The following is a 475,870-nucleotide window of genomic DNA, read 5'->3' on the forward strand; positions in this document are numbered from 1 at the left end:
CAGTTGCAAATCATTGAAAAACTGCAGACTTCCAACTTGAGCTGTTGAGTTATTCACAAAGGGAAAGAGGGCCAGCACGGTCTCACTCCCCTTTGTGAATATAAAAGAAAGTGTGTTCGGGAATAAGCAGTGTTCCATGGGAACCTCTACCAACTTTTAAACTTTAAAAATAAACAATTTAGTTTTAAATGCAGCCAAGTTTCATTTGAAGAAAACATGCTGCATTAAAGAAAATTGCTTTATATAAAGGTGACCAGGTATGGTTGCCTGCTGAAGCTAAAAAATATAAATTGCTGTATGAAATATATGCCAAACTATTGTTTTTCAGTTGACTTATAAACACATGCTAAATAAATGTTAGATGAGCAATGCTTACTCTCTCTGTCATAGGAGGTAGAACTTGATCTCTCATGATTTGGAAATGTTCCATGCGGGTTTTCACACATTGACACTACTCCATTTTCTCATCTTCTTAGCTATGTGTCTGGTATTGTGGACTTCTACTATAAAGGTGATGAGAGCATCCAGAAGGACCTAGAACTTCAAGCGTGGGTGTGGGAGATCTTCAAAGAAGGCTTCCTGGAGAGAAAATCCTCAGGTATGATTACTTGAACCTTTTGGCAGGTGTTTTTGTTCATCCTCCCCATTCAAATTATTCTCACTGATTATGGTTTGATAGCTGAACCACAAAACATTGAAATGGATTATGAAATCAAAAGCTTTAAGAACTTTCATGCTTGAAGAGTCTTCCAAAGTTAAGTAACTAAATGTTTCTAACACTGTCTGGAATTCATTTTTTGTATGTACTTCATATTTTAAATCCTATTAAAATGCAAATTGTGATTTCAGAACTAAACCTTATCTATAATTCTCTATCATTTGTCAATGTACTATAACTCTGAAAAACACTTTCAGCAATGTTGTCAATGCCATTGGATGGTAGTACTGTATTATACATATGTAGAAACTTTGCAAAAATAAATAATATTCAGACAAATCATTTCAACCAGACAACTATAGGCCTCCCTACCACTGGCCCGAGTTACAGATCTGACACAGTTAAATGGGTTGAGCATCTTCATAAATTGTTTTCCCGAACTCTTTCAGGAGTGCCACCTTCTCTTCAGACCCGTGCTGAATTGATCAAGTATCTGACTATGGTGATTTTTACAAGTTCTGCTCAGCATGCTGCTGTCAACAGTGGGCAGGTAATTGTGAATATGCTTATGGTACTGTAGGTGGTGGGGAAAAATAATCAAGGGAATGTAAGAGTCCAGAAGACTCATCTGTACCATATACATTTTAATAAGGTGTTTGTGAGAACAAGCAATGGCACGGTATTGGTAGTTTACTGCCTCATAACAAGGTGTGAGAATATAAATACCACATACATAGATACATACATCAGTACAAGGTAATCAGTAGAGCATATTGTGAGTTTGTGACCTTAGAGGTTTACCTGAAGAGGTCAAGAGGTCTACCGGAGGGCATTGCTATGGATGGGGAGGTTTAGGATTTCCTAGAATGAAAAGTCTTCACTAATGTGCCCGGTGCACTTTGTGACAGTAGCACAAATCTGAATGTAGACAATCAAGGCAGCCTTCACTAATTGTGGGTCATTATGCGGGTGCTTTCCCATTACACCCTAGTAACTAGGCAAGAAAGGATGTCTCAAGCAGGAGGCTTAGGGCCTTATTAGGATGGCGGGCGGATCGCCCCAGCCGGGCCGGCGGTGACGATCAGGCACGCCATCCATGCAGCAAATACCCCCTGCCATATTACGATGGCTTGGGGGTCCACGGCAGATGGAAAGACCGTCCGCCGCTTTTCTGACAAGTCGACTGGGCGAAAAAGGGTTCAATATGGTGGCGGTGTCTGTCTGTGGCGGAAACATGCCTTTATGTGGCGGCAATGCCGCCACGGAAAGGCATGCAGAGTTTGCATGCGGGCCCCTTTGTGGGCCCCCAGAGACTCTGGGGGATGCACATGTGGGGGGGTACCTATAGTACCCCCCTGCATTTCAATGTACAACGTGACAGGCACCACGCTGTGCCTGTCACGTTTTGCATTGAAAGGCACAACTTGCCTTTGTGGCTTTGCGGCGGGCGGTGCTTTCATGACCCCCGCCGCAATGTTACAAATGCGTCATACGCCCGCCATTGTGGCGGGCGCATCCTAATTGAGAGTGCGGGATCGCCGCAAGTAGTGCAGGTGGTCCCGATTCCCAGGGGTATGGCGGGCGGACAATGTCCACCCGCAATACTAATGACCCTCTTAGTGTTCATATCCTTTTAGAATGGCCCCTTGATCTGTGATAATTCCTTGTATATAAACTGTAGCTGACATTCTTTCTCCTGACTGAGACATATACTTTTTCAATCTTCTCTTCATCGGTGATTTGATACATAGAAAACAAGGTTTCCCTGCATTGAACTCTTGTTTCTGTCTACCAATGATATTTTGTGATGTCGCATTTGTTGGCTTTTAAAGTAAAATCGTTTTTATATAGCTCTGACAACCCTGGGTTTGTTGATGCAACATAAATCTACATAATCAAAATGATTTTTCAACTGTTCCTTTTTCTTTCTTTTTTTAACTTTGGCCACTTTAGTTTGATTTCCGTGGCTGGATGCCGAACGGTCCCGGCACAATGCACCAACCTCCCCCCAAGATTAAAGGCACAGCAACCCTGGAAAGTTTCCTCGAGACTTTGCCCGATAAGGGCACTACAAGCAGCTTAATGGCGACTGTCAGCGTCCTGAGTGTGGAGCCTGATGACACGGTAAGCATTCTGTTCTCTCCTTGCGTATGTTAGGAGCTCCAAGTTGTGGGTGAACAGTTCCTCCTTGTGACTTATATACTTAGAAATTACTGCCATGACATTTTGACCAACACTTTCTTCTGTAAGGTGGATTGTTACACAAATAATTCAGTATAATTGAATAAATGAACCAGAGAGGCGATTCACATTTTGAACAAAACAGCTGCTGTCTTGATAAAGTAAATGCAACACGCCAACAATAATACAATTATACATGGTAAAGTAACTAGGTAGACTGATTGACATTTTTGGCACACTAAGGGGCATATTATCAAGGGCAGAATCGCCGCTTTAGCGGGAAAAAGTCCCTCTAAAGTGGCAATAATTTTATCGCCCTATTAGCAAGCTGTCGCTAACAGCAGTTAGCAACAGCTTGTAGGCGATAGCTACAGTTTTGGGGCCCGCTTTGCATGTCAACGATATTTATCACTAATGACATGCAAAGTGGGCGTACCCAACCTTTTAGCGACTGAAAGCAGTCGCTAACACAGCTATCGCCTATTAGCAAGGCAGGCGAAGCGATAAAAAAATTTGCGCTCAGCGCGAATATCGCCAAAACCTAACGCCTGCTCAGACCACTTCTTAACCTGTATATCCAATGGGAGGTGGATATTCAGGTTAAGTCCCCATTAGCGATAATGCCTGAATATCGCTGGATTTCAAGCGATATGCACGCATTGAGCCGCTATTGCCGGATATTTTATCGATTTGGAGATAACCGTTGCTAATAGCACGTTATCTCTGCGATAATATCCGGCAATAGCCGACGATAAAAGAAATGCGCTAAGCACATTTAGCGATAATTATCGCTATTTGTTGCCAATATGCCCATGTGTTTTTTTATTTGTTCTTTTAATAGACTCATGAGGTGGCATTTCTAAGTCATTTTGAAAACAGTGAGTGTTGGGCATTCTTTGGACTCAGTGAATTCCAGAGACGTGGACTAGAAGAATTGCACAATCAGAATCTGAATGCTTTACACTGTGGTGTGGGTGTAACCAGCGAGTTCAGGTATTAAATTCCTGGAGCGTAGCTTAGCACTACAATGGAAAGGTAGTCTGGAGAGTTGCTGTGGACAGTTTATACGTGATTGTCATTGGTTGAATTTTCAACAAAAGCCATTCTAAACTTATATGATCACTTAGAAAACATCCACCAGGGTTCCTTGCTTTTGTTTGTTGCTTCCCTAATATATTCTCTTTATTTATGTGATTGTGGTTTTCATTTTGTTTTTAAAGAGACCTTTAGGCACATTCCCTGATGAACATTTTACAGAGGAGGAACCCAAGCGGTGTATCAAGGCTTTCCAGGAACGCCTGTCCCAGATATCTGCAGAGATCGAAAGCAGAAACGCATCCCTGCCTGTCAAGTACAACTACCTGAACCCCAAAAATATTGAGAACAGTGTCTCCATATAACTAAGTTCACAACCAGCAAGAACATCACATGCTCCTTATTAGTCAGCATATTGCATATCCTGGCCCACATCCCTCTCTGTTCTAGATTCTGGCCGGTCAAGTATTAGCATCACTGGACCTTGGCGAGGGGTCACTTCAAGGGATCCAGTGTTACAGGTGCTAAAAATGGACACAGACTGTTTTTGGAATAAGTCAAGTGCAGCGAGAGAGAAGTATTCACAGAAAGCCAGTCGTTTTATTTACAAACAGGATCTTATTGACATCTGGCATCTTTCAAACATCTGTCTTAGAAGAACCTAAAATATGAAGAAGCCAGAGATTTCCATGTTGTCCCTCAGTAGGTTTAAGGCAACATTGATTCACCAAGAAAAGTGATGTATGTAATTGATGCAGACCTGTCACCATTGGAGAAATAACGGAGTGAACAATATTGTGGAATACAAATGTAGGCACACTGATGATCTGTTCTTGCTTTTAATGGTCTATAATAAAGAAGCTTTGCAAATAGAGACTTCATCATAAATGGTGTCCTTTTCTATGAACTGTTTAGAAATATGTACTTGTATACACTTGCCTAACTGCTGTAAACCATCGATGGAGTAAATGTGTTTCTGGGTCTGCAATTAAGAAAGAGGCAAAGGATGTGAGAACTAATCCTAGATTCAGGTGGATATTATTAACACACCAGCAAGGATAAGACTATGCAAATTTCACCATACTGACAAGTAATTTGCTTGAGGGAGAATGCATAAAAAACAAGCCTTGCGAAAGATGATGCTTGCATGCACATATCCAAATGGAGTAACATACCCGCAGACATACAATAATAATTCAGACTCTGCCCATTCAATAATCGCTATTGTTGCAATAAAAACTTGATTTTAAAAATGAAGTACTCTGTTTACCCAACCTGACTTCGATATTAACAGTTGATATAGATAAAATTGTCTATCCAGGTCTTTAATTTGCATTTGAAAATCCCTGTTATCATGCATTGGTTTACTAAAATAAATGGAAACTAAAACTCTAGGAGTTAAATAAATTGTTACATTAAAGCCTGTTCCAAGCAAATTGAGCCAGGGTGGGTGGAGAAGGAAAAGATAATCCTTCTATATTCAAATCAAATGTCTCTTTTCATCTTCACCAAAATGTCTTTTTTTTATATTACTGCACTGAGACAAATTACGTTTTTGATGCTTGGCAAAAGATTAATAACATGTCTCTAGTTACTCACCACCCTCCACATGTCTTTACTGTCTCAGTGTCACACGATCTTTCCTGTTCCTCTGATTTCATATTACTAGCTTTGCTGTTTCACTTGTGCATCCCCTCTCAATGTTTTTGGTCATCGTCATCCTTCCTATGCTGACCCTTCTGGTTTGATTTTAACACCATCGCTGCTAGAGATATTTTTCTTCTGTGCTGAGGACCAATATAAATGGGTGTGGTCATGAAGAGCTGAGCTCGTCATGAGCACAGAAGGGGTTAAGGTCCAGTTCCTGTCTTGTAGACAATGTATTAGAGCCATCACTTGATCTTTTCTGGTTCACTTGTTAAATCTGGTTATACCTTGTATAGCGTCACTCTATGCCCCATTCCATGTTCTGGATCAATCCTGTCTTCTCCACATCCTTCATCCAGTGGCACGTAATGTGTACATCTCTCTTGGGTTGGTTTTCTTTTCACATGCAGATTCACATTCCTGAGCTGATGTTTACCTTGGTTCACTCTTTTCCCCAGCAATATTAATGATGAGATGCAGTCTTCCCTGGAAGGTGCTTTGTGTTTTCTTGTGAGCTCATTACACTTTACCTTTGGTTCACTTCATTCTCTGTCTACTATATCACCCAGCCTGTGCTCCTTGCCATGTCGGAGGGCTCATACACACCATCTTCATCACTTCTTAGTTCCAGCCATTTCTTTCAAAGCCCTTCATCACATGCCTGCTGCTGCTCTCCTCCCCCGTGAGCTTGCCTCTAGTGATTTGCATTTCCTTCCCCAAAACCGACTGTCATAAATAGATCCCCATTGCCAACGCCCCCTGGGAGTCCACCCTTCGGTCCTGGGTGCAAGTGGTAGCAGGTCAAGTCCTTGGAGTTTCACTCCATGGGTTCAAAAGCAGGTGCAGGTCTTCTGTCTTCTACAGGTCCATGGGTGGTCTGAAGAAGGTACCCATGGGTGCCACTTTTATGCCTGGCACCACCTTGTGGATGGGAAAACTGCATAGGAAATGGGGGGGGGGAGTTCACAGGGGCAACTCTAGCCACTTTGACATGGATTTCTAGGGGATTGGCCCTTAGCATGTCCACAGTGCTCTGCCAAAATCCAAGCAGACCTTTTCTTACCCTAATCAGAGCTCTGGGCTAACCCCTCAGTTGTGTCCAGCTAACTGAGGAACTCCCCCTGTAAATAAGTTCTGAAACAGGGTTTCCCCTCACTAGATTGGTGCCACTCTGCCTACTGGGATAATGGCAGGGGCAGGCTGAGGTGTGAGTTACATCTGCCTTTGACAGAGGATGCCTCTTCAAATTTGTGTAGTTGGTGGGCACATCCCCCAGGTCATCCTGTCAAGAGTAGGTCACACCTTCTCCCAGCCAAGGCACCCTTCTTTCATTTCCTGGTGAACCATTCACACTTCCTTGCAGGGGCTATATTCTGCCAGGTGACAATTAGGGAAAAAAGCCCAAGGCAGACCCAAGCGTCCTATCCAACTTCCGACCCATTTCTATTCTGCCAGCCTTCTCTAAGATTCTTGAGAGGCACATCCATTCCCATCTCGCCCAGTTCATCGAAGCCAATCACATTCTTCATCCCTCGCAATCTGGTTTCCGACCTGGTTTCTCCACTGAAACAACACTATTTGGAGTCACGGAGAACCTGCGCCACCACCTTGATTGAGGAGACACAGTTGCGCTTATACTACTCGACCTCAGCGCAGCATTCAGTACTATCTCTCATTCCATACTCATAAAGACATTAACTTCACTGGGCATTTGCGGCCCTGCACTGAACTGGCTTTCCTCTTTCCTTACACACCGCACGTTTCAAATTTTCTCTAACACGGCAACCTCCAAAATTCATGCGTCTCCCTATGGCGTTCCCAGGGCTCTGTGCCCAGACCCCGACTTTTTAATCGGTATGTCAAACAGTTGGACCATATCGCGGAACAAGTAGGTCTCACCCTATTCATATATGGAGATGACTCGCAGATTACATTCTCCCTTTCAAACCCTGGCCCTGGCTCCACATCCCTCTCACAGTCAGGCGTAGGGAAAATTGCCTCCTGGATTAACAACAACCTACTCAAATTGAACGGTGGTAAGACCGAAGTCCTGATTCTGGGTCAAAAACAAGACCTATGGAGCTCTAAACATTGGCCTTCTGAGATGGGCACCCTCCCTCTCCCATCAGACCATGTACGCAATCTGCGTTTTACCATTGACAATGCTTTGACCATGCACCAACAGGTAAGCAAAGTCTCGGCCACCTGCTTCACAATCTTGCGGTGGCTAAGGAAAATCATCTGGATGCTGCCAAGCGCACCCAAAAATCTGTGGTCCATGCCCTTATAACTTCCTGTCTGAACTACGGAAATGGCCTCTACCTTGGGGCTAACAAGGCAGTGACAAGACGACTGCAGTTGGTTCAAAACACCGACACAAGACTACTGTGCAAAATTTCCAAAACAGCCCACATCTCTGGACACCTCTGAGATTTACATTGTCTCAGGGTAGAGAGTCACATTAAATTCAAAACCCTGAGCTACATGTTTAAAATCAAATTGGGCTCAGCTCCACTTTACCTACCGTCCCTTGTTCGTCCCTACAGTCCCTCTCGCCACCTTCGGTCCTTATCCCAAGGAAACTTCATTGTTCCTAGAATTAGACTCGCTAGAATGGGTGGCAGATCTTTTGCTTAACTAGGTCCCACACTTTGGAACTCTCTCCCCCTGAATATCCGCAAAGAAACCAGCTATGTCCGCTTTCGCAGAGCCATCAAGACATGGCTTTTCAATCAATAATGCTGTTCACTATTGAAAGGTTAGGCTACCTAGCACTTTGCCTGTCCAGCACTGGGAAACCCTTTTTGGGTAGCTGTCGCGCTTAATAAGCTTAATAAATAAATACAATTAAATATAAAAATATAAAATAGGGAAGATCTAAGAAAACGCTACTAGAGGCTTAGGCTGGAAAAAGCCAGTTTTATAAAAGTGGCTCATTCAAAACATTAATTAAAAATCTGACGATCATTTGATTAGATTTTAGATTACTATTAATTTGAATAATAGTTGTACCTATTCACAAGCTGAAGTTGTGTAGTATAAGGTGTTATAATATAACAAATTGGTTTTTAATGGGACAGCCAACCTTGCTACAGTGAAACATGATTTGAAGATTGTTCACTGCCAGGACAGGCCAAATGTGAGTAAGTATATCCTATGTTTTAAATATCATTCACCCTGCCCTATTGGCATTTAGGGACTACTATTGGAGTGACTTATAAGTAATAACAAGCATTTGCAATGCAATAGGTCTCGCATTAGGAAAGTTTGAGCTATTGGTCTTGTAAATGACAATTTTTTTATTTATGTTTTGTTTTTGAAAATAGCTAAATTAATAGCTTTGTCATTTACAATGCCAATAGTTATAACTTTCGCAAATGTGACACCTATAGCATTTGTATTGCAACATGTTTTGTATTTACGTGACTTAGATGTTTTGATGCCAGTCAGTGCGCAATTTAAAGTTCAAATTGTAAAACCCCTTACTATTGCATTTGCCAGAGTTCACAATGTAAAACTGTAAGAATCTCTCAGAGAATTCATAATGTTAAATCCCTTCCTATCTTAGTGGTCGCAGGGCTAGACCATGCACACATGCCAAAAGACACTATTCTGGCGAGACTCGCTATTTTGGGGCCAGAAAGTGCCTTATATTAGCTGCCCCCTTAAATTTGCCTTTGCGTCGATATTAATCAATGGGAACAATATTGTTTTTCAAAAACACCCTTTCTCCCCATAGCTGCCAAGTTTCCCAGGTCCATGAGTGATAAACTGCGTTGAGTTGGACGATAGGACCTTACTCGACCAGCCCGAGGTAAAGGAAGAAGGGCTGCAAAGGAAAGAGCACTGTGGTATAAGGAGCTGGTAAAGAGGGCATTGGATGGATGCATATGGCTGCATATGAGCAGCAGATTATAGGCCCATAAACAAAAGCTTTTTTTATAGCAAAGATATATAATTTCATTATAAATCACCAGCTATTTATTTTTAGTAAATACACATTTGTTCCTCAAGCATGCACGTTTTATTAAGTTCTCACATGCAACAATCCCACAATAGGTAGAATGTGATTAAAATCCCCATGCTTTTTAGATCACATTGTATACATGCCCGTCATATACCAAGTATTTTCGTCATTATGCCAAGGATGTTTATAACTGTACTATAAATATACACAATGAGCTTGAATGATGGGTAGCATATAAATACTAGCATGGCCCCCAATACAGACTTCAGTATCAGTAGCCACAGTACTGACTAATTCACCGAGCCTCAAGACCATTAAGATGACTGATATCTTGCTTGGACTTAAGATGTGAACCTTTACTACAAACTCACTACGAAATTCGAGAGGAAAAATATTTACCCTTTGGGAGCTTCAAGAAAGAGTACGAATGTATTTCTACATTAATAAGACATCAGTCAAATTAAAAAGCACCCGGATCGTAATTTTGTACACGATAAGGGGGTTTGTTATGAGAAGAGGTTCTCGGGGAGATGCAGGTCAGATGGTATAACTCAAAACAGATTTATCGCAATCGTATGCGACCATCACACAACTTCCGAGTTTCCTTCCAATGGCTTCAAGGGAACATGCAACTGGGAAAGTGAATTGCGGTACATAAGGCCCAAATGGTGACATACGTTTGCCAAGCACACAAAATACACTGCATTTCTCAAAGACACACACATTTAAAAAGACATGAAAAAGAGATCGCTGTCCCAATGTAGGCAAAGCACTGAGCAAAAATAACACAATTAAAAATTAAAACATTACTATTCTTATCTTTATTCTCTATGACCACATCAATTGCAGGTTTTCACTTACATTAACTAAAGAGAAAATTAATGTGCAGTGCATCTTCATAAACACTTCAGTAAAAACGAGGAGGACTCTCTTGTGAAGGACAGATGATGAAAAAATTGTAACAGCAAATCGACAACAAACATCTCCTCCCCGGCAGGTGCGCCCCAGTCCCGTGTGTGCGAGTCCCTGATGAAGCTCTCACATTTGCTAATACCGGGTCTGTTTTCAAAGTTCTAGCCAATGGATGTAACCGAGAATCATGTTTAGACAAGCCAGCAACAAAACAAAAAACAAGAGAGAGGCGACTTTTTTTTGTTGTTGCAGATTTATATAGCGCGAAATCGGACCGAAGGTATTGAAGCGCTTTACACAAGCACCAGTTACAGTACACGCACACGGACACATTCATTTTCCCCGGGGCCGTGCCTACCAATAAAGATGAATGATTTGGCCAGTTACAGGATGCTGAGCCGACGCCGAGGTGTTAACATGTTTTCCCAATGAGCACAACATGTAGTAGAGTAAGGCAACTGATCAACTTCTGTAAGCACGGACACCCCTGCATCTGAAGAAAAGGGACTGCGCATCGGAGTGCCGCCGCGCTGCCCGCGGCGACCCGGAAGCTCTTGGCCGGCCGGCGAATCAGGTCGCGGCCGACCGGAAGTCCCGCCTCCCGAGGTCCGCGAGCCCGATTGAGAAGAGGAGACGAGCCGCGCCGCGCCGTGAGGAGCCCGCCGGAAGAGCGCAGTCGGTGAGTGGGGCCCAGGGCTGAAGTGAAGTGCGTGCGTGCCTGTGTGTATGCCTGGGAGGGGAGGGGGGGGGAGTGTGTGTGTGCGCGCGTGCGTGACTGTGTGTGATTGAGCCTGTATGTGTGTCGTATGCCTGCGTGTGCATGCGCGCGCCTGTGTGTCTGTGTGTGTGTGTGTGTGCGCACGCGCGCCTGTGTATGCGTGCATGCAGAGGGGTGGGGGCTGGCTGTGTGCGAGCAGGGGCTGTGAGTTGATCTGCGCAAGCGCGGGTCAGACGCGCGCTCCCGCGGGGAAAACTGCGAGCTCGTAACAGATTGGTGTCCTCATTCCCCAGCATTCTCACTAACGGGCCACAATAGGTCTGAAGCAGACACCGTCAATGCTCACGCATTGAGGGTAGGTCTGCTCGACCTAAAAATGAAAGGTTAGGCCTGGTTAAATGTATTTTGCCAAGTCGAATTTGCAGTTTTAAAACTGCACATACAGCCTGTAGAAGCACCGTGAATAAATAAAGTGCCTTGTTACTTTAGTGGTGGCTCACTAAGTTCTGCAGTCCACTAGTGACATTTAACTTACAGAACCTGGATTCACTGGGTACTATATGCAAGGGACTTACAGGTACTTTAAATGTGCTAATTAGGACTTTTTCTCTTTCAAAGTGCAGCGTCTGGATGGAGACACTTGCAGGAGCCCGAGTGTCCACTTCTCTGCCTCCCTCCCTCGACCCCTCCATCCTTCCCTCCCTCTCTCTCTTTCTTTCCGTCTGTCCCTACCTCAATCTCGACCCTACTGACTTGCTTGTAAAGCAGTCTGTTTCTTTAATGTTTCTCTTTAAAAGTGCAGCGTCTGGATGGAGAAACTTGCAGGAGCCTGTGTGTCCACTTCTCTGCCTCCCTCCCTCCATCCTTCCCTCCCTCTCTCTCTTTCTTTCCGTCTGTCTCTACCTCTATCTCGATCCTTCTGACTTGCTGGAAAACTTCCTCCATTTGTTCCCCAGTGAAATGGATCCAAAAGCGAATGAAACTCTGTTGCTGTAAAAGAAGTCTGTTTCTTTCATTTTTCTAATTCAAAGTGCAGCGTCTGGATGGAGACACTTGCAGGAGCCAGAGTGTCCACTTATCTGCCTCCCTCCCTCCCTCCCTCCCTCGCTCTCTTTCTTTCCATCCATCTCTACCTTGATGTCGATCCTACTGTCTTGCTGGAAAAGCAGTCTGTTTCTTTCATTTTTCTCTTTTAAAGTGCAGCGTCTGGATGGAGAAGGGCGAAAAAAAAAGTTTAAGAAAAAGTGAAAAATAAATATATAAATAAAGCAAGGCACTGTGACCAGGTTGGTTTTATTCTCACGCAAATACAGTAGCGCCACTTTACAGGTGATACTTTCTACTGGCGCAGCAAAATCTCCGCGAGCACGCGAAATGTGTGCTCGCGGAGAATTCTTGCCATTTCATGGACTTTTGCAAAAGGCAACTTCGCAAATTCTGCCCACCCCTAGTTTGCACAGTGGTGTGGTGCAGGGAGGATGCAGGGCCTAGGGTGAGTTGCAAGTCAATTTTTTTTTTAAAAAGGGGGGGGAGCTGCATGGCCCCCCTTCCCTGGGCAACCTTTGGCCCTGGGGACCCCATCTCCCAGGGCCTGGCAACATTTTTTTTAAGTTTGTGGAGGGGGACATCGTAGCCCCCTCCAAAGGCCAATTATGGCCCTAGAGTGATACCCCCTTTGGATACTTGATAAGTAAAGTACCCCCCCATCCTCCCCCAAGCGCCTTGAGACCCTCTGGGTGAGTAGTGCGCTATACAAATTCATGAACTTGAACTTGAACTTACCCCGGACCTTGCCAGCCTTTTCATTTTTGGTAGGTGGGGCCGGGTGGCCCTCCCCCTCAGGCCAATTATGGCCCCCGAGGCCCCATCCCCCAGTGCCTGTATGACCCTTTTATTCTTTTTACTTCTTTTTTATAAAGGGGAGGGGGGCTGCATGGCCCCCCTCCCAGGCCACTTCTGGCCCCAGGGACACCATCCCCCGGGGTCTGGCCTCTTTGTTGGGGACTGTGGGGGGAGCCCCAATGCCCCACGGTCCCGCCAGCCCCCCGCCTCCTGCGGGAGCCGGCATTGCCTTTAGGCAAGGGGAGCTGTTGACATGCAGCTCCCCTTGCCCAAAAGCAATGATGCTTTGCTTCATTGAAGCAAGAGCAAGTTTCCCCGCTCTAACTTCAATGAAGCAAAGCAGAGTTTGCTATGACAGGGCGGGAGCCGAACAGCTCCCGGCCTGCCATAGCAAACAGCAGTATACAGAGGGTGGGCATCCTGGGTGTGGTATTGTGTTATGTGTTGTGTTGTGCGCGTGTGTGTCTCGTGTGTATGGCGCGTGTATGTGTGTGTGCGCGCGTGTGTGTATGTGCTCGTGTGGAATGCGTGGAATGTATGCCAGGGAGAATGCTGTGGGAGGGAGTCGGTTACTGGAGGGGAAGGCGGAGGATGTACTATCGTGTCGCTGTATTGCCTTCTACTTACATGTTATTAAAGAAGATTTGAAGAACCCTATCTGCCTACAAGACTACTTGCTTACAATATATGGCGACGAGCGGGATTCGGCAGCAGCGACATTGATTTTATTGAAAAAAAAATTTTTCTTCTTGTCTTCGTTTGGATTATTCAACCATTCAACTCTTGCTTGCAACTAAATTTCGCTTTACTAAGAAGAAATGGTCCAAACAACTGTGAGTAGCAAATTGTACAACTGTGAGCAGTAAACTGGTATGTTTTGGAAATTTTACCTCTTTGCAACGACCTTCGGCAACGCATGGTGCATTTTTTAAACTGGACTCGTGAATGAACATTCTGCGCGTGCGGATCGTCATTGTGAACCTTCTGACTTCCCGTAGCTGATATTGTCATCACGTATCACGCATAGCGTGCGGCCATTTTGGATATATTGTTGCATCGCAGCAACGCGGCAACCGATCAACATAGCAACGAAGTAACGCTGCACCGTGTAACGCGTTCAGATGCCGATGCCAATTTCAAATGAATATAAATTACTGCGTTTATAAGCAATTTCAACGCTAGCTATACCAGTTGATTCTACGTTATTGGTAACATTTATATCTTTAATTTGCAAATACAATTCTGATGAACTATTTTGACATCATTAAAATTTTTAAATTACAAGTACAACTTTGATGTACAATTTCAACACTATTAAAACTTTGGTGAACTTTTTGTACAAGGTATTACAAGAAAAATTACATATTAACTTGGACTTTGGTGAACTTTTTGCGCAAGTATTTACAAAGGAATTTTTTTTTTTTTTTCATTTTTCCAAGTGTTAAATTGTATTAATTTACATAGTAATTGTAATGTCTTCAATTCATCCGCCGCCATTTTTTTTGGCGGAGTCTGGTGAACCTCCTATTGCATGGGATTTATGGATTGATATGTTCGATGCTTATGTTGAAGTGTTAGCTGAAGAGGAATCTTCTCAAGATAGGAAAGTATCTTTGCTTAAACATAGATAAGGTGCTGTAGGTTTAAGGGAGTTCAAAAATTTACCGAAAATTGAAAATGCTGGTGATATGGGTGCTTATCAATGTGCCGTCAAACAGATGCAGGAAAGGTTTGGAAGGAAAATTAACGTAGTGATGGAAAGGTTTAAGTTTTATTCAAGAGCTCAAAAAAGTGATGAGTCAATTGATCCATTTGTTTCAGCTTTGAGGGGTTTAGCAGTCACGTGCGAATTTGAAACCATCACGTACGATCAGGTTTTGCGGGACCAGTCCTTATGAAGACCAAATCTAAAAAAATTCAGGAGAAATTATGGTCATCTGGTAGTACCTCATTGAAAAATGCTATTGAAGTAGCCAGAGGTGTAGAAATTTCAGACCAATGCATTCGTGAGGTTAGAAATGAAAAAAATGATATTGATTCTACCTCAATTAATGCAGTAAATAAGGCTGATAATTATAAACCCAAGATTGATAGTAAGATGACTAATTATTCATCTTATTCTAATAAAAAGGGAAATGAAAACATTTATGAGAAAGGTAATGAGGTAAAAAAGTTTGCATGTTTTAGATGTGGGTCTTCTACTCATCTAGCAAACTACAAGTGGTGTCCTGCTCTCGATAAAATATGTACTAATTGTAAAAAAAAGGGACACTTTACTAGAGTGTGTCGGAATTTTAAAGCTAAAGTTAATTATTTACAAGATGATGAGCAAGATGACATTATTTGCGTCCACGCAAATAATCAAGACGATGTTTTCCACGTTGTAGGTGATGTATGTAGTATACAGGATGAATCGGTTAAAGGGACAAATAAGGTTAAAAAGCTACCATCATGCCTTGTCAATATTGATGGTTTAGAAGTAAAGGTCATGGTAGATTCTTGTGCGTGGTATACTATTATGGGCATGGACTTGTTTAAATCTCTTTGGCCTAACAGGCCATTATTAGGTCCTGATATACATCCTGGTAGTTATACTGGGCACAAGATACCTTTAGAAGGGTTCATAATTGCCAAAATAAGTTTTGGGTGTAATTCGTGCCAGGGTAAAATCTATGTGGCCAACAAAGGTGCGACTATTTTGGGGTGGCCACACATTTTTGATTTGGGCATGAAAATCGACCCCAGACTGGAGTGTCCTGTGTACTCTATTCAGGACGAATGTGTTGAGAATAATTCTTACTCAAACCTACAAGAAAAGTTTCCTGATGTATTTTCGAACGGGATCGGTAAAATGGTTGGGTTCAAGCACAAAATAATATTAAGAGAAGGTGCATGCCCTATTTGACAAAAACTTAGGAATGTTCCCATTAGCTATAGAGAAAAGTTAGGTGAAATACTTAAGAAACTGTGTAGTGATGGTATTGTTGAACCTGTTGAAAGTTCAGATTGGGTTTCGCCAGTCGTGATTTCGCTTAAATCTAATGGCGATTTACGACTGTGCGTGGACCTAAGGTGTTTAAATGAAGCCATCTGGGTGGACACATTTCCTCTTCCTAATCTGCAGGAACTCACATCTTCTGTTGGTGGGTCATCTTGGTTTTCCAAGATAGACTTGACCACTGCATACCATCAAATTGTGTTAGAGGACGATTCTAAACACTGCACTGCCTTCATTACCACAGAAGGAATGTTTAGGTATAAACGTATGCCATTTGGCCTTGCCAGTGCATCCGCTGTGTTCCAAAGGGAGATGTGCAGGGTTTTACAAGGTATTGAAAATGCTAAGGTGTTTCAAGACGACATTTTGATATACGGGAAGGACAAAGAATGTCATGATAAAAGTTTATTCGAGGTTCTAGATGCATTGAGAAGAAGTGGGCTGACTATTAAAAATGAGAAATGTGTATTTGGGAAATCCGAGGTTGAATACTTAGGACATGTTATATCTAAGGATGGCATTCGACCTAAAATTAGTCATGTAGATGCTATTTTAGCTGTCCCGGAGCCTACTAGTAGAGAGCAATTGATGTCATTCCTTGGACTCACAGAGTTTTATTCACGTTTTATTGAGAACTATGCTTCAAAAGTTGAACCCTTGAGATCATTACAAAAAAGAGGTGTAATGTTTACATGGGATGAGCAACAAAAGACATGTTTCGAGAAAGTGAAGAAGGAGATAGTTACTACTCCTTGTCTGAAACCCTTTTTGCCAACGGCTGAATGTGTGTTATCTGTGGATGCGTCTGGTTATGGAATTGGTGCTGTGTTTTCCCAACGAGTTAAGTCTGAAAAATGGGTGGTAGCGTATGCTTCACGCACCTTGACCCAAGCGGAGCGGAATTATTCCGTAATAGAGAAAGAATTATTGGCTGCTTCATGGGCAGCTGAAAGATTTCGAATGTATGTGTGGGGGAGGAAGTTTAAAATTTGCACTGATCACAAACCGTTGGTGAATATTTTAAGACCTGAGGGAGGAAAGAATTTAACTCCAAGGTTAGCTCGCTTAGCTTCAAAGCTGCAGATGTTTAGTTTTGACATAGAATACATTCCGGGTAAAGATAATGTAGTTGCGGATGGTTTATCCAGACTACCCAATGTGGACTCTAAGGAGGTTAAAACCAATACTGATTGTGAAATAGCATTTACTGCTAAGAACGTATTTCTTGTAGGTACTCAGGATGCTATTAGTGGTATTTCTGAAACATCTTGGATGAATGAGATGGAGAAGGATGTAGTTTTGAAGAAGGTTAAACGTTTTATAGTTGAGGGTTGGCCAAGAGAATCCAACTTACGTGGTGAATGTGTTGCGTTTTCTAAGATTAGAGATGAATTGTGTATTGTCAATGATATTATTCTAAGAGGCGACAGGATTGTTCCCCCCGTTGGTTTAAGGAAAGATATTGCTGAGAAAAGCCACTTAGGACATGGTGGTATGTCCAGCTCTAAAAGGAGGGTCAAAGAGTGGTTTTGGTGGCTAGGTGTAGATTCCATGGTGGACCGATTGGTAAGGGATTGCAAGATTTGTGGTACTAGTGATAAAGTTGCTAAACCATTAAATGTACCATTAACTATGGAGGAGCTACCTGAATGCCCGTGGCAGAAAGTAGCTATCGACTTTATGGGGCCATTCTCAGCTTTGTCATCTATGGACTGTTATGCCATTGTACTAGTTGATTATTATTCAAAATGGCCCGAGGTAAGAATGGTAAGTGGGATGTCAACAGATGTGGTTATTGAATTTTTAGAGGATGTATTTTCAAGAGAGGGCGTTCCTGAAATATTGGTTTCGGATAATGGTCCCCAATTTGTATCACAGAAGATGGAAGAGTTTTTACTGGTGATGGGTATCAAACATATTAAATCATCATTATATCACCCAGAAGGAAACGGCCAAGTTGAACGCTTCAACAGAGTGGTTAAGGAAGCGATTGAATTGGCATTGAGTGCAGGTTTGCCTTGGAGGAAAGCTTTGCAAGAGAGGCTGACCGCTTATCGTGTTACTCCTCATTCGGCTACAGGGAAAACACCTTTCGAGATCTTGAGAGGTAGGAAACCATTTACTGGGTTGGTTCCTTGGTGGTTGAGGAAGAGAAATGATAAAATGCAATGCAACACTAAGAATATTGATAAAGAAGTCAGATCTGAGGTTAAGAAGTATCAAGACCGTAATCAGCAGTATCATGGTAATAGACGTGCTTGGCCTTTAGTTAGGATCGGTCAGATGGTTAGGGTGAAGAACCCTAGGAAGGTATTGAAAGGTGAAAGTGTATGGTCTAAACCTTTAAGGGTAATAAAGGTTTTTGGTAGTGCTGTTGAATTGGAAGACGGTAAAAGGTGGAATTTTCGCCAATTGAGTCTTTGTAATGAGAGGAGTGGTGTGGTAGGTGCACATTATGATGGCTGGTCTTGTAGCGGTTACTTGTTAGGTGATGATTTTGGCCTAGTAAAAGAGTTGGCGTCGCCTGGCAATGCAGGTAGCTGTAGTACCGACTGTGAGCCTGGAAATGGTGTTGGGGATGTTGGTGATGTTGGACCATCTCCCTCTAATCTTGGTGTTGGTGGTGAATGTCTTTGCCGTAGTGATAGAGTAAGAAAGTTGCCTGTCCGGTTTTCTGACTTCAGATTAGGATGATTCCGTTTGCGGGTACTTACGTTTTTTGAGGAGGAGGGTGTGTGGTATTGTGTTATGTGTTGTGTTGTGCGCGTGTGTGTCTCGTGTGTATGGCGCGTGTATGTGTGTGTGCGCGCGTGTGTGTATGTGCTCGTGTGGAATGCGTGGAATGTATGCCAGGGAGAATGCTGTGGGAGGGAGTCGGTTACTGGAGGGGAAGGCGGAGGATGTACTATCGTGTCGCTGTATTGCCTTCTACTTACATGTTATTAAAGAAGATTTGAAGAACCCTATCTGCCTACAAAACTACTTGCTTACAATACTGGGCACTTCAGGACCTGGCCGGGGGATTGGCGGTCCCCAGGGCCATCAAGGGCTCCAGGAGGGGGGCCACATGGCCCCCTCTCAACGTTTTAACTCATGAGCGTAACAATGCCTTTGCTTCATAAAATGGTCTCAAATGCTCATGAGCCTGTTCAAACCTTTGCCAAGAGTGGCAGCCGAGCAGGCAGTGACTTTTAAGTGTCACAAGAGATTGGAGTAGGGTCGGTGGCACATAATTGCATATCGATAGGCCTCAAGCTCGTGGACTCGCCCACCTTCACCATGTCGTCCATCAGCCTTTATTAACGTGGGCGGGCAAGAACAACACTCAAGTTCCGTCCCTTTTCCTATGGGTGGAGCACAGTACATGGTGCAATAGGCTATAAAGGCCACTGGGTGGCAGTCCAGAACTGTTTTAATGTTACTAAAACTGAAGGATGTAGAACACAAGGGACATATTATTGATGAATGTCCTTTGATGAGTGCTCCACTGTTTTTTTTAATATTATGCCAGTCAACAAAAGAAAAGATTGAGGCCGTCCACTGGCTCTGATGTCCATTTACTTGCTATGCTCCATTTACATTAGGCCACCGGGTGGCGCTACCGGGCTACTGGCTTGTTCCCCCGGATCTGCGTGGCACAAATACTAGCTATGACCACCACACATTGCACGGTTTTTCCAGCGGTGGGGGGAGCAAAAAGCACCCAATTTGTTTATTTAGTCATTGATTTATTTAATGTGATGTTATATAGCGCAAATTTTACTCGAAGGGGTCAGTGCAGGACCAGTTACGTTACATATAGACATCAGAGTACATGAGTTACATCTGAGATACAAGCAAAAAAAAAAAGCTCTAGTATTCACATAAGGTAGTAAGCACAAACGTTTAATACGGATACTAGTGTGTAGAGGTACATATATACAAGTTGCAAATTAACTCAATGTAGTAAAAAAGTTTCGAAGTGAGATTTATTTTAGAAAAAACACACAGCAGAGACAGCAGTCTGTACCCAAACGCGGCTGGCATCAAACTGACAAGAATTCGTCAAACCATGGAATGCCCAGGCTCTGCATCTAGGTAACCATCACCAACATTCCTTCTGTGTCTTCCAGAAAGACTAGTGCAGCAATCAACATTTAATACATTTTATATGATGAAACCTTTATACGATAAGTGAGAATATAACATATCCTCTTTTCTCAATAACAAATGAAAAGGTAATAAGTTAAGGAAAATCAACTAAACATAAATTTTAGTAATTTCAAAGCGAAAAGAAACTTTAAAAAAACAACAACATTGCAGATACCTTCTAGGAATAATTTTCTTTCTGGTACCCTTTATCCAAGAAGCAAGTAATTCAACAATTTCTGGAGAACAACAATACAGATACCTTCTAGGAATCATTTTCCTTCTGGTGCTCCTTCTCAAAGAAGCATGTGGTTCAAACATTTCTGGAGAAGGTGCGAGATCAACATTCTTTTGGAGAGAAACTCCACTATTAGATATGCTCTTAACTTTAACAATGTTTCCTACATTCCACCAGTTGCCATCTTGAACCTGCACTGCATTTTTCCCAACACGAGTGACAGGAACTGGTGGACCAAACTTGCTTTCCCCTTTTTTGACATGTTTAGATGATTTAACACGAACCAAATCACCCACATGCACTTCTACCAATTCAGTAGATTTCTTTTCATCAAACCATTTTTTTGTTTACACTGCGAGACCATAACATTTCCCTTTACAATGTCCATAAGAGCATATACATCATGAACAGATGTAATCCACTTGTTAATCCAACCAGGCTTGAAACAAGTGTTAGCCTTTCTTCCTCTTAATAGTTCAAAAGGCGAAGTTTTAGTTGTGGAATGTGGAGTGGTCCTATAAAACCACAGCATGCTATTAATGGCATTCAAAATATCAGAGTTAAAAGATTTCGCCCACCTTATACATTCCCCGATCACTCTATTAATTCGTTCCACTTGACCATTTGATTGTGGGTGATATAATGGACTACGGATATGTCCTATATTACAAGATTTCAAAAATATTTCAAATTTTGTGCTCACAAATTGAGTACCGTTGTCGGTCACCAGTGTTTCTAGAAAACCCTCACGCATAAACACCTCTTTCAAAAATGATATCACACTAGAAGAACAGGTATCCTTGGTAAATTTAAGTTCAGGCCACTTTGAAGTATAATCGATTAGGACAAAAATGAAACAGCAACCTCCTTGCAAAATTTCGACAGGACCAATGATGTCAAGACCTAATTTTGACCAAGGAACAGGTGGACACTCAACAGGGACTAGGGGAGGAGTCTTAACTCTCAAGCTTTTATCTGCACACATACATATTGAACGCATGTTAACTACGTCACTAATGTCACCATCCAAAGAGGCCACCAGAAACAATCACAAACTCTGCGTTTGGTGAGGGTTAAACACAAATGTCCCTCATGGGTCTTGGTAATGATGTTTTTCCTTAAACATTGTGGAGAAATGAGTTTGTCAGCGCAAACTAAAACACCCCTTCTATTGAAATGTCATACTCCATTTTTCAAAAAGGTGCAAATAAAGTGGAAGGACACGTTCTCTCGGCCAGCCACCCCTCACGTATTCACATACTTGTTGAAGAACTTCATCTTGAGAAAGAGCGTTCAACCAACACTCTTCAGTACCAAAACTGTGTTCAGATAAGTCAATTGCAGCAATAAAACAATCATCAGAGTCATTCTCTTCATTGTTATCCATTTGAGATTCGTTCCCATCCTCGTTGCCAAAATAATTGTAGTAACAAACTCAGCCTTCTTAAGTTTCGAAGTGAGATTTAGTGTAGAAAAAACACACAGCAGAGACAGCAGTCTGGACCCAAACGCAGCTGGCATCAAACTATTAAGTATTCGTTGAAACCATGGAATGCCCAGGCTCTGCATCTAGGTAACCATCACCAACATTCCTTCTGTGGCTTCCAGAAAGACTAGTGCAGCAATCAACATGTAATACATTTTATATCATGACACCTTATATAACATAAGTGAGAATATAACTCTCAAGAATAAGATACTAACATAGTATGTATATCGTATGTGTGTGCATTCACTCTGAAAGGGCTTGGGAGTGTGAAACTTACCAAGTTTGGCTAGTAGAGTTGTTTGGTGACACAGTCTTACCATTTCAGAATGGAAGCATTTTCAATATGCTATGCTTGATAGCCACAATTGTGGCTTATTTATCTTATGCATGCGGCATGGACAAAGCCAATAGTACCGGCTTGTTGTAGGTGTAGTGTTTTTGTAGTACAGATCTGGATGCAAAGATAGAGGTCCCAAATACCGGTCGGCAGCACACTAAGCTAAGCTCAAATTTGCAGCTTACATGTTTTCAGCCACGCCCATAATTCATCGACCATGCCGACTGTTGAGTAATATTAGGCCAGAGGTGAACAGGACAGACCAATGCCATTCAGTTGGACTGCTGTCGACCAACTCTTGCTTCAACGACTTAATATTATGATGCCTGAGTTAAAACCTGGTACATGAGATTCTTGGAACTGTTATGATATCTGTTCGTTCAAGGCAACTACCTACATTGTGTGTCGCACAAGTTGAAACAATTGTGTAGCTATAATCTGCTGTGGCCTGGAGGGCCCGGCAAGAATGTATGAATCTTCTCGCAGTTGGGGTTATGACTTGCGATCAGGAGATGTGGAAGGACTGGATTTAGATCCATGTTAATATCAAGTAACATCATGTTGATTGAATAAAAAGAGCGCTGCAGACAATAACTCCTTTTCTCGCCAGGGAAAGGGATTGCAGAGCTCTGATGATAGCAAATTGGAGCAGAACCTACCGGTTTCGGTCAATCCTGTTCAACCCAAGGGTGTATGGCGAGGTGGGAATCTGGTGCTTAGGAAACTCAGATGGAGCATGCATTGAAATTGTTGCAGGCTGGCGTCCAGAGAGAGGATTCAGCGGCGCTGGTGTTTGCCGGCAAACAGGGAGTGGAAGAGCTGGGGGAGCCTATCCTTCAGAGGAGGCCCCTTTATATCTTGTGTATGTTCCACCATTCTTGCCTTTTCTTCAGGGCCTCTCCTTGTGTGGTGAGGAATTGGCTGTCTGTTTGTGTGGTGAGGAATTGGATGTCTGTTTGTGCTGCTTTTTCAATGGAAACAATCAGAACTAGGTGCTGTCTCGTGCTGTCTCCTGCTGTCGCCTTTTCAATGGAAACAATCAGAACTAGGTGCTGTCTCCTGAGGCGGAAGCCGGGAGAATTAGGTTGTCATATTTTTAAAAAACTGTCATTATTATTTTGCATTTCCTTTGTACAAGCGGCTAAGCTGTGGAACTCGCTTCCGCTCCAACTTAGGTCCAACCCCAATCTGCTTTCTTTCCGTAAGCAACTCAAGACTTTTCTTTTTAATATACATAACTGATTCTCTGTGACGACTGTGTCTGGAAGGTAGCACCATTTCTTTTCTGTAGCGCTTGGACGCCCCAGGGCAGCAACCGCGCTCTACAATCCCCTTTTCATTTCATTACATTTCATTTCATTTCATTTCATTTCAAACTGCGTTTTTTATGTTTTAAAGGTGCAGTGGCAACAACTCAATGTCACATCCTACGGTATACAAACTGCTCTTTTGATTGTTTGTGCTCTTGCTAAGCAACATGGGGACTGACTGACCCCAAAATCTGAACCAGAAATGTGAAGAATGGGAATAAAATAGCCCGTCACGCTGCCAAGACAGCCACAGACTTCCCCGCTCCTACAAGTTATACTAAGACGACTTACAATAAGGTGGGCTGTGGGAGATTCCAAACTGTGACTATTAGATGTCAAAGATACATGTCATTGAGCCACTCACATTGTTAGCAATTCAGCAGCCTGGGAAAGTGTGGGCAGGACACTGGAGAGTAACCTACACACTAGTGAATCCTTTAAGAAAGGTTGGACATATTGTAATTACATAGGGTCGTCTTTTACTAAGGCCAGCCCATCAGATAGTGTGCCGCCCACTCAGCCTTTTTCTCCAGCAGCAAACAAATGGATGTCCCACTAGATACACAGAAATAAATTCTTGGTAATGGCATGACTGCCATCTCTCACTAAACCACCAAGCAAGTTAAAAATGAAACAATAACAAAACAAGCCATGTTCGCAGAGGTTACACATAGAAGTAGCACATACAGCCTTATTCATGAAGGCTAAATCGGCTCGCAAAGGGCCGGATTCTGAGAATCCGGCCCTTTGCGAGTGCGATTTTTGCATTTGGGATTCAGCATCCCAAATGCAAAAATCGGTAATTGCTAAATCGCTAAATTGCGAGGAATTACATTTAAGGAATCTCTATTTGAGATTCCTTAAATGCAATTCATGAAGCATTTGAAAATTGCGAAAATGCAATTTTGGGCCGCTATTTACCGAGAGGTCAGACCTCTCGGTAAATAGCAAAAACTTAGAAAAATGCTTTTAAAAGCATTTTTCTAAGTTGCATGTTGCACACACACATGTCCTTTGGACATGTGTGTGCGCAACACCTGTTTAAATTTGCATTTAAGGGGTGCTACAGGGTGTCCTTTGGACACCCCTGGCACCCTTTAAATCGCTATCTTATTTGCGAGTAGCAAATTGCTAATCGCAAATAAGGAATACTCCCCATGCATTCCTATGGGCCTTTTGGCCCATAGGAATGCATGGGGAGTTATTCCTTATTTGCGATTAGCAATTAGCTAATCGCAAATAAGGAATCAGTGGGAATCGCAATTAATATTGCGATTCCTACATGATTACCGTTTTGCGAGTCTCAAATAGCGATTCCTTATGATTCGCTATTTGAGCCTCGCAAAACGGCCCGATCATGAATCAGGCTGATAGTCCCTAACAGCAGCAGGTGCATATTATTCAATGACCAATCTTTATGCAAAGGTTTTGTTGCAGCCTGGGTTTCTTGGCGGCACTTATCAGGGTAAGCATGGCCTCAAAACCCCGGCATGCAATGCACGCACCCTGGGGGCATGGAACACAATTGACTGCCGTCACAATATGAACAATAGAGGCAGAACTAATAGGTTTGGTATTTTATCTAATAATAATAATGGAATAACATTTACTTTCAACAGGCCTGGGCGCAAACAATTTTAATGCATATTATTCGCAGCTTCAGCCAGCTGATCTCATTTAGAGTTTAAGAGGCTGAGGTTTTTTTTTTAACCTCTCTAGAGATATGTTCATGGTAAATGTTGTGCTTCTTAAGGTTCTCAAAACCAAAGCGTTTTGTGGTATCTTTTCAAGGAGAAGATATATGTTAGGTACTTAATTGCTTACAACGTAGCACATTAACATAACATTTCAAGTTGCAACGTGGACATGCCCTCATTAATGTCTGCAACTGCTCATTTTAGGTGGTGTAAAATTTCAAGTTTAACTGGGAGATTCACATTGCTAGCAAGTAAGCAACCTGGGAATTCTGGGGTCAAACACCACAGATCAAACGGAACAGGCTAACATTCCTGCAACAAAGCAGGGATGCATGGCAAGTACATGATGATACTTATTCTAAGCTCATTGGATGTTGAGCCTTTACACATCACAGTAGAATAGTCACCAACTTGGAACAGGCTATCGGGTATGCCTTGCCAGGACACTGACACACACTTCATACGAACTGGAGACTCTATAAAGGAAAAAAGTTGAAAACACAGACTGGGGTACATTTGGTCCAGAGACCTTCTTCACCAAGCTGCTGTGTCAAGTTGTTGCCAGGTGTCTTTGAGTGAAAGGAAAGTGCAGTAAGGGAGCTTGTTAAAGGAACTAGAATATGTGCAGTGGGCAGAGGGGTCCCAGCGTACCCACAAAAGGTAGGTTGCGGCAAAACATGAATCTGGGAATCTTAGAGTCTGACATTATCATTGGTTTTATAAAACGCAAGACACTTTAGGCGGGGAAAAAACGTACCAGCATGATTTACAAGGTGACTAGACGGTAGGCAGATAACGGCTTTGATTCTGTTTAGGGCTATCAATTCGGGGAATAACGAAGTGAACTAGGTCTATTGCTGGTTTAAGCACCAAGGATCACAGCTGGTTAGCAGGTAGTGTCTTAGTGTCTAGCTTTGATCGGACTACAGTAAACAAGCCTGGGGGACTGCGTAAGTTGTCACTCCAAAAAAAGGGGGCAGTGACTTCAATAGTGTGCACAATACAAACATTCCCTCAATCCAGATTAGACACCATTAATGTGTTTGCCAGGGTTTCACAATCAAAAAGGTCTGTGCAAATGTCTAGTCAAATTCGTCAAACTGTCTGCACTCAGGTCTGAGGGCATGTTATAGGTTGCTTTAGTTAAGCATAAAACTCCCTGCCCGGGTAGCCAAAGTAGCTAGGCTGTTCGTGGAAGCTGTCAACTAACAAGTGTGCTGCTGTACCAAAACCTGGGGGAAACAAGGTGTTAAAGCACAAACCAGCTACAATGTATTAAAAACATTTAGCATGTTTATTATTCAAGAAAAGGAAGTTATCTGTACTTATGTCCCCCTGTCCCCACCCACTTTTCTGCCCCATGGTACACATGAGCAGAAGTCAGGAAGTGCACGACTTGCAGTGGGAGGGGACGTCAGCATGGCGTCACAGCAGTTAAACAGTGCAGTCAGAAGGTGAGGGATTGGCATGCAATATAGTCATGTAATGAAGCAGAATAAGGGGGGCAAGCATGATGCTATAGGTGTTACTTTGGCTATACCTGGGCAGAAGGATACAGTGCCAGGAACCCACAAATGGAGTGGGTTTTTAGTACGGGGTTGCGTAATTTTTCCATCCCAAAAAAAAAGGGTGTGCTGCAACTCCAATGAGGGGGAGAAAGAAGGGTCTGGTGGACTTATGTAAAGTAAAAAGAAAATTGATACTTGTATAGCGCACTACTCACCCGCAAGGGGCTCAAGGCGCTTGTACAAATACCACTGTGGAACCCTTCCTGGCTTTCCCTGTGAGGCGTCTACTCCTGGGCACCCCCAAGGTGGAGGCCAGGCATCCTTAGTATTGTGGGGGCCGTTGTGGAGATTAAGCAAGCTATTGCCCAGAGTTACAGAGTGGGACTCCATGATTGGAATAGGCACCAAGCCGAGAATTATCAGGTCCGTGGAATTTTGAGCCCAAGACTTGCCGATGCAGGGAATTGTACCCTGGTCCCGGGCTAGACCTCTGCATGAGGGTCTGCCGCTCTAACCATTGAGCCACACTTCTCCACTTATGCTGACAGTTACTAGAATACCAACAGGGAGGAACAGGATACAGAGTCACAGGTGAATCCCTGAGAATCTTAGTTATGAGATCCAAAATGGACCTGGCGGAGCTGGGGAAGGTGATCCGGTTACATCAACTGGGGGGCAAGAGGTAATGCCCGTTGGAACTGGTCTGAGCTTACTTAGCCCTTCGCCCCCTGGGGGAGGCTACTATTTGATCCATGCAGACCGCACAGCCCTTACTAAGTTTCAGGTGGAACAAGTATTGAAGTCATGCTTAATACTGTCAGGTAAAGTGGGACATGGCAAGCGATTGCACCCATTCCTTCAGGAGATGGGCAGTTACTTTAGTATTCAAGGTTGGCACGTCACCAGATCTCATCAGGCAAGTGGGGCAGTGGGAATCCGAGTGTTTCAAGTGTTACATCCGCCCGTAAAGCCTCAAGGGCCGAATGGGCTTTTGTAGCACCATGTGTTAATATGTGTGCAGTGCGTCTTCTGAGCAAACTAAGTGCAATTTTGCATAGTATTTATAGAATTGTGTGCAGGGTTTTCAATAAAAAGTGTTGCAACTCTGCATTTCTTTATTTTGCCAGGATCAAAGGATTGGGATTGGCCATTCTTACATCGCTAGAGTGGCGCAAAGGGCCGAAAGCATGAATTGGAAGCATGTGTTCTCCTGCACTGAGATAGTCTGTTTGGGGTTCCCAGGCATGTGTTGGCACAGCTTGCTGAAGATGCTGCGGTACAGAGTAGTGAGGGTGGATCCGCTCCTTATATTCTGGTCATACACCTGGGAGGCAATGACCTGACTTTCATGGGTAGGAAGGTCCTGCTGCAAACGATGAAATCCGCTATGTGTAAGTTGAGCAACCAATTATGCGCATGTAAATTATGGTGGTCTGAGATTACACCACGTTTAGATTGGCATGGGCCAGGTCTGCGGAGGCCATGGAAATTTCTCACAGGAGAGTAAACAGCACCATGCGCAAGTTCACAGAACAGAGAGGTTTGGGATTTATCAGACATGGTCTCTTGCATGCAAAGTCCACGGAATGTTTAGATGTGGATGGGGTACATTTGCCTAGAGTGGTCATGGTCCTGTTTCTCTTGGACCTGGGTGATGCCTTAGAAGCAGCCAGTTGTAAGTAAGAATGCCTGCCTTGGTAGGGGATCCTGGGTGTGGTGGGGCCACACCCAGAGTTATGGCGGAGTTACAGGGTCATCCAGAGGTTGAATGGTACATAGGGGTACCCTCTTAAGGAGAAAAACAAAGGTGCAAATGCCAAACAGCCCCAGGAAGTCCTTACAGCAGGACCCAGGAGGAACAATGGTGCCCGTTAGTCATTTGGGCGGTTGTAAACCTGAGCAACTGGGCTTGCCTGGATAAGCTTCGCCCCCTGAAGGGGTGTGAGTAAATGGGTGGACTGGTGGTACACAGGATGTAAGGGGTGATCCTCCAGAATGGTGAGCACTGATTGGTTAGGCCATGGTGCGATTGGGCAGTTCAGGGGGGCAGAGCAGCTTAGGGGATCACCGCTGCCTGCCCTTTGATCGCCCATAAGTTGACCCTCCATGTTGGCTTATTGTGTATGCAAATAAACCTGCAGCAAAGTTGTCTGCAACAAACCATGTGTCTTTTGTGTTTTATTATGAAATTGCTGTGCATGCGGGTTGGGTCTGTTGTCAATATTGTACTATGTGGCTGCCCGCGGCCCCAGCAGGGGGCCCAATCGGAGGGTGGCCACCTTAGTGCCACATGAGGACTCAAACCAGATCAGACTAGTGTTTGGACCTGCTCGGGGTCCTGCGCTTCCTAACTACATCATTTTTGGCGCACCAGGGGGCGGGGAGGCAGGTATATAGACCTCCCGCGCCCATCTGACATCCTTTTCACTCCGTTTATCTCCCTACCACTTACCTGGCGTGTGGGCTGAAAGGGTGGGTAGGTTAGGACGGTTGTTAACTTGTTATTTTGTGTTGCAGGTGGGATTACAGGGCGATCCAGAGGCTGAATAGTACATAGGGGTACCCTCTTCAGGAGCACAACAAGGGAGCAAATGCCAAACAACCCGAGGAGGTTCTTGTGGCAGGACCATAAAGGAACGAGGGTGCCCCGTTAGTCCTTCGGGTGGTTGTAAACCTGTGCAATCGGGGGCTTGCCTGGATACGCTCCGCCCCCTCTAGGGACGTGAGTAAATGGGTGGACTGGTGGTCCACAGGATGAAAGGCGTGATTCCCAAAATGATGAGCACAGATTGGTTAGGCAACGGTGCAATTTGGCACTTCAGGTGGGCAGGGAGGCTTAGGGGCGTCACTATTGCCTGCCATTGGATCGCCCGTAAGTTGACCCACCATGTTGGCATATTTTGCATGCAAATAGCCCTGCAGCAATGTTTTCTCCAACAAACAATGTGTCTTGTGTGTTTTATTCTGAGATTGCTGTGCATGTGATGGGGTCTGTGAGTGTGGGACACCAAGAAGCCTGGCAGTTTTAGTGTAGTTCAGTTCATGCCACCACGGTCCGATGTTTACAAGCTAACCAGGAAGTGTCCAGTGTGATCCCAGCCAGCATTGCCAAAGCTAGTGAAAGGACCTATGCGAGACCGCTTCCTACATCCATTGCAAAACCGTCACCCCTCTGACCCCATCCTCCTACATCACTATCCCCTAAGGGTAGCCAGCATTGGTGCACTCTACAAGCAGGCGGGATTAGCGGCTGTTGTACAAGCTAGACTGACACCAGATTTTCATAGAAACTGGAGCCCAATTTACCTTGCCAAAAATGCGGCGTTTTTGGGGTTACTGTGGCTAGAATTTATCCCTCCGGACTAAATAAATAAAGGCGGCCACCACCAGCGAGACCGGCTGATGTGCAGCCGTGAATGTCAAACTCGCCAAATTTAACCACTAGAAACCAAGCTATGCAAGGCATGAGCCAAGATTCAGGAAGTTTCAATCTATCTGGCATGGAGGAGAAACATGTTTATCTGCATTCATTTCGGTGTGTCAGGTTTGTTTGATTCCTAGCACATCAATTGCTTAAATAGTGCAAGTAAACTGTAAGTGTGTCAATGCGCCTCCGCACAGCATACTGACGCACATGTACTACTTATAGCAATGCCACATGATGTTAAGTAAATATAGGAAGTTAAGGTACATTCCTGGGTAAGCTTCTGTAGGACCCCCTTGCCTTCTGTGTGCATGTCTTCTCATCCTCTAGCGACAATGGGGCAGATTTACAAGAAAGTGATGCATCTGTAGAGATGCGTCACTTTCCCTGCCCCACCCTGAGAAACCCTTATGCCACCATGGATGCGCCATATTTACAATACAGCGCATCATGGCGCACGGATAGACAGATGCGTCAGAAATACTGACACATCTGTTGGGGCAAAAGTCACGCATTGCTGGAGTCGTGTCGCAAAGCACAATGCAACTCCAGCAATGCATTTTGAGGTCTATTCCCACTACACTGCGTCATTCCTTACGCTTGCTTCAAGCAGGCGTAAGGTTTTGACACAGTGACGTCCAAGAAATGACACAGGGAAATCATGTAGATTTCACTACGTCACTTTTACGAGGCTTTCCTACATGGGAACACCCTCCCTGCATACATTACACCTGACGCAGGTAAAATGTGACCCATGGCTTTACAATGGGACGCATCTAGGGAGATGTGTCACGTTGTAAAGCCATGGGTTGTAAATTGGACAGACTTTTTACTATGCCGATGTATCACAAAACTGACGCAACAGCGGCGCAAAAGTGTTGCAAGGGGCTTGTAAATCTGCCCGATGTGTGCTTGGTGTCTGATGTGGTCTGGATTTGTAGGCAACTGTAAACTGTGCAGCAATCATCATGTTTGAAATGATAAGCTGTCTTCAACATTTTTAAAAGAGTTTTTTCTTTAACAAGGAGTAGTGTTTTACCTTACTGCTTCACATTAGGTCAAGGAATTGAGAGGCATATATTAAAAGTGTTTTTTTTAAACGGGCACTGAGAACCTGAGTATTTGCTTAGGCCCTCTTTATTTACATCAAAGGCTTTTACCTTAATTTTTGGAGGACAATATTGGTGGACGGGCAGGGTCAAACTAGGACAGAAAACAGACTAGGTGATAAAATAAAAGTGGCATCCATGAAAGAAACAAAGAGCTAAAAGGGGGCCCATATTTGCTAAATCAACAGTTTAAACACAAGTGAAAAAAATTACACCTTCTTTCACAGTCACTTGTAATAGCTGCCATTCTACAGACATTTATCCTCTGCAGTCTTCGCCGTCTTTCCCTCCACAACTGCCTCGCCCCGCCCAGTTGTAGAAAACCAGATGCAGTGACAATAAGGCCCAGAGATCTGGGGGTCTCACTTAACCTGATTACTACTTTATTTTGCAGTTCAACAGCAGCCAGGAGGGTAATTTCCTTACTTGAACTAGGGTCCAGGATAAACTGCCTACACCACTATTGTTTTAAACATGCTAATTTGCATCTCTTGCCTGGCTGTGCTGTACGCAAGTCTCATATTTTTAAATGCTCTGGGGCATATTTACATGCCCCGTGCGCTAGTTTTGCGCTGCCATTGTGTCACTTTTAGTAAAGCTAGCGCCATGCTGAGGGGGATTTACAACGTGACGCATCTAGGGAGATGTGTCACGTTGTAAAGCCCTGCGCCACATGAAACCTGCGTCAGGTTTCATTTGGGCGTACTGGCGCAGGGTGGGCGTTCCGGCGCAGGTACGCCTCGGAAAAGTGCCAGAGTGAAATCTACAAGATTTCACTCAGTCACTTTTCTGACCCTGCTGCGTCAAAACCTTACGCCTGCTCGAAGCAGGCGTAAGGCGTGACCCACCATGTTAAGGATAGCAGGGTTGGCGCAGTGCTGGAGTTGCATCGTGCCCGCGACACAACTCCAGCACTGCGCCAACCTTACGCCGGCAGATGCGACACGCATCTGAGTATCCTTGCGCCATGATGCGCCGCATTGTAAATGCGGCACATCAGTGGTGGCGCAAGGGTAAACTTGTGTCACGCATCTTTCCTGGCGCATCCCTGCTGATTTGCAGGGATGCGCCAGGAAACATAAATCTGCCCCTCTGTGTGCATTACATGTTTTTTTAGAGCAAACTTTGATAGCTGATCCTAGGCCCTGCAGCCTGCAGGTGCAATTGCCACCTTTCTCTGAGAAAATTGTTTAAGCACACTATTTTAGTTCTCATGAATTAAGCCACACCTTGAAATTGAGTTAGCCACGTCCCCTTAAAAGATTTGCCTCGCCCTTTTCAGAGACCCCACTAGTTGTTTCAAACCACTTAAAGCCCTGGGTGGCCATATTAGTTTGGGTTTAGGCCCATTAAACTCTATGGTGCTCAAGGTGATTTTTGTTTTTTATCTGCTGCAATCACTTATCCTGCTAGGGCTGTGCTGCCTTCTGCAGCCACACCACTTGTGCCATAAGCAGCGCCATAGTGTGGTGAGCTTATCTCGCAGAAGAGAACTCCTTTGCCTTATGTTCACTGCCCACCAGTGCAAGCTTATAAGCAAAGCAACAAAATGTCACATACCCTGCATAGTACCTCAAACACTTAGGGGCATATTCACAAGGACTTACCTCCAATTCATCCCCACCTTAACGCATCAAAAGTGGAGATAGAATTAACACCCCATTCACAAGCTGGTACAAACAGCAGATATTGTCAGTATTCCCGCGATAACTGCCCCCAAACCATGGCTGACACCACCAACTAACCCTAATGAGATGCAGAGTAGGCGTTCCCCTGCAGAAACACACGAAAAAACAACACCACCACATTCACAACGAACTGACAGATCTGTGAAGTGAACCAAAAACAGGCAATAAGCCGCTGTAGCCGCAGGTATTTAACACCTGCCTCAAGCAGGTGTAAAGAAGGACGACTACCTGCAGTAGGCAATGGAGTCCCACACACAGCCATACTCGAAGAACAAACAAGGCCATGGAGATATTCATCATGCAGCTTGTAGCCCCAAGAGGGCCACAACACCCACCCCCACCACCCCCAGGACCGCCACCACCCCAGGACCCGGACCCTCCCCCTCCGGACCATCACAGAGGCAGCACAGAGTAAGATGGCGGACCTACTGAAAATCCACCACTCTCACAGACCTACCGCCCGAGGAAATCATTGCCCACTACAGGCTAGAGGACAACCATTCTCCGCATCACGGCCCACATCTCCCACAGGCTGACGGTCTAACACAGCGGAGCACCAACATCTCTCCGCAGACAAAGCTGCTGGCTGTGCTGCACCTGTTGGCTTCTGGTACCTTCCAACCAACAACTGCCAGAGTTGAAGGGGTCCCACAGCCAGCCCTATCAAAGTTCGTCACACCTGTCCTGGATGCCATCCTCAGCTTCATACCCCAGGACCTTCACTTCCCCAACACTATGTAGGAACAGTTCGAGACAAAGCAAGGCTTCTATGCCATAGCCAGATTCCCGGCCGTGTTGGGTGCAATCGACTGCACACATGACCCACTTGTGCCCCCTGCGGATACTGCACACCACTACCGCAACAGAAAGCACACGCATTCCATCAATGTGCAGGCAATAGTGGACCACCGGGGATTATTCACCAATGTCGTCGCCAACTACCCAGGCAGTGTGCATGGTTCCTTCATCTTCCAACAGACCATTATCAACCAGCGCTTCCAGGATGGGCCATATGGAACTGGACTGCTCGTTGGTAAGTACCAAATCAACACACCACACATCCCAAAGCCTTCAACGCACAAAGCACAACTGTGGGGATGCACACGTAACCAAGCCACATTCCACATGTCAAACTACACGACCACCTACCAGACATGACCACATCACTCCATGGTCATCCTGGGCTACCCGTGCACCCAATACAGACGTTTCATGGCACCACAGCCACACACCAGCTGAACGTGTGGAGATGTGGAATGCAGCCATGACACATTTGAGGCACTGCTCTGCCCACATGACCCTACCCCAGTCTCCCACAGGTCAGCGTCCCGTGGCGGTGGGCCCGTGACGGCCGCTTTGCATCTGGGGCCACTAGCCCTGTGCGACTCGAGTCATCCCCCCTTGTAGTTCTGACATTGCATTTATGAGTGCCTGATGACTGTTGGTGTAGTTTCCAGCATCAGCTACTCCCTGAGGGCTGGCTTACACTCGCCCCACACACAGCCAGCACAGGCATCACTGGATTGATGGACCTGCCATCACATCCTGCCGAACCAAGTATTGACTCTTTTCTCAATGCACTGTCACAGGTGATCAAGGACATGCACTCTGCCCTTGGATGATGACACCCCGCTGAGATCCAAACACACCCGCCCAGAGGCAGTACAATGCGGCCCACATATGCGCCAGGGGCATCGTTGAATGCACATTTGGCGTGTTGAAGTCACTTTTCAGGTGCCTAGACGGAACAGGTGGGAAGCTCCTGTACAGCCCGGACATCGTGTGCAAGATGATTGTTGCATATTGTGTGTTGCACAACATCTGTGATCGCACCAGGGCCCCATGGATCCCAGTTCCAGAGGTACCGGACGATGATGGTGGTGATGGGGCAGGTGGCCCACCTCCCACTGTGCTGCGGTAGGAATGGCCCATAGAAAAACCATCATTGACACCTACTTCTCATGAGCACGTCACACTGTGACCGTCCATGGCAATCATGCGACAGTAGAAGATGTCCAACTGCACTGCATGTGTGATTAAAACATATTTGCAGGTTACAGGTTGTACTTGTACATTGTCATGTTACATTTCCCTGCGGTTTCAGGTGTGATTAGCCAGGTTCTGCACATTTGCAGAACCAGTTGTGTCCTGTGTTCAAATGTGGAGGGGTTGCTGTTTGTACCGGGATGTTGTCAATGTCGAGGTGCACTCCTGCCTGTGTGCGTATGCTGCACGGTGGGTGTATCGCTCCTGCTGCTCTGATTTTGTCTGCCACTGTTCTCTTTCATGCGGTGTGCCTGTTGGTTCTGTTCTGTTCTTCCACGGTGCTTGGATGTTGTAGTGTACATGTTGTCCTCTGCAGTTGGCCAGAGTGCATCCGTGGAACACTGCTGTTGATAAATTTTGTTCTGTGGCATTTTCCGTATACTGTTCATGTGCTTCTTCCCGCATTGCGCGTGAGTATTGCCCCCCTCGTGATGGTTGTCACTGTTTTCTTATAGCGCTTTAGCCCATCGCAGGTTTTTTCGTGTTGGGGTTTGTGTTTTTATCTCCGTCGAGGTGGTTGTGTCGAGGGGCATTGGCCGCGGTTTCGGCAAACTATCTCATGCTTCCGCCGTGTTGTGAATTCCACATTGTCACAGGGTTATTTTCCTGCAATAGGCTGTGATGTTGAAAGTTGCGTAACGCTACTCTTGCGGTAGTTATCACACGTTCTTGTGAATATACCCCTTAGTGGCTGTGCTATTGGTTGATCCAGAATGGGAATGACATTGGCAATTAGCAACAAAGCTAGTGGCTGAACTGTGCTGACACCCCGCCCATGCCATGTATGCTGCCCTGTGACTGGATTCCAAATGTGAACAAAAAGCTAGAAATGCATGAAAGGGAACCTCATTACATTATTATATTTTGTTTATTTTTTTCTTCATTACATGACTCTAGAGAGAGAGGTACAACTTTCAATACAGAACACTACAAATAACGTTTACATTTTATTTTGTAAACAACGAAAGCTCAATACATTTAAATAAAACAGTATTTAGGTAAACTGCCACTTTCATTTTCCAGCACAGCCATTTTCAAAGAGCCTGCATTTCAACACCAGGGAGGAGTTTTAAGCATTGTGTAAAAATAGTTTTGCAATCTTGGCAGTTGTCGCTTTCTCTATTGTAGCAAAATGTGTATGATGCTGCAGTTCCAAAGCAACCACATAAAGCTGCAGTAGACATGTGACAATATCCCGTGGAGACTATGGGGCATATGTATAAAGCCCTTTTCGCGTTCGCAAACAGGAAAAGGCCTTTTGGGATGTATCATTCCCTATTTTGAAAAAGCATTTAAGGAATCGCAAATTGAGATTCCTTAAATGCGATGTAAAGAGCACCCAAGCTGAGCGATTTCTCCTTAAGAAATCGCAAATTACCACCAACTTCAAGTTGGTGGTAATTTGCGATTTCTTTGAAAATAGCACATTTTGGCATTTTCCAAAGTACCATGTGGCGCACATACATGCCCTTAGGGCATGTATGTGCGCCACATGCGCACACATGCTCATTTCAGGGGTGCATCAGGGTGTCCTTATGACACCCTTGCACCCTTGACATTATTCTCAATTTGCGATTCTCGAATTGCGAATCGCAAATTACGACTCAACAATTTGTGAGTCGCAATTATGGAATACCAAGGAATCACAAAATATTTGCTAATTTTTTAATGCATCTTGTTTGCGATTCTTAAATAGTGATTCCCAAAAAATTGCTATTTGAGAATCGCAAATAGAGTATTTGACACATATGCCCCTAAGTCACACTTCAAAGGACAAAGACAACATTAATGTCTAGATGTCTACAGGGCATATGTAGGTAATTCACATTTTGCGATTCTCAAATAGCGATTTTTAAGGAATCGCTATTTGAACATTGCAAAATGGAATGTAGGTAAAAATTCGCAATTGTTTTGCGAATCTCAAAAATTCCTTCATTGCGATTAGCAAATTGCGAATCGCAATTAAGGAATCAGTGTCCCATTCATTCCTATGGCCAAGAGGCCCATAGGAATGAATAGGGTTACATTCTCAAATTGCGATTTTCTATGAGAAAATCGCAGTTTGAGAATCGCAATTCCAAGGGTGCCAGGGTGTCCAAAGGACACCTGTTCCACCCCTGGAATGTGCCTGTACGTACATGTGGCGCACATACATGCCCTAAGGGCATGTCTGTGCGCCACATGGCACTTTGAATTTTTTTTAAAAATTCATTTTGAAAGGACATCGCAAAATACCATCTACTTGGAGTTGGTGGTATTTTGCGATACCTTAAGCCCAAATCGCTATTTTAAAGGCACCCCTACATAGCATTTAAGGAATCGCAAAATTGTGATTCCTTAAATGCTTGAGCAAAATAAGGAATCGCAATTTTTGCAATTCCTTATTTTGCGATGTGGCACCTACATAGCAAATCGCCGTTTGCAATTCGCAAATGCCGGAATTCTGCGAATTTAGGCGTTTGCGAATCACAAATGACTACCTACATATGCCCCTGAATTCCTTGAACTATATGTAAATATCCGCTTTTCTTCTTGGTTTTTCTTGGCCATATTTGAAAAAATCTTCTAAAGACCTTAGAATGTCAAGAGGAGAATACGTGAAGTGACTTAACTTCTTAATTTTCCACCCGAAAATGTAATGCCTAGTCCCCCAAATATCTGGCGGTAGGAGTAGCGTTTTATTTTGCGAAACTATTACAAACACCCGAAAATTGTTTTTTAGGGGTTTGGTCAATGGAAATGTGTGGATATTTTAAAGATGAAGTGTCTTCAATTTATATTGCTCTAAATATTTTTTTATAGAAATGTATATTACATATAACTGGATGGTGGAATGAAACCTTAACCATAGAACGACATTATGCATAGGTTGTGGATATACTCTAAGCAGATGTTTCTTTAGCTGGAGCTATATATTCAAAGTTTACAAAGAGAGTCTAATTACTCCTTGGTGATGCCTATGAATGTTAAAAGTGATAGTGACAACCACACTATGGAAAATATAAAAGCACTGTGCTCGGAATTGACATTCTTCTCATCTGACACCCTAGAACGTCTCTTGGAGTCTGACTGTGGAAAAATAATGGAATGTTTGTCCTACATATGCCTGATCTGGTGGCTCAGTGGACTAATGCATCCACTATAGGAGCCTGTGTTCGACCTCATGGTCACAGGATCAAATCCCGGCCGTTTCCCTCACCTCAACCTATCATCCATCTTAGGTCGATAAAATGAGTACCGTTGGGTAACAATTAACATCTGTTATTCAGCGCCAAGATACCTCTGGCTGAACGTGCGCTTTACAAAGACACATTTTATGTTGTTACACCACAAAACAATGGAATAGACCCTGAAAGAATAGATACAACAGGTTTAGATGTGGCACATGGCACACATTCTAGAAGGTTCTCCAAGACTCCTGAAGGAAACATGTGTTAGTACACTGGCTTTGACCTTAGAGGAAGAGCAGGTGTGCAACAATGGATGGAATCAATTAACAGGAAACAAATGTATTGTTTTGTCTAAACCTGCACAAGGGAAACCACTCCCAGACTCTAGTAACAGCGGGAGCAAGGTAAGGCACTGGTTAAACATGCTCAGAGAATGCTTGCAAGCTCAGGTGTAAAGGAATCAGAGGGTTTGAGGGGACTGTCATGGAATCACATTGCCACATTGGTAGCGTACTGTGAGCCTTCTCACCAAGCCCACTACCAGAGGGCATATGAGGGGTTGTGACAGTTCCCCCCAACAGGAACGACCTACAGGTAGTGGTTTGTCTGGGTCACAGGCATGGAACAAACAAACCAGCCAAGGGGCATGAACTTTGCTGGCTGATTCTGAGGCCTGTTCTTCAGGACCATACTCTTTCCAACCAATCAAGTAAAACAAATGGCAATTTTTACTTAAAGAATCAATGATTCCCTGAACCTCAAATTCCAAATGACCATCCAGTGTTATGGGTGCGGGAGGGGGAGCAGGACGGGTCTGAGCACCATAGGGCTACAACAGGAACACATGAAACACTAGATGAATGGGTAAGTCTTCTGGCTACTGTAACTGGATAGTTACAGGTTTAATGATTTGTTCGAAAGGAAAGGGCCCCATAAATCTCAGTTGGAGCTTATGTGGTCCCTGTAGTCACTTATTTTATGTGGACAGCCAAACTCGTTCTTCACCCTTGTAGTCTAGCTATTGCTGTTGATATCTGTTAGCATACTTTTTCATATTCAATTTGGTTTGATTCAAGTGTGATGACACCTGCTGCTCGGGATCCACTAGATGTTATACAAAGTCTTGTGTAGCAGGTACATTTTCAGAGTTCATACCAACATTTTCAGGTAACATATGTGGCTGTATACCCATTAAGTAATGGAACGGAGAAACCTCACTCGCTGAATGCAGTGAGTTTTTTTAAGCAAATTTGGAAAAAGGTAACAAGGATTCCCAAGCTATGGGAGCAGAGGTCAGAAGACATTTCAGTGTCTGTTCCAAAACCTGATTTGTCTGCTCTGTCGGTCAATCAGTTAGTGGGTGATAGGCCAACAAGAGCCGAGCATTAATGTCTCATGATGTGCAAAAACTGCGTCAAAATCATAAAATAAATTGCGGGCCCTGATCAGAAATAATAATAACCGAGAGGAGAACGTGCAATCACATGTTTTGTTGAATGGCAAGGGGTTTGGCAGTGGGCATTTCTCCACGGGCAATACAATTCTACAGCTTGTAAAAAGATGTACAACTACCCAAACGGTAATATAATCATTAGAGTTGGGAAGATCAGTAATAAAGTATGCCAGATATGAGGTGGAACTGGCAAGGTTCATAAATAGCCTGATGGGGCAGAATGGGAGGCTTTTTTTGAGAACATATGGGACAGTTCTGAACATAGTCATGCACATTCTTGGACAATGTAGGCCACCAAAACCTTCGCTGACAATTTTCTAAAGTCTTTTGGATTCCTGGATGACCTGCTAACTGAGTATCATGACAGCAGTATGGATCTTTCTGTCATAGTTCTTTTGTGGGGATATAAATGGTGGTACCATGATAAGAAAGCCCATTGTGTGCATGATTGTCCTTACCAGCTAACCAAGAGTGTATTTCATCTGGAATCAAACTATGCCTGGCCTTATCTAGGAATGTGTCCTGGTCACAGAGATCTATGATGTGTTCTGAGTTAACAATGTTCTGTGGTGTCTGACCCTGAGCATCTTGATCTCAGTAACCCCATCTAGATAGGAGAATCTCAGCCATTAATCTGTTGAGTTCCAGGTCAACATCTGATGGCGAAATTGAATTCACAAAAAATGAATACCCACTTAACTTGCCTAGGGGACAAGGCCTTAAAAGACTTGAGGAATTAAAAAATCCTGAAATCAGTGTAGATTGTGACAATATACTGAGCACAATTGAACAACTCTTGTTTGGCAACTGTATATTTATGTTATGCTGGCAACAATTGTTTGGAAAGGGAGGCAACTGGATGCATTTGTCCAGTAATGCTGTCACAGTGTGATAAAATACCTCCCACTGTCACCTGGGAGGCATCTGCCTCTACAAAGTAAGGCTGCATGCGGGCTGGTTGTCTCAGTACAGGGGCCGTGTTGAATCTTTCCTCAAGGAAGTTAAAGGCATTGGCCTCCCGAGAGCATTCATATGGTACCTTCTTTCATAAAAGTCTGGTGGTGGGGACTTACAATGTCAGAAAAGTGTGTGATAAATCGTTGCTAAAAGTTTGGGAAACTGTTCTGGTGAGGCCAAAGGTACTGGGACTCGAGTGCTAACTGTGACATGAACAGGGTAAGTGGTTCCTTTAGTGGAAGCATTTACTTGATTTCCCAAATCGCCAAAATGTGAGGGCTCCAAGACAGGATGTGCACTCTTGGGAACTGTCCCAACCCCTCCCTCAAAGAACCATGGCAGGTGGCGAGGGCGACATAGAACCAGTTCGTCCTTAAGTGACAAATGTTTCTGTTGCAAGGACTGAACTTTATGTTCGACATCTCCAAAGTCCCTTGATAGATCTAAAACACTCAGGTATCTTCCGACTGGGCCTGTGCCGTGTCCTGACCCTGATCATGCATCTGGCCCTCCATATCATTTGTGCGGTGGAATTTTATAGGGCTTGGTCTTCTGTCATGCATTCACCCAATTCTAGATGCTGAGACAATACTGGAACTGATGATTTTGGACCTCTTATCCCTCACAGGGCCTCTCCCATTCAAGGAATATAACCTCCTCAAACCAAAACAAGGCCCTTTGAGGGAAGTGGGTTGGGATAAAATAAGAAAAGAGACTTGCTGTACTGGTTCCCGTCAGCATGTGTGCGGCACATCATTAACTGGAGACCCTCAGAGTCTGCTAGGTAGAAGGGGCACAGGACCAGGGCCTCTGGTTTTGCAAAGATGCAATGCACTGGAAATAACAAGAAGAGGCAATTACCAAACATCCTCCACAGGCCTCTCAGACAATGAATTTGCAGTGACTTCAATAACATTCACTTACAGACTCTTTCGCAAACAAATCAAGGAATCAGAGTAATTGGAACCACAGATTGGAGTAAAACGCTCCCAAGCAATAACTTGATCTACAGCTTGGAGTTACTGGCACTCATAAGGAGAAAATTTGGAACATAAATTGGAGTTAATGACACTCCCACAGTTAATATCGGAACACAGGTCTCAGTACTAAGTTTATGTATGAATTAAGTGCTCTGAGGAACATTCTCTAGGCACTACTGTTCACCAGAGAAAAACAGAGTGCTGTCTCTTCCACATTGAAACACAGTTCAAAGGCTATGGTTGAAGAGGGGTCCGGGACATGAACCAACAAGATGAACTGGGGATAGTCACTGAGAGGAAACTGGAGACAAGTCTTTAGTCTTGAAAATGCAGATACTCTGGTCTGCTTACTACTATAAAAGGATAGTGCACACTTACCTGATATCAAGTTTGTAGTCTAGTTCTTCAACTTGTCTAAAGTACGAAGAAGGTCTTGAGGTCTTGACTCAGGGAGCAAGCGGGTAACTGTAGTAGCTGAGCAGGAGGCTGAGATGAAGGATGTGTCGAGGGAGCTGGAGACACGGGTTCACCGGAGGAGCATGGAGCTGCCAAACAGAGGAACGCTGCCTAGGGGGGTCGATACTTCAGGTGAGTGAGTAGAAAGGAAATTGTTCCTCAGGGATCGAAGCCAAGCAAGGGGCTCAGGTGTGGTTGTGGCTTATATAACTTGTTCAGGGTCTAATGGATACAACACGGTCACTTGTGACATGTGGCGCATGTGGCAGTCTTGAAGGTTAACAAAGAATCCTGAAGGAAACACTTGTTAGTACACTGGCTTTGACTTTACAGGAAAAACAAGTGCACAGCAACAGATGAAATCAATTAACAGTAAACAATTGATTCCTAGTAACACCAGAAGCAAAGCAAGCCATTGGTTAAATGTGTTCAGAGAATGTTTGCAAACTCAGACGTTAAGGAATCAGAGTGTTTGGAAAAACTGGCATAGAATTATAGGTCACCAAAATGCAACAGGGGTGATATAAATGAGCTGTGCACTACAGGCTCACTAAACAGAGGACACATTGGGGGGCTGTGACATCAGTAGATCACATACTAAAACACAGCCAAACATCCATGATGAGTTACCATAAATCAACAGATGCAGGGTGTGTGGCCAATTGCAGGAGAAGATGGCCGCTTTCTGAAGAGGCTCCCTTAGCCAGCCACACTAATCCCCAATCATACATAACAAAGTCCATTTACCGACAGCTCAGGACTTGACCACATTATCCTGTGTCCCACAGGGATACTGGGGGCCCCTACAATATTTTCCTGATGAGATTTGCAGTGCAGCCTGTAAAACAGATTGGAGCAGCGGCCTTGAGTACGGTGGGGCTGCGGAGAACATGTGTGCTCATGTGGTGCTGCAATTAAGACCATTGGGCCGTGGCTGCCTTGGGTTTGACTGCTGAGCTGCCGGCAGTCAGTGCACAGAGGTGGTTTGGATTTCTATTGCCACTGTCAGAGGGCTGCAGATGCCACAAGAGAGAGGACCACGCTGGTGGGAGATGAAGCCCTTTGTTATGTATAGCCTATGTGTCCACTCATGGACACCGTATGTTTCCATGCGTGTTGTCCCTACAAGGACACCGTACAGTTGTTTACATCACCAGCTGTCCGTTATTTTTGACAGTTGACAGCTGGTGACCTTGTGAACAGCTGCCGCAGACTACGCTCCGCGCTCGGAACCTGTGTTGGCATAGTACAATACAGAACTTACTTGAACCTGTTCGACTTCTGGAGTTCTTTATAATGATGACGAGGGCCAACACCGGAACGCACCTGTAGTGTCCAGCCCCAAGAACTCAGGCAGACACAGTGTGTTATGAAGGACCTTCTTTATTCAACGTCTTCACTCATCCACGGCTCACTCCCCTGCCCTTTCGTCACCCAGCTCCTCCCTTTCCCTTTCCGCTCGCCCTCGTCCCTCTGCTTGGGCCGGTCCTAGTGCCTGACCAGTTTGGTCATTGAGCACTGTTACATTCACGTCATTACATCTCCCCCCTCTGTGAATAAAAGAGAACAAAATATATGAACACCACATCAAACAGTCTTTCTTTAAAGTTCTTCAATAAGGCGAGACGGTTTTGTGATCACACGTCTGGGGCGTGACTGGAGTTCGGGACTGCCACGCTCGTTCTCATCGTCAATCTTCATCAATACCTGGCTGTGACTTGGCATTGTCTCTGACTCTATCTCGTCCAGTTTCGGTTCGGTCAGTAATTCTTTAACATTGGGTCCGCACTTTTTGAAGTATGTTACGCTCCTGATAAGTCTTCTTCCGTCGGTCTCAGCAGTGATCATGGTTCCTTTTTGTTGGATCACTTTCAGCGGAACCCTATGGTATCTGCAGTCGGTCTTCCGGTGCTGCTCTTGTCGTGCCATCACCCAGTCTCCCTCTTGGATTTGAGAGGCAGTAGCGTGACGCCTCTCATCGGAACAGTCCCTCATCTTTTCTTTTTGTGTTTTGTCTCTGACCGCGATCTCCTCATGGTCAGAGTCGGGATACTGTTTGTTCGTGGCCATATTCATCATTGGTATTCTGGTGCGCACTGGACGTCCTAGCATGAGAGTGGCAGGACATTTGTCTGTGGTGGAGTGAGGCGTATTTCGGTATGCTCGCAATACCTTGTTGAGTGCTGCTTGAAGGTTCTTTCATTGAGTTCTGCTTGTTGAATGGCCTTCTTGATCGTGGCCATGAAATGTTCGATCATTCCGTTGGCCTGTGGCCATAATGGTGTGCGGTGTGTGAAGTTGAGGTGCTGAGCGAAGTCAGCAAAGTCATGGCTCTTGAATGGAGGCCCATTGTCTGACTTCACCACTAGGGGAATGCCCCATGCAGCAAAGACTTCCTCTAGGATCGGTATGGCACTCGATGCTCTCGTGGATGTGCACAGTTGTGCGATGGGGAATCTGGAGTATTGGTCCATAATGACCAGGACGTATTGGCCCGATTTGATTGGCTCAAAGAAGTCAATGGCAATGTGTTGCCAGACGCCCTCTGGTAATGGAGACATTTGTAGTGGTGCGGGAGGAACCGGACGGCTCACCAGTTGACATTGCGGGCAGTCTTTGAGGGTCGTATTTATTTATTTATTTATTTTGTGTCATTTATAGAGCGCACAGCTGCCCCAACGGGGCGTCCCGGCGCTAGTGAATTTGGTAACAGGGATGCTATAGGAAAGGGAGGTGGGTTATAGGCAGAAGAGATGGTTCTTAAGGGATTTTCGAAATGCGGCTTCTGTCTGGCAAGCACGGAGGGCAATCGGGAGTTTGTTCCAGTGCTGAGTAGCACAGACTTCAAAAGTCTTCCCTCCTGCACGTGTCCTTTTAAATCTAGGAGTAGCAAGGAGAATTTGGGAGTTGGAGCGCAGAGTTCTGGCGTTTTGATATGGACGTAAGCTGCTTTTCAAGTGGGCTGGTCCTTTACTCTTGGAAGCTCTATAAGCTAGAGTCATGGCCTTGTATACACATCGTTTGGCAATGGGTAGCCAGTGTAATCTACGGAGAAGAGGAGAGATGTGTTGTCTGGGAGGAATTCTCTCCACCAGACGTGCCGCAGCGTTTTGAACAGTCTGGAGTTTTTTACATAAGCCTGCTGTAATGCCTAGGTACAGCGCATTGGCGTAGTCGAGGTGGGAGGTTATCACTGCGTGAACCACAGTCTTATGGCAGTCAGAAGGCAGGTAGTTGATGAGCCTGTTTACTGTTCTAATCTTAGCAAAACAAGATGCTGCTACTGATTGGACCCAGGCGTTAAAAGATGGTTATCCACCATCAAGTCTAGTGTTGGGAACCATACTCTTTCACGGAGAGCTCTTTTTGTGGCTACTATGCCCCGGTGTCCTTCATGTGCCAGGTTGATGACCCCTTGTCTGAGTTGTCGTGGGATCACTATTCTGGTGTCTCGTAAGATGAGACCATTTTCTGCTATCGATAGTTCCTCGCGGACATGTTTGAAGGCCGCCATCTCTGGGTCGTATTGTTCATTGGTTTGAGAGTGTCTCCAGTTGTTGGTTTGGATCAGACGTTTTACCTCTTGCAAGGTCGCTTCACAAATGGCTTCCAGTGGGACAGCTGGAGGCCTCGCTTGATCCACTACGAAGTGAATGTATTCAACCACGATCGATTGTTCTGGTTTGCTGGACTTGATGGGGTGCCGGGACATGTAGTCCGCGGGGTTTGCATCTTTTCCTGGCTTGTGAATTATGCTGTAAGTGTATTCTTGGAGCCGTAGGCCCCATCGTTCTATTCTCGGTGGCATTTTTGCTTGCGGGTTACCAAAGATTGTGGTCAAGGCTTGGTGGTCAGTTACTAGTGTAAAATGCTTTCCAAAGATGAATATATGGAAGTGTTTGCACGCCCAGACAACAGCCAAGTGTTCTTTTTCCGGCTGTGAATAGGCTCTTTCCGTGTCTGTCAGACTACTGCTGGCGTATGCTACTATGTGTTGTCTGTCTTCTTTTCTTTCATATTGAGCGAGGATGGCTCCTAGTCCTACAGGACTGGCATCCACCGTGATTTCTGTCTTTCGTTTCAGATCGAAGTAGGCCAGGTTCTTTGCTGACTCTACAGTCCTCTTGAACTCTCGAAATGCCCCTTCACATTGAGTGGACCACTGGAAGGGCTGTCCTTGTTTTCTGAGCATCTTTAGCAGGTAACTTAGCGTGGCAGTCAGGTATGTATCTGGAGCAGTAGCTGGCCATGCCTAGAAATGATCGTACATCACCTACGTCCTCAGGGCTTGGTGTGTCGTTTAGCGCTGCTACCTTTTCTGGGTCTGGTTTCATGCCACTTCCAGAGAAGATGTGTCCGAAAAGTTTGAGTGTTGGTTTATGAAGTTCACACTTGTCTTGGTTGAGTGTGAGGTTGGCTTCAGTCAGCGCTTGACAGACCTGATCCAGTGCCTTGTTGTGTTCTTGAGGCGTTGCTCCATAGACGAGAATGTCATCGCTATAGTTTAGGACCTGTGGAATGTGATGTATTGTTATTCTTATGGCCTCTTGGAATATTTCCGCTGCTGATGACACCCCAAAGCTTAGTCTTTTGTATCTGAAATGTCCGAGGTGTGTCGAGAATGTTGTGATGTATCTCGACCTTTTGTGTAGTTCTAACTGATGGTATCCTTTATTGAGATCTAGTTTTGAAAATATTTTGGCTCCGTTGAGTGAAGTGATCATGTCACTGATGTGAGGACCTGGATGTCTCTCTCTCTATTATGTGTTGAGCGCTCTCATATCCACACACATATCCACACACAGACGGACTCGGTTGGTTTCTCCTTTCTCTGGGACTACCACGACTGGGGAGTTGGCCCATCTGTTCTCTCAATGATATCAGCTTCTAGCAGGTCTTGTAGTTCCTTCTCCACGGCTTCTTGTAGGTGGAACGGGATCTTTCGGTGGTACTGTCAAGATAAAAAAAAAAGAAGAAGGCAGATCAACAGGAAACAAATATCAAAAGAAGAAAACGGAATGCTAGAGGCTGGAACAAATGAAATGAGAGCACAGTTGTGGCAGAGTGACTGAAATTACGAATGAACAAATATCGCACTGAAATACTACGAACGATAATCACATCAGACGGCAAGAAACAGTTGAACTGAATCTCCAACTGCTAGCTGAGGTGCAACGTCATCAACAGATGAAATGTACGTCATGACACGCAACGCATGTACAAGTCGGCCATATTGAGGATATTAGGATCAGCAGTCTAGCTCCACCTATGATGAAACACGCAAAATACGTGCAGCGATTTTGAAGCATTATGAAAGTAAACTATCAGTCCATTTCAGTTACCGGAACAGCACGCATTTATGCTGCGCTGCCAAACAGTCACTATGGGAAAGAAGAAAAACGCAAACATAGAACAAGTAAGAGGAAATTAAAGGTACGGTGCATATCGTGTGAATACTAGGCAGTATAACACAACTAAGATTTTAAAAAAAGGGGTAAGAGAGAATACATTACCGATCTAAGGGAAAAGTCAATACAAATGCGTGCTTGCTCTCAGACCCTGTACCCAAATGCTATTCTACATAAAAATTAAAGGATAATTAAAAAAAGAAGTATACAAAGGATAAGGGGGCGTAGTGCATAAGTCATATTTATATATATATATATATATATATATATATATATATATATATACAACTAGCAGCCCGTCCCGACGTTGCCCGGGTATAAATTGTTGCCGGCCAGTAGTTTATTGTTTTGTAGGATTTTGTTTTGATAGCATTTCTTATCTGTGACAGGCCTGTGAAACGCTCCGATTCACAGTGCACTGCTGATGCACTTAAGAGTGTGCGTTCAGTAGTGTGTGAACTTGAGTTTCCCTACTTTATTTTTCCTTGCAATATTATATAGCGCGAACTCGACAACATGGCATGAGCACAATTTACATTACAGAAGAACACATTCATTTGTGGTAGGCACGGGGAGACAAAGCGATTTGCATGGAATCACAGGATGTTGAGCTGATGGCGAGATTCGGACGTAGCTCTTCAGCTCTAAAGTTTGCAATTCTAGAACTTGTGGCGGGAGGTGTGTGTCTAAAAGTGTATGTCGGTGCTGGCCATCAATGAGAGAGACCTGTGCATTTTTCAAATGGGTGGTGAAAAAATATGAGTATGTTGCTGGAGATCTGGTCCGCCATGCCACCAATGTACTTATCAGGGGAGGGTAAACACCCATTATTCCGCAACTTTCTTTCCGCATACCATCACTCCGCATACTTCCATTACGAAAGTACCATGACTCCGCAATGCCATTATAACGCATGGCATTACATTTTATATGCTTTTACCACACATACATTTACAACGAAATTCATTGTAAATGCATGAATGGTAAAAGCATGTTTTTTTTAAATGTTTGGATAAGGTAAGTATGGGTATAGGGGTATATGTTTTGGGGTACTGAGGTTTATGTTTTGGGGTATTTGGGTATTTTAAGGGTTCAGATATAGTTTTGGGTTATGGGGTATAGGGGTAGTTTTAGGGTTTAGGGATAGGTATGGGTTTTGGGGTACAGGGGTATTTTTAGGGTTCAGGGCTAGTTTGGGGTTTGGGGTATTTTTAGGGTTCAGGGGGTAGGTTTGAGTTTTGGGGTACAGCGGTATTTTAAGGGTTCAGGGCTAGGTTTGGGTTTTGGGGTACAGGGTTATTTTTAGGGTTCAGGGCTAAGTTTGGGTTTTGGGGTACAGGGGTATTTTAAGGGTTCTGGGGTGGGTTTGGGTTTTGAGGTACAGGGGTATTTTAAGGGTTCTGGGCAAGGTTTGGGTTTTGGGGTACAGGGGTATTTTAGGGTTCAGGGGTAGGTTTGGGTTTTGGAGTACAGTGGTATTTTTAGGGTTCAGGGCTAGGTTTGGGTTTTGGGGTACAGGGATAATTTTTAGGGTTCAGTGATTGGTTTGGGTTTTGAGGTACAGGGGTATTTATAGAGTTCAGGGCTAGGTTTGGGTTTTGGGGTACAGGGTTATTTTTAGGGTTAGGTTTGGGTTTTGGGGTACATGGTATATTTTTAGGGTTAAGATGGGTTAGTGTTTAAGGGTGTTGGGGTATTTTAAGGAGTAAGGGTGGGTTATGATCATGGGGTGCAGGGGTATTTAAAGGGAGCAGGATGGGATTAGCACACGATATGAGACATGGCATGAAGGGCGGAATTTACCACACGCCCCCAGCGTTTGTCACACCCCCAGCACACGCCCACAGCACAACGCAGACACGCCCACAAGGGACTACTTTGCTGGCGCGGTTCTTTTTCCTTTTAAATGTATATGGTGGGCATCTGCATAGCCTATGTCCTTCTGCTGCAACTGCCCTTTCCAACGATGTATTGGGTGTTGTGATTGGTGCTGTGGTTCCTGAGATTACACACCTCAAATGTTTGGGCTCTCTCTTTATTATAATATTATGGATAAGACACAGCACACTTTTCCTCTTCACAGTAAAACAGCCAACACCACCAAATTTAAAAATGGCATCTGGTTACTTGTGTTATCTATCCTCTCCACAGTCATTCCTACCAGGTAAGGATGAACCTTTACTCAAATGGGAAGAATGGAGGGAGTATTTCGAAAATTATATATTGCAATTTGAGGATGATGATGAATTTACGTCAAAGAAAAAATACAAATTCTCATTGCATTGCCTAGGGGCCAGTGGAATTAAAGTTTATAACAACATTAACAAAAAGACAAGAGGGTTAAGTGAGAACGACGTATAAAAAAACGCAATTGATGACCTAAATACATAGTACAAGCCAAATGCATGCGTAGGAGTGGACAGATATACATTCTTACACAGGAAGCATGGAAAATAAGAGTCTGTGGATGATTATGTGTCAGCACTTGAAACTTAGCATTGAACTGTCGATTTGGCGACTTGCATGACAATTTATCAGGGTCCAGATTGTGATGCAAGAATCTAATGCAAACATCCAGGACAATTTATGGGTAAAAGGAGCATACCCACTCCAAATCAAAATAGACATTGCTAGAAAAGCGGAACTAACTGGTTGTTGCGCAAAAGCAGTAATTGCAGAATGCAGTATGAAAAAGGAGAGTGCAACCGTCAATAGAGTTATGCAAGACAAGCGCACACCAAGACAAATATGGGGTAACAAAACAACCAAACCAGTGTACAACAAACAACCCAACACTGAAAAGAAACGTTGCTATAGATGTGGCGACATATCACACTGGGCAGATGACAAAAAATATGTCCTGCTGGAGGAGTGAAAAGCACGTACTGCTGAGTCATATGACATTTTCAAAAGGCATGCAGGAGGAGAAACCCCCTGAACAACAATTAGTTCAATTCCTAGGTCAGGGACAAATATTTATGAGAAAAAACACACCTAGGCAATTGTATCCTCTTGTCTACACAATGATAAATGGGAGAATTAACACATCAAAATAGAGTTCTGTCTTTATTGTCAAGATTTTTAATAGTTCTTAAAAACACTTGTTGTTGTGTACATATCGGTTAATAAATTGTATCCACATACAATATGAAACAAATCAAACATAATATTATAACAAACAGTCCTTTAAAAGCAGAATCAAAAACATAAATAAAATATGCAACAGAAGCGGGAAAATGTGGCACAATAATAATCGACGCGCGTTTCGGCGAACCAGCGCCTTCTTCTGGAATAGCCACTAATTACGTGAGAAAGAAAGTATATAATGAATACTTTTATTAAATTAGCATTACATCCAATATATCGCAACATATAACATTAATACTTTCTATTAAGAGACACATATTCTATTACATTAATTATAAAAAACATATCAACATAGCTCATATATTGACAGACCTAAAAGATATTCTCCCAGAAATGGACAAGACTTATAAACGAATCAAGTCTATACATAAGGTTTACTATATTGCTCATCTAGATCTGTAATCAATTGTGCTCACATAGGTGAGTAAACAAATAGCTATTGTGATGTCGAATATGACAGGGGTAGCTCAAAAATAGAATTTTTATTCACGTTCTCCTTATCTGTTAAAAAGGATTAGATATAGTTAAAAAACTTAATTTAATAATTAATATTTGTCGTGACTAATTCAAAAATATGTAATCAAATATTTCAAAACGAAAATTCAAAAGTTACATTTGGATATACTCTAATTATTTGTTGTAAGTCAAATATCCACATCATAGAAGCACTTTATTTTAAAAGAGCGATAACGTCGCAGATTTAACCTATACAGATTCTTGGTAAGAACTGAAGGCTTGTTAAATCCAAATGAAGAGCATTAGTAGTTTAGAATGCGACAACGAGAAACAATACAATTGGATACTTTATGACAAAAAAGTACCTAAGACGTTTCAATGTTGCGACACAATCGTCCAAAAAATCATTGAAATAGAGCATAATAATTATTAAATTAATTTAATTTCTGTGATAGTGCCTCTGAATCACTAAGCCACATTTGTATTCTTTGGTGTGGGCTATAAAGTCCCAAGGAGAATATGGATCATCCCACTTTGTAGATTATTAGTCATAAGGTCACTGGGCCCAGCACTTAGGATACTAAAACAGACACACAGGAGGTGATTGTTGTTAGTTTAGCAAAATATTTGAATGCTGTATGGATAATTGAGAACCAGCAAATAGAGTCTCAAAATATGACTTAGTTTTCCAAGAAGATTATTGTGTTCTGGTACAAGATTCACACAGTGCAAAATATACTAATTGGATGCTGCTATTTTTGTCTTATATATTTAACGTAGTTATTAAATATCATTGTAGGAAATGTTAATTCTTTGGAATCCAAGACATGAACTTTTGTGTATAACTTGATTGTGAAACAATTGATCATTTTAAATATTTAAAGTGTTTTATGAGGATGCATATCCACATTTCTAACTCTATAATTATGAAAAATTATTTTACTTTACTTTTGAATGATTTTATGGATTTGTATGGTATGAGAGAGAGAGAGACAGAGAGAGAGAGAGAGAGAGAGAGAGAGAGAGAGAGAGAGAGAGAGAGAGAGAGAGAGAGAGAGAGAGAGAGAGAGAGAATCTAGAAGCTCCAAGCCAAAATAAAATAAGCTATAAGTTACTTTCGAGGGGGCCGCAGAATACAGTAGTTTGGTGTTAAAAAAGAAACGTTTCAAAAATATCTGATGATGAACAGCCTAACCATCACAGGTAGCAATACATGAAAGATGCATAATGAAAGAGTGAAAAGAGACAACACCAAGCATGATACAATGTAAATCACTAACAAACAAAAAAGTCCAGAGAAAGAATGGTTCTCTAGCTTTACCAAACATGCTTGCTCTAATTCCAAACGATATTTACACCACAACACTTGCAAAGTTCACCAGCCTCCACTGGGTACGGGGGCTGAGCAAACCTCACTAAAACTGCAGTTTCTGGCCCCTTTTACCTTGGTGACTGAATATGGCGCCCCACTTGTGACAAAAAGGTGGTGTGAATAGTTAAGTAATTACCAGCAGCAGCCTAAACCTGTACCGCCATAGAGAATGTAAGTTTATCTAAAATGTAATATCCTATTTCATAAGTATTTTATATGAGGAAATTGCCAACAACCACAGAGGAAGTATAGGTTAACTTCATTAAGAGCCTCTGCTTTTAGACCCTGTCACAGGCAGATGAGAAGGGTGTGGCACAAGACAAAGCAGGGTACTGTGCAACATCCCTGGTGATTGAGAAAGCTTACCACTGGTGTCCTGGGTTCTATTCAGCTATAGTTCTGTAAGCTGTGCCGAACACAACCCTTTCCACCCTTGACTCAAGGTCACTTCAAGGGCACTTGCAGGTTTCTGTGGGATGTAGAGTAGAAGCAAGAGATCAGCAACATTAGCAGGCACAATAACCTATTGTCCAGCTCAGTTCTTGTTTATTTATCTTTATTTTTTTAAGCAAGTACTTTAATCACACAACAGACCTAAATGCTGAACAATTCAAATTTATGGTAAGCAAAAAAAGACTTATACCCATATTGTTTTCCAGATAAGGTTCTTCACCCTCCTGTTCCTGTTTCCGCTCCATACATGGGTGACCCTAGAAACAACAGCGCCCCATATTGAGTGGCAGTGGCATGAATTAGGAAAAGGCTCAGATTATCACAGTTTCACTGTGGGACTTGGAGCTCAACTCAATCAGTTTTATCTCACCCTTAGTTAATTTTGGAAAGAAAGTCTCAAGTCCCCATTCTCCACTTCATTGGTGCGCACTGCAGTCCTTTTATACCAATCTCAGTTGTGCCTCATGATGCCTGTGCGGCAGTTCACAAAGATCAGGTCCTGCAGCCCTTGTCTTCCATTGTTGCAGTATCCTCTCTGGTGCCAACATTGTTGGGTAAATGCAGCCTGGCTGATATGGGACCACGGCAAGATCCACTAGCAGTTGTGGTCTCCCAGACCAATCAGGCTCATAGTGTCTATGCGCAGTTGCAGCCTCCCATGCCAATCAATGTCACAGAGGCAATGGGCACTTGTGGCATCAAGGCTAATCAGATTCGCCTCAGCAAGGTGCAGTTATTGCCTCCAAGGCCGATCTGGCTCACAGTGAGATACTTTCTTTATCTTTTGATGTCGATGGCAGCACTGATTCACAACCCGCAGTGGCTGCTGGCCACGTTTGATTTCGTGCAGTCTTGAAGTGACATTTCTGGTATTACCTGTGCAGAGACAAGGGTAATTTACTCATGAAATAGAGCACCCTCTTTCTTGGTCAAGAAGAACTTGGGCCTGGAAGAAAGAGGGGATGTTTGTATCACATTTTTATAAACATTTCGGGGCTTTGTGATGTGAATCCCTGGTCTCTAACTTCATTTCTTTTATTTTGTGAATTCTTTTTGTTGGATTTTTTATTGCGAACAGTACATGTGAGAAAACAGATCGATCATAAGGAGAGTCAAGCAATATATCAGAAAGAAACACAGTATTATGAATAAGAATACAAACAAAGTCACACACGGTTGTCACCTAGTCTGTTTGAGCCAGGTCTCTAACTTCATAATAACATAGTGTTGGTCCTCCTTTTAAGTGGCCTTCTCAGGCTGCTCTACAGACACTCCCGTTGTGTAAAGAGATGCTTCTTGCATGGAGGTAACATTAGTGTTATCTCTAAGATGGGGTATCATGGTACACTCAATGAAGTGTGAGATTTCTAAACATGGCTATCAGACTTTCTAAAGCGGTAATCAGGGGGTGCAGTAATATCGACAGAGAAATATTGTGGGACATTAATATCGCCGCAGAAATATAGTTGGGACGAAATATTGACAACAAAAATATAGTTGACAAGAATATCGACTGACAGGTAAGTAACAACAGTTACAAAAATATAGTTATAATAAATATTGTTTACAAAAATATAGTTGACAAAAATATTGATGTATTAATAATGTAATGTATTTTATTGTTTTCAATAAGAATTGTTTGTCATTTCATTATGTTTTATAATTTTTCTAGTTATCAATTTATTTTAAGTTTAATTTTGCGTTATTAGTTCCGTAGCGGGTTGTGGGTTTATAGGAGAATAGGGTGGGAGGTAATTTAATGTTATAAAATTAATTGAATAATTAATGTGCTAATTTATTAATTAATAATAGTTTAATAATTAGTTGTTAATGAATTTCAATTAGTCAATTAATAATTAATTATGTTAATTCTTTAATTAATTGTAGGTGTGTGTTGTGGTGTTTAGATGTGTAAATGGTGTGAAAGCTGGTAATTAATTTTTTATTGATTAATTAATATGTAATAAATTAATTTTCTTTAATTAATTAGTAAATATTAAATATTATTGTGTAATACATTTTAGGTGTGTGTTGTGGATATTATAGTGCTAAATATTGTGTAATTAATTATTTTTTATTGTCTTTGTTAATAATATTATATTTACATTTATATATTAATTATGTTAAAATTGGAAAATAAATGTAATTAAAATGTTGATAGTTTTGTTTTTTATTGTTTTGGGATCTCGCGCTTTCTCTACTGTTGCACTCACTGGAGTGGGAATAGTAATTTTTACCCCTATGCTATCCAGCTCTTTCCCTACTGTTGCACTCACTAGAGAGGGAATAGTAATTTTTACCCCTCCGCTATCCAGCGCTTTCCCTACGGTTACACTCACTGGAGTGGAAATAGTAATTTTTACCCCTCCGCTATCCAACGCTTTCCAAACTGTTGCACTCACTGGAGTGGGAATAGTAATTTTTACCCCTCCGCTATCCAGCGCTTTCCCTACTGTTGCACTCACTGGAGTGGGAATAGTAAATTTTACCCCTCCCCTATCCAGCGCTTTCCCTACTGTTGCGCTCACTGGAGTGGGAATAATAATTTTTACCTCTACGCTATCCAGCGCTTTCCCTACTGTTGCGCTGACTGGAGTGGGAATAGTAATTTTTACCCCTCCGCTATCCAGCGCTTTCCCTACTGTTGAACTCACGGGAGTGTGAATAGTAAATCTAACCCCTCCGCTATCCAGGGCCTTCCCTACTGTTGCACTCACTGGAGTGGAAATAGTAATGTTTACAACTACGCTATCCAGCGCTTTCCCTACTGTTGCACTCACTGGAGTGGGAATAATAATTTTTACCCCTACGCTATCCAGCACTTTCCCTACTGTTGCGCTCACTGGAGTGGGAATAGTAATTTTTACCCCTTTGCTATCCAGCGCTTTCCCTACTGTTGCACTCACGGGAGTGGGAATAGTAAATTTAACCCCTCCGCTATCCAGCGCCTTCCCTACTGTTACACTCACTGGAGTGGGAATAGTAATTTTTACCCCTACGCTATCCAGAGCTTTCCCTACTGTTGCACTCACTGGATTGGGAATAGTAATTTTTACCCCTATGCTATACTGCGCTTTCGCTACTGTTGCACTCACTCTAGTGGGAATAGTACATTTTACCCCTACGCTATCCAGCGCTTTCTCTACTGTTGCACTCACTGGAGTGGGAATAGTAATTTTTACCCCTACGCTATCCAGCGCTTTCCCTACTGATGCACTCACTGGAGTGTTAATAGTACTTTTTACCCTCCCGCTATCCATTGTTTTAACTACTAATGTTTTTATTTTGTTATTAAATGTATGTATTATTTTTTTAATAGTTTAATATGTTAATTAAATATAGAATATTTTATTTTATTTTAAATTATTTATATATGTGTAAATAAAGATAATATTTAATAACATGTATTTAAGTAAATATATGTACACTTTTGTGTGCATATATTTATTAAATTAAATTTATTAGTTATAATTAGTTAAAATATATATATAACATTTAATTTAATTTGTTAATAATAATATTATTTAATTAATTTAATTTAAGTTATGTTATTTTTTTAAAGTCGAAATTTTTTACATTTATATTTTTAACATCAATATTTTTGAGTCAATATTATTGTACTTACCTGTTTAAGTATAGGGTGTCGATATTTTGTAATCGATACTTTTACATCAATATTTTTTTCAGCGATATTTTTCTAAATCAATATTTAAACATTGAACCAATAAGGGCAGACAAAATGGCAGACCTGGCCTAGAAACATTCGCATGGGGAACCACACACTGCAGTCCCACCCTCTACCCTTACAGTTTACCAAATAGCAGTGCTCATGAAGAACTAATCAACAGCCTTTTGCTATCAGCATTATTGACATTTCTAAAGGTAGTCCAGTCTCCACCCTCCTAATTTTAGTGTATGGAACTCGAAAACCTCACCCCTATCCCAGCCAGACGAATACTGGCAATTAACTTCTTGTTACTGGGGAAGCTGCCCTCACCCTCTACAATGTGCCATGCTAAACCCGGGCTATCCAAAATGGATCCCACTGGTTGTACTGCCACACATGTACTACATTCTGTACACGCACACCAGTTATCTTACACATGGAATATGGGCACACGGTTCTGGTGCACTCAACTGTAGAACTTTACACAAGGGGTCTGAAGACCACACTCTGACATAGATAGAAATGTCTGGTCATACAAAGGCATTGCACAACACAATAAGTAAGCTGCTACCGTCCCAATGGGTGTTAATACTTGGAAAGGAACAGTCCTCTGTCCAAAATGACGGCATGCTTGGTGCGTCCATCCACGTCACAGGACAGGTTCTGGATCTTGCGTTCTTCGGCACAGGCATGGACGTTTGCACATGCCCTAGATTAGCATGACACCAGTGACAAAAGACAGAATACCAGATTCAATGAGAGTCAGAAACTATGGCCGAGGAACGTGTCTGCATACCATGCAGGGGAGATTTCTTTCCAACACTGACTTTCATTTTTTATTCTATCCACACCATGCAGGACAGATACAGACTGTGGTATGAACTGCAAAATGTGGATATTCTGCGTGTACAGGTACAAGTAATTCGGCTATATACCTTGGTGCGTAGGCGAGGATAATATTTGACAATGGCTCTTTGGTATCTGAATGTTTTAACAGTAACTGAGGTTCTTTAAAATCTGCCTTGTCCTGTTATGTTATGGTTCTGTCACGATTTTGGTGATCTTGTACCGTATTTAGAAAGTACGGCTAATATGGAGTGAATTCGTCATGTTAACTAGCGAGTTCATTACGTATTCAGAGACTTTGTCTCGAATATGGGTTCCATTTTGTTCGTGCCTCCATTTTGGTGTTGCCATCACGTAGGCCCATGGAGGTAACTAGATGAACGAAGTTGCATGGGCTTCGTTGTTCATGCACTTATTAACTAAGCCTTTTCTTGACTCTAAGGTGCATTGCAAGGAACTGACCTCTTTATCTGAAACTGACCCTTTGTGAGGCCAATTTCCTTAGTTGATCCTTGTCTGAGATTGCAAGTCAAAGTTCAGGAGATCGTCAATTTTTAGCTTTTCTACACATGCCTTATCTTGCTCGTTATCTATCATTGTTTCCTTTTTATGTTCCTTCGTTACATGCATTGTGCTTTCAATTAGAATTTGGGAAATCCTAATAATTAACTTGTGGGGTTGGTACAATGTAAAGTGAGCCTTTTTGGAATGTGATAATGTATAGAAATGTGTTTCTATTGGTCAGAGTTTGCTGCAGTGGGTGTCCATTTGTAATGTGAATATTGTGTATAAATACTGATGTCTTGCTCTACAAAATTGAGCAGTTTCTTGAGTTGTACACCGTGTTGTGTTGCTGGGATTACTGCTACTAGCTGCAGCTAATAAATTTGATCTCTGATGCCACCTAGAAGTATTCCGTGTCTCTGTTTGCCAAGACAGTAGAACCTGAAGACTTTGGTCGTGTCCCTGGCGCCGCTGGGTTCTAAAAACCCGATTCTTCATAACACAGGCTTAAATCATTGATGCATTTCAGTGCCCTTGGTGTTATGTCTACACAGCTGATTTGGGCTTAGCATTGTCTCAAGCCATAGGCATTACCCCAAACATGGCAGTCATCATATACATTTCTTACAACATGCAGATGGCATTATGATCATGGCTGGGATGCTCAATGGCTTCTTGAGATCCCTAAAGGCACTTCCCAAATACAATGGGACAAATCTGCTTGTCGTGTTTAGCAGCAAAATACCCATTGCAATATGTGAAAAAGCAAAGGGCGCCTGACAAGTGGGTTCTGCTTATTTATCATATTCAACTACTTATAAGTATATCTGAGGTGGATGAGTGAGATTGCCTGTGCACACTTTCACCAAGCAACTTTTATGAAAAAAATGTTTATTTTTTACTTGTTTTTTTTATTTTAAAACTTCCAACATCAACACATCTTGCCCTTGAACAGAGTTTCAATAATCCATGTTTGAGCTACAGTCATCTGAACGCATGGAAGTATACACCCACCACACTATCATTTCCATAAGTGAAGTCTCACTATACTCCTTGCATGGAGACCTAAAGCATTACAGAGGACCATAAATGCTCATTGGCATGAACTTGAAAGGTGCTTAGGAGGGTCGACTACTCTATATCAGAGGTACCTCAGCTATTTTATATAGTTTGAGTTATTGCTTGACCATCTGTAGTAGCAGGAGACACGTTCTTTAAGGGTCCTCTATATCACTCCGCATGGATTAGAGAAGCATTAATTCCCAGCAAATAGCAATTTTTCTTTAGTTCCAGCATGTGATATCCCTCCAACAGTCTTCAATTTTTGGAGGTGGGTCACAACCCTGTGTATAGCCAATCTCCAAGGCCTGTAATGTACTCACTCCTATGACGCCCAGTAAGGTTATAAGTGCAGTTGTCAGGACTGTGAACGAAATAATTTCAATCAGGGTCTGTGGTGTCTTTGCCCAGAAGTTGGTAGCTGCCGGGCAGTGCCAAGTCGAATGCACACACCCAGCCTTTTGGACCTCACATCTAGTGCAGATAGAGTTATCTTAAAGGCCCGGAAAATACAATGATTTATAAGTATGGTTTACCTGTGTCTGAACTTAATATGAATAGGTCTATTTGGGGGAGGGGGTCATAGTCAAAGAGAAACATTCATTGTGCGTCAGTAAAAGGCGCACCTAAGTGAAACATACGTTTTGGCTTTGCAGAAAGAAATACCAATATGCATCTCTCAGGCTGACAAGTAAAGCTGGAATACCAATTTCATGGAGGAAGCCAAGCCAAGCTGCATTAGTGGAGGAGTAGAGAACATGGTGATATGATCCAGGACAGATCATACCCCATTAGATACTATGCCCACCACCAGGAGGAATGTTTGTCCCTGGTATATGTCAAACTCTATTTGAGATGCTATCTTTGCATACATGCCTTGGGCTCTCTAGGAAGTGGTAACCTGAAAGCGTGGCCAAAGGTACTCCTGGAGCATCATACTGATCAAAGTGTGCCCTGTGTCTACACCTTAGCAATCGGCATTCTTTTTTAAATGTTTTAGGGAGGACGGCTATAGTCCCATCACTCTAACTGTCTTGTGAATCATCACAATAAAGTTACTACCTTCTGTCTTATGGTCAGGATGTCGTCCCAGAGGAATCTGGACCAGCACTTTATCTCAGTCAATGTAACACCTTTAGGAGGTTGTTCCGGGTACCCAAGTCCATCTCTCGGATCGGGCTTGAATGTGGCCCGAGGAAACTGACATTAGCAGTGAAAAGCACCTTCTTGAGGTTCAGTCAGTCAGGTGTGTTGATGAAGGCTCATTAGCAAGTATGATCTAGGAAGTCATTGAAGGTCATGAGGATTCTTCAATTACCGTCTGGACCAAGCTGCTGATGGACCCTATTTAGGAGACGGGCCTGGCTCATGTCTGGACTGTCAATGCAACAAAGAGTTAAGTAACCCTATCTCGTGAGAGGGATCTGAAGCAAAGTATACCTGCATAAATTCCAATTATATCAAAGACTCCTACTATGAAAGTTCAAAACAAGTTGACTCGGGCGAGCACTGAAACTTGAGTCGGAGACCTGCCTCCGGCTCGTTTTGGGCTCAAGGGGCCATGAGGACCCGAAGCTGAGTCAAACTGTCATAATCCTTCTGCCCACCGCCCAAGCTAGACCTTCCCTTGCCAAGATTTGATCAAACCCAGATCCTTCTGACTGGGGGTGAATGTTTGCATTGTCTAGCATTCCGTCCATCAATTGTTTCTTTTGCATATATCGCCCTAAGTGGGCAGGGTATGTCCAGATGTGGGTCCCGTGGTCACTACACCACAGGATTCAAGCTAGCATGGCTGATGAAGGATGATTCCCTGAAACCGGTCCCAGGATGCTTGTTTCCGGTCTAGGGAAGGCCTGGCTTGGCCGTTCCGGCTGGACTGTTTCCACAAGGAACAGGGTCAGACTGATTTGTATATGGCTGGGTCCAAACTGGGGTAGTGTGTTGAGCAAAAGAGTGATGGATTAAACCCAGATCCTTGTGACTGGGGGTGAATGGTTGCATTGACCAGCAATCCATCAATCGATTGTTTCTTTTGCGCAAGATTTAAAAACAAAGCATAAAACTTTGATGAGAAAGATATCAATTTATCTCTGAATTTCATAATAAGAAACTAGAAAACCAGAGATCGGTGGATCAATCCTGGCCTCGCCGTTGATCGAATTGTGTTAACTCAGACAAATATTTTCACCAAGTCTTCCTTTTCTTCCTTATCACATGAGCACCTCTTTGAATAGGTGATCCCAGGATGTGCGCTGTAAAATCCTCGAGTTTAATTTAACGTCTCATAACATCGGTCCGTGTAAAATCAGAATCTAGGCCACATGTAAGGTGCACTTGACAACTGACTCTCCTCTCAGATCACTTATTGTCGACAGGGCGAGGGTGGCAGAAATGTGCTTAAGTCCTTCGTCAAAAACTATTGGTATTAATAATACAATTCGATGCAGGAAGATCATTGAATGTACTTAGGTTAACTCCTTGCATGCTGATAACGGCCCCCAGCTGTCATGCACTACAGCGCTCGTGTGCTGATGACGGCTGGGGGCTGTCATGAACCGGCCCACTTGCAATTTTGCAGCACAGGCGCAGAATCGCGGCCGCATGCAAGGGGTGAAATACATTTGCATGTAAAAGAAAAACACTTATGTGAACATATGCCACTTTTCAAATATCAAAAGTTTGTTGCACAAGTATACATCAACACCTTTTAAGGCTCAGCCCGTGCGTGGGTTGTTCCAGTCATCCCAGCCCTTTGGCTCGGCTCTCCCTGTTCATTTATTGAGCACCCACATCTACCTGAGAGAGGGCTTTATTCAACCTCATTGGGTGGATAGGGGCCGGGTGTTTATAAAGAACCCATCGCAGCTGCTTTCTTTGCACAGGCAAGGAATTCAGCCCGAGTGACCCAGGACCGCAGAGCTGCTCTCGAGGACATGGCTGCCTACAAAATACAAGTGGAGACAGGTAGCGCCCTCCGTTCCAGGACCCTGGACGCCATCTCCATCACCCTGGTGGGGTCCCAGGGCAGCCGCGGCCGGTAGTATGAGTACCTGACAGGCGGTGACGTGGGGAGGGGCAGGGTGGGGGGTAGTAATGTATGGATTACAGACCTTAACTGGTAAGTAAATATATAAATAAATAAAACAAATTTTGTTGTGCGCACTGTATTGCATTTAGTCCATTTAGTGATGCAGTGAACGCAACAAAATTTAGACAAAATATATAAAACAATCACTCTTGGGAAAATTCATTGTAACCAAAATTCTCAAAATGTTAGATTTACATAAATAATAACAACAGGGCTAAGAGAATGTTCATCAACAATTTTCTGGTTTTCTTGAGCATCACTGCAGCAACAAGAAAACACGCAATGTTAAAAGTATCCCAAGGATTGCTCAGCGTCTGCAGATAAAGTAACGCTGGTCTGACCTGCAAAAAACCCCTTCCTTTCAGGATGGGGATTAGAAACTTCATACGAATATCAGTATAAAAATGACAGAACATCATAAAATGTAAGGTATCCTGGATCGAATAGTTGTCACATTGACAGGGTTCTGCGACCTCAGGTTTGCACCACCCCTGGGAGTCACCTAATAAAATAGGGATCAAATTGAAACGGAACCTAGTTAGGAGCCAGCGATGGTAAAGCTTAATCACTATTACCAAGTAAGGTTCAGTAAGGATAGTAGTTTTTATTAAGAAATGGGGCCTAACTAAGGGTTTGCGTTACTTCTGTTCTTCCCGTTCCAACATCAATAAGTTCGCAAAATTCATTTTCACCCATGGGACATCCTCCTTCCGTATCCTTTAGGGGGCTTCAAATAATCCAGGCCGCCCTCTTTTAGCCAGCATACATCTAACATATGACAACCACTTCATCTTATTAGAGTTGTCTAAATTGACGCAGTCCCGTAAGATCTGGTAATTCAAAGTTAATTCAGGATTTAGCCAGTTTTTGAGCCAACAGAGCAACCGGCAGTACTCAAGTTATTAAACACATAGCCTAACCCCAGTTCCTGATGTATAGAAAAAGTTGGGGTAGATTGTGGTACGGACAAAAGGCTTTGTAAAAATTTATTTTCCGCTATCTGAACCCCAGCCTGCTCATTGAATCCCCTTATAGAAGAGGCATAGGCTGCAAATGGTCAGGCACTTTGCTATGTATATTTTTAAGATACCCTCAATAGGTCTGGCCCCCAACCGCTGTGCAAACCCTAATAGACCTGAGGGAGATCGGATAATTGCATTAAAAAAAAAAATGGTTGGGGTAACCTGGAGGACCTATCATCAAAAAGACCCCGTAGATAAGTAAAAGAAGAGACAGAAGTCACTTTCAACCCATTGCAATAAAAGGATTTTGATTTTCTTACTCTGGTACCAGTTGACATAACATGAGACTTTCCATTATTTATGAACAAATCCAAAGGCAGCATGTAGGCCCCAAACAGCGCCGAGGAGTCACTGGAGGCCTACCGCGATGCGTGCTAAAAGAACAGCCTCTTCCGCATAGAGGACAACCAGAATAGGACAGTCTCCTAAAAGCGGAATATCCAGGGACGCCGCCACTAGTGTCTTGTCCAGGTCATTATTATAAAGTGTAAAAAGCAGGGGCCCAAAATGCAAACCTGACGGACGTCCCTGCCTGATTTAAAAGTTCTTGTGCATTTACCATGCTGGGTGATCCTAACCGAGGCAGTGAGGTCATGATGAAGGTCAGCCAGAAAATGGGCTAAACAAGGATCAAGACCTTTATCCATCAAAATATTCCATAGCTTTGACCTGTTAACCAGGTCAAACGCTGAGGATAGGTCCATAAATGCCATCATTAGACATCCTTCTTTAGCCATAGTATATTTACTTATTAATAAATATAAATTGAGGCATTGGTCCATGGTACTTCTACCTTTTCTAAACCCATATTGTAAGTTAGATAGGATATTCTTCTCAGTAGCCCAATCTGTAATTTTGGTTAAAATCACCTTTCCTAATATTTTAACAGAAGAGTTGATCAGGGATATCGGCCTGTAACACTGAAGATCCCCCCTCTGACCCTTTTTAAAAGCAGGTATAATAATCAATTGGGACGAAGATACAGGGAACGTTAATGAACCAGAAGCATTAAAGACATTGGCCAAGATTTTCGCCCAAAATTTGTGTTCACTTTTATAGAGGTCTGCAGGAACGCAGTCTGGACCAGGGGCCTTGTTGCTAGAGGTCTCCCTTATAGCTTTCTCAATTTCTTCCTCAATAAAAGCGAGTGGTGCTGTTACTTGGTTAGGTGATTTCCTAGGGAACGTGTCCAGTGCTTCATTAGAGGCATAAGTTGCCTCAAAATAGGTGCTTCAGGAAGGATGACGGTGACCTTGATTCGGCAGCTGCGAGGACCAGGCAACACTGGGGACAACCAGGACCCAGGTATGAGCTGCTACACAAAGGATGTCAAGTGCTGGTGGGTCGGTATCCGGCGGGAGCACCAACAATCCTTGGCAAATGCAACCCATGCATGAAGTCAAGAAGGTGCATGGTTGGAACCAGCAAGGTCCAGGAGACTCACCACAAGCAGGGGGGTCAGGACAGGCCTGAGCAACCAGGGAAGCCCAAGGAAAACAAAGGTGATTCGCAAATGGACCCACAGACCAAAGGCACAGAAGTCGCGAGAGGACCTCAAGCAGCTCACCAAAAGAGGCAGGCCACATTGCACACAATGCGGTGTGGCCAAACATTCTAGTCACTGAATGTACTTGAGGTAGGAGGTACTTGGAGACCGAAGATCTTCTTGCAAAGATGTCAACAAGCCTTTGCAACTGCAAAGGAACCTATTAACTAGGGGTTTTGATTATTGTAATCCCCAGAAGGTCTACTGACCTCAAACTTAGTAAGATAGTAGAGCAGGCCCAGGGAGCTGAAGAAAACCACTACCTGTGTTGCAGAGCCCATGGAGTCCGGAGGAGCTGGGGATCTGCACACCGGGTGTCTTGGTTGCAGTGCCTGCGGATGAAGGGGAGTGACTCCTTCACTCCAAGGGAGATTACTTTGGTTGTCCTTGATGCTTCACAGTCCTTGGAAGGTACCTGTATGCCTGTATGGTGCACAGACACAAACGATGCAGCAGACTGGAAGGGAGACAAATTCAGGCCCAAACGAAGTCCAGAGAAGTCCAGAGTGGCCAGAAGGTAGAAGTGCACTGGTTTCAGTTCTGAATCTTATCCCACGATGAATCTGGGGACCTACACACAGTTAAGCCCTTAAGTACCCTAAGATAAGGGTAGGGTAGATTCAGGGGACCATCCCAGGGGAGGGTCTGGACAGGGGGAGGTTACTCCAATGTCCTCAGTTTCGTGCCAGAGCAGGAACCAACAGCTCCCAGGACTGGTTCGAACTGGACTATGCAGAGGGTCACCAAATGTGCCCCTCATGCAGGCTTTAAGGTGCTGGCAAGCGCACTCACCTATCCCTAATACACTAATTCCTGTCTGGGAGGTGGTCACACCTCCCTGTGACAGGATGTATATTGTTCTGCCTTCCCTTGCTCAAGCCTGGCTCAGAAACAGGAGGGCAGAAATGTGTCTCTGGTTGGCAGCAACTATTTTGTGCTGTCCAGGACCACGAGGCTGGTACCAGGAACACTGAGAGCCTAATGGAGGGCTCTTCCAGTGCTTGAAATCATACCTCCCACACTGTTTACGTTGTGGGGGTATGATTCCAACATGTTTGATACCAAACATGATAGGATTTGTTGCAGCTGTTTTTGAGATGGACATCGCTTGAATATGTGGTGCCCCTCTATATTGTATATGGCTGCTTCACTGACAACATGGGAGAATGGACTCCATAGGCTGCAGGGTGTCCTGCTCATGCAGGTGCACCCTCTCACTAGGAACCAAGCACCCTGCCCTCGGGATTTTAAAGGCCTGCTACAGGGGTGACTTATAGTTTTTAAGTACATAGTAAACCTATAGCTTTCGTAAGTGGTGCATGCACCAACCAACACAGGCTGCAATGGTAGGCCGGTAGATCTATTCTGAATGGTCTCTCCTGGCCGGCATAATGCATGCTTCAGCCTATGGGATACTTCTGGGATACCTATGCCCTGAGTACATGGGTACCATATACTAGGGCTGACAAGGGTACCCCATTGTTCAATCTGGGATGTACCTAGGTACTGAACGTAACAGTTTAGGGAGAAAGCATATGGACTGGGGTTCTGATTAGCAGAATCCCAGTCAGACTAGTCAAAAATAACATCACATCAAGCAAAAAGTGGGGGTAACCATAAGAAGCAGATCCTACTATCCTACAAAGTCTTAGTACCACAGGGACTACAGCACCCACAACACACTTTATGCAATAATTACCTGGGATCATGAAAGTGTACAGGTTTGGAGGGCTAAGGCATTGGTCCTTGATCAAACTTGTTGACAATCAATCAATCAATCATAACGTTTGTATAGCGTGCTACTCACCCGGAGGGTCTGAAGGTGCTTGGGGTAGGGGGGGTCCGTTACTGCTCGAACAGCCAGGTCTTGAGTTGCTTCCTGAAGTGGAGGTGGTCTGAGGTCAGGCGGAGGTGGATGGGGAGGGAGTTCCAAGTCTTGGCTGCCAGGTAGGAGAAGTATCTTCCTCCTGTGGTGGCTCTTCGGATGCGTGGAACGGAGGCGAGGGCGAGGCTGGTCGATCGTAGCTGGCGAGTGGGAGTGTAGAAGGTCAGGCGGTTGTTGAGGTACCTGGGTCCCAGGTTGTGGAGGGCTTTGTGTGCATGGGTGAGGAGTCGGAAAGTGATTCTTTTGCTGACGGGGAGCCAGTGCAGGTCTCTCAGGTGTCCGGAGATGTGGCTGTGTCGGGGGATGTCCAGGATGAGTCGTGCTGAGGCGTTCTGGATGCGTTGGAGTCTTTTCTGCAGTTTGGCTGTGGTTCCGGCATAGAGGGTGTTTCTGTAGTCCAGTCGGCTGGTGACGAGTGCCTGGGTGACCGTCTTCCTGGTTTCGGTGGGGATCCATCGGAAGATCTTTCGGAGCATGCGTAGGATTTTGAAGCATGACGAAGAGACGGTGTTGACTTGTCTGGTCATCGAGAGGGAGGAGTCCAGGATGAAGCCCAGGTTGCGCGCTTGTTCCGTTGGTTTGGGTGCGCTGCCCAGGGCAGGGGGCCACCAGGAGTCGTCCCAGGATGAGGACTTCCGTCTTGTCTGAATTCAGTTTCAGGCGGCTGTTCTTTATCCACTCAGCTACGTCTTTCATCCCTTCCTGTAGGTTAGTTCGGGCGGTGGCTGGGTCGTTGGTGAGGGAGAGGATCAGCTGGGTGTCATCGGCGTAGGAGATGATGTTGAGGTTGTGTTGGCGTGCGATGGCCACGAGGGGGCTCATGTAGATGTTAAAGAGGGTGGGGCTGAGAGATGATCCTTGTGGTATGCCGCAGATGGCTTCGGTGGCCTCGGATCTGAACGGGGGAGGCGGACTCTCTGGGTTCTTCCGGCGAGGAATGAGATGATCCACTCCAGTGCCTTCTCTTGGATTCCCATGTTGTTGAGGCGCTGCACTAGGGTGTGGTGGCAGACAGCGTCGAACGCTGCGGAGAGGTCCAGGAGGATGAGGGCCGCTGTTTCCCCATTGTCGAGTAGGGCTCGGATGTCGTCAGTGGCTGCGATGAGGGCGGTCTTGGTGCTGTGGTTGGCTCGGAAACTGGATTACGAGTGGTCGAGGGATCCATTTGTCTCGAGGAAGGCGGCCAGCTGTCTGTTGACGGTCTTCTCGATGACTTTGGCAGGAAAAGGGAGGAGTGAGATGGGGCGGTAGTTTTGGAGGTCGGTGGGATCCGCTGATGGTTTCTTCAGTAGGGCGCTGAGTTCGGCATGCTTCCAGCAGGTGCTGAAGGAGCAGTTGATAATGTCCCGGAGATGACAGATCCCGGAGATTGACAGAATATTTCATTATTTTATTTAGTTTCTTTTTAAATTCTGCCTGACATCAATAGATTCAAAGTATCAAGAAAAAGCAAAAGTACATGTCTGAGGTTTGGGCTTTTCAGGGGTTAAGAAAGTGCTTTGTAGATGACAACACAATACAATATCACTGACTCTTTATTACATTCTGATGGAATCTAGCATTCTTCATCTTTTGTTGAAGTTAATGTGGTGAAGCACCCCTGCTACGTATTAGTAAAAGTGGTTATCTGTTAACTGAGCCTTTCGTCCATCTTAATCTGTGCTCAGCCACTTTAAATAGCCCACCCTGGCTAGTAGGCCATAGTGGGGTGCAAACCATGCAGTAATATCCAACCAGTACGGTGCAAGTATTAGTTAATTCGCTCTGAATGGGACCCAGATTTACAAGGAGGCATTCTGCATAGTATTCCCTTTTCCATGGGGTTTAGGATAAGAATTTACCACCTTCTGTGAGCAGTTGGTAAAAGTGTACAGGGTACACTAGTAAAGGTGAGCTGGAGGTAGGGGCTTAAGAGCGGCAGCTGAGGATCAGACATGGGATATGAAAAGGGTCCAAGGTAAATGTAAATGTATTTGAGCTTATATAGCGCACAGCTACCCGCAGTGGGTTTCCCGGCACTTGCTTAGGGAACCCGTCCTGGTATTCCCCTGTGAGATAACCCCAGCAGGGTATCCACAAGGTGAAAGCCAGGCATCCCGCCGCGAGGGGCCGTTGTGGAGATTAAGCAAGCTATTGCCCAGAGTCGCAGAGTGTGAACCCGTGAGTCGAGAAGGCACCAGAGAGAGAATTATCGAGTCCGTGGAATTTTTAGCCCAAGACCCGCCGAGGTAGGGAATTGAACCCTGGTCTAGGGCCAAACTCAGCTTCCGGGTCTGCCGCCACTAACCCCTGAGCCACACTTCTCCACAATTGTAGCCCTTTTGCACACTGATTTTACCTGCTGGATTTTCCAGCCACTAAAAATGATTTTGTTGTTCCCAGCAACTAGTAAATTCGCATATGCACACCAGACAAATTATTCAGAACCAATCCCACTCCACACATTTACCACTTGTGGCCCATGTCTTGCATGTGGGTTGAAAATGCAGGGAGGGCACACCACGAGGCACCAGAAGTAATGAAAAAAAAACAAAAAAAAGAGACCACCTTCTATCTATAAACGTTTTTGGGTGACCTTAATTACCCAACTGAACTTTCATTGCAAAAAGAAATACATTTCCCACCAGTTACATTAATTGCATTTATTTTCATGTATGGTGTGTGCATTACATCTTATATGTATTTACCTGAAGGTGTAAGGCCATCAGTGCAGTTGCAGAATGTTCTTTTTAGCCAGGTGTCTGGCTGTGTCACAAACTCTGTGACCTTCACCCTCTAGCACGTAGGATAACAGTTCCAACTCTAACTTTTTATACACTTCAACCTCTGGGTGAGCTGCTGAATTACTCTGTTAGAGGCTGTCATTGAGGGTCCATGCATGGCCTGGCCTGGAACATCCCTAAAGTGATGTGTCATTGAAGCTGCAAAAGCTCACCTGAAGAGTGAGGGAGACTCTGTGGCATAACACAAATTATTGTCCGCCCCTTGCAGAATATTAAGAGTGGCACCTGAGTCTCCTATGTATCATAGGAGACTCAGGCTCAGGATGGTCATTGGCCTTGGTCATGATGCAGGTTGGGGTCCGCTCTGTGTCGCACGGGCTGATGGGGCCTGCATTATACCCATGGAGTGACCCTGAAACAATTTGTGCCCATTGGGCATTGCATACCTGTATCAGTTTCTTTGTTTGCTAGGCACCGATGTCCTTCTCACATCACTCTCTCTCTTACTCTAGTGTCTCTTCCTAGCTCTAATTGACCCACTTTCACAATTGGCACAATTTCTCCTCTGACTTATTTCTACATTCCTCATTTCTTTGCTGTCCAGTTTCTTGCACTCCTCTCTCACATTCTTTGTCTCTCCAACTCTCCCTGATCTACATTTGCCTTCTCACCACTCACTGCTCTCCCTGTTTAATTTGTCTCCTCTCTTTCTGGGTGACCTGCCCCTTTCTGTCCTGCTGTTCCTGCTTCAGCTTTATCCCATGAACAATCCCCGCTCTTCTTTCTCTCCACCTAAGTCCTTCTCTTTACTCGTCCTTATAACTTTCGGCTATCTACTTGCCAGACCTTGAATCCCTTTTCTTCTCTTCTCATCAGTTTCTGATTTCCACACTTTTGCTTTTTTAAAGTTTCTGCACTCCTGTTTTATCTTTTGAGCAATTGTCCATCCCAAGGCGTTTCTTTTGTTTCATAACCATGTCTTCATATTCCACCTCAATGCTCCTCTCTTTCAACAGTAATTGGTTTGGTTTCACCACTCTACAGGAAGTTTACAAAACTGCCACTTTGTACTTCTCCATCTAAGCTAGAACTTACCCCATACCCTCTGCTTCATGCCTGAGCTCAAATTCACAACCTGTTAATCGTGTGTAAAATCCAACTGTCGAGTACAAAACATTAGGCCGTGAAGGAATTTTTGTTACACTGGAGTAATCAGTGTAATATCCGTAATTCCAGGTTACTCTGTGATGCATAATTTACCCATGATAATTACACCTGAGGAGAGTAATTGCATTAAGAGCAATTAAGTGGAGAAAATCCCACCACAAGAGCACATTTACCAGGATCTGTTCTTTTTGTTTATGTTCTGTTTCATTTAGTGTTATTTTCCTACCCCAAAATGCATGCTCTTGTCCATTTAAGATTCATGGGTGAATTTAGTACATAGAAATTAACTACGTAATTCCATGTAACTTCACTGAATTTTGAGGTGTAGGAAATTTCCCTTTTTGACCTGGTAACCCCCACTTTTTGCCTGATATAAATATGTGATTTCAACTGAAAGTGCACAGGGTTCCTGCTAACGGGGTTCCCAGTACCAGATCTCTTTCCCAAAACGATGCAATTGTTTCCCCAATTGGTGATACCTTTAGTACGAATAGGACACTTTACCCCACACACTTTTACAAAGCGTGCCATTACTCCGCAGTTTTTACTCTGCAAAATCTTTTACAATGCAGGGCTTTTACCAAGCAATCTATTTGAATGCATTCCCCATTACAACACAATTTACTATTCTAACTCCTCAGAGTATATTTTGGGGAATGCGTTGTAATGGTTTGCGGTGTAAAGCCATGCGTTGTAAAACAAATGTGTTGTGAAAAATGTGGGGTAATGGCATACGTTGTCTGGTAAACAGCCTGGAGAGGACACTTGAAAGAAGAACCACCCCAAACTGGTTCCAAAAGTGCACACAGAGAATCCACATCTACTGTCTGCTTTCACTGGAATAAAGTGGGAGACCCTACTATTCTCTCAGTTCCAAGTTCTCTTTGATCAAGGAAACGTGTGGTTTCCAGAGTGCTCAAACAGACACCAGCTGTGGTTGAATAGCAGTCCTCTGACAAGCCGCTTCCCAGAGGTGAGAGGACATTACCTGGAGTCTTGCTTAGAATGAAGAAACTATTCCCTTGATCTGAAGCACCTGGAACCCAACTTGCCTGCTGAATGACTAAAGGAGCCTGCCAGCACTGGAGTAGGTGTGATTTTTTAGGGAACACTAGATGCAGCCTCACCAATTGGTTTGAGGGTCCATTTGAATAGGAAGTCTGAGGATAGCAATCTGTTTGCCTGAGGGTACGTGAGCATAATATATGCAGATGAGTGGTTCCATTCAGAAACCATGATACTAATGGACTGTGCCACTGCCTCAACAAAGTGTGCTGAATGTGACTGTGCTACTGCATCAGATTCCGCTGCTGCAACAGTGGATCATGCCTGAGCAAACTGTACTGCTGCAACACTGGACTGTGACAGTGCTTCGAAAAATTGGACCAGTGTTGGGGTTGCGCCACCCTAGAGGCAATAATGAGGTGAACTGTGACATCTGACCACATGACCCAAACTGCCATCTCACAGAAGCCAAGTTACAGAATCTTTTTCCGACAGAGACCTATATCTTCCTAAGCCCTGCATGCCTGCACAGTCTGCCACTGCTGCACACAGCTTTTTTCTTTTTATAAAGGAACAGCAGTCCCTCACAATATAGAATTATAACTGCGATTAACACAGAGATACAATTATGTCTATGTTCATATATCCGGGTGGATATAATGATTTATTTGGAAATAATAATAATAATAAAAACATTTATAAAGCGCCTGGTTACACTAAAGAACAGTGCGTCCCCGCGCTGAGGATGCAGTCCACTAGGACTACTCGAAACAGATTTACAGTAAGGGGGGAGGACGAGAGAAAGACGTACGGACCTCAGATTAAGATTTTGGGGAATAAGTGGGTCTTGAATTTGAGCCTGAACCAAGATTCTGAAGGTTCCATCCTCAGCTCAATAGGGAGTTCATTCCATTGTTTGCTGGCTAGGTACCTGAAGGAGCGACCACCCATCCGTGTTTTATGGATACGGGGCGCCAGAAATTGCATGCTACTCATGGATCTCAACATGCGTTTGGGACGGTACATAGTCAGCAAATGTACACAAAAACAGACACGTGGGTCAAATTTACAATGCCTTCAGCTTTATGGCATGAGAATCTCTTGCCAGCACCTCTTCACAGAAGAAGGAGGGAGCCAGATGCAGCTGGTAGATCCCTATTGGTTTCTCAAGATGGAATGAAGAACTCTACAGTGGTGAGAAATAACACTTTCAGACATATTAATAAACTGAGCACATCAACTAGTAAAAATGTGAAATCTCTACCTGTGCCTTCATACTCCCCCTGTAAAAGTACAAACTTAGGTGGGAGAACCTACCTTGACTAGGTGTTAGATTCAAACCACACAGGAGCAGAACAACACTAATTTCCAATGCCCCAATTAGAACATCCCTGCCAGGCTTGAGTTTATCCTTAACAGGTAAGTTCCTATGGGGGAAGGGGAATTTGGACAGAGAAGAGATACTCCAAGCTCTCTGTCTGTTCTGCTTCTTTAGAACTGCAGACAGTACTGTAAACATTAACATTTATATTTTTAAATATTGTATCAAGATCTTTTGAGTTTCTTTATGGAAAACTAATTCTCTTGTCTTACCAGAATAAGTCGTGGAGCTACTTCTCTTCTTACTTTTTAAATGTATTTTAAGTAGTTGACAAGATACCACTTAGTTCTCTTTTCTCTTTTCTTTTCAGGTAACTCAGGTGAACTCCTGCTTCTGCTATGGATGAGGAAACACTTGGGTGTGTATATGTTAATTCCCTCTTAGCCTGTATTAATGAGTAGAATACCACTCCTCCTATGTTCTACTTTACTCATAGAGAAGAAACTAATTTCGGCCTTGTAAGGAGTCCATTGTTCAATCTTTGTTGCCTTTCTTCTTTTGTTATGTTTTATTTTCTGAGCTCTATAGATTGAGTAAGATTAATTTCTCGCAAGGTTTCTTACGTTAGCGGGGATTTAAGTTGCGCAGTAACTACAGCCTCTACATTTAGTTTATTCGTAACGTTTTGGCGAAAGTCTGAAGTTAGTCTTTTTATTATTCTGTCAACCCTCAAGAAATGGACAGCAAGAACTCTTCTTTTTTAATTTTTAAACTGAAGCCTCTAAGAGTTTTTATTACCTTCAAGAAACATAAACTCGTTGTTGAAGAATTTGACCTGCTATTGAGATAACTGGGAAACGTATTTTCAGAAATTCTTTAGGAAACAATTTCAAGGTGATCATTTCAGTGTAACTAAAGAAACAACACTAACCTTTTATCTCCGGAACTTTTACCCGTCGAAGGCTAATCACGTTTTAAGTTTTAATTTCAATACTACCCTGACTGAACTTGTGCGACGCTAATACTGCTCCTCTTCAGCTGAAATCTTTGGTGAAGTGCGCCTTAGAATGTTGGAGCACACCTCACCTGATGGAATTAGCGGGGAGAACTAGACCGCAGAACAGCGGTGTGCTGGAGGATGTTGATGGCCATATTGGAAATCCGGCGATGTCAACTACCTCGCCAGCTCAAGGGGAAATCTGTTTGTGGGTAAGTTAGGTGGGTTAATAAAGGGTAAACATTAGCCACAGTCAGGTGAGAGGGAGGAAACCGCCCGCGATTCCTGACACTAGGCAGGAAGTAAACCCCGGATGAGGGGAGGGGGAGCCAGGATCTCAAGTGCAGTTTTACAAAGTATTGAGTTTTTTGTGTGTACTAAACTATTGTTAATTATCAAAGTAAAGCATTGAGCTGGTCAGTCTGTGTGAGAAGCTGGCCTGGCATATGATGTCCACCAATGTAAGTGAGTACCTTGCACCAGTCCAGACAACCCTTATGGTAATTTAAGAGGCCTCAGACAACCTTAAAAAGCTATGCAAGTGGTAGCTGTGGAAATCAGTATTCAGGCTTAGTCTTGAATGCATGTAAAGCAACTTGTTTTACCAGAATGTAATCTTATAGTGTAGACTAAAAGAAAAAGAACCACACAAGTATGTAAAAATATATGTATTTATTATAGAACACTCTCTAATATGTTACAATATCTCCTACATGGAGATAGTCACAAACCACACAATGGTTTAGCAAAGAAATCACAGTAAATAGCACTAGTGGGCCCCAGGGGGGACCAAACCATATACTAAAAATAAGGAAGAAGAATCACAATTCATGTCAGGACAATGTCGAAAGTGCGTAGAATTGCTGTGGACCCACAGAACCACCCAAGGTAGGTAGCTAGGGACTCCACAGAGTGTGTGTGCAGTGTGAGAACACGACAGCGTGCTCTGAACAAGTCTATGTGCAAATCGCAGTTGGATTTTTAAAGATTAGGGCCCCTTCCCAGAGGACCCTGAAGAAACCCTGTGGAAGACAGAAGGTTGGGGAGCCTCCCCAGCCATTAATACCATGGTACCCAAGTTACAGATCCCAGGGAAGCTGGGTGCATAGGTGTGAAGTGGCGTCGGAAACCTCCGCCGAACCCAATGTAGGACTTCAGGAAAGTGCCGCTGCTGGAGGAGGAGATAATGTCCAGAGGAATCCAAATGTGGATTCTGGAAGAGGAGTACCTGAAAGCAGAGGGGACAGTGTCTATGTCACTCAGGATTGACCAGGAGACTTGGAAGACCGATGACCTACGGTGTTGGGTGCTACAGGAAGGATAATGGGGACCTTGACTCTGCAGCTGTGAAGACCAGGCAATGCTGAGGATGACAAGCGCTTGGATGTGAGCTGTCCCATGAAGGATGTCAAGTGCTGAGGGGTCGGTGATGTGTGGAAGCACCAAAAAGCCTTGGCAAAAGCAACCCACGCAAGAAATCAAGAAGGTGTACAGTTACGACCAGCAACGTCCTGGAGACTTACCACAAGCAGGGAAGTCAGGGCAGGACCCGAGCAATCAGAGGAGCTGAAGGAAAACAAATATGACCCTCAATTGGACCCAAAGGCCGTAGGCACAGGGATTTCAAGAGGACCTCTAGCAGTTCATCTAAAGGAGAAGGCCATGATCCCCACAAAATGGTGTGGCTGAAGATATTGGTGCAAAAAGTTGCCGGAGGTTGGGGATACTTGGAGCCCAATGCACTTGTTGCAGAGTTGCCAACAAACATATGCACTTGCAAAAGTATGCGTTGCAAAGGGGTTTGGTTAATGCAGCCCCCACAATGGATTCTGACCTCAGACTTGGTGAGAAGACAGCTCGGGCCTCAGCAGGCATAGATAACCACCACCTGTGCTGTTGAACCCTTCAGAGTCAGCGAGAGCTTGGGTTTAGCAGACCAGTCAGCAGTGTTGAGGTGCCTGCTAATACAGGAAAGTGACTCCTTCACTTCAAGGAAGATTATCTTTCAGGGTCTTGGATGCTCCACAGGTCTTGCACAGATCCTGTAAGGTGCACAGGCACAGACGAGGCAGCAGACTCAAAGGGAGATGAGGTCAGGGCCAAACAATGTCCAGAGAAGTCCAGAGTGCCCAGATGGTAGAAGTGCAGTGGTTTCAGATCTGAATCTAGTCCACGATGAATCTAGGGACCTACACCCAGTACGCCCTTAATACCCTAAGGAGAGGTTTGGGAAGATTCTGGGGAGGGTCTGGACAGGGGGGAGGTTACTCACATGTCCTTTGTCCAGTTTCACACCAGAGAGGGGGCCAACGGCTCCCAGGACTGGTTTGAACCAGACTATGTGCGGTTACACCAAACGTGCCCCTCATGCAGACTTTCAGGCACTGGCAAGTGCACCCACCCAGCCCTTATACACTAATCCTGTCTGGGAGGTGGTCACACCTCCCTGTGACAGGATGCCTGTTGTTCTGCCTTCCCCTGGTCGAGCTTGGCTCAGCAACAGGACAGCAGAAATGTGCCTCTGGTCAGCAGCAACCATTTTGTGCTGTCTGGGACTAGAAGGGTGGTACCCGGAACACTGAGAGCCTTACGGGGGGCTCTCCCGGTGGGTGGAAACATACCTCCCACACCGGTAACGCTGTAGGGGTATGATTCTAAAAGCTTAGAACACAAAGCACAATAAGGTTTGTTGCAGCCGTTTTCGAGATGATCATCGCGTGGTCACGTAACGCCTCTATATATTAGTATATGGCTGCTGTACTGACAACCAGGAGAATGGACTTCGTAGGCTGAAGGAGTGTCCTTCTCATGCCGGGGCACCCTCTCACTTAGAACCAAGCACCCTGCCCTCAGGATTGGAAAGGCCTGCTATCTAGGTGACCTATAGGTTTTAAGTGGAGTGACCCTTGGATATAGTAAACCTAAATCTTCCGTAAGTGGTGCATGCTCCAACTTACACATGCTGCAATGGCTGGCCTGTAGTTCCATTTTGCATGGTCTCTCATGGGTGGCATAAATCATGCTGCAGCCCATGGGAGCCCTCTGGTGTACCTATGCCCTGGGACCATGGGTACCATATACTAATGACTGACAAGTGTACCCCAGTATCCAAACTGGGGTGTACCTAAGTACATACGGAACAGTTTTAGGAGAAAGCAGATAGACTGGAGTCCTGGTTAGGAGGATCCCAGTCAGACACGTCAAAAACAGTATCACATCAAGCAAAAAGTGGGGGTAACCAGAAGAAGCAGATACTACTTTCCTACAGTCTGTTATTGCACTGTTGAGTGATTGTTGAGTTCTGAGCTTGAGCACCCCCGTACTACCTCCATGAGAAGGCTGTGGCTGGCTTACATTGCTACCAGAGTCAAGTACCTAAGAGATTTTACTTGACCCAGTTCTGCAGAGTCATAAGAGGATGGACCCTGGGCATCCAAGGCAACTGACCCCAATAGCTTATGCGTGTCCGGTCAGACAATAACATAATAACATTGGGTTCTTTGGTAGAGGGAAGAAAAACTGGGGTTCCTGACAAATAGGTAGTACTTTTTAATCGCCACTGCCTACTTTCAATTTTATCTGGTTATGGAAGAGTAAGATTGACTTGCACGCCTTTATATATCAACTATTAAGAACATTGTTTTCATTGCTTTATGGCTTCAGGAGGATCAGAGATAAGTTAGAGAATCGGACTGAGGAACCTGCCTTGAGAACAGTTCGACCAAAGGTACTGCCTTTTCTATGTTATGGTCAGGTAGTATTTCCCTAGAGACCTGGCCCAATACTTGGCCCGTGTCATTATAGCCCCTTTAGAAGGCTGTTTGGGATCCTCAAACCCTTCCTCTGATCAGGACAGAGCTTGACCTGATGAAGAAGGTTCCTTGGCAAGTATTCTCTAGGAAACCATTAATGGTCAGGAGGGCTCTTCAATTACTGTCTGGACCGAGCTGATGGTGGATACTATTTAGAAGAGTTTGGCTAATGTCTGGGCTGGCAATGCAACCAGGAGTGGAGGAATCTTATTAAAATACGAATTAGTGGGGGAGTTGCCAGCAGACTCTGGATGCAGTGTACATAGGAACTTTTCAGCTGTATCATGGATTCCTATTTTGAAAGTTTAAAAGAAGTTTAAATATTTATTCAACCTCAGTGAAAACTAGAGTGAAAACTTCCGTAGCGGCTGGCAGGGACCGAGAGTGGAGGGTCGGGAGGGAGGACAGTCATGGGGAGGTGGTACACATTTTTAAAACACACACTTACCTCCTCGCTGCTGTCCCTAGTTGTCTCTCTGTTGTGAAGCAGGAAGCACAAAGGCTCCCGCCCCTAAGCCAATGATTGGTCTGAATGCTGTAGCTTGGCGCTCAGATGGGAAATGGGAGGCTGGCCATGTTCCCCACCAGGCAGTGTAATGCATCCTGCTGGGGAACATGAAAAGTGTGCATGACTGTTTGGCCGGCTCAAGTGGGCCGGCCAAGCAGTCATGCCCACTTTAGAGTGCAGCAACCACTCCTCATGCAGGACCTCACGGGAGCCCAGCCCCGTCACAGGGAACCTGGCTGGTGCCAAAATAAAATGATAATAACAGAACTACCTTCTGTTATTATCATTGTATTTTTGCATTTTGCACTGGTCTGAGAACAGTGGGACAATGCTCCTCCACCTTACAAGAGGAACCGCCACCGAAAAACATTATCAATTTATATACATGCGCTTATTTACCAAAACGGACGTACCTGGCTAGATTCACGAGGCACAGCAGTGCGCCAGCCCACAAGCCCAGCAGCGCATCAGACCTCCAGCTTACTTCTCCAGCCCACTCCTCGCCGCACCCGCTTCGCGGGTGCCGCCTCGTCTGTGGGTGCTGGACGCTACAACAGCTGGGAGGAACATCATCGGTCCAAGGCGGAAAGGCGGTGAGGGGCGCGAGGCACCAGCGGGGCTGCGAGCGTGCGGGGACTTCATTTCCCAGAAGTCCCTGCAAGACCGACGTACAGCTTCCGGTCCGCTCTCCCTGCTGGCCCGCCCCCCGCCCTTTACGCCCCCTACTTAATAACATCTTACTCCCGCAGCGCGGGACGCAGCCCGGGCGAAGACTGGGCAAAGACAGGGCCATTTGAGGCCGTTCGAGGACGGCAGAGGACGGCCCTAGCCCTGACCCCCAGCATTTTTTCCTCACCATCACACGTAAGGTAGGCGGACCAGTGATTCTCATCTCACACTTCAACATAGAGTGGCCAGCCACAGGATTCACTACCTACCTTCTGTGAGGCCCACTTTGCAGTACCTTGCTTCACACCGTAGATGTCCACCATGCGTACCAGAACTAGAAGCAACACCAAAAAAGCTACGGCCGTGGCACAAGTGACCGGTCCCATAGATCACTTCATCTCCCGGGTCAATGAAACCATCGACAAGAGCATTATCCTGTTGGAAAAAAGAGTCTCCCTGGATCTCATGAATGCCAAACGCTCATCTCTGGGCTCCCTTGCTACTGCAAGCTCCCCTTCCCACCAGGCCGTTAATAATTGTTCTCTACCCTTACCCTTAACGGCTGTCCCCATGCTGACTGTCCCGAACGCAGTAGACTTATCCGTGACTCAATCAGACTCCGATCTGTCATATGTTGACCTTGAGGCCACCCCAGATTTAGAAGCATGCCAATCACCTGATAAGCCAGAGTCATCTCCATATACCTGTTACAGGAGTGATTCCTGAACTGATAGAATCAGGGAGAGCCACCACCACTACCATCAAGGTTGCACCCAAGACTAAGGAAAAACCCAAAGTAAAAGTCAGGAATCACAACTTGATCTCACCTACCCCAAACTCTGTGTCAGGCATACCCTGCTGGGTTGAAAACATGGTAATAGACCTTAAATCAGATCTCGAAGCCACAATAGCGGCACAAATCAAACCCTTAATATCTAAGCTTGATAGACTCACGTCACTAATTAATTCGAAATGTGGTAACAAGATAAGCGGGAATGGGCCCACACAACTGCACGGGGCAAAAGAAGTATTTCCCAAAAAAACACCCTGCACCAAGCATACAATAGATACATCGATCAAGTCCAATACTCCACTAGCTAGTAAGGCACCATCTATACAGCTTCCAACCCAAAAAGGGAGTAAATCAGATGCTTCCCCATCCACCCCTATTGCCGTAGGTTCTGCCTCAGCAACTCAAACAGCCCCGAAAACTTCTACAGGCCCAACCAAAACAGATAACCATCAAGTTAAGGGCACTAATGGGAACACTACCACCCCAGCAGTATCTTCCCCCTTAGATAAACCTCAAGAACCTAAGACAAAGCAGGCTCGCTCTAAAATAATCAATTTGCCGCCGGAAGTTTCTCCCTTCGTGGTCGTCTTAACAGCCGTACCGCCACTGAAGGAGGGTGTAAGAGAAACTTTCGCAGAGCTAAGGAATAAATGTGCTCAGTGGCTCCAGCTGCATAAACCCCTACCTACCCATATCAGTGGTGAGATTTTTTCTGTACGTAGAGGAGACTGGGTGGGCAGGAACACGAAGATCATAGCGGGTGACGTTATTACCATCAAATTTAGGGAGATAGGGGCAGCAAATTATATCTGCAACACACCCAGCAGTGGACCTGCCACTCAAATAAACCCACTTCCCTTGAGTTATTTCCTACCCATACCTCCAAGACAAAATTTTCCCAGCTCTACCTTCCCAGCAAATAGAGGGTTTATACACCCCCCAGAATACACCACGTATCAGTGGCAGCAACCTCCACATACCCCACGATTCCCTCAAATACCACAACATACAACTTTCCAGTGGCAACAACCCCCTCAACCTCCACAACCTTCATACCATTTTTCCCAACAGTGGCAGCAACCTCCTCAACCTACACAACATATCATTCACCAGTGGCAACAACCGTGGCAAGGACGGCCCCCCCCCTTTCAACCCACTAGGTTCTAACCACCGAGGTAGAGAAAGGGACGAATGGAGAGGACAAGAACAGTGGAGAAATTACAGCGATCCCCCACGTTGGGATGGTTGGAATGGCCTACTCTTAACAAATAAGTATAGTGCCCTAGAGTGTGTCGACTGACCACCACAGCCAGAAGAACAGTTTCTAAATAGCACTGACCCACTGGTATCTCTGGACTCTCCTCTAACCCCTGTAGACCCAGAGATTCCTCGCGAACCACAAATAGTTAAAACCCGTAATAACAATCCAGCAACTTTAAGCCTGATCTCCTGGAATGTTGCAGGACTAAGGACAAAGGTGGAGGATGGGACAATTATGTACCATATGCACAGATATCAATTAATCTGCTTACAGGAGACGTGGTCACAACTAGAACAGCATTTACAGGGGTATAAGACATACTTCTCCCCTGCGTCGTTGGGACAGAAGGGTAGACCAAAGGGAGGACTAAACATCTACGTAGCCAACACCATTCAAAACATCAAAATAAATATCATTGAACTGGACCCTAACTTCCAGATCCTTGGTCTCTCCTTACCGAAAAAAGAGTTCGTAGTCATTATCAATTTCTATAATAACCTTGACGAACCAGAGTTTCAGAGAGTCCTGGCTCACCTCCACAAAAAACTAACTACCCTTAGACAGAAACAAGGAGCAAGAGGTGCGGTATCTATAATATGGGTAGGCGATTTTAACCTACACACATGTACCCAACCAAAGCAAAAATGTCCTGCTATGGTGACAGAGGAAGGTCTTTCTCTTACCCACTTCTCACACAACAACATGGGCAGAACAATGAACGATCTCCTATCAGACCTGGACCTCCAAGTAGCAAATACCTTGGATTATGGAACCAACTCACTAGCACCGACCTACATAGGAAGAGGTTTCAGTACCACGGTTGACTTCATTATAATATCAGCAACTCTACAACCTAGAGTAAAAAACTTCGAAGTCACACCGAATTCCCAAAGCGACCACGCTATATTAAAAATGGAAGTGATAACAAACCACCAACAGACTCCTCCTATGATAATAGCCAGCGCATTGACCCAGGAAAACATAAGCATGGGTAAACTAAATGGGTATTCAATAAAGTGGGGGAAGATAAATCCAGAGGAACTCACTAAAGATCTGATAAAGTCAGTGTACCCCCAAATTAAGAACTGCCTGGACATGTCAACAGAAGATGAGGATCTTCTTAACAACTTTGCCCAAATTATGGACAAAATAAAGGTTCTACTCACAGCAAAACACAAAGCTGGACCACCCCGATCAAAAGGTTGGTTTAATCAAGAGTGCACCCAGGCCCATACAAAACTTAAACTAGCTCTAAACAAAGACGAAAGGGATCCTCACACTATATCCATCCTAAGAAGGGAATACTACAAAATCAGAAAAAAGAGAAAAGAGGAACTTAAGCAAGCCCTTTGGAATGAACTCCATATCAGCGCACAGGATAAAAACAGCCAAGCCTTCTGGAGAATAATAAGAACACCTTTTCTGGTTGATGATACACTCCCAAAAATTGAAGTCGCAATAGATGCAGCAGAATGGGTATCTCACTTCACTAAAATCTTTCAAAAATCATCCTCCGATCAAGAAACAGAAGAGGAAAAAGAAATACCTCCAATATACCCTATTGATATAAACTTTGAAATCTCTGAGATCCTTCTGGCACTGAATTCAACCAAAAACGGAAAAGCTCCAGGCCCAGACGGAGTCCCGGCTGACCTTTTTAAATATAAAATAGATCTTTGGGCCCCGATCATTACAAGGGTGTGCACCGCAACGGCAAAGAAAGGAATCCTGGAGTCATGGACAAGGTCCATCATGGTACCGATATTCAAGAAAGGTAACCGCCAGGACCCTGCTTGCTACCGCCCAATTTCTTTGCTGGATTCACTGGGGAAGATGGCAGGCAGAGTGATCCTGGAACGACTTCAGGATTGGGTGGAGGAGAGAGGTATACTATCTGACCTACAATTTGGTTTCAGAGAGGGTCTAGGAACCGTGGAACAAGCCCTAAACCTCTCGGTTATTTTGGGAAAATATGTGCAAGCCAAAAAAGAAAAACTTTACATGATTTACGTGGACTTGTCCGCGGCTTTTGACTGTGTCTCTCATACTAAACTATGGTCCCTTTTAGCCCAAATGGGGGTAGATCCGCCACTCCTGAACTTTTTAAGGGAATTGTATTCCAATCCTTCTGCAAGAGTTCGATATGGCACAAAGGGAGAACTGACAGCGTCATTTAGAGTGGAGCGCGGGGTCAGACAAGGATGTGTCCTGGCGCCTTTCCTTTTCTCCCTCTATACTAACAACCTGGAGGTAGAGCTTCTGAAGGGCGCCCGGGATCTCCCGCAGGCCAAACATCGCCCGATCCCCGCTCTGCTCTACGCGGACGACGCTGTCCTCCTGGCACGAACTCCTTGTGAATTCCTAAAGACCCTCAACAGATACTCTCAATTTATGAGAACCCTAGATCTTCACATAAATGTGAAAAAGACTTTTGTGATGACGGCCGGGGTCGGGAGAAAACATCAAAAAACCATTACCCTTAACACCCAAAAAATAGACTCCACAACTGAATACTGCTACCTAGGAGTCACAATAGACAATAAACTCTCCTGGAAAAAGGCAGTGGAAGCCAGGAAACACTGCTTTAAACGAGCATTAGCAGCATTGGTGTCGTTCACACAAAAACTGGGAAAACGACCGCCCATGGAACTGTTGACAATATACAAGGCCAAATGCCAATCGACAGCTCTATATGGAGCAGGCTTATGGGGTCATACGGACGTCACTTCCCTGCAAGTAGCAGAAAACAACTTTTTTAGATTTCTCCTGTCAGCCCCAAAGCGATCTTCGATTTATGCCTGCCACATAGAATTGGGCGTCCCACATATCGAAGATCTTGCAAAAATACAACCGCTACTCCTATGGCGCCGCATTTGGGCTTCAGAAAAAAACGAACTCACAAAGACGATACTGGCAGATGCAATGTCCCTGGACCATGCTTTAAAAATCAAATGGCTAGCCTATATCAGGAACTTCTTCATTGACCTCGGAGTAGAGCAATATTACTTAAACCCTGAAAAAATTGGAGAACTTACAAAGAACAATTTAAAAACATTAGCCTAGGGACACTTGGAAAATCTAAGATTACAATCTGAAGTAGGGAAACAGTCCGTTCAACATGCAATAACGGTCCAATCCACCTTTTCAATCCAGCCCTACTTAACTCTCAACATTGGCACTTTTGATCGCTACCTTCTGATAAGATTCAGACTAAATATATTTCACAAGTTGGTAGCTTTTCCAACCCCAAACGTCTGGGATCCAAATCCACCTTTATGTCCTTGTGACGAAAAATCAATACAAACCACCCTCCACACCGTCTTGTTCTGTAAATTTTATCAGGAACACCGTAAAGTTTGGCTACTGACTCTCCTAAAATCTTGGGGTCTTAGACAATGTCGACCAGCCATGTTGAGCTTGCAGCTTTTGGACACTGAAGCCACCTGCTATCATGTTCTTAACTTCTTGAAGTGTATATACAGACACAGAAAAAATCTTTAAACTAACTTTACTGAACAAATTAATTGATTTTATAAATTAGATACGTAACCTCCATGTCATTTGTAACTACTTTGCACTTCCGATTTTATTATGTACTGCTTTTATGGATTTCCAATTTCTGAAACTCCGAATAAAGTTTATTATTATTATTATATACATGCCTATCCCCTTTTCAGAATTGAGCCAGGACACTATTTCCAAGGATGCTGATCTCTGTAAGCTTTGCTCCTCTAAGAATGAATCAATCGTGCACATTAATTCTGGTTACGTCAGATTTTTCTGCAACAGACTTTTTTTAACCTATGATAATACTGGATCTTTACATAAAATTGTTAAATCTCTGATTGTTGCCGTTAGGAGGGAGCCAAATACAATTTTGTATTGCAGTAGGAGTTTCTTCGAGCCTGGGCTGACCGTTATGAATTCTATCTCTTTTATCTGCATATTTTAATATGTAATAGTTTCATTTTTGGAATTTTTATGTAATGTTTCACCTTTAATTAATTGCAATGGATTTAATCAACTAATTCACTAATGCACTAAAGGCGTTGGTTCAATGCTCATTCGATGTAGGCCGGTAAAACAGGGGATTAAATATTGTTCACAAAATGTGTGATCTTAGTCTAGTGAATTTGCCCAGAACAAGTTCTTCGCCGGAAAGAGTGGTAGTCACCAACAGCCTTTGAATTGTCTCCAAGTCTGTTATCGGATGTACCTACCTGGTTGGCATCAAGGCCGGCCTCCTTGGATGTAAAAGGGGTTGGGTTTGACAGAGACGCTGCAGCCTTCCTTAAAAAGGAAGGGATTCAGTCCCTGTGACCCAGTACCACAGAGCTGCTCTCAGACATGGCTGACTACAAGATAGAGGTGGAGACCAGCAGGACCCTTCGGGCCAAGACTATTGACCGCATCTCTATCACCCTGGTGGGGTCCCAGGGCCAGGGTGAAAAGCGCCTTCTCGATCGCTTTGGACCTGATTTTATGCCAGGAGCTGTAAGTAGAACATCAAACTGATCGAATTGGGCGCAGGTGCAGAAGAGGGTGGAAGTTGTGAGGTGCCTGTGACGTATACATGGTTACAAGTATGTTATCATTTACAGTCGTAATTTATAGGAATTCGAGACGCTGGGGGCCAGGGCTGAAAATCGGAGCATCAAAGCAGCACTGAGCGCGAGCGGCCAGAGCGCGCGGGCGGGACCCGCTGCACTCTGGTGTTACTGCGGGTGTTTGGCGCTGCGCACCGTGCTCATCGCTCGAGCTCCCCGCGGTTAGTTTCTATGGTCACCTCTCGTTCGCCCTGCTTTCCATCACTCACCCCAACCAACTCTCGCATTTCCCTGGATTGCTCTCCCAGGGTATTATTCCTACAGCCCCCCTTTCCCTATCCTGACCTGCCCAGATCTTGCTCGCTCCCCTGGCCGCCAGCTCACCTCACTTATTTCTCTGATTACCCCTCGCAGTTCTCCCTGCTTCATTTTCTTCTCGTCAGTTCTTGCTGGGCGAACTGTTTTCTTGTTCCTACAGCTCAGTTTTCACCCTTAACTCAGCATAATTTCCGATCCCTTTTTCCCCAACACCAATCTTTCTCATTCTATGCCTTTCCTCCCTCCTGTCTCTGCTTGCCAGACCCCGAACCCCCTTCTTTCCTTTTCTGGTCAGTTACTTTTTTCCACACTTTGCCTTTCCTTCACAGTTTCTGCACTCCAATTTGGTTTCTTTTCATTCATTCCTCACCCCAAAGCATGTATTTTCCACTCTGCAGCTGTTGCACCGCCGTGTTCGCCCGTTCAACCGCTCTACCCCCCCCCCCACCCCCACCCCCGTTCAACAGTTATCGGTTTCACCACTCTCCCTTCACTGCGGCTACAGGAAGCTTACAAAACAGCCACTTTGTACCTCACGATTTTAGCCAGACCTAACCTCTGCCTGACCTCAAATACACAACCCACAAATCTAGTGTAACATCCGACTGTCCAAGTGCACGAAAAAAGACCGGAAAATATAATATAGATACTCAATGAAAAATGAATGCAAGTTAAACTAATCTGTGGGGAATACATTTATCTGCTAGGTTAGCTCAGTAGGGGTAGATTGGAGTGGGGTAGACTGGGGCAGAGTGAGGGTAGCTTTTTGAGTGAGTGTGGTAGATTGGGGTGGCGTGGGGTACATTGGAATTGGGATGGGGTGGATTGGGTTAGATTGAGTGGAGTGGGGTAAATTGAGGTAGGGTGGAGTGGGGTAGATTGGGGTACAGTGGCCTAGGGTAGCTTGAAGTGGGGTAGATTGGAGTGGTGTGGGGTAGATTGTGGTGGGGTGGGTAAATTGACTGGGGTAGATCGGAATGAAATAGATTGGAGTGGAGTGGGATAGATTGAAGTGGGTTGAAATGGGGTAGATTGGAGTAGAGTAGAATGTGGTAGATTGTAGCAGAGTAGAGTGGATTGGTGTAGATTGGGTACATCGGAGTAGAGTGGGATTGATTCGAGTATAGTAGATTGGAGTGGGGTAATTGGTGTGGATCGGAGTGGCGTATTGTGTTGTGGAGTGAGTGGCATAGATTGGAGTCGAGTGGCATGTTGCAGAGTGTCGTAGAGTGGAGGGGCTTAGAGTGGAGTGGCATGTTGTATAGTGAAACGGAGTGGTATGCAGATTGGAGCGGCATAGAGTGGCGTGGCGTAGTGTGGAGTATGCATAGTGTGGTAGCGTACTGCCATTAAAGAACACACATTTTCAATTATAAAGACCATTACATTTTCACCCAAAATTGTTTTTCCTCACACAAACGATGTGTGCTAGAAAAAAGAACACCCTACACCTAATCCTCTTACATGGGTACTCAGCAGGATTGTCGCATAAATTCTCTCACTTTGTAGTTGGAGAAATAACATATACACTAAGCTCCCTGGAAGCCAGAGCCTGAATTTTGATCTCTATCTTTGAATGCACAGCAAATGTGATGAGTTAAAAAAAAGAGTTAAAGGCCTGTTTACAGAAAGTGAGTTTAATGAAGAATACAGTAAACAAGGTTTGGACAACAAGAGGGTCTAACTCAAGCTGGGCAGCCTAAAGCAAATAAAGCCAGCAAATAGAAAGCCAGAAAATGTGAATTGCAAACCACAAAGCCAATGGTAAGTAACAGTTGTAATGCATTCCCAGGTCAGCTTTCCTAATGTCCCAAAGATGTCTTTAAACCAAACAGGGCACCCTTAATAAAGCACCTAGGGCTAGATGTAGATAGGAAAGATTTACCGATTTTAAATTACCGAATTTTACCGATTCGGTAATTTAAAATCGGTAAATCTATGGGTCCGACATGTAGGTATTCCAGATGTGCTGGAATACCGATTCAGATGAATTCGGTATTTACCGATTCGGTAAATACCGAATCGGTAATGCCCATTCATTCCTATAGCCCATAGGAATGAAGGGGCATTACCGATTCGGTATTTACCGAATTGGTAAATAACGATTCACACAAGGGTGCAGGGGGTGTCACTTTGACACCCTCTGGCACCCCCAAAACAGTCACGGGTGCCATGTGGCAGGCATACCTGCCCTATGGGTAGGTCTGCCTGTCACATGGCATAGGTGTGCATGCACACATGTGCATGCACACCGGAATCGGTATTTTACCATCAAATTGGATTTGATGGTAAAATACCGATTTGTTAAGGCTCCTGGGACTCTGAAGAGTCCCAGCTACATATGGGTGGCTCCGAATCAGTAAATTTACCGATTACTTATTTTACCGAATCGGTAAAATTACCGAATCAGTAATTTTACAGATTCAGTAAAATAATGCCCCCTACATACCATTCGCCTATTTACCGATCGGTAACGGCCGAAAATACCGATTTTCGGACGTTACCGACCGACCTACATCGAGCCCATAGTTACATAAATATGCATTCTAATAATATAGCAGCTCAACAAGTCGCAATGTCCCTCATACACGACACAATAGTCTGTAAGTAGCTCTTTGTCCGATGTCCCTCCCGGTTCATGGGATCAGATTTAGGGATATATAACTACTCTTAGTTGCATATTTCTGAATAACAATTGCACATTTACATTTTTTTGAGGTACTAGGTACCCCGGAGTGACACCTTGTTTTTTCTTTAGCTCTCTGTCCTCCTTCTGCTTCACAGTACAGGAGACCTCTGCCCTTCCAGTTGTACATTCGGCCACTGAAGGTCAGAATTAAACCATGTGATAATGTCATTCTCTGTAGCTACCACCCACTTTGATTTCTGGTAAGATCACAGAAGGGCTGTGAGCACAACTACAAACCTAACTTCTGTAATAACTGACAATTTTACTTAGGCTTTCACCATAGAGGATTAAGGTGATCATAGACCACATGAATATAGAGGGAAAACACATACTGCCGAAATATCATACATAAATATCTGCAGACAAAATATTGATATGGTCTAACTATATTTATTTCAATCATTTGCATTGCCCAGTAATAGTAAGTGGGAATAATTTACTATTTTAACTTGAGTTTTCACATGATTTGCAAGAACTGATTAGGAGCACTTCTGTAGGGACGGACAAGTCCTCTCTGGTAATACGTGTACCCCTGCCCTGAGTGCCCAACTGTACTGTAGTGTGAAATCCCTAATTCCAATTTTTGGTGTCATAGGCAATCACAGATCACATATGTGTGCCATAACATAGGCTAGTCTCATGGTTTGCAGACTTTCTAGACTGGGAATGGTGCCAAAAGCACTACCCTTATAGTGATGGAAGGCTGTCACTTTCACTAAGAGTTGAGCAGCATGAGCACGGTGATGGCAGCATACTGTGTAGTGATTAGTAGGAGTGAACAGGTCCTTTTTCGGTCGAGCTTAGCGGCAGCAGGCATGTGCTGCCCGCTCTGCGAGACTGCTGAAGTAGAGTATGGGAGAGAAGGCACGCTCACTCTCCTCCCATATTTTCAATTGGCTTGTGTCATTGTGTTTCGTAAATGCTGCCTTCGGATTTGTTAATAGGCCTGTTAGTCCCGCTGTAGTACGGCCTTGTCTTCATTTGTTCCCTCCCATGGCAACTGGTCCTTTTACTGTGGTTTTTACACAGGACCTGTTATTTGGTCTGTAAGCACTATTTACTTTATTGAGTTTCTCTTACAGAAGGCCAGACATGCGCTGCTTTAGCTGAAGCCACTTGTGTTTTTTAAGCAGCACCGCTGCCCCCATAACACGGGTGCCTGCTTTCAATCACTTTAACCCGTCATTGTCTTGTGTCTGTTTCAAACCCCCCTCAAGTAAAAGGGATTTAGAAAGGATTAGCCAAAGCAATGTGAAGTCCAGGTAGAACATAATCCCGTGCTCATGGGCTGAAGCTGACAACAGCACATATGCGTTAAATGTCATCTGTTCTAAAGCCACCTGAGGGTGTTTTTCAAAACCCCAACCATTACCACCACCAACAATACCACTACCACCACCAATACCACCACCACCAATACCACCACCATCAATACCACCACCTCCACCAATACCACCACCACCAATAGAACCACCACCATACCACCACCACCACTGCCAAAATCACCACCATTGCCAATAGCACCACCACCACCACCACCAATACCACCACCACCACTATCACCACCGCCAATATCACCACCACCAATATTACCACAACCAATACCACCACCAATACTAACACTACTAATACCACAACCAATTCCACCACCACCGCCAATAGCACCACCACCACCAATACCACCACCACCAAAACAACCACTATCAACACCACCAATACCACCACCAATACTGCTACCCCCACCACCAATACCACCACCACCAATACCACCACCACCACCAATACCACCGCCACCATCAAGGTGTTTTTTTCAAAAGCCTGTTTTATTACCAACACCACCAACACCACCACTGCCACCAATTCCACCACCATCAATACCACAACTACCAATACCACCACTAATGCCAGTACCACCACCTCCAATACCACCACCAATACCACAACCACCAATACCACCACCAATACCACCACCAATACTACCACCACCAATATCACCACCACCACCAACATCACCACCACCAATCCCACTACCACCACCACCAACACCACCATCACCACCACTACCACTACCCTCAAAACCACCACCAATACCACTACCACTACCACCACCAATACCACCACCACTAATACCACCACCAAAACCACCACCACCACCACCAAGACCACCACCAACAATACCAGCAATAAACCACCACCACCAATTCCAACACCACCAATGACAGATAGCAATGACTATACACAATGCAACTCTGCACACTCAAATCACAGATAGGGCAGGAACAAGTCCCCCCGTTCTTCCTCTTGAGCTGCAACAGTGTAATCACAGAGCGAAAGGTGTTCAAGCGCATTGTTACTGTTTATAGCTTGTAACTCTCACTTCATACTTTGTGTCTGTGTAAAATACAACACTTACACTTCTTCTTCACTGCACTATTTACTTTCAAGACATCACATGCCGGTCTCTTCCTCTGATATTTACAATCTAACAAGCTGTCGAGAAGTCCCTTTATTGCTATGTTATAAGTCTCGCATTTGCGAGAGATTAAGCTATTAGCATTGTAAATGACAATGCCTTTTTTTTGTTTTAAAACCCAAACATAAATAAAAGGCATTGTCATTTACAATGTTAATAGCTCAAACACGCTGGAATATGAGACCTATTGCATTTCAAATGCTTGTTTCATTGTGTCACTGGAGTGTAGCATAAAGGTTCATCTCTTTTTTTAATGTTCAGCTGCTGTGTGCTTAACTCAGTCTTGGCTTACATCAGGTTGGATGTAGAGTGCTGTGCAAGAGTGGTGGCTTGTCACAGGATGTATGTGGGCCTGTGCAGCAGGGTTTAGAGGCGGCAGACCCAGAAGCTGAGATCGGCCCTGGGCCAGGGTTCAATTCCCCGCCTCGGGGGGTCTTGGGCTAAAAAATTCCATGGACTCGATAATTCTCGCTCCGGTGCCTTCTCGACTCACGGGTTCACACTCTGCGACTCTGGGCAATAGCTTGCTTAATCTCCACAACGGCCCCTTGCGGCGGGATGCCTGGCTTTCACCTTGTGGATACCCTGCCGGGGTTATCTCACAGGGGAATACCAGGACGGGTTCCCTAAGCAAGCGCTTAGATACCGACCTCGGTCAGTGATTTGCGCTTTATATATACATGTACATTACAGGGATACGGCAGTGCTGTACAGTGCAAACATGATTTGTGCATGTACTGAATTTATTCACACCTGGGGGAATACATTACATGAAAGATGTAGTGATGTGCAGTGCATGTTCAATGAAAGCATGCGCTGGGTTTATTTGCTAACAAGAAGTACAATACATTGACAGTCAAGTGTTGTGCAGTGTATATGGTGTGTGCAGGCAATGTATGTGTTTGCAAATAGCTCTCCATGACACAATACATAAAGGATATAGTGCAAAGCAGTGCTGCGCGGGTGCTACTCATTTCATCAACGTGGGCTGACCTGCGCTGAGGGCTGCTTCTCCTGCCTCTGCTTCTGTTGTGGAAGCGCTGTCTGACTCGCCTTGGGATGCGGCTCTTGGGCCCGAGCTGCCATTCGTTTGCACCAGGACCCGCCCTCCGCCCACACCGCTGCGGGACTGCGAGGCACTCCAACACCTGAAGCCTCTTCCCGCAGCGGCCCCGCCCCCTGCCCGGTGTGCCTGTATAACTTTCGCAGCACCCGCTGTGCGGGTGCTACTCATTTCATCAACGTGGGCTGACCTGCGCTGAGGGCTGCTTCTCCTGCCTCTGCTTCTGTTGTGGAAGCGCTGTCTGACTCGCCTTGGTTCGCGGCTCTTGGACCCGCCCTCCGCCCACACTGCTGCGGGACTGCGAGGCACTCCAACACCTGAAGCCTCTTCCCGCAGCGGCCCCGCCCCGCCCGGTGTGCCTGTATAACTTTCGCAGCACCCGCTGCGCGGGTGCTACTCATTTCATCAACGTGGGCTGACCTGCGCTGAGGGCTGCTTCTCCTGCCGCTGCTTCTGTTGAGGAAGCGCTGTCTGACTCGCCTTGGGACGCGGCTCTTGGGCCTGAGCTGCCATTCGTTTGCACCAGGACCCGCCCTCCGCCCACACCGCTGCGGGACTGCGAGGCACTCCAACACCTGAAGCCTCTTCCCGCAGCGGCCCCGCCCCCCGCCCGGTGTGCCTGTATAACTTTCGCAGCACCCGCTGCGCGGGTGCTACTCATTTCATCAACGTGGGCTGACCTGCGCTGAGGGCTGCTTCTCCTGCCTCTGCTTCTGTTGTGGAAGCGCTGTCTGACTCGCCTTGGGACGCGGCTCTTGGGCCCGAGCTGCCATTCGTTTGCACCAGGACCCGCCCTCCGCCCACACCGCTGCGGGACTGCGAGGCACTCCAACACCTGAAGCCTCTTCCCGCAGCGGCCCCGCCCCCCTCGTTTAGGAGGATATAACCTGCCTACCCGTCACGCGCAGCGGGACGCGCGCGGGACGTAGCTCGGGGCGAAGCCCGGGCAAAGGGCGGGCCCTCTGAGGCCCTCGTAGGCCAGAGTAGGCTGGGCTGGGCCAACCCCCTAACACCCGCAGTTCAGTGGCCCGTGCCCTGCCACGTCGGATATGTCAACAGAAGAGGAAACCCCTGAGAAAAAAGGAAGATTACGCAATGGGTCATTGGACAATTATTTTCCCAAGGTTCAGAGTGAGGGTGATAAGGACTCTATCTTAGCAGAGCGTAGGGCCGAGCGGCGTCGCTCAGTTGAGAGTATGAAACATAGACCCCTCATCGACAGTTCCCTGCTTGTTTTGACCCGGGAAGGAGGCTCTGTAGACTTGAGTGGGGATAATGCTAGCCAGAAAGGCGTTCCCCTTTTGTTTCGTGATTTTGTATCCACACCTTGTTTGCCCTTGGATAACATTATAACTGTTTCTCCTACCCCTAGTCCTAGTCGCATCACTGTCATAACCAAGCCTAGGAAACAGAAACCTAAGCATTTAGTTGCTGCCCAGATTCACTGCCCACCACCTAGTAAAAAAAGGAGGAAACTAAGGGTGGCACCAGGTAAAGCTAAAATCTTGCATACTGAATTTGGTAAAGGGGCAAAGACCCTCAATTCAACCAAGACTACCCTAGCAGAGGAGCCGGATCCTACACCAGCAGTAGTACTACCATTTGTAAATAGTTCACTTGAAGCAGCTGCACAGGCTGTGGTTCCTGACAGCAATGCTGGAACCACAGTATCTGCTACTCCTCCACCCCCCACATTGATAGGGAATTTGGAGTTTTTGCTGAGATCACTCCTTTTACCTATTAATGAGTCTATTAAAAAGGTGGAAATCAGACTGACCATACTGGAAACCGCCATATCTAGCATGGTTACTATGACTAAAACCCAGGGGAATGGGGTGGCACACCCTACACCTTTGGCCAGGCCCCCTTCTACCACCGTTCCAAAAAACCCAACTGTACCAGCTCAGCCGTCCAAAAAACCACACAACACCAAGGTAGGGTTGACCTTCCCTCTCAAAACCCATTGCCTCCCAAACAGTTAAATACACCTGTAATTGAAAAGGGTGGTGACCCAAAAAAACCAGCCCCAAAGGCCCCGACAAGTAACAACAACCAGAATGACCATGGGGAAGGTAGCTATAATAGAATACCACGGAAAAAGGTGCCACAAGTGGAGATTCCCCCAGAAGCAGTGCCCTTTGTGGTAGTTTTGACTGGGGTCCCCCCGTTAGCAGAAAATAAGAAGGAGGGATACGTTGATCTCAAAAATAAAATTATCCATTGGTTGAGGACACATAGGCCGATAGCGCCCAATATAGATGGGGATATAGTGCATGTCAGACGGATCAACTGGCTGGGGAGCAGAACTAAAGATATAGAGGGGGACCTAGTGGTGGTCAACTTTAGAGACCCCAGAGCAGTAGATTATATCTTAAACTGGCCACCTGGAAACGGGGAAACTCGCATCATCCCTCGGGCCCTAACTCATTTCTATCCCAGGACAGAGGCTATTCCTCCCAAATATCCAATCAAGTTCCAAACATTTAGGCCACCCCTCACCCTGGCATATAATAACAATTATCCCCAGTATGGGCAACACTTTGCCCCGGTGCCTGACCAGCACTCTGCCTGGTCTACGGTGCCCTATAGACACATGATGAACCACGACACCAGGATGGAACATCTAAGACCCTTCACTCCCTTGGACACTCACAATCGGTTTTCGCAGCTCTCTGGGCTGGAAGATTGCGATTGAAGTTTAGCGCCCAGGGGGGAGACATGCGAACACCCTGGGGAGGAGGCCCCATGACTTCGTGGCAGTATAGATGCAGGGCAAGTTAGTCCACCTTTAGTTCAAATTGCCATTACTAACAACATTACTGAGGCTTCCATGATAGCCGAGTCTATGGCCAGCATCTCTAGTTGTCCTGTAAACCCTACTCCCTTGGTCCAAGATGGGGGCAGCTGTATGACCATGGCGGATAATGAGGGTGTGAATAAGGGGGGACACACCATAGTGCCCAAGGGACGGTGGGTAATAAACCTCCTATCTTGGAACGTTGCGGGGTTAAAAAGGAAGTTAGATTTACCAGAGTGGCACTCGTTCATTGAGAGGTTCGATGTTTGCCTATTTCAGGAAACCTGGAGCCTATTACCCTTACATAAATCGGGGTATACCACCCACTTTTTGCCAGCAGTAAGTAAAGGAAAGGGTAGACCAGCGGGTGGCCTCATGGTCTGGATTAAAATAGAGCTGGACTGGGTGGTCACACGCTACAACTTGGAGTGTAGTGACATACTCCACCTCTCTTCTAGAGGGAACGCGGAGGGTAGCAGGCTAGACCTCTTCAACGTTTACGCCAGAGGGGCACCTGGGGACACCGCCTCCTCAACTTTAACAGCTCTGGACTCTGCCTTAGTTAACTGCCCTTCATCTGCAAAAATCATCGTGGGGGTGATTTCAATTGCACGTTTGAACCTCTCCTCGGAGATGACCCTCTGGGTATTGAAGACGAAGATTCAAACTGGTCCATCCCAACCCTATCCCTGCCCCCCATTAGAAAATGGTCAGCTAGGGCAATCCAAATTAATGCACTAACTAGGGACCACAAGTTAAGAGCCCTCAATGGCAGGACTATATCCGACCAGGCAGGTGCACTGACCTTCAATAGACTTACTGGGCCGTCCCGAATTGACTACATCCTAATGGATGTTAGTTTTTGGGCAGACCTTATTGACATGGAAGTGCTCCCAAGTCAGGATAGCGACCATAATCCCCTGTGTTGTAAGTTTAATTGGGGCATCTTTAAAGACAGTAGGGTGAATGCCCCCTTAAAAACATCTAAAGAGATCATCCCATACAACAACAATCGCAGACTGAAATGGGATAAGGCTAACCTGAAGGAGGATGACCTAGGGGCCATTAAATCCCTGGTAGAGGGCCTGTCCTCTGATCTGGAGGCCTGGGTCTGTGAAAATGAGATTAGTACATCGCCGCACTCTTCCCTCGACTCAGCTTATAAGGCTACAATAGATCATGTCAGTCAATTTTTTATCTCGAAAGGGAAAAGCCACAGAAAAACTATTACACCTCCCACTTCAAATAAACCTTGGTATACAGATCAGTGTAAGGGCAAAAGGAAAAATCTGACAAAAGCCCTGCTTTCTGGGGATCCTTTGCTGGTTAGAGCGGCCAGGAAGGACTACCTAAAAGCACTATCGCTGGCTAAACGCGAGTGGGAGGAACAGCATTGGCAGGACCTATCCAATGCTGTGAGCAGAAGGAACCCGAACCTTTTTTGGGATCTGATTAATAGAACTAGGCAGAGGAAATCGCAACCATTAGCAGCTCACATAACCAGCCAGCAATGGTTTAGTCACTTTTCATCCCTATATGGAGGTAATGATGAACTAATCAGCCCCGGGGCAGCTAGTTTTGGCGCTGGGGATACCTTAGGGGTGGATGACCCTCAATTTTCGACCACCGAAGTAGTGACGGCGATTAAACATCTAACCCCAAAGAAGGCGGCCGGGCCGGATGGGATCCCTGGGGACCTGTTGATCGCGGAGCCGCAGGCTTGGGCCAAGTTAATTGCCACAATTATGAACTTGATAACTATGGGTCACCAGGTGCCAGACTCTTGGAAGGGGGCAGAGGTGGTAACTGTGTTCAAGAAGGGGGCAAGAGATGATCCTGCGAACTACAGACCTATCAGCTTGATAGATATAATTCAGAAAGTGGTTGGCAGGGTCATCATTTCAAGGGTAGGAGATTGGATGGAGGAGGCCAGTATTCTCTCCCACCTTCAAGCGGGCTTTAGAAGGAAGGTAGGCACGATGGACCAGGTCTTTCGTTTTTTTGTTATCTATTGGAAGGCAGTTACCATCAAGAAAGGCAGTTTATACATGGCCTTCATAGATCTCAAGACGGCTTTTGACCTGGTCCCACGGGCAAAATTATGGGAGATCTTAGGAGAGATGGGATTTCCCAGTAGGCTCCTGAGTCTGATCGTAAAGCTCCACGAGGGGAACTACGCGAGGGTCAGATGGGGATCCCAGGGACAGTTAACAGATAGGGTCCCTGTGAAGAGAGGAGTACGCCAGGGCTGTGTTATGGCTCCGACCCTTTTTTCCCTATTCGTGAATGGAGTGGTGGACCATCTGAAAGGGGAAGAGACGGATGCCCCATCCCTGGCGGGGGAAAGAGTCCCCACTTTACTCTTCGCCGACGACACCTTATTGATCTCCAAATCCCCAGTGGGTCTGCAAAAACTCTTGAATCGGTTTAGTTCTTTTTGTACCAACAGAGGCTTAACCATCAATACCTCGAAAACTAAACTGATGGCACTCTCCCCCTCTAAAAGATTTAAAAATAACTTCTTGCTTAATGGTGCGCCCCTGGAGTTGGTCAACTCATTTGACTATCTTGGTGTCCGGATAAATAGTCGAATGTCCTGGAAGGACCACTTGGCCAAAATGTTACTCAGCCACCAAAGAGTATCCGGGTGACTCTGAGGGAGCTCCGCGAGTCAAGTAGCAAACCAGTCTCCCCTGCCATGGCAATTTATGAGGGTCAGATTCTCCCGGCGGCATTATATGGCTCCGAACTCTGGGGGTTTGAAAATGTTGCAGATCTATCGACAGCGGAAAACAATTTTCTAAGGAAGGTGGTGGCTCTCCCCGCTTCCACCCCACTGATCCCCCTGAGACTAGATTTGGGCAGAAGATCACTAAAGGACTTGGTAAGGCTACGCCCGCTGCTCTTCTGGACTCGTTTAAGAAGAACTGAGGAGCTCGCAAAATATGCTGAAGGGTTGGACGATCTTCTTTTGTTGGACACGGGGAAAAAAATAGAATGGCTGAAGAAATTGAGAGACCTGGTTCTTAACTTGGGTCTAAGGGATGCTTGGGAGTCACAAACGCCGCCACTCAAGGAAGTGATCAAAAAGTTATATTGGGATTGGGTACAGAGTAATGCACTGAGGGTCTTGGATGGGGGCTCACTCACAGATCAATTTCTGTTAATTAAATGGGTGAAAAAACTGGAACCCTTCCTTGACCTGATAACCAAACCTCTAGATCGAGCGCTATATCTAAAATTGAGATATGGGACGCTTCCGGTGCATGACTTCACGGCGAGGTGGTCGAACTCTGGTGCCCCCCAGCGTTCGTGCCCTGGCTGTGCAGCACCAAAGGAATCTGTGGCCCACCTATTTTTTGCCTGCCCCGCTTACAAAGTGGCGCGGAAATTCTGGCTGAAACCTGTGTGTAGGGAATTGGGGCTGAGGTGCCATAGCCAGGCACTACGTATACTTTCTACTGACTCTTCTTCCTCCATCATGATTTGTGGGGTGGCAAAATTCTTGGGCAGTGCGTGGGTGACGCGCTCTCGTCTACTGAAATTGCACTCGGGGAGACCTACGGTCTGACGCTTGAAACCGCCTGTAGCAAACTAGTGACTGTGGTGCATTTCTTCCCTTTTATCCGTATCTTTTAAAAGTTTTACCGGTGAATTAAAAATGTATTATGTATATGTATTCTTTTATGGTGATCAATTTGCCGAATAAAGATATTTAACAACAACAGCAAAGCAGTGCACACAGTATTTGTGTGTACTCGTGGTATGTGTGCCTGGGGTGGCACAATACATGGAGGTGGCTGCTCTGAACTGTATGTCTGCTGTGTGTCTACACTGAATGAAAGTGTGCCTGCAATGGAAATTGCATGGACCCTGTGTTCCAGTTTGGGAAACCCAGTGAAGACACGAGGGAGTAGAGGAACTCTCGACAGATTTGTGTTGCTGCATTCCTGTGAGCTAGGTGGGACACACTGGAAGAGGGGAGAGACTCCCCTTGTACACTTTAAAAGGGTGATCTTGGATTCAAGTGATAGATCACAAAGAAGGGACCCAGCACATCCCTGGAAGGAGATAGGGCCGATAAGGGAAGCATAATCCTGAGCCCCAACCCCACTCTTTAACGTTTTGATGTACATATCACTGTGGCAGAAATCCTGGTGCAAACTCTAGTCACTCCCGTGGCCTGTGTTGTGGGACTATCAGCTTCAGATTTTTTCCTTCTGGACATACAGCATTTCAAGAGGAAGAAGAGAGGGCAGGTAGTGCCCCAGGCACTAAAAAAGGAAAGACTGGTCTGGATATATTGCTTAATCCCCTCAAGAGGAAGATCATGTGAAGGACCCAGGATAAATGTCAAGAGGGATAGACATGTTTCAAATAAGTGAGATTCCGTACAAAATGCTCTAGCTGTCAGAAATAACTTGCAAAATGTCTGGATATGGACCACTTGAAAATGCGGATTACGCTTGATGAAAATCTCTGGTAGATTTTAATAATTCAATTTATAGTTGTTAATAGTAATTGATCGTAATTTTAAGAAAAGTTTTAAATGTGTTTTATTATTATGATAATTTAATTTAGTTTGTGTTGTGCAAATTATAGTGTTAAAGTGTTTGTTTATAAAATATTGATGATTCATTTTTATGATAGTTTAGATTTCCTAATATAATTTTTTTTGTGTTTCAGTGTGAATAGTCATTTACTTTACTATGGTATCCAGCAGGTTCCCTTCTGTTGCACTCATTGGAGTGGGATTAGTAATTTGTTCCTCCCCGTTATCCAACACTTTCCCTACTGTTGCACTCACAGGAGTGGGAATTGACATTTTTACCCCTCCGCTATCCAACACTTTTCCTACTGTTGCAGTCTTTGGAGTGGGAATATTAATTTGTACCCCTCCGCTATTCAGCACTTTCCCTACTGTTGCACTCACTGTAGTGTGAATAAAAATTGTTACTTCCCAATCCATCACTTTCCCTACAGTGGCACATAGTGGAGTGGGAATAGTCATTTTGACCCTTCCGCTATCCAGCATTTTTGCTACCGTTGCACTGACTGGAGTGGGAATAGTAATTTCTACTCCTACGCTATCCAGTACTTTTCCTACTGTTGCATACACTGGAGTGGGAATAGTAATTTTTACGGTTGTAATTTTTACCCCTCCGCTATCCAACACTTTCCCCACTTTTGCACTCTCTGTAGTGGGAATCGTACATTTTATCCCTCTGCTATCCAGCACTTTCCCTACTGTTGCACTCTCTGGAGTGGGAATAGTACATTTTATCCCTCTGCTATCCAGCACTTTCCCTACTGTTGCGCTCATAGGAGTGGGAATAGTAATTGTTACCCCTCCACTATCCAGCACTTTCCATAATGTTGCAAACACTGGAGTGGGAATAGTAGTATTTAACCATAGTAATTTTAACCCTCCGCTATCCAACACTTTCTCTACTGTTGCACTCACTGGAGTGGGAATTGTAATTTTCACCCCTCCGCTATCCAGCACTTTCCCTACTGTTGCACTCACTGGAGTGGGAATACCTACTTTTACCCCTCCGCTATCCAGCACTTTCCCTACTGTTGCACTCACTGTAGTGTGAATAGACATTTTTACCCCTCCGCTATCCATCAATTTCCCTACTGTTGCACATAGTGGAATGGGAATGGTTATTGTTACCCCTCCGCTATCCAGCACTTTCCCTACTGTTGCATACACTGGAGGGGGAATAGTCATTTTTATATGTAGTAATTTTCACCCCTCCGCTATCCAACACTTTCCCCACTGTTGCACTTACTGGAGTGTGAATATTAATTTTCACCCCTCCGCTATCCAGCAGTTTCCGTCCTGTTGCACTCACTGGAATGGGAAGAATCTTTGACCCCTTTGCTATCCAACATTTTCCCTACTGTTGCACACAATTGAGTTGGAATAGTACATTTTACCCCTCCGCTATTCAGTACTTTCCTTACTGTTGCACTCTCTGGATGAGGAATAGTAATTTTTACTCCACTGCTATCCAACACTGATGCATTCACTGAAGTTGAAAATGTAGACTTTTAAATAGTTTAATGTTTTAAATCATAATTTTTTTTATTAGATTTTATAATATTGATGTATTTATATATATATATATATATATATTTATTTAGACATTTGTATAAATAAAATTATAAGATAAATTAAAATAAATATTTTGTCAATTGTTTTGAAGTACACATATATATTCCATTTTATACATGTATATTTACATTTTTTAAATTAAATATAGTTGTTATATTTATAATCTATTTTTTAAAGGTATTTAATTTGTTATATATATAAATATATTAGATCGATATTTTGTACAATTATATTTTTTACATCAATGTTCTTTTCTGATATTTTGTACTTACAATAATAAATATAGGATGTTGATATTTTTGACATCGATGTTAAAAACTCAATATTTGTGAATGGGGGTCAATATTCTGTCAGTGAACCACACCATAGCAGAGCACACTTAAGTGCAATAGATTCACTGGTGTCTCCAAATCTACATGCCCAACCATATACTATGACTTACGGGTAGGTTGTCTGGCCAATTAGAATGATACCAACTTCCATATATCTTTTAACCCTTTCGATGCTGATGACGAGCTCAGCTCGTCATGATGCACGGTTGAGCTGTGCTGATGACGAGCTGAGCTCGTCATGAAACCATAGTATCGAAGCAATATCAGCACAGGAGGGGAAAACACCTAGCAGCCAAGGTGTTAAGGATAGAGCACTGACCGTGGACCTGTTTATCATAGACAAGGCACTTTCAGTAACTACCAGAATCAGTCAAAAAGTGGGGGGAATAGGGCAAAAAGGATGAATTTCATGCAAATATGCTGTCCAATCATAATTAAGCAGAGGTGTGCATCACCAGCACCTAGGCACAAATATAGTTGGATACAAGATGTTGGTTCATCCTTTTCAACATTTGAGGAGGAACAAGACTCAGTCAGTGGACAATGGAGGTAGGTTAGGCGAGGGCCCTTGGTGGTTCCCAGTAAAGAGATTCACCTTTTCATTTAGAAAACTTTTTAGGCATTGAAAATCTGTAGTGGGGCAAGACTTTTACCTGTGCCTGAGAATAGCACCACCATGCTTGGTATTTCATTTTCACAGACCTGCAGCAGCTTCAAACTTTTGAAATCAATAGCTCATATTAATACAAAATTCGAAAATATAGATACCAAAGTTGCCTCTTTTTTTGGGGTAGGATGGTCACTTTACACCCATTCTTAAGATTTTTAAAAAACTGTAATAAAAGTTGTTACTGCTTTGTATGCATATAGGTATTGTATTTATATAGTACAAACCTAACTGATGCAGCAGAGTGCTGTACATTACCTGAGTGTAAGATATTTTGGTATTAGTTGAATGGTGGTGAACACCTACCTCACTTAATAACCGCAATCCTTGTCAGGGTGAATCCTTAAAGTCACTAAATTATTCAGAGCTCTCCCCACTGGTAGCTACGGTGCAGAGCAGGCAGGCCTAATTTAGAGGCGATGTGCAGCAGAGTTTTCACCACGCTCGCAATCGCGAACAGAAGAATTTCTACCCAAGCGGCAGGAATACCAGCAGAAATTGCAGTTCGCACCGCACTCCGCCACTTGTGGAACTTTGCAGAGTTTTTTTTTAACTTTGCAGAGTTCTGCATAGCAAAATTCCGTGACATACACTCAGGCCTGGCATTTATGCAGTACTCAAACAGTAACAACATAAAAATGATAAAAATTCAATAAGGGCAACCAGAGTTTTTAATTTGTAAAGGTTTATTTATTTATTTATTTATTTATAAAGCGCTAGAATCGACCCTGGAAGGGGTATCTCTGCGCTCTAGACAGGACGGCAGAAGGAAAAACCTAGTCGCTAGGGAACAGAGGTAAACAGAAAGGTCTTAAGCTGTTTCCTGAAAAGAAGGTGATCCATACATTGTCTTAGCTGTACCGGAAGCTTATTCCAGTAACAGGGTCCCTGATAGGATAGGCGTTTTGAAAAGGTCTATAACTAGTGAAAAAACTAGAAGATAAATACAAACTACTATTATTTAAACCCAGTAACTCTAATACTAAATCACCAAATGCATAGGTGTATTCAAATTTATTTTATTTTTTCACAGGTATATATATTTTTTGTACACATATTTTTGAACAATTTAAAGAAGATATATAGACATTTCATAAATAGATTATAATATAATTGATAATCAGATAATGCTTCAAATAATGTTCACAGACACATCTAAAATTTCATAACAAACACATGAATGAGCATGTGACAAAGAATGATGGAGGCAACGTGGTAGGTAGCACACAGGCAAAGCGGTGGGTGACACACTACGCGCGTTTCGGCTTTGGAAGCCTTCATTAGGTGACCCGTCTTTGGCACTATGATTTAAAGAGGGGGGAAGAAGGGAAGGTGGGGGGGAAGAAAAACAAAGCACATATATTTACAATCCGACTGATAAATGAATTGGCATAATTATAGTGGGCTTATATATATATGTATCTCTGTTGATTCCTAATACTCATAATTCATAATTCACAACATATAATATGTACAGAAGACCTATGAAAATATACTATATACATGTCCAACAAACACAGTATTTTCCTAAAACCACATACTATAACAGAATCTATGCATTTTCATTTCAGTGCAACTTGTAAGGATTACACTTGATGTAGAGATTATGTACCATATCAAACCATCTGTGTTATACATTATTCATTCTCTAGATGTACTGAAAAGATATAGCGTATGGTTTAGAACAGAAGTGCAGACTTATTCTTATGTTCCACAGAACAACAAGACATTACAATTGTTACGGAATGTACCAACCAACCTATTTAAAAAAAAAAAAAAACATTCTATAAAAGAAAATGTATATGTCTATATACATGATGCTTCTCTTCTTAATAACTTGTTGCAGGTTGGTCAGTATATGTATATGACTACCAGCTTGAACTTATGCATATCAATGACATAGAAATGTTTTCATATTAGCACTGTACGCGAGCACGGTACATATAAAAGAAACAACAATTAAAATGCGTTCGTATAACTCCTACAATTCTCCAGGAAACATTTATATATATATATATATATATATATATATATATATATATATATATATATATATATATATATATATATATATATACGTATATATATATATATATATATATATATATATATATATATATACGTATATATATATATATATATATATATATATATATATATATATATATATATATATATATATATATGCACATAAGCGTGATGTATTCACATTAGACAGCTTATTTGTCCGATATAGAGCCATTGACACCAACTAGTGCTTCATTTCTGGCCATGGTATACAATGGGGGTAGAGCAAAACAAAACAAGGGAATATTTATGGGACTTACGTGAGAAAAAGGCTCAAGATGAGAGGAAATTCAAACTTAAAAACATATGCTTCGTCAGAGGTTCGTGTTCCTCTATTTTAATGAGAATAAGGAAAGGCGGAAATTGGTGATATAGTTAAAATTATGAGATCACTAAGATGTAAGTGGCTATACAGAGAAAGAATAAAGGGCAGACTAATGTCATAAATGAAGCAAGATAAACAAGCAAACTAATCATAAAATTGAAAATAAATTGAAAATAAAGCATCAGATATTAAGTACAAGGAAAAAGCGGTAACTGTTATAGTTGTGTGCCACCTCGTAACACTAACCATTATGTAATGACAAGCCTTTTAAATAAGCATCTTAAACTGTGACTCTATTTAGATGATATCGAGATGCACATCGATAGAACTTTAGTTTCGTTATAACATCAATATTGTATTTAGAGCAGGTACCCACCGTAATGTGGATCGGAATACTGAGCCTAGAAATTAGTACCATACTTAGCATGAACGTCTGTATATGTAGACTGTTCCAAGATGGCGGACGACTCTTCGTATATTCGTTCTACTAGGGATTATAATATAGACAAACCCCAATATGTATAGTCTAACACTACCACTTGGTAGACTACTAAAATAAAATAATATCCTCTATCAAGCATCGCGGACAATTTAGCTGAAAGATACGCAAATTTCAATTCATGACGATAAATACATCCGTCTAATATACGCAAAACGCAATACTTACATAAGTATTGTTATACATTCTATAGTCACTTTCTGTCCTTTTCTACTATTTTATAGTTACGTTCGAGCTATTACTTTAACTATACTAACATGGCGCATCTCGTAATCAAAAGTATAAATAAGAAACTCAAGATGGCGCTATACTAGAACGCCGAGAAGACGAGACGAGGTTCGAAGCAAGGATATTCCTGCACTAGGTGAGAATGGATACTGAGTCTGACTAGAGAGATATCTAGGACATGCACCCGATTTTTAATACCTAAACTCGCTAAGCTAATACCAAGATTTGTGTTCATTTTAGGTGACAGATATGTTCACCCGAACACAAAGCCCTTATTATGGGTAAAAAACCACGATAACGAGGTAAGATAGCGGGTAGAGCTCACTACTAATAATCTTCTTCCGTATAACATGATATTTAAATAATCATGCATTGACTCCTAATATTATACATCTTTATAGATTGACATACCGAGATTTAAGGACAACAGCTTGACAAGTTTGGCGCAACGAGGAGGCATATAGGTATGACGCCCTCTAACATGGTCGTGCTCCTTGCTCTTGATACTTACTCTTTGTTACACTACATTCTCTCTTTTATGAAATATACCTATAGAGGTATTACTAGATTATAAAGTCTTAAGATTTGTATTTATGTATCTAAAGACCACTGTGGAGGATTCTAGCTTTTACTTGGTGCTGAGGACTTTAATTTACACTTCATACCCCCCTTCTAAACACTGGATTGGCTCTGGGAAGTTTCCCTGATGCATATGGTTTTAAGTGACTAGTCTGTTATACTTAACCATGATATAGTGTTATAATAGTGTTTATACTTTGTTTTGGGTTGCAGCCCTGAGGAAGTCATTAGTCAAATCAGACTAGACGAAACACGTGTTGGCTGCACATTTTGGAGACTGTTGAAGATTGTATTTCAATGAAGAGAAGAATTGAAATATTCAAGATTAAATAACAATTGCACTACTTGAAAAAGATTTCTATTGGACTTATTTGAGTGCTCGATGGAATATATATCAGATATTAAGTAATAGGTCCCAGGCATCTATTGATGACGATTATGGTGCGTATTGCTTGAAGTATACTCACCAGAGTGAGGAGGTAGTACCGCACTGATATAAATAGAGGGACGCACTGTACAGTCCTGTGAGGAAAAGAAAAAGAAAAAGATGCGAACCTAAGTATAGTTCTGTTTATAAACCGCGTTAAAGCTCAAAACGGTAAACTGTTGCTACGATTATGCATCGCGAGTGCTCCTGTACCTTATGATAAAAACGAGGATATATACGGGGATTCTGCTGGAATGATATACGGAACTCGAAGTGGTTAAATATTCAGGGTAATACTCCAGATAAGGGTGTCAGGAAGGACTCTCAATCTATAGCGAAGGGAATAAACAACATGAAGTTGATAACCTATTCTCTAGTAAAAAAGAATGTACCATTCTACATTTCAAGGCGATATATACCTTAAAATAAGATCCCTTTTTGGAAGCCAAGGGCCAGAAAAAAGGTTTGTTCAAACAGGGGATCTAAAAGGAATATTCAAAATAGAGATGTTAGTGACAAATATCGTAAAACGAAAACCTACTAAAGGTTTATTTAGGAGCTGTAGATAAATAATCAAAGGGAAATGTGAAGTATAAAGAGAAAAATAGAAATCACATATTTGCTGGTCGCCGATAACGAGACTTTTTTTAGCACAAACGACTTTATTTGCTACCTACCCGACTCTTGAATAACAGTGCTAAGTAACAACCCATGTAATATAACACTCGATAAATGCGCTGATACAAGTAAAAAGTATTTGGCAACAACGTAACTAAGACCGCGGTAAAGGATGCCGAAGGACCTGTCATAGTTTGCTGGCAGACATTTAAATTGATAAAAACGAGCGGTTCTCATTATCGTATCCTCTAACACTCGACTACAAGAAGATGGAACAAACCGAGAGTAGCTGACTAAAGAGGTGACTTACCTATAGTCCATATGTCGAAAAGCGGGATGTGGCCCTCATGATTACTCGTGCTTTGACATTACTCGCCAACCGCGGCGAGTGGAAATGAACCGAGGGGAAAATTTCGGTCCTTTTTGAGGCTGAGCAAACAAATGACGTAGCTAAGATCATGCAAATAGAGACCGAACTTGTGAAGAGTAGCGGTCTTGATTAAACAAGACCACTTTCCCCCCACCTTCCCTTCTTCCCCCTCTTTAAATCATAGTGCCAAAGACTGGTCACCTGATGAAGGCTTCCAAAGCCGAAACACGCGTAGTGTGTCACCCACCGCTTTGCCTGTGTGCTACCTACCACGTTGCCTCCATCATTCTTTGTCACATGCTCATTCATGTGTTTGTTATGAAATTTTAGATGTGTTTGTGAACATTATTTGAAGTATTATCTGATTATCAATTATATTATAATCTATTTATGAAATGTCTATTTATCTTCTTTAAATTGTTCAAAAATATGTGTACAAAAAATATATATACCTGTGAAAAAATAAAATAAATTAGAATATACCTATGCATTTGGTGATTTAGTATTAGAGTTAGTGGGTTTACATAATAGTAGTTTGTATTTATCTTCTAGTTTTTTCACTAGTAATAGACCTTTTCAAAACGTGTTTCTTCCCTATGTATAGCTAGTGTATTGATATATAGGGGTCCCCTACTCCCTAAACCATCCCAGATAGGATAGGGCCTTCCCACCTTGTTTGGCTCATTTGATTCTAGGCACTGTGAGGATATGCCTAGATTCTGAGCCCGGAAACCGCTGTGTAATGTAAGGAATACATTTATCTACCAAATTACTGAAGCCAGAGTTGGAGAAGGCCTTATGGATGGTACAGTAAACCTTAAACTGCACACGTTTCCGTATTGGAAGCCAGTGGAGCTGACAAATCAGCCGTCGAGAGGCCGTCCTAGTTGGTGCATTCAGGATCAGATGAGCTGCCGTATTCTGGACAACCTGAAGACGGTCCAGGGCGGTCTCGTTAGCTGACAGCAGGAGACTATTGCAATAATCCAGGCGGCTTAATATAAGCGCCTGGGTTAGCGTCTTCCTGGATGAATCAGGGAGCAAAGGGGGAATACGACATAATAGACCCAATACATGGAAGCACAAGCTCTCTGAGCGGCATGCTCTTTCATGGTGAGGGTATGTTCAATGCGAACACCTACGTTTTTCACACAGGCTTTTGGAGCAGGGGGGGTGTCTAGGTCTGAAGGCCACCAGTCGGGGGTCCACAATAGTTGAGCTTCCCTAGAAAAGCATTATTTCCGCCTTCCCCACATTGCACTGTAGAAAGTTACTCCCCATCCACTGAGCAATATTTCTCATTCCCTGGGAGAAGGTGGCCTGCACGAAGGAGTAAACTGTGAATGGAAAAAGCAGTTGGGTATCGTCCGCATAGGAAACAGGGATGAACCCACTATTCCTCAGCAGATTGACCAAGGGAGCCAAATAGATATTAAACAAAGTCGGGCTCAAACAAGAGCCCTGTGGAACTCCCTTGGACAATTCTGTAGTAGCTGAACGATATGGACCAAGGTTAACCGTCTGGGAGCGAGAGGAAAGAAAACTCATCAACCACTTGAGGGCCAAGTCTCTAAGTCCAACCTCCTCCCAATCTCCCGAGCAAGATCCTATGCGAAACCATGTCAAACGCGGCGGATAGATCCAAGAGCACCAGAATCGAAGAGTGGCCTCTATCTAGGGTCATCCTGATGTTGTCAGTTACCTCTAGTAGGGCTGATTCCATGCGGTGTTTGGGGCGAAAGCCTGATTGAGATGAATCAAGGCTGCCCGTCCTTTCGACATGGTTGGAGAGATGAGTATTTATATGTTTCTCCAAAAGCTTGCCCAGGAAAGGGAGGAGAGAGATAGGATGGAGATTGGAGACCTCAGTCAGCGGACCTTGGTGTTCTTGCGGATAGGCATAACCTGTGCTGATTTCCATTCCAAAGAGACCACACCTTCTCGCAGAGAAAGGTTGAGGAGATGAGCAATGGAGGAGGACAGGTAGCTGGCAAGAGAAGCAATAATTTTTGCCGGCATATGATCCTGAGGTGATCCAGATTTAACCAAGTGGATCAATAGCTCAGTCTCTGCTTGTGTCACTGGGGCAAAACTTCCCAACAAATGAGTAGATACCTGCCCGGTTTTTACGGGAGTCGGCAGGGTGTCTGAGTGCTCCCCTGATTGAACAATTTTGTCATAAATGGTCTACATTTTTTGTCCAAAAGACATGCCAATATCATCGCACAATTTTTGCGTTGGGACCATCAAGTTCTCACACGCCTTAGGGTTTGAAAAAGACTTCATGATGTGGTATAGTATTTTGGGGTCATTATTGGCCTGAGCTAATTGTAGGGCTATATGATCTTTACGGGCCTCCTTAATTTTCCCATGGTAGTCAGCGAGTGCCACCTGAAATCGAATTTTATCCTCCTCTTCATGAGTGAGACGCCACCGTTTTTCGTGCTTCCTACAGATTTGCTTCTGCATGTGAAGTGAAACAGAATACCAGGTGATCTGGGGAAGCTTGGGCGTACGAGGGAAGGATTGCAGGGGGGCTAACTGGTCCACGGCACTGAGCACTGCCAAAAAGTACTTGGCTAGTGCCTCATCAGTTTTGTCTAGTTCCGATATCCGTGGCTCCACAAAGGTGGCTTTAAAGCCCTCTGAAGTAACTCTCTTCCATTGTCTAAAAAGACCAGAAGTGTCATTAATAGCAGGAGTTTTCTTCCTAGGTTCCTGGATACAAAATTTGATCATTGCATGGCCATACCAGGGTTAAAACTGTGGAGAGTTACAGGAGACATTAGGGGAGTTGGAGAAAACAATGTCCAGCATGTGCTCTGCTGTGTGTGTGGGGCCATCATTGAGCTTGGTTAGCCCAAGAGTGCCTAGCTCTGCTACTAGTGTCCCTGCGTCCACATTAAGACTGCATTCACTGTGGATGTTGAAGTCGCCTAGCAACAGAAAAGTGCTGCTCGCGATTACAAGCGAAGCAATTAATTCAATAAGATGGAGGGGGAAGCTATTTAGCAGGCCCGGCGGCAGATATGCCAGAGCCCCCCTCCAACTTATATGTGTAGGTAGGTCAATGCGGATAACCAGCACTTCCATAGTCGGGTCACTGTGTTGCTCCAGTACAGTGATCTTGATATGGTTCCTATGCAAAATAGCAACTCCCCCTCCTGTTTTATTCTGTCAATCAATGCAAGTACGTGTGTATCCCTATGGCAAAGCAAGTGCAATCGAGGGGACCGAGTGGGGCTTCAGCCAGGTTTTGGTTAAAAACCCCAGGTCAGGCTGTATCGAGAAGAGGAGATTCCAGACCTCGGTAGAGTGCTTGGGGAGGGATCTCACATTACACAGTAAACGTTGCCACTTCTGCTGTGAGTTGGTAGAAAAATTATTACAATTAGTTGTTGGGGTATAAGAAGATATATTAGTCGTGCCAGAGATAGTAGGTGTTTTATTATCAATAGTGGCCTGAAAACCACATGGCCGACATGAAAAAGGACCTTCACACAGGGGCCAAAATCCCATGCCATCAGCAGGGCAGGAAGAGGGCCTCATCTCTACCATATCTTTAGTAGAGTATATCCGTATCACTAATGAAGCATGTTTTAAAGAAAGAAGACCAGCATCTGATTTAACCACATGGATGCTGCATCTATTCCTCTGCTGTGCTGGACAGCGCTAAAAACGGGTGTGGTCATGACGAGCTCAGCTCGTCATGAGCACAGGAGCACTGTGCTGCATGACGAGCTGAGCTCGTCATGAGCATTGAAGGGGTTAATAGAGGGGGTAGCACTAGAGCGCTAACCTCCCTCTCTGACTGGAAATGATCCCTGACTCCCTCTACTCAAACGAGCTAGTCTTGCGGTGGTTAAGGTTCAAAATGACATCAAAAACGTTGAGAGACAACCTCTATCATCTGGTTGCGCTTCACTGGTACCTAGGCTCAAGGTAAGGTGGACCGTGATGAAGTGCAGGTCGAATACAAAAACCAAGTTTTACTTTTGGGCTAAGTCTCTAAAATGGAAGTCAAAACTCCTCTGTGGGACAAGGCAGCGGGCTGTGGGACAAGAGTGCTCAAAATTGTCAGATAGGTGCTGGACGAGGTCTCAATGATGTGGTTGAACTTTTGTTAGAAAGCTTTGAATTTTACACCTTTACCTGGTGAAGATATCTACCTTCAGACTAAGTCACATTTTGTGATCTCGGATGATTCCATTGGGCCAAGGCTGCAGCCAAAGAGGGCTCCACATGCAGGATAACCTCTCTGTGAGGTCCAGCTGAATTAGATTTGCTGCTACAGAAAACTCAGTGGGAGTCACCTGAATCTTTGGCCTGGCAGCAACGCACCTTCATTAGATTGGCTTTGCTGGTTAGTAACGTTCTCTTGCTGGTTCTCAGAGGAAAATGTTTAAGTTTCAGGATTTGTTAAGAGGAGTACACTTTGACAGCAGCCAAGGGTCTAAGGGCCAGATGTACGACCTGCCAAATAGCAACTCGCAAATTGAATTGCTTTAGCGGCTCACTATTTGGCATGTACAATAGTGTCTTGGACACTGTTTGTGATTTCCAATGAGGTCTCAAAATGCGAGACTCATGAGTATTAATGAGCCACTTGCATTTTGCCAACCCATTTGGAATGGCTGGCCCTCCCAGGGATGGTTGCCTGCAGGGCTCAGCAGACACCCATGTCTGGGACTGCTTTTAAAGAAAGCATCTTTTTTTTTAAAATAAAGCCCATTTTCCTTAAAGGAAAAAGGGATGCATTTTAAAAAAGAAAAAATTAAACATTTTTGTTTTATTTTTTTAAGGGCAGTTACTGGTCCCTGGGAACACTGCCTGCCATTAAAATATAATTGTGCATGCATTTGCAAAGGGAAAGGGGTCCCCTCAGGACCCCTTTTCATTTGCAAATGAATTGCCACCTACTTGAAGTAGGTAGTAATTTGCAAGTGTTTTGAAGGAAATGCCCCTTCCAAATACTAAGTAGCAAAACAGTATTTTGCAAGTCACAACTTATATACATGGGCCCATGGTTTTTAGCATGCACAAACGGGTCTAAGAGCCCTTTGTGCACACTAAAAACCATTGTACATCTGGCCCCAGGACTTTGGGGGCAACAAACTGAGTCAAGACTACCTTAAGCGCAGAGGCCAGAAACAGGATACAGGGCAGGTCCAGTTGAAACTTATCAGCTAGTAATACAGGAAAAGGGCCTATTGAAGCCTGTTGTGTTTCCCTGTAACACACAGGCAGAGATATCAGGCCCAACCCTCTTCTTTTCTCCCACCACTCCTTAAGGTGTTCTCTCAAGAGTATTGGAGATGCCACATTAATGCCCAGTGCCACCCTGTGGGTGGGGAATCTCCTGACCACTCCCTAATGTCATATGTCCCGTGTAGGCCCATTGTGGTTTTCCCTATGGTAGCATGAGCACATTGCAGACTGCCCTCTACTTTGCGCACATTACTCTACATTTTGCATTGTGCCACCCTGTACTTTCACACAGAACACACAGTTGTTTTTTTCTGTTCTTTCCTGTGATTTAGTCTGAAAATGTAGAAAAGGTCAAACAACAGTTCCTCTTGTTATTCTGTTTGGGTCAGGCCTTAGCACATAGACAAAACACACAAATGCAGCTGTTGTTTGGGAATTTGTACTTTTGTCATATAGGCAGCAAAGATAGGTAAGACACACTCGTAGAGGGACCTTTCCAGGGAAAAGTTTGTGACAACGCCTGAGATGTAGAACTTTCTTCAGTGTATGCTAAGATATGAGGTTTTCTGCTAGCACCCAGAGATCTTCTGTATTTAATTATTTTGCTTCTGGAGAAGGGGAGGGATGTTAGGTAATACTGCTGCACATAATGACAGCTCCACTTAAGATATACAGACTACTTGCTATGCTTACAGTATTTGGCATTTTCATACTTGTTGTGGCACGTATACATACAGGAGCACAATAGTTAATGTAAACATTTTTAACTTTCCTCATGTCTCTGGCAGGCCTTATTGTGGACTAGTATGAGAGCAAAAGGGTGTGTCCTGTAACCACGATTCTTGAGAGGGTCGGGAGTGTTGTGTTCTGGGGCATCTAATCCCTTGTTTCTCTGTGAGTGAGTAGGAAGGCAAGTGAGACACTATAGCTAGTCGGTCCCGGGCTCATGGGTACTCAGGTGGTGGGATAACTCAGTCCTTGTCTATTAAGGTTCTATGGGCGCGATGTAGGTGTCTCATTACCGGTCGAGAAACCCGAAATTCAGTAAATTTCAGGCTTACCGACCGGTTGTGAGCCATTTCTGATGTAGGGGATGATTGAGTAAATGCCGAATACAGAAACACTATTCAGGGGTGCACCAGGGTGTCAATGTGACACCCTGCAACCCTTGAATGTTTCCCTATTTTACAGAATCGGTATTTACCGATTCGGTAATTCAACTCCATCCCTGGGAGCCTATAGGAATGAATGGGAATTACCGAATCGGTAAATACTGATTCGGTAAATACCGAATCGTAACGATTCGGAAATACTTACCAAATTTTTATCTACATAGTATTTACCGATTCTAAAATACAGAATTGGTAAAATTTGGTATTTTAGAATCGGTACATTTTCATTACCTACATCAAGCCCTATGGTCTCAAGCATAGTTCTGTGACTCCACAGATTCCCTGCAAGAGTAACCAAAGGAGTCAAAGTTCAGCGGGGTGACCCAACTCACTTTTGTAGCACTTCCTGTATGTCCTACTGCAATCAATCCCAGGTTGCACCTCTGACTAAAACTAATATGGGAGATCCCTTCTTCTTCTTCGTGGAGCTTCTTTGCCAACCCAGAATTGTGGCCAGAGAAATGAGCAACTCCTTCCCTGTGGTTGCTTTAAACCAGTTCGGGGGCAGATCCTCTTCCACTGGGATTGGTGTTTGCCTGAATGGGGGGAACAAAGAAGGGCCTTGTCCAGATGTCAGCTAACATTTGCCTCTGACGGAATAGGTCTATCATGTTATTCAAGTACCAGTGCACAGGCCAGATGATCGACCTGCCAAAGGAACAGAACCAGTCTCCATAACCAAGGTTTTTGCCTTAGTTCTGGGAGCGAGTTCACACCTCATCGAATGGGTTATTCAGTTCCTGGGAGACAGTTGGAAGCTCAAGCAAATTAGCTTCCGGAGGGTTTAACCTCTTGGCTGCTAGGCGTTTTCCCCCTCCTGTGCTGCAAATTGCCATTTTGCTGTTTCCATGACGAGCTCAGCTCGTCATCAGCACACGACACCCGTGGGTGATGACGAGCTGAGCTCGTCATCAGCATCGAAAGGGTTAAGCAGGTAAAAGCAACCTCCTAAATGTATTTGTGCTTCTCTAGGGAACACCCAACCCAGCTACAGTGAATGCAGCTATTAGGGTTTTCTTTTACTGTAAGAACATGTATAACATTACACTTTTACATGTACTACTTGTACTTACCATGCACTCTTCTTTTAAAGGGCTGTATGACCTACTCAGGGGTCTCTTACGGCTTGATTTATATTTCAGCTGATGGGAAACTCTGTCACAATAGTAACGGATATCCTGTCTGACTAATTATACATTCAATTATATTCTATGGGATTTCGACATTTGCCGCAGTAACCTGTCCACCACAATATAAATCAGGCCCTTGGTAATTAAAGGGATGGGATGTGCCTGTCAAAGGGTTCATTTGACAGGTCATATTTTGATTTAAACCTATACAGTGGTGCCACACCAGGGAGGCATGAAACCGTCTTAGCGCTGTCATTGCATCAGGTGCCACAATGGGTGCTGCTGCCCACTATTGACATTTGAATTGCAAGCCCTAGGTACACTGTAGGTAGCATTTATTAGAGAGTTTTAGGTATGTTAAATAGGCCAATTATGGGATGCCAATATTAGCTTGTTGAAAGCAGAAGTCCAAGCAATATACCACTAGTTAGTAGGGGTAAATCTACAGAATTCTACAGCTAGCAAAAACAGTCAAGGCAAGCATCTGGCACTACACCATGCAGATGATGGTCATTTCCAACAATGAAGGCTTGGGAGATAATACTCAATTGTCTACTTAAAGTGGGAATTACGCAATGACAATTGATACACATTCAGGTAAAGGGAGATTGTGAATTACGCAGAATCACACAATGTTGGGACTAGGGCAGAGACCAGAATTCAAATCTGAGTCCCCAGGTTACAAAGGGGGCAGCTCGAGCTGCTATGCCACAATTCTTTCAAGTCATTGTGATTCAAAAGATAGTGTCTAGAGGGAAGCTTTACTCTAACACCTTGGGTGCGGTGCAGATTTACCCTGTGCGCTGACCATCATAGATTCCCATTGTTCATGACGAGCTCAGCTCGTCATGAGTGTACGAGAGGTGTACCTCATGACGAGCTGAGCTCGTCATGAGCATCAAAGGGGTTAACAACCAGAAACCCAATTTCTAACACTCTGTCTTTTTCGGATGATTCAATTTCTAGCTTGTTTTCTTAAATGTCGATCTTGATCACGTAAATGTCCTTGTTTGTCCACATGGCAATGCAGCATGATTTGATTCCAAATTTACACCGTTTAGGGTGCTGAGCTTTCTGCAGTTGACCCTTAGTATCAACTTATTGAATGGCTTTTACTGGTTCCTGTTGCAGCATTAGTTGTGACACTGGACCCGCTAGGACTTGGGGAAACTGGGGTTAACTAAATTGCAATTCATTTAATAAAATTAGCAACTGAGACTGCAAAACAATGTCTTGGGAATCAAGTTCTGAGATGTAAGTGGAATTTCTTCCATGGTTGCGTAATCTAACAACACATATTTTGGAGATGATGTACTTGTAATCATGAACATGTTTTACAATTGTTTGACTTTGGGGAGAATTAAATTAATTGACAAACCAATTGCTTATTTTTTTTAATATATTGAATCATAACAATAGTCAGATAGAGGAAACTGAGCAATGTCATTCTTGCTGCTATTGAAATGTCCTGGTGGCTGGTACATTTATATGGGAAATTGTCCTGTGAAATAATGCTGCTGGATTTCTTGGTTTTCAGACGGATGAGTACCAAATCCATGAAAAAAAGGACTTGGGGGATATACACGTCATCCGCCTTCACAAAGAGCCCTTTTCCTTCTTCCCTGAGGACAACTGGTTCTGCAACCAAATCACTGTGGAATCTCCCTCTGGAAAGATCTACCACTTTCCTTGCTATCGCTGGATCGAGGGATACCTCACCGTGGAGCTCCCTGAAGGAACAGGTAGAGCACTACTTGAATTAGAACATAGCACCCAATTCACAAACTGGATGTCTTACTCATAAGTTGTAACTTTTATATTTTTTAAATTTCTAGTTTATCTTACATGCAAATCTGTTTTTGGCACAACCATCACAGCATAAATATGTGTAGTTATATCATAACAACCTTCCTACTAAATCCTTCAAGAAGAAAGCACGAACATGAAGACTGGAGGATTCAAAACCACTTTAAAGCAGACTCTTGGCACTGAATAACAGATTTGTACTTTTACCCAATTAAGGGGCCCATTTTGATGTCGGACGGATTGCGTGCCCCCGCCAGGCTGGCGGTAGCCACCGCCGGCCTGGCGGGGGCGATACGTTCGTGATCCTTTCCATAATTCCCCCCGCCATATTAGAATGGCAGGGGGGACCAGGGTGGACGGTAAGACTGTCCGACGCTTTTCCGCCCTGGTCGCCTTGCGGCCGGGGCGGAAAATGTTAAATATGGTGGCGGTGTCTATTAGACACCGCCAGCCATATTAGCATGGGCTTTCATGCATGCCTTTTTGTGGCGGCAAGGCATGCGGTCTTCACTCTGGGGGCCCCCTGCGGGACCCCAGAGTGAAGGAGGGGTGGGGGTTGCACACGGGGGGTACCTGTGGTACCCCCCCCTTCATTTGCATAAACAAAGCAGCAGGCACCGCGCGGTACCTGCCGCTTTGTTTATGCAAATGCTGAAATGCATTTTTAGCATCGTGGCGGGCGTTCCTGAGAGCACCACCCTCCACAGTGCTAAAAATTGAGGATGTGCCCGCCACTCTGGCAGGCACATCCTAATACCCCCCGCGGAACCCCCGCCCTTATGGCAGGCGGTCCCAATCTCCGCTAGGATGACGGGCGGACAAAGTCTGCCCGTCATCCTAATAGGCGCCTAAATGTTACTCATTTTATTGACCTCAGAAGGATGAAAGACTGAGTGGACCGGCTGAGATTTTAAGCTGTGACCATGAAGTCGAACACAGGCCCTGACAGTGGACACATTATTCTACTAAACCACCAGACCTGGCGCAAAAATAGTAACTCTGGAAGAAAAAACTCAATCGCGTAGTATCAGGTCTATAAAGACATAGAAAATAACACATCAAAAAGAGGACGTAGTTTAAAAAAAACAGGTACGTGTTACACTACTTTTGAAACATTTCCAAAAACCTGTGCAATGGCCTGTTACACAAGTTCAGTCTAAAGTTTGCTTGGACTATTTTTTCATGCAGTGCTCTCTAAGATTTGAGCTGAAATTTTTTTTTTTTTCACTGCCTATCTGAGGAACAGGGCAGCCTTCTTTGCCTTCTCTTTCTCAAAAATTGGCCACTGTTTGCACAGGTCCTTATAGTTGGGATTTAACAAGAGACATTTGGAACTTAGGCTCATGAGTGAAAAACAGAAAATTGGAGCACAGGCTCATGAATCAAGCTTTTGAAGATACAGCTGGAGGATGAACATTCAACCCCATCCTATGAAAGGGTTTCCTGGCACCAATTGCAAATCCCTTTCCCCCCAACCTCGAGGCAATAAAGAGCCCCCTTCCATTAGGGTGCATCTCATTGGGGTATTACACCTCTGAGATAGCCAGCTAATGTGATATCTCCATAGGGGATGCAGTGGCACTAAAGTATGCATCATAGCTCCCAGTCCCAGTTTAATTACTTGAGCAATATGACTAAAATAAAGCAAAAACTCTGCTTGTTGTAAGACAGATGCTTCTTTAAGGCACTCCAGATAATCAGTGATCCACAGATTTGAAAGTATGGCTTTCAGAGGGTCCCATTTTTACAATAGATTGCTGCCATCTTCGTTTTTAAAATGTATTGTTAGAGTATCATGGTTCTATGTCATTGGCTCCAAATGAATCAATTTTCAGCTGTTCTAACTACGTTAGTTGAAAAAGTCCCAAAGTTCAACTCTGGTCAAGGCTCTGGCAACAGCCAGAGCAGTGTAAGGCAATATCTTGCAAGCTTTGCAAGGTTGAACTCTCAAAAAGATTTGTTAAAGAACAAAACCTTACAAGTTCAATGCTCACCAGCAGTTTGTTAATAGGGATCATTTCAACACCCTTGTGGCAGAAAATTCCTCATGCTAGGTACGCTTCGGAGGAATTCGGTCAAAAAAAATATTGTGAGCACCCAATTCAACATCAGCCTCTCAATTATGCCAGACTTTGCTGACTTAGTGTAATCTTCACCCAAATATTGCAGGAAACAGTTATTGTGCTTTGCAGCTTCAATGCTCTACTGTGGTGTATTATGTATTTCTCATGGGTAAAAATATACTACATTGAAGTCAACTAGTTGGTTTTCTATATTCATAGCTGATCAAAACTACAAATTCTATACTGGAATAAACCAATGTACTCAAAGAAACCACAAATGAGGAAATATTGGCTAGCGCTCCCAAGTGTCATAAAGCTCTATCTCAACTGGGCAGTATTGCCTTGTTACTTAAACTCCTTTAAAATAGAATTGAGTGTTCAGTATATGATGCAATGTAGGAATTTTACTTTCAGATCAACTAAACCGTTATAGTGAGCACCTGAAAAGTGACCCATTTACACATGTGAACACGTGGAACAGGTTTGTTTTCTGAGCTCTACTCTTTCCCATATGGAGAAAGCCAGTTTAACCCCTTGCATGCTGATGACGGAGCGGTTCCGTCATCAGCTACGGGTGAGCTGTGCTGATGACGGAACCGTTCCGTCATGACTCCGCCCGCGTCAGCATGGGCGGGGAATTCCCGCCGCACGCAAGGGGTTAAAGACCAATTTTACCAGATAAAAGACTTTTTTTATCTATGCTTATTGTTTAATACTCCTGTTGCCTACAGGAGAGGGCTTATAAATAAGCCTGGATATGTGAAAAAAGTATTGCTGTGTTTTGTCCTTAAATTACTATATATATATATATATATATATATATATATATATATATATATATATATATATATATATATATATATATATATATATATATATATATATATATATATTACCTACTGGCGGTGGCCAGTAGGTAGTTATAGTTAAGATTTTTTTCAATGTTAAATCTCAAAATTCTATTTGGAATAACTTTGGCGCCGGTTGACGAATCTGACTGGAAATTTCCTCAAAATGGCCTCGCGGCGTTCCGGTCCTTCCCTGAAAGCTTGGGGGGGATTCGTCAAGTGGGGGCCGAGATAAAAGGGGGGTCCCAAAACGCATTTTCCCCACATTAATTTCCATAGGGCGCTCGATTTCACTTTTAGCCCGAACGGCTGAATGGATTTCAACCAAATTTGGCAAAATTGTAGGGACTGGTAGCCCGATGTGCCTTTGCTATGTCTCAAGATATGTGCTCCAGTGGATTTTGAGTAATTTAGGTTAAAAAAAATATATATATCTGTAAGCGCACCCCGGTATGCGCTCCGGGGAGCGCCCCGGGCGCGACACGCGAGGTGCGCAGGGAAATCTGATTGGCTCTTGGGTGTCTGTAAACATTCGAAACAGTCCGGAGCGGCCGCCATCTTGTGTCTCGGTAGTATCGAGACACAAGAGGTGGCCAAAACAAAGGAGGAAATGACCATAAGGGGGCAGGGTAGATCCCCCCTGACCCCCTAGGTTTGATGTGGGGGCTTAAAAAGGGCCCCGCGGGGCAAAAAATCCTATTTTTTTTGTTTGGCGGGGGGGGCGTGCCCGGTACGCGCACCGGGGAGCGGACCGGGGAGCATACCATGAGGAAAAATGAATGATAGAGTTTTTAAAAAATGTAGCCTTTTTTTAGAAATTGGAGGTAGTTCTAAAAAGAACTGTTTTTTTTCTTCTTTTTGTTGTTTTATATTTTTTATATTGTTTTTTTGAATTTTTTTTACTTTTTTTGGATTTTCTGAACAGTTTTAGATTTTTTTTGTATTTTTCATGGGGAAAAACGAAAAAACAGGGAATTGAAAATGGCTCAACTGGAGCAAAAAACTAAAAGAAAAGAAAAAATTAGGGTTGATTAGGGCATTTATGGTTGTCCCCAGCAAGGACGATGAGCTTTACGCTCTGTTCTCCGTAGGAGATGGTCTTCCCACAATATTTACAGATAATTCTGAAATCTGCTTATCGGGGCTGAATGCACAGCATCGTCTCACTTTCCTCTGGTGCAGACGCTGTCACAATCGCGTATCCTCAGGATCAGGGCGATGCTACATAGAGGTCCACCTCCAGACTGCCCTATACTCTGAAATCAGAATCAACAGAGCATAAGGAAATCAGGTGAGGGAAAAAAGACCAGGAAGGGACTGGAACAGGACGGGAGGCTGTAATGAGAAAAAAACCAAGAAAACAAACAATCATTAGTAACACAATACTGCTAACTACTCTCAGTAATTCTCGCTAGGACACCACCTACCACGGGCACTAGCTATACTTTCATCTTCTCCCTCCCGGTAGGTAGTGTAGAGACCTTCTTCCATTTTAACACACAAATCTGGAATGTAATAAACAAGGTCAGCATTCATTAAGGCACTTCCGCACCCCAAACACTCCTCCAATGCTGTGTTCACCCACACACACCTTCCAGCCTTCCTGGGTTTGCACCAAAATATATTTCCCAATAGTAAACCTTCGTGAATCCAAATGAAGAGAAAAAAGTGCTAAAAAATAACTTGATCAGTCTTTGAAAGTCTCTCAAATGATTCAAAGCAAAACACAGTCTTGCAACCACTGTTCATTAATCCAGAAATCCAATATAATTCCAAGATTAGAAACGCTATAACCCAGGTTATAGTAAACAAAATCTCAGGTACTTGACTGCGTCTTCATATAAAAGCGCTAGTGCTCACAAGTTCATTATTTGCTAAACTCACGGAATCCATGCGATTCAGGAGAAGTCCAATCCTTTTACTGTTCTAAAGGACTCCGAAACACCAGCCGGTGCCAGAACCGCGTTTAGCAGCTGCTGAACGCTCTAAAGGGGAGCCGCTACTCCCCGCTCATTAGTTCTCTCGGCCGAGAGAACAAAGACGTTTTGGAAAGGCCGCCTCAGGATTCAGCCGCTACTCCCCGCCTTTTGCGCCGGACACTTTCCAGCCGGAATTACAGGGAAATCCAAACAGCAACACAGCTGAGGCACACGGCAGCCGCCGCACGCCTTCTCTTCTCAATAGAGAACTCCGCCTTGGATAGCTCACAGCCAACGCGGGAAATCACAAGGTTCTAAGCTCCTGGTAACAATACAAAATCACGTACACAGCGCCTCAGCAGGCAGGCAACTATATAGACTATGACGCCTCCCTCCTGCTAAGCATTCTGGTAGTCGTAGTTCTTATTTTTATGTATACTCCAGCAGAGGTGGCAACCCCTCCGTAGTCCTGCTCATGACAGTATATCCCTCCTTACCAGCGCCTACTTGCTCCAGGCTTCCCCGGATGACTGGAAAAAGGCGGCGGACAGCCATAGGCGCATGAACCCCGGAACTAGGTTCCCATGAATCATCCTCAGCTGCATACCCCTTCCAGGACACAAGAAACCACAGCCTCCCCTGCCTGAAACGAGAGTCCAAAATCTTGCGTACTTCATATTCCAGGTTCCCATCGCGTAATACAGGAGGGACTGCCTTCCTGCGAGCAGCGAGGGCTGGCTTAAGTAAACTGCAATGAAAGACAGGATGAATCCGTAATGAAGCTGGAAGCTTTAGTTTGTAGGCCACCGGATTCACCCGTCTCACCCCAGTGTAAGGCCCTATGTAGCGTGGATGAAAAACGCTCCGGAATCGGAAAGGGATGTTTCTTGTTGAGAGCCACACTCTGTCTCCTACTTTGTACTCTGGCCCTTCCCTCCGATGCTTGTCTTCCCATTTCTTGTAAGACACCTTTGCCTTATCCAAAGAGGCCTGCACCTTCCGATGGATCCTCAAAAGCGCCTTCACTTGACTAGCCACCGTTGGATGATTGGCCACATCACAAGGTATGGTCACAGGTAGGATGTTAGCATTGAACCCAGAATTCACCCGGAAAGATGTTTCCCCTGTAGAACAGTGCCAAGCATTGTTATAGGACAGTTCCGCTAGCCACAGCAGAGACACCCAGGAATCCGCAGCCTCATCTGCATAGCAGCGAAGATACTTTTTCAGAGTTTGGTTCAGTCTCTCTGTCTGACCATCAGATTGAGGATGGAAACTGGTCGACAGGGCCGCAGAGATATTCAAAGCTTTACACTAAGCATGGGCGGAAAATCCGTTACGCTCGCGGATTTTGCGGATTTTCGGGAAATTCGCAATCCGCGAGATTTGCGAATTTCTCGCAAAATCCGCAAATTCGCACGCAGTGGATTTTTTTTGCGGCGCGCGGCGTTGGTGATACAATTTTTGCGGCGCGCAGCGTTTATCATCGTTTGCCGGGTTGTTTTTCTCGATAGTTTGCGAGTGCTGCACCATTTTGGATCTTGCTGTGTGATCCCGCGGGATTTGGCGAGCGCGATTACGTCATCGCGGCTTGCGAGCGAGAGTTTGTCAACGCGAGTACAGCGAGATCACGTCTCGCGGTACTTCGCAATTGCGAGATTTGAGATGCGGCGAGCAGCAAGAATCTCGCACAAACGAAAATATAAAATTTGCAATTCTGCACAAGAAATCCACCAGCAAGCAGCATAAACCTTCTTGAAATGATGATTTTTATCTGAATAACTCCTTAGGTTGACATTTGCCTGCACTTTTTTAGCGAGGAGTCCATTTTGGGGAGGGGGGAGTGGGGTGGGAGGAAGGAAGTGCCCCACAGTCTTCAACTTCCTGTTCCTGTCCAGCAGGCTCCTCCCAGTGCTTTGTCCATCTCCTGGTCACTTTTCATTTGGATCTGGAACTGGAAGGAATACTTTTTGTGGATGCTGCTGGATATTTGGATTTGAGGCCTTTTTGACTTTCTTTGGATCATTGTTGGATTAGAAATTTTACAAGTAAGTTTGTTTGGGGCATTACAGTTGCTGCAACAAAAATTTTGGAATTTTCGATTTTTGGGCTGTTTTGGGGCCTTTTGCCCAGGGGTACTCTGTGGTGGGTGGACTGAGTCTTTCTGAGGGGTCTCTTTAATGTGAACATCATGGAGGACATGGATGGCATGGGATTGTGCTGATTTTAGAGTGTTTTTCGATTTTTTTGGCTGCTGTTGGGGCCTTTTGCCCAGGGGTAGTGAGTGGTGCATGGACTGAGTCTTTCTGTGGGGTCTCTTTAATGTAAACATCATGGAGGGCATGGATGGCATTGGATTGTGGTGATTTTTTAGTGATTTTCGTTTTTTGGGGCTGTACTTGTGGCCTTTTCACCAGGGGTATTTGAGTCTAGCATGGGCCTAGTCTTTCTGTGGGCTGTCTTGAACTTAAACATCATGGAGGGCATGGATGGAATGGGATTGTGCTGATTTTGCAGTGTTTTCCGATTTTTGGGGGTGTTCATGGGGAGGGACAGGCCATGTGGCTGGTGGCCATTTTGAGTGCAGCTACAGGCACTGGCCATGTGCTGGGAGGCAAGTGGCCATTTTGAATGCAGGCTTTGTTGTTAGGCCTCCAACCATTTTGCCTACTTTTCAACCTTTATTTATGCCCAGGGGTAGTGAGTCTTGCATGGGCCTAGTCTTTCTGTGGGTTGTCTTGAACTTAAACATCATGGAGGGCATGGATGGAATGGGATTGTGCTGATTTTGCAGTGTTTTTCGATTTTTGGGGGTGTTCATGGGGAGGGACAGGCCATGTGGCTGGTGGCCATTTTGAGTGCAGCTACAGGCACTGGCCATGTGCTGGCAGGCAAGTGGCCATTTTGAATGCAGGCTTTGTTGTTAGGCCTCCAACCATTTTGCCTACTTTTCAACCTTTATTTATGCCCAGGGGTAGTGAGTCTTGCATGGGCCCAGTCTTTCTGTGGGTTGTCTTGAATTTAAACATCATGGAGGGCATGGATGGAATGGGATTGTGCTGATTTTGCAGTGTTTTTCGATTTTTGGGGGTGTTCATGGGGAGGGACAGGCCATGTGGCTGGTGGCCATTTTGAGTGCAGCTACAGGCACTGGCCATGTGCTGGCAGGCAAGTGGCCATTTTGAATGCAGGCTTTGTTGTTAGGCCTCCAACCATTTTGCCTACTTTTCAACCTTTATTTATGCCCAGGGGTAGTGAGTCTTGCATGGGCCTAGTCTTTCTGTGGGTTGTCTTGAACTTAAACATCATGGAGGGCATGGATGGAATGGGATTGTGCTGATTTTGCAGTGTTTTTCGATTTTTGGGGGTGTTCATGGGGAGGGACAGGCCATGTGGCTGGTGGCCATTTTGAGTGCAGCTACAGGCACTGGCCATGTGCTGGGAGGCAAGTGGCCATTTTGAATGCAGGCTTTGTTGTTAGGCCTCCAACCATTTTGCCTACTTTTCAACCTTTATTTATGCCCAGGGGTAGTGAGTCTTGCATGGGCCTAGTCTTTCTGTGGGTTGTCTTGAACTTAAACATCATGGAGGGCATGGATGGAATGGGATTGTGCTGATTTTGCAGTGTTTTTCGATTTTTGGGGGTGTTCATGGGGAGGGACAGGCCATGTGGCTGGTGGCCATTTTGAGTGCAGCTACAGGCACTGGCCATGTGCTGGGAGGCAAGTGGCCATTTTGAATGCAGGCTTTGTTGTTAGGCCTCCAACCATTTTGCCTACTTTTCAACCTTTATTTATGCCCAGGGGTAGTGAGTCTTGCATGGGCCTAGTCTTTCTGTGGGTTGTCTTGAACTTAAACATCATGGAGGGCATGGATGGAATGGGATTGTGCTGATTTTGCAGTGTTTTCCGATTTTTGGGGGTGTTCATGGGGAGGGACAGGCCATGTGGCTGGTGGCCATTTTGAGTGCAGCTACAGGCACTGGCCATGTGCTGGCAGGCAAGTGGCCATTTTGAATGCAGGCTTTGTTGTTAGGCCTCCAACCATTCTGCCTACTTTTCAACCTTTATTTATGCCCAGGGGTAGTGAGTCTTGCATGGGCCTAGTCTTTCTGTGGGTTGTCTTGAACTTAAACATCATGGAGGGCATGGATGGAATGGCATTGTGCTGATTTTGCAGTGTTTTTCGATTTTTGGGGGTGTTCATGGGGAGGGACAGGCCATGTGGCTGGTGGCCATTTTGAGTGCAGCTACAGGCACTGGCCATGTGCTGGCAGGCAAGTGGCCATTTTGAATGCAGGCTTTGTTGTTAGGCCTCCAACCATTTTGCCTACTTTTCAACCTTTATTTATGCCCAGGGGTAGTGAGTCTTGCATGGGCCTAGTCTTTCTGTGGGTTGTCTTGAATTTAAACATTATGGAGGGCATGGATGGATTGGGATTGTGCTGATTTTGCAGTGTTTTTTGATTTTTTTGTGCTGTATAACTGAACTGATGTTCCTCTGTCTTCCATTTTTTTTAGGTGCACAAGACTCAAGAGAACCACCAGTGCCAGGAAGAAGTCCTGCAGCGGTGTGTGTGTGCAGCATAACGTCACGCGACGTCACGTCTGGCCTCAGACAACTCTACAATTCGTGCAACTGCGGCCTGCTGTCTGACCTGCTCTGAAGAAGATGGCCCCAAAGAAAGGTCTCCGTAGCTCCTCTAGCAAGAAAGTTGCTAGTAAGGAGCAGAAGAAGCAAGTTACCAAGGAGGCTGGTGTGCCACCCGCCACGTTTTTTGGGAGAAAAAAAAAAGTACGCCTGCAGCAGCAGGATCTGCTGGGGACCAAGCTGGGAGCAGCACCCCTGCTCCATTGGGTTCAGTGCCTCCACCACCACGCCAACTTAAGTCAAAGCCCTTGAGTGCTTCAGAGGCAGTCAGTGTACTTCTCCAATCACCATCGACCAGTGATGTTGGCTCATCGCAAGAAAGTAGCAGCAATGTCCCTGAATCAACACAGGTTGTTGTAACTCATCTGACAAGTGTTGAACAACCACAGCCGCAACAACAACACCATGTGCAAGTACACGCCCAAGTACATGTGGAAGGAGAGGCAGCAAAAGGAGATGCGCAAGCAAAGGTGCATGGAGGTTCACAAGTGCCCACAATAGTTGTTCCTCCCGAAATAGGGGCACATCAGGAAATCGACAATGAAGCCGAGGTATCATTGGAAGCCACTCCTCCTGATGATCATTCATTGTCTTTCACATCCCTAGCAAGGAAAAGATCAAGGGGGGTGTCTACATCTTCTTCAAGCCCACCTCGTTCTGATGCAAGTGATCTGTCTTGGGAACCACAACTGCGGTCTGACAGTGAGGCACACCATGATCTGACACAGGTACCTAAGCGTAAAAGGAAGGTCGTCCAAAAACTCATACCTATGGAGTGTGATGAGGCTCAACAAGAAGTGACAGATACTGCTGGTGATGAAGCCTCTCACGATGACGACGAGCCAGTCATCACAAAGGTCACTGCAGCCCCACCGGGCATGCAGCAAAGAGACATTTTGACCCTATCCCGAGAAGCTGCTGAGCGTGATGATGATGTCGGCGAGGAGGCAATGGAAATGGAATCATTAGATTTGGAGTTAAGTAGTACACCAAAACCTACCGCTTCCATATTTCTTCCTCGCAAGAAGGTACCCACCTCGTCCTCGACCTCAATTCGTGGTGGTGAAAGTGCAAAACGTACTGAAGTTCGGCAATCCACATCCTCCACTTCATCTGGCATTAGCAGCAGGACCACCACCACCAGTATCGCCGCCTCCTCCGGCCCCCAAAGACATTTCAAGTCTGCAGTTTGGGACTTCTTTAGTGTTTGCCCAAAAAATGAAACCGTAGCCATTTGTAGCATGTGTAAGCTTCGAGTTAGTCGTGGTAAGTTGGGTTCCAACTATGGTACCGGAGGCCAGAGAGGTCATCTTGAAAGAAAGCACACTGTCAAATGGTTTGCGCACCTACAGGCGATCGAGGAAGCCGGAATTGCACGTAATGCTGTTTCATCTGATAATGACGAGGAGGAAGAAGACGATTCAAACACTTCACTTACACCCAGTACCCCTGTCAGCAGCACACCCCATGTGAGCCACACTAAGAGTGTGGGAGAGAGTGAGACATCAATGCGGAAAAGTTCATCAGCGAGCGTAACTGGGTCGAAGATATCATCATCATCCCGTAAATCCTTGGTCCAGGGCAACATTAAAAAGATGTTGTTTACAGAAGCGCAATATGAACGCAACCACCCAATGACGCGTCTGTATAACACTAAGCTGGCTAAAATGCTAGCTCTGGACCTTCTCCCTTTTTCTTTTGTAGAAGGGGTTGGTTTTCTAGAATTAGTGGCAGCGCTCTGCCCTAAATGGAAGGTTCCTAGCCGGTTCTATTTTGCCCGAGTTGCGGTTCCAGCACTACATGAAGATGTTCTGAAGGTGATTGGGGCAGCTTTGCAGAAGAGTGCTGTTCACACTATACATCTGACAACAGACATGTGGACCAGTGGCGCAGGCGCTGATTACATGTGCATCACTGCACACTGGGTCTCTTTTTCAGGGGCTAAAGCAAAGCTAAACACAGGTGTTGACACAAACATTGTTTTTAAAGCTGCTCGGAAACATGCAACACTAGCCATGTTTGCTTTGGAGAAACGTCACACAGCAGAAAACATTTTGGATGTCTTTAACACAAAGGTCCTTAACTGGCTGTCCCCACTAAAACGCCGGGTTGGTTATGTTTCCACGGACAATGGCGCCAATATAGTTAAGGCCATGAGGGACGGTTACTATTTCAGAGTGCCGTGTTTGGCGCACTGTATAAACCTGGTTGTCCAAAAATTCTTGGCTAATAAATCCAGTGCAGCGTACATTGTATTGGAGAACTGCCGAAAAATGTGCAAGCATTTCAGCCATTCTTTTAAGGCCCGGAAGCAGCTGAGGAGCCTGCTATATCAACGTAAAATGCCAGTGAAAGCACTCATCCAGGAGGTGGTAACACGTTGGAACTCAACCTTCTACATGCTTGAGCATCTGTATGAGCAGTATACGGAACTCGATCAATATTTCCTTACAGAGGGTACAGAGGAGCTGAGGATGGGTGGGCCGCAATGGAACATAGTTCAAAGCCTGACACGCATGCTTCGTCCTTTTGAGTTCTTCACGCGTGCAGTCAGCAAGGAGGACTCTAATTTGGGAAAAGCTATCCCATTGTTGTACATGCTGGAGGACCAACTGAAGGAGGTGTGTTCTGTGTTTGAAAAAGATGACAAAAACCAAGACTCTTTGCTTCTGGCTGAGCAATTATTAGAGCTCCTACAAGGTGATGAACGTCTTAAAAAGATCCACTCAGAACAGCATTACATTTGTGCTACTATTCTGGATCCATGCTACAAAAAGGCGCTGGCATGCCAAGCATTCTTTCCTTTTGATGATGAACATGTTCCAAAGTAGAAACGTTGGCTAGCCTTGTCAGCCAAGAGGTTTGAAACAGAACGGCTGGAAATTGAAGGAAATGGCAGTACATCAGCAGGCCATCCCCAGTCAAAACAATCCACTTCTGCACCTGTGGCTGTGGCACAAGTGACCTCTCAGCCGTTAAAGACACCGGCAACCGGATCATCTGCACGAAACACAACAGAAACATTGGAGGCTGAAGAGGATTGGCTAGCTCTGCGTGGGTTTGGTTCTCAAAAGGTCAGAGGCACAGCAACAGCTAAGCAAAGTGGAGGAACCTTGGATGAGGACCTTGAGTTGATGGGGAAGGACTATCTGAATGACTCAACAGAGGTCTATGTTAATTCTGACCCATTGGCGTATTGGCATGGGAAAAAAGAATTGTGGCCACAGCTCACCAACCTGGCTTTAAACTACTTGTCTTGCCCACTCGCAAGCGTGTCTTCTGAACGGGTTTTCAGTGCTGCTGGTGGCATTGTAACTCCCAAACGGAGCCGCCTCTCGCCCAAAAATGTGGAGAGTTTAACAATGATCAAGATGAATCAGCACCTCATACCACCAGATTTCAGAGTACGAGAGAGCGTGCCGGATGAAGAGGAGGTGGCCTGCAACATAGATGAGGGAATTTCTACTCTGTCAGGTGACACTGAGCTCACCCTGCCTGAATTCGCAGAGTATGATGACGAAGCCTTATTCTCATTCCTGGACCGTGATACCGAGCCCTGAAAATGAGACAACGAATCAATAACTTTCTTTTTCGTCCCTATTCACTTTTATTCCTGTGTGTCTGTCTTTCTTTGTTGTGCACAGTTAATATATTTCAAACTTTAATCAGATAATCACAAAATCAAGCCCATCAGCAGAACTGTCTTTGCTGGTTTGCTAATTGATTTGAAGTTGCCGCAGTCTGCATTCCTCAGGTTCACAAGTTCAGAAGAATATGCTCCTCTATCCTCCTCCTCCAGACTCCTATTTCCATCAAACCAGAGGGCTGGTTTACGCCCAATGAAGAAAGACTCAGCACTTGTGGGGGTGTTGTTGTACCTCTTTGCAGGTGAGTTGACGGCTCTGGGACCATTGTTGGGAAGCTCTAATACCGGATAAAAGTGTTTTGGACCAAATCCCAGGCGGAAATTTTTTTGTGTTTTTGATGACTTGCTTGCCTTTGAGGTGCTCTTAGGGGGGGTTCCGTCTGTTTGTGGGTGAGTTTCGTGGTCTGGGAGCACTGCTGGGACACTCTAATCTTGATTGCATTTGCTTTTCAGGAAATCCGTGGTGGCAACCCCGACTTATGGCCTAGCTACGCAGCGCGTTTGGACCGAAGGCCGAGAAATATTGAAAGTATGAGATTTTGCTTTTGGCCTGTTTGGGGGTGTTATGCTTCTTGGCGGGTGGGTTGGCGGGTCTTGGGGCATTCCTGGGAAGGTCTAATACCGGGTAGAAGTGGTTGGGACAAAATCCAGGCCGATTTTTTTTTGGGCTATTTCTGACATTTTGCTCAATGTAGCGTTTTCGGGGGCCTGTTTGGGGGGCTTCCTGGTGTTTGTGGGTGGGTTTCGGGGTCTGGGCGCACTGCTGGCTATATATACTTTACTTTGCAAGAGGCTTGAAGCAAATCCATGGTGGCAGAGGGGAGTTAGGGCCTAGCTGCAGAGCGCGCGCGGAGTGATTTGTGAAATTTGTGAAAAATTGACTAAGTCCCCATTTTTGTACTTTTGCTCTTTGGCTGTTTGGGAGTCTTCTACTCGTTTTCTCCTGGGTTGACGGCTCTGGGGCCATTGCTGGGAAGCTCTAATACCGGATAAAAGTGTTTTGGACCAAATCCCAGGCGGATTTTTTTTTGTGTTTTTGATGACTTGCTTGCCTTTGAGGTGCTCTTAGGGGGGGTTCCGTCTGTTTGTGGGTGAGTTTCGTGGTCTGGGAGCACTGCTGGGACACTCTAATCTTGATTGCATTTGCTTTTCAGGAAATCCGTGGTGGCAACCCCGATTTATGGCCTAGCTACGCAGCGCGTTTGGACCGAAGGCCGAGAAATATTGCAAGTATGAGATTTTGCTTTTGGCCTGTTTGGGGGTGTTATGCTTCTTGGCGGGTGGGTTGGCGGGTCTTGGGGCATTCCTGGGAAGGTCTAATACCGGGTAGAAGTGGTTGGGACAAAATCCAGGCCGATTTTGTTTTGGGCTATTTCTGACATTTTGCTCAATGTAGCGTTTTCGGGGGCCTGTTTGGGGGGCTTCCTGGTGTTTGTGGGTGGGTTTCAGGGTCTGGGCGCACTGCTGGCTATATATACTTTACTTTGCAAGAGGCTTGAAGCAAATCCATGGTGGCAGAGGGGAGTTAGGGCCTAGCTGCAGAGCGCGCGCGGAGTGATTTGTGAAATTTGTGAAAAATTGACTAAGTCCACATTTTTGTACTTTTGCTCTTTGGCTGTTTGGGAGTCTTCTACTCGTTTTCTCCTGGGTTGACGGCTCTGGGGCCATTGCTGGGAAGCTCTAATACCGGATAAAAGTGTTTTGGACCAAATCCCAGGCGGAAATTTTTTGTGTTTTTGATGACTTGCTTGCCTTTGAGGTGCTCTTAGGGGGGGTTCCGTCTGTTTGTGGGTGAGTTTCGTGGTCTGGGAGCACTGCTGGGACACTCTAATCTTGATTGCATTTGCTTTTCAGGAAATCCGTGGTGGCAACCCCGACTTATGGCCTAGCTACGCAGCGCGTTTGGACCGAAGGCCGAGAAATATTGCAAGTATGAGATTTTGCTTTTGGCCTGTTTGGGGGTGTTATGCTTCTTGGCGGGTGGGTTGGCGGGTCTTGGGGCATTCCTGGGAAGGTCTAATACCGGGTAGAAGTGGTTGGGACAAAATCCAGGCCGATTTTTTTTTGGGCTATTTCTGACATTTTGCTCAATGTAGCGTTTTCGGGGGCCTGTTTGGGGGGCTTCCTGGTGTTTGTGGGTGGGTTTCGGGGTCTGGGCGCACTGCTGGCTATATATACTTTACTTTGCAAGAGGCTTGAAGCAAATCCATGGTGGCAGAGGGGAGTTAGGGCCTAGCTGCAGAGCGCGCGCGGAGTGATTTGTGAAATTTGTGAAAAATTGACTAAGTCCCCATTTTTGTACTTTTGCTCTTTGGCTGTTTGGGAGTCTTCTACTCGTTTTCTCCTGGGTTGACGGCTCTGGGGCCATTGCTGGGAAGCTCTAATACTGGATAAAAGTGTTTTGGACCAAATCCCAGGCGGAAATTTTTTTGTGTTTTTGATGACTTGCTTGCCTTTGAGGTGCTCTTAGGGGGGTTCCGTCTGTTTGTGGGTGAGTTTCGTGGTCTGGGAGCACTGCTGGGACACTCTAATCTTGATTGCATTTGCTTTTCAGGAAATCCGTGGTGGCAACCCCGACTTATGGCCTAGCTACGCAGCGCGTTTGGACCGAAGGCCGAGAAATATTGCAAGTATGAGATTTTGCTTTTGGCCTGTTTGGGGGTGTTATGCTTCTTGGCGGGTGGGTTGGCGTGTCTTGGGGCATTCCTGGGAAGGTCTAATACCGGGTAGAAGTGGTTGGGACAAAATCCAGGCCGATTTTTTTTTGGCTATTTCTGACATTTTGCTCAATGTAGCGTTTTCGGGGGCCTGTTTGGGGGGCTTCCTGGTGTTTGTGGGTGAGTTTCGTGGTCTGGGCGCACTGCTGGGACACTCTAATCTTGATTGCATTTGCTTTTCAGGAAATCCGTGGTGGCAACCCCGACTTATGGCCTAGCTACGCAGCGCGTTTGGACCGAAGGCCGAGAAATATTGCAAGTATGAGATTTTGCTTTTGGCCTGTTTGGGGGTGTTATGCTTCTTGGCGGGTGGGTTGGCGGGTCTTGGGGCATTCCTGGGAAGGTTTAATACCGGGTAGAAGTGGTTGGGACAAAATCCTCGCGGAAAAGCCTTTTGGCACTTTTTGTAACTTAGGGTTTGTTAGGGTTAGCCCTAGCAGCAGGATTGCATGTGTTTCGGGGTGTTCTAGATTTTTGCAACTGAGTTCGGGGGTCTTAGAGCACTCGTGAGAATGTGTAATTTTGGTTGCAAGTCATTTGAAGAAAATCCATGGTGGGAAAGGGGGGATTTGGCATAGTTAAAGAAAGCCTTTGCCACTATTCTTAACTTAGGGTTCGTTAGGGTTAGCAGTATTTCTATTGCATGTGTTTGAGTGGGGGGATTTCGAGTCTTGGAGCGATGCTGGCTATGGCTACTTTTGCTTGGTTGCTTGCAAGTGGTTTGAATGCAATCCACGGTGGGTAAGGGGTAATTAGGAAGGGGGTACTTCGGCCTACTTTTACTTTCAAAGTAAGTTTTGTCACCAGTTTTCTGCTAGGCCTCGTTTTTTGAGATTTGATTGGGGGTCTTCTACATTTTTGCGACTGGCTTTAGTAAGGGTGTGGGTGGGAGCACTGCTAGGAAGATCTAATTTTGTTCTAAAACACAGTTTACAGTACACCTAGCTTGAGGGGCAAGATCCGCTACATTAATTTGCCCATACTTATTTATCCTTCAAAAGGTGAATCAGAGTACGCACTTTCAAAAATATTGTACTGTCTACTAGGAAAATCAAATTGTGACTTTTTGCACTCCACAGCCTACATACCTTATATTTATTTATCAGTGGTGTTGTAATATTATATCACTTCCTGTTTTTCGTTGAATAATTACAGGCCGGGTTTCAGTCTCTGCAATGGGGAAAAAAGGATGGAGTCAGGCTTCACAGTAGCGAGCCACAATTCAGCATCAGGCAGGCAGTGGACAGGGTGTCTTCTGGTGACCAACATCGATGGACGAAGCGTCGGCTGCAATGGAGGAGTGCCGCTAATAGGAGGATTTTTTTTCTGCAGGCAACTTACTTACCACTTCCAACAGGACCACTACAACCACATAGATACAGTATCCCTTGCCTTTTTCTCTGACTGTGACTGCATTTCTTGGATCTCTCTCTGCTTCTAAATTGATCCCTTAACACATCACTTAGTCCACTCCACTATCACATCTGCACCACACATAGTCATTTGTAAGTGCTCCTACGTAATTCGCAAGTCGCAGCACGCCCCAGGCCGTAGAGGACTGGGATGGCCCCAATGATGAAGCATGTCACCAAGGGGCAACCCTGGTGAGTGAGGGGACACCTAGAAAAAAAGCAATTTCTCCTTTTCTATCTACTATACCTTCCAGACCAACCCCACTGAGTGTTGTTGTGAATGGATTTATAGTGACCAGCAAGGCTCTCGGGTATCTGGCTAAGTACAGAGACCTTATGTTGAATATCGTTATCAATAATTCCTCACAGGCCCTGTACTGTCGCATTCTTTCTTCCACAGTTGTCGAATGTACTACTTACTTTTCACTGACATGCATGCAGTAGTGCATGCACTTTCAAAGATTGATGGATAGGTTTGTACCCAAAGAATTGTTTATGTTCCATTGTTTGTCTATGCTGTGCTTTTTTTTACAGGGTGTCTTCTGGTGACCAACATCGATGGACGAAGCGTCGGCTGCAATGGAGGAGTGCCGCTAATAGGAGGATTTTTTTTCTGCAGGCAACTTACTTACCACTTCCAACAGGACCACTACAACCACATAGATACAGTATCCCTTGCCTTTTTCTCTGACTGTGACTGCATTTCTTGGATCTCTCTCTGCTTCTAAATTGATCCCTTAACACATCACTTAGTCCACTCCACTATCACATCTGCACCACACATAGTCATTTGTAAGTGCTCCTACGTAATTCGCAAGTCGCAGCACGCCCCAGGCCGTAGAGGACTGGGATGGCCCCAATGATGAAGCATGTCACCAAGGGGCAACCCTGGTGAGTGAGGGGACACCTAGAAAAAAAGCAATTTCTCCTTTTCTATCTACTATACCTTCCAGACCAACCCCACTGAGTGTTGTTGTGAATGGATTTATAGTGACCAGCAAGGCTCTCGGGTATCTGGCTAAGTACAGAGACCTTATGTTGAATATCGTTATCAATAATTCCACACAGGCCCTGTACTGTCGCATTCTTTCTTCCACAGTTGTCGAATGTACTACTTACTTTTCACTGACATGCATGCAGTAGTGCATGCACTTTCAAAGATTGATGGATAGGTTTGTACCCAAAGAATTGTTTATGTTCCATTGTTTGTCTATGCTGTGCTTTTTTTTACAGGGTATCTTCTGGTGACCAACATCGATGGACGAAGCGTCAGCTGCAATGGAGGAGTGCCGCTAATAGGAGGATTTTTTTTCTGCAGGCAACTTACTTACCACTTCCAACAGGACCACTACAACCACATAGATACAGTATCCCTTGCCTTTTTCTCTGACTGTGACTGCATTTCTTGGATCTCTCTCTGCTTCTAAATTGATCCCTTAACACATCACTTAGTCCACTCCACTATCACATCTGCACCACACATAGTCATTTGTAAGTGCTCCTACGTAATTCGCAAGTCGCAGCACGCCCCAGGCCGTAGAGGACTGGGATGGCCCCAATGATGAAGCATGTCACCAAGGGGCAACCCTGGTGAGTGAGGGGACACCTAGAAAAAAAGCAATTTCTCCTTTTCTATCTACTATACCTTCCAGACCAACCCCATTGAGTGTTGTTGTGAATGGATTTATAGTGACCAGCAAGGCTCTCGGGTATCTGGCTACAGAGACCTTATGTTGAATATCGTTATCAATAATTCCACACAGGCCCTGTACTGTCGCATTCTTTCTTCCACAGTTGTCGAATGTACTACTTACTTTTCACTGACATGTATGCAGTAGTGCATGCACTTTCAAAGATTGATGGATAGGTTTGTACCCAAAGATTTGTTTATGTTCACAATTGTTTGTCTATGCTGTGCTATTTTTTCTTGTCTCCCAAAATCTTTCCCAAAAACCCCCGTACCCATCCATTTTTCAAACCCTAACCCTCTTCCCCCGGGCTGTGTGGTTTTGATTGATGTGTGACTAAAAATGACAGCAATAAATCCACACACTTGCTGGGGAGGATAAGGTGATAGCAACAGGCTGGTGAAGAAATCCGAGGATATATTCTTACTCTGCTTGACAAAGAACCATTGCTAATGTGAAAGAACTTCAACCGAATTAGTAGTTATACTTTACCATTTGTTAGGCTACAATGTGGCACTGTTCTACTGTACTTCTGTCACCTGCTATATTCTCAGTTGTACCGTTGAATTGCTCAGGAGGACAAACCAGATTTCATTTTCTTTTTTTTCATAGGCATGCAACTGCCACTGTGTCACACCACTAGTACCACCGCTATGAGGAAATGTTATCCGACCAAGATTGCCAACCATATTCGCTGTTTCCCGTGGAGCCAGCCCTGGGTCTAGCCCTACTTTCAAACACAAATTACAGGTAAGATAAGCGTTTGGTGGTTTGGGGGTATAATGGAGTATTAGTACGAGAGACGAGAGACTGAAGGTAGTACTACTAAAGTCCTAGGACTCTTGGATTCACTTCACTTAGTCTGTGAGAGGCACTTAGTGTTGAAAACATTTGGGGATTTACACTTAAAGGAAGAAAATGGAACTAAACTTTCAGGAAAACAAAGTCAACGTTAAACCCCCACCCACCAGGCAAGCAGTAAGAAACGGGTATGCTCAGATAAAGTTTGAAAAAGTATATTTATATCCCTAACAAAATAATCTCCCGCAAGACCCTCCCTAACCCCAACGATTGTCCTTCAAAAGTCCCCAAAAACCCAACTCCCAATTCCCACCCCCCAAAAGTCTCTAAAAAAGGGGCAAGGGACACTATGGGTGGATGCTGTCAACTTTTTGGGCCAGGGCATCATGCTCCTGGCGGAGCAAGGCGTGCTCTACGCGGAGCCCCTCCAACTGGTTGGAAAAGTGGTGGAGCTCCTGCTGGAGGCGGGACACCATCAGGGTACTGCGGCGCAGGCGTGCCTTCAATGCCTTGTAGGTGCAACGGCTGTGAGAGGAAGCTGTAGCTGTTGTCCATGCTACTCGGCGGTGGCGTTTGGCTTTGGCAGCCCGGCTCAGTTTGGGTGGACCACTGTGCTGGGTGGCACTGGCAGCCCGTGGGGGAACGAAGGCCGATGCAGACGACGTAGTTGTTGTGGTCGACTGCACACTTTCTTCGTCCTCCAGGGCCACCAGCCGCCGATATTCGGCCACAGTGGCATCGATCCTCCGTTGCCGGGCCGCTCTAGCCAGCTCCTTCCTCCTTGTTCGTTTGGAAGGAGAACCTATATGAAGAAAGAAAGACATAGTCTGTAACCAATGCTCCTTAAGATTAACTCAATCATTCAGCAGAAATTTGTGTTGCACTACAACTAGCAACTTGCAAACGCATTACATAACTATTGAGGCCAGTATCTATCTAACCTCACACTTCTTCATCCTTGCTCTAACATTAGTGGGAGTTTAAGGAACAAATTCTACGAGCACTATGGACTTCCATTGGAGTCGACTATGAAAGTACACCAGTCTTATTCTTCTTCTTGTCTCTTGTTTTGGAAAATTGGTACGTTATCTTCTGCAAGCCGGCATAATGCCAGCGCAGTAAACTTGCACCCGAGAAAAAGAGACGCACGCCATGAGGAGTGACCTAGACTTGCGTTGCGTTACTGTACCCGTCCAGTACATGCAGGTGGTGAAGCTCTTACTTTTCTATTACGGGTGGCACTGAGAATACTCTGTTACAACTCAAGGGCTACTGCTTAATTAATTTAACTTTCACCCTACAGTGGAAATGAGTACTAGAAATGGAAAATTGAAGAAGATAAATAATCGGATTATCTATCACTTCACATGGGATGTTTTTGCTTATATATGGGATGACTTTAGGTGCTTTGCTTTTTATTGAGTGACCAGTGATACATCCACACATGAATGACTGAGTACTACTAAACTTATTAAGAGAGGTAGGGAGTGGCCACCGTAATAACCGGATCTATGCAGTGCTTGCAATACAAACTACTGCTACTATTGATGGTAGTATTTGGACAAAATTAAAAGTTCTTTTCCTTGCCTTTCCTACACTTGAACGGACGTGCGGGTGCAGTGTTACATGCTCTTCAAAGTTACACTTAGTTCATCCACTGACCGTCTACTCTCTCTAGATCATGGGGACTCACAAACTTTCTCTCAGGGGCTACATTTACAGTGTAGTTTGGGGCTGAGGGCCGCACTGGTGGGGGCGGAGTCAGAGGGGGCGGGGCTAAAGCAAAACGATAACTTGTGACCATGAGGTTGCACACAGGTCCCTGCAGCAGATGCCCTCACCCACTGAGCCACCAGACCCAGCATTTACATACATCTCTCTCCCTCCTGCTCTCCCTCCTGCCCTCCCTCGCCATCTCTCTCTCCCTCCTGCCCTCCCTCTCCCTCCCCCTGTGTCATCTCACTGTGTGTGTGTCTATCTGTGTCAGCCTTCAGCCCGGGTTGAGACCGCTTCCTCAACGCGCACACACAGACAACAACACCAAAGTACTTAACAGGTCTTTAAAAGACCATTAACATATTATTGAGGCTTTGTTTGTTGTAGCGCCCCTGCTTCTCCACCCTGACAATCACTGCTTGCCCGGCCCCACAGAGCAGAGGCTTTGTTCTATTTCACCTCTTTGTGGCCTTGCATCTCCACTCTGCTCTGTGGGGGCCGGGGGAGCAGTGATTGTCAGAGTGGAGATGCAGGGGCGCTAACAGGTGAAATACAAAAAAGCCTCTGCTCTGTGGGGGCCGGGGGAGCAGTGATTGTCTGCAAGGTCTGCGCACCGCCAAGGAAGGCTTGCCGGGCCACCACCGGCCCGCGGGCCGTACTATGAGTACCCCTGCTCTAGATACACATATGCTATCTAAGAGTCAGATAGTAGCATGATCCAGGTATATGGACACATACAGTTTCTGTGTCACCCACCCAGGCTGTTGTCCTTCCACCCATCATTGCTTCATCATTCACCCAGCCATGCATCTCATATTCTTGCCTTCCCAGCTAGTCTTCAATCTCAATAAGTAAGGAATTATAAGAGCTTACCTCTGGCCGCCACCACCACCGTCTCAACTCTCACAGCCGCCGCCTCCTCCCCTGAAGAATCGCCCTCCGCCTCCGTGTCGAGCACCACCACCTCCACACTGGCCCCGCCACCAGATGTTCCACCTACAAAGTACATTTAAGAATGTTAGAATAAAGCACTCACTAGTCTTTGGTCTAGGAATGAAGACATGTGAAAACAATGTAATTTGTGACTGTCTACGTTAAAGTTAAAAAAAATGTCCCTTTTTCCAGGGAAGGTTGTCTTGCTGCACTTTTTGGCACAACTGATGAAGGCTGTTTTTTTAACACGCATCATTTTTCTCCACACAGACAGAAGATGGACTTCTAACAACAAGATCAAGTTGAAACCAGGTGAGAGCTCGGCTCGACCACAAGAAAAAAATGTCTTCAATTAATCGTCAGCACTAACCACTTTTCCATTATCAGTTAAACGTTTAGTTTTATTATGACTTCATTTTAATAAATGTGTTTACTTTTAATAAAGCTTTTAAACTTAAATACAATCTGTGTATTTTGGTCCACACTAGAGTGACTGAGCGAAAGGTTTTGCAATTTTTGCAAGCATGAGTCCAGATAGAACACTTCAAAAGACATTATGGACAATCCCAGAGGACTGCACTAAGTTGATAGAGCTATTGCTGACTAGAATCATGGGAGTTTCGCCAACCGTGCAATCTTAGTTAGCTACACAGACAGACTAATAAGAATAATCTAGTAATACCACAGGGAGTCATAGTAGAGGCAGGATAAGAATTTAGATACAGTCTACAAGAAGAGCAAAGACAATTTTGAAAAAAGTCAAATGAGGAACGCTAGGAAAAATAGGTACTAGTCTAAAATGAAAACTTACTGGGGCCAGCAGAGGAGCCCTCGCCTGCCCGATCCTGGCCCTGTTGAACAGCATCCACCGCCTGCTGCTCCTGTGTCCTCCTCTCGCCCCTGGGGGGAGCTGACATACAACATGAAAGAAAGAACAGAAAACATGGATGATTGTTGCTTGTCAATGTCAACCAAATCAAACATTTCAAAAGAACAATAACAAAATATTTCCGCGAAATTATATTGATTAGGGTTAGTTTTCATTTATTTGCGGACCTGTGACTTCGAAAGTCACGTAACTCACTAAACAAAGTACTGAAACGTTCACCTAGGACTGGCAGGCAGCAGTCCGCAGGCAAGACGCAAAGTGACAGACAAACTCCATTGTGATTTCAGTCAGATCAGTGACAACACTAACAGTTGCCTGCTACATTACCAGTCATTTAAATAGTCAAACTATCAATCCACCGCCACTATTTTTCTTATTGACAGGGGTACAAAGGAAGGGGCAGATTTAAGCCCCTTGCGGCTCTTTTGCGCCGTTCTTGCGTGACTTTTGTGACGCAGCAGCTAAACAAAAAAGGGCGCCATGGTGCGGCGTATAATATTATAACAACCTGACGCATTTGGGAGATGCATCCCGTTATAAAGCCCTGCGCCTTCAGGGGGCGTTCCGGCGCAAGGGAGGGCATTCCTGCGCTGGAACACATCCTAATAGTGGCTGAGGGAAATCTACAAAATTTCAATCAGTCACCTTTAGGACAATGATGCGTCACACAAACCCTGCACCTGCTTGAAGCAGACGTACGGCTTGACCCAGCATTGGGGAGATAGGGCACCCCAGAGCATTGCTGGAGCTGCGCCATCGTTGTGACGCAACTCCAGCAGTAAAGCTTCGGTGACGTTTTGGGCCCATGGTGCGCCGCATTGCAAATACGGCGCACCATGTTTGGTGGTGGTAGCGGGCCGCAAAATTAATGGCGCATCCCTGCTACTTTGCAGGGATGCGACGGTAATTGCAATTCTGCCCCTTAGGGGCATACTTACTTACGCGTTCTGGCGCATCTCCAGAGATGCGCCAGATCAAATGCGTCACGCAAAACTACCCTTGCGACACGGCAGATGCGCCTCATTTACAATGCGGCGCACCCTGGCGTAAGGGTAGGCACTTGCGTGACGCATCTCGTCACGTAAGAGCGGCGCATCGCTGGAGTCACGTCGCCAACGCAATGCAACTCCAGTAATGCTCAGGGCCACCCAATACTTAACATGCTGTGTCAGTCCTTTCGCCTGCTTCGAGCAGACATAAGGAATTGAATTGACGTAGCAGCGTTGCAGAAGTGCCTGCGTTAAATCTTGTAGATTTCACGCAGGCAATTTTGCGAGGCGCACAGCCGCCGGACCGCCCACCCTGCGTACTAGGAACGCACCCATTGTGGTGCAGGCCCATGGCTTTATAACGTGACGCATCTCCCTAGATGCGTCATGTCGTAAATGACTCGCAGGGATGCGGCACGTTTACGCCGCTGTTGCGTCACGCAAGGCAACGTAAACGTGGCGCAAGGGGCTTGTAAATGTAATCTGACCCCTAGTGTCTAGCATTACGCAGTTCTGTAAAGTACACTCATACATAATAGTTACTCAGGCCAATGAGACCACGAAATAGAAAACAAATAAGCATAGTAGCAACGCCACTTATAAGGAGAGCAGTGCACCTGAAATGCACAGAAGATTTTGAAATATAATTTAACTACAATGTAATCTTCTTCAGCGGCATTATTGGCTTGCTCCATGTAAAAAACAAATATTTGCAATACAACAACACAGAGCAGGAGAAAACATCATAGTAGTGAGTGATTAAATGGCTACTACTACTCACCAAGCCCGGGGATCTCCAAGCCGAGCTGGTCCAGCAGGTCGCGCTCGCGGTCCAGGAGGTCCGTCCAGCGATGGGTGACCTGGCTGTAGGTGCGCTGGACCCCGTAGAGGTGGGATATGGCCCAGCACACCTTCTCCCACCGCTTCCGGCGCTCCCGCATGTTGTAGCCGCCGGCCGCGATCCTGACGCCTCCCGCGATGGTCCTGGGCAGGCGGCGCTGGACGAAGTAGACCAGCGCGCCCACTTCCTCCGGGCTGAATATCTCCCGTCGCGTCACCTGCTCCCCCCTCAATCTCCCGCATGCTGTCCTGGCACTGGGTCCAGCACTACTCCCCGCCGCCTCTGCGGCCCTCAAGTGCCTGGGCAGCTTCACGGCGCCTGGCTTGACCATGGTCTGGGCAGGTAAGGTAGGAAGAAGTAGAAAATTAAGAAAGAATAGGATAGGGAAGAAGAAAAGAAAAGAGTTTAAAAAAGTAGTTTAAAAGTAAAGAAAAATAGCAGAAAAGACAAAAATATACAGCTAGGAAAAGAGAGGGATAGATAAGAAGCAAAATCGTAAAAAAAAAACTGAAAACAAGCAAAGGATGGCAAAGATACCAAGAGGATTAAACACCATGCCCAGACACAGGAAATGAATGAAAAACAAGATGGCCGGCGCCCGTTCACGAGCGCGAAAGTAAGTTCGCGTGAGATTTTCCTCGCGATCTCGTGCGAACCTCTAGATTTCCCGCGCCATCTCGTGCGAACCTCTACTCGCAATGCGCTTACTGCGCGAGATTATACATAGCGGGCGGAAACGGAAATACGTCACGCAAACAAAATGGCCGCGCCCGTACTCGACCTTGGGGTAAATTCGCGTGTTGCGCTGCAAGCGGCTCGCGAATACTGCAAAAAAACTCGCGAAACAACAAGCCGCAAAAAAATAAAATGCTCATTCGCACGAATTGGTGGCTTCCGCGGTCGGTTTCGCACTACGCCGCGCCCCGCGAATAGCGCGAAAAAAACGAAAAACGATTTCAGCAAAAGCAAAAGCAATGAGCAGGTGCAAAAGGTCAACCTCATGATTTGTAACGATTCTCTGTAGTGCTTCCTGAGGGGGCCCTCCAAAATTCGGTTGCCTGCTTGCAACTATTGTGTGACCCTGCTCTGACCTTAACTGTATGCCACAAAGGTCCTGATTTACAGCTAAAGGAGCAGACAAGCAGGTGCCAGGCTGGGACTTGAAATTCTTTCAGTGACACATTAATTAGCCCCTAATTCATTATTGTCAGTTGGGGCAGGGCAGGTGTTGTTAATAAACTAACCCCAAATTAATTCATGTCAGTTCAAGCAGGGCAGGTGGGCTTGCTTTTCCCCCCCATCTTCTACAGTGATGATGAACCAGAGGGTGGCATTGATGTAACAGAGGGTGGCATGGGTCAAAGAGAGGGTGCCAGTGGTGAAACAGAGGGTGCTGGGAGGCTGTGATGATGAACCAGACGTAGAAACAACATAGTCGCGACCGTTGCGAGCCGACAAGTAAGTTCGCAATTGCGAACTAGTACCAAATCCTCGCGAACTGGTAGAAACACTTGCGAACACAAAAAAAAAAAAATCCGCAAATTTGCGAGAATTCGCGGATTTTGCGGATTGCCAATTCGCAAATCCGCAAAATTCGCGAACGCGAGATTGGCAAAATTCGCCCATGCTTACTTTACACCAGGTACGCCGGAACCTGGCCACAAACTGCGGACCCCTGTCCGAGATGATAACTTGCGGAACCTCATGAAGCCGAACCACCTGAGTTAATAGCAATTGGGCTGTTTGAGAAGCTGAGGTAAGATTCCTGCAAGGGATGAAATGTCCCATTTTTGTAAAACTGTCCACCACCACTAATATGGCATCATTCCCTTTGTCCATGGGCAATCTCACCACAAAATCCAAACTGATGACCTGCCACGGCCTTGATGGAGTCTGCAACGGCATGAGTAGCCCTGCTGGCTTAGATGGAGTGTTCTTGGCTCGCGCACAGGTTTCACACTGGTTAACCCACTGTCTTACATCCTGTACCCGGCCATCCCACCAGAAATGTCTTTGCACTTCATGTACGGTCTTTTGATGTCCCTGATGTCCAGCCATCAGAGCATTATGACACCAATTAAATGCCATCAAACGGAGCGCATGGGTCGGAAGGAACAACCTGTTCTGTACCATTGGTAATCCGTGTTTAAGGAACTGATGAGCTGTCACGGCCGCCCACTCCTCCCATTGCTGCGGAGTACGCTGCTTAGCCACCACTTCCAGAAAATGTTCCACCTGGATCGAACACACAACCACCTCTGGCGATAGAATAGGTTTGGGAGCCATCCTCTCATCACAGTCCGTATTCAAACACCGGGATAGGGAATCAGCTTTTCTATTCTCTACCCCCGGCCGGAAAGTAATAGTAAACTCGTACTCCGCGAAAAACAGCATCCACCGCATCTGCCGTTGTGACAGGTGTCTGGCAGTCTTCAAGTACACCAAGTTACGGTGATCAGAATATACAGTTACTGGATGATTTTCCCCCCACAGACAATGCCTCCACTCTTGAAACGCCTTCTTCACTGCCAACAGTTCCTTTTCGGCGATGGTATAATTCGCTTCAGCCGGATTCAGTTTTTTCGAGAGAAAAGCGACAGGGTGCAACAATCCTGTTGCCTTATCGCGCTGAGATAATACAGCCCCAATCGCCACATCAGAGGCATCTGCCTCAACTATAAACGGTACATCCATCTGGGGGTGCATTAGAATGGGAGCAGAACCGAACGCAGCTTTCAAATGTTTGAATGCCTCAGCGGCTTCTTGTGTCCACAAAAAAGGTACTCCCTTTCGTAGCAAGCGAGTAATAGGAGAAACCAGCTGTGAAAAATGTGATTCGAATCTCCTATAATAATTAGAGAACCCCAGGAAGCACTGGATGTCACGCACATTCAAAGGGACTGGCCACTCCAAAACCGCCTTCACCTTTCTGTCAGCCATTCTGAACCCTCGAGGGTTAAGGATCACCCCCAGAAACTCCACCTCCTTCACACCAAACTCACACTTACTCAATTTGCAGAATAAGTGATGCTCCTGCAGTTTTTGCAAAATCAACAACACATGACACACATGTTGAGCTGACGTCACCGAATAGATCAATAAATCATCAATATAGATGATAACAAACCTGTCCAGGTACTCTTTCATAATGTCATTTATGAAAAACTGGAATGCCGCCGGGGCATTACAAAGCCCGAACGGCATTACCAGCTACTCATAAAGACCAAAACAGGTCTTAAACGCCGTCTTCCACTCATCGCCAGCCCGGATCCTGACTAGATGATAAGCCCCTCTTAAGTCTAGGCGAGTATAAATCCCAGCCTCCCGGACCTGATCCAAAAGGACGGCAATGAGTGGAAGCGGATACCTGTTTCGCACCGTCACCTTATTCAGCTGTCTATAGTCAATGCATGCCCTCAACTCTTTATTGGCCTTTGAGATGAAAAAAAGTGGCGAGGCAGCAGGGGAGGGTGAAGGACGGATGAACCCAAGGTTGCTAAAGTGCTCAATGTATTTCCTCAGATGCTCTGTTTTCGACACTGAAAGGGCATACACTCTACACGATGGTACCACCGCCCCTTCCACTAAGTCTATTTGGCAATCATAATCCCTATGCAGGGGCAATATTTCCGCCTTCACTTCACTAAAGACGTCCTGAAAACGATGGTATGCGGAGGGCAATTCCACCTCCTTTTCCACTGCCGTAGCTATGGTGAACCCTTGGGCCAAAGAGGACACATGGGATGCCGATGATAACAAACAACGCTCTTCACATTCCTCGGACTCAAAACCAACTGTCCTTGCTCTCCAGTCTATGGAAGGATTGTGTTGCCACAACCAGGGCATCCCAAGTATTACCTCATACTGAGGAGCCTCAATAATGTTCAACACAATCCTTTCTCTGTGACTACCAATCCCCCTGGGCATAACCAGTTCTAAGTTCTCAGTATGGGCTGTAACCGGGCCAGACTTCAACTACGTGCCATCCACGGCCAATACCATTTCAGGTTTATCAATAGGCACCTTCACCAACCCCAGCCTGTCAACCAACCCTTGATCTATAAAATTGCCCGTTGCACCAGAATCAATCATGGACACTACCGGATGACTCTCGTGATTAGTGTTCAAGAACATAGATAACAGGATATGAGTCTCAGACTTCTTACATGTGGGCACCACCAATGACGGAATCTTCCACTCAAGTGATGGCTTCCTTTCCACAGACGAAACCTCTGTATTGGGGTACCCAACATCACTAACTGCTGCCTGAGTCACCGCTAACTGCTTCGCTGGAGGGAAATAATTGGTCTTTTTTGGCCTCATGGTGCAGTCCCTAACATAATGTCCCTTTTTTCTGCAATACATGCAGAGACCCATAGCTCTTCTACTCTCCCTCTCAGCTTTCGTTAATGGTGGCCGAATCGCCCCCAAATCCATGGTCTCTGATCCTGCTTCCTTCACACTAGACCGACCCGCCAGGGGCGGTCCATCTCCAGATCTATCACCTCTCTTACGTTCTCCGCCTCTGTCAGACATGCGATGATCTAATCTCAAAGTAAGATTAATCAAATCAATACAGGTCTTCGGTTGGGGGTCTATCTGTGCTAACACGTCTTTAAGATCCTCATTCAAGCCCTGATAATTTAAGGCCATCCGTTTTGCCTCAGGCCAAGACGTCTCTACCACCAATCTATTGGAGGCAGTCATATAGGTGACAAGTTCCTTCCTCCCCTGACGCAACCACAACAGCTCTTTATCCGCACTCAATGTAGTGGCCCGTCTATCAAAGACCCTCTCAAACTCTACACGGAATTCTTCCCAGTTAGACAAAAGAGCATCATCTGATCTTACTAACGGCACTGCCCAATTGGCAGCGTCCCCTGTTAGATAGGAAATTGCAAAGGCCACCCGGGATATGTGAGTAGGGAAGGAGGCTGGTCTACACGAAAAGTGTAAGGCTACCTGGGTCAAAAAGGTCTGTATCGTAGCCGGATCCCCAGAATACCTATCTGGACTAGCCAACGGTAGGGGTGGAGAAACCGTAACCTGTATAGGTGAACCCCCCGGAGTGGCATCAAAGGGGTTGCGCGTCTGTCTATCTAAACGCTCTTTCAATGCTGCAGTTTCAGCTCTAGAAGCCTCAAGTTCATGTTGAACCACACCCAGTACATGCAACACATCGTCTAGAGTGGCCATCCCTACAGAACCCCCTGACCAGGAGGATATTAATACGTGGGTACGTGATTCTGTCACGACCGCGTATCCTCAGGATCAGGGCGATGCTATATAGGGGTCCACCTCCAGACTGCCCTATACTCTGAAATCAGAATCAACAGAGCATAAGGAAATCAGGTGAGGGAAAAAAGACCAGGAAGAGACTGGAACGGGACGGGAGGCTGTAATGAGAAAAAAAACAAGAAAACAAACAATCATTAGTAACACAATACTGCTAACTACTCTCAGTAATTCTCGCTAGGACACCACCTACCACGGGCACTAGCTATACTTTCATCTTCTCCCTCCCGGTAGGTAGTGTAGAGACCTTCTTCCGTTTTAACACACAAATCTAGAATGTAATAAACAAGGTCAGCATTCATTAAAGCACTTCCGCACCCCAAACACTCCTCCAATGCTGTGTTCACCCACACACACCTTCCAGCCTTCCTGGGTTTGCACCAAAATATATTTCCCAATAGTAAACCTTTGTGAATCCAAATGAAGAGAAAAAAGTGCTCAAAAATAACTTGATCAGTCCTTGAAAGTCTCTCGAATGATTCAAAGCAAAACACAGTCTTGCAACCACTGTTCATTAATCCAGAAATCCAATATAATTCCAAGATTAGAAACGCTATAACCCAGGTTATAGTAAACAAAATCTCAGGTACTTGACTGCGTCTTCATATAAAAGCGCTAGTGCTCACAAGTTCATTATTTGCTAAACTCACGGAATCCATGCGATTCAGGAGCAGTCCAATCCTTTTACTGTTCTAAAGGACTCCGAAATACCAGCCGGTGCCAGACAGTAGCCGCTGAACGCTCTAAAGGGGAGCCGCTACTCCCCGCTCGTTAGTTCTCTCGGCCGAGAGAACAAAGACGTTTTGGAAAGGCCGCCTCAGGATTCAGCCGCTACTCCCCGCCTTTCGCGCCGGACACTTTCCGGCCGGAATTACAGGGAAATCCAAACAGCAACACAGCTGAGGCACACGGCAGCCGCCGCACGCCTTCTCATCTCGATAGAGAACTCCGCCTTGGATAGCTCACAGCCAACGCGGGAAATCACAAGGTTCTAAGCTCCTGGTAACAATACAAAATCACGTACACAGCGCCTCAGCAGGCAGGCAACTATATAGACTATGACGCCTCCCTCCTGCTAAGCATTCTGGTAGTCGTAGTTCTTATTTTTATGTATACTCCAGCAGAGGTGGCAACCCCTCCGTAGTCCTGCTCATGACAGACGCAGTGGGTTGTTTCCTTTTTGAGCTGGTTCTTGTTGATCAGGGAGGGTTACTGGCCAGTTCCATCATTTCTGGAGCAGAATAGTTTATAGGATGTTTGCGCTGCATGTGGCGTATCATTGTGTAGTTCCCAAATGAATATTTTTTATTTGGGTTTCCCCTTTAAAGTTCCATGCCACAAATTTTGCAACTGATCTTGGGTGCATTTACTTTTTTTTCCCCTCTGGGAGAGTAAAAAACTCCCAAATAATGTGTGGTCTTGGCTGGTATGGGGTATTGTGTCCTTCCAGCCATCTTGAACTCCACTCCTCCTCCTCCTCCTCTTCCTCTTCTTGAAGACCACCAATGATATCTTGAGGAGGTCCTTTTGGTGGTTGTGGTGGTGGTGGTGGTGCAGATGCACCAGATGCTGTTGCTATTTGAAGCCATTATTTTGAGCAAAAAAGTAGAGAGAGCTACAAACAGGTCTTCCTAAGTCAAAGGACAAAGTCAGAATAAGGAAAAAAGGTGGGGTCTTTCATCCTTTTGAAAAAAAATTTTATTGAACCAATGAAAAGTGTTATTTTCAGGTCACATGACCAGGGGCTTCATCATTATGAAACCAAAACTGTTATGAACCAATAAAAATTGTTATTTTCAGGTCACATGACCCGACGCGCTTAAGCTACCCGGGGTTCGTCGCGTAACTGCGTCGGATGTTTACGTTGCACGATCGTATTCGCTCGAGTGCCTCCGGGTTACATTACAGTGAAAGGAGGTCTGTCACAAGGATGATGTCATCAGTGATGTCATGAGTGATGTCACTGACCATGTCATGAGTGATGTAATATGTGACGTCATCAGCAGTGCATTACACGTGCAAGTTATAGTGAGTCCAACTCACTATAACGTGGAATTTCATTGGTTTTATGTAAGTAAAATTTCTAGCTAACTATAACTGGTGTGAAACCTATGTTTTTTTCAGTGAATTTAATAGGTTTTTTAAATGCTAATTCCTAACTATAACTGGTGTTAAACCTATGGTTTTTTCAGTGAATATATATATATATATATATATATGGAGAACCAATGCTGACCTCTTTAGAAATCAGCGAGACACATGCTCCGGGCTCAAATGAAGGATTTATTTGGCAATTATGCAGTCGCTTCCTGAAGTTTGTGAAACGCCATGGCAGACGCGTTTCTGGCCCACATTGGCCGTCATCAGTGCCAGTTCCACAAGAAAACAAAAATTCCAAGCGCTCCAGAGACCACTTCAATATCAGCAGTCCCTTGGCTCCTCCTCCTCCAGGTGAGTGTAGTAACAGCGTTGCACCTCCCAGGCGCACTGCCTGATGGAACCTGCAGTCCACGAGGTCCCGTATACCAGTGTATGGGACAACAGACTCACTTTCGTGCCCCCAATTGCTTGGCGCTTCCTGCATTCCACCACAGGGTTCCTGGGTATAATGTTCCGGCCATTACCTTCAAATGAGCCCTTATCAGGCAGCGCAATGCCACCTCCTCTCTCCCCTTCGCGCAGACACACACCAGCTGGTTAGTACCTCTGCTAGGGGGGGCGCCGTGTTGTGCTTCTCACACTCCACCACAGTTTTTGCTGATCCACGGAGCTCCAGAACGAGAGGGCGTGCCCCTTGCCGGTATCAGCAGAGACCCGGCTACACAAGGAGAACCAATGCTGACCTCTTTAGAAATCAGCGAGACACATGCTCCGGGCTCAAATGAAGGATTTATTTGGCAATTATGCAGTCGCTTCCTGAAGTTTGTGAAACGCCATGGCAGACGCGTTTCTGGCCCACATTGGCCGTCATCAGTGCCAGTTCCACAAGAAAACAAAAATTCCAAGCGCTCCAGAGACCACTTCAATATCAGCAGTCCCTTGGCTCCTCCTCCTCCAGGTGAGTGTAGTAACAGCGTTGCACCTCCCAGGCGCACTGCCTGATGGAACCTGCAGTCCACGAGGTCCCGTATACCAGTGTATGGGACAACAGACTCACTTTCGTGCCCCCAATTGCTTGGCGCTTCCTGCATTCCACCACAGGGTTCCTGGGTATAATGTTCCGGCCATTACCTTCAAATGAGCCCTTATCAGGCAGCGCAATGCCACCTCCTCTCTCCCCTTCGCGCAGACACACACCAGCTGGTTAGTACCTCTGCTAGGGGGGGCGCCGTGTTGTGCTTCTCACACTCCACCACAGTTTTTGCTGATCCACGGAGCTCCAGAACGAGAGGGCGTGCCCCTTGCCGGTATCAGCAGAGACCCGGCTACACAAGGAGAACCAATGCTGACCTCTTTAGAAATCAGCGAGACACATGCTCCGGGCTCAAATGAAGGATTTATTTGGCAATTATGCAGTCGCTTCCTGAAGTTTGTGAAACGCCATGGCAGACGCGTTTCTGGCCCACATTGGCCGTCATCAGTGCCAGTTCCACAAGAAAACAAAAATTCCAAGCGCTCCAGAGACCACTTCAATATCAGCAGTCCCTTGGCTCCTCCTCCTCCAGGTGAGTGTAGTAACAGCGTTGCACCTCCCAGGCGCACTGCCTGATGGAACCTGCAGTCCACGAGGTCCCGTATACCAGTGTATGGGACAACAGACTCACTTTCGTGCCCCCAATTGCTTGGCGCTTCCTGCATTCCACCACAGGGTTCCTGGGTATATATACATATATATATTGGTATATATACTTAGGATTAGCTACCATAGGAAATCCGCAACATTCTATTGGGAATAACTTTGGCGCCGGTTGAGGAATTTGCGTGTAATTTTCCAATATTGTGGCCAGCTCCGCTCCTTCCTTGAAAGTTTCGGGGGGATTCGTGAAGTGGGGGCTGAGAAAAAAGGGGGGGACCCAAAACGTGTTTTCCCCATGTTAATTTCCATAGGACGGTCTGACAAGTCTACAGCCCGAACCGCTGAACGGAATAACGCCAAACTTTGCAAAATTGTAGGGACTGGTATGCAGGTGTGCCTTTGCTATGTTTGGTGAAAATTGCTCCAGTGGTTTTTATGAAAATTAACTTCAAAAACACATATATATCTGGGTGGAGCCTAACCACACATCTGATCTGATTGGCTGTCAGCACTTCATCCAAGAAGTGTTGGCAGCCATCTTGGGACCAATATACATGATAGCACCTCATTAAAAAGCGTTGTAGTTAATAGAGGGTTTTAGGGCTTTAGTTACATTATAAATCATTTGTTGATAGTACCATACTCATTTAAGGAATTGTGGTGTGTTCTAAGGTGATTTTACCATGTGAAAAAGCCTTCTGCTGTGATATCATGAATCATGTTTGAAAGAAAACTATTATCTCATGCTTTTCCCACAGTGGTTTGGAAGGGGATCTATAAGCTAAACTGAAAGCATATTTTCTGTAAATTCACATTATCTTTCTCAGTCATTTGAGAATGAAGTCTGACATTCTCAGTAAAACATGTACATCCAACAAGGACAGAGACTGTCAGTTGATTCCTTTGTGTTCTACTGCAGCCTCCTAGAGTGTTCTAAAGAACAACTAGAGCGCTAACAGTCCTACTTATTACAAAGGTATAGCACACCTGAAGCCATCTTGATTGGAATAAAGTGGTAACTCTTAAAACATTTAATTTAAAAAGGAACAAAATGAGGGGGTATATTTTGGCATAGAAAGTATTATTAGTGCTGCAGAAAGAAAAATTAGGGCACATTTTGAGTGACTTCTCAAATCCTCCTCTATTTCATTAAAAAATTCTGACATGCAGTCTCCCAAGATGGCCACCAGAGACAAAAGGGCCCAAATGTAGCCCAAATATCACGCAGATGTAGCCAAAGTATAGCCCAATGACAGAATGTCCCAGAGTGTTCTAAAGAACAACTAGAGCGCTAACAGTCCTACTTATTACAAAGGTATGGCACACCTGAAGCTATCTTGATTGGAATAAAGTGGTAACTCTTAAAACATTTAATTTAAAAAGGAACAAAATGAGGGGGTATATTTTGCCATAGAAAGTATGATTAGTGCTGCAAAAAGAAAAATTAGGGCACATTTTGAGTGACTTCTCAAATCCTCTTCAATTTCATAAAAAAATTCTGACATGCAGTCTCCCAAGATGGCCACCAGAGACAAAAAAGCCTAAATGTAGCCCAAATATCACGCAGATGTAGCCCAAGTATAGCCCAATGACAGAATGTCCCAGAGTGTTCTAAAGAACAACTAGAGCGCTAACAGTCTTTCTTATGACAAAAGTATGGCACACCAGAAGCCATCTTGATTGGAATGAAGTGGTAAGTCTGAAAACATTTAATTTAAAAAGGAACAAAATGAGGGGGTACATTTTGCCATAGAAAGTATGATTAGTGCTTCAGAAAGAAAAATTAGGGCACATTTTGAGTGACTTCTCAAATCCTCTTCTATTTCATTAAAAAAATTCTGACATGCAGACTGAAACATGCACTTTGAAAACCAGCAGCAGACTTCCCTGGTGAGCAGTAGCTTTACTACAGTGATCTAATGAGCAACTAGAGTGGTAACATTCAGAATTTATGGCAAATGTGTGACACATCTGAATTGCTTATTGATGGAACCAAAGTAAACAACCATTGAAAATGCAATAGATCTCGCCCTCGTTTAAGTTAAAGCCATTCTGTTTGTAATGAGGTGCTTTTTAGCTTTGCTTTTATTAGTGTTTTTTTAAACTTTCATGTAAATAACATGCATATGTATGCATACATGTATATGTATGCATGCATTTATATTTGTATTTATATAGATATACAGATTATATATGTTTATATATGGTTTTTTTTTTTTTTTTTTTTCCACATATAGGCGTTGTCAATCCTTAGGTGACCATCTCACAAGGAGTCACTACAGGGACCCCCCAAAACCATCTAGATCCAAACCTATCCAGGGCTTCTACCCCTGCATGCACTGTAAAGCATGCAAATACAGCCAGAAAAGGACCAAGTATGAAGGTAGACCTAATGATCCCCGACCTACAAGAACTATCAACAAATTTCTGAATTGTAATTCAGAGTTTGTGATATATTGTCTTGTCTGTCCGTGCTCCAAGAGGTACGTTGGGAGTACGATCAACCCAGCAAAAAAGCGAATCTTGGAGCACATGCGTGCCATCACCAATAAGGACAAAAATTACCCGGTGGCACGCCATTTTGAAACCCACCATAACAGCAACAGAGATCTTCTATCTTTCTATCTCATAGATCAATTGGAAAGACAGGAAAGAGGTGGGGACAAAATAAGAACTCTCAGGGCAAAGGAGTCTAAATACATTATTGATCTCCAGACAATGAAACCGGTGGGTCTAAATAATGATGAAGAACTTTGGGTACACTTGGATTAAACCACAAAGTGGGGGCAGCTGTAACTAAAACAGTAGGAAACATCCAAAACAGAACTATGATACCATCATCTGCCAGTCCTTCCCATACACTTTATGTCCATCTGACTATGAAATCAATATAATTTGGACTAGGGAGGCCAAAGCCCATACAGGGCAAGAGTAAGAAAAACAAAAAAACATGCCCATACAGGGCGTTATAAATAAGTGACTTGCGCGGAGTACGTACAATAACGTAGAGAGAGTTATTGGATATACACGGTGTGTAAAAATAGAATGTTGACTTATACTAATAACATTAATATGTTAAGTTTATTAGTAATTGGTACAGAGAGTCATGTAATGATTTGTATCATACTTGCAATCGATGACAACTCCTATTGACATCTTACCATTTCTAACATTTCTATGTTAAGTTTATTAGTAATTGGTACAGAGAGTCATGTAATGATTTGTATCATACTTGCAATCGATGACAACTCCTATTGACATCTTACCATTTCTAAAAATGTTATATTTACACACCGCGTTTTTGTATATACATGAATTGATTGTTTTTGCTATATGCAACTGTTTCTTTCTCCAAGCAAGCAAAGCATCTCACAAATAATCACATGGGGTTTCCCCGTTGTTTTTAACTGCACGAGCACTTTAATAATCGCCATTCTCCTTGTACTTATTCAAAAAACTATATACTTGCACATTACAAGATGTCTGCCATATTTCCAACAAGTTTTGGTTCAGTCCTCTTTTGATGTTAATGAAGAGGTGGAGATTTAATGGCGTGTTTTGCAAATCACTTTGGAAGCCGTTCCACGGCGAAACGCGTTTGTCTTTTTATGGGGTAAGGGGTCTGCCAATAAATCAAGTGAAGTAACCACCAGCTTGGAGTGCCGCCTGCTTTCTTTGAATTAAGCGAGCGTGTATCGATGTTTATATATGTATGTATATATATATATATATATATATATATATATATATATATATATATATATATATATATATATATATATATATATATATATGTACACACATACATATATATAAATGCACATGCATATATATGCATATATATATGTGTATATGTGTGCGTGTAGAGAGAGGTAGAGAGGTAGAGGTGTAGAGGTAGAGGTAGAGAGGTAGAGGTAGAGAGGTAGCGTTAGAGAGGTAGAGACTAGTAGAGAGAGCAGTAGAGAGAGGTAGAGAGGTAGAGAGTAGAGAGTGAGTAATAGAGACTAGAGAGTGAGTAGTAGAGAGTAGTAGAGAGCAGTGGAGAGAGTAGCAGAGAGTGAGTAGTAGAGAGTAGTAGAGTGAATAGTAGAGTGAGTAGTAGAGAGTAGTAGAGAGTGAGTAGTAGAGAGTGAGTAGTAGAGAGTAGTAGAGAGTAAGTAGTAGAGTGAGTAGTAGAGAGCAGTAGAGAGTGAGTAGTAGAGAGCAGTAGAGAGTGAGTAGTAGAGAGGAGTAAAGAGTGAGTAGTAGAGAGTGAGTTGTAGAGGGAGAGAATAGTAGAGAGTAGTAGAGAGTGAGTAGTAAAGAGTGAGTAGTAGAGAGAGAGTAGTAGAGAGTGAGTAGTAGAGAGTAGTATAGAGTGAGGAGTAGAGAGTGAGTAGTAGAGAGTAGTAGAGAGTGAGAAATAAAGAGTGAGTAGTAGAGAGTGAGTAGTAGAGAGTGAGTAGTAGAGAGTAGTAGATAGTGAGTAGTAGGGAGTGAGTAGTAGAGAGAGAGTAGTAGAGAGTAGTAGAGTAGTAGAGAATGAGTAGTAGAGAGTGAGTATTAGAGAGTAGTGGAGTAGGAGAGAGTAAGTAGTAGAGAGTAGTGGAGAATATTCCAAAGTTTGGCACAGCACCACTTGCACAATAAGTCCAATCAAATCATATCACTTAGAGTCCTTATTGAAGCGCTGAATCTTGGTGTATATTCAAATGCTTTTGTTTATGTACCACAGCCAGCCGAAACGTTACGTTCTGTACAACAGAACTTCTTCAGGGCGTTCTTATTTCCTTCAAGTTATGTCGGTATCCTGTTGTCATATTACTAGATATTTCTCCCAAATGTTAGATGAGACGTAAGTACATTCTTATTCAAAGTGACTAGGTATCAATTTTACCCACACAATTCGGGCAGCCTTGAGTAATTTATAGCATCCTCAAAGTCAGTCTTTCAAAAATTCCAAAGTATAGGACATAATAATCCAAATCCAAATGTTTCTCAAGAAAAGTCATTTTCAATCGTTCGGAATATCGGTGTTTGGGCAGATATGACCCAGGGACCCCCAGTATGCAAGGGGAATTGGTCCCCCCTCTGCAAACGCGCCAGTGGCCTGCGTTGCAGAGAGGTGTAAAAATGGGCATAGCCTCATTACACCTCTGTGCAATGCAGCCCCCTGGCGCACACTGGAGGTTCTAGGTGGGCTAGTTGGCCCCCAGGGACCCCTAGTATGCAAGGGGAATTAGTTCCCCCTCTGCAAACGCGGCAGGGGGCTGCGTTGCAGAGAGGTGTAACAAGGGGCATAGCCTCATTACACCTCTGCAATGCAGCCCCCTGGCGCATACTGGAGGTTCCAGGTGGGCTGCTTGGCTCCCAGGGGCCTCCAGTATGCAAGGGGAATTAGATCCCCCTCTTCAAACATGCACGGGGGCTGCGTTGCAGAGAGGTGTAAAAAGGGGCGTGGCTTCATTACACCTCTCTGCAATGCAGTCCCCTGGCGCATACTGGAGATTCCTGGTGGGCTTTCAGGTCTTATATAGTTAGGAATTAGCATTAAAAAAACCTTTGAAATTCACTGAAAAAAACATAGGTTTCAGGCCTTATATATTTAGGAATTAGCATTTAAAAAACCTTGCAAATTTACTGAAAAAAACATAGGTTTCAGGCCTTATATAGTTAGGAATTAGCATTTAAAAAACCTTTGAAATTCACTGAAAAAAACATAGGTTTCAGGCCTTATATAGTTAGGAATTAGCATTTAAAAAACCTTTAATATTCCCTCAAAAAACTATACTTTTTAGGGGTGTTATAGTTAGCCGGACATTTCACTGATACAAAACCATTGAAATTGCTCCTATATAGGTAGCTGTACTAACTATATTTCGCGCACCCGCAATCCACTGCTGATGATGTCACTTATTACATCATTCATGACAAGGTCAGTGACATCACTGATGACATCATGCAGTGAATGTGGTTTGCTTCGTAATTTAAATATGCATTATATATATATAGCAATTTGCATTGAAGAATGAGTGTATATATTAAAATAAATATTTGGATGGAGGATTTAGTAGCAGTGTAATTGACTGTTTACATATATATATATATATATATATATATATATATTTGGTGTTTTGTCACGTTTTGAATAATAAAACTGCAAACTGAAAACCAAGGCGAGTGCGGCGATTTTTTGGCTAACATATATATATATATATATATATATATATATATATATATATATAGGCCAAGGTGTATTGAAGAATGAGTGGGTGTATGACTGTCTGAATGGATGATTTAGTAGGTGCTTCACTGACTGTATAAATGAGTGATTACATGTTTTTTACTGGATACATGGGTTAGTGACTAAACTGTGTGAATGTATGTATCAGTCTGTCTGTTGGTGTGTAAGCGGTTGCATGGGTTGGTGAGTAGCTACATGAATGTTTATATGTGTTATTGATTGCTTGTCTGAGTATCTGTATCGGTGCCCGAGTGTCTGTGTGGATGGGTGGGGGGTGTGTGTTACTCACTGCATGGATGTGTGACTGGGTGATTCACTGAGTGTATGGGTTCAGGATTGTGTCTGTGAGGGGCTGTATGGGTAGTGAGTGTGTAAATGGCTGTGTTGGTGAGTAAATGGATATCTCACTAGTACATGTGTGAGTAACTACATATGTGAAAGGCAAAATATGTGAGTGTTGGAGTATATAAATGACTATATGTGAGAGTAAATGATTGTGACAGTGGCTGTATGGATGAGTGTGTGCTTGTATCAGTGATTGTAAAAGAGAGTAAGTATGTGTTATTATCTGTATGAATAACTGACGTGGTGTGTGTATAAGTGTATAGGTGAGTAAATGGGAGTGGGATTGATTCTTTGCATGACTGACTACCTGTGTGACTAAGTCTATGGGTGAGTGGCAGTGTGTAAGTATCCGTATAAGTGTATGAGTGCATATGATAGTGGGTGCATTGATGAGTGACTGCATGTATGAGTGATTGTATGGGTGAATGAGTGGATGTGTGTGTGTAGACCTAGGAATCAGTGAGTGGTTATGTAGTAACTGGTATTGTTGTGTCTACGGTTTAGAAAATGGTAGTTTGCATTTTAGACTGGGTGTATCAAAAGTTAAATTAGGGTGTGAGGAGGTGCATCAGATTTTCACATGGATGATGTCATCAGTGATGTCATCAGTGATATCATTTAGGATGTCATCAGTGATGTCATGAGTGATGTCCCTGACCATGTCATGAGTGATATAATATGTGACGTCATCAGCAGTGCATTTGAGGGCGCGAGTCATAGTTAGCTCAACTAACTATAACGGCCAAATTACTCTGGATTTGTACAAATGAAATGTCCAACTAACTATAACAGCCCTGAAACCTGTGGTTTTTTTTCTGTGAATTTCTAAGGTTATTTTAAATGCAAATTTTTTAACTATAATATCCATGGAACATATTTTTTTCAGTGAATTTCAAAAGCTTTTATAATGCAAATTTCTAACTGTTACATCCCTGAAACCTATGTTTTTTTCTGTGAATTTCTATTGTTTTTTAAAATGCTAATTTCTAACTATAACGTCCCTGAAACCTATTTCTTTTAGTGAATTTCTAAGATTATTTAAATGCTAATATCTAACTATAAGGTCCCTGAAACCTATGGTTTTTTCAGTGAATTTCTAAGGTTTTTTAAATGTTAATTTCTAACTATAAGGTCCCTGAAACCTATGTTTTTTTCAGTAAATATCAAAGAAGTATTGTGCTATTCATCATTAAAACTCTTTCCAAAGTTTATCACTACGTACAATAAAATAAACCAAAAACAGTTACGTAATGTAATGTAATTTATTACGCAAATTACACTCTAACTTTTTAAAGACTACAACATAATTTAAGATTTACATAACATTTCATTTTCCCTTTTTTACTGTTCTCAGATTCCACTTTCCTTCACTATACAGAGTGATGGCTACGTAGTATCATCATGAAACAGTGGTGAAAAAAACAATCAACTAGATTTTTGTAAAAAACAATAAACGTACCACATTATTTTCAATATCTGTGCCTGTATGTGTTCCTCCTTACAATGTTTTCATTACATCCTTCTACTACAGGATGTCTTTTATTTATCTAAAACATTTTCAAAATATACACCCTTTTACATTTCCTACAATACCAATAGTTATAATTAGTAATTGTTTCCAGTGCTCTCTACTATCTGTTCACATCTTCCCAATAGGCCGAATAATGTATTCAAAATTTTTGATTTGCAAAATATCCAATATGAGTTCATTAAAGCATGTTTACATCTTCCCAATAGGCCGAATAATGTATTCAAAATTTGGCTTCAAAAATATCAACTATGAATTCGGTAATTCATAAGGCAATCTCAGTTTTATTTCCAAGTGTGCATCATGGCAATGTGTCCATCCTTTATTACACTTTAAATACACAGTATAGTGTCCAAATTTTGTAGTAGGTCCATCATGGAAAATAATAGCCATTGTTGTAAAAGTTCTTCCAGAAATAGATATTTGACTGGCAACAAAATATTTAATTCTGGTTTCCAGTTTCTTCCATTTGCTCTACAGCGTTGTAGCATTAAAATAAGATATTTTCCCTATCTTTTTATGTGTAACGTCGACAACATGTCTGATTTCCAATGAGAACATTTCATCTCATGATTTACTGCTTTTACTAATTTGTTAAAAGCTACAGATTTGCAGCCTGTTATTGTTAAATATATGAATCGTTCTGTGTCGACTTCAGTGCTTGAAGTTAATGAACACGGTTCACATTTATGATCCCATTTGTAACTTAGTCCAAATAAGTGTTCACTCTGTATTCCTTGAACTTCTAATACTCCAAGCATAAGCATTAGAAATTATTGTACACTCTGTGTTCTCTCCTCCACCATGTAATAGGAGTTCGAACATATCATAGAACAAGGCTACTACTACAATTCTCAAGCCTTTTTGTTTCGAAGTCAGTCTTGCGATACTTTCACAACAAACGGGGCTGACGAACGGTATTTAATAAATTATATTTTATTTGTCTAACCCATTATAAGCCTCGAACAGCGGGGTTTTGAATAGGATTCTCAGAGTCAAAAAAATCTCTAAAGTCCATCATTTACGCCCATTTTCCATCGAGCTGTATTATGACATCACATGACTGTGGGCATGTGACAAGGGCCCAACCAATACTACGCGACTACAATAAGAATGGCGGATCATTCCCCGATCAGTACCTCCCCAGTCGGCTTAGATGCCGGTGTGAAGTACCGACGGAGAGGTAAGCGGTTTTCCTTTGCTGTTCTCGCCTCATCTCAGCGAGTCGCTAGGCTTCTGTCATTATCTTTACATTGTTGAAAAGGAAGCGCTCAGGAATCCGTATAGGCAGCCTTTGGTCATTCTATTCGCATACTGGCCCCAGTTTTAACGAGCATTTCTTCCCTCTGTTTTTTCTTTGTTTTTTCTCTGTCTTTGCTGTTAGCAGTACAACTTTCTGCCTTATTTGACTAAGTGGATGTTGTGGCGCTACTTTCTAGAGTACATAAGGGGCTTCTTTCCTGGGGATATGGTACATTGACCTGAGGTCTTTTGTTTCTGTTATCCTCATCCTTTAGAGTGGTGCTTCTTCCTCCTGAGCCACTGCCAGGTGGGGCGAGGCTTATTTTTCCTGCACCATATCTAAGCAGGTGTTTGAGTACATCTAAGTTTATAAATTATCCTGGGATGTTATTTTGTTTAGCCTCGGCATAGAGTTTCACGCCTGGTTTGCCTGACCACGAATGATTGGCGGCACGATACTGATGTCTTCATTACACTTATTTAGTTTGTGTACTACATGATGCATATCTGACTTCTCACATTATGCTGTTTTCTCCCTCTAGTGGTACAATCGAGCCATGTGTAGGGAAGATACAGACACCTAGGATCACAGGTGATCACGTTCCTTTTTATATTTCTGTTCATTACTGATTTCTGTCACTTGAGCACTTTGCAGTAGCACTATTATTAAGGTCCTGAGGAAGGCAAGGAGTACTTGATCCATCTTTGCTGAAACATGTCGACCTATACCATCTAGGCAGTTATTTGCTTTAAACTGCCTTATGCTATTCTGTTTTTAATATTGGAGGATTGAGCAGAAACCAAAATAAAGTATTTGTTGCTCCATCACCCAATTTTAACACACTTTCTTTCACCTTCACATGCACTGCAATCCCATCACCCACTAGTAGAACATAACTAAGTAACAACATAAGGACTGGACATCGGGCTATTTGGTTGATGAAGGATATTCCATCTTGTCCTCATACATTACCTATAGCACGTATGGTGTAAGGTCCTTAAGGAGTCCCAAATGATGAAGGGCGGTACCGAGTGGTGACTGATGGGGATCCTTACTCGATCAGGATAGGTTAGGATTAGTCAATTTCACTTTCCTTGGTCTTTAGTTTTGTTTTTGAGTTGGGAGGTCTTTAATGCATCATATAGTTCTCTTTTTCTGAGTAGACCCGTAGATACTTATGTGTATGTCATTGAGTAAATAGGGAGTGTGTCTATGCTTGGTCTCAAAACATTTCCCTTAAGTCCCCATCCACCGTGTTGTTCTTGTTGTTAATGATTTTAACTACCAAAACATTATTTGAATTACTGTTTTCTTGATTTCAAATATCAAAACACTACTCATTCCATTTAAATATATAGAGCGTACTTCAACAATTCCTTACCAAACACTCATACAAAGTACCATAATCACTAATTCCTTTGCCACCATGTCTTTAACCTCATTCATCTGTTGCTTCTTCACTACTCAGAGACTACTAACAATCTTCGGCCTACCCAAATGCAAACCAGAAACCCTTTACATGTTACAGTTAAAAGTCTCACCATTTTACTAAAGGATGCATGGATCTCCCTCTGCCTTTTCCAAGTGCCATCAAAATCAACACAAACATACAAATAGATCTATACTTGTGTTTTATAGCTATCAGATCTTTCCATACATAACACATGTGAAAATACATGTTGAAGCATACACATACATTACCAAAGTTAAACTGTTTAGAGGAATCATCTAATAATGTAAATTGGGGCGATATGGAAGTTGCAACTGTGTGCGGCTGTTTTGCATAACATATATGTCGATTACAACTTTCTCTTTGCTTGTCAGATGCCCCGGGCACCCAGTGAGACTCAATGCAGATGTGCCTCTGTTACCTTCCTTTTACAAATGAGGGGAGAGGAACCGTTAGAGAGAGGGAGAAAGGAAGGGGAGCTCAAGGGACATGTCATTCCAAGTCTCTTGATCTGTGCCCCTGTGATGTGCACACCTTTACCACAAGCAGGAAGCCTGACAAATACCTTAACTTGTATTCCCGAGTGCTTCACCAGTGTGATCATATCTGTGCCCTAAGTATGCACGCAACATTTTATTGTTTTCATCTCCCTGAAGTTAATAAAGCACATCCCTGTTAAAGGCCCCCTGTATTTTCCCACAAGGGTCAATGTGCAGAATGCCATTTCTTTTACATTTCGTTGGCCGATTTTGGACCCCAATGCATCCCTGTACCTTACTCACAACACCATATAGTCCTTGCAACATAACACACTGCACTCGTGTAGCATTGAAACCAATTACGACTTTCTCTGTGCTCTACAGATGCCACCAACAGGCCAGTTAAGGTCTAAATACTGTTTTTCATGGTAGATGGGCGTCTGTTACTTTCTTTTTAGAAAGAGGAGAGGGAGGAACCATTGGGAAGACAAAATTGGGGGGGAGGGGGAGTCAAGGAACGTGTCATTCTCAAACGCTAGATCTGCTGGCCCTCTAATGTGTGCATATTAGGCACAGAGACAAAGCCTCACAATTACCTTCACTTATATTCACATGTACTACACCCGTGTAAAGGAATTCGTCCACAAAATGTGCATGGATCATTTATATTTCTTTTTTATCTCCCAAACATTGATAAAACATATCCCCCAACCCTGTATTTTCTGACAAGGCACAAATGTGGCCATTTCTTTTATGTTGATCATGCTGCTTTTAGATCTTAAATCAACCCTGTACCTCACTCACAACACCATCCAGTTCTTCTAACATCAGAAAATGCATTCCTCATTTTGCGAAGACACATAAATAATACAGCCCACTTCAACTATTACGTCCCAAAAACACATACAAACTACCATAATCACTAATCCCTTTCTCAGCATCTCTTACACCTCATTTCTTATTTGCATCTTCACTACCCAGCAACTACTTTCAGTGATGTGCCTAGCCAAATACAAAGCAGAAACCCTTTCCATGTCACACTTGAAAATCTCACCATATTACTGAAAACATGCATGCTTTTCTCTGTGAATTTTCCTACTGGTATCATACTTAGAAGGTACTTAGGGGTAATATCCTAAACGCCAGAAACCTACTAGGAGCAGAGTCGCCATTCCAGCCAGCGGAGCCGTCCCAGGAGCACCATTGCCGCCGACCTCGCTGCAGCTCCACCGTCGAGTACCTCCCCCCCCCGCCGCAGCCTCACAACAACTGCGCTGCCGCTGAGTGGGGGAGAGGGAAAGACTACACTTCCCAGCAGCCTCCGCGACCGGAAGTCGCGTCGAGGCGGAGCGCGCCAGGAGGCGCTTAAAAGCAGCCTTCAAACTTCAAAGGAGTGGGTAATATCCTAAACGCCAGAAACCTACTAGGAGCAGAGTCGCCATTCCAGCCAGCGGAGCCGTCCCAGGAGCACCATTGCCGCGACCTCGCTGCAGCTCCACCGTCGAGTACCTCCCCCCCCCGCCGCAGCCTCACAACAACTGCGCTGCCGCTGAGTGGGGGAGAGGGAAAGACTACACTTCCCAGCAGCCTCCGCGACCGGAAGTCGCGTCGAGGCGGAGCGCGCCAGGAGGCGCTTAAAAGCAGCCTTCAAACTTCAAAGGAGTGGGTAATATCCTAAACGCCAGAAACCTACTAGGAGCAGAGTCGCCATTCCAGCCAGCGGAGCCGTCCCAGGAGCACCATTGCCGCCGACCTCGCTGCAGCTCCACCGTCGAGTACCTCCCCCCCCCGCCGCAGCCTCACAACAACTGCGCTGCCGCTGAGTGGGGGAGAGGGAAAGACTACACTTCCCAGCAGCCTCCGCGACCGGAAGTCGCGTCGAGGCGGAGCGCGCCAGGAGGCGCTTAAAAGCAGCCTTCAAACTTCAAAGGAGTGGGTAATATCCTAAACGCCAGAAACCTACTAGGAGCAGAGTCGCCATTCCAGCCAGCGGAGCCGTCCCAGGAGCACCATTGCCGCCGACCTCGCTGCAGCTCCACCGTCGAGTACCTCCCCCCCCCCGCTGCAGCCTCACAACAACTGCGCTGCCGCTGAGTGGGGGAGAGGGAAAGACTACACTTCCCAGCAGCCTCCGCGACCGGAAGTCGCGTCGAGGCGGAGCGCGCCAGGAGGCGCTTAAAAGCAGCCTTCAAACTTCAAAGGAGTGGGTAATATCCTAAACGCCAGAAACCTACTAGGAGCAGAGTCGCCATTCCAGCCAGCGGAGCCGTCCCAGGAGCACCATTGCCGCCGACCTCGCTGCAGCTCCACCGTCGAGTACCTCCCCCTCCCGCCGCAGCCTCACAACAACTGCGCTGCCGCTGAGTGGGGGAGAGGGAAAGACTACACTTCCCAGCAGCCTCCGCGACCGGAAGTCGCGTCGAGGCGGAGCGCGCCAGGAGGTGCTTAAAAGCAGCCTTCAAACTTCAAAGGAGTGGGTAATATCCTAAACGCCAGAAACCTACTAGGAGCAGAGTCGCCATTCCAGCCAGCGGAGCCGTCCCAGGAGCACCATTGCCGCCGACCTCGCTGCAGCTCCACCGTCGAGTACCCCCCCCCCCCCCGCCGCAGCCTCACAACAACTGCGCTGCCGCTGAGTGGGGGAGAGGGAAAGACTACACTTCCCAGCAGCCTCCGCGACCGGAAGTCGCGTCGAGGCGGAGCGCGCCAGGAGGAGCTTAAAAGCAGCCTTCAACTCCTGCGTCGCGGGAGCGCGCGGGGCAGCGCCGGGCTAAGCCCGGGCAAAGGGCGGGCCCTCTGTGGCCCTCAGGGGACCGAGGAGTCCGGGACGGGGCTACCCCCATGAGATCCTGCCTAGTTGTCATCAACCAAGGTAAACGCCCAATGCGAATTCAAAACATCTGCACTCGCAAGCTATTACTTCTTTTTTCAGCATTTTTGCCTACAGCTGAAAATAACTAAGCGAGGATGAGTAAAAGTCGAAATACCCCCATGACCACAAGATCAGCTACCAGATTGAAAGATGTCACCAACAGCCCTCTTCTCACAATAACCGCCATAGACTTAATGCTACAAAAAACGATCAATGTCGTGGCGGATGCAATTCAGGACTCCGAAAGACGCCTCTCACTTACTCCAGATTTATGTTTCCCCGACCTCTCTTTACACACCACAGGTAACATAAACATTCTGGATAACACTATAAACTCTGAGGAGTCTATTCTAACGTTGTCATTTACAGGGCTTCCTAGTCCCCAAACAAGAGACAACACGCAATCAGCCTTGCTTATCTCACCCTCAGGCAACAGTAGGAACAACAGTCTTGCACCTACCGGTGAAAACAGCAGTAGCACCTATATGTCACCTATAGCTCACTTACACTCAGTAGCCCCTTCCCCGGGTGGTTTTACATCTACAACGACGAAACCGGTTACTAAAGTCAGTCGCTTGATAAAGAGCAAAGCCAGGTCTACTGGCATACGAGGCAAACCCAAGCCATCTATTGTAAAAAAACAAAAATCTCACCTCAAGGCCAAACACCTCAGCTCAGCTAAAGACATTTGGTCTACATTTAGACTGGCTAAACCTGCCCCAGAGAAGGCGACCTTATGTCCTTTCATAAGCAGTCAAAACCCAGACCTGTTCTTGAATAAAGAGACGACAGTACCCATAAACACGTCTACACACACCACAGCCAGGGCTGAACATACAACGATAAATACAAAATCACTTCTGAGTGACCTTGAAAGCTTGATCAAGTCTCTTCTGTTACCTATCAGTGAGAGAGTCCTTAACATTGAGAATGCCTTAGGGAAGTTTGAAAGGGCCCACAATGACGCAACATCCACCTTGCTTAAAACATTGAAGGTATCACAACCAATTTCTACCTTCACACCAGCCAGTAATTCCCTTACTTTGATTAGCAATAAAAACCCCAGGGTAAAAAAAGCCACAGCTAACCCTACCCTTGCTAGTAAGCAAAATCAGCCAAAGACTCCTCTAACCACCCCAGCGACAACTCAAGATAGAGGTACCATCATATCCCACCCAGTGGCAGCCACACCAAGTAGCTCTCAAACCTTACATGATGCAGAGACAGAAGATTGTGAATGGGCCGCTGAAAGTTCCCCAATCAAAATAGCAACTACCCAGGTAGAACAAACGAGACCAACCAAAAACCCCAAACAGGGCATATCTTCAAAACAATTAGGTGCTACCACGACAAAATCGGTGGTAGTAAAGAGTCCACTTCATGTTAACCTCCCGCCTGAATGTAGCCCGTACACCATTGTAATGATTGGTGTACCTAAATTAACGGGGGACAGGGTAGAAACACATGGGGACTTAAAAAACCAGGTGAGCCATTGGCTCACAACTCATAGACCGATCCCTAAACATATTAGTGGTCATATTGCACAGGTAAGAAGAGTAGACTGGGTGGGAAACAGATTTAAATCGACAGAGGGTGATTGTATAGTGGTAACCCTTGGGGATAGTCGTGCTGCCAGTTTTATAAGTAGCTGGAAAAGCGGTGTGACAAATAGCCTGATCCGCACCATGGCCTTAAGTTACTTTTATCCAAATAACCATGGTCATCGTCGTACACAAGTGCAGTCAACCTACGGACAGGAGGGGCTGCTTGAGCCAATAGTTGATAATCAATCAGGGGCCCATACACTGCCTATTGGTCCATATACTCGAACAAATCGTATCGACTATAGGCATGAACAGCCATGGCAGAGCAGACCTAGCAACCATCCTAGTAGATATCAGGAGAGAAGCGAGCTTTTTACTCGTCCCCAGCAGCAGCTTTTCTCACATCCCCAATACTTAGACACACAATATGGGGTACCTATTTCTAATAGGTTGGATGCTTTTTATAACATCGACTACTTAGATGAGATCGATTGACAAATCGTATCTCCATCCTCCTACTCTATCCCTGTCGAGCCCCCATCTAAGGTAGCTCCCCTTTATAGAGTATCAAGCATCTGCCCAGAGTGCATAAGTGTTTCCTCCCCGGAGGCCAGTGAAGCGCCTAGGGCAGCTCCTTTAGTACAACTCCAAGAAAACACATTGAACGTGAGTGGGCGCAGCCACTCAGGTTCCACCAATTTAACTCAACGCATAGTGCACAGTGGAGTAAAAAACCCTCTAACCATTAGCAATGTACCGCAAGAACACTTAATAACGGATCATGGGGTTCAAGCAATCTCTCCTCCCGCAGATCAGGCCCAGATAGCAGGCCTGGGCCTCACCGAACAACGCTCCATACATCTTTTATCTTGGAACATAGCCGGCTTAGCCGTCAAGGTTAATGATCCAGTGTGGTTAGCCTATGTAAAAAATTATACCATTCTATGTTTTCAAGAAACCTGGCTAGCAGATGAAAATGCATACATTGAGGGCTTCCAAAGTTTCTTCTCACCAGCAACCCCATCAAATAGCGGAAGATCCAAAGGGGGCCTGGCAACTTACATAAGCCTTGCACTCAGCTGCCAGGTCACAATCAGAGCATCGGACAACAAACATATTCAAATCTTAGTGCTCAGGAATGGTAAAAAGGCACTGACACTTATTAATTTTTATAATGCCGTGCTATCAAACAAGGAGTGTAACATTCTCAAATTACAAAACCTTTTAGAAATAAAAGCGGATAGTCTACCTCGAAATATCATTATCGCTGGAGACTTAAACGCCTACCCCTGTGGCAACCCTGAAACGTCACCTATTGGCCTCTTAGGCTGCAACAGGAGGTCTGGCTTTCATTTTGATCACTCGCCCCGAGGCACCTGTATCAATAACTTAATAGATGGCAGGAATCTAACCGTCGCAATGACCACATTGGAGGACTCACACCAGTTTAACGTCCCCACGTACAAAGGCCACGGTAAAGGCTCCTACATAGACCACATATTCCTCTCAAGAGATCTAGTTGACTTAGCCACTGACTTTGAAATTCTAACAAGCATCTTCAGCGACCATAACCCTTTGTCGATCAGGATTGGAGGTGATCTTTTTGATCATAGGAAGCCTCGACCTGATCACGGTGTCTTAAAACCCATCAATGGAAATCGTCGCCTGAAGTGGTCAAAGGTTAACAGCGATTCCTTGTATGATTCAATTACCACTAGCTGTGGTAATGACCTAGATCTTTGTGTTTCTCCATCTACTTTGCCCGAAGCGACTCTGATTGCCTTTGCTGCTGTTGTTGAGAAAATTGGCCAAATGTTGTCAGTACCAATAAAGGGACATCATGAACACCAACCAGGGTGGTTCGATCAAGCCTGCTCAAAGGCCGGACGAGACTTAAAAAAAGCACTTAAGGCTACTCCAAGAGACCCTGTTCTTATTAAGTCACTGCGATCTAACTACAAGACAGTCCTGGCAGCCCGGAAAAAAGAAGTAAAAGCCGGTGTTTGGGAGAAGCTATGTGATCCTGCAATTCTGGGTAATAGCTCCAAGTTCTGGAGCATTGTAAACAAACCTATGTTTGACGTCCCCTTAAATTCTATTGTCGGGACCAATATACCTGAGGAAGAGTGGATGTCACATTACAGCACAATTTTTAAAAGTGATAATTTGCAAGCAGACTTTGTTTTTAAATCTTCTGATGAAAATGTGTTGTGTTTCACAGTGGGGGAGGTAGAAAAGGGGATACAAGGATTAACCTGTAACAAAGCACCTGGCCCCGATGGTATACCACCCGACCTATTCAAATCAAACATTCTCTTATGGGCACCAGTCATCACCGCAGTTGTAAATGCAGGCATTTTGGCTGGTTGCCCAAAAGCCTGGGGGTCCTCCACCATTGTCCCTGTTTTTAAGAAGGGTGATCGTGGTAGTGTTACATGTTACAGACCCATATCCCTGATTAACTCAGTCACAAAGGTGGTGGGGGGTATTATCCTAAACAGATTAACAGCCTGGGCCAACGATAATAATATACTGTCTCCAATACAATATGGGTTCAGACCAGGCCATTCCACGATAACCCAATGTCTGAATCTATATTTAATAAACAGTAAATACACCCTAGCAAGAAAAGGGACGATCCATATGGCCTTTATGTATTTATCGTCCGCGTTTGACTGTGTAGACAGAGGCAGGCTATGGGAGGTGCTGTTAAAAATGGGGGTGGAACAAAATCTGGTCAACCTTCTTGTTGACCTCCACTCGGACACAAGAGCAAACGTCCGTTACACCCATGACTTGAAGGTAACCAGAGATTTTAGAATAACTCGAGGTGTCAGACAAGGGTGCATCCTTGCCCCTTTTCTTTTTAATCTTTATATTAATGAGTTGGAGGAGCACCTACTAAAAACTGGTACAGACTTTCCCTACATTGGCAAGAAGGGCATACCGGTCCTATTATATGCGGACGACGCCGTTTTAATTTCTAGAACGGCGCTCGGTCTCCAAATCTTGCTAGATTCTTTTAATGACTTCATGAACTCCCGTGGCCTGAGCATTAATAACTCGAAATCCTTTACAATGACGACAGGTGTATCTCCCAAAAAAATATATCCTCACTTTGTAAATGGAGATAAAATACCCACTACTAAGACCTTCTCGTACCTTGGTGTTCTTTTTGACCACAAATTAACTTGGGCACCAGCAATACTAAAGAAAAAGGGCGAGGTAGTGCGGGCCAACGCGGCAATACTGGACTTCACTAGAAAAATGGGCAATAGTCCGGTGGCTGCTGTCTTGAAGTTATATCAAGCCAAAAGCACCGCAATTGCACGTTATGGAAGTGAAATATGGGGATCAGAATCACTAGGTGCCCTTGAAGTTACTGAGAATAACTTCTTAAAACAGGTCCTAAGGTTACCCAGGGGGACGGCCAACTTCCCGGTACATGAGGAACTTGGCATCCCACATCTAAGTGATAAGCTGGCCGTGAATCCTTTGTTATGCTGGCTGAATAGCTGGCTGAACACAGCCATACCTCTTACCAGAAACATTCTTCAAGAGGCACTACAGTGGGATGGTAGACTTAAGATCCCATGGTTAAAATACGTAAGAATGTGGCTTTTTGAATTAGGCCGACCAGATTTATTTTTATCCCCCGAAACAATAACCAAAACTGATGTAACCTTTGTTAGGAACACTTTTATGCTGTCCAGGTGCATGACACGGGAGGAAAATGAATACAAGAAAAGCAGTGTGAGACAGTATGCCTTAACCAAAACCTGTTTATATATGGAACCCTACCTGTCCTGGCCCATGTCCGGTTATGACCGTTTTTTATTAACAAGGTTCCGATTTAACATGTTCCATTTTTTATTAGCTGTACCAAGTGGAGCGCATAGAGGACAAGTGTTGCCAGCTTGCGGCTGCGACAATAAGTCTCCGCAAGATCTGGCACACTTTTTATTTTTCTGTCAGTTTTATACACTCCCCCGTAATCTGTTTTTAAAACCTTTACTTAAGCACCTGAATGTTGTACAATTCAGACCTGCACTGTGTCACCTTCAAATGCTAAATAGTGAATGTACCATGTTTGTATGTAGTTTCTTAAAACTCGCAGTTAAACATAGAAAAAGCATGGAAGGGTAACTAACTCTGCTGCTGATTGTACTCCCACCTCTAATGTATTTTATTGTTTTTAACCATATTACTGTGTATATGCTTGTGAATGTCTTGTTGTAATACTACTCTCCCCATTTTATTATTACTGTATGGATTAACTTGTATGAAATGCTCTTTTATGATTGTTACTTGCAAACAATCGAATAAAGATATTCTATTCTATTCTACTTAGAAAATACATACAAATAGATGTATACTTGTATTTTATAAGTTTTGCATCTTCTGATGCATAACACGTATGAAAATACATGTAGAACCATAGACATACCTCCGCAAAGTCAAAATGTTAAAACAAACACTAGATCAATATACAATAGGCCACTATATAACCTGCAACAGTGTTCATTCAGCTTTTATGTAGAGCACTAAAAGTGATTGGTATCTTTCAATGCAGAGTGACCTGTGTTACCTTCCTTTTACAAACGGGAGCACAGAAAGCGTTTAGAAGGGGCAGTCGAGGGGGTTTACGTGGGGGTCAAGGGATCTATCATTCCTTCCCTTGATCTGCTGGCCCTGTAATATAAACAGATTCACCACGAGCAGGAAGCCTGACAACTACCTTCACGAATATTCACATGTGCTTCACGAGTGTGAGCAAACCTGTGCACCAAGTGTCCTTGCAACATTATTTTTTTCTATCTCCATGAAATAAATTAAACATATGTCTTCTAAAACTCCCCCGCCTAAATATTTCCCAAAAAGTAATAATCTGCAAACTTGTCCCATTTCCTTTACATTCCCCAAACCGATTTTGGACCCCAATTCATACCAGTTCCTCAGACAAAAGACCATAGAGTTCTTTCAACATGACACACTACACTGTGCCATTAAAACTTTTATTTGTTCAAATTTAAAACTTAAAAACACATTTAAGAAAAAAAATCCAACCTTTTTTTTCCTATTATTTGTTACATCCAACTGTCCATAATTACTTTTAAAAATATGAAAGGCAGGTTCACTGATTGCATAAGCTCTTTTGTACTACTGTAAGGCATTCTCTGACTATAACTAAACTGTGCTGCAGATTACATAAATACATACATACTCCTGTAGTGAAAATATGACTGTAGCAGTACTGCCTCACGGTTTCTATGAGTTGCACTGTATTGCCAGAATAATTGGAGAAATGCTTCCATTCTACATCACTGAATGGATAGTACTTCAAGAAATTGATCTCTGCATACATAGTTCCTCAGTGAATGCTTGAGTGCAAACTACTTCGTTGCTCACTGCATAACTGCATAAGTAATTCATAAATAATTTAATTTCTGTGGTAATACTGCCTACTTGATTCTCTGAGTCCATGGCTACTCTATAAGTGACTATATCAGTAAAAAGATAATACCTACCTATTTACAACACTGCTTAGAAACTGCCTGAGTAAAAAGATGACTTCAAGAGTAATTTCGGGGTCATTGTGGGACTGTAGCTGAGGGAATTGATGACTGCTTTCATACTACCTGGGTCATTAATTAGGTGCAAGAATACAAATGGGGAGTGTGCATAATTTTGTTGCTAATTTCTGATTGATTTATGTCTGTTTAGCACAGCCTCCATGATTGCATACAATATTATCCCATTCATACATTTAACTACCTTGAAACTACTTTTATTCATGTTTTGGATTCCTTGGTTTTGCATTTTGCTGTTAGAATGAAGATAGGTAATTTTTCCTAACAAAGAACCACACTGTTTGTTCTGTTCAATATTCTTTAGTTTGTACACAAGTTAAATTAAATGGAAATTGTTACTTTCCACCGCTAATTTAAACAGTTTTTTAAACAAACTCCATATGGGCTGGGATGCCCGCCACCCCTCCCAACACCAATTCCCCATGGGAGGAGACAGACACAGGTTTGAACTTTTGGAAGGCTGGGGGGCCTCACGACCCCCCCGGCCGTATTTATTAAAATATGAAACAAAATGTAAAACTTTAAATTAAAACGTTTCATGAATCATGTACAAATTCAACTTCAATTACATTTTGATGAAGACAAGTTTTTTAGGCTAACTTTAACAAATCTCTAATACAAAGGTTTCCTAGCCGAGTCTAGCATCCTGACAATGCATAACATTCTGAATTTGTACAACCTAGCATTAAGGGCCAACGGCAAGGTCTTAACCGGTGTCATATCCCTATTACCAAATTCTCGCCCTCACGGTGTGAGTGGCGCATGCGCAGAGGACTTTACCCTCGCAGCCAACTGTAATTTCCCTTGTCGTGGGGGCCCCCTTTCACTCGACACCATCTTAAGGTCGTCCGAGTTCCCGTGCGAGGTATCTGTAAGAAGGACAGCATGGACTCCCCCCCTTCCCCACACTCTCTTCCGCCAGAGCGGATATCCGGCCCCCGGGAAATTCGTGGGAGGGGCATATAGCCGTCTCCCCCTGGGAGGGGCCTATGGCCGTCTCCCCCTGGGCGACCCATCCGTAGTGGGTGCCGCCCCCCCCGTGGGAGGGGCCAATGGCCGCCTCCCCCTGGGCGCTCACATCCATAATGGGTGGCGCCCCCCTAGGGACCTTGAAATCACTGCTCACCGATCATGACCTTACCGCCACAGGCCGGATAGTTGACCGACTATCCGGCCCCCCCACACCTCCTAAAGGTCATGTCTCCTCAATCCCACTAGCCATGCTACGAAGTCTCCTATGAGTAAGTCATTCCCAGCCCTGGACAGATGCACCCCATCATTCAAATAATAGTGATCCCCCCGAATACACCCATGGGGAATGCTTTGGAGATGAGCGGAGCGAAACAGTTTCTCAATCTTGTTGTTGACCCTCTTTACCGAGTGGTTCAATGCTGACACAGACAAACCCCCCCGCCATATTCTTCTGGGAATCATGTGGGACCAGGCGATCGTACACCCAGGGAGCCTCTTGGCCAACCAACTGACTGATGACAATATGTGCTCAACTAACACTCGTCTTCCCAGTCTCACCAAGTCATTGCCTCCCACATGCACTATGATTACAGATGGCGGTGACCTGTGCCGCCCTAAGAGTTCCTCCACAAAATTTTTCAATTGGTCAAAACAGAGGCCTCCCCTCCCATGGAAGGTCACTCTGAACCCATATTCCTCAGATGCGTGAATCGCGTCACCTGCCTCGAATATGTCCCCGGCACGCCTCACGTATGAGTGGCCCACGACCCAGACCACTTGATCTCCAGTCGGTTATCCCTTCCCGCTGGCCAGCTGGTGTTGGGCCGATCCCAATTTCCGCCCCGCGTTACAGGCTTGCGAAACTGTAATCCAAACAAAAGACAACAAGCGTGAGTGCATTTCATCAGTCTTCTACAACATGTGCAGGTGCACATACCTCTTAAAACAATTCGAGGACCAACGGCCTAACTGTTTCACCTCCTCTGTATGCAGACCCCGAGCCGTAGCCTCCGTAGCGGCCCCTATTCTGAATGAGTGGGTCCCAAAATCACACGGGTTCAAGCCCGCCGCTGCAAATCGTAATTGCCAGCACCCTCCGAAATTGAAATCTTGTCAACGGGGTGCCGTCCTCGTGTCTAAGCAGGGTCCCCCCCCATGTTGTCAACCTCTGTCCCATGTAGGCCTCCAAATACCGTACCGGACAACCGGGGTTCCCCCTGGCGCGCTGCAGCACCACACTACTCCCCAAAGCCTCCTGGTCTGTTTTTGACCTGGCTATCGAAATCAGCAGAGAATCGCCCCTTACTTGGACGTGATCCCTGCATAGACCTCCCCCCACATCCTTCTTATTCTTTGCCACTAGTTCACTTACCCGCATGGCCCCATAGAATGCCAATGCGAAAGCCGCTCGGAACAGTATTACTTCACTGGGCGAGGAACATGTCTCATCCAGCGGAGGACGGCCCGGGATCAGGGTTCGATTCCCGGCGCGGCAGGTTTCTGGACCAGGGTCAGCGGACTCGATAATTCTCTCGCCTCGGTGCCCACTCTGATCAGCGATCACACTCGGCAACTCTGGGCATTAGCTTGCCTCATCTTCACTAATGGCCCCACCAGACCGCCGGGGATGCCTGGTCTCACCCTGGAGATACCCATTAAGGGACCATCTCTCAGGGAAGCCAGGAAGGGTTTCGCAGCGGTCGAAGCGCCTTGGGACCCTACGGGTAAGTAGTGCGCTATATAAATGCCTATACATTTACATTTACATCCAGTTTCGCTAGTAGGAAGGACAATCTGTCCAACCCAATTGGGTGCCTTTTATCCTGTCTGCGACCCTCCAGGCGCTGCCAGCTGCAGAGAGCCTTCCTGACTAAGAAGGAGTGCGTCGGGTCCCGTATCCCGTGGAGCTGTGCCATGAATGATATGGCTTTACAAAAGGGGGTGGTGATGAACAGAGTGTCTGAATTGAGCAGACCACTCTTACCCAGTCCAAAGATCAGGGCTTGATCCATCACCGTTATTTATCTCACTGCCCCATCCCAGCTCAGAACCTGGCTATATGCAAATCAGTCTGTCCCTGGCCCAGTGCATCATGGGAACAGGGCAGACTAAACTACCAAGCCAATTCTTTACCATCAGGATTCAAGCAAGCCGGGCCGAAGAGGCTGAAATGCCAGAAACCGGTCCCCGGTAGCTTGTTTCCTTCCCAGTGTAAGAATTGGCTTTTGTAGTTTGGTTTGCCCTGTTCCCATCATGCACTGGGACAGGAACAGACTAATTTGCATACAGCCAGGTTCTGAAACTGGGATGGTGCAGTGAGCTAAAAAACGGTGTTGGATCTAGCCCTGATCTCTTGACTGGGTGAGAGTATTCTGTTTAATTCAGAGACTCTGTCCCTCACCACCCCTTGTTGTAAATATTTTTGTCCACCCTAAGCGTGGAAGGGTATGCTCAGATGTGAGTCCCTTGCTCATTGCACCATCAGGATTCAAGCAAGCCGGGCCGAAGAGGCTGAAATGCCAGAAACCGGTCCCCGGTAGCTTGTTTCCTTCCCAGTGTAAGAATTGGCTTTTGTAGTTTGGTTTGCCCTGTTCCCATCATGCACTGGGACAGGAACAGACTAATTTGCATACAGCCAGGTTCTGAAACTGGGATGGTGCAGTGAGCTAAAAAACGGTGTTGGATCTAGCCCTGATCTCTTGACTGGGTGAGAGTATTCTGTTTAATTCAGAGACTCTGTCCCTCACCACCCCTTGTTGTAAATATTTTTGTCCACCCTAAGCGTGGAAGGGTATGCTCAGATGTGAGTCCCTTGCTCATTGCACCATCAGGATTCAAGCAAGCCGGGCCGAAGAGGCTGAAATGCCAGAAACCGGTCCCCGGTAGCTTGTTTCCTTCCCAGTGTAAGAATTGGCTTTTGTAGTTTGGTTTGCCCTGTTCCCATCATGCACTGGGACAGGAACAGACTAATTTGCATACAGCCAGGTTCTGAAACTGGGATGGTGCAGTGAGCTAAAAAACGGTGTTGGATCTAGCCCTGATCTCTTGACTGGGTGAGAGTATTCTGTTTAATTCAGAGACTCTGTCCCTCACCACCCCTTGTTGTAAATATTTTTGTCCACCCTAAGCGTGGAAGGGTATGCTCAGATGTGAGTCCCTTGCTCATTGCACCATCAGGATTCAAGCAAGCCGGGCCGAAGAGGCTGAAATGCCAGAAACCGGTCCCCGGTAGCTTGTTTCCTTCCCAGTGTAAGAATTGGCTTTTGTAGTTTGGTTTGCCCTGTTCCCATCATGCACTGGGACAGGAACAGACTAATTTGCATACAGCCAGGTTCTGAAACTGGGATGGTGCAGTGAGCTAAAAAACGGTGTTGGATCTAGCCCTGATCTCTTGACTGGGTGAGAGTATTCTGTTTAATTCAGAGACTCTGTCCCTCACCACCCCTTGTTGTAAATATTTTTGTCCACCCTAAGCGTGGAAGGGTATGCTCAGATGTGAGTCCCTTGCTCATTGCACCATCAGGATTCAAGCAAGCCGGGCCGAAGAGGCTGAAATGCCAGAAACCGGTCCCCGGTAGCTTGTTTCCTTCCCAGTGTAAGAATTGGCTTTTGTAGTTTGGTTTGCCCTGTTCCCATCATGCACTGGGACAGGAACAGACTAATTTGCATACAGCCAGGTTCTGAAACTGGGATGGTGCAGTGAGCTAAAAAACGGTGTTGGATCTAGCCCTGATCTCTTGACTGGGTGAGAGTATTCTGTTTAATTCAGAGACTCTGTCCCTCACCACCCCTTGTTGTAAATATGAATGATATGGCAGCCCTATACCTGTTGGCGGTTGCCGCCGACCGGCCTTCCTTATGAAGTGCCACCAGAAATTGGAGCAAGGACTCTTCCCGCCCCCAGCTATGCCCCCCTACCGGCTCTAAAAAGGCGCAGTATGAACGGAACGCTCCTTCATAAGCTTTCCTCGTCCTGGGCGCTAACCTGGCTGCCACGAGGTCTTATAGTCCGGGGCACCGATCTGCCATAGTGCTTCGGGGAAAGGTGCCGCCACTAGTTCCGCTGTAGGTAGATAACCCCTGAAAGCCTGCATGTGTGAACGACAGAGTGCATCAGCTGCATTATTCAGTACACCCGGCACATGCCTTGCTCTGGATTGTACATTCAATCTCATGCATCGCAATACAATTTCTTTCAACAGTCTTAAGATCCATTTGCAGCGTGCAGCCTGGTGATTAATGCACTCGACCACTGTCATGGTATCTGACCAAAACACCACTGAGCGGTCCTTAAAGTCTTCTGGCCATGCCATCAGAGCCACCCAAATGGGGAATAGCTCCAAGAATCCAATGTTACCTGTTAGGCCGCTTGTGTGCCACCACGCCGGCCATGTTTGTGCCGACCACTGGTTTCCAAAGATTGCGCCAAATCCCGCGCTTCCCGCCGAGTCGGTCCACAATCCCAGTTTGTCTGATGAGGCTGGGGGTTTGTTCCACACTACTCGACCGTTGAAATCCGCCAGAAATGCCAACCAAATGAGCATGTCCTGGCGAACCTCTGCCGACAGTCTAGTGCGGTGGTGTCCTTCTTTAAGGCCCACCATATCCTGTGCTATGGAACGCGAGAAAGGGCGAGCCATCGGCATCACTCTTAAGGCAAAATTAAGCTGACCCACTGTCTGTTGTAACTGGTGTAGGGTCACCTTTTCTTTTCGGAGACATTGTACCAAGGAAGCCCTAAACTTGGCCACCTTCTCAACCGGCAGACGGAAACACCCCTCCTCCGAGTCTAGTTCAATACCCAGAAACTCGAGTGAGGTAGATGGCCCCACCATCTTACCTGGCGCCAATGGGACCCAAAAACCCTGCATGAGCGTGCAGAAGTCCTGCAGCGCCTGGGCACAGTCCTGAGTGCCCGCTGGGCCCAGGAAAAGGAAATCATCCAAATAGTGCATCACCTGTCTATGCCCTGTGGCCTCGGTGAACACCCATTCCAAAACGGAGCTAAACATTTCAAAATAGGCACATGAAATCGAACAACCCATGGGCATGCATTTATCCATGTAGAATTTCCCTTGAAACGTGAATCCAGGAGGCGCTGGTCTTGAGGGTGAACCGGGAGTAACCTGAATGCAGATTCAATGTCTGATTTAGCTAACAATGCATCGGGGCCCAGGCGATTCAACAGAACGACTGCATCATCGAACGATGCATACCTCACTGAACATACCTCGGGGTCAATAGCCTCATTTACCGAGGCCCCCCTAGGGGCCGATAGATTGTGGATGAGTCTATACTCCCCCGGGTCTTTCTTCGGGCGACGAGTGGTGCAGCCTTCAGAGCAGATGAACAAGAGGAAGCTTCGTTGTATTCCCACGCTATTTATCCATCTGCGGGAGGGCGGGGGCCCGCCTCAGGTACGCCCATCCGTGCACGGACTTCCGGGCGGGTGTCTAGGCCAACCTCTTCTGGGCGGGAGGGGTGTGCTCCGACTACGCCGCTTCGGGCATACCAGCCGGGACACGCCCCCCACCCACAATGGTTTCCCGGGGGATCGGGGCACCCATCCATACGTTCGGGGGGACCGAGTGGTCTCCCCTTTCCAGTAGCTGCTGTTATTCCCAGGGCCAGTGTGCTTTTCGAAAGCAGTTATCTTATTCTGAATAACCGCAAGTCCTATTGTCTACAAGCAGGCGTCCCGTACATACCAACTCTTTCACAACGTGTAGCATGTTGCACCAATGTCTTCTATCCTCTCCCACATACATTTGGATATAGTTTGCTCTGGCCTTCCATTCCTACTTTGAAACATATTTTATTTCAAGCATTAACACAAACTTCTATTGTTTCAAGAACAAGTGGCTCACACATCAGCTCGTGAGACCTTCAAATAACCGGTGGGTAAACCACCAAGTGACATTGAGTCACTGCGCTATGCCAATATTCCGCTACATTTTGCACAATTTATACACCAAATATTAATCACTCTGAAACTGAAGGCCTACCACATTTTGTTAACTAGAACACTCCCTCCTTGTTATCTCTTCTCAGACTACTTTTATAGTCAAACCGGATTTCATTCTTTCTAGTTTTGCAAGGGCATTTGGCGGGTTCCCTTGCTGCTATACATGGCTTGTGCATTGCTCGTTCTTTAGCTCCTCTACGAAAAGATACTACAAGTTTTTGAATGCTTTCCATTAGCTATATTTGGCATCAGATATAGGCTAAGTTTCTGGTACGTGTATTTCACTTGCGTGCAACCCGTGTTCTACTGTCTCCGATGCCCCTTTGAATGCAACCTGCATGTCTGCCTCTCTAATACTTCCTGCGATCCCCTGGATTATGAACTGTTGCTTTGACCATTGCTGGCTCATGACCAGGACTGTTCCGGAGACACACGCTTATTGGATGTGTTTCATATTGCAATAACGGGGAGAAGGAGTACATGCACTCATACACAGCATCTCTTGCAGCCGACTATCATTGAATATGATGCAAGTTGCCCTGACATGCTCCTGTTTGCAGACGATTATGATGACCATGTCTGTTCTTTCAACTTGCTCAATAGGATGGCAAACCTTTTTGCTTGGAGAGGTGCAGATTACCTTTTCGAGCTGATTGTATATCTCGGTGCTTCTGGGTTCGTGAACTTCGATGGATCTCCATAAGTGCGCATGATAACCCGATTTGATAGCCTCTTATTTGAACACTTCAAGAACACAGTTTTTTTTCCATGTTCTCATTTCGCTTTTCCTTCCTTTTTGCAGTTTTAGATATTGACTATCTTTTCAAATGCCCCTTTACAGACTTGGTTACGCTATCTTTATGTTTGCATTATATTCGCTTGGGTGATCCAGAGCTGGCCGACGAAACAGACAACTTACCCTTTGAGGACATCACTATCTATATTAAAAGTTATGTAGTCTGCAGACAAACCTCTGAGATGATCTATTGTATAATAATATTACTTTTTTGCAGAAAGAGAAACGTTATTCAAGATATTTTTTTCTATATTCTCTTTTTCTAAGGACGTCTCCCTTTATCAAACATCGATCCAGTACTATACTGATTATAATTCTATCATAAAGTTTCAATTTTGTTGTGACACATATACAGAACATTATGCCACATAATTTGAAATACATTTTTTAAAATGTTTAATATTTGTGTCATATGTTACAAATACAATACTAACAGGTAATTACTTTCCCATATGTCTTTTACCCCATTTCCTGATGCAACTTCCCTACTCAGCAACTACTAACAATGCTGGGACTACTCAAATGCAAACCAGAAACCCTTTCCATGTCCAATTGAAAGTCTCACCATATTAATGAAAGGATGCATGCATCTCCCTGTCCCTGTTCCTAGTAGCATCATACTTAAAACAAACATTCACATTGATTGGTACCTGTGTTTTATAGGTATCGGATCTACTGATACTTAACTAGTCTAAAAACACATGTTGAACCATTGACATACCTCAGCAAGCTTAAATTGTTAAGATGAATCTTCGAGCAATCTAAATTGAGAAGTATGTAATTTGCAACTGTGTGCAGCTTTTTTCCACAGCATTATAGTCAATTACAGCTTTCGCTTTGCTCCTCAGAGGCCCCCAGCAGCCCAGTGACGTCATTGCAGATGGGCCTCCGTTACCTTTCAATTACAAACGAGGGGAGAGGAACCGTTAGAGAGTAGGAGGAAGGATTGAAGGCGTCAAGGGACCTGTCATTCCCAGTCTCTTGATCTGCCGCCCCTGTGATGTACACAGCTTCAGCACGAGCAGCAAGCCTGGCAATTACCTTAATTTTTATTCACCTATGTTTCACAAGTGTGCACAAGCCCGTGCACCAAATGCGTACACAACATTTCTTTTTTTTTATCTCCCTGAAGTTAATAAAGCATGACCGTATTAAAGCCCTCCCCCCAGTATTTTTCAGAAAGTTTCAATCTGCAGAAGGCCATTCCTTTTACAATTCCCTGGCCGATTCTCGACCCCAATTCATTCCCGTATCTTAGTCTCAAGACTGTGTAGTCCTTCAACATAATCATCTGGGGTATAGTAGTGTTTATTCTAGCCCTTCCTCTCCTGTTGTTTTTTGGTCCTTCAACATAACACACTGCACTCCTGTAGCATTCAAACTGATTGTGACTTTTCCTCTGTTCTACAGATGCCATTAGCAGGCAAGTGAAGGTCTACGTGCTATTTTTCATGGTAGATGTGTCTCTGTTACCTTCTTTTTTAGAAAGAGAAAAGGGAGGAAGCATTGGGGGTTAGAAATAGAGAGAGGGGGAGTAAAAAGATGTATCATTCCCAAACTCTCCATCTGCCGGTCACCTAATCTACACAGATTAAGCACAGGCAGAGAGACCGACAATTTCCTTCACTTAATATATACCTGTAATTCACCAGTATGAACAAATCCGTACATAAACTATGCAGGAAACATATCCATGGAATCTGGCCTTTCCTCCGGGTTATGATGTGACTAAACAGGACAGGACAAAGGGTGGAGGCGGTGATAAAGCCCTGATCTACCAAGATCACCTTAAATTGCGCTTTGAGGCCTCTACGCTGCTTCCTGCAGAGGCGTTACATTTTATCATTTAAATTAAACAACTGTTCTACATTCCAAGGTTTTCTCGTTTACCAGCCCCCTGGGCCCAGATCTGATTTCTCACCACCCCTCCTTAATTTCTTAGAAATATGCTTGGAGTCAAACTCGCTTACTATTCTGGGGGATTTTAATTACCATCTTGAGTTAGGGAGTAATCAAGACACAGCAAGACTTTTGGATAATCTTGCAGGATATGGTCTTACCCAAATAGTGTCGGAACCTAAGCATCTGGCGGGCCATACATTAGATGGGATCTTTACAAATGACCCAGAAATAGCTATGACTAAGACCACACTTCTACCCTGGACTGATCACAGGGCCATTTACTTTGAGGTAACGAAAATTAAGCCTAGCCGCCCGACTGCTATTCATGCCCCTGAAGACAGAGTCTGGATTTGGAATAAGATACAGGGGAGTGACTTGGAACAGGCTCTGAACTCGAATCTAGCTACCTTGGTCAGGGACAATGACATAGTGGCTGACCAGTTTGATAACTGGATTCGGGTAGCTGTAAATGGCATTGTTCCCGAAACAAACAGAATAGTCAAACAAGTTTCAGCAACTGCACCCTGGTATGGCCTTGACCTTAAACGCATGAAGATGAGTTGCAGAAGAAATGAACAGACTTGGAAGAATGACTATAGCTCTGAGCATAAGTCCGCCTACAATGCAGACCTAGAAAAATACAAGATGGCCATTATCGAAGCCAAGCGGGCGTACTTTACTGCTAAAATTGGGGAGGCCTCAAGTTCCTCTAAGGAACTATTTTAAACCATCCACACACTAGTCAAACCACAATAAACTGCTCAGTTTGAACCAGATCAAGCTTTTGCAATGAAGTGGCTAACTTTTTCCAAAGTAAAGTACAATTGATCTACAACGGTCTTTCAAACTCAGCCACTGCTAGTTCGGGTAGCTACACTCCTATCATAAAAGCCTGGGCAGGACACTGTAGGCTTTCACGTTTTAGGGGACTCACCCTGGAGGAGGCTAAGAAACGTATACTATTATCAAAATCAGGTTCCCCGAATGACCCTTGCCCTCCAGCCATTTTCCACCTAGCATCCAAGGCTATCAGTGCACACCTTACCCCTCTTCTGAACCAGTTCTTAGAAACCTGCCAATATCCCAGCGCTTGGAAAAAAGCCTGTATCAGGCCAATTCTCAAAAAACCTGCCCTTGATCCTATAGAGACCAAAAACCTAAACTATCGACCAATTTCTAGGTTACCAATGACTGCAAAAATCCTAGAAAAAGCTATGAACAAGGAGCTGATACTTTACCTGGAAGAGAATAATCTACTGTATCCGACACAACATGGTTTTAGGCCCTGCCATTCGATGGAGACAGCCTTAATACTAGCCACTGAGGGGATTAGGAAGATAGTTGATGGCAGGGGCAGAGCGGTACTTTCAAGTCCCTCTGCGTTGTCTTCAAGGCCCTGCATGGACTTGGGCCCAGACCCCTGCAAGATCTGTTCCTGTGGTACACTCCTACCAGAGACTTGCGATCATCCTCGGCCTGTCTGGTAAAGGTGCCCAGATACAACAAAGCCAGAACCGGGGGTAGATCCTTCAGGGTCGCAGCGGCCAAATTATGGAACAGTCTGCCCATTGACATACGCCAGATCTCACAACTTCTTCCATTCAGGAAACGCATCAAGACCTGGCTATTCCCCTAAATTCTCCCGCTTGCTATATACTTCGGTCTCTCCTCAGTAGAGTATTCTCCAGCGCCAGGAAGCCTGCAAGGTATCAGCTGCGCTTTACAAATACTCAAAATAAATAATACTCATCCTCTTAGACCTGTCAGCTGCATTTGACACCGTGAACCACACAGTGTTGGTGCAGTGGCTGAGAGATGTGGGCATAGAGGATACCGCTCTGACCTCTCCTACCTCTCCTCTTTTCTGGAAGACAGGGAACCGGGTATTTATTGGGAGAATCTATATTCTGAGACCTTTCATTTCCCATGTGGTGTCCCGCAGGGATCTGCCTTGTCACCCACTCTTTTTAATGTATACCTATTCCCGTTGGCCAATCTTGTCAGGAAACACGGCTTTTCCTCGATCATGTACGCTTATGATTCTCAGCTCATGATATTGGTATCTGAACAACAAGAGGTGGTAGCGAGTAGTTTTCATGCATGTCTCAAAGACATTATGACCTGAATGAGCCAACATTTTTTGAAAATGAATACCGATAAAACTGAGGTCCTTGAGTTTGGTAAGGGGTCCTCTTTGTGGAACAACAGCTGGTGGCCAACAGAGGCTGGGGACCGCACTTTCTCTGTCACCAAGATTATTAATCTGGGTGTGATCCTTGATGATTAACTCAATCTCTCGGCACAAGTCAATCAGCTGACCTCTTCCTGCTTTTTCCTTCTGAAAATATTGAGGAAAATATTTCCATTTATTCCACTTCAAATCCAAAAGACCGCGGTAGTGGCACTTTTTCTCTCTAAATTAGATTACTGCAACACCCTCTTTGTAGGAAATGACAAGGCGCAGAGCAGGAAGTTGCAATCCTTGCAAAATGCTGCAGCTAGACTGCTCATTAACATTCCCAAGGGTCCCCCTATGTCGGATGCCATTAGGATGTTACATTGGCTTCCAGTACAGCAAAGAGTCGACTTTAAGTCCCTCTGTTTGGTGCATAAGGCCCTCCACGGAGGAATCTCTGGGGATATACAGAAACTGTTGTCTAGGTACTCACCCAATAGAACACTTAGATCCACTATGATGGGCGTGATCTGTGTTCCAAAAATCCGAAAGGTAAGGTGGGGGGGCGCCCCCTGTCCTTTTGTGCGGCCAAGCTATGGAACAAGATGCCATCCTCACTTTGACTCCAGCCAAACCTCTTGATGTTTAGGAAGGAGCTTAAAACTTGGTTATTCTCTATGATTTCCCATCTCTTTCACAGCTTCCGTTCCATGTACCACAATCAGCGCCAAGACGCCACGGCATTCAAACGCTTAATAAATAACAAATCAAATTTATTTTTTATCTCCCAGACATTCATAAAACATATCTCTTGTAAAGAACACCCCACCTGTATTTTCCAACAAGGCACAATCTACAAACATCCCTATTTCTCTTACATTTACAGGGTCAATTTTTGCTCTTCTTTCAACCCTGTATCTTAGACGCAACACCATGCAATCCCTCCAGCATAAGAGACTGCATTCCTACTTTCACAAAGACACCTATATATACAGCATACTTCAACAATACGTCCCCAGAGACTCTTACGAAGTACCATAATCACTAATCTCTTTACCAGCATATATCTTTTGCATCTTCACAACTCAGCCACTATAACAGTGTTCACTCTACCCAAATGCAAAGAGGAAACCCTTTTCATATCACAGATATCACAGTTGAACGTCTCACCACATTACTGAACGTATGCATACATTTCTTAGAAGCACATACTTAAAAAAAACATACAAATAGATATATACCAGTTTGTTATAGGTTTTGGATCTTCCGATGCATAACACATGTGAAAATACATGTAAAAAGGGATGTGTCATTCTTAGTCCCTCGATCTCCCGGCATTCTAATGTCTACACATTCTGCACAGCCAGAGAGTGTGTCAGTTCCCTTCATTTATATTCAAATATAGCTCACCAGTGTCAAATGTCCGAGCACAACGTTTTCATGCAACATTTCTATTTTGTTTCATCTCCCTCAAGTTAATAAAACATGCCTTTTCTAACCCCCTCCCCCCAGTATTTTTTGACAGCGCACAATCTGCAACCGTGTAACTTTTCCTGTATGTTGCCCGGGTTGATTTTAATCCCCAAATTAACCATGCACCTTTCTTACAAAACCATACACTCCTTTGAACATGACAAACTACACTTCTTCTTTCTCGAAGACACCTAAATACATATGGAGTACTTGTTCAGCAACTACTCACACTCTATCCACATTTTGTAACAAATGTAAAACAGCACACTTTGGCAACACTATACGATTTTTAAAATAATATTTTCAAACTTAAAAATATTGCCTCAAAGACTTAACCACTACTACACAATATATAACACACCTTATGAATGGGTAACTCACCTCTGTAGTTGGTATGCAGATTCCAAATTTCACAAAGGCATGCAATATTTCCTTTCTCACACAAAAAGTGTAATTCACGACTCTCATCAAGAATAGAACCAGTCATGACAACATTTCCTTCTTTTTCGGCACAGAAATAGATGTAAATAGCAAATAAAAATCCTTACTTCATTATTCCACAGTGCAAAACACATTTCTATTTGTTAATCATATTAACCCACTCTAACTTTCTTCTAAAACGCTCCAAACTGGTTCTCTTATTTTGTGGTTTGGACACTCCCCCCACACTGCCGCATCGCCATACAGCTCTGAACTCTTACCACAATTCAGAAGCCTATTTCTAATAATACTACAGCAAAATTTTGAACAACAAACTTCTTCTAAACATACTACTCATTTTTATAACCCAATTTAAATAGCTTATCAGTTGTAATTCATTTTGCATTTCATATTTTAATACCACAGGTATTTCTACTCCTCCCCAATCACCTTATTCCCAGTTTCTATACCAACAGTTTCGGCAAAATTCAACGGCAGGTGTAGGTCATGAGTTCACCATATTTCATCCCAACAGTTTCGGCAACATTCAACGGCACGTGCAGGTCAGAAGTTCACTATGTTGTTAAGTTCAAAACAGTACCTTCCAAATGCAAGTAGCAGGTGTGGTTGAGTTCTGCACGTCTGATCCTGTGCCATGTAGTGTACATTTCAGAACATTTTTATTAACCAATCAGAAACATACTTTTTTACGAAAGTAACATGCAACCTAGTTTTGACTACACAATATTCTTCATCATCCAATTAGTTATCGCTTTCTCAAAAAAAAAAGCTTCTTCTCCACCTTTCAACATACGTCTCATTCTACCAATGGACTACATGAGCTACAGACATCTTTTGATTCCTTCCAGCCATAACTTCAAAATGCTAGTATGGATCGTAGAACACAGCTATTTTTTCTGGTGCGAAAGGTATTCTGAACACAGAGGTATTGAAAAAGACATAGGTTTACAAAATGTGGACATTAAATTGTTTGTACAGCGAGGATTAAAGTGGCACCAATTGTTGCCTTTGGTTAAAACCTCTTTGCATCTCCAACACCCTGACCTCATGATTGTGCACTGTGGTGGCAAAGACCTAGGCACATTGACTGGGGTAGGTCTGGAATTGCTCATGAAAGATACCTTTGCACAATTTATGTTGATTTTGCCTCAAACTATCTTTGTATTCTCCCATATATGCCAAAGACAGAAGCGGAAATGGTCAAATCAATTATGTCCTCAGATTGAGAAAGCTAGGAAGAATGTCAATAAAGCTGTGTCTTCATACCTCAGAGAGCATAGAATGGAGTTCATCTACAACAACAATCTACGTTTTGATATGGATGACATGTACAGAAGTGATCGAGTTCATTTCACGGATCAAGGAAACTGAGTTTTTCTCAACAACTTGAAGCTGTGCATCCGCACTTGCATGTAGCTCCAACAAATTAATAATGAGAACAAGGACTCTTTTTAGAGCCACCCTGTAACCAAAACTCAGCCGGCTCATTTTAAGCCCAGGAAACCGTGTAATCTGGATCCTGGCCACAATGTTGGGAACCCACAATGAGCCCCAATCTCCAGCACTCCCTGCCACCTCCCCGCATCCTGCGACAGCCGGCATTCCTTTTGAAGAAGGCCACCTGCTCCATACAAGCTCCCATTTGCCAAAAAGCAAATCAGCTTTGCTTCATAAAAGCGAGAGCAAATTTCCTCCTCTCGCTTCCATGAAGCGAAGCAGAACTTTGCTAAGATAGACCGGCAACTCTGCATAGATCCCGCCCTCCCATACCAAACTACAATGTCCCATGGGTAAGCACCACAGCTCATTGTTGAAACCAGCCCTCGGAGATAATAATACCCAGGACCATGGAAAGCTCCTCAAGAGAAATTAGACGATACGCCTCCATCCAATTTGAAGGCCCGCTAACATCGTACTTCCTGGGGCCAGCAGTCTGCAACAGACCCCTGCATTATAACATAGAGAAAACACGTTTTGGGACCCCCCCTTTTTTCTTGGCCCCCGCTTAATGAATCACCCCAAAACTTTCTACACAGAAGCTCATCTGAGTGAACAATTAGTTTTGAAAATTTTGCAGAGATTCGTCAAACGACGCAAAAGATATTGGCAAAAGAAAAAAACGTTTTCCTTTGGAAACGATGTCCTAATTATAACTACCCACTGCCGACCGTCAGTACGTAATATATATCCTTGGGTGTCCGTTACTCTCTTTTCAGCAAGAGGAGGTCTCGAGAGTGTGGAGGATTGCGATATATATATAAATATATGTATACATATATATATATATATATACAGCACCTTTTCACTTTGGAATAAAGCACGAGTATTGGCAACAGCTATACCCAGAGTCCGTGGTCCTGTGTGTGTGTGTGTATATATTTATATATATTCACTGAAAAAACCATAGATTTCACACCAGTTATAGTTAGGAATTAGCATTTAAAAAAACTATTAAATTCACTGAAAAAACCATAGGTTTCACACCAGTTATAGTTAGCTGGAAATTTTACTGACATAAAACTATTGAAATTCCATGTTACAATTAGTTGGACTCACTATAACTTGCGCGTGTAATGCACTGCTGATGACGTCACATATTACATCACTCATGACATGGTCAGTGACATCACTCATGACATCACTCATGACACCATCCAGTGAATGTGTGCCTTTCTGAAAAATAAATATGTTTTATATATGTATATGTAAAGGTCAATGGAAGAATAAATGTTTAAATAAGTGTCTTAATGGATGTTTTAAAAAAGAAAATTGATTGGTTAACTGGCTTATTAAGTGTATTTTAGTGAATACATATATTAGCAAATATTGTTTAAATATTTAAATGTTTGTATCAGTGTTTCACTTTGTGTATACGTGGCTGCATGGGTTGGTGAGTAGCTACATGTGTGTGTATATGGGTTATTAGATGTTTTTTTAGTATCAGTATGAGTGTCTGTATGGTTTGGTGGGGGTATTACTTAGCACATAGATGCATCAATGACTGACTCACTATTTGTATGTGTTTGGAAGACGGCATATGTGCAGGACTGTATGGATGGATGAGTGTGTATATGTGTGTGTTAGTGAGTGAATGACTGTCTCACTAGTGTCTTTATCAGTAACTACATATGTTTTAATCTAGTATTTGTGAGTATTGATGTATATAAGTGAGTATATGTGAGAGTGAGAGATTGTAAGAGTTCCTGTTTAAATAAGTATGTGTTTCGGTAAGTGATTGTTTAAGAGAGTAAGTATGTGTAAGTTTCCTTAGAAGTAAGGTGGTAGTGTGTGTATAGCTGTATATGCAAATAAATGGATGTTCAATAGTTTATTTGCATGTGTGAGTATGTATGTGAGTAACTTTTGGAAGACTGTCGATGTGTTACAGGATGTATAGGTGTATCACTACATATGATGAGTGAGTATATGTATGAGTAACTACATAGAACTGTTGGTGAATTAGTGGATGTGTATATAAATGGTGGAATTACTGAATTGATTGTTGTAACTGGTAGGGGTATCTCCTTTTTTTTGAAAATTTTAGTTTCTATTTTTGAATATGTGTTTCAAGGGTTACAGTGAAAGGAGGTCTGTCACTCTGTCACAAGGATGGTGTCATCAGTGATGTCATGAGTGATGTCACTGACCATGTCATGAGTGATGTAATATGTGACATCATCAGCAGTGCATTACACGCGCAAGTTATAGTGAGTCCAACTAACTATAACGTGGAATTTCAATGGTTTTATGTCAGTAAAATTTCCAGCTAACTATAACTGGTGTGAAACCTATGGTTTTTTCAGTGAATGTAATAGGTTTTTTAAATGCTAATTCCTAACTATAACTGGTGTGAAACCTATGGTTTTTTCAGTGAATTTCATAGGTTTTTTAAATGCTAATTCCTAACTATAACAGATGTGAAACCTATAGTTTTTTCAGTGAATTTCATAGGTTTTTTAAATGCTAATTCCTAACTATATATAAGGCCCCAAACCTATATTTTTTTCTTTGAATTTCAAAATGTTGTTAATAGCAAATGTCTATAGCTATAAAATGTAATATTTTTGAAAAAGAATGAATCCTATATTTTATTTGTATTTAAAACAATTTTTTTAATGTATATATATATTTTTTTTTTTTTACCCTGGAGCGCCCGGAAAGCGTAGTCTTTTGAAGCGCCCCAGGGCGCGCTCCGGAGAGCGTCCCGTTAGCGCTATTGCCGTGAACGAAAACATCATCGTGATGTATCGCGTAGCCGCGTCCGCGTGATACGCACGGCGTAAGTGCACCCGGAAGCACTCGAGCGAATACGATCGCGCAACGTAAACATGTGACGCGCTTACGCGACGCGCCCGGGGGCGAGCCGCGTAATCGCGTCGGTCATGTGACCAGAAAATAACACTTTTTATTGGTGAAGAACAGTTTTGGTTTCATGATGATGAAATCCCTGGTCTTGTGACCTGAAAATAACACTTCTCATTGGTTCAGGCCTTTTTTTTCCAAATGATGAAAGACCCCACCTTTTTTCCTTATTCTGACTTTGTCCTTTGACTTAGGAAGACCTGTTTTGCAATCTTTCAGGAATATTTTGTACTTTGAAATGGCTTCAATAGCAGCAGCAGCTGGAGCATCTTCACCACCACCACCACCACAACCAGCAAGAGGACCTCCACTAGATTACATTGGTGGTCAACAAGAGGAGGAGGAGGAGGAGGAGGAAGAGGAGGAGGAGGAGGAGGGGAGGAGAAGATGGCTGCAAGAACACAATACCTCATACCAGCCAAAACCACACATTGTATGGGAGTTTTTTTCGATCCCAGAGGGAAAGAAAAAAGTAAATGCGGCCAAGGTGACTTGCCTAATCTGTGGCGTGGAACTTTCCAGGGGAAACCCTAATAAGAAATACTCTTTTGGAAACAACACCATGATTCGCCACATGCAGCGCAGGCATCCAATCAACTATTCTGCTTCAGAGATGAGGGAACTGGCCAGTAACCTTCCCCAATCTTCAAGCTCCGCCTCCCAAAGAAATCAACCCACTCCAATGGGACCAGAGGCAAGGGAGACGATCCCTTGCATTCATCCACGGTTTGGGGATTTCCGTATAACATGTATACATTGTGGTAAGACCATCTCCTATGGTGAACTGAGCATAAAGCTCATCGTCCTTGCTGGGGACAACCACAAATGCCCCAAAAAACCCAAATTTTTTCCTATTTTTTTTTCTGCTCCAGTTGAGCCATTTTCAATTCCCTGTTTTTTCGTTTATCCCCATAAAAATACCAAAAAAAATATAAAATAGTTCATAAAACCCAAAAAAAGTACAAAATGTTCCAAAAACACAAAAAAATATAAAACAACAAAAAGAAGAAAAAAACAGTTCTTTTTAGAACAACCTCCAATTTATAAAAAAAGGCTACATTTTTTAATAACTCTGTCATTTAGAATTGGGCCTCTTTGTATTAGGTGCCAGTGCCTACACAGACTGTCACTCACCCTAGACTGGTAGACACTGTAACCCCTTATCATCCTTATTTGGTTCCCGGTGCTTGACCTCTTCTTCTTGACCTTCTCAGCATCAGTTTTCAATAGCTTATGTCTATCTATTGAGGTAATTTTCATTCTGACTTGATCTAAGATGACAGGGTTGTAGTCTCTCTTGACAAATCTCGCAGTCAGAGAGTTCTGTGCTTCCGTTAGTGCCTGGGTCTCACTACAGTTGTGTTTCATCCTCAGATGTTCAGCATAAGGAATACTCCTTTTGAGCCTCTGAAGATGAAAGCTCCCAGCATGGAGGATTGTATTCCCTGCTGTTGGCTTTCGAAATGTTCTGGTATGGATCTCCCCTTGTTTAACATATACTTCCAAGTCCAAAAATGCCATTGATGTCTTGCTGATGTTTTCTGTGAATTTCAGGTTAAGATTGTTGCCATTGATGTCTTGTGTTAACTTCTTCGCTGTTTCCCAGGACCCGTTCCAGATCACAAATAGATATCTAAGAACCGGGTCCAGGTTATGATGTTGGTATCCCATTCTTTGGCATGTTTGACTTTGAGCACCTGCTCCTTCTACCAGCCCCTATGCAAATTAGCATAGCTGGGGGCAAAGCAGATGCCCATCGCCTTTCCTGGTAACTGCCTATATGTCTTCCTTCCAAACATGAAATGTTTTTTCATTTGACATAGCCTGCACATTTCTATAAGCATCCCTGAATGTTGGTAAAGGCTAATACGATGTGTGTTTAGGTAGTGTCGGGATGCATGGAGACCATCATCATGAGCTATGCGCATGTATACGCTGGTTACATCTAATGTTATCAGATGGTAAGTTTCCTTCCAGTACACATTTGAAATTTTATTCAGGAAGTCGGAGGAGTCTTGAATGTAAGGTGGGGGGGTTCTCGGACAAAGGTTTGCAGAAAGGAATCAAGGTATCTGGAGGTAGGTTCAAACAGGCTCCCAATTGCTGATATTATCGGCCTGCCTGTGGGGGCTCTCTGTTTTGATATATTTTCTTAATTGGATAAAGGACAGGGGTGACCGGGTGCTCTACCTTCATAAAGAGATACTTAGATTGTGCTAGGAAACCCATCCCTCTCCAATGGGCAAGAACCACATTCCCACCTTTGTCCGCTTGTCGGACTACTATAACTTTCCTTGATTTTTATCTTTTTTATATATATAATCAAGGAACTTTACACAAGCCATGGAAGTCCTTTAGAAGGCAATTCATGTATTTTGTTATAATATACAAATATAGTGAGTGAATCTATTGTAACTATATGGTTAATACTTCATGGTCCCCTCCTTCGGCCAAACTAACTGCATGGCAGTAAAGTCTTGGGACATACTCTGATCCAAGATCTTGAGTTTTACGGAACCCAGGCAGAAAAAAATTATTTAGCATTTATTCACAGATACTAATGGTCCATGTAAAGTTACCATTCATACAGACAAGAATGAGGCAGATATCACTTACCTTTGAGCATAAGAACGGAGCCCAAAGTTCAGGGATCATCTAATAAAGTGGCTACAAGTCTTTTCGCCTTAAAGCATAAAACACAACAGAAATACAAAAACCCAGGAAATTCACCCTTTCAAGGCTGGTGTAAAGAACTAAGGCAAAAACAAATCTTGACATTAGTGGATATGGGGCACATTATTAATTAGAGGGAATGGCCTTACGCTGTACATATTGAGAATAAAAATACTAATCACAAACTGACACAAGATAGTGAATTTGTCTCTAGATTGAAAATGTTTCGACACACTCAGGACGAGCCGAAAGTTAGAGCAATGCAACATGGATATTCTTGAAGCTGACTAAGTTTTTCCTCTACACTGCCAACTGTATAGCAAATCAAGAAGCACTACTGCATGCGTTTTTTAAATTAGCAAACAACTTCTGAAGCAAACTGTTGTGAACAGAGTAGAGCTTCACCCTCCCTTGTATCACCCACAGTGCAGTAGCAGTTGATTACAGAACACTGTACCCTCATTCAACTGCCAATGGGAACTCATTACAATATTTATTTTTCACATTAGGTTTGGACGAATTTGGAGTTAAGCAATGCAATACTCTGATGACATTTTCAATGCATTTTCAATGCATGTTGCAATATTTTGTCTTTAAACCATTAAATATGTTCCACATAACTATAACAATAATAAATGCCAAGATTAAATCAAAATTACAAAAAGGCTTTTACTTTTTAGTTATACCTACTAGCTGGACTGTGTATGTAGCTCTATAAAAAAATCGATTTTTTCTTCTGAAATCCTTCCACTACTCATGGTATATTTTGAGTTTGTGTGCAAAAGGTAATTTAGCAATAATGCTTAACAATGTAATACATTTATAAATAAGCATTAAATTAATGTTTAGCCCTTGGTTGATGGCTTATTTGTACACACCAATCTTTTATGATATCCCATGCAGGCCATCACTTGCATATGAAGGCTAATGTATAGATGTTAACATCTTTGGTACTACTCCCCCATACATTTATAGTGGGGTCCAGTTACTCCAGGACTGATACTAGACGGTTTGTTAGGCTGCAACCAGTGTCCAAGGCAGGAGTTATTGGACATTGGTTATAAGTGATTTGTTTTATCCTTTTTGTTTTGTTCTAGAATGTATTTCAAGACCGTCATATTGCATTTATTTGTCTCAATTTCCTAAATATCTAGAAAAGTATTTAACTTGAAAGAAAACCCCTAAGCTTAAGTCATGTCCTACAGTCAAGGCCACCAAGAATCATGCCATGCCCTATCCCAGGAAACTTTTTCCATGGTTTCCATTTTTGATGAATCTTATGTCAGCCTTTTTACCCTGAAGGAAAAGGCTGCATCTGATGCGTGCAAAACATGTGCAATATATGTTAGGAATTTTTATTTTGCGCAATTGTTGTAGCAGGGAAGATCTTCCAGCACCTAAGGACTCATTGAGATTGTCTGCCATGGTCAAACTTCTTTAATACAACAAATTCTTGTCTTTCGGCTGTTGCTTTTGCCAGACTTTCCCGCTAAGAAGAGGTGAACTCACTAGTCAATCAAATGCACCAATACATTTTTCCTGTCATTAAAAAAAAAAAGAAAATGGAAGCTCCTTTTCATACCAATTCTGTGAAAGGTAGTAAATGAGTGCCTGATCAAAAGGGAATGCAAGGGCAAAAACATTTGAGAGAAAAACCACTGAAGTTGTAAATATGTTATGTTCCTCGAAACAATGACAACAGACTGTCTCATGAAACCCTTAAACTTGTCGATTGAAGGGTGTTTTATTCTCGCATCTCACCTGGGAACATTGAACGTCTTGCTGAATGTATAATTCCTCCATAGGATCTAGTATTGGAAAGTTATTAAATATTCCACTTTGGAACCTGAAAGCAAACGTCCTCATCACTGGGTTGATGGTGCTCTACAATCGAGGTTACTGCACTGCCATAGATCTGACACCATGCTTCATGCTCTTTAATAGTCATTAATAAATCAGGAGGGTGGATGATAATCAGATTTGTGACTGAAGAGAAGTGTAGGACCAGTTTCTGCAAGTATTCTGAGTCTTGGCCCCACATGGATTCATGGACTCAAGATCACCTTGAATTTGATCCAGAATTTCTTTGGAAGCCAGGGATGAACATCCAGAGTGAGCTTGATGTCTCAACATTTGTTGGAGTTCATGAATAATCGAAACTACCTGGATCTGTAGCTTGGCAACCGGGTTCTCAGTATCGAGTAAAGTTGATATTGTGGTAGTTCTACATGCTCTTGTCAACTCCATATTGTGGTCTGTTTGATGTAGTGGAAGACTCTCATGCTGGATGGGATCTTTAGATTGATACCACTGCCAATTTCTTGTCCCTGTATGGAGAGGAAGAATCAGTGAAGGTGGGGGGCTGAATGGAGGTGCAGAGGGTGTAGGAGGAACAAATTTCTTTGGTGTTTCTTTTTTCAAGGAAGATGTCAGAAGGCTAGTAACCAAACTAAGCAGGAACACCTTACAGTTATGGAAGGGAAATGTACCACAATTGGTCATTGGACAATTTCAAATGTGTCACCTGTTAGTCCTACTCTTCTCTACCTGAAGCAGGTTAGCATCACCAGAATCAGATCTTCTTTCTTACATTTGATAGGCATCACTGTCATGTCTGGCATCTCTCCTATGCCAGTCTAGTTTTCTTATAGAATGTTATCATTGTTATGATGTCATGGAATGCTAGGAACTGGACTCTAGGAGTCAGTTGATAACTGGGCTGAGCATGTAACATACTGCTCCTGGTGGGGTTTCAATACTTCCCTTCTTCTTCTTCAACTTATTCCTATAACTTAATTTGGAATAAATACTCTTAACCTACCACTTCGTCTGCTTCCTGATTACATCTCCAACATTACAATTTTGGCGACGTTTCTGGTGAACTTCTGCTTTCCACTCCAAGGATTTCTATGATTTAAGCAACTTCAAGGTATGATCTTCATTTTCTTCTATCCAGCTATCAATAAGCATTCTGGCACCCTTAGAGCCCCACCAGTGACCACCTAACTGTCGCCCACATACTTCAAGTGCCAGTCTCCACTTAAATTCTACTTTACTACCTTCCTGTGTTCCTGCTCGTGGTTGAACTGGATCTGTGTGAAAGCTGAAGTTGCAAGTATTATTGAGCACCTGTTAATTTTTCATTTCACCGGATTTAAAAGCTTAATGGTTATTAAGCCTACATGAATGACCAGTCATTGTTTCTAAGACGTGGATTTCAAACTGCTCTTTCCTGATTGATAAGCCTGCAATGTGTATTCAAATGTCTGATTTTCGAGTGAAGACTGCACCGGATCTGAAAGCCTGCCACCTTTAGATCTACAAGCCTGCAGTGTTAATCCTTCATTTTACTTTCGTGTTGTGTTCAACCTTCCTGCCATAAATCATGACTTTGTGTTCATGCAGCGCTACAAGTGTTTTCATTATTCCTTATATGCAGTTTCAACTATGCATCTACCACGTTATTTTTAATTGAGGAAATGGTTTCACTGCCTTCGATTTCCGACATCTGCCTCAATTTCTAAGATTTCATGAAATGTCCTGTGATCTAAACGAGCAGTTTCAAGGATCGTTTACAATCTATTACTGCCATCTACTGGATGTTTATTTGTAAACAAACCTTCTGTTTTCTGCTAATTACCAGTACGCAGTTTACTTCGAACAGCAGATTGCAGTTAAAAAAAAGCGTATCACTTCAAATCGCGTATATTTTTTTTTCTGCTTATGATGAAGGTTCTCAATATTTTAAACTATGGCTGTTGGGTTATTTATTATATTTTGGTATGCCTCCTTCTTTGTGGCTTTCATTGGCAGTTGAACCGCCTTCATTTTAGTTTAAAATTCTGCACGAGGGCACACAGATCTGCACGCGCTCACCTTCTGTGCTACCATCCTGATGACGCCTGCAACCTTCGTGTGGTTTCCAGCTTCCTGATGACGCCTGCTGCCTCTCCTATGACGTACCAACGCTCTACAATCTTTGAAGAGCACATACTTGTTTTCAACCACCCGGCGCAACGTCACTCTGCGTGCCTCCATTTTGACTGGCACCACTGGATCTTCGTGATTTTCACGTTAGCTGCCAACCTCATAGTAAGGATATTGGTAACCTTATAACATCAATTTTATTTAATTTTCATCGCTGCACTTCGCAATTCAGCAGGTACTGTTCAGTTTCTTTCTCTTCAGTTATACTACTTCATCGTCGCATGTTTCCGGTGACATGCACACCACTTATTTATTTAAATTATTCTAGTGCATTTCTTCCATGCTGAGTTTCAACTGCGAATTTCATGCTCATTCGCACAGCCTGGTTCATTTTTTTAATTCTGATTTGCACTTTGATTATGGTGACTACGTTATTTATGTTTGTTTCTTTTCACAAATTATTACTTCAACATGTATATTTTAGTAATATACGCTAGTTCTGATTTAATGTTTATGCTGTACGTTTGCCTTTACAGTTTTACTGCAATTAGATTTTAAGTGGCATCCAGTATGTTTATTTTGATTTAAAGTTTAAGTATATTTTCATGCTTAATTTGACGCTGATTTTATCCTGTTATTATAGTTTAATGCTGTTTATTCTTCTCATGATTAGCTATCATTTACAGCATTACTTTTTGATCTAGGGATAAATACCACCAATTCTGTTGCTACGTTGGCGAATTTTATGTTACATGATGCAATTATAAGTGATATTTTGAGTTATGCATGCTTACAGTACTGTTTTCTCATAGAGCTCTATTGATTTTATTCTCTACCTTGTGCACAAAGGTTTTATTATTCCTGAATTTTTCTTGTGCGTAGACGTACGTTACAGGGATTTCAGTTTTCATTTGTGATACATAAGTTTAAATGCTGTTCATGTATTGCTTGTGATTGATTATTTTTGCCAGATTTTATTCGCCTTTAAGGTTTAATTCTTGATTGTTCATTCTGGCAATGTTGTTCTTTCTTCTTGCTCCTGATTTCCACGTTCTTCTTATTTCGCTGGAATTTCTGATTGTTTCTCAGGTGGAGCTTATATTTATATATATATTTGTTTTGATTCTATTTTATGTATTCTTTATGTGTTTCTACCTGTCACTCATCCGTTTTTGGTTCACAATTTCTCCAATATGGCCAGTTGTTGAATTTTGTGCTCCTTAACGTTGTTGTTGGTTTCCACTTTCGCTTTTTATTTTCCTCTTTATTCCTTTAGGGAGGAGATGTGTCTTGTGTTCTCTTTCTTATTTTCATTCTTCTCGTTTTCCTTTTCTCGTATTTCTTCTTCTGATTGTACTCTTTTGTCGCAATTCTTTCTTTTATTCACCTCTACCTTTTTACTGCTCGTGATTCCTTTCTGTTTAAAATCTTTCTTAGATTATCTCTTCGCATGTTCTATTGTTCTCTTCTTATGTCCTTCTGTTCTTTAATTCTATATACTTCTAACCTTTTCTTTTCATTCCATTATATTCTACATACTTTTATTGTCTTCTCTTCTCATTCTTGTTGTTCCGTCTTTATTCTTCCATTCATGTTTCTTCCATCTATACCCTTCCTATGAGTTTCTTTCTTTATTCTTCCTTCATTCTCCTTCTGTCTTCATTTTGTTGCAGTTATGTTTTGCATTTTCAATTCCATTATAAAGGGGAAGATGTGTCATGTCTGGCATCTCTCCTATGCCAGTCTAGTTTTCTTATAGAATGTTATCATTGTTATGATGTCATGGAATGCTAGGAACTGGACTCTAGGAGTCAGTTGATAACTGGGCTGAGCATGTAACATACTGCTCCTGGTGGGGTTTCAATACTTCCCTTCTTCTTCTTCAACTTATTCCTATAACTTAATTTGGAATAAATACTCTTAACCTACCACTTCGTCTGCTTCCTGATTACATCTCCAACATTACAATCACATTCTATCTTAAGTGCCTTTATTGTTTTCCTGTGATATTTTTCATTTCTTCCTCTGAACATCAGTCTTCTTTTTCCCTTTTTGAGCAGCTTCCCTGGCCTCTGCAGCAGTTCACAAACCCCTTCTCCTAAAGCAGAGAGAGAATGAGCTGAAAGAAAAACGAGAGGCCTACAAGTGAGTTATTATTCTCTGTTATGTGAACTTATATAGCGCTAAATCTTTAGCAACTGAGATACAAAATTCTGCCTAACTTTATTTTATAGGACATCATTATACTTTCAGCACTTTAATGATGAGAATTTATACAGACAAACTAACCTAAGTAATGTATAGTTTAGCCAACAGCTAAATATGAAGTAGCATTTAAGGGAAGGTTTGTTTTCGGTGGGGGGGGGGTTCTTTCTTAAGTGAACAATGACGATCTCTGGTATTGAAGGATCTCCTCTGTGGATGATCTTACCTTAACTTTCCTGACAGTCGCCTACCCTAACATTGTTACTGTGCCTACTGATCAATGTGAATAGAGTTTCAGGAAAGCTATCCCTAGTAGGAACATTAAAAGGGCACTGCAAATGTACAACTTAAATACTACGGTGATGGTGGGGATGGCACCACACATTACCACACCTTAGGTACCCAATTCCCCTTTTCGTCTTTGTGAGCATTTTCCAAAATGTACCCTTTGCACTTGCCTCAGTGTTAAGCTGTCTACCCAGGGAGCTTTGTGCTATATTAAGAACCCCTACATAGATATATACATACATGCTTACATATAAGGGTGAGGCACGCAAAAGGCAAAGACCCCTGTCAGGGTCAGAATGTCCTTTAGGGAAATATGGCAGTGCCCAAAAGGCTGGTCTGAGAAGTCAGTGTGAGTGATGTGTGATTTTTTGGGGGACTGTTTGTGGGTCTGTTATTATGGTCTGGTGGGCCGGTTTTCGTTGTTTATCTCTAATTAAAAATTGCATGCAGAAAAGACAAATGAATGCAGTTTTCCATACCTTACAAAACATCTATACACTCTATTTTCTGATTCGCAAAACAGGGCAACTTTTTATTTGGTGTCCTGATTTGTTTTGTGACCCATTCTGACCCTGGCCCCTGTTGCGGCCTGTCTAATAGAATGGTTTAAAGGAAAGCTCTGTCAGTACTGATGCAATATCAGTGGCTTAATATACCTACCAAGCAACACGCATCTGGTGTTACATTAATGAGTTTTGGTGCTGATGTATGCATCACCACACTAACAAACATTAGTTATGAATGTTAAATCTTCTACAACCCCTTTAATGGGTGGGAAGAGTGCTGCAGATAGAATTAAACTAAAACATCCAGTACTCTTCAGCTTGCTCAATACGCTGCCTCAGCCAATTACCAGCAGAGTCACCACCAAAGGACCTGCACAAGCACCTCCGCCTGCAACCTGCAACCCTCCAGAGATGTTTTAAGACTTGGGCAAAGTGGGTGTTGGCCCAGGGAGAATTGCGCTGATGATGTTAAATAATTCTGAAACAGATTGTTTTAAATACGGTTTTCCTACAGTTTATTTGTATAGTTAGAGATGCTTGGGAGTCAAATGCAAGTTAAAGTAATTGGTGGGAAAGGCACTCTCTTACATTATGAAACGTCAGTAGCTTAATTCAATCACTGCAGGTGTGCATAAGCAGAGAGAAACTGAATTGAATCCTGGTTGGTGCCATGGGGGATAATGACTTCGGTGTGTGTATATGTATGTTTGCATGTGTGTATATATATATATATATACATTTTTTGACAGACAGTGGTCATGCTAGACTCCTTGAGGGGAACACTTCTTGAGGAAGTAAAGTGTAAGTAAGAAAAGGACTGTATAAGACACAAAGTGTGACATAGCCAGTTGCCCCGGTTGAAGGCGTTTGCCGAAATGCGTAGCCTTCCTGCTTTAAATGGTGCTAGGGTGTTCATGAATAAAGAAAAATATTTTTTCAAGGTGCCGTACATATATATGTGGCAGAGTGCTGTCGTGTGCCTTCCCAATGCTTCTGGCACTTTGATGAAAACATTTAACTCACGGCAGCCTGGCCGTGGGGAGGAGCACCATCGCCAGCAGGGAAAGACAAGGTAAACCGGCTGGTTGAGGCTGGAGTTCTGCACCATTCAGGGCGGAATCAGCACAGCGCTCGAAATGCAAACTAAGCCTGCCTAACTGCTCAACTACCTACTAAGGAAATAATATGATTTAAAAATGACAATTGCACATTTGAACTTACTCAAAGAAACAATTGTACTCGCATTTAGACTCTGTGTCCCATCATGCACTAACAACTGTACTCAGCGCACGCCCACTGGGGGCTGATATCTGAATAAAAGAAACCGGAAATAATCAAAATGCGATGTTTAAATGGCCTTTGTTACAGCCCAGGAAGAAGAGGTCTGAATACCTTGAAACGCTTTGGCAGCAATTACTCAAAAGATGACAGGAAGGCAAGCTGCATAATATAGCCTGTGGCAGAGTGCTGTCGTGTGCCTTCCCAATGCTTCTGGCACTTTGATGAAAACATTTAACTCACGGCAGCCTGGCCGTGGGGAGGAGCACCATCGCCAGCAGGGAAAGACAAGGTAAACCGGCTGGTGACAACAAGAAAGTTGCACAGGAACCATTTTTAAACGCAATGCGTGATTTCAAGAGGAAAGTGAGGTAGGACTACCCGTTCACAATCCGCGGGCGCCATGTTGGAATGTGCATATATATATATATATTAACGTATATATATCACACAAAAACCTCCGACTTAGAAGCCACCAACTCTTCAGGTCAGTCTCGGAAACAGGGACGGAGAACCCTGTTAATTTGCAGCTGCAAGAACACAAAGAAATTTCTGATGCCCAGTGTCTGGCATAATTTGCCGTTTTATTTCAAAGTGCTCAGTGACAACACACAGGATTTCCTGATGCGTTTTGGCTCCAAAGCGAGCCTTGTTCACAGGTGAATAACATTTGCCTTGTGAAGACACTGCATTTAAATACACTCAGGGTGTCATGTGGCATGATTGGTTCAATGTCCTACAATTCCCAAAATGTACTGTAATGTTAACAGACATACCAAATGGAGTGCAGTGCAAGATTACTTTCAACATAATTGCGTATATATATATATATATATATATATATATATATATATTTTTTTTTTTTTCCAACAAATTGTTCCTTCTGACAACCCCTCTCCTTCAGCTGGGGTGGCTCGTTCCGGCGGAGCCACCGGCTTACAATATCCTTTTGAAACGGCGTTCCTTAGCGAGCACTCGGGCATCGTTAATATATTATGCTGCCGTTTGTTGCTGAATAAAATTACAACTCACGGAATACCTGGTCCTGCTGTTTTCTTTAAGGTAGCGTGGCTGAACGTTGCTCCGAGTGCCTTGCTGAGGACCCGTTTGGATATATATATATATATGTATATATATATATATATACATATATATATATATATATATATATATATATATATATATATAAATATATATATATTTTTTTCCAACAAATTGTTCCTTCTGACAACCCCTATCCTTCAGCTGGGGTGGCTCGTTCCGGCGGAGCCACCGGCTTACAATATCCTTTTGAAACGGCGTTCCTTAGCGAGCACTCGGGCGTCGTTAATATATATATATATATATATATGTATGCGTATATATATATATATATATATATATATATGTATGTGTATATATATATATATATATATATATATATATATATCCAAAGAGCAGTTGCCTGCAGATGAAGGAGCCCACAGAGATGTAGAAAATCCGCCTTATTTATTCATGGGGTGAAAACACAGCACAACAAAAGGGAACTGTTGCCAGCAAATGAAGTCCTTTCCGACGCGTTTCGTGCTTGCCGCACTTCTTCATGGGATGGGCTTTCATTCAGAGTGACGCTTAGGCAATTTGTAAGGCACCAGTTAGTGAAAAGTCCCGCCCACAGGGCGTCACCGCCGCGTGGCTTTCTGGTTCTTGTGGTGCCACAGTGATGCTTCAATGCGTTGCCCAGTCTGTCTTCCTTACTTTTTAAACACCAAGTGGGTTGCGGAAACAGGGCTCCTGAAGTCCGTGTTCATAACTTCCCCCATCGGCACATCTCCCCCAGCGCCGACTCGAACCTAATCGTGTAAGCAGGGCTGCACAGCGTGCAGCAGGGCTCACAACGCGGCTCAGGCGGTGCCGCATACAATCCAAAGAGCAGTTGCCTGCAGATGAAGGAGCCCACAGAGATGTAGAAAATCCGCCTTATTTATTCATGGGGTGAAAACACAGCACAACAAAAGGGAACTGTTGCCAGCAAATGAAGTCCTTTCCGACGCGTTTCGTGCTTGCCGCACTTCTTCATGGGATGGGCTTTCATATTAGATCACTCAGGACATGGTCAGTGACTACACTCATTACATCACTGATGACATCTCAAATGACATCACTGATGACATCACTGATGACATAATCCAGTGAATGTGTGTTTCTGTAAAGTTTAAATATTTTTCATGTATATCTATGCCAAGGTCTATTCAAGAATAAGTCGATGTAAAAGTGCCTGAATACATTATTTAATAGATGCATGACTAACTCTATAAGTCACTGATTGAATGTATGTTACTGAATGCATGGATTAGTGACTAGACTGTGTGAATGTCTCTCTTATTCTCTCACTTGGTGTGTAAGCAGGTGCATGGGTTGGTGAGTAGCTACATCAGTGTGTATATGTGTTTTTCATTGATTGTATGAGTATCTGTATGGGGGTCTGAGTGTCTATGTGGGTGTGTGGGTGGTGTCTGTCTCTGTACATACATGTCTGAATGGCTGATTCACTGGTTCTAAAGATTCAAAAGTGCATCTAAGAAGTGCTATATAGATATCTGACTGTGTGTGCAGGTGTGTTGATTAGTGAATTGATGTCTCAGTTGTATATATGTGAGTAACAATATATGTTTTTACACAGTATATGTGTGTGTTGGGATGTATAATTGACTATGTGAGAGACAGTGATTGCTAGAGTGTCTACATACACAAATGTGTACTTGTATTAGTGATTGTATAAGAGAGTAAGTAAGTAAGTATATCTATATAAATAAGGAAAGTTATGTGTGTATAAATAAGGCAGGTGTTGTGCATATATCTGCATAGGTGAGTACATGGGTGTATGATTGATTTTTGGTATGACTGAATAGATGTGTGAGTAACTCTATGGATCAGTAGCACTGTGTAAATGTGGATGTGTGACGTTACAACGCATACTTTTACCACGCATGCCTTTACAATGCGGTTTTTACATCGCAAACCTTTACAACGCATAGCGCTTTGGGGTGCTGGATAGTGAATAGTTTAATTTACTATTCCAACTCCAGTCCCCGTGGACACTAGGGAAAGTGTTGGATAGTAAATTAAACGTATTCCCTATCCTAGAGCGCCCCCCAGCGCAATGCGTTGTAATGGTTTTCGTTGTAAATACTGCGTTGTAAAGGCACTGCATTGTAAAAGTTTCGTTGTAACGGTTGTTCACCTGTAAATGTATATATAGGAGTATGAGTGGAAATTATATTGATGTAATGATGAGTGACACAATGTATGAGTGACCATACCAGTGTATATCTGGCTCAAAATATATAGATAGGAATCAGTGGATGGATATCTAGTATCTGGTATTGGTGTGTCTATGCTTTTCAGAAAGGTAGTCTGCATTTTAGAGTGTGTGTATCAAAGGTTCTATTACAGTGTGAAGAGGTGTGTCAGATTATCACATGGATGATGTCATCAGTGATGTCATTTGAGATGTCATCAGTGATGGCATGAGTGAAGTCACTGACCATGTAATGAGTGATGTAATATGTGAAGTCATCAGCAGTGCATCGCAGGCGCGCAAGTTATAGTTAGCTCAACTAACTATAACAGGCAAATTTCTCTGGTTTTATATGAGTCAAATGTCCAACTAACTATAACGTCACTGAAACCTATGGTTTTTTCAATGAATTTCTAAGGTTTTTTAACTGCTAACTAATTTTTAACTATAACATCTGTAAAACCTATGGTTTTTTAAGTGAATTTCGAAGGTTTTTTAAATGTTAATCTCATATTTTAAAATTTATAAAAACTATATTTTTTCAATTTTTTTTTATATTTTGCATCTTTATCATCCTTATATTAAACTTTACAAATGATGTAATCTTTTATATCTTCCCCACAAAATATGTATATCTTTTTTTGGTTTTTGAGAAAACTACAGTCCCATACCGGTAGTCTACCAAGCTCGATGAACATGCGAATCCTATCCACCACATTTAAATGATGCGCATTTCATATCCAATGGGTTTGTGGCACCGCGTCCCGCGTAACAACATATACGTATGAGGTTGTGCCAGCTGCTACTTTGGTATGCAACGGGTACGCACTACCAATCCGCGCGTTACGTCATGTATGTATGGGGTCACACCCACTATATGTTGTGAATGCGACAAATGCACACTGCCACGCCCTGTGTTACATCTTAGACGTACGATGTCGCACCGCATACACCATTCCCTCATTTTTTTGTCTCAAAACTATATCTAAAAATCTTTAAAGTGTATATGAGAGCAGCAATAATTAAAAATATTTTAAACTGTAGATATTTCTAACTCTAATAAACTTATATTATAGTTAATATATTTTCTCAAAATCACATCGGGGTGTGGTCTCATTGCGCACTGGCTGCGTGCTTTCCATGTAACCATAAAAAAAAGCATTTCATTAGTTCATAACATTTCCCATTGTAACAGTTCAAAAACGCCACACATTTTAGTCAGTATCTGTACTGCATTTCATGAGACACACCTCTTCTGCTTAGAGAGCTTTGTTCAAAACTTTTTGCAATATACACATATCTTACATTATGCACAACATGCAACCATAATTTTCAACAATATTCATGCTCTGTAAAGTAGCCTTCCACCTATGATAGCCATACACCAAAAAGTTACATTACCAACATTTTCTCCAATACCAGACGTAACATGGTTACATACGCTGTCCACAACACAACTTAATATAGTATGGCCCAGAGACAGTATCATGCATAGATAATGAACACATGGACACAGATAGATAGTGGAAGTGGATACAAGCACGTACGCTCAACTCCTTTTTACTACCATGGTGACATATCCAGTGACGTCTGTGCTGAATGTGTGTGCAGTAAGTGTAAACCAGCCTTCAGGGAATGGTTGCTTCTAGCATCAACTACAACAGTAATCATTGGATCACACACAGAGATTCAAAATTGAAAGTATCAATTATTTATGCCGCAGTAAGGTAGGGACAAAAGTTGTGAAATAATACAGAAATAATTCCATTGTAAAAGAACAACAACTTGTGGTATACTGACACACAATCAACAGATCTGAAACAATACACAAAAAGAATATATCATAAACGCTCCATCACTTCTAGTGCATTCACATAACCTTATCAAAAGCATTCAGCATGTACACAGCCACCAATAATGCATGCTGTAGACAGGCCGTAGTAGGAGCAATATCTGTTGCCATCAACACTGCATCTTCTGCAATAGCGACTCAATCTGAATTATGAACACTGCTGTCTGCAGTGTAGGTCACAGAGAGCGGTCACAAAGGACCTACAGATATGTAAAGTGACTTCACATACCCAGTTTGTCGTCAACAAAGCAACAAAACAGAGTGTGCAAAGCCTGCAATGATACATATGCATGGTGCAGACAGTATACACTAGAACAATGTCTTTTTCCTACAGGACTACCTCATCTGCAATACCAACTCAATATTCAATGTAGACACAGAAGTCTGCAGTATAGGCCAGAGAGAGCGTTCAGCAAGGGCCCACAGCAACGTGGCATTGACTTGAGCTCTAGAGTTTGCAATACACGAAGCAAAAAAAACTGGTACAGAGACAACAATGATGCGTATGAGTGGTGCAGACAGAGCACACTGGAGCAATGTCTTTTCCTACAGAACTAACTAATCTACAATAGCGACTCCATCTGAATTGTGAACACTGCTGTCTGCAGTGTAGGCCAGAGACAGCAGTCAGCAAGAGCGCACAGCCACCTGGCATTCCCTTGAGCTCTACAGTTTGCAATGCACGAAGAAAGAAAACGTGTGCAGATCCTGCAATGATGCATATCAGTGGTGCAGACACAGCGCATTGGAGCAATGTCTTTTCCTACAGGACTGCATCATCTACAATACCTACTCAGTGTCAAATGTGGACACTGAAGTCTGCAGTATAGGCCAGAGAGAGCATTCAGCAAGGACCCACAGTCACGTATCATTGACTTGAGCTCTACAGTTTGCAATATGTGAAGCAAAGAAAACATGTGTGGAGCCTGCAATGATTCATATAAGTGGTGCAGACAGAGCACACTAGAGCAATGTCTTTTTCCTACAGGACTACCTCATCTGCAATACCAACTCAATATTCAATGTAGACACAGAAGTCTGCAGTATAGGCCAGAGAGAGCGTTCAGCAAGGGCCCACAGCAACGTGGCATTGACTTGAGCTCTAGAGTTTGCAATACACGAAGCAAAAAAAACTGGTACAGAGACAACAATGATGCGTATGAGTGGTGCAGACAGAGCACACTGGAGCAATGACTTTTCCTACAGAACTAACTAATCTACAATAGCGACTCCATCTGAATTGTGAACACTGCTGTCTGCAGTGTAGGCCAGAGACAGCAGTCAGCAAGAGCGCACAGCCACCTGGCATTCCCTTGAGCTCTACAGTTTGCAATGCACGAAGAAAGAAAACATGTGCAGATCCTGCAATGATGCATATCAGTGGTGCAGACACAGCGCACTGGAGCAATGTCTTTTCCTACAGGACTGCATCATCTACAATACCTACTCAGTGTCAAATGTGGACACTGAAGTCTGCAGTATAGGCCAGAGAGAGCATTCAGCAAGGACCCACAGTCACGTATCATTGACTTGAGCTCTACAGTTTGCAATATGTGAAGCAAAGAAAACATGTGTGGAGCCTGCAATGATTCATATAAGTGGTGCAGACAGAGCACACTACAGCAACCTCTTCTCCTACAGGACTGCATCATCGACAATAGCAACTCAATCTTAATTGTGAACACTACTGTCTGCATTGTTAATTAAAATCAGTACTCACACACACAACCATCAATACTTTTTCTCACTCCCTCTTTACAAAATAAAACAACATAAATTACAGAGAACTCCACAATGAATAAATCAAAACAATTTGAATTGGGATTTCATCTCTCCACAGTCTACACTATTCACTGTTCCTTTGGACTTGCAAGATGAATTTGGTCATTTCACTAAACCTATAACTGATATAAAAAACGTTTTGAAGCAAGTATACTAAAACAATATTGTATTTGTTTCAATAGACATTGTAATTACTTAACTACTGGATTCTGTAATCAAATAATCACCACGCAATTTAAATTGTGAACCCTGTGAACTGCAGTCTAGATCATATCCAGTGGTCATTCACAACTCACAGCCACATACCGTTGGATTCGGAAGCACGGAGTTGGTTGCACCTGATCAGAGGGGGTACACAGAAATCATCTCAGACTTTAACTTATGACATCCTCAATCATAGAATCAAGACCCCATTTCACTGTTTTTACCTGCTGTACCACAGTATACTCCACCTACTACTGTCAACCAAGCCCAATAATCATGTGCAGCGGTTACCTATAGAAGCACAGACTGTGATACACCTCAACACACAAACTTCTGATAAAAGCAAGCAGCCGTTAATATCGGACATCGCCCAATGTGTGATCAGGACACTGTTCCACTGTTGGGACCTAGAGTTTCTTACACCTACTTGAAGAGAGTACCTTTATCTCCACTCTCAGATCCATTTCTAACATCGTCCATTGAGGGATCAAGACACCATTCCACTGTTGGTACCTACAGTTGGTTGCGCCTCATCAGAAGCTATACACAAAAATCGTCACACACTTTAACTTCTGACATCCTCAATCATAGAATTAAGACCTTGTTTCACTGTTGGAACATGATGTACCGCTGTGTACTCAACAAACTGCAATAAACCATGCCTAATAATCATGTGCATCAGTTAACTACAGAAGCACAGAGTCTTATCCACCTCAATGGAAGGAGTTCTGTAAAAATCAAGCAGAATGTAATATCGGACATCTTCCATTGTGGAATCAAGACATCTTTCCACTGTTGGAACCTAGAGTTTCTTACACCTACTTGAAGAGAGTACCTTTATCTCCACTCTCAGATCCATTTCTAACATCGTCCATTGAGGGATCAAGACACCATTCCACTGTTGGTACCTACAGTTGGATGCGCCTCATCAGAAGCTATACACAAAAATCATCACACACTTTAACTTCTGACATCCTCAATCATATAATTAAGACCTTGTTTCACTGTTCAAACATGATGTACCGCTGTGTACTCAACAAACTGCAATAAACCATGCCTAATAATCATGTGCAGAAGTTAACTACAGAAACACAGAGTCGTATCTACCTCAATGGAAGGAGTTCTGTAAAAATCAAGCAGAATTTAATATCGGACATCTTCCATTGTGGAATCAAGACACCGTTCCACTGTTGGAACCTAGAGTTGGTTGCTCCTGGTCACAGGGAGTACCTTCATCTACACTCTCAGATACAGTTCTAACATCATCCATTATGGGATCAAGACACTGTTCCACTGTTGGGACCCAGAGTTGGCTGCAGCTGGTCAAAGGGAGTACCTCCATCTCCACTCTCAGATGCAGTTCTAACATAGTCTACTGTGGGAGCAATACACATTTCCACTGTTCGGACCTAGAGTTGGTTGCACCTAATTGGAGGGGGTACACCGAAATCATCACAGACTTTAACTTCTGACATTCTCAATCATAGAATCAAGACCCCGTTTCATTGTTCGGACCTACTGTATGGCGCTATAGTCCAGCAACTACAGTCAACAAAGCCCAAAAATCCTGTACAGCAGTTAGCTACGGAAGCACAGAGTGTGATGCACCTCAACAGAGGGAGTTATGTGAAAAGCAACCAGCAGGTATTATCGGACATCATCCATTATGGGATCAAGACACCATTCTACTGTTGGGACCCAGAGTTGGTTGCAGCTGGTCGAAGGGATACCTTCATCTCCACTCTCAGATGCACTTCTAACATTGTCCATTGTGGGATCAAGACACCGTTCCACTGTTGGGACCCAAAGTTGGTTGCTGCTGGTCGAAGGGAGTACCTTCATCTCCTCTCTCAGATACAGTTCTAGCATCGCCCACTATGGTATCATAAACACCGTTCCACTGTTGGTACCTGTCGGACTACTGTGTTACTAGTATACAGAGCACTCCACGCTCCTGGGCCTCAGGCTGGGCGTTGTGTGCCTGTGTCACGGTAGCCAGCGTTATTCTCAGGAGCCTTCCGAGCTCGCAGACCTCGGCCCTGGAGCTTCCACCGGCACGTGGTGGGCCCTCTCTCACATCAAGATTGTCCAAAGAAGAACTGTGGGGCACATATGCGTCACAGCGGTCATGACGGTTTCTGAGTACCAGCAGGCTGAGAGCATCATTCACGCACCCACCTTCGCTCACAGCATCAGCCTCATGGCGGTGTAAGCTACGCTGACCTGGCAGACACGCTCGCTAATCCGGAAGAGAACCACACCCAAAGAAACATACCTTTTATTCATACCCCAACACTAGCCTTGTGTTCGCCGAGCCAGCCCACTTTCTTAAACATTTGGGGGGGGGGAGGCACGTGCGTCTACCATTCCGTAATCTTCCCTACTGACTGTACTATCATGGTTGCGTCCACTGTCCACTTCACTCAATAGACCATCAGTGTATGTTGACATGTGCATGTCTGTGCTCTGCATACTCAAGTCTGTCTGGCACATAGCCTCAAGACTTTACATTGTATACTTTTATAATCGAGAATTACTTGCCACCTTCGCACATACTTTGCTCTCATCTCTCCCCGCATTCTGCATAGTGAGGCAGAGGTGCCATACCATGTTTAGTTGGTATACATGACTAGCCACAGTTCCGACAGTATGTAGTGTCATTGTGTCTGGTACATGCACATGTTGTTTGTCATGTTGAATGTCATTATATAAGGTAGTGCGTTTATTCACGACCAGTGGTTTATCCCATTTACATATCACTGTCTTAAAGAGCATACAAAAGTTTTTCTCACAGGTGAATAGTGCGACCACAATGGCAGTCATTCATTACTATCCAAAAATGTCCAACTACACGTCGCTTCTAAGCTTTCAGCCACCAATCTTACATCCTTTCTTTAAAGGACGTCAACTCCCACAATCACACCAACATTCACACAGCTTTCTAACAACAGTTATCTGCTTCTAAATAACATCACTCCTACGGAATGTGAGCTGGCATACCGCATGTCCTTACTGTTTCAAACACAGTAACTTCCTGGGGCAATATTTATTCCCACTCACACAAACTAACTCCCAAACTTCAATTGGCCTTCAATTGCTAGTTGAAAAATTCATTTCAAGAAACAAAACAAACTAAAAGCACCTTTGTTCAGAACAGAAGTCTCCCTCACTTCTGCAAAAGAAATGTATCGACTTCAGATACCACAAACATCAAATAAAATACACTACCTTTTATATAGGAACCGCCAATTACACTTTGTGAATTGTTACACAATTTTCAACCCATGTCACACTCAAGGTCTGGCTCACATTTTTAAAACGGTCCCCTACAGCCTTCTAGCACGTTTTCAAACTGTTCTTCTTTTCATACCAGACTACATTCAGACATTCTTTCGATCATCTCTGGAATAACTCTCGCCCTCTTTGCGGCCATCCTACTACTAATTCTATTTCTAGAAATGGCTAAGCTCTCTATGGTAACAACTATGTCCGACAGAATACGCCTGTATGCCAAGCTACATCAATACTGTAAAAAAACGGAAATACTTTTTGGATTCATGCCTCTATCTATTATTGGAGCTAGCTACAGCATAACATTTATCTACACATATGTAATATGCGTACAACCATCGTTTGATTGCAAAACTTTCCCATTTGACTGGCAAGTGGATGCATGCCTTTCCAACATCTCAACAATCGCTCCCAATATCCAGCAGGTAATGGAGTACCTTGAAAACCATGAGCGTGATTGTTCTGGCAGCGGAGCAATGGCTAATGCAATGCAAAAAGGAATCGCAGCAGAATGGGATTTCTGCGCAGCCGCAAAATATCTCATGCAACGTGCGACTTTTCACAACATTGCAGATTGCCTGCCCATTCAAATTACTGCTCCAACATTCGAGGAACATTACTGTCCCTTCGAGGATATGAATTGGATTGCTTCGCTTTTCTCACACGATGACAGCAATAGCCTCTTGGAACATTACGCATCTCAAGCCGCAGAAGAACTTCTGGACTGGAATCTCCAAGAAACTCACACGGGTTTTTTTTTACATTTTCCTTTACATTTTTTATAATACACTTCAATCCTACTACTTTGATATAATAACTTTCTAAGTATACTCAGACATTTGAACTCTATCCTCATTATTGCCCCATACGTCTCCATTCTAACCAGGAATCGGTGATGTATGGCCTATACAAATACGCTATTTACTTCCAAAATTAACCTAAACCCGACACCCATTTAGGAACCACTTCTATTCTTTGCGCACACACCTGCCTGTTATTCACAAAGCCCATTCACACAATTTTACTCAAAGTCAGCCTCTGCTCAGAACCTCACGATAATAATGTAAAAAGATGACTTTTTTTATGAACTGGTTGGCACATTGTGGTAATCATAAACTACCTTTATTTTCATGATACAATTTATTTATTCATGTATAATAGCATTCTGTTAGTCACATAGAACTGTAACATATAATGTGCAATTCACTGATGCAGGAGCTTTGATTTGACTACAGCAGAAGCGGTTGGAGTTTGTTTAAGCTCGATGCCTTAGCTCCACACAAGAATGTTTTTTTGAAACAGCTGAAGACAATAATGTACGGGTAGACTACAAAGGTACCAAATGTGCTTCTCAGAAGCAAAATGTTTGTATTCATCCTCTAAGTTCCAATGTGGGTAGAACTAGTACAAATTCTGACATGCACCACATTGAATTTACTGTACAACAGATTGCTAACTATTCTACTGTTGATAATTTTCTGTTACAAAAAAGCACTGCTAAGGGACATAAAAAGTTTGATGACTACATTTTGCAATTTCTTTTTTCTTTCTTTTTTTTCTTTAATGATACATGTGGTAATCGTATCCTACCTTTATTTTCCTTATAGAATGGAGAGTCATTCAAGTGTAATAACTATTGTTTATTTCACATGCAACTGTAACATGTAATATACAATTCACCGATGCCGGAGCTTACGTTTGAATACAGCAGAAGTGGTTCAACTTTGCATCAGCTAGATACCTTAGCTCTTGCACCAGTGGGTCCAATTATGGCACTTAAATAAAGACACTTTATATGTAATTTTCAAACTCCATCTCTTTATTACATGCATAGAATAAACGCACACTAACACTACTTACACAGGTATGCTACAGTGGCCAGCATCACTTCACAGCAATAAAATCACCACTTACACTTACAGTTTAATCCCGAGTCTTCATACCGGTACCACTAAGTACTTTGCTTCCCAATCCCGCTATACTCTAAACGCATACTAACACCACCTGCACAGATATGCTACAGCGCCCACTATGCTACAGCGCCCAGAGCACATCACTTTACAGCACTCAGCTCACAGTTTAAGCGCACTGCTTCATCCCCAAGTTTAGCTGTACCTCACCTCTCCACTATCTCACTCTAGACAAAATAGCACTTTCACACGGGTAAGGGTAAATACTTCACTTCTGCCAGTATACTACAGAGCACTCGACTCACAGCTTAGGCACACGCTGGAGTGTACTGGCACCTCACCTCCGCACCATCTCACAGTGGGCAAAACAGCACTTTCACACCAGTAGGGGTAAATACTTCACTTCGGCCAGTATGCCACACCGCCCAGAGCCTGGTCTAGTTGGCCCACAGGGACCCCCAGTATTCAAGAGGAATTAGTTCCGCCTCTGCAAACACGCCAGGGGGCGCGTTTGCAGAGTGGTGCAGGGAGGGGGCAGGGCTTGAGGTGACAGATTGCAGAGGGGGAAGTAATTTCCCTTGAATTCTGGGGGTCCCTGGGGGCCAACTAGCTCACCAGGTACCTCCAGTAAGTACCACAGAGCTGCTTTGCAGAGTGTTGTAAAAAGGGGCGTGCCTCATTACACCTCTCTGCAATGCAGCTCCCTGGCGCATACTGGAAGTTCCTGGTGGGCTAGTTGGCCCCCAGGGACCCCCAGTATGCAAGGGGAATTAGATCCCCCTCTGCAAATGTGCAAGGGGGCTGCCTTGTAGGGACGTGTAAAGAGGCCACGCCCCTTTTTACACCTCTCTGCAAGGCAGCCCCCTGGTGCATACTGGAGGTTCCTGACCCCCTAGGCCTGCTCCGGAGGTCCCACGAGGACCCCCAAGCCCCCAATTATTTTTTTTAAATCCCAGGGATAAGCGCAGGGTACGCTGCCGATCCCCTAAACAAAAAATTAAGGCACCACTCTGCAAACACGCCCCTTGGCGTGTTTGCAGAGGGGGAACTAATTCCCCTTGAATACTGGGGGTCCCTGGGGGCCAAGTAGCCCACCAGGAACCTCCAGTATGTGCTAGGGGGCTGACTTGCAGAGACGTGTAAAGAGGCCACACCCCTTTTTATACCTCTCTGCAACGCAGCCCCCTGGCGCATACTGGTGGTTCCTGATGGGCTAGTTGGCCTCCAGGGACCCCCAGTATTCAAGGGGAATTAGTTCCCCCTTTGCAAAAGCACCAGCGGGCTGCCTTGCAGAGACGTGTAAAGAGGCCACACCCCTTTTTACACTTCTCTGCAAGGCAGCCCCCTGGCACATACTGGAAGTTCCTGACCCCCTAGGGGGCGCGTTTGCAGAGTGGTGCAATCCGTCACCTCAAGCCCTTCACCCTCCCTGCACCACTCTGCAATCGCGCCCCCTGGCGCGTTTGGAGAGGGGGAAGTAATTTCCCTTGAATACTGGGTGTCCTTGGGGCCAACTAGCTCACCAGGTACCTCCAGTAAGTACCATGGAGCTGCTTTGCAGAGTGTTGTAAAAAGGGGCGTGGCCTCATTACACCTCTCTGCAATGCAGCTCCCTGGTGCATACTGGAGGTTCCTGGTGGGCTAGTTGGCCCCCAGGCACCCCCAATATGCAAGTGGAATTAGTTCCACCTCTGTAAACACCCCAAGGGGCTGCGCTGCAGAGAGGTGTAAAAAGGGGCGGGCCTCATTACACCTCTGTGCAACGCAGCCCCTCTGGCGCATACTGGAGGTTCCTGGTGGGCTAGTTGGCCCCCAGGGACCCTCAGTATTCAAGGGGAATTAGTTCCCCCTCTGCAAACGCACCAGGGGGGCTGCCTTGCAGAGACCTGTAAAAAGGCCAGGCCCCTTTTTACACCTCCCTGCAAGGCAGCCCCCTGGCGCATACTGGAGGTTCCTGACCCCCTAGGCCTGCTCAAGGGGTCACACAAGGACCCCCAAGGCCCAAAATGTTTTCTTTTTTTTTTTAAATCCTGGGATACATGCAGGGTACGTGTACCCTGCCGATCCCAAAAAAAGCATAAAGGCACCACTCTGCAAATGCACCCCCTGGTGTGTTTGCAGAGGGGGAAGTAATTTCCCTTAAATACTGGGGATCCCTGGGGGCCAACTAGCTCACCAGGTACCTCCAGTAAGTGCCATGGAGCTGCTCTTCAGAGTGTTGTAAAAAGGGGCCCGGCCTCAATGCACCTCTCTGCAATGCATACAGGAGGTTCCTGGTGGGCTAGGTAGCCCCCAGGGACCCCCAGTATGCAAGGGGAATTAGTTCTCCCTCTGCAAACGCGCCAGGGTGCTGCGTTGCAGAGAGGTTTAATGAGGCCACGCCCCTTTTTACACCTCTCTGCAACGCAGCCCCCTGGCACATACTGGAGGTTCCTGGTGGGCTAGTTGGCCTCCAGGGACCCCCAATATGCAAGGAGACTTAATCTCCCAACTTAGAATGCGCTACGGAGTGCGTTTGCACAGTGGTGAAGGTAGGGGGCTACGCTTGAGGTGATATTTGTGCAAACATGCCCTGTGTCGCGTTTTAAGATGGGGAATTCATTCCTCTTCAATCAAGAGGTTCCCTAGGGGCCAACTAGTCCAACAGGTACCTCCATTAAGCACCACGGAGCTGCGTTGCAGCGTGTTGTAAAAAGGGGGCGTGCCCTCTGAACACCTCTCTGCAACACAGCTCCCTTGCGCATACTGGAGGTACCTGGTGGGCTAGTTGGCTCACAGGGGACCTCAGGATTGAAGAGGAATTAATTCCCCAATCTAAAACGCGCCACAGGGCGTGTTTGCACACATGTCACCTCAGGCCCCACCCCCTTCCTTCACTATTGAGCACAATACTCCTCTAAAATCAGCGGAACTACGAATTCCGATGTACTCACCTGTTATCACAAGAGACGTCAGTGCAGCATCTTTGAGCCCAGTACAGACCCTGAAAAGTAAATCTAAGCGTACTTACCAGTAACTTGTATTTCCTTCCATAGGAATCTATTGTGTGGTTTTCACCAGAGAAGTTTCAAAGTGTCTATTTTTGAAACGTACAAATATTCCTCTAAAATCAGCCGAACTACGAATTCCGATTTACTCACCTGTTATCAGGAGAGAAATCAGTGCTGCATCTTTCAGTCCACTACTGATCCTGAAAAGTAATTCTAATCGTAGTTACAGTAACTTGAATTTCCTTCCATAGGCTAACATTTTGACTGATTTCACTTTGAAATTTTTAAAAGTGTGGAGTTTTGGAACTTTAAAAAATTCCTCAAAAATCAGCCGAACTACGAATTCTGATTTACTCACCTGTTATCAGGAGAGACATCAGCGCTGCATATTTCAGCGCACTACTGATCATGAAAAGTAATTCTAATCGTAGTTACAGTAACTTTAATTTCCTTCCATAGGCTAACATTGACTGGTTTCACTTGGAAATTCTTCTAAGTGTGGAGTTTTGGAACCTAAAGAAATTCCTCAAAAATCAGTCGAACTACGAATTCCAATTTACTCACCTGTTATCAGGAGATACCTCAGTGCTGCATCTTTCAGCTCACTACTATTCCTGAAAAGTAAATTACTTACCAGTAACTTGAATTTCTTTCCATAGGATATCATTGCCTGCTATATAAAATATATATAAATTTAAAAAATATTACATAAAAAATATACATATTTCAATTTCAATATTTTTCAAAACATTTTTTTTCAATTTATATAAAAAATATGTAATGTAATTTAAAAAATAAAATATCTAAAAATAAATACTGCAAAACAATGTAGTAAACTAGTATAAAAAAATATAACAATTAATACATTTAGAAATTATCATTTACAAAACCTTTTAAATTCACTGAAAAAAACCATTGGTTTAAGCCACGTTATAGTTAAAAATTAGCATTTAAAAAACCTTAGAAATTCACTGAAAAAACCATAGGTTTCACACATGTTATAGTTAGGAATTAGCATTTAAAAAACCTTAGCAATTCACTGAAATAACTATAGGTTTCACACATGTTATAGTTAGCTGGACATTTCACTCATACAAAACCATTGAAATTCCCCTGTTATAGTTAGTTTAGTTAACTATAACTCACGGGCCCGCAATGCACTGCTGATGACGTCACATATTACATCACTCATGACATGGTCAGTGACAACACTCATGACATCACTGATCACATTTTGTATGAGTGAAACCTATAGTTTTTTCAGTGAATTTCTAAGGTTTTTTAAATGCTAATTTTGAACTATAATGTGTGTGAAACCTATGAATTTTTCAGTGAATATATATATATATATATATATATATATATATATATATATATATATATATATATATATATATATATATATATATATATACAAAAAATAAAATGATAAATATTAAATATGTTAAATAATAAAATTTATATCAAAAATGAAGTAAATTTAATATACATTTTAACAAATGTACCAAATACACTTATTTAAAAAAGTTAAACACACATACATAATAATTAATATACATATACATATTTACTTTGAAACAATTGGTAAACTATTGATTTTAATTTAATTTATAATTTTAAAATGATATAAAACTATATAAATAGATATATACAACACAAATTCATATATGTGCCAATAACATAAAATCTAATAAAAAAATACATTCTATTATAAATTAAAACATGAAACTATTTCAAAAACTTTACATTATCCACACCAGTGAGTGCAACAATAGGAAAAGTGTTGGATGGCGGAGAGGTAAAAATTACTATTTCCACTCCAGTGAGTGCAATAGTAGGGAAAGTATTGGACAGCGGAGGAGTAAAAATTACTATCCCCACTTCAGTGAATGCAACAGTAGAGAAAGTGTTGGATAGCAGAAAGGTACAAATTTCTATTCCCACTCCATTTATCAACAGTAGGGAAAGTGTTGGATAGCGGAGGGGTAAAAATTACTATTTCCACTCCAGTGAGTGAAACAGTTGGAAAAGTATTGGATAGTGGAGGGGCAAAAATTACTATTCCCACTCCAGTGAGTACAACAGTAGAGAAAGTGTTAGGTAGCAGAACAGTAAAAATTTCTATTCCCACTCCAGTGATCAACAGTAGGAAAAGTGTTGGATACCGGAGGAGTACAAATTACTATTCCCACTCCAGTGAGTGCAACAGGAGGGAAAGTCTTGAATAGTGGAAAGGTAAGAATTATTATTCCCACTCCAGTGAGTGCAACAGTAGGGAAAGTCTTGGAAAGCAGAGAGGTAAAAATTACTTTTCCAACTCCAGCGAGTGTAACAGTAAAAAAAGAGTTGGATAGCGGAAGGGGAAAAATTACTATTCCAACTCCAGTGAGTGCAACAGTAGGGAAAGTGTTGGAGAGTGGAGAGGTAAAAAGTACTATTTCCTCTCCGGGAAGTTTAACAGTAGGGAAAGTGTTGGAAAGCGGAGGGTAAAAATTACAATTCCCACTCCAGTGAGTGCAACAGTGGGGATTGTGTTGGATAGCTGAGGGGAAAAATTTACTATTCCCACTCCAGTGAGTGCAACAGTAGGTAAAGTGTTGAAAAGTGGAGGGGTAAAAATGCCTATTCCCACTCCATTGAGTGTAACAGTAGGTTAAATGTTGGATAACGGAGGGGTAATCTTTGTATTCCCACTCCAGGGAGTGCAACAGTAGGGAAAGTGTCAGATAGTGGTGGGACGAAATGTACTATTCCCACTCCAATAAGTGCAACAGTAGGGAAAGTGTCAGATAGTGGTGGGACGAAATGTACTATTCCCACTCCAATAAGTGCAACAGTAGGGAAAGTGTTGGGTAGCGGTAGGATACAAATTACTATTCCCACTTCAGTGAGCTCAACAGTAGGGAAAGTGTTGGATAGCGGAAGGGTAAACATTACTATTTCCACTCCATTGAGTGCAACAGTAGCCAGTGCTAAGTGCTTGTGCTCTTTACATAAAACATGGTAAGATTAACTTATAACCAGTTGGTATATTTAAATTATTTGTAAGTCCCTAGTGACGGGGCACTGTGCCCAGGGCCTGTATATTAAATGGCACCAATGGGCATGCAGCACTGATTATGCCACTTACTTCAGTAATACTTTAAACATGTCAGATGCCTTTCAGCCCGTGTGCCATTTCAACCTGGCAAAATAAACTTTGCGAGGCTGAAGCATTCCTTTCTTAATATGTATGTCACTCATGGGTTAGTCCCTGGACAGCCCAGAGGGAAGGCTGCAGTGTGCTTAAAAAGTGATACATCTACTTTTTAGTTTTACATGTCCTGGTAAGCAAAAACTGTTAAGTTCACTTTTCTCTACCACAGGGACTACCTCTTCGATAGGATAACATTGTAGTTACCTTATTTATTATTTAGAGGGTATCAGAGTGCATTACAGGAGGGGGAGGTAAGAGATAAGTAGGAGACAAAAGAAATAGTCACATATACGAACAAAGTACAAACAGAGAAGATGAACAGAGCAAGTCAACAATATAGTAATTATAATCAACATATGACTAATAATGAGTAAGATAAGAGCTTAAGGCAAAATATTGTTCATCAGATTTGTTTTCACTTCTTTTTTGAAGGAGGCAGTATATGGAATCAGGCAACTATCCAAAGGCAGAGAATTCCATATTTTCAGGGCGATACCAGAGAAGGCTCCGTTGCATGTTTTTCTTTTTGATGAAAAGCTGTGGCTTAAGTAGCAAAGAGCTAGTACTTTGCAATGATCTTTATCTCCCAGCTAGTTCTAGCTTTTGTGCCAAATGTTTAGGGCCATTGAAATGTAAGGTTTTATGAGTCATGCACACTATCTTTAGTTGTATTCTTCCCTCAAATGGGAGCCAGTTCAGGGATTTTAGGTCCGGGTAAATGTGAATATTTATTTTTGTTACGGTGATGAGTCTGGCAGCAGGGTTAAGGGAGGCCCTTAGAGTGGCCAACTTGTGTCTAGTCAGCCACATAGTGTAGTACTTCCGTAATCCACCTGGGCAAGACAAGACCTTGGACCGCAGAGTTAAGATGTACTGGGGGAGGGAGGATATTATTTCCTTAAAATGCTCACCTGATAATTTGCTCCTTTGGTGACAGTACTGGCAAGTAATGCATATTCAGGTATTTGTCTAGTTTAATTCCCAAGGATCTAGCAGAGTCTATAATGTGAAAAGAGCAGTTGAGAGCAGTTAGATGTTTCGTCCTTTGGGTCAATCTTGAGATTGTGGTCAGGAGAGGCAAATAGGAGGAAATTTGTTTTGCCAGTGTTGAGTTGGCAATGGTTGCCAGTGAGCCAATTCTGAGTATTTTGTAAAGTAGTGTTGAGGGACATGATGTCTTGTGGGGACAAGATTTTCAGATACAATCGGGTGACATCTGCATACATGTGATAATGAATGTTAGCAGATATCAAGCAGTCTGCTAGAGATTCCATGAATAAGTTGAAGAGAGTGGGTGAGAGTGTGGATCTCTGTGGGACCCCAAGGGTTACTGTGGTGGGCTTGGACAGGGATTTATTAACCTTGACTCTTTGGGTTCCATTGTGGAGGAATGAAGTAAACCAATGAAGGACAGATCCTGATAACCCCATCCTCCGTTCAAGTAGGTTCAGTAGAATGTATGATGGAATAATGCATACCATTAAATCCCATACAATTATAACTCTGTCATTATAATGCATGCATCATTAGTACGCATGCCTTTATGATGAAAAATGTTTCCATGCATATGCCTTTTGCACGCATGACTTTACAACGAGAATTCCATTGTACAGGCTTGCTTGCTAAAGGCATATGCTTGGTTTAAGTTTTGCAAGTTCGTGGGCTCCTTTCTCCGAGTGTCCTGTTTGCTTTCACAGTCTCGTTTTAGGTCTCACGCCTAGCGTTACAGTGCGCAGCATTGCTCATGCAGAGCGAGACCTTCTGTAAGAGGTTTTGCAAGCTGACCACACGCTCGTGTGTGTGGTTTTGCTTTTGCCGGCAGCCATTGGGTTTTGCGTGTTTTAAAAAAAAGGAAAAAGAAAAACACACACAATTGGGCAAAGACGGGCGCATGCCCCGCCTTTGCTTCGCCGATTCCCATCGGTGGCCAGCATGCGCAGCAGCATGCGTTTGCTTCGCTGCCGCGCTCCCTAGCCCTCGCTCCTCTGTGGTGCGAGCGCATGAAAGGGAGCACTTTGGAAAAACAACTGCTATTATTGCGCTATGTGTTCAAAACAGTTGTACACAGAGGGGTAATCAGGGACGAGATTTGTGAATTCATAAGGTATCAGACTAAATTCCTATCTATATGTCCGGGTGAGCAGTGACTGCTTGGGCCCTTCCTCTGAGCCCCATCTGGAGAGATGAATCGCCATCCTTCAGCTTGGGAGGATGGGCATGCCTCTCTTTTCCCCAGAGGTGCTAAAGAGCCGGGCTGATGGATTGCCGCGGCCTGTTATCCCTTTGCTCAGCTTTACTGCACACCTCCTGGTACTTACTAAATTTTACATCAAAACTGCGCAATGCCTGCCACCTTGTGCTTGGCAATGAAGGGGGTACCAAGTGCAGCATCCACCGCCCCCCCCCCAACACCCTGGGGTTTCACAACTGGCCCCCAAAGCAATACCCGACAGCTTTACATGACAGCATTGCCGCCATGGAAAGGCCTTTCCCACCAGGCATCATAATATGGATGGATAGGTTGAGCGATTGTTGCATGACAATTTCAAAAAGGTTTTTGGGTGGATTTCTAGTTAGGTCTAGCTGGACTCTAAAGAAGTTTGCTTTCAAGCTCTGATTCTTCTGCTGTTTGTGTTACTCACTGATCCTAAGTGTTTTAGGCGCTCCATGACGGCGAGGATCTCCAGGATCCTTCCTTTAGTCTCAGATTGTGTCTTTCGATATTCAGGTTGTCGTTAAATCAAGGTTTAGAGACTTTAGTGGATATGATTTTTAGTTGAAGGGCAACAATTGAGTCAAGGATTTTCAAAATGGAGGTATTGTAATGCTCTGTGAGGTCATTAACATCTACCATGTCCCTCTGAGAGAAAGAGAGTTGTTACAGAGGATAGATATATCATTAGTGTTTATGTTTAGAATACTTATTTTCCATTCTTTTGGTTTTTGTAGTTGAGTCCTCTTTGAGATCACAACCGCATTGATGAGGAAGGTCATATGGTAGTGGTTTGTCCAGTCACAGCGGATAATGGAGTCCTATTTGGTGTTGTCCAGTATTTGCATTGATAAGGTGTGAAATCTCACACGTTGTGAGATGGACTGTCGCAAATTTGGATCAACTTGAGGTCTGAAAGAAAGGATTTAAAGCTGTTCACTGCATGATCAATAAAGTCATCCCTGTGAAAGTTAAAATCTCCAAGGAAGATCTAGGTAACTTGAACATCATCATTGGTTGAGATGACTTCCTTAACTTGTTCATTGAAAGGCAGATTGGCTCCAAGAGGGTGGAAGACACACATGAGACTATTATGGCTAGCGATGTTGATGAAAAGATATTCGCAAGCGCATTTAATAAGCTGTAATTTCCAAATATGAGTAGGTAACCAGTTCATCTGTGGTGGTTTTTGAATTGTAATGAAAAAGTCTAACTTATGAGGCAGTCGGATTTTAAATTACAACTTTGAAAATGCTACTTTTATAAAGTTATATTAGAAAAAAGGGCAACCCAATAAACTCTTGTGGAGATGGTTATGAACTATTGTGTAGGGTAGTGGGCAAACACGGATTTAATTCTAAGAACACAATATTATATATGTTCAATTTTCAATTATCTGTCCCAACAGGTCACAGTAACGAATCAAAAATAAATTGATATTATCATAAAAGTAATGACCTCAACAGAAGAAAAGTAAATCAACTAAAGAGAAGAAAACAAGTGCATATTAGAGAGGAGTTCAGAAAAATATATTTGTTTTCAATAGATGATATTTCTTAAGGGTACAGATCATAAGGTTCCAAATTACCATTACTCTTGCAAAACACAATAGAGTGACTACACACATCAAAAATGAATGTCTACAAAGTTCACTCAAATTATTCTCAGGGTTTTTATACACAATGAATCAATGTGATGATGTAGATGCAGAAATTGTCATTGGATAGAGTAAGACTTAGCGTTTATGTTTCGGTCACAAGGTACAGAGTTCATAAGTCCATTCTCAGTTTAATCAAATTAAATGTAAACTGTAACAAGGACCCCATATGAATTCACAAAGAAAATAGACAATACTTACAGTCAGCAATCACAAATAATTTGTATGACTCTAAACCTTACAGGTTAAGTTATTCAGCATATGAATCATGTCTAGCAGACACAATCAATGTGTGCAGCATCTCCTGCTTGTAGTGAGAGTAAAAAGCTTTTAGAAAGTTGCTAATTTCCTGTCCTATCCATTTAGTGCCTGCAGCCTGTCTCTGGGTCACTTGGCTGGGTGTAGTTGGCAGTTGGACTTTGTGTATTCCACCTAGACAGTCATTCACAATAGAAAGCTTAGGCATGCCTGCATAGGCCATCACTGGCAGGATGGGAAGAGTGAGCTGGGCATAGTGTTCTTATATTTGAATGCCCTCTGTAGTCAGTCTGGAGACAGGGCATGGAAGGCAGGATGCCTAAGGACTGCAAAGGGAGTTTCTAGCCATTTCTCCCCCAACTCATTCCAGGGGAAGGATACCAGTTATAAATATTGGACCTCAGACACCATCTCTTCAGTACACTTTTGGACCTGTGAATACTATGCCAGGAAGGACTGCCTCTCTGCTGGACTGCTGCTCTGGAGGACTGGAAACCTGCTGCCTGCGTTGTCTTGCCTTGGTGAGGACTAGACTTGCATCTCTTGAACCCAGAGTGACTCCAAGGGCTAGTTACCTGTACTCCTGATCAAAAGCCTCAGGGTCACATCAGGCTTCAAACAACATTGACCCCAGCTCCTAGGGTCTGCCATTTGAATCTTGCCCTATGAATTGGTGCCACCTCAGTCCTGAACCCTTGGAAGCAGACCTGAAGGTGCGTCTGCCAAGCCCAGCTGTTGCCTTTATTGGAAAAGATGCCCTGCCCTGCAAAGCCTTGTCTCACAGCTGCCACCCTTATCAGAACCAACAGCAAGTAACGCAAAGCCCTGTCAGTGTGTCAAAACTGGTGCTTTGTACTATTTTGGGGTTTTTTGACCAAAATATTCAAAATTGAATATATACGGTTCTGCTAATTATTATTTTTTTGTCATTTTTGGTCTTGTTTTATTTATGAAACACTTATTTTAACTTGGTGTGGGATCCTTTTTGTGTGGTAGTATTCACTTTATTACTGTGTGAAGTGTTGCACAAACATTCTACCAACTGCTTCTGAGCTAAGCCTGACTGCTGTGTGCCAAGCAACCAGGGAGTTGAGCACATGATAATTCAGGGTTGGTTTGTGCCTCACTACAACAAGGATTGTGTTTGCTGTTTGACCAAGGCTCACACCCCAGTAAACCAACAGCCCAATCTCTTACACCACCCAACACCCCTACTTCTGCCCATAACCTTCACTCACACACACACTTTGTTTTAATGTCTTGGTTTCTTGTGATTGTTCATTGAATAAAAAATTGTGATACCAATGGCAGCCATTTTGCTGTGCCTATAAGGCAGGTTTCTAGAACACTTTTCCCGACTGACGTATTCACTGGCACTTTTCTTCTGTCTTTTCTTGATCCTTTGACCTCTGCTAGGTGGAAAGTGTACCACAAAGCCTTTCCAAGATGCATTGATGTGGATAATGTCAAGGAACTAGACTCAAATGTTAAATACTCCATTATCAAATCACTGAATTTTGCCTACACGCAGAAAACTTCGTAAGTACTGAGTGACATTATTTTTAATGTTTATTTGTTTTCTGAAAGATTACATAAATGTAGTACAGAGTTAACATTTCAGTATCAATATTCGCCAGACATACATAATTATTGCATAAGAAAGACTATATGTTGGTTAATCAAGTGAGGCATAGCACGTTCAGTAATTCGGTGGCAAGTGCCTCAATGAGTGTGCATAGGAGCACTTGTGATGCACAGATATGCAGAATTCACAAGGCGGGCCTTAATTTGATGCTTGTGCAATTCCTGATGTGGGTCTAAAGCAGGCATAATAGATATGGGTGAAGGGTGGGAGTGATATTATTGGCAATGGTAATCACAAGAAAGGTAGAAGGGTGAAGAGGAAGGACAATAAGAACAGGGGGAATAACTCTGCCCACCTCAAGTCCCTTAGTCCCACTCTGCACCCCCTTCTGGCTCTCAGTAAGTATGTAGCAGAATGCACAATGCCCTTAGGGCACACCAAATAGGACCTCAACTGCGTGACACCAAGTCCCTTGCACAGGTTTGGTATGCATTAGTTTGAGGCACTGGATCTGGTGTTTCTACCCCCTCTGTGGTGGTTGAGTGGTCGGAGTCTGGATGTCGTTCATTATGGAAATCCTGAGTATGGTGTCCCTGTTGGCAGCAATTGGGATCTTGGGGTGCCCCAGAGTGTCTTCGTTATGCAGCGCGTTGCTTTCCGTTTGAGCCCATACCAACAGGGATCGCCTCTATGCTAACGTGAGGGGAGGTTCAGATGACTTCCATCACCTGGTAATTAAGCTCTTGGCCATCAGTAGCCCTAAAGCAATAAATCAAGAAGTGAGCCTCTGCCCTTACTCCTGCGGGAGAGGCACAGGATACACAATCCCCATTTGTGTGTTACCGTTTGTCCTGTACATGTCAATAATTGGGTTGTTACATGCTGCCAATAGGTGGCAAGGGATGGGCATGATTGTCCACAGCATATAAAGAAGATCGGCGTCCAGTAAATGCCATCTGGGACAATGGGCATCAGCACAGTTGAAATATCTGTTCATATTTGCTGGAGTTCAGAATGATGTAATATTAGATGAGGCGGAAGCAAGCGTCCCTGGGGAGGTTTATCGGGCTTTCCAATATGGCAGCCCACTCTTGATGCGTGCACTGGCAGTTTAGGTCAGTGTCCCAGTGACACCTCAGGGACATGAGGATGCGCCACGTGGTGATGCAGGGAGTCTGCAAACTATTTTGTGCGGTGACTTCCAGTCCCCATTACATGCAGGCCTTGAACAATAAGGTGTGTTGGGGTTCCTTTGACATTTCTCTCCATGTCAATCCAAGTGCTGTTATCAATGAATTGTGTAAAAGGAACTGACCCAGCGGTAGTCCATCTTTCTCTAATGATGTGTCAAATTGTGCTTAGGTGCCCTCTTGGTAAAGGTCCCCTAGGGTGTGCAGGCCTGCCTCCAGCCAAGTAGAAATATTTGCTTGCGAGATGGCACCTCCATCCCTAGGCGTGCCCAGCAGGGGTAGTGCTGGCCGTCCCGGAGGATGGATCGTGTGAGCTATAGACTACAACGAAAACGTTTATATGCAACCTCCAGGAACAACGAGTCTGGCAGTTTCCCACACAAGCAGGGGTGAAAAAGTTGAATAATCAACAAAAGGGACATGTCTGGTGATAGCGCAGCAGTGTCTTGAAGCTGCAACACTGCTGCCCCTTTGACCAGCAATTGAATCTTTGAGGCAAGGTAATACTGCTCCATGTTTGGCACAGCAAGGCCATCTTGATCAGTGGGTAAGTATATTTTAGAGAGTGCCACCCTGCAATGGGACCCACTCGAAGGGAATTCTCTCATGGTGCTCTTGAAAGAACGAAAAAAGGAAGGTGAGATATGTGATTGCAGGTTAGTAAAGAAAGTAGTGTAGTGTAGTTCCTAGTTTCCCACTAGGCCCTGCGCATTGGAATAACATAAACAGTAGTATCGACGTGGAACTGCGGATATTCCAGGCCTCCACTGACTATGCTAAACTTAATTGGGTTGTGTTACCAACTAGCTCAGAGGTCACTGGAAACTTTCTTCTCTGCATAGGAAGTGATCAGCTTCCTTGGCACAGACAAGAAGGGATTCAGTTTTCCAACAACCGTGCAACATGACAACTTTGCTCCTCAGATCAAGAGTCGATCTCTAGGGTCGTGTGAAACAATAGACACAGATTTCACTCAGTCAGTCTAGTGCAGTTTACTTTCACAAGATGTAGAGAATAGAGAGACGGGCGTTTAGTCAATAAAGGGTTAACATTTGTTGAACAGTCTTTCTTCTCGTACAAGAGAAATGTATTGCCACAATTGCAATAACTGTTATTATGAAAAGTACGTACAGTAAGATAAGTATTGCGAAATAGAACTGTAAAAGCATTTATATGGTTTCTTAGCCATACAATGGTTTAAAAGTAATAAAACATATATACAGTCATATATACATTAGGCTAACATACTCAACTGGTGCTTCTAACTAAGCCTACCCCAGTGTGCCTGACCTAAGCCTAACACGTGAGAAGGGGAGTAAGTAAGTAGCTTAAGTTAAGTTGGTTTTGCCAAGGTTTGTTGCAAGAATTCTCGTCTAAGGGTTTAGTCAACACCATACCTCTGAATAGAATGATGGAGGATTGGTATCTCCTTCAGGGGTCTCTCTCGATATCCCAGTCACCCGCGAGGGTAAACTGGAAGCGCCGGGACTGGATTTCTCTGCACGAGAAAGGCAGCGGCTTCTCTCAGCGCGTCGAGGAAGGAGGGGTGACAGCGTCCGCGGGCAGCTGGGCTGGATGTCTTCGCAGAGGACGGCTGCACGGCTCCTCAAGCGTACTGAACCATAGTTCGCGCTGTAGCGGCGATAATGGTAATCAGTAGCTTCACCACCACAGGATAGCAGGCTGCAGCGACAGAGTGCTAGTTTTTACCAACACGGGGTCATGCAGGCAGCTGGCATCAGCAACAGGTTCGCTCATTGCTTAAGGCAACGTTGGTAATATTTATACCTGACAGGTGCCGGGTTTGACGCAAGTTTGCTGGACATAAGACGTCAATTAAAGATGTCACTAGGAAGTGACAGTTATCAGTTGCTCATTAGAGTTCCATTACTAATCAAAACATAGCAAGCGGGGATTTCCAGGTTTGCTAAGTTTTTATCTTGTTGAAGAACTCGGAGTGTTATCTAGGAATATCAGATAGTGACTGCTGCTCTGTCATTGCACTAATTGGTCGCAAAGGAAGTAGCAGAGAGTCATGCTGGAATGTGGCTCTGTTCGTGTGAGGCCAGAGATGACTTTTCAGAAAATCGCACTTGAACGGTTATGCCAATATAGGGAATAAATGGATTTATAGCCGAATAGGGGCATAAGGTCACAGTATCGATCAGGAACCTAGATAAGCACGCAACACCCACTCCACGTTTTCATGTCCATCAAAATTACTAAAACTAAGCAATAAGATGCATGTGTAACATTGCCCACCCCAAAATACATAAATGCATTCGAAATAGGCGTACTTGTAATACATGGAATTTAGGTACTGTACGTTTTTTTTTGAAGCATAGTAACCATTCAAAAGGTATTGCATATGAAATCAATGAACGATTATGCAAAAAGAATTACACATGAAGTATCTCTGACAGAAGAAATGCGAGATAAGTCATCACATAAAGATGCATTGTAATAACATGTGTGCTAGAGGCTGGTGTTATGTTGTTATGTCTCTAGATGTGTTTAGAAATAGAAGTGTGAAGCTTCTGTTCTCTAAGAATAGTTTTTACGTTAAGCAAAGAATTGTTCGTGCCAAAAAAAAGGGTCAATATTAAAAAAATTGTCCAATTCAAAGAAAATAGATTTCCAAAGCTCCTGGCAGTTTTTGTTGATCAAAACTGAAGGCCGAATTCAGAGTTCATGGGAACGCTGTGTGTCGGAAAGCTTCTCAAAAGTTATTGTTTCTCTATGGGTGAGAACATCGTATCAGACAGGCTCGCAAAGAATTGGTCTACAAAATCAGGTGATAGTTCAACCAAAGTAGATAGCGCTGTAACTTGGCAGGTGTGAGAATGATTGCTGTCATCGAAGGCAGGACCAGCAATGCTCACAGAACGTTGTACCTGGATGATGTTGCTTTTGTCACTCGCTCCACTGATACCACTTGACTGTAGTACAGGAGTCTCCACGAATGCCGTCATCAGGATTGGTAGCCGCTGGGGACAACACAATGCGTGAGCCGTTATTGGACTTAGCAAAGTATCGACGTCCATTGGTACTGCTGATGGAAGTGAAAGACAGATGTCCAACACGCATTCCTCGCCGCAAAGCATACACCGTAGCACAGGTAAAATGCAATTTTGCCATATCGGTCTGAATGAAAGGAACCAGGTCATGTTTAGATCTCTTAGCCTGGCCAATCCGAGGACGTTAGTTATCCTGTCCCTGTAGCGCATTGCTAGGATTGTCTCTTCCATTCCCATGGGAGCTATGTCTGAGCCGAGGCTTGCCATAACGTAGCAGGATGGTCAAAAATAGAATCCCTGCGATGAGTCCCAAAAATAGTGGAATACCACCAAAAATGGAGTGCACGAAATTAGGAAAGATTCCCAAAATTGCCTGGAAGGGTGTTAGCAGTCCCGTAAAGACTGTCTTAAATATGCCTGGGATGCTTGTTGCACTAGACATGTTAAGGAGTTGGCTGAACATTTCTACGAAATGCACGGGGCAATTTGTTGATAAAAGGTCATGGACTTCAGTAGCCGTCCTTGCGACTAGAAGATCATACGTCTCTTTAGATGACGTTATAGGCACTGTTGTCTGTAAAAGCACAGATTTCATTTTGCTTAATGTATCAATTCGTATAGAATAGAGATTCAGACGAGGCCAGAGGGGAGTCACTATGTCTGGAGGCCCGCTCGGAAACAATGCTTGCATACAACATTTGACCATGGACGTTACTTGTACTAGATAACTTTTCCCTGGCGCGAGGCCACAGCACCTGTGATCCGTTCTAAGAATGTAACTCCCGTTTGCGAGTTGCATAAAGAAGGGCTCTATCTGAGTTGCAGGTGTGACTAGCTGGTGGCATGAGAGGTTGTTTGAATTTCCATCACATGCTCCGTGTAAATTAATACCCTGACCCAAAAGTATACCGCTTAGTGAGTGTTTACAGTTGTCACCACTAAGAAATACATTTTTGTCGCTGTCACTATAGCAAGAATGAGTGTATGGTAATTTCCATTCGGATTTTACATATCCCTTACCCAATTGTTCATATTGGCCAGCAGGTATGTACTCAAGGCATTTATGAAATCGGAAAGTTGTTATCGGAATTGTGATAATTCCGTGTATTATCCATTCAATGACAGGACTCTCTGACATTGTCAATGATAATCTCTCGAGTTTTTCGATGCTCAAGATTGTATAGTCTGCTCCTTTCTGTGCCAAACTGATCTGTTTATCAGTAAGGTTAAAAATGGAAAATAATGACGTTGTGTTGATTAAACGCCAAGGCACATAGCCTGAACGAAGATTTTGCAGCGTCCAGCCTAATTCTATAATAGAGCGTAATTGAGATTGGCCATGTTGTAACATTAGCAAATCTCTGTCTATCACATCAAAGGCAGAGGATACAATATTGTCCAAAGAATATATTCTGGAAGACAGAGTCATTAACCCATTGTCTACCACAGAAAGTGATTTCTCCAAATTAATACGATCAATTTCTCGTATTTTTTCAGCAGTTTCAATTTGCTTTACTTTCCAAGCCTCGTTGTAAGCAGCATAGATACTGGTCGCTATGAAACGCTTTTGACGCTGTTTGCGTGGTCCAAGAATGAAATCGCGCAAATCAGCACCATCTTTTAATAAAGACAAGTGTTGCTTAATTTCAGCCAGTGTGGATGTGGTTAGCCATTCTAGGCAGAGTTTCCCTACACTGTATGTTGTTATAATTCCTGGATGTTGTCTCTGGGAATATCTAGGGTCTAATCTGGTCATTTGTAAACCCTGTGTTTTATTCAGGAACCTATCTTGACAGCTATTTGTGTCTGTAGGCCAGATTAACCACTTTTTCCAATCAGGATGTGTTCTGTTGAAATGTAAAATTTGTGACACGTCTAACTCAATATCTGTGGTTGCATTTTCAGGTATTGGCTTTGGTATAGACGGTTTTTTAAGGTCTTTGATCTTAGCTAGGCCAAGACAAGATGTTTGGTGTACAGTGTCATTTAAAAATAACATTTGTTCTGGTATCATGCAGGTTCTAAACAGTGCTTCTATGCCTTGCACCTGCCAATCTTTTGTACCCCAAATTGTTTTCGTTTCAATATTATTTTTCCAATAATCAAAACCAAATGTCATCATTTTGTCATAAAATGCTTCTGAATATATCAATTTAGAATTTGTCAGCATTGTTTTCATTCCTGTTTTATCTAACAGTTTGTAATAAAACGTTTCTGCATCACTGGTGTTAAACCCTGAGAAGTATTTGAATTTCTCAAAAAATGCTTTAGAACTGCTTTTAGGTGGTGTAGAACAATGTTCCCATTGATTATACATAAAAACATTTCTAGACTGTGCAGATTTATGCAAGTAATGATCCCCATAGTGGGTATAACAGAATAACTGCTCACAACTAGATGAACCTTGTAAATAATCATGATCTGTGAATCTAGCTGACATTACTAAATCAGACATCATGTCATTAATACTGTTAAAGTCCCAATCATCAGAGAATGTACTTGGTGTCACAAAGTCACTTAAGGAAACCTTTAGTTGATGAGGATACTTCAGGATTTCGACCGGACCATAGATCTCATAGTCTGTTTTCTCCCATACTACCCCACCAGGTATTGGAATTGCTGTGACATTTACTGTTGACAGTTCTCTTTTCTTCACATGGGATGATCTGTGTGGTTTCAAGACTAGGTTGATGTTCTGACTTGCTGTGTCCATTGTAATATATTTTCCTTCAATGAATTTTCCCAAACACAGTACCATGATGAGCCAAAGCAGGAGGAAAAATACACCTAGACCAAACCAGAACTCTAGCCAAGGGGAAATTAAGTAGATTTCCTTCAGTTGATGAAAGAGTTCCGTTGCTTTTTCTTTAAAAGACTTTTTTGTTTCTGGCATCACTTCGGGGTCGTTAAAATCTTCAGAGAAGTTGTCGAAGTTGATGAAATAACCAGAGGCAGTTCTGTCAATTGATGGGATTGTTTTTTCAATCTGTCTCTCGGTAGCACTTTCTGATGCCACATTAGTGTAGACTGGTGTTGTTTCTTGACGAACTGTTTCAATCTGTGTTTCAAGAGGCACGAGTTCCATGGCATTATTGCATAGTCCTTCATTGTGCACCGCAGGCTGATCGAATGTGATGAGTCTTTCAGTTTGAACCTCTTGGATTGTTGCAAGTTTGGGTATTCTGTTGTTTCTTGGGAGTCCACTGGGCCTACTGTTGATTATAGGCCACATGCTTGTGGTTTTACCAGATCGATAGACACGACTCTGTTCTCCTTTTTACCAGCAAGGGGCGGTAGCACAACTGATCTTGTTCCGGTGACTGCTAAGACAGGTACTGCTTTTCTGTAAGAAGGCCCAAATTCCTTCTTAACCGCGATCTTTTCTCTGACTAGATCCCCAATCTTTGGAATCCAGACAGGCCTTGCTGGGGCTGTTGCGGGTGGTGCCTCGTCAGTGGTATTTGGCTGTTGCTTTAACTTTATGTTGCTTAATGATTTTCTTGTTTCATTCAGTTCCTGTAAAACAGCCAAACGGTCTTTTACTTCAAACTGCTTTGTTTCTGCTTGTACCACTGACATCTGACTATCGAGGTCCTGAACGTTCATTCTAATTCCGAACAATAGTTCGTATGGGCTGAAACCTTTTAGAGAATTTCTTGGCATGTTGTTAAGACTAGTCTGGACACTTATTAAATGTTTGACCCACCCAGCGCCTGAACCTAATACCTTCGCTGTTATAGATTGCTTTATGTCACGGTTTTTTCTTTCTACCACACTATTCCCTTCGGGGTGCGACGGACAAGAATACCGCAACCCAATTCCCATGCTGGCCATGGCCTCCTTATAGGCTCGAGAGCTGAAAGCAGGACCCTGGTCAGAATGGAACGTGGTAATTGCGTATATGCCGATAAAGACTCGCAAATCTTTTATAACCGTTCTAGCGTCAGCCGAGCGCTGGGGACCTCATTTTTTAAGTGCTTATTGTCTTAATGGTGTACACTGGGACGCGCTTCTCTTCTTTGATTGCGCAGATAGACCGCCTTATGCTGTCTAGAAGGGATCCTGAAACTACCCTGGCCTGTTCATTTCTGCGATCTCGGTTGCAGTTTTCACAATTTTGAGCAAAACATTGAATATCTATACTCATTCCTGGCCACCAGTACTCTGATTGTAATTCTTTCAGAGAGGCTTTGATTGTTTGGTGTCTCAGACCCAACCCCATGTGTGCTTCCAGTAGGAGGAAGCCCCTCCTGCTCCTGTTTGGAATTACTCTGTCCCCCACTCCAGGGATTCGAGCAAAAGGAACGGAGTTTGCATCGATTATGTATGCATAATTGAGTGGATAGTTTACGGGTAGTGCTGCACAGTCGCCTTTTACGGTCGTTTTTACTGCCAGTATGGTTTCCCCGTCTATGTACTTATCTGTACGCTTTTTTGCGGCTACGGAAGCCGGGTTAGTTGCTTCCGCGGTGGCTGTATTAGCCAATGAATTCCCTGCAACGTGAACGCCATCACGTTGAAGACTCTGTGCGTGAATCACGTGAGTCTTTTGTAGTTCTTTACTTAAAAGAGCTACCTCGTTCCAGAGCAATTTATGCTTTATTGTGGCACCTGTGTCATCTTTGTAGTCGTTTTCAATCCAACTCTGCAGTTTATTGTTGTAAGAGTTGACGCAAAAATGAGAATCGCACACTATAAGTGTCGGGAATTCACGTTCTGCATTTTCGAGCGCCATCTTTAAAGATCTGATTTCAGTTCTTTGAACCGAACAGTTTCTTACAGATTCAGTTTTTGTTACTTTCGGTCTGAATTTACCGCACAGCCAACGACCTTTAATGATCGCACATGCTGCATTGTAGGATTTACTCTCTACATTAAAATGCTGTACAAAGCTATCTGTATAGATTATACAGGCGTATTGTGGGAGAGGCAGAATCTCGATTGGCAGAGGATATTCTTCTTCATATTCTAAATCATTCAGTTCTTCAAATTGCGGGGCGAAATAGTATTTCACGTCCTCCGCTCCTAGAGAATCTATGTACTGTATCCATTTCGGATCCAGTGACACTGTAGGCAGGTTTACTGGGCTGAATAGCGCCTCGAAGGCGGATTCCGCTGTAAGGATATTAATCCGTTTGCCGTGTGCTAGTTCTCGTTCATTTGCCAATGCGATTTGCACTGCGTTCACAGTTCTTTCTGTGCGACTGAATGTTTTTTCTGCTTGTGTGTACAAGTGAGATTTAATTGAAATTGGTACCTTTTCTCCCTCATTAGAGGTTAGGTATGTGAATCCGCATCTTCCTGGGATGACTCGGATTACAAGATCACGTGTGTTGTCACGTGTATCTAATTTTGTTTTTGCTAACATGTCTGTTTGCAGTGATCTCAAAATTTCTGTGTGTTTTTGAGTCCAATTGATTTGTTTTAAATCAGGTTTTATTAGTTCGTAGAGAGGTTTAACCCTCTCTGCGTAATTTAGTATGTAAGTTCTTCCGAAATTCAGAAAACCTAGAATGGATTGTAAATTCTTCAGCGTTTTTGGTGCTTGGAGTACAGCGCACTTCTCTAAGAAGTTGTCCGCTAGGCTTTTCCCTTCACTTGATAATTCGTACCCTAAGAACAGTACTGTCAGATGGGCAATTCGGGACTTTTTAAAGTTGAATTTGTAACCCTCTGCTGCGAACCCAAGTATAATGGTATTCACTCTTTTCAAGTGAGTATCCAAGTCGTCGTCTGTGAGATAAATATCATCTACGTAAGATAATGCTTCATCATCATAGATTTGTAGTAACTCTGTTACCCTAGCTGAGAATAGTCCTGGGCTGTTCTTGAACCCCTGTGGGAGTCGACAGAATTTTTCTGTGACCCAAATGCGGAGAAAGCGGTCAAGTACCTGCTTTCTGGTGCAATGTTTTGACAAAAGAAACCATTAGAAATGTCTAATGTCGTTTTATATTTTTTCCTAACTATATTATTCATTAGGGCTGCACTATGCGAGTTTTGTACTGCAAAAGTTTTGCAACATGTATTAAGATGTCTGGAGTCCAAAACTAGACGATATGAATTGTCTGGCTTGGAGACAGGAAACAAAGGATTGTTCATTTGAGAGGTGCATGTTTCAATCACCCCCTGGTACTCAAGTTGATCTAAGATCTCCCTGACTTGTTTTTTAGCTTCTTGCTTTATGGGATACTGCCGTTGGGCAGTTGGTTCACTTTTTAGTTGGATTTTGTGAGGAGGTGAATCCTCATCCCATCCTACATGATTTTTATACAATGCAGGTGCCTGGGCTACTGCCCATTTCCTTGCATATGTGTATTTTTTATGAATCGGAATGTGATTCGAGAAGGCAGGCATAATCACTTCTTCGCCACGAGGGCACTCCCTGACAAACTCCGGGGGCCAATCTTTTTCAGCTAACAGAATATCATAGCCTTTTGAGAGCTTATCCCAAAATAGACCCTTAATTTTCCTAGTCTTATCACCCTCTATACGCAATGTTATTTCGTATATTTTATGGGGCTCGCTAAGTCTGGCGTCGGCAGTTTCAACCTGAATGAATTCATTCGTGTCCACTGTCTCCAGATGACTCATCAAGATCTTGCGCGCTATACTGATCTCTGCTGCACTGTCCAACATTGTCAATGCCCACTCCCCGTTTTTCAACTGTGTCCTCAGTATTCTCGGCATGGTTGATTACTCTAATACTGGCTACCTTCTTTTTCTGAAATTGAGATTTCTTATTTTGAGCAGGTTCCTTGTCTTTGGACTTGGTGTGCTCTCCTGGGTCTGACCGTCCTCTTCTTTCCGAATTCTGTGGAAAAGATCGAGAGGGACGTGTATCAATACTTTGATATCTATCAGGTTTTTTTAGATTATCCCTATTTCTAAGGTTATATCTTTTCTCAGAGGGCTCCCTCTGGGGAGACTGGCGTTCTCGAGTCGGAGTTCTTTCCCTCCGTCGAGGAGACCTTCCTCTGGACTGGAAAACTTTTTCCTTGGGAGTGGATTGTTTATTTCCATCCCAGCTCTTTTTAGGAGTATTTAAATTATTTTTAAATAATTTTACTAACTCTCTATATGCTTTTGTTAATTCTCCTATGTTAACTAAGAGTTCTTCTTTAGACATTTTTGCAATGTCAGGATGTGGTGTGTAGCTGGCTAGAACCGGCCACGTGGCTCCTGGTCTACCTAGTGGACCGAGCCTGGTTATGTGATCATTGTGTTTTAGGGCGCCATTAAACCAGAGCAGGTGCTCTTGAAATTTAAGTGGAATTTCAACCTCCTCGAAAGGGGCGTACTCATCCGGAGGTTCCTCTATTTTGTAATAGTGAAACTCTTGTGTTATAGCGTTTACCGCTGGAAAGTTTATCCATGAATAGAATACCTCTGTCTGCCGATACTCGTGAGCCTCTATCACGAAAATTACTGTACCACCTTGAGGTGGCAGTCCGTTTTCTATAAGTTTTAAAGTTATAGATCTTCTTAACTGGACCGGGATGATAATAGCATCCGGGTCTGTATATTCGGGACCTTGCTGAGTCGCATCTGCTGCGGCCCCAGCGGTGCCGTTGTTTTCTACTGACATTGTATAAATGCAGGTTTTGCAGAGTAGGTCTCCAAGGAGACAAAGATTAGATGCACAATATTTTGGAACACTGTATCCTTCAACGTTGAATAAACCAGAGCTTTACATAGGAATCTCTTCCTACTAAGGTCGGGCGGATTTTAACCTTTCACCCACTCCAGACGTCTATTGGAGTATTTACGGGAGAAAAGGGGTGTGAAATATGCACGACTGAGTTACTCTATAAGTCTTGCGTTAGTTTATCGCCTTACCAAACGTTGGGCGCCATGTAGTGTAGTTCCTAGTTTCCCACTAGGCCCTGCGCATTGGAATACCATAAACAGTAGTATCGACGTGGAACTGCGGATATTCCAGGCCTCCACTGACTATGCTAAACTTAATTGGGTTGTGTTACCAACTAGCTCAGAGGTCACTGGAAACTTTCTTCTCTGCATAGGAAGTGATCAGCTTCCTTGGCACAGACAAGAAGGGATTCAGTTTTCCAACAACCGTGCAACATGACAACTTTGCTCCTCAGATCAAGAGTCGATCTCTAGGGTCGTGTGAAACAATAGACACAGATTTCACTCAGTCAGTCTAGTGCAGTTTACTTTCACAAGATGTAGAGAATAGAGAGACGGGCGTTTAGTCAATAAAGGGTTAACATTTATTGAACAGTCTTTCTTCTCGTACAAGAGAAATGTATTGCCACAATTGCAATAACTGTTATTATGAAAAGTACGTACAGTAAGATAAGTATTGCGAAATAGAACTGTAAAAGCATTGATATGGTTTCTTAGCCATACAATGGTTTAAAAGTAATAAAACATATATACAGTCATATATACATTAGGCTAACATACTCAACTGGTGCTTCTAACTAAGCCTACCCCAGTGTGCCTGACCTAAGCCTAACACGTGAGAAGGGGAGTAAGTAAGTAGCTTAAGTTAAGTTGGTTTTGCCAAGGTTTGTTGCAAGAATTCTCGTCTAAGGGTTTAGTCAACACCATACCTCAGAATAGAATGATGGAGGATTGGTATCTCCTTCAGGGGTCTCTCTCGATATCCCAGTCACCCGCGAGGGTAAACTGGAAGCGCCGGGACTGGATTTCTCTGCACGAGAAAGGCAGCGGCTTCTCTCAGCGCGTCGAGGAAGGAGGGGTGACAGCGTCCGCGGGCAGCTGGGCTGGATGTCTTCGCAGAGGACGGCTGCACGGCTCCTCAAGCGTACTGAACCATAGTTCGCGCTGTAGCGGCGATAATGGTCATCAGTAGCTTCACCACCACAGGATAGCAGGCTGCAGCGACAGAGTGCTAGTTTTTACCAACACGGGGTCATGCAGGCAGCTGGCATCAGCAACAGGTTTGCTCATTGCTTAAGGCAACGTTGGTAATATTTATACCTGACAGGTGCCGGGTTTGACGCAAGTTTGCTGGACATAAGACGTCAATTAAAGATGTCACTAGGAAGTGACAGTTATCAGTTGCTCATTAGAGTTCCATTACTAATCAAAACATAGCAAGCGGGGATTTCCAGGTTTGCTAAGTTTTTATCTTGTTGAAGAACTCGGAGTGTTATCTAGGAATATCAGATAGTGACTGCTGCTCTGTCATTGCACTAATTGGTCGCAAAGGAAGTAGCAGAGAGTCATGCTGGAATGTGGCTCTGTTCGTGTGAGGCCAGAGATGACTTTTCAGAAAATCGCACTTGAACGGTTATGCCAATATAGGGAATAAATGGATTTATAGCCGAATAGGGGCATAAGGTCACAGTATCGATCAGGAACCTAGATAAGCACGCAACAGTAGTTGCGGTAGGACCACCATTTTAATCAGGGCTATGTGACCCATAACAGACAGTAAGAGTCTACGCCAAAACGACATCTGGGATCTAATAGCAGTTATTACCTTCACCACATTTCCCTACAACAGGTCTGTTGGTTGATGGTACACCCTGATTCCCATGTACCAGAAAACAGGGGGCTGCCATGCCACAGGAACACCATTAAGGATAAAAGTGGGATTAGGATATGAAGGGGTGAATGGGAACAAGCAGGGCTTGGCTCACTTAACCTTCAGGCCTAAAATGGCTGCAAATTTATTGAGAGTCTGGGCCAGTGTATCATTCGCCACCTACATCTGTTGTGTGTACAGGAGCAGGTTGTCAGCATATTTCGAGTTCCGTCCTCCAGTGGGATGCCCCACTCCACACCGCTTGCTTAGATTGCCATGGCAAATGGCTCAATAGCTAAGTAAAACAGCAAGGGGGATAGCTGGCAGCCCTGATAGGAGCCCTTGATTATTGAGATAGGGTCCGAAACATAAGAGCCTATCTCAACAATGGCTGATGGCCTGGTGTATAGCAGCTTGACCAGGTGGAGAAAGCGTGCCCGATACTGTAGCATGGCAGAATACAAAATAGGAACCCCCACGCAATTGTTTCGAAGGCTTTCTTGAGGTCAAGGTCCAGGCATGCCAGTGAGGCCCTTGCTGCAAAAAACATTTAGAGACCCGGAGGAAACGCAGTAAATTGAGTGATGTGTTGCGGGCTGACATGAACCCATTCTAATTGGTGTGAACCAGGGACAGGGCTAAGGGTGCCAGTTTGTCTTCTAGCACTCTGGCCAAGATCTTATAAACAGTTTTTAGCAGTGTCAGTGGCCGGTAGGGACCCGGGACAGTAGGGTCTCTGTCCAGTTTGGGTTGGGAAATGAGCAGGGTCTTACTCAGGGATCTCGGAATGGAGGAGGCAGATAGGAACACTTCATAGAGGGCAAGTAGTTTGGGGGAAATCTCAGGGGCATAGGCGTTTTAATATTTAGCAGGTAAGCCTTCCAGCCCCAGGAACTTGCCCATGGTTAGGCCTCTAATAGCTTCAGGGATTTCTAAGAGTGTGATAGGCTCATCTAGTTCCATGCTCTGCTCAGGTGTGATGGTGGGCAGGTGGGTTGTGGAGTAGAAGTCCTCAAGAGGATCTGGGCTGGTGTTAGCGACTGACTTGTATAGTAGGGTGTAATGTTTTGTTAGTTCCTCATGTATTTAATTTTGAGTGTGCAGAAGCTGCCCCGCTGAAGAGTTTAAAGAAAAGATAGGCTGCTGAAGTCAATCCTGGTGTATCAGTCATGCTGGTAGGCGCCTGGCCTGGTCCACTGTCACATGAGTGTGGGTTGAGTTCCCAGTGTAGTTCAGGCCCTTCAGTCTTCCAACAGTGAAGATTGTTCGCAGTGCACCTGTGACAGACAATGGACATATGCCAAGTCAGTCACTTTACTCATCTCCAGTCTCAAGAGCATGTGCTCAATGAGTTTGATATCACCATCCAGCTGTTTGTGAATGTTCCAATTCAGTCCCCAGCAATGCCCTCTAATGGTCATTTTAAAGGCATCCCATTCAAACCGTTTGCCAGTGGCAGTGTTGTTAATCTCGAAATAGTCAGCTGTAGCGGCACCCAAGGATGCACAAAATGACGGATCTTCAAGCACTGTGTCTTGTAGCCGCCATGTGAGTATTGCAGGTGTGTGTTATTGTCCCATGCTAGTTGCAAGAATTGAGGGTTATGATCGAAATGTGTACACCACCGGTAATCTGTTTGCTGGACTGCAGGGAGTAGGCAGGTCAAGCATGCAAGATGTGTGGTGATGAATAAAGAAGCATAGTTGCATGGTAGTGTTGCTGGAGCCAGATATCTACAAGCTGCCAGTGAAGAAGCCAGTCACTGAGCATCTGGGCATTGGATGTGGCTAACGTGCAAGGTAGGGGAAGGAAGGGCCATGCCCAGCACAGAGCTGAAATCCCCCCAGGGAGCCAAGGAGCTCCACACAATTTGCCTGTCAATGTGCGCAGGAATTAGTTAAATTCCATGGTAGGGGCATATTTTGCCACTAGCAGAAAGGCGATGGCCATCATGTTGGCTGTGAATCAACACATATCAAACTACAGCATCTGCCTCAACCTCTTCTCTTACGAAGAAGACTCCTGGTCTCACCCAGATCAGTAGCCCCCTGGCATAAGAGGAGAAGTCAATGGCGAATACTACACCATGCCTACTCCACGCCTACACCACACCTCTGGAATTTACAGGCCTCAGTCTGTGTCAGGCTTGTCTCCTGTAAAAGAGCGATGTGTGCTGACATGTGTTCAAGATAAGAGAATATGGAATATTGACCCGGGAGTGTGAGTGCCCCTCACATTCTAGGTAATAATTGTATTGTGTGACATGTAAGGACTGGATCAAGACCACATTGATGGCAGTGCACCATGGGATGGAGGCACATTTGAGGCACAAAGATAATAGCGGGAAGGGGGCTGGGACCTCCCGGGAACCTTGATGTAATTGTGGGGAAGGGGAATGTTTCAACAGGTAACATTATGACAGGGTAGGAGCAACAGGTATCTGCCCACACTGCCAAATGATATTTGGCAAATACCGGCTGCAGAAGCCAGTTAAAGAAAGCATCAGGGGGATTGCGAGAGCCAGGGTTGCAGAACCCCATGTAGCAAGGTAGGAAGAGGCCAACTACCATAATTGGTGCGTGTTAGTCAGCGATGCAAGGCAATATAAAGTCCACTTGGGTGTTGAAGAAGCTGATGTGTCTCTGTAGGCCAGGCCAGCATTGGCTGCCAAATAAGAAATGTTAGTACTTGCAGTGGAAGTGAATGGCAACGATAAGAAATAGTGAACATTTTAAGGTGTGCAGACAAGAGTCAACCTATATTCTTAGATCATCAGCTGCTTTGGGGACATTGAGTCTACTCTTGAGGGCCATCTTGTGGAGGAGCCTTCATCACTAAAGGATTTCACAGAGGTTGTGTAAGGATATTGTTGTATATTGATTCTTCTTGTAATATGGCTGTGTCCTACAATAAATCTACATGTAATCAACTAGAAGTATCCTGTTATCTATCACCATCCTATTTACAACAGATATTGACTCTGATTATGTTCTGGCATTGTGGCTGCCATCTGTAGGGACTCAAGTAGTTCTGGTGGTACTTGTCCCAGGTTTGAGATGGGGCCCAGTTGTGAGAGGCAACGGCCCTGTGTGTGCCACCCCCTGTGGTGGCTCCCAGCCACACCGAGCCTGCGCCAATTCAGTGGGCCCAGGCCTCCTTGACGCTAGTCAGTTGGACTCCACCTAACCTCAGGCATCTTCTGCAGAGTCGAAGAAATGTGTGGCCCCACCTGCCATCGCTCGGAGTTAGGCAGGAAACAGTAGTGCGTATCGAATGTCCAGTTTGCTGAGGCACCACTTAACCCCAAGGAAAGAGCCCCTCTGTCACTGTACTGCCAAGGTGTAGTCTGGAATGAGCATGACAGAGGCGTTGCCCACTTTTATCTCTTGCAAATTATGCACTTTATGCAGAATGGAGTTGTGGTCCCGATAGTTGAGCAGGCAGAACAGGGAAGGTCTAGGGTTGGCGCCACCCCAGGAAGCAGACTGCGAATCCATGGCTTAGCATAGGTAATTACATCCAAGCCCTCCACACTATCCAGAAGGACCAACAAGCATATGTTGTTCTTTTTGGAGCGGCTCTCCTTGTCCTTCACCATATATACCAGTGCATACACACTATCCACCAGTGCCTACATTAATGCTGCTTTTTCGTGCATGGTCAGCTGAAGCTCAGCTAGCTTGTGTTCAACACTTTGTATTTTGCCTGCTAATGTGAGATGCTCAGCATGTAGTAATGTAAAGTCTGCTGTTACTTTATCAATTCTGCCTTCAAGTATTGTGTGCGTCTGCTCAAGGGTGGTTCCCAACTTTTCCACTGCTTGTAGTACAGTTTCAAGTTTAGCGCCATTGGTGTTGGCTGAGACCAGCTGTCCTGCCGCCGTGCAGTCTCTAGGTCGCTGCTCTAGGTCGCTGCTCCATGACTGCTCCATGACTGGTGGAAGAGGTGTGGCGCAGCAGCCAGGGCGACTGACGCTGGATGCTGGGGATCATGGTTTGATCCCCGGGTCAGGTGGCAGGGGTCTGCTCAGCACCATGTGACTCTGGGCGATAGTTGGCTTAATCTTCCCGACGGCCCCCAGCGCCTTGACACCTTCGGGTAATTGTTCGCGCTTTACAAATACTGTACATGACTGGCGGCTGCAATGATGTCACCTGTTGAGCTCCTGTGCGTAGTCGGCCCATGGCTGAGAGTCGTGCATTAAGCATCAGATGGTCCAATCCAGGCGTCACACTCCTGAGGGTGTCCACGGTTAGCCTCCAACAGAGAGAAATATGTTGCTCTCCTGAGGCCAAAGCCACCGCTGGTGAGAGTTCCCCTACTGCCTTCACCTGAGCTTATAAGTATTGATGGTTCACCTCCAGAATGGGCCAGCTTTCATTTGCCTTAGAGAGCAAGGGGCACTGCAGCATGAGCATCCTGGGATGTTCCAGAAGAGTTTGATCACCAGAGGTCGCAGTAGAAGCTGCCCACCCCAGTGCCTTCTTGGGTGCACCAGTAAGGTCATTGGCACTGCAGCATGAACATTCCTAGTCCTGCGACAGAGAGCAGCAGTGCAGTGAGAATCACAGGGTCTGCTTCTGGGTCCGGCCGGTGTACCTGCTGCCTCCGTGGGTCCCCCGAACTCAGGCTCATCTGTCAGTACCTACAGATAACTAGCAGTGCAGCAATTGAGGTGGTTCAGAAGCAGCATCGGATTGGTAACGAGGGCACTCGGGCAATGCCCGAGGGGCCGGTGTCCAGTTCCAGCTATGGGCTGCCTTCTTGAGCAGCCTTAGGGGCCAATTTTGGGCGTTTTCTGCATTATTCAATGCTTCCAGCGGCCCAGTGGGTGCCCGAGCGGCCCTTCTGGAGGTAGATGGGTGTCCATTACCTCCCTCTTATCAAAGCAGAGATGTCACCCCTTTATCTCGCTGGGCCGGCCCATTCATATATGTATATTGAGCAGTGCAGGGGGCCTGAGCAAGAGTGACCTTGCTTGTTTTCAGGTGTTTCACCAGTGTAAACTAATCCGTGCATTTTTTTAAACCCCCTCACCCCTTTTTTTTAAATAAAATTTGGCTGAAGCAGTGTTTTGCAGGGCAATATGCAAATGTGAGCCACTTTTTTTAGCCTGCCCGGGCCGAATTCTAATCCCAATCAACCCTGCCCAGAAGTATTTTACTATCCTTGCTGGCAAGCCCCCTGCAATGCAGCCTGCACCACGGGTGGGCCATGATGTAGGCAGCCTCTAACAAGAGGCCAGGGGCGGCATGTGTCACACACACCAGGGTGCAATCAGCCCTGTATCCAATCGGAAGCTTGTTTCCGGTCCAGGGAAGACATGGCTTGGCAGTTCGGGCTGGACTGTTCCCATGAGGCACAGGGTCAAACTGATTTGCATATAGCTATGTCTGAACTGGGGTGGCAGAGTGGGCTAAAGAACGGTGATGGATTAAACCCAGATCTTTTGACTGGGTGTGAGTGTTTGATTGATTCAGACGCTCCGTCCATCACCACCCCCTTTTGTACCGCTGTATCCAATCGCAGCACAGCCAGGCTATTGGTGTGAGAAGAGTCCAGCCCCAGCTACCGGGAGGCATGTCCAGTTGTTATGTGATCAGCATTGCAGAAGGGCTGTGTCAGTGACACCTATCAAGAGCTCCCATAGAGCTTCAGAGGGAGTTTACAATAGAAATCGCCATTGCACAGGCGGTTTGGCTCCCACTGTTGCTGAGGTTGGTTAAGCATGTATAGGTTAATGAGGCCAATGAGGGTTTCATATTTATTTATTTATTTGTGGCTACAACCAAATTTGGCATGACAACGCAGGTGGAGGGGGGGGGGACATCTCTGGGCTGGGCCACAAGGACAGATTGACATTTCAGCACTTTTGAGGTCAAGTCTGATCCACCCTTCGGCATCCAGGGCCCCCAAAGTTGCTGCAGCAGTAGGCCTGTGAGCTGGAAAGTTCCTGAAGGATGGTGCTGATCTTAGGCACAGGGGCAGCTTTAATCACCCTACTGCAAGCCTCCAGTGACAGCCGGGACCAGGCCCAGATCATCCCCTGGTTAAAATGCCCCAGTCACCGGCATCCGCAATAGAGGGTGAGGACCCAGATCGGCTTACAGAGTTCCAGGGCCAGTGATCCTAATATTTATTCCGCAGACCACCAATGGCTCACCCGCAGTCACTGCACCAGCAGCACCCTCACCAAAGGCCTGGCAGGCATGAAGCCCCAACTGGGAGTCCAAAAGTAAATGGCAGCACAGGAGCCAGCCCAGGTGCAAAAACTCACTACAATGCTTTCTGCTTCACCCCCACAGTCATGCCTAGGGCTGATATGGCTCCCGGCTAACCGCTGACAACACATCTAGGGGAAGAGGTACGGAGACAGGAGGGCAGCGGCACCAGCACTCTCCAGCTCACCTGTCACAACCTGTCACAAGCACTCTAGCCACAGTTCGACCCGATTGGACTCTTGTTCAAGGCAGCCTCTGATGTGGCCACCTCCACAGACACTCCGTCAGGTGAGTGGGGGGCAACCAGGGCCGCTGGAAAGTTAGTTTCTGCCTCACTGGCAAGCACCACAACTACAGTTACCAAAGGCCTGTCGCCATGTGGGTGTACGCCCCTCTGGGTTCTTATTCTGAGACCTGCTCCTGTGGGGCAATCTACATGGCTATTAGGTGCCCCAGTAGGGGACAGCTGCAGGAATCAAATGGGGCAGTTCTAGGTGGTGCATGGCTTAGGTTGGCCAGGATTAAAAGCAGAGAACAGGGGTAAGTGTGCAGAGCCTCTTCAGAGTGCGACTGCCATCTTGGCCCTGCTAGCCTTGCCCCTTCATAAGTACTGAGGGCCTCATTTATGAGAAATGACGCATCGCTGCATGAAAGCAGAGATGCGTCACTTCTCAGTGCGCACTCCTTTCGACATTCCTGATGCGTCATATTTACAGTATGACGCATCATGTCGCAAGGAGTTACAGATACGTCAGTATTTCTGACGTATCTGTAAGCGCAAAAGTGACGCATTGCTGGAGTGTGTCACAAAAGTGACGCAACTCCAGCAATGCGTCCTTTCACATGGGGGAAGCCCCAGGTGAAAGGGCCTGCGTCAGTCTTACACCTGCTTTAAGGCAGGCGCAAGATTTTGACACAACGGCGTCCTAAAAGTGACGCAGTGAAATCTCATAGATTTCACTGCGTCACTTCTACGACCCTTCCTTGCGTCAATTCGCCCCCCCTTGCATACATTATACCTGACGCAGGTATAATGTGGCGCAGGGGTTTACAAAGTGACGCATCTACCTAGATACGTCACTTTGTAAATATGGCGCAACGAGGCGCATTTTTTACACCACTGGTGCATCACAAAAAGTGACGCACCGGCAGCGTAAAAGTGACGCAAGAGCTCATAAATGAGGCCCTGAGTGTTATGACATTCAGAACAATTTATGTTGGTGCTTTAAAGGGAGCCGTACTTGCTGTAGCAATTATGCTTCTTATAAGACAGCAAGAGTGGCCTCTTACAATTGAAAGCATACATGACGTAAGGTTTTTCTTTAGAATGTCAATATCCTTTACTCTATCTGTTGCCACAGGCTGTTCAGTGTTCACAAAGCATAAATCCTGCTTTTAGAATCATAGTACAAATGGGTAGCTATTTTGGTGAGCACATTTTAAAATTAACCATGCTCTGCATCCACTCCATATGGGATGAAGACTGTGGAAAAGAACATTCGGTTTTATTTCTAATCTCATTCTGACATTATAACTCTAAGATGCCCTTCAGTGTTTGCCATTTAATCATTCATAGTTATGTTGTGTGCATGTTATGCGCAATTATTGTATCTGCATGTCTCCTGTCTCCTTTAATTGAGTGAATTCCCCCAGATAGAGGGTGTTACATTAAGCAATTTATATTAACTCTATATACTTCAAATCAGTCTTTAAGGCTGCTTCTGCTATTCGTGAAGCCATACCTGAACTAAATGCCCATTCACCGAAACATGGGAGTCACACAGCAATGCTCACAAACAGGGAGCTAGTGGGTGATCAGAGGATAGCAAGCACCCAGTATCAACAGTGGTCAATTCAGGAAATAGTACTTGGCAAATCTACAAGTTGACCAATTTTTGCTTGCAAACAGTTTGACATATCAACCAACGTAGAAATACCACTAGAGCCATCTCATATTCCCATATATGTTATGACTCTTAATGACACAGGGCCTCTTTATTAGGAAGTCTTTATCTTTCTTTCCAAGCACAATCACAGTTGTTTGTAGCTCATGATTTCATTGAACTGAAATGATGTTATGTCCACTGGTTCCATGCAATTAGCAATTATTTCAGTGAAAAAAATAGTTAGCTATTTCTGACTCCTCTTCTACCCACTGTCCCAAGCTTACAGATTTTTGATAACACTTTGTTCTAGAAATATTCTTTCATTGGAAAATGTTTTATCTTACTCTTTCCACACAGTAGAAGAGATTATTTCATATATGCTTATTCCTACTTTCTTCTGTCATAGTTGCTTTTACAACCTTCTCTAAATTTGTACTGCTTTGTCACAATCCACAAATGTTCAAAATAGCAACAGTATTCAGGTTTGGAAAAATCCACTTTTTGAAAAACCACTGAGCACCATGTACAAAACAATGTCCTAATATGCATTATACTTATCACAATGTGAGGGTTCTTAGTAAAGCCATTTTCTCCTAGAACACTGCAAATCAAACTGGAAGGATTTTTTGGTCGTCAGGAATCCTGGAAATCATTTGAAGAGCTCAAGAGGGTTTTTTGGAACCATAAAACTGCTACTTCAGGTAGGAAATTTCCTTTCACAAGGTGGTGTTTACATTGTGTGTCTAGCTTACTTTAAGCAATCTGATTTCTGAGGCTTGCATGCATTCCAGCACTTCACTATTCAATTACAATTTAAGGATTTCAAACAATCTAACTACAGATGTGTTTTTCATTATAAACAAAGAGAACTTTGTAAAATGTTCTGGCTGGCGGGCTTTTTTTTGTTGAATATTTTTATTTAGAATCAAAAAGAAAGGTAAAGATTACAGTCATCAATTGGCAGGAGAATGAGGTATCAAATTGCAGAGCATTAGCAATTAATGGGCAAATATTTATTATAAAATAAAAAGCTATAAAATGTAATCAATAATAAAGGGTAAAAAGTTGAGCAAAATACATCTCTAACTATAATCAATTTGATATTTTATACAAAAGAGAGAAGGAAGAAAGAGAAAGGAAAGGAATAATAAAAAGAAGATGGAAAGAAAGAAAAGGTAAAAGAGAGAAGTATAGAAATTAGGATAGAGATGAGTGCAAAGTCAAGAAGGTAGTGAAAGGTAACCCGAACAGATCAGGTTTCATTTTCTGAGATAACGATGAAGTAGAAACAGTAGATATTCTGTATTCATCACAAATAGGATTCAACCATGTTAATAAACATAGTTTATTATTACCTTTCCAACAAGAAAGTATAACTTTAAAAGCAAGTGCAATAAAAAGATCAAATAACATCGGTTTCGGAGAATGGTCATGAAAATAATCAGCAATAGTTCCAAGAAAAACCTTCTGAAATGATAGTGGTGTATTACATCGGAATATCTTTGAACATTTAGACCAAATAGATTTCCAAAAACCAAAAACATTATGGCAGGAGGAAAGACAAGACCAACATAAAGGTGAAGTCGACAACTCAATTTAATTAATAGAAGTAGGTGTAAAACCAGCTCTATTATACAGGAAAAATAAAGATTAAGTGATATTGGAAGCTTTGGAGGAAGTGAAAATGTTATGCCATAACTTATCCCATTTTTGAACAGAGAGGAGCACAGTACGGTCTTGCTCCCATGTCATTTCAAGAAGGGATTTAGGTCTATTAGGAATAGAAGCAGATAAAAGCTTAAAAATAAGGGATGCTTTAGGATTGGAATCACAAGCAATATTATACAGCGGTGACAAGGGAGTAAACAGAGTACAATCAGAAAGAAAGTTATTGGTCAATAAAAAAAATAAAGTACAAGAGAAAGTTTAGAATATTGGGGTAGGCAAGGATTGGGTAAACTATATCTCTCTTGTAATGAAGCAAAAGGAGGAAAAGAATTTTGAGAAAATATATTGATGAACATAAAGGAAACCTTTTTCTTTCAAGTGTTTAAAATAGAATGACATGCCGAAACTTGAAGAATTTGTTATCCCAAATAAAAGAGGCAAGGAAAGCTTGATAAAAATCAGATTTAGAAATAAACTGCAAATTCATTAAATGGTGAGAGTCTTTTAAAATAGGGTTTTTAGAAATAAAAGTAAAGTTGGTCAAACAAATAGCATCATGAAACGAAAATTCATGCAAAAAAGAATGTTCAAACTTGTTCCAACTAGGTATATGGGAGTCTTGAAAATTTCTGGACAAAGCATACATTTGTTAAATTCAAAAAGCAGAATGATATACCTTGAAATTAGAGAAGCGAACACCACATTCATGTTTAGGTCTAATCAATTTAGTTAAAGCAATATGAGCATTTTTATTATTCCAGAGACATTTAGAAATTGATTTCAGTGAACTAATCATTAGGAATATTGTAGGTTATCATAGAAAGTAAAAAGGACATTAGGTACATTCATCATTTTAATAGTATCCAATGTACCCCACCAGGATAAATGAAGAGGGGACCAAGTAGATACTAAGTTTTGGATTTTACATTTTAGAGCATTATTATTGTGTGAGAGAGTGTGTGAAATAGTGGATGAAAACCAGACACCTAAGTATTCAATCTTAGAAGGACACCACATAAAGTTAGTATTCGAAAACATAAACCTGATAGCATGAGAAGTGTAATGGTAAAATTTAAGTTTTATGGAAGTTAATTTATAACCAGATATCTTAGAGTATGAATCAATATCTTGTAAAAAGGGAGCAGGGAGGACAAGGGGTAGGATAAGTAGAACAAAACATGGTATACATAACAGGAGAGAGTGGTTTAGCGGGAGTTATATTGAAAACCTGATATTGAAGGATTACAGTGAATACGCTCAAGAAAGGGACTAGACAGAGAAGAAATAGTAGAGGTGAAAGGGGACAACCCTGTCTAGTGCCTCTGTGTAGGTTGAAATAGGAGGGAAAACAGCCATCAACAAAAACCAAGCATGTGGGTTAGAAAATAGTTGCCTAATAAGTGAAGTAAACTTAGGACCAAAACCAAACCAATGGAGAGCTTTAAACATAAATTGCCAATTTATAAGATCAAAATCTTTTTCAGCATCAAGAGATAGTGCAGCAAGAGGGGAAGTGTAATTTCCCCCCAATGTAAGGATATTGGAGTACATCCTAGCATGATCTGAGGCAAGTCTACCTTTTATAAATCCAAATTGATCAGGTTTAATAAGAAGGGCAATAATATCTTCTAATCTAGAGGCAAGAATTTTTGCAAAAACTTTACAGTTATAATTGATTAATGAGATTCAACGATACTTTTTACAAAGGGTATGATCGTTATCTGGTTTAGGGATTATAATAATGAGAGCATATAAAACAGAGCCTTCAGGTTTAGATTTAAATAAAATGGTACTAAAAAGAATTAAAGAGTTCAAGTAAGTTAGGAGCAAGAATAGATGAGACAGAGGAAAATAATTTGATAGAAAACCCACAGAGGCCAGGAGCTTTAGGTTTCTTTAAATATTTAATAATATCTAAGATCTTCTGGAAAGTTATGTCTTCTTCAAAAGAAGCCAGAATGTCCAGTATTGAAGGGGGATTAGGAAGGTCATTAAAAAATTAATGAATATTAAATTCAGAAGGATAAATATCTTCCGTATATAACGATTCATAATAGGATTGAAATATTTTACCAATATCATAATCAGAGTGTAATATAGTGTTTGTGTTGTCATTTTGAATATGTCTAAAAAAGTATTTTCTGATTTAACTTTTAGATAGTTATTCAACATTTTACCAGCTTTATTTTGACCCCCCTGATGGTTAGATTTTATTTTGAGGAGGTTGTAACACGCATCAGTAGTAGCATTTATTCAGGGATGATTTTGTTTTAGTGAGATCTCACCAATGTGAGGGGGATTTAGAAGTAAAGTAAGTACCTTCAAGAGTCTTAATGCATTGTAGAGTGGAGAGGTATTGGGAAATCAATATATTTTTTGGGGCAGTATAGGCAATATTGCTATGAACTGAAGAGTCAATAGATGTATTAAATTGGAAAAGTTATTTAATGTAAAAGGTGGCTTCCAAGATAAAAGTTTGATCAGATGACAAACAATTGTTAAACCTCCAACGAGCATGCTTGGTATTATTAAAGGATGAGTCAAAAGAGGATCAAACAGTGACATAGTGCGAAATATAAATAGGATTAGTAATTGAGGATAGTTTTTATGTAATATTATACAAGAAATCAGGGTCAGATTTGACAGGGCCATAAATGTTTAAAAAAATTAATGTGTTTCCTAAAAATAGTGGCATTACGCATTACCTATCGTCCACTTGTATCAAATTCAAAAAATAAAACTTGGATATTCAACAATTTATTAGATAAGATAGCCACACCACCTTTATGATTAACAGCAGGAGAAAAGAGAACTTGACCCACCCATTGACGCTTAAGCTTGAGAGATTGAACTTCATTACAATGGGTTTCTTGTAAAAAAACAATATGAAAATTAAAGATAGACAAATGTGAGAGTACCTTTTGACAATAACGGGATGACCCACACCACACATGTTCTATAAGAGGACATTAGATATGATGCTGTCTAGAGCCAAGGGTATTGTTTTTGTGATAACATACTGCAAAAAAGATGGAGGAACAGGAACTCATTAAACATTAACAATTGAATAACATGAAGTTACTGCCAAAAAATAAAGAAGAGAAACAAATAAACACTCATACATTTACAGATAGAGAAGAAAGGGAAATAAATCAAAATGAATGTGAAAAAGGATAAAAATAGAAGAAGAAAAGAAAAAGAGGTATATAGTAAGAAAAGAATGAAAGGACAGGTCAAGGAAATAAAACCAGACCTGAAGTAAAAAGAAAGGAGAATGAGCACAAGGCATGTCATTACTGAAAGCAAGAGTGACAATGGAGAAGAATAATACAGATTAATAAAATAATGCATACAAATAGATTGAAAGACAAGTAGGGAAGACAGCGAGGCCATACATGATAAACGGATTAGGAGAAATGCATGTTAGTACCCATGGGTTGCTTCATAATATTTTGTAGGAACATTTTCATTTGACCGGATCTACGACGGATCGTGAGACTCCCACGTAGGACAAGTATGCAAGATGCCATAACGAATGTTCAAATTTCTCAGTTATCGACTAAGAGCTAAGAATTCCTTATGTCTAGCATTGTTTGCATTGGAGATATTTTGAGATACGAAGATGTTGTGACCAGACCATACAAGGCGACGTTTTTCACTTGCAGCTCCCAAAACACTCATCCGACCAGTAAATTCCATAATGATCATTATGATGCCAAGAGGTCCAGTAGATTGAGGTTGGACACGACCCAGGCGGAGAAGGAAAGGAGAAGGATATTGAAGGTCTAGACGATCAGGTAGAAATTTTTGCAAGAAGGTCAGAAGGTCAAGGCCCCTAATTTTTTCAAGTAAACCACAAACGCGAAGAATATTCCTTCTCTTGCGTTTTTCAAGATTTTCAGTGTGTATTTTAAGTTTTGGATTTTCGTGTTCCAACATGGGGATCTTGACAGCTGCATACTAAAGGTGGCCTACACGTTGTACCATATTGAGTATTTTGCCTTCCATAACAATCCAACGTTCTTCAATTTGTTGTCATTTTTCATTAGTAGCATTCATGAAAGGTTTGAGGGCATGCACCTTATTCAAAATTGTGTCTAAAACAACATTTTGAGTAGGCTGGTTTGGAGATGGAGGATCATTTTGGCTCTTTTAGCTTTGGTACCAGAAAACAATGACTTAGCGGTAATTTGGGAGTCACTAGCAATTCTAATAAAATGCACCAACGATGAGTGAACTTATGAGGGGATCAAAGTCTGCCCAAACAAGAAGAGGTGGTGGGTGAAATCTGATAAGATGGTGAGTGGCAGACTTCAGAGATGTACCGCGATATTCTGAGAAATCAGTCACCTACATATCAGCAAGATAGAAAATATGGAGGTCGATAGTTCACACCAGCTTGCAAGGGCGCAAAGAAATAAGGGAACAAAGACCCCCTGACAAGCTGCTTAACAAATTATAGCTCTGGACATTAAATCACTGTGACAGTATAGGGAGTGCAAACCATTATTACAGGATGAAGAACAAGAACCTCAAAGCCATTATAGGGAGTGCAAACCATTATTACAGGATGAATAACAAGAAACTCAAAGCCATTAAGAATGATGAGTGTCAGTCCGTGAAAAAAAATAGAACATAAAATGTCCTGCAGAAACATAGAGCTTTGGGTCACATCAGTATCACAGTGCCCATGAACATATTTATCTTGTTTTCAATATATTTTGCCCAGAGCCAAAATATTCGGGCAGTGTAAAATTAGCATAGTCCCTCCCAGCTACAAACATCATTACTAGATCATTGCAGGCCTTTTCTTAACATATTTAGGGCTACACAATGTCTGCATTTATCCGGGAACACGAAATTGGAATGATAAAGACTGTCAAAAATAAATAAACGCACACTCATATCATTTGGGAAGAATCCTGAGGTGATGAACTGTCATGCGAGCAGTGCGCAGTGTGCAGAGAAAATGGCAGCCATTCGCGTTTGAGGAGATTTTCACTGCAACAGCAGGGCAGTGAGAGAGGGTCTCATGAGGTTCCCAACAGCTCATTGGAACGTCAGAAGATACAGGAATGGGAGACGGCTGCAAGAGGCATGGTGAATGGCCACAAAAGGCAATAAATACCACGTGTTAGCTCTGTGAAACAATGGAGCTCAGCATTCCGCCGCCATCTTGCTTCAGTGTTTAGCCCCTTCACCGGCTGGCAGGCTTATTATCCATTTCAAATCTACCTTTGTTGCCTCCTTGTCCTACTAATATGATACTTGAGTGTTTGATTGGAGATAGCAGAGGAATGAGTAAACTTGGCACTTAAAACATTTAGGCACATCATTGTTTAATCAGGTTCAGCACTGAGATTTAAACACATCAGTAACCCATTACATATGCAGATTTTAACACACAGGCGTCCATCTGAAAACAACCATGATTAAAATGATAGTACTTTGGTCAGGCTGAACAGCAGGCCTACAGTATCACTTATACTGAAAATAGCCTTAGAGGTTGTGCGAGTACAGGGCATCAGGAGGCATCAGTGTTTGTGTGTGCTTCTGAGAAGTATAAGATTTTTTTGCAGTGTTATATAGCACTAAGTGACCCAGGGGCATTGGACTGCTTTACGCGAGCACCAGTTACATCACACAAGGTCTGATTCAGTGTATTTAGACACAGGGATTAAATAATTGTTCCAGAATCACAGGATATTGAGCAGACAGGGACATGAACCCGCCTCTCAGGTCCGAGGTGGCAGCTCTGGCCGTTAGGCAACACCCTCTCACCTTAGAGATGCACTTGGCTGGCACCATCCATTGGCCAGCACTCAAGCACACTGTTGCTACGTGGGGCTCTGTTCCCACCTCCACCTTATTAAACACCAAATGATGTTCCCACACACATGATACATTGTACCATACTTTACAATGTAACCTCTTACTCCTGTTGGAGGAAATCATTCAATGTGCACAGCTACATATACAGTGTAGCTGGCTTGTGATCTCCTCTTGTGTGTTTAACTGAAATTGTGGTGGCCATATTGGTTTGGGTCTTAGCCCATTGAACACCGTGGGGCTCAAGGTGAATTTTGTGTTCAATCTGCTGCAATCACCCATCCTGTGAGGGATGTGCTGTCTTCTGCAGCCACACCACATGTCACACACAACACCATTGATTGCTGAGCTTATGTGGTGGTTACAGAAGATAACTCCTTTGCTTTATGTTCTCACCAGTGCACGCTTATAAGTAAAGAAACAAAATTTCAATCACCCTACATAATACCTCATACTCTAAGTGGCTGTGCTGTTGGCTGATCCAGAATGTGAATGACATTTACAACAAAGCTAGTGGCTGAACTGTGCGGAGACCCTGCCCATGGGCTGGATTTCGAATGTGAACGAAAAGCTAGCAATGGATGAAAGGGAACCTCATTACATTATTGCATTAGGTTTCTTTTTTCTTGATTACATGGTTATGGAGAGAGAGGTACAACTGTCACTACAGAAAACTACAAACAAACATACATGTTATTTTGTAAACAACCTTAGCTCAATACATTTAAAATAAAACAATATGTATGTAAAGTGTCACTGCCAATTTCAGCATCGTGCTCCAAATGGTACAAAATATGCCAAAATTCACCATTAGGAGGAGTTTTCAGCATTGCGTAAAAATTGTTTCACTGCCTTGGCAGTTGTCGTTGTAATCTAGTGCTGTGGTAAAACGTGTGTGATGCTGCAGTTTCAAAAACAACCAAATAGACATGTAAAAATGTGACAATATCCCGTTGAGACTAAGTTACACTTCAAAGAGAAAACACAAAATAATGATAGTTGTCAACATTCCTTGAGCTATGTTCAATATCAGTGGTTTTGCTTGACCATATTTGGAAAAATCTTCCTACAAGACCCATCCATCTAGATTGTCAAGAGGAGTTTTCAAATTACTAATTTTCCTCTTGAAAATGTGATGTCCCCCTAATATCTAGCATTAGGAGTAGCATTTTATTTTGAGAAATGCTTATAAACCGCCCAAAAATTATTTTTAAAAAGTTTTGGCCCATGGAAATGTATAGATATTTTCAAATTAGGTGTTTTCATATTACATTGTTGTATTTTTACATAAAATTTAGACTACATATAATGGATGTTTGAATTAAACATTGACCATAGTACAATATCATGCATATGTTGTGGATATACTCCTGGATGATACTGAAGAATGTTGAAAATGATCGTGACAGGAATACTCTGGAAAATATAAGAGCACTGAGCTGGGAATTGACATTCTTCTGATCTGACACCAGGTGCCGTGTTGATGCGCCCGTCTTGCCAGTAGGAGTCACCCTTGGCGGTTCCCCCGGTTCATGGAATTTTGTCACACGGAACCCTGGGTTTTTTTGACCTCGGAAAGTGTAACGGAAAGTCAGTGCTGGTGGTGTTTACGCATTGCAGCTTAATCCGGCTACCGCCCTTTCACTGTTTTTTAATCATCTTGGCCACGAGTCGGTTGGCGTTTCTTAGATTAAGAACAGGAATTTATTGAAATAGTTAAACAATAATTGATTACCTATGGGCACACCATTTATGGGTCCTTCTCATTGATTGCTTGGACAACTCTTGCACACAGCAATTTTGGTATGCCCCGGTCCCTCCCTCCCACTATCCAGTCCTGAAGAAGACCCACAGCAGAGGTGTCAATTTACCCCTTATTGTGCCAGGGTCGAAACGTCGACAGTCCTTTCCCTGTTATTTTGAGGCCTATACCTTGTTTTTATGCCCCCCTTTCCATGTCCCTTTTCAGAATTTATTTCTAACCAATTGTTTTGAATATTGTATGGGTAGGCCTCTTTGTAGTTCGACTAGAAGAATTACACTTCAGTTGAATTTAAATTATCTGAATTTTTCCCTTTTTGATTATTCCCATATTTTCTTCTTTCTTTAAAATCACTTGAGCACTCTTTTCACACACTTACTGCACTTGGCAGCTCTTCTCTTTTCCTTTTATTCAAATTGAATATGTGTACATACATTTTTAGAGATGCTATAAATAAATTGAAGTATCGTGATCAATGTAAAGATTCATTCTTTAACAAAAGTGTGTTGGGTTCCAAGAATTATTGATACTTCATCTGGCTTAGTATTATTTGTTTACATCTCCATCTTTTACAGGATTTGGTCCTTGAAGCGTTAAACAATAATTTGTGAATTGATTTGAGCTTTAAGAAATGTCCAGGACCACTGTGTTTCTTTAAATCAATTAATACCCAGGTCCTTTGACTTATTGGGTCAACCCCATTGTTCTAAATGATGCTGGAAAATATAAGAGCACTGAGCTGGGAATTGACATTCTTCTGATCTGACACCCTGGAGCTTCTCTTGGAGCATGACTGTGCCAACTAATTGGATATGTGTACTACATTAGACCTCAAAACAAAGCAATAGACCTTGAAACAATGTTTTATGTCCCTCCATGTTTGTGTGATGGTCAATAAAAAAAATGAAAGATGCTTTATTAACATTTCTAACGTTAGGGAACTCTGCCTTTTGGGGGGGGGTCAATGAGAGAACTTCGGAGGCTGTGGCAAATTAATTGTTAGTGTATCAATGCTCTGTGGTACTGGTTAGGTTAGAATGATTGTATTTGTACGTGCTGAGAGCCCTGCTCCATGCTACCCAGTTTACGGTTGTTTTTCATTCTTTCTTAGCACACTCTTGAGACTTTACTGATTAGATCCCTCTTTACCACATCTCACAGCAGATCCCATTCCGCATGCTCTGTCTCCCAGAGAATCCCCCTTTACCTCATTATTTGACTATAGGTGCATGTTTGGGGTTCAGTTGCAATTCTGATCTCTGCCCCTGACAACCCTTCTTCTCTGTCCCCTTTTGTTCAGCTTTGGCACTTCTGCTCTCCATCAATCTATGTTGCCCCTGGGCAATCTCAATGGGTGGAGATCTATCACCCTTAGCAACACTCTTGTGTTTTCGCTGGTCTCCGTGCTCAAGGCCTTTTGCTTGATAATTTGGCCATTCCATTTCCTGCCTTTACTGACTCCTCACCACAGTGATAGCACTTCAGTCCTCTTTCTCTTCCAGTCCATATGATTCCCCAAGGAACAAGCCCATGCTCCAAGAGATGTAAACTATCTGCTTGATCTGGGACAAAAAGGCTGCTTTGGCAATTCATCTCGTATCACATGGGGTGCTCTCTTATCCTCTGTCCTAACACAGATCTTGTGGTCTTTCCTTCCTCCCTCCTCTTTGCCATCTGCCCATAGTGTGAACAAATTCTCCATCTGCTGGCATTCTTGCCATATCACCGGGGCAGTCTATAACTGTGTATCAATTAATAACATGTTTATATCCTGAATAAATATGAGATATTTTCTATCAAGTGCAAAGACTACCAAGGGGAATGTGAATTAACAATCTAGTCTTGAAAGCAAATTTAGATTAGAAAAACCTTTCCTAATGCATAGAAATTACCAGGTTAACACGTTTTCAATTCAAACGGGTTAGCATACTAGCAAAATAGATATCGAAATATGCATTTCATCTTTATAAATTGATAATAATATCTCCATCTCACATCGCAAAAAGCCAGATTGTCTGAATCAATTGGAGATTTGTGCTTTTTGATGACTGATTCTTCACTACACAAAGGGGTATTCAAATAAAGTCATCAATAGAGCTCTTACCAGAGTCCAGCCAACCAACCATAATGAGTTATTAAACCTCAACAGATACAAAAAGGGATCAGAAACTGCTACAGTACATGTAATCAGATTTGTGAATAACTATTCAGCTGAACTTATTGCCAAACATTGCCACATTTTGAAACTGGATTGCTCGATCAAGCTATATATTGGAGCCAAACCTCCACTGACAGAACAAAATGACCTCCAAGAACATTCTCAATTCAGGTGATATCAAGGCAAAAAAATATTCATGGACTTCAATATGTTTCCAGGGTTCCACAAATGTGGGATTTGCAGTTGTTGTAATCACACAGATCGAAACCCAACTATCTTATATATTTCAGACTTCACAGAATGAAAGACATCAAGATTTGTATTAATTGTAGAGCAAACAGTTGCATATAGTACACCCTAACAAACACCTGCATCTGCAGTAAAATATGTTGGTTCAACAAAGAATGCACCATTGAGCATTACTTAATGGAGACACACTATTAAATATCTGGATCTAGACCAAGAACACAGTACAAAAACAATGGGATAAAAATAAATTTTGACTGGGAGTATTGAGTTTGACAAATGTGAGATGAAGATTTTATTAATTTAAGAATAATAAATTGGAGTTAAGTATCCCGCCCATGGATGTAACGACTACAGAGGGAGCATTAGGACAGACGTGTTCTGTATAGGAACCAGAACTTGACATATTATTATGTTGTATTTTTGATTAATAAAACTATGGAAAGGTCTTATGTTGTGAATGTGCCCATAAAGAAAATCCCCAAAAATGTTTTTACATCGGTATGTCCATGTACTTAAATATGTATATTAAACCAAATGAGCATAAGAGTAGCATGTTATGATAATAACCAAAATTGAAAACAGATTGGACTCCTAATAAAGATGACTTTATCGAGTTGCAGTTTACTGGTTAAGTTCCATGCAGCTTGCCAGATATGACTTTATCAAAATGCACATAAAAGAAAATATCACCAGTATTAGTCACTCTATGGTGATCACGTATATTAGGCTTCTGCCCTCCTTATCTGAAAACATGCACTTTAATTTGTGAATTGCAGGCCAAAATGCACGATACCTTGTTTAAATCCATTAAAAAATACGATATTATTAAAAAGGAACCTACACCATTTTAGTCACATCCATTGCATCTTAAGCAGAGCAGAATATCATGAGATTGATATAAAATATATCCATTCTATTAAAGTACTCATTGGTATCAGCTGTAGTACTAAAGCTTAGTCATGTTAACTAAGCAACTAAACCACAAAGAAGGAACCACCGAGAGGCACAGGACACCACGAATGTGAAATAGAGCACAGTGGCCTTTTGAGAGCAAGGTTCATATTTAACAAACTGATGAGACTTGCCTTTGTAGCTCCATGCACATTGATGACTTGCTAGAATGTAACAAGACAGAAATCGCTGACACTCATGCGGGTAAATATTACACCATTTGCTAGTCACTTTTATTGAAGTCTAATTCCGACTCAGAATACATTTTTTCTTTTTCCGGTCAAAACACTGTTATCCACACCACTGAACATTCATTGTTTTTTTTTTATTCAATCTTTAACTTTCTCGGGTACAAGTCACCTTCCTCTGTTCTACAGAAGTATTGTGGCAGTCCTTTCAATGTGAGTTTGTTTAACCCCCAAACACCACATGACCTAGCTAGAAAACCACAAATCTATACATCTCTAGAGCATTCCCTTTGAGCTCTCCCCCTAAAAAGACTGCTAAAGGATTTCTTTCCTTTAATCTTAGTTTGTTTTTTGTTGGTGTGACACAGACACTACTCTGGACCATAGAGGGCCAGGTCTATTTTCAGGCTTTCTTTTTTTCTTTGTTACTTTCTTCAAGGTCATTTGATTAGTCGTACAAGGGAGCTCATCTCATGTTTTGGAGTACCTTTCTTACACATGACATTACCACTTCTAAGTGGACCGCAGAGCAGACCGCCTCAGTGGTTTTCGAAAGCAGCCCATCCCCTGCTTTTGGGGTTCAGCCAGGCTGGCTATGTTTGCCTCCTCTTTCATCCTCCATAGTTCTTCCATTTTGAACCTACACAGAAGTGGGGTACAACTTCATCCTCCTGCTCCAATCAGCTGCGGATGAAGCTTTCTACCTGTCTGTGCATCAGCACTATTTTACAAGTCGGGATTTTTCATGCCTAGGGCTGCAACCCACTTGTAAACTGGTGCTATTTGGTACCCGTGTGTCAAGGCTTGACACTGGTAAGAGGCTGGGAACATGATGGGGTCATTGACATCACTTGAGATCATGGCAGTCCATCCATCCATTTATCCATCCATCCATCCATCCATGCAAGTAGCATCCTCGCCCACAGTAAACCACCACAGGACCGGATGGCCACAGCGAAGCAGATGACCTGCCATGGGGTTTGTCCTTCCTTTATAGTTTATAAGGCAGGAATGAATCTTAGTTAGTTCTGGTGCGTTTTTGTGAAGTTTAAAAAATCGATTAACATTAAAAGTTAGCCCAAAAGGCAGCTCTCCCTATTGTCTTACTGTCCTTAGCAAATAAGCGCCAGTGTTTCTTCTACACCTAATGCAATAGAGCATCTAAATCTAGAATAATAAGATACCAGCCAAAGCGATGTCAACATTCCTTCTACAGATTGAAGACCAAATAGAATTGCCCAAAATCCAGCTGCCAATAGTGTAGGCAAATAGAAAAATTAAGTTCTAACTTTTTAAAAAGCAGCAAAAAAACCTGTCCATTATATGTATTGTGACCCTATGCTTTGTGATGCAGAGATAACACTGTGATAAATACGATATATTTGTCAATATCAAATGTTATTGTGTGTCTTGTTGGGAAGTTCAAGTTTTATAAATTCTCCTAATTGTTAATGCTAATCCACTGACTCTGGTGGAGGAAACAACTCCCCCCCCAGATTCATCATTGTCATGTTTTGCGAGTCCTTAATAGCGATTATTAAGGAATCGCTATTAAAGACTCGCAAAACGGGATTCATGTAGAAATCGCAATATTTATTGCGATTTCTACAGCTTCCTTATTTGTGATTCGCTAATTGTAAAGGCCCATAGGAATGAATGGGGAGTCATTCCTTATTTGTGATTCGCAAATAGCGAATCGCAATTAAGGATGCCATTTCAAGGGCGCCAGGGTGTCCAAAGGACACCCTGTAGCACCCCTGAAATGGTAATGTACACAGGTGTTGTGCACACACATGTCCAAAGGACATGTGTGTGTGTAACATACAACTTAGAAAAATGCACTAAAGTGCATTTTTCTAAGTATTCGCTATTTACCACGTAGTTACACTTCGCGGTAAATAGCGGCCCCAGATTGCGAATTTGCAATTTTAAAATGGTTCATGAATTGCATTTAAGGAATCTCAAATTGAGATTCCTTAAATGCAATTATTCGCAATTTAGCGATTTTTAGAATTGCGATTTTTGCATTCGGAATGATGAATTCCAAACGCAAAAATAGCGCTCGCAAAGGGCCAGATTCTCAGAATCTTGCCCTTTGCGAGCCGATTTCGGCTTCATGAATCTGGCTGTCAGTTCCTGTGGCATCAAAGCCCCTGATAAAATTGTAGTATTATGTATTAGTGGTAAATACTCTTGTATGTGGACCTGCACCAGAGAAGCTACCTCATCCTGCCGGGCCTTTGACTCTTATCAAAAGAAGGGCAGGTGGAAGGGAGGGATGGTCGGACCCTGGGTGGAGGTCATAGGTCGCAGTTAATTAAAATGGAGTCCTAAGTCATCAGATAGTCATAAATCATTAATTTATTGATTTAGAAGACTTATAAAGCGCACAACTACCCATCAGGGTTTCCCAGTTTTAAGCAGGAGAAGCGAGGATGCAGCTAGCTGGAGGATAGGAAATTAAACCTGGCAACAAAGAAGGTTCTTGAGTTTTTTGCGAAAAGCTAAAAGAGACTGACAGATCTTAAATCATCATTGCAGCAATCGATCATTGATACACACCATAAACCATGCAGGAAAGTCAGCATCCATCCATGGTACTCAGTGATCCACAGTCTTAAGCCAGCTTGACAACACCGTAAATCATCTTCGGCAGCACCCTCTAGCACAGGTTTCAGTCCATGCGCTGAATGAGCAGGCCGCTCGGGTTGCACACAGCAGCCAGCTTCCAGGCTTCCCTTCCTATCTGTGTGTCATCCGAGGCACTTTCCGTCCATGCTTGAGCTTCAAGTGCCATGTCGGCTTTGTGACTATTCCGTCTCTCCCAGTTGACCCCGACTCGACGTCCCAGTCACACCGCTATTGCAACTCTTTCCTTTCTGATGCACTACTGGCAGCCATTTTGTGTTATTGATGCAGTTTAATTGTGCGGTCTCCTCTATACACGGCCGGGTTTAGCACTGGTGGCTTCTAGTGCGACAATCATTTTTGGCGCCACTACACACTATGACATCTTCCTCGGATTCTCTCACTACCACCAGGCAAAAGTGCCCCTCCTCTCTCTTCAATAATAAGTTACTGCTAAACACAGCAACCAGGGGTGGCCTTAGGCATGTGCAAGCTGTGCACCTGCACAGGGCCACCAAACCCCAGGGGCCCCCACACCAATATATATCCTTAATATAATAATCCTCTGAGGATGGATACATGTTTGCGTGGCGGACCCTGGCATGGATTTGGCGGCCTCCAGCTCTGTTCCACTTCCAAACACCCTGTCCCCCCTCTTCACTGGCCTCCGCGCCTGCGTTCCTCTTGGTTCCTCATTGGCTTCTTTTTTTCCCTACCCACTGCTGACCCGCCGGTACAGGCGTATATAAGCCACCTCCACCACCATCCTTTCATTCCCTGTTACTCTTGCACGAAGGCAACTGTAACCTTTTCCTCTCCCGGCGGACGAGTCCTCTTACAATTTTTCTATAGTTTTTATAAAGTACTGGTGTTAGCGCAATAGTCATAGTTAATATCTGGTGGGATAGAGGGCACACGACATTCGCGTACCCATTGCAAGCAAAATGAAGAGAATTCGAGTACACAAATCTAGTTATCCAAATTGAAAGAGAAAGGAGGATCAGCAGGCTTTCGTAGGGTCACAGGAAGGAGCAATCCTGAACTTTAGGGTGGGAGCAGCCGCAGGTACTGGTCATCTATTGCCTTTTCTGGACGTTTATTTAAAACACCTTCCTGAGCTCCGGGGGGGCTCCGCCCTGCCCGGCCCTCCTCTTCTGGGGCCCCCTACCTACACTCACTGTCCAGGGCCACCATGAGCCTAGAGCCACCCCTGCAGCAACCCTCTGAGGTCAGTGCCCCCTGCACCTGATGCACTGCCCTAAAGCTGGCCCTGCTGCTATACTGCGGTAGTTTCACTGACTTTAGAAGCTCCCCTACATCACTAGGCCCTCTTCGTTTAAGAGCATCCTGCTAGCTTGAAAGGCTCTCGTGATAGCTCCCTTCTTGACAGGAGACAGAATATAAAATATCTGCCATTACTTAAAAACCCCAATGTGCCAATGTATCTATATCATGCTAATGAGCACATATCGCTCCTAGTATCTGCCTCCACCTACCAGTCCTTCCTTCTTGCCTCAGGGTGAAGCCTTCCTCCTGTGTGAGATGTTGCTGTCCCCACACATTCGTAGTCGGCAACTGACCACCGGTGTCAGTCTTTTAAGCTTCTGGGGGTGGTGGGGGTAACGCCCTCCTGGGATTGGTTCCTTTAAGAGGAAGCTGGACCAATCCAGAACACAGTTTTCCCGCGTCAAGGTAGGGCTACTTGCTGATGAGACGGGGTCCATCTGCTTTCACCCCGAACACCCCTTATTGCCTTGTGCTGATGCCGCACATCCTGGAGCCCTCGGGGCACAGTAGCTGTGGTCCCCTGAGGGTCTGGCTACACCTCCTATGCCCTCTCTTCTTATTTCGATAGCTCTTGCCACATCCCTTCCCCTTTCTTCGTTGTGTTGAACTGCACATGCTTCCCAAGCTCGTGATGCACATGCTGTCAGCCGAACATTGTGATAGAAAAGTTCTAAGTCTATTAGCACCAGCTTTTTCTCAGCTCATTGTGTTAAGAATAAATTAATATAGCTCTGTTAATTGTACCATGTCAATATTGTAAACATATTTTTAGATATATCAATTTCCATTTCCCACTCTAATGGACTCTTCGTTCCAATTCCTTTAAATGCAGAAAACACTCACTAGAAAATAATAAGCTCAAGGTAAGGCGGGTGGGGCAGCAGATTCTGGAGAGAAATAAGTGAGAAGAATCTGTCCTAATGATAACAGCACTCGCAAATGCAAAATATTTTCTAGACAGTGTAATCTTATTAGTATTCCTGTGCTCTGTCACACAGAGTATGTGTCCCAACACTGGAGAGAAGATGCTTTCTTTGGGTACCAGTTCCTCAATGGCGTGGATCCCATGATGATAAAGAAGTGCAAAAAAATCCCGGACAACTTCCCAGTGACAGACAGCATGGTGGCAAGCATCCTGGGGCCAAAGACCAACCTTACTGCAGAATTACAGGTATGCACGTTTGATCTTGGTTTCCAAAGGTCTGCAAACTGGTGTGTGTATAATGGACCCACCTGGAGGCTCCACCAGCTCTCTTCTTTTTTGGTGTTTTCTTGACTGTGCAGCTATCTGCAAGAGTATTCGTTACTAGCTCTTAAACCCACCCATAAAGTAGGGTTACTTTCTGCCCAGATGACTTTATCTCTTCTCCTCGTGTTTTTTGCTGTTTGCATTTTGATACATGGCCTACAACTTCACATCTCACAAGTACATTGAATGATTCCGAATACAATTATTTATCTCAAATATGCATGTGTATAGCAAGCAATTAACTTTTTAGGTCTCGTAGCGATACAGCGCGTCAGCGCTGTACTCGCCGAGATCTTATGTCAGGGAGCATGCTTCCCAGGAGACAGTCTGGGTCGCGCGCTTTGCCTTTTCCGCCGGCCGCGCGCGCGCGAACGCGCTCGCCGTGTCTGTCTCCTGGAAAGCATACATACACAGGCACCCTCTGCACGCATGCGCACACACAGACACACACACAAGCACACATACACGCACGCACACATACAGAGACCCCCGTCGCGCACACACACACGCTCCTCCGTTGCACACACACACACACGCTCGCACACACAAGCGCACCGCCCCCCATCCCACTTACCGCCAGTCCGGTCTTTCCCCTCATCTCGTGCACAAGCTGCGCAGGACACCAGTTTATGCATCCCCTCTCCTCGCGCGCCACAGTCCACGTCATCACGTCATCACTTCGCCCGACAGAAAACGTGCCACGTGACGTCGCTGGTGGTGTTGTTATTCTGTCCCAATATGGCGTCTATCATGGAAGGTCCGCTAAGCAAATGGACGAACGTTATGAAAAGTTGGCAGTACCGCTGGTTCGTGCTGGATTACAACGCGGGTCTCTTGTCGTACTACACGGTAAGGGAGCGGCAAGTTCTACGTGACTTACTTTTTGGGGGTGTCTAATGCATGTGGGCGGGGCATGTAATTTACAGAGGATGACTTTTGGAGAGAAGCAGAGTGGAGGTCATGTGCGATAAAGTGCCTGGCAGCAGCAGAGAGCGCTGTGCTGACATCAGTGACAGTTCTGCCTTCGTAGCACCCTCACGCAGGCCCCGTGGTATGGACAGCGCCTTGCAGTAATGGCAGATGCACTCTCGGCGCTGCACAAAGCGTCACTACCTCAGTGTGCATTGGAAGCCGCAACACACACTAGACCGCGCCTAGAGGTAGTAATTAAGTGCAGTGTGCCCTGCCAGCTTACAAACACACTGCCGCCATCAAGGAGAGTCACCAGGCACTGCGCTGCTGCTCGCTTCAAGGCACCTAGGCGTGTGCACACAGCGTCACTCAGTCACGCTCTTCCTCTCATCCCATTCTTTGCCCAGTTGTCTTCTCTTCTTCTCCATTTCAACCTCTTCTTTCTCTATGCCTCCTGTCTCATGTGCTCCTCCCGGGTTTGTGTGGTTTCTCGTTTGTTTTTTTCCTCTCTCTCCACAGTGCTTGTATCCGTGTTCCACCTTTCTGCTCCTTCAGTGTTCTCCCTTTTCTGTTCTACTTTCCCCTCACCCCACCTTCTCTTTGCCCCTTACCACACCTAACCTTCTCTTCGCGGTCTTTCCACATCTTCCTTTTACATACTTTTCCCTTCTCCCCTGTCCCCAAGCTGAAGACAGTCAAGGGGGGTTGTAAATCCAGTATTTGTAAAGCACGAACAGTTACCCGGAGGCATCCCGGCGTTGGGGGCCGTCAGGAATATTACGCAATTTATTGCCCAGAGTCACATGGTGCTGGGCTGACTTGTTTCCGTTTCCCACCCGCTCCTACATTACGACCGCTCTACCTCACACCAGCTTTTTTATTTATTTATTTTAATTGGAGCTTTTGTGCTAAAAAATATTTATTTTTCTATTTGCCGTCTTCCAAACTGAATTGGAAAAAAAAGAAAACTGGAGCAAAACACACCTATGTAATGTCAGCGAAGTGCGCATACATTCTGATGCATGCTTTTGACAGTGGAATAACTGCACAGCCATTGTGTGGGCATTTTGTTATACATTTTTATTTTGATGATTGTGGGCAGCATCTCAATGCTTTGCAGCCCCACCAAAGGCAATTGGCAAAGCTAATACAGGCTTGAGCTAACTGGGAAACACCCAAGGCACAGGCAGAAGAGTCGATCAAATCCTCAAAACCCCCTGCTTCTGCTCCCACCCCAGCCTCTCTCCATGGAAAGTTCTGTCCTGACGTCCCTTTCCCCTTCAGATACAACTGCCCTCAGCCTGGTCTCCTGAGCCTCCATCTCTGCTCACCACCCATACTTCAATGGTACATTCTTAGACTTTGGTACATCAACAGAGGTTAGATTTTTGCCTCACTCTTTAGGGTCTTGAACCTCAGTGACATCATCCAAAAGAATATAGCATCTCAGGGGCCACAAACACAAGCACAAAAACAAAGCAGGGAAAGAGGACTTCCGACCATTTATTGAGGGCCTCACCCTTACCCACCACTATCCGGTCCTACCCTCTTCAAGGGAAACTCACCTGATTTCCAAATCTCCTCAACAAAGACATTCTTTTGAAACCATATTAACGTATAATACTGATTGGCCCAATCCTTCTGCTATTAGTAACACCAATACAGACTTTGCTAAAAATTTAATGCAACCCATTGTCATATACAATGCCAAAAACTCAAACTTTAATGCTGCGAGACCTATTGCATTGCAAATGCTTGTTTGTTTTCTCACTGCAGTAAACTGCTCACGTATAGCACACGCAGCAGCAGTTCACTTTCTCACACACATAGCTTAATACAGCACATGTAATAGAATTACAGTTAAATACACACACAACAGCAGCAGATACACAAAATATAAAATATCGTTTAGATTGGGACACTGAAAATTCTTGTTATTCTCTGGATACTCAGCATGTCAAAAGTTAGACCTATTAACTTTGGCAATGCTTGTTTTAGATTATCATATCTTATGAGTGTCTTTATTATATTTCAGATCTCTGGGTGTGTATTGGTAATTTGAGTATGTTGCATCCTTTTTACTTGAGACCTAACCAACATTCTATAATGTTAACCAGTATTTGTTTAGGGTACAGACATCATTGGTGTGGTCCTGTAGTATTTTGACCAAGAGAGGTTGCAGGCCAGAACCATTCTGAGTGGTTTGGGTTTGTGTTGTATTCTTGTGGGCAAAGTTGGGTTATTCATGAGGGCTGGAGATGTGCTCAGTTTAGGTTGCATTGGCTTAGCATGTCTGAGAATGTATATTGGAGACTGAAGAGGTGTGTGGGTAGGATGCCTTTTGTTAGGGGACTGGTCTGATAAGTCAGGTTACTATAGTTGTGTTTCAACCATACCTTTGTTGGGTTTGTTGATGCTGCTTATCATAATAGTATTAAAAATAACTTTAGTTAAAATAGAGCTTGCTGTCCATTAGTACCCTGGCCTTGGGTAGCAGTCCGAGCTTATAATGGCCAGGTTACTCGGTTTAATCTTTCTGAAGTTGAATGTGAATAGCTCAGAATTTGGAAACAGCTTTAGTATGCCCTGTTGGGCAGTTCCAGGCACAATATTTAATCGAAACTTGTAATCGGAGCAGAGCAAAATGTGAGTGCCAGGCAAACCAAACAGGTGTGCCACAAAGGGCTTCCGCTCCAGATATAGGCTCCCAAACTCAGTTGTCATGAAGTGGGTCTTATTGAATGCACATATTTCTATTGCCATATTTTACTAGAGTTCAAAGATGGCCACCACATTCTAGGTAATGTGTGTTTTCGTTTACAATGTGACTTTCACTATGTGGATGGTTTATTGGTTTGGAAACGATATACCAATCATTTACAATTTTGGCTTCCATATTTGAAATACAGAATGTTACTTAAATTTGCATTCAATGTGAATGACATGAATGCAATATTTACTGTTTTGTATCACTTAATGTAAGGAAGCTTATATGTACCTCATGTCTATGTCCATTGACCTTGACTGGCCAGTGGAATTCCTGGTTTGCTCGGGTGTACATCCAGACCAGGCTTAAACCACCACTCTAGACAGGGTAAGCCAAGTACAAACTAAATGATAACCTGTGCTCACCCTCTGGTCGCTAGACACAGAGCAGTCAGGCTTTTCTAAAAAGGCAATATGTAAGGTATTTGTGCAACGAACCAACACAGTGACAAAATAAATACACCACAAAAATACTCTACACAGGTTTATAATATTAGATTATAAAATTATAAACAAAACAAGACCAAAATTACCAAAATCAAATGTATCGAAGTTGAGATATTCAATTTGAAAGGAATCAATGCAGTAAAGTGCTTAAAGCATGAGGCACTAAAAAGGTTACTTTAGGTTGAGCTGGACCAGGACAAAGTAAAAGTTCATGCAGCCCTTCTGGAAGTGCAGGCCAGCTACAGGACCCACACAGACCCCGGTGATCAAAGTACCTTTCCTTATCTCAAGCAACAAGATGCGTCCATCTCCTCCAATTAGTGAAGGTGCTGCATCAGTTCCAAACACAGGTGCTGAAGTTGAGAGACGTCAAGTGATGCGTTGGAGTTTGTCATGCAGTCGAGGGCGATGTGTCGATCTCACAAATCTGCTGTGACAGTGATACACTGTCCGATGTGTAGATCTCTGGTGGCAAAGCGCTGGTTCCGGTGCTTTGTGCCGATTTTACTCCTGCAGCCGCTTCGATGAGGCAGTTCTGTTACACACAGAGAGGAGATGCTTCAAAATCAGTGTTACGAGTTTCTGAGGCACTTCCCTTAAGCCAGGCACAGTAGCAGGGGTAGAGACTTTGATAACTCTGAGTCACAAGCAACAGGAGGCAAACCAACAAGCCCTAGGAGATCACTTGAAGGAAAGGCAGAGTCCAGCTCTCCTTCTGCATAGTCAGGAAGCAGCAGAGAGCAGGGTAACACAAGAGAAAAGCAGGCCTTTCAAGTCTGCAGTCCAAAGATAAGTTCATTAGGCAGCACAGCAGTCATTCTGACAGATGTTCAGGTCAAGATCCTGGGTGTCTGATTTTAAGGGGTCAGGGACCCAGTACTTACACCAAAAAGTGCCTTTGATGTGGGGGGACTTTCAAGCAGCTCTCTGAAGTGCAGAAGTATCCCTTTACCCTCAGTCCTGTCTGCTAGGCTATCTGTGGGGGATAATCGGTCCTTTGTGTGGGGACAGAACACAGCTTACTCAAGTGAATTGTTAGCTCTTCCTTTTTTATCCTGCCCAGGCAAGGTCATCAGATTGCTGATGTATGTAGATTGGTACTCAGACACGCCTATCCTATCATTGTTGTGGCTATCTGGAGGGAATGCACAAAGTGTAGCTGCAACTCACCCCAGATCTGCATTGGATGTCATCAGTGATGTCACTGACCATGTCATGAGTGATGTAATATGTGACATCATCAGCAGTGCGGGGGCACAAGTTATAGTTAGCTGAACTAACTATAACGGGGTAATATCTATGGTTTTGTACGAGTGAAATGTCCAACTAACTATAACGCCTCTGAAACCTATGATTTTTTCAGTGAATTTCTAAGGTATTTTAAATGCTAATTTCTAACTGTAACGTGCCTGAAACGTATGGTTTTTTCAGTGAATTTCAAAGGTTTTTTAAATGCTAATTTCTAACTATAATGTGCCTGAAACCTATGGTTTTTAAGTGAATTTCTAAGGGTTTTTAAATGCTAGTTTCTAACAATGTCACAGAGGTAGGACATGTGAAGAAAGAAGAAAAAACGCATAGAAAAGAGCAAAAGTAATGCAGAAAGAAGCAACAGAAGTCCACAAAGACGAAGAAAAGTACAGGAAGAAGCAAGACATGTGCAGAAAGAACCAACAGAGGAGCAGAAAGAGACCTTGTTGCAAAATCATCCTGTGCTCACAACTTTTTCAGACGGGTACTCGTGGTAACTGACTCTGACTAACCAGGCCCAGTGCTATGCTAAAAGACACTTAGAATACAATGAAAAAGCCTACATACACTAGGGAACACTATGCGTTGGGGTACCCCTGTGATTAGCATGACCTCCTCTGTAAGGCCCTAGTACATTATAGGGCAGGGGGATTAAAACTACCTCTAAGTCAGAGGTGCAGAAATATACTACTTTAACTAGTAGTTGCATTTGCAGAGTGGTGGAGAAAGGGTGCTAGCCGTCCAACTCCTCTGCGTAGGACTTACAGGAAGTACCTGGAGGGATTGTTGGCCCCCAAACTCCCTTAGGACTGAATTGGACTTCATCCCCCTTCCCGTAGTCTGCCACGAGGCACGTTTGCAGAGTGGTAGAGAAAGGGGACCATGGCCTCCGAAGACGTCTTAGCAATCCCACTGTGTGGGACTTACTGGAGGTAACAAGAGGGGTAGTTGGCCCTAGAAAAACATCCTTGGGGACCAACTTCCCAAACTATTACCTTCAGACAGTCCCACACAGCAGCATTGGTAAGTACTCGTACCAGGCCACGCCCACTTTTCCAACCACTCTACAAATGCGCTCCCTGGCACGCTCTTGGATGGGGATTGAAGTCCTCTTTACTGCTGGGGGTCCTTTAGGGGCCAATTAGCATACCTTTTACCTCCAGTAAGCCCCACGCAGTGATATTGGTGAGAGGTAGACAAAGGCCATGCCCTCTTTCTCCGCCACTCTGCATACGTGCCCCCTGGTGCATGGTAAATTGGGGGATTAAGTCCCCTTGAGTCCTGAGGGTCCCTGGGGTCCATATAGCATACTAGGTACCTCCAGTAAGTGCCACAGAGCTGCATTGCAGAGAAGTGTTAAAATGGGCATGGCCTGAATCACCTCTCTACAACCCAGGTCTGTGGTGCCTACTGAAGGTACCTGGTGGGCTAGTCAGCCCCAGGGGCCCTCAGGATTGAAGGGGAATTAATTCCCCAACTTAAAACGCGCCTCAAGATGTGTTTGCACACATGTCACTTCAGGCCCCGCCCCCTCCCTTCACCACTGTGCAAACGCACCCCTCTGGCGTGTTTTAAGTTGGGGGATTAAGTCTCCTTGAATCCTGAGGGTCCCTAGGGTCCAACTAGCCCACCAGGTACCTCCAGTATGCGCCACAGAGCTGCATTGCAGAGAGGTTGCACAGATATCGAGTCATTAATATCATGGTTTAGGAACATCGAGATCTAGAATATCGTGGCCAAGAATATTGACTTAAGGTAGGTAATATCGCTTTAAAAATATCGAAGTATTTAATATTGTTTGCAAAAACATAGTTGTTCAAAATATTGATTTTTATTATTGTTATGTATTTCAATATATATTTTATGTGTATATGATGTTTGTTTTTTTGTATAAGATTTGTTTCTATTTTTATTATATGTGTTACATTTTTAGTAGGTATTCATTTTATTTTACTCGTTTTTTTGCACTTTCAGTTCTGTAGTGCACAGCTTTCCAAACTCTTCATGTTGGGGACACACTTTTTGGAGATGCATCATTACGGGACACAGTAAGGCAGTGTAGCGAGCCCGAAACACCTAAGGGGAGTTCGGAGGGTTCTCTCTCTCTCTCTCTCTCTCCCTCCCTCTGCCTGTCTCCCTCCCTCTGCCTGTCTCCCTCCCTCTGCCTGTCCCTGTCCCTCTCCCTCTCTCCCTGTCTCTCTCCCTCTCTCCCTGTCTCTCTCCCTCTGCCTGTCTCTCTCCCTCTCGCCCTCCCTCCCAAAAAAAGCCCTGGCAAAGTGCTCGGCCGCCCCTCCGTACCCTCTGAGGGGGCTGGGGGGTGCCACCGAGCTCTTTGCCAAGGCCAGTTTTTGGCCGATTTTGTTACACGACCGATTTTGCAGCTATGCTGCAAAACCGACCCTGTAACAGAAACGGCCCCCAGGGGCCCCAAACCGGCCCCCCATCCATGCGGCGCAACGTGGGATTGCCCGGTGCCCGCTACGGCGAGTCAGGCCCTGCCTCTGCCTGTCTCCCTCCCTCCCTCTGCTGTCTCCCTCCCTCTGCCGGTCTCTCTCCCTCTGCCTGTCTCTCTCCCTCTCTCTCTCCCTGTCTCTCTCCCTCTGCCTGTCTCTCTCCCTCTCTCCCTCCCTCAGCCTGCCTCCCTCCCTCCCTCTGACTGTCTCCCTCCGCCTCTCTCCCTCCCTCTGCCTGTCTCCCTCCCTCTCTCTCCCTCTCCCTCTCCCTCTGCCGGTCTATCTCCTCTCTCCCTCCCTCAGCCTGTCTCCCTCCCTCTCTCTCTCCCTATGCTTCAAGTTTAGTTTATTATGTTTTGGCTCTCAACTGAGGGCCACATAAAACACATACAATTATACAATAATAGTTACAAAGGAAAACATAGGTTACAGAGTTAAAAAACCACAGCTTATTCACTGGTTGAGCAGTCATCTAGCTCTTCTCCATGAAACATTTAATACATTTCTAAAAAACCCTTGAAGAAGTTAAAAATTCTAAAACAGAACATTTCATTTGGCAGATAGTAAAGTGCATGGAAAAAAGTTTTAACATTTAAAATTCCCAGTTGTAAACAAATTGGTTTTAGCCACTTAGAACGCAAAGGGCGCAATGCCGGACAAATAAACAAGACATGATTACGATCCTGTATGGCATTACTACAAAGGTTGCATATCGGGGATACACCATACCATTTCGCAATGAGGTAATTAAGGGGGAGCAGATCATGTCTTAAAAGATACCACAATCTACGGACTCTGTGGGGAATATTCCAGGTAAGATATTGTTGGGCAAGTTTTGGTGTATATGTACTTAACAGTAATTGCCTTTCTTTATTCCCTTGTTTAGTGATCATATCCATCTTGAAACTGAGCTCCCATGAAGCGCATTTTAATTTAGACTTTAGTTCAGCAGGAGTAAGTGAAAACAATGAGCTTTCATCCAACTCTAACAAAACTACAGCTTTTCTAAAGTTCTTAACCAGCATAGAGAACTCATTAAAGTGGCCCAGAAGTTCTTTTTTGATAGCTTCCCGTAAGGTATCTGGGTTACTTCTCGCTAAACAGGCCACCCACCTTACAAGGGCAATCAGCCCCTGTACCCAACAACTTCGGAGTCCGAATTCTAGCCTGCATGCAGAGACTGAACAAGCTGTATTTAGAGAGGAAATTCTTCTTAGTACCTTTCCTTCTATTTTTTGCAGGAATCCCCAATAATTTAGCTCCACTAGTTCTAATCCATAAAGTAATGTGGCGGGGATCTTTCCTCTAAATACCTCTAGAAATAGTGTGAAGTGTCTCTTCCCTGTAGCGTTATACAGGGAACTTAACCCCATACCATGAGCCAATGCTTTATGTGCATTGTGTTCAATGTGGAGTTTCTCGCTTAAATTTGCTGAAATGATTTTGCCTAAAAAGGTATAAGTTTTAACCACCTCGAGTTTTTGTCTTCCTATGGCCCAACAATAATTTCTCTCTCCCTATGCCTGTCTCTCTCTCTCTGCCTGTCTCCCTCTCTCCCTCCCCCCCCTCTCTCTCTCTCTCTCTCTCTGCCGGTCTCTCTCCCTCTCTCCCTCCCTCTGCCTGTCTCCCTCCCTCTCTCCTTCCCTCTGCCTGTCTCTCTCCCTCTCTCCCTCCCTCCGCCTGTCTCCCTCCCTCTGCCTGTCTTTCTCTCTCCCTCTGCTTGTCTCCATCTATACCTCTGCCTGTCTCTCCCTCTGCCTGTCTCTCTCTCTCCCTCTGACTGTCTCTCTCCCTCTGCTTGTGTCCCTCTCTCTTTCCCTCTGTCTGTCTCTCTCCGTCTGCCTGTCTCCCTCTCTCCCTCCCTCTCTCTCTCTCCCTCTGCTGGTCTCTCTCCCTCTGCTGGTCTCTCTCCCTCTCTCCCTCCCTCTGCCTGTCTCCATCCCTCTCTCCCTCCCTCTGCCTGTCTCTCTCCCTCCCTCTGCCTGTCTCTCTCTCCCTCTGCCTGTCTCCCTCTCTCCCTCTGCCTGTCTCTCTCCCTCTGCCTGTCTCTCCCTCTGCCTGTCTCTCTCCCTCTGCCTGTCTCTGTCCTTCTGCCTGTCTCTCTCTGTCCCTCTGTCTGTCTCTCTCCCTCTGCTTGTGTCCCTCTCTCCCTCCCTATGCCTGTCTCTCTCCCTCCCTCTCTCCCTCCCTCTGCCTGTCTCCCTCCCTCTGCCTGTTTCCCTCTCTCCCTCCCTCACTCTGCCTGTCTCTCTCCCTCCCTCCCTCCCTACGCCTGTCTCTCTCCCTCCCTCTGCCCGTCTCCCTCCCTCTGCCTGTCTCCCTCCCTCTGCCTGTCTCTCTCCCTCTGCCTGTCTCCCTCTCTCCCGCCCTCTCTCTCTTTCTCCCTCTGCCGGTCTCTCTCCCTCCCTCTGCCCGTCTCTCTCCCTCCCTCTGCCTTTCTCCCTCTCTCCCTCTGCCTGTCTCTCTCTCTCTCTCTCTTCTTCTGCCTGTCTCCCTCGCTCCCGCCCTCTCTCTCCCTCTGCTGGTCTCTCTCCCTCCCTCTGCCTGTCTCTCTCCCTCTATCCCTCTCTCCCTCTCTCCCTCCCTCTGCCTGTCTCCCTCTCTCCCTCTGCCTGTCTCTCTCTCTCTCCCTCTGCCTGTCTCCCTCTCTCCCGCCCTCTCTCTCTCTCTCTCTCCCTCTGCCGGTCTCTCTCCCTCCCTCTGCCTGTCTCTCTCCCTCTCTCCCTCCCTCTGCCTGTCTCCCTCTCTCCCTCTGCCTGTCTCCCTCTCTCCCTCCCGCCCTCTCTCCCTCTGCCTGTCTCCCTGTCTCCCTCCCTCTGCCTGTCTAACTGTCTCCCTCCCTCTGCCTGTCTCCCAGTCTCCCTCCCTCTGCCTGTGTCCCTGTCTCCCTCCCTCTGCCTGTCTCCCTGACTCCCTCCCTCTGCCTGTCTCCCTCTGCCTGTCTCCCTCCCTATCCCTGTCTCCCAGTCTCCCTCCCTCTGCCTGTCTCCCTCCCTCTGCCTGTTTCCCTACCTCTGCCTGTCTCCCAGTCTCCCTCCCTCTCCCTGTCTCTTCCCGTCTCCCTCCTCTGCGTGCCTCCCTCTGTCACCTTAACCCAGCTTACAGGGCACACACACAGCTACACCCGACTACCTCGCAGGTCTTTAAAAGACCATTTACTCCTTAATGGGGCTTTGTTGTGAATCGCCGGCCCCCATAGAGCAGAGTGTCTCCGAGTCCGCGCTGCGGCAGACTCCGAGACACTCTTTCAAAGGAATGCCTCTTAATCAGCAGTAAGTTCCCTTAATACCGGTGGTGTCATCCCGCGACACACCGACCACTTGCAGGTGACACAGAACTGTGTCGGGACACACAGTTTGGAAAGCTCTGTAGTGGGTTGTGGGTTTATAGGGGAATAGGGTGGGAAGTAATTTAATTATATTAAATGTATTAGTTTTTTATTTCCGTAGTTTAATGTATTGATACTTTTTTATTTATTAATATTTGTTTAATTGAGATGTTATTATGTTAAATGTGTAAAGTAATTTATTAATAATTATTTGGTGATTGGTTGTTCACTAATTTTAATTAATTGATTGGTAATTAATTAAGGTAATAGTGTAAATATTTTTAGGTGTGTGTTGTGGTGTTTATAGGTGTCAATGGTGGGAAAAAATGTGTTTATTTATGAATTAATAATTGGATATAAATTAATTTTAAATAATTTAAAATTAATTTTGGTAATCGTGCAATTAATTATATTTGTGTGTGGTAGTTTTTATAGGTGTAAAGTGTGGGAAGGGTGGGTTTGCAAATTATTTTTCAATTGATGAATTAATAATTAGTTGTTAACTCATTTTAATTAATTAATTGGTAATTTATAATGTTAATTGTGTAATTAACTTTATGTGTGTTGTGTTGTGTATAGGAATGAAGGCTGGTAAGTAATTTGTGTTTAATTAAGTAATATGTAGTTGGTAATTAATGTTAACTATTTGATATTTATTTTGGGCAAATGTTTATTTTTTGTGTTTTGCTTTTACTTTTAATGGGGTGTATTGGCGGGTATTAAATACAATTATGTTATTTAATTATTGTTAGTAGTTTAACATAATATATAATTGTGTTTTATTATTGTATAGTTTAATTTAGGGGTATGTTGTGGATATTAGAGTGTTAAAGCTTGTGTATTCAATAATGTTTTTATTTATTAATAAGACATTTTTTAATTGGTTATTAATTATGTTAATAATGGAAATAAATATAATTAAAATTGTTGTAGTGTTTTGTTATTAGTGTGTGTTATCGGGTATGAAATGAAATAAATACATTTATGTTTCAAATATTTTTTTGATTGTTAATATTTGCTACTTTTAAATAATTAATGTATTTTATAAATTGTTAGTAGTTTTTTTTATATGTAACTAATAGTATAATATGGGTTCTTTTTTATATGTTTAATATATTACATTTGTGTTTCTCTGCTATCCAACACTTTCACTAATGTTGAACTCACTGGATTAGGAATATTAACTTTTAACCCTCTGCTATCGAACACTTTCCCTACTGTTGCACTCATTAGAGTTGGGATAAAAAATGTTACCCCTCCACTGTCCAACACTTACTGTTGCATTCAGTGGAGTGGGAAGTCATTTTTACCCCTCCGCTTTCCAACACTTTCACTACTGCTGCACTCTTTGGAGAGGAAATAGTAATTTTTACCCCTCCGCTATCCTACATTTTCCCTACTGTTGCACACACTGGAGTTTGAATAGTAAGTTTAATCCCTCTGCTATCCCACACTTACCCTATTTTTGCCCTCACTGGAGGGGGAATTGTAATTTGTATCCCTATTCTATCCAACACTTTCCTTACTGTTGCACTCTTTGTTTCGGGAATAGTAATTTTTACCCCTCAGCTATCCAACTCTTTCCCTACTGTTGCACTCTTTGGAGTGGAAATAGTTATTGTTACCCCTCTGCTATCCAACAATTTCCCTACTGTTGCTCTCTTCGGAGTGGGAATAGTAATTTTTCCCCTCCGCTAAACAACACTTTCCCTAATGTTGCACTCAAAGGAGTTGGGATAAAAAATGTGACCCCACGACTATACAACACTTACTGTTGCATTCAGTGGAGTGGGAATTCATTTTTACCCCTCCACTATCCAACACTTTCCCTACTGTTGCACTCTTTGGAGTGGGAATAGTAATTGTTACCTCTCCGCTATCCAACACTTTCCCTACTGCTGCACTCTTTGGAGTAGGAATAGTAATTTTTACCCCCCCCCCCCCCCCCACGCTAACCAACATTTTCCCTACTGTTGCACTCACTGGAGTTGGAATAGTAAATGTATTTCCTCCGCTATTACTTACCCTACTTTTGCACTCACTGGAGTGGAAATAGTAATGTTTACCCCTCTGCTATCCAACACTTCCCCTACAGTTGCACTCTTTGGAGTAGGAATAACAATTTTTACACCTCTGCTATCCAACACTTTCCCTACTGTTGCACTCTTCAGAGTGTGAATAGTCATTTGTTTTCCTCCGCAATCCAACAGTTTCCCTACTGTTGCACTCACTGGAGGTGGAATAGTAATTTTGACCCCTCCGCTATCCAACCCTATCCCTACTGTTGCACTTTTTGGAGTGTGAATTGTAAATGTTATCCCTGTGCTATCCAACACTTTCCCTACTGTTTCAATCTTTGGAGTGTGAATAGTAATTTTTCCCCTCCGCTATCCAACACTTTCCCTACTGTTGCTATCACTGGAGTGGGAATAGTAATTTGTACCCATCCGCTATCCAACACTTTCCATACCGTTGCACTCTTTGGAATGGGAATAGCAATATTTTCCCTCCGCTATCTAAAACTTACCCCACTGTTTCGCTCTCTTGAGTTGGAATAGTAAATTTAATTATTCCGCTATTCAAAACTTTCCCTACTGTTGCACTTATTGTATTGGGAAAGGTTTTTTGATGTTTTTTACTAGTTTAAAGTTTCCAAATTAAATGTAGACTATAGTTAATAAATCATATATCTGTATAAATTATGTTTGTGCTTATATATTTTAAATTAAGTTTATTTGTTATATTTAGTTAAAATGTATATTAAATGTAATATTTTTTGATTCAAAATAATATTAGTATTTAATATATTTAATATATAATATTTTTTATATATTTATTTATTTATTTATTTATTTGCTTGTAAAGCGCCTGAGTCAATTCCCGAAGGGATATCTCTGCGCTGTTGCTTGCAATTTAGGGCAGATTACTTTGTGAGTAGAAGCTGAAGAGGGAGGATGAAAACTATGGCCTGGTAAAGAGGTAAGTTTTCAATTTTTTCCTGAATAATACTAAATTCCTGATCTGTTTCAGTTCGGTGGGTAGGGAGTTCCAGAGTATGGTCCTTTGTAAGACAGGGCTCGGCCTCCCTGTCTAGCTCTTCTTATCTTTGGGACCTGTAGCAGCAGATGGTTACTAGAGCGAAGTGCGCGTCTAGGGATGTATGGTACAAATTTTTCTCTTAGATATTTGGGGCTGGTGCCATACATGCATCTGTGTATAATGTTACAGATTTTAAATTTGATGCGCTGCTTCACAGGAAGCCAGTGGAGTTGGTGAAGTAAAGGGCGGGAGGGCGTTCTGGGGGGGGCATTGAGGGCCAATCTAGCTGCTGTATTTTGGACAACCTGAAGTTTATCTAGTTGTTCTTCATTCGCCGATAGGTATAGTCCGTTGCAGTAGTCCATTCTGCCTATAATTAGAGTTTGGATAAGGGTCTTTCTGTGGTTGTCTGGTAGGAATGGAAAGACACGTCTTAGAAGCCCCACCACATGAAGGCAGGCACCTGCCACCTGAGTGGTGTGTTCTTTGAGCAGGAGCGCTTGGTCCAGCTTGATACCAAGGTTTTTTGCTATGGGTTTGGGGTTAGGGACCGGGCCTAGCTCCAGAGGCCACCATTCTGGTGACCAGAGAAGAGTCGCCCCTCCAAACAGCATGACCTCGGTTTTGGTCACGTTGCATTGAAGAAAATTTTTTGCCATCCAGTGTGCTACCGTTCTCATCCCATTGGCAAATGATGATAGAATTGCCGGCGTGAGAGTTGGAAAGGGAAACAGAAGTTGGGTGTCATCAGCGTATGACACCGGAGTGAATCCGAAGGATCTAATCATATTTGCTAAGGGGGCCACATAAATGTTAAAAAGCGTAGGGCTAAGGCATGAGCCCTGTGGCACACCCTTAGTAAGCACTCTTGATGGAGAAGAGTGAGAGCCTAGTCTGACTCCTTGGGTGCGGCCGGAAAGAAAGCTTTGCAGCCATGAGAGAGCCGTGCCTCCTACTCCCGCATCACTCAGTCTTTCGAGGAGAAGTTCATGTGATACCGTGTCGAAAGCAGCGGATAAATCTAACAGCACTAGAATCACGGATTCCCCCCTGTCCAGTGACATCCTGATGTTGTCGGTCACGGAGAGGAGGGCTGATTCAGTGCTGTGATTAGGTCTGAAACCAGATTGGGATGGGTCCAGGCCTTCCGCTGCTTCGATATACTTCGACAGGTATGTGTTGACATGCTTCTCTGTGAGTTTACTGAGGTAGGGTAGGAGGGAGATGGGTCTAAGGTTTGAAAGGTCTGACCAAGGTAGTGTGGTATTTTTCCGAATTGGATTGACTACAGCTTGTTTCCATTCTGTAAGTACCTGTCCTTCACTCAGGGATTGATTTATGATAGCTTGTATGGATGGACCTAGGATGGAGTTTAAAGGGGCCATCATTTTCGCTGGTAAGAGATCATTAGGGGAGCCAGATTTTATGTGGTTAATTAGGGAAGGGAGATCGGTGTTGGACACTGGGGGAAAGGAAAGTAAGGATGATGATTTTTTTGGTTGCGGTGTCAGGGGGACATGATTTCCACAGTTGGTACTGGTGGTTTTCAGGATTTTATCGTAAATCGTGTTGATTTTGCTCTCAAAAAACAGGGATATCTCGTTACACAGAGGTAATGAGAAATCATCTGAGCTTATACAAGCTGTGGGTTTTACGAAGGATTCCAGTATTTTGTATAGTTCCTTCGAGGAATTGCCTGCCTCTGACAGTTGCTGGGCCAGACAATTTTTCCGAGCCTTTCTAATGTTTTTATAATATTTCGATTGGGCTTCTAAGTAGGCCTTCTTATCCTCTGCTAAGTGCGACCTCCTCCATTTTTTTTCCAGTCTTCTGCACCCTTGCTTCTCAGTTCTCAGTATTTCTGTGTACCATTTCTCCTTTTTGTGGGTGGGGAATTGTTTGTGAAGTTTTAGCGGAGCTAGTTTGTCTATTGCTTCCATTAGAGAGTCATTGAATTTAGCGAGCATGTCATCTACCTTATCTGTTTCTTGGACTATGGGTATTTTCCAGGTCGTCTGTAGTCCTTCTATAGTGATTTTATGCCATTGACGTTGCCATATTGGAGGAAGATTTTTGTTTGATGTCTTTTTATGTGATATGGGGAGGTTAAATTCTAGCAGGTGGTGGTCTGTCCAGTTCAGATGAGAAATAGTTTTGCAGGGCAAGGTGGGACTGTTTGAGAAAAGTAAGTCTAGAAGGTGTCCCCCTTCATGGGTGGGATCGAAATTGTGAAGTTGGAGCCCTATCGTAGACATATCTGCAAGCAAAGCTTTAGTTTCTGTGAGATCCAGATTGTCTGCGTGAATATTAAAATCGCCTAGGAGAACAAAGTTTTCTTTGGCTCTGAGGTAAGGGGCTATTAATTCCATGAGAGAGAGGGAAAATACTGCACATGATCCAGGTGGACGGTGTATGAGTGCACCTTTCATGGCTATTATGGTAGATAGATTAATACGGAAAGTTATGATTTCCAGGGTAGGGCTACATTTTTCCTCAAGAATGGTGACTTTCAGATGTTCCTTAAAAATGATAGCTAGCCCGCCTCCTATTTTAATAGGTCGATCCATATGTAAGAACTTGTACCCTGGGGGAATTGCTATTGTAATAGCGGGCGTTGTATGGGGTTTCAGCCAAGTTTCTGTGAGAAAACACAGATGTGGCTGATATGTATGTAGTAAGTCCCATATCTGAAGCTGGTGTTTGGGCATTGATCGTACATTTAGCAGGATACATTGTAGTCTGCTTACATGTTTACTTGCCTCAAGTGTCTTGAAGTCTAGGCGGGGATGGATACAGGCTTGAAAACGACATTCTCTGCAAGAGAAAGGGCCTTCAGGGAAGGGCCAGTTCTCAGTAGTGCAGGATGTGGAGTGAGCAGGTTTCAGAGCTAACAGATCTGGGGTAGAATACCTGATTGTTTTCTGTCGGTTATTTTTGTTGGGCATGGCCCCTGGCACCTGGCGCCGTTCTGGCGCGGACGGGCTAATCAATATTCTTTACATCTATATGTTTTTGTACTTACATGTTAAGGTATGCGAGTCGATATTTTTGTGGTCGATATTTGTTCCTCTATATTTTTAATATCAATGTTTCTTACATCAATATTCTATCAGTGGCAATGCCTAACATCCTGTGATTCTGGGCAAGTCACTTAGGGGCACATGCATCAATGGTTTTTGCGATTGCAAAGGGCGCAATTCACAAAAATCTGCCATTTGCGCCCCCCAAAATGCCTTTTGCAATGCATTAAGGTGTTAGGCACTCGCAATATAAGAAAGCGCAATTTATTTCAATTTCTTAAATTGTGATGGATTTTAAGGATTCGCAATTTGCGATTCCTTAAACGCAATGCTATAAGCACTTTGAAATAGCGAATTTGCTATTTGGGGCTGCAAAATACAGAGAAATTACTCTAGTCTGTATTTTGCAAAAAACTTTGAAAAATGCACTAAAGTGCATTTTTTAAGGTTTCAGGTTACAAACACACACATTCCCTTGGGGCATGTGTGTGCGCAACATGGGTGCACATCACAATTTCAGGAGTGCAAGAGGGTGTCATTTTGACACCTTTGCATCCTTGAAATTGCATGCACAATTTGCTAGTACCTTTTGGTACTCGCATATTGTGCATCCAATTTACCATTCATTCCTACGGGCCTTTAGGCCCATAGGAAAGAATGGGAAGCCATTCCTTAATTGTGACTCACAATTTGTGAGTCGCAATTAAGGAATGTTTAGGAATCACCATTTTAATAGCAATTCCTACATGCATAGGCTTTTGAGAGTCCTTGATTGCTTTTTCTTAATAATCGCAATTAAGGACTAGCAAAATCTTTTCTTGATGCATGTGCCTGATAATCTCACCGTGCCCAACAAAAAATGAATTGTCCGTCTTTAACTCAACTGGTGCTCATGTAAAGCACTCTGATATCTTCGGGTCAAGTTTGGGCTATAAAAAACTCTGGAAAAACAATAATTAGTATTAAGGAATTCCCAATGGTAGCCTATGAAAGGCGTAGGACTCACAGTAATGTGAAACTAATTTAGGTGTTTGTCACTAGAAGGACATATAAACATTTAACAACATGTTTACTTAGGGCCTACCGTACGGGTGACGTATATGTAATAAAAGGGGAGTTTTAGGCTTGGCAAGTAGTTTTAAATGCCAAGTCGAAGTGGCTGTGAACTGCACACACTGGCCTTGCAATGGCAGGCATGAGACACGTTTGAAAGGCTCCTTGTGCCGGTGGCGTAATCAATGGTGCAAGCCCACCAGTTATGTCATAGATGGGTACCTCCAAGACCATCACTCAAATCTTTCTTATTGAAGAAACTAAATTATTGTTTCTTCAAGCATCCATGATTTAACAGATTTTTACTTCTGTTTGCTCATTCATGTACACTAAACTATATCGCGCACAATCAATGAATCAAGTACTAGGAAAAATTGACATTTAGGTTTTTTGGAAAAGACACTTGTAAACATATACAAATATTGTGCATGGGGAATTTTGCATTCATTTAGCAGTCATTGCAATTGAGAACAAATTAATTTGAGACAAAACATGTATAAACAAAAAACATTCAACAATACATGACAAGATGAATTATGCATGTAAAAAGAAACTAAACAAAAAGACATACATAAGGGAAATACACTGTTTTGTGTCCAGTGTCCTACACTTTCTGATTTATGGGGCATTTATCATTGTAGCCCTCATGCTTGTAGTCTGCAACATTACTACTTGGCCCTTATTTTGTTCGTGGTCAGAGCTTGGCCTTATGTTTGGATGGAATCATTCATTTCTTCAACTGAGATGCCCAATTTAATGCGCAGATATTGCACTCAATGATCGCCCTTGGTATCATTAATAGTGTTCCAACAAGTTTAGATCTTCAAACATTGACTGCAAATATGCAGACAAGACGTTTGTGCCCGTCAGACACAACTTCTTTGAGGAAACCCACTCCTGTAAAAATCCCAATCAGGGCTTTTGCCACTGCAGGTGCAGTCATGGGTCTCAGAGGGAGGGATACCTAATGACATGATTCACCAGAACTAGGATAAACCTTTTGTCTGAAGCAGTCTGGGGTTCCAAAGGCCTTACAATGTTGATGTCCACCCTCTTAAAGGGTGTGCCAATGACAGGCAATGGATTACGGGGCTTTAATTCCCTACTCGTTTGTCATACTGTTTTGGTAGGTTACAAAAGTCCTACAGAACACATTTGAGGAATTCTTGATTCCAGGCCAATGGAAGTGAGGGACAAGCCCTGCAACGGTATTGTCCTGGCCCATGTGCCCTGCTGGGAGAAATATGTGAACCAGCTCCAGTAGAAAGGTCCTGTGGCATAGGGGGACCACCAGGGCCCTTGCTGTCCCGAGCCCAGATGCCTTAGTCTTACTGTATAGGTGGCTGTCCTCACAGCGGTTTTGCCTGCCGCTTGGGCTTCAGCCTGTTGATTAATGCGCCTAAGGGTTGGGCAATCCATTTGTACCCTACATAACTCCTCCTTGGTTTATTCTCCTTCCATGTGCTGTCCAGCAAGATCAGGCAGGTCACCAAAAGAAGCAATGTCCTCCTTAGTGGACTCCAGGACTGCCACCACATGTGCCCACCCATCTAACTGGAGGTACATTCAGGGGCTGATTTCCCATGCCCTCTGCCTCTTCCCTTGCTAGAAGCTGGCTGGGCCATTGTTTCAGGCTCCAGCCTGTTTTGACTCCCATCATGGGCAGCCATGGACTGTGGTAGCACAGATCCAGTCAGGAAACCCTTACACCTCCACATGAGCTTTACTTCCTTCCAGGTACTCTGCTCAAAACCATTACCTAGTAAACAGTCCACAGGCATGGCAGGGCTTGCTGCAACTTTCAGAAGACTTGAACCCACCCACCTACTCAAATTAAACAAGGGTCACAGGATAGTGACCCTCTCTGTTATGAGCCACCAAAACCTGTTTGAATGCATGAGGAGTTATCTCCTCTGGGAAAACCAGCTGACTCCTTACCATAGTCATACTGGCTCCTGTATCCCTCAGAGCCTTAACCCCTTGCCCATTGATGGTGACCCATTGCCTATACTTTGTAATAGTTGAGGACACATGGATCTTTGGAACCCTCTCCTTTGTCACCCATGGACAACAAGGATAACCCCACTAAACTCCCTCCCGGTAACTGGGACAAATTCCTCCCCTAGCACTACAGTAGCAACCCCTGGAATCTTTCATCCAGTGAGAGGTGGTGCTCTTTTTGGATCCTTCAAGAAGTGTCCATACTCATAGCCATCATAGCACGTAACTGGCTTGGACTGCTGACTTTTGTCACAGTAGTTTTTCTTCTGGTAGCCAGATTGGGTATGTGAACCACACCCTTTTCCTTGTGAGTAGTTGTGGGGCCTGAAGAGTCCCTCCCAAATACCTTTCTGAACAATCTAGTGCTGACCCAGAGTCTGACTCCTCAGCAAGCTTCCTGGAATCAGTAAACTTGCTATAAACCAGGTGTTGGCACAACTCTGGAAAACAAGTATCAAGAATGTGCTCCCTAAAAACAAATTGTACAACCCTTCATAATCATGAAATTTGCTGCCACTCGTGCAGCCCTTCAGTGCCTTACCAGCATAGTCCATGAAATCCACCCATGTTTGTGTAGAGAGTATGTGACTGGCCCTGAAACGTTGCCTGAACGTTCCAGGGGTCAACCCAAACTTGCTGACTGAAATGGGCTTCATGGCACTGTAGTTAGTCTGGTCCTCTCCTCTTATGTAAGGAGTATGTCCCTCCCCACTGTGAGCATGTACCACCAAAGACTACCCTCCCATAACTCCTCTGGGACCCTGTACACTTTAAAACCCACTTCATAGGCTGCTAACAATTTATCTATGCCCTCCGCCAGACTATAAGTGGGCGCCATATCTTTTTCGTTATGAAATCTGGACTCATGTAAAGACACAGCAGGTATGCTGCCACCAATATTGCTGTTGATGGACCCCACTTGGAGGACTCTAATATCCAACTCTCTGAGGCTCAGCTGATTGGGTATCTTCCTTTCCTCCATGGCCAGCCCATACTCATCTAGAGCTTGCTCCTAATTAAGCTTAGAAAGGTCAAGGGGGTTTTTCTTGTCCTTCTAATTCATGTCAAGCTCTTAATTTATTTATTTCCTTCTTCCTTTCCTCCAGCTCCTCTGGTGACAGGTTCAATGAGGACCAATTCTGCCTGGTCTTGAGTGGACTTCCTGTCCTTGGAGAAAACTGCTCCCCCACTCTATAGGCTGAATGACAGGTCCTGAGGTGGGTGCACAAGATGAAGCAGGCTTGTGTCACTGATGTGCTGATACATTTTCTGTATTTTTTCACTATGGCAGAAGAAGATGGCATTGAACTCGTCCATGAGGAATAGCTGGGTCCAGCAAGGATCTGATGCGATACTTGTCTTCAACAGCGTTCTTGTTCAGTTGGTGGCTTCATTATTGGTGATGTCTGATGTGATGATCTCTCTGTAGGTTTCACAGAGGGACTTCAGTATCAGGAGGTTCTTGGAAGTTCTGTTTATTTTCTATTTTCTTTCCATTTTGCAGATTGGTTGTTTGTCAGCAGTGTCTTTAGAATACCTGCTGCTGAAGACTTTGGGGCATAGGTACAAGGAAAGTGGCAGAGTGAGGCGTTAGACTTCCTGGCTTAACACCACACTCTGCCACTTCAGAAATGAAGGGCTGCACCATATTTACAAGAATATGGTGCAGCCCTGCATTTCCCCTTGTGCCGGTGCTACAGTTAGCAGCCTAGAGCCAACCTAGGCACCCTTCCTGCACATAAACAATCTTTAAATGCTGTTTTGTAACTTCTATGTGTGCTGCTTAATGCAGCAGACAGAGGAGTTGCAAAACTGCATTAAAACAGACCTTCCTGTACATAAACAATCATTGGCCTTTTACTGTTTTTATATTTGCTGTACAACGCAGTACACATGAGAACAGCAAAAACAAGGAGAAATTAAACATTTCTCCTCTTTGCACCAGGGTAAGACCAGGTTTCCCTGGTCTTAATTCTGGCTCTGCCTCCTATTAATGCTACCCTTGTAAAGAGGGGGCAGTGTCAGAATCAATGGGTGTTGCTCACAGCAACACCTATTGCCCTGCCCCTTCATGCTAAGAATAGCGTAAATGGGTTGCCTGATTTACAAGGCAGCGTTAAGCCATGTTAAGTGGTTTAACACTGCCTTGTAAATAAGGCATAGCCCCTATCCTCAAAAGAACGTATTAAAAAAGGACGTTACCGTGGGGATAGGGGCTTGTAAATATATCCCTTTGTTGTATTTGGGGTGTGAATGTTCATTTAGCTTTCCAAAACAATGTTGCAGTTGTTTAGAATGGGGTTTGCATTGGATGTGGCTTTGATAGGGTGAAAAATGTGTTCAAGCATGTCCATAGAAAAGTGCCCAAAGGAACTGAATGATTGGTCTTCTTTTTTGTGTTAACCTTGAGTTATAAGTAGTGCATTGAGCAAGGAGATGGGGATGGCAAAGTGGTTGGTCCAGTCCAAGGGAATAAGTGGTTTGCTTTGGATTGGTGGTGATGTTGAGAAGTTAAGGTTGAGGATGTAGCCTTTTTAGTGTATTGATTGTGGGACACAATGTACCATGTTGTGCATCGATGACAGGCGTTGCCATTTTTTTAGTTTATAGTTTCTGAATGTTTGAGGTCACACAATAGGGTGGTGTGGTCATGTCGGATAGATGAGGTAGTGAGGCGATCAGAATTCATCAATGTAGTCCTTGTTCTACCCTGTATTTTCATATTCTGTAAGAATTAATTTTTGCATAGAAGTCCTGTCTTCATTTAAACCAGGTTTAACCTTGTGCTTATAATCTGCTTCCTTGGCTGGGACTTATGGAAAGCAGCAGTGATAAATTCGTGAATAGGCTACATACTTCACTCTCTCTCAGGACAATAGACATCCTGAGCTTTAATCCCTTGAGCTTTACCCTGCCGCCATCTTGAAAGGCATCTGTCACAAGAGTTGTTCCTGCTTCAAGACCTGCTGTGATAATGTATATGCTGCTTGCTGCTGCCTTCTGTCTCAACATCATCTTGAAAGAGGGAGAATGGCATTCTGCCAAAAAACCTTCTCCTTTGATTTTTTTAAGTCAAACAGTAATTTGACTATTGTTTTCATCCATTTGCAAATGCAGAACTCAGAGGGCTGGGAGCAACTGGAAGGAGTGTGTTTACCTTTACCTTTTAATCCTAACTGGATTTGTAAGGGATGAACTTTTGGGAGGCGTTATGTGGTAAGCAGAGAGACTCTTTGCCAAGGCTCTCCCCTACTATCTTGCTAAGCTGTAGAACAAGACCTTGTAGGACATCATTTATAGTTATTAACAGGAATTGTGTTTTCTACTTTTGAGAAAGGAAGTGGATTTTTCCAGGATTTAAATAATTCAGCAAATCACTAGTGGGAAGACATACAGCAGGTCTCCCACCACTGTCACAGTGGAATAGATAAAGTACAAAACAGGGTTCTCTGGCATGAAAATTAACCTGTGTTAAAATAATACACTTGAGTATTACTGGAAGATCGTATTTTGAATATATAGGTTGTACTTAAGCCAATCTATACCTCCCTTCTAATATTTTATTGCTCACGCAGAAAAAAGAAATATAACCAAATGTCAACTTATTAGAAATTTCTCTAACCGGCTTTTACTTTACGTTCTGTACAGTTCATGCATTTAAAATCATCAAATTCCACACTGTCCTTGTTAATATCACAATTTGGTCAATAAGACGTCCAGCCCTATAACTTGAGAAAGGCCTGTCTGTGCATAGTTTGTGCAGTAGCAATGAATCCTTCCAATAGTTTTTGGTAAATTCAGACTGAATATGGTCTACACGTTTCAGTCTGTTCACTTTCATTCACCTCAGGACTCAACAACCTAGTGTGTGAACATTAAGACTACCGCACTACATCATGCAGCAAGTACCTCAGATGCCCTTAGGTGCCCAATGCCACAATGTAAAATCAGGTAGATCTATTGTGGGCTCTCGATGGTCAACCTTAGTGCTCTTTCTGTGCAAGGAAATATGTGCTGGATGGTTGTGTACAGACACTTGCATGTGTGTCAAGCCCACGTCTCAGTAGTAAAAGCCGTCTCTGGTCTGGACGAGTCTTGCATCGTGCTATTTTATAAGTGGCGGACTATTACTTCCAAGTGTGCCCCCGCGGCGATACTCTGAGGTAACAGTACACCTTGCATAACAAGCCAGGTTGTGAGATGTTTGTCTATGAAAGCACAATGTGCCCCAACCTGTTACTGGACAGTGGATGTCCTTTTACAAGACCCCTCACTCTCCAACCTAGTTGGAGACATGCTTCATCATCGGGGTCCCACCCCATAGGCCGAATGCCCACAGGGTGTGCTGCGACACCTGACTACAGTGGAGCAGGTTTTTTTCTTTTATATGTGCATAAGATTTACAGTGAAAATGTATTAAAAAGGGTGCCAAAACTACTCACTACAAGACTTTATTCTTGAGTGCTTGGACCCCTGGATAAAAACAGTGTGGCACCTGTGCCTAATTAGGTAGGTTTTGGTGTCTCAAAAAGTGTACTGATTTAAAAATAGCGTAGTGTGCTATGTGACTGATAAGGAAAAGAAAATAAGGTCTACATGTTTCAACCAAAATATAAGTGTAAGGTTTTCATCAGGACCGTGCTGATTGAACTGGGTGGTCCGCACACGCTAAGGTGCGCCCTAGCCCTCGCTCAATATTCAAGATCGCAAAAATGAGATCAGGTGTAAAAAGGTGTGTCTCTTCCTCATTCAGGAAAAAACATGTAAGAAAAAATGGGGAACAGGGTTGGGATAACGTACAAGGGTGAACAAACAGGGTTGAACACTTAACATCAATTGTGCCTATCATGGTAGCCTTAGATAGGAAATTACATGGAATACCCATGCTAAAGTGTCGCATTAATCGAGGTGTCGCATTAAGACGATCAGAATGTGCTCCAGTGCATTACAGGAACGAGCCTAGGTATTTTTACGCCCAGCGCCGTGGTGAGGTGTCGGTCTGGCAAGGCGGCTGGGTATCTGAACGATGCAGATAGGTGTTTGGAGGGTGATCGCACACATGCTGCGAAATGCTGGGAGGATATAACCTATACTGATTCCAGACTAAACCTGCGTGGGCGGATAAGTAGAAACTAGCCACCGGCACCCTTATGGCCACAAAAGCGGCGAAAATACATTGCTTACACTCGAAGCGGGTACTACTGGCTTCATGGGCACCCAGGATTCCAAGACGGCAAATGTATGTCACCTACAATGATTAATGAAAAAAACACACACGCTAGGGTTTGGGGGAGTTTGATCGGTGTGGAAACTTCCTCTCTCATACCAAATACGAGTGCTCACTGAGTTCAGAGACTCGTACACATACTCGCAACAGAATCACTTACTTGCTTGTTCTGTTCGTCTGGCCTTGAAACCTACTTGGTTACAGGTCTGGATGCCCCGTGGAATGATCGGCGGTCTGCCGGGACCGGTAAAGTAAATAAATTGTTACTTCCTGGTTTCCAGGGGGCGTGTGTCACGTGGGACGGGATAGCCAATCGGTGGTTGCCCCATGGGAGGGGTCGCACTTCGTCCCGATCACCTGTATAGCCTGGAATCAGTATAGGTTATATCCTCCCAGCATTAGTTTTTTTAAGTGTTTTTCAATGATGTCTTATAATTTCATGTTTAGTTTTATCTGGACAAGAATGTTGTCATGGGCTGGTGAGTGGTATGTATGTATGTGTCTTGTAAAGCGCACTGCTGCCCTGAGGCGTCGTGGCGCTGTAGACCTCTGGGGAACCCGTCCTGGCTATCCCTGTGAGATGGTCCCTACTGGGTATCTCCAAGGTGAAACCAGGCATCCCCGGCAAATGTGGGGGGGGGCGTTGTAGAGATGAGGCAAGCTAATGCCCAGAGTTGCTGAGTGTGATCCCTGGTTAGAGTAGGCACCGAGGCGAGAATTATCGAGTCCGCTGACCCTGGTCCATGACCATGCCGCGTCGGGAATTGAACCCTGGTCCCGGGCCGTTCTCTGCTTCCGGGTCTGCCGCCTCTAAACAGTGAGCCACTCCACTCAGAGTCACTGATGTGATATCTAATGCACCTGCACCACCATGCCATCTTGCAATTCTGGAAAAGTTCATTGAAGGTATGTTATGATGCCAAGTTCATCTGTATTGTTTCCTCTATTTGCAGAGAGGAAAGATCTTCATTGCAGATTTTAAGATATTGGATGGCGTTCCTGCAAATATATTGAGTGGTCATCAGCAGTACATAGCTGCTCCCTTGTGTCTTCTCTACCTCTCACCCCAGAATGAGATGATACCCCTAGCAATCCAGGTAAGGTGTTGCCTAGAACTTTGACATTTCAAGACATTCGTTCATTTTTTCAGAATGTGAATACATATAAGTGGTCAGCTTTCTGAGAGAATGTGTCAACTGTTACTTTAACTATGTGGACTAATAGTTTTCCTATTGGCTAGAACCAACACACCTCTTTATTGTCACAAAGGTTTGTCTTTATGATCACGGAGGGTGTTTGATACTATGGAGCAAGTCTTTATCTGTGTTTGGGATTTTTACTATGCACAAAATAACCACTCAAGAAGAACTATTATCCTCAGCACTTCGATCAAATCTACCAACAATCACAGAAATTGGCCTTAAACTTTGCTCACTAAAAAACGAAATTAAGACTAAATTTATCCAGAAAAGTATCAACAATTTACACAAATTTAAAATAACACAATACGAGGGGGGGGGACAAAATTGGAAAAATCTTGGCTTACAAAGTTGCTGAGGATAGAGCAAACTCTATAATTACAAACATTCGGGGGGCTGGTAACAAGATCTATAATCAACCACAAGATATTTTAGAACAATTTGCTGATTTTTATAGCACCCTATATACCCCAGAATAGGAGCCCAATTTAGACGGCATACAGAAATATGTCGAAGAGCATATAGTAGACACCCAGAATATTCCAGAGATAGATTCATTATCTGATGATATAACAATGGCGGAACTACATCAAGCCATAGCCCTATTACCTGTAGGAAAAGCGGCAGGGGAAGACACTATACCTCTAGAGATATACAAATAATGCTCAGAGGAGTTATAACACTTACTGTTGAAAGTTATCCAATCTGTAGGCTCAAATGGAAAAGCTACCAAATCCTGGAATAGGGCGAAAATTATATTTTTCCTGAAGAAAGATAAGCCGAAGGAAGAGAGAGGGTCATATCGCCCTATCTCTATGATAAATACGGGCGCAAAAATATTTAGCACTAAGATTAGCCCCTATCATGCCTCAAATCATTAATCCACAGCAACATGGGTTCATAACTGGGAGAGATACTACTATACATGTTAATATGGCCATTACGGCATTTGTTGTAGCAGAGACTAAATCCACCCCACTCGGTATGATTTTATTAGATGCTGAAAAAGCTTTCGACCGAGTGGGGTGGGACTTTCTCTTGTGCGTACTGTCTAAAATAGGGTTCGGGGGACAATTCCTGCGGTGCATACAAGCATTGTATGATAACTCAACGGCCTTTACCAGCTATGGGGGGTTGATATCCTCAGACTTCTCAATTCAACGTGGAACCCATCAGGGATGTCCCCTATCACCTCTTTTATTTGCCCTCTCACTGGAACCTTTTTTGTTTGCCCTTCAGTCCCAAATCCAGATCGTACCTTTTAGATCAGGCTCACAGGAGCTAAAAATAACAGCATACGCCGACGATATCGCGGTTTATTCAGAAGATATTGTCGAGGCACTAAAGGGAATTGCTCTAGAGGCCGGAAAATTTGGGAAGGTGTCTGGCTATAAACTTAATCTACAAAAAACACAAGTTTTCGCTAATTATACTCCAGCCGTGATAGTACCTGAGATCTGCAAAATTGCTACTTACCTAGGGGTCAAAATAACGGCCAAATTACAGGAAATTAACAATATAAACTATAACGAATTAACCATATCCACTAGCCTAATATTAAAAAAATGGCATAGACTACCTCTGAATCTAATCGGCAGAATCAATTTAATTAGGATGAAGGTATTGCCTAAATATGTGTACTTATTTCGATCTATCCCATTAGCGCTAAATAATCAATTCTTCAAGAAACTCGATGGAGCACTTAGTAGCTTCTTCTGGGGGTATAAAAAGCGAGAAGGTCACTGAATCTTATGAAAAATAACACGAATGAGGGAGGGCTTAATTTTGCCGACTTCAAACTGTATTTTTGGTCTGCTTTTGTTATTCGCCTCCGCTCTTTACTTAATGGAGGAAGGGCATTGTTCTTCCATTCTTTCATGTTAAAATCTGACTCAAACATGTTTCTGTTTAGAACCAACGACCCCAACTACTACAAAAGGGTTAGATTTAAGACCGCAAGAGACATAATAAAGATTTGGGGCAATATACTCACCTTTTGTAAAACTAGTTTTTTCCATTCAAAGCTGCCTCTGTGGGGCAATCCGGGTCTTCCAAGTATTTTTAATTACAACATAGCACTTGGCTTGCTTAGGTCAGGAATCACCGTTTTAGGGGACTTATATGGCACACAAGGATTCTTAGACTTTAATACTCTCAAATTGCTATACAATCTACCTGAAAATATGAGGTGCAAACACTTACAGCTACATGATTACCTGATTAACAAAAAGCAAATTTTGCAGGTTTCTGAATGCGATATTTGGACTTGTTTATACTCTTTAAAAAATAAGTCAGTAATAAGTGAAGCATATAGACTTCTAATTGACTTCAAACTAAACGACTGTATTAAATTGGCTGACAAATGGAGCAGATTATTGGGTTCAAATATAACATCAAAACAGATAGAGAGCTCCCTGATAAATATCAATAAACGAGTACGGTCATCTAGTCTAAGACTCCAACAATTCAGAACAACCTGTATGCTATATTACACCCCGGAAAGAATTTCTAAATGGTCCCCTAATAATACCAACAGTGATCGCACAAAATGCCCCAAATGCTCCGCTGACGCAGCTGATTTGGCACACATGCTGTTCTCCTGTCCTAATCTTAAGACCTTCTGGTGCGACATTCAAAATGTTTTGAAAATGAAACAGGTTCAATTGCCTACATTTACGGCTGCTTCTGTCCTGCTAGATACCTATCCCGTCTTTCTCCCACAAGCTGCCTTGGTTACAATACTTATGTCTTGTGCCAAGCAAACTTTGGCTAGAGCTTGGACCAGCTCAGAAACACCTAGTGGCTGGGACTGGTGGGCACTGGTAACCGAGATACATTCAATGGAACTAGCCTTAGCAAATATAAGGGGAACACGCACACTGAGGAAACATGAAAAAATTTGGGGAACTTTTATGGAATGATGATGCTGTATTTTCTTTATTGGGCATAGGAAAATTTAATACTCTCATGAATTGATATTCTGTGTCTCTAGGACAATATAACTTGCACGACTGTCGAAAGAAACTGTTACTATTCTTTTAAAACTTTCATTAATGAATTATTATTCTTTCTTTTTTTTATCCTTTTTCTTTCCTCTTCATATCTCATGGCCTATTTGCTTTATTATACTGTATATTCATGTCCGTTAACATATGTATTAATGTTTCAATGTATTTCTTCCTTGCCAGCCTGTTAACAATAAAAAAAAATTAAAAAAAAAAAAATGGATTTTTACTATGCACAGTTCCAATAAATAATTTTCCAAGAAAGCCTACATGGATTTTGACTGATTGAACAAAGAAAGAAATTAAAACAACTCGGTAACCTCACTCTAAATCAGACACTCTTCCAGGCACTTGCATTTTTATCCACTAAGTGTTTTTACATGAATCCACAGTGATCTATTTAAACGACTATTACAGAATAATATTAGGCAATGCAAATGTATTTTCCTGAAAGCAAATTTCAGTGCTCATTCTTTTCTCATCTGTGCTCTGCCTCTGAGCATCGCCCAGTATCTATGGCTGATGTACTTTCTTTGTAAGCTGGATGATGCTTAACTGTCAAGTGCCAACGCCTTGTCCTCTTCTTCTTTCTATTTTGTAGGTGTTCTTCTCAGCCCTCAGACTCTTTGTTTCTCTTTCTTTCTTCCAGACAAAATCATGAGCTTCACATAAACTTCTAAACACCATTTACCACAAAGCAAAAACCTGTTTACAAAATGTAAATCAATTGCGTCTGCCTTCATGTAGAAACATTTATTTTACAAGAGAACCCTTCTGCTTAACTTGGGATGTATGACATTACAACGCATGCTTTTACCACGCATGCCTTTACAACGCATAGTGCTTTGGGGCGCTGGATAGTGAATAGTTTAATTTACTATTCCAACTCCAGCCCCCGTGGATAGTAGGGAAGGTGTTGGATAGTAAATTAAACCTATTCCCTATCCTAGAGCGCCCCCCAGCGCAATGTGTTGTAATGGTTTGCGTTGTAAAAGTTGCGTCGTAAAGGCACTGCGTGGTAAAAGTTGCGTTGTAAAGGATGTTTCCCGCTTATCTTGTGCATTATTCATAAGCATTATTCTGTGAGTATGCTAACTTACTCCTCAATTGAAAGAGAAGGTCAATCTACTCATTGCCCAAAAAACCCTCAAGAAATGATTCCTATGAGATCGCAGAAAGGCACGTCTTGATTGTTCTAATGGTTCTTGCTTGTCATCTTTAGTGTACAAGGTTCTTATACTGGATTGAGTCCACATGAGTGGATTGTCATCTAATTTTAGCAGCTCTTTTTCTGAGAGCAAGCACGCATCCAGTGGCTGTACCCCGCTTTGCTGTTGGTTTAACATTTGTTTCTCACAATGGGTTCAGACCATTTGTCAGCTGTCACTTTCTTCCTGTGGGATTTCTGAGAAATCATAAAAGTGTAATGTTAGAAGTTTGCAATGTTCTTGGCATTCTGGTTCAGTAAACATCATGCAAACATTCTCTAAGGCTAATATGTTGTGTCTCACTCTTGAGCTAAGTTATGACTGCAGCGGCTTGGTCAGTAACCACAAAAAACCAGTAACTGACTCTTTGTGCATCTTCCTCTGCAGCTAAATCAGACTCCAGGTCCAGAGAATCCCATCTTCCTGCCAAGTGATAGTGAGTGGGACTGGCTGCTTGCCAAAATGTGGGTGAGGAGCTCTATTTTTTCCACCCATCAGGCTCTTACCCACTTCCTACGTACGCACATCTTTGCAGAGGTGTTCAGCATTTCTACATTGAGGCAGCTCCCCATGTCTCATCCTCTCTACAAGGTAAGAAAGACAAATCAGACAGTGCAAACGGGCTGTTAATTACAAGCTCAATAAATGAGCGCTCATTGGTCATTCTTTCAAGGCATTTTTAGGTACAAAACATCAAGAATGATTGAGGTTCTTGGAGGACTGGACATTAAAATAGTATATGGCTACATGTTGTAGAGCAGTGGGAATATGAGATCTGCTTGAAGCCACCACTGTACCTGTGTCTCTAATAACTCCCCCGGTCTCTCTTTAGCTCCTGATCCCCCACCATCGCTACACTTTGCATATTAATGCTCTCGCCAGAGAAGTCCTTATTGGACCAGGAGGATCCTTTGATCAGGTAAGATTTGAATTCATCTTTGTAGACCACCTCTGTTGGTGGCATCCAAAAGAAGTCATGATAAATATAGACAACATAATAAACATAGCATAGCATGTGATATTGTAAAGCACATGTTCACCTTTCGGTCTAAATTAATAGATGTTTACTGCTACTCAGCGGCACTTATTTTATTGACTCTTAAATGCTAAGTGGAACATTCGGTGAACCTATGACCATGAGCTCAAACACAGATGTTATGTTAGGTCATGTTATGTTAAATGCTCTTATAACGTGCTGTAGCAGGGATTCCGTTCTCTTACAGAACTGTGCATAGAGATCCGGAACCTCAGTGAATTAGGGTGACCCAAAACTCACCTCAGTATCCAAAATCCCCTTACCGAGCTAGCTACAGTGTCTCATTGGTCATAACAAACTCCCAATGACTTAGACAAACCAGAACATGAACTTAGGTTACCTCAGGTATCGTGGAACACATGAACACTCTTTCGCTCTATAATCATTTCAAACCAGAACGTGGAGTAAACGAGGACACGTGCACATTTGAAATATTTCTTATTCAATGCAAGGTTCTTAAACGCAGTATCTTATATAATACAAGAAAACATATTATAAGAATCAAAAACAGCTACTCCGAAGAGTGTCCCGGCATGTAACCAAGTGGCGTCACTGAACTACACCACCATCATTTATGGAAGCAGGTACGTTTTCAAAAGTTTCTTGAAGGCTAACGGATCTTGAGTATTACACAATGAAAACAAAAGAGCATTCCAAGCCCGGGCAGCCTTGACAGCCAAGGAGCAACTGCCCATCTTGTGACGAATGAAGCAGGGCACCCTAGCTAGAAGGAGAGCTGAAGAACCCAGTTGTCTCAGCGCCACATAAAAGGAGAACCGTTTCTGTAAATAGGCAGGTCCACAACCATAAAGGGCTTGATAAGCAATGACTAGGGATTTAAATCAACGGTGTGGATGCATTAGTCAACTGAGCCACGAGACCCAGCTCGAGGAAGTGGATGGAATGAAAGCTATGTCCCATGATGGAGGAGAACAGATTTCTGAAAAAATGAATGGGAACTGCTAGGAATAAGATGAGCTTTTTAAACCCTTTATAAAATATTCTTACGTGTTCTTATTGAACATAATTACAGAGTGCATCAACCTGCAGCCTTTTCCCACAGCCTACTATTTATTTTCTCTTTATCAAACGTTTGACACATTGTTATGTGAGCTACATCCTAATAAGGTATCTTCACAGTCCCCACCAAACATATACAAACCTTACATAAATTATGCAGGATGAGGTATTCTTGTATGGTCTTTTAGAAGTCTCATGGCCCCTGACCGTAGACAGGTGTTTGTACTTGAGGAAAATAAGCTTCGAAGATGTCCACTGTCCGTACTTCTATCTCTCCACTCACTTTGCTTGAAGTGGTTGGTAAGTTGGGACGTGGATTGGAATTTAATCATTGTATTGGGCACGTCTAATTGAAGTGAAGTAGAACTTTTCCATAATCTATCCATAATATCTGAATAGTTTCTAGGTGTTTTTTTATAGGCTGTATCCAAGTAGGGCTGCTAATCCTGAAGCAAGAGAAGTCTCAGCAGTCATGACTTGGAGGCTGAACGCTTTGCTATTTGTGATATTTTACCTATAGAACACCACATAAACCTGGAAAATAAACTATCCCAACTTATAGATACTTTGCATATTCTAGCAAAATCTATTTGTCCCCTTTCCTTTAAGTGGATAGCTCATAACCTGGACAGGAATCAGCTACTTTTGACTAGTACTGTCCACTAGCAACCCCCCGGTGTGTAAATTAGTTACTCTTGTCCTTCCTTTCAGATTGCCACCACCATGGCATGTGTAGTCCGGCTTATGGCCTCTTGAATTTGTCTTGCTCATTCATAAATGTATATGCCTTGTAATTGCCTATTGTGCTGCTGCTCTGAAAAGCATTTACTACCATTTACTTTTTGTACTGAAGCATTCAACTGAACATTTTACATACAATACCATATTGATCACTTAAAATGATGGCACACTGAAGCACAACATATAATATTAATCTAGTGCTAGCACTAAACTTCGAACACAAACTCTCATATACACAGTGTGATATCGAAAAGCTTCAACATAGCTATGTACGGCTTCCACCATTAGCAAACAACACAGAAACACATTAGACACCACTCCAAACGTTAGTTACTAAAGACCCTGGACACATCCTCAGTGCCACTGCTTCACAAAGAACACATTTGTCAGAGCCATAGTCACGCCCAAAATAGTCAAATAAGCTACATCATTTGTAACCTAAACTCAGTCTATCTGTAACCAAAGGCAACTGTTTTTTTCTGTCCTGGGGAATGTATTGATAGTTGGATAAATCCTCCAGCAGCAACTGTGTGGCATATTATACACCCAAAGCTACATGAGTAGAACATTGACTCACACTCTACACAGAGTAGACGAGAATATCCAAAATGTATAAATTGATGACTTTGGTCTACGACTAAAACAATCAGGAGCAGCCTAGAAGCGGGACCTAACCAGAAACTGAAATTTTTATCCCCAGAGCACGGCGATTGGAGTAGCAGGTCTTGCTGAGCTTATATCAAGAGACATGCAATCCCTGACCTACACTTCCATGTGCATCGCGGACAATCTAAAATCCCGTGAGGTTGAGTCGTTGCCCAACTATTACTATAGAGATGATGGGTTGAAGATCTGGTCAGCCATCGAAAGGTGAGACATGATTCCTTGGTCCCTGGCAGTTTTTTTGATGTTTCCAGAGATGGGTTATTATATATTTTTTTAATTTTTACAGCATGCCTTGATCAAAAGCATTGCACATAAAATGTGAATTGCACAGTCCATTTGCAAATGAAAAATAATATTTGTGAGTGACAGATTGATACCAAATTTCAAATGAGACACAGCAACTAAATAGTTAAAAGAAGCAAAAAGTCATGTATAAAAAAAAAGATTCAACCTGTGTAATGATGGAGGAACGTAGAAGAAACATTGATCATGCCTACCACAGCTTGGGACTGCTGCTGAGAACAGCCAAGTTCTAGAGAGGGCACTGCAAGCCATTGGCAGAGTTGTCCCCTCATTGCATTGTATTGTTATGTTTGATAGTCTGATTTTATATTACAGATCATTGACAATAGCTGTGCTTGTCCTGTTGGCAGTGAACTACTACTCTCAGAATGCATTAGATTGTCAAATGAAAACTAAGGTTGGCAATGTACTGTCCAGATATCCTGGAGAGGTAGGAAAATCAACCAATATCCAGGTAAGGAGCAAGTCAAAAAGGGGTTAATGGTTGATAAATCAAAGATCAATGATGACTTAGGCCCTAGTTACGATGTTGTTCGGGGTTGCCTCCGATTGACACTGTTTCGGTGTGGGAACTGACCCCCCGTAGGTCAGCAGTTCTGAATGGCATGGGAGCTTGTGCGGCGGTCAGAAAGCCGGACATCAAAAGCCTGGCAGAAACCAACATCATAATCCTGTTGGTGGAATAGCCATCCGTAGAAGATTATGTGCAGCCTCCGACTGACCAGCGGGTTCCTTGAGCCCATTGGAAGCCAGTCGGTCTGACCGGCCAGGTTAAACTCCGACCACCTACATTGTCATTAGGAATTCAGACTTTAAATCATGGATGTTGGTCGGAAAGCCTAAGTCGCCGACCTGGGGTCGGAGGCTTTCCGTCTGACGTCCTAATCAGCCCCTTAGAGATTTGCTAAGGATTTGATAAGCAATGCAATTGAAGCCCACAAGAGGTAAGCCATCATTGAAAAAGTGGCTGAAGGGAAAAAGTTGAAGAGTAAATTCCCTCATAAAATGTGGTCAGCTGAGATCGAGAGACAAAAAGAGGAAAGATAAAAGACAGGGAATCTTACATACAGAACATAAATTGCATTGGTGTGGGAGCACCAATGCTTGAAATTGGGAGTTAGAGAGAATTGAGTCTGAGTAAGAGGCTTATGAAATGTTTAATTCAGATTCAATTGCAACCAAGGTTGAGAGCCACAGGGGAAAGAGGGATGACAGCACAGGAGTAAACTTGTGTTCCAAAAGTCTTTAGACAGACAAGCAGATAAATTGTGGATGGGTGGGGTACTGAAAGGAAATGTGAACAATGAGTGTCTGCCATATAAAGGTGAAGCAAAAACCCAAATGAGGAAATGAACAAAGCACATTAAATATGGGAAGTGAAGCAGTGGGTAAATTGTTAAAGTGTGGGTTTTTAGGGCTATTAAGATAATAAAACTCAAAATAGCAGGTGGGAGGGGAAAGCGTAATAGTGAACTCAAGTAGCTAAATGTGACAGACTAAAATGAGGAATGCTCAGCTAACCACCAGTATTGTGTAGTGTGTTTGACTAAAACATCACCTCTATGCATGCGATCTTTTTATATATTCTCATTCTTAGTATGTCCTGTAATGTGTACACCGTTCATGAGCCAGTTCTACAAATCTTTGGTTTGTACACATTAGAATTTCTCATCATTTTGATTGAATAGTTTTGCTGTTGAAATCTATGATGAGCAGACCAGTGTTATATGATACACAAAAAACAAATTGTAGAACAAGGGTCTAAGGGGAACCTTTTAAAGACCTGCTTGCATCCTATCCCCCAAATCTCTAATCACAAAACACAAAGGATGCTAAGGGTCTAGAGAACTTTATCGGCTCACTTGATAAGTGGTGTACGAATATTAGTCCTAATTTATAAATACATATATGTGTGTACTTTTTACCATATATGTGTGTGTTTTCTGGAAGGAGAGAGACATATTAATATATAGATATATAAACCCATCAGCCCACTCATTGGCGGAAACTCGTCATCTGGGTTGTTTTGTACAGATTGGTACCATCCACACTAAACCCACTTCGTGATTGTGGGATAATGGTGTGAATTTTAACCAGAGCGTGAGAAAGATGTCTCGGCTGAAGGGTTATAAGTTGCAGTGCAAAAAAGGTGTGAATACAAAGAATAATAAAGGTGATTAAAATTGCCTATTGTGGTGCCGAAGAACACATTTTAATAGAATGGTCATCATAATGGCAAGATTAAAAACAGCAAGTGGAGATAGTATGGCAACAAATATTACTATCAATGGTGTCTACGTGGTCAACATGTTTCAGCCTTAGAGGGTTTCGTCAGGACCTAAGAATATATACCACTACTGCAACAATGGAAAAAATATATATAAGTGATATAGAATAATTTCACCTCACACATATAACCTACCCCAAACGATCGACTGCTCGTGGGAATGGAGTCACTGTGATGAGAACTTTCTCTCCCATAATTTGTATGGAGGAAGCCTCAACTCACCTGGCACTCGCTCAGGTTGAAAGAGGCCACGCCTGTCCGTCGTTGCCTCGTACTTCCCACTGAGTCGAGGGGAAGGTGATGACCATTCTAATAAAATGTGTTCTTCGGCACCACAATAGGCAATTTTAATCACCTTTATTATTCTTTGTATTCACACCTTTTTTGCACTGCAACTTATAACCCTTCAGCCGAGACATCTTTCTCACGCTCTGGTTAAAATTCACACCATTATCCCACAATAACGAAGTGGGTTTAGTGTGGATGGTACCAATCTGTACAAAACAACCCAGATGATGAGTTTCCACCAATGAGTGGGCTGATGGGTTTATATATCTATATATTCATATGTCTCTCTCCTTCCAGAAAACACACACATATATGGTAAAAAGTACACACATATATGTATTTATAAATTAGGACTAATATTCGTACAGTGTTATATGATGCCAGCAGGTTTGCTTGACACTTTACCTTCTGTCCTCAAAGCTTCAGAACTCAGCCATGTTCTTTGGATCTTTTGAAAGTGCTTAAAGTTTACACACAAAAATATGAGTTTCCCAGTTTCTTTGAGTTGCGCTCATGCGAGAGTCTGAAAAGTTTATTCGAGCGAGGTCTAATTCATGAGTCAATCCAGACTACACTTCGGTAGATGCTTTTGGATTTTGTGACCTGCTAGTTTTAAATGACAATAGGGGATATTTTGTTTATTTCTCTGGTTACTCTTCCAGGGTGGGCACAGGAGCTCTTGACAAGGGAGGAGAGGTTCTGCTATGCTGTTTTTAGGTATAGGTGGCCACTGTGGTATTATTTTCAGTACGGTACACTAGCACTGCTGCAAAAGTGGGTAGGGTTACCCATGGGGATTTTAACCCTATTGGTCATGGAAGGGTCAGGACAATGCCAGGAAGAAATTTGGCACCCCTGGGCACCCTCTTCAGAACATTACTGGACCTGTGGGAGACAGAACTGCATCTGCGGAAGTGACCTGTGAGGAGAAACCAAAGGGATTGACCTGCTCCCATGTATACCCAAGAAAAAGAAGTGGACTCTAGGGGTCGGTTGACTGAACTCCTTTTAAGTTACAAGGACACAAATGCTACAAGAAGCCCATCTTCCGGAAGAAGTCCAGCTAACCAGTTTCAACTGGACCTTGCTGGTAGCTTCTGTTGAAGTGAGTCCTGACTCCCAAATGCTGTTCTTGAGGCCCTGGAACCTTTGGCAGGTATCAGTGTCTATGCCTCCTGTCTAACCCTAAAGGCTGAGGCTTAGAAGCCTTTTCAAAAATGTTTACTGGGGAACTCACAGGAGTCTGGGACCAACTTGCCAAGCTGATCCGCTGAGTATGCAGCACATATTTATCGACTTCTCCACCATTGCTCCGGCGAAGTTCTTCGCTCTATGTTAGAATTAGTAGAGGGTGTTTTGACCACATCCTGCAGCTTCCTCAATGCAGCCGGCGACAGGAACTCTATTAACAACTAAGCTCTCCGTGAAATGGTAGCCCAAACTTCACCCACTCTTGTTGACCAAGACATCGGGACACTGTCTTTATTCAACCTGGTGTCATCGAGCCATGCTCCAGCTTCAGCTCCAGCTTCAGCTTGCTGTTTTTGCACTAACAAACCCTTCGATGTCTAGAACTGGTTCTAAGCTAAAAAGGTAACTCTTGACCTGGATGAACCCAGTTCCTGTATCTGACTGGCCATCATCTGCGGTGGGACTAAATTGGTCGCGATCATCTGCGGTGGGACTAAATTGGACTGGAATTTCTATTGGGACCTAACAAGTATAGTGACATTATTACTTGTCGGGGGACTACCATCCACCCCAACTAATAATCTACTATCTCACAACTACAATTAAAGGGATGCTCGGTACTGAACTCCGCAAATGCCTTTGTGGAAATGTATAAGCATCATTCTCTTATGCTTAGGTATCTTGATTGTCAAACTATTTCTTCTGGAACCTCAACTGAGCAACATGCAACTTTGAGCACAACAGCATTACTTTTGCAAAATTCTACACCAATTTCCATGAGATCTTCAATTTCCAGAACTGATCCTTAGTCTGTGTTATTTTAACCTTAATGGAAATAATAAGGGTGCTTCTGTTTTTCTTCCTCGCCTGGCAAGCTAGAGTGTTTTTGTTTATTTTCATTTTTTATTTAGATTAACTGTAGAGAAAGTATTGAGTTTCTTTTCGATTTCTCTTTACTCCTAGAATTAAAATGAAATAGATTTTTGCTTTGTTACTACTGGATTGTTGAGCTCTCCATTGAAGACAAAGGGCCCGATTCACAGAACTAACTTAAGACAAAATCCTAAACTTACTACTTTTGGTATTCTTCCTCAAAATCCAAAACTTAAAGTCCTAACTTAAGTCTGTCTTAAGTCTGTCTTAAGACAAACTTAAGACAAAATCCTAACTTCTGTGAATACCAAAAGTAGTAGGTTTAGGATTTTGTCTTAAGTTAGTTCTGTGAATCGGGCCCAATGTGTAGCTTAAAGCTAATAATGGCTTCTGCCCCAACATTCCAATGCTTTTTCTGTAATTCCCTGTTTATTATTAGGGGTAGAATACTCTAAAGTGCTATAGCCTTTACGCTATACCTATTGTTAAAGGCCCTGTCCGTCAAAGTACCTCACCTTTGTCTCAGACCTGCACTGGGCTTCAGAATGTTAACAACTGATATAACCCTTGGCAGTGGACTATCAACGATAAAACAAGTCATCCCAAAGACATGGGGGCACATGCATCAATATTGCTTTATGCGATTCCTTAATTGCGAAAAATAAGGAATCGCAATTAAGGAATTGCAAACTGCAATGCATCAAGAAATTGCTAAAAAAATAGCGATTTCTTAAAATTCCTCAATTGCGATTCTCTAATTGAGAATCGCAATTAAGGAATACCTCCGCATCCATTCCTATGGGCCTCTAGAATGTGAAGACATTCTTAATTTGCGATTCTCCATTAGAGAATTGCAAATTGAAAATGCAATTTCAAGGGTGCAGGGGTGTCCAAAGGACACCCTGTTGCACCCCTGAAATCTGCCTATAAGTACATCTTGCACACACACATGCCCCAAGCCCCCATGTGTAAAATGGAACTATTTTCAAAAATGCAGTTTTCGCAAATTACCATGAAGGTCAACTTCATGGTAATTTGCTCCCCTTATTTGCGAATTCGCAAATTTTTTACATTTGATGCATTGCAATTAAGGAATCTCAATTTGAGATTCCTTAAATGCAATTGCAATTTAAGAAATCGCAATTTTGCGATTTCTTAAATTGCGAAAAAAGACAAAAATGGTGATGCATCCCAAAAATTTTAATTGCATTCGCAAACTGACGAATTTTGCGATTCGCACCATTTGCGAATGCAATTTACAATGATGCATGTGCCCATAAGAGTTACTAAGGGTCTTTATTGTTATACTAGCATTATACTATTACGACAAATGAACTAAAACCTAAAATGGAGGAAACATGAGATGAAATCAGGATTCTTAAGAGGTAAGTAAATCTCTTACAGCAACTATCTGAGCTCTCCACTCAAGACAATGCCTGTGGACAGAACGCTCTTGCTGAAAATGTACCAGGTTAATTCAGGTGCTCTCACAGCCCTCATCTGATGGTGTTCGCGCATGTTCAAATGTTCAAATGTGCCTGTAATCTTTGCATCATACTTGATGACAATCTCTTGCTGGTTTTGCAGGTTTTGCCTGTCATACAATCTTGTATCTTTCAGCCATAACTACTGTATTCCTAGATTTCATTTTCCCATACATTTTTTATAGCCAACTCCTTCCACCAGTCTATGCTGGATAATGTAGTATGGGAATTCAATGTTTCTGAGTCTCCGGAAGATGGTCTGGATTGTTTCCAAAAACTGCAAAATGCTGCTTTAAGGCTAGTTTTTAATTGTGTTGACTTTAGCCATGTATGGAACATTTGCATTGATTCCCTGTGGACAAAAGTATACAGTTTAAGGTTGCCTGTCTGATGCATAGAAAGGTTTTGAGCTCTGTTCCATTGTTCTTTTCAGGTAGATTCAAGAAGTCCTCGCCTACTCCTCTATTATGATCTTTTCTTTAGCCCACTTTTCTTATTCTACATTTTACATTGCCTAAATGTAGAGGCAGATCACGCTGTGGGCAGGGACCAACACTCTGGAATTCACTTACTCTTCAGATCCGTGTTCAATCTGATTATTTTAGATTCAGTAAATTGTTAAAAGGGTGGCTCTTTACCACTTAAGCTTAATACTGGTGCTTTGCTGCACTGGGTAAAGTAGTTAAAAAAAGTGCCAAAAGGCTCTGTAAATGAGTGTATTGTGCTTTATAAATACACGTAAGTAAAGATAAATGTTTCTTGATTAGTAAAATTCTCCCTGACTTGATATCCTTTTAAACTGATGCACACATTTGTTGTGGTTAAAGGTAATTTGAGTCAAAGATCCTAAATGTGTACCTATTTCTGATACCTGAGTGGCCAACACAAATGTAGATTCCAATTTGCTGCTCTGTGTTCCGTTGCGTCTGTTTTTTGTGGTGTGGCTGGACAAGGGAGCAGCCAGAAAACTAATATACCGCACCCTTTGAACAATATCTCGATTAGCATTGAGTGAGGCGAAGGAACTCAGCACTCATTTGTCTTCCATAAGTTCAATTCTGAACACATGTGGCTAAATTGAGCCTTTTACGCTTCAAGTCTCAATGCATTTGGCCACACATCCATCTTTTTCTCACGTCTTCCTTTGGTTACTTCAATCAATCAATCAATCATATCATTTGTAAAGCACACTACTTACCAGTGAGGTCTCTAGGCGCTGGGGGGGTGTTTGGACAGAAATGGCTACAATCAAAGTCAAGGGAGCCATGTACCGCCTTCTAAAGATGTTGCGCACACTGGCACACTGACATCCAATGCTCCGCTCAAGCTCCTAAAGTGGGTTCATGATGGTCCCTTGGATGGGGGTCCAGTGAGGTGAACACAGCAGGGGGTGTGGATTTAAGTACTCCTTGGCAGTGGTTGGAACTAAGCACAGTAGAGGGAAAGCTGACCCCAGGCAGTCACTACACAATATGGCCGGGATGCCCGTCACCCCCTCCCAACACAATCCCCAAGGATGGAAAGTCGGACACAGGCTTGAACTTTTGGAAGGTGGGAGGGAGTCACCCTCCCGGCCGTATTTATTAAAATATGAAACAAAATTTAAAACGTTAAATAAAAGTTTCATAATCATGTACAATTTTACATTTATTACATTTCGATGAAGACATGTTCTTTGTCTAACCTTAACAGATCTCTAATACAAAGGTTTCCTAGCCGAGTCTAACATCCTGCAAATGCATACATTTTAAATTAAAATTGTACATCCTAGCATTAAGGGCCAACAGCAAGGTCTTAACTGGTGTCAGATCCCTACTACCAAAACTCTCGCCCTCAGGGTGTGAGTGGCGCATGCGCAGAGGACTCTACCCTCATTGCCAACTGTAATTTCCCTTGTCGTGATGGGGGCCCCCTTTCCACTCGACGCCATCTTAAAGGTCGTCCGAGTTCCCGTGTGAGGTATCTGTAGGAAGGACAGCGTGGACTCCCCCCCATCCTCACACTCTCTATCCGCCGTCGCGGATATCCGGCCCCCGGGAAATTAGTAGGAGGGGCATATAGCCGCCTCCTCCCCGTGGGAGGGGCCAATGGCCGCCTCCCCTGGGCGCTCCCATCCATTCTGGGTGGCGCCCCCCTCTAGGGACCTTGAAATTACTGCTCACCGATCATGACCTTACCGCCCGACCAAAAAATAAATACGACAGTTGTTCACCTACTAAGGAAGGAAAAATTCAGCATGCCTAATTGTATCACAACTGTTTACTCCTAAAAAGAAAAACAGTACCTACAGACAGAATTCACATCCTCAATCTAAACATTCCTTTACTTTTCTACAAAGGAAAAAAGGGGCCTAACTCAGCAACTTTATTACAAAACAAACATTGCCATAAGGGGCTGGTGGGTGGGTCAAAATTGCTGCTTGTTCCGTCGAGGGCTCACGAGCAACGAGTGGGTGCGGCCTTCAGAGCGCAGGAACAAGAGGACGCTTCTTCGGATTCCCGCTCAATTTATTCTTCTGCGGGAGGGCGTGTACCCTCCTGCGGTACGCCTACTGGGCGTGGTCATCGGTGTAGGTGTCTAGGACAACCCCTCCTGGGCGGGAAAAGGCGCGCCCCGGCTACGCCGCTTCGGGCATACCAGCCGAGACACGCCCCCGCCCAAAATGGTTTCCCGGGAGGATCGGGGCACCCAACCATATGTTCGGGGGGACCGAGTGGTCGCCCCTTTCCATATGGCCGGGATGCCCGTCACCCCCTCCCAACACAATCCCCAAGGATGGGAAGTCGGACGCAGGCTTGAACTTTTGGAAGGCGGGAGGGAGTCACCCTCCCGGCCGTATTCATTAAAATATGAAACAAAATTTAAAACGTTAAATAAAAGTTTCATAATCATGTAAAATTTTACATTTATTACATTTCGATGAAGACATGTTCTTTGGCTAACCTTAACAGATCTCTAATACAAAGGTTTCCTAGCCGAGTCTAACATCCTGCAAATGCATACATTTTAAATTAAAATTGTACATCCTAGCATTAAGGGCCAACGGCAAGGTCTTAACCGGTGTCAGATCCCTACTACCAAAACTCTTGCCCTCACGGTGTGAGTGGCGCATGCGCAGAGGACTCTACCCTCATTGCCAACTGTAATTTCCCTTGTCGTGGTGGGGGCCCCCTTTCCACTCGACGCCATCTTAAAGGTTGTCCGAGTTCCAGTGTGAGGTATCTGTAGGAAGGACAGCGTGGACTCCGCCCCATCCCCACACTCTCTATCCGCCGTCGCGGATATCCGGCCCCCGGGAAATTAGTAGGAGGGGCATATAGCCGCCTCCTCCCCTGGGAGGGTCCTATGGCCGTCTCCCCTTAGGCGACCCATCCTTAGTGGGTGCCGCCTCCCCGTGGGAGGGGCCAATGGCCGCCTCCCCCGGGCGCTCCCATCCATTCTGGGTGGCGCCCCCCATCTAGGGACCTTGAAATTACTGCTCACCGATCATGACCTTACCGCCACAGGCCGGATAGTTGACCGACTATCCGGCCCCCCCAACTCCTCCTAAAGGTCATGCTTCCTCAAACCCCTTAGCCATGCTATGAAGTCTCCTATGAGTAAATCATTCCCCTCCCGGGACAGGTGAACCCCATCATTCAGATACATGTGATCACCCCGAATACACCCATGAGGAATGCTATGCAACGGCGCAGAGCGAAACAATCTACCAATTTTATTGTTTACCCTCTTCACTGAATGGTTCAGTGCTGACACCGAAAGGCCCCCCCGCCATACCTTCCTGGGAATCATGTGGGACCAGGCAATCGTGCACCCCGGGATTCTTTTCGCCAACCAGCTAACAGCAGACAAAACTTGTTCAAACAACACTCGTCTACCCAGTGCCACCAGGCCATTGCCCCCCAGGTGTACTATGACTACAGATGGCGGTGACCTTTGCCGCCCTAAAAGACCCTCAACAAATGACTCGAATTGGTCAAAACAGAGCCCGCCCTTCCCATGGAAGGCCACTCTGTACCCGTATTCCCCAGCTGCGCGAGTCGCGTCACCTGCTTTGAATACGTCCCCGGCGCGCCTCACGTATGAGTGGCCCACGACCCATACCACTCTCTCTCTAGACGGTGATCCATGACCGCTGGTCTCCTGGTACTGGGCCGACTGCAAATTCCGCCCCGCGTGACAGGCTCGCGAAACTGTAATTAAAACAAAAGACAAAAAGTGTGAGTGCATGTCACTTGTTCTTTACAACATGTGCAATCGCACATACCTTTTGAAGCAATTCGAGGACCATCGTCCCAACTGTTTCACTTCGTCCGCACTCTGACCCCTGGCTGTAGCCTCAGTAGCAGCCCCTATCCTAAAGGAGTGGGTCCCAAAATCGCACGGGTCCATGCCCGCCGCAGCGATTGTCAGTGCTAACACCCTCTGGAACTGAAACCTCGTCAGTGGGGTGCCATCCTTGTGCCTCAGCAAACTCCCCCCCCCATGTAGCCGCCCTCAGTGCCAAGTATTCCTCTATACACATTATCGGGCACGTGGGGGACCCTCGCGCGCGCTGCACAACAACACTATTTCCCATAGCCCCTTGGTCGGTCTTGGACCTGGCTATCGTGACCACCATCGAATCACCCCTAATTTGGACGTGATCCCTGCACAAGCCTCCCTCAACGTCTTTCTTATTCCTTGCGACCAGTTTGCTCACCCGCATAGCCCCGTGGAAAGCTAATGCGAAAGCTGCCCGGAACAGAACTGCTTCGTATTGGGAGGAGCATGTCCCGTCTAGTTTCGCTATGAGTAGGGACAACCTATGTAAGCCAATCGGGCGCCTTTCATCTTGCTTGCGACCCTCGAGGCGCTGCCAGCCGCGAAGGGCTTTTTTCACCAAAAAGGAACCCGTTGGGTCTTTTATGCCATGCACCTGCGCCATGAATGAAATGGCCGCCCTATGCCTATTAGCCGTTGCCGCTGATCGGCCCTCCCTGTGCAGTGCTACCAGGAACCCCAGGAAGGATTCCTCCTGACCCCAGCTCTGATCCCCTGCCGGACCCAAAAATGTGCAATAGGAACGAAACGCTCCTTCATATGCCTTCCTTGTCCTGGGGGCTAAGCTTGCTGCCACGAGTTCTTGTAATCCGGGGCACCGATTAGCCAAAGTGCTTCGGGGAATGGTGCCGCCACTAGGTCCGCTGTAGGTAGATAACCCCTGAACGCCTGCATATGTGAACGAGAGAGTGCATCAGCCGCATGATTCAGTACACCCGGCACATGTTTCGCCCTGAACTGTACATTCAGTCTCATGCAAAGCAGCACAACCTCTTTCAACAATCTCAAGATCCATTTGCAGCGTGCTGCTTGTTGGTTAATGCATTCGACAACAGTCATATTATCAGACCAAAACACCACTGAGCGGTCTCTGAAATCGTCTGGCCATGCCATCAGAGCAACCAAAATGGGGAATAGCTCCAGGAACCCAATGTTACTTACTTGTGAGACCGCTGGAGTGCCACCACGCCGGCCATGTTTGCGCCAACCATCGATTACCAAAAATGGCGCCAAATCCCACGCTCCCCGCCGAGTCAGTCCATAGACCTAGTTCATCTGAAGACGCTGGCGGCTTGTTCCACACTACCCGACCGTTGAAGTCCGCCAGAAAAGCCAACCAAATGCGCATATCCTGGCGAACCTCTGCAGACAGTCTCGCACGGTGGTGTCCTTCTTTGAGACCAACCATAGCTTGTGCAATAGAGCGTGAGAAGGGGCGGGCCATCGGTGTCACTCTCAAGGCAAAGTTAAGCTGACCCACTGTTTGCTGCAACTGATGCAGGGTCACTTTCTCCTTACCAAGGCATAGCTTCAAGGAAGCCCTAAATTTGGCCACCTTTCCCAACGGCAAACGGAAACATCCCTCCACAGAATCGAGCTCAATTCCCAGAAACTCCAGTGAAGTAGATGGCCCAACCGTCTTACCTGGTGCCAATGGGACTCCAAATTCCCTCATGAGGATGCAGAAGTCGTGCAGCGCCTGCGCACATTTCGTGTCTCCGGCTGCTCCCAAAAACAGGAAGTCGTCGAGATAATGCATAACATGCCTAGCCCTGTGGCCTCGGTGAATGCCCACTCTAAAAAACAACTGAACATTTCGAAATAGGCACAAGAAATGGAGCAACCCATAGGCATGCATTTATCCATGTAATAACTCCCTTGGAATGCAAAACCCAGCAAACGCTGATCCTGCGGGTGTACCGGGAGCAACCGGAACGCCGACTCGATATCTGATTTCGCCATCAGCGCCCAGGCGATTCAGCATGGCCACGGCTCCATCGAACGATGCGTACCGCACCGAACAGACTTCTGGGTCAATGGCCTCGTTCACCGAGGAACCCCTTGGAGCCGACAGATTATGAATAAGTCTAAACTCCCCTGGGTCTTTCTTCAGGACAACCCCTAATGGGGAACAGATGAAATCCGCCACCGGTGGGCGATGAAAAGGCCCTGTCACTCGCCCTAAGCTGACTTCCTTTGCAATTTTTCTCTCTACCACACTTGGATTATGTTGCGCCGATAACTGGTTTTTACAAAAGGAGTTCCCTCGAAAATCCCCCGCCGGGATGTGGAAGCCATGCAAGAATCCCTTCCTCAACACCCAGCGGAGACATGATCAGGGTTTTTGTTTAACCAAGGAGTCATAGCCATGAGATCAACGGGTGTAGGCAATTGGTCACAACGTTCTACCTTACTCCTGCTTGGACCCTCCCTTTCCTCCCGCCCCGTTATTTTTTGATCTACATGAACTCTCTGGGTGTGAGGAATTCCCACAGCCCGCACACACATGCTTGAACCTACATGTTCCTTGCGGTCTGTTACAGTTGCCTCGATTGAAGCCCCAACAGACCCCCCCGCTTGGCGCCATTCCCGCCGGTTTTCGGCAGGTGATCGATACCGGCACCTGCTCGAAAGGGCACCACGGGCTTTTGGCGGAAGGCCCCAGACCCACTCCCGCCCGGCGAGGATGTACCTGCCGCCCCCGGCAGGAGCTGCTTATGCCATGAGACCGAGTCGAGGCAGTCCCATGTCAGAGAGGCATCATATTCTTTCGCTTTTCGGAATTTCATGTCATAACCTTTCCATTCCTCTCCCTCATACATTGCATAAAAATCCATAATACGAGTTTGATAGCAAGACAGTTCCGTTAACACCTCGGGTTTACGTTCCCCCATAACTGCAGTAAAGATTGCAAAGGCCTTCGCCCAATTCGTTATCGTTTCATCCACCCTGAATTCCGCCATCTTGGCGCGCCACACGCTCGGGTGCCACAAATCTTTGTGGGTTTTAGCATACTCCATCTTGCGATGGTCAGTTAATAATGAAAACATATTGACATACTTGTCTCCCCATATTAACTCTTTTGTGGCCATAGGGATGTGCTGTGCCACCCTCTCCCGCCTTGAGGGTAATGAGCCCTTCCCCGCCACTGGCAAAGCGAGCTTACCCGGTTCGGTCGTTGTTCCCGCCGTTTTCTCGAGACCAACTGCAGGTCCTACCGGTGTCACCTGTGGGGGAACAAGAGGAAGATTCGCCTTTGTGGCATCTCGCGACTGCCGCAATTGCTGGATTAGTAGCTTGGCCTCTTCGGCCGTGTCTCCGGGCGCCTTGGCACCCCCTGCCTTTTTATTGAGCCATGCGGCCAACTGGGTGGCCAATTCAGGAGGCATATCTTCATCGTTAGCGGGGGTAATTACTACCGGGATCGGTTGACCCGCGTCTGGGATTAGTACCGGGTTGTCAGCCGGTGTGACAGTGGTGGCCGGGGGTACCTCTGGGACCGGAACCTCTGGGACCGGAACCTCCCCTGAAACCGCCCTCCTCTTGCCCCGCTTCCCTCTACCCTCGGGGACAATTCCCGGCAAGGCCGGGCCTATTACCTTCTTAGGGTTACCAGGATTGCTCAGTGCGGCCAGTTGTTGTTTGACCTCCGCCAAACCTCGACCGATCGATGGGACTTGACCGAGTTTCCGCTCCATGCCAGCCATCCGGTTCACCAACATGCGTAGCACTTTATCCGTCTCGGAACCCTTTCCTGCTTTCTTGCCAGCCATGGTTTCGATTATCCGCTCCTAGACGATCAACGAGGTCCTGGACTCTTCGCCTCCAAGTAACTGAAAGAGAAACACAAGAATTACAAGTTCTCAAAATTGCTGCTTGTTCCGTCGAGGGCTCACGAGCAACGAGTGGGTGCGGCCTTCAGAGCGCAGGAACAAGAGGACGCTTCTTCGGATTCCCGCTCAATTTATTCTTCTGCGGGAGGGCGTGTACCCTCCTCCGGTACGCCTACTGGGCGTGGTCATCGGTGTAGGTGTCTAGGACAACCCCTCCTGGGCGGGAAAAGGCGCGCCCCGGCTACGCCGCTTCGGGCATACCAGCCGAGACACGCCCCCCGCCCAAAATGGTTTCCCGGGAGGATCGGGTACCCAACCATACGTTCAGGGGGACCGAGTGGTCGCACCTTTCCATTATTTCAGCAATTACACTTCTGGTGAAACAGGAAGATGCCGTGAGGCTAAGTTTACACTAGAATGGACAGTCACTTCCCCATCCCGTCAAAGACCAATGAACAGCCGTGACATATAGGAGATTCAGGGGCCCCTTTTCACATTCTACAGGGGAGAGCCGTCATCATTTCACGGTACACCATTGCTACAGCTATGGAGGCCTTGCTCAACTCAAACATTGGCTGTGGGATTTCCAGATGTGCACTCAAGATGAACCTCAGCAGGCTCACCTGCAGTCGTCATTTCCTGAGTTATCTATATAGATGCGTTCCAAAATGGACTCCTGTCCATATACAGTCAAGCATCATACATGCCAGTGGTGTAATGAAACTGGAGGGGGGACACCTGCACAGTACATGGACAGTACAGTCAGGAGCTCTCACGCCTGACTCTACACTGTGCCGGAGGGGCCCCCTGGAGCACAGGGGCCCCCACACCTTGGAAGCTGCAGGGGCTATTGCTACTCCACTGATACATCCAGTTGAAGCTCACACTACTACAGGCATACAGAGCAAACATGTATTCACCATCCATGTCCTACATTACGAGGAAAAAGTAAAAGGCTAGTTTGTGTCAATCTAGTTAGATCTTTTACCAGGAGCAGCCAGTAAGCATTCACATTTACCAGTGAAAAGCAAAAAAGGGCTGTGTCTTTATTAAAACCTTTTGCTGCCATCACTGCCAGTGTCAGCCAAGCAAAAGGACAGGTTCTTTTCAAAAGTGCCATACTTTAGGGCTCTGGATTAACCTTGGGGCCATGCTCACAGTGCTCAAGTTTTCACCATGGTTCCTCAGTGAACATACATGCCTGTCATGTTTGCTGAGCCAAAAAAAGCACAGAGCACGGTGCATGCACTTGACAGCCTCAAACAAAAGGGTCCCCCAGTGAGCTTAGCAACATCAGCACCCTGCAGTAGAGCAGTGGGAAAGACCAAGACAGGTGCCAAATGCAGATCATGTACAGTCTCACATGCAGAACAAACACATAAGAACCATAAAAGTTTAAAAGTTAAATGTATTGTTGGTTTTGTCATGTCGCATCTTCCAAAAGAACATCTTTTCTTGCACAGCAAACCATCTTCTTTTCAACATTCTCCATCACTATAGCCCCCTACTCTCTCCTGTGAACGTCTTAGTTTGGGGAAGTTAAAAAAAAAAAGCATCAACAGGCTTACCGTTTGAAGACTGTGTCTGCTGGCTGCATACTCTGGACCTGAGAATAAACCCCTATTGTAATACAAACTTGAACTTTAAATTTTCTGTTGGGTTCAGACTGATGAATGAGGGGAAAGTTGCTAGCTGTTTCCTACAACCGCATATGGTGTTTCCTGTCCCCCCCTGCTAAATGTACATGTTGGGTGAAAGCAAAGGTCTTAGAAAAGATACAAAGTCTCTTGTCAGATCTTGTATTCTTGCAAGGCCGGACTGGTCATTTAACCCTTTGGTCATTTACTCATGGGTTGGAGCCATTGGAGACAGGTTTATGAGAGCCAACCCGTCCTGGTGGGCCTTCAGAAAGATGGTCCAGTTTCGAAAGTGTTATTGCAGCAGGCACAGCCAGGTGAGAGAGAGGAACGAGAAAGGACTCAGACGTATTTAATAATTTTTGCTAGGGCTGTTTTATTTCCCAGTCCAGCCCAGTATACTTCCACATTTTGTCACGAAAGGCAGACTATCAGAAAGCACAGGTGAACTCTGGGCCACTGGGCGTCACACACTTTTTCAAGAACACCCTGTGGTGAGATCATTGTTGCTTGATTTCCAAACTAACTAATGGCTTTGTGCCCAGAGCACTTGGAACAACTTGCCCTCGTAACTTTGAAATAAGGCTGGAAATAAGGCTGGGTCGCCTCCAGAGTAGCATCTAGAGACTGTGCATTCAATTGGAGGAATGGATGGAATGCCAGTAGGTTTGTTTTGTGGTGTAAGGATGACAGAATGTTGAAAATGCAAGACAATGCTGAGTGGGGAATGGAAGACTGGAATTTGAATAGGACCACTCTAAGCTGGTGGTTAAGTGGTAGTATTTTATTTGTCTTGTGTTGTACCTGTTTCTCCTGATGCACAAAGAAATAAACTGGCAGCTTACCCAAATGGGCCTTTTATTCTGGACCTCCATTACATTCTTCACTCTGCCATAAGCTCCCTGGGCCTCATTTATGAGGCTGTGCGTCACTTTTACGCCGCCGGTGCGTCACTTTTTGTGACGCACCAGTGGCATAAAAAATGCGCCTTGTTGCGCCATATTTACAAAGTGACGCATCTAGGTAGATGCGTTACTTTGTAAACCCCTGCGTCACCTTATACCTGCGCCAGGTATAATGTATGCAAGGGGGGCTTTTTGACGCAAGAAAGGGTCATGGAAGTGACGCAGTGAAATCTATAAGATTTCTCTGCCCGATTTCTTGGCCGCTAATGCGTCAAAATCTTACGCCTGCTTCATGGCAGGCGTAAGACTGATGCAGGCACTAACAACATAGGACTTTCCCATGTTAAAGTACACATTGAAGGAGTTGCGTCACTTTTGTGACACACTGCAGCAATGCGTCACTTTTGCGCCTACAGATACGTCAGAAATACTGACGTATCTGTAACTCCTTGCGACATGATGCATCATATTATAAATATGCGGTACAAAAGGGGGTGGTGATGGACGGAGCATCTGCATAAATCAAACACTCACACCCAGTCAAAAGATCTGGGTTTAATCCATCACCGTTCTTTAACCGGTCCTCGGAAGCTTGTTTCCGGTCCAGGGAAGACATGGCTTGGCAGTTCGGGCTGGACTGTTCCCATGAGGCACAGGGTCAGACTGATTTGCATATAGCCATGTCTGAACTGGGGTGGCAGAGTGGGCTAAAGAACGGTGATGGATTAAACCCATATCTTTTGACTAGGTGTGAGTGTTTGATTGATTCAGATGCTCCGTCCATCACCACCCCCTTTTGTACCGCTTTTGGCCGCCACAAGTGTGGCAGGGTATGCTCAGACGTGAGTCCCTTGCTCACTTTGCCACTGGATTCAAGCAAGCCGGGCTGAAGACGGCTGGAATGCCAGAAACCGGTCCTCGGAAGCTTGTTTCCGGTCCAGGGAAGACATGGCTTGGCAGTTCGGGCTGGACTGTTCCCATGAGGCACAGGGTCAGACTGATTTGCATATAGCCATGTCTGAACTGGGGTGGCAGAGTGGGCTAAAGAACGGTGATGGATTAAACCCAGATCTTTTGACTGGGTGTGAGTGTTTGATTGATTCAGATGCTCCGTCCATTACCACCCCCTTTTGTACCGCATCATATTATAAATATGACGCATCAATCATGTCGCAACAGGGGTGGGGGAATCATATCGCCCGACGCCCGAACCATGTTGATTTTCATGATGGGCAAGAAGATTTAATGTCTATTTTGTCCGACGGACAAGTAGACATTAAATCACATAAATAATATCGGAGCTGTGGGCACCACGAGGCTCACAATCAGTCAGAAATGGGTAATAGAACGTCAGAGAACCTTTGGAGGCCTCGAATCCACCGGAATGCGTCCCCACCCCCCCCCTCCGCAATGCCATCAAATTACCAGACACAGGAAATAGCTATGCCCGCCCCGCCCCCCTTAAAACATGGATTAAGCACTGCAGGCAGCTCAGCATCGGAACGAGTGAGTTAACATTGGCCTCATCTCTACCCGCAACCACCGAGGAATGGAGTAGGTGGCTATCACAAGGAATGGCGTAAGTGCCTACCGTGCCGGAGGGCCACCCGTGCAATGGGCCGAGGGGTCCGAGGTACCAGCTGCTGCAGGGGGCGTCCTCCCGCCATCACTTCCACCAATCTGTGTTTTGTAGAGAGCACCGAGAAGGAGGTGTGCAAGAGACGTGGCAGGGCACAGAGCTGGCTGAGGGCTGTCGGAGGGAAGTCGTAAGAATCAGAGGCCAGCGGGGAGGCCTAGGATTGTGACGATGTTCATTGTGAGTCTGCATGCTCCTGGGGCATAGGTGTTGTCTAGTGTGAGCCTGTGTGGGTCTGTTACATGGGTCTGTTATCCCTTTGGCGTATGTGTGCCTCCCGTCAGTGTGGGACACTTTGTGAGTCACTTATTTGTTTATGAACTGTGACTCCAAATGTCCGGTATTTATAGCGCGCGCCATAGACTCATTTGGCCCGTTTCTAACCGCTCGTGGTTTTCAGGAGACACTGGGAGGTCAACTTGTCTCGTCAGGATCACAAATCATCTATAAGGAAATCCACGATTAAACATTTTTTTATTTTGGAAGCGGGGCTCTAGTCAATATTGATTTAAGACTATTGGTAAACTAGGCCTGGTGGTGGACTTAGGGACACTGCGCAGAATAAATAGAATGCCTGTGCATTTCCCAAGGACATGAAATACAGGGAATCTCAAAGACTTAGGAAACCTGCACATGAAGGAGCATGGAAACATCGCTTCAAAGCAACGCACTTCAAGCATTCACTTGTAAGAGGCTGGGGAGGGGGGTGGAGCAGGAGGGGGATTTTCATTCCCTGTATTTTCGAGTCTGGTCAGCCACTTATTTCACTTTGTGTGGCCCTGTGCTCAGAGATCTGGCCCCCTCACCACCCTCAACAGAGCTCAAAGGTGCACTTCCCAGCTTTCTCTCTGACACGGAGGCTGAAGCAGCCAGGCCATGCACTGAAGTTTCACTTAAATTGCCTGTCTCCGATAAACTAGTGCATCAGAGAAACTGACAGGTATCTGGAATGCAGGTGCAGAGGCACTGCCACTGTATTTATTTAGTGCTGCAGCAGAGTACTGGCCCATCAACCCCAATGCTTCTGCGCCAAATAAAACAAATATGCAGCTGATGCACACATGTGCAAGGATCTTTCTGCCAGTGCCTAAGGACTTTGTTTTCCTCTCAACTGAAAAGAAAAAAATGCTGTGCTCTGACCCTGGATCCCTTCGACATTAGACTGTAGTAGCTGATTAAGAGCTGGGCTTGTGGTAGGACAGAAAGTCATTATATGGTGTGAGGGAGAACACCACATGCCAGTAAGATGGCACAGCTTGTGAGCGCACCTGCTGCATAAATCTTGTGCTATGCATCTCTTAAGTGTAGGTCGAACTACCTGCACACCCCATCACTTATCCTTCAAGATGCAGAACATAGCACCTACAAGAATGACAATACGGGGTGCATGAGCAAGAAAAACAGCTCAGTGAGTTCACATACTTACTGCCACCATAACTGTAATTGCTTAGTTCACCCGTACCCATGATGCTCTAAGATTCCTAATGTCTTCGTTCTCTGCCTCGCCCGAAAATGCGAGATGAGTTCTGGTTGCAGTAGCACTCAGGCTAAAGGCTCACTCTCAGAGTGCGCCTGGCAGCTATTAAGATCTAACAGGTTCCATAATTGCTACAGATCTATATTTTAGCAACCTACCCCTACACCGCTCCTAGCTAAACGTGTGAAGAAACAGTAGCATATATTTTTGTCTCATTGTATTTACATTTTAACTGAAATGAAGGGTGGGGCGACTACTGGAGGGTCTTTGTGCCTGCAACTATCAGAGTAGGCGCTGTATACATTTCTATATGTTATTGTTATAAATAGGGGTGTTTACTTTATTTGCTGTCAGTGCAAGGTGTGCGTTTCTATTGTATTTATCTGAAGTGGTGAGGAGGTTCATGTGGAGAGGAGTTGTAGATTTTCCTTAATTGCTAAGATATGAAATGCACTATACATGGAGGTATCTTGTGTATTTGAAGACCTTTACACCTTATGTGACTAGAGCTAGGAAGCAGGGAGAGATGGGCTTGTGACATGTTGGCATTTGTGCAGTGTGTTGGTTCCGTGCTCTGCTTATGGTTTTGGTGTACTTCCTGCTCCCTTCCTCCAACAGCCTTTTCTGGTCCTTCAAGGAAATACTAGACATGAGGCTGCAGAATAGGTTAGGTGATGGTCACGGAGCACAATGACTAAGAGATAACATGAAAATGAGTAGCGGCACTTTTGGGCGTTTGTTCAGCTGAATAGCTAATAATGGATTTAGACATCCTGGTAGCTGAAGCGTAAATAAACGTAATTCGTAAGATAGCCTCTGACTATCCATCAGGCTCAGAAAGCGTTTCCAACTCTACTGTGATTGAGCCTAGGTGTCTTTGCTAGGTGTGACATAGAATGCGGAGTCCTTCAATTACTCACTACACCTCCATCTCAATAATCCTGATCCCTTCACATCTAGATTGACAGTTTCTTCAACTTGGTTATCCTTCACTGTGAGAATGGAATGAAGTTTGATTTGCTGTGTGTGTGTGTGTGTGTGTGTGCTACATATACTACATATCTTCTATTCTGAGTGAGAAATTTCCACATCTGCCGAAGAGTTGCATCTCTTCATGTCAGTGAACCTTATGCTGCTGCTGCCATTACTGCACTCGTACCGATGATGACAGTTTTGTATATGATGCTTGTTACACCAGCCCAGGAGCGTAAAAGGGAAAATTGATTTACCTTCTTCATTAAACATTAAAATCATTAAAATCTGACAAGAATTGTGGATACTATCTCAGTGAACCACAGTACCTCTGCTACATGATTTTGCTGCCCGCCCCATGAAGAGTTGATAAACTCGGGCAAGAAGTGCAGTTATTCCCATCCACACATGTTTATCAGAACATCTTGTGAGTATTTGTTAAGCTGGAGAGCTACGAGTTGCCCATACGAAGGAGAACACCCTTCTGTCCAGCAGGTTCCTATTCCGACACAATCTGCCCAGGAGACAAAGCAAGAAATGTTGTCAATTACCAGTCTGCACTCTGCCTTTTTCACTACTCACTACGTATGAAAATCTGTCACAGGCAAACTGTCTGATAAGTGGGTGTAGTGCACAATGATGCATTTTCACACATGCTGTGCAACTAGCCAGTACAACATTTGCATGTAAGGCTGCATCACCATTCACAACATAATTGTACTGGCATTTGAAATATATATTGCATGGTATGTTGCATGTTGCACTGATTGCAGTGCAGGCGCTCTCTGTGCAGACCTATTTTAGTGATTTGTGGAGTAGGTAGGACAAGCAGAATTTACAGAGGTCAAGTAGATTTCTGTAACATTTTGTCCTTTGGCCAAGTAGAATTTTTAAAGATTTCCACACCCCTGCGCAAGGAGTGTGCACTGAGAAGTGACGCATCGCTGCTTTAACGCACCGATGCGTCATTTCTCATAAATGAGGCCCCATGTATATAGGTTGAAAGCGAGCGTAATTTGGAAGATACAGCAAAATCAGAGATTGTACTTCATTGTACGTCTATAAAAAGAGTACATTCAAGAAGGTTTGAGCAAGTTTACCCAGTCTATCTAATTTAGAGAATAAGGGCCATATTTATGAAAGTTACTGTTTGCGATTTCCAAATAGCGATTTGATAGAAATTGCTATTCGGAAATCGTAAAATGAGATGTACATGGGAGAGTATGCTGTCAAAGTTGCAATCGCATTTAGTAAATTTCCTATTTGAAAATCATATGCATGGGGAAATCTCAATAAGGAAAAGTCACTTTTGGGATGCAAAATGACGATATAAGAACAAGGAAGTTTAGAAATACGGGTTGTGCCCACAACTCAGAAGACTAGGAACATGCTGGGGGGAAAACGTGTTCCTGTTTGACTTCTGGCAGTGACGTTCACAATTCCTGACAACTCTATGTGTAAGGATGATGGGGAAAAGGACCTTGGCAGCAGAAAGTTAAATTTTTGATAAGGTGCTGGAGCTGTTCGCTGGTCCATGTGAGCCACACATTCCTCAGTCGTTTGGCGAAGCATACTTTTCTGTATCTGAGACCCAGAAAACCAAAATGTGCAACAGCATCCTGGAAATGGGAACCCTCTTGGTATCACCCAGAGGACCATACCTGAAATATGGAAACGCTGAAATGACCTAAGATCCCGTACCATAGAGAAGGTGGCCAGCAGAATATCTGAAGCTCGTGGCACAGGTGGCAGCCCCTCTAAACATACTCCTCCCACTCCAATGGAATCACTTATTGCGTGGACATTTGAACCTGAAAGAATTCTGGGAGTGTCAGACATTGGCACCTTTCATCCTGCAAGATTCAGTCAACGTGAATAATGTTCTCGTATGCATTTTTCCATAACATATTGTTTGATAGTCTTCACCTACAACATCTTAGCTACCAAAATCCCATGTAGATGTTTGCTATAATTTACAAATGCATTGTAGGAGTTGTCTTGCAACTAAGGGATATGGTGTACTGTGTGTGGATGAATAAACTGCACATCTATATATAACCTTCATGTTAAAAAAAATATATCACTTTCAACAATATCCTACAAACTTAGTGGCCATTTATTTACAATAACTATATAGATACATTTCCAAAGATAACATACAGGATGTCTCTGAAACCATTGAGACTGATGAAGCAATCGACACACAAGTGGAAATTGAGGACCACACAATTGCTAATCCCATGCTCATTACTTCAACTGCTATGAGAGCAAACGTGGCACCACTACCAGACTTTAAGGAAGGTGAAGAGGCGCAAACACAAGGCAGGAACACAACTTCTATACGCAGGACACAAAGACAACATAGAGTCCAACTACAAACAGTTCACATATATAATGTTTTTGACATGTTTACCGATTCAGAGCGGCAGATTTACAAGGACTGGCACATCCCTGCGTTTTAACAGGGATGCGCCAGTAAAGATGTGTCGCATTTACAATACAATGCACCGTGGTGCAAGGATAGTCAGATGCGTGTTGCATCTTGTGTCATGAGGGCAGCTCATTGCTGGAGTCATGTCGCAAATGAAACGCAACTCCCGCAATGCGCAGGGGCGCCCTATACCTAACATGCTGCATCACTCCTCACGCCTGCTTCAAACAGACGTAAGGATTTGACGCAGCGGGGACATAAAAGTGACGCCGTGAATTTTTGTAGATTTCACTGCGTCACTTTTACAAGGCTTCCTTGCAAAGGAACGCCCATCCTGCATACATTATACCTGGCGCAGGTACAATGTAGCGAGGGCTTTACAAAGTGGCGTCAGTTATGAAGTGAACGGGTCATTTTACTGCTTCTATAAATAAATTCATTTGCCGAGGGGAAACACATCGCAATATGTGTGCCATCAACACACCAACAACATTTGGAAACTGTGCCACCCGATAAAACATTAGCTTTTTGTGTCGTATATCTTGGAGTGTTTGGAAAAAACATATTGGTTCACTATGCCAACCATGATGTCCAAAAACCTATGAAAGAACATAGAAAATGCACTTTGTGGCACTCCCCTTGCCCTTGCTATAAATCCCTGGTAACTGTCAGAAGCTAAAAGTTGTAGACAGCACATTACTTGCACATGTGTTGAGATTGCATTGCTTCTAACTATTTGAGTATGTAATTCAGCAATTACATGTAGAATTACCTCACTACTCAGTCTATACTTCTTATAAATCTCCTCCTTAGTCTGCTCAAACAGGGTGACCCCCACCCTAAATATCCCCTACTGTCTTCTCCTTCTCTGCCTACCATCCATAATCCTCATCCTCCTTGCCCAGACATGCAGAGCTGCCATTCTGAAAAAGCCAGATACATTTTGGGCGACTTTTTACCGTTTGCACCTCGTTACCACTGTGTACCCATTGATGGTATTTGCATTTCCTAAATGGCCATTTTGCAACTAATCACAATTAAGAAATTCTTTGTATATAGTGTTAGCGATTCACTATTTGGTAATGCCAATTTGAGATTTCCAATTTCAAAAATGCAAACAAAACGATTTCTACATGATGGAAATCACAAATTGAATCATTGAAAATGCCTCTCATAATAATGTAACACCATTTAGCATTTCTAACAGGCTGAAATAGCAATTCACACCATTAGGAAGTGCAAAATGGCTTCATACTTATGGCCCTAAGTGTCTGCTCTTGATCGAGTATACGTGTAGTGAAACCACATTAACACTGTCGTATCGAGTGGAGGTGTGATGACCATGTACACCACTGGGAAAGTTGGGGCCAATGTACAAAGCCATTTTACAATTACAAATACTCTGATGCCAGTCACATTTTAGGAGTTGGTAAACTTTTACTGGCTCCTAAAATGCGATTACGAACCCATACTGTATCACTGTTTGGAAAGGATGTGTTGTAGTTGTCGCTTTTAAATAGTCAATCGGTATGAGATGACTGAAATCCAGTTGCAAATCATTGAACCAGACTCCCAACTTGAGCTGGTGAGTAATTCTCAAAGTGGAAGGGGGCCAACAAGGTCTTCCTCCCTTTTGTGATTGTAAAAGGAAGTGTGTTCGGGATTAAGCAATGGTCCATGGGAGCCACTGCCAACTTTTAAACTTAAAAAAAGACTTAGTTTTAAATGAAGCCATGTTTACTTTGAGGAAAATAGGCTGCATTACAAAAAATTACTTTATGTAAAGGTGTCAGCTGAAGCTAAAAGCTGTTTATCTCTGAATGAGATATATTCCAAACTATTCTTAAACAGTTGCTAAATAAATGTTAGAAGAACAACACTTACTTTCTCAGTAGTAACAGCTAGAGCTTGATCTCTCTTGATTTGGAAATGTTCCATGTGGTCTTTCACTCATTGACACTACTCCATATCTTCATCCTCTTAGCTATGTGTCTGGTATTGTGGACTTCTACTATAAGGGTGATGAGAGCATCCAGAAGGACCCAGAGCTTCAAGCATGGGTGAGGGAGATCTTCAAAGAAGGCTTCCTGGAGAGAAAATCCTCAGGTATGATTCCTTGAACTTGTTGCTAGGTTTTTTTGTTCATCCTTTCCATCCACATTCTTCTCACTGAATATGACTTGATAACTGAACCACACAACTTTGAGATGGATTGTGAAATCAAAATTTTAAGAACTTTAATGCTTGAAGTGTCTTCCATAGTTAAGTAACTACATTTTTCGAACACGGTTTGGAATTCGTTTTCTCTGTGTACTTCATTGTTTAAAATCCTATGAAAATGCAAATTTTGGTTTCAGAACTAAATCTTATCTATAATTCTATAACATTTGTCAATGTACTAGAACTCTGAAAGCACTTTCAACAATGCCATCAATGCCATTGGATTGTAGCACTCTAGTAAATATGCAGAAACTTTGCCAAAATTAAATACCCGCAGACATATTATTTCAACTACACAACTGCAGGCCTACCTACCACTGGCCTATGAGGCACAGGATCTGACAGTTAAATGGGTAGTGCATCTTCATAAATTGTTTTCCCAAATATTTCAGGAGTGCCATCTTCTCTACAGACCCGTGCTGAATTGATCAAGTATCTGACTATGGTGATTTTCACAAGTTCCGCCCAGCATGCTTCTGTCAACAGTGGACAGGTAATTGTGAATATGCTTATGGTACTGTGGGGGATGGGAAAAAGTATCTAAGGGAATGTAAGAGTCTAGAAAACTCATCTGTGTACCATATAAATCTTAATAAGGTGTTTGTGAGAACAAGCAATGACACAGTATCAGTACTTTACTGTCTAAAAAGTAGGTGTGCGATATATAAATGCCACATACATAGATACATACATACATCAGTACAAGGGGATCGGGGGCGTGGCTTGGGCGCCAATGGCGATGGTCGCCTGAGAGCTCGGCTCCGGGACTGAGCCCGTGATTATCCTGTAAATCGGAGGCTGCGGGGCACCCCAGCCCCCGCATTCTGCTGATCGGCCCGATGGAGACCTGCCGGGGCCCTTGGCGCGGTCTGAACGAGTGGTGACCCGGCGAAAAATCGAAGTTTGCGGAGTTGCGGAGTGCGACCCAACATGGCGCCCGGACTTCATTGTCCCCTTGGCCGGATCCATTAGACTGGAGGAACATCACCAGCAGCGGCACACCCCCTGCTCTGCCATCTCCCAGTGATATGTGATCTGGACATCGGTCAGATCGGACTCTTTCAACGAGGATTGCACTCGGATGGGCGGAAGGGCGGATGCCCACACTATAGTGGATCCCGCACGCGGACGTCTGGAGTTCCCGGCGGTGGCCCCACTCCCTACACCGCACTTGGCTACCTTTTCCTGGCCGACCCACTTACATGGGAGGCGCAACCCTCTGGCGCCGCAAATCGTCCGGTGGAGTTGGTGACCCTCACCCCGGGACTTTATCGGCCGTGCGGGCCTGCCCGACCTGGCGACGATTGTCTCCGCCTCCTCCTCGGTGCCCTCGAACGACGTGGTGGTGGCGCGAGCCGAAGCTGAGAAGATCCAACAGGCCCTGGAGACGGGGATCTCCGGCACTCGACCTGAGGCCCAACAACCGGGAGAGTCATAGCCGGCGCCTGCACTCGGAGACACCTGCTCCTGGGCCCACACGGAGTGCTCCCGGCGACATGGGGAAACCTAGAGGAGCCAAGGGGACTACCCCAGCCGCCTCAGACTCGGAGACCCAGGACAAAGAGGAACGTGGGGACCCAGAGAGTTCTGGTAGTGCATCGATGCAACAGCAATTTGACCGCGTCTTGGAGGCGATAGCGACCACGCGCTCGGCCCTCCAGCAGGACATTGCCCAGGTAGCGACGAGCCTAGGTCTCCTTAGAGCGGACCACGGCAAACTTTCGGACCGGGTCAAGGAAGTGGAGAGCTCGGTGAAAACCTTGGAGCCGGCGCAGCGAACCTTGGCTGCGACTATGAAGGATGCTCTATCCCGGATTACGGCCCTGGAGCAGAGAGCGGAGGATGCGGAAGGCCGTAACAGGAGGAACAACATTCGTGTGGTGGGCCTGCCGGAAAAGATTGAGGATGGCGACATGGTGGCATACTTGGAGGCCTGGCTCCGTGACACGGTGGCCCCGGAGGGTCTATCCTCCTTCTACACCCTGGAGCGTGCCCATAGAGTCCCGGCGAGGCCACCGCAGCAGGGACGTGCCCCGAGACCGGTGGTGGCACGGTTATTGCACTTTAGGGACAGAGACTTCATCCTCAATGCCGCCAGACATAATGGTCCATTCAAAGTGGCGAACAGCCAGGTGAACATCTTCCCGGATTACACCTATGAAACTCAACGCAGACGGTTTTCCTTCCTGGCGGTCAAGCGCGAGCTCAGGAGCGAGGGCATCCAGTACTCGCTCCTATATCCTGCAAGGCTCCGCATAATTGTCGATGACAAAACTCAATTCTTTGATACCCCAGAGGATGTCTGTAACTGGCTTGAACTCTATAGAGCAGGGAAAGATGGCTTCGGCTCCTCATCTCAGCAGGCGGCGGAGCCGGAGCAGAGACGGCGGTCCAGGAGGATTCGGAGTCGCCGTGGCCGCTCGGGGGGGCCCTCAACTGCAGAGACATCGACGGAGCGGAAGGGAGTGCTAGAGGTATTATCTGCGCTGTCTGGCTCACGGGACGATGCCATTGAGGAGGAAGCGGACCCTGGTGACGAGGGGGCACCAACGGACTCCGAGGAATCGGTGACTGATAGCGTACATACACCGGTGATCACACCGAAATCGGTGGAAGACCTTCTGGATGGACAGGGGTAACGGGGTGAGCTACTTCATTTTGGGAGGGGGCCCGGCAGGGGGGTGGCGGGTGCCGACAATTGATGCTGACTCCCGGGGTAGGGAGGGTGGGGTGCCCTGTTTTTGCCCCGAGGGTTTTTGGCACTGTTTTGGGCTTGCTTTAGTCCTGGTGGCCTGAGCGTCGAGGGCCCACTGCCTCCGCCCGGCCCGCACCTGGCCGTTAAGGCCTTCCTACGGTGGCGACCGCAGGATTAGTAGGGGATAGTGGGTTGTTGGAGGGTATGGTTTGGATGGGAACTAGATGGTGCTATTTGGGTCCTGTTCTGGGGAGGGTGGATGGGGGTTTGGTTCATACTTGGGTTGATAAGTTTTGGTTGGGGAAAATGGCCGCCATCAGTGCTGGGATGATTGATATCCTTTCTTTGTTGGGACCCAGATGGGGAGACTTTGCGAGAACGATATGGGACAATGGCTGATGTTGCTAATCTGAAATGTGTTACTTGGAACGTGCGGGGGCTTCATACTATGTCCAGGCGTCACAAAGTCCACGCTTATTTAGTGCGTAGGGGGGTACAAATGGCGCTGCTGCAGGAGACGCATCTGAACAAGGCGGAAGGGGCGGCGCTACAGCGTAGATGGAGGGGGCAGGTCTTTTGCACTTTGTACTCCGTGTATGCCAGAGGGGCGCTGATTTGGGTTTGAGCTGGGGTTCCCTTCCAGGTCACGAAAACAGTGATAGATCCAGAGGGGCGTTATGTGGCCATTTCGGGCACTTTGGGAGGGAGAGACCTAAACGTTTGCTGTGTGTACGCTCCTAATATAGACCAGACTGCCTTCCTTTCCAGGTTGTCGGGCTCGTTGGCCCACTTCTTCTCCGGGCCCCTCCTGCTCGGTGGAGATTTCAACTCAGTAGTGGATGTAGACACTGACCGCTCGCATCCACCCCTTCCCGATTCTCCGGTTCGTCGCATGGCTAAGGGTCGTAGGGACTGGCAGACTCACTGGGGTCTAACGGATATCTGGAGGGCGCAACACCCCACATCTAGGGACTATTCCTACTTTTCGAGCCTCCATGAGTTGCACGTTAGACTGGACGGATTTCTTGGCTCGCCCGAACTGGTTTCGGCAGCGATCCGGTCTGAATATTTGACCAGGACCATATCAGACCATAACCCCCTCCTGCTGGACCTTCGTTGGTTTCCCGGGGCGCCTGCGGTGCCCACCTGGAAATTACGGCCCAAGATCCTTGAGAACAGTGTTTTCAGGGCGGACCTAGGTGATAAGATCTCAGAGTACTTTGCGTCCAACGGCGGCACCGCGAGCTCGAGAGCGTTAGAGTGGGACGCTTTTAAGGTGGTGGTGAGGGGATACTGTATTTCTAAGAAGGTCGGCATGAGGCGAATTATCCTCGCCGACCTAGATGCAGCGGACCGGAAACTCCGCGAGCTGGAAATTCACCGCCCCGGGCGCCCTGAATTACAGGTACGCACGGCGGAGGCGAAGGAGGCGGTGGCGGCGGAGGTCAACGGCTTCGCTGTTTTGACTACAAGGCCTATACGGTTCGGTCCATCACAGAGGGGGATAGGTCGAGCGCGTTGCTGGCATGGCTAGCCAACCCTACGCGTCAGTCCTCCTTGACGACATCCATGCGCAAGGCAGACGGAACCGAGGTGTACACTCAGCCTGAGATTCTGAGCTGCTACCGGCAATATTACGAACGATTGTACCGCAGTCGCTCTGCCCGAGACCCTGACCTGCTTGATAATTATCTGCGGCCTCTGGAGCTCCGAACAGTGGGGCAGGACGTGGCGAAAGCCCTGGGGTCCGACATAGAACTGGGAGAGATCCGTAGCGCCATTAAAAGGATGGCGAGGAATAAGACCCCGGGCCTGGACGGCCTTCCTGTGGAGTTCTACGCAGCTTACGCTGACCTCCTAGCCCCTAGGTTATTGATAGTATACAGAGAGGCGAAGAGGCTCGGGCGACTCCCGGGCTCGATGTGCGAGGCGTTGGTGGTTCCACTCCTCAAGCCCGGAAGGGACTCATCCGACCCAGGGTCTTACCGTCCCTTATCAATACTGAGCAGCATCTTGGCCTCGAGGCTGCTGGGACACATGAGCTCCCTGGTGCATGAGGACCAAGCTGGCTTTATCCCCAGGCGTAACACGACCATGAACATTCGCAGGTTATTCCGCTTGCTAGGGGAGCCGCTTGTGGACGCCCCGTGCCCGGTTGTCTTATCGGTAGACCTAGAGAAGACTTTTGATAGCCTGGAATGGGACTACCTTTGCACTGTGCTACGGAGGTTCGGCCTCGGTGAGGGCTTCATCAGATGGACCACGGTTCTGTATGCCTCTGCATCGGCCAGGGTTTGGGCGGGACCGCTGATTTCCTCACAATATCCGGTGGAACGGGGCACGAGGCAGGGATGTTCGTTATCCCCACTTCTCTTTGCGCTGGCGGTGGAGCCACTTGCGTTGCATCTCCGGTCGGGAGCCCATTATACGGGCCTATGGACTCCTTCGGGCCCGCACTACATTTCGCTGTATGCAGACGACCTGCTGCTCTTCCTAGAGGACCCGCTCGCCGCCCTGCATGGAGCTGCGACGGCGCTCACGGAGTTTGGGGAGGTCTCGGGCCTCCGGGTGAATTGGACTAAGACCTGTCTTTTCCCGGTTCGCAGGGGCACCCCTACCCCTACTCTAAGTAGGGAGATTAGATGGGAACCCGACTGCTTTAAGTACCTGGGGGTGTACGTCTATCATGAACCATCTGACCTCCTAGATGGGAACATTGCCCGCGGCACTCGAGCACTTCGAGGCTGTATGGACTTCTGGGCCACGCTACCGCTCTCGGTGGCAGGGCGGATTGCTTTGCTTAAAATGGTGGCGCTTCCCCGGTTGTTATATTATTTCCGGACACTACCGATCTGGGTCCCACCGGCCACGTTTCGACTATTACGATCAATGATAGTCGGATTCCTCTGGAGCTCGGGCCGCCGGCGGGTGGCCCTCAAGACCCTGATGAGGCCGAAGGATGAGGGTGGGCTTGCGGTGCCAGACTCTGAAAAGTATTATTTAGCGGCGCAGCTCCAGACCTTCACCCAGGAGATCGCCCGGGAATTCCGGGGCCCAGAAGACAGAAGGGGAACGGGTATGGCCAGGCATGTTCTCTCCTTCATAGCGCTGCGACAACGTTTGGCCTTACAGGACTTGTCGCTGGAGGAGCGGACCGTTCGCCTGTGTTGGAACCGAGCTCACGCCCGGGGCCACCTGAGAACACCGTATGCGCCCGAAATACCTTTGGGGATGCTGGCGGCTTTGCCCCATGGCGGCGATTGGTCACGGTTGGCGAACTGGGAGGACGCCGGCTTACAGCTAATAGGGGACCTATACGAGGACGGGGCGCTCTTGCCCTTTCAGGAGCTCATTGAAAGCTTCGAGATCCCCCGCGGCGACTTTCTGCTGCACTCGGCCCTTGTCCGAGCGATCCAGGCGCACTGGAAACGCGGGCAGGAGGAACCCACTTTATCTCCGGTGTGCCAATACGTGATGATGTCTGCGGGCACGGTGAAGGCGGTCACTTGCCTTTACGGCAGACTGATCAATGAGGGGCTGGCTCCCCTCACTACTCTGAGAAACCGTTGGGAGGAGGACATTGGCAAGGAGATCCCGGAGACGACCTGGTCCCAGCTGGTGCGGCGAGCCTGGAAGGGCACACGCCACGCCCGCTTTCAACTGGTCCACTATTACGTGCTCCACAGAGCATATCTGACCCCGGAGAAAATCAGGCGATATTTTGCTACGAATTCGGCGGACTGCCCCAGGTGCCCGGCCCAGGAGGCGGACCTTCTCCACATGCTGTGGGCCTGCCCGGGATTGTCATCCTATTGGGTAGAAGTGGGGAAGACCCTGGAGGAGGTGACGGGAAGATCCTTATCGTTTGACGCGGCGGTGGGACTCCTACACTGGTTCCCTCATACCCCCAAGAATAAAATGTCCAGCAAGTTCATCGATCTAGGGCTACTCCTTGCTAAACGAGAGGTGACCAGGAACTGGAAGGCACGAGTTGGTCCGACAGGAAGCAGATGGCACAGCGAACTTTTGAAGTGGGCGGCGGGGGAGAGCACGCTGAGATACCAGCTAGCTTGGAGGCAGCGTAATGAGAAGGCGCAGGAGGCAGCGCTGGAGTGGGAGACGTTAGTGCAGGCCCTTAGGGATTATTGCGCCCCCAGCGACTCTGAAGGTGAGGAAGCAGCTCGCCCCATGTCCCGATAAACGATTGCACTTTTCAGATCTGTTGCTTTCCCCATGGGTCCCTTAGCAGATCCTGTTGCGGTTGTTACCGTGCGCTGATGGCGGGGTTGGGTAGGGTTTTCTTTGGTTAGTAGCGTTTTTGAGGGTGGGGTTTTTCTTTCTGGTTTATAGGCCTGTTTGGAAAAGCAGATGACGGACAGTGGATCATCCGGACCAGCTTCGACATCCTTCTGAGCCCCCATTGAATTTCGCCGCCCGACCCCAGGGTTGTGGGCTGAATGGCTGTGTAAGAAACTTACGGCGGGGGGACGGAGGGTTGTGTCTCATTGATTTTGCTTGTGCTATAATGCTGGTCGATTATGTAACGATTTACTGATTCCTGCAATAAAAATATATTAAAAAAAAAAAAAAAATCAGTACAAGGGGATCAGTAGAGCAAAGTGTGTGTTTGTGACCTTAGAAGTTTACCTGAGGAGGTCAAGAGGTTTACCCGCGGGCATTGCTATGGATGGTGAGGTTCAAGATGTCCTAGAACCAAAAGTCTTCACTAATGTGCCTTGTGCACCTTTGGAGAGGAGCACAAATCTGAATGTAGACAATCAGGCAGCCTTTACTCATGGTGGGTCATTGCACAGGTGTTTTTCCCCATTGCACCCTAGTAACCAGGCAATGTTGTGAAAAATGATACACTACCAGCTGAGAAAGGATGCCTCAAGCAGGAGACTCAGTGTCCATATCCTTTAATAGGAAAACAACCTTTATAATCCAACTTTTACCACGCCGTGCCTTTACGACGCAACTTTTACAACGCAAACCATTACAACGCATTGCGCTGGGGGGCGCTCTAGGATAGGGAATAGGTTTAATTTACTATCCAACACCTTCCCTACTATCCACGGGGACTGGAGTTGGAATAGTAAATTAAACTATTCACTATCCAGCGCCCCAAAGCACTATGCGTTGTAAAGGCATGCGTTGTAAAAACCGCGTTGTAAAGGCATGCGTGGTAAAAGCATGCGTTGTAACGTCATACATCCCCTTTAATAATGACCCCTTCATCTGTGATAATTCATTGTATATAAACTCTAGCTCACATTCTGACTCCTGACTGAGACACATACTTTTCCAATCTTCTCTCCAATTGTGATTTGATACCTAGCAAACATGGTTTCCCTGCATTAAACTCTTGTTTCTGTCTACCAATGATATTTTGTAATGTAGCATTTGTTGACTTTTCAAGTGAAATAGTTTTTAATGTAGCACTCTGACAACCAAGAGTTTGTAGGTGCTATATAAATCTACTTAATTAAAATAATTGCAACTTTAACTGTTGCTTTTTCTTTCTTTTGTGCCACTGTAGTTTGATTTCCTCTCCTGGATGCCGAACAGTCCCGGCACAATGCGCCGACCTCCCCCCAAGACCAAAGGCACCGCAACCCTGGAAAGTGTCCTCGAGATCTTGCCTGAGGTGGGCACTACTACCGCCTTAATGGTGACTGTCAGGGTCCTGAGTGAGGAGCCTGGTGACATGGTAAGCATTCTATTCTTTCTTTGCATTTGTCAGAAGCTCAAAGTTGTGGGTAAACAGTACCTACCTCTTTGTGACTTATTTACTTAGAAATAACAAGCATGACATTTTGACCAACACTTTCTTCTGTAAGGTGGATTGTTACAAAAATAATTCAGCATGATGGAATGAATGAACTAGAGAGGCGATTCCTGTTTTGAACAAAACAGCTGCTTTCGTAATAAAGCAAATGCAACACACCAAAAATAATACAATTATACTTGGTCAAGTAACTAGGTAGACTCATTTACATGTTTGGTACAGTGTGTTTCTTTAATTGTTCTTTTAATAGACTCATGTGGTGGCATTTCAGAGTGATTTTGGAAACAGTGAGTGTGGGCCACTCTTTGGAAGCAAAGAGTACCAGTGATGTGGACTAAAATGGGGCAATCAGAATTATGTTGTACTCTGTGGTTTGGGTGTAACCAGCTAGTTCTGATAGTAAATTTCTGGAGTGTAGCCAGGCACTGCATTGGAAAGCTAGTCTGGAGAGGTACTGTCGCCACTTAATATGTGATTTTCATTGGCTGACTTTTCAACTAAAGCCTCCCAGCTTTGTGCAAAAGGTAGTGGTGGGCTTGTGTTTTTGCAGAAATTGAGTTATATTTTGCAGACACAATTCTGAACCCTGTCTAGTGAGGAGAAAGTCCTTTGAGGGTGGCTATTGAGCAGGTAATCTAATTTACAAACGGTTACTGAATTAATTCATCTTCATCGTGTGAAAAAGGAGAAATGGCGATTTTTCTTATATTCAACACTTGTTCGCATGATGCAGTGTCTGTTATAGTAGAAGAGGTAAAGTGAACCCCAGTGTTTCTGGCTGACTATGAGATTGTCTAGATGTCTAAATGAAACTCTATGGAACTGGACACTGGCATGTCAGTGTGGAGAGAAAGTAAAGAACCTCAGTTTTGGAGAAGGGGGAGTTAATTGAGAGATATGAAAGCTATTCCACATCTGATCATAGAGAAGAAGTCAGATTCATGGGTAGAGGATGTGAAAGGACAATATTTGTGTAATCGGTGTAAAGGCAATACGAGAAGCAACAGGTATGTCATCAGAGGGGATGGTGTATAGGGCGAACAGTAGTGGGCCTAGGATAGACCCAGAGATGTGGTGATCTCTTACAGAGGGAGCAAAAACATAAAAGAACCACTGAAAAGCACAAGGAGGTGAGGTAAACAAGTAAAGCTGATTCCATGTTTAGGTTATTCTAAATTTACATGATCACTTAGAAAACATCCACCAGCATTCCTTGCTTTTGTTTGTTGCTTCCCTAATATATTTTCTTGATTTATGTGATTGTATTTTTCATTTTGTTTTTAAAGAGGCCTTTAACCACGTTACCGGATGAACATTTTACTGAGGAGGAACCCAAGCGGTGCATCAAGGCTTTCCAGGATCGCCTGTCCCAGATATCGGCAGAGATTGAAAGCAGAAATGCACACCTGCCTCTCAAGTACAACTACCTGAACCCCAAAGTGATTGAGAACAGCGTGTCTATATAACTATATAACTAGCTACGCAACCTGCAAGAATATCCCACGGTCTTCCCTAGTCAGTGTATTTCAAATCCTCGCCCACATTCCTCTCTTTTCTAGATTCTGGCCGGTCAAGTTTTAGCATCACTGGACCTTGGCGAAGGGTCACTTCAAGGGATCCAGTGTTACAGGTGCTAAAGACAGAAATAGTCTGTTTTTGTAATAGGTCGAGTGCAGTGGGAGATTCGCATTCACAGAAAGCAAGGCATTTTATTTACAAACAAGATCTAATTGACATCTGGAATCTTTCAGACATCTGTCTTAGAAGAACCTAAAAGATGAAGGAATTGGAGATTTCCATGTTGCTCCTTAGTAGTTTTTAGGCAACATTGATTCGCTGAGAGAAAGTGATGTATGTAATTGATGCAAACCTGTCACCATTAGAGAAATAACTGAGCAAACAATATTGTGGAATACAAATGTAGGCACACTGATCATCTGTTCTTGCTTGTAATAGCCTATAATAAACAAGCTTTGCAAATTAAGGACTTCATCATAAACTGTGTCCTTTTTTTTAACTGTTTAGAGATATGTACTTGTATACAGTTGCCATACTGCTGTAGACCATTGATGGGGTAAATGTTGTTCTGGGTCTTTAGTGAGTGAGGAGGCGAAGGACCCAATAAGAAATCCTAGATTCAGGTGGATGTATGTAAGTAACACACCAGCAAGAAAAAGACTATGCAAATTTCACCGTATTGACAAGTAATGTGATTGAGGGAGAATGCAAGCGAAATCAAGCCTTGTCAAAGATGATGCTTGCATGCACATATCCAAATGGAGTTACATACCGCCAGACATGCAATAATAATTCAGTCTGTCCATTCAATATTCACCATTGTTTCAAGAAAAACATGCATATAAAAATGCAGTACTCTGTGTACCCAATCTGCCTTTGGCCCCTTCACCATAGTGATACTCATGTATCTATAAAATAAAGTACCTTAATGTCTTTGATATTAACAGACGATATAGTTAGGTTTGCCAAATCGCTCCATCTATACCAAACATTGTATCCAGGTCTGTTCTTTGCCTTTGAAAATCACTATTATATCATGCAATGGTTTACTGAAACAAATGGAGACTAGAACTCTATGCATTAAATTGCTACATTAAAGCCTGTTACAGAATATTTTAGCCATGGTAGGTGGAGAAGGAAAAAAATGATGCTTCTATAAACAAACCAATGTCTCTTTGCATGTTCACCAAAATGTCTTTTTTTATGTTACAGCATTAAAACAAATTAATTTTCTGACGCTTGGCAAAAGATTAAAAATATCTCTCTAGTTCTTCACCACCTTCCCCATGCCTTTACTGTCTCAATGTTACCCAATCTTTCCTAGTCCTCTGATTTCCAATTTCCAGCTTTACTGTTTCGCTTGTGCCTTCCCTCTTCCTGGTCATCGTCATCCTTCCTATGCTAACCCATCTGGTTTGATGTCAAGTGCCAATTCCTGTTTCGTAGACTATGTATCAAACCCATCACTTGGTATTTCCTGGTTCACTTGTTAAATCTGGTTATACCTTGTATAGTGTCACTCTATGCCCCATTCACTGTTCTAGATCAATCCTGTCTACTCACCACCCTTGGTACTGTGGCACATCATTTGTCCATCTCTCTTGGCTACGTTTTATTTTCACAAGCAGATTCTCATTCCTGAGCTGATGTTGAACTTCTTTTCCCCATCCCTACTTATGATGAGATGCAGTCTTCCCTGGAAGGTGCTTTGTGTTATCTTGTGTGCTCATTAAACTTTACCTTTGGTTTGCTTCATTTCCTATCTACTATATGACCCAGCCACGTCACAGGGCTCACACACACCATCTTCATCCCTTTTTAGTTCGAGCCATTTCTTTCTAAGCCCTTCAACTCATACTCGCAGCTGCTCTCCTCCCCTGGGAGCTTGCCTCAAGCGGTTTGTATTTCCTTCCCTAAAACTGGCTGCCATAAATAGATCCTCATAGCCAACGAGCCCTTGGAGTCCACCCTTCAATCCTAGGTACAAGTGGGAGCAGGTTCAGCCCTGTGAGTTCCTCTCCTCAGTTTCAAAAGCAGGTGCAGATCTTCTGACTTCCACAGGTCCAGAGGTGGTCTGAAGAAGGTTCCCATGGATGTCACCTTTGTTCCTGGCACCACCTTGTGGATGGGATAATCTGATTGGGAAAATGAGGAAAAAAGTTCTCGAGGGCAACTCTAGCCACTTTGACATGGAGTTCTTGGGGTTTGCCCCTTAACGTCTCTACAGTACTCTGCCAACATCAAACAAGGCAGACCTTTCCTTACCCTAATCAGAGCTCTGGGCTAACCTCTCAGGTGTGTCTAGCAAACTGAGGATCTCCCCCATGCAAATCAGTTCTGAAACAGGATTTCCCCTCACTAGATTGGTGCCACTCTGGCTACTGGGATAATGGCAGGGGCAGGCAGAGGTTTGAGTTACATCTGCCTTTGAAAGAGGATGCCCATGCAAAACCTGTACAGCTGGTGAGCACATCCCCCAGGCCATCCTGTCAGGAATAGGTCACACCTTCTCCCAATCAAGGCACTTTTCTTTCATTCCCTGGTGAGCCATTTGCAGGGGCTACATTATGTCAGGTGGCAAGTGGGGAGGAACTCTGAAAAGGCTACTAAAGGCTTAGGCAGGAAAATAGCAATTTTATAAAAGTGTCAATTTCAATCCAGTAATTGAAAATCTGACTTGATCACTTGATTGGATTTTAAATTACTATCTATTTATGTATAAGTTGTGCATTATAAGGTGTTAGAATGTAATCAATTGGTTTTTAATGGGAGAGCCAACCTTGCTACGTTGAGACATGATTTGAAGCCTGGACATGTAAAATGTGAGTAAGCATGTCATATGTTTTAAAAACCATGCACTCTCCATATAGGCATTTAGGGCATACGTTTGGAGTGACTTATAAGTAATAAAAATGGCTAAATGTATTTTGCCAGGTCGAATTTGCAGTTTTAAAACTGCACATTCAGGCTGCAGAAGCAGCCCTGAAGACATGATGTGCCTTCTTACTTTAGTGGTGGCATAATAAGTGCTGCATTCTACTAATGACATTTAACTTACAGGCCCTGGGTACACTGGGCAATATATCCAAGGGACTTGCAGGTACTTTAAATGTGCCAATTAGGAATTTTTCCCAGTTCAAAGTTTTTAGGGGTCAACGGGCATGCTCGGGGCCTGGTTAGCAAAATCCAACATCAGTCCAAAATAAATGGAATGATAATGCAAAAAGAGGCCTTTCTTACACTGCACAACTGAAATACATCTAGGTGTGGGGCAGTGGAATTCAATCTGTTTCAGGAGATCGTGGACTGAAGACTAGAATTTGACTTTGAGGCCAATAGAAGTTTGTTCGATTATTTTTTAACCCAGTGACTTTCAGGTAGAGCTGAGTGATACTGGTGTAGGAGTGGAGTTGGATGTGGATGGTAAAATCCAAGACATTTTTACAAAAATATTAGAGGTGTGCCGGCGGAAACCACGGCGATGCCACAAGAGTTAGTATGCCTGGGAGTTTACCTTTATCAGTCCAACTACTGGGCACCGGTCTTTCAGTAAGTATTTGAAAGTGGGGGCCGGTACAAGATATAGGCAACAGATTGCAGGTGGTTCAGGAAGATGGTGGGTTCACTGTGTACACAATGGATGGGCTAAAAAAGCATCCAGAGCAATTCATCATCTGACATTTGGAGAATGTCATCCCAGACTTTTGGAAGGATGATTATTTTAATATAGTGCTTGGGTTGAAAACTAGCCTGTAAGGGCTTGAGGATGCTATTGGATATAAAATGGTTTTGGATTGGGTAGATGAGAACTTTTTTCCATTAGTTGTGATATCCTTGCAAGGCCCTCAATAGGTTATTTGTTTGTTTTCTGGTGGGTCTAGCAGGAGTTTTTATGGATGGGATGCCTAATCAAATATGTAATGCAATAAATGTTCATGTTTGAGAAATGGAACAACAGGAGCATGAGCTGTATTCACAATGGGATTGAGGGTCCAAGGGATGGAGAAGGAGTTGACTATATTGTTGCAAAATGTATTGGAACTTGTCAATGAAGAAGCAATCAAAAGAAAGGCAAATGGTTAGTGTGTCTGTGTGCTTCCTCTCACCTCTTATCTTCCTCATTCCATTCAACTCTCCCTGTGTCTTTGTCATGCTGCTATTTTGCTGCCTGCTTCCCCTGTATTCCTTGCTGTAGACTGGTGGTTTTCTCCCAGCTCTTTTCACCCCCCCCCCCTTATGTGCTTCATAAATCCTAATGCAGCAGCTCTGAAGATCACAAGTATACCTAGTATTGGCACAATTCAAGGCACGTTTGTTCTGGTTATTCACCTGATGAATTGTTTGAACTTTGGTCAAGGCTTGCTTGAGAGTTATTTCTTTAACCATATTAGAACTATATTTAACTGTTTTGCATGTAGGTGCAAAAGAGAGGACCTAGTTGCTCAGGAAGGGCTGAACGTTTTGAACACATAGTTTTCAATTGTTTCTGAAGGAGAGGAGGTTGTTGGAGCTCCACATGTGTATGGGAGGCTGTTCCCGATGCTGACCTCTGCCACCGAGAAGCATCTGTCTTCTCTGGATTTGCAATTAGATTTGGTAGTGTGGAGTAGGTAAAGGTTAGAAGAATTCAAAGGCCTGGTTGTCGTGTTTAGGTTGGTGGAAGGTTAGCTTAACCAATTCTATCATTTGGAATTGATGTGTGAGGTTGATGTCCCTGTGGGTGCCTATATTTCTCACAAAGGTGCAGCATGGGAGTGGGTAGAGAGATTCAACCTTTTTCAGGAGATGGGGACTGAAGACAAGAATTCCAATAGTCTACTGAGCTGTTTTGTCCCATTCATGTTGGCATTGAGGCCATGGGAAGCAGGCTCACTTTTGCTTGTTGAAACAATGACTTTCTACTGAGTGGTTTTGTCCCATTCATGTTTGCATTGAGGCCATGGGAAGCAGGCTCACTTTTATTTGTTGAACCAATGACTTTCAGGTAGAGTTGAGTGACACTGATGTAGGACTAGAACTGGATATGGAATGAGTCTGAAATCCCTGAGAGTTTTATATAATTGTTAGAAGAGGGATGACAAAGGAAACACCATAATATCCTTGTATGTCAGGAGGGTGAACACTACAAGCCTGACTACTTAGCACTAGTCTTTCAGAAAGGATTTCAAACCACAGATGTATGCAACAGATTGTGAGTGGTACATATAGGTGTGGTTCAGTGTCAAGAGCAGTTGAGAGGTCAAGAGGGATCAGCTTGCAGAGTGATCCTTCATTAGACATTTGTAGGAGGTCATTCCACACATATAGAAGGTGAGGTTAGTACTGTGTGGGTCAAAAACCAGACTGTAGGCATTTTGATACAAGGAGAGTTGAGAGGTGACAACGTTTCTATTATGTTTTATAGCCATGGAAGGTCCGTAATAGGGTGAAAGTTGATGGGGTCCCTTTGCTGCACAGCCCCACACCCCAGATGATTTCAGCCATTGGGCCCCATCTCCCAGGGCCCGGCCACATTAACAATGAGGAGAGGGGCACAAATTGGTCCAGGGGCCCTGTACCCCGAGGCCTCACCTGTACAGTGCGCATTCTCTGGAGCCATCCCTAAGGCACCCATTTCCTCTTTGTTTGGAGTCACAGGGGGAGCCCCAATATATGCGCGGCCCCAGTCACCTCCTCACCTCCAGTAGGAGCTGGCATTGCTCCTGTTCACACAGAGCAGCAAAACATGCTGCTAGCTGCGGGTGGGATACATTTTTTAATCTATTTCGCTGCCTACGACACAGCGGGCAAAGAAACAGATGAAAACTCTGCTTAGTGTTTGCTCTCACTTGGCGAGAGCTTTAAATTGCTCCCACGAAGCAAGAGCAAACCCGCTATGTCTCGGGAGTGGGCACACCAGCACATAGCAAGAGCACGGCCCTGGGGAATGAGGTCCCCAGGGCCATTAATGTCTCCAGGAGGGCCATGCTATCCCCATCCATTTCATTTCCTATACACAGCTGCACCCTGGGGGATGGTGTCATTTGGGCCAAATGTGGCCTCAGAAGGGGGGTCATGTGGTTCCCCTTCCCCATTTTTCTTAGGGCGGACCCCAGGGGATGGGGTCCCTGGGGCTTAAATCAGCCCAGAAGAAGGGCTGCATGATCTCCCTCCCCACTGTAAATATCATCTGGGCCCAAAGGCCAAATGTATGCTGGGAGGGAGGCCAGGCAGCCACCCTCACCATATTCATATTTGGCCATGCCCTGGGGGATGAGGTCCTCAGGGCCAGAATCAGCCTGAGGAAGGACGGCACATGTGCTCCCCCTTAATATCAAGAGTATTTTCCTCCTGGCTTGCTTTTAAAAATAAAATTGCTATGTATTCATACAACCACCAGACATTGGGGAACAGGGTATTCCTACCCTGCCCCTTTATGGTTTTTCCACTTTCATAGAACTCAGACTAGTGTAAGTCCCTTGGTGGCTGTAAACACGCCCTGGTTGAAGTACTGGCAACCAATCATATCTCAGCATGAGATCTATTGGATCTGTGGAAGATACACGTCCTTAAATATCTATATTCATTTTTTCTTTGATAACTCCAAAAATACTGAATGGATTTCTGCCAAATTATAAAAAGAGATCTTTCTGGACCAAGATCTGGATTTCTGCCAAATTTGGTGTAATTTCGTTCAGCGGTTCAGGCTGTAATTGTGTCTGAAATCCCAATGGGAAATTGTAGGGGGAAAATGCATTTTGGGACTCCCCCCCAGCAAAGTGAGTTGTACACTAGTTTTGAAAATTTCATGAAGATTCATCAAGCAGCACTAAATTTATGAACAAAACAAAGAACGCTTTGTCAATGGAAACTATATATATATATATATTTATTAGCAGCCCGCCCCGACCTTGTCCGGGAACAATCAGGCTTCCCCGACCCCCGCCTGCCCCGACATTGCCCAGCAGCCCAGGCCCCTGGCCACTTCGTCCCCCGCCTGCCCCGACCCCCGCCTGCCCTGACATTGTCCCCCGGATGTCACAAAGGCCCAGTGTTGAGGCGCTCTGCATAAATCTCCATGGCAGATGCTGTAAGTCCCTGTCCCCCGCCGGCCCCGACCCCCGCCTGCCTCGACATTGCGGAGCCTTTCCTCAGCCGATGTAAATTGTACCCTTCTGTTTTGTTGTAACTCCCCGTCCCCCACCTGCCCCGACCCCCGCCTGGCCCGACATTGTCCCCCGGAGCCTTACCTCAACCGATCTAAATTCTATCCTTCTGTTTTGGTGTAAGTCCCCGTCCCCCGCTTGCCCCAACCCCCGCCTGCCCGACATTGTCTCCCGGAGCCTTACCTCAGCCGCCGCTCCTCAGTTCACCGCTCCTCCTTCTGTTTTGGTGTAAGTCCCTGTTCCCCGCATGCCCCGACTCCCGCCTGCCCGCTTACCTCAGCCGCCGCTCCTCAGTTCACCGCTCCTCGCCGCTGGTCACCACTCCTCCCGCCAGTCCGCTGCTCCTCACCTCCCCCCCCGCGCCATGTCCGCCGCCCGTCACCGCCCCTCCCCCGGCACCATGTCCGCTGCTCCTCCTCGCGCTCCTGGATGCCGCACTTCCCCGCGCTCCTGACGTCAGCACGCAGGTCGCGGCCGGCGCTACTTCGAGGGCACTACTTTTTTTATAATGTAAATTTTTTAAATATAACATATTTTTTAACATTATATAGCCTATGTCCATCTGCACACCCTGAGGATTACAACAATGTATCGGGTGTGTGGATTGGCGCTGTGGTTCCCGAGTTTACCCGCCTCAAAGCCTCAAAGTTCTTCCTTTATAATAGTAGTATATATATATATATATATATATATATATATATTATATATATTATTTTCCACAAAAACACAGCGGCAGCCGTGTATATGCACTCCCTCCAGCGTTTATGAAACGCTGGAGGGAGTGCATATACACGGCTGCCGCTGTGTTTTTGTGGAAAATAATTTAGACAGGGCGACCTCCGCCCCTGGAATGCACCACAGCTGAGAGGTCCCGGTGTAAAGGGAGGAAGTGGACTGCTATATATATATATATATATATATATATATATATATATATATATATATATATATATATATATATATATATATATATATATATATATATATATATATTCATTGAAAAAACAAAGGTTTCACACACGTTATAGTTAGGAATTAGCATTTTAAAAAACATGCAAATTCATTGAAAAAACCATAGGTTTCACACTTTATAGTTAGCAGAACATTTCTCTCATACAAAACCTTTGAAATTCCTCCGTTATAGTTAGCTCAGCTAACTATAACTTGCGCGCCCGCAATGCACTGCTGATGACGTCACATATTACATCACTCATGACATGGTCAGTGACATCACTCATGACATCACTGATGACATCTCAAAGGACATCCCTGATGACATCACTGATTACATCATCCTTGTGGCACACCTCCTCTTACTGTAATATAACCTTTGATACACAGGATCAAAAACAGAAACAAAATGTTTCAAAAAAATGGAGATACCAATTCCAGTTACAACAACCTATTGAGTAATCCCAAAATCTACATACACATCCACTCATTCACCAACAGTTCTATATAGTCACTCACACATGTACTGACTCATCATATGTACTCATACACCTATATATCCTGTTATACACCGACACTCATCTATAGAGTTACTCACACACATACTCACACATGCAAATAAACTATTAAATATCCATTTACTTGCATACACAGCTATACACCCACCACTACACTAGCTTCTACAGAATCGTAGACATACTTACTCTCTTAAACAATCACTTATAGAAACACATACTTGGGGCCCTATTTTCACAATGCTGTATCAATCCTTACACCTGCTTCAAGCATGTGCAAGGTTTTGATGCAGCATCATCTCAAAAGTCACTGAATAAAGTGTTATACATTTCACTCAGTCACTTTTAGGAGGCCTTGCTGCACCCCCTTCTGCACAAGAAAACCTCTTCTGGAGCAGCGCTTTACAATGTAATACACCCTCAAGATGCATCACATTGTTAATAGCACACACCATGGCACATCTTTTGCACCACCGCTGTGTCACAAAAGTGACGCAACGGCTGTGTAAAAGAGGCACAAGGAGATTGTAAATCCGCCCCTAACACATACAAACTCACCCAGGCACTTTCACCAGCAGCGCAAATTGAAACATAGACTTGTAACATATTTATGTACATATGATACATTCAAGTGCTTCGGACATACTACAGTATACTATAGATAAACACCTTATAGATTTATGCTGCAGCAGTTCCTTTTAGTTCTGCACTTTCACATTCTCCATACACTAGTAACATATTCATTCATTCATTTATCTTATCTTATCTTATCTTATCTTATCCAGAATTTGTACAGCGCACGTACACCCGAAGGTCTCATGGTGCTAACCAACAGTGCTAGAAACTAAACCCAGGGGGAAGAGAGGAGAGTTACGCCAGCGTCTGCACAAAGAGCCATGTTTTAAGTTGCTGCCTAAACTGGAGAAGAGTGGTAGAGGAACGAATCTCCAGGGTGAGGGTGTTCCATAGCGTGGTAGCAAGCATGGCAAACCTACGTCCTCCCTTACGTTGGAATTTGAAGCGGGGAATGATCAGGAAGGTTTGAGAGGCAGACCAAAGATTGCGTAAAGGGATGTATTTAGGCAGAAGATCATGAATAAACTTGGGGCTATGAACATTAAGGGCTTTGAACGTCAAGCAGGCAGCTTTGAAGAGAGTGCGTTGTACAACAGGAAGCCAATGCAATTGCTTGAGCAGCGGTCTAGCAGATTGCCAACGAGGGAGGCGATAGATAAGTCTGGCGGCTTGGTTCTGAGCCAACTGCAGACGCTTGCTGAGGGCAACCGGGAGGCCAAGGTAAATGGCATTGGAGTAAGCTAAGTGCGACAGCACCAGGGCCATTACAACCTGGGTCAAGGCGGATTGGGTAAACAATCGGCTGATCTTCTTTATTCTGCAAAGCTGGAAAAAGCATGAAGACACTACAGAATTAACTTGAGGTCTCAATGAGAGCTCATCATCAATCAGAACCCCCAAGCTTTTCACAGATTTGGATGGATTGGGAGGGGGGCCAAGTTTAGAAGGCCAGTAATGTGGTCCCCAGAAAAGCTTACTATTACCGAAAATAACCAATTATGTCTTTCCAGGATTCAGCTTGAGATGCTTACTGTCCATCCATTGACCTATAAAAAGCAGAGTGGATTGAAATTGAAGGACAGATTCAGGGGAGTCGTCGATGGTGAAGGTGAGTTGCAGATCGTCTGCATAGTTGAAGGTGGTTACGTTAAAGGATTTTAATAGGTTCAACAGAGGGAACATGTAAATGTTAAATAGGATCGGTGATAAGGAAGAGCCCTGCGGAACTCCGCAGGTAGTGTACAATTTAGATGAGGAAAAGTGGGGAAGACCTACAGATTGGGAACGGGAACTGAGGAAAGACCTAACCCAGTCGTGGGCGAGGCCTCGTATGCTGGCTAGTTTGACATGGTCGAGAAGGATGTCATGGTCGGCGGTGTCAAACGCGGCCGACAAATCAAGCAGAACTAGAGCCTGGGGAATGCCTAGGTCTGCATTGTAACGTAGAGAATCCCGGACTGCTGTAATAACCGCTTCGGTGGAGTGGGCTGGGCGAAATCCCGCTTGGGCAGGGTCTAAAAAATCTGACTGTTCAATGAAGTTAGAAAGATGAGTGGTGACGTGAGCTTCCAAGACTTTCGCCAGATAAGGTAACAAAGAGATAGGCCTATAGTTCGATAGTATGGCAGGGTCCCAGCCTGGCTTCTTCTGTAGTGGTACTATCACAGCCTCTTTAAAGGAGCTTGGCACCACGCCCGATACTAGGGAGCTGTTAAGAGGACTTAATATGGGCAGGGGAAGGGCAGTAATCACCTTTTTTAAGATCTGGGGTGGACAACAGTCATGAGGGGAGCCTGACTTGCCCCTAGCTATCCGGCAAGCAAGGACAGGACATCCAGCAGATGGAAGGAATCAAGGGAAGAAGTATTGGAAATCAAGGTGGCATCATGGGGAGTAGGAAGGGTAACTGGGATGCTGAACTTGATAAGCTTGATTTTATCTTGAAAATATTTATTGAGGGTATTACAAAATTCTTGTGTGGCTTTAGGTTTGGGCTGGGTTCTTGCTGGATTAGTGAGTTAGTCAACAATGGAAAAAATGTCCTCCGACCTATTGAGGGAGTTTTCAATAATATTGGAAAAAAATTCCGCTTCGGCTAATAGAACGGCTTTCATATAAGTAGAGCGAGCAGACAAATATTGGGCCTGATTCACAGAACTAACTTAAGACAAAATCCTAAACTTACTACTTTTGGTATTCACAGAAGTTAGGATTTTGTCTTAAGTTTGTCTTAAGACAAACTTAAGACAGACTTAAGTTAGGATTTTGTCTTAAGTCTGTCTTAAGTCTATCTTAAGACAAACTTAAGACAAAATCCTAACTTCTGTGAATACCAAAAGTAGTAAGTTTAGGATTTTGTCTTAAGTTAGTTCTGTGTATCGGCCCAATTGGGTTTTCACGGAGGGATCATAGTTCCTTCTCCTACCTACTCACGTTCCTTCTGACGGACATTAAGGGCCCGATGTAGGTAGGCCGTTACCGATCGGTAACGGCCGAAAATACCGATTTTGGGCCCTTACCGATCGGTATACAGCCATCGAGATGTAGGGCAAAGAAAAACGTCCAAATCGGTACAAATACCGAATCGGAATGACTACCGAATCGAAAATAATCAGATTCGGAAATACCCCGAATCGGAAATAAAACGAATCGGTAACATACCGAATCGGATAAAAATACCGATTCGGTCCATGTACCGAATCGCTAGTGACACAGAATCGGAAAAAATCCGATTCGGACCATGTACCGAATCAGTAGTGACACCGAATTGGAAAAAATCCGATTCGGTCCATGTATCGATTTGGTAGAGACAGCGAATCGGAAAAAAGCCGATTCGGATAACCTACCGAATCGGTAGAATCACCGAATCGGAAAATCCCCGATTCGGACAGATAGGGAGATGTAGGGAAGCACAGAAATGCCGATTTTGGCTCTAAATCGGTATTTCTCAATCAGTATTTACCATGGATTACAATCAGGTGGTAACCAACTCCAACCCATAAAAATAGACCCAAAATGCATTGCAACTTGCAGGATGGCAGCTTTTTATGTCATTGCAAGGCGGCTACGGCTACAGCAGAAAGGACAGAGGGAATGGCAAAGAGAGGAACAGGTCTACAGACAGAGGATCACCCTGTTCATGCTCACAGAGGCAGAGATCCTACAGAGGTACAGGCTGGACTCAGACACCATTCTGGAGCTCATCAGGGACCTCAAACCACTGTTGGACCACCCCACCCCAAGGGCACACGCCATCCCAGCGCACGTCCAGGTGCTATGCAGCCTACACCTGCTTGCGTCTGGCAGCTATCGAAGTGAAGTTGCAGCGGTAGTAGGGGTGACCCAGAGCAGCCTGTCAAGGTTCTTCCACACATTCCTTGACGCCATGATACACAGGATGGACCAATACATCTCTTTCCCTGCAACCCACGCAGAACTGGTACAAACTAAAGCTGACTTCTACCAGATGGCACAATTTCCCCAAATCATTGGCTGCATAGATGGCACGCACATTCCGATTTGCCCTCCAGCTGACACAGAATACATATACCGCAATCGGAAGTCTACGCACACCATCAATGTTCAGGTGATCTGCAATGCGAAGTGCACCATCACAGACCTGGTAGCAAAATTCCCAGGGAGTACCCACGACTCCTACATTTTTCAACAGAGCGGCATCTATGCACGGCTGATGGCTGGCGAATTTGGTGAAGGATACCTCCTAGGTGAGACACATCATCAGACCCCCCTAACACAAAGTAGCTAAGTGTAATACATGTATGCATGTGAGTAATGTTACCCCTTTTCCTTCTAGGCGACAGTGCATATGCCCTCCGCTCATTCATACTCACCCCCTACCTCAACCCCTCCACACCCAGCCAAAGGAGGTATAACCGGGCCCACAAAAGCACAAGGAATGTAGTTGAACGGACCTTTGGCATCTGGAAAAGTAGATTCAGATGCCTGCACAAGAGTGGAGGTGCAAGGCAGTATACCCCCATCACCTGCTGCAAGATCATAGCTGTCTGTGCAATGTTGCACAACCTTGCGGTGAAGAAGGGCACTGAGGTGGAGTTGTCTGACTACGAGGACCATGACGACGACGTTGCTGTGCCACAAACACAACCTGCTGGGGTGTCTACGCCAAGTGATGGCAGATACAGACGTGAGGAGATTACAGAAAACTATTTCTGAGTGAGTACAGATGCACAGACAGGTAAATGGTTGTGAGGAAAAGAAATTTTTAATAATGTTGCAACACCGTTACTGCACTGATGTGCAACAAAAGAAAATGTTAATGTAAAGAAAATCAATGTCAAAGGTCCGGGTTGCCTCACCCGCCCTGGCAAGCCTACTTTTTGCTGCGCTTAGCAGCCCCACTGGGGTGTGCCTCTCCCCCTTCTGCATGTCCAGCAGCTTCAGCAGAGCGCCTGGTGCTCCGGCGCGGCTCCGACACAGCGCTGGCCGGGCTGCTGCGGCTGCTGCTGTCCCCAGCCTCCCCCAGGTCCAGGGCTGGATTGGCCACAGTGTTGGAAATAATCATTGCCTCCATGGCTGTTGTTATGCGGGCCATGCCCCTGGTGACCTCAGCGGTGTTCTGTGTCAAGCTTGCTTCCATATTAGCCCCACGTTGGCACAGTTGCGCGGTAGCAGCAGCAAGGCGGCTAATCGATCTGTTGTGCATGCGGGCATCCCGCCGGCGCGAGTGCTCGTGCTCGTCAAGTCTGGTGCATAGCTGTGTGATGGCTGTGGTCAGACGGCCAAGACCTGCAGCAACTTCCTTATTTGTGTTGACGAAAGCCTTAAACCCTTGCACCATCTCGGCCATTTGCAGGTTGTGCTGGCGAAGCTGGCGCTGGCAGGCCATGATGGATTTCGCCTGCATGCGCTGTATCTTGACCATGCTGCCCTCCAGCCCCTGAAAGACGCTGCCCTCCCGTGCCGGAAGTGCAGTGCTGGAAATGGTACGCCTCCGGGAACTGCTGCTGCCCTGCTGTGTGGGCTGGGGTGCCACTGGTGTTGTTGTGGTGGTGGCTGGGGCCTGACCCGCTGCTCCCTGGATAGGGTTCAGTGGAGCCACAACCATACTCCTGGCAGGAGATGTGGTAGGTGCAGGGTGGGCCGTTGTTGGAGAGTTCTCAGGGGAGAACAGCAATGGGGGTGTGCCAGACATTTGTGGGGAGTGAAGAAATGTGAAGTCAAGTCCTAGGTCTCCCTCATTTCCCTGGCCAATGGTGTTGTCCTCCTCCTCCTCCTCCTCAAGGGCAGCCTGACTAGTACTTGGCCCTGCCACTGCACTGGAAGTTGTTGCTGGTGCTGGTGCCTCAGTTGCTTCTGCTCCTCCGCCTGATGGTGCCCCTAGGTATAAAGAAGCCGATGTATTACAGTCACCACAATTAAAGCATTGCACATGTCCTTGCATATACTTTGAATCTGTTCCACTGTTTTATATGTTGTGGTTCTGCACTGCCATATTTTGCCTACTTCTGCTGACTACATTTACCATGATGCTTTTCTCTTGTATGTTGGTAACAGTCAGTCAAAACAAACTTTATTTGGTTTGTTACAACCATAAAAGTACAATTTGCATCTTGTCTTACTAAACAGGGAAAGTAATAGCAACAGAAAATACATAGCACGGCGGTAACAGTACTGGGCTGGGGTTTGGCTGTGCATTGTGTCTAAAGGGGAGGTGTCTGGTAGGGTGTGTCATAATGCGCATGCTTCTTACCTTTAGCTGTAGCTCTGGCTGAGCTATCCAGGTTCCCGATTCCAGACACACTCTCCCTCTCGATGGTGCTGGACACCAGTTCCTCCAGCTCAGTGAGGGGTGGCGCCGGGTTCCTGCCTCCACCAGTCAGTCCAGCTTGCCTCTGCAGCTCTGCCATTTTGCGTTTAGTCAGGCTGCGGATATCATAAAATCTTTTTTTAGGTCATCAAGGGTCCTGGGGGTAACACCAACTGAGTTGACCTTCTAAGCAATCTATCTCCAGAGCCTCCTCTTTGTGCTGTCCGGTACAGTGAGGGACAGCCTCCCAAAGAGCTGCCTGTGCACCCTCACCACCTCCTCCACCAACACCTGCAGCTCCATGGTACTAAATTTGGGTTTTCTCTTGTGGCCAGCCTTCTGGCTCTCACTGCTGCTAGCCATCTTTCTCTCACAGTGCTCTGGCTCCTGCTTCCACTGCTGCTCACTGTGAATGTTCAGCTCAGGTTGCCTCTCCAGAAAGTTCTTAATGAGCTGCACCTGCCTGGGTAGCCACTCCCTGCTTGGGTGGGGGAGGGTGGATCCACCTCATTGGCTGTTTCGGATTTTACAGAATCGGATTTTACCGATTCGGATTTTACCGAATCGGTTTTTGCCGATTCGGATTGTTCAATGCATTCCTATGGGCATTTTGGCCATGGGGGTGTATTTCGATCTCCGAATCGGTAATTGCCGATTCGGTATTTGCCGATTCAGCAATTTCCGATTCGGTGGTAGCCAATTCGGTACATTCCGAATCGGTCCATGCCGATTCGGTACGTATCGAATCACAATACCGATGACGAACGAATCGGTATTTTTTCGTTTTTTTTTTCCTACATCTCGTTTTCCGATTTCAGAATACCGATTCGGTGCGCTTCGGTATTTTGAAATCGGAAAAAGCGATTTACCTACATCGGGCCCTAAGTTTCTTAGCCCGGAGGTCAGGGGAAAACCATTTATGAGCGTCAGAATGACGCAAAGTTTTCGACATTTTTGGGGGGGCATGTATGTTGCTGGCTTTAAACAGCCATTCGGAAGTGTTAGCTCCGAATTGATCGGGATCGTCATTATTGGCGGGGACTGAATTCTGCAGACTATCCAGAAAAGCAGAAATGTCCAAAGAGCCCCATTTCCTAATCATACCTTTATCAATTTCAACATTAATAAAAGGTTTAGGGATGGAGATATAGAATTGAATCAAAAAGTGATCAGACCATATACAGGGCAAGACCGTGGGGAGTAAAACGCTGAGATTAGAGCTCCAAATCTGATCCAGCGTATGTCCTTTAATATGCGTGGCAACATCAATATGGTGGCTAAAATTGAGTCCTGTGAGTAGATCCCTAAATTCGCTTGATGCCAAGTCTCCAGGCCCATTATCCAACCAGTAATTGAAGTCACCAACCATCAAAATCATAGTGTAGTCAGTGAAACAACATAGCCAATTGATCAGACAGAGAGAGTGGGAAAGAGGGCATACTTTGGGGGGTCTGTACATTAATATACAGAGAAAGGTTCCTGACCCAGAGTCAAATCTAATCACCAAATTGTTGACTGCTGGGAGGTCAAGAGACGTCAATTTGGTAAAGGCTAAATGTTTTTTATGATGTCAGCAACTCCGCCACCCATTTTACCTGGGGCTCGATCTACCTGTAAGATATAATAATTCTCAGGAAGGGCTGCTAGAATATCAGGTGAGGAGTCCGTGTTAAGCCACGTCTCTGAGAGGAAGAGAATGTCAGGTTTTTGATCGGCTAAGAAGAGAGAAATGTCCAATTGATGCTTTACTAACGGTCTCGTGTTGTGATAACAGATGTGTAGTTGTTGTTGAGTGTCGGCTTTTATAAGGCTAGATGGAGGAGGGCTATAGGGAATAGGAGGGGGGATTGATAAATACCTAATTGAGTAAGATGACTGACCATAGAAGGGCCGAGAGGTCTAGCGGTATTACGAAGATCTAACAGGTCTTTCAAGGGGTAGATCAGCGGGGAAGATAGGGAGGTGGCCCCTGGTCCCGGCCCGTCGCAGAAGGGCTTGCCTTTGGCGCGCCGCCGGCACGCCCGCTGCGCCCGCCCCCTGCGCCGTCGAAAGGTAATGTTCATTTTATCGGCAGAGAGGAGGGTGGGAGGCAGCCAGCAACTAGATCGCTCGCCCTGCCTTCCCCCCAAGATGGCGTCTGCCCCTCTCTCGCACCAGCACCTTAATCGGCTGTGCGAGGAGTGGGTACAAGGAAGAGGTAGGGAAGGTTTTATTGTGCAAAATAGCTATGCTTACCTCAAAATTCAAGGTGCCAGCAAGGAACACACAGTTTTAAAACATTAAATTCGATTGTAACACAAAGGTTAAAAATTATTTAAAATGAACCGCAATTCAAACACAAGGTTCTGCCTGGCCTAGCAACCCCCGGCTTTCCGCCTCAAGTGTAAACACACCGTTAATCTGTGCGGCCGCGGTTTCTGGCTCTTGAAATACTCCGGGAGGGCGGGAGGCAGCCAGCAACTAGAGCGCTCGCCCTGCCTTCCCCCCAAGATGGTGTCCACCCCTCTCTCTCACCAGCACCCTAATTGGCTGTGCAAGGAGGGGTACAAGGAAGAGGTAGGGAAGGTTTTATTGTGCAAAATAGCAACTGAACTACACATTCATTCTGACAAACTTTTACACACTAACATAGAAATATAGTTCTTTTTTTGACCAGTGAAGGTAGTTCTAAAAAGAACTCATTTTTTTTTTCTTTTGTGTTTTCTCAACAAATTCCAAGCGGAACAAAAGAATGAAAAAAAGAACAACTAATGTCGAGGACAGCAATGATCCTGCATTTCATCAATTCTTTAAACTGTTCCCCATAACACAAAAGTTTATTGCAATAAATGCATAGAATTTTAACTTTAGCAAAGTCAGAATCAATATGTGGGTGTGGACTGCTTGCTGAAAATACTGCTGCCACAGTTGATGTTCTTGGTGCAGTAGCAGGTGGGTTCTCGTGCAACCTCCGTCTTGCAGCTCAAGCAAAGTTCTTGGGGTGCAAGTTCTTCACTTGTCGCACCATATTTGCTGTGCCAAAGGAGTATTTTTTCCATGGATCACCCCTTGAAAGAGTTGTTTCGCAAATTTTACAAGTTTCTTTTGGAGCATTAACCTTTTTTTGACCTTCTGGAAAAGTGAAAAACTTCCAAATTAGAGCTTCTTTCCTCTTCTTTGGACGTTCTTCAGGAATGAAATCTCCCTCTGAAGAACTGCTGGAAGATGACTCCATTGCTCTTATTATTGTGATCTTCCTTCTATTTGAGAAGATTCTCAGAACAAATGCTTCTTCTTAGAAAGTCAAAGTTGAATAATTATAATGGGACGGAACTTTCAACAGTCGCATATATATATACTGGTTTATGAACCAATCAAATCTCTACTTTTAAAGTCACATGGCTTTGCGTACGCTTATGATGTGCTTGCGCAGCTCTTTCAATACGAGTGCGCATGATGTTTTACCGCGATTTGTGTAATTCTTTTTAAAAGTAATATATGATTATTACAAGTATTAAAAAAAATCATAGTTATCCCAAATGTCTGCCCTTAGTATGTACATTAAATACATAAATATTTTAAACCAAGTAGAAACATCGCCGCCTTTCGCATACAGAACGCCGTTCATGACGTCACACCGAAGGTTTAATGCGACGCGTAACATCAAAGCATATTCGTACCGTAAGCGTGGGTACACGCTGAGTATGATAAGCAGTACAAACTATGGTGCGATCACCCTCTCAGTGACAAATCAGAGCTCAGGGCGCGCTAAGGAGAATGATTAGAAGTGCTGACTCATTGCAGATCCGAATCTGGGCCTGCCTCTGCGTACATTATAACACCGCCCTCATCTCTCTCTGTTGTTAATTGTTAGTGCACACACTCATACTTGCACATTTGCGGTGCACGCCCGCCCACACTACCTACATGCCACCACCTAGCATGCTTGCTATCATCTAGCCTGGAAACAAATACATTACCCAATGGCATGTCCCCGAGGGACATCATTCTTGCAGACCGTGAAAACGCTACCAATGGTGGCCCTGGGCTTGGATTGGTCAGCCCCCGTGGTTCCCATATAATGCGTGCACTGAGGTGAGCACGCTCTCTTTTGCCTGCCTCTGCTGTGGTGACAGACAGACTGTCGAAAACACCCCAGACTCAGCGAAACCGCAGCCTTTCAAGACACGACAAAAGATGACAGAAGCAAAGGTAAGAGAAGATGTCACAACATCAGCCTCCACTGTAAATTGTATATGCATAATGCTATTTTTTTATCCTTCATATGGCTTTCCTTACATAATTGAAATATTTCTTTATAAGTCACGAGTTCCTATACACCTCTAATCTTAAAAATTGTGCGTGCATAAATTTCTGTGCCGTATTTCTGTACTACGCCATGTGCTTAGGCCTCTATTATTATTAATTGTGCATCCATGATAGTATTTTTTTTTCTGCGTCACGAGGCCGTTACAGGCCTCTTTTAACTTATTGATCTTCCTTTGTTTGCTGGAGCTGCAACAGTCTTAACTACGGAATATTAAGAACCCACATTAAAATTCACTTTTGATAGTAGTTACAAATTCCAATCGAAGCTCATGTTAGATGTGAAGGACATCTAACATGAGCTTCGATTGGAATTCCATAGAGCATATTATCAAACCCATTATCGCCACTTTAGCGACACTTTCCTGCTGATAAAGTGGTGATAATTTTGTCGCCCAGGATTCATATTATGGCCCAGAGTGGGTAGTGTACAGCAGCTTCTCTGCAAAATCTATAATTACCTCCGAGCAGTGACAACAGATAGCTTACAACAGTCTGATAAACAGATCCACAACCTTATTACGCCACTTTTGAGTCACTTTTAACATGGGTAAAAGGATGCAAGGAGCTAGTAAATCTACGTCTGACTTTTCAAGAAAAAATCTCAACTCCAGACTCTGCGACACAGTTTTAATGTTTTCTCTCTCTTTCACTCTCTGTGACATCATTTCTCTTTCTCTCTTAAAGTTAGACACTGCAGTCTGCTTGGATGTGTAGAAGAATTGTTGAAGTGAAGTTGTGAAGTCTACTTCCGTATGTGTTTGGCCGCAAGGTTTATACAACGGTAAGCACAGAGGTCTAGATCTACAAATCCATCATAGGATTGCATTAGAAATAATTTGTCCTAAAGGGCATTAGTAACGCAGTAGGCACTTCCATATAGACACCACTTGAACACGGCACTATAACAAGTCAAATGTACCAGGTACACTGTACTTGTAAAACTGTACTGTTAGCTTTATTTGTGAAACGAGAGAGGGCAATATTATCAAGCCTTGGTGACAAAATTATCGCGACTTTATCGGAAGCAAACTGCAGCTAAAGTGGCCATAATAGGTTTGATAATATGCTATATTGAATTCCATTCGAAGCTCATGTTACATTTGAAGGACATCTAACATGAGCTTCGATTGAAATTCCATAGAGCATATTATCAAACTCGTTTATCGCCACTTTAGCGACACTTTCCTGCCGATAAAGTGGCGATAATTTTGTCGCCCAGGCTTGATAATATGATCCGGAGTGCGTAGTGTACAGCACCTTCTCTGTAAAATCTATAATTACCTCCGAGCAGTGACAACAAATAGGTTACAACAGTCTGAAAAACAGATCCACGACCTTATTACGCCACTTTTGAGTCACTTTTAACATGGGTAAAGTGATGCAAGGAGCTAGTAAAACTACATCTGACTTTTCAAGAAAAAATCTCAACTCCAGACTCTAGACTCTGCGACACAGTTTTAATGTTGTTTTCTCTCTCTTTCTCTCTCTCACTCTCTGTGACATCATTTCTATTTTTCTCTCTTAAACTTAGACACTGCTGTCTTGGACGTGTTGTGACACCAACTGCCTGAAATGTTTACCCGCAAGGTTTATACAACGGTAAGCACAGAGGCCTAGATCTACAAAGCCTTCATAGGAATGCTTTAGAAATAAGTCGCCATAATGGGCGTCAGTAATGCAGTAGGCATTTCCATATAGACACCACTTGAACACAGCACTATAACAGAACTGGAATGTACAAGTCACACTGCACACGTAAAACCGCAGAGTTTACCAAAACTTGTAAGGGCATAATATCAAGAACAGCAATAAAATTATTGCAGTTTCAGTGGCAGGAAACTGCCGCTAAAGTCGCGATAATTGGCTTGATAATATGCCCTTGTGAATTCCCTTAGTAGCTCAGGTTAACACCAGAACCTGGACTGCTATGGGAATTCACAGCAGCATATTATCAAGCCCATTATCGCCGCTTTAGCTGCAGTTTCCTGCCGCTGAAACGGCGATAATTTTATCGCCGTTGTTGATAATATGCCCCGAATGCTTCAGCTCATTTACTCACATCTACATAAATCTAAACTCCAGTTCTAATATAGTTATAATTGAGTTTCGTTTATATTTATTGTTTAATAAAAGTTAATAAAAAAAACGACATACTTATTTTATTTTGTGGGGGAGGGGTATGACGTCCCACAATAAAAATAATGTTGAAATACTATAGTAAAATATTCAAGACTAGGATTGAAAACTACTGAATTCTAACTAACAGATATAATAAAAACAACAGTGAGAAACTACTAAAATTGCGATGGACGGAGTACGTAATCAACGTTTGGCGCCTCGGCACTACCTTTCAAATAAATATATAAAAAATATGACTATTAATACTGTACAAAAGTACAGCAGCGGATGACACATACGAACCGGGAAAAGAAAGCGACAGATTTACTAACTGATATAAAGAAAGGTTTGCGTGTTGAACTTGAAGAAAAAGAAAATGTGGGCTTCGAAACGACACTGAGCATACGAAGAGAATACAACTGCTACACCAAAAAAAAGGAAAGCTTTACATACTATCATAGAAATGAAGGAGCATATTATCAACAAAAGGCGATACATTATCACCGCTTTTATCGACCGGAAACTGCCGATAAAGCGGCAATAATGTGCTTGATAATAGGCCCTTGTAACTTCCAATAGCAGCCCAGGTTCTGGTGTTAACCCGGGCTCCTATGGTTATTCACAAGGGCATATTATCAAGCCCATTACCGCCGCTTTATCGGCAGTTTTCTGCCAATAAAAGCGACGATAATGTATCGCCTTTTGTTGATAATATGGCCCATTGCTCTTTGTTTGACCAGTAAACTTAGGTGCATATTATCAAAGACCGGTGTTACAATTATCACAGTTTTATTGGCAAGAAACTGCAGATAAAACAGCGATAATGACCATGATAATACGGCCTTCTATTTTCCATAGAAGCCCATGTTAACACCAGAACATAGGCTTCTATGGCAATTAACAAGAACGTATTATCAAGCCCACCCTCCCAACATTAATAAAAAACCATAGGCCCTTGTAAATTCCCATAACAGCCCAAGTTCTGATGTTAACCTGGGTGCTATGGTTATTCACAAGGGCATATTATCAAGCCCGTTATCGCAGCTTTATCGGCAGTTTCCTGCCAAAAAAAGCGACGAAAATGTATCGCCTTTTGTTGATAATATGGCCCATTGCTCTTTTTTTTTACCAGTAAACTTAGGTGCATATTATCAAGGACCGGTGTTAAAATTATCGCCATTTTATAGGCAGGAAACTGCCGATAAAACGCCGATAATGAGCTTCATAATACGGCCTTGTTATTTCCCATAGAAGCCCATGTTAACACTAGAACATAGGCTTCTGTGGGAATTTACAAGGACGTATTATCAAGTCCACCCTCCCAACATTAATAAAAAACTCCAGACAATTCAGGTACCCGGAGCTGGAAGGTCATTTTACATATCACTGCCCCAGAAATGTTGCGTTCCGCGCGACGTGTACGGGGAGAGAGAGAGAGAGCTCAAAAGACCAGAGGGGTGCCGCTCACCGAGACTGCGGGGAGTAGGACCATAACCCCCCCCGCATACTTCAAAATAAAACCAGAGGAGTGCCGTTCCCCAGTGCTCGGGGCACCTTACAAGCCCCCATTATGCAGAAAAATTGCCCCCGTAATTTGCCTCCTCAGGGACCTAATCAATAAAACGGACTTCTACTTTTCTGTCACCTTTTCCACCGCGTACAAGTACTGCATGATTACCCCACAATTTTTTATTTAAAAAAACTAAAAATTGAGCCTAAAGAACCATGTTCCACCCCCTGACCAAGACTAAAGGCTCAGAATGTCTCTACCCCCTCCTGTTTCCTTATTTCTCAACTTTGTTTTACTATTTTCTTGTGACTCTGCTCTCCCGACAAACAACATGGCTGTCAACACTTCCTGGTTAGGAGTATTGACAGCCAATCAGCATGCAGCTCCTGCTCGTAATTGTACGTATTTCCACACGTGTAAGCTGCGATTTTTCTTTAAAAAAATCAAAAACAATAGAGCCTAAGCATCCATGTATGAGCCCCTGAGCAAGCCTAGGGGGTCAGAATGTCTCTACCCTACCCCCTTCCCTTATTTCTCAACTTTGTTTTACTGTTTTCTTGTGACTCGGTTCTAGCGAGGTACAAGATGGCCGCCAACATTTCCTGGTTTCGAGAGTTGAGTGTTGACAGACAGTTCACAGCCAATCAGCATGCAGCTCGCGCTCGTAGTTGAACAGATTTCAGTACGCGTACTGAACTCCTTCTCTAGATATCGCTATGATTTTACTTGCAATTTTCTCAAAAACTATTGAACGGATTTACAACATTTAACAAAAAGCACAATCTGCGAACAGAACTCTACCTCTCTGGCAAATTTCGTGTAAATCCGTTCAGCCGCTCGGGCTGTGGCCCTGCCTAAAGGTCCCTATGGAAAATTGCATGGGGAAAACACATTTTGGGACCCCCCTTTTTTCTCGGCCCCCACTTGACGAATCACCCCCAACGTGCAGGGAAGGAGCTGAACCAAGCCGGCCATTTTCATGGTGAAATACATGAAGATTCGTCCACCGGCGCCAAAGTTATTCCAAATAGAATGTTGTGGAATTCCTATGGAAACTAGGTCCTATCTATAACTACCTACTGGCGACTCACAAGAAAGTGAGCAAGGGCACAGCCCTGTGTCCGAAACGCGTCTGAGGCATGCACCGTTCCACGCATTTGAGAAAAAAAATGAAAAAAATAAAATAATCTGATTTTGGCTAATTACCGAGTCTGTGTTCCTGTTTGAGTGCACCAAGGCACTAGGAAACTGTGGAGTTGATATATTATTGGCAAAAGGCATTATATGTTTTAGGGTCAAGTGTTATATAGTATTTTACTTATATATTTATATTTATTTATTTATTGCGATTTTGCACATGAATAATGTAAAGTTTTCCACACAACATTGTGAAGGAGCTACGTGTGAGTATTTTTTCCATTCCGATTGAGAATGTTAATCACGTGACACACTTTAATTATGCACTGCTACTTTAAAAATGTTTCCCAAATGCACAACATTTGTCGAGTGAACAAGCGGCGTCAAGCCGCGAAACGCGTCTCTGACCTTTTGGGGAATAAATAATTGAAGCCCCGATATTGGGTCCGTGTCCTGTTTGCTGGCTGCAGCGCGTGAGAGAAAACGTGGCGGCTGATTTGACAGGATTGTTTGATATATATATATATATATATATATATATATATATATATATATATATATATATATATATATATATATATATATATATATATATATATATATATATATATATATATATATATATATGTATATATATATGTATATATATATATATATTACCTACTGGCGGTCGCCAGTAGGTATATATAGTTAGGATTTTTTCTCTATGGGATTTTTGAAAATTCTATGTCTAATAACTTTGGCGTTTGTGGACGGAATTGGCTGAAATTTTCAGGAAAATGGAACATTTTGTTTCTGAGCAGCCCCTGACAATTTGGGGGGGTTTCATCAAGGGGGGGCCGAGAAAAAAGGGGGGTCCCAAAACACGTTTTTCCCATGTTAATTTCCATAGGGCGGTTGGCCTCCCTTTTAGCTCGAACGGCTGAATGGATTTGCACGAAACTTGGCAAAATTGTATGGACTGTTAGCCCGATGTGCCTTTGCTAGGTCTCAATATATGTGCTCCAGTGGATTTTGAGTAATTTAGGTTCAAAAAAAGATATATATCTGGGCGGAGCCTAACCACACATCTAATCTGATTGGCTGTCAGCACTTCATCCAAGAAGTGTTGGCAGCCATCTTGGGACCAATATACATGATAGCACCTCATTAAAAAGCATTGTAGTTAATAGAGGGTTTTAGGACTTTAGTTACAATATAAATCATTTGTTGATGGTACCATACTCGTTTTAGGAATTGTGGTGGGTTCTAAGGTGATTTTACCATGTGAAAAAACCTTCTGCTGTGATATCATGAATATTGTTTGAAAGAAAACTAATATCTCATGATTTTCCCACAGTGGTTTGGAAGGGGATCTATAAGCTAAACTGAAAGCATATTTTCTGTAAATTCACATTATCTTTCTCAGTCATGTGAAAATGAAGTCTGACATTCTCAGTAAAACATGTACATCCAACAAGGACAGAGACTGTCAGTTGATTCCTTTGTGCTCTACTGCAGCCTCCTAAAGTGTTCTAAAGAACAACTAGAGTGCTAACAGTCCTACGTATTACAAAGGTATAGCACACCTGGAGCCATCGTGATGGGAATAAAGTGGTAACTCTTAAAACATTTAATTTAAAAAGGAACAAAATGAGGGGGTATATTATGCAATTGAAGGTATTATTAGTGCTGCAGAAAGAAAAATTAGGGCACATTTTGAGTGACTTTTCAAATCCTCTTCTATTTCATTAAAAAATTCTGACATGCAGTCTCCCAAAATGGCCACCAGAGACAAAAGAGCCCAAATGTAGCCCAAATATCACCCAGATGTAGCCCAAGTATAGCCCAATGACAGAATGTTCCAGAGTGTTCTAAAGAACAACTAGAGCGCTAACAGTCCTACTTATTACAAAGGTATGGCACACCTGAAGCCATCTTGATTGGAATAAAGTGGTAACTCTTAAAACATTTAATTTAAAAAGGAACAAAATGAGGGGGTATATGTTGCCATATGAATTATGATTAGTGCTGCAGAAAGAAAAATTAGGGCACATTTTGAGTGACTTCTCAAACCCTCTTCAATTTCATTAAAAAATTCTGACATACAGTCTCCCAAGATGGCCACCAGAGACAAAAGAGCCTAAATGTAGCCCAAATATCACCCAGATGTACCCCAAGTATAGCCCAATGACAGAATGTCCCAGAGTGTTCTAAAGAACAACTAGAGCGCTAACAGTCTTACTTGTGACAAAAGTATGGCACACCAGAAGCCATCTTGATTGGAATGAAGTGGTAAGTCTGAAAACACTCAATTTAAAAAGGAACAACATGAGGGGGTTAATTTTGCCATAGAAAGCATGATTAGTGCTTCAGAAAGAAAAATTAGGGATCATTTTGAGTGACTTCTCAAATCCTCTTCTATTTCATTAAAAAAATTCTGACATGCAGACTGAAACATGCACTTTGAATACCAGCAGCAGACGTCCCTGGTGAGCAGTAGCTTTACTACAGTGATCTAATGTGCAACTAGAGTGCTAACATTCAGAATTTATGGCAAATGTGTGACACATCTGAATGCCTTCTTGATGGAACCAAAGTAAACAAGCATTGAAAATGCAATAGATCTCGCCCTCATTTAAGTTAAAGCCATTCTGTTTGTAATGAGGTGGCTTTTTAGCTTTGCTTTTATTAGTGTTTTTTCAACTTTCATGTAAATAACATGCATCTGTATGCATATAAGTATATGTATGCATGCATTTATGTTTGTATTTATATAGATATACAGATGATATATGCTTATATATGTATGTATATATATATATTCACTGAAAAAACCATAGGTTATAGACCATATATAGTTAGGAATTAGCATTTACAAAACCTTGAAAATTCACAGAAAAAACCATAGGTTATAGACCATATATAGTTAGGAATTAGCATTTACAAAACCTTGAAAATTCACTGAAAAAACCATAGGTTATAGACCATATATAGTTAGGAATTCGCATTTACAAAACCTTATTTTACTCACACAAAACCATTGAAATTCCATATATAGTTAGTTGCACTAACTATATATCGCGCACCCCCAATCCACTGCTGATGATGTCACATATTACATCATTCATGACATGGTCAGTGACATCACTGATGACATCACTGATGACATCTCAAATGACATCACTGATGACATCTCAAATGACATCACTGATGACATCACTGATGACATCTCATTTGACATTACTGATCACATCACTGATGATATCATTCATGTGATAATACGATGAACCTCTTCAGACTCTAATATAACCTTAGATACAATCAGTGAAAACAGACACTCACAGACTGTCACTCATCCATGGAGTTACTCACACACCTAGTCAGTCATGCAAAGAATCAATCACACCTCCATTTCCTCAACTATACAGTTATACAAACTTTACTTATTCAAACATATACTAACACATATTTACTCTCTTATACAATCCCTGATACAAGTTCACAATGATCCATACAGCCACTCACACATTCACTGGCTCTTATGCACAGTTATTTATATATGTCAACTCTCACATGTACTGTGTTTTACATATGTACTTACTTTGACATGTAGCACTGAGATATCCATTCACTCACCAATACACTCATGCACACAGTCATCCGCCCATACAGCTGTTTCCACATGCACTTTTGAAACCATACATCTAGTGAATCAACTGCTCACACATCTATGCACAGAGTCATACAAGCGGAAAATATGCCTGGAGGAAGCCCAAGGGTAGAAGAGACTTCAAGGACACCGTGGGGGTACAGAAGGGATTTCTTTATTCTTTATAAGTTGCTCAGCGTAATGCATTTCGGCTTCTCTGCCTTCATCGGACGCTTGTTCACAACAGAATGGTGCCGTTTCCCTCCATGAAGATACTCCGGTGCTCCTAGTAGTAGGAGATCAGCTGACCCCGCCTGATTTGGAACAGCTGTAGTGGATTTCGAGACTGCAGTTCCCAGAATGCAACAACTTGGTAAGTTTCAGCGCGGGGTTTGATGGCTTGTATACCGAGTCAAGGGGGGGCCGTGTGGTGGCAGGCAGCATTCTCAATTGAAAAGTCAGAAGTCCCTTGGGTCCCCAACCACGTTTGCAGGGAGAACAGAGGCAGAGCTGTGGAGAGCGCTTGGTTAACCCTATCCTCTGTGTAGTTCACAGACTGCAGCCTGGCAGCAGCCCCATCTCTGACCTGTTCCCGTGGTGGCCCTGGGTGATTCGATACCTCGAACAGGAGAAGCAGCAAAGCTGATTGCCAGTAGCTCCCAGGGCTCTTTGTAGGGCGGGTCCTTGTGCCGCGTTTCTGGCTTTACGCGGAAAATATGCCTGGAGGAAGCCCAAGGGTAGAAGAGACTTCAAGGACACCGTGGGGGTACAGAAGGGATTTCTTTATTCTTTATAAGTTGCTCAGCGTAATGCTTTTCGGCTTCTCTGCCTTCATCGGACGCTTGCTCACAACAGAATGGTGCCGTTTCCCTCCATGAAGATACTCCGGTGCTCCTAGTAGTAGGAGATCAGCTGACCCCGCCTGATTTGGAACAGCTGTAGTGGATTTCGAGACTGCAGTTCCCAGAATGCAACAACTTGGTAAGTTTCAGCGCGGGGTTTGATGGCTTGTATACCGAGTCAAGGGGGGGCCGTGTGGTGGCAGGCAGCATTCTCAATTGAAAAGTCAGAAGTCCCTTGGGTCCCCAACGCCCCAACCACGTTTGCAGGGAGAACAGAGGCAGAGCTGTGGAGAGCGCTTGGTTAACCCTATCCTCTGTGTAGTTCACAGACTGCAGCCTGGCAGCAGCCCCATCTCTGACCTGTTCTCGTGGCGGCCCTGGGTGATTCGATACCTCGAACAGGAGAAGCAGCAAAGCTGATTGCCAGTAGCTCCCAGGGCTCTTTGTAGGGCGGGTCCTTGTGCCGCGTTTCTGGCTTTACGCGGAAAATATGCCTGGAGGAAGCCCAAGGGTAGAAGAGACTTCAAGGACACCGTGGGGGTACAGAAGGGATTTCTTTATTCTTTATAAGTTGCTCAGCGTAATGCATTTCGGCTTCTCTGCCTTCATCGGACGCTTGCTCACAACAGAATGGTGCTGTTTCCCTCCAGGAAGATACTCCGGTGCTCCTAGTAGTAGGAGATCAGCTGACCCCGCCTGATTTGGAACAGCTGTAGTGGATTTCGAGACTGCAGTTCCCAGAATGCAACAACTTGGTAAGTTTCAGCGCGGGGTTTGATGGCTTGTATACTGAGTCAATATATATATTCCAACGTAACCCAGTTTAAAGAAAATAAATGAATCCACTGGTGCCGTGGCCACGTTTCATAAACGGTCTTTAATTCAGGCTTTCGGGTAAACCCGACGCGTTTCGCAGTTACCTCACTGCTTTGTCAAGGGTGTTTCAATAAAGTGCAATACACACATTTAAAGGTGCAGGGTTCAAACTTAATAAACATAGTAAAAATACTTCCGTTTTTAGTTTCGAGCAGAGTAAACATACTTAGTTTTCCACGTTGCCCTGAAATACATTGTAGCCATTCATTAACCATGATATTTCATACACATTTAGCCCAAGTGGGCATGTATTGTTAACACTATTGATAATAAATCAAAGAAAATTCATAACATATCAATTATACGTTTCAAAATTATATCAGTTGGGCTTCTTTGTGATCTAGCTCTAGTGAGCAAATATTCCCAGCCTTTGGGCAAAACTTCTTTGGAAGTTACTTCTTTTGTCTGCAAAGAAACAAACGGAAAACTGACTTTAAAACTAGTTCGAACCTTGAGTGTCCAAAAAAATACCAAACTTAAGACTTTAAAATCAAACAAAGATATACAGTAAGAAGGAGGTTGGGATACAGAACATGATTCATCTCAGGTGTATAGAAATCTCATTATCCACATTCAGACCATAAGGAATCACGGTTGTATTTTATAATTATCTTTGACTCCAATTTCCTTAATTCTAGTGTGCGATTACCTCCTCTCTCTCTCAGGGGTATTGTGTCAAGCACACAGAATTTAAGCAGGTTTGGGTTTTGGTTGTGTTTTTCAAAAAAGTGTCGAGCAACCGGGTATTGCTTATCATTTTTAGTAATTGCCTGCAGATGCTCTAAGATGCGCAGTTTGGCTTTTTTAATCGTGCTGTCTATACAAAATAGGTCACATGGGCACCTCAGGGCATAAATAGCAAATTCTCTATCACAGGATAGGTGTTTCAATATTTGAAATGCAGCAAGATCTTTGTTCAGTTTCATAGTTTTACAGTTCTGGCTATAACGACAAGCTTTACACTTAGAACATGTAAAGAATCCTTGTACTGGGTTTCTTTTCTTAGTTTCTCTAATCTCACTTGTCATAAGTATATCCTTCAGTGATTTGTTACGTCTGAACGTTATAGATGGCTGATCAGACAGGTTCTCTTTCAAATCTTCATCGGTTCTAAGAACCTCCCAGAACTTTCTCAAACTCCTAGGTACCTCCCATGCCTGGTTATGGTATGTAGTAATGAATCTCGTCTTATTGTCACTAGACAGTTCCTTCTCTTTGTGAACGAGCAACTGCTGTTTGAATAGTTGAAGAACTGTATCCCCTATCCTTAAATCTAGATATCATCAGTTTCTGTTCTGTTTCAAAATCCCCGGAAGAGCTGCAATTGCATTTGGCACGCAGCAATTCCCCATAGGGAATACTATTGATAAGGTTTTTAGGATGACAGCTCTGAGCTAGCAGTAAACTATTGCCAGCTGTCTTTTTTCTGTACAATTTACTACAGATCGTGTTATTGGCAATATTAAGTTCTAGATCAAGGAATTCAATTTTCTTCTTACTCATTTCACAAGTAAATTGCAAGTTACATTCATTTTGATTCAGTTTACTTACAAACTCTTCTGCCTGTTGTTGGTCACCATCCCAGATGCAGAATACATTGTCAATGTACCTTACCCAGAGGACGACATGATCTTGGTATTGATCGATCTTCCGGGCAACCTGCTCCTCCCACCAGCCGAGGTAAAGACCTGCAAAGCTGGGGGCGAAGCAGGTTCCCATTGCCGTCCCCTGGGTCTGTTTGTACAAAACTTTATTGAAAATGAAGAAGTTGTTCTTCAAACATAGTGTGATCATTTCCAATACCATGTCTGTGTGTAATAGAAATGATAATGACCTGTCTCTTAGAAAATATCTACACGCATCTACACCCGCTGCCTGAGGGATGCAGGTGTAGAGACTGCACACATCCAAACTCATAAGGAGATAACTGTCTTTCCATTCAATTCCATTAATTTTTCTCAGAAAATCTCCCGTATCTTTGACATATGCCGGTAGACCCTGTACGTAAGATTGAAGAAAATAATCTACGTACTTCGATACATTCTCCAATGCACTGCCCCTTGAAGATACTATAGGTCTCCCTGGTGGTATAGTGGCATGTTTATGGATTTTCGGCAGGAGATACAAAATTGGGATTTTAGGATCTTTACATTGCAAAAACAAATATTCATTTTGTTCTAAAATACCATCATCCCTCCAACTCATCAATTTTTTAGACACTTCATCGACGGTGTTATCATATTCTCTTCTAGTCGCCACATTGTATTTGGTACAATCTGATAGTTGTTTCAAACCTTCCTCCAAATACATTTGTAGCGGCCAGACAACCACGTTGCCCCCCTTGTCCCCCTTTTTAATTACTATGTCTCTGCGATCTTCCAATGATTTAATTCCGTGTCTCTGATTTTTTGACAAATTTTGTTTACTCTTACAGCCCTTCTTCTCAATGTTTCTGAGGTCCTCAATCATACCTTTCTCAAAACAATTGATCGCATCATTGTTAATTTGAGGAATAAAAGTGGATTTGGGTTTGAAATTAGTTCCACCACTCATCCCGATGTCAATGTCTGTATTTATAAGGTTCAAAAAGGGATCATCAATGAAATTTTACGCATTACCCAATTCATGTATCACATGTAATGTTTCTATGTCAGATACATTCAAATTGATTGGAGTTTGGTTATAGTTATTTGCTTGCCTATTTTTGTGATTAGCAAACCATTTTTTTAACTTCAACTTTCTAGTAAAATTAAAAAGGTCAATTCTAGTTTCTGTATAGTTGAATTTGGAGGATGGGCAAAATGACAGTCCTTTTGCTAGTACATCAAGTTCATCATCAGTCAATAAATAATTAGAGAGGTTTACCACAGTTTGATTCTTCATTTCTTTGACGCCTCTCTTCCCCTGGTCACCATTCCCACTGGGGTTCCTCCTGTGCTGTTTGTGGCGTAGTTCCTCCCTCTTCCTCCTCTGCCTCCTCGACCACGTCCTCTTATTGGGCTTTCGCTGTTGACTTGAAGATTCTGGGCTCTTCCTTTTGTCATTAGCGTAACTTCTTTTAAAAAACGTTCTTTTACTCCCTCTGACGTGGACGCTTCATTGGAGGCTGGATCTAATGTAGTATTCCCTGCCATCGAATTACTACTCCCTTCCAATGCAGGTACTTCTTCTGTGCTTGGAGGAGATGATATCACTTGTTTGCTTGGCTGTTGAGTATTTTTTCTCAAAAGATCAAACTTTTTACTGAATGTTAGGATCTGTCCATTTTTATAATCCGCCTCATCTCGTTCAAATTTTGATAGTTTCTTCAATTTAATTTCTTCCTCAATTTTCAACAGTTTTTTAGTGATTTTGCTCATTTCCACATCAAACTCATCTGCGGTATATAGGCCTTGTAATTTATCCATTAATCCCTCGATTTCTTCATTTAATTTCATGCATTCTTTTTCCGCATATTTTATAAGCAATTTCAGCATATTTTTGGAGCATTCCTCATTGTTTTGCATCCATTCCTCAATTAAATCTGGGTCTGGATTCTGAAAAGTAGGGATCGTATATATACGTAGCCCTCGTGGTATTCGTCCGACATCCACATATTGTTGGAGGGCCATTGCTCCCCAACCCTTAGCTTGCTCTCTCTTTAATGCCTTCCACAACGCATCCCACAATTTACGTTTTTCGTCAATTGCAACAGTCGCACTGCTTGCTGTTGCACCAGTACTGTCTGTATCCACAGATTTTGTAAACAGCTTAGTTGCTGCCTCTCTCCGCTTACTGCTTCTCTCCGAAGCCATTATAATAGCGTTGTTGCTTTATACGCTAGCGTTTCCTTTACCGTTTTCTTGGCAGCGTGAAGATATTTCCTTTTCCACCGCCAGTATTCCGTTTCCCTTTGTTACTTCGAAGTGCCTGCCAGGAAGCTCGAATCACTGCCAGAACAAACAGCACACTACAAACGCGATATTGACGAACCCTCCGGCTTGCCTTCTCACACTTGCAGATTCCGATGTCCGTGGCGTTTCACTTCGCTTTTACTTCTCCATTGCAGCAAAAAGGGCGGGCTCGGATTCAGTTTTCAAATCACAACGTAGTTTTGGCAGAAAACCAAGCCACAATCACGGCGGGCAACACGGCAGGGAATGCCACTCCCATAAATTCCAACGTAACCCAGTTTAAAGAAAATAAATGAATCCACTGGTGCCGTGGCCACGTTTCATAAACGGTCTTTAATTCAGGCTTTCGGGTAAACCCGACACGTTTCGCAGTTACCTCACTGCTTTGTCAAGGGTGATTCACTAAAGTGCAATACACACATTTAAAGGTGCAGGGTTCAAACTTAATAAACATAGTAAAAATACTTCCGTTTTTAGTTTCGAGCAGAGTAAACATACTTAGTTTTCCACGTTGCCCTGAAATACATTGTAGCCATTCATTAACCATGATATTTCATACAGCCCAACTGATATAATTTTGAAACGTATAATTGATATGTTATGAATTTTCTTTGATTTATTATCAATAGTGTTAACAATACATGCCCACTTGGGCTAAATGTGTATGAAATATCATGGTCCGTGAGCAAGAGGCGCAAGCTTCGAAACGCGTAGGGTTTGTCCGTGTGCCAATAAATATTTAGCACTTTGAACGAACATTTGGGCCCCGGCTCTGGTGTGTTGCTGATTTATTAGCTCGAAACTACCAGGAGTTTGTTTATATATATATATATATATATATATATATATATATATATATATATATATATATATATATATATATATATATATATATATATATATATATATATATATATATATATATATATATATATATTCACTGGAAAAAACCATAGGTTTTAGGCCATATATAGTTAGGGATTAGCATTTACAAAACCTTAATTTACTCGCACAAAACCATAGAAATTCGCATATATAGTTAGATGCAATAACTATATATCGCGCACCCGCAATCCACTGCTGATGATGTCACATATTACATCATTCATGACATGGTCAGTGACATCACTGATGACATCACTGATGACATCTCAAATGACATCACAGATGACATCACTGATGACATCTCAAATGATATCACTGATGACATCACTGATGACATCTCATTTGACATTACTGATCACATCACTAATGATATCATTTATGTGATAATACAATGAACATCTTCAGACTCTAATATAACCTTAGATACAATCAGTGTAAACAGACACTCACAGACTGTCACTTATCCATGGAGTAAATGCTAATCCCTAACTATATATGGCCTAAAACCTATGGTTTTTTCAGTGAATTTCAATGGTTTTTTAATAGCAAATATCAAAAGCTGTCAAATGTGAAGTACGTGATAGGTAAAAACATTTTCGTATTTATGCACGCTGATGTACTTTGAACGCTGCCCCCCCCTCGCTTTTCTCTTGGCTGTACTCTCTCTTTGCAGATAGTGAAGGGTAGTTAACGCAGGCCTTTGCCCCCGTTCTAATCCGTCGTGCCTGCTTCTCTCTCCATTTGATTGATTGTTATCCAAGCATTTACTGTTTTAGAATTGGTTCTCTTTGGTTCATTCTCTATTTACAAACAAGCACAGAGTCGCAATACTCTGCTAAGTCTTTGCAGATAGTGAAAAATCATTTTAAAAAACAAAAGGAATCGAGCAAAATCAGTAGGCCACTAATGGGATCTCTTTTTGACCTCGCTAAAATAGAAACATTAAGAACAACCCCTCATGAGAAATACGAAACTAGTGAGATGAACTGAGCTCCACACCATGATGGCTGCAAGACAGCTCGGCTCCGCCACCCACCCCACCCAAAATAACGACAAACCCTATGCAAATATTATAAATATATGCAACACACCAGCAAAGTAACAGGGTAAAACATTTTATTAAATAACTATTTACATAACTATTTTATACTTTTAGTTGCCCGATCCGGCTAGCTCAATCGATCGAGCATGAGACTCATGCACTCTGATCTCCTTGGCCTCAGTCAAGCATCAATAGTAAAATTTTAATACATGAGTGTTCGTTCATGGTTTTGGTCCCTGAGTTGCTTCGATGTCACTGCCTTGCACAAATGGTATAAGTCCTGGATGTTGGGTGCCATACTTCAGAGTTCTGAGCAGCGCTTGTAACACTGTCTAAACCTTATTTGCACCTGCTGCAGCTTCACTATTCTCAAAGTAAGTGGGGGCCGTTTGTGGACCTGACTGCATTTGAAAACAATGTGATACGGTACCTCCCTAAACCGCTTGACGGAGGCCCCCGAGGGGCGGTGTGATGGCACGGACTCGGAGAAGACGCTTGGCTCCGACCCCCTCCCCAAGTCCTATAGCCCTGGTGTAGCCTGAGATCGCACCCGACATAGGCGGCCGGCTCCCGGGGTCAAGCTGTCTTTGACGTTTTGTAGCCTTTCGAATTCTATCCTTAGACGGCATTGTCTAATTCCCAAATAATCTGCAGTTGAATCTGTGGTGAAATATAATAAAAAATGTTATTAACCACTATTAGCAAACAGTAAATCAATAACAGTAAGAACTAGATTCGACAATGCTATAAAAAAAAAAGTATTCACAAGGGTGCAGGGGGTATCACTTTGACACCCTCTGACACCCTCAAAACAGGCACAGGTGCCATGTGGCAAGCAAACCAGCCCTAAGGGCAGGTCTGCCTTTCACATGACATAGGTGTGCGGGCACACATGTACATGCACACCGGAATCGGTATTTTACCATGAAGTTTGATTTCATGCTAAAATACCGATTCGTTAAGGCCTTTGGGACTCAGAAGACTCCCCCCTACATAACAAATTAACAGAATCGGTAAAATTACCGATTCGGTATTTTACCGAACCAATAATTTTTCCGATTCTATAAATGTAGATTTACCTACACGTGGCCTTGGATTTAAGCCCCTACATACCGATTTGCCATTTAACGATCGGAAACGGCCGAAAACGGCCGTAACCGGTCGGTAAATGGCCTGAAACGACCACCGACATCTGGCCCTAAGTGTGCATTCATTTGATTTCAAACAAAGTTTTTAAACCTTTTATGTAAAACAATAATACACCTACATTCATGGGGAACAGACTTAAAATGCCCTAATACACATGAAAACGTTTTTTACCGATTCCTTAAAAGTTCGGTATTTACCGATTCGGTAAATACCGAATCGGTATTTGCTATTGAATCCTATGGGCCTTGAAGCCCATAGGATTCAATTCAAATACCGATTCGGTATTTACCGAATCGGTAAATACCGAATTTGTCAAGGGTGCAGGGGGTATCACTTTGACACCATCTAGCACCCCCAAAACGGGCATGTGTGCAATGTGGCACACAGACATGCCCTAAGGACACGTCTGTCTGTCACATGGCATATGTGTACATGCACAGATGTGCATGTACACAGGAATCAGTATTTTACCATGGATTTGTATTCCATGGTAAAATACCGATTCTGAAAGCCATGTGCCAATGGAAAATTGGCTACCCACATTTCAATCTTGCATTTTCGGTTAAATTACCGAATCTGTAAAATTACCGATTCGGTAAAATTACAGAATCGGTAAAATTACCGATTCGGTAAAATTACCGAAAACGCTACATTTAAGGGCCCTTACATGTCAATGCCCATTTACCGGTCGGTAACGGCCGAATTCGGCCGTTACCGATCGGTAAAAGGTTATTTTCAGCCACCTACATCTAGCCCCTACATTCATGGGGAACAGACTTAAAATGCCCTAATACACATGAAAACTTTTTTTAAGGAACCTGCACCTTTTTTTCAATAACTTTTAACATGGCTATGTAACTCAAACAATCAAAATGAAAATTTGCCAGGCACACAGGGGGGCGTATTTACAAGGGCCTTACACTACAAGAAAAATGACTTCAAATGACCAGACACACATGGGGACGTATTTACAAGGCCCTTGAACCCGGGGGAAGTGACTTGAAATTGCTAAGCACACATAGGAGAGTATCTACAATGCCCGTGCAACACTTATGCATCATTTTTTACATGTACACCGTAACACAATTACATCATATATCTGTTCCGCAAAAGCGACGCATTGCAGGAGTCACATCATTTTACCATCAAAAACAATTTCTTCGATTCTGTAAATGTAAATTTACCTACATGTGACCCTGGATTTAGGCGCCTACATACCTTTTCGCCATTTACAGGTCAGAAACGACCGAAATCGGCCGTAACCGGTCGGTAAATGGCCTAAACGACCACCTACATCGGGCCCTAAGTGTGCATGCATTTGATTTCAAACCTTTTATGTAAAACAATAATACACCTATAAATGAAAAATGCAAAATCGCTTTTGAAAGCAGAACATCATTTTAAATACACAGCTGACTTTCTTATTTTACGCAAAAAAGCATACTACTCTTTAACTAAAATATATAAACGATAACTCACCTTTACAAAATCTTTTTGAAATTGAAAACAGTCTCAGAAACACACCAATTATTCTGTTCCAGAATTAAAGGTATGCACTCCAGAGGCTGGAACCAACAAAGGCACCAAAACGCTGATATTCAACACACATATCTCTCATGTCAGCCAATAAAAACTCTTCCCTCACTTTTTTCAAATCAACACCCCTGCCCCTCTGCCCTTTCTACCTCTTTTCCATAGCAACTACCGCCTGCCTGACCTATCATGGCCACAAGTTCACACAACAATGTTTCAAATGAACTCTGAACTCTCAGTACACCTGCTAATCCACTGCAATCTTTCATAACAACATTTTTAAATAACCATTCAAAATACATCTTTCAAAGAACACATCCATACACCCTAACTTTCTGTTTTCAGCACTGAAAATACACCAATCACTGCTAATGAACAATTTGCACTTAAACTCCACAGTTTTTTACATTACAAACATCACTATTTCAACTGCCATTTCATTCCCGCACTTCATCTGACTGCAGCAAAAACTCCTCTAGCCATGTTTTCAGTCTGGATTCTGGGACATAGCTACATCCACTGGGCTCACAGGTATGCTGATAACAAAAATTTACACAACCTCAATTTACAAAATGTGGAAATCAAATGGATTGGTCGAAGAGGATTGAAATGTCACCAATTGATACCATTGGTGAAAACCTTTTTACATTTGCCAACCCCTGACCTCATAATAGTGCACTGTGGAGGAAACGATTTGGGCACTTTGACTGGGGTAGGTCTGGAAATGCTTTTAAAGAACACCTTTGAGCAATTGATGACACTTTTTCCTCAAACTGCCTTGGTATATTCTAATATATGCCAAAAACAAAAATGGAGGTGGTCCAATCAATTTTGTCCACAAATTGAGAAAACGAGGAAGCATGTAAATAAGTCTGTTTCAGCTTACATGAGGGACCATGGAATGGGCTGCATCTACAACAATAACTTGCGTTACTACATGCAAGATATCTACAGAGGAGATGGCGTGCATTTCTCAGATGAGGGAAACAGAGTTTTCATACTAAATTTAAGAATGTGTATTGGTTCCTACTTATAACTTTCTAGAACATACACAAAACCCAAAAGCTCTTTTCAGAGCTACCTTAACTTAGTGTACTCTTTTAAAATTTCGAATGAACCTTTTTTTTCACTTAATTTCACCTATATTCGCTTCCCGGTACGCTACCCAGTTCGCGTACCTGCAGCTAACCACGCGGAAAAAAACTTTTTTTTATCGACATATATGAGCCTCCTCAGCCACCCTCAGAAAACTTAGGGAAACAGCATACGGCTAAAGTACCCCAATCTACCCATTCTGAACATTATTTACCCTCCATCTTGTATCTCAATTCTACCGAAACACAAAATGGAGGACTCCTGTAACACTGCAAGTTCGCATACCGGGAAACGCACTGACAAGCACTCGCTCAAAAAAGGTGGGAAAGTAATTTACAGAAAAACCACTGGAGACACTTTCACCAATTAAACAGTAGCTCATACTACATACCAATTCCTACCATTTTCACAAATTTAGTTAGAATACCATTTAGCCATTTAGCATGTAGAACTCTCTAAAATCCCTGAGGTAAATTACTTCACAAAACATATCGGAAGTGTTGGAAATGACAACCAATTAAAATATTACTTTCAATTTCTACTATTATATCATGACATTTGATTGGTTATGTACCTGAACATATATAAACAAAGAGAGAGAAACACAGCCATTTTGACTACTACTTCGTGAAGTGCAGAACAACAAAAAATCAACTGATAACTTCAAATTATATTTAAAAGGTAAGATATTATTTTTAAAACTGAAGTATCTTCTGTACTGAAAGCTAATTAGAAAAACATTTTCAAACAGTTTTATTCTTTCACTCTGTAATACTTATAGAATAAAATAGACTTCTCTGTTTTAATTATGGCAGGGCCAGTCCAAGGATTTGCGAGGCCCTGAGCTAAAAGGGAACGTGCGCAAGGCCCCCTCCAAATTACATAACTGGCCACTTACAAGGAGAACATGCACAGACACTGTGGGGGCCCCATTGTCCATCATTTTGACGCCCCCACAGTTTTAACTTTTAATCCACACGCATTTCTCACACCTTCATAGGTGTGAGAATTGATTGTGGTCTAAAAGTTAAAACTGAGGGAGCGCCAAAATGCTGGACAATGGGCCCCCCACAGTGTCTGTGAATGGTCTCCTTGCAATTGAGGGAGCGTCTCCTTCTCCCTCCCCTATACCTCCTGACACCATCCATGAGAGGCCCAAGGAAGGGCCCCCGCCAATGGACCTTAATTGCAGGCGACAACTTTCTTTGTGATAGATCTCCAGGAAAACAAAAGGACACATCACCAGTGCGTGGCCCCATGCTGGTGGGCTGAGTGCGAGGCCCTGAGATAAGGATAGAGTTAGACTTCTATAGTATAATTCAGAATTGACTAAGAGTTTATTTGATAATTTTCTCATATTTCTACTTCCAATTTGATACCATACACTGCCCATAGAAAAAAACACTGTTTAAATAACCAAACTGCCTGTCTGTACTGAAACCCAACAATGCCCTTTCTGTACTGATATATTTTTTAAAAATTCATTTTTCAGAATTCAAAATGGAAGAACAACAAAACAACATGAAAACTGAAACAGAAAAAAAAATTGAGACAGAAGTTGACATGGATTTCTACGACGACACAATAAACAATGAACTTGTGCAATGTGTAGATGCAGTAGATTTTCTACTGAAAAATGAAGAAAAAAATGATCACGATTTTTTAGATTTTCTTTTAAATTTTGAAAAACAATCTGAAAAATAAATTTAAATTTCTTAATTCAAAAATTGTTTCACACATTATTTATTTTTATATGTATATTGAAAACTAGTAGCAAATTGATAAAAACGTGAAATCAGACTTTAAATATACTGTGCAACTTTTTAGTATTACATACTAACTTTATTCATAGTTACTTCCTTTCTCCCACTATATTATCTCCAATGTATATTTAACATTTCTTTATCATCTCCTGCCTCCATGTTGTTTCGGCTTTCCAGACAGACTATGGTATGAATTCCATATACCACAATAACTTCTTTAACAACAGGCAAGATATCTACAAAGGAGACGGCGTTTATTAAATTATAGACTCTACATTGATACCTACATGTAGCTACGTAAATAAAAATAAACAAAAAAAACAACAAAACGAACAATCAATAAACATACAATAAGTTAAAAGTCAATCATTCTTGTTTCCTTATAGTACGCTCCCCAGACCGCTTTCCAGTACGCGAACAGGGCGCACCCCACAAAAAAAACAATTTTTTTTTTATTTTTTTTTGGCCCCGCGGGGCACTTTAATATCCCCCTCATCAATCCTAGGGGGTCATAAGGGGTCTACCTTGCCCCATTTCCTTCATTTCCCCCTTCGTTTTGGCCTCCTCTTGTCTCTCCATCATACCGAGAGACAAGAAGGGGGCCGCTACGGACTGTTTAGAATGTTGACAGACACCGGAGAACCAATCAGCTTCGCTTCGCAAAGCTCCGTTACGCGAAAAGTACGCGATCTGGAGCGCTATCTAGGACGCTGTCACAGATATATCTGTTTTTTTAAACGTTAATTTCTCAAAATCCACTGGAGCACATACATTGAGACCCAGCAAAGGCACATCGGGCAAACAGTCCCTACAATTTTGCCAAGTTTCGTGTAAATCCATTCAGCCGTTCGAGCTAAAAGTGAGGCCAAAGGCCCTATGGAAAAATGAATGGGAAAAACGCGTTTTGGGACCCCCCTTTTTTCTCTGCCCCCCCTTGACGAAACCCCCCCAAATTTTCAGGGGTTGATCAGAAACAAAATGTGCCATTTTCCTGAAAATTTCAGCCGATTCCGTCCACAAACGCCAAAGTTATTAGACATAGAATTTTCAAAAGTTCCATAGAGAAAAAATCCTAACTATATATACCTACTGGCGACCGCCAGTAGGTAATATATATATATATATATATATATATATATATATATATATATATACATACATATATATATATATATATATATATATATTAACAAAATGCCCTCAGCATTGAGAAAGCACTCGACAGTGCTCTGCCCTCCGGCTCTTCATTGCAGCCTGCCTTCACGCTCCCCTTTCATTTGGATTGCCGATGCGTTTCAAGGTTTATTCAACCCCTTCTTCTTGGGCTGTACAAATGAGTCTCGATGCTCGCATCATTTGCATTACTGGCTTTTTATTGGTTACAGGCCCCCCAGTGGGCCTGTGCTGAGTGCAACGTCACTGAAATTGACTGGGACATGTAGTCCGATGCGAGAAATCAATTGTCTGGCTTTAAGTAAGTTTGAGCACTCATTTTGATTGTGCTATATTTCAAATACCTGTAGTAGGCAGTGTCACGATTATGCAGGCTAATATGCAATGAGTACTGTGCCAGGGAAATCACAAACAGTTTGCGACTACCAGCCTCCTCGTCCAGCTGGAAAAGGAACTCTTTTCTCCAACCGGCGATCGTGCTTTCTCCACGGCCGGGCCGCCGTGCGTAATTTATTCTAACAAAATGCCCTCAGCAGTGAAAAAGCACTCGACATTGCTCTGCCCTCCGGCTCTTCATTGCAGCCTGCCTTCACGCTCCACTTTCATTTGGATTGCCAACGCGTTTCAAGGTTTATTCAACCCCTTCTTCTTGGGCTGCACAAATGAGTCTCGATGCTCGCAACATTTGCATTACTGGCTTTTTATTGGTTACAGGCCCCCCAGTGGGCGTGTGCTGGGTGCAACGTCACTGAAATTGACTGGAACATGTAGTCCGATGCGAGAAATCAATTGTCTGGCTTTAAGTAAGTTTGAGCACACATTTTGATTGTGCTATATTTCAAATACCTGTGGTAGGCAGTGTCACGATTATGCAGGCTAATATGCAATGAGTACTGTGCCAGGGAAATCACAAACAGTTTGCGACTACCAGTCTCGTCCAGCTGGAAAAGGAACTCTTCTCTCCAACCGGCGATGGTGCTTTCCCCACGGCCCGGCCGCGTGCATAGTTTATTTTAACAAAATGCCCTCAGCATTGAGAAAGCACTCGACAGTGCTCTGCCCTCCGGCTCTTCATTGCAGCCTGCCTTCACGCTCCATTTTTATTTGGATTGCCGACGCGTTTCAAGGTTTAATCAAACCCTTCTTCTTGGGCTGCACAAATAAGTCTTGATGCTCGCATCATTTGCATTACTGGCTTTTTATTGGTGACAGACCCCCCAGTGGGCCTGTGCTGAGTGCAACGTCACTGAAATTGACTAGGACATGTAGTCCGATGCGAAAAATCAATTGTCTGGCTTTAAGTAAGTTCGAGCACTCATTTTGATTGTGCTATTTTTTCAAATACCTGTAGTAGGCAGTGTCACGATTATTCAGGCTAATATGCAGTGAGTACTGTGCCAGGGAAATCACAAAAAGTTTGCGACTACCAGCCTCGTCCAGCTGGAAAAGGAACTCTTCAGTCCAACCGGCGATGGTGCTTTCTCCACGGCCGGGTCGCCGTGCATAGTTTATTTTAACAAAATCCCCTCAGCATTGGGAAAGCACTCAACAGTGCTCTGCCCTCCGGCTCTTCATTGCAGCCTGCCTTCACGCTCCACTTTCATTTGGATTGCCAACGCGTTTCAAGGTTTATTCAACCCCTTCTTCTTGGGCTGCACAAATGAGTCTTGATGCTCGCATCATTTGCATTACTGGCTTTTTATTGGTTACAGGGCCCCCACTGAAAAAAACATAGGGTTCAGACATGTTATAGTTAGGAATTAGCATTTAAAAAACGTTTGAAATTCACTGAAAAAACCATAGGTTTAAGACATGTTATAGTTAGGAATTAGCATTTAAAAAACCTTAGAAATTCACTGAAAAAACCATAGGTTTCAGACATGTTATAGTTAGGAATTAGCATTTAAAAAACCATTGAAATTCCCCTGTTATAGTTAGATTTACTAACTATAACTCACGCGCCCGCAATCCACTGCTGATGATGTCACATATTACATCAGTCATGACATGGTCAGTGACATCACTGATGACAACATTGATGACATCTTAAATGACATCACTGATGACATCATCCAGGTGACACACTGATACACCTCATCATACAGTAGCATAACCTCATTATAAAATATTGAGTATCATGTTTGAAACCATTGACACACCAATACAAGTTTCTAAAAACCCACTCAGTGATTCCTACATGTACACACACATCTAAACACTTACGTATACAGTCAGTCATACATGCTAACAAAGATCAATAGAATACTAATAAATATAATTATACACCTACATCAACATTACACACCAGCACACATCCTATTCACTTATGCAGACATCCTACTCACTTATGCAAACAATTGATCATACTTATATTTACTAAGCTACACACTTACACAAACACCACTTTATTTATTCATATACTTAGAAAGTCATACTTAGTGTGTTAAAAATCACTATTACAAGTATACAGTTATCCATACAGTCCCTTATACAATCACTGAGTCTTAGGTATACTTATTTATATACAACAACTGTCACATACACTGCCTTTTATATTTCAAATTTATTGGACATATATCATTCAGAATTATATTTACTCATCAGCACACCCATAAAGAAATGCACTCAATCAAACAACTGTTTCCACATACACTCTTGACCTCATAAACCTACTAAATGAACTATTTACACATCTTTGGACAGTCATACACAGTCCCACACAACCACACACATTCATTCACTATCCCATACAAATACTCACTTAACTAATTAATAACTAATATAGACTTTCACATAGCTAGTTAGCAACTTATTTATTTGTTTGCACAACAAGAGATAGAGTGATACAGGTATTCACACAGTTTAATCACTAAACTATATATTTAGTGAGACAAAATACATTTGTCACTTAGACAGTCAATTACATTGCTACTAAATCCTCCATTCAGGCACTTATACATCCACTCAGTGTTCAAGGCAGATTGGTATATATATATATATAGAACTTATTTAAATATCGAACCAAACCACATTCACTGGATGATGTCATCAGTGATGTCATCAGTGATGTCATTTGAGATAGGTAGGATCCGCGGATCAGGATTATGAGCAGGTCTAGGGGGTCAGGGTGTGTCTACTCTGCCCCCTTTTCGCGTTATGCAGCGTCTGTATTTGTTTTCTTGTGCCTCGGTTCTACATATTAACAGGCACACTTAAATATTCACACACACATACAGCTCTGACATATCCATCTATATAGAAGGCAGCTGCCCGCACAGTTAAATACCCCCGTACTAATGTATACAGCCGCCAAGTGATTTATACACCACCTTACACATTCACATATCCCTAGAGTAATTAATAGAGCCAGTGATGTAGTGGCGAACTGGCCCTAACAACTCATCCATCCAGAGAAGTAGACATTTAGACACATTTCAGGGCTGCCTCAGTAGAATGTGTATATGAAATAGTCATGGTAGGCTTAGATCATAATTTAAACATGTTGCTAAGCCATCAAGTCCTCTTTTACTACATATATGTGAGTCTGGAGATACGCTGTAGGTAGGCTATTAGATAGGTAGATAGGGAGGTATGTCCTTAAATGATAAGCAATGTTTTTCAAGTTTGATTCAGTACTATGCACATTACCAAAACCATTTGTGTAGTTGTCAATGCAGTCTACTACTTATAAAAAAAGTCACAGACCAACATCTAAAGGCTTAGAGCCACTAATACACCTAGTTACACATCCACAAAGAGAGTTAAAGGTTTACTCACACACACACATACATACAGCTGCTGTGTATTGAGGTAGTTGTGACAGAGCAAGGTCTCAGAGAAAAGAGACTTGCTCGGAAGCTGGATTATAATCAGGCCTAGGGGTCAGGGTGTGTCTACCCTGCCCCCTTTTCGCGTTTTGCACCGTTTGTATTGGTTTTCTTGTGCCTCGGTTCTACATATTAACAGGCACACTTAAATATTCACACACACATACAGCTCTGACATATCCATCTATATAGAAGGCAGCTGCACGCACAGTTAAATACCCTGTACTAATGTATACAGCCGCCAAGTGATTAATACACCACCTTACACATTCACATATCCCTAGAGTAACTAATAGAGGCAGTGATGTAGTGGCGAACTGGCCTTAACAACTCATCCATCCAGAGAATTAGACATTTAAACACGTTTCAGGGCTGCCTCAGTAGAATGTGTATATGCAATAGTCATGGCAGGCTTAGATCACAATTTAAACATGTTGCTAAGCCATCAAGTCCTTTTTTACTACATATATGTGAGTCTGGAGATAGGCTGTAGGTAGGCTATTAGATAGGTAGATAGGGAGGTATGTCCTTAAATGATAAGCAATGTTTTTTAAGTTTGATTAGCACTATGCACATTACCAAAACCATTCGTCCAGTTGTCAATGCAGTCTACTACTTATACAAAAAGTCACAGACCAACATCTAAGTTCTTAGAGCTACTAATACACCTAGTTACACATCCACAAAGAGAGTTAAAGGTTTACTCACACACACACATACATACAGCTGCTGTGTACTGAGGTAGTTGTGATGGAGCAAGGTCTCGGAGAAAAGAGACTTGCTCGGAAGCTATCCACTCGTTTAACTCACTAATAAGTTCTTAAAAAAATTTAGTGGAAACTAATACGCAATCACACAAACATTTTTGGGTCAGTGAAGCTTGTGTATGGATGTAAAAATCCAGATAACTTTGAAGAAGGACTAATACCGCTTTAAATGGGAAATCTGTTTTGTTAATGCTTGGAGGGAAATTCTGGCGCCGAAGCTATTAATATGGCATCTTGAAGACTCGCATGCATGGCACCTGCTTATCTGAAATAAAAGTAAGATTTTTTACTAATGCTAATGCGGGGATAAGTTTAATAAATAAAATGGGATAGAGTAGAGGTGGGTGGTATACAGTGCAAGCACTATATCTAAGAAATTAACACCTGTCTTTTGGTTTTTATCATTAGTCTGCATTTGGGCCTTTCTTGCATAACTGAATGAGCTGAATGATGCGAAGTCCACACATGCCCACTGAGGGAAACCATGAAGGACATGACAAAGCAGTTGAAAGGGAGCCAAGATCAAGTGTTACTTCATGAGAAGTGTGGAGAAGTGTGGCTCAATGATTAGAGCGGCAGACCCTGATGCGGTGGACTAATGTTCAATTCCCCGCCTTGGCGGGTCTTGGGCTCAAAAATTCCACGGTCCTGATAATTCTCTCCTCGGTGCCTATTCCAATCATGGAGTCCCACTCTGCAACTCTGGGCAATAGCTTGCTTAATCTCCACAACGCTAAGGATGCCTGGCCTCCACCTTGGGGGTGTCTAGGAGTGGATGCCTCACAGGGAAAGCCAGGATGGGTTCCACAGCGGTATTTGTACAAGCGCCTTGAGACCCTTGCCGGTGAGTAGTGCGCTATACAAGTATCAATTTACATTTTTTTTTTTTAGGAGAGCAGGATAGTGCAAAATTCAACCGTGAAGAGTTCTATTCATCAGAATGTTTAAATGTTTCAATATTGATACTAGTAGAATATGGGAATACAATGTATGAATAAAAAGTAAGGGGTTGGGTTTGCGGACAATGGTTTAACTGAATTTTGGGGACATGTAACATGGCGTGATGAAGACCCCCCCATTTTTCTGACTAATCAAATTTTGTATTTTCCCGATATTGAAACATTAATGGGTGGAACATGCAGAACGAAAGGTTTAATTAAGATAGCTTTAGTTAGTTAGTAAGATGAAGAATTGCTGAAAGCAGATGATAAAGTCTTGCTGTCGGGGAGAGAAGCTGACTCCTGTGAGATGCTGAATTGCTGATGAAGACTGGAGAGCTGATTGCAGAACCTGAAGCAGAAATTTCTATCCTAATTTAATTTAGTTAGATTTGAAGATTGCAGAAGAATCTCGAGGAGGAAGAGAGTGTCATAGAGGGGTGCGGCGAAACTGTCAGTATCTTAGAAAGGGGAACTATCCTGTCCTGATTCCTGTCCTGAAATCTTTGGGCATCATTAGGCTGGTGGGCAGACTTTGTCCGCCCGCCATCCTGATGGTAAAAGGGACCGCCCGCCATATGTGCGGGGGTCCCGTGGGTGACATTACAATGCGTCCACCACACTGGCGGGCGCATCCTGCATTTTTAACATTGAGGCAGGCAGTGCTCTCAGCAGCACCCGCTGCAATGTCAAAAATGCATTTCGTGCATGTGCATGCACAACATGGCAGGCACCGCACGGTGCCTGCCATTTTGTGCATGCACATGTAGGGGGGTACCATAGGTACCCTCCTGACCCCCCAACATCCTGGCGGCCCGCAATGGGCCCCCAACCTCAAAAACAGCATGTCTTTCGGTGGCAGCAACGCAGCCATAGAAAGGCTCCCTTCCGCCTGCATCCTGATAATGATGGTGGTGTCTAGCAGACACCGTCACCATATGAAACCCTTTTCCGCCCTGTCGACTTGTTGACCGGGTGGAAAAGTGGCGGACAGTCTTCCCATCCGCCGCGGTCCCCCCGCCATACTAATATGGCAGGGAAGAAATGGGTGGCGAGCGGGCTAGGATTTAGGACAGATCACGACCGCCATGCAGTGTGTGGTGATCCGCCCTACATCCTATGGGCCCTTAAGTCTCCTGAATCTATCTCAGGGGACCACCACCAGCCCTTCCTTGGTAATTAAAAATGTCTGTTATTTGCTAATGTTTTTGATCTTTTCTCTCTGTCTCTCTCTTTCCAGTATCAATTATTGTGTGAGTCGGGGCGTGGCCACGCAGTAGTCCAGTATGGCCGCTTTTGCTTGAAGCTCCATCTGCCAGACATGTTTTTTTTCATTCTTCAACATGAAGTTAAGAAGCTTAGTGCTTGGAAAGCCCTCCGCCACCGGCATGAGGCACAAAGAACTACAACAATCCTTCTCCGACGCCTCGGTGTATTCCTGCGCCGACTCTGCCAACTGCTCCATATGAGAGCCTCTGTGCTTGGAGAGCTGCGACCCAAGACCCTGCTGGTGGCGCTGGAGCTGCGGAGGTCAGCTTGATTGGGAGGTGAGCGGGGGCTGCTGGTTGGTGCCCTGATGCTTGTGCTGACCACGGCATAGCTGCTGGGCTATCCCCCCCTCGACGTGCGCTTGGTGCCTGGAAGTGGCGCAGCGCTCGCAGCGTGTGCCTTAATCCAGCTGGTACTGTTGTTTAAAGGGACTGAGTTGGGGATATATGCTGGCTACATCCCTGACCCAGCGGACGCAGTGTGACCACTTCCCAGGGTATACTGCCTCGCCTGGGAGCCTGGATGAGCAGTCTGGTATCTAAAAGCACAAGCGACCCACAAGTTTCAACACATCCATTTGAGTTCGGTCGCATTGGTCTCACCCAGGTCTCCCTTGCAACGCTTTATTAGTGGACTCTGCTGTTTAGGAGATGATTCACTCTGCGACACTAGGGTCCTAATAGCTGCCCGGTCTGGTTTCGGAGTCTAGCCTTGCAATCTGCCCCGTGCAAACTTCTGTTATCTCTCCCTCCACATTGGGTTTGTTGCTCTGGACTGCATGGTTCCCATTGTTGCCTCTACCCATGACAGTCCATCCACTGTGCTGCTCTTGATCCACCTTTGGTTCCTGCCAGTGCGTCCACCCCACTGAATGGCTCCTACTAGTGCTTCTTTAGCTTACTGCGCCTTGGGCCTCAAAGATCCCAAACAAAGGACCCTTCCCTTCGGTAAGGTTGCAGACAACGCTTCTGATGAACCATCTGACATGGCGGGCGGTGCCCGGAGAGCCAAGGACTCGGAAGACCTCACTGCGCTATCTGAGGCGATGCTCCAGGAAATGAGAGTGGGATTTAAGGCCCTTGACAGCAGATTTCATGCGTTATATAAAAGTTTGCCTGAGATGGGTGCTAAGGTACAGGCCCATGACCGTCAGCTAGACGTGGCGGAGGCTTGAGTATCGGACATTGAGGATAGCACAGTGCAGTCCCAGAAATGACTGGAAAGAATGGAACGAATCCTGAAGGAGGTAGCGATTAAAAATGCGGACCTGGAGGCGTGTAGTCGGCACAATAACGTGCACATTTTGGGTGTATCGGAAACGGCTTCTTCTGGGCCCATGGATATCTTCGTGGAACAACTGCTATCTGATCTGTTTGGAAGGGAAGCCTTTACTCCGGGATTTGTTGTAGAATGTGCGCATCAGTCGTTGTGCCGGCGCCCCAACCCCGGCCTTCCTCCGGAACCCATCATTGCGAGGATCATTAACTTTAGGGATCAAGACTCCATCTTGCGTCTTGCCGTAGAGCGGGGCGAAATACACTGGCAGGGGTCTAAACTATCTTTCTTTCCAGACTTCACCATTATGGTTCAGGACGCCCGCTGCAAGTTCAATGGGGTGAAGGCTACCTTGAGGAACCTGGGTCTACGGTATGGCATGCTATACCCTGCAAGGCTTAAGGTGGGCGTGGGGGGCAGGTCCCGCATTTTTGACATTCCGAATGAAGCACAAGAGTTTTGTCGCACTCATAAGAAATTCAAACACAAGGGAGCTTAGAGGGTAAAGCTAGTCATAGGTCGCCCTCCACTCATAATACAACATATAAATACAAGACCTAGACTTGTTAGGCACTTATGGACTTCATCCTTCTATTACGGGGATACCAATTTTCGCAATATTTTTGCAAGAAGCCACTCCCCTATCATTAGTTTGTTGGGGTAGTCGGTATAGCCCTGGATAGTGCCTTATTTAACAATCGCCCGTTCCAAGTGAAACTCACTTCAGTTGTGAGACAATAAGTTCATACAGACCCCTCTCACTATTGAATTTGGATGATAAAATATTGGCTAAGGTTATTGCTATCAGACTCTCTCTATTGATGGAATTTATTATTGCACCTGCTCAGTATGGGTTCGTCCAACACCTCTCTACCTCACTTAATCTTCAAACGCTTTTTGCCGTCCTTCACAGGATAAATCCTATGGTCCCAGCAGCAGCAGTGCTATTAGATGCCGAGAAGGCTTTTGACTCTCTGGAAGGACCCTTTTTTCTTTCAGTGATGCGCCGCATGGGGATGCCTGAGGGTTGCTAGATTACGCATCAATTGCAAGTTATCTCAACCCTTTCATCTGATGCGGGGTACAAGGCAGGGATGCCTGTTATCCCCATTATTGTTTATTTTAGCTATGGATCCCTTAATTAGACATTTCCAAGAGCGCCACCTACATCAGGACCTGCAGTTTAAGCCTGGTCCATTATTGTTATCACTCAACGCAGATGACACTATTTTATATGTTCGACACCCACAATCTAATCTCGAGCCAATCATTCGAGAAATCCTACGATTTGGCCGGTTCTCTGGACTTGGCATTAATAGGCACAAGTCTGTAATTTTTCCACTGACACAGAGCACAACTCCTTGGGAACGTGGGTACCCCCTTGAATGGTGTCAAGATTCAGTCAAATATCTGGGCATTTACATTCATCTAGACACGTCCAACATAATTAGTCTAAATTATGGACGAGCCGTAAGCTCCTTGGAGACGCGGGTAGAACGTTGGCTGCGTATCCCATTGTCCATGGCGGGCAGGATCGCCATAATAAAAATGATAGAGCTCCCCAAATTTCTGTATCTTTTTAATAATATTCCCATTCCCCTCACTCAGTCCTTTTTTGTTGCAGTTATGGCTACATCTTGTAAGGTTAGTTTGAGGGGTAAGCGACCTCGGGTTTCTTGGCAGATTCTTACTTTTCCGTAAGAAAGGGGAGGCTTCGGCGTCCCTGATTTGTATCTCTAATTTTTAACTGCTCAGTGCAGTTATGCAGATGCTTGGTACCGTCCGGATGCACGGGTTCCTTTCCTGTGACCGGAGGCAGACTTTGTGCTTCCCCAGAAACTGTTTACTGTGCTTCCTAGGGGTGTCCCTAGGGACCCAACCGACATACAGACTGTATCCACTACTAGCTGGGCATGGGAGAAGCTACGCAGACTTCTAGGTCTTGATTTACTGTATTCTCCGGCTTTGCCTCTCCCAAACCCCAAATGGCTCCCCATCACGGGAGAAACATTGGTACAACGCACTCTGCTGGATTTGATATCCAAAAGATTGGTGATTATTTCCGAATGACCACGTCCTCTCTATGGCCGACAATGCCCAGTTCCAAGGTAGTTCTTTCATGGATGCCTTCCTAATGAGACGCATGCACTCTGCATATCCTATTGCACCGGAATCTGCGGCCCCGCTGATGCTGATAATTGAGAGTGAGACGGGCACTCATCTAATTTCGGAAATGTACAGGTTATGCACTAATGTTCGTCCAATTTCAGACGTTAAAGTACGCGCTGCTTGGGAACGTGATCTTGGTCGCCCTATAACAGATGATCAATGGGAAAAGGGTTGCATGACTACGAAAGAAGTATCCCTCAACAGCACTCACAAACTTATTCATTTTAAATGTCTCCGCAGGCTATATCACACTCCAGCTTGGTCACACAAAATTGATTCTTCCAGACCACATCACTCTTTGAAGTGCTCTGCCCCGCACGCGGACTTCGCCCATCTTACGTGGACTTGTCCTAAACTACAAACATTTTGGGAACAAGTGCATGCTACTTTAGGAGAAATTACGTCACTGACGCTAATTCCCACTCCTGAAATCGCTCTCATGGGATACATGGTTAACTTTCCCAAGAAGATCAGAAGGTTTGCTGCACTTGGGTTTCTATTAGCTAAGGGAGAAATAGCTCTAGTATGGGGTTAGAAGACTGCTCCCACCTTACAGGCCTGGTTGCGTACCCTGGCATATTGTAATGTAAATTGCGAAATTTATGCCTGTCTAATGCCTTGCTCCTCCCGCCCCAAAGATATAGTTGGCCCCATATAGGGCGAATGTTGCGAAGAAAGGTCGAGCTTCCGCCACACAGATTGAAAGTGGCATAGTGCTAGAAGGAGTGGGGTGATGTGCCACAGTTGCGAGCAGCATGTATGTGCAGCTGCAGGTTGATTTCTTTTAATAAAAGAAAATTGGGTAACGGACGGTGCGTGCAGCACCAGCAGCATAGTTGTAATTGAATCCTGCTGGCGCTGCCTTAAGCGGAGCGAGGAGAGACACGGCAGAGTACTAGTCTGACTCTGACTGTATTTCAACACAGGGTGGTGTGGAGTGCAGAAAAACGATGGATTTAGGCCCAGATCCTTGTACTGGGGTGAATGTATGACATTGTTCTACATTCTGTCCATCAACTGTGTTTTTTGCAATTTTCACCCCGAGTGTGCTGGGTATACTCAGACGTGAGTCCCAGGCTCTCCACAGCACTGGAGTCAAGCTATCCAGGCTGAAGAAGACTGATAGCCAGAAACCGGTTCTTGGATGCTTGATTCCGGTCTGGGAAAGACATGGCTTGGTAGTTCGGACTGGACTGTTCCCATGAGGCACGGGTCAGAGCTGATTTGCATATAGCCAGTGTCTAACCCAGGGTGGTGTGGAGTGCAGAAAAACGATGGATTTAGGCCCAGATCCTTGTACTGGGGTGAATGTATGACATTGTTCTACATTCTGTCCATCAATTGTGTTTTTTGTATTTCAACACAGTCAGACTAGTACGGTCGGACGGCCTGTCAGTCATTGTCAGGGTCCAAATCGGCCCCCAACACAAAAACCGGCCCACTGTCCTAAAACCGGCCCCCACCCCCTCCAGCCTACCGGGGGATTGCCCGGTGCCCGACATTATCAGTCCGGGCCTGCTGTGTACTTGTGTGCTCCGCCCCGGTCCCTGCGTGTGCCCTTCCTCTCCAAGAGCACCCTAGCGCTGCGGTCAGAGAGGCCCACCTGTGCAGCATGTGATAGCATCTTTTCAAAAACATCTTTTAAGACAGCATCATAGAACAAATTATTCATTGCATACCTCTGCAAAAAAAAAGAAAAGAAAATGAAATTCAGCTTAAAAATATATGTATTCGTAATTTGGCAACACATTTTCAAAACACAAAATATATTGACTTTCACTTTGGATAACGATTGAATCAACTTTAGAAACTCAGTTTGTACAAATTCTGATTTCAATCAGAGCCAAATCCCAGACACAACTAGCTAAATATTGCCCATATGCACTTGTCATTTCTAAACAGATACGAATCTATAATAAAAACCAGCATTTTGAGTTAAAAAAATAATTAAGGTTGAATTTTCTGCCAGAAGACATGATAGTTCATCTTTGTTATGTGATTTCAGTGCATGATTGGTTTCAAAAGACTGGCTGTTTTCTACGTCCCTCACATAGACAATGGGGAGACTTACACTGAAAGCTGTAAAATATGAAGGAAGTTGTGTCGACACAGCACATTATGTAAATATTGGCTATGTTCCTGCATTCTTCCCATTGAGAGATGCAATCAATCTTCCATTAGGCTTGCTGCGTAGCGTGAGGCAGTTACAGATGCGGGCTGTGCCAGTTTTAGAAAATCCTTTTACTCTGGCACTGCTCAGAAAATAACATTAATTGTATACTAGTAGGGGTATTTTAGTGCACACACCTAGCTGGAGAGCAAAGGGGTGTTTACCATGGGCCTGTGGCCAGAGAAGCAGTTTATGGTTGTTAGCGAAGAGGGAGTCAGCAAGGATTTTAGGCAAAGTACGTGAATTGCAATTTATTAATTTTAGCGAAATGGGTGTGGGTAACGTTTCAAGAAATGCTCATGAACGAGTGTGTGTGCATACTTACAAGGGTTCTCGAAGAGCGCAGGCCTCACTATAAAGCACAGGTCTTCAAACTGTGGGGCGCGACCCCCAGGATTGCCGTGGAGTGATGCCAAGGGGGGTCACGGTTTCACAGGCACACTTCTGCCGAGGCCCAAGGGCTTCAGCCCCCCTCCTCCCCTATCGTGTGTCTCAGCCAGGCTGCTGCTGCAGTGAAACTCGAGCTGCTGGGGGATCGGCTGGGCAGTGTCTGGAGTCATCTCCTGCATGCTGAGTTATTCACAGGTCTTTAAAGACAATTTGCATATTTACATGTCTTTGTAAACTTGTTACAGAGGCTTAGTGTTTTTTCCTGGTTCCAGTACCCGCGGGGCCCCCACTTTGCCTGATCCTTACATTTGTATTTTACAATTACTGTTGTTGACAGGTCGCATCGAGGTTAACAGAGGTGTCCGCCAGGGGTGTGTACTGGCCCCCACCCTCTTCTCACTCTATGTAAACGGGGTAGTCGATCACCTTTTGTCATCTCCGGCTGACGCTCCCCGTTTGGCAGGGCGGCTAGTACCCACACTCCTATTTGCGGACGACACCCTGTTACTCTCGAAATCTCCTGTGGGTCTCCAGCGCCTGTTAACCAGCTTTGAGCAATTCTGTGCATTCAGGGGTCTCAAGATCAATACAGATAAAACTAAATACCTCATCTTGAACCCCCCAAAAAAACTTGGTCCACCTCCCTTGTTGAGCACTGTCCCCTTAGAGAGAACGAGGGAGTTTGATTACTTGGGTATTCGACTTGTGGACTCAATGAGCTGGGACAGCCATCTGAATAAAATGCTCCTGAGCCACAAAAGGGTAACGGGGGCTTTGTTGAAGAGAGCCTCGACAATGAAGCCAATAGCGACGGTGCTTGAGATTTACAATGCCAGAGGCGTCAGCGCTGCGCTTTATGGTGCGGAGCTCTGGGGTGCATTGAATATGGGACAGCTGACCATTTCCGAAAACACTTTCCTCAGAAACCTCATGTGTCTCCAAGCTTCCAATCCTATCATTCCCCTCCAATTGGACATGGGTTGTCGCTCTATAGAAGATCACGCGAGGCTCCGCCCCCTCCTGCTATGGGCTCGTATTTGGAGGGTGAAGGAACTTAGTAGCTATGCGGAGGGCTTGCGAGAAATCCTGTATTCCCCAAGCTGGGCGAAAGTGAAATGGCTTAGAGACATTAAAGCTCTATTGTTGAATTTAGGGCTGGGAGAGGCTTGGCACCAGCGGACTGCCCCTCCAAAGCTAGAACTCAAAAAACTTTATTGGTCCTGGATTACGGCCAAAAGGAATACCAACACCAACTTGTGCAGATCATCCAGGTCTTTTTTGTTGATTAGAGATGTCCCACTGCGCGAGATCTACTTGGATATTATCACAACCCCTTGGGACAGAGCCCTCTATTTTAAATTTAGAACTGGCATGCTCCCGGTAAGGGAGTTCACTTCCCGGTGGAAACCACCATACCAAACTGTTTCCTCTTGTCCCTTTTGTCCCTCCAGGCCTGAATCCATTCCTCATATGCTCTTCGAATGCCCTGCCTACAAGACACCTCGTGGACGGTGGATCAAACCCGTGTGCCTGGTTTTGGGCACCAGGCAGTGCTGTGTTGCCCTAAGAATTTTACAGACGGACACTCGTTCGTTATATGTATGTGCCATAGCCAAGTTCTTAGGATGGGCTTGGCGCATAAGGTCAAACTGGCTTCGCCAAATTGTTTAATTAAGGTCTGTATATACAGACCGTCTTAGATAATCTATTACCCCACCGTATTGCAGTTAGGATTGTGCTATTGATGCATACTGTGGGTTTCTCAACTCATTATATGTGTGGGAAGGTTCTCTTTTTAAGAATGTGTTTTTAACAATGTTTTTATGCTGTATGCTTTTTAAGATATTTTTTATATCGAAATAAAGCCATTTTGACTGACTGAATTACTGTTGTACTATGAGAATGCATTTAATGAAAAGGAATATAAAGTAGGGTTTCCAAAAGAAAAATGCCTGCCTGTTTTGTTTAATGAGCATGGAAAGACCTCCTCTTGACACTAAATAGACTTTTAAATACAAAAGTATGTATGCATTCCTTATGTGACTTTTCTGTCTTTTTTCTCTTCATCAGTCATGGATCATTGAGGCAGCCTTAGAACACAATTAAAAGTGCTTTCTATTTATATTTGCTGTTCGAAGTATGCACAGATAAATGCTGAAAATACAGCTTTAGGAGACTGCTTATTTTTGTACTGACTGGGCCATCAAAATAATCTGCTGGCAACCCTAACCATAGGACTGTAAGTTTGTTGCAGGATAAGCACATTATTTATTTCCTCCACCCTCGATCCCCGATTAATGTCGCAATAGTTTAACTTAGATCTTAAACCCTACGCCGCCGTCAATAACATGATGATTTACTTCAAGTGTCTGGAATGCGCCCTGCATTCAGACAGCTCACTCTTCATTCTCGCCCTTCACTTTCACGCTCACTCTGCACTCACACTGATCACCATGCACTCACAACATTCACCCACTCACCCCGCACTCACAGTGATCACTCTGCACTCACAATGCACTTGCGCTGTTCACCCTATACCTCACCCTGCAGTCACACAAGTACACTACTCATCCTGCACTCATGTGACACTTCACTCACCTGTCCCCCTCACTGCTCAATATGCAACTTACTCAAACAAACCCATCAGTAATCATACATTCATTTGTACCGTTCTGAACTTGCATTCGCACACAAATATAAAAATTAATATGCCAACTCACTCACCCTGCACACTCCTCTTACCCTACGCTCGCACTGTTGCATTGCTCACCGTACACTCACATGGGCACTCTTGTCACCCACACAGTGTGCAGAGGGTTAATCTGCCTGCTACAAAGAACTTGTACTATGCAGATCACAGAACTAAGTGCGAGTAAACTATGAGTAGCGCTATAAAAAAAATGAAATGTTTGTCAGAAAGGTGCTATATAGAGATTAGGTGCATTGTTGGTGAGTGGCAGTGAAGGAATTCATGGCGAAGGAGGAAACGGGGGTGGGGCCCCAAAAAAAAATGTTGCACCATGTGAGACCAGTGTTAGGACCAGCCCTGGCTGGGAGTGTTAGCCCTCTCTGAATTTCTGGTCTAGTGACTCCCCTGCTTCTGGCTATATTATTATTTACATTTGTAGTGTGCTACTGTTACCAAAAGATGTCCTGGGGCTAATAGCCATCTGCTGCCTGTAGGCAAATGAGAAACACACAGAAGGAGAAGGAGAACCAGCCAAATGGTGTAACCTACAGAGCATAGAGAAAGGTTTTTATATCTTCCTAAAGGATAATAGATTCTTGGTGGAGCGAAGCAAAGGAGGGTGTAAGTTCCATAACTGTGCGGCCTGCACCAAAACAGTGAGACAGACAACTCATGCCTTCTTGAATTAGGGAACAATAAGCAGAGTAGCACAGGCCGAGAGGAGCATACGGGTCTGACCAGTATGCTTGGTGAGGAGAGATGAGAGGATGAGAGAGGACAACAAGAGAGTGAGAGAATTAGATTGAAGAGGTCAGGGATGAGGAGAAATGTGAATTGCCGAAGAGAAGTGTGGACACGCAAGAAGTGAGTGTGAGCCAAAGGTAAGGGCTTCTGTTAGAACAGAGGGGAGATGTGAAAGTTGAATGGGGGGACTGGAGAGGTGTAAGATACAAACAGACAAAAATTTAAATGCAGAGACGAAGTGAATGAGAAGTGCTAAGGGGCACGGGAGGTGACGAAACCAGAGAGGCCATGAGATAAATGCAAGAGACTGTTAGAGATGAGGGCAGTGAATAGAGAGAATGGCAAGAGGTGATTAAAGGTGAAGTGAGAGGTTGAATGGGGAGAGTTCAGAAGTTGTAAAAAGGGGTGAAAGAAAATGGCCTGCAAAGTGAGAGAGGGATCCGGGGTTAGGAGAGGAGAGAGGGATGGAAGGGAGGGGGTGAGAGGAAAGCTGCATGGGTAAACTGCTTAACTCTGCACAAAACCGCCAGGTTTTTAAGGGAACCCGGCTTCTCCTGGCCAGGGACAGGTGAGCTTCTAATGTGGCAGCACATATTCTTGCGGAGTGAAAGGCCCTTCCCAAAGTTGACTAGAAATCTTTCTGATGTTAATTTCTGTATTTTGTTTATAAACGGGTACTGATGGGGTGAAATCTTTCCTCAGTGTTACTGTGTGTAAAAAATGTCAAAATAATGAAGCAATGCTATCCCAAAATACACAGCATCGCATACCATCACTTACATTTTCTTCCCACACAATTTAGTCAAGTCCGTCGCGTAATTTGGTCCTTTACCTGCCTCATAATTCTAGAAGCCCTGCCTACAGGTTTAGACATTTTTGTCAGGAGGCGGTCCTTACGCCTCAAAATATTGACAGCAGGGTCTCGACATCCAAAAGTTTGAATAATTCTGCTATAAAGCAACAAACTGCTGGCCAGAAGCCCTGAGATGCTGTTTTATAATTGCAGCAAATGTACGTGATCGTGCACTATTTGTGTGGACATAAGTAAGGTAATTCATGGAGCACACGCCTAATTACAACGCAACAAGATGCCGAATATGGATGGGAGCCCTGAGGTGCAATGTAAGGCCGTTTGCATGGGGGCATGAGTAATGATTTCACTCGTGCAGGTTGAGATGCTGTAACGAAAGCATTGGAGCATGTAAGCAAGTTTAATGAGTGCGTCAAAGGTCACCGGCAATCTGCAAACACTGACAATGTTCAGGTTGCAGTGTTTTCCTATGGGCAACGTCTTTGATGGCTCGAGATGTTGGATAAGTTACCAAGAATGCACCGAACATCAGTGGTGGTTCTACAAATGGATATTCTATATGACCTCTTGCACACTGTTCATCTTAATTATAACCAGGGCTCGAGTCGGGGTACCACGCGGGTGGACGGTGTCCCCCAACTTATTTTACCAGGGGGACGCCGTCCCCCCTGCCAAACAGCTGGACTTCACTCTTTGGCCTCTCTGGGACGAGGAGCTCAGCACCTTTCGTGAAGTCACTACCTGTTGTGACGTCACTTCAGGTGAGCACTAAATGCTGCAGCAGCAGCCAATCCTGACGCGGCTCTCTTCAGAGGAGAGCTACTCTCTGAAGAGAGCAGCGTCAGGATTGGAGTGAGCAGGCAAAAACACTGCTCATTTTCGAACCACTGGAATCTGTGGTAGCGGGCAAACCCCGTACTCATCCATGCTTGCTTTTGAAAGGACACAGGGTTACTAGCTGAAGAAAAGCAGACGGTCAAACCCCACATGCGCAGCGTGCCCGGTGCCAGCCTTGCAGCCCGTGGTAACGTGTTTGAGTGAGTCAGAGTCAGTGTGCAGGCCAGGCTGGAGTCATGTGATGTGATGACGTGGCACCACAGCGCGATCGAGCGCAGCTTTAAATTAATAATACAGGAAGGTGAGAACTACTTGTATTTTAATTTAAAGCAGCGGCGTGCTCAATAAATTGCCCAATTGTTATTAGTGGGGGAACACCCCACCGCCCAAATGGTAAAACCGCCACTGGGTTGAAACCTAGCTTTGTGATCGACATTTCAAGAAATTGCAAGGCAACTTTAGAGGGACCTCCAGAAACAACTTGAGTAACTGCAACAGCTTTTTGGCTCTTGCAGAACTTCTTTCAGAGACACTGGTATTGAAGTTACATGTGTTTAGTGTGTGCAAACATTTCAGAAAGTTCGAATCACGCTGCAATAGTTGTGCAGCTTTGACTCTCCATTGGGGTACACAGGGCCGGACTGGCCGTAGTGGGCACCGGGCAATCCCCCGGTGCTCCCCACGGGTTGGGGGCCGGTTTGGGGCCCTTTGGAGCCGTTTTTGCTACAGGGCCGTTTTTGCAGCATAGCTGCAAAATCGGCCCTGTAACAAAATCATTAGCAAGATTACAATTTGTCCCCATAGGAGTCACTTAAATACTTTTTATAAATTCTTAATTGGTCACAACAGTGATCTATCATTCAATAAATGCAAGGAAAATATAGTATTTTACTGTTATTTATTTTTTATAAATTATTTTCTTTATAAAAAAGATACAAAATGGCAACATAAATACTACTCTGTGTGCTGATTTTGTTTCAAGTAGTATATAACACCTTTTGTTTTTTAACATGGAAAAACAAAATACCATGCAGAGAGGAATTTATCTCAATAGACTTCATTCATTGTAACATCACAAGAAAATGGTACAAATGACAACAAAGCGGTGTTGGACCAATTAAGAATTTATAAAAAGTATTTAAGGGACTCCCATGGGGACAAATTGTAATCTTGCTAATTATTATACCCAGTCCTCACGGGATTATTGGGTGGCTCTGTTCTGTTTAGTACTGTAACAAAATCGGCCGAAAACCGGCCCTGGCAAAGAGCTCAGAGGCACCCACAACTCCCTCGGGGGGAGGGGGGCCGGCCGAGCACTTTGCCAGGGCTGGTTTGGGTTCCCAGTCCGGCCTTGGGGGTTCATACCCTAATAAGTAAAATGAGAGGAAAGATTTACCTGTAGAAGTTATCCCATGCCAAATGTGACCATGCAGAAGTTAGTATGTGTGTTTATTGCACTTGTTTTAAGAAAAGCCGGGACACGGTGCAAAACAGTGATGTATGCATTTTCTCAAGATCTCAACGTTTCATGCAGTTTGCATGGCTTCCAAAGTGCTAGTGTTCACACAGGAAGGCTATGGCTCCATTGACCACTCCTCTGATGACCTATGTTGGTATTCTAGGGCAACAAGCTTTGCATCTGCTATGCATTCTCCTGCAAGGAGCTGTTTTGGCAGTATAGTGCAACTGTAGAATTCCATCTTAATTGCAATCTTCTGTGAAGACCCATGTTGGTAGTATAGCGTAACTGAAGCTTTCTATCCCCAGTTCATTCAGTTCATTCTTCTGTGAGGACCTCTGTTGGTATTATAATGAACTGCAGCTTTCCATCTCCTGTGTACTCTTCTGTGAGGACCTCTGTTGGTAGTAGAGTGCAACAAGTATTCATAGGACGTCTGTTGGTAGTATAATGACTTACAAGCTTCAATCTCTGGTGTACTCTTCTAAGAGGACATATGTAGGTATTAGAGTGCACCAAGGTTTCCATCCTCATTGTACTATTCTGTCAGGATGCCTGTTGGTAGTAATGTGAAACACATTTTGCATCTACGTTGTACTCTTCTGGGAGTACTTCTGTTGATGGTATTTCTGGTTTCCTCTAGTGACAAATGTACAAATGCTCCATTACAATCCTTCCATCTCCATTCTACTCTCATGTGAGGACATATGTAGGCTGCATAGTGGCACTTCAGCGTACAGCACTTGTCTGAGATTGTAGAGAAATTAAACCTAGTATGGTTTCACATTTACACAGAAAAAATATGGAGGTTGGATAACTCAGTCTTCCGAGGCCTAGTATTGACTAAAAGGAGAGATTTATTTTCTTTTTGGTCTAGTGGCTGCTATTCCTGTGTATAATTATTAATAAAGGAATGCAAATATTATAATGCAGTTAAAAGTTGAATGGATCTACCATAAATAATTCGACCCAGGAGAGTTGTAAGACTCAGAATATGTTGCCATCCTCCAAATGTTAAGCCCACTCTTTCCCTCCTTCAGCATTAATCTTTTACAAGAGAACGTTTACCACAGCTTCAGTTCTCTCTCTCCCCCACATATTCATTTTTTGTGCATACCACTCTTCCCTTAAGTACAACTGCATTCCTCCATCTTCTGTGAGGACAACTGCGTCTTATCTCCATTGTATTCTTCTGTGAGGACATCCTTTGGCTAGATAGCTTTGAAACACTTGTAGTCGACATAAGGACATCTGTAGGCTGCTTAGTAAACCTGCAGATTTCCTGGTTCCAACTCGGTTTTCAGTAGCACACTAATGTTGCTCCTGGGAAAAGCAGGATTGGCCCTTTATATCTTTGGGCTGTGCAGAGATGAGTGTCTCCTAGTTCACCATTGACAAAAGAAAATATAAAATTACTGCTGCAGTGCAAAGAAAAAAATGACTTTTTTGTACAATCCATGAATGAGAGAAAGAATGATGGGCCAGATGTACGATGCGTAAAATAGAGCCTCGCAATTGCAAGTTTTTAGCGACTCGCACTTTGCGAGGTGTCATTTTGGATGTACAACAGTGTGTTTAACACTGTTTGCGATTCCCAATGAGGTCGCAAATTGCGAGGCTCATGAATATTAATGAGCCTCTCGCAATTTGCCAGCCCATTGGGAATGGAAGGCCGTCTCACAGGTATGGTGGCCTGCTGGGCTCAGCAGACCACTATGTCTGGGACTGCTTTTAAATAAAGCAGTTTTTTATTTTGAATGCAGCCCGTTTTCCTTAAAAAAAAAACAGGAGGCATTCAAAAAAGAAGAAAATGAAACGTTATCATTTCATTTTTTAAGGGCAGGTAGTGGTCCCTGGGACCACTGCCTGCCCTTGAGATATATTTTACCCTGCATCTGTAAAGGGGTAAGGGGGCCTGGGGGACCCCTTCCCTTTTGCAGGTGCATTACCACCCTCTTGGAGAGGGTGGTCATTTGCGAGTGTTTTTGCGACCGCTATTGCAAAACATTCATACACAAGCTTGCACTCTCTATTAGGAAGAGAATGCCCCTTCCTAATAATGAGTCGCAAAACCTATTTAGCGAGTTGCAAATAAATTGTGACTCACTAAAAAAGCTTTGTGCATGGCTTGTGCTGGTTTTGCAAGCAAAAACGGGTTTGCACCTCATTTGCGCATTCAAAAACGGTCGTACATCTAGCCCTAAGTGTTTCATGATAGAGTTTGCTTTTCATAAACAGCAAAAGGACAGTTCTAAGGTGGTAGAAAGATGTGAGAATAAAATGCTTCAGTGGGATGATGGTGGATGCAATAATGGACGAATGCTGTCTTGAAGCCCCTTTCTGCATGTTTAGAGTATGCATTTAACACAATATACTTGGCTATATGGTGAAAGCACCATTAAACACCAGAACGAATACTGGTACAAGCACAATTACGTGTTAAACCTAAAGACATACATACATTCTCATTCTTTTATTAAATTTACAATTCATTCAGGTTTAAGAACCAAGTAAAGCCATATCTATTCGCTTTGCCATTGGATGTTTTAAATCAAGTGGTGTTTTCACAGTAAAAGGAACACCCCCTTTATTCTGCAAAACTCTTTACATTGACAAAACAAAACATAATGTGACAAATAATAAGGAAATCGACATAGGCTGATATAAATAGATAGGGTACAGGAGCATTTCCCTAGGTTGTGTCTGAGGAGTTTGGACAGTCCTGCTGCTTTAAGCAGTGCCAACTGCAGACAGAAGTTGTCCTGGGGATACATTGTCCATCCACGTGCCCTGGATTTCAATCTTGGTACATTCATTTGCACATACTCTGTGATCGTGGCCAACCGGGTATAGTTGTTAGTGCAGCAGGTGTAGTGGCACCAGGGAACATGGTTGTGAAGTGCCTGCGGCATTCTATGTTTTTTTACTGTGCAAGCAGGGCACAAGGGGCCTATTTTCCTCGATTGCATCAGTGCCATTTGCACCCCTGCTGCTGCAATATTGGGCAAATTGCAGTAACTGCTGCTTGTCCCGGTCTCTGGTCGGCTAATACTGTAAGTGTGCAGGCATGATTCTTCTTCTTTCAAATCTAAGAATACCTAGGACAGGCTAGAGGATCGCCTGTTCTTTATCAGACAGCAGATGCGAATTACCTGCTTTAAATAACATGCTACATCTCCAAAAACACTTTCTTGTTGGACTATAGGGATTCTTTTACAACAGCCTTGGAGAATTCCACTTGCCCCCGGTTTCTTTAGTGAAAGGGCAAGTGTGCATTGTCTTTTGGTAGTTTACTGTTCTAATGGGCTGGCAAAAACGGTGCCTGCAACGGTATGGAATGCGAGCAAGGCTTTTAAAAAAACACGTTTAGGAGGAAATGGGAGTTCAATGCTTGATGTTTGCTCTTGGATTATCCCACACCCCCACCTCTTTCCAAAGAACTCTGCGGTGACAGCCAGTGAAAAGCATTTTTGTCATCCTGTTTGAGTACAAAATAACAACTAAATCTCCCAGCCAACAAAGTAAATTCCAGTGAACACCTTATGATGAAATCATAAGGCCTGGCTTGAGAGCACAACTGCTTGCTGTTGCCAGTGCTTGCTCAGAGTGGGCTTTGACTCTGCCCAGATGAGTATTGCTTCTCGCCTCAAGCTATTGCCGTTTTGGTTTAACATTCTGCTTTCTAGAGAGTGTGGCCCTTGAAATGCGTGAGGGCCTATTTACAGCCAAAAAGTACCCAAAACATCACCCTTTACCTTGTTTGTCAAACATCTGTATTCTGTTTTCCTTTGACGTGCCCTGGAGCCAGGGGAGCAAAAGCTGTTCAGTTATGATGTTGCTGCTTTTAACCCTTTCGCTGCGACGGCAATTCCGCCGCAGCGCTAAGGGGCGGGGGGGGGGGGGGGGCGCGCGCCGCTCCAACTCTGGTGACGGAACCGCTCCGTCACACCCCTCGGGTGAGCTGTGCTTGTGACAGAACGGTTCTGTCACGGCCCCGCCCGCTCAATAGAACGCGATGCGCAGGCGCAAAATCAGAGCCGCGCAGGTGCGGCGAGCGGGCTGTGACGGAACCGTTCCGTCACCAGCTCAGCCCACCCGAGGGGCATGACGGAGCGGTTCCGTCACCAGCGTGAGAGGGGTTAATAAAAGACTCTAGTTGGCGGCCTCCATGCAGTTTGTGGTTATTTCAGCATTGTCAAGGGGTTCTGAGGCTTTGCAGATACCACCTCCTCATATTACAAGAGCACTTCAGCGCCTCAGGAGTGGCAGAAAACACTTTATAAACCCAGGGCAAGCTTCAATTGTTCAGGAGTGCTGCGAAGCCCTTTAAATTGATACAGAACAATACACAATACACAGAGGACATCCTTTAGGGATCCAAGCTGCGACCCTTGGCTGGCCCCTTGTGACCCCTGCCACTGTCTTTGTGACCTCTTGCCTCTGAGATGACAAAAGCAGTGCCTAGAACAGAAGGTGAATAGTGGCTTGTTGGGGAATGTTTAATTTCTACAGATTTCACTGGGACCAGGAGACTACCCTTTCAGTCCGGATTTACAACATTTAATAAAATATTTTAAAACTAGTTGTTGCCATGTTTCATCATTGTGTACACATGGAAAATGGTTTGCCTGAATAAACGCTTCACCTCTGATCTTTGCACTCGTTCTACATTACAAATTTAAATAATCAAAATGTATTAACAATTAGGAATAATGTAAGCTAATAACAGTACATATTTAACAGAAAGCTCTTATCAATTAGCATAGGTGAACATAACTAATAATGTATTCTTAAATGTAAATCGTAAATCATACTTTCTTATATAGCGCCTTTCACCATAAGGTCTCAAGGCGCTTGCTTTGGGAACCCGTCCTGGCCTTTCTCTGCGAGATTACCCCTACTGGGCATCCCCAAAGGTGAAGAGCAGGAATCCCATCACGGTGGGGCCGTAGTGGAGATTAAGCAAGCTATTGCCCAGAGTTGCAGAGTGTGCAGAGTGTGAACCCACGATTCGAGTAGGCACCGAGGCGAGAGTTATCGAGTCCGTGGACATTTTGAGCTCAAGACCCTGCCGCGCCGGGTATTGAACCCTGTTCCCGGGTCTGACCTCTGCATCAGGGACTGCCTCCTCTAACCGGTGAGCCACACTGTCCAAAATGTCCATCTTTGTACGTCTCTGCCTATGATTTATCAACACATTTCTCATTGAGGTTTATACTAGTGGAGCTGTGAAATCATTTACCCCAAAACCAGTCCCAGGATGCTTGTTTCCGGTCCAGGAAGGACCTGGCCTGGCAGTTCAGGATGATCGAAGATATATTTAACAATATCTCAATACAGTAATGGAAGAATGCTGACCTGAAGCCCCTTTCTGCATGTTTGGAGTATGTATTTCATACAATATACTTGTCTATATGCTGCTAGCATTGTATGAAAAGTATAACTTACCTGCTATTGAGTAAATCTTGATTCTAGTAATAAAAATAACAAAGTAACAACTTTTTATAAAAAAATGTGTCTGGATTCAGTCTTTGTGTGTGTGACATCATTTCTTGCCTAAGTGTACAACAAATGTTTAACACTACCCTCGGATAAGCCTGCCTGCTCAACCAAGGTTTGCTTGCTATTTTTCTCTTTTGTTTTTTTTTCTTTTTGTTTTTCCTTTACTGTTTTTTTTTCTCTTAGTTTATTTTTCATTTTAGGATTAGGTGTATTCCAGGAGGGATTTCAAAAAGGTGTGTGTCCATTTGGAAGTTTGGGAGTGTTCTCCAACGGACGGAGTTGGTGAAGGATAGGGAGGTAGGGAAGTACACTGGGAGGAGTATTTAGGGAGAAAAAAATCTTCAAGTACCAAGGAAACACACGCTGGAAGCAAAATCGTGCCAATACAAACACTCATGTGGAATGTAAATAGGTTATGCAAAACAGGAAGACAAGGCAGGATCGTAAATATTAACAAATCGATATGACAAAGGTAGACTGCTTAGACCTATTTACGACTCAAAAAGTATTTAACAGATTGTTTGCACAGATCAGAGCTGTTGTACTAAATGTATGGCCATTTTGATGACGAAACAAATAAACAGATTCATTAAGGATAGTGTTACAGATAAATTAGAAAGATGGATAATTAGTAATCTATAATTATATGATCGCAATTATACTGGAGTTGGATATTATGTCGCAAATAAAGATGATATTTAGCTTCTAAAGACAATGTGTTCGAACCTGTTAGATTTCCTTTCCCAGTTATAATGGCTGAAGATTTTAATGGCATAATTGACAACATGTAGATAGAGCTGTCTAACGTAGATCAATTGTTTTTCCTAAATTGCAATCATATATTAAAATTATGATGGGTCAGCTAGAACTATGTGATGTATGGAGAGAAAGGTCGCGGTAGGACAGAGCTGCAGGTTTCACAACAAAATATATGGTCATTATGCAAGGACAGATTTGTATTTTAGTAGACTAGGCCATAAGAGATCAGATTTAAGATATCAAAAATGTGGTAGCACATATGTCACCTTACATCGTACATTGTTGGATCAAGAGACTGTACATTTTCTCCTCTTAGAGGCAGAGGAGTTTTTTTAATCAATTTGGGCACTGCCCCTCTCAATGTAGTTTGACACTCATTTAAAGCCTTTTTTCATTAAGAAGATTTCTAGCATATCACACCTCAAGAGTACAAGGTATAAGAAAGAGATCAATACATTAAAGTCTGAAAATAAAGGATGTAGAGGAGCAGCTCTTACCACAACAGTTGAGAACTAATGAAGCACTAGTACTAGAGAGTAAATTGCAAGAATTGAGAGAAAAGCTTACCTTATTGCTGGAGGCTAGACTAAGGAAAAGGTGGGAAGCGTGAACAGCAGCTCACTTTTATCAAACCTTTTATTTCGGCTAAGAGCCACAAAAAGATAAAGTCAAAAAGCATAAAATTCAACACCGATAAAAAACATCAGACAAGCTTCCTTTTTACAATAGGTTAAAATCAACAATAGTTAAAATTAATATTTATTAAGTAAAACAGTTTTATACTTTTCCAATTGGCAACGGGGTTAGACTATTATACATATATTCATCATGGAGGTACGAATGTATATGTAAGTAAAACAATTTGTTACACTTACACAAGCCATAGAAATGTCATAATCCACAATATCTACATTAGGAGTATAGGACATAAAAGAGGGTAAGACGCTAAATAGACCTTCTGTGCCTTTCTGTATTAACTAGCCAACATAGCAGGCAGATTGTCTATGGCCTTCTTCCTCCAGGCACAGAGCAGGTAGTGCGAGACAGTCAAGGCTAGTAGTTCCCTAGTATCGCTCTTGACAATCCTCAGTTCTTTCCTACAGTGTCTCAGTCCCATGGATTTTAGTGCCGCTATCAACCATTTCTTGCGCACGTTTCTATATTGAGTGCAGAAGAACATAAAGTGCTGAACCGAATCCGCATTAATAGGACAGTTTGGAAAAAATTTGGAATTTGAAAGTGTCTTATCTCATTCCATAGTGTGGGTTCTCAGAGGCAATATACCACACCTGAATTGGACATATACACATTTGGAATGGAATGGTCACATTTGGTCCATGTAAGGTTCTAGCAAAGTGTACATTTATGGTTAAGGAACTGGCCAGTTATGAAATTTCATGGTATACTTTCCAAGTTTGCAATAGAATTGCCTCCCAGAACCAGCTTTTTGCTTCCTGGGCATAACTTTTAGTGATCAGCTCTATGTGATATGTATTTTTTTGCCTTTAGCCAGGGAGGATGCTTGTCCCTATCAAGAGACACTAGTTCTTTCACTCAGTCACTATATATTACTTGTTCCCTGGTGGACCAAAGTCTAATCCCATATAACAGGGTTTTAAGTAAAACCATTATATTTATTGGGTTAAGGGCTAGGTCAAAACTCAATGGGGTGATGGGGAAGCTTGGGAGGAGTTTGAAAAGGCTCCTTATGAACTTATTTTCAATCCTTGTCAACGCCTCCTCTGAGGCATGACCCCAAATCTCAGCTCCATAAGTAGCTGATGCTATGGCTGATGCTCTATATACAGTGATACCCGGAGACAGGGCACCTCTCCGGACAGCCCTGTACTTTCTGCCTATAACTAAGGTTTTCATTTGGAGGATTGCTTTGTTTTTTTCTAGTTGAGGACCCCATGTCTGACTATCACTTAGCCTGACTCCCAGGTAGTCAAAGTAATAGACTTTCTCAAGGGGACCGCCTCTATAAACACATTTCCTCTATTCGTTCTGTGAGGATTATTGGTCATTACTTTAGACGTAGAAGAGTTTAGTTCTAAACCTCTTTCTCACAGAAGGAGATAAAGGCATTTAGTTCTGCTAGCAGCCCCATAGGAGTACGTGAAATTATTAAGGTGTCGTCTGCAAACATCAAAATAGGAGTAGACACACCTGCTATCTTAGGGGCATCATGTTTGCAGTCCATCAATCTGCATACTTCTCGACTAAAATAAAGACTAAAAAGGGTGGGGGCGAGTATGCACCCTTGTCTCACCACTTGGTAGATCTCGATCTTATCAGTTAGATCCTCTGGATTATTCCACCTGACCTTTGCAAAGGTGTTTGTGTGTAGGACTTTCAATATCATTGGCAGGTCTGGGAGATAGCCTTACCCATCCAATACCTCAAATATTATTTCCCTTGTGAACAGGTCGAATGCCACTCTCAGGTCTATGAAAGTGACATATAGATGGTCACACCTTCAAGGTGACATATTTCCAAGTTATCACCTTGAAGAGGAGGACCTGGTCCAGTGTACTAATCTTTGATCTGAACACAGCTTGCGCCTCTTCTAAGATGTTGTTTTGTTCTATCCAGTTGCTAAGTTTGAACAACACCTGCATACAGAAGATTTTCTGCATATTATCTAGCAGGCTAATGGGTCTGTAGTTGGAGGGGTTTGATCTTTCTCCCTTTTTGTAGATAGGTATAATAATCTCTCTGTGTCGAGTAGGAGGAATAGAATTACTTTGTAGGATGCTATTAGGTACAGCATTCAGGTATGGTATCCAGATATCTAGTTGGGACAAAAAAAGATCACCTGGTATACCATCCATCCCTGGCACCTTTTCTTGTTTCATGTGTTTGACTGCTAGATACGTTGCGGCTAAGGTAAAGCAGAGATTGTCTTCTGATGTGGTGGGTCTACTATTCTCTGCATGAATTACATTTCCCACATCAATACTCCTCACCCCTATGGGGAAACTTGCTAGAATATTTTTTTCCCAATTGCCCTTATACAGGCCACTGAAATGTGAAACACTTATGTCAGGTTTTATAGCTAATTGCAAATAGTTGTCACTAGGGGAATTGACAGATATAATTTTCCAAAAAAGTCTTAAGATCTCTAAGGCTTCAGCCATTAACAACCACTGATCCTCCTCCCAGTCTCTTTTGGCCCTACCGAACATTACCTTGTACCTTTTTCTGGCCTCCTAGATTTCAGCTCTTTGTCCCTTTTTCATTGCACTTAGTAGGTGGGATTTTTCCAACCGGCAAAGTTTTGAGTAACAAGAGGGAGATTTCTTTTGGAAAGCACTTCTTTTCTGTGTCTTCACGAAAGCATGGTCTTAATATGCCCATAATTTCAGAGTGGATAGAGGGAAAATAAATACTACCTATATCTGTGCGGTCTACCTAGGAATGTTTTTGCACAAAGAGGTTATATAAATGTGTCATGCTCTTAATATCCATCACCAAGGTTGCCCTTTTAATGTTCCTTAGATTGTTTGTGGGAACTATGGGCGACTTGGTCACTGCAGAGACTAGATTTACATCAGCAAACGCATCCTTAGAGAAGGATGCGCTTAATACTTGGTGATCACTATCTGGTCTGGGGACCAACTTCATATTGTGTAGGTCTGACCTTAACTCGCTGTCCACTAGTAAATAATCTATTTGTGAGGTGCTCAAACCTCTTTTGAACGTTGGGCAAGGGGGTAGTCAGACCTTTGTATTCCCACTGGCCATTCTCATACTTGGTCTAATATTAGGTCTATAATTTGGGCTCCCACTTTGGTAGTTTTTATACTTTTCTTGTGGTCAGGAAGGGATGTTGATCCAGCAGCGCACCAACAACAGATACTCCACTACCATATATTAATCTGGGCCCATCAAACATACACACACAATATCTGGTAAAAAAACGCTGGAGTTCAATGTTTGATAGATTCCTTGAGCTTCGTTTTATTTGACTAACCTTTCAATGATCAATAAGTTCTTTCCACTTGGTCGGTGGACCAAATTAGTTGGAACTAGTTGATGGTGAAGATGCACATAACCTTAAATTTACTTCTGTTATTATATGCATAATAAACACAGACTCGAGAAGTTTTAAAAATCTTTATCTAAAATTAAATGTGAGTGAGCCATCCCAAATGCACACTACAGGCACCATCAGTCAAGGAAGTGTCATATAGCTACTTCTTTTCTACATATTGTGTTAAGTTAGCATGAGTTTATTAAATGTTTGCACGCCGTTTTTCATTCTTGCTTCACTATTGCACACAACACATAATTGTTGTTTTAGCTTTCAACCCAGAAGAGCTTCGTGATTTATTAGAGAAATAATGTGTTATTGCTCTGATATCAGTTTTGTTCTGCACTCTGTCTGCACACCGAGTGCTGAAGGGTACACAGATAACTTAACCCAGTGTTGGTGTAAGGTCCGATCTTCGCACCCTTATAGACATAATACACATGCTGCTGCCAAAATCGGGCTCTAGGCGAGTTTTATATTGTGATGCTGAACGCACAAAAAAACACTTGATATGCTTTGCATGCAGAGAGCTGGTGGGAGGTGTTGTGATCGTCCTGCCACTGAGATTTTAAGGTATGGGCCCGCCCTGCTAAAACCCAAATGAGACCTTCATAGATATAATATACTATGCTAAATAGGGAGAGTGTGAATTAGACATTGTTAATTTCTATTCATTTCAGCATATTAGTATGCTCTCACCATTCGCCTTTTATGGACTGATAACTATGCTGATAACTTTGTTGCTTATAATATGTTTGTTAGTATTACACAAGATACTGCGTTTGAGAACCTTGCATTAGTAAATACATATTTCAAACGTGCACGTGTCCTCTTTTACTCCTCGTTCTGGTTTGTGATGATCATATAACGAAAGAGTGTTCATGTGTTCCACGATTCCTGAGGTACTCTAAGTTCATGTTCTGGTCTGTCTAAGCATTGGGAGTTTGTTATGACCAATGAGAAACTGTAGCTAGCTTGGTAAGGGGATTCTGGGTACTGAGGTGAGTTTTGGGCCATCCTAATTCACTGAGGTTCCAGGTCTCTATGCACAGTTCTGTAGGAGAACGGAATTCCCGCTACATGGCGCCCATACGTTGTTGGCCTTATATCATGACACTCGAGTAGTATATCATTCAATCCTTAACCCCTTCACTGACGTTTCCGGTAAACGGTGGTGTCGGAAAAACCTACCTATTTTTGAAATAGGTCTTTTCAAGCTTGAATCTTTCTAAAAACGGTTTCCTTGAATTACTACCCAGTTGTGCTACAAAGTTTACTTTGTTTTTTCTCATTCCTGTGCTGTCATGGCTGCCATGGACATTCCGCTGCATAGTCGCATTGCGGTACGAGATAATTTGCGGGCCTACAATGTTCCTCTTGAAGGCTTAGCTGTGATTATGGTGGTGAGTGAGGAACATGCTTACCCATACGAACTCTTTTATTCGTGGGTGACATTTCCGGCAGTGGACGCAAATTCAGGCGTATTTCACACTTACACTCCCACACCTGTACCTAATGAGTATACTCCGTACATGGCACAGGAAGTTCCTATTGATGTTTGGCAGCATGGAGTTTGGTTTGGTGGCGCCCTACCCCATTCTTTAACCGCTCCGAGGTTGGGTCCTTTGTCCATTCCAGGCGCTAGTTGGCCTGTTTTGGCTGGATTTACTCCTCATCCTCTACACGGCAATTGTAATGTGGGTGAACTGCGACGACTACATGTAGTCGCAATTGCCGTGATTAGAGCCTTAGTGCATTATATGGGCCGTAATCTTCTGGGTGGAGCCCCGGGGGGTGCGGCATTTCGGCAGGGGAGGGTGGTTTGAAATCAGCCCCGTCATGGTCAATGCCGTAATGGGCAAGAAGCCCCAGGAAAAGGATGATTTTCCTTTCTGGCTTGCCGAGAAATTTGACCAGCTGGAAGCTGTATTTCCTAATACGACTCCTGATGAAAAACACCGGATTCTTACGCTTAGTTTGCCGAAGGATTTGGCTCCTGAACTTGTTGACTGTGAGACATGGAGAAAGACTTTTGCGGCGGTCTATGCGCGGTGCTACGGCACCCCGTCTATGTCCGTGCTGTCTTCGGTCCTTAAACGTGTTCAGGATGATCACGGACCGGAATCTGCGGTCAAGTTGGGTATGCGCCTGTGTGGCACCTTTGACGTAGTTTGCGATCTAATCCTTGCTAATGTCAAGGGAGATGCAGTGAACTTTCAGGTTGCTAACGCGTTAGCGGCGCTTGCCGAGGCCGAGAAGCCCCGTCAGTTAGCGAGAATTATTGTTGCGGCTTATAAGACCGTTGGTCGCAATAGTAGGGGCGTTAAGCCTTTTTCTGCTAAAGATAAAAAGCAGCCCCAGGGACAAACTTCAGAGACTGAGGTTCAGCCCAAGTCCAATAAACAGAATTGGCCTAAAAACAGAAACAGGGAAGGCAACCGCAACAACAACAAACACAGGTTTCTCGCCCTGCGTCTCCGTTACCAACGCAGTCGGAACGTGTTTATGACTTGCGCGACCGCGCGACGATTAAGACTCCTGATAGATTTCAGGCTTCTAACCAACGCTCTCCTCATTCCTTTCAGGACTCATCGGCTCCAACGACCGGTGGTGGAGGGGGCGGCAGGGGTCGGGGTGGTCAGCAAGGACGTGACCATCCCCGCCCGAGGAACGGTGCAGAAAAGCAGGAGGGCTCTACGCCTAGGAGACCACAGTTTGCGAAGAAGAAAGTCGCAGCCTTAACAGCACATCGATATGCCCCAGATAGTGAGAACGCGGCTTCGGAATCTGACATGGCCTCTGACCTTGCTGGACAGCGCGGCGGAGATAACCATAGTGAGAGAGGTGCTCCGTCCACTACTGAAGGTGACAGCGACTGATACTTATGTTGTCATTGAAACAGCTGACACAAGGGTTGCTCCCCCTGATAGACTTTTTGAAATTGTCCTGTTATTTGAAGGTGACATACAGCGAACCATAAAAGGGGTATTTTGGGAAAATCTTTCGTCTACATATGACATTTTGCTTTCGGAGGCTGACTGGCCCCCACCTTTTGTGCTCGCAGCTCCGCGAGGGGAGGAGGTAATCCTCCCCAGTTTCGCGAACTCAGTCTCGAAGGAGAATGCGCAGCATTTTGCAGAAGAGTGGGCTCTAAATCTGGCGCCGGCTGTGTACCGGAATCAATGTGGGTGGGATAAATTGTCCCCGCGCCACGAGATACCTTTATGGTCTCAGCCGCAGCCTTAACCTCAATATCCCATAAGACGTGAAGCAAAAGCTTCCGTCGCGGCAATCCTTGAACAATTGGAATATCAAGGTGTAATTGAAACGTGTGTGTCACCAATGAATAACCCTCTTTTTACTGTAAACAAGCCTGACGGTTCGTTTCGTTTGGTTTTGGATTACCGGCATTTAAACTTGCATTGCCGTAACTGTGCAGTAAGGAATACTCACGGCTCTGCTCTTGTGAATAGTCTTGTGCGTAAGCGGTTTAAGACCACGCTTGACATTTCTAATGGTTTCTATGCCCACCATTTGAATGTTATGAGTTCTCAATGGACCAGTTTTACATGCGGCGGTGTCCAAAAACACTTTCGGCGTCTCCCTATAGCCTATAAGAATAGTCCTGGGTTTTTTTTCCGCCCGCATTGTCTCTCTTTTGGAGAGGATCGACCCGGATGCTTGTGCGTATGTGGATGACATATATCTCACAGACGAGAAACTTTGGGAGCATCTGTGTCATGTAAACGGAATTATGTGTACCTTTGCAAACTTAGGTTACAAGTTCAACTTTGCAAAATCGCACATTGTTGAGTACACAGTGTTGTTTCTGGGCTACGAGCTCATCAATGAAGGAAAGGGATTGGCTCCTCACTTCCTGGAGAAATGCGCACAATTGCGCGCTCCGACAACACAGAAAAAATTACAATCTTTACTGGGCTTTTTGAATTTCGGGAGAACTTACATTCCGGAATATGCTTTGATACAACCATCTTTTTCCAAGTCATGCTGGCTGCCTGAGCATTCGGCTATACTGCAGTCTTTGCAGGCTGATCTGCTCGCTTCTAAATTCTTACTGACTCGTGATAATCAGACCAACCTGGTGATAAGAATTATCCCTGAGACAGTAGGTTTCACGTACCTGACTTTTAATGAAGGAGACACAGTACCTATTGCTTACAAGTCACACTTGTACACTTCGGCTGAATTGCGCTTTTCTACTGTGGAGAAAGTTTTGACGGCTGTGCAGATGGCAATTCTTAAAGAACGTGCCCTGTCACAGGGAAAACGCATGTTGGTTGTTACCCCGTGTCCTGCCTTGGAGACAGTCACAAAAGCCAGTGTACCAAATTCTAAAGCTTTGCACCCTCAGTGGATTCAATGGGCAGCGTCCTTGTCATCTCAGGATGTCACGTTTATTTTTTATGCCACATTAAGGTCGCAGGAGTACTTACAGTATGAATTTGTTCATCCTGCTCCTTTAGCAATGCGACCCCTGGAGGATTTCCATTTCATCATTTACACCGATGGTTCGGCGCAGGTTGCGCATGGCTCTAAACACGCCTACGTATCCGCATGCGCCATTGTGGTCGGTGCCATGGTGAACGATGAGTTCAAGTCCAGTGTCGTGCACACGCAGACACTCGGAGACTGCACTGCACAATTAGCAGAGCTTCGTGCTTTGATGCTTGCATTGGAGTACACAGATCTTAGGGTGACTACTCTTATCGTAAGTGATTCTTACTATTGTGTCCAGTCTTACAATGAGAACTTAACCTACTGGATTCAGAATGAATTTCGTGATTCCAAGGGTAGCACAATAAAACATAAAATGATCTGGGTCTGGGTGGCTGAGCAGTTGCCACTTGTGTTTGTGATTCATACTCTCGGCTATCAGCGCGTGGGAGTTCACGCTGTCGGTAATTCGCTTGCTGATGAAGCAGCGAAATAAGCGGAATCTAAATATTTAGTTGCAGCAGTTACACGGTCCAAAAGTAAAATAGTTGATGATATCTTGGCGGCTGTTGCTGCCACGGAGAAGGGAAGTAAATATCCTGCAGGATTCCCTTCGAAGTACACATACCGCTTAAGTCCCGATAAGGTTCCTTACGTGAAAATTCCTGATGTTAGCGAACGTTTAGTTCCCAACTCGGATCGCAGAGCTACTTTGATTACAGCGGCTCATGAAGGTGTGGCGTCTGCGCATGCGGGCGTCTCGTCCACTGTAACTCAGCTACAACAGAGGTTCTGGTGGCGGAGACTGTACAAACAGACGCGTGATTATGTCCTTCAATGTGACATATGCCAGCAGATCAAGCCTTCGACTGCTGCGCGTCCGCCACAGACACAGTTGTACATTTCTAATGAACCACTAGGATGCGTTTATTTAGATCACCGCGGTCCTTTTTCTTCTGATACTGCGTATAAGTACATCTCAGTAGCAGTTGATTCATGCTCACGCTTTGTGTGGGTATGGTGCCATCGCAGCGCTGATTCACGGACTGTCATAAGAGATTTGCGTGTCTTTGTAGGGATTTTTGCCTGTGGTACCTTCCATTCGGATCAGGGTCCGGCTTTCACCTCTAAGGCGTATAAGGATGCTATGGTTTCGTTGGGGGTCCAAGGCAAGTTTTCGTCTCCGTACAGACCTGAGGGTAACAGTGTAGTGGAACGAATGAACCGTGACTTAAAGCAATCTTTGACAGCTCGAGTTATAGGCACTGGCATAAACTGGCTGGCCCACCTCATTGGCGTGCAGCGTGCTCTTAATAATCTCCCTAGAAGGTCTCTGGGTGGGCGGACCCCGTACGAAATGCTCTTTGGTATCAAGATGTACGTCCCTGACCTCGACGGTCTAGACTGCGTGGCTAAAGCCACGGCCTTTGACGTCGATGAACATTGTGCTGTTTTACAGGACATACGAAAGACCAGAGACAGTCTTGCAAAAGAACATTTGCCCTCCACATCGGATGATGCCTTGCAGATCACGGTAGTTGGCTGGCTACCCAAAGTTGGAGAACTGGTTCGAGAGAAGATCGACAACAAGAAAGAATTTGGTCCTTTCTATCGAGCACCGGTCCCCGTTCTTGGAGTGAAGGGCACGAGAACAGTCATTTTACCACCACTTCCAGGTCGTAAGGAAAACAGGTTTATCTCAATTGACAATGTCAAGATACACTGGGTGGCCGATTCTTCATAGTATGACACCGGCAGTCTCATGTCCTTCGATTGTGAGAAATTCTGTTTTGCCCATTACTGCAGCTGCTGAGCCAGAAGTGGCCTTAGAGATGCCTGTCATTTCCAATCCTTTGCTAAACAATTTCCCAGTTAATAACAATGATGACCTCCATTATTCCTTTCCTGCTGATTTATCGGTGCCTGATTTACAAACACGTTTGGCCACAGACTCTAGATTCTCATTTGACTCTGCTTCAGTGACTTCGACAAAACCCTCCAGTTGTGCAATCTATGCCTCTTTATTCAAAAAACATTTTTTGGTTCCCCCTTGGACATATATTTGGCTAATGCTTTTTTCAGTATACCTTTTTATGTCATTTGGTTTTGTGTTTTATTTTTTTCGACTCATGGATGGACATTATGTCGAGGAGAGAACATGCATTCGGCATCTTAATGGAACTTTGGCCCCCTTATCCTCTTCACATTCTGCACATAGACTGAAAAGAGACTTGAACTTTGTTAACATCACAGCATGGCCGGTTCTTGATGGGATTGTGTGGGATGCAGTTAAATTTCAAATTCATGACCCAACTGAAGTGGTTAATGTCCCAAATGTACTTAGAGTAAACATGAGGGATGTGGTTAAACAAAACATACGTTCTGACGATTGGAATGTTCAGGCCGTAGAATCATTATTTACTGATTTAAAATAATATGCTGCCTTTGATGCTGAAGATTTATATTTAGAATCTGCTAATTATGGTGAGTTATTTTGCTTTCAAAATTATGGTAATCATTTCCTGCATAAAACAGGTTCCAGAAGAGGTTCTGTAAATTACACACAGTGGGAACATTGCCCAGCACCATTACATGGCAGCTCCAGTACATTTTTGAAGAAGTACACTTACTTTACCGACTTTAATCAAACAAGTCCTGAGTCCTTTTCTTTTAAGATGACACAGAAACCCATGTCCAAAGTTAGACTTACCGATGCTAAATTGTTGTATTCGAAGTCCTTTCTAGACAAATTGGCTATAGAAGGCTATGAGCTATGGAAGGAAACCATTGACCTTAAATCGGTTTGGGGTTCTAAAAGTTGGCAGGTACAAGGCACTGAGGCTTTGCACCGTGCATGTCTCATCCCAAATGATATGTTGTTTTTGAATTCTACTATTTCTCAGACATTGTGCTTTGGATTGGCTACTTCAAAAAAGTTAAATGCCCCTGCTGTCCCTGATTTGGAAGAATATCCTGGGTGGGATAATTACACAAAGTTTTCCATTAGAGAATTGCAGACATTACTAGGTAATGCATCCTTTAATGTGTCCAGTTTTGATCCAAAGGGTTGGCTGCTATGGCACAGAAGCTCTGACTCTTGCCAGCATCGCTTTCTAGGTTTAACTGAAGGTTTTACATGAATCAGGCCTGATCCACGTTTTGATCCTGAACACACTGTCACAACATATTCAGTTGGCAAATTATGTCAAAATTGGTTACAACATTCTACTTTAGCTGCTTTTAAATTACATCTATCTAAGCTGACTGATGAGGTGGATATTAATGATTTCATTAAAGGCCCGGCAAGTGATAGATCTAAACGTTGGATTTATGCTGCTTACAATGAAATTTGGAAGCTATCACAAATTGAGGCTGCTAAGCGCCTGAGAGCAATTGATCAAGCAAATTTAGAAAAGGTGCTTGCAGTTGTCGATAACAGTATTAACATGCTTTCTTCCCGCATATACACGTTGAATAACATTGTTTCTTCTGTAGTTGATATTGTAAATGATGAGGTGTCTGTTTTATACCATGGCCAAAATCAACTGCGTTCTGTGATGCAGTTTGCATGGACTCTACAGACTCTCAAATCTGGCCGTGTGCCATGGAATTACATGAAGGTTTCCTCCATCTTTGCCCCATTTAATTTGACTGACAAACAGCGCATGCTTTCAATGTGAGATGCATCATTTTCCATGTTATTATTATTATTATTATTATTATTAATCGGGTTTTGTAGAGCGCAAACAACCCGGAGGCCTCGTAGCGCTAAGTACCGTCATACTTCAAAGGAAAGAGATTAAATGAACAGATGCGTTTTCAGAGCCTTCCGGAATTTTAGAAGGATAGGTTCACTGCGAAGGGAGGTGGGCAGGGAGTTCCATTCCTTCGCGGCATTCCAGGAGAAGGAGCGTCCGCCCCATCTTGTCCGTCTGACTTTACTGACAGTAGCCAGAAAAGCAGTGCTGGATCTTAGGGATCTGTGAGGAAGATAGGGTTCTGCCAAGGAACAGATCACAGTAGGGGCGTTCTTCCACATAGCTTTGTGCATAAAGCAAAGAGATTTAAATTGCACTCTAGCCTTGACAGGGAGCCAGTGCAGTTTCCTCAGGGCAGTGGTGGCTGACTCTCGTTTGTTGAGGCCCAGCAGGAGGCGAGCTGCAGCATTCTGGATCACCTGTAGCTTTTTGATTGTGAATGCGGGGGCACCTAGATATAGCGAGTTCCCGTAATCCAGACGGGACAGGATAATGGCTTGGACCATTATTCTGCGGGCTTCAAAAGGAAGAAGAGGCAGCACTTTTCTCAGCATGTGCATTAGCCCAAAGCATGTGGCAGAAAGAGTGGTAGCCTGCTGCATAAAGCTAAGGTTGGAGTCCAGCCAAATGCCTAAGCTCTTTATGTGGCATTTCGGTTGGGGTATGGGCCCCATGCAAGGTGGCCAATCTGACAGAGGGCTGGGAATGGTTGGGTTACCCAGCACCATGAGCTCAGTTTTCTCGCCATTTAATTTCAAATGCGAGGTGGCCATCCATTGAGCTACCGCTACCAAACAGTTACTTAGGTTGGACGGGGAAGAGTCTGCTTGATTCATGGATACAACTAATTGTGTATCATCGGCGTAAGTTATTATATCAATGCCGAAAGAGAGCACTATGTCGGCTAGTGGCTGCATGTAAACATTAAAAAGGGTAGGGCTCAAGGAAGAGCCCTGAGGTACGCCTTGATCCAGGGGCCAGACTTTTGAGTGAGTAGTACCCTCAACTACCCTGAAAGATCGATTCTCCAGGAATGACTGGAGCCACTGCATGGCCTTCCCAGAAATTCCGATCTGATTGAGGCGGTAAAGAAGAATATTGGTGTTAACGGTATCGAAGGCGGCACTGAGATCAAGCAACATAATTGCTGCAGTGCCGCCTTGATCCATTTGCTTCCTGGCCAGCTCAGTTACCGCCAGGAGGGCCGCCTCAGTTCCCAATTTTGGGCGAAAGCCCGCTTGGGAGTCGTGGAGAAGATGATGGTTCTCTAAAAATTGAGTAATGGATGAATTGACATGTTTTTCTAGGAGTTTGCTGATCCACGGAAGGAGGGAAATAGGCCGATAGTTGGCCATATTCCCTGGGTCTAAAGTGGGTTTCTTCAGCAAAGCCCTAACCTGTGCACATTTCCATGCAGTAGGTACTGAACCTGTGGAAATAGATGAGTTTAGTATATTGAGAATGACAGGTTTGATAATGTTCTCAATTTTTACTAACTGATAGGGAGGGGCAGGGTCTGTAGGAGATCCGGATTTTATTTTCATCATAATGGTTGCAAGTGAGTTCTCGTCCAGCAGTGGAAACTCATCTAGTTTTGGAGTCGTGATGTTAGGTAAGCTGGTTCCAGTATCTTGGGATAAATTAGGTGAGCTAAATGCAGAGGCAATTTTTTGTATTTTGCTGTGGAAGTATTCGGCTTGACTTTCACAGCGGGCCTGAGCTGTACTCGGATCAGCAAGAACCAAGGGGATATCAACCAGGAATTTTGCTATTTGGAAGATTTCTCTAGAAGAGTTGGAGGCAGTTAGAATTTTTTCCTCGAAGTATAAGGTTTTGGTTCGTCTGATTTCTAATTTATATTTTTTAATGGCTTCAAGGTGTGTGGTTTTGTCTTCCTTACTACGGGAAATCCTCCAATTTCTTTCGGATCTTCTGCATGCCCTTTTTAGTTCCTTGAGTTCAAGAGTGTACCAAGGTGAGTCCTTGGACTTAGTTTTTTCTTTAAGAACTTTGATAGGTGCGATGGAGTCCAAAGCTGTGCACAGCCATTTGATGTAGTTCTCATATTGTACTGCAGGGTCTGTTGCCCATTGAGAGGTTGGAATCTTTACCGTTCTCTGTTGCTGAGGCCGCTGATGCAACATGGCTTATCCACGGATTAATTACATTACCATTCGCGTTGTACAAATTCACTAGTTGTATGCGACATGTGGCAATAGGACGTTATGAACCGTTAGGAGGTGCCTTCCTCCATGAAGCATGGTCTCTTCCCTTCACATATAGGTGCCTGAAAGACGGCAGAGAAGTTTATCTGAATGGAGAAGAATGCACAGAGTCCCCTGACCATTCATTAATAAGCAGACACATTCAATTGCATGGTTCCTGCAACCAGGAACGGCCTAATCTGGCCTGTGTTTTGAAAGGGACTCCTGTGCCCACAATTGTTCCCACGTTTACACTTTTGGCAAATGGTAGTTATTTGCTGTTGAATAACGAGGAGTGTTGTGGGCTTATTATCGGTATCGCTTATGTGGTAACTGTATCTGAGCGTGTTGTATGCTGCAAAAATGTAATGTATCCCCCTACGCATGGGAATTCAGATGTTTCCATCTGGCCGCGCATCCCAACCTTGAAAGCAGAGTTCAATGGTATGACTAGAACAAGAGCCCTTTTGTCTCAGAAAGAGGTGGCCCTGAGTTCGGCCCGAGAAACATTTGTCCTTCACATAGCTAACACACGCACAGAAGTGCAAGCGCTTTCAAATACTGATTTACCATTACATTTCAGCGAGTTGGTTCATCAAATCTTTAATGCCTCCTCCACTTCCGGCCTGTCTCACATTTTTAAATTAGTTTGCAGGGGTCTCGTGACTTCATTGGAAAAAATATTTGGGGTCATCCCTGTCTTTTTTCATTCTATTTTTTCGAGCTTGTTTGGAGGATTCCCTGTCTTGCTGGCTTTAGCTGCAGGCGTTTTGGTGATATTTTGCTTCATTACAAATGGCTGCCCATCCTGCATTAGGAGCAGAAGAGCCCCTCCTGTCACTGCTGCGCAACCGGATGCTTGATTACTATGGCACCGTGCCGCTTGCGACCTTAAGCACAGCGTTTGGATTATCGTTTCGATTTTCCTATTTCTCATGTATCCAGCCTGTGTTTCATTGCCTGAGCTGCGATTTCCACTGGGCCCTTGATTTGTGCCTCTGATTGGCGGTGGCTCCTGAAGTCGACTTTAATCATCTGATGAGCCCCGTAGTTGCGCACGAGTTGGTTTGTACTGGGGAAAGGATTATGGCCTTGGCAGCGATGCATGGACTAATGGGTCGTTGGGATATAATCGCAGCAGCGCATGAGTTCTTGGCAAGGAGCTTTCTTGAGAACCCACTGAGTTGTCCTCTGATGTTAATAGAGGATCCAGTGACGGAGCAGCACGTATGTTCCTTCCCACTACTTAATTGGATGGCTGAACTGTTTTCGGATGATGACAGTGATTTCTTATTGGAGGCTGTGGCTGCATATTTTGCATACTCGATCCTATCGTGAGATGTAATGGAGTTTATTTTAATTATTTCGACATGTGCTTTTTATATTTTTGGACAGTGCCCTGGTTTAATGTGTGAACAATTTTTATATACGTCCCAGACCTATTGACTTATATTTTCAAAGGTTGGATCAATTACATTTGGCCACTATAGGCCTGCATATATACGTTTGGAGAATAGTTTAGTTCATTGGCGCGGCGGCCGGGGCGACTGGCGCTGGAATCTGGGGATCACGGTTCGATCCCCGGTTCTGGCGGCAGGTTAGCCCAGCACCATGTGACTCTGGGCAATAGCTTGCTTAATCTTCCCGATGGCCCCCAGCGCCTAGAGACCCTTGCGGGTGATTGTGCGCTTTACAAATGTGGATTTATTATTTTATTATTATTATTATTATTGAACTCTGTTTTCAGGTTAAGCCCCTTCCGGGTTCTGCCTTCAGATGATTTTTGACAGTGCTCTGATCATTGGGGGGTGTCATATAGCTACTTCTTTTCTACATATTGTGTTAAGTTAGCATGAGTTTATTAAATGTTTGCACGCCGTTTTTCATTCTTGCTTCACTTTTGCACACGACACATAATTGTTGTTTTAGCTTTCAACCCAGAAGAGCTTCGTGATTTATTAGAGAAATAATATGTTATTGCTCTGATATCAGTTTTGTTCTGCACTCTATCTGCACACCGAGTGTTGAAGGCTACACAGATAACTTAACCCAGTGTTGTTGTAAGGTCTGATCTTTGCACCCTTATAGACATAATACACATGCTGCTGCCAAAATCGGGCTCTATGCGAGTTTTATATCTTGATGCTGAACGCACAAAAACACACTTGATATGCTTCGCATGCAGAGAGCTGGTGGGAGGTGATGTGATCGTCCTGCCACTGAGATTTTAAGTTATGGGCCCGCCCTTCTAAAACCCAAATGAGACCTTCATAGATATAATATACTATGCTAAATAGGGAGAGTGTGAATTAGACATTGTTAATTTCTATTCATTTCAGCATATCAGTATGCTCTCACCATTCGTCTTTTATGGACTGATAACTATGCTGATAACTTTGTTGCTTATAATATGTTTGTTAGTATTATACAAGATACTGCGTTTGAGAACCTTGCATTAGTAAATAAATATTTCAAACGTGCACGTGTCCTCTTTTACTCCTCGTTCTGGTTTGTGATGATTATATAACGAAAGAGTGTTCATGTGTTCCACGGTTCCTGAGGTACTCTAAGTTCATGTTCTGGTCTGTCTAAGAATTGGGAGTTTGTTATGACCAATGAGACACTGTAGCTAGCTCTGTAAGGGGATTTTGGGTACTGAGGTGAGTTTTGGGCCATCCTAATTCACCGAGGTTCCAGGTCTCTATGCACAGTTCTGTAGGAGAACGGAATTCCCGCTACAGAAGGAAGATTCAATTGATCAAATACACTCTCAGATTCAATCCAATGACTTTTGCCCAGAAAGAAGAGGATAAAGAGAGAGCAGTACATCAGGAATATACAAATTCAATATTACCCAAGATGGTGTGAAGACCAACTCCCTGGCCAAAGAGCTGGGGCAGGACAGGCGACAAAGGCTTTGGGACAGGAATCAGAACAGGATAGTGAACCTCTAAAGAACAAACAAACTTGTTGCACCCCTCTTTGACACTCTCTCCCTCCTCGAGATTCTTCCACAATCTTCTTTCTAATCAGTTTCTTAAGGTAAGAAGTTCTGCATTCAGTTCTTCATCTGCTTCACTCGTCACTCTGGGTCACAGCATCCTCTCATCCTCGAACTAACTAACTAACTAGACTACCACAGTTATACCTTTTGGTCTTCATGTACCACCCCTTAAAGTTACAATATCGTAAAAGTATGAGATCTAATTGGACAGGCAAGGGGCGTTAGTTCATCACACTATGCTGGCAAAGCATTTTAATCATTTTGTCCTTTGTTCATAAACCCATTCCCTTAATTCATATTCCTTCTTTATTTTCCCATTCTGATCTTAACAACAATGTCCCATATGACTTTAATGGTTGTACTCTTGACGGTTGGGATCCCTGGGTTTAGCAGTCCTTGGCATTGGCTGTGATTCAAACATGGTGTCATCCTTCCGGGTGCACCTCGGTTGGACATGTGCAGACGACTCTCACTCAGAACACTCGAGTCATGTCTTTAACATTTTGGAACAAAGAGGTGTAACTTTACAGAAGAGCAAGTGTGTATTCAAAACCAGAGAAGTAGAGTATCTTGATCATATCATTTCTGAGAGTGGCATCAAACCTAGACCAGGTTTAGTTAAAAGCATTATTGAAGCTCCTGCACCCTCAAACAAAGAACAGCTTTTATCCTTTCTTGGTCTTTGTGAGTTTTACTCAAAATTCATGAAAGACTATGCTAAGACTACTGAATGTTTCAGACTTTTACTAAAAAAGGGTGCCACCTTCAGCTGGTCTGATGAGTGTGAAAAGGGCTTTCAGCTCATGAAAGAGCATATCACTAAAGCTCCTGCTCTTCAGCCTTTTAACGGTAATAGAGAAACTGTGATCACTGTTGACGCTTGCGAATATGGTTTAGGAGCTGTCCTTTCACAATTGGCCTATGGCAAGGAATTTACAGTGGGGTTTGCCTCCAGGACCCTTCGTCCTGTTGAAAGAAAATATTCTGTCATAGAAAAAGAGCTCCTAGCTTGTGCTTGGAGCGTTGAGAAATTCAAATCTTACTTATGGGGTAGACCGTTTATCCTTCAAACCGACCATCGACCACTGGTCGATATCTTGTCAGGCAGAAATATCAAACGTACAACCGCACGGTTGGCTAGGCTTTCCACTAAATTATTGGAATTTAACTTCAAAGTTATTTACATTCCTGGTGGTAAGAACAAACGGGCAGACTGTTTGTCCAGGCTACCCATACAAGATCCTGACGAAAATGAGTGGGAAACTGAAATTGAAGAATGCTTTGTGGCCAATATTTCCCAAGATTCTATTTCTTTTGCTGAAAATGATTGGATTAAAGCAGTTGAAAATGACGATGTCCTTAAAGATGTAATTTCTTTCATACATAAAGGGTGGCCAAAGGAAAAATCTCTTTCTCCCGAACTTCAGATCTATTGGAAAATTAACTCAGAACTTTCTTTAGAAAATGGTAAAATTGTTAGAGGTGACAAATTCATTCCTCCTTCTGTTTATCGAAAAAAAATTGTTGCAGATGCCCATTCTGGACATCTAGGAGCTACCATTACCAAGAGAAATGTTAGATCGAATTTTTGGTGGCCAAAAATGGACAATCAGCTTGTGGAGGCTATTAAACTTTGTACACGTTGCAACACTAGTGACAAGGTTCTTATCTTAGAAGGTGTTTGTGATTCCATTGTTCCCCCACCTGTTAGAGCTTGGCAGAAAATTGGCTTGGACTTTCTAGGTCCATTTCATGTTCTTCCCAATACTTCCAAATACTTCCTGGTTCTTGTTGATCACCTCTCTAGATGGTTTGAGGTTGAACCTATTAATGTTCCCAACTCTAAAAGTGTCATTGACTGCTTAAGTAAAATTTTCTTGAGGGAAGGTTGTCCGGAAGAAATTCTCACTGACAACGGAGTACAGTTTATTTCTAAGGAAATTTGTGTTTTTTTGAATAACTGCTGCATTAAACATTCTAGAACTCCTTTATACCATCCCCAGAGCAATGGCAAAACCGAGAGGTTCAATAGGGTTGTTGTTGAATGTGTGCAAGCTGCTTTCAGGTCTAATAGCTGTATTTTTCAAGCTGTAAAAGATCTTATATGGTCTTATCGGATTTCCCCTCATGTTGCCACAGGTTTCTCTCCCTTCGAACTTATGAGAGGAAGAAAAGCTTGCTCCAAAGCTTTCCCTTTTTGGATGGTTAAAAGTTTCCACCGGGGGTGTGATTTAGAAGAAGTATGGGAATGTACAAATAAAAAGTCTTCCAATTCATTGCCTAGTAATGTGAAATTAGGAAAGAAGTCTCTACACAATATCTGTGCGGGTGATTGGGTTAGAATTAAGAATCCTGTCACTGTTAAGAAGGGTTTTTCAAAATTTCTTGAATCTCAGCAAGTTGTGGAAGTTCGCAAAAATGCTGTTAAATTGTCAAACGGCAACTGGTGGAGCACATCTCGTGTTGCTAAAAATCCTTCTTCCCGTGCAACTGCTCCTTCACCTAAAATTGTTAATGTTGGGAATGGTTTCAGGAAAAGCTCTAGAGTAACTGTTAGGCCTAACAGATTTCGTGATTATATCTAATTTGCTCATCCTTGTTGTTAAATTCTGTGTTTTTTTTCAGGGAATGTTTTTTTTGTTTTGTTGTTGTTGTTTTTTGTTGTTGTTGTTTTTTTTAAAAAAGGGGGGAGGTGTGTGGTGATTGTAATCTGTACCTTTTACTACCTGTTGTCATGCCATCACAGAATACTGTGATGTCACCTTTGGGGTTGCTGAGGATTCCACCCTAGTGTTCCTTGTGTGGCAGTTGCAGCTGCTGTGTCTCCCCTACAAGCTGGACGGCTCTCTTCTCTGCAATAAACCTACAGCTTCCATCATCTGTCTCCGCCTCATCTTTACAAAGGCCCAAACACGAACTGACAAAAAGGTCAAAGAAAGAAAATATTAACTTCACAAATAAATGGTTTCACTGTATACCACCTACTTCTACTCTATTTCCTGTTATTTATTAATACATTCCCTGTATTCGTTTTTAGTAAATAGGGTATTTTCTGTATTTTCCAAACAGCAAAGCAGGTGCCATGCATGTGGGTCTTAAAGACACCATATTAATGCATTCTGTTCATGCGCAGGAAATTCCCTCCAAGCCGTTAGAAGTCACATTGCGTGGATGCAATTGATGCATGCACAGCAAAGTTTTTCCCTGTTACAGCCGCAATTAGTCCGCTATCTGTATTAATGGCTAGTAGACACATAAGCAAGCTTCTCTACCTTTTATTTATATGAAATGCATGATGATTAGTCACAAGACAAAATTAGTACTTCATGTTACTTAGTTATACGAGTGAATGGAGTACAAGCAAGTCTCTTACAAACTAGTCCTTGCTCCATCAATGACTTGGGGGATCTTGTATCCATCAAATTATTACTTTTCAATGGATTATACCCAACATTTGAAGGTATTCGAGTATTAATGTTGCAAGTCAGAAAATGTATTCCACTCGGGATCTTGGAGTTTGGATTTAATCCCTGCTACGTTCCAAGAAAGCATATTTAAAGTATTTGACTTTAACATTATTGCAGTCCTCAGGATAGTAACAGTGTCTTCACCTTATTGCATCAAATGATTTTCCGGCTTTTTGCGTAAACAGTAACCCTGTCCCTTGTCATAGAGTTTATAGTAGAACATATAATAGGAGGATTCCCTTCCGTTATAGGTTTGTGCTGTACATCTAGATCTACAGAGCGGTCAGGGCATCATTTCTGAGTTAATCAATATCAGAGGTATTCATAAGACTGCCAGCTTCTCTGTGACTGAGTTGCCCATCGGTTAGGGGTGGGTTTTGATTGTTACCGATTGGCAAATCTTGGATTATAGCTGGGAAATTGAGTTTTAGTCTTATGTGGGCATCATTTTGTGGATTGAAATGTAATTCCAGTGCAAGTAGGCATTCCGCTAGGGCCTTTTCATTAAATGCCACTCCAATATAATCCCACTGTTGATTATCAGAGCGAAAAAATTTGGCATTGCATATCTCCTCTCTGATCATAGATCTGCAGCCTCTTGTGAACCAAATCCAGTGGATCACCTTGTTTACCAATGGCTCATAGCTCTCCTGATGTGGCCTTTGAACTTTAGGGGTGTTAATCATAAAAAGATTGTAGGATTTGCCATATCTGGTCTTGGGGGATACCTTATTAAATACATTTTATTTAGTTTTTGTGCAGGGTCTAGAGCTCCCTTCTGCCAAACTGGGGTTTATATACAACTGAACTTGCCAGGGGTTGTAACTTAACCTAGGGAGAATGTGCCCCGCCAGCCTTCCCACCATATTATGCCCTTTAGGATACTTATAATTATATTGACCGACATAAGGTTTACGTGTCCCTTCAGTTGTTGTGTACGGACCATGAGCTCTTTTCAGCCACTCTAGCTGTATCGGGCCTCCGTTCTTACAATAGAGAATGGTCAAGTTCTGAGATAGAATGGACCGGCCACCTTTCCCTCATGGTGGGATCACGGGAATTAGGTTTCACAGGATTGTGGTGCTCTACGTTTTGTTTATCAGTCATACTTTTGATCGTATGAGGAGGACCACAGACTTAATAAGTTGCTTCAGTAGCCCTTAAACTAAAACAGTAAGAGTGTCCGGCTTAGCTGTTAATGGTTTGGCCATCCTTTCCATGGTCTCCCTTAACAAGTTAATTTCATTCCATAGTACAGACAATTGCTCATCTATGCCCACAGGGTCTTTGTTTGCCCAAGGCCTCACAGTGTCTCCTCTCAGGGCAGTTGAGGGGGAGGGAGGGGGTGAGGGGAGGGGGGCGGAGAGCAGGGGGGAGAAGGGTCGTTTGTCCAGTTAGTCATGTGTGTCATGTATGTCTCGTTCGTCTTGACCATGTCTTTGTCATCGCCGTAGCCAACACTCGATACAAATCGTCCTCAGCACCTGAGCAACCAAACCCTAAGGACAGTGATAGAGTACAGCACTCCACGGCCAAAGATAAGTCAGCCAAAGCAAACCTAGCCCGCTGCATTTCCAACAATGACACAGTCGAGTAGCAAATCAATGCTAATCAATCAATCAATCAGTGACACTTATAAAGCGCGCTACATACCCGTAGGGTCTCAAGGCTTTGGGGGGGGTGCCGCTACTGCTCGAACAGCCAGGTCTTCAGCTTCTTCCTGAAGGAGAGGTGGTCTTGGGTCAGGCGCAGGTCGGTCGGGAGGGAGTTCCAGGTCTTGGCGGCCAGGTAGGAGAAGGACCTTCCTCCTGTAGTCGCTCTTCCGATGCGGGGGACGGCGGCGAGGGCGTGGTTGGCTGATCAGAGGTGGCGTTTGGGAGCGTAGAAGTTGATCCGGCTGTTGAGGTAGCTCGGGCCTTGGTCGTGTAGGGCTTTGTGTGCGTGGGTGAGGAGACGGAAGGTGATTCTTTTGTTGACGGGGAGCCAGTGCAGGTCTCTCAGATGTCCGGAGATGTGGCTGGTTCGTGGGATGTCGAGGATGAATCTGGCTGAGGCGTTCTGGATCCGCTTGAGTCTCTTCTGGAGCTTGGCGGTGGTACCGGCGTAGAGGGCGTTGCCGTAGTCCAGTCGGCTGGTGACGAGGGCCTGGGTGACGGTCTTCCTGGTCTCGGTGGGGATCCACCAGAAGATCTTCCGTAGCATGCGTAGGATGTTGAAGCACGACGAGGAGACGGCGTTGACTTGCCTGGTCATGGAGAGGGAGGAGTCCAGGATGAAACCCAGGTTCCGTGCATGGTCCGTCGGTTTGGGTGCGGTGCCCAGGGCGGGGGGCCACCAGGAGTCGTCCCAGGCGGAGGGCGAGGAGCCCAGGATGAGGACCTCCGTCTTGTCTGAGTTCAGTTTCAGGCGGCTGGTTGTCATCCACTCGGCTACATCTTTCATCCCTTCGTGCAGGTTGGCTCTAGCGGCGGCGGGGTCGTTGGTCAGGGAGAGGATCAGCTGGGTGTCGTCGGCGTAGGAGATTATGTTGAGGTTGTGTTGGCGTGCGATGGCCGCGAGGGGGCTCATGTAGACGTTGAAGAGGGTAGGGCTCAGCGAGGATCCTTGAGGGACGCCGCAGATGACTTCGGTGGCCTCTGACTTGAACGGTGGTAGGCGGACTCTCTGTGTTCTTCCGTCGAGGAAGGAGATGATCCATTCCAGTGCCTTCTCCTGGGTATACTCAGATGTGAGTCCCTTGCTCATTGCACCATCAGGATTCAAGCAAGCCGGGCCGAAGAGGCTGAAATGCCAGAAACCGGTCCCCGGTAGCTTGTTTCCTTCCCAGTGTAAGAATTGGCTTTTGTAGTTTGGTTTGCCCTGTTCCCATCATGCACTGGGACAGGAACAGACTAATTTGCATACAGCCAGGTTCTGAAACTGGGATGGTGCAGTGAGCTAAAAAACGGTGTTGGATCTAGCCCTGATCTCTTGACTGGGTGAGAGTATTCTGTTTAATTCAGAGACTCTGTCCCTCACCACCCCTTGTTGTAAATATTCTCCTGGGTTCCGACGTTGCTGAGGCGCTGCACTAGGGTGCGGTGGCAGACAGGGTCGAAGGCCGCGGAGAGGTCTAGGAGGATGAGGGCCGCTGTTTCTCCGTTGTCCATCAGGGCTCGGATGTCGTCGGTGGCGGCGATGAGGGCGGTCTCGGTGCTATGGTTGGCTCGGAACCCAGACTGTGAGGGGTCGAGGGATCCGTTCGTCTCGAGAAAGGCGGCAAGCTGTCTGTTTACGGTCTTCTCGATTACTTTGGCTGGAAACGGGAGGAGCGAGATGGGGCGGTAATTCTTGAGTTCGGTGGGGTCCGCTGTGGGTTTCTTGAGTAGAGCGCTGAGTTTGGCGTGCTTCCAGCTCTCAGGGAAGGTGGCGGTGTCGAAGGAGGTGTTGATGATGTCCCGCAGGTGGGGTGCGATGACAGCGTCCGCCTTGTTGAAGACGTGGTGAGGGCAGGGGTCGGTCAGGGATCCGGAGTGGATGGAGTTCATCATGCGGACGGTGTCTTCGGTGTTGACCGGAGTCCAGGCGCGGAGGGTGGTGGTGGGCGGCGTTGCTGTGGTCGTGGCGTGCGTCCGTTGAATGCTGAAGCTGTTGTGTATGTCGGCGATCTTGTTGTGGAAGTAGGAGGCGAGGGAGTTGCAGAGGTCTTGCGAAGGGGTGATGTTGTTGCTTCCTGCGTTGGGGTTGGAGAGCTCTTTCACGATGTTGAAGAGTTCCTTGCAGTTGTGTGCGTTGTTGTCCAGCCGGTCCTTGAATGCAGTTTTCTTGGCGGTGCGGATCAGTTGGTGGTGCTTCCGGGTGGCGAGCTTGAGGGAGGTCATGTTGTCCGGTGTTGGTTCCCTTCTCCAGGCTTTCTCGAGGGCTCGGCAGTTCTTCTTGGAGCTCTTGAGTTCGTCGGTGAACCATGGGGCTTTCTTGCTGCAGGGTCTGCTGGGCGGGGTCCTCAGAGGGGCGAGTTAGTCCGCGCAGTTGCTGATCCACTTTGCGAGGTTGTCGGCGGCCTGGCTGGGGTTCGCTGAGCTGGCAGGAGGGTGCTGGCTCAGGGAGGCGACGAGCTGGTCGGCCGTGATCTTGTTCCTGCTTCTTCGAGCGGCCTGTTGCTGGTGGTGGTGGATCGTCGTTCTATCGAAGGTGAAGTGGACACAGCTGTGGTCCGTCCAGTGGAGTTCTGTGGCATGGCTGAAGGCGATGTCTTTGCTGGATGAGAAGACGGCGTCGAGTGTGTGTCCGGCGAGGTGGGTGGGGGTGCTCACCAGTTGCTTGAGTCCAAGGTTGGCGAGGTTGTCGAGCAGGGTGGTGGTGTTGCGGTCGTTGTTGTTCACCAGCATCAATCACAATATGTGGGTGAAGACAATTTGGTAGTGGTGTTCCCTAAAAGGGAATAACCGCACATCAAAACATAAGCACATGTAAGAAAACCGTACAGTCAGGGCACATTTATATCAAGATTGCTGTGACTACAGCAGGGGTGCTAAAGGGACCAATGTCACTCTCTACCAAGAATGACTAAAGCAGATCAGTATGACCTGTCGGCACAAAGAATTTTGAAAAGTCAGTACAGCACAACCCAATTTGAACTGTTAAGGGATCTTGTAAATCTCAAGACTGTTTAAACAATAAAGCTGTCTTTAGACACGTTATCAAGCGTGGGGGACTCTGCTATATTTAGATTATGACGAACCGGGGTCTTATCCTGATTATATATATATATTTCCTTATATCCCGGGTCGCGTTCCCTATCCCTCACCTGTGATTGAGACCACAGCATTTCAGATGGTTCTAATGACTTGCTAAGATTTACTCAGAACATTTCGGTTTGAACACAAGGGGGACGCTCTATTAGTTTACTCTTCACAGGACATTGGAACTCTATCCCCGCCCTGTACCCTATGTTTGGGCCTCTCTATATTTGACTTATTTACATGATATTATTTTGTGTTTATCAACCCCACATCCTGGAGTGACCTGAATCACCTTAGATACTGCTCACCGCTTTTTAGCCTTGAGAAAGTCTGAATACCAACTTTGTACAGACAAAACACGTGTTGGCTGCTTCACATGCTTGAATTTGAATACAAAAATAAAGAAAACGACATGCATAAATACTTCAACTGGGTAATCTTGTCTTGATATAATTAGAAATTTGTTGATGCATTACGTGGATTTTACAGCTTTATTGTTTGAGATTTACAAGATCCGTTAACAGTTCCAATTGGGTTGTGCTGTACTGACCTTTTCAAAATACAATATGGGGGTGATCAGGGCAAAAAGATGACTTTCCTACATGGAGTTTATTTCTTAAATACAAAAAAGCATTGGCCCTGATGTGTATGCACGTATGGTTCATTGATGATTTTCCCTGCCTAGGACTGCCATGCTTCACACATTGGATCTAGACCTGAAAAATCATTGTTGGAAGACTTCTCCTAATGAGGACAAGGTTCTCAACAGTCTGTGGCAGGGGACCAAACAGATAAGATTTTCCAATGGCAGAACCAGCTTACAATCTGCTTTGAGAAAGCAATTGTTTCCCCACCAGTGTTTGAGGGGTAACCACTACCCTGGCAGAACAGGGCAATTGATGAGTCACAGCAAATGTCCCATTCTGATAAACTCTAAATGCTCCCAGCTAACTGCCAGAAGAGATGTATCTTTAACAGTTTCCTGAAGTTGAACACAATTTCTTTCAAGTGGTGGGATAAAGTAACAACTCCAGGAAGTCTGCTGGGGTGCTCCTCTCTTTGGCTTTTGCAGATGACTTCTTCCAGCTTTGTTGTACCTGTTACTAATCAGGGAGTCCACTTTATTTCCTTTAAGAGAGGCACAGTCCTTTCTTTATGGAGCCTTGCAAGTGCAACAAGTGCAGTCTTTCTGAGTAAAAGCCTTCTGTGATGCAATCCAAAGGTCCAGTAGGGCATTCCATCTTCTTCTGTTGTTCCAGGCAGTGTACTGAGGAGCTCCTGCAGCTCCCCCATATTTACCCTGCCTTCTGGACTGGCAAAAGGGGGTACCACCCCAACTAATAGGGGTAAAGTTATCTCGCTCTGCTAAGACCGCTTCCTGCGAAGTTTGGCATATTTGTGTAAATCAAAATGGAGAAAATCTCTCCTTAGTGTGTGTATCTGTATAATGCAACCCAAAGGTGAGGCTACCAACTCACTACACTCCCTTTTCCTAATCTAATTGGAGGGGGCTCCCGTCTGGCTGGGGATCAAGGAAGTGGGGGCTTACCTAGGTTCTGTGACATCTGTTCTCCTGTCTTTGAAGTCCAGCTTACCTTCCAAGCCCCTTACTCTCTCTGGCATCTCCAGGAATCAAATCTCTTCCATCCAAATGGCTGCATTGTTTCAGCCCCAGGTTTCTTCACACCTACTCAGAAAGCAGCTTGGTTCATGCACTCGCAGACATCACTCATCAGATTAGCCAAGAGATCCTCCTTCAAAGACCGCTTGGATAACAACGCACACGACAGCAAGGAGCTCTTTAGCATCGTAAATGAACTCTCCAACCCCAGCGCCAACGACATCCCACACTCACAAGAACTGTGCGACTCACTAGCCATCTTCTTCCACCGCAAGATCGCTGACATCCACGACAGCTTCAACACCACGACCACCCCGACTACGCCAGACTCCACCTCCCCTGTAAACACTACCAGCGCCAACCGCCTGATCTCCGGGTCCAACATCAACGACGATGAGACACGCAAGGTCATGAACTCCATCCACTCAGGATCTCTGCCAGACCCATGCCCACACCACGTATTCAACAAAGCAGACGCAGCCATCGCACCCCAACTACGGAAGTTCATCAACATCTCCTTTGAAACAGCGACATTCCCCTGAAAGCTGGAAGCACGCCGAAATCAACGCCCTCCTCAAGAAGCCCAAGGCGGACCCCAAGGACCTCAAGAACTTCCGGTCCATCTCCCTGCTTCCGTTCCCGGGCAAAGGTCATCGAGAAAATGGTCAACATGCAATTGGCCCGCCACCTGGAAGACAACAACATCTTGGACCCGTCCCAGTCCGGATTCAGATGAAACCACAGCACCGAGACAGCCCTCATCGCCACCACAGACGACATCAGGCGCCAACTAGATAACGGCAAAACATCAGCCCTCATCCTCCTGGACCTGTCAGCCGCCTTTTACACGGTCTGCCATTGCACTCTAAAGACACGCCTCCTAGAAGCCGGAATCCAAGAGAAGACCCTTGACTGGACCACGTCCTTCCTCTCTGGCAGAACCCAGAGCTTCCACCTCCCACCCTTCCGATCTGAAGCCACCAACATCATCTGCGGCGTCCCCCAGGGCTCATCTCTCAGCCCGACACTGTTCAACGTCTACATGGCCCCCCTCGCACAAGTGGTCCGCCATCACAACCTCAACATCATCATCTACACCGACGACACATAGCTCATCCTCTCTCTCACCAAGGACCCACACACCACCAAAACCAACCTCCACGAGGAAATGAAGGCCGTCGCTGACTGGATGAGGAGCAGCCATCTGAAGCTGAACTCGGACAAGACGGAGGTCCTCATCCTCGGCCCACCCCTTCAGCCTGGGATGACTCCTGGTGGCCGACCACACTGGGAACAGCGCCAACACCCACTGACCATGCACGCAACCTAGGATTCATCCTCAACTTCTCCCTCTCCATGTCTAAGCAGGTCAACGCCGTCTCCTTCTCCTGCTACAATACCCTCCGCATGCTCCGCAGGATCTACAAGTGGATCCCGACCGAAACAAGAAGAACGGTGACACAGGCCCTCGTCAGCACAAGACTGGACTACGGCAACACACTCTACGCAGGAATCCCAGCCAAGCACCTACGACGACTACAACGCATCCAAAACGCCTCAGCCCAACTGATCATCAACGTCCTTCGCCGCAGCCACATCACCCCCCACCTGAGAGACCTACACTGGCTCCCCGTTGACAAGAGGATCACCTTCAAGTTCCTCACCCACGCACACAAAGCACTCCACAACGCCGGACCAGCCTACCTGAACAGCAGACTCAGCTTCTACACCCCCACCCGCCAGCTCCGCTCCGCCAGCCTCGCCCTCGCCGCTGTCCCCCGCATCCAACTAACGACCTCTGGCGGCAGATCCTTCTCCTACCTCGCCGCCAAGACCCCGAACACCCTCCCTACCCACATACGGCAGACCCAAGACCTAGTCGCCTTCAGAAGACTCCTCAAGACCTGGCTCTTTGAGCAGTAACAGCACCCCCCCTCCCCATAGCGCCTTGAGACCCTCACGAGTAAGTAGCACGCTTTACAAGTACTCTGATTGATTGATTGATTGATGCTGTCAAAGGCTGACCATTCAGAAGAGGCTGCTATAGGGCTGTTTTAGCTAAGACCAGGAAAGTACGTTCTACACTACTTTCGTCTTATAGTTATAATAATTCCTACCTTGGAAAGTTGCTGGATGTATTATAACCATCATTTTATACTTTGAAGGAAATTGCTAGCTAGATCTCAAGCAAAGATAGACTTTTTTAAGTTTAATAAAGCCTAACCATCTTAGCCTATGGTGCTATCAGCCCTAAAATAGGGAAAACTACTCTGGCTGTTTTTCCCTACCAAGGCATATAAAATATCTTTTATATTGTTCCAGTTTTTATACTAATGCACTCCACCCTTCGCATAAATTAATCCCCATGATAAGGGGCGACATCCCCAAAGTCCTATAAATTAACCCCGATAAGGGGTGATATCCCCAAAGTCGGGATTCACTGTTGAGGTACATATGCAATAAAGAGAATGCAACCTTCAGCATTCTCTGTTTCGTGTATGTGCCCAGACCATGGATCCGGACTTCAGGGATGTCATCCCTTATTGAACTGGTTAATCTAGGCCGCTTACACATCAATCACATTTGATTAATACGTTGCCACGGACTTCTGTCTGACTACATGCTTCTCACCATTGGTGGCTTACTTCCTAGTAAGCATTAGTGATTCAAAATAGCTTATGTTTGCCAATGCCAATAGATAAATAAACTACATTACAGTAGCTGTTGATGTTTTACGTCACCCTCATGAAGTCATTGTCAAAGACGAAACACTAGCTGGCTGTGCTGACTGCGCTAGCTACATTTGGACTATTGCATTTCGTGGCTGTATCTAGGTGTGACTGTTAGAGCTGTAATTTATGTTATAATCCAGACATTGTTTTGTCGATCTATGAGTCATTGTCTTTGGCAATGTACTCTGGTACACTTTTTAGCCACAGTGGTGCCGTCTGTGGCAGCACACTGAACAATTCTTATTGTTACTAACAACTTTTATAGGGAGGTTTCAGTGCTGGTTGTATCTTTCCACTGCTGCTGCTTTTATACTAGATATAAAGTGTAAATACATTTAATTGGTCTCTAGTCAAGCTATTAGTCTACTGATTAGTAATCATCCTTTGGTCCACCTCATAACTGCGCCAACACCATCGCTCCGCTAAAGAAACCCCCCCATAAGAGACACCAGCAAGAGGGCCAGCTGGTTCACCCCAAACTCCTAGCGTCCAAGCAAGCCTGACGGAAACTAGAGAAGAAATGGCACAGCGACCAAACTCCGGACAACCGCACAGCACACAAGGATGCCATCCACAACCACCACCACCTCATCAGGGCCGCCAAGAGAACCTCGTTCAAAGACTGCCTCGACAACAACGCACACAATAGCAAGGAGCTCTTCTACATCATAATGGAACACTCCAACCCCAGCTCCAACACCAACGACATCCCGCCGTCACAAGCCCTGTGCGACTCCCTCGCCACCTTCTTCTACCGAAAGATAACAGACATCCACGACAGCTTCAACACCCAGACAGACCCGACAGACAGCAACACATCAGACCCTCCGCACACCATCGACCATGACCTACTGCTAGCCTGGGCCAGCGTGAGCATAGATGACACCATCAAGACCATGAGCACAATCCACTCCGGCTCTCCGTCAGATCCCTTCCCACACAACGTCTTCAACAAAGCAAGCAGCTCCATCGCACCCCACCTGCGCAACATCATCAATCTCTCCCTCAAGACCATGACCCTCCCAGAAAGCTGGAAACACGCCGAGATCAACGCCCTACTGAAAAAACCCAAGGCTGACCCAAGAGACCTCAAGAATTTCCGGCCCATCTCTCTGCTCCCCTTCCCGGCCAAGGTTATCGATAAAATCGTCAACAGACAGCTAACCCGTTACCTCGAAGAAAACAGAATCCTGGACCCTTCCCAGTCAGGGTTCCGCAGCAACCACAGCCCTGAGACCGCCCTCATCACCGCCGCCGACGACATCAGGACCCTGCTGGACAACGGCGAGACCGCAGCACTAATCCTCCTAGATCTCTCCGCCGCCTTCGACACCGTCTTCCACTGCACACTACGCGCATGCCTCCGTGCCGCAGGGACCCGAGACAAGGCTCTGGAATGGACCACCTCCTTCCTCTCCGGCAGAACCCAGAGCGAACGCCTCCCCCATTCCGGTCCGAAGCCTCCAAGATCATCTGCGACGTACCCCAGGGATCCTCCATCAGCCCGACACTGTTCAACATTTACATGGCCCCGCTCGCACAAGTTGCCCGACAGCACGACCTCAACATAATCTCCTACGCGGACGACACTCAACTGATCCTCTCCCTCACCAAGGACCCCTCACCGCCAAAGCCAACCTCCACGAAGTAATGAAAGCGGTCGCCTACTGGATGAAGACCAGCCGTCTGAAGTTGAACTCGGACAAGACGAAGGTCCACATCCTCGGCTCCAACCCTTCAGCCTGGGACGACTCTTGTTGGCCAACGGCACTGGGAGCAGCCCCCAACACCCACCGACCATGCACAAAACCTGGGAATCATCCTCGACTCAACGCTCTCAATGACCAGCAGGTCAACGTTGTCTCCTCATCCTGCTTCAACACCCTCCGCATGCTCCGCAAGATCTACAGATGGATCCCGACAGATACAAGAAAAACAGTCACCCAGGCCCTCGTCAGCAGCAGACTTGACCACGGAAAGGCTTTCTATGCGGGAGCTCCGACCAAGCTCATAAAACGACTACAGCGCATCCAAAATGCCTCGGCACGACTAATCCTCGACGTACCACACCACGGCCACATCTGCCCCCACCTGAGGGACCTACACTGGCTCCCAGTCAGCAAGAGGATATCCTTCAAGCTCCTCATCCACGCACACAAGGCACTCCACAAGACCGGCCCAGCCTACCTCAACAGACGGCTCTCCTTCTAGATCCCCAACCGCCAGCTACGCTCTGCTGACCTCTCACTCGCCACCGTCCCGCGCATCTGAAGAACAACCACCGGCGGGAGAGCCTTCTCCCACCTCGCCGCCAAGACATGGAACACCCTCCCACTGAGCCTACGACAGACCCAAGACCTGCTGACCTTCAGGAGGATGCTCAAGACCTGGCTGTTTGACCGGTGGCACCCCCCCAGCACCTTGAGACCCTCGCGGGTATGTAGTGCGCTTTACAGATAACTGATTGATTGATTGGTTTGATAGCGGTCAGCCAGAGCCCTAATGGGGATCTTGCATTTCTTACCGAGCGCTATCCCATTTCAGAGCAGTTGACTTTTATAATTTGTTATGTATACCCGTTTGCTTGACACACTAGTGATTGATTGAAGGCGAGCTGAACTCTAATGTTTAGCCCGTATTTCATCTTGGCTATTGTCTCACCTAAGAATAGTCACAATTCATGGCTCCCTTGATTTGAAAATTTATAGTTGAAATTGCACCACTGAATTTATTTTTATTTTTGTCTTTTTCTTTATTTTTGCCTCTGCTTCCACACTCTTTAGACCTGTTTATGTTTATCAATTCGGGTTCGATTGAAGTCTAGTACTCGACTTAGCGGGTGAGCAATCAAATTTTACAACACAAATTTGGGATGGCTGATATAGTGCATGTATCACTCACATAAGTCATGACTAATATTTTTGAATAGTAAGTTAATGGCCATTGTTGCTTCATGAAGTAATTGTTTCCTAAATTCTACAACTCTCTTGATGGGCGCTGGTAAAAGTGGACCTACATGCTTTATTTGTGGGCCATGTTGGTGGATTTCATAAATATAAAATCATCTTCCTTTTAAAGATAGAAGACTCACATGTATGTAAGAAAAGGATTTATTGAAGATGCAAATGCAGCAACCCTCAACTGCTGCCATCCATAGCTCTCAGTTCTCTTCCCTCTGCAACCAACTGCATTCCAGTAGTTACAACAGCAGTTGCTAGGATACAGTAGTTAGAACACTATTACATCATTATAACATGCAAAGGAAACTGTATGAAAGTTATCACTACATATAAAGAAAGATACAACATATGCTCTTTCCTTTAAACAAATTATATCAAGTACAGATATAGTCATATAATTTGCAAGGTGGTTTGGTTGCATGTTTACTCATTCTTATTCCACTGTAAGAATCATCTTTGTCAAATGTTACAACTTCCTTGGAAGTTACTGTTTGATTATGCACATTAGAGGGATTAGATTGTAACCAATCCTGTACTTCAGTATCATTGCACTTTGTTACCCTATTGTTGTTCCACCATTTTCCATCAGTCAATTTTATAAAATTCCCCTTGACAATACTAATCTCAATGGGATCAGATAATTTGGAACTACCCTTATGGTGAAAAGAGTCAGATTTCATCCTCACAAACATTCCTGCTTCAAAATGCCTAGAATGCTTGACCAACTTGTCATTGTGCCTATATACATACTGATCCTGACATCTTTCTACTTTCATCCTCAAAGCACTTTCATCCACCATCTTTCTTCTATTCCTTCCCATCCAAGCATGCACAGCAACAGAACAAGGTAATCTGCCCTTCAATAGACAAAAAGGAGTTTTACCAGTAACTGAATGTGGAGTTGTTCTATAATTCCATAACATGTTTTTCACTTCACTTTTCCAACATCCATTGTTTTGTACAACCATCTGAATGTACTCACCGATCACACGATTAAAGGGTTCAATTAAACCATTTCCCCTGGGGTGGTATACAGGGGTCCTGCAATGTTTGATACCCCATTTTGCAAGAAAATCAACAAATTCTTTTGATGTAAATTCTGGACCATTGTCAGTCAACATCTCGGCTGGACATCCTTCTCTGCAGAATATTTCTTCACAAAATTCAATTACATTGCTGGATTTCACTTTACGCAAAAATGTCAACTCCGGCCATTTGGAAAAGTAATCCATTAAAACAATTGCAAATCTGTTACCAAATCCTAAAACTGACCACATATGTCCATCACAACTTTCGCCCATGCTTGATCAGGGAATTCCACATGGTGAATGGGACTTTCTTGAATGGTATGTGATTTGTCACTCCGTGAACATGCTAAACAATCTCTGACAAACCTTTCAATCTGTTTATCCATTCCTGGCCACCAGAAATCTTCCCTAGCCTTCCTTTTCAAAGCTGTCATTCCACCGTGACCTTCATGTAGGATTTCCAATAATTTAGGTCTTAAAGATATTGGAACTACCAACCTGTCACATCTTCTTAAAATACCATTAACCACAGAAAGTTCTCCCATACTTCCTTGTATTGTACACTGTCCTCATGAAGTTTCCAACCATCACTGATTGAGACATTTTCAATTACCTTTTTCATACACAAATCATCTATCATGGCCAGTTTCCATTCACTTTCCTCAATAGCACAGCAAATATCTGAAAGGTCAGCCACAATCCAGTCATCTGTTTCAGAATTCATCTCATCATCTACAGATTTAGCAACTGGAAGACAAGACAAAAAATCAGCATTAATGTTCCTCACTCCAGGAACATACTTTATACAAAAATTACATTCTTGTAAACGATAAATCCATTTTTCTATGCGTGGTGTGGCCCTGCCTGCCAAGGTCTGTGGTCAGTATGCAAATCAAAACTTGTTCCCCACACAAAATTCCTAAAATGCTGAACGCCCCATCGGATGTAGTACTCTTCTCAACTTCAGTCTATTTGATGACAGACTTTAAACGCTCACCGTAGCTTTCTTTAAGTTGATTATATCACAATAGCCAGGGTCAGAACAGAATAAGTGAGGTAACCGCTGGTGCCAGAAAGTTTGTTGATATGCACGTTCTTTAACCCCTTCCATGCTCATGACGGAACGGTTCCGTCATGAGCGTAAGGTGGCCTGTGCTTATGACGGAACCGTTCCGTCATGGTTCCATAGGCCCAATGGAACGTTCAGCACCGGGGGAAAATTTGCGCAGCACAGAAGGGGTTAATTAGAGGGCAAAATAATGTCTTCGAAGAGAAAGTTTATTTATTTAATGAAGATAGGAAGAAAACCAAAATGGCGGCACGTACGTCGTAACCCTTGAACTCACGCGATTACGTACAGCCGCACTAGGGTCTCTGGGTGTTTCCACTCGTTCGGAAAGTTTACAATGGAAGGAATGTGGTTGGGTGCTTCTTCCCGTGCTTGTTCGAACGAAAACAATCCTTGCGCTGCTGTGATGGTTCAAAAATAATCAGTTGCACATATACACGAAGTAAGTTAAAATTAACTTGGTTTCACAGTCTTATAACTTGCCACAAAGTTTCTTTTAACGAGCAGACTCAGGGAATGTCGGTCGCAGCACAGTCTTTAACATTTCCAACAAATTGCATAAACATTATTCCCAATTTGTATTAATCCCAGGGAAGTCTGTTTCTTCGGAAATCTGTGTGGATAACCACTGACACCAAATGCTTCAAAGCTTAGGGCTGATTCTCAGGCACGATAACTTCGCTCTCCCACTAACATTAGATGTTAACTAGTTATCTTCAGCCAAATTATATAGATGGACATGATACCTTCAAATGTTACTCACGTTTGTTAGTAGCATCTTTCTTGTTTTCCTGAGCAATATATGTATCTCCACAAGAACACACCAACACTATATTAACAGAAGAGTAAAAGGTATCTCATTGAGGGTCTCCGATGTTTAAGAATAAACATGCAGCTGCTGAAATCTTTCAAACCTATATTCCTTCCTTCTTCTTGTGATAATCATCACCATCCCATCCTCGCCACCAGTTTTAAAGATAGAAGACTCACATGTATGTAAGAAAAGGATTTACTGAAGATGCAAATGCAGCAAACCTCAACTGCTGCCATCCACAGCTCTCAGTTCTCTTCGCTCTGCAACCAACTGCATTCCAGTAGGTACAACAGCAGTTGCTAGGATACAGTAGTTAGAACACTATTACATCATTATAACATGGAAAGAAAACTGTATTAAAGTTATCACGACATATAAAGGAAGATACAACACTTCCTTTCTCATTTTATTTTCAATTTTATTTCGCAGAGTGACAACCAATATCTTTGTTCCGACGAATGCCCAGAACGTCCTGATAGGGTCTTAGGATGAACAGAAACATATTGGCCTGGATTTTGTAATTGGGTTGAAGGTTTCATTCCCCTCTGAGTTTTATTCTAACTATTGGGAACATTGAATACAATTATTGGTTCAGTATATGATAATTGTGTTCTCTTTTCTTCTGCCACAAGCACCTTGCACTCTGCGCACCTACCCCATCCGCACCTAACTCTCAAAGGTATATCACTTGATCCATCAAAACGCTCCAAAGAGCTCCTGCTATTGCCTACAATTGGTCTAGGCAAGGAAGTTGCAGCCCACACCATTGAATTCATTTTCATGGTGTAAGGAGGGGCCCAATGATGAAGCATGCCACCTTAGGGTGGGTGAAGGTTTTCATCCATAAAAAAGGCATTCAAAGATAGGCATGGAGAAATGGTGTTTGCATTGGTGAGCACATCACAAGCAGACCATTTTTTAGGTCTCGCCTATCCCATTCCGCAAGGAATGGATAGGGGAGAATTTTAGGAGGCAAAATAAGTTCTCAAACCAACTGCGGATTTCAAACAATGCATGTGCTCGTGAACGCGCTTCTCCCAGAGCCGCCTGCCTCCTAGAGCTTCACTTCAAAGGGCTTCACTTCAAAGGCTCTGCCCACAACATGCGCTTGGCCTCAGGCATTTCTCCTCTCACGGCCGGCCGTACTTTCACTTTCACGGCCGCCAGGCCGTGTCTCGCATTTCTCCTCCCACCTCCCCACAGCAATGCCAATAGCTTGTTTTTTACTGGTGCGCACACCTCTAGCAAGAGCTGAAGTGGTGGAAATCTCCCTTTCAAATGAAAGAAGTGCAGGTAGGTACTCTGTACCAGGCAGCAGCTGTACATTCAATCAATGTATGTTTATGATGTAGTATGTGCATTTGTATTTTGTCTTCGTGAGCGCCTGTTTGCATAAATGTGTTCGGTTTTACATGCAAAGACTAAGTAAGTAAGTAAAAACTTTATTGCTCAGTTAATTAAAACCATAACAAATTTTCTTTACACTTGTGTCATAATTTTAATTTTTTTTTTAATTAGTTAAAGAATACATGTTAAAAATTTACATCAAGATAAAATTCAAATACTCGTTAAAGGACAAGAAAAATGAGGTTTCAGAAGGTCACACTACAGTGTTAGAGGTATTAGTCAGTCATCAAGCGTTTTTCAAAGGCAAGCAAAAACTTTACAATCTTACAGTTGATTTGTGTGTCCGTAGAGTCCAAGCAGCCTATAATGGCTGACCTGCAGGTGCGTAATCCTTTAGTCAGAAAGTGATTCTTTAAAAGAAGCGTTCGCTCCGATTCAGCTTTGTACAATGGCAAATAATATGGATTATATCCTCTTTTTTATAATCACAGAGCCGACAGGCGATGGATCCCGTGTGTTTCCAGGCTGGTGCATCAGCCAGCGTTGGATATTTTCCGAATCTTAGAGCCATCAACTTTTTTTTATTAAAAACTGAGTATGTAGAGTCCAAGTAGAGCGCCGGAGTAAGAAGTTTGTAGCTGTTAATTGCAACCCAAGAATGTGAACAATGGGAAAAAATCTCCTTGTCAATAAGTAGAGAATGTAGTTTGGCAGCTTTGTTTATTACCTGTTTGAATGAGTTAACTGGCAGGTTTTTATCCCATAACTGGGCGGTGCGTGTTAATTCCAGTGCTTTAGTCAGGAATTTGTTTGCCTCTGATTTGGTTCCCGTTTCGACTTCTTGCCACAAAAATTTGTTTAAGTTGTTGTCAGTGGCGTTCATTTTAATGCGGTACCAGGTTTTAATACACGTGTATAGTCTTCCCACTGACTCATTCATGAGACCAAATTCTAGGCGCATTTGCGCTGGTGAAGCAGTGCGGGGAAGTTGAAAAACTTTCTTGTAAATTTTGGTAATCAAGGTATTTAACAAGGCACCGTCCTTGCCATGCATTGCTGCACTTGCATATGTTAAGGTGGGAAGGGCTTTAGCTGCAATTACCGTTAGTAGTGGTTTAAACGAAGGGCGTTCTAGTTTTTTGTACAAGGAGCTAAATGCAAAGATCAAGGCTCTGGTTCGTTGCGTAAGGTAATGTTTTAGGGCTTTTAGAGTCATCTTTTCGTCAACAAAATGTCCCAAATATTTATAATTTGAGACCCTTTCAAGCCTTTTGCCATCTATGCAAATATTGTAGTCTGTTGAGCGCCGATTAGAAATTAACATTGTTTTGGTTTTAGACAAGTTCAAAGTCAGTTTGTTTGTAGACAAAAAAAGTGAAAGTTCTGACAGTAGTCTAGTCATACTGACTCTTGTTAGGCTCATAAGTACAATGTCGTCCGCGTATGCAAGATGTGAGAGTTGCAGGTTACCTAATCTCGGGGGATGAGCATTGCAGGTGTTTAGTTTGCCGGAAAGGTCCGAAAGAAAAAGGTTAAACAAGTGAGGCGCCAAAACGCATCCTTGTTTTAATCCGGTTCCTGTGGACACTTTTCTTGACAATCGCGAACCGTCACCTAGCTTTACTTGTGTCCATGTGCCGGTGTGCAACGACTAGATTGCAACATCTTGTTAAATGTACTACTTTGAACTTCCTATTATTATCAGCCCCAATGCATGCATAAAATGGATCAGCGCGCGGCCTTGCGCCGGGTTTTCATTGGCCGGGGGGTCGGCTCCGGTTTCCGTGTCGTCACTCAGGCCTCTTTCTGTCCCATCCCAGATGCCGCTCATCTTTCCGGCCGGGCTCATATTATTTTCCCTGATCGAAAGGCTCCCGTCGGGGGTGTCGTTCATTGACATCACGTCAGCTTCCATATCTCTGACGACGATGTGCTCTTTCCAGCTCCCCTTCGGAGGGCGCCTGGGGGCCCGGGGCGGTTTTCGCTGCTGACTGCTCGACTCTCTAACGTGTGAACTGTGATATGACCGTGCGGTAACTCCTTAAAATGAATACGACAGATGCCGGATCGATCATGCGGAAGTTGGAGCTGTGGAGCGGTCAAGTGGCGGTGACCTCTGCGCGATTTTTCTTCTGTCCGTCTCTCTGTATGATTCCGCCGCTTGTCCCCGTGAAGAGAGCGATCCCCCGAAGCCCCCATCGCAGTAATGCCCGTGTCCATCCACATTGCACACATCAAGCAGAACATTGCCTCTTGGTATTTAAATACCATGGCACTTTAGAGAAACTTTGCACTTATTAAAAAAAGATAAATGCATTCCCTTGATTGTTGATCCTTGTGTAATTGTGAGTGGAACTAATTGCATTGGCTGGGAGCTAAAGATTTGCTGCCCCGGAGACAAAGAACGAGCAAGCAGTTTTACAGTATTTTTCCGGTTTGTATGATATAACGTATGTTAGAGAATACATTTTTTCACAAATGCGAAACATGATACTAAATTTCAGGTAAGAATACATGTGTATTGGGGGCGTGGCCAACAGCATGGCCGGTTAGGACGTGCTAACGCGGAGCTCCTGCAGAGCTGCCTCAAGATTCGACGTTACACCACATTGCACCATCCCCATAGCGACGGTGGAGAGTCCGAAGGTGCCCTACACTAGATGGTGCCAATAATCCAGAGAAATTTTGGCGTTTAGACGGAGTAAATAGCTCCGGATGCACTCGCCTGCACGTCCGACTGCACTAAGATGGCCACCGCCAGCACTCGAGGGAGCCGGACACGATGTGGACAGAATCCTCGCTTCGCTGCTTGACGCCACCGAGAGTGGACGAAGACAGAAGAGCCCGACCACCCCTAGCAGACCCGAGGGTCGGCCCCTCTTCCCCGGCAGATACCGCGTACCGAAGGAAAGCCTGCACCAAGATGGCGCCCGGTATTGCGGTGGAGCTCCGGCGGTGCTGAGTACCGGGACCCGGGTCCTCGTCCCGCTGGCGCAGAGAGAGCGGCGGTGGTAAGGGGCCTAACGGAGCGCGGCGGCACTCTTGAGAGGTGGGGCAGGCCGCACCTCCGCAGGTGAAGAACCACATAGGATATGAGGAATCACACATGTTATTAATTAAACATATAGAATATATTTACCGTAGCATAGCAAAAGGTTTAAATTTAATGTAACCACTCCAGTGGGTGCTACATTAAAGAGATCGTTGGATAGCGTAGGGGTAAAAATTACTATTCCCACTTCAGTGGGTACAAGAGTAGGGAAAGCGTTGAATAGCGTAGGGGTAAAATTTACTATTCCCACTCCAGTGGGTGCAACAGTAGGGAAAGCGTTGGATAGCGTAGGGGTAAAAATTACTATTCCCACTCCAGTGGGTGCAACAGTAGGGAAAGCGTTGGATAGCGTAGGGGTAAAAATTACTATTCCCACTACAAAGAGTGCAACAGTAGGGAAAGCGCTGGATAGCGTAGGGGTAAAAATTACTATTCCCACTCCAGTGGGTGCAACAGTAGGGAAAGCGTTGGATAGCGTAGGGGTAAAAATTACTATTCCCACTCCAGTGGGTGCTACAGTAGGGAAAGCGTTGGATAGCGTAGGGGTAAAAATTACTATTCCCACTCCAGTGGGTGCTACAGTAGGGAAAGCGTTGGATATCGTAGGGGTAAAAATTACTATTCCCACTCCAAAGAGTGCAACAGTAGGGAAAGCGCTGGATAGCGTAGGGGTAAAAATTACTATTCCCACTCCAGTGGGTGCAACAGTAGGGAAAGCGTTGGATAGCGTAGGGGTAAAAATTACTATTTCCACTCCAGTGGGTGCTACAGTATGGAAAGCGTTGAATAGCGTTGGGGTAAAAATTACTATTCCCACTCCAGTGGGTGCAACAGTAGGGAAAGCGTTGGATAGCGTAGGGGTAAAAATTACTATTCCCACTCCAGTGGGTGCTACAGTAGGGAAAGCGTTGGATAGCGTAGAGGTAAAAATTACTATTCCCACTCCAGTGGGTGCAACAGTAGGGAAAGAGTTGGATAGCGTAGGGGTAAAAATTACTATTCCCACTCCAGTGGGTGCTACAGTAGGGAAAGCGTTGGATAGCGTAGGGGTAAAAATTACTATTCCCACTCCAGTGGGTGCTACAGTAGGGAAAGCGTTGGATAGCGTAGGGGTAAAAATTACTATTCCTACTCCAGTGGGTGCAACAGTAAGGAAAGCGTTGGATAGCGTAGGGGTAAAAATTACTATTCCAACTCCAGTGGGTGCAACAGTAGGGAAAGCGTTGGATAGCGTAGGGGTGAAAATTACTATTCCAACTCCAGTGGGTGCAACAGTAGGGAAAGCGTTGGATAGCGTAGGGGTGAAAATTACTATTCCCAATTAATTATTTTAAATTAATTACCAATTATATTTTAATTATTTACCAATTAATAATTAATTTAAAAATATATTTAATTTACATAATTATTTAATTAAAATTAAATTACTTCCTACCCTATTCCCCTATAAACACACAACCCGCTACAGAAAATAAATTACTAAAAATGTATTATTTATCAATTATTTATTTTTAATTATTTACCAATTATATTTTAATTAATTACCAATTATTATTTAATTAACAATTAGATTAAATTTACATAATTAATTATTTTTAATTAAATGACTTCCCACCCTATTCCCCTGTAAACACACAACCCGCTACAGAAAATAAATTACTAAAAATTAATTATTTATCTATTATTCATTTTTAATTAATTAACAATAATATTTTATTAATTAACAATTATTATTTAATTAACAATTAGATTAAATTTACATAAATAATTATTTATAATTAAATTACTTCCCACCCTATTCCCCTATAAACCCACAACCCGCTACAGATTTATATTACACAAATATTATTAAATATTAATCACTTACCTTATTTTCGATATTTTTGTTGTCTATATTTTATCTAGTCTATATTATGTCTAGTCTATATTTTTGATTCGATATTTTAGCTATTCTAGTCGATATTACTCAATATTTTTGTTGTCTATATTTTGTCTAGTCTAGATTTTGTCCAGTCTATATTTTTTACTCGATATTTTGTCCAATCGATATTTTGGAATCAATATTAAGTCTGTTTACCCTCCTACGGAAAGTCATGTCCTGTTTTGGGACACATCTGGAAAGGGAGGGAGGTGGGGAGCGGGAAGGGGGAAGGGGTTTCCGAGTTTGTTGGGGTAGGGGATTGGGTGGGAAAAGTTGGAAGAGAAAGAAAACACGAGTAAAGGGTCAGTCATGCGTATTGCACCTCTGCATCACCCCCACCTGGGGGGATTGGGTCTTACACAATCACAACGTTTACCAATGGCAGATACCATAGATACACCTAGAGAGGAGGGCAGGAGGTTGAGTATCCTGACATGGAACGTCAATGGACTGGGCTCTAAGGTTAAGAGAGGTCTAGTGATTGTCTATATAAAAAAAACTGACTCAGACATCGTTTTCCTGCAGGAAACGCACCTAAAGGGTACCCAATGTGCCTTCATCGCCAGGGGTCGATACAGGGTACTGGTTCATGCGGGATACACATCCGACTCCAGGGGGTGGCAGTTATGGTTAAAAAGTCCCCACCCTTCACCATTACTCACACGTGGATCGACCCACAGGGTACTTACGCGGGAGTGCCGGGTACCTGGAATAGACGCACATATACCTTGATTTCGGTTTACGCACCTCCCAAACTCCAAGCACGCACAAATACAGCTCTCGCAAACATACTCTTGGACACAGCTGACACTGTACAGATAGTGGGTGGAGACTTTAACGACATCATGAATACACACCTCGATAGATCTGGGGTCACAGCTGGTGGGGAGCATAGGACTGCGCTATGCAACCAGATGGCCACCATAGGACTGACCGACGTATGGCGATTGCTCCACCCGACCCATCACACCTACTCATACTACTCTGGGGCTCACCAGACGTTCTCGCGCCTAGACTATGTTTTCATGTCCCGACAATATCTGAGTATAGGGGAAATTGCTGACTACAAGGCCAGAGGAATATCCGACCACTCACCGTTATACGTGCGAGTGGGCCAAGACTGAGGTAGGGACACGGGGTCCTGGCGCCTTGCGGCGTGGGATCTCCAAAACACGGCAATACTGAAAGGCGTGAGAACAGACATCAAGGTATATATTGCAGAAAATGAAGACTCGGTGGACTCGAAGGTCACGCTATGGGAAGCCCTAAAGCCGGTCCTACGTGACAGACTTAGATCCAGATTAGGGGAGGAAAGATGGAAACTCCAGGCCGAGGTAGCGGCTCTGGAAAAGGCTGTTCTGAGATGGGAGAAAGACTATTTAACCCATAAGACCAACGACTCCCTGCGACGGTTACTTGATGCCCAGAAACAATACAGGGAACTGGTAACTAACGAGGCCAGGACCCAATCCTTAGCCACCCTCCATAGACTGTACGATGTAGGAGACAAGTCAGGGAAACTCTTGGCATGGATCAGCAAAAGGGAACGAGCGGTGCGGTGGATAGATAGCATCGCTACGGCTGAGGGAACAATGGTTAGCACGGATGCGGAGATAGCAGAGGCGTTTGCCACCCATTACGAGACTTTCTATGCAGCTCGAGACCTAGCTACCCCCGAAGTGGCCCTCCAATACCTGGAGAATACCACCCTACCTACCATCCCCCCTGAGGCTATGGAGGCTCTGGAAGCGGACATAACGTCGGACGACATCACGACTGCCATTGCCAGGCTCCGGCCGGGCAAAACTCCTGGTCCGAATGGTTTCCCAGCAGAGCTTTTTAAACGCACGGCGGACCTACTGACCCGCCATCTTAAGGGCCATTTCGCTGGCGCCTATGAGGAAGGCGAGCTCCCACCGGACCTCACAATGGCCACGATAGTTCCAATTTATAAGGAGGGCAAACCACTGGAGAACTGTGCCTCCTATAGGCCGATCTCCCTACTCAATACGGAGGTGAAATTGCTGGCAACCATCTTGGCGGCCCGCTTGAGGACGGTCATAACAGACCTTGTACATCTAGACCAATCGGGCTTTTTGCCTGACAGAGCGACAAAATTAAATCTTAGGAGAGCCCACAACTGGCTCCAAGAGGTGGCGGGGAGAGAGGACCCACACTGGATCCTCTCCCTGGATGCCGAAAAGGCGTTCGATACGGTCCATTGGCCCTTCCTGTTTGCAGCGCTTCACAGATTTGGTTTCGGGCCGAGGTTTATTAAATGGGTCCGGTTACTCTATACTGACCCTAGGGCTAGAGTGAGGGTAAACGGGGTGCTCTCCCATGAGTTCCAAATCCAGAGAGGCACTAGACAGGGCTGCCCCCTGTCCCCTCTCCTCTTTACGCTCGCCATTGAGGTGCTCGCGGCCAGAATCCGACAAAATGGAGGCATTCATGGCTTTACTAGTGGAGATACGGTGCTAAACCCGGAAAAGGTTTCGCTCTATGCAGACGATGTCCTGCTTTACATCACCAAACCGGAGATCACGGTGCCGGAGCTCTTCTGGGAACTAGAATGATACGGAGGGATGGCGGGCCACAAAATCAATTGGCACAAATCAATTCTCTATGATCCGGGAGGACGCAATCAGTGGGGGAGACTACCGGAGGACTTGATGACAACAACGGGGGGCTTCCAATACCTTGGGATCTATATAACGGCGGATGCGAACCTCTCGTTCCAAAGAAATTTGGAACGGATCATTTCTAATGCAGTGACCGATATGGACCGCTGGAGGCAGCTCCCACTGACACTGCTGGGTAGGGCGGCCGTGTACAAAATGATCATCCTGCCGAAGTTCTTGTACGCCCTGCAAAATGAATACTACCCAATACCAGTGGCGGTCTTCAACAGGATCCATGGGGATCTGCGTTCCTTCCTTTGGCTGGGTGAACTGGCCAGGGTGGCCCTGTCCACGCTTCAGAGGCACCAATATAATGGAGGGATCTCACTCCCAAATTTGGAGGCCTATTACTGGGCGGAACATCTGACTCCAATCAATGACTGGCTCCATGCACCGGCAGATCACCCAACTTATGCGTTAGAAAGAACTAAGCTGGCGCCTAATAACATCTTAAGGTATCTTTACGGGAACATCAGTAGGGCCCCCCTCCTCCCGGCCACATCTATAACTCTCAGGGCATGGGCGAGAGCCACACGTCGCATGGGCTGGGAAAAGAAACCCACATGGCAAACACCGTTGTGGCACTGCCAATGGTTGACTGAGTTACACAAATTACGCGGATTCCAGAGATGGGACGACATCGGCATCTCCACCATAGGAGATGTCATAGCCAAAGGGGAGTTAAAATCGTTCCAAGCCCTCCAATCAGAGTTCGGACTAAATAAAACGCAACATTTCAAATACGTCCAATTGCGGCATGCTTGGATAGCCCAAAACATTACGCTTACAGATATCCCTGAATACGCACCACTGGAAGGGAGACTCCTCCAAGAACAGATGGTGGGACAGGCATTATCCTTAACATACAAAACACTGACTAACCATATGCTGGGCGACCTAAACAGACTTAGACACACCTGGGAAGCGGAGGTGGGGGTGATGGAGGACCTAGACTGGGAGATAGTCCTGATGCATCCCCGGGAGGTGGCAATCAAAGTTAGACTACGTCTTATTCAATTCAACTTTCTCCATAGAACATACTTTGACAGAGTGCGTCTATGTAGGATGGGAAAGATAGATGAGCCACGATGCCTCCGATGCCTCCAGGGGGAAGGAGACTTTTTGTTTTACGTTCTAAAATCAAAAAAGCAGAAACTTGGATTGCCTATGAAAGTCCTCAGGGGGGTAATTTCTAGTAGATATGCTGCACTACTCATGCTCGCCGCCCAACCACAGGGATGTGGGTAAATGGCTGTGTATCCCTTCCCGGCACTAAGTAACCCCCTCTGTGAGACATTACTGTAACTCAAGATTGATTGTATTATTGGCTTCTTGTGTATCTCCAATAAAAATTTATTTAAAAAAAAAAAAGAATACATGTGTATTGGCGTAACTCGGGTAGTTGATTTTGTATGGCATTTTCACTCATTCTAGGATTTATGGCCAAAAGCATTTTTGCATGCATGGCTTTATAAGAGCAGTCCCAAAGGTAAAGCCACGATTAGAAGTACAAGATTGCAAAGTCCTGGGGACTATGATGCTAAATCGGGGTGGTGGCGCAACATGTGACATGTGGCCCTTGACAGCTATGCAAATTCACAAAAGCACGCAATAAGAGCAAAAGAAATGATGTTGACAATTTGAATTGCTTTTGCTTTGCTGCTTCTGAGGTTTTTTTTTTACATTTGTATGTTAAAAAGTACACAGTTAAAAATTACTTTGCTCTTTCTGTGTGATACATTCTAACTATAAAGTGCATCTTTGGAACAAGAAATAGGTTTGTAATTAGTACTTCTACTTCAGTGTTTGCACTTATTTGCAGATATATATTTGGATCCCTAAACTATTATCATAGGTTTGTAAGGGGAAATGCCCTTCAAAATGGGCCGCCATATTTACTGAGCCTGGATATGCTGATTCACATCAGGGGCTGAATGCCTTTTATTCGCTCCCGGAATCATGCAGAACCTCAATACACCCAAGCACAGTGGGCATGCACTTGCTTCACACACTGGCTACAATGAGCCAAGCTCCTTCTCATGCCAGATGACTCCCACGACTTCATCAGAATCACTGATTGAAGCACAATTGACATGAACAGGCCTATTAACAGCCTCATATGGCAATGCATCAAATCACATTTATTTACTTATTTTTTAAAGAGCACCGAAACCCAAAAAGCTTTCTAGTGCTAAAATGGAAGGCAATTCAAACAAGGAGAAAAGCAACAACGAGAACAAAAAGGGGTGCAGTGGGCAGTAGTAACCAGACGAGAATTTCTACCCACAAATTAGGGTTAGAATTGTAACTATATTCACCACTGCTGAGGATTTACAGGAGCAGATTAAGATGTCAGCATTGCAATGCTAGCTGGAGGCCTTCTTCAACGGCCCTATGCCTCGCAGGGCTGCCTTAGTTGAACTGGTGTGTGTGTGACATGCATGGACTTCATCATTATAAATTACAATAACTTTTATTTGAATATTATTTATTAAAAAAAAAGACATTATTATTTGTAATAGCAATACATGTAAGTCACGTAAATACAACACATATTGCATTACAAATGCTATAGGTGTCACATTTGTGAAAGTTATAACTAATGGCATTGTAAATGACAAAGCTATTAATTTCGCAATTTTCAAAACCAACACATAAATAAAAAAATTAGCATTTACAATACCAATAGCTCAAACTTTCCTAATGCGAGACCTATTGCATTGCAAATGCTTGTCTTAATACATCAGTACTAGGCTGATGCACCTAACTCTTCAGTGAAGCATAGACTTAATGGTTGTGTTTTTTCCGCCCTTTTTCTGCCAGGCCTAAACACAACTTTAAAGGTCTTGCCAGACTCATGTTTTCTAAACAAATATACAAAAAATGCATACATATCAAATAACGCTCTTTCTCACCAAAGCACAAAGTATATGGGCCCGCTTACAGCTGCCACTACATACTTTAACTTTGACTGACTGTGTTTTGCCCTTGCACATATATCCATACAACGAAAAAATATTTCACCAATAAAATAATGTTGTTAACACTTGTACTTTCCAGTGCTTGCTACTCCCTATGTATAGTAGTGTGTCATCATTTATTTCCATAAAATTCAAGACTTTTATTATAAGTTGCAATGTTGACTTATCACCGTTAACCAGATTAGCTTTGGTTATTTATTTTACCATCTAGTAATACAAGCACAAGGAATTAAAGTAGCTGATGTGCATATGCAAAGTTCAAGGTTGAAGCCACGCACCCTCAGCTTTGTTATCGACATTTCAAGCAATTTTAAGGCTACTTATGAGGGACCTCCAGTAACAACTTGAGAAACTGCAATAGCTTTTATGCCCTTGCCGATCTTCTTTCAGATACACTGGTGCTGACGTTTACATGTATTTATTGTGTGCAAACATTCCAGCAAGTTAAACTCATCCTGCAATAGTTGAGCAGCTGTGATTCTACATTGGGGTTCAAACACTAATAACTAAAATAAAAGGGAAAGTTTACTTGTAGAAGCTAGCCCATGTCAAATGGAATCATGCAGAATTAGTATGTTTGTGTATTGCACTTGTTTCAGAAAAGACAGGAAACGGAGCAAAGCAATGATGTATGCATTTTCTCAAGATCTCAACGTTTCATGTAGTTTGCATAGCTTGGTGCTCCAAAGTGCTGTATGCACACTGGAAGGTTATGGTACCATTCTCTGATTACCTCTGTTGGTACTATAGAACAGCAAGCTTTGTATCTGCAATGCATTCTTCTGCAAGGAGCTGTTTTGGTAGTTTAGCACAACTATAGAATTGCATCTTAATTGATATCTTCTGTGAATACATCTGTTGGTAGTACAGCGTAACTGAAGCTTTCTATCTCCAGTTCACTCTTCTGTGAGGACCTCTGTGGTAGTATAGTGCAACTGCAGCTTTCCGTGTCCAATGTACTCTTTTGTGAGGACATCTGCTGGTAGTAGAGTGTAACACGTTTTCCATCTACATTGTACACTTCTGTACGCTGCGTTTGTTGCAGTTGGAAGTTTTATGCTAGATGTTAAATTTCTTCAGCCTCCATCCTAATTAAATTTAAAAGTAAGCTTTCTTTTTACCAGGCTCAAAGGAATCACCATTAATGGCTAACATATAATTCTTAAATATTCTGAGCCATATATCCCACTTTTGACTGGACCTAGTACTTTGATCCAGCCCACGTTTGTCGGAGAGCCGGATAACAGTGATAGGAACAGGAACAGAGCGGGGGCTGAACGCGGACTGCCATGGAAAATGCCGTTGCGGGTACTATCAGGGGTACTATCGGGCCGAGGCTGGGGCCCATCGAGACCCGCTGCTACTATGGGGGCCGGGGCCATCGAGATACACGGAAAGTGACTGGCCCCCTCGTCCCTTTACTCGGCCCTCGTTCGCTGAGGCTACCGGATTACCTGCATACGGCCCGGCCCGGCTGTAGGAGCCTGCCTGCCCATCTACCTGCCTACCTGCCTGCCTGCCTGCCATCCTGCTGCCTGTCTGCCTCCGGGCGCCACAGAGTATTAACCGGTAACCAGTAAAAAAAATACATTAACCAGATAAAATTGTTCAACGCGGCAGGAGCAGAGGGCAGACCTGTATAAAAGACACAACAGACGGTGACTAACAGGTTATTAACAGACTACTATGTTACCGACCAGTGATCTGCGACAGACAGAACACTCCTAGCATTCAAGTGGGCCCTACCCTTGGAGTAGCTACGAAGCTACGAAGTACCGCCCCCCGGCTCTCTCGGGAGGCGGGGGGGCATTACGAACTCTCACGAGAGAAAGTGCAACCTCCTAAAACACCTCCGCTGTCCAGGTTGCTGAGGAGCTGAGCACTGATTTAACCACGGACCGCAGAGCACTGGAGCACTGGAAGTAGCGTGCCTTGCTTCTCGCCCTTGCTTTCTTATACCACCCCAGCTGCCACACTGCTCACTGTTGCCTGTCTCCCAGCGTCTCCCAGATCTTCCTGTGCCTCCCAGCGCCTCTCAGCGCCTCCCAGTGCCCCTGGACTGAGACTAAGACTGTGTTTCTGCTACGCCAGCCTGGGGTGAACAGTCATAACTGTCATATCTTCAGTCTGTTTAACTTGTTCTATCTTCGACTTTCATCTCAGTGACCTCTCCAAGAGGGTTGACCAGGACGAGATTAAGACCTCAAGACCTCAATGAACTCTAAACGTAGCACTGAGTGAAGCACCGAGCCTCCAACAGCAATTACATTGCCAATATCAATATCAATTACACTGCTAATACTTAAGGACCAAAGACATGGGTTCCAGTTGGGCTAAGCGAGACCCTGGCGAGGGGGGTCTCGCAGAGGGGAGGTACCCCAAGCCCCAAGCAACAAATCAAACACTCTTAAATTACTTACAAATAATTTTTTTTAAACATTCACAAAAACAATACACAGGAGCAATGAGATTCGCCAGAGTTAGGCAACCCTTACTCAAACCAAAATCTAACTCTTAGTCAAGGAAAAGGAAACTTGAGCCAATAATGTCGTCACACTTAGCTAATCCCCAGGAAGAAAACTCCAACGTCCTTGGTACACACAAAGAAGGACCCATCACGGCAACCTTAACTTCAACCTCAACTTCAATTCCAACCGTAACTTCAAATGAAAATAAACAGGACAATGAATCATCAATGGCAAATGCCTCCCCCTTAAGTCCAATTACGGCTCATCAGCTGTCATCGAAAACACTGACTTCACCTAAGATTCCACAGTCATTACCACAGCTATTATCACCTACTACACCAATGCCATCATCAAAGGACCTAAACGATCTCATAACCGTTGAAGGAATGCCTGTGAGGAAAAAGATATGCACCTATCAACCAAAGATATATACAAAGTTTTCCTTCCTAAAAGACCCTGGAACAGCTATTTATTCCAAGACTGGGAACATAAAAGGACTGCAAACACCACTTCTATCAAGCAAAACAGATTGCAGCCTTACCCACAGCAATCTAGCTGATCCTTCATGGTTTGTTGGGGTTAATAACCATTCCACCCCAGAGGCAACAACTGTAATACCAACATCATCCAGAACCAGAGGAGTGGCTGAATCCAGCTACTCAGCAAGTAAAGGAGTTAACAGCCATAACAGCCAAAGCAGGGACAGCTTGGATCTGCCACGCTCCAGAAAAAGGATCGCTAATGACAACTTGCGGAGCCCACCAATGATAGTTAAGTCCTCCGAGATAGTGATCCACTCAAATTCAGCCAGTCGGGTCGAGACATATCCAACCCAAGCTAGCATACTGCACCCAGAAAACCTGGACTCACCATCCAAAACCAAGGTTCAGGTTCACAATGACGTAAAAGGACAAGATTTATTTCTTCTCCAACTGTACAGTAGTTCCCCAATTCCAACGAAGACAATCCAAGTAATACAGACAGAACAATTAATAATGACTAAGGAACAGGAATGCAGGGAAGAAAAAAAGCAAAATGTATTCTCCCAACCAACCAACAGTTCTCTAACTCAAACTAAGACATCTCAAATAACCCAAGCAGACACCTGGGAGCAAATAGCAACACACAGCAGACCAGCAGCATATGCGCCCACAGTGCACCGCACTTTACTACTATACAATGATTCCCATTTCATGAACAATGACATGACCTTTATAGCCACACAGGAATGGGAAGAATTAGTTGCTTCTTATGACTTGAAACCAGCCCACGTCAATTCACCCAATGAAGTAAACAATCTCCCAAGATTGGAAAAAAGTAACAATACTGTAAATCCGTTCCCGGAATCTGTATGGACAACAATGTTAAATACCTTGCAAGACTCAGCTGCAGCCCTAGAATTTCAATCACTTAAAATGGACTCTGCGCCAACTGTGGCGAAACACTCAAACACTCTTGAAGCAAGCAAGTAACCGAAACTGCATTTACCGCAATGCCAGGGGCGAACCTTGCTGAGAGGTGAAGCGGTGTGCTCCCACCCCTGTTCCTGTTTAATAGAATGAAAGAGCAACAGGATCAATAGGTTATAATGTAGATGAATGGAAGGATGAGGAATGGAGGAAGGGGGAAAAAGGATAGGTGAATAGATAAATGATGGTTGGACCTTTGAAAGGATGGATGTATATTCATTCATAATCTTTATTTCGATGCATTAGTATCATAAAAGATACATACAAAAACAATACAAGTACATATAACATATAGAATGACGTTATTACAAACTGCCAAGTTAAGTGCGGTCCAATAACCGATACAGGGAACAATTGGGAGGGTGTCAGTCGTTACATTAAGAACCTTTCAAAAATAATTAATAATTAAAAAGGCATATAGATGAGTAAGAACATAAAACTTTCGGGATTGAGACCACAACTGTTCTATGTATTTCCAATAGTAATGCAATTAGCCAAATCATTTCATGAACAACTCATACATCTCGGCAATAATTCTCTAAAATGTCTGGCCTGCTTTTATTCTTATACAATTTGTGACCTGCAAAAACCTACTAATACCAAAAACAATTACCTGACTGGTATCAGTCTTTAAAATCCTTTCTGCCTCTTTGTACGATCTCACTCCTATGTTTAAGCAAAGTGGTCTGATCCATCTTTTTCTAGGGACCGCATAAGCCGAACAAAAAAACAGAATATGCAAGACATCTTCTTTGACTTTTCCTGAGCATAACATACATGAATCATTACTATCATTTGTCCACCTTGCTACACTTGTATTTGTGATCAGTAGTCCATATCTATATTTCATATATAGTGTTTTAGCAAGTGGTGGATATACTTCATCTAAAAATGATTCAAAGCAAGCACTATCTTTAAACATAAGAAACTTGCTAGTTAAAGATCCATTCACTCTTTCACTTGATCTACTATGATCTATAAATGCCCCAAAAGATATTTTTAGTATCTTTTTCGAGTTTGATGTTAATGTAGATGGGTTATTCCAAAAATGTAATAGACCGATCTTTTTTAACCAATTACAGACATGTTTGAGCCATGTGATGCAATTGTTATTGTCCAGTTCCATTATTTCTATTTGACCAACCTTGTAATCAAGCAGCTCAGTGGTCGTCCAAAGTCCAACCCAAAACATCAAGGGTCTCAAAATTGCATGGTGGTCAGTGTGTTTCATGTTAAGATCGAGCATGATTGGTGTTAATGGAGTATGCACTGGTAATCTTAGCAATGATCTGTAAAAAAAATTCTCCATCAACCTCAAAAACCTTTTTGCACGAGGATCCCCATAATTCAGCACCATATAATGCTGCTGATTAGGCTTTAAATCAAAATACGTCAAGTGCTGGCAATACAGCTTTTTTGAGGCTATTTCCATGCCTTTTTATAATTGGAAAGGTGTTTTGCATTATTTGCATTTTGCTCTTTTCTATTTGGGTTTTCCATGATAGTTTGGAATCCAGGGAACCGCCAAAATAGCTAAATGTTCTGAACATATTTTCTCTGAAGATTTTATGAGGATTTATGGCCATGTACTTTGTCTTATTGGTATTAATCTCAAGACCTTTTTTGCTGCAATATGTTTGGAAAGTACTAAGTAGACATTGTAGTCCCTTAGGTGTTTGGGATATAAGCATAATGTCATCGGCGAATAGTAGGGCGGTCTCCCCCCAGCTTCGGTGCATCATTTTTGCAACCCTTCAAAAAGGATGGAATGTCGTTAACAAATAATGAAAACACAGTTGGTGCCAACACACAGCCTTGGCAAACCCCCTTTTTATGGGGATAGGACTAGTTAGTTCGCCTCCCGGGCCCCATCTAACCTTTGTATAGTTGTTTTCATGCACTCTGATAATCTGTTCCAAAAGATTGGCTGGTAGTCCTTGGCAGCTAAGTGTCTTTCATAACAAGTGTCTAGGGATAAGATCAAACACAGCCCTAAGGTCTACAAACGCTACATATAAATGACCCTTCCTTATATTTACATATATGTATATATGAATGGATCGATGATTAAATGATGAAGGTAACTATCCTAAGTAAAGTAGGGTTTGCTTGACGCATATGATCTGTGTGAGTAGAGGTGTGGTTGAAGTAGGACAAAATTACATTTTCTTGTTACTCCCTGGCCCTGGATGATGCATGGCAGTAATGAACACAGCTGTTTGTCAGTAAATTGCACAATCAAAATTGTTTCTCTTATCAGCTACTAGATTACTTGTCCCTAGGCATCAGAAACATTAACAGAAAGCCAGACTTTCAAAATTAGCTGTAAAGCTTGCTGCAAATTTCCTGTTTTCGTCAAGATACCAGAGTGGATAAATTCTGTAGCAGTCATGGGGCATGCTTTGCAGTTTTGACCACCAATTTTATGATTCAAAGGGTTCTATAGTACAATACATGATACTATTTTGGAATGATAAGTCACATTAATGTTGGCAATGCAAATATGTGGAAAAGGATAATTTCTGTATGAAAAGGGCAGAGGGTGTGCCGATACCTGTGCTAGATGTCTCTGGGTGTCTCTGTAGATAGTCCCTTCTGAATAAATATGGCGTGCATTGTTTTTATGCTGCCCCTGGTTTTGAAGGCTATTGGGTTAGAAACATGAAGTAGGTTAATGACTTTGCACAAACAGTCCATGAGTGCTGCAGATGTTTGAGGTGCTCTCTTGAATTTTTTGTATTACATAAGATACTAATCTCTAAAGTGAATGCCATTAAATAGACACAATAGATTGTTGAACATGTGATATGATGTCACACACAAGGTTTTGAAATGTACCACACAAAAACACAGAAGAAATGAAAATGTCATGCATAACGAAACTCTTTGCAGCTTTGTAAACTAGACTCTTCTTCTGAATATATATATATATATATATATATATATATATATATATATATATATATATATATATATATATATATATATATATATGTTTATATATATATATATATATATATATATATATATATATATATATATATATATGTTTATATATATATATATATGTATATATATATATATATATATATATATATATATATATATATATATATATATATATATATATATATATATATATATTTATATTAAGTTCCACAAGTTGCCTTTCTTTGGAAAGCACTCACAGCAAGAGTTTTCAAAGCGCAGGGATACCTTTAAATGAAAGACAAATCCAATCTTATTGCATGCCTCGCCTGACGCGTTTCAGAGATAGACTCTTTCCTCAGAGGCCACATGCTCTGCAGTGATTGTTTCAAAACTTCTCCAACTGATTATCCCCTCTTTAAGTATCACGCCCATCCAGGCATTTGAAATGTTGCATCACAGGAGTTGGAGTGCAAATTAAGCCCATGTGGGTCAGAAACAAAGGACACTTGTAAATATAAGCAGCATACCTTCTTTATTCAGTCAAATGTTCAGTCATTAAAAGTGCCCCCATAAGTAAAGCACATCTTGCTGTTCCAATGTAGCACAAAATCATCTCGTGCCACTGGACTTGCCATGAATCCTGCAAAGGTGCAATCCCCGGCCTGGCTGGGCCGTACACACATATATATATATATATATATACAAGCAGCCCGCCCCGGCGTTGCCCGGGGCAGAAGGGGGCTGGGGGCAGCATCTCAGCAGGAGAGGTGCAGCAGAGCGGCCGGGAGCAGCAGAGCGTACTTACAGTGTTTCCTTGCTCCGGTTTTGTTGCTCCTGGCCGCTTCTGCCCACGCTCGTGTCCGCTGTTTTCCCCGACGTCCCGACTTTGAGGAAAAGGCTTCCGAGCACTTATGGCCCCCACCCGTCCCTCTGCCCGTCCCTCGGTGCGCACCCGCGGCTCTTGTCCTCTGTTTCCCCCGACGTCCCGACTTTGAGTAAAAGGCTTGCGAGCAGTCATGGCCCCCGCCCGTCCCTCGGTGCGCAAGCGCAGCTGCTTCACTTACCTCAGCCGCCGCTCCTCCCCGCGCTGCTGAGTTTACCGCTCCACTGCTCCTCTGCTTCTCGCCGCTCCTCACCGCTTGTCCGCCGCTCGCTGCTCCTCCCCGCCTGTCTGCAGCTCCTCCCCGCGCTCATGTTATGTTAAATGTTATGTTATGTTATGTTAAATGGCACTTTTTGAGCGCACTGACACCCGAAGGTTTCCTGGCGCTTGCTGGAGGGACGTATGAAAGAAAAACGAGGATAGGATTACCCAGAAAGAGTAAACAGGAAAGTTTTAAGGAGTTTCCTGAACTGGAAAAGGGAGGCACTAGATTTAATGGCCTGGGGGAGGGGATTCCAGAATTTAGGGGCGAGAGAAGCAAAACGGTGACCCCCAAATTTATTGATTTTGAATGTGGGAGTGACAAGCAGGTGATGGTGAGCTGATCGGAGGGAACGTGCAGGTCGATACAAAGTGACCAAGGATTTCAAAAAAGCAGGACAAGGGCAGTGAAGGGATGTCTGCCGCTCTTCCTCTTGCTCCTGAACGCCGCTCCTCCCCTCGCACCCGATGTCCTCACGCACGTCGCGGCCGGCGCTACTTGCAAGGGACTACTTTTTTTGTATTCTTAAATTTTTTAAAGAATGTATATTTTTTATTTTTATATAGCCTATGTCCTTCTGCTTGCCCTGAGGTTTTCAAAGATGTCTTTGGGTGTTTGGATTGGTGGTGTACTTTTCGAGTTTACCTGGCTCAAAGGACACAGTTCTCTCTTTATAATAGTATATATATATATATGCCACAGCTGCCTTTATGCGAGACCTAAAAAGTAAAGATGTTATAAATAAGGTGACAAAAAGACCCAATTGCCTATTTAAGTGTGGTTTTAAACTAGAGAATAGTTATCTTTCATCCATTTCCTCCCACCGATCCAGCAGGAGGTAAGATGATCACGGTGCTGTTTCACAGCTTTAGCAGAAGTATCAGCCAATCAACACGCATCTTTTTCAAAAAAGGATTTTGAGCTTTTTGAAGGACCTGGATTTCAGCACTGATAATTTGACAATTTTTCAATAAGTGATCCTTTCTAGTAGAGTGTGGATTGCAAACTTAAAAAAAAACCTTTAGGGACCTGCTCACAAAAGTAAATTGGGTCATGAATATAAGTTTATACCCATACCTATCCTTTTTATGCTCCATCAGGAGATCAAAGAGGGACTTCAGGCAAGCATAAATGTTTTTTTACAAATGTGAATTTGTCCACCAGGTGTTCAAAGAAATCCCCATTTCTAAATCCCTTTCAGATGGTTGAAAAAGGGCTTTCCAAGGTGTGATTTCTTTGGAAGTTTGGGAACTCCCACAAACGTTTGTTGAATGACATTCTTAAACTCCTCTGTGATGTCTTCCCACGTAGTTAATGGTTTGGAGATTTATAACCATTGGCTGGTATCCCACCCCATCTAGAATGGGAAGGGGAATTGATTACATCTAGGCATTTGCAGTTGGTGTAGAGGAAAAGCTATCTCCATAGGGAACAATTTTCCCCATTGGAGACAAAAAGTACATTTGAAAGGAGACTCCTATTCCTCTTGTGGAGAACTGTGCACAGGTGTAATGGGATATTTAGGAAAAGTCTCATGACATTCCCAAAAATGTAACTGGAAACCTGCACCTGGCACTGCTCTCCAGGTACACTTCTGGGAATGTTTGTGAATGTCAAAAAGTAGTAAAAGTCCCTATATAGATGTACTTTTTTGTGAATTGGGCCTGAGTCTTGAAGCAATGTTTTGAAGAATGTGTATTATCTGTGGTTATTACCACCAATGCTTTGTTTCTTTCGGTCAATCCCATTCCTAGTTTCTCATACATTGCTATTTTATTCATAGCCAACTCATAATCAAATGTCAATCACAGTTGACAAATCAGGAGCAGTTTAGAGGCATGCACAGAGAGATTCAAGCCATTGTACTGACTAAATAATTGTGAAGTAAGCTAGAAACACTTTATCAGGAAATGCATTCAGCTGATAAGCTTTCCAATATTTGGATAACATTATTTTGACTTCCAAACTGGGAGAGCTTAACAGCCCATTCAGTGTCCACATGTGTCAAACAAGCCATGGGGTTTCTTCAAAACAAAATGTTGCATGATAAAAGATGTTGGATCCTCATTTCACAGGAGCAGCAATAACCTTCAGAAACTCTCCACCATCAAACATAGGAACTGAACCACACTCCTATTATTCATGAACCGTTTAGAAGGTGATTTTCTCTGAATATATCGGGAAGATCAGATGTCCATTTGCACATGAGTCTACTCCACATAGTTACTGTTATAACATATTTTCAACTTTACTGTTGCATCATCTCTATATTAACCAGTCTGGTGTACATCACACTAATTGCTCCTGGTGAAAAAGCACTAGTTAAAATATTTAAATAAATATAAGTTCCAAATGTTGACATCTGTGCATCTAAGGCCCTTATTATGAGTGGCTATTTAATACAGATGATACCAGAAAAGAATGTTAGGCATTTCCTTATCAAATGAAGGGCCTGATTTAAAATTGGGCATATTGGTATATACTCAATCAGGGCGACAGAGTAAAGTACTCCCCCTGGGGTGAGTACCAGTCCAACATATTTTGAGGTATGTATGACGTTACAACGCATGCTTTTAACACGCATGCCTTTATAACGCGGTTTTTACAACGCATGCCTTTACAACGCATAGTGCTTTGGGGCACTGGATAGTGAATAGTTTAATTTACTATTCCAACTCCAGTCCCCGTGGATAGTAGGGAAGCTGTTGGATAGTAAATTAAACCTATTCCATATCCTAGAGCGCCCCCCAGCGCAATGCATTTTAATGGTTTGGGTTGTAAAAGTTGCGTCGTAAAGGCACTGCGTGGTAAAAGTTGCGTTGTAAAGGATGTTTCCCAATTTTGAGATATCCGCCAGCACAGCCAACATCCCTTGCAGTTACAGGAACCGCAATTACCTCGGTTCTTGTAATTTCACTGAAACTTTGACATACAACTCCAACAACATGTTGGAGCTGTGCTCCAAATTTTCAATTTTTTTGTATTTTCAAAACAAAATCCCAAAGTGGTATTTTCCTTTTGAAAATAAAAAAACAATGACCTGTCAATAGGAGAGTTTTCGCTCATGGTGTGCGGGCTGTTTTTCAGTTTTCACTGTTACTTACTTCCAGGTTTTACCTAGTTAAAACTGACCATTTTTGTCCACCTACCACTTACAAATAGGATGGGCAGACAAATGACCAAACTTCTGACCACCTTTACTCTATCGGACCTTTGGTTGGGGTATCTTGGAGTGGTCTTCGTCAACATACTGAAGGTCCGCCCGACTCAAAATGAGGCAGCGGACCTTTACTCTGTGGCTTTTGTGATGGAGTACCCTCTGCTCCAAACTATCAATCAGGCACCACGTTCTCCTGCAAGAAGGCCAACACACAACTATCTTTGTGCGTTACAAACAATGACATGTACAATAATAAAATCAGTGATAATGTGAGAAAAAGGAGAGAAAGAAACATAAATATTATAATGCCAATGGGGTAAAAGAAAAGATTTCCAAGCCAAGTTTAAAAGGAATTCACAAAGTGTGATATTCCCAGAATGTTACTGAAGGAGAGTTTTCTTTTATGTTACCAACTCCTAGGTCTGAGGAGTATCATCGTTAGGATGTACTGACCCTCACCCACCAAGCTGGCAGTCTTCCTCCTCAGATTTATTTTAATACCAAGATCAAAGAACCTCAAATTTGAAGTACCTTCAGACCATTTGTTTTTATATAGGGCTATTATAATTGGTTATAACTACATGCAGTAAGGATTTGAAGAGTTCTTTTATTTTTTATATCACAATACCTATGGTCCTATGAATCGAGCTCAGCCAGGGTATTTTTGTATTTCCCTAAAATTTATATTATCAACTGTAGACACATGGTTCATGCTTCAATGCACTTGTGTAGATGAGTCAAACCTTTTTGTGACTACAAAAACACTCACTAATGTTGAAGTATTCTTTTGTAGTGAGCAAGGAGGATCAGCATACCTTATCCTTAAAGGTCTGGCCCCATGGGAACAGTGCCTTGCATACTCACAGTCACACTTTATACAAGTGTAATAGAACAAATAAGCAGCAATATTCTTCTAATTATGGTAGCCATCTTGTGTATGTCTCAAGACCAAACATAGAAGTGGCCTAGCTCCGCTTGGGCAACTAGGACTCTAACATGCAACAAATATTACAACATTTCTTAGTATGATAACTTAAAATGTAATGAAACTTTATGCATATTTCGTTTAAACAGGATATTTTCACAGAGAAGCAAAATAACTAATCATACATCTGATTTTCAAAATACATTCTGATATTTCACAACAATACAATGATACATTTTCTTATAACGTTTTCAAATTTCAACCCAATGCATTTCGGGACTAAGTCCCTTCGTCAGGGGTCTATCTGTAAAAACAAGAAAATATAAGATCACAAAATCAAGTGTTGCACTATTAGGCTTTCATTAAATGTTAGTCAAGACAATTCAAAACCTCCACAGAAAACTCCACATTTGAGATCACCACCATCACCAATGTGCAAGAAAACCAAAACTTGCGTAGAATCTCTAAAAAATCGCTGTTGCCAACTGAAGCCAAATAAAACCAGACTAGTCATTAGTCATATTGTTTAACACAAGCCAACCGAACCACTGACATAATATTGTCCTACAAAAATATCGACACAAAAATATAGAAAGCAATAATATCGACATCCTATACATAACAATAAACATACAAAAATATCGGATACACAATATTGACCTACATAAACATCGATCTCACTAAAATTGACAACATACATATCGAAATGTTTAAATATCGACTACTAAAAAATATACACACTAAGTAAAAAATATCGAGAGTAAATTTATCGACAACAATAACAAGTTAATATATAAATATAGAAAATTATTAGAAATATATAATAATACTTTCTTAACATTTAAAAAAAGAAAATTAACACAAAAATACACATCTCTCATAACAAACTATAAATATAATTACATTTCACAATTAAAATAAATTAAAAAAGATATAAATTTAACTAAAACTATTTAAATAAATAATATAAAATTAACTCACCAATATATTAATTAGCGCTTGCCTTATATGGAAAGTAAATACCCAAACATATTTTCAAAAATACAAACTAACCAATAAAAACACTGCAAAAATAAATTGACCAATAGCAAACTAATTACTAACTCTAAACAACTATATAAACAATTAAACACTAAACACAAACCACAAGAAAAAAAAGACAGGAGGAAATACTGTGGATAAATTCAACTACACCTACAAGAACATCAAGATTCAACCTAAAATTCAGTGGATTCAAAGTAAGTAACTAAAATAAAGTAAATGAAACTAACTGCTAAAATGTAAAAAATAACAAACATGATCCAATTACTAATGCATATCTACTTTTTATTTTCTCCTATCACTACAGAATACTCCACTGACAAAGAACAGAGAACAGAACTCAGAAAACCAATATACAACTAACAAAGTAAGTATGTGCAAAGATTTTTACAAAAACATAAAATAAGTCTAAGCTAAAACTTATAGCAAAAACTGTAACTGCAACCTAAAAAATATATCTGAACAATTAACACAAATAAATGCATTTTGTTTTTCAGATAAAGAAAACACAGAAAATACAGAGCACAACTAAACAGTAAAGGACATCAACATCAAAGACAGAATTTCCAAAAATGTAAGTATATACTATGTTTTTAAACTTAACTTAAAATACATACAGCTATATTTTAAATAATTATAAAATATATTTCTTATAGAACAACAAACAACAAAATGACAGAAGGAGCTGAATTTGTCACCAGTCAGAAAGGAAAACTATTACTCTGCTACATGGGTTACACTTATACCCAAGAAAAACAATTTGGGAGGAAAGTTAATTTGAAATGTTGCAAATATTACTCCAACAAATGTTACGGAAGGGCAACAACTAGGGAAGCAACAGTACTTTATACTAGGGAACACAACCACACACCAAACGTAACAGAAATCGAAGTTAGAACAGCATTAGAAAACATAAAAGAAGCAAGTACAGGTTCTCAAAAACCAACAAGCATCATCTTAAAACGACAGATTCCCCAAATACCTAAAACAGCCACTACCCAAATGCCAAATATAGTTTCCCTAAAAAGAACAATATCACGTACCAAAAGAACAACTACCACTACCACTTCACCTCCTAGAACATATAGAGATATAATTTTAAATCCTGACCAAATTATACCTTTAAACAAACGACCATTTGTCTTTTACAACAATGAAAACAATGACAAAAGACCAATAATTTTTGTCACAGCTATTAACCTCATAAAACTCCAGCAAAGCCAATATTGGATGATGGATGGGACTTTTAACATCTGTCCCAAACCTTTTTTTTCCAATTATACACAATACATGGCCTATATCAAAACTGCAACATACCTCTACTTTATGCACTGCTACCAAATAAAACTAATTCCACATATATGGAATTATTAAACACTGTCAAACAAAAGACTAATGACTATTCCCCTGAAAAAATAATACTTGATTTTGAACAAGCAATGCTTTCAAGTATTTTAAAAATACATCCCCATACCTGTATCCAAGGCTGCTATTATCATTTTAACCAGTGTCTATGGAGACATTTACAAAAGACAATCCTAAGCATAGAATATGCAACAAATTAATCTTTTGCATATCAAATAAAAAAATTAACAGCACTAGCTTACATTCCAGAAACAGACGTGGCAGAACACTACAGCATTTTAATTGATAGCAACTTTTACAAACAAAATGAAGCTAAATTAAGTCCACTCTTAGACTACTTTGAGGACACATGGGTAGGTAGACTCCATAGATCAGGCCACAGGAGAAATCCTAAATTCTTAATACCTTGGTGGAACGTTTACCGAAGCACCTTAAATGGAGAATTAAAAAATAACAACACTATCGAAGGCTGGCATAATGCCTTCCTCCAATCCACAGGCAGAACTAAACCAAGTTTAGAAAAATTCATTAAATGCCTACAAAAGGAACAAAGCAATAAAGAGTTCAGAATGGAACAATCCATTACTGAACTAACTCCAAAAACATCTAAACAAACCAAGCAAATGCACAAATACCTAGAACAACAAGTAAAGTTGTACCCTAGCACAAAAGGCATTGAATACCTCAACATAATAGCCAAAACACTACTCTAAATTACTCTAAACAACAAAGCAGTACTAAAAAAATTACAAACAATACAATGTAAATAACAATAATATATTTTATCTCAAAAATAATTAATGTGTGCAATATATGTAATATTTTATAAAATATATATAAACACATTAATAATATTTGAAATAAATAAAACATAACAATAATCATAATAACATTACCCACCCACAGTAAATAATATTAAAAAAACTTACCAAGCATATCCCAAAGGCTGTAGAATCCATTTTCACCAAAACAATCCAGTTTAGAAAATGTTTGCCCCAAAAAAATGAAAAAATACAACTGTCTCAAAACTGAATAATCCACTCAACGAAGGTCCTTGGAATAACCGTAAAAAACCCAAAAAATTATAAAATATACAACAAACGCTCAAGGAAAAATTTGAAGAAGTGTTAAAAATCCATTAGTTAATAAAACTAACAAACACTTCTTTAAAAAAAAAAACGACTCCTTCCGATATCACAAACTCCTGCAATAAAAATACATAAAACGTACATTCCCACCCACGTTAAACAACACATAAACACCTACTGCCAGTAATACTAACATTTGATTTCACCTAAATATACTTTAAACATCTAAACACTAACTCTACAAACAAGCCTAAACAACGCTAAAAATACGTACATCCACCACACGTAAATACAACATATCAAAACACCTAATAGAACTAACTTACTTCTAACTACACTAAATAGTACCAAACTACTATCAAAATTAGGATAAAACACACTTAAAACATATCAAACAAACAATTCCTTCAGCGACGTGAAGAGTCTCCCTGCCGCAAGCTAGTCTTCATCCAAATGACACAAAAGGACCTAAAGCGGTTACAAAATGAATGAAACAAAACTAAAGAAAAAGATTAACATTACAAACATATTATTTAATCTATTAAAATATTCCTTTACAAAATAAAAAATCAATACTATGTCAAAAAATATGTATTATTTTTTACTTGTATTAATATACTTCACAAAGTCTATATATCTAGTAAAATGATAAAAATAAATATTACAAAGTACATAACATTTATTATTATAATTCATAAAATCAGGAAAAATGTACAAAAATCTGTAAATATGTTTTCTCAAAATTTATATAAATAAACCTGTGTTAAAATATTTTCTTCATTTAAATATATTGTTTACAAAATTATTATTAATAGTTTTAATATTAATATTAATTTAAAAATACTATGTACAACCAACATGTACACCAATATAAAAATTGTATATAATATGTTTTTTTAACTTTTCTTATAATTTCAAACAATACTTACATCTATATTAAATATGTTTTTTAAATAAAATGTACAATTTCAATAAAATTTAAAATTTAAAAATGTAAAATGACCATAAAATATTTTGCTAAATATATGACTCAATATATTTGTATGAAATAAAAATTTAATACTAATGTTTTTTTTCATTTTTGTCATGTTAATTACAAAATAAAATATTCCAACTCTACAAAAACTGTATGAAATGTATTTATTAACATAAATAATGTACTATTCCCACTCCACTCTACATTAATTTGGGGTAGGTGCTGGACACTAATTAAATATAATTTACTATTCCCACTCCAATGTACATTAATTTGGGGTAGGTGCTGGACACTAATTAAAATTAATTTACTATTCCTACTCCCATCTACATTAATTTTGGGGAGGTACTGGTCAGTATTTAAATCTAATTTACTATTCCCACTCCAGTCTATATTAATTTGGGGTAGGTGCTGGACACTAATTATAAATAAATTACTATTCCCACTCCAGTCTACATTAATTTGAGGTAGGTGCTGGACACTAATTAAATGTAATTTACTATTCTCACTCCAATCTACATTAATTTGGGTTAGTGCTGGACACTAATGAATTATAATTTACTATTCCCACTCCAATCTACATTAATTTGGGGTAGGTGCTGGACACTAATTAAAACTAATTTACTATTCCCACTCCCATCTACATTATTTTGGGGGTAGGTGATGGACACTAATTAAATCTAATTCACTATTAATTTGGGGTAGGTGCTGGACACTAATTAAAATTAATTTACTATTCCTACTCCCATCTACATTAATTTTGGGTAGGTACTGGTCAGTATTTAAATCTAATTTACTATTCCCACTCCAGTCTACATTAATTTGGGGTAGGCGCTGGACACCAAATTTAAATAATTTACTGTTCCCACTCCAGTCTACATTAATTTGGGGTAGGTGCTGGACACTAATAAATATAATTTACTATTCCAACTCCAGTCTACATTAATGTGGGTTAGGTGCTGGACACTAATTGAAATTAATTTACTATTACCAATCCAGTCTACATTAATTTGGGGTAGGTGCTGGACACTAATTGAAATTAATTTAGTATTCCCACTCCAGTCTACAATAATTTGGGGTAGGTGCTGGACACTAATTAAATATAATGTACTATTCCCACTTCAATCTACATTAATTTGGGGTAGGTGCTGGACACTAATTAAAATTAGTTTACTATTCCCACTCCAATCTACATTAATTTGGGGTAGGTGCTGGACACTAATTAAATCTAATTTACTATTCCCACCCCAGTCTACATTAATTTGGGGTAGGTGCTGGACACTAACTAAATATAATTTACTATTCCCACTCCAGTCTAAATTAATTTGGGGTAGGTTCTGGACACCAATTAAATCTGATTTACTATTCCCACTCCAGTCTACATACATTTGGGGTAGGTGCTGGACACCAATTAAAATTAATTTAATATTCCCACTCCAGTCTACATTAATTTGCGGTTGGTGCTGGACACTAATTAAATATAATTTACTATTCCCACTCCAATCTACATTAATTTGGGATAGGTGATGGACACTAATTACAATTAATTTACTATTCCAACTCCCATCAACATTAATGTGGGGTAGGTGCTGGACAGTAATTAAATCTAATTTACAATTCCCACTCCAGTCTATATTAATTTGGGGTAGGTGCTGGACACTAATTATAAATAAATTACTATTCCCACTCCAGTCTACATTAATTTGAGGTAGGTGCTGGACACTAATTAAATGTAATTTACTATTCTCACTCCAATCTACATTAATTTGGGTTAGTGCTGGACACTAATGAATTATAATTTACTATTCCCACTCCAATCTACATTAATTTGGGGTAGGTGCTGGACACTAATTAAAACTAGTTTACTATTCCCACTCCCATCTACATTATTTTGGGGGTAGGTGCTGGACACTAATTAAATATAATTCACTATCCCCACTCCAGTCTACATTAATTTGGGATTGGTGCTGAACACTAATTATAAATAAATTACTATTCCCACTCCAGTCTACATTAATTTGGGGTAGGTGGTGGACACTAATTAAATGTAATTTTCTATTACCACTCCAATCTACATTAATTTGAGGTAGGTGCTGGACACTAATTAAATCTAATTTACTATTCCCACTCCAGTCTACATTAATTTGGGGTCGGTGCTGGACACTAATTACATCTAATTTACTATTCCCACTCCAGTCTACATTAATTTCGGGTATGTGCTGGACACTAAATAAATATAATTTACTATTCCCACTACAGTCTACATTAATTTGGGGTAGGTGCCGGACACTAATTAAATATAATTTACTATTCCCACTCCAATCTACATTAATTTGGGGTAGGTGATGGAAACTAATTACAATTAATTTACTATTCCCACTCCCATCTACATTAATGTGGGGTAGGTGCTGGACAGTATTTAAATCTAATTTACTATTCCCACTCAAGTCTACATTAATTTGGGGTAGGTGCTGGACACTAATTAAATCTAATTTACTATTCCCACTCCCGTCTACATTAATTTGGGGTATGTGCTGGACACTAACTAAATATAATTCACAATTCCCACTCCAGTCTACATTAATTTGGGGTAGGTGCTGGACACAAAATAAATATATTTTACTATTCCCACTCCAATCTACATTAATTTGGGGTAGGTGATGGAAACTAATTACAATTAATTTACTATTTTCACTCCCATCTACATTACTGTGGGGTAGGTGCTGGACAGTAATTGAATCTAATTTACTATTCCCACTCCAGTCTACATTAATTTGGGGTAGGTGCTGGACACTAATTATAAATATATTACTATTCCCACTCCAGTCTACATTAATTTGGGGTGGGTGCTGGACACTAATTAAATGTAATTTACTATTCCCACTCCAATCTACATTAATTTGGGGTAAGTGCTGGACACTAATGAAATATAATTTAATATTCCCACTCCAACCTACATTAATTTGGGGTAGGTGCTGGACACTAATTAAAATTAATTTACTATTTCCACTCCCATCTACATTAATTTGGGGTAGGTGCTGGATACTAATTAAATCTATTTCACTATTCCCACTCCAGTCTACATTAATTTGGGGTAGGTGCTGGACACTAATTATAAATACATTACTATTCCCACTCCAGTCTACATTAATTTGGGGTAGGTGCTGGACACTAATTAAATGTAATTTACTATTCCCACTCCAATCTACATTAATTTGGGGTAGGTGCTGGACACTAATTAAAATTAATTTACTATTCCCACTCCAATCTACATTAATTTGAGGTAGGTGCTGGACACTAATTAAATCTAATTTACAATTCCCACTCCAGTCTACACTAATTTGGGGGTAGGTGCTAGAGACTAATTAAATATAATTTACTATTCCCACTCCAGTCTACATTAATTTGGGGTAGTTGCTGGACACTAATTAAAATTGTATTACTATTCCCACTCCAATCTACATGAATTTGGGGTAGGTGCTGGACACTAATGAAATCTAATTTCCTATTCCCACTCCAGTCTACATTAAATTGGGGTAGGTGCTGGACACTAATTAAATCTAATTTACTATTCCCACTCCCGTCTACATTAATTTGGGGTATGTGCTGGACACTAAATAAATATAATTCACAATTCCCACTCCAGTCTACAATAATTTGGGGTAGGGGCTGGACACGAATTAAATATATTTTACTATTCCCACTCCAATCTACATTAATTTGGGGTAGGTGATGGAAACTAATTACAATTAATTTACTATTTCCACTCCCATCTACATTAATGTGGGGTAGGTGCTGGACAGTAATTGAATCTAATTTACTATTCCCACTCCAGTCTACATTAATTTGGGGTAGGTGCTGGACACTAATTATGAATAAATTACTATTCCCACTCCAGTCTACATTAATTTGGGATGGGTGCTGGACACTAATCAAATGTAATTTACTATTCCCACTCCAATCTACATTAATTTGGGGTAGGTGCTGGACACTAATTAAAATTAATTTACTATTTCCACTCCCATCTACATTAATTTGGGGTAGGTGCTGGATACTAATTAAATCTAATTCACTATTCCCACTCCAGTCTACATTAATTTGGGGTAGGTGCTGGACACTAATTATAAATAAATTACTATTCCCACTCCAGTCTACATTAATTTGGGGTAGGTGCTGGGCACTAATTAAATGTAATTTACTATTCCCACTCCAATCTACATTAATTTGGGGTAGGTGCTGGACACTAATTAAAATTAATTTACTATTCCCACTCCAATCTACATTAATTTGAGGTAGGTGCTGGACACTAATTAAATCTAATTTACAATTTCCACTCCAGTCTACACTAATTTGGGGGTAGGTGCTGGAGACTAATTAAATATAATTTACTATTCCCACGCCAGTCTACATTAATTTGGGGTAGTTGCTGGACACTAATTAAAATTGTATTACTATTCCCACTCCAATCTACATGAATTTGGGGTAGGTGCTGGACACTAATGAAATCTAATTTCCTATTCCCACTCCAGTCTACAATAAATTGGGGTAGGTGCTGGACACTAATTAAATCTAATTTACTATTCCCACACCCGTCTACATTAATTTGGGGTATGTGCTGGACACTAAATAAATATAATTCACAATTCCCACTCCAGTCTACAATAATTTGGGGTAGGTTCTGGACACGAATTAAATATATTTTACTATTCCCACTCCAATCTACATTAATTTGGGGTAGGTGATGGAAACTAATTACAATTAATTTACTATTTCCACTCCCGTCTACATTAATGTGGGGTAGGTGCTGGACAGTAATTGAATCTAATTTACTATTCCCACTCCAGTCTTCATTAATTTGGGGTAGGTGCTGGACACTAATTATAAATAAATTACTATTCCCACTCCAGTCTACATTAATTTGGGATGGGTGCTGGACACTAATCAAATGTAATTTACTATTCCCACTCCAATCTACATTAATTTGGGGTAAGTGCTGGACACTAATGAAATATCATTTACTATTCCCACTCCAATCTACATTAATTTGGGGTAGGTGCTGGACACTAATTAAAATTAATTTACTATTTCCACTCTTATCTACATTAATTTGGGGTAGGTGCTGGATACTAATTAAATCTAATTCACTATTCCCACTCCAGTCTACATTAATTTGGGGTAGGTGCTGGACACTAATTATAAATAAATTACTATTCCCACTCCAGTCTACATTAATTTGGGGTAGGTGCTGGACACTAATTAAATGTAATTTACTATTCCCACTTCAATCTACATTAATTTGGGGTAGGTGCTGGACACTAATTGAAATTAATTTACTATTCCCACTCCAATCTACATTAATTTGAGGTAGGTGCTGGACACTAATTAAATCTAATTTACAATCCTGACTCCAGTCTACACTAATTTGGGGGTAGGTGCTGGAGACTAATTAAATATAATTTACTATTCCCACTCCAGTCTACATTAATTTGGGGTAGTTGCTGGACACTAATTAAAATTGTATTACTATTCCCACTCCAATCTACATGAATTTGGGGTAGGTGCTGGACACTAATGAAATCTAATTTCCTATTCCCACTCAAGTCTACATTAATTTGGGGTAGGTGCTGGACACTAATTACATCTAATTTACTATTCCCACTCCAGTCTGCATTAATTTGGGGTAGGTGCTGGTCACTAATTAAAAATAAATTACTTTTCCCACTCCAGTCTAAATTAATTTGGGCTAGGTGCTGGACACTAATTAAATCTAATTTACTATTCCCACTCCAGTCTACATTAATTTGGGGTAGGTGCTGGAAACTAATTAAATCTACTTTACTATTCCCACTCCAGCCTACATTAATTTGGGGTAGGTGCTGGACACTAATTAAAATTAATTTACTATTCCCACTCCAGTTTACAATATTTTCTGGTAGGTGCTGGACACTAATTGAAATTAATTTACTATTCCCACTCAAATCTACATAAAATTGGGGCAGGTGCTGGACAGTAATTAAATACAATTTACTATTCCAACTCCAGTCTACATTAATTTGAGGTAGGTGCTGGACACTAATTAAAATTAATGTACTATTCCCACTCCAGTCTACATTAATTTGGGGTAGGTGCTGTACACTAATTATAAATAAATTATTATTCCCACTCCAGACTACATTATTTGGGGTAGGTGCTGGACACTAATTAAATGTAATTTACTATTCCCACTCCAATCTACATTAATTTGGGGTAGGTGCTGTACACTAACTAATATTAATTTACTATTCCCACTCCAATCTACATTAATTTGAGGTAGGAGCTGGACACTAATTAAATCTAGTTTACTATTCCCGCTCCAGTTTACATTAATTTGGGGTAGGTGCTGGACACTAATTAAATCTAATTTACTATTCCCACTCCACTACATTAATTTGGGGTATGTGCTGGACACTAATGAAATATAATTTACTATTTCCACTTCAATCTACATTAATTTGGGGTAGGTGCTGGACACTAATTAAAATTAATTTACTATTCCCACTCCCATCTACATTAATTTGGGGTAGGTACTGGACACTAATTAAATCTATTTCACTATTGCCACTCCAGTCTACATTAATTTGGTATAGGTGCTGGACACTAATTATAAATAAATTACTATTCCCACTCCAGTCCACAATAATTTGGGGTAGGTGCTGGACACTAATTAAATCTAATGTACTATTCCCACTCCATTCTACATTAATTTGGGGTAGGTGTTGGACACAAATTAAAAATAAATTACTATTCCCACTCCAGTCTACATTTATTTGGGGTCGGTGCTGGACACTAATTAAATATAATTTACTATTCCCACTCCAATCTACATTAATTTGGGGTAGGTGCTGGACACTAATTAAATGTAATTTAATATTCCCACTCCAGTCCACATTAATTTGGGGTAGGTGCTGGACACTAATTAAATATAATTTACTATTCCCACTCCAGTCTACATTAATTTGGGGTAGGTGCTGGACACTAATTGAAATTAATTTACTATTCCCAATCCAGTCTACAATAATTTTGGATAGGTGCTGGACACTAATTGAAATTAATTTACTATTCCCTCTCAGTCTATATTAATTTGGGGTAGGTGCTGGACACTAATTAAATATTATTTACTCTTCCCCCTCCAATCTACATTAATTTGGGGTAGGTGCTGGCCACTAATTAAAATTAATTTACTATTCCCACTCCAATCTACATTAATTGGGGGTAGGTGCTGGACACTAATTAAATCTAATTTACTATTCCCACTCCAGTCTACATTAATGTGGGGTAGGTGCTGAACACTAATGAAATATAATTTACTATTCCCACTCCAGTCTAAATTAATTTGGGGTAGGTGCTGGACACTAATGGAATCTAATTCACAATTCCCACTCCAGTCTACATTAATGTGGGGTAGGTGCTGGACACTAATAAATCTAATGTACTATTCCCACTCCAATCTACATTAATTTGGGTAGGTGCTGGACACTAATTGAAATTTATTTACTATTTCCACTCCAATCTACATTAAATTGAGGTAGGTGCTGGACAGTAATTAAATATAATTTACTATTCTCACTCCAGTCTACATTAATTTGAGGTAGGTGCTGGAGACTAATTAAAATTAATTTACTATTCCCACTCCAGTCTACATTAATTTGGGGTAGGTGCTGGACACTAATTAAATTTAATTTACTATTCCCACTCCAGTCTAAATTAATCTGGGGTAGGAGCTGGACACTAATTAAATGTAATGTACTATTCCCACTCCAGTCTACATTAATTTGGGGTAGGTGGTGGACACTAATAAAGAATAAATAATAATTCCGAATCCAAAATATACAATAACATTTAATAATATACTTAACCCCTTCCGTGCTTCGAACGTCCAACGGTCTTCGTGTGCACTACCTCGCTGGTGCTGCGCACGACCGTTGGACGTCCGAATCCCGTTAGATCGTCCGCACTGGGGCGGAATGTTCGACGGGCTAAACGGGTTAAATAATATATATAAATATTTTTAAAATCATTTTTTTTAAATTTATTATTACATTTTCAAATAAAACTTAAAAATCTTAAACATTTTTAATATTTAAATAAATTATAAGTTTTTCAAAAACACTTTCCACCATTATTCCCTATAAGTACCACAACTCACTCCTAAATTATAATATATTTTTTATTAATTTTATTTTTTTTACAAATTGATAGAAAAATAAAAATGTTTTATAAATTATATAAATTTTAAAATTATTGGATAAGAAAATGTAAATTATAAAAAAATCCCCACTCTTATCCACTATAAACAATACAAATCAATACAAATTATTTTGAAAAAAAATTCAATGTAATTTTTTTAAATTATTTTAAAATATTAAAAATGTACCTATATTATCTAATTTTTACAAAGAAACCCAACCCTTATCCACTATAAACACTACAACACAATCCTAATTTGCTTTAATTTTTTGTTTAAATTTTACATTTTAAAAATATGTTTTTTTTTATAAATTTAAAATGTTACCTATAATAAATACATTTTTATAACACTCCCCACCCTTATCCCCTATTAACCCAACATCCCGCTCCTAAAATATTTTATATAAATAAATTGAATTTTTTTAAAAATTCAAAAATTAACTTATTTTTAAAAAAGATTATTTTTAATTCATACATTTTTAAAACACTCCCCACTCATATCCCCTATAAACCCAACATCCTGCTCCTAAACTTATATATGAATTTTAAACAAACATAAAAAATTATGTTTCATAAACTCATTAAAATTAAAAATTTTGAATATAAACAAAAAAATTCACATAAATAAACAAATATTACTAAAAACTACACTTTATCGATATTTTAACAGAAAGATATTTTGTCATTAGATATTTTTCACTTCAATATTAAAGTACACATACTAAAAACAATATTTTTGTGGTCGATATTAAATAATTCGATATATATTACCATCAATATTAAAACATCGATTTTCTGTCACATCGATATTAAAATTTCGATATTATGTCTACTTACCAAGCCAACCAGCTATGTCATGTGTGTTATGTACATATACATACCTTAGAGCAAAATAAAATCATCCTAGGTGACTACTACTTCATATGTAGCCATAGGAAGTTCTGAAAATATAATGCAT

At 43.6% G+C, this 475,870-nt stretch overlaps 1 protein-coding gene across 1 annotated transcript; it reads left to right on the forward strand.

Annotated features, from left to right (window-relative positions):
- The first annotated feature begins 84,969 nt into the window (after positions 1–84,969).
- Positions 84,970–335,197, forward strand: LOC147678115 (hydroperoxide isomerase ALOXE3-like). The gene is made up of 14 exons (XM_086945977.1): positions 84,970–85,154; positions 115,828–116,032; positions 198,262–198,346; positions 224,527–224,649; positions 247,127–247,230; positions 264,248–264,420; positions 290,949–291,092; positions 295,795–295,998; positions 296,240–296,326; positions 298,905–299,074; positions 324,495–324,616; positions 325,123–325,223; positions 332,965–333,135; positions 334,500–335,197. The coding sequence occupies exons 1-14, from the start codon at positions 85,008–85,010 to the stop codon at positions 334,677–334,679; spliced, it is 2,016 nt and encodes a 671-aa protein (XP_086802103.1). The 5' UTR covers positions 84,970–85,007; the 3' UTR covers positions 334,680–335,197.
- The last annotated feature ends 140,673 nt before the right edge of the window (positions 335,198–475,870 follow it).

Source organism: Lissotriton vulgaris, chromosome 12 (assembly GCF_964263255.1).
Source record: "Lissotriton vulgaris chromosome 12, aLisVul1.2, whole genome shotgun sequence".
In the NCBI taxonomy this organism is placed as follows: Eukaryota; Metazoa; Chordata; class Amphibia; order Caudata; family Salamandridae; genus Lissotriton; species Lissotriton vulgaris.

What these genes read in the sequence shown, in the direction of transcription:
- LOC147678115 (XM_086945977.1), top strand. Translation starts at nt 85,008, where the DNA reads ATGGCTGACTACAAGATAGAGGTGGAGACCAGCAGGACCCTTCGGGCC. An exon ending in GGAGCTCCCTGAAGGAACAG is followed by an intron (nt 116,033 to 198,261) that starts GTAGAGCACTAC and finishes CTTTTTGAGCAG; the next exon opens with CTTCCCTGGCCTCTGCAGCA. An exon ending in CCATAAAACTGCTACTTCAG is followed by an intron (nt 247,231 to 264,247) that starts GTAGGAAATTTC and finishes TCTGTCACACAG; the next exon opens with AGTATGTGTCCCAACACTGG.